Source organism: Acartia tonsa, chromosome 5 (genome assembly GCF_053477335.1).
Source record: "Acartia tonsa isolate MP-2025a chromosome 5, ASM5347733v1, whole genome shotgun sequence".
Classification (NCBI taxonomy): domain Eukaryota; kingdom Metazoa; phylum Arthropoda; class Copepoda; order Calanoida; family Acartiidae; genus Acartia; species Acartia tonsa.
The window spans coordinates 39,368,889-39,921,270 of record NC_137264.1 but is presented as its reverse complement, the minus strand read 5'-3'; the positions used below and the strand labels follow the sequence as shown (position 1 = coordinate 39,921,270).

The 552,382-nt window shown below is 33.0% G+C and overlaps 6 protein-coding genes and 1 long non-coding RNA gene across 9 annotated transcripts in view; 2 read left to right on the top strand and 5 right to left on the bottom strand.

The window, feature by feature from the left end:
* Window positions 1-24,184: 24,184 nt before the first annotated feature.
* Window positions 24,185-62,221, bottom strand: LOC145319485 (uncharacterized). The gene is made up of 15 exons (XM_080161632.1): window positions 62,047-62,221; window positions 61,605-61,796; window positions 61,242-61,294; window positions 58,322-58,438; window positions 52,176-52,252; window positions 51,565-51,663; window positions 49,580-49,648; window positions 49,055-49,147; window positions 48,619-48,722; window positions 45,841-45,905; window positions 43,973-44,130; window positions 43,361-43,611; window positions 26,316-26,487; window positions 25,667-25,718; window positions 24,185-25,426 (listed from the first exon to the last, which is right to left on the bottom strand). The coding sequence occupies exons 1-15, from the start codon at window positions 62,203-62,205 to the stop codon at window positions 25,339-25,341; spliced, it is 1,749 nt and encodes a 582-aa protein (XP_080017758.1). The 5' UTR covers window positions 62,206-62,221; the 3' UTR covers window positions 24,185-25,338.
* Window positions 62,222-62,353: 132 nt separating this feature from the next.
* On the bottom strand, window positions 62,354-90,725 carry LOC145320150 (uncharacterized). Its single transcript, XM_080162590.1, has 8 exons — window positions 90,558-90,725; window positions 89,274-89,540; window positions 76,041-76,137; window positions 75,294-75,394; window positions 69,800-69,890; window positions 64,302-64,385; window positions 63,364-63,501; window positions 62,354-62,626 (listed from the first exon to the last, which is right to left on the bottom strand). The coding sequence occupies exons 1-8, from the start codon at window positions 90,569-90,571 to the stop codon at window positions 62,354-62,356; spliced, it is 1,065 nt and encodes a 354-aa protein (XP_080018716.1). The 5' UTR covers window positions 90,572-90,725.
* A 57,564-nt stretch (window positions 90,726-148,289) lies between these two features.
* On the top strand, window positions 148,290-169,446 carry LOC145319484 (serpin B3-like). 2 transcript variants are annotated; one of them, XM_080161631.1, is made up of 15 exons: window positions 148,290-148,446; window positions 148,846-148,939; window positions 149,335-149,425; window positions 149,859-149,949; window positions 151,836-151,951; window positions 154,006-154,109; window positions 155,381-155,472; window positions 156,380-156,453; window positions 157,330-157,414; window positions 160,601-160,662; window positions 164,386-164,458; window positions 166,115-166,234; window positions 166,510-166,731; window positions 166,923-166,975; window positions 167,797-169,446. In XM_080161631.1, the coding sequence occupies exons 1-15, from the start codon at window positions 148,297-148,299 to the stop codon at window positions 167,918-167,920; spliced, it is 1,551 nt and encodes a 516-aa protein (XP_080017757.1). In that variant the 5' UTR covers window positions 148,290-148,296; the 3' UTR covers window positions 167,921-169,446. The 2 variants fall into 2 exon arrangements, with proteins under 2 accessions (XP_080017757.1, XP_080017755.1); XM_080161629.1 differs by having other exon boundaries at window positions 156,380-156,456; window positions 157,333-157,414.
* An 11,901-nt stretch (window positions 169,447-181,347) lies between these two features.
* Window positions 181,348-412,427, bottom strand: LOC145319483 (uncharacterized). Its single transcript, XM_080161628.1, has 31 exons — window positions 412,263-412,427; window positions 378,184-378,287; window positions 373,717-374,434; window positions 364,631-364,738; window positions 358,068-358,121; window positions 329,096-329,289; window positions 319,904-320,023; window positions 319,232-319,330; window positions 318,594-318,779; window positions 292,285-292,422; window positions 291,858-291,935; window positions 283,422-283,542; window positions 271,267-271,366; window positions 270,506-270,605; window positions 245,730-245,782; window positions 244,832-244,895; window positions 242,685-242,776; window positions 240,795-240,870; window positions 240,534-240,629; window positions 239,930-239,989; window positions 220,119-220,162; window positions 219,745-219,807; window positions 204,600-204,660; window positions 204,049-204,140; window positions 194,873-194,980; window positions 188,897-190,281; window positions 188,422-188,587; window positions 187,599-187,870; window positions 187,118-187,273; window positions 185,256-185,337; window positions 181,348-183,475 (listed from the first exon to the last, which is right to left on the bottom strand). The coding sequence occupies exons 2-31, from the start codon at window positions 378,217-378,219 to the stop codon at window positions 183,412-183,414; spliced, it is 4,986 nt and encodes a 1,661-aa protein (XP_080017754.1). The 5' UTR covers window positions 378,220-378,287; window positions 412,263-412,427; the 3' UTR covers window positions 181,348-183,411.
* A 4,408-nt stretch (window positions 412,428-416,835) lies between these two features.
* Window positions 416,836-435,376, bottom strand: LOC145320345 (rho GTPase-activating protein 12-like). 2 transcript variants are annotated; one of them, XM_080162755.1, is made up of 11 exons: window positions 435,102-435,212; window positions 434,706-434,730; window positions 434,038-434,112; window positions 433,509-433,576; window positions 432,298-432,388; window positions 431,620-431,661; window positions 431,227-431,313; window positions 419,375-419,410; window positions 418,901-418,999; window positions 418,217-418,324; window positions 416,836-417,672 (listed from the first exon to the last, which is right to left on the bottom strand). In XM_080162755.1, exons 1-11 carry the CDS (start codon window positions 435,137-435,139, stop codon window positions 417,121-417,123), a joined length of 1,221 nt encoding a protein of 406 aa, XP_080018881.1. In that variant the 5' UTR covers window positions 435,140-435,212; the 3' UTR covers window positions 416,836-417,120. The 2 variants fall into 2 exon arrangements, with proteins under 2 accessions (XP_080018881.1, XP_080018883.1); XM_080162757.1 differs by having other exon boundaries at window positions 417,534-417,672; window positions 418,206-418,324; window positions 435,102-435,376.
* Window positions 435,377-462,010: 26,634 nt separating this feature from the next.
* Window positions 462,011-502,054, bottom strand: LOC145319482 (uncharacterized). The gene is made up of 9 exons (XM_080161627.1): window positions 502,006-502,054; window positions 487,911-488,031; window positions 481,331-481,417; window positions 480,577-480,653; window positions 477,575-477,644; window positions 472,739-472,801; window positions 470,830-470,922; window positions 466,495-466,551; window positions 462,011-466,083 (listed from the first exon to the last, which is right to left on the bottom strand). The coding sequence occupies exons 1-9, from the start codon at window positions 502,050-502,052 to the stop codon at window positions 465,976-465,978; spliced, it is 723 nt and encodes a 240-aa protein (XP_080017753.1). The 5' UTR covers window positions 502,053-502,054; the 3' UTR covers window positions 462,011-465,975.
* A 44,748-nt stretch (window positions 502,055-546,802) lies between these two features.
* The window catches only part of LOC145319480 (uncharacterized), a 15,999-nt gene continuing 10,419 nt past the window's right edge, over window positions 546,803-552,382 (top strand). The window contains exons 1-7 of the long non-coding RNA XR_013879875.1: window positions 546,803-546,941; window positions 547,441-547,508; window positions 548,413-548,497; window positions 549,224-549,361; window positions 550,173-550,358; window positions 550,564-550,660; window positions 551,008-551,137. This is a non-coding gene — a long non-coding RNA (uncharacterized LOC145319480). The remainder of the gene's footprint in view (window positions 546,942-547,440; window positions 547,509-548,412; window positions 548,498-549,223; window positions 549,362-550,172; window positions 550,359-550,563; window positions 550,661-551,007; window positions 551,138-552,382) is intronic.

Genomic DNA, 552,382 nt, shown 5'->3' with positions numbered 1-552,382 from the left:
GGAATGTATTTTCTTATATTCCCTGGCAAGTTCGAACCCATTAATTCCCTTTTCCTTACACCAGAGAATGAGTGTGTTACGCGGCATTCCTAACTATCTCCGTGCGTCGCTTGTAAACAAACAAAAAGACGCGCATTTTTCCTTTGATGATTCCCATGTGAAGAGCTACGTGAATGAAAATAATGTATTGGTTGAATATACATGCGCTCTAATCCATGGAAGATCTCGAATAAGCCTTCCTGCTTAGTTTGACATCATATGTGGTAAGAATTTATCTTTAATTCTTAATAAAAAGCGTAGAATGGTATAATTTTATAAAGAAATTTAAAACATTAATTTTTCAACAAATAGACCATTTAATTGCTAACTTTTGACATACGAATATTTTCCTTAATTTTATTGATCATTTGAATCTAAAATTATCAATTTCTGATGCGATTTAATATGGTTCGTGCCAATTTAAAGTTTTTTAGAAATTTTATATTTTTAATTAAATTGAAATCACGCAACCTCGATCTTACAAAAATAATAAACCATTAATTTTATGTAATTAATTCTTATATTTTTGTTTTAGACTTACTGTTTTCATGGTAATAAATACACATTTGTAAACTTCGCTATGTTGGTCATTCGGAGGGCTTGGAGATAAGATTTCGAGAACGGCTAGGCATGCGTTCCGAAACAATGAAAACAAGACAGAACAGATGCGGCTAAGAAAATATCTGTGAAGTTTTGTGAATGTGTTGGTTGTGATACCTTACCACGCATTATTATAATCGTAATCAGTACAGTTAACTTTAGTGACAATCATGGGTCCTAAAAAGAATAAAGGCGCTCAATTGGGATTGCGGCTGCGCCCAGCCGTCGAGGCCCTAACCAGTGAACTAAGTAAAGTGATGAAGTTGGTCAGTGAATCTTCAGAGCTTGACGTTAGACATTTCACTAAGGAGTCAATCCTTGTCCATGACAAGTTCGAGACATTTGATAGCATCATGGTCGGTTTTAGCAAGCTTGGTGTGAGAATCCAAGAGCTTGAGGAGTTTAGTGACATTTATTCTGATATAGTTACTGTGCAAAAAGATTATAGTGCTCTGAAAGATGCTCTAGATGCTATAGAAGAGCTTAGTGACATTCAAAGTGTTGTTGATTTAGTTGGTGATAATTTGCCTGACCATAAGGCTGAACTATATGATCGATGCTTAAAGATTGTGAAAGTTATTAAAGGGTCATACTTTCCCCTACCTGAACCAATTATAAACACTTTGTCTGCTTTGATGAAACGGCTGGCTGAGGTTAAGCTTGAACCTGTGAAGCCGCCCACAACGACGGCGGGTGCCTCGACAGCATCGCCATTTGTGTCACCGTTTGGCACACCACAGTTCGGCACCGGTTCTATATTCACGCCAGGATATATGAATCGTGTCGACGAACGTCTTCTTCCCAGCTTTGACGGCCAAGAGGCAGCCTACGTAAGTTTCAAGGACAATTTTAAAAAGCTTACTGTAGGACAGGACCCGTCATATTTACAGTTATTATTGAGCAGTGAAAAGGTCTGTAAAAATAAAGAGTTGAGACTTCAGTTAATTCAGATTCAATCGCATGAATCTCAATGGGCTTACCTTGATGCACGTTTTAAGTCCAAAACACGTCAGATGCTCTGCCTTTTCAACCAATGGGAGAAGAAGTCTAAACCGTCGGACTCCAACCAGATTGTGACAGTCTTAGCAGAGTTTGGTGGTGCAGTTAGCCAGCTCGAGCAGCTGACTAAAGATGGTGATGATGATGAAGTTACCACAAGCCAGTGGTTGACCGTGATCCTTCTGGAGATGTTATCCAAGAAGTTGCCACGTGATTTTCAAGATAAGCTCAACCTAGCGTTGGGCTCGATGGATACCCCAAATGTTCCTAAAATGTTGAAGATTATAGAGGAACAGAGGGGCGCCATTTTGATGCGGTGCTCGACTGATGTAGACACCCCCTCCAAGAAGAAAGGTAATCCTGCGGCCGCAGCTACAGCCGTTGGTAAACCTGGGTCTCCAGCTAAGACCAAGAAGAGACAGCCTTGCCCGTCGGAAGGTTGTAATTCTGATCACCTGTTGTTTAAGTGCTCCAAGTTTAGGGATATGTCTGTTCCTGAACGTAAAATCTTCATCAAGAAGATAGGCGCCTGTTTGCTCTGCTTGCAAAAGGGGCATAGAGTTGCCGACTGTCCTAGAGCCGATAAACTTGGCAGCTGTACCATAGACAGCTGCAATCAACCCCATAATAGCTTGATTCATGAGACTGTGGCTGGACAAGTTGCGGCAGTTTATGAATCACAATTGTTTAGCAAGAACAATTTTATGCTGATGTTGCAGCAGCTCCCAGCATTGGCGGCTGACAAACGTCAAGTCACCGTCAATGCTATGTGGGACTCTGGAGCAAATTTGACGTTGATTTCTAGAAGTATTGCCAAGAAGTTAGAGTTGCCATCAACTGGTCGCACAGCTACTATTTCTCTGGCAGATGGAAAGAGCCAAGCATGTCCTACAGTCAAGATTTGTTTGGTTGACCGCAACCGGAATTCCCATATTCTGGAGGCGGCGGTAGTGCCCAGCATTGGTACTGAAGAAGGGTTGCGTTCTATTGATCCTGCAGCCGCCGCCGAAATTTTCAACATGAAGCCTGATAATTTTTCTATGGTCGACGGTAAGATTGATGTTCTTATCGGCCATCTAACACCAGCTATGTTCCCGTGTGCAGATAAAATGGTTGGTGATTCTAGACTGTACAGAAGCTTATTTGGTACAGGCTATTTAGTTGTGTCTGCAGACGGCAGGACTGTTACTAATCCTGTCGCTTGTAAAGCCGTTAAGTTGGAGGTCAGCAAGATGGAGTTCCTGAGTACAGAAAGTTTGGGGATACAGCCGCCATCAATGTGCAGCCGTTGTAAGAACTGCCGTCATTGCGCCGCCATTGCCGCCGGGCAGTCCGCCTTGGACGTGCGTAAGCGGCAGCTGATTGAAGAAGGTTTGACGTTGGATCTTGAGAACCGTATCTGGACGGCCTCATATCCTTACAAGCAGCCGCCAAGTGTGTTGTTTGATAATTCTGAGCAGGCGTACAAGATCTGCTTACGTGACCGGCAGAGGATGGTCAAAAAAGGTGAATACGACACCTTCTGCCAAGTGTTCCAAGAAGCTGTGTCTCGTGGAGTGTATACAAAAGCTTCGCCAGAAGATCTAGCTTATACTAAGCCCGTGTATTATTCGAGCCTAGTCTGCGCTTATAAAGAGTCTATTTCCACGCCGTTGAGGATATGCGCCAATTCTAGCCTCTGCTGCAAGGGGCTAAGCCTCAATAGTATTATGATGGACGGGCCAGTTCCATTATATACCCTGATGCACAATCTTATTCGGTTCAGAAGTTACAAGTGTGCATTCGTGGCTGACATTCAGAAGTTCTACAATTCATTGTTAGCTACCGATATGGCCGTGACCGCCCTCAGACTCACTGGTCGTATTTTTGGTGGACGTTCCCAGCAGGATGTTCAAGATGTTTATGGATCTGAGAAGATTAGAGGTTGTGACGTTGTAGCCCAGCAGGATGTGTGGAGAGATGTTCAGCAACCACTCAGTTCTGAATTTGTTTTGTATCAAGATCCTCCTTCGGTCAAATTGGAGACTTGTACTTACGTGGATGACTGTTTGAGCGGTCATAACAGTAAACCTGAAGCTGTCCAGCTGGTCCAAGAGCTGGAAGATATGATTGCACCTGGCAATTTCAGATTTAAATCTGTTGTTTATTCTGGAGATGATGTTGACAGTGTAAAAGTTTTGGGCCTTGTTTGGGACCCTAAACAGGATAAGTTGTTCCTACCTGTCAGAGCCAACCACGGCGAGAAGATTAAGGGTAGAAAGCTACTAGAGGACCTGGATCTGGAGGATCTCTGGAGAAGTCTACCTGAGTTGATAACTAAACGTGAAGTTTGGAGAATTGTGCAACAATTGTATGACCCGATGGGTCTAGCAGCGCCACTGCTGCTTAAATCCAAGCTTTGTCTGCGCTCAGTTTGCATACATGGATGCAACTGGGATGATGTCATACCTGGAGAGTTGAGGTCGGAGCTCGTGAGCAGCCTCCAGGACCGTTCGGCACTTGGAAATGTGTCGTTCAGACGTTCGATGGTTCCTGATAAGCCGTTGGGACTTCCAATGGTTGTTGGTTTCTGTGATGCATCTAACCAGGCCTATGCAGCCATCACCTACCTGAGATGGCCAGTTCCTGGAGGATATGATGTAGTTTTGTGTTGCGCCAAGTCACGTGTCGCACCAGTGAAGATAGAGTCTATACCAAGGTTAGAAATGCTTAGTTGTCTAATTTTGGCAAGGCTTGTGGATACAGTTGTTAAAGCTTTACCTTTCAACATATCTGGCAAAGTATTCTTTAGTGATAGCAGCTGTGCCCTGGCTCAGCTATCCAGTGACAGTGTTATGCTAAATGTTTTCAACAGTCATCGTGTTTCCGAGATACAACAGTTGACGAGCCCTGAAGATTGGAGATGGGTTCCAACCCAACACAACATCGCCGACCTGGCGACGCGTGGTTTGTGTACGATTGAGGATGTACAACCTGGATCTACATACCAGGAAGGTCCAAGCTGGTTGCGCCTGGAACAGGACCAGTGGCCCGTTAAGACGGCGGGTGAGGTAAATGCATCCATTCCCGAGAGCGAGCTAAATCCCAAGATGGCGAAGCTCAAGGTAATGTTCACACAGGTGGTGGACAATGATTTCTGGAGGTCCCTGGCAAGAAGGACCTACAGGCAGGCAAGGAGGACTGTGGCCGCAGTTCTTAAGGCTGCCAACTGCTTTAAAATGTTGCTTGTCAAGAAACGTGGCGTTGCAACAAATGAGGATGGTGTTAGCAACAATGATAGTTCTAGGTATTATGAGAACTATACTTTCACAAATACATACATGGATTCTGTTTGTGACTTGTTTTTGACTTCCTTCAACCAAGAGAAGGAGATGACCATGGACGCCGAGGGGAAATTCGACTCCCTTCAACCCTATCATCACAAGGTCCAGGTTTGTTGGCCCATAGTGGGTCATGATGGATGTTTTCCTCTTAGGTCATTCACAATATTGAAAATGGCCGGGAGGGGAGATGAGGCTCTTGAGGCCGCTGCTGGAGGCCCCAGGAAAGTTATGAAGGATAGCCCAGGTGTTGTCTTGCTCAGCCGCCACAACAGGCTGGCGAAGCTCATCCTTCAACAGTCCCACGATGAATTGGGACATGGAGGCCATCGTAAAACGTTGGCGCAAAGCCGCAGGTATGCATGGATCACACATGGCCGCATGGAGGCTATGAAAGTGGTCAAGAGTTGTGCTGCATGTTCCATTGAATATGCCAAGCGTTCGAGTCCCGCAATTGCTAATATTCTGCCAGATCGTGTTGAGCCCTCAGTGCCCTTCAAGGAGGTGCATATGGACCTTGCGGGGCCGATAGAAGTTGTGAAGCCTGGCGTTGGCACCAGGAGCTCCAAGACCAAGTACAAAGTCTGGTTGTTGATTGTGGCCTGTAGATTCACACAGGCTGTGTTTGTTGACGTGTTGACCGATTATTCAACTGAAGCCGTGCTGGTCGGCATGAGAAAACTTTAGGCGTTTTACAATATGCCTAGAAGGGTTACTACAGATAGAGGCACCAACATGGCTGGTGCCAAGCGCATTTTAGATGAACTTTTGAAGGATACCAGGATGCATTTTGAATGGCATCTTGTGCCCACTGCAGCACACTCGTTCGTAGGTACTGTGGAGAGGCAGGTTGGGCTGGTCAAGCGTGTGTTGAACAAGAAGTTGGCTGGTGCTACTGTAACCTTCAATGATTTATTGGTGTTGTGTGCTGAGACTGCCAGAGTCTTGAATTCGAAACCATTGACGTATGCCACCAAAGGAGATGACGTCAATTGCTGGAGAATAATTTCACCTGCTGATCTGTTAGGCGGCAGGACCAATGATGCAATCTGCACCTTCGAGACAGGTTGCAAGGAGCCCATCACCAGGAGGCTGGAGAACTTGGAGGAGTTGACCCGTCAGTTCCATCAGGTGTACAAGGAGCAGCTCATGCCCGAGCTACTCAAGTCCGTCAAGTGGCGCCGCAATGAGGTGCTGCTCGAGCCGGGAGACGTGGTGCTGATCAACGATAGCACAAGTTTGATGAAGAAGTTCAGATTGGGGCGTGTAGAAGAAGTGCGCCCAGGTGGGAGGACCGTGGTTTGCAAGTACAAATTATCAGATGACGCAGCCGCCACGTGTAACGAGACTTCCGCAAGACGTCTGCTCAAGATCAATCTACCCAAAGTTTAGTATAAGTATCGTTCTTGTTTAACTTTGAAATTTATTTTTACGGTAGATTTATCAGATATTTTTTTTTCGAAAGACAAAAAACGCAATTTTTGACGCAATTTCGTTTAAACTTTCAAATCGCCGCAAGATTTTTCATTTGAAATGCAAACTTAAGTTTTTCATACGTTTTCGCAAGTTTTTTCAATGATTTAAGTCTTTCCGGGACCAGGGATTTTTTTCGCGGAAATTTTCCTAGGTACCTACGCAAATACGAACATTTTTATCCTTGTTTGATTGAAATTCAATATGATAAAAAATTAACACAATGAGATTTTTTTACATCATACAAATATTTCTTTAAGATTCATTATAATCACATAAATAATTTAATATTACATGCATATTAAAATTATTACTATTTACCTTTTAACCGATGCACCTAAAGAAAAAATGCAGATTTTTTTCGCCTTGAATTAAGTAGATTCTTTGAGTTCGAAGATTTAAGCTTAATAAGACCGCTCTACGGTGTATCTTAGCTCTGTTTCCTCGGCCAGACATACCGCAGAACGGCAAAACTAAAGCATAAGATAAATTTTTTTTATTTTGATTGCTTTGACTGATGATTTAAAGTTTCTTTGAATTATTTCATGATTCTTTTTATTTTTTAATTTGATTTTAACATCACTAATTATGTTTATTTTCAGTTGATGCAGCCCTGCGCCAGAAATCCTGTTGGAAATTATGCAGTATCAAAAATTGTGATGGAAAGACATAACGTCCGACAGGATAGCTGGAACATGGCAATTATTTATATTTGATGGATTTGTTAGTTTGTATCTTGAGGGATTCATTCTAACTGAGGCCCCAAATTGCCTTAATTATGACTGTTTGAATACGTATAAGTTGCTTTCTTTTCAAAGCAGAGAGAAATTGCAAACTCAGCATTTAGAGAAGTTCTTTTCTTATATTGAGCTTTTGTTTTATTTTGGTAAATTTAATTTGCATATTTCAATTGCAATTTTATTTACGCAATTTTGATTCACGAAGATTTAAAATTATGAAATTTTAATTTTCCAATGTTTGATGATTTTTTACAGTCACATTTATTTAGATTTAAGTATCTATTTTATTAAAACATGTTTAGATTTAAGGATCTTACTTATCTTATCTGAAAAATGTTTAGATGTAAGCACGAGTATTTTTCCACCGGAGAAAAATTCTAATTATTGAGAAGTTTTTTATGAAATTTTACTTTTCTTTTCTAGCAAAAAGATTTAGTAGAAAAAATGTCATTATTTAATCTTTCTTTCTTTTGATGAAAAAAGTTTGAGTTGATTATTTAATTATTGATGCGATTTTTAATATAAAAATCATTTGCCTATTATTATGTAGGTACCTAATCAAAGTTTAGGTACTATTGATTATTAATTCATGTATTCGCAATTACATGGTCTGTAATTCTAATTTAATTGAGATTATGAGGCCATGATATAATGAGATGTGTGAGTGGTAAATGTGCATTTCATGAATGTTGAATGCTTTTCCCATTCCTTATTCCTATCCTTATGTGGTAGTGGAGTCAGTTTGAGTTATTGTGGTGTTCGTAAGTTACCATAATTAATTTTAGGCCTGATGGCCATGCCATTTTAAACTCTTGTAATTTATGCGTTATGAGATTGTGATTTTGTGGACACTGTCTGCACGCATGATGCTAAGATGAGTTATTGTGTTCGATTCCCAGTGACTAGACGGGTGTGTGTTGGAATGTATTTTCTTATATTCCCTGGCAAGTTAAAACCCATTAATTCCCTTTTCCTTACACCAGAGAATGAGTGTGTTACGCGGCATTCCTAACTATCTCCGCGCGTCGCTTGTAAACAAACAAAAAGACGCGCATTTTTCCTTTGATGATTCCCATGTGAAGAGCTACGTGAATGAAAATAATGTATTGGTTGAATATACATGCGCTCTAATCCATGGAAGATCTCGAATAAGCCTTCCTGCTTAGTTTGACATCATATGTGGTAAGAATTTATCTTTAATTCTTAATAAAAAGCGTAGAATGGTATAATTTTATGAAGAAATTTAAAACATTAATTTTTCAACAAATAGACCATTTAATTGCTAACTTTTGACATACGAATATTTTCCTTAATTTTATTGATCATTTGAATCTAAAATTATCAATTTCTGATGCGATTTAATATGTTTCGTGCCAATTTAAAGTTTTTTAGAAATTTTATATTTTTAATTAAATTGAAATCACGCAACCTCGATCTTACAAAAATAATAAACCATTAATTTTATGTAATTAATTCTTATATTTTTGTTTTAGACTTACTGTTTTCATGGTAATAAATACACATTTGTAAACTTCGCTATGTTGGTCATTCGGAGGGCTTGGAGATAAGATTTCGAGAACGGCTAGGCATGCGTTCCGAAACACACTCTTAATTTAATGAATCAACCAATCAAAATTAAATAAAATTTTTGTAAAGTTGTTAATCCCATGAATAAGAAACATTATCATAAAACTTTGGGGACTATTGCAATAAACAGGCCAATGTCTCCTTCCTCCCTGAAATGACTCGCTACTTGATAGCGAGGCAAAATTATTTTTGTGAAAAATCATCCAAAAGATTATCAAAAATCTACAAAAATTAAACAAAATCATATGTTAATAACCCTTTTATGATTATATATAATTTTTGAGGATTTTCACAAAAATAATTTTGCCTCACCAGCAAGTAGCAAGCCTATTGTTTTTTAAGAATCCACCTCTGTTTGAAGCTTTCTCATTTATGACGAAATTGTTGAGCAAGGAAGTTTGATTCAGTAAAGCTTTGTACTAAGATATGAAATTGTTTACAGCTGACTTTTTTTGGTATAAAATGAATAAAACATGCGTTCGTAATGAAATTATACACATTTTCAACCATTGAGATTTAATGTAGGTTCTGATGGAATTCTCCTGTTGGCTAAATCAGACATTACCTCTCTTGTCTTACTACCTTTATTCTCCCTGATTTCAAGTGCAATTAGATTTAAATGATCTGCAAAACCATCTGCTTTAGTTTATAGCTATCAATTTATTCAAATGCAAGGATGTTGGAATACCTTGGCTTTCATGCAGGCACGACTAAAAATCCACTGACCTTATTTTGAGGCTAGAAAATAGTTGAATTAACAATTCATCATTTTGACAATTTGAGACAAATAGTTTTATAAAACAATATGTCAAATTACTTACATATCTTTAAAGAAGGGGATAGAAGGATTTTAAATTGTATTACCAAACTTCACGGTTTCTTGCGGGGAAAGTATATTTTGGCCTCTGCTATAGCGTGTATTATATTGCATTTTAAGGAGTTTAAAGATTTGGTCATTAATAAAAATAAAAGTCGCTAAAACACATGAGTTGATTTATAAGAAAACAGGAATCTTAATTGAAAAAAACCGAATTTACTATCCTAAAAACAAAATTAACCTCTCTGTAGCTTAAACTATTGGTAAAAAATTTAGGACATTGCTAGTTTATATATATCAATCAAGATTCCATACAAGTAATACAATATACAATATTTTTACGCCAACGAATGGAACTTGTGTTTTAAAACTTTGGGTACACCACCCGTATAAATTTTAGGGGAAAGAAAAAAATCTTAATAATGGGTTACAGAACCCACAAATTTACAACAAATAAGCACAGTAACAATGTAATACATTTATCTTAATTATGTATCTTTATCTAAAAAAGACGACCTTTTCAAATTATTTTGCAGCTTTCATACATATAAAACTAAATGAAATGAATAGATTTTTTAAAGAATGAGGAGAGGGCTTAAAACTTATTTTTACTTTTGGCTACCTCCTCAAATGGAAATCGTTTTTTTTAAAGGGCGATATCTTTTAAGAAGGTGGTGGTACCCTTCCATAAAATAGTTATAAACCTTCCCAAGACCTACATGAGAAGCTACAATGTAAAGGATACTCATAGCGGTTAGCGGTTAGCAATATTCTTGTGTACAAAAGAGATACATATGCAAAATACTGTATTAAAGCTATTTAAATCTTTGGACAGGTTAAAAAAAATATATGCTGGTTGCTTCAATATTAAATGCAGTTTTTCAACGTTCGTTTGTCAAACGAACTTCTTTAAATGCAGTATTTTACAAAGTCTTATTATTATAGGCTCAGTAATTTTTGTCATAAATTCACTTGTCATAAATACACTTGTCATAAATATATTTGTCATAAAAGTAAACTTGCCATAAAAACATTTGTCATAAAGGTACGTTTGTCATAAAAACATTTGTCATAAAGGTACGTTTGTCATAAAAACATTTGTCATAAAGGTACGTTTGTCATAAAAACATTTGTCATAAAGGTACGTTTGTCCTAAAAACATTTGCATAAAGGTACGTTTGTCAAAAAGGTACATTTGTCATAAAGGTACGTTTGTCATAAAAATATTTGTCATAAAGGTACGTCTGTCATAAAAACATTTGTTATAAGGGTACATTTGTCATAAAGGTACGTTTGTCATGCTATGACTTAATTTGTTAATGGAAAAAGTTTTTGTTTGCAATACTTAAAAATTTATTTCATTATATAAAATTCAAAAGATAAAGATTTTAAAACTAAAATTTTATGTTATAAAGAATTTGTAGTTATCGATTTTATATAGGCTATATTTAAAAAAATCCAAGTACAAATTGTTCCACTATTCCCTAATGTTTTACAGTTAGTTTATATTTAGGCTAATTGTATATCCAAATATAAATTGTTTTTGTTTTAATGCTTGAATATAAAAAAAAAGAATTAAGAAAAAAAATTATATGTAAATTTTTTGTTAGCTGAATAAGATAATTTTTTCACGTATTAATTTATTTAAAAAAAAAAAAAAAGATTTCTTTATTGTCCGTTGTGTTTATGTGCCTTTTATGACAAACCTTTTTATAAGAGCTGAACTTTTTAAATGTACCTTTATGGCAAACGTACTTTTATGACAAATGTTTTTATGACTAGTGTACCTTTATGACAAATGTATTTATGACAAATATATTTATGACAAGTGTATTTATGACAAGTGAATTTATGACAAACATTACGGAGCCTTATTATAGTCTTCGTAAAATACTATTTTTTTTTGGAGGTGGGGGGCATCCAAATAATTACTTTTCCAGAACCATCATTAGAACCAGAAAAAAAAACATTGTTTGAAAATATGTCAACATTTATAAAAAGAAAGCTCAAGAAATTCATTTGACAAACGAACGTTGACAAACTGCACTTTAATATTAAAGAAGGTTTTAAAAGTTCAATTTTTGATAAGAATTGACTTGAAAAACTTAAAAAGGGCATTTGCACATGACAAAACAGAGTTACCAAATTTTAATTATAATTTATAAAAAATCTCTTTATTTATCTAGTCCGGAGCCGATTTTTAACGAAAATTACGGCTCCGGCTCCAGCAAAATATGGCGGCTCCACGGCTCCCGGCTCCGGCTCCGAAACACTACTGAAAACATTGAAAATTATCTTATTTTTTTGGTAAAGTTTAAAATAGAATTCGCTTCCTAATGACAATAGCATGCAAAGTTTAAAATTGATAGGACAATTCTAACGTTCCTTATATAAATATCAGAGCTATCATTTACTCATTGCACTTGTCGAAAATCTTTGGTCTTAAAAAAACTTTTTTTTGTATATATCTGACTGGAGCAGATATTTAAATTTTCGATTATGGAAACCCAAACTTATTTTTTTTTTAAATGAGTATTAGATTTACTTTGGTGGTTAGTATTTCACTTTAGTTTTGGTTTCTGTTCTGGATGCTTAATTAAAATAGAGACGTGTAGATTTAACTTCCATACAAATAAGGTGCATTTTTGTTTACAATGAATAAATATAGAAAGTCCAGAGATGGGTTTTTGAAAGAAGAATGCCGCGTTTTATTATGAAATTATTATGAAAATGCCTCGTAGGATTTAAACAGAGTATACAACTATTTATTTAATTATTTCGCTTTTGTTGGTACGGCTTTTAAAGAAGAAAAATAATCTTAAATCCATTCCACTGTATATTAATTGATGCATATTTTTAGAGCTTTATTAGACATTATACAAACGGCTGAAATAATAATTTCAAAATTTTGAATTCCTAAGTTGTAAACTCTGTTTAAATTCTACGAGGCATTTTCATAATAAAACGCAGCATTCTTCTTTTAAAAACCCATCTCAGATTAACAATTTTCTAACTGAACTTATAGTTGTGGTATCCGCCTAGGTTAAATGGCAGACACCCGAGTTCAAATGACTACGGCAGTGCGAACAGACGTGGACACATATATTATAGAGAAGCTACGCTTCTCTAGCAATCACTAAATGATAAACAGAGTCTATTCAGATGTTCCTTTATTCAGGGTCTAAGGTTTACTAAAGATGTACAACATAATATAAATACATATGGATTAGGAATAGAGATAGTTAAAGGTAAATCATACAAGTAAAACATAGATAGTTGCAATGGTTAGGTAGATGGCTATCCCTGTCCGGGGGAGGCAGGATAGCCCATGGAACAGCACAATAGGTAGATAAGAATAGAGGGGTTGAGTAGTAGGTCTGGGTACTAAAAAGGAAGGTTTGATGATTACTATGACAACAACAGTCTGTGTGGGTGGTGAATCTATCGGGTGAAGGAAGGCTTAGAACCTTTATCCTCAGGGCTGAGGTGGTGCTGATAACTTGGTGGTTGAAGGGGAAGGTTCCGGTGCTTAAGAAGGGAGAGGGAGGGGTCACACCCCTCCCTCCACTTGCAGGACAACTGAGAGATGAAATCAATACCGTTATCTCACATATTTGCAGGTGGCTTTACAATTGTAGAATAACAGAATTAGCTGGGTGCCTAGCATCACTATAATATCTTGGTTTCCGCATGGCCCAGAGTTGCCGAATACCACAACTCTCCCCTCGGAAGGCTGGGAGGGGTTGTCTGCACCGCCAGACTTCCGACAGTGGTTGAGGCCTTCAGTTTGTTTTCCTTGTGGGATGGGTCCGCCAGGACACTAGCTGCTGAACGGTGGTAGACTCCAGCCTTCCCCAGGTCGAACAGGATCTGCTATATCTGCTGGAGTAGCTGGTTCTGCTGGATGTTCTGGCCGTTGGATGTGTACTTCTGAGGCCACCCTGGCAACCTCCAGGGGTGGCACAGCACATGAGGGGGCTTGGACCAACAGCCGCATGGTATACATTTCTTCAGGTTTCTCTACTGGGCTGGTGGTCTCCATCTTGTTGGTCACCTTGCTGCTGGCAGGCTGGTTGCTGGATGCATGCACAGCTTCTTTGCCCTAGGGGTTGGTCAGGTTCCTTCTGCTTCCAGGGTCTCTGTCAACGCGGGCAGGTGGTGGTTGCCATACTGTAGGAACGTTGCCTCCCTCAGGCGCATCCTGGACATTGGCAGGGTGGTGCATGGCAGTCAGACCTGCAGGGTAGGGGAAGGTAACAGTCCATCCCCTGTGCCGGAGGCTGTCTTGGATCTGCAAGGTTGGCTCTGCTCTAATTGGCTGGGGGACAGGCCAATCCACGGCCACTGCTGCTGGTGGACCGGAGGCACAAGGCCCCGGATTTCCTCCCCTAGCATGAAGGTGTCCAGGCACATCGTCTCCATCTTGGGTAGGCATAATTGTTGGGGATCCTCTGCTTCTATGGTTAGGCTCGGCACTTGATGCATCTAGTTTAGTTACTCCCCAGGCAGCGGCCAAAGCTTCTTCAGGTTGGCTGGTAATGGCTGATATCCTGGTTCCTGGGGCAGATGCAGGAGGCACAGGCAAGTTTGACCCAGCACAAACTTCCTGGTACACCAATGCAATACAATTACCCTGGCTTGGTTGAGGGGGGTAGACAGCTGGACGCAGTTGAGGGTGAGGGACAGCTGGACTCTCCCTGCTGGCTGGGGGCTCTGGCTGACTGGGGGTGACGGGTGTCACCCCTTCCTCTGGGGCTGCGGGCTCGTTCCGGGGTCCAGGTCTCTCGGTGGCGGCGACAGTTGTCGCCCCAGGCACCAGCGTGGGGGCGCTGGATAGCACCCCCCAGTCTTCACAGGGGTCCAGGTCTCTCGGTGGCGGCGACGGTTGTCGCCCCAGGCACCAGCGTGGGGCGCTGGATAGCACCCCCCAGTCTTCACAGGTGGCGGCGACGGTTGTCGCCCCAGACATCAGCTTGGTGGTGCAGGGAAGCACCTCTCGTTCTTCCCAGGTGGCGACGCCGGTTGGCGTCCCATACATCGACCCAGACTCGCTGGCTAGCGCCTCTTGCCTCTCCCGCTCGGCGGCCGCCAGAGCCTCCCCGTACACCGTCCCGGTGGCGCTGGGTAGCGCCCCTCGGCTCTCGCTGGGGGTGACAGGGGTTACCTCCTCCCTCGGGGGACGCGGTCTGACGATAACCATCATGTTGAGGCCGAACGGCAGAGGCCGCAGGACTTCTGGCTCTGCAATGTTGGTTGGCTGCACGAACTCTGGTCCCATGTGGTTGAGGCTGAAGCCCAGGCCAACCCAGTTGGGTTCAGCCGCTCCTCCCAGCACGTTGATCCTGGCCACTATGGTCCCAACCTGAGACACAGACTCCTGGGTAGCCGCAGCCCCAGCGGCGGCAGCTGGTTGGGGTGACGGCTGGGCATCTCCCTCCAGGTAGACCTGGGTGTCAGACTGGTTGTATGCAGGTTGTTGGGCTGCCTGGTGTTTCTTCACTGCCTGGTCCCAACACTTGGCAGCTGTGTGGCCGTTGAAGCAGCAGCGCTCCTTCGTCCAGCTGGGTCCCATCCGTCCGGCTTCCACAGGGTGTGTCAACCTGCCAGGTCTCTCATCCTCCAGTTGGGGCACCAGCTGACAAGCAGGGTCTCCCCTACTAGGGATCAGGCAGTGCTGGGCTGCTTGTGGTGGCTCCTTGGTTACATTCAGCCTTCTCCCCATACACACAGGTCCCTTCCATACAACAGCGGCTCTCCTCTCCTGGGTGGCGAGGCCAGCCTCGGCCTTAGCTTCTGCAGGTGCTTCTCCACATGAGGGATCCTGCCTCCAGTTACTCCAGGTAGTTGGTAGCAAAGGCCGTTGATGGTGCCAGTCGGAAGGTGGGCTATGATCCCTGGGGGGTATCTGTGGCCAGTGTGTGGACAGGTACCCACAGTTGAACCGGCAAGGCCCAGAGGATGCCATACTGATGGTAGCCTGAACTGGGTTCTGAACTGCCAGCGGGCTGTTGGTAGCTGCCTGAGTTAGGCCAGAGTTGCCAGCTGGTATTGCGTCCCTGCCAGGCTCTGTCAGCTGCTGGTGGGGAGCCCCTGCGGTGATTCTGGTTTTGGCAGGGGATGGCCTTCTTATTGACTTCCCTAGCTGGAGCTCTGCATCCTGGTGGGCCTCCATCTCCAGCAGCATGGGGGGACTTGGCTGGGTCATGTGCAGTGGTTCAACAGAGTAGAGGCATCTGGTCTTGGAGTGTGGGGGAACAGCCTCACTGCTGCTGGTCAACCCTGCTCCCTCCTTGCTGGGTAAGGCCTTCCACTGCAGCAGGTCACCATTCTCCATCCTTAGGCCGGTCCCCAGTCGTTCCATGCCTGGGGGCTCCCAGGGAGGCTTGGGTGGCGGCTCCCCCACCCCCAGGTACACGTCGGGCATCTGGGTGAAGAGCCTATTCCCCTGGGACAGCTCCCCAACCTCCAGGTTGGTGAGGCCAGCGCCAGGGAGGACCTTTCCACCCCAGACACAGGTGGTACTGGCCCTAGGGTTGGGCCCCTTTGGAGTCTCAGTTCTGGTGGTAGTGCCCATATTGGGGCTGGCCACTAAGTCTCTGACGCTTGTCACCTTCTCATTGGGCTCAGCCGCATCGTTCAACACTCCAGGGAGGACACATACAGGTTCAACAATCCCCAGTCCAGTATCTCCATTTCTCGTGCGTTGAACACCAACTGTACAGGAGCTGTGCAACGGACATTCAGTCATCCTTCCAGACAAGGGCATCTCAGGGACCAGGGGTCTGTGGCCTTGCATGTGTTTTATGTTCCCTGTACTCAACACAGTAGGCCCAAGTAATAACAGAAGCAGCACCTTGTATGAAGAAGCAGAGAGTGGTGGTGTACAGATGTTGGTGGTTATGATCCAAATGAAGGCTTCTGTCCACCACAGTGCCAGCAGTATGCCTAGGCACACAGTTAATGCCCAATCAGGAATGTCTTCTATTGCCGCACGTCGGGCTAGGGGCTGACAATTTCTCATCTTGTAGATATAGGAGCAGAGTAGAGTGGCCGCGCCGCAAAGAGGCTCGAGCCGGCTCACCCCTATTATAGATACTATAGCTGTGTAATTAGGGTGGTAGTCCACGTAGCCGTAGGCTCTGTCCTCCTGGCTCAAGATTTTCGGTGGCTGGAGTGTCCCCATGATAAGTAGCAGGGGGTTGGTCTGTTGGTGCCAGCGGCTTGTTTAACTGTTGAGCCTGAGTTGTTCTCCTTTCCAGTATAGCTCTTAATTTCTGTGATAACCAGCGGATCTTAGCTTAGAGATAAAAGGGAACATGTTAGGTGTCCATAGATGTCTCTAGGAGCGTATCCGCTAGTAGATATATGGATATGTAGGCTATCTATATATGGCTACACTCCCATATATATACGTGTATAGGAATATCCTCAGAGCTAGCTGGCTTTCCTCCTTGCTCCAAAAAAAAATGCACGCTTCCTCTGTATATAGTTCACAACTATGAGGGTCTATGGTCAAGGTACACACCACCACTGCCCAGTGTGGGGCATCAAGTCAGGCTATTTCCACAGGGTGGGCGTACTTTCATTAAGTTTCCATATCAGTCTCCAGTGTTGTATGGTGAGGTTAATATTCACTTACTTGCAACCATGACACAAAAAAAACAACACCATTTATCACTTGGTTGCTGCACAACTTAGTATTGAGTTGTTAACACTTATGTATTTATATATACATATATTTTGTTCACTAGCCACACAGCTTTGAAGTAGGGTTGGCAGAGATAGGAAGATGTTGAGGGTCTGAGCTGGTCTAAGGAACTGATTTGGTTTTCCTTATCACACTGTAGATAGAGAGGGAGGAGCTTGCAAGTTTTGTGCTAAAAAAATATCTCTGTTGTATGCTATAGATTAGCTCCTCTCTTGTGTGTGTGTGTGTGCGTGAAATCCCCTTTTCTTGCAACGCGCCTACGCGCCGTCAGAGTGCGCACACAGGTAAAACGCGCACCTATCCCTCAATCTGCTCTCTCATGGGTCTGCTTTATCTCCTTTTTCAGTTGAATTTTCGTTGCGTCCCAAGCTCCGCTGCGCAACCGGTGAAATGCGCTCCGTTCTCCCGGTCGCTGTCTCCACATGGTAGACGGACTTATCCAAGTGTGGGGAGAAGGGGGAGCGCGTGAGGGGACGGGGTAAAGCCGTCCTTTCCCCCTATGGGGAGGGGGGTGCTGCAGGTTTGAAGTGACTGGGTGGTGAGGTAATTGTGCCTCTTCCTTAATCCTTGGTTTATTGTTATGTCACCTCAATTGTATTTGCTTCAATTTATGGTGGGCCCCTCCCCTTCCGTTGGGATAAGGGGGTGTATTTGTCGTGCTGGAGGCTTGGGGCCAGATTGTTTACCAATGCATTGTTATCTTACATCTAGGTGCTATTTTTGGCTTTATCACAATACACAACAAATTTGTTTACCAAGCCCTGCCCATAAATCTATTGTTCAGCTTTAACACCAGGGTGGTAATCCATAAAATCTGATATAATATATGTTTTTCTCAATGGGTGGCTGCGCTGTAGCCTCTCAGGATACTTGGAGTTAATGTAGTTTTTCTTCTGCTTGGTACACTACACTCGTATTTTCGCTCACAGCTCGCAGCTATTTGGCTTGTTTCAGCCAGTCGGCGGCAGGGAATGTCCCGTCCTGCAGCGCCGTGTGTCCGAATCCGGTTAGTGGCGGCAGGGAATGTCCCTTCCTGCAGCGCCGCGGGTTCGGATCCTGCTATCTCTTGCAGTAAATGTTGGCCTATTTTCAGCCGTTTGCACTTATTTGGCCTGTTTCAGCCCGTCCGCAGGCCTGTTTCAGCCCTTGAGCGCTCAATCCTCCATTAGATGTCGGCGCTTTTTGCGGTTCTCCGTCAAGTTTCGCTGCTCTCCGCAGTCTCTCGTCCGATTTCGCTACTCTCCGCAGCTTGGGTTCCGCCACACTTAGTGGTCTTTCGCTAGGTTTCGCTTCCACAACTGCCGGATACAGAGTTAGACCTTGCTATCCAGGGTGGGTAATTCAGGTTGCTTGTGTCAGTTTTGCCAGTTTCACTGCTGGGAGTACCTTAGCCTCAGCTGCGCGTCTGCTCTACACTTGTGGTTTGCCGTAATCTCACACAGCTGTCACCAAAAGTTGTGGTATCCGCCTAGGTTAAATGGCAGACACCCGAGTTCAAATGACTACGGCAGTGCGAACAGACGTGGACACATTTATTATAGAGAAGCTACGCTTCTCTAGCAATCACTAAATGATAAACAGAGTCTATTCAGATGTTCCTTTATTCAGGGTCTAAGGTTTACTAAAGATGTACAACATAATATAAATACATATGGATTAGGAATAGAGATAGTTAAAGGTAAATCATACAAGTAAAACATAGATAGTTGCAATGGTTAGGTAGATGGCTATCCCTGTCCGGGGGAGGCAGGATAGCCCATGGAACAGCACAATAGGTAGATAAGAATAGAGGGGTTGAGTAGTAGGTCTGGGTACTAAAAGGGAAGGTTTGATGATTACTATGACAACAACAGTCTGTGTGGGTGGTGAATCTATCGGGTGAAGGAAGGCTTAGAACCTTTATCCTCAGGGCTGAGGTGGTGCTGATAACTTGGTGGTTGAAGGGGAAGGTTCCGGTGCTTAAGAAGGGAGAGGGAGGGGTCACACCCCTCCCTCCACTTGCAGGACAACTGAGAGATGAAATCAATACCGTTATCTCACATATTTGCAGGTGGCTTTACAATTGTAGAATAACAGAATTAGCTGGGTGCGTAGCATCACTATAATATCTTGGTTTCCGCATGGCCCAGAGTTGCCGAATACCACATAGTAACACAATCCGGCCAGGAAATGGCTAAATTAACAAAATTATAATAATAATGTGAGGGAAGGTTGAAACAAATATATATTAGTCTTTTCTAAACCTAATCTACAATTGGTTGCATTATGTTATCGCATAGTATTTTTCTAGGTTATAGACACTTAGTGTTGTCCTCTTCCATCCTGCGATTTAAACAGTGTCGTGCACTGGGTTTAGTCTGGCGGGGGGGGGGGGGGGGAGGGTTGTATTTCTTGAAGTTATAATTGTATTTATAGTAGTCCTAAAAATTGCCAGTAAAATGGCTAATTATATAAGGTTACCCCCCCCCCCTGCCGATATGGAAAGGGTTGTGACTTTAAAGGGTTAAAAATAATGCAAAAAGCTATTAAATAATGTAAATATATACTTTTTTGCGTACGGACTGCCTGGTTACAATTATAAGGTTTATATTGTCATTTCAGGGTGCCTGTCTGTATGTACAAAGAGATTCTCCTTTACATTGTTTCTTGTATTTCCTGGGAAGGTTTATAACTATTTTGCGAGAGCTAGGGTACCACAAGGGTCCACCACCTTCACATGAGTTAACGCCTAAGGGGTAGCCGCTAGTAACACCCGTCCCCTTTCTTTAAAAATAGAATTAAGTAGTTTGCTGCTAATTTATTTGAAAAGGTCGTCTTTTTAGATAAAAATACAGAATTTAGATAAGTATAATACATTAATTGTCATTGTGTTTATTTGTCGTCAATTTGTGGGGTTCTGTAACCATTTGTTGAGTTTTTTTTTACTACCTTCCCTCCCCAAATAAAACATAAAGAAAAAAATGCTTACCTGTCCTTGTTAAAAGCGAAGCTTTTCTATAATTAGAGCCGGTCCGTACTTCCGTTCGTCTGTCACAGACGGATAGCTTTTTTCGTTAATTTAGGCATGTTAGAATTGTCCTATCGATTTCAAACTTTGCATGGTGATTCCTTTACTAGTTAGGTACGATTTAGAAAGCGTAGCAACTCTATAATCATTACAAGAATGTCCGTACGTCCATTTAAATATGTTGATTTTTTTTACTTATTTAACAACAAATTTTTTTGTGATCTAATCATCCAACAAAGTATAATGTTATAAGCGAAGCAACTCTATAATCAAGTCCTAAAAATGTAAGTATAAACATTATCCTGTATCAAGTAGTTTTTCAACAAATCTACTTACAATTCTGCTTCGACTCTTATACATCTATATTCTGATTATTCAGTTCTGACACTTTACAAGTGTTAATGTCCGTTTGTCCTACCGTTTCAGTGCTTCGCTTTTATGGATGTTGTCATCCTTGTTAGACTGAAAATTTACCAAAAGTTTTATTATCACACTTTCTCCTTTGTTGGCTTAAAAGCATAGGTTTTCTTTCATTGAATCTTGATTGATGAATGAATAATAGCAATGTCATAACGTTTTTTACTTGTAATGTAAGCTACGGAAAAACTAATTTTGTTTATCATAATTGGAATAGCATTTTATTTAATTCTCAATTGTCTTATCCCTTCAGATTCCTGGTTTTATAATGCAACTCATATCTGACTTTTGTTTTTAAGGTATAGACCAAATCCTACAATCATTAAAACAACTTTCAACAGTTACAAATCTATCTCGACCATAACATTTAAATTAGTATCCACTACAGCTTAATAACGAAATATATTACAAAAACATCATTATTATTAATCGCATCTCTTGTAGAAGTTACTAAAGCAGTATTAGCTTGGTAGTTTTAAAACAATATTAGAAATAGGTATTCTGTAATGAATTTACTGTTTGTCCCAAATTGTCAAATTTTATTTTCTAGCCTCAAAATAAGGTGAGTGGATTATTAGTGGTGCCTGCATTAAAGCCAAGGTATTCCAACATACTTGCATTTGAATAAATTGGCAGTGGCATCAACCAAACCCTAACACATGGTAGCTATAAACTACAGCAGATGGTCTTTCAGATCATTTTAAATCTAACTGCAGTTGAGGTCAGGGAGGAAGGAGACATTAGCCTGTTTATTGCAATGGTCTCAAAAGTTTTATAATAATGTTTTTTGGCTAAACAACTTTGGGGACTTTTATTGGATTTTGAATGATTGGTTCATTAAGTTGTGTGTTTGAACGTTTCAACAACTAATTTTATTTTACGGAAGAGGTAAATTTGTGTATCACCATTGGATATATAAATCATTTTATCAGCTATTGTCTTATTACTTAGATCCCTGGGTTGTAGCTGGGCTAATTTATTTAAAATATTGATAAAAATCAAAAATGGCGACTGATGAAATTTTTTAGCAAAGCTGCCAATTCGCCAATCCATGCAAAAAAAATGTAATCAAACAAAACAACAACAAAATTTATTAGATTTATTATTCTATTTATCATAACAATTTATCTTTATCATATTATTTAATAAAGTTTAATTGCACAATTAAACTTAACAAAGTATGTTTAATAATAGTAGGATACTGTGTCTTCTTTACGCTTTTTAGTTAGGTAAATTAGTTTAGCACTTTGGAAAACATAAATAATCGACTCTGTTTTTTTTCCTGAAAGTGCAAACAAACTTTTTTTAGTATAAAATATAAAAATTCATTATCTTTTGTAATTCAAAATTTAGTTACTATCTAGGAAGAGTTTTTTTCATCCTAAGTTGTGTGATTGTTTTACTTTCTAAGGTTGTTATTTTTTAGACATTTTCAAGCATTAAAAAAAATTACAGAGATATTTTTAAAAGTCTTGCACCTAAAAATTCTATGAAATTTAGAGAGATGGTAGCTTTTTTCAGAAAGTTTTTAGAAAATAAGTTTTACTGATAGATTTAATCATATAAGAGATCATACAGGTTAAAAAATTTAAAAAATCTCCCCTCCACCTCTCCCTCCTTGGTTCTTACTACACACATTTAAAAGATTATTTTTAATTGATTTAATATAATTTTAAAAAGGTTTGTGTAACAAGTATCAAACTCAAAATTCACGAAAAAAATGCATTTTTAAAATTTGTGTATACTTCAGAGCATAGCTTAAAAACTAATAATAGTAAAAAAAACTTTATATACCAATATGAAAACTAGAGGTTATGAGCTTTCTAATGGTATGCATAGCATTTTTCTACCACTTCTAGGTGCTGAACAATGACATGTTTTAAATGTCTGTATATTTTTTAGCAGACTTGCCAATGTAAAAGTTTAGGTTAAAAATCTTTTTCCCGAAGGAACGCTTTTGATTTTGTTTTTGCATTTTTCATCAGTCTATATTTGTATGTACATATCAGAATCTGTAATAATCTCAGATAGCCCCTTTCGAAAAACTGCTTTTCCATCCGGCGACCAGTGTGTAAAAGCTTGTGACATTATGTCAACTACTTCCTTTTTTATTAGTTTAACATCGAGGGCGTGCAAAAGATTTTTTAATTAAACCTTACAGATCGGGGGGGGGGGGGGGGGGGAGGGCTAAATTAGCCACCCCCCCCTCTAGTTTTTTCAATGTCATTTTTTGTAGGCAAGATAGAGAGCTGTGACTTCATGACTTTTTAAGTGTAGTAATTATACGTCGGCAAGGGTTGATTTCATAAGGATATCTGGTCTGTGTCGGTCGTGATGTCCGGTCAAAGTCGGTTAGGTAACACCAAAATTAGAAAAAATCTAAATAAATCTTAATTTCTACACTATGACTTTTGTGTATAAGGTAGAGACCTAAAATTTTTTTTGGTGAATGCTTAGATATCAATGAACATCTGAGAAAAGTGGTGTTATGACTGTTTGACCGTTTGACCGCTCCCTGGCCGATTTTATGACCGATTTTTTGTCCAGCTTTTACTATAGACGTATATCATGAATATCATGGCTTCTATTACAGCTAGTGACCTATAATTTTTTTTGGTAAATCCTTTTGCAATAATGAACTTCCGTGAATAGAAAGGTCGTAACCGTTTGACCATTTCTTGACCGATTTTCTATTTCCTACCTGTAGTTTTACTGTTTTTAAGCTGCCAGTTGCCGAATTGTAAAACAGCTCTGGACCAGCCAATTTTGTTTGTAGTCTTTTATTGTTATCATATACAGATAAAAATATTAATTGGCGCCGCCAACCGCCGTTTTACCGCCGTAACTGGCGAAAATGGCGGTTTCCGTTATATTCCGTTTTTTTGGCGATGGTCAGAAAAAGTGATTTTTGTTATGAAAATAAAAGTTCGTCCTAAAATTTTGTTATCCTAGCTTTAAAATTGGCCGCTCTACAGCTGTTTTAATATTTAGCGGCTGGCCGCTAAAAAGCGGATAAAGAGCGGTCTGGCCGCTATGTCTAGAAATAAGTAATTTTTTCTAAAATACACATAAACCACCAGAAAAAAAAACATTTTCGTCTCTATCTGTAACAGGAGCCGAGATAGAGGGGGGGAGCTAAATTAGCCCTCCCCCCTGATCTATTAAGGTGGGAATTGGGGCCCGATCTGTAAGGGTTAAGGGGTAGGAGGGAAGTGGGAATTTGACAACAAAAATAGATTACCTTTCTTGAAATTTAACATCTTTAGAAACTCCTAATAGAAGTATAGGTAAATCCTTTGTAAATATTTATATATTTTTTAAGGGGGGGGGGGGCCGGGGGGGTTACCTTACCATTCCCTGGATACACATTTTCTGGTTTTCTGTGTTTATTATATCCATCTAAACTGTTGACTACAACGACAGAACGACCTACATGAATGAATATTGTCATCCTTGTTTTATATTTAAATTAAATGATTTATAAAGTTTTAACATTTATTAACGATAAAGTATTTAAATGCTACAATTCACGATAAAGTAAAATAGAATTTTAATTCACAATAATAATAATAATGATTGGTATAAAAAATGAGCGAAATATAATACACATGAAGCAGTTGAGACCGCTAAACCATCTTGATAAAGTATGACTTCGTGGTCACAACTGTGATAGACTTTAACATGAAGTTGAAAAATATAAATATTTATTTTATTGTTACATTATACAGTTAGGACTTGTAAAGGTTGTTGTTGAAACCTTTCTAAATCATAACTTTGTGTCCAGATAATTGGACGTTAGGACAGATACAAAGATTTCATTATTAAAGAGTTCTATAGTTTAAAAACTCCATAAAGATTTAAAATTCTGGCAATTATAACACATTTAGATATAGTTAGGATTTAGGAATATATGTTTTGATATGTTAGTTTTATTTCCATCATTTAATTTTTTTTTACTTTTTTCCATTGCTTTAATTCCATTTAATTTTACATTAAATTTTTTTTTGTTTGTTTTTAAATAACTTTTTTTTTAGTATAATTTGATTTGAAAATAGAGCATAAAGCGATTTTAATATCTCAATTTAACATTTACATGTACAATACATGGCGGTTATTTTTTCCCTAAAAATGAATAAAAGGGCTTAACAACTTGAAGAATCTAAAGAATTCTATGAAATTAAATATAAAAGGAAGAAAGGTTTACGTAATTGAATTAGACAATGATTTGATAAAGTAAAAAAATAATATTTTTTTTGAAGAAAACGAAGGCCCCCCTAAAACAATAAAGTAATGAGTAGCAGTTTTATAGTGTCCAAAAGTAATAAAAAAAACCATCTCAAGAAAAAAGGATGTATTCAGTGATTCATTTACTATACCTTCAAATCATAAATCTGTAAAGTTTGCCAATTAATTGTACAATAATATTGGGATATGTACAAAAAAAATTTCTAAAGCGATTTTTCCATTGCATTCGATTAATATTTTTATTGAACTGTCTTATTTAATTTTACGTTTACATTTTGATTGATTAAAAAAGTTAAATAACATTGATAGCAAAGTTAAAGGTTTAACAATGACTGAAGAAAAAAGCATAAAGAAAGAGGGGCTCGAACCCATGTCCGTTTGGTTGATTACGAATGGGAGAATGTTTGTTGGCACGTAGACTTGAAGCCAGTCAGGGATTGGCCAACTGAGTCTTGAATCTTTCGTAAACTCTCTCTGAAAAATTAATGAGAATTAGAAACATACCTAGAAATGATAAAATGATAATACGAAGTTTTTCTACTATCAAGTCGTGTCACTACCTATTTTCACACACTGAGAGGACTAGCAAACATTGTTCTAATAATTTTCTATATGAGTTAGAGGATTTGTGTAATGATATGGTATAATGGTTATGGTATAATTTGGATGTAGCAACTCTATAATTAACTACGTTTAAAAGTTTAAAAGACTCACCTAGATGGATTAATATTCTTTAAACTTCTTGCCACTGAGGACGGCATACTTCCTAAATAACAAAAAAATAAACAAGACGAAATAAAAGAAGCTGTTTATAGTGACAGTGCCCATAAAAAATGACGTCATACTTGCCTATCATTGGTCAATTTAAATGTATACTGACCTACCGTTGGTAATTTAGTCTGTGTATTGTCCTATCATTGGACATTTGTATTGTATGACGTCCTTTTTTATGGGCACTATAAAAAGCTTCGAAATAAATCTTTTTTTGGGATAAATTTAAAGTATGTGTGTTTATGTAATGAGTAATACAATAGTTTCAAATCAACTCTTTATTATTAGCGAAGTTAGAGGATGTTTTAATTTTTGGGTGCTTTCCCTAAAAGTGCCTATCGAGCACCATGATATTCCCATTACATTTTGAAATAAATTGAAAAGAAGGGCGGTCAGCTAATTTTTTCCTTTGCCTCTTGCAGGGTCTTAATCTTCGGTAAAAAAAACCCAACATCCAATATAACCTAACCTAACCTAAAGTAATAAACAAACAAATGAAAAACAACCCCTCCCTCCTTATTTTTGATTCATTTAAAAATAGGGGAGGGGAAGCGGGTTGTGTGCTTTAATTTTAAGATAAATTTTGGTTTACCTGACAATAAATTTGTTTGTCCCCCGGGACTAGTGGACTGGAGCCCCGCCTGGCTGTTTGCCAGCTGCCCCAGGCTGGTACAGGTCGAGTTGGACAGGTTTAGGTTTAGGTCTCGATTTCTGGTCTGGCTGGTCAGGTTGTTATCCAGCGGGCTTACCACCTTCCTTCGCATCTGAAAGCAGACAAAATTACGGAAAAAATCCGTGAAAAATATTCCATCAAGGATCTAAAGGGATAAAACAATGACCGATAAATTAATGTACATCTTCATGATGAAATACAAAATTACCCCTTCATTAAATTAGATTAATGGTTGAATCCCTTGAACACGCAACTACTAAATCCAAAGTCCCCAACGTTGTTAAGCCAACGAATCAGAACGTTATTAAAAAACTTTGGGGACTAGTGTAATAAACAATAGAATTTTATTTTGTAAAGATTTCCATTATCAATGAGCTTTTACTCTTTAATTAAATTATGGATCATGGAGAGAAAACGCAGTAGTGGGTTTCGTCGTATTTTTACTTACTGCTGTGATTCCTTTAGTAGTTAGGTACATTTATATTCTGATTATTTAGTTCTGACACTATACAAGTGTTAATGTCTGTTTGTCCTACCGTTTCAGAGATTCGCTTCTATGGATGTTGTCATCCTTGTTTTTGTAAATTCTTAGTCAGTTATATTACCTCAAGTGATAAGACAATAACAGATAAAATGATTTACATCTCCAATGACGATAACAAAAATCACCCCTTCTGTTGAAACGTTTGGACACTCAATTTAATAATTCAACCAACCAAATCAATAAAAGTCACCAAAGTTGTCATGACAACGAATAAGACAATGTTATTATAAAACTTTGGGGACTAGGGTAATAAACAGCCCATTGTTTGTCACGCAAATTTAGGGACTGATTTTTAAAAGTATGCACTCTAATTTTAAGTATTTTTATTATTAATTGGTTTATTAATATGTATAAAACAAAAATATGTCAATGATTTATTCAGTAATTGTGAACCCATAAACATAAAACATTAGGGATGCTAAAATCTAACAATACATCTATTCCAATATACCTACTTATTTTATAAGAATAAATTGTGTATTAAAGCTGGATGTATTAAAAATGAATGAGCTTCACAAACTTTATTCTCTAAAGACGTTCTAGTAATGTTCACAATATCCTTATATAAAAGTAATGGTTGTATGTCTGTAGCTTAATATCTCGCTAATAAAATAGAGAGGATGTCTGTCGAATATAATGTATGTCTATGTATCTGTCTATACCAAAAATCTATACAAAAATTTGTATTCGCTCTTTCTCTCTCTCTCTCTGTCTCTCTCTCTCTCTGTCTCTCTTCCTCTGTCTCTCTCTCTCTCTGTCTCTCTCTCTCTCTCTCTCTCTCTCTCTCTCTCTCTCTCTCTCTCTCTCTCTCTCTCTCTCTCTCTCTCTCTCTCTCTCTCTCTTTCTCTCGCTCGCTCTCTCTCTCTCTCTCTCTCTCTCTCTCTCTCTCTCTCTCTCTCTCTCTCTCTCTCTCTCTCTCTCCTTGTTTAAACCAGGCGTTTTAAGAGATAAGACAATGGAATATAAATTGATGTAGGTTGATGAACACCCTCAAATTTTATAAAATACAATTACTCTTTCTATATATAAGACTAGCAGCTTCGCCCATAGCCTCTAGGGTCTTTGCAACATGAGGTAAAAAAAAATTAAATTTGAGAAAAAAAATCTATTTCTGGTGCTGCCGCTAATAATTTATGTGAAGTAGTTTCCCCAGAATTTTTTTTGGGGGGGAGGGGGAAATTTTTATTTTTCGGGGGGTTAGGGGTGTCCCACCCCCCCAACAAAATAGCTTAAAACCACCACAGGACCAAAATGAATAAACCCTGAAGAGTAGAATCCGATCGGTTCAGTGGTTACCGCAATCTTAAGGGATAGACGGACGGACGAACAGACAGACAGACTGACAGACTGACATCATTCTTCTTTGTATTATAGATATATTGTAACACTGCAGGTTTGTACAACCCAATCAGGATTTAACAAAAAACTTTGACGAGTAATCCGTCATTGCTACACATTTCTTATTTGTATTTTAATATATCTAAAACTCTTTTCAAGTGTGTCTATTTGGTAACTAACTTACAATAAAAGGTGTTTAATCTAAAAAGCAATAATCTTGAAATCAGGCATAGGCTAGGTAGCATTAGATTTTAAAAAATTGAAAAATTTTGTGGTCAGTCCATATTTGGACTCAAATATCAATATATTTAATGGGTTTAAATATTAAATTTTTCGTTCACAAAGGAAGTATTAATTAACACCTAAATTTATAATTTTGTTCAGAGAGGAAGGGTTTATATTTTCAATATTAATATTGGAATAAAAATATTCATTTTTGTGGTCAGTAAAGGCAATAAAATAATAAACAAATTTATGAATTTCTTGGGTTGGCCAGTTTTCGTTACGTGGGGGGAAGGGGGAAATTTTACAACCTCACAGATTTTTTATGACCTCTAGGCAAAACACCAAATTAATAAATATTTTGAATAATAATCACGAAATCTGAACATCAATACATGCCAATACATAGTTGAATTACTTTTATCATTTTTACCTTTTTTAATCTAAAACTCTCACTGTTAGATGTATGTAATAATAGATCATTGGGTATATACATCAACTTATCTTCCATTGTCTTATCAAAGAAATCTTTAATACGATGCGATAATTATTAATACATCAATTTATCATGCATTGTCTTATCTCTTGAATAAAAGTTTTAAAACAAGAATTACAACATCCATAAAAGCGAAGCGAAGTTTATATACAATTGAGTCCATACATACTAACATATTACTGACAACAACATCCATACATATTAAAATATTTTATGAATTTTAGTTTAGTCATTTTTAGGGTCTTTATAAAGCTAAATCTCTGAGTACCCATTAGACTGATTGAGTTCTGCCTTTATAAAATAATAACACTGGTTTTCGCCTATTTTATTAGTGTTGGGGTTCTTTGATTTTAGACTTGATTTGAAATGTTATAGTATAAATGAGTGTGCATTCACTTCTGTATATAATCACGTTCACTTGCTGTTTTATATTCGCAAAAAGACACAATAGCAAATTGATTCAAGACATGCTGTTTTTTCAATTATAAGAAATTTGTAGTTTATACTAATTGGATTTATTATTACTTAGATCTTACGCAAGATTATCCTGTACTCTAATGAAGTGAAACTTGTAGCTGTCTAATATAACGATGCCCCTATCTAGCCCCTTTAACCTGTCCAATCCCCTTCTACTAGGTAAACGATGTCAATGATGTCCATTAAAGCAACCTAAATTAACTACTATTTTCCTCCTGCCATAATATGCACGTAAAAATGTAAATGAAATGTGGAAGGGAATGGTCACCAAGTACATGATAGTAATTAAAGTTTATCCATATCGGACCATGTATTTACCTTGTAGGATAGAGAGAAATCAGGGAGGAAGGGGACATTGGACTGTAAATTATAACAGTACCCAGTGCTTTAAATCACGTTCTTTTATTTTTTTTAATTGATGAAGGTTAATTTTGTTTATCTTGATTGGAGAGTGTTCATCATTTTTTTAACCATTGTCTGATCCTTTAGGACCCATGGTTAGGATACAAAATAAAGAAAAAAATTGCTACATGTCTAAATTGCTATAGCTGTTCTCCGCCCACTTTATACAACTCCACCCCCCCTCCCCGATTTACTGACCACTTTGATTTTATTTTTCCTTTACTTTAACTGAAAACTAATTCAGGTATCTAAAGGGATAAGACAATGGGCGATAAATTTATGTACACCCTCAATGATGACACACAAAATTACCCTTTCTGTAGAACACAATTAGTGCTTGAAACGTTTGGACACACAACTTTATAAACCAACCATTCAAAATTCACTAATGTCCCCAAGGTTCTAAGGCCAATGATTAAGAAAACGTTATTATAAAACTTTAGAGTATTAGTTAACTCGCCCCTAGTCACTATTTTACCAATAGTTTTATCTATTTATTATTAAACTAGTTCCCAAAGTCTTAAAATAATGTTTTCCTATTTGTTTGCTTAACAACCTTGGGGACTTTTATTCCATTTTGATTAGTTGATTCATTTAATTGAGTGTCCAAACATTTGTACTACCAATTGTAATCTACAGAAGGGGTAGTTTTGTGTATCATGATTGGGGATGTAAATACCGATAAACAGACAGACACACGTCCTATTATATTTTTACAGGGATTGTATCATATTTAAAGTTATGTTTTTTAGAAATATCCCTTTTCACTCTAAAAAGTTATCATTGTAAATAATTGTGAATAAAGAAAGATAAGAATTTATATAATTAAAAATGCGGACATTTTAAAAATTGAAATTTTGCGGCTTGTGTTAATGGTAGAAAAATCTATAAATTTCTCCAAATATTTAAGTGAACTACATATACCGGCCCAATGATGATTCACATCATCCGCCTTCCCCCCCCCCCCACCCTCCCAAAAAAACATTTTAACCGAAGTACAGGAAATGAGGTTAAAAATTGAGCACGTACATACATAGAAGAGTTATAGGATTAGGGGGGGGGGGGGGTTATTCATTATTCCATTTATTAATAAAAGTTTTGAGGGAGGGCCATAAATAACCCAATACTAATACTTTAATAACAAGGATGACAACATCCATAAAAGCGAAGCACTGAAACTGTAGGACAAACGAACATTAACACTTGTATAGTGTCAGAACTGAATAATCACAATATACAAGTTGAAGCAAAAGTGTAAATTTGTTGAAAAACTGCTTGATACAGGATAATGTTTTGGACATACTTACATTTTTAGAAGTTGATTATAGAGTTGCTTTGCTTGAAACATTATACTTTGTTGTCCAAAGAATTGAAGTTTGAAATCGATAGGACAATTCTAACATGCCTAAATTAACTAAAAAAGCTATCTGTTTGTGACGGACGGAGGTACGGACGGACCGACTCTAATTATAGAAAAACTTCGCTTTTTAAAAGTTCTCATAGGTAGACATTATATATCATACATCAGGGGAAGGGGGCAGGCCCGGGAGGGGCTATATACTGTTTAAACGTTTGTCTAAACGAAGCTTTTCTATAATTTGTCCGTCTGTGCTCCATTAATTCATGCATGCTAGTATTATTTAGATTTAGAAAGAGTAGCAACTATGTAATACTTTTTGTTTATACATATACATTTATGTTAATGTTTGATTGTACTACCATTTCGCTTTTATGGATGTTGTCATCCTTTCATATTATGGAAGTAACTTTGGATACTAATGTAATTAACAGCTCAATTTCTCCTCCCTCCCTATGTATTACAGACAGTTTTCCGCGGATATTTAAATAGATAGTAATTTAGATAATTACTAGCGGTTTCGTTGACTTTAATTAACTAGTTATTTATCGCATCATATTATAGACATTTTTCCGTGGATTTTAAATTTGAAACAAAAAAATTATAACAGGAAAAAGGTTAAATTAAAACTAAATAGAATTATATTAAGATATGCCTAGATGTTAAAAACTAATAGTGTGCTAAAAGGGGGGATGGAGTTTCACTTTTATGTAATATTCTAATATTGCATTTTATTACAGACAGTTTTCCGCGGATATTAAGAAATATAGTATTCAAATTTAAATTATCATAATGGTACCCATCTTATTTACTAAGTATATTTGCAATAACTTTTATTTAATGAAATCTTCCAATTTTTAACATGTACAAAACGGCCTGCTTAATTGCTTCAAGATCCATGTCAGATCTATATAGGAAATAAATGTCTATAAACGAGCTCAAGTTTTCCAAGGAATATAAGTATATAACTCATAGTGCTCCAATAATCCATAATAAACTCTCATTGGCTAGAACGATAAGACCCATTATTTTACTTTATTAAAAATAAATTCATTATTTTCATTTCATGTTGCTATTTACCTTATATTGATGTATTTAATTTCTAATCATAAAAAAGAAAATTTAAATTTATAATATAATAGATTTAAGAAAACTCTGTTTTAAAAGAATTCGATTGTGGCGACACTTTGTGTGTTCAAATATTAAACTAAAATTGTAATCATCATCATTAACCCTTTGGTGATGGTAATGTAAAGAAAAAAATATAATTTTAAAAATCTTTTTAAAATCATTTAAATTATTGAATATTTACTTTTTTTAGATAGTAATGCCGGGTGAGGAAAATAGATTTATTGAGAAATAGATATGCATATAGAAAACTAGCCAATAGGGAGATAATTATATCGAGCCAACTCTAGTATAATTATAGTGGTACCCAATCGCGATGATATGATTTTCATATATATTGCATTTTATTACAGACAGTTTTCCGCAGATATTAAGAAATAAAGTACCCAAATTTGAATAATTATAATGATACCCAAACTTGTATAAAACTTGAATAATATATATCTTGGAGAGATTTGGTGTTTTTAAATGGTAAATAGATACTCGAATTTTTATTGCTCTGATTAGCATTTAATTATTTTTAATAAACTTGTAAAATCATAAAGTTCATGAGAAGTTTGGAGATTAGTAATAAAGGGTTAGAAATTAAAAAAAGGGGATGTCTGGGGCAATAAAATCCTGACCTGATTTTTAAATATTTTTATTCGGCCAAAATATTAAAATTTCCAGTCAATTTCACACGTCCCTAAATATCAATATTTTAATGGTAATTAACACCTTCATATTATTTTTTATTAGATTTCTACCCAGCATATGCCTGCTTGAAATATCACCATGAAAAAGTATTTTATCGCGTGGTATTTAGACTGTTTTCAGTAGATAGTAAACTAAAAATAAAGGATAAGTTCCAGTTTTATTGACCTTGAGAAGACAAAGGCCCTGCCCAACCAAAAAGAGGTTCAATTTTTTTTAATACGATCTATGAGTTTTCAGTATGTCTTAAAACTGGTGTTTCGACTATTGACTCTAGGGGCGTGGTGACACTTCCGGTACAAGTCCTCTCCACGTTACCTCTGAACATACTCTCTATTTTAAATTGCAATGTAACGCGCTCAATCGCCTAGAGTATGAACACCCATCAGACACCCAACCCTTTAATTGCACAACCTTTGTGTGAGAAGTCCTAACTGTGTTAGGTGATGAGTTGCACCTGTTTTGGGCCCAGGTAATTTCCCTATTCTTACTATATATGACGCGCATCTGACATAGCAGCAGTCTTTAGTTATGACGAAGTGTCGCATTGAGATTCGAACCTATCACCTTATCGACGACGGTCGCGGGTTATAAAACTGGTGTTAATGCAGCGTAAATATGTCAGATTCTGAGCTACACTGAATATTTAAAAATTCGTTGCAGTTTTGTTAAAACCTATGAAAAGTTATTTATGAACATTAGAGAAATTCCAGGGAGGGAGGAGAAATTAAGCTGTTTGTTACACTAGTGCCCAAAGTTTTACAGTATTCTTATTCAATTGCTTAATACTTTTTTGGGTCTTTTATTGATTTGAATGGTTGGATTAAAAAGTTGAGTGTCCAAACGTTTCAACCATGAATTGTTATCAACAGAAGGAATATTTTTTGTATCATCATTAGGGATGTACATCAATTAATCGGTCTATGTCTTATACCTTTAGATCCCTGAGAATTTGACACCCACACAACCAAACAATAACAACACTTACAAAAAGTTAACAAAACTCAAACTGTTAAAAAATTTATTATAAATTTCCAAAATAAATGCTACCAAGAAATGAGTTGTTGAAAGCGATAGGACAATGGAAGAAACATTTTTATTTTTATCAATTATTTGATTAATGAAAATAATTGCATATAAATTATAGGAGACAATTATATGTAATGGTCTTTACCTTAATCTAAAATTAATGCAATGAAAGTTTGTGTTTTGCAGGGAGGAAGAAGACATTTGACAGTGAATTACACTGGTGCCCAAAGTTATATAACCAAGTCATCTTTTTTGTTGGCTTAAAAACTTTGGGTACTTTTATTTAACTTTAATTTGTTGTTTTCAAACAAGTAGTGTTGAAACTTCAATTTAAAAAGGGGTAGCATTGTTTATCATTATGGAAAAGGAATATCATTACATTCTATAAGATCTCTGGTTATTTTAGAGTGTAAAAAAATATTATAAACCCTTGACAGGATTTTAGTTACAACTTTGGTAAATCTAATTTTCTCAAATACTTTCTTCTCCAAGAATCATTCACTTTTTTTTCGGTAGCGAAACCACTCTTCAACTCTCGTTTTTTTTACTAATAATTACTCTAATCACAAATGATTTATGAAGCATAACAAATTAGAATATAAGTTAGGGATTTAAATTATTTAATGATTGTCCAGCATTAGGTAAAATAAGAAAATTTCTTCATTAATATATACTAAATAGTTGAAACAGCGTATAGTGCCTATTTTAAAAAACGCCATATAATACAAATGACTAATGTCAGGACAGGATACATTTTACAATTGGTCAATCACAATGCATACTGGCCTAACATTGACCATTTGTATTATATGATGTCAGCACTATAAGCTGTTTCGTATTATTATTATTAATTTATTGATGCAATTTCAAATATTATTATCCTTGTTATTAGTAGCGAAGCTACTCTATAATTCGAAATGTCCGTCCGTCCGTCCGTCCGTCTGTCCGTCCGTCTGTCCGTCCGTGTAAGACAGAATAGGGGAAACGTGATTTTCTCGGCTCCTATTAAAGATAGACAGCTGAAATTTTTTGACAACATTCCTATTATTAAGCAGCACAATTAACTATAAAACATCAAGGGCGGTCAGACCCCTTTTTAGCAGGTTTTAGGCTATTTTTGTATGTTTCATATTTTTATCCATAACTTCAGTGTTTATGGTCCGATTTTCAAAATTTTTTCAGTTATTGATATCAAAATTAAATTTCCTGTCGTTTACAGAAAACAACCATGACAGCCACACTGCCATCTTGCAGGTTTTAGGCTATTTTTGTATTTTTCACATTTCCACCATATCTTCAGTGTTTATGGTCCAATTTTCAAAATTTTTTCAGTTATAGATATAAGAATTAAATTTCCCGTCGTTTAAAGAAAACATCCATGACGGCCAGACTGCCTTTTTGCAGGTTTTAGGCTATTTTTGTATTTTTCACATTATTCTCCATATCTTCAGTGTTTATGGTCCGATTTTCAAAATTTTTTCAGTTATAGATATCAAAATTAAATTTCCCGTCGTTTAAAGAAAAACCATGGCGGTCAGACTGCCTTTTATCAGGTTTTTGGCTATTTTTATATGTTTTACATATTTACCCATATATTTGGTGTTTTTGGTCCAATTTTCAAACTTTTTTGGGATAAATCCACTTTAAATCTACTTTTACGTATTTCCATCCACGATTTTTTGTGCTTCGCTACTTATGGATGTTGTCATCCTTGTTATATTAACCCTTACCACATAAAAAATGAGCATTCATTTTAAATCAAAATCATTCATTGCTGTATAATATCCAATTATTTGAATAAAATATGAATCTTTTTATTAGATACTTAATAAAAATAATATATTAATTTAAAATAATTGTATCGTTATGCTTAGTAATCCATTTTAGAGAAAAACAAAGATGACAATATCCATTAAAGCGAAGCTCTGACATTAACACTTGTAGAGTTTCAGAACTGAATAAGCAGATTATTATTGCTTAAGTATAAACAATATTGTAAGTAACTTTGTTGCAAAACTGCACAAATACATAATACTATTTAAGGACATACTTACATTTTTAGGACTTAATTATAGAGATGCTTCGCTTATAACAATGTACCTTGTTGCAATAGGAAGCAGTATCCTAAAAATCAGATGAATCGGATAATTCTAACATACAAAAAAATTGATGTCAAAAAAGTAAAAAAATCAACATGTTTAAAATGGACATGCGGACATTTTGGTAATGACTATAGAGTTGCTGCGCTTTCTAAATAGTACCTAACTACTGTTAGTTAGACCTAACCAAAGTATTTAATTACTTAAACATCTTTTTTTTTTTAAAGATTTGATTGTCACGTAGTAATGTTATTTATAAAATTAAGAAATATATATCGTTTTAATGCCATTGAAGGAGATTTTTCGGGGATTTAATTTCTTATATCACATAGTATACCTACACAGATCTTGAGATATCTAATTTTATAAATTTGTTATTTTAAATTTTAAGGTATCAAGTTTACATTTTTAAGAAATAATGAAATAAAAATATGGAGCATAAAACATTTAAAGTTTAAGTAATTGAATCCAAGGTCAGAAAGTGACAATAGACGAAATAAAAGATTACTTGTCATTTTAATTCCCTTTTAGAAAAGATTGATTAAGAATGTTATTTTTGTAAAAAAAAAATTAGAAAAGTACGAAATATAAATGTCAGGAAGGCTTAGTACCGGTATTGGCATATCAGAAATTAACGGATTCGGAGCCATCAGGGATCTAAAGGGATAAGACAATGGCCGATAAATTATTGTACATTCCCAATGATGATACACAAAATTACCTCTTCTGTAGATTGAAATTAGCGGTTGAAACGTTCGAACATTCAACTTCATAAATCAAAGAAAGCGGTTTATAACACGATGCTAGACATAGTTTTTTTCGTATGGATGAGAACCGGTTCCTATCCACCGAATTCGAATGAATACGAGAAAAAAGTTTAAAAACCTCCTTTGATTGTTTCCCGAAAACATTTGATATTTAGGGACATTGACATTTGTAATTAATTATTTTAAACTCAAAATGTCTAGATCTGTATCCACTGTAAAGGACAATGACGCACATTCAAAAAGATTAAAATAAATGAATATCTTTTTCTTCGTTTTTTTTCCACAGAAAAAAAAAATTAAGTTTTTGTGTAACATTTTTTTAGTTTTGTTTGAATTTTAAATTGAAATGTAGATTGTACATAATAAATGTTAAATGTTTGTACTTTAAAATTAGGTAAGGTAATTGGAATTCAAACGTTTTAAACACTAATTTTAATCTAAAGTAGGATTAATTTTGTGCATCATCATTGGGGATGTACATCAATTTATCGGTAATTGTCTTATCCCTTTAGATCCCAGGGCAAAGAGAAAAAAATTAACAAGAATGATTTTATCCATAATAAGTGGCTAATAACAAACAGATTTAAGTATGCTTTTTAAATTTACAGTATCGTAGCTACTAAAAATGGGTGTTAAAAGAATGGGTGGATTCTTTTTTTTTTAAATTAGGGTTGCTGCTCGCTGGTGAGGCAAATGGTTTTTGTAAAAAAATCCTCCAAAATCACATAAAAATCTACAAAAATTAAACAAAACCTTATGTGAATATTTATTTTTCTTTAAGAATCCACCATTTAATTGATTAAAAGCTTTGCTACGTCTTGATGAACCTGTCAGGTTAGTCTTATATGGGCTGTTTTCAAAGTCCATTCTCAAATTTTATTACACAATCGAATATGGTTATTCTGCTGCAGGTAATACTGTCGCATCGCTTGCATAATGTATCTTAAGAAACAAGAAAGCTCCCGTCTTTTTGGATTTGATTCGAATTGAATCAGATTTAGTCGGGCTCGGCAGTTACACGTCAGCCCAGTGTTAGCTGTAGGAATATCATTAAAATACAACTTTAAAATAGAGATGGATGTCTGGACTTATTTCTAATATTGCAATTAATATTTTCAGAAAATTAAAGTACATAAACAGGTTTTAATATGAGGGTTATGCGCGACTGCTGAGCCCAAAGATTTAGATATATAACACGGGTTATATTTGCAAAATTTATTAAACAAGTTTACGATAATTGTTTTCGCTCAGTGCTAAAGAAATTTTGAAGAATGTTAAAACCATGTCTGTCTGAAGCTCAAGATCTTGGTAACCTAACCGCTAAATCGGTTAAGCTCTGCTTCAAAGTTAAAATACGTAGGTACTATTTAAAGAGGGGAGGGGGACATTCTAAAAAAATATCCCACCTTCAAAATATTGTTTCTTCAAAAAATTTAAAGAAATAGTAAGAAAGCATAAACATATAAGACAAGCAAAATTCTACAGGGATCTAATGGGATAAAACAATGGCCGAAAATATTATGTATATCATTAATAAGGATACACAAAATTATCCCTTCTATAGATTACAATTAGTCGTTGAAACGTTTGGACACTCAACTTAATGAATCAACCAATCAAAATTGAATAAATGACCCCAGATTTGGTAAATAATAAGAAAGCGTTATTAAAAAACTTTGTGGACTAAACAGCCCAATGTCCCCTCCCTCATTGAAAATTCTAGCATTCATTCTTTTATCTTGTTGAATCAAATAAAGGATAAGGGATCAAACATCCCCGAATAAATCTGGTTAAATGCTATATATACTAATAAAGTCGACATATGTAATAGTCAAAGGCATTATCAATTAATTTAAAATGCTACAAGTTTTGACGCACAAATGAGAGCTTATGTTAATTTTATCAGTGGAAAATTGGATGTGTATTATTTTTTTCAGTATAAATTTACATCCGATTATTTACTGCTGAATTGAAACTGGTTTTAAGCCCTAATGAAAAAAACGACACACAGAAAAGTGTCCCGAATTTGTATTAATTTTGAGGACTCCAGTTACGTCATATTTTTCTTTCCCGAAAAAGGGAAGGGGGAAAGAAAAAAAAGGGAAGGGGGGAAGAAAAAAGAGATGGGAGAAAAGGGGGTTTTCCCCATCTCTTTTAAAGAGATTTTCTTCCCCCCTTCCCTTTTTCGGGAAAGAAAAATATGACGTCACTGGAGTCTTGTTCCTCAAAATTAATACAAATTCGGGACAGTTTTCTGTGTGTCAAAAAAAACAGATGATTTCCTCGAAAGAAATATGAAATAGGCGCCAATAAAACAGAAGTTAATCCAACCTATAAGTTGATATCTTAAATTAAGAGCGTCATTTCTTGCGTATTTTTCGTTAAGTTGTGTTTTAGTGTTAGTCAAATGCACTTATTAGGTCAAATTGTTCTTCATTTTACTATGCGTTTGGTCATAATTAATGACAGCATGACCTAATAAGAGCATTTGACTGAAAGCTTGCACCTAACTTAATGCAAAAATGACCCAAAAAATGACGCTCTTATTTCAAAAGCGGGTTTATCTTATCCCAATCCTTTGTTTCTTTGCTGAAATTGGATTGATTGGACTCAATGGCCCTATTTTCTTTCAGCACACTTTTATTCAAGTTTCAGTAAGACAGCAAATATTTTTAGAGGGACAGATATCTAATTTTAATCAACAAGGATAAACAAAATAAGCTTAATCAACACCATATTAGAAACAGATTAACTTCTTCTTGGAAAGCTTCACTTACTTTTAGAAAATTTATGTTTGGATTTAAGTCTATTTTTCTGTTTCTTGTCCTATAAATGAATATAGTATTAAGTCTTTTTGGTGTTTGTCCTTTAAGATCTCTTTAACCACAAAACCTATTGAGTCAAATTTTACAATTTTTGCTAGTTATTATCGTTTTGCTGTTTTAAAATATAACCAGTTTTTATTTCCTAATTCGAGGCTGAGTGTGCTCACACAAAACCAACCAGGAAACCAATATTTGATCAGGCATCCCAGTGCAGATTAGGGGCATATTTTAACTTGTACAAATCGTAATACAAAGATCTAGATACTTTAGTATAAAGTTTTGGCAAATTTAGTTATTTTATATTTATAAGAGAGGCTAGAAATAAAATGTATCACCCACCCTTATTATAGAAAATCTTGGTTCTAAAAACAATAATGGATGTAAAATATACGGGGATATTATGACAGGAGAAAAATTGTCAATTTAGCCTGCTAACATGGAACTTGTTAATTGGTCAGTTTGTTCATCCAGTAGAAGGGGAAGGGATTGGACAAAATGGGAATGGAAGGTGGGAATCGTTATTTTAGCCCGCTGCTAGTTTCACTTTATTAATAAAAAATCCATTCTAACAAAGTTTTTGAGCAAAAAAAACTTTGGGTACCAGTGTAATTTACAGTAGGAAGAATACATTTGCACATAAACAGGTTTTGCAGGCAAAGGTCATTAGATCAAAGATTTGACTTTCACTGTGACAGTAATTTTAGTATGACAGTACTACTAAGGACTGGGGAACCCCGCTAGCCAAAGAATAAAACTTTATGTCTTGGTTTGATCTAAATTGATTCTCGGAAGACTTTTTAAAATGAATGACACAAAATTCTATAATAAAGTAGCTGAATGTGTGTTTGTTTGTTCTACAAGATCAAAATCGGCCAGGGTACTTGATTGGTACTTGACCAATGCGAGATATTAGACATTGGACCTAAATATATAAATAAAAATTCAAAATTATTGGTTGGAAATCTTAGACACTGATTGTTTAAACCGACCAATCAATATTTAATAAAAAGTTTACATGCAAGCGAATATAATCTATAATCACCTCACTTCCTGGGTATTGCAGGATTTGGTTTTCTAAGGAACCCAAGAATAATTATATTATGAAAGAAATACTCAATTAAATTTTCTATTTGCAAATTCTTGACCACACACCTACACCTACACATACCCACAAACACATTAACACACACATACACACACACACACACACACACACACATTACACATAATGAGGAAAACTAGAAATGTAAGTGATTTTTTTCCTTCATGGTACATTCATGAACATTCAGGATTATTGGATCAAGTAGCTAATTTTAGGGAAACATTAATATCCGCTGGATTAGAATCGGTTCTCAGCAATACTTTAAAAGCATGTATAGCATCGTCTTACAGACAATTTTCGGGTCTTACATAATTGGTTTTAATCTTATAATTTTTCATTTTAATATCCACGAGAAACTGTCTATAATACGATGCGATAAATAGCTATTACATCCCAAACAAGTTTCTGTAATTAAATTTATATAACTCTGTAAATTAGAAAACTATAAAAGATAAAGTTGTATACTGGATGCTCTTTGGTATTTTTACAAATAAAAAACATTCTGTTCTAAATATCATAACGTTACGGACAGCCAAAAAGTTGTTTCACTATCAAACAAATATATTGCATATATACGCTATCCATTATTCTAGAACGTATTTAGATTGTAAAACTCTCCATTCATTTAGAAACCTGTGAAAATGTATTTCAAGTTTCTACAATAGAGGAAAATTTTACCAATTTATTTATAGAATCGCAGCTACTTTATAACCAGGCTAAAGTATGGACGTGTTGCAATGATGACTGTGTAACTGTCTTTGCTTAGAATTTAAAAGTCCTTCAATTGTCCAAAACTAATTTTATTGCCATTTTTATTTTGTCTGTTTAGACAGACAGACTAATAGATTTGCGAACACACCAAAGCCATCTCAAAAGTCAATAATAGTCAATAATAGCACTTCAAATTTTAAATTAATTTGTAATAATTTTAGAAACCAACCAGGAATCTAAAGGCAAAAGACAATGACCGGAAAATTGATGTACACCCTTTATGATGATACACAAAATCACCTTTTCTCTAGATTACATTTAGTGGTTGGGGACTTTGGAAACTGGTGTAATAGTCAGCCCATTGTCCCCTATGTTTGGAAACACTTAAATTGTAAGTTACATAAGCTAACCAAGACATAGAGACATTTTTAGAATTTACATTGAACTTAATTTTACAGCAGAAAAAGCACGATTACATAACAAGATAATAACAAGGATAATAACATACTATAATAAGTTAATCCTTATAATAAAGTAAAAGGATCTCTGTCTGTGTGTATATCTGCATGTAGCACAGGATCTAACTAACCGCTGAACCGATATGGTTCTCCCTTACAGGGTAACTCCTCGTTGGTCCTAGGAAGGTTTATAACTATTTTGGCGGAGGGTACCACCAACCTTCCGAGAGGCCCTTAGAAAAAATTTAACCCCCCCCCCCCAAAAAAAATAAATATTTGTTTTGGGAATTAACTCCCCCCTTCTTAAGTGCCCCTCCCCACCCCCCAAAAAAATTAATTTAAAATTAAAATAAATATTTTTTTACTTTTTCTTTTTAAATCTATAATAATAAAAAATGGGTTATCGAATTCAACCCTCCCCCCTCTCCTCCTTTTATCAATTAGTTGAATTGAATTTTAATTTAAGAATTTTAAAATGATTACTGATCAGGCCCCTAAGCTTAACTTTCTATTGTGCCTTTTGCCGTCTCCTGAGCTTTCTTTTAAGATGTTCTTTTATGGATCAATATGAAATAAAATTAGCGCAAAATTTCTATTGAAATGTTAATTAAGAATTTAACAACCACAGTACAAGCTCCTGTTGAACCTGGAAGTTTTATATCCTTATAATAAAGTAACAGGATGTGCGTTTGTCTGTCTGTTTGTACCGAAGGATCCAGATAATCGCTGAACCGAAATGGTTCTCCTCAACAGGGAGGTATCTCATAGGACCTGGGAAGGTTTACAACTATTTTTACCACCACCCTCCCAAGAGAAATCGCCTCTTGAAAAAAATTACCTCTCCATAAAAAATTTATATTTTTGAAAGCCAAGCGTTCCTTGGATCTTGGCTATTTTATATTATAGATTCCCTTTTTTCGCCTATATAAAATATTATGCTGACGTAATTACGGTTCCAAAGATTTACAGGATTATTATTCATTAGTTTCATTTTCATAATTACTTACAATGTATAACTGTACTTACAATACTCTTAAATAAATTAGAAAATAAAGCATTATATTATGATGCTTATTTCTACTAGTGGCTAGCTACGCCTATTGAGACCTATAAGTTCAATTTAAGAGATGGGGGAAGGGAAAAATGGGTTGAGCCACCACGTTGGAGTTTTGTTTTAAAAGTTGATCTTTAGAGATTCTTACGTACCCTCTTTAAAAATAGACGAAATCATAGGAATCGTAAAAACCTTTGATACAATGGATTGGATTAGTCTAATCCTCATTGCCCTTTTCCTCCAGAAAAACAATAAAAGCTACCTGTTCCGCCGAAGTGTCCACTATCGTCATCCCAAAGCTAAGATTGGAAGAAGCTGTCACATGACCCATCCCAGGCCCGCCGCCATTATACACGTCTGCACCGCTGCCGCCTTGGCTAGACCTAGAGCCGACACCAAAAGCCGGCGACACTGCTGAACCCCTACGTGAGTCCATGGATGATGTTGGCCTGGAGCTGAAGGCAGATCCAGGTCTACTGCTGGAGCCGGTGGTTGTCAGAATGGTGCTACAACCTAAATTATGGAAGTCTTGAGTTTTTAATTGATTTGTACATTGATAATTAGAGTAAAACACTAAAGGGGGAAGGGGTTAAATAACAGTATCTCCCCATCCCAATGACCTTGTGCCGACTCACAATGGGATCTTTGAAAATGGTGTCGGGAAAATTAACACAACCAAGGAACAGAAAACAATTTGCTAGCAGACGAAAAAGGTCATTAGAAAAGGGAGGGAGGTAGTTATCTGTAAATACATACTAAATATCTGTTCAACGATTCAGATAATGAGATAAATGAATTTGTCTTATTTGGGTGATGGGGATGGAGATTCTTAATATCTAGTGGTTATGTACAAAGCCAAGATATAAAATTATACCTGGAGTCAGGTTGCCGCCATTTCCGCTGAAACCTCCCGGCGAGATAGCGCCGCCAGAAGAAAGGCGGGACTCTGCCGTCGTATGATGGACTCCTAGGCTATGGCGGCTGCCAACACTACGCCTGTGCTGCTGCTGTCGGTCAAACTCTGTGGGACTCCTAAAGAGATACAAATCTGAATTTGCTTGCTGAAGCTTTTTATTTTGCTTATAAAAAATAACGTCATACTGGCCTACAATTGTTCAATTAAAATGTATACTTGCCTGCCTTTGGTGATTTAGTCTGTACTGGCCTATCAATGGTCATTTGTATTGTATGACATCATTTTTTATATGCACCATAAAGAGCTTCCATCTGGCTGGATTTGAAGCATTGAAGTTAATGTAAATTTCACAGCATAAATAAATGCGCAAAAAAGTCTTTTTTTTCTAGCTTCATTCTCTGTGAATTGTTAGTTAATTAAATTTAACAAAGCAAAACCTCTTGTTGTTTATACTTTGTTAGAAATTGAAGATCAATAATATTTTTATTATTAAATTCTTTTATATATTTATTACAAGTGTTTTCTTCTATAGAATTAATGCAAATGTGTTAAATTAGTCATTTTGAGACAAATATGTAATTCTTTGAATAAAAATAATAGGTGCTAATACATCTGCTAACAAGTCTAATCCCAGATAAATGTTCTACAACAAATAAGCTGGCCTATTTTTAGCTATTTCTTAGACTTAGATTACAGTTGGAATCTTGGTAATGTTTCATTATAGTTACATTATATCGGGGGGAGGGGTAATTGACCCCCCCCCCCCCCTACCCAATTGTAGTTTTAAAAAGAAAAGGATTTTTAAACTTTTTTTCTAGGTGCGATATATCTAGAGAGGGTGGTTTTACCCTCCCCCAAAATAGTTAGAAACCTTTCCAGGACCTTTGAGAAGCTACCCTGTAAAGGAGAACCATATCGGTTCAGTGGTTGCCGAGATCCTTCAGTACATACAGACAGAGAAATTTGTATTTATGCTACTCTAAAATTGTTTCATGGCCTAACTGTTCTAAGTACGTATATGTAGGTTGTTAATTGTTTTTTTTTTATTTGTTCTTGCTTATGTAACGTGTTGGTTCTACTCAACAAAGGATTACTAAACAAAGAAACAACTCTCTCTCATTGTAAGTAATACATAGTTTTTTCTTATTTTTTTTATAGGCATAATGGACTTTGGATGTAGTTAATATGCTTTCCAGTCTGGCTTCAAAAACGATTAATATCCGCTGGATTAGAGTCGGTTCTTACCAATAATGAAAATTCATGTATAACAGACAATTTTCCACGAATATTATAAAATCCATACCAGTTTTGTTAGCACTGGCCTTCGGCCACTCGGGGCTAACAATACTGGTTTTATTATTTTAAACTTTCATTTTAATATCAACGTAAAGCTGACTATAATTCGATGCGATAAAAACTATTAAAAACCCAAAGCATTAAAACCATTTGAAATATACTGAACAATATTGGAAATTGTTTATTAAAAAAAAAAAAATTCTTTTAATTCCGCTTTTAAGTTGTTTTCTAAGTTTTTTTAGTAGAAAAGCTTGAGCCAATATACATTTTTTGTTATAATAATAGTTATTTCTCGCATCGTATTATAAACAGCTTTCCGCGGATATAGAATATATAATCATAAGATTAAAACCATTTTTTTGGCCTCGAGGTGCCGAAGGAACAGGATAAAAAGCTGGTTTTAATCTTATGATTGTACACTTTATATTTGTAGAAGCTGGATATAAGACGATGCTAGACATAGTTTTTTTTGTATGGATGAGAACCGGTTCTTATCCACCGGATTCGAATGAATACGAGAAAATGTTTACCTGGATTTTAAAATGACAAGTTCTTTGTATTGGTCATGACTGTTAGAATTCAGGGTTACCATCTCCTATAATATATATACACATTAGTTTTTTGTTGCATATAATAAGGGATATATCATTACTTGGATGTTACACCAGATTACTGGATGAATGTTTATGTAAGCAATCTAAATTGGCGACAATATATTACAAAATCAGTTAATTTTTGTTGCAATACTAAAACCGTCGGAGGACAAAAATCCTGTTAAATTTTTCAAGATTTTCCGGTAAAATTAAAGTATGTGCGCGCCTACTTTATCTTGATGATGACGTCATGCATTTTAAGCATAAAAATCTAGGCAATTTCCATCTCACTTAAATTGGACCAAGAAACGTATATTTTTATGATTATTTTAATTTTATGTCTAGTAAAGGGAGCATTCGCTGGTATAAAGCTTCCCCCAAAGAGATAATAATAAAAATAAACAAGAAAAGATTTCATGAAAAATAAAAACAAAGATTACTGTCCTTTCATGTAAAGACATACAAACCTCAAACATATAGAAATTATACTGCCCTCTAAAATCTCCTCAATATTAATAAAAACCCATTCTTCTAGCACAAAAAGGTAAGGGAGGTTTCTTTATAGGATCACTCGTTAGCTTAAGAGATGATACAAAAATCTTTTGTACATTTTACATCTTACTACAAGCATAATACAAAGATTTGCATATTTTGGTGGACATGGGCATAATTCTTAAATAAAGTAACATGATGTGTATTTGTATATGTTTGGTATAATAATAAAGAAATTTAGAATTAGATGTTTCCAATCTGATTTTAAAAAATAATTAATAAAATAATATCACGGCAAAAAAGTATACCATAAACTTTCTAAAAATTGTTATATAATTTGTTCGGCAATTATTAAATTTACAAAATACAATCATCAAGTGTTCTATGAAGACGAACGTTCAGATTTTATAGAGTAGCTACGATTTAAAAAAGAGATTTCTTTTACGAAAAGACAAAAGAAATATTTTGTTTTGATGAGATTAAAATATTGTGGACTACTCAGGGAGGGAGCGGATACTGGTATCAAAAGTTTTTAAAATATGTTTGCTTATTATTTGGCTTAAAACGTTTAAGTATTTCTATCTAATCTTGATTGGTTGTTACAAAATGACAATGCTCAAACTTTTCTACTAATGACTTTATTGTATATTTTTAAAGAAGGCAATTTCTTAATGAAATAACCAATTGAGTTTATCATAAGACGCTTGCAAATCCTATTTAGTCATCTATGTAGGTACAGAAAAAAATATTATTATTATGATTTTCAGAACGCTTTTTAAATAAATAGTAAAGCTTAACCAGAAGCATGCTCAAAACAGGAAGCTTTATATAATAACACTGTCCTGTCTTTGATAATTTAGGCAGTGTATTGGTCTATCATTAGTCATTTGTATATTATGACTTCACTTTTTAGGCACTACAAATTAAATATAACTTGAAACAGACATAAGTTCCAGGTATGATCCTACTTGTGAAGACGATTTTACCCCATAATAACTTTTACTTTTTACGCACTAATGTTGAATTGCCCTTGTTTCAAAAAAATTACCCTTCCTTAAAAACTGCAAAAAATGCATTATACAATTTGCAACGTTACGTAAGGAGAAAAAAACTTAATTTACCTTTTTAAGTACATTTGACAACGTACAAAAAACTATGAATATTTAATTAAAATCTTTCTACCTTTACTTTTAAAAAGAAAATATTGCATGTCCACGACTAGCGGATGAATAAGATAAATAACATTTTTGTGAAAAAAATTACAGCAACTAACCTAGTATTTCTAATTCTAAATATTAAGCAACCCTTATATAAAAATAACAGTATGTATGTTTGTCTATCTGTAGCTGAGGATTACCACTGGACCGATATGATACTCTTTTACAGTACATCTTCTTAATGGTACAGTATAGGTTCATTACTAGAGGCTAAAGATTTTGGAGGCGAAGCAACTTGTAAAACCAAATTGTAATTATTCTACTTGACGGTCTTGGTCGGACGTAAGTAAATACCCTACTTTGAAAGATAGCTACGCTGCTAGAAATACGAAACATAATAAATAGCAGGGAGGTAAGAAACATTGGTTATTTATTACACTAGTCCCCAAAGGTTTCTTATTCGTTGGCTTGACAACTTCGGAGACTTTTATGAAATTTTGATTGGCTGGTTCATTAGGTTGAGTGTAAAAACGTTTCAACCACTAGTTATAATCTACAGGAGGAATAATTTTGTGTATAATCATTGGAGATTTACATCAATTTATCGGACAATGTCTTATCCCTTTTGATCCCTGATACATACAGTTTGATAATATTTAAACAGACTATTCAATAATTCAAGAATAAAGTAAAAATAGATCATTTAAATGTTTAATATTTAAGGTTTTTTTCTTTAAATGAAAAACTTATTACATTTTAAAATTTTTTTTGTATATTATTCAAACATAATTCTTATTGTTTAAATAAGAATATAAAAGTGTTTTACAGTTTGAAAGAAAATAACAATAAGCTAGAAAACAGGAATAGTTCAAAGGGTTTTACAATAAACTCTAAGTTATAGGTATACTAGTCTATAGATGTGAAAATACTATGGTGCTTAAATAATTTAAACAAAAATACTAAAGAAATCCTAAAACCTTGCAACCAAATTAACTTTAAGTTGGACGGACGTACGTACATGAAAACATACCCTAATAATGGAGTAGCAGCGTTGCTAACAACTTACTTTATACGGTTGTTCTTGTGAGAGCAGGGATAGGGAACTTTCTGATGTGCTGCCATACTGTAGAGGCTTCAGCGAATTTCCATAGCTTATAGGGGAATCTGTACCTTGAATATTATTTTTGTGAATATGTAATTGTACAATATCATTAACATCTAGAGAAATAGCTGGCTCTCTGTCTGTCTTGCTGCCTGTATGTCTTTCTTTCTGCCAAGCTGAAAGTTTTTAGTGAATAACTTTAATTTAATTCTATCTATCTAAAAAATATATCTGTCTGTATGCCTCTATGTCTGTCTCTCTTAATGTCTGGATGTTTGTATACCTGTCGGCCTATCTTTGTTTCTGACTTTATGTCTGTCTGTCTTTATATATCTCTTTATGGCTAATATGTCTGTCTATCTAATTATAAATCTTTCTCTCACTACTATTTATGTATTACCTCTTAATTTAAGATTTTCAGGGGTAAGCTTAGGTTGATTGATTTGTTTATAACTGGCATCACTATTCTTTCTACTAGAATCGTACATACTCTACAACGTTAAAAACAATTTTATTTAGGAGCAAAATTTTTAAGCATAAAAAGTGGAGAAATTATCTACGTCAAAACAAAATGATAAAATTTAAAAAATATATTTTTTTGTAGGGCTTTGTGAAAAAAAAATAATTTCTGTTCTTTTGATAAAATCGTCTCATATCCCTCCCATCCCCCCTCATTTAAATGCCTTCTTTAGTTATCTGTATCGAAGGATCTTGCTATATTGCTAACCGCTGAACCAAAATGGTTCTCCTTTACAGTAAATCTTCATATAGGTTTCTGAGTTGGTTTTAGGCTGTTTTAACTTTAAAAATAGATCTAGGTGTGGTTTAAGGCTATTTTTTGCTCTATATCCCTTTGAATACAAAACCTCTTAATCCTAGGGGCACAGCCACTAGTTATTATTAAAATAAGATTGTTTTTATTCCTGTGAAATACTATTGTTTTCTCCAATAACTTCTTGGTAAGGTGATAAACAACCATAACTCGTTCCTGCGTCTAAGAAAAATATATATTCATATTTTGTCGGTTTCCCACAAAGAGCTAGTTAGGCCTTGAGAACCCTCCCCCCTTATTTTAAAATATAATATGATTAGGGGAGGGTTGTTTTTCGTAAGTTTCTTTTTTTATTTTAGGTCAGGTTATGCTAGTTTAAATTGGGCACAGGGAAGCCCGATGGTTTTAGGCTACCCGCAAAGTTAGTAAGACAGAAAAAATCCTTGCCCTCCAAATTTTCAATTATTCCAAAAATAAGGGAGGAGAGGGTTTTATGTTCGATAAGTACTTTAGGGAAGAGCACCCGTATTTCTCCCCAAGCAAGATTTAAATTATAAAAAGGATCTATCAGTACACGTCCAAGTTATAGAACAGCTTTGCTTTTAAAAATACTGAATATGAAAGATGCTTGTCATCTATTAATCCTAAAATTTTACTTTCTTTTTACTTTAATATGATGTTGACAAAACACTTTGAATGTAAATTTTAAAATTTATTCAGGGAAAATATAAAAGCAAAATTCATATTCTTTTATACCTAAAGTAGCTGTATATGAATATACATTTGTTTGTATATATGTTATTGTTCGCGTGTGTGTCATTATCCAAAAAATAACTTAACTTTAAGTAACTTTTGATAGTTATTGAACTATTTATTAAATAAGCTTGTGTTGGTTAACGAGATCTTAATTTTCAGAGTGATAGAAAAATAGATTGACAGACAGACAGAAATAAAGAAAAAAAGAAAGAAAGAAAGAAAGAAAGAAGGAAAGAAAGAAAGAAAGAAAGAAAGAAAGAAAGAAAGAAAGAAAGAAAGAAAGAAAGAAAGAAAGAAAGAAAGAAAGAAAGAAAGAAAGAAAGACAGACAGACATACAGTTAGACAGACAGACAGACAGACAGACATACAGACAGACAGACAGACAGACAGACAGACAGACAGACAGACAGACAGACAGACAGACAGAACGACAGACAGACAGACAGACAGACAGACAGACAGTTAGACAGACAGACAGACAGACAGACAGACAGACAGACAGACAGACAGACAGACAGACAGACAGACAGACAGACAGACAGACAGACAGACAGACAGACAGACAGACAGACAGACAGACAGACAGACAGACAGACAGACAGACAGACAGACAGACAGACAGACAGACAGACAGACAGACAGACAGACGACAGACGACAGACAGACAGACAGACAGACAGACGGACAGATAGCCAGACAGACAGACAGATAGACAGACAAACAGAGACAGACAGACAGACATACATACACACAGACGCACAGACAGATAGACAGACAGACAGATAGATAGACATCGATCTACTTTGTATTATAGAAAAATAACAAAATATTTACAATATGATAAAATTGAAATAGTATATATGAAATATATTTAATTTAATATTTCTTGTATCTATTACTCCCTTGACAATTCATATTATCCATCAAAATATAGAAATATTGAAAAATTGTCAAATTTCAGAAGCAAAGATACTCTATACCTGTGAACTGTGTGTTTGCCGTACAAACGTAAACGTTATTTTTTAATTTGTCGGATCAAAAAGATGTACAGCTTTTTAACCAAACTCTCATTTTAATTTACTGTTTATTACTTTAACGTTCTTTTTTATCCTTTATGCTTGTTATGGCTTCGCTAATCATTTACATATTTTTTTCTTGTAATATCAAACGAAAATTCTATATAATTACTTTCAGAGTGAGAGAGGGGACAATGGACCGTTTTATACACTAGTCCCCAAAGTTTTATAAAAACGTTTTCTTATTCGTTGGCTTAAAAACTTTAAGGACTATAATAGTGAATTTGATTGTTTGGCTCATTAAGTTGAGTATCAAACGTTTCAACCACTAATTTTAATTACTGTAGAGTTTAAATTAATCTTACCTGAATTATCCAATATCTTGAACCTTGAGCTGGCGTATTTAGTTTTCAGAAGTAAACCAATCAAAATAGAAAGGGCCAATATAAGCAGAAGACTCACACCTAAAAATTAAATATATTTAATTTTGACATATTAAAGAAAGCGGATGGGTCTTATCGTTAATTGATTTGTGTTGAATTATCCTTTAAACGTTGGAATAATGATTCCTATAATATATTATAAAATATAATTAGAAAGAGTTCTAAGAGCATAACTTCTAAACAATATCAAATACTGGATTCATTTTTACCCTAAAGTTTGTTAATGATGGTTTGTTTGTCCTTATGAATTATTAGGCTTTGATTACGTTAGTCTAAATGTCCAAGTAAGTAACATTGTTTTATTTCTAAATTTTTTTTAATTATAAGGAAATTTTTATTTTGAAAGAAAACGAAGTAGCGGGTTTCTTCAAATTTTTTAAAAGCCTTTGTTAGGTTAGGTTAGTTAAATGTTAAAGATTACACCACAGGGTTAGAGCCCCCTGCAGTGGATAGAAATAGGAGAAAAGCTTGAGTAAAAATACAACGACACCCGCTACCTCGTTTTTTTCCATGATATAAATATGATCCGCTACCTATAATGATTTTGTGGGCGATAAAGTTAGTTTGTGGAGTTTCTACTTGCTTCGCTAGTGGTTTGTCTGTCATACATCTACAACAAAATATCAATGTACATTATTAATCTATTAAGATATCAAAAACTTAAGTTTCATACTAGGTATGTTTTCAACTAAAGCTTATATATTAATACACAAAAATATGAAGGGGCGTCGTAGCTCAGTGGTAACGCACTGAGTTACGGTGATGAGAGTACGAGTTCAAGTCCCCATGTGGCAACTCAAATTCTCAGTTGAACATATTCACACAACTTCCCCTGGTTGTGTAAGAAGGGAGATTATTAAGTGGTTTGGATACTTAATAGTCACATACATAATATCTGTACAACCCTTATCCCAAGCTCCTCTGCAGAGAGCGTCATTTATTACGGTGACTTAATTTGGGACACCTGCCATACTCGGCGAGGGTGAGGTAATAAAGAGTAGCTCCCTTGAGACAGCGGGTCAAGGCATAATGTACTTGGGCGTGGAGCTTGATAGCCCCAGTGGCTATACAAAAGTGTCTCGTCCTTCTCCATGACTACTTAGGTCCAAACAATAAGAAACTATGGCTACACACACACACAAAAAAAAAAAATATGTGAATGTTACTTATTAGAATAAATAATTCCGAAGCTTTTTAAAGTGCCTATATAAAATGCCTCATACGGGCCTACCATTGGCCAATTAAAATGGATATTGGCCTGCCATTGGTAATCCCTTATGTGTATTGGTATATCATCGGTAATTTGTATTGTATTATAGGCATTATAAAGAGCTTCTCTAATTCAGAATCTTACTTAAATGTAATTAAATCAAATACTTTTCTTAATTCAAACTGTATATAATTTGAACACATATAATTAAACGAATGTAGTATGTAATAAGAAAACAATATTCTGAAATGAGTACAATATTTAAGAGAGTAAACAATTGGTTTGTTTGTGTCCAGTAAGATCTTGTAAACGGCTACATCAATTCGCTAAGTATTTTTGGCTTTTTGGCAAAATTTAATGAAAGTAACCAGTTATGCTTTTTTTTAAAAGCATAAATGGTGAATTTCAAAGGTAAATTAAATAGCAACAACGCACCTTTACAAAATAAAAAGTGTTTCTGAAAAATAATACTTTTACGCTAATGTAAGAGTAAATAGAGAATAGATTGAAGCACAACCCTACAATAGACGGATAGAAAAAAAAAGATTGAGAAAGAGAAAAAAAAAATATAAATAAAATAACAAATGAACTCTTGATTTTTTTTAGGAGAACAAATACATCAACAAACAATATAAACCCACAAAAAGGAAAGCAAAATAAAAAAGAAGAATAAAAATATATCAACACAACCTTTTATTTATTGCACAAAAATAATAATTCATTTGTATACAATATTTTAAAACTAGCACTCTATTCTATCTTTACACTTCTGGACGCTGCTAAAAAGTTTTTGAGCCAACGAAGAAGAAATAGTGGTTTTAACCTTTGGTTACTAGCTTAATTATGTAATTACTGTAAATTTTACAGCTAACTAGGAAAGAAGTCCTTTTCTGATTTAAAAACTTAATAGTTGAAGAAAAGGTTAAATTTGTGTATTTTTAGAGTTTAATCTTTTATCTGTATAAATCATTAATGAGCTGTATACATAAAGAAAACAGAAAAATTATAATTTCTTAAATATTATGGGTTGGACTACTTTTTTTTTGTTACACGTATAAATTTAACAGAAGTTTTCAGATTTTGAACAATTCTTTTTAAAAAATATAATGCTTATCATCTAGAAGTCTATCTAGTGAAGTGACATATTTTTTTTGTATACCTACTAAGGTTTCTTAAAGTAAAGGATAAATTGATTTACATTTTAGATTATTACGCTTCACATAGATAAAAAATATTGGCGGAAAAGAATGAACACCACAATTTAATTACAGTTTTCAAAGTTTTCAAATGAAAGAACTTAATCATAAAACTTTGGGGACTGTTATGATAAACTGTCTACTATTCCTGATAACGCTCTGTTGATATTACTGCTTTGCTTTTGAATATAATAGTCTTTGTTATTACACCAATTAGCAAAGGGAGGTTTTAAAAATTGGTCTATTAACCCTTAACGGTCGGGGGGGGGGGGCGTTGAACGCCCCCCATCCGGTTTTTTCTATCTCATTTTCTGTGTGTGAAAGATAAAGAGCCCAAACTGCTTGACTTTTTAAGTGTGGGTATAAGACATAACTGAGAGTTGAAATTTTTTGAATATCTCCATCCTGGCGGGCACAGGATGCCAGCAAACCTGGCAGGGTCATCCAGGTAAAGAGCAAAAATATTTTTTTTTACTTAATCTTACCAAAATACTAAAATATCCTCTAGAAGTACATCCTCATATTAAATACAGGTGTTCAAGTCAATTTTAGGTTCCAGGTATGATCCTGCAGGTCCTGATCCTCCAGGTCTCCAGAAATCTTTAAAAGGCTCCTGTGGCCGCAATTTTTAACTTAGAGACTTCAAATTTCAATCTTAAGCTTTTCATACATGTCTACATAAAAATTTCATTTTTCCCGCCGACCGCCGACTGCGGCGGCTGGCAGCTGCCAAGTACAGCTGCGGCCGCTGAAATTATATTTTGATATTTCAAATATAAAATTTACATAAAGATAAACATTTTCTGCAAAAAAATTTTTATTCTATCTTCAAAAATAAAAAAATTACAGCCGTTTGAAATTTATAAGTAAAAAAGGACCTAAAAACAAAGGTTGTTAAATAAAAGAGTGAAGGAAGCGAAAATTGACCTTGACTTACTTAAAGTCGGAAATTCATCATAACACATTTTTTAGCCCTCTAGCTCTAATAGGAACTGAGATAATAAGGGGGGGCGTTGAACGCCCCCCCCCCCGACTGATAAAGGTGCGGCAAGGGGCCCGACTGTAAGAGGTTAAAACTAAAAGGATTTTGTTGAATAATATTCAACGAGTGTATTAGCTACAAAAAATAAAAATGCAAGAAAATAAAATTCATTTTGATTTACAATTTAAGAATAAAAGAAAAAAATCATGATGATAACAGATATTTGAAAGCTCTTGTAGATGAAATTATCCTCGCCCTTAGCCTAAGAAAATTTCACAAATATGTAAGATACGTAACCACCAACTCTGTATTACTAGCTTTCCTGATATATAAAGTAGTGAGTATTTTTTGCCTTACAAATAAGAACAATGTCATTCAGTCCGGCCGTAAGAAGCAAAAGATCTCGGCAACCACTGAACTAATTGGTCTTTTCTTTTCAGGAAATATAGATGCTGTGCCTGCGGTGGTTTTAAGCTATTTTTCATGAGTAGGGATAACCCCATCCCCCACCCCAAAAAAGAAAAATTGCTTTAAATATTTTTCTCTTCTTTTTTTAGTTTAATTTCTTTTTATTTGTTTCAAAAAAGTTGGGAAATCTCCCTTCCCTTGTAAGAAACCCCAAAAGGCTAGAGGTATAGAAATTTTAATATAATGAAAAATTTAAAATACTTTTAAAAGATTTTTAAAAATCTTCACTAAACCTCTAGGGAATAACTATTTTTTTACAATTTTATTTATAAAAGTTAATATTGACACAGGCATGTCAGCCTCATATATCCACACACAAATAAATATTCAAAACAAAACAAAATACAAATATCTATTTGAAAATCTCAATGTATGTTTTTACTATTTAGTCACTTATTTTCTCAATATAAGCCAATAACAAAAGTTGTTCTAAGAGCACTTACGGTACAGTGGGTGGGAGTAGGGGGGGGGGGGGGGAGAATCAAACATTCACTTTTCATTTTTGTTTTTATAAGAAAAGAATTTATTTTGAGGAGAGGAGGATATTTTCCAGATTTAAAATCTCATGGAGGTACCACTTCCACCCCAAATAGTTATAAACATTCCCTGGACCTATCATAAGCTTCACTGTAAAGGAGAACCATAACGTTCCAGTGGTTAACGAGATCTTATGACAAACGGACAGACATCATGATACTTTTATAAAAAGATTAGTATACAGATAATAATGCTAAAGAAATACTTGTTGTTTTACCCGGTGATTATAAAATATTTTTGTGTGTAAACGAGCAGGGTGGAAGGGGACATTGGGCTCTTTATTACACTAGTCCTCAAAGTTTTACATTAAAGTTTTCTTATTCATTGGCTCAACAACTTTGTGAGCTTTTTAATAAATTTTGATTGGTTTGTTCATTAAGTATAGTGTCCTAACGTTTCTGCCACTAATTGCAATCTACAATAGGGGTAAATACTAAATTTATGTTTAATAATTGGGGATGTACACCAATCTATCGGCCATTGTCTTATCCCTTTAGATCCCTGGTGTATACTAGTGTCGTCAATGCCTAAGATTTATATTCATGTTTTTCTCAAATTCAAGCATACATGGATAGGATAATGGAATAGTTATTTATCGCATCGTATTATAAACAGCTTTTTGCGGATACAAAAATGTGCAATTATAAGATTAAAACCAGTTTCTTTTAGTCCTGAGATGCCGAAGGTACGGGCGAAAAAACTGGATTAAAACTTATGATTGTTCATTTTTATATTTGAAGAAAACTGAATATAATACGATGCTATACATGATTTTTCAGGATAGCTGAGAACATATTCTAATCCAGCGGATTTTAATCGGTTTCGTCGCCATTCTGGAAAACAATTTTATCCTTCCTCCAAATTAAAAAAAAAAATCACGGGAAGAAAGTGTTGTGGATGAATTTTAGGTTATTGTCCCTTTCTCCCTACATCGAGATGTAACAAAGAATGCCGCTAGATAGATAGATAGACATATATGATACTAGATAGATAGATAAATAGACAGATATGATTCTAGTTAGATAGATAAATAGACAGATATGATTCTAGATAGATAGATAAATAGACAGATATGATACTAGATAGATAGATAAATAGACAAATATGATACTAGATAGATAGATAAATAGACAGATATGATTCTAGATAGATAGATAAATAGACAGATATGATACTAGATAGATAGATAGATAGACAGATATGATTCTAGATAGATAAATAAATAGACAGATATGATTCTAGATAGATAGATAAATAGACAGATATGATTCTAGATAGATAGATAGATAGACAGATATGATACTAGATAGATAGATAAATAGACAGATATGATTCTAGATAGATATATAAATAGACAGATATGATTCTAGATAGATAGATAAATAGACAGATATGATACTAAATAGATAGATAAATAGACAGATATGATACTAGATAGATATATAAATAGACAGATATGATTCTAAATAGATAGATAAATAGACATATATGATTCTAGATAGATAGATAAATAGACAGATATGATACTAAATAGATAGATAAATAGACAGATAAAAATAAAAATTCAAGCAAAGGAAGGTAGATAAATACAAAATAAATTAGAAAGACGAAATGAATATGGATCGATAAATAAATTATTTAAGCTAATAGAGGTAAGGCTTGTTAGATAAATTTGAATAATAGAAGTAAAGATTAATAAATTATATAGCAACTAGCGGTGAGAGTTAGGATAGGAGAGGTATGTGTAGAAAGATTTATAAAATAGATAGGCCCATAAAGGCATGATTAGAGAGACAAATAAAAAAAAGATAGACTGATAGAAGCATAGACAGATATATAGGGGAATAAATGTATAAAAAGATACATGATTATAAACATACATAGACAGATAAATGGCTCAAGATAGATAGATAGTTATATGGAAACATAAATACATTGCATGGTTAAATAGATAGATAAATATATGAATGTAAAAATACATTATATGGTTAAATAGAAAAATAAATGGAAACATAAATAAAATGCATGGTTAAACAGATAAATAAATCGAAATATAAATAAATTGCATGGTTATATAGATAGATAAATAGATGGGGACATAAATACATTGCATGGTTATATAGATAGATAAATAGATGGACCGACATAAATACATTGCATGGTTATATAGATAGATAAATAGATGGGGACATAAATACATTGCAAGGTTAAATAGATAAATAAATGGAAACATAAATAAATTGCATGGTTAAATAGATATATAAATAGATGGATAAAAATCCTTACCCCAGAGCTCCTTGCTGGCAGTCCTCAGGCTCGATGGACATTGGAGTAAAGACCTGTGCCTGTCCTGCTCGGTTTATAATATAATCAGGCACGTCCAGTACTCGCGGCTTGTCAAGTCTTAAATAAAAACGATTAGAAGCTATTTATAGTGCCTATACTAAAAATGACGTCTTACAATACGAATGACCAATGGTAAGCCAGTACAAATTGTAATTGACCAATGGTAAGCCAGTATAAATTGTAATTGACCAATGGTAAATTGTATACTGACCAATCACATGGTAATTTCTCCCACAATAATATGACCACTTTTAATATACTTCATATTGACGACAAACCAATGAAATTATGTGTCAAAACTATGCTGTAAGGTCAAACAGGATAAAAAGAAGGACTCTCAAGTACATCCTCAATGATAGTCAGCATACCGAACCCTTCAAAAATATGATTGGAAAGAATATAATTAACCCATTCGAGATTCATTATCGTCTAAAGTTGTTTAATCAAACAAGTAAGAAAATGCTTGATTATAATTATAAAACTTTGGGTACCAGTATAATTATTAATTAAGTCCAATATACCCTCCCCCCAGGAAAAAGAATATAATCTTTAAAACTTCCATTTCTTATGTTGTCTATTAACCCTTAACGGTCGGGGGGGGGGGGGCGTTGAACGCCCCCCCCTCCGGTTTTTTCTATCTCATTTTCTGTGTGTGAAAGACAAAGATCCCAAACTGCTTGACTTTTTAAGTTTGGGTATGACACATAACTGAGAGTTGGAATTTTTTGAATATCTCCATCCTGGCGGGCACAGGATGCCAGCAAACCTGGCAGGGTCATCCAGGTAAAGATCAAAAATATTTTTTTTGACTTAAACAAAGCATTTTATCTTACCAAAATACTAAAATATCCTCTAGTAGTACATCCTCATATTAAATACAGGTGTTCAAGCCAATTTTAGGTTCCAGGTATGATCCTGCAGGTCCTGATCCTCCAGGTCTCCAGAAATCTTTAAAAGGCTCCTGTGGCCGCAATTTTTGACTTAGAGACTTCAAATTTTAAACTTAAGCTTTTCCTACATGTCTACATAATGTATTGAAATTTCATAAAGATCCACCGCCGTTTTCCCGCCGACCATCGACTGCGGCGGCTGGCAGCTGCCAAGTACAGCTGCGGCCGCTGAAATTTATGTTTTGATATTTCAAACATAAAATTTACATAAAAATAAACATTTTCTGCAAAAAAAATTTCTTCTAGCTTCAAAAATAAAAAAATTGCAGTCGTTTGAAATTTTTAAGTAAAAAAGGACCTAAAAACAAAGGTAGTTAAATAAAAGGGTGAAGGAAGCGAAAATTGACCTTGACTTACTTGAGGTCGAAAATTCATCATATCACAGGGGACTTGCACAAAAAATGTTAGCCCTCTAGCTCTAATAGGAACTGAGATAATAGGGGGGGGCGTTGAACGCCCCCCCCCCCCCCGACTGATTAAGGTGCGGCAAGGGGCCCGACTGTAAAGGGTTAATAATCAGAGAAAGAGGGGACAATGGGCTGTTTATTAAACTAGTCCCCAAATTTTTATAATAACGTTTTCGTATTTGTTGTCGTAATAACTCTGGGGACTTTAATTGATTTTGATTGGTTAAGTATTCAAACGTATTAACCACTAATCTAAATCTACAGAAGGGGCAATTCTGTGTATCATCATTGGGATGTACATAAATTTATCGGCCATTGTCCTATCCCTTTAGATCCCTGATTAATAATATCTGTAAGATTGAATTGGCCGGATGTAAAGCCCACACAAGAAAGTGGATAAATTTAGAATTATCTCAAATTCTTCATAACTTTTATACATTAAACTCAGAAACTGATAATTTTTCAAAAAAAATAATGTTTTTTTTATTTGATTGATTTTACGTTTAAATCGATAAAATACATTATAAAGAATAAAATAAAATTTTCTAAATAATCATCTTTAAATATCATCTTTTTTATGGTATCCTATTGTATAAAGTAGCTTTTTTTGACTGTAGCGAAGGATGTCGCTAACGGCTGAACCAATTTGGTTCTTCTTTAGAGTGAAGCTTCTTTTAGGTCCCAGGGTGGTTTTAGGCTGTTTAATTTTTATAAAAAAAAGTCGTTGTAAGGTTTTAAGTTATTTTTCTGAACTTTCATGTCCCTTCTAATATCCCTAGATACTAGGGACGCAGCCGCTAGTATAAAATAACACAATTCACTGGAAAGCTATCAAAGAAAAATGACTGTTTACCCACGTCTATTTGAAAATTAAAGTTTTTTGAATGATCCAAAGTCAAAAGTTTTAGGTTTTTTTAGATTTATTCTTTTTATAAATTCCTTTTTTTAAAAATATTTTCAGGGATCTAAGGGATAAGACAACAGCCGATAAATTGATGTACATCCCCAATAATGATACACAAAATTACACCTTCTTTGGATAAAACGTTTGGACACTCAACTTAATGAACTAACCAATCATCAAAATTCACTTAAGTTCCCAAAGTTGGTAAGCCAATGAATAAAATTACATTATTATAAACTTTGGGGACCCGTGTATTAGACAGCCCATTGTTCCCTCTCTTTCTGGATATTTGAGATTATGCTTAAAATATCAATCTATATACTCTTTGTATTTCAATTGATTTCTGAATCCGGCATTTTAAAATATGAAAATATACAAGGAAGTTATATTTTTGGTTTATCGCATCGTATTATAGACAGTTTTCCGCGTATCTTAAAATAAAAATTGTAATATTAAAACCAGTTTTGTTAGCCTCGAATTTTATTTTAATATTTGGTAAAAATTGTATGTAGGACGATGCTATACATGAATTTTCAATATGGCTTAGAACAGGTTCTAATCCAGAGGATATTAATAGGTTTCAAAGCTAAAAATAATACCTTGGGTCGAAAGAAGCGTCGTTGTTATCCACATGGATTCCAGAAAATTTTGTCTAAAAAGCAATAAAAATAAATGTAATTTTTCATTAAAATTGTATAACCTTACCAAAAGAAAATACCCCCTCTTCTCATTCATACATTTACTACCGACTGCGCCCTTAGCATCTAGGAGCTCTGAATTCAAAGGGGAAAGGAAAGCAGAAAAAAGCTTACAATCAATAAAAATTAAATTACCTAAAACCATCATGGGATATAGGTAAAGCTTTAAAAAAAAGGAGAACTTAATCGGTTTAGTCGTATTGAAACTTTAAGCTTGTTTCAAAATAAAACCATACTTTTTTATATGAAGTGCAAAAAACTTACCATGTTAAACTTTAAATCATAAGGGTCCAAAGTGACTTTAGTTGTCGACTTTTCGGTTGAAGCCGTTTTAACCGGCGACTGTGTTGAAAACCGATATACCGAGTATCCGTTTCCGACCCGTCTTGATTCGTCAAAAGTCGGCGGAATTGGCGGATAATTTTGATTGCTGTAACTTCCGCCCCTTCCCTGATTATATGAAAATTGAATATATAAACTGTTTTTATTTTATTAAAAATCTGAATTATCGGAGGCAAGAAAAGGAGTGTATATTATTCTTTTGACAATTAAAACCTCTATACTTAAAAAAAATGCTGTTAGCAAATTAATAAAGTTTACTAAAAAACTGAAGCTCCAATATGTATTTTAGATAATGACTGACAAAAACGTTAGAAGCATTACAATTGTTCTTTGAAATTAATTTGTCTTATATTCTTCCCTGATTCTGATAAGGATCAATATGATCCAACACGTCTTTGTAATGAGTACCATCATTTCCAGCTGGCAGGTATCCATCCTGGCGGCCAGCAAGATCCTCAGGTAGATATTCAGGTGAATTCTGGCGGCCTCCAGGTATAAAGTTAGGATGGTTGTCATAACGCATGGTATCGTCCAAATGTTCATCTATAGATTTTGATGATTTTAAGTAAATTTTTTTCGTCGTGTCTTGGTTATAATTTAAATTATTATCTTAATTATTCTTTTATTCTTCCATTGCTAGTCTATTTCAGAAAAAATCATGATTATTTTTTTTATTGTAATTTTCGTAAAATCGTCATTCCTGAGAACCCATAAGAATCTCCATTTTGCTGGCGATGATTTTTACCCATGTTGCTCCTACCCGGGGCCTCCAGATCCATGTCTGGATACAGATACGATCCTTCCTGCCCGTGCGACACAGGTATAAAGTTGTCCTTGGCTGGGATCAGGTGGTCGAACGTTTGTTTGGGCTGGTTTGATTTGGATTTGTCATAACCCAGGTAGCCTTTTAATATGCTAGTGTCGATTTCTGGAGGCATATGTTCCTGAATATTTACAGGTAATTAGTCCAACCCAGGGTTTTAAAGGATAAGACAAAGGCCTAAAAATTGATGTACATTCCCAATAACTAAACTCCAAATTACCCCTTCTGTAAATACAAACAGTGGTTGAAATGTTTAGCCATTTAACTTAATAAAACAACGAATTAAAATTCAATAAAAGTCCCGAAGGATGTTAAGCCAACAAATAAGAAAACATTATTATACGACTTTTGTGACTAGTGTAATAAACAGCCTAATGTCCCCTCCCTCCCTGGGTTTAACCACATGAAGATAGGTATATACTGGCTGGTATAACTTTATATGCTTTATTTGGTTATAGAAATTGAAATATTATAACCTATTTGTCTGATTGATAATTGCTGAAGATCTTTATAGTGCCTATAAAGTAATGACGCCATACAGTATAAATGACCAATGATAGGTCAGTATACAGACTAAACTACCAATGGCAGGAAAGTATACATTTTTATTGACTAATGGTAGGCCAGTATGACGTCATTTTTTACAGCCACTTCATAGGTGCTAATTAAAACATGTAAGAATTTTAAAAATCGGCATATGGAAGTAAATAAAATTATATAGGTACAAATTAAAAATAAGCATTCTAAATCATATAAAATATGTATGAGAAATGAAAAAAAATGAAAAGTAGGAAGTTTTAAAATTTACTTTAACATTACATATTTTAACCAAATAGAACAATAAATTAATGTAGAAACCTTTGGGCCACTGGAGTTGGATTTCAGCATCTTAAAAATCTCCATGATAGGTCGTCTTTGCTGGCCACCCTTGTTTTCTTCAGGAAGTTTGGGTCCACTCGTGTCAAAGAACTTGGGCTTCCCAAAAGATTCAGATTCCTAAATAAAATTTAATTTTAACAATATCTCTTTTGTTGGTTCATTATCTTTCCTTCGATACTTGTATTGAATTTTGATTGGTTGGTTCAAACATTAGAGTAAAACACTAGAGGGAGAAAGGATTAAATAAATCTCCCCACTGCAGCCGCCTTGTGCAACCTTTTTATTGGGTCAGTGAAAATCAACCAATGATGTTGCTTATACTAACACAGCCAAGTAGCAGAAAATAATTTAGAAGCAGACGAAAGAGGTCTTTAAAAAAGGAAGGGAGGTAGTTGTCTGTACATACATCTATACTATAGATATGTTGTTCAAACTAGAAATGACCAATCTTTTCAACCAACCAATTTAATCTTCAAAAGCAGTAATCTTGTTTATCATTTTTTATAAAAATTACCCCTTCTGTAGATTAAAATTATAGGTGGACACATTTAGACACTGTTAGTAAATGAGCTAAAATATCAAAATTTAATAATAGTATCAATTACTATCAAAAGTTATTCGCATTTTTAGTATTACTAGAGGGTACGCCAGTGGAGGCCTCTAGGGGCACTTGATGAGAGGGGACTTAAATTCGATAACCCAAGTATAAACAGATGTTAGGGGGGGGGGGTTTATTTCTAGGGGCGATTTTCCTTGGAAGCGTGGTAGTTCTCTCACCCAAAATAGTTATAAAAAATCCCAGGACCTATAAGAAGCAACCCTTTAAAGTTCAGCTTTTTTGTGATTCTAATGTCCAGACAGACAAACATCCTGTTATTTTAATATAAGAATGTTTATCATTCATAATGGTTGGTTACCTGGATTAATGGTGGCTGTTTCTTTCTGGCTGTTTTGCTATCATTGTTTTGAAACACTGGCACCCCATAAACTTCGGGTTTAATCTACAAAAGAATTTGTATTATTTGTTGTGTGTGTGTATTAGTTTGCGTTTCTTTACAGGGTGGCCACAAAAAGTCTTTATTTTCGGAGTTTCTACAAAAGTTGGAAAACCAAAAAAACATTTAGTCAATAATACTTCACCTATTTCTAGACTCTCACCCATTGCTATTCAATTTGAAATAGTGTTAAGATAATTATTGATATTTTATGTGAATTGATACACTCTACCCAACAAAAAAAGTAAAAATACACAAGAAGTCAATTCCCATTCAAAATGCAGATTATCCAAACAACTTATTTGCTGACCACCCTTTAAAATGTGTAGCAGGGATCCAAAGGGATAAGACAATGGCTGTTAAATTGATTAAACCTTAATGATGACAAAGAAAATCATCCCCTCTGTTGATTATAATTAGTGGTTGAAACGTTTAAACAATCAACTTAATGAGCCAACGAATCGAAATTCATTAAAAGTGCCCAAAGTTGTTAAGCCAACGAATAAGAACACGCCATTATATAAAAATTGAGAACTAGTGTAATAAACAGCACAATGTCCCCTCCCTCTCTGGTTTGTATGTGTTGCAAACTAAAACCTTATATATATATATATATTTTGTGACGTCACTCCTCCACCTTCCTTTTCTTCTTCTAACTATTTTACTATATAAAAAGAAATTGACCAGTTTATAAAAACAGGGAAAGATGAATCAATAAATGAACCAGAAGTTTCACTTGTATTAAATATGAACCACAAACAAACATTTTTTTTAATTCGAATTTCTTATTTTAGTGGTTAACAAATTAGGGTTACAGGAGCCACCAAGTAATAGGTTACAGGGCCAGGTACTATTCGTATGAAGAATATGAAGAATGTGAACTTATTTAAACCCTGAAAATTTCAGGCGTCTATCTTAAAAAGGAGCCGAGAAAATCACGTTTCCCCCCAAAACGTTTTAGACGGACGGACATTTTAAATTTTTTTGTTTGTTAAATTTAATTTTTTATGTACGATACCACCTTATTTGACGTTGAAGTCTCCTCTAAGGGGGGGATTTTTTGTTTTTTGGGGGGGTTAGGGGTGTCCCACCCCTCAAGAAAATATCTTAAAACCACCACAGGATCAGTAGGTATAATCCCTGAAGAGTAGAGCCCAATCGGTTCAGCGGTTACCGAGATCTTAAGCTTCAGACGGACAGACAGACGGACAGACAGACATCGTTCTACTTTGTATTATAGATAGTAGCTTCGCTACTAAAAAAGGGGAGGATGGGCGGTTGTCCATGCATATGATTGAAAACACCTTTAGGCCCTATTTTATTGTATATGATCAATATAATAATTTGGTAAAAATAAGACAAATTTAAAATACATATGAATCAGAAAAGAGTATAATTTTGATAATTAAAATTTTTAAAACTAAATAATTTGAATAAACACTCTTTGAATATCATCTACAAAATAAATTATAAGGATTGAACAAAAACTTACAACCCTCCAAATTTTATGTTTAAAATATATCTGTAATTTACTACTAACTAAATCATAATGTACTTTTAGAACGATAATCATAGAAATATCTCTTTTAAGCCATTTCATTTAATTTCTTCTAATTACATTTTCCTAAATTCCTGCGTAAACACCATTCTCTTGTATACAATAATTATATTTACTTCATCCTACAACACAAAATTAAATAATACAAGGATGACAACATCCATAAAAGCAAAGCTATGATACGGTAGGACACTTGTAGAGTGTCAGTACTGAATAATCAGAATATAATGTATAAAAGTAGTAACAAAATTAAATTTGTTGAAAAACTGCTTAAATACAGATTAATGTTTAAGGAGATACTTACATTTTTAGGACTTGATTATAGAGATGCTCCGCTTATAACATTGTACTTTTTTCAACTAGGAAGGAGTATGCCAAAAATCAGATCAATCTAATGATTCTATCATATAAAAATTAGCTGTTAAAAAATTTAAATCAACATGAACGTACTTGGTTTAAACTATTAAAATATGCAGTTCACTAAATTCGAGTTTAAGTGCACTTCGTGCAACTACCCCTTTACATTTCTTTTACTAACGTTAGGGAGGGAGGGGTATCAAAAATTTATAACTTGGTTATCTTATTCATTGGCTCAAACCTTTAGGAACTATTATTGATTTTGTATAGGTTAGTTCCTAATTTATAGTGTCAAATCTTTTAAACTAAATTTTGTTTGTCATCATTGTGAATGTATATCAATGTATCATTCATCGTCTTATTCCTTAAGATCCCTGACAAAAAGGTTAAATATTTCTAGAACGTCATCGTTCTTGATAAGTTTGTGCAGAGTTCTATTTTAATAAACTTCCAGTAAAGGAAATAGTGTATCATTACTGGCGTAAAAAAACATAAAATTTAAAATCACTTCTGCAAAATATAAATAGAGCATAAAACAGTCACTAGCCCAAAACTTTCATAATAGCTATTTCTCGCATCGTATTATAAACGGCTTTCCGCTAAAAAAACTCGTTTTAATCTTATAATTGTACATTTTTATATTCGTAGAAAGCTGGATATAATACGTTGCTAGACATAGTTTTTTCGTATGGATGAGAACCGGTTCCTATCCACCGGATTCGAATGAATACGAGAAATTCACTTAACATCCCATATTTTTCTTTTAGCTGTTGTGCCTCTTGACGAATATTAATAACCTAAATGTTTTGACACTTTAGCGGAAGCTATGGTCCACCGAAGGAAATATATGTGTTGATATTAAACTGTAATTGAAGCATTAAGCTCTAGCTCCCCAGGGATTTTAAGGGATAAGACAATATATGATAAATTGATGAATATTCTCAATGATGATTATGTTGATAAAACCTACTAATATTATAGTACCCAAAGTTTTAATAGTGCGTTATTAAAGCTATGGGTACCCGTGCAAATTACAGTATAATGTCCCCTCCCTCCCTGCTTGTTTCAAGAAACCAAACAGAAAATATTCCTGTAAAATCTATGAATATTAAAGGCTGCTAGCTGCCAAACGGCTGAACGTGCAGATCATTCCCGCACACCATTTTAAGCGGCATAAGAAGGTCTACAAATAATCTCGAATAGCAAAGATCCAATGATGCACAGGGAAAGCTTCACTGAAGAAAAAACGCGTAAAATAGGTCTTTTTTCACGCATTTTTCTGCACTGCGAGATAATTATTCATTATTGATTTATGGCTATTCCAGATTATTTGTAAGCCTTCTTATTGCGCTTAAAACAGTGTGCGGGCATGATCTGTACGTTCAGTTGTTTGGCAGCTAGCAGCCTTTAAAATTCATAGATTTTTGAAAAAAATTGACTTTACTACGATGCTATAATGGCTGAGAACTGGAAATGTATATTACTTTTCCTAGCTAATGTTAATTTTGTTAACAAACCTTAATTCAATAAAAAAAGATTCGCTAAACTGATTGTAACTGACATAAAGGAAAAAGAATACAAGAATGACAACAATTAGAAAAGCGAAGCTCAACAGTTTAGAAGGTTAGACAAACGAAAATAAACAATTCATAAATTATTAACGTCCTATTTACTAAGAAATCAGAAAAATTCTGTATAAATAGATTAAAATATAACCTATAAGGACGTTCGGACTGTCCATAAAAATAGAAAAGCTTCGCTTTTTAGAAGAAAATCATAAACAATAGAAATATCTCTTAACCTTCATACTTTTTTAGGATTTTCAGTGCCCCCCCCCCCCTTGCCTTATTTATAAAACTAATTAAAACAAGCGGGATTTAGTTTTCCCCCATCCTATGTGTGCCCCCTGTAAAACTTTGAGGGAAAGAGCTTGATTTTCAATTTTAATATTAAACAAAAGAATTTTCTGAGAATTTTCTGTCAAAAGTTTTCTTTTATGAACCTTGATTGATATTAGTTTCAAAAATACTAATTGTTTCGCCCCTAGCCTCTAGGGCTTCTCCTTTTTCTTGTGAAATAATTTCTGAGGAGTGATACTTAATAAAAAAAGAAAACATATGTATTCTTAAAGATTCACGTGTTAAAATAAATATAAAAAACATTATTACATTTAGAAAAAAATCCAACCTATTTAATATCTTAAGTGGGTTTTAATTTCATACAGTAAATTAAATATAACAGAAAAATACGAATTGTTAAATAATTTTAGATAAAACATTAAATTAAGAGGTGATAGAGAAATTTTATTGATTTCTGTTTTGAAGTTGTTAGAGAAGAAATTTTTTTGGGGTAGGTATTTCAATAAATCAACTCATATTTTATTAAAAATCTTTCAATTGTAACATACCAAAACGGACGTTAATACCAAAACTTTAATGAATGAAAATTCTGTATCTTTTACAACGGCCATAAAAGGTGATAAAAAGAATTAGCTAATGGAAATATATTGACTATGTTGAAAGCAGGCACAAAGAAGTGGAGAATTATCTAACTGAAAAAGATTTCTAGGTTCAAAATTAAAGTACCCACAGACAAAGGTTGTTAAAAAAGTGGGCAAAAGCGGTAGTATTCACCAGTTGTTTCTAAAAATTTATTGGGGTCTATTATGTTTATGATGTAAACAACGCTAACATTACACGGCTTTCATCTGTAAGTCCTTACTGAGATGTACAATATGACGCTTTTTTTTATGGGCCAACACATATCCTCTAACGCTTAAAATGCGTGTTAAAGACTAAAAGTTAGAACATAGACATTAATAAGAAAGTTACTAACAAAAATCGACTAAAGCTTAAACTTAATACCAACTTAACGAGATATTGTTATTTTTGTTATTATTATAATCGTCCGTCCATCTGTAACAAACAGAATTTAATAAATGTGAATTTTTAAGCTGTCAATCAAGAATATTTGATTTTTTTTGTGTGAAGATTCCATGATCTAATGAACACAGCGTATGTCATTTATTTGGTCAGGAATCAGGATGTCTCTGGGCCATGTTACAAAAGACAGAAATACTCCTATTTATGACCACTAAACATTTACTCTATATTTCACGTTGTCGATTTCACCATCAATGCTTTATTTGTGCTACTTATAGATGTTGTTATATCCTTGTTTTTTTTCTTTTAATTCCTCTTTCTAAGTCCCTGATAATTTACTACTGCAGAGGTTAATGTTGATTATACTTTGTGGTTCAAATAAATACTTTTTTCTGGGAAATACCAAAGCTTCATAGTTGGCTTACTTCATTCTTTTTAATTTATTTATTTGATGCTAAAGCTATAAGTTAAGCTGGTACAAGTAGATTAAATACAAAAATTAAATTATTATGATACGTATTTAGCTGTTTATTTAATTGTAATTTAACACCTTTGAGCATTATGCGGTTACGTACGAGATTCCGAAACAAAGCACATCAAAGATTTTATATAAAAAAGGTTACCTTTTGTTGTTCTTTATCAGGCCTGTACTTTATTCTACCACTAGAATTTTCATCTTCAGCTGGTTCTCTACTATCCCAATCCAATTGTATACTAGATAGATAGATAGATAGATAGATGACAAATTTGTGCTGCTTGTTTGACTTTACCATAGCGTTTGATTTTCCATCTAATATTCAATTTATGTTTTACAAAAGAGAATTCAAATCTTTGAGATGAAATTCAATTATTATATTTTAATGAATGCTGAACTGATACGGATTCAAAATAATTACGTCACCAGATATTGTTAAAGTTAGATAATTAAAGATTTTAATTATGATTAGTTATTCTTTGAAGCTTTTAATGAAGGTTTCTAGGGCTCGGCAGCCGGATATAGCTAAAAATTGCTATGCTTTGTTGACAAAAATCTTGAGAGGGATGTGGCATTTGGTTAAAAATTAATGATCTAGCCAATTATAATGTGCATTGATAGCTGCTACACTTTTGTCAGATAAGAAAGATAGTTGCTACTGCTATGTAGTTGTCATAAAATTGTGACGGCGGCTGTGTTTGCCAAAAAAATTGCGAATGAATACAATAGTTGCTGCGGTTGCCGCGCCTTATAAGCTATTTCGATTCACTTAGCGGATAGAGATTTAGGGAAAATTACTAATTGGATGAATATTACATTATACTTTGTTGTCCCAGGAATCAATATACCAAAAATCAGATCAATCGGATAATTAGATCACATAAAAATTTGTTGTTAAAAAAGTTAAAAAATCAGCATTTTTAAAATGAACGTACGGACATTTTGGTGATGATTATAGAGTTGCTTCGCTTTCTAAATCGTACCTAACTATTAAAGGAATCACCATGCAAAATTTGAAATCGATAGGACAATTCTAACATACCTTATTAAAAGAAAAAAGCTTTCCGTTACGGACGTACGGACGGACCGACCCTAACTATAGAAAAGCTTCGCTTTTAAAAATTATTCTGAGGTTTAGTAAAACTCACTAGAAAACTAATTCATTAAAAGCACTTACATGTTTAAGGATTAAATTACTTTTTTATCTTTTATTTTTTACTTACATACATAAGTAGAAAAACATATAATAATACTTCTTATTTAATCGTATATGAATTATGAATTGATGCCTAGACATATCTAGTTATAAGTTACTATACACAAAAATTATGTATAAACTTCGCCTTTAGATAAGATTTTAAAGCGAAGATACGTATTTTATTCGACACAAATTACAATTCTTTGAATAGGGTATTCCTATCCAGTTTTTTGTTTAGGAATGAATATTTTTTACCCTCGTGAATAAATGATGGACCGATAGGAATATCATTCTCATTTTAAAAAAAACTCATTTTTATGCTAAAATGTGGTTTAATTTTGGTTTTTAAATTTCATTTATTTCCCTGGTATTATTTTTCTTTCTTTTAGTAATTAATAAAAATTCTAAAATCTTCCGAAAAAAAATAAAAATCTTCTGAATATGATACCAGGGATATATATGATCATACCGGGGAAAAAATGAATATTTACATCCAATATTTAAGGGGTCGTTTATATGGGAATGACTATATAAATACCATAATAGGAAATCATCAATTTTTTTTAAATCATCTTTTTTTACCTTAATCAATTACACACTAGCTGCTGAGCCCCAAGCCTAAAGGGGCAATGTGCTCTAAAGAGGCAAGGAGGGGATAGAGATATAGCCAAAAAAAAACTTATCAAAAAACTAAAATTTTCCAAAGAAATATACTAAACTATACCAAAGAAATAGGCCATCCTGGGACCTATGTCAAACTTCCCTAAAATAAAGAACACTTATAAAAGCTTATAAAAAATATTACTGTATTCCGTTAGTACCTTATATAAATAAATGAAAAAGCAAAATAGTTGAATTATAAATTAGAAATATGTTTTCATCCGTTTTAGTAGAGTTGCATCTCTTGAGATAATCGATAAATCTTGTAGCAACCAAGCAAGACTTAGTAAAACATTCAAAGTTTTAAGCCTACGAATGAGATAAATAATGAGTGAGTAATGAGTGATTACTAATATTATTCATTAAATATTTTTATACACGCTTTCCAAATAATAAACAACCAATCAGTGCATTGATTAGCTAGCACATAAGAAATCTTTACAACTTCATATAAAAGCATATATGATTTTGTAATCGGCATTTTGATAAGATTATTTCTAATGATTAATAAGTATATTAAATATTTAAGCATCTATGTTCGTATGCATTCTTATTTTTTTTCTTTTGTCAATTTATATAGAATAGAATATATATCGATTTACATGAAAATTAAACGTTGTACATATCTTTTTTATGACATATATTCGATTTCCAGTATTTTCAGACGGCTACTTTATAATTTACATTTTTTCCGTTTAAAGTAATGTTCGTTCTATGATTATATGATCTGTTTGCCTCACAGTGTATAGTCGAACATATTACACCACCTCAATGACGTACAATGGGGGGAAGGGGGGGTAGTTTGAAAATCACCCCCCGATTAGGTTAGGTTACATTGGATGCAAGGCCCTGCAGGTGTTATATTCAAACCCTATTTAAAATCAATTTCATAATTCAAGGGAGGAAGATTCTTTGGAACCATTTTAAACTGTATTTTACATTACTTTTATTTTTCCATCAAAATTGTTCTTGTTTCTGCTTCTTTTTGCTTTTAGAAAAAAATATTTTCTGGATATCATATAAAATCTAGGTTAATTAATATCCAACAAGGATGACAACTTTCATAAGCTTTAACTAGCAAAGCACACAATCACAGTCGTTATTAAAATTACATTATTAATTTTAAATATATAACATTAGATAAAAGTAGTTAATGTTATTACATAACCATACAGAGACAATTAAACCGCCTCAAAATGTTAATCCTACTATAAAAAGTAGCAAACTTTTTTTTGTCTGTAGTGAAGGATCTCGCTAACCGCTGATTCGATATGATTATCCTTCACAGTGAAGATAAATACATCACTTTATCGGTCATTGTCTTATTCCTTTAGATCCATGATTAGATGCACTGTTGCACTATCGTATCAACACTTTCTGTCATTCATGAATGATAATGGTTTTGTTTTACACAGGAATCGAGGGAGGGAAGAGAAGGGGGGGGGGGAAGAATCTACAACACTTTTTACTACAACAAATTTACCCCAAACTAATTGCAAAACTTCACTTTACTTTTGGGGAATGATTATTTTTTGTGCATTGTCGCATTCCTGAATCCATAGTTTTACAACTGTTAGAAAGAGAGAAAAAAGATTTATAGTTTGAGTGAAGTAAAAGGATTAGAGTCAAGGATACAGGGAACGTCAATGGACAATAAGTAATACTGCTTCCACTTTTTATAAGGGTTTTACGATCAGGGCAACAGAGGGTTAGGACGTCCCTAGGTTTAAAAGAGTTGAAATTAATATTAGTAACTTGATGGTTACTGGACAATAATGGAAATTAGCAGTGGGATAAAGTGACTAAAAAATCAGCCATGTGACGTCATAAAAATGATAGAGGTGACAGGAGAAGTAGAAAAGAAAACCCCTAAAAAAGATATTGATAAATCATTTTTATGACGTCACATGGCTGTTTTTTGAGTCACTTTGTCCCACTATGGAAATCATTTCTTTGTCCAAGAAATCCAATGAGCAATAAAACTTTTTTATATTGATAATTTTGATTATCTTCATCAGTTTATCGTCTATTGTCTTATCCATTAAGATCCCTGATAAATTTACCAAAATCAAATTTTATAACACAAATAAGAATTTTACTATTTTTATTTAAAATGTCCCTATTATTTTTATAAAAATCATAAACTTTATTTTAAAGTGAACAGAGCTAAAACTATATTATTTTTATGAACTCAGACCTTACTTATTTTAGCATTAAAAATAGTTATTTAGAAAACTACCAGAGAATTTATATTTTCGTATTTATTCGAAACTGATCAATAACCGGTGGATTAGAATCGGTTCTCATCAATACAAAAAAAATATGTCAACAATCGTATTATATCAATTTTTTTACGAATATAAAAATGTACAATAATTCGGTATCTAGGAGCTAAAAACTTTTAATCTTTACTTGTACATTTTATATCCGCGGAAAGCTGTTTACAATACTAATAAATCTAACCAAAATTATGATAGATAAAACCCGGCAGATAATATCATATGCTTTTAGAGCTTTGCTCTTAGGGATGTTGTCATCCTTATTCAACTAAATTTAATAGTATAGATGGTGTATAAAGGTGTAGTAGGGTGGAGACATAAGAGGGAGGGGGGAGGGGGTTAATTTTACCATGGGGTTTATACCCCCCTCTTCTGCCCGTCTCTAAATTCTGCAATAGAATTTACAAGAAAGATTCTTCAGGCTGGCCAAGGAAATTTTATAGGATTTGGTCTTATGTCGTGTTTAATTCTCTAGTTTTGGAGTAGCAACGCTATATTTAAACCTATTTTGAAATAGAACAAAAATAGAAAACCTACCTGGAAATAGGAATTTTTAGAGAAGTTAAATTTATACCATAACTAATTGAATTTCTAAGTATTCTAGAAGCTAAGATGTTTCTTAGGAATTTATCATATTTTAAAAAGATTCGTATTATCTAGTTTGTCTAATGATTCCTAGTTTAGGTATATTTTAAAGAGAGTAGAGAATATAAAATTACCACCAAAGAGTTTTTGGATGGTTTTTGGCTATTTAATTATTTGTTTTAAGGTCTTTTAATATATTTTATGATTTCTTTACCCTTCGAATGATATAGTAGATGATAGGGACGTAGCTTCTTAAATTTAGCTAATCAGTTACTTCAACTTTGCTACAAAGGATGTTGTTATCCTTGCTTATCAATGAAAAACAAATAAAATAATAAAAGCAAAGTTCAATTACGATTTAGATAGAATATTAAGTGATAGATTTTAATTAACTGTAAGCTAGACAGAAGGATAGATAGTAATTAGATAGCTAGCTAGATAGATTAAAAGATATATATTTAGCAAGAATAACCAGATAGATAATTGAATAAAATGTATTAAAATTAAAGATAATTAGAAAGATTTATCGGTATATAGTGAGATATCTAGAATATAGAAACTATTAGAAAGGAAATTTGGTAGCTATAATAAGACACTTGTAGCCAAGGACGTCCAAGGGGGGGGGGGAGTAAAGGGTTGATTACCCCCCCCCCACAAACGAATTTGGGAGTGTCGTAGGCACCCCCCAACAATTAAGGAGGGGGTATTTTTTTTTTTTTTTGGGGGGGGGGGGGTAAATACTCCCTGCCAAAATAAAAGATCCCTACAAAAAAAAATTTTTCTCGCAATTTTAATACTAAAATTTAATATTATTTCATTATTAGGTAGGTACCTTATTACATTATTAAATTACTAACCCCCCCCCCCCCCCCAATAAAAAAGCTTGGACGCCCCTGCTTATAGCTTAGTATTCATTCTACCTTTGTTTAGGGTCGTCAGTGCATTCAGTATTTGAGAAGAAAGAACATGGAATTTTTGTATACAATCCTTCTAGCTGACAACTTCGACACGATGAACAAATCTATAAAAAAAAACCATAAATAGCAAGATATATTATCTGTTGGAAGCACTGATAAATAAATAAAATTATTTGTACAAAAGAATAATGATTTAAAAAACATTAATTTTGTGATAAAAAGGTAAAGGCATAAAAAAAGGATATAAATTAACATATCTATAAAAGCAAAGCTTAGCATAGTACTAGTTTTGACAAACATATATATAAAGCATCAACGCATTTAATATTCGACATTTTTTAAAAATCTTAACAAAAAAATAGTTATTAATTTACTCCAAAAATTATGTAAATGCATGAAGCTTAATATGATGGACATACTTACATTAAGACTTATAGATATGCTTCGCGGATAACATAATGACTAATCCTAATTCTAGGAATTCGCATTCTAATATCAAGTGAGTGTGATGGTATACGTACCATATAAAAAAATTGCATAAAAAAGCTAAATGGACATACGGACTTTCCTATAATGATCATAGAGATGCTGGGCTTTCTAATTTTTGTTACAGAAAAAATTATGTCAACTTTGAAATTGATAGAAAAATTCTCACACACCTTAATTATCATTTAGATCTATCCATTACAGACGGACAAACAGCGCCTAAATATAGATAGGCTTCGCTCCAACTGGATGGTGAATACTGACCTCCTTATGAATGTCCCAGTAGTAATACAAGGATGGAGGAAGCTTGGGTTTATAGAACTGTAGCAGCTCTCTTTGTTTGTACGGATTCAGCCAAAACCTGAATAAATTGATCCTTAAGTAAAAGAGTAACAGGATGACTGTCTGTCTAGTGTTATTTAAACGTAATATATCTTCAACCACTTGACCGACATGGATCTCCTTTAAGTGAAGCTTCTTATTGGTTCAGTAGAGGTTTATAACTATTTTTGGGGTGGGAATCACAACACTTCCAAGAGAAATCGCCCTCCCCCATCTAAAAAATATTGAAACTGCCCCCTAGAGGCCTCTGGGAAAAAAATATAAAAAACCCACCAATAATAAGCTAATAAAGATGACAACAGACATATTGAGTTATAGAGTAGATGTTTGGCAATCATTTAAAAGAGGTTTTTGCATAAAAAGTGTCTGCTAAGTCTTCTAAAGACTGCCTTATTCAATATGCAAAAAATATATATGAATATTCTATAATACTTTACACATTTTTTTTATTTTCTAAATCTTAAAAAAAAATGTATAAATTTAGTTTATATTTTGATGAATTGCAGGAAAAAAGATAAATGTAAAAAATGTAGAATGTTAATTATTCATTCCTTGCCTTCCAACATTAGAGATAATACTTATAGAGTTATTTTAAAATGACAAAAATTATCAGGTGTAATCCTATATTCTAAAGTAACCGGATGTATGTATGTCCGCTAAGAAAAATAAGATAATAACAATTTAGAGGAGCCACCGTTAGTTGAATAAACTAAAAAGTTAGCAAAATATGCGATTCTAGCGGCTCCGCCCCAGAGGCCTCTATGGGCACTTGAGGAGGGGGGAGTTGAATTTGATAACCCATTTATTTTTTAATTTAGATTTAAAAATAAAACGTAAATATTTTTGGGGTTGGTTCTAGGGGTGATTTTTCTTTGGAGGTTAATGGTACCCTCTCACAAAATAGTTCTAAACCTTCCCAGGACGGTGGACCTATGAAAAGCTACCCTGTAATGGAGAACCATATCGGTTCAGCGGTTTGCGAGATACTTTGGTAAAAACAGACAGACAGAAAACGAACATATATCCTGTTACTTTATTATTTAAGGATAAACAAAATATCCTAGCTCTATAAAAAACTCTATAAATCCATCTCATTGAAAAGGGTAAATTTAGAAGGTGATATATCTATTTTTAGAGAAATCATAGCTTGTACGGATAAGAAGGTATTGTAAAGAGGAATTTATATTTTTAGATTTAGCAATAAAGATTTCCAGAAAAAAATCTAACATTTACATTTTATAAGTGTCCTAGTAGAACGATTTAATTTTGAAAAAAACAAGGGGTAGCAGGACAAAATGTCTCAAAAATCGGCCATGTGACGTCATAAAAATGAGAGGAAAAGTGGGAAAGTAAACCCCTTAAAAAAGAGACGGATAATCACTCATTTTTATGACGTCCCATGGTTGAGTTTTGAGACCCTTTGTCCCGCTACAACAAAGGCAAATATGTCCATGACAAGCGCAGCCATGACAAAATTAAATAATAATCAAATCCGTACAGAAGGGAGTTTATTCCGCCCCAAGATAAAATTAAGGTGTTTACTACTTGGACAAAATTTCTATTTCTACAACCTTCAAACAGCTATGGGGGTGTTAAGCTAAAAATTCACAATAAAATTTAAGGAGGTAAAGTATTATACAGTAAAAGATATTAGATTAATTTTTTTTTTGTATATCTGTATTGTTGAGCAGTGCTTTACCCAGCATATACTTTTATCGCATTATTTTAAGAAACATGTCGCATTAATACGTCCTTAATGACGTAACATTTTTATTACTATGCAAATGACGTTTCATATTTTTTTTTATTTTTTTTAAGGACGTTTTGTGTACCAAAAACACGTCGGTATCTTTAAAAAAACGTCACAAAAAAAAATATAAATAATAACAATATTTTGAATTTAATGACATTTTATTTTAAATAAAGACACATTGACACGTCAATTTTTCCTTTAAAACGTCCAGAAAAACAAGATGGCCGCCAAACTTTCAAAATTGTATTATTATTTTTTATTATTTTATTATTTGTGGTAAATAAAATGATTAAATTTAATTCAATTTAAATCATTTAAGGCTGTATTAAGACGTCGAATTTTTATAAAACGTCAAAAAAAAAACAATATGGCTACCAAATTTGGTAATGTATTATTTACTTACAAATAAAATATGTAGAAATAATTCAGGGTTAAAATAAATCTAACAATTTTGAATCAAACACATGATATGTTTCTATTATTTCATTTCTTACTGAAAAGTTTCATGACCTATATATATGGTTCTATTCTTTCTAGAAGGTCTCACCAAAAATATTAGTTTTCATAATATAAATGCATAAAGGAACTAAAATATAAATTCATAGTGGTGTCTGTAGTACTAAAATCCTTCATTTCATTACAAAATAATAATTGTCAAACTAAAAATAAGGTCAAAACATTGAGAAAACAAAGCTAAACAGTTAGTGATTTCAACTGCCATCTGGTGTTAAAATCAGTAACTATTTGATCTATTTCCTTTTTAAATTTATATAAGATCATTTTAATGCGTCCTTATTTATCAATATGTCATTTAAATTATTTAATTAATAAAGATGACTTATTACAAATAAAGGACGTGTTGATTCCACATTATTTATTTTATTTACTGTGATATGAATATGTAATTCTACATATATATTAATATGTGGAAAAAATACAAAATGACGCATTGAAACAACTATAATTTTTATATTTAATCAGGCATTAATTTGTAATTTCTTTTTTTTTAGAAAAATAATGGCAAATAAAAAACAGTTAATGCCATATTAATAAGTCATTTTCTTTTAATACGTCACAAAAAAGACGTATTGAAAATTAACGACATATGAATGCAACCTTTTTAAAGAAACAAAACCACTTTAGTAGATGCTGGGTATCATCCTTGTTATATCTATTAGTGCTATAAATAGCACAATTAGATTTTCCTCTTATTTTTAATTATGACGTCACTAATTTAATTTTTGTTTAATTATAATATCAGCGGGAACATAGTCATTATTATATCACCCTACTGGAATATTAAATACAAAAGTGTTTCTATGAATCAGCTAATTTTATAATGATAGCTACTCTATAGTATATGTAGGTACTACTGTAGTTCGGAGCGAGAACGCTGGTAAAACTGACTTTTAAATCCATGATAATTAAAAAACTTTAGAAGCAAAAATTAATTCAAATAAGCTATTGTTAATCAACTATTGGTGGAAAAATTTGGACACATAAATTTTTACAACCAATAAATAAAACTAAGCCAACAGATCTATAGTATAGATGTATTATGTATATACAGACAACTACCTCCATTCCTTTTTCAATAACATTATCCGTCTGCTTCTAAATTATTTTCTGGTACTTGGCTGTGTTAATATAAGTGTCACCACTGCTTGATTTCCAATGACCCAATAGAAAGGTTGCACAAGGGTGATGCGATGGGGAGATACAGTTTTCTCCCTCCAGTGTTTTACTCTAGTTTTAAGCCAATATTTGAGATAATTTACAGTCAAATGTCACCTCCCTCTGGTATTTAATGCAGTTATTACAATTATTGATTTATTTGTAACTAGCAACTTCGCCCCTAGCCTCTATGGGCTTTGCCCAAAGAGTATTGATAGAATTATTTTTTAAATATTTTTTTGGAGGGGTTTAGTCGACCAAACTATTTTAATTTTAATTTTAAAAAGAATTATTTTTTTCAAAGGGGAAAGGGGGTATTTTTCGCTCTTTTGGGGGGTTTGGGGGGTCCTACCCCCAAGAAAATAGCCTAAAACCACCACAGGACCAATAAGTATAAAATCTCTGGATAGTAAAATCCAATCGGTTCAGTGGTTACCGAGATCTTAAGGGACAACCAGACGGACGGACAGACATCAAGCTACTTTGTATTATAGATCAATGACAAACTGGAGAAAAACTTGCTGCACTACTATTTCTGCCTCGTATGGACGTTTAACCCACCAAATTGTAATTTAGATTAATTCTAAGTAGAATTAACATTTACATATATATTCAACGGATACAATCTAAATTATTTTACAATGGATCTAATAATCATAAAACAATCATTATATAATACACGAAGAACCAAGTTGCGAATATCAAAGATTTCATATAGGGAAAATTTACATAGGTCCCTTGATGGTTTTAGACTTTTTCTTATTAAGGACTTAAGAGGGTTTTAGGCTATGTTTCTGCCACCTCAATCCCACTTTGAATATACATAGAGCTCATTTTTGTAGAGAACTTATGAAAAAAACTGTTCTTTTTATTATTTTCCATTAATTTACCGCATATTTACAGTTTATCCATTTTATTACCACAAAAAGTTTGTTTTTATTGTAGTTTTATAACTGTTCAGAAAAGTTTTATTCGTAATAAGTCATTCATTAATTTATAAATTATAATTTGAATATAATTTTGAATAATTTATGTTAGCTTGACTTTAGTAAAGCATTTGATAATAAAAGTGAATGAAGAACAGTGTCTGTCCTTCTGTCCGTCTGAGTGTATGGTTATATCTTAGGACCTTTTTACCCAATGAACTGTTTGATCCCTGATTTTTAAAGGAAATATTCCTTCTGATTAATTTATTTTTTAGGGAAATTCAGAAAAATTCCAGAAAATTTACACTGTACAAAATCATACCCTAAATTCATCCACCATCCAAATTTTTCATCATCCAGGGATGGAGGGGATATTGGGCTGTACAATACCTCAGTCCCCAAAGTTTTTTAATAACGTTTTCTTTTTCTGGCTTAACTTCTTTGGGGAAATTTATTGTATTTTCATTGATATATACTTTAGTAAAATGTTATATGTTTCAACCACTAATTCTACAGAAAGAGTAATATTGTATATCATCATTGGGAAGGTACATCAATTTATCGACCATTGTTTTATCCCTTTATATCCCTGATAATCGTGATAGTTTGTATTTATATTTGTAACCCTAATTATAACATATACACAAATTCCAATATCGTGAAAACTATTATATTACACTGTGCGTTTAAGCAAATTTTACAAATAGTAAAAATTTTTTTGCCATTTTTAAAATGGTTTTTATAGGTTTTTTTTTGGTTATGTTAGGTTATTTTGGGTTATGTGATTGCCCCACAAGGGTAGGCAATTGGCCCCGCAGGGATAGAGCCCCCCGCAGAGGCTAGAAATAGGAGAAAAGCTACTGTGAAAAATACGAAGAATCGCCCCTTAAGGTGAGTTGCCACGAAAGGGACTGCATCCAAAAAAAACTGTATTATATTGTTATTATTATTTTTTTTATTCTTCTTTTGCTTTATTATAACCTTTATAAATGTACAAGTCTTTATTAACGCATTCGTCTTTAATTTGCACTATTTTTTGTTGTATTGCAACACCACCCTGGTATTATAATTATTGCACTAACAAATGTGTATCATTTTACATTTTTATTACGTCATTATTAAATAATATTATATAAAATAAAAAGCTTGGTAGCCGCCATTTCCAAATATCAGGATAGCTCACTGCACTAATTTTACATGGTAAAGGAGCTGCAATTTTCAAAACTATTTAGCTGTTTATTAGCATATTTAGACAATAAAAATTAAATGCGGGTTTTGTAGGTGACTACGGTTCGAATTTCGGTTGCTGATCCCTTTAATAATCCATATATAATAATTATAGATAATAGACGATTATAAAAATAGTATTAGTTAATTAACAGGGATCTATAGGGATAAATTTATGTATAATAATAGTATACTTACTTAATCTATTGTTTAATTTGTGTACAATTGTATAACCTAGGCTCTTGGTTGTAGTTTGTAAGAGGAATCACGCGTGGGTGTAAATTTAATGGAACAGTGTTATGCATAATATATACAGGGTGTCCCATATAAATGTCTAAAAAAATACTAACCCCTAAATATTAAAGCTATCTTAGTAAAATAAAAGTGAGTATAAACTTGATACGTACTATTTAAAAATCCGCAAACTTACCAGAAAAAAAATCTATGAGGTATAACAAATTGGCTTGGTGAACTTCGACAGCACGTGGTTGGCAAACGGCAGGTTGAACAGACTTTCAACGTACACCATTATAGCCAGATTTATATGACAAATACGAAATCTCTTATAGTAAAGAGTCTGATATGCATTATGAGCCATCACTATGTAAAATCAATCATAATATTGGTCTTTTGGTTTATTTTTACACTAAGCTAAAAGATTTTTATTTGCTGCTCAAATCAATCTATTATGTATTACCTCGTAGATTTTTAATTTTAGTTATGTGGATTTTTAATATTGTCCCAAGAAATGGTCAGTACTCGCTTTTATTTATTTTACTAGGATAGCATTAATATTCATAGAGTAAAAGCGGTTTTTAAAAATTTTAATGACGTCAGAATTTTTTTTGAGCGACTTTCTTTATTCACAAAACAGTTCTCCGTGGGACAACCTGTATATAAAGTTAATATATGTCGTGTATTATATAATGTATTCTTAATATGATAAGTGAAAATGTATGTAAAAACTGTCATTCTATCTGACGATATATAAAGTTAACTTTTTTCATGAATGTACTTTTTTTTGACTAAAAAGTTCTCATTTGTAAGTATACATGATTCATATTTGTTCGCTAAAAAAACAAGTATAAGGATAACCATAAACAGCACATCCTATTTTATAAAGTAGTCACATTTTTTGTCTGTAGCGAAGGTTACAACTAACCGCTGAACCGATATGGTTCTCCTTTACAATATAACTTCTCATATGTCTTGGATGGGTTTATAACTATTTGGGGGAGGATACCACCACCCTCCCAATAGAAATAGCCCCCCTAATTTATTTTATTTTTTAAAACGAAAATTTAACATGAAGCGGGTCGACCACCCCCCCCCCCCCTTCCATTCCAGGCACACTAATGGACACTAAGGGCGTAGCCGCTAGTTAATTAATATTTAGCAAATAAAATCTTTATGTGACAAATTAATAACCAATTAAGTTATTTTATAGACCATCTAGAAACAGTCATAATATAATTTTTCCAATATTGCTTCGAAACCGATTAATATCCGGTGGATTAGAACCCGTTCACTGCCATACTGAAAAATAATGTATAACATCGTATTATGTCCAGTTTTCTACTATTATAAAAAATGTACAATCATTAGATTAAAACCAGTTTTGTTTATCCGCGAAAAGCTGTTTTTAATACGATTTGGTAAATAATTATATGTCATTAAGAAATACTATTTATAAACGCTTAATTACAGACGTCATTTTATAGATAAAGAGAAAATAATCCTATTATTTATTTCAATATTTTAATTTGAAAGGACTATTTTTAATTTGAAAAAAGTTTTTTTTTCCATTACGTTAATTTAAATAAAACAAATGTGTATAGAAGTGATTTAATCCTTATAGATAACAAATTTTTTGTCTGTTCGATACGGGTCTCCTTTATAATAGCTTCTTATAGGTCCAGGGAAGGTTCATAACTATTTTCGAGGAGAAAAGTTCCACTCTCCACAGAGAAAACACCCTAGACAACATACTACCCAAATTTTTTTTCTCACGTAAAATAACTAATGATATTTTGATATTTTTTGGCATAGCTGAAAACAGGTTCTAATCCAGTGGATATTAATCGGTTTCGAAGCCATACTTGAATATAAATAATCTGACCCTAGCTGGAAGCTTAACTCAATATAAAATAGCTTACTTTATAAAAAAAATCGCTGCAAAAAAATCTAAAAATAACTTGCTATTTGCATTTGACAGCCAAAGTAATATTTAGCAAATCGTTCACCCAGATTTATTTCTAATGGTTAAATAAAATTTTTAAAATGGTAAAAATCTATTATAAATCAACGATCTTAGTTTAGAGAGGTTTTTTTTCCTCTTAATATTTGACTCGTCTTGCCAACCCATACTGAAAAAAAGCTTAAAACCTTCCAAAAACCACGATGACTGTCTTAAAAAAATATATCTAATAATAACACCATATCTGAGTAATTAAAGTATAGTACAAATCTTAGAAATAACTTTGGGGGTTGGCAAATCAAATAGAAAGAAAAAAATGTTGCATATCAAAAAGTTTTGATATACTATCATGTTTATGCTTTATTATTTATCGATACATAAACCCGCGACCGCTCAACAGGGGAGATGATGGGTTCGATTCTCGGCTTAACACCGCGTCATAAAAAATACGTTAATAATGGTCCCTACTGCTACTTTGTCATGTCCGCGACATTAATAGTGAGAGTGGCCCAAAAATGGCGCAACTCATTACCATGCACAGTTAGGACTTTTCAGACAAAGGTCGTGCAATCAAAGAGTTGGTTGTCTGATGGGTGTTACTGTCTCAACCATGACACTTTGGTTGAGCTTGACTTCCGAATTAGCGGGAAGTTCACGAGATCAGTTGGCGAACATACAAACCCCCAATACCAGGAACCATCAAGTTTCAACAGCAGGTTTGAATATAGATTTATTGATGAAATTATTTCAAAGTCCTGAAATTACAAAATCAATTAGTTCATAATTCCAGTTATTTATAACCACGTAATCTTATTTGCTTTTTAAAAATCATTTTTCTCTTGGTTAAGAATCTTTGGAAACTTTGGCTTTAAAGGAAAATTATTTGGTTTAATAAATCATTGTTAAATGCAAAAATAAAGGCACATAAAAATTACTAAAACATATATTAATCATAATTAAGTTCATGCTTAGCTGGCTAAAGCCTTTTTAAAACTACATATAATCGTCCTATACACCATTCTTCCTAATAAAATTAACAAATTCTACCTGAAGTTCCTATGGTTTCAAATCCCTGGTATACTAGGGTCGTTCACACACTATGAGACCAATGATAGGCCCAATTTTGTTCTCCGAAATCTTCACACTCTCATATCTCATTCAAAAGTGAAAAACGTGGGCGCATATAAACAATCCATGCTGCGTCACTTTATGAAGGGAAAGTCAAAAAAGACGACATTTGCGCTTAGTTTTCAGTTAATGATAAGGAATTTAATTTCGAACTTGATAAACACAAAGCTTCCTCGGAAAGAGGTTAAGACAGTTACTTAACCTAATACCCCGAGTGTTTGAACAGAAAAGAAAACATTTGGTTCCCCTTGGTTATTCTGGCTTGTTGGACTACGGCGTTTTATGTCATGGACACCATCTCCGCCCTTATGAGGTAATTGACGAGGTATAATTAATTATTTTTCATCCTATAGTATAAAGTAGTATTTTTCTCTGTATGGAGCTAAAAATCTTGTAATCTCCTGGTTCAAATTGATTGTAATTTTCAGGGAAGCTCTATAAAAGTATTTGGGTAATTTTAGGCTATTTTCCTGGCCTCTTTCGCCCCCCCTCCCCCTACAGGCTAGGGGCGAAGGAAATATTAGATAGAATAATGCTTAGCATTTGAGCTAAAATTAAAACATTTTTTTTCTTGAGAGCCTTTTCACATTTAAAAGGAGTGTTGAAAAAATGCATATTTTATCATTTTACCTTTTTATTCAAATTAAGTCACCGTATCATAATTTCAAGTATTGAAATTTATTTTTTGGTTTTTAAACTTTAATCTTTATACTTAAAGTTGACAATTAAAGCAATTTTTTTTAAAAGTATGTATTAAATTGTATATTCTTAACAAATTCGAATTAAGTGTTTTAGCCATTAATTTTGGAACTTTAAGAGGTTTATTTAACTTAAGTTTATTCTTTTGCTGTTTAAGATTAATATTAATACTTTAAAACGCAGGTATCACATCTTTAATTAAAGCATTTCTTTTTAAATGTACTATATATCATTTTAGATAAGGATTAGATTAGATTAGGATTTGAAGGGATTTAATTTAGTGTATTTTTTTAGCTTCTACGGGTTAGTTTTATAACTTAGAAATATAAACTGATTATTAAAAAATCTAAAATTAATAAAGATGCTCTAAATTTATCTCTATTATGTCTGTATTATTCTAAGGTATGTAAGTGCATGAAATGAATGGAATATGATTATAAATATATATATTATGTAAATACATTAGGTTTCTTATATTTTTTCTTTTGCTCATGAGCGTTTATTCACAACAAAACATTAATTAGTTTATAATTTGGACAAAATAATGTATAAAAAATAATAAAACTTGATATGATATATATATATAGATAGTTTTCTTAAATTAATATCATAATGTAAGACAGTTATACGGACGTACAGTTGAATCTTAGTTGTTAAGTAGTTACACGTACAATTTTATGCCGTTATTGTAAAGGAATTCATGTTAGCTTTTAAATAGTTTTCAAGTTTAATGTATATGAAGACCATTTCTACTCTTTTCCCCCTTAAATAAATTGGAATAAAAAAACTGGTAAAAGATACATTTTCAAAATCAAACTGTGAATTTGTTAACCAATCTCTAAAGTATAATAAAAACTTTTCTTATTCTTTGACTTAACAACTTTGGGGACTTTCATGAAATTTTTACTGGTTAGTTCATCAAATTTCAACGTTTCAACCACTCATTGCAATCTACTAAAGAGGTAATTTTACAATAACATCATTGGTGATGAACATCAAAATATTGGTAATTTTCTTATCTCTTTGGATCCCTGTCTCTATGAATATTATATCATATGATTACAGTTATATATTGACATCAGTAGATGCAGTTGTTTTTTTTACCTTATTACAGAAATATTAGTTACTCATGTTTACTTATTTTTAGCAGCAAAAATAATATCTTGTATGAATTTAAATATTGATTGGAACTTTATTGGTATGTCATTCAGACATAGCAGCTTTACTGGAATACATTATCTATTAAAATCTTATTAATCTTTATTACATCGTGATATTTTTAATTTTGACTACAGATCATCTGCTTTGTAACTTTATCGGTGATTAGATTCTTATGGATGTATCTTGCCTTGTTAGGTTATTATTGCTGTGTTGTTTATAGACATATTATTCTTTTTTCGCCTAATGTTTTGTAATATGGAATGTAATAAGTATTTGGATCTAATACAGTTTACGGAGAAATACTGCTCGATCATTTCTTAAAGACTAAAAAGTATACATGCTGCCTGTAAACTTTTATTGTTTACATATCGTTACAATTAACTCAAGAATGTCTACACATTTTCAATAGCTAAGGATAAATAATTCATCTCCAAGCTTACAAAAATGTGCAAAAAATATCCTGGCCAGTCGCTTAATGTTCATTATTTGGTCTGGCCTTGCAGATTCTTCAAAGAGTCATCTGTTGATTATAACACTGTGAGGACAAAAAAATGCACATTCAACAATTTGGCCGCTAGCTGCATTTTAAACTCTTTGGTAATAGGCAAAGAGGTAGGAGACATTTGACTGTAAATTATAAAAGTAATTAGAGATTTTTAATGACAATACCTTTTATATCAACTAAAAACTTTGGGTACTTTAACTTAATTTTGATTGGTAGGTTTCGAACCATTAGTGTCTAAACCTTTCAACCAATAAATAAAATCTATAGAAGGGGCAATATTGTTTTGGTCGTAGAGGTATGTACATAAATTTAACGTCCATTGTCTTATCCCTTAAGATCCCTGATTTTAGGTAATGCTGGATTCCAGCAACATATTTGGTGTGAACAGTACCAGATCCGAGTTTCTGACATCATATTTTCATGGTTAGTTCTAATTTATGTATGTTATGATATAGATAACAAGGATGATCATGTAGCAATGCAAACTTACCAAAATTATATTTTTAAAAAAAACAACTGAAATAATTCGAAAAAGTATTTGATAATTTTAGCTCATTTTTTCGTGCTTTTGGGTGGCAACGCATCGTAGTAAAGATGACCTTTTTATATGCTCCCAAATATTATTTTAGATTTTTCGCTTGTTGGCTATACCCTTTTCCCGGATTCTACAATTAATTTACAACTAATCAAGACGATTTTGTAAGTAGTTTACAATATTTTAGGCAATTAATGTTAGATTTTTTATTAAAAACCAGTTGATTTAGAATAGTTTTTACTTTCATGGTCGGCTGGACGTACTGACATAGAAAATGTTTATGTTTTTGAGTATTTTCGCTCCCCGTAGTTTTCCTCTTAATCTAATACAGTATGTAAGTATTAAGTTACTAAAAAAAATAATGTAGCAAGGATAACAACATTTAAAGCAAAGTAAAAATAAATCATAGATGGACAACAAGCAGACAAAGTGAGCTATAGAGCAAATATTCAGTTGTCATAAAAAAAATAAGAGAGAGAGAATGTGTAATTGTAAAAATTAAAATCACTAAACCTTTTTTTAAAATATATACATTAGGGTGGGTCGATTTTGGACATTTGTTTTCTGAGGCCAAAGCGGGGATCTGCACTCAATTTATATAGATATAATACACCTCTGGATGATTTAAAATTTATCCTAAGTCTTAAAACCGCTGACGACCAGACATTCAATTGTATAGCTATTTGTAAATGGGAGTCAAAAATTTATTAAATCAGAACTATGGATTCATGGTGCTCCCTGGAAATGCCTTGAGGAGCTGAGTCAGGAACTTTTGTCCGTTTAAAAAAATCTCGTTCCTAGCCTGAGAAAATCTAAAAAACCTCTACAAATTGGACAATTCTCAATAAACCTTTAAAAATTTTGGTTTTTTAGTGATTTCTAAGGCTAGGAACGAGATATTTTGAAACGGACAAAAGTTCCTGATTCAGCTCCTCAAGGCCTTTCCAGGGAGTACCATGAAGCCATAATTCTGATTCAAAAAAAAAATTTGAATGTCGTCTTTGCATACTAATAAGTAATGAATTATATTTTTAAGTGGTCGAGTTCTAAAACTCAATTTTTTAAAATTCTTTTTCGGTCAGAAATGTTTTTAAGGTTAATTTTATCTGTTGCATATCCCCGCTTTGTCTAATTTCGATATGAACCCACCCTAATATACATATATATACATATTTTTGTAGCATTATCGACAGACTGACTGACCAAGCAAATTGTTACTAGATGCTTTTTGTTAAGAGTTATCTAATATATTACCTGAGAAAATCAAGTTTCCTTCATAGCGTTACGGACGGAGAGACAAAAAGAATTATAGAGTAGAATCGCCAATAAAATACGCTAAAACTAACGTACCTACAATCCCTTGAAAGTAGATTTTCTATACTTGACTGGCCAAACCGGCGATTTCTGCTGCCGCCCTTCTTCTTGCGCCGCCATGAACTGCCGCCGTCGTTTATTGTCGGCGGCTCTAGCACCTTCACACTTTGACTGTTGTCAGAGCGATGCTCTTCTATAATTTGTAGTTCGTCCGGTGTGATAACATGACGGTTTGTGCGGCGTAGGTTGTTTGGATTGGATTCTGTTCGATCAAAAGCAACGACTGAGACAATCAACAAATATCTGAAGAAAAAAAATGTCAGTACTAGAAGGCTACAAAGCAGCTTATAGTGCATATACAAATGACGTCATACATTACAAATGACAAATGGTAGGCCAGTATACATTTTACCATTGGTCAATCAATATACAAATACAATTGACCAATGATAGGCCAGTATACATTACCACCGTCAATTAAAATGTATACTTTCTCATAGGTCATTTGTATTGTATGACGTCATTTATTTTCAAGGCACTATAAGCTGCTTCGAAGGCTAATCTATTTTGTCGGACGCGTAAAAATAATAAATTTATGAACAGCGCAGTTAGAAACAATGTCAATAACTTCTAGATTTTTGGTCAAGAAATTCTATGGAATGTGGATATAACTGCATCTTATTTCTTTTCTTCAGAAATTTTTTATACCAATAAGATGACGTTTAAAACAGAAAATTCCAGTTGTCTTTTTATTCACTTATTACATGCAAAGAGCAGTTTGAATTTAACAAAACGTTTAACTTATATCGAAAAGGTCTCCAAGAAAAAAAACATGCGATTTCCAGTTTAGTAGGCAATTAAGGTATTTGATACTTTTTTACTGGTATACAATGCATGATTAGAAATATCTCACGTCTAATATGTAGTAATTTGATAAAAGAATACGAACTATGAACTCCTTACTATTTTAGAAATCCAGAAAACAACTAATATAAATTTTATGTGTCTTTTTACAGAAAAGAGTCAATAACCTTAAAAAAAATCACCATGCAAAGTATGAAATTGATAGAACAATTCTAATATGCCTAAAAGCGATAATGCTATTCATTACTTACGCACGGAAAGACCGAATCTAAATGTAAAAAGCTTCGCTTAAATTAGCTTTTAATGCTTAATAGAAATGACCAATGATAGGCCAGTATACATTAGTAACACTGGTCAATATCAATGTATACTGGACTATCATTGGTCAGCTGTATCATTGACTTCTTTTTTAATTAGGCACTATAAGCTGCTTCACTTCGGTTTATATTAACTTACCCAAAGATTTTCATATCACTGAACCCAAATAGATCACTAATTGTTATTATCACTTTTTTTATATGAAAAAATCTGTTAACTTTTTTTTTCACACTTTCTCACTCTGTTGTTGTTTTTAATGTTTTATAACTACCTTTTAGAATATTTAAGCATTGTGCATTTTGACCTAAATAAATGGATAGATAAACATCTTTATATACATCTAAACCAGGGATCTAAAGGGATATGACAATTGTCGATAAATTGATGTGCATATTCAAAGAAAATACACCTAATTACCCCATCTGTAGATTAAAATAAGTGGTTGAAACGTTTAAAAACTCAACTTAATCAATCATTCAATCAGAAGTCCCCAAAGTTGTTAAGCCAACGAATAAAAAAATGTTATTGTAGGACTTTGGGGACTTGTGCAATAAACATCCCTTTGTCCCCTCTTTCTCTCTACATGTAAACATTCACAATATACTGTTTGTATTTAGCTCTTGTAAAGCTGTTTAAGAATTGCTGTAAAAGGTCGCCTGTTTAAAAAGTAAGCTATAATACAAATACATAAAGTTGGACCTTGAATTTTAAAAAAAAATATGGTTATTGGTGCTTACATAAGAGGATGTTATTATTCATATATCATGGGAAAATTTACAAAAAAAAACTGATTTATATTTTTAATAGAAGCCGATACAATCAAATTCCCCTGTAGCTGAACAGAAAGACTGATGGACAGAAGGACAAATTAAATTTTATATGAGTTTTTCAACTTAAAAGTTATATGTTATTGACTGACCTCTGGTAACAATGTCCCAACTCAAATGCATAGCTTATGATGTGCTTTTCCCCTTTCCCTTTTACCCACCTTACCATATCTTTTTTATTCTTCCCCCTTTTTCACTCATTTTTACAAAGTTTCTTTTAAAAATAAGCTGAAGTTCAAGTTCAATAAGTATTAAATAATATCAATTTATTACAACTTTTATATTTTCTAAAGTGTCATGTTATACATTTTTAGGAAAATAGCTTAAAACCAACAAAAGATTCCTTGAAAAACACAATTCAATAAGACAAACCATTTTTGAGATGCTTCAAATTATATGTTTAATTCAATGTTTGAGAAAAAATGTAAACAAAACTTTTTTCGCCTTTTTTCAAATGCTTCCCATGTTTCTTTGCCAGAAATAGGATTCATACTTTTTCAAACAAAGCAACGAAAATTTTAAATAGATAATTTTGTATCGCATCGTATTATCAACAGCTTTCCGCGGATATTAAAATGAAAAATTGTAAGATTATTTATATTTTGTTAGCCCATAGGGGTTAGACACGGGTTAACAAAACTGGTTTTATTATTACTTTAATCTTAATATTTGTAATATTATCTAATACAAGATTCAATACATGATTTTCAGTATGACTTTTAAGTTAAAAGTTCCTGCATCCCTAGCATGTAGGAAAATATTCTAGAATCTAATCTTCAATTAGATTCTTTTAAAATGACCTAAAACCTTTCATGAACTTATTGGAAGCTACCATGTTTTATACGAGATATAACTGTACACAAACAATCACACATGTCTCCCTCCATCTACTTAAGTGTAAATATTTTTTAAAAATGTAATTTTTTGTGTGTATTTTCATAAAGTTTTGCCGCTTTTATTTTACCTTTTTTTGCAGTCACACCGATTCATTCACCGACACGCAACATTTTCACCTTTCCAGTTTCCCTTTCTCCCCCACATGTTTCCTTTTTCTCTTTCCCCTCCCACACGTCCTGTGCAGTTTGACCGCCAAGTCGTGTTATGCGTTCCATTCATTTCAAATTTATATTCTTGTCTCGATGGATACCTTGAAAGTTTTTAGCATATTTGTATGTGTGGATGTTTGTTCATACAAAAATAAAAAAAAACTGTTAATTCATTATGAGAAAAAAAGACATTTATGGTACACACAATTAGATTTAAAATTTAATAAAGAAAATTATGAAATAAACCTATACAATAAAATAAAAAAATAACACTTAAAAAATTGCCATTGAAACAAGTATTTCATATTTGTAAGAAAATGAAGTTTAGTTAACAAGAGAAAGAAATATAAGGAGATAAAGAGAAAAGAAAGATAGAGAAAGAAAGAAAAATATATATTTATGATAATTATTTATTTAGTTAGTTTTCTTCCCTTCAGTCGTTGAACTGATTGAGCTCTTTTTAAGACAAGCTTTACATAGGTCTCATGATTGTTCATAGATGATTGAATTTAGGTCCAGGTATGGATTTAGGCTATTTTTCTGCCATCTTACTTTCAGAAATAGATATTCTAAGATAGAGTTAAATAAAAACATTTATTAGATAAATACAAGTCTTATGAGTTGAATGAATATATGAAATGTAATAAACTGGACAAAACACACTTACACACACACATACACACACACACACACATACACACGCACACACACATACACACACCCAAACAAACGCAAAGAGCAATATAATATTTTAGATTAAATAAGTTTGTTTCAGTTAAACTTTTCTACAACTTACTTATTTGGTTTGTGCAACGTTAAAGAAATATTTATTACTTGAACAAAATCATGTTTTAATTTTCTTTTGTAAGTAAAATAGAAATCAAAAAGAAAATTGTTCGTTTTATTTAAATATCATATTATCCCCGTTGCTATGGTTTGAATCATTTTTGTGAAGATAACAATATGTAATAAATCTTAAAGTTATATCTTTCTTCGAATGCAAAGTTCTTCTGCTGTAGCTTATGTCCATTTTATATTTATCCTGTTAGTTTCAATTCTTAAAGGAGGCATTATAAGAAGAAATCTAAAGGGATAAGACAATGATCGATGAATTTATGTAAATCACCAATGAAAATACTCAAAATTACCCTTTCTGTAGATTAAAATTAGTGGTTTAAACGTTTGAACACTTATATTTATTTTGTTTTTAAGATTAAATTATTTGTTGTTGTCTGGGGCCAACACAATAATAAGCTTTCTGAAAATTCAAATTAGAGTGGAAAATGATTTTTTTTTAAAGATAATAACCATCATTACGTGATTTTAATTAATAAAAGCCATTACCATATTGGTTTTATAAAAAGCAAATAAATAATCCTATTATATAAAAAAGTAAGTCTTTTTTGTCTGTAGCGAAGGGTCTCGCTACCCGCTGAACCGATATCCTTTACAGTGGAGCTTCACACAGGTGCCGGGGTGGTTTTAAGCTATTTTATTTTTATATTGGTTTTAGGCTATTTCTTTCATCTTCTTACTATATTAGGGAAGCAGCCGATAGTAAAAATATAAAATCATGAACATTTAATTTCAATAAAAATAAAAGATTAATTAAGTTTTATTATTCTATATTTATCAATTCACTGAAAGATGAATAAAATTTAAACTTATACAATAAAAATAAATTTCCACATCCTATTAGGATATTTGGAGACAAAATTTTGAAAGAAGAATGATAATATACTTAGAATAATAAAAGACGGGTCAACAGTTCAGTCTTTTTGCTACTAAAAACCAAGAGTTACCAAGGCATCACTTATAACATTATAGGTGACTGACATAGTAGCAGTAAGTACTTTAGCGTCAACAGTAGAATTATTTAGGCAATTAATCATCTATTATGAAAGAAACTTTATATAAATACTTTTTTTGGATTAATTTACACCCACTTGAAGCTTATAAACCCAATAACTTTTGAATTAAGGTAAAGTTTAAAAATTTCTTCATTCTAATTTTTAACTCTAGTATTTAAAACTAAATTATCAAAGTTTTAAAACCAAATTATAGGATAAAACTTTTTGGAAAAACAAAACTATGATACAAAATATATATCAAAACTTTTTTTTCGCAGCGCATCTTTTCTTAAACTCTTAATGTCCTAAACTAATACTACCTAACACTCTTTTTTAATTGAATTACTAAAGTGGTTACGAATATTATATCAACACTTCATAAGCCTTCCATTTTGTGAAAATTGTATTTTATGTAATGTACATAAAAAGTGTTATTTTATGTGTAAAAACGTCAATATAATTGTTTGCATAATGTATTATAAATAGTTCAGATAATAGCTCTGTACACATTAATACACCCTATTATAAAGTTATTCACAGAAATCATTTTAATTTTGTCTATTTAATATAACCTTTTGACCCGAAAGATGTATGGAGAAGCATTTTATAGTGCCTTTAAAAAATGACGTCATACTTGCCTACTATTGGCCACTTAAAATATATACTGGTCTGCAATTGGTAATTTAGTCTTTGCATTGGCCTGTAATTGGTCATTGTAAGGCAGGCATCATTTTTATAGCACTTTAAGGAGCTATGTATGGAACCCATAAAAAATATGTGGTAACGTATGTATGTAGTTAAATTGTCGTTAGACTTTCTTTATGTCGATATTATGTCAGCAATAACCATGTTTATTCTAGCTATATAGTCGACATATACGCTTGAAATCGTAAGAATGGCAATAACTTTTTATTATCCGGTAGGAGAGCAAAATTACTATGAACCAGTAGACCTTAAGATATAGCCTTTTTATTCTTTTGTGTGTTTTTCAATTTAAAAAATCTAGCAATGTTAATTTTCTTTTTTTATTATCGTGACTTTTGTTTTGGTGTACTTTACATTTTTTAATACATTTTAAAAATTGACAATAAATAATATTTAATTGAGCTGTGACTGTGCATGTGTAAAACTATACTTGAATAGTCTATAAATAGATAAGAACTACATTTATCAATTTATATTTAAGTATGAACATTTCTATGAGCCACATAAAAATTTTGTATTTATTTGAAAATTTCTTAACTATGCCTAGACGGAGGATGAAAAAATTGGACTTTAAATTTTACTGGTACCCAAAGTTTTAAAAACTAAATCTTCCGTAGTAGACTTAAAAATTTTGGGAACCTTTATTAAATCTTGATTGGTAGGTTTAATAATATAATTTTTATAAAAAAAATTTGTTTATCATCATTGGGGATAAACATCAATTTATCATCAATTGTCTTACCAGTAAAAGCAAGATTTTAAATTTCAAAAAAAAGATCCTTTACTTTTCTAAATATAATAAAAATTTCTAATTGTAAAAAACTGAACTAAAATAAAGCAAAACTGAATCAGCTGTAACTGAATTGCCTGCTACGCTTCGTTACTACTAGACAAGGTGATGCTTGTTAAAAAATTTTACGTCATTCATTTTAAATCTACATATTTTTTTGTCGCTGACCTATTTATTAACACCTTTCACAAGGATAATTAAGAAGCGCAGCAAGGAATAAAAAAAGTTGACCAAAATTTAATAAGATTACACTTGCCCCGGCCCTTAGTTGCCCAGGAAGAGGGGTTTTAAAGTTTCCCGCCTATTTTAAAAGGTCTTAAGGTTAAAAATTGTGGTTGAACAGTAACACCCTGATAGTGCTACATACATACCCTAGTTACATACTAGCTGCAATGTCTATTGCAAAAGATTTAGTTGGCATCTATTTAAAATCTATGTTTCAAAAATTAAATCTAAATAAAAATACCTATTAATAAAATTATATGAAAAATAGTTATAAACAAAGATTTAAGATTAAATAAATATTTCAAAAATTTACAGATTATTTTAAATGGAAAAATTAGGTAAAGATATAATTAAAATTTAAGATTATTATTATAGAGTAGCAACACTAAATTAACCACATGACTTAGAGAAATATAAATAGCCCAGATCAAGCCAAAGATTTGTAAAACATTTTAACTCACATTCAATTTTTCAGTACAACTTTGATTTTTTTTTTCATTTCTACAACACAAAAAATATCATACACAAAGAAAAAAAAATCACTAAAAAGATTTTTATATTCTTTTAATCAGAAAAATAACCTTTAAGAACAGAAAAAATTGACGTAAATACGCATATTGTTTAAACAGAAAAAAATGCCAAAAATAATCATTTGACATTTAACTATTTGTCTTTTAATTCACAACACTTTGATAGTAAATATCCCGAGGACAAAATATAGATATACACACTTCTGTTAAGCTTAGCTACTGACTCTTTACTGAATGAAATAAAGTTTCCCATAGAATATAACCCAGGTTCTTAGTTAGGACACACTCACACACACACACACACACACACACACACACACACACACACACACACACACACAGCCTCTTATTATACTCATGGCCGTTACATTACCCCACACCCGCACCCTTACACTCTTTAGTTTCTCTTTCAGAGAGGACGTTGGGTGGGTTAAACACACACACACACACACACACATTTATTTGTATAATATACATGAATTTCTACACACCCTACAAGATGAAGAATGAACGGGGAAGGGTGTATGTACGCGTGTATATATATACATAGAAAAATCATGAGGCTGATGGACATAAGACAAACCATAACTGCACTAACAAAGTGGAAAGAGGTTGACCTCTGTCAATGAAATGCGATAGATAGGTAGATAGATAGAGTGGGAGGAAGGGTAGATAGATAGTTTGAAAGGATATATATATATTATAAGAGGTTTGTAAATATGATGTATGATAGTCATGAGCAAATAAGACTTAACCCTGAACAGTAGGGCCCTATTTTAACCCCCCCCCCCCCCCCCCCAATCTATATTATCTCAGCTTAAAATAAAGCAAGGGGTTATAAATTATTGTCTGATTTTCCTATTTGATAAAGAACCAACTGTTATACACATTTTGCTTACTTCACCCTTTTATTGAGCAACCTTTTTTCAAGTATATTTCCTTGTTATCGAGATCTTAACAGACAAACACAATCCTTTGCTACTTTACATAACGATAAAGGAGACAAATAAAGTATTAACGATTAATTTATCTGCCATTGTCCCCCTCCTCCATGGAAATTTATTCATGTATATGAAAATGGGATAGCTAATTAATATGCCAATATTATAATAAATTAAATATTATCCTTATCGATACAGTTTCAGAGATAGGGAATTGATTTATAAGATTTTTATCACATTATGTTAATACTATAGCTGTCTATATTGTTAAATCTTGTTTCGTATAATTTCAGTTCATCAGATTTGGTTAAATATTTTAGCCCAGTGTTATAATGCCAAATTGGATTACCAACCTCCAAAACCTATACAATTAAAAAAAACACTTTGGTGCTTTACACTAAAAATAAATGAAAGCTTAAACGTCCTTGATTTCTGTTTAATATAGAAGCCAGATTATAGCATTTGGTTTTTTTCTTTAGTTAATTTTATTGAGGAAAAAACAAGAAATACTTTTCTCTTTAGGTGACATGTCTCTCTCCAATTACGTATTAATATTCATAATCTATAATTCTATTTACTCTGAGTTTATATTATTTTTCATTATAATAATATCTATCTTTACAACTGCTACAAAATCAAAAAATAATTAAACAAGGATGACAACATCCATAAGTAGCGAAGCACAAAAATTGTGGATGGGAATACGTAAAAGATTTAAAATCAATAATAGATTTATTGGAGAAAATAAACATGAAACCTTGTTTTATTTTGTATGATGAAGATGGTTAAAGTAAATTACATACTAGATGCACATAACAATGGGAAAAAATATTTTGAAACTGTTAATGCAAAAAACCAAAAATGCCAAAAGATATGGGGAAATATATCAACATATAAAAATAGCCAAAAACCTGCTAAAAGGCAGTTTGGCCACCATTGTTTCATAAAACGCCAGAAATTTAATTTTAATATCTTTAACTGAAAAATTTATGAAAATTGAACCACAAACACCAAAAATATGGGTAAAAATGTGAAAAATATAAAAATAGCCAAAAACCTGCAAAAAGGCAGTCTGACTGTCATTGTTGTTTTCTTCAAACGACAGGAAATTTAATTTTGATATATTTAACTGAAAAACTTTCGAAAATCGGACCATAAACACCAAAGATATGGAGAAAAATGTGAAAAATATAAAAATAGCCAAAAACCTGCAAAAAGGCAGTCTGACCGTCATTGTTGTTTTCTTCAAATGACGGGAAATTTAATTTTGATATCTTTAACTGAAAAAATTTTGAAAATCGGACCATAAACACCAAAGATATGGGGAAAATTTGGAAAATATAAAAAATAGCCTAAAACCTGCTAAAAAGCAGTCCGACCACCATTGATGTTTCATAGTTAATTGTGCTCCTTAATGATGGGAATGTTGTCAAAAAATTTCAGCTCTCTATCTTTTATAGGAGCCGAGAAAATCACGTTTCCCCCAATTCATTAATTACGGACGGACGGACAGACGGACGGACGGACAGACGGACGGACAGACGGACGGACAGACGGACGGACGGACGGACGGACGGACATTGTGAATTATAGAGTAGCTTCGCTACTAACAAGAAATATAGGTCATAAGTAGTGAAGCAACTTCAAGTTATGAACAGATTAAATGGGGAAAGAAACTTTATCAAAAATAAAAATGCAATTTTATATTGAGGTAGGTTTTTCAAATTAAATAGCTTGTTTAATTTTTAATTATCTAAGATTTTTAAATAAAAAAGTACCAATAAATATTTACCAGATCAAATTGATTATTTGAATTCAGAGAAAGTTATTGTTTGGATTATTTAAATACTGACAAATTCTAGGTTTATAAATCATTAAATCTGGCAAAACATTAAAAGAAATTGAGCCATGACTCATTTTTAAAAGAACAGCATACATAGAACCTTTCAGAAAGATAGTCACTTTGTTAATTTACAATTAAGTAAAAGACATTTTTACTTTTGAATGAGATTAAAAGTATCTTTGCTAAAATCTATAAAAAGATCCCTAGAATTGAACCTAAAAACAATTTTGGCTTCTAATGTCAAAAAGGTTCATAACATTGCATGCAGGGGCGTCCAAGCTTTTTTTTTTGGGGAGGGTAAAATTTTTTAAAGGGGGGGGTAATTCGGTTTTGGGGGGGATAAAATGGCGCGCGAAGCGCGCCGCAAATTTTTTTTACCCCCACCAAAATTTTTACCCCAGGGGTCAAATTTGCTTGGGGGGGGTAATTACCCCCCCTGAAATCTGTTGGCAGGGGTAAAATTTGTTTACCCCCCCAAAAATTTTTGAGGGGGGTAAGTTAAATTTTATAAAAAATTTAGTATTAAAAATGCGCGCGAAGCGCGCAAAAATTTTTTTTGTTAGAGATTTTCTATTTTGGGGGGGTATTTACCCCCCCCAAATTGTTTGGGTGGGGTAAATACCCCCTCCTAAGTGGTTAGGGGGTGCCTACGGCACCCCCAGGGTAGGGGTAAATTTTAAATGGGGGGGGTAATCGCCCCATTACCCCCCCCCTTGGACGCCTATGATTGCATGTATACTAAACTTACAAACTACAAAGAGGAAAAGTGTGTGCTTTTATAATCAGCCATTCCAATGAAAGGTAAACTTCCATACCCATGCAGGATTGCATCAATTTCACTAAACAACAAACAATGAATTCTTAGTTTAAGTTAAGATGCATTTGTAAAAATTATTGTGTTAGATTTTCCACATGCAGTGATTAAGTTTTATCTCAAACCCCCCGAACAAAGGTTAGATTGCAGTTTACTTATGCAATTATATTTGGTTGGAATTCTATTGAAACACCAATGAAGCCTTCATTATTTTTCTCCAGAGTCAGATGTTTGCAAAAGCAACAAAGTCCTAAAAATCCAAAAAAGCAGAGCAAAGTTTTCAAATCATATAGAAGGAAAGAGAAGTTTTAAAAATAATAATTAATCTGTAAAATTTTCTGTTATTGGTTACATTAATAATAATAATAATGTTTATTTGGTGCTGCCAGGTACCCCCTAGCTTAGGAGATAGCACATACAATACTCTAAATTGCTGCTATCTATCGACAATTTAGAGTTTACATTATGATGTTTAGTCTCATACAAAATAAAATAATATATACTAAGAGATTAATTATTAACTAAATATAAATTGGTGGAAAAGAAGTAAAATTTTCAGGATATGCACCAGGAGCTACAGGAGTACTATCTTGACCAAAATGGGGATAGTGTATTTGATTCCTGAAGCCCCTTTTTAAAGAAGATGAAAAGAAAAAAAAGAATATAAAACAAATTAAATGTGAAAGGGAAAATTGAAACTTTAATTTAGTTAAATTGAGTTGTGAGGATGGTAAAAAAAGTAAAAAAAAACACAAATAAACATTTATATTATGTTAGAGAAATCAGTAAATAATAAGAAAAATGAAAAAAAAATATATGAAGGAATTTAGAGAAAAATAAAACAAAATTAATATGAAAGTAAAGAGAATAAAAAGGAAAAATAATAAGATAGATCATTGTTGTAAATAATTTTAATACCATATTTCAAGTTTTAAAATATCATTGAAGATTAATAAGTAAAGTTTTTATAAAAAGAAAGGAGAAAGAAAAAAAACATAAAAAGGGAAAAAAAGCAATACTTCAAGCCTTTGTCATTGTATTATTTTTCAAAAAAAACCCAGAAATTTCTCAATTCAAAATAATATTTTTTTATAGAATGCCACTTTGAGCTTTGCCCTATATTCAACCCTCCCCTCCCTGCCAAAAAACAACACTCCCCTCCCCGCCAAAAGACAACCCCCCCCCCCCTACTTAAAAAAATCACTAGGTTTTTTATGAAATCAATTTTCAAGATCTGTTTATGCACTCAGAACAGTTTTCTCTATTACAAATAAAATTAAGTTTTTCCAACAAAAAATCTTTGAGTTTCATACAAAATTGTTTTCTTGACATAACTGTGCTAAAAGTATAAATAACCTCGTCATTATTATTATCATTTTCATTTTCAGGATTAGGATTAGTATTAGGAATAATGATTTCATTCCATAACTTTGGTAGATCAGAGTAAGGGAATTTTTTAAATGTCTCAAGTCTAACAAATGGAACATTGTACTGTTGATTATTTCTAAGGACTCTTGTTGTTCTTGTGCTATTTCTAATCCATAAGTTATCAAAAGAACATGGAAGCCTATGATTAACGTAATCAAACATAAATTGTAATTTAGAATAGACAATTTGTTGAGTTACAGGAAGAATTTCTAAATTTTTAAATAAAATTGTAGTATGTGCATTATATTTTGAGTTGGTGATTATTCTCAGTGCTTTTTTTTGCTGTTTTACAATTTTATCAAGAGTTGATGCTGCTGCACTTCCCCAAATTGGGGCACAATATGTAAGATGGCTATGGACAAGTGAATTGTATAGAGTTTGCAATGCTTTTCCACCAATAATATGTTTTGCAGCATTTATAGCAAATAATGAGCGTGAAATCTTTTTATTTATCATATCAATATGATATTTAAAGTTTAATTTAGGATCTAGATAAACACCTAGAAATTTAATTGCAGGAGTTTCACTCCTTGAGTTGACATATGAAAGTTTGTGTACCAAATTTGGATCATTTTGGTTATCATTATTGTGATCAAGATTAATACTAATGCTATCAAAGTCAATTGTTGATTCATCTTTTGTAAATATCATAAATTTAGTTTTTGATGGATGTAGGCTTAACTCATTAGTTCTAAACCAATAAGTTATTTTTCTTAATTCAATATTAAGAATATAAATAATATCATGAAGGTTTTTACCCGAAATTAAAAAACTGGTATCATCAGCAAAAAGTAATGTAAATAGAGTAGTACATTTAGCTAAGTCATTGATATAAATTAAAAATAGTAAGGGTCCTAAAATAGAACCTTGAGGTACACCTTTGTTAATATATTTCATATCAGACTTTTCATTGTTGATGTAAACAAATTGTTGTCTATTTGCTAAGTAATTTTTAAACCATGTCAATTCTGTACCATTGATTCCAAGCTTAGAAAGTTTGTCCAGCAAGATTCTATGAGAACAGCAATCAAAAGCTTTTTGTAAATCACAAAAGACTCCAACTGTATACTTTTTATCATTACTATTCTTTACAATTTCATTTACATTAGGCGAATTAAAGCCACTAAGAGGATGGCTGTGCATAATAATTGTTAAAAGATCCAAATTAAACTTCCCTTTTAGTCTCTATTTACCACCTAGGGTACCTAGAGTGGAAAAGGAATTTGTATAGCATAATGTTGGAACTGTTATGAATTGACAATTTCGGAAATCTACATTTCGCAGAATGTTTTCGAAAAATCTACGAAAAAGTAATTTATCGCGATCTATTTGCATGTAGTGGCTACGCATCTTAAAAGTTTTGATCGCTTGTTGAAATTTTTCTGACAAAGTATAAAAGTAGAAGCTGAGTATTTATGCAAAACGAAAATACTTATAACTTAATGTGTTATTTGTAATAAAAACCATTTTTCTTTCTTTTTAATCTCCTCTATTACATAAAATAAAGTTTTTTTTTGTTCGTCTAATAAGATATTGCTGGCCATTAATCTCATTTAGATCTCCATTATAGGAAAGATTTGCATCGCGTTTAGGAAGGTTTTTGCTTCATTATCTATATACTGAAGTCTGTGGATGGTTTTAAGCTATTTTTCTACCGACGTCCTACACTTTGAGTAAGGTATAAGTATACTAATAGAAATGAATTCTAATGTCTTGTATCTTTTAATCTTACAAACCGCTGCAATTTTTTTTATTTAAAAAGGTACTACGCATCAATATCAATTGTTTTTTTAATGTATTTTATTTAAACAAGGATGACAACATCCATAAAAGCGAAGCACTGAAACTGTAGGACAAACGGACATTAACACTTATATAGTGTCAGAACTGAATAATCAGAATATAAATGTATAAGAGTTAAAGCAAAATTATAAGTGTAAATTTGTTGAAAAACTGCTTGATACAGGATAATGTTTTTGGACATACTTACATTTTTAGGACTTGATTATAGAGTTGCTTCGCTTGAAACATTATACTTTGTTGTCCCAGGAATAAACATACCAAAAATCAGATCAATCGGATGATTAGATCACAAAAAATTGTTGTTAAAAAAGTAAAAAATCAACATGTTTAAAATGGACGTACGGACATTCTTGTAATGATTATAGAGTTGCTACGCTTTCTAAATCGTACCTAACTACTAAAGGAATCACCATGCAAAGTTTGAAATCGATAGGACAATTCTAATATGCCTAAATTAACTAAAAAAGCTATCCGTTTGTGACGGACGGACGGACAGACGTACGGACCGACCCTAATTATAGAAAAGCTTCGCTTTTAAAAACACATCCTGAAGGATAGGGGTGCAGCAGTTTGTACGATAAAACTGATACTTAAAGACCATGTAATTGTGTACTATTAAAGTTTAGAGTTATGAGTCGGCCAACTTTGTACATTACTATTTCCCATAGGAGAGAGAAAGACAATAAATTGTTCTACAACCTTTCTTCCCCTCTAGTTAGTAAAAGATACATTATACAAAAAGCTAAATTGTATTGATGTGAAGATTATATTCACAAGAAAATATATAACAACAAGAATAATCTGGTCCATAGTTAGTTATAGCATTTTAATTAATTAGAAAGTTTAAATTTTGGGACAAAAAGAACTGGTAATTGCACTGCCACTGCAAGCATATGTGTAAGTTTAAGGTACAAAAAACGAGTGTGAATTTGTGACGTCTTGATACTTGTTTTACTCTATCGTCGTTTTTGTTAGAGAATGACGAACGTACATAAAGATATCAATCAGCTACGCTACCAGTAATTCAAAAAAATATTATGAATTCTAACCCACTGAGGTTTCAGGTATTAATCAACAGACAACCAACCCATAATTTGGTGGAACTTTGTCTAAACTGTGCATGGTCAAGACTTTCACCCTTTTATGGGCATTCTTCTAACTCTTAAATTTGATGAAGCAGTAGGTATAATTTTTAACTTCTTCAATATAACACGGTGTGTGCGAAACTTATAGCCGACAACTCCCCAGCAAAAGCAATTCTTTAAATTGGCTGACACTGCTGCCATGTCAGTCGTGTGTCCTATGAAAAAGGACAGTAGCAAAATTGAAGAAAGTACCTTTTTATTGTTAGCGGTTTCAACTAACAGAATATATTTTCCGAAATAATTGACATAAATTTTCTGATTTTCTGTCGGCTGAATATTGTTTTCAGAGTCATATAATTGAATATAATTACAGCACTATTTCGCGATTCCAGAGACTGTGTATTTAATGTGACTTCTAGGTAGTTATTGCCTCTAGAATTAGGATTAAAAAAGTAAGATACTCAAATTGATTTGTGTACGTTAAGCAGTGATTAGTTAATGGACGATAAATTGATGACATGCCCAATTATAGTAATCAATATCTGTGGATAAAAAATGTGAAACACTGTTAGATTGTACCAACCAATCTGAATTGAATTTGATAAACCCTTCCCTTCCTCCTTAGAATTAAGAGAGTAAATAAAATAGTTATATCTTAGTTTTCGAGAAAAACAAGAAAAATAAAAAATCTAAAATTAAGGTTTTCCATTAATTTTGAAAACTAAACAGTAAAAAAATGATGATACATAGAGGGGTGTAAACCTTTAAGGGGTTGAAGAAAAAGAAGACAGGCCTGCCTTATTTCATTGTTGATACCCCTCTTTACCCCCCCCCCCCCCCAAGCCAAAGTCCCTCCACAAGCGTATAATCAGAACTACTGTACTACAATCTACTCGTGTATTCAACTGTATGAGTAGGAAAAAGGGTATATAGACCCATCATATACATTATCTTCTTTTTCCATTCATGATTTTTTGCGGCTACACACACATAAACACATATACACACACACATACACACACACACACAGACACATACACACACAGACCTTTTATAGTTCTTATAATGCACAAGACATATATATATATCGGGGAGGCAGGGAATAGTAAAATATATGATCAATCATTTATCAAGAAAATTTAGTTTTGTTATGTAGAAACAAATACAAGCAAAGGTCGCCTGAATTAGGGGCAATTTTTTGACATGGTGGTAAACCTTCCCAGTATCCCTGAGAAGCTACACTATAAAGGAGAACCATATCGGTTCAGACACACACACATAAGGAAATCAGATATCGTGAAAATCTGTCAAAAAGAACTTGCACGACTTTAAAAGAAAGCATATCTTATTCATGCATGATACTTATCGGTTAAACGCTTTGCTAAGGTCTTTAGCTGTAGGCAGTAAATTGAGCATTATGATTTGTACTCAGCTTATATATAGATAGGTTCAAGTCATTACAGACAAAACGAATAGTTTAAGTTTTAAAAGCTATTGATCCATCTCAACCCAAGACTACTTTATCAAACTAACATCTTTGTACAGGCCATATATATATTTCAATAACTAAGGTTATCATTCTCAATCGTCCTATAAACGTTTTTGACATTTTAAACATATTTACACTCCCGCTACGTATCTTTTTTTTTTGGTATAAGATTTATAAGATAGTTTAAGATTTTATTTAAACACAAAATATATGTTTTCATGTTTAAGGATTCAGGTGCATTGTAGACAGATATTGAATATTAGATTGATGCCTGCTTTACGGGCAGCTGAGTGTTAAATTTGTTAATAGCGAAGCTACTCTTTAATTCAATATGTCTTTCCGTCCGTCAATCCGTAACGCTATGGGGAAAATGTGATTTCCTCGGTTGCTTTTAAAGATAGACAGCTGAAATTTTTAGTGAAGATTCATATGACATATGCACATTATGTATATATCATTTGGTCCGTCTATCTCTCGGTCATGCTCAAAAGATGTCAACGTTATTTTTATAAGGTTTCGTGATCTTCTTGGAGATTTTTTAATATTATTTATCCTTTTTCTTTGTTATGAGAATTAAACATCTGCTCTATAACTCACTTTTTCTGATTGTTCAATTAATGATTTTTGTGCTTCGCTACTTATGGATGTTGTCATCCTTGTTATTTTAAAAGCTAACCCGCAAATCTCATGGAAATTACCTCACTTGGGGAGTTTTGTGTTCCACTTTAACAAATTGCACATCTCATCCTATTATAGAAGTAGTAAGGTATTTTTTCTGTAGCTTAAGATTTCGATAACTACTAAACCGATTGAGTTTTCGTTCATTACTTTTCATCAAGTTAGAATAAAGTTAGATTGAGTTCTGAGTAGCCCCTGTAAGGGAATGGGAAAATATACCCTTTCTGTTTCTATATATTACAAAGTAGCTTAATGTCTGTCCGTCTGTCTGTCCGTCTGTCTGTCCGTCTGTCTGTCCGTCTGTCTGTCCGTCTGTCTGTCCGTCTGTCTGTCCGTCTGTCTGTCCGTCTGTCTGTCCGTCTGTCTGTCCGTCTGTCTGTCCGTCTGTCTGTCCGTCTGTCTGTCCGTCTGTCTGTCCGTCTGTCTGTCCGTCTGTCTGTCCGTCTGTCTGTCCGTCTGTCTGTCCGTCTGTCTGTCCGTCTGTCTATCTGTCTGTCCGTCTGAAGCTTAAAATCTCAGTAACTGCTGAACCGATTAGGCTCTAATCTTTAGGGAATATATCTACTGGTCCTGTGATAGTTTTAAGCTATTTTCCTGGGGGGTGGGACATCCCCAACCTCCCAAAAAACTAAAAAAAACACCCCCCAAAAAAATTTATTTACATTTTTTTAAAATCTCAGTAACCGCTGAACCGATTGGGCTCTACTCTTCAGGGAATATACCTACTGGTCCTCTGGTGGTTTTAAGCTATTTTCTTGGAGGGTGAGACACCCCAACCCCCCAAAAACAAAAAAAATCCCAACTTCAAAATTATTATATTTTTTTATTTTTGTTAACAAAAACCAGTAATTAGGGTGGGAGAACCCCACTGCACCATGGGGTGAAGCCCCCATGAATCCCCCCCCCAAAAAAAAATTAATATTTTTTTTACAAATTTCAATTTTTACAAATTGAATTTTTTGTTCATACAGTGCAGCACAACCTGGGTTTAATTTTACCACAGAGTAATTAAACAAAGAATATCTTTTTTTAATATTTCTATTTCTATTAACTTCCCATAACTTAATAGGGCGAAGCCGCTAGTTATCAATAAATTAAGAAAATAAGGAGGGAAGTGGGGGGGGGGGGGTTGTAGTCAGTGCTCGTTGGGTATTTTGAATTAAAGTACCAAAACCTTCATGAAAATTATGAACCAATTAATAACAATGTACCAATGATATTTCACCTAATCATCGTGTCTAACTAAGCGATTACATTAGAAATATAGTCATTCATTTATTCTTTTTAGTAAAACACACAATCACGTCATTTTTTCACGTAACTTTTGAATGGATTTAAACTTGATTTTGTTTGGCTTTTGTCTTTTATAGATGTTATCATCCTTCTATTTTTATTTCATTTTTTATGTTTCATTTGTGCGTCACTTAACCAGTAGTTCTTATTACGTGTTTGCCCCCCTCTCCCCCTCCCCTAATGATAATTTGATTAATTAGCTTATTTCGCTGCGCTGTTTTTGGATATTTTTTGCCATTTTTAAGAATAATTAAATGGTAAATTTGTAATAATAACATGAAAAATAAGTAATTTCCTTCAGTTCAGGAAGTAATTTAGTTTTTGATGACAATCTTTTAATAGCAGAAACATCTATTTATGTTTTAATTTAATATTTGTGTTTGTTTATTTACTATAAGCATTTAGTATCTTAGCAAATTGTTACTCCTTTATTAAAGGGATAGTTGCATAGATTTGAAAAAAAAGGTTTCAAGCATAAGTTACAAGTATACCATCAAACATATATACACATTTTTGTATTACAATAACTAGTAAACAATTAGACATCAGTAAATTAGTCGTCATGCTGTTTTTGTAAAAATAAGCCAGCTTTATAGATTGCATATACCATAAGAATACGATTTTCAAGTCTTTTTAAATCTACGTGGTAGAAAATTGAAATCCTTTCAAATATTTGTCCTATAACCATTGCACAGGAAAAAAATATGCAGTACACTAAATTCAAGTTTTAATGCATTTAGTGCAACTACCCGTTTTGAAAATCAACTGAGTGGGTGAGGTCAATATGTTTATATTTCTTTTCTTTTTTTTTTGGGGGGGGGGGGAGGGGGGAGGAGAACCTCCTATGGAATAAATACAGTTTAGATTAACCTTCCCTCAATAATCGTTTTAATGTAAGGTTTATTTAAGTCATTTTCATGTCTCTTTCTATCTTGCTGTCTCAATCTCTTTCTTTCTATCTCTCTCTCACACACCCCTCCACTCTCTCTCTCTCTCTCTTCTATCTCTATCATTGGAACCATTGGATAAAGGTTAGGTTAATTTTTATTTGAAAGGTTAAAGTTTGACATATAAAGTTAGTTTTACTCACGTAGTGGTTAGTATACAAAACGGATAAGGCATTCCCCAAATGTAGATAAAAATGATTTGAATCGAATTATAGCAAAATAATTTGCTTCATAAAACACTAACCTAAAGAATTAGTATAAATCATAGTTTATCCGCTTGCCATCGGGGATATGTCGGGTTTAATTTCGCAACCTCACTGTTTCATACTACAGACATTATAATAATACGAAGATGATCTCCCCCTCATGAGGTAACATGTTATAATAATAATGAAACTAAGTTACGTGATGGTTTCGAGCTATTATATTTTAAGAATAAGGTCTTAGGATGGCTTTGAGCTATTTTTCAAATCCAACTCTACATCCCCTAGATAAGTGGTTGTGTATGACAAAATAGTAACATTAAAACAATTCTTAGAATTTTTAATCGACTGCAAAGCTTTTTACTAAAATGGTAACGGCTGGCACAATATTGCCATATTGTTTTGAAAGGAGAGTAAAAATTGGATAATAAATTTACTGTAGAAAAAAGAGAATTGAAATGTTAAAGTAGCTATGCTACTTATATATACTAGCAGCTGCGCCCCTAGCATCTAGGGGCTCTATATTCGAAGGGAAGAAAAATAGCCTAAAACCATACCCAGACTAATTTTTAAAAAAATAAATAGCCTAAAACCATCTCATAGCCTGTAAGAGGCTTCACTGTATAGAAGAACCATATCGGTTCAGCTGTTTGCGAGATCCTTCGCTACAGACAAAAAAAAGCTTATTACTTTATAATATAGGAGAATAAGGATAATGAGTATCTACAGGAATCTAAAGGGATAAGGCAAAGGCCAATAAATAAATATACATTCATCCACAATGAAGTACACAAAATATAATTCAGTTGTAGATTACTATAAGTGGTAAAGTTGTTAAGCCAACGAAAAAAAACCGTTATTATAAAACTTTGGGGACTAATGTAATAAAAAGCCCAATATCTGGCCTCCCTCCATAAATATTCATGAAAACGAAATTGCAAAATTTACGTAAATATTACATGTTGTATTTATAGACGGATAATATGAATGAAAATAATGATAACTATGATAAGCACAGGCGTGCGAAGCACTTTGCTATTGGGGGAGGGGGTCATTAGTTGTATAATGCCTTATATTACCCCCCCCCCCCTTCCCTGTCTACAAAATAATGAACATGGCCGCAGTGCTCAGCCCCCTAGTCATATAATTTAACCTAACATAACCTAAAAATTGTAAAAAGACCCGAGGTTGGAGTGGGGGTTTATACAAATTACAAAATAGGAAAAACATTCCTAAGATAATAACGTCTAAATTTTATTGAAGACCGGGAGAAGGAGCATTATGTGAAAAATTAGACTTTTAACAGGAGGCGCGGTTATCTCAGGCGTAGAAAATGTCCGGAGCGTTAGTCAGTCAGTAGTCAAATTTTACTCTAGCGAGTTAAGAAAAAAATGTATTACCACTTGAATGAGAATTTTTTGGCTTCATAAACTCACTTGCAATACATTCATACAATGCAATTAACACGTAAAAAAAAAATTATACAAAGAAAATAGTTGATTTCACCTATTTCTTGACCACCTACGCCTCCGGCCCCAATAATTCAATTATAGCCCCAGGAGTGACTTAGTCCGACGGTGCTACCTAATTCAACCTTTACTTACCATAAACTTACCTAGAATTTTTAAGTAAACGAATAGAGAGAGAAGAAACAGCTTCATATATGATATTTACCAAATAGCTAAGACCTAATTTGTATCGGGTCATTGATATGTTAGCTGATAGTTTATCAAACCTACATTCTACATATTTCTAAAATAAGCATCAAAAATACATTTATTTCAAAAAAAGTTTTTTTTTGCTCCAGTTGCACTATATTATGCTAGCGGCTTCGCCCCTAGTCTCTATGTTCTGTGCCCCAAGGGGTAATTAAAAAAATAAAATTTAAGTAGGCTCTCGTGCTGCGATCACCACTTTTAAATTAACTGCCTAAAACAGTTTTTTTTGTTTTGGTTTGGGGATGTCCTACCCCCCAAGAAAATAGCCTAAAACCACCACAGAAAGAAAGACAAAAAATGACCCAAAGGCTTCCCACAAAGAAAAAATATAATTAAAGGTATAAAACAAAAATTAGCATCGCTATATTTTAAATTACTGAGTAGCTTTGCTTAAATTAAAAATAGACTGGCAAATGTCAACGCTGGAAGTAATTATGGTTTGAAAAATTAGTTTCTTCTCCCAATGAAGGGTGTCGCTTCAAAACAGCCGTTCAAGTTTTTTTAACTCGGCTAACTAATTACGTTATATAAAACTATCAGCTATGCCCCTAGCATCTAGTATTCGACGGGGCAAAGACCATCTAAAACCATCCCAAGACTTAAATCTGAAAATAAAATAGCCTAAAAAACCACCAAGTGAGCTATGTAAAACTTCCCTAAAATGGAAAACATAATCAGTTCAGTAGTTATTAAAATTTATACGACGATTGAAATTTCCTTGTTGGTGATTTTCTCGCAAGTGCTAAGCACAGAACCCTATACACTTATTTTTTTAAAATTGAGTGGGCGGTAATTTTTCTTGTTTTAGACCGGTTCAGCGATTAACGAGATCTTTAGCTTTAGACAGAAAGACGCATGGACGGTCAGACAGACGGACGGACTGACTTACAGACATCGTTCTACTATGTAATATAGACTACCACAAAATAATATTCATGAGTTAGATTGATGAAACATAAAGAAATGGCTTATCCAACTATATAACTTTTTTAATTGTTATTGCTACCCTAAACATGATTGTCCATTTATATTTTTGTGCTGCATTGTATAAATATCACGAATGAATGATAAAAAAACGTCATTCCACAAATTTAAGGAAGTAAGTAAATAATGAAAAAAGTTCTTTTTGTAAAACAGAAATGAAGTTAATTTGCTAATTTGAAGGTTCAACTACATGGTATTTAAGATAGCGTTTCTAGCTGACCAAGGACTTTTTTCAGGGGAGGTGAATCTAAATCTGCATAAGGGGGGGGGGGGAGATGTAATTAACTTTTGTGGAGGGTAAAATGAGCTATCGAAGCGCGCGAAATTTTTTTATCCACTACCCTCCAAAAGACCCATGACGAAGAGCCAAAAGCTTTTTGGGAGGGAAAATCTAGCATATTTTTAAAAAATTGGTACGCCTCCCTTGGACTTTCTTGTCTAATTATAAATCTATTTTGTAAATTTTTTTCGTTATGGTCTAAAATTTTAAAATCTACTTTACACCGCTATTCTGATAGGTACATCTGTAATTATTAATATAGTCTTTTGTAAATTGTTAATACGATAACAACACAAGGGTTTGACTATGACTATTATAAATTGTTTTAATAGGCAGATTCTGCCCGCATTTAATTTCATTGGTTTATGTCGATTGTAGGACATTATAGAAAATTAGCAGGAATTTAAAGGGATAAGACAATGGCCGCTAAATTGATGTCAACCACCAAAGATGATACACAAAATTACCCTTTCTGTAGATTACATCTAGTGGTTAAAAGTTTTGGACACTAAACCTAATGAACCAACCAATCAAAATTAAAAAAAAACGTTGGGGACTAGTGTAATAAACAACCAGATGTCTCCTCCCTACCTGGGTTTAATAACTACCTGCTTACAGGTTACTGTACAGGGTCTGTTCTTTGTATGCCCAAATATTTGTATAAAAAACTTCACTAATATAGAAATTCCCCTACAAAATATTGTGCTTTGCTTATTTCGGACAAAATCGTCTTTGATTTATACAGACTTTATATAGAGAATCTCTTTAACATGACGTACAAGGTTTTCCTTAAGTCTCATAATTAATATTGAGTGTGAGGATTGCCAAATTGTGTTTCTATATTTGTACCTTACGGCCTCACCTTAAGTACAACCATGATGGAAGTAGTTGGGGTAATATTCCTCTAAAAACGTGGCTTAAATAATATATTTGATTACATCATCCCATCACACACCCCCCCCCCCAAAAAAAAAATTAAAACCTACAGAGAAACAACCATTAGTGTTTACAAATAAACTTTTTTTTATGGAGGAGATGGGGGGGGGGGAGTAACAAAGCAGCTTTATTGACAATTTGACGAAAACACGAAAAAATGCGTTACTTATTAAAAGCACACGTAGCAGGTTGTACAAATACCAAACCAACCTTTTGCTTCCAAGTGAATTACTCATTAATGTACGTCATAATAATTCATATTATCATGCCCCAACATCTTATGCAATTAATATTTTTCATGTCTTAATGAATATGGACTATTAATATCATAGAATAAAATAGATAGATGATTTATTAGAGGAACCCTACCAGAAATATTCTTTTAACTAGCGGCTAACCCCCCTCCCCCCCCCTAGAGGCACTTGGACAAAGAGGGCGGGTTTTAAAAGAAGAAACTACCATATAGGTTCAGGAATCAGGGGTAAGCGAGATCCTTCGCTACAGGGACACACACCAACAGACAGACATCCTATTACTTTTACGATATGATTGCAGAGAAAATTTCGATAATTAATAGACAGTTAAACAAAGTAATTATAGAGAATGTATTTATTGGTTAAGGTTATCTTTTATAAAAATTACAGCCATGCAAAGCTCAAACTGATTTCAAATCCGGAGGGACGGTTGGGCGGACTGGCGCCAATCCTGTTATATAAAGTTGTAAGTTTTATTTCCTCCGAATCTTACCTCTGAACTAGTTGAGTTCTCCTTTTTTGCATACGGCCAGGTTGGTTTTAGGCTTTTTTTCTGCCTCCTTCATGCCCTTTTGAATAAGGTGCTTCAAGATTCTAGTAACGCAGTCACTAGTTTACATCCATAGAATATTCCAGCATCAAAAAGAATATAGCCTTTATGAAAACAATGTGTGAATACAATTAACTTTGTATTGCCATTTGGGAAGAAAATTCAAATGAAATAATAATATCAATAAAAGAGAGGGGTAGGTTTCTGGTAGAATCCGTAAAGGCGTGTGTTTTAAGGCTTAAAAATAGTAGTAGAACGATAATATTCACTAAATATATATGTGTATTTCTTATTGAAAAGAACAAAAGACAATTTTTTTAGTAGCGAAGCTACTCTATAATTCGAAATGTCCGTCCGTCTGAGACAAAGTGGGGGAAACGTGATTTTCTCGGTCACTATAAAAGATAGACAGCTGAAATTTTTAGTGAAGATTCTTATAACATATGCCCATCTAATCTATACATTGTTTTGTCCAACCGTCTGTCATTTGGGGTGCTAGATTGATTCCTACATTTTCTGATTTTCTCAACTCCTTTTTAAGATAATGGGCTGAAATTTTCAGGGATTGCTTTAATTTACATTTTACATATTTTCCTTAAGTTTTATTACAATTTTTTTATTAATAGGGGTGCTAGATCGATTTCTAGATTTTTAGGTTTTCTATTGTTTTCTCAATTCCTATTCAAAATTTACGGCTGAAATTATCAGAGATTGAATATGCTAATAGTCTACATATTTCCATCAAGTTTCATTAAGATTTGTTTATATATTGTGGTGCTAGATCGATTCCTAGATTTTTAATTTTTCGTGATTTAAAGGTTGCGTGATTTTGAAGTTTTCGTCATTTCCCTATTTCATCAAATATATAGGATGACACTGGTATATGGTAAATATATTCATAATATACATTCATAATTTCTGAGCTTCGCTGTCATCCTTGTTTTTTTTTAAGTTAATATAAATTTTTATCGTTCTTTTACTGTTTTTAACGAAACCTACCCCTCTCTTTGACTTTATAAATAAATGCATCTTTTTTTTATGTATGTACACCCAAAAATAATAAATCTAAATTTAAAAAAAAAAAAAATATGTAAAACATCTCCCACACAGCTACATAACCCATAATGAAAAAATCAGCCCGGGACGGGACAGAAAAAATGAATGAGAAATAAAATTCGACTTTCCCAGTAGGAAATGTTCTTTATGTTTGCTAGGAGTTTGTGTGTCAGATTATGAATGAGAGAGTGTGTGTTTGTCAGGCAGGAGCTCAAAGTATCCATGCAAGTAGACGAACTTTGATTTGGTCTGCGATTGGATATAGGCTAAGTGGATATACTGAAATTGGAAAATTTGTCGTCAATCAAGGTTGCCATTTTGGATCTCATTTACATTTATTGGTCAGTTTGTTCATCCAGTTGGAGGGAGTGGATGGGGTAAAGGGGGTGGAGGGGAGGTTTCATTATTTTATCCAGCTGCCAGCTGTGAGTATTACTTTATTAGAGTACATAAAAATCTGGTACAACATATGGTTATAATATATAAATTGGTCAGCATTATTTTAAAGATTAGGTAATAAATCTTAATTTATGTACTAGCACCAGTGGCTCTGAGTTAGAATGTCAGTAAGAACTGCTTTCCCATTTTTTAAAACTATTAAGGGGAGATGACTTGGCCCATACATTACCATACAATTACACATATATACGCCTTACAACCAAACACAGATTGTCTGATGGGTGTCACCTGACAATCATGTTTGGTATTTTAAAAACATTAATGGATGATATTTTTTGCTTAATATAAAAGTTAACTTTATACTTTTACAATCTTATAATTATTATTTGCATAAGAGGTTTTTAAGATTTATAAATTGTAAAGAAGTTGTATCAACTTTTTTGCTTTTTATTTAAGATAGCTAGCCGGTTCTTTCAGTAAGTAGTAGATGTAAAATTTTTCATAGAATTCAGATATGCAATCGGTTTTTTTGTAGACCTCTTATTTTTTAAGTAATTTAAGTTTTTAAAAAAAATAATTAAGTCGGTTTTAAGGTACTAAAACGCAACAAAATAAAAGAAGAAAATAGCCAGTATGAACAAAAATAGTAAGATCTTTAATTTGACACCTTACTTTTAAAATTCTGTGGAGTAATTGTTGAAAAAATCTATTTTTTTAACCTCGGTTTAATCAAAACATTAAACCTAAATATTTTCTCATACAGACATAAAAAATATGGGTTCATATATACCATTAGAATGAGAAAAATAATATGAATCCATTCTAAGCAAAATTGAAAAAGTTTTAAAAAATTGTAATAAAAAATAGAAAAAATAAAAAGTTTATTTTAAGAATTGTAACTACTAAACTAGCCAATCACAAATCGCAAAAATTGACGAATCGGGAAGCTTAACCTATAAAACTAACCTATATAATTGCCAGAAAAAAAGGAGAACGTTCATACAATATATACAATAGATACTACAATAAATATAGTGATATTAAAGAACATGTAAAGAATGAAAAATTATGAACAAATATGCATCAGTCTGTTTATAAACTTCAAAACAATGCAGTTAAAAATACATTATTGTTTCTTGTGTTTAAAAAATATCTGCTACATTGCATTGTCTTTTGTTTAGGTTTTGTTCAGGTTTGGTTCAAGCTAACCCTTTAAAGCCGAAAATTATGATTCTTAAAATAAACTTATTTTTTTTATTATAGTTTTATAAAACTTTTTCAATTTTGCTTAGAATAGATTCGTAATATTTTTCTGATTCTAAAGGTATATATGAACCCATGTTTTTTATGTCTGTTTGAGAAAATATTTAGGTCTAAAGTTTTTATTAAACCGAGGTTAAAAAAATAGATTTTTTCAATAATTACTCAACAAAATTTTAAAAGTAAGGTGTCAAATTAAAGATCTTACTATTTTTGTTCATACTGGCCATTTTCTTCTTTTATTTTGTTGCGTTTTAGTACCTTAAAACCGACTTAATTATTTTTTTTAAAAACTTAAATTACTTAAAAAATAAGAGGTCTACAAAAAAACCGATTGCATATCTGAATTCTATGAAAAATTTTACATCTACTACTTACTGAAAGAACCGGCTAGCTATCTTAAATAAAAAGCAAAAAAGTTGATACAACTTCTTTTAGGCTAATATTATATATTATTAGAACCTCAAAGGTCTTATTATATTGCATTACAGCAAAGATTTTATTTAAATACAAACTTTTACCAATATTTGTCATATAATTACCAAAATTTTACCTTATTTTTTTCCTCAAAAAACCTATATATAGATTTTAGTAATAAAGCAAATATTTAATACTATACTTTTAATTTATGCAAATATAATAAATTATTTAAAATTAAAAAGAACAATACATATTTATAAAATGTTAATACAAGTCCAACTTTGAGGGATAATACCCCCTTCCCCACCCCCTCCATCCCCATAAAAAAAAAGTTTTGAACATGCATAAAATAAAGGTTAATGGACAGGTACATTCATAATTTTTTTTTTGGGGGTAAAGGGGGGGGGGGTAAAAATTATATAAGAGAAGTTAATTAAACTTTTTTGGGGGGATTTGTATCAACCCAATTATAGAAATTACTAGAAACGTCAAAACTTCTTGTTTTCCTTTGCCACAAAAATTATATATGGTAGTCTTGGAAACTGAAATACTTACAAGCAAGCTTTGATCTTACTTTGTCTGTTGAAGGGTAATGTTCCGAAGATTTGTTTGAAGAGAAAAGGTTAAAGGGAATAGGGAAAGGGAGAGAAATATGAGTGTATTTACTAAAGACTTCTGACAACCCATAATTTCTCTCAGGCTAAATTATCATTGCAAATATTCCTTTTAAGTTTCTCCGAGGTCAAATATTAATGTATTTTAGACATTAACAAAACATTTGGCTACAGGTTCAGAAATATTATTGTGTGTTGGACAATTTTTAGTTTTGTTTCTATCCTAATCTATAATAAAAAGTAGTTTGATGTCTGTCCCTTAATATCTCGGTAACCACTGAAACGATTGAATTCTACTCTTCAGGGAATATACCTACTGGTCCTGTGGTGGTTTTAGGCTATTTTTTGTGGGGTGAGACACCTAAAACCCCCCAAAAAACAAAAAAAATCCCCGAACTTTTTTTAAAAATGTGGTTGTTGCAGCACCCTAGGTCCTTTTTTTTTTTTTATTACCTCTTGGGGCAAACCCCTAGAGGCTAGGAGCGAAGCCGCTAGTATTATATAAAGTTTCTTGTCTGTAGCTTAAGATTTCAATAACTAAAGATTCGATAGACTTATACCTTTTAGGAAATCTTTAAATGGGACCCGGGATGGTTTAAGGCTATTTCGTTTTTGGATTTGAGCCTTGGAGTTCTTTTAGGCTATTTTTTATACCTTTACATATTACTTCGAAATATAGCCCCTAGCTTCTAAGGTCGCAGTCGCTAGTCTGAAACTATGAGTATTTTATTTACTTAACAATATAAATAAAGATAATTAATAAAAAGACAATTATTGTGTCTCCACCTTTTCAGCTATTTAAAAAGACTCGAATAAATGAAAGAGTAAGACTAAAGAATAGCTTTGCTCAACTTATGATGAAGTGATAAAAAGTCAAGTCTATTCTTGGGTTTTAGAGATCCTTAAGAGCGCTGTTAAAAAAAGATATTTTTATCAATGGGCACTTCAGCCTTTGCAAATATCGGCGGGGAGAAGGGGGTGGGGGAGTAACGGATAAAAAGAAGATACATTGTGATGGGGAGGGGGGAGGTTGTAAAATTTTTGGGGTGTACAAAAAGGTTAACGGGAAGGCAACAAGTTGCAAAATGGGCAGGACAGCGTGATAAATAGGGTAGGTACACTTTTACAAATAGTTACAGAAAAAGGGTAATGGCATGAGGATTGGATGTAGGGAAGGGGACAGGGGAGGGGGGAGTGTCGCTGTTTGAGGCCATGGATGTACGTCATAGTGACGTCACCAGGACTGGAGCAGTCACAGTTCTGCATGCCTTACATTACACTAGATCCGCAAACAAAACTCACACACACACACACATACATACACACACACATACACACACACATACACACACACACACACACAGACAAACACATAGATTTTACTGGAAATAGGAAAACTTTAGTGGGTTTTAAAACTGTTCTTGATATAAAAAAATTGACAACAAAAACAATTTTGACTATTCAGGTGAAACATTTTCTGCTCCTACTGCATCGTTTGATTTATCTGTATGTCTGTTTTAGACGGCTTTTTTGCTCTCTTAGATCGAAAGTATCAGCCAACAGTAAGTTTTTTAAAGAGAAACTTTTCTACATTTTATTTTGGTTCGTTTTTCCTTGACTTTTGAAACTTGGATTCATAAGACTATTAAGTATTATGCAAAAAAAAAACCGATTTATCTCTTTAATAAAGTTAAAAACCTCAATTATCAAACTGTTATTTCAACAAAAACACACACAAATACACACACACACACACACACATAGCCATACACACACACACTTTTATCTATCAGCGAGGGCATCTAAGTCCTAACACCTCAATGAAACTCCCAGGAGCAAAGTCTGAATGGGAGTAGTGGGAGTGCAGTTGGCTGTATTCTTACAAAACACACAAAATTTTGAATTAAAGATTTTGTCATTTGCATTACTTAAGATCTCTATAACCTAATATAGGGTCTTTCAAGAGAAATGTATGTTTAAAAACTTAATTATACATACGAAGACAAAAACTTATATAAATGCTGTATATATTTAGAAACCTTTTATATAACATTTATGTTTTAAATATGACTCAAATGACTATTTTATTTAAAACTAGTTGTGGATATTTTGGTAGATTTTTAGTTAGTATAAGTGGATTTTTGCATCGGTAATTAAGTTTTAAAATTATGTATGTTTTTATTGAAATACCCTGTATTTATAAGGATCATATTCTTTTAAGAAACCTTCTTTACAATCATCGATAGCTTTAAATAATCTAATTATTTTACAACAAATATTTAACCTTGCATTAGTAAAGTTCAATCTCATTCAAAGACGTTATTGCCAATCAAAAATTTTAGAATTGGTATTTTTATATTTACACCGACTGCAATGGACTACTCTGGAATATGTAAATATTATATACAATGCATATTTTGTTAGAAAGAGGATTGTACAGGCTCTGGTATTTATCAATTGGATTAGGATAGGCATGTATTGGTATGGGCTATGGTCTTTATCTTCAATGGATATTCGTATCTAGTGCAGTTTACGGTGAAATATTCCTGGATACGATTATCTTCAAAAATATATGAATTTTATTTCCAAACCTAATAAAAAAATTGGTTTCCTCATTTCCTGAATGCTTTAAATTTAAGGTATTTGGTCTACTTGTAGCAGTTTTTCAGCAGTTAGAACGGTACATTTCCTGCAGGCTTCCTTAAAGTTATTTAAGTACCTGAATATATGGATGGATGACAACATCCAAAAAAGCGAAGATCCACACTCAGGCAGTAGAACACACAGACATTAACACTTTAAAATGTAAGCATTTAAGTAAAATCCTAAAGCCCACTACAGATGTTTTTTTAATGAAAGAAAGGGTCTTTTTTGATCATTAAATAGAAAATATAACAAAATTTGCTGATCTTTTTTTTGATATTTCAAATACTCTAATCTAATTTCTAAATTCTAATGCTCAAAGACAGGTACATTTTTTATGTGCATCCATTGTCCTATCCCTTAAGATCCCAGCAAAATATTCTTCTCTTATTTTTAAAAGCGAAGCTTTTCTATAATTAGGGTCGGTCCGTCCGTACGTCCGTCCGTCCGTCCGTAACGGATAGCTTTTTCCGTTAATTTAGGCATGTTAGAATTGTCCTATCGATTTCAAATTTAGCGTGGTGATTCCTTTAGTAGTTAGGTACGATTTAGAAAGCGTAGCAACTCTATAATCATTACCAAAATGTCTGTACGTCCATTTTAAACATGTTGATTTTTTTACTTTTTTAACAACAAATTTTTATGTGATCAAATCATCGGATTGATCTGATTTTTGATATATTGATTCCTGGTACAACAAAGTATAATGTAATAAGCGAAGCAACTCTATAGTCAAGTCCTAAAAATGTAAGTATGTCCATAAAATTTATCCTGTATCAAGCAGTTTTACAACAAATTTACTTACAATTTTGCTTTGACTCTTATAAATTTATATTATGATAATTAAGTTCTAACACTATCCAAGTGTTAATGTCCGTTTGTCCTACCGTTTCAGTGCTTCGCTTTTATGGATGTTGTCATCCTTGTTTTTACAAACTTCCCAATGCTATGAATACATACTACTATTTTTCAGTTTCATAAAATTCATGAAATTATGATGAAAATGCTAAAAAAATACTTTTTCAAGATTTATATTCAAACTTTTTAACATTGCTTTCACAAAACAGTTAAAAACACTTTTTTGAAATGAAAGTAAATTTTCGAAACCGATTAATGTCTGCTGGATTAGAACCGGTTATCAGCCACACAAAAAAATCATGTATAACCTCTTATAACAGACATTTTTCCGCGATATTAAAAAAAATTTTAACATAAAATTGATAACAGTTTGGTAACCCTGGCCTGCTGCCCCTCGGGGCTAACAAAACTGGTTTAATATTGTAATTTTTCATTTTAATATTCGCGGAAAGCTGTCTTTAATACGATGAAATAAATAACTTTTTTTCTAAAAGTACTCTTTCTGTGGTACTTTTATTACGACATTTAAACAATAATTTTGCTCCCTTTTTAATCCTTATATAAAAGCAACAGGATGTCTTTGCATGTGTCTGTCTGTCTTTTCCGAAGGATCTCAATAACCACTGAATCAATATGGTTCTCCTTTACAATGTAGCTTCTCATAAAACCCATAAGGGTTATAACAATTTTGGGAGAGGGTACCACAACGCTCCCACGAGTATTCGCCTCTAGAAAATGCTCAAAAAGCTTTTCAAACAAAGTTTGAAAATGCCTTTCCTCCCCATTTTACGTGACCCTAGAGGCATCTAGGGCATATCAAGTAGTTTAAAATAAAACAATAACTTTGGCTATCTGTATCCTTCTAAATTTTGTGTATGAATATACTTTTATTACAGTTAAAAGTTTGAACTTGTTGTTTAAGATAGAATTACTCTCATGGGAGGGCAGGAGGAAATGTGAAACTTAAATATTCTGCTCATAATATGTTAAATAGTCACTTCTAGATTGTTGGAATGGCAAAAAGTTTTCTTCTTGTCTAAAATAAAGTTTTAAGTCAATCAGAACATGCAATTGTTTGAAAGCAAAGATTGGCATGGCGTGGGCTACCTTATTGTATAGAGTTCTATGTCATTTTGTCTGTACATTAAGATCTCGCTAACTACTGAACCGGTTGAGTGCTGGGAAGAGGATGGTCTTAGAACTGCCAGAACCAAGTGAAATTTTAGAAAAGAGTGTAATGTAATTTAGCGGCTGCGTTTCTAGCCATCTTGGGGCTCTTATAAATGACTTAAAACCATCAGACTTCCAAAATTAAAAGTCTAAAGCCATCACAGGTCCCAATTTGAGCTAAAATAGCTGTACAAACTCAATCGGTTCAGTCTCAAGATCTTAACGCACAAATAAAGAAACCTTACTACTTTTTCTAATAGAAGTATTAACTGTACACACATGATGTCATACTCCTGGATCTCTAATTTATCTCTCATATCTCCATACTGTCTATGTTACACTTAAGTAACTTTATGAAATAAAATCCTAACAGAATCCTAACTTGTCTGCTAGAATTAACCATGATGTAAGTGAATTGGTAAAGTACAAGCCTACAAACTTTAATTTTGGGAAATTAATTATTTGGTTCATGTGGTTTTTACCACACGACATCCCTCCATAAGGGGCGATTCTTCGTATTTTTTTACAGTAAGTTTTCTCCTATTTCTAGGGGGCTCTAACCCTGCGGGGCCAATTACCTAACCCTGTGGGGCAATCATCTAACCCAATTTAACCTAACCTAACCTAAAATAACCTATAAAAAGCCAATTTTAAAATACGACAAATCGCCCCTTATGGAGGGATGTCGTGGAATAGTTATTTCTCGTATCGTATTATAAACGGCTTTCCGCGGATATAGAATGTACAATTATAAGATTAAAACTAGTTTTTTTAGCCCCGTGGTGCCGAAGGCACCGGCTAAAAAACTAGTTTTAATCTTATGATTGTACATTTCTATATTCGTAGAAAACTGGATATAATACGATGCTAGACATAGTTTTTTCGTATGGATGAGAACCGGTTCCTATCCACCGGATTCGAATGAATACGAGAAAGGACTATACCCCTTATATTAATATAACTTAACTCAAAATTAGAAGCACAGCTAATATCTTGCAAAGGTGTGTCTGTATGTTTATTTATCTGTAATCATATGTATTAACAATGATAATATACAAAAAAAAAATGTAATTGCCTCTTAAATATGAACTATATGCTTGGAATTCCCCTTAAATATATATCAAAATGCATTTGATCCTTTCAGGAAATAGCTTGTAAAAACCCTTCAGGCGAGAACATTTTTAACACATATTCTTTACTTCTCCCCCCCCTGTCTTTACTCTTTTCAAAAGATTCAAAATGCAAAGACGAATATTTTTGTACCTCTCAATCGGAACTGATGTTCGATCTATTTAATTAGCGAAACAATTGTATTTCATAAACAGAATGAAAAAAAATAAGTTGTGTTTTTATCTATAGTTATATTTATTACTTCTTTCCAAAATTAAGATATTTAAATAGATGACCTATCCTTTTATCAGGCCAATAGGAACACAAAGTAAAAATAATATCAGAAAGTTACATTTTTTCACATTTTATCCGTAATTTTTTATTTATCTCTAATAAGGTGGGAGAGATAAATTGATTGAAATTATAAAAGACTTTTTTTTTAAATGAAGTTTATTGTTATGTGTTAACTATGATTGATGTGTTAAGACAGATGTCACACAGGTATAAAGTTTGTTCTTCTTTATCAAATTACTAGCGGATACGCCCCTAGAGGAATCCAGAAGTACTTGAGGGAAGGGTGGAGGAAGTTAAACCAAACACTTTCAATTTTTACTTTTCTGAGTTAATTATTTTTTTTTTTTGGGGGGGGGGGGAGGGCAGGGCAGGGTAGTATTTTTTAGGAGCGAAATGTTAGAATTTCATTCCCTAAAGATAGTAATAAACTTCCCTGGACCTTTGAGATGCTGTCATAAAGAACTTTTGATACAGACAGATAAACAGCTATACACACAGACATACATCCTGTTACTTTTATACTAGGTTTGTCTAGTTAAATTAGTTTTCAGGTTGCTGATAATCAACGTTTTGATTTATTCACAAGAACCAAAAAAAAATTTAATAATAATTTGGATTTTATTCCAGAATTCGATTTTAGCCTTTTTCTCTGTATAACACTATAATGTTTAATTTCAACCATGATAAGGACAATTTGTTATTTCTGCGCTACTTATCTTATAGTAGCAAAGCTACCCTATGCATGTGTTTTTTTGTTTGTCTGTTCATCTATCAGTCTGGCAGTCCTTCTGTGTGTTAAAATGTGGTATTCGGCAACCGTGAGCCATGCCTATGGCAACCCTGACCTGGGTTCGGGGAAGGGCCGAGGGCCCTCCCCCGAGTCCTGGGGAAGGGGTCTGCCAACCCCCTCCCTATACCTAAAATTAATGATAGATTCTGACAGCCTTATTATGGTTAAGCTGTATTGTTAATTCCCCCCACCCTTTCCAGGGATGGGGGATCATTATTGCCCAAACTGACTATTGTATATGTATTATATTGATTCTGTTTATGATTACTTATTCCTATCTGTGTATTTATTGTTTGTTGTATATAACTTTAGTAAACCTTAGACCCTGAATAAAGGAACAACTGAATAGACTCTGTTTATTATTTAGTGATTGCTAGAGAAGCGTAGCTTCTCTATAATATATGTGTCCACGTCTGTCCGCACTGCCGTAGTCATTTGAACTCTGGTGTCTGCCATTGAACCTAGGCGGATACCACAACTTTTGGTGACAGCTGTGTGAGATTACGGCAAACCACAAGTGTAGAGCAGAGGCGCAGCTGAGGCTAAGGTACTCCCAGCAGTGAAACTGGCAAAACTGACACAAGCAACCTGAATTACCCACCATGGATAGCAAGGTCTAACTCTGTATCCGGCAGTTGTGGAAGCGAAACCTAGCGAAAGACCACTAAGTGTGGCGGAACCCGAGCTGCGGAGAGTAGCGAAATCGGACGAGAGACTGCGGAGAGCAGCGAAACTTGACGGAGAACGGCGAGAAGCGCCGACATCTAACGGAGGATTGAGCGCTCAAGGGCTGAAACAGGCCTGCGGACGGGCTGAAACAGGCCAAATAAGTGCAAACGGCTGAAAATAGGCCAACATTTACTGCAAGAGATAGCAGGATCCGAACCAGCGGCGCTGCAGGAAGGGACATTCCCTGCCGCCACCAGCTGGATTCGGATACACGGCGCTGCAGGACGGGACATTCCCTGCCGCCGACAGGCTGAAACAAGCCAAATAGCTGCGAGCTGTGAGCGAAAATATGAGTGTAGTGTACCAAGCAGAAGAAAAACTACGTTAACTCCAAGTATCCTGAGAGGCTACAGCGCAGCCACCCATCTAGAAAACAGATATTATATCACATTTTAGGGATTACCACCCTAGTGTGAAAGCTGAACAATAGATTTATGGGCAAGGCTTGGTAAACAAATTTGTTGTGTATTATGATAAAGCCAAAAATAGAACAGGCTTGGTAAGCAAATTTGTTGTGTATTGTGATAAAGCCAAAAATAGAACCTAGATGTAATATAACAATGCATTGATAAACAATCTGACCCCCCAAGCCTTCAGCACAACAAATACACCCCTTATCCCAACGGAAGGGGAGGGGCTTACCATAAATTGAAGCAAATACAATTGAGGTGACATAACAATAAGCTCAGGATTAAGGAAAAGGCACAATTACCTCACCACCCAGTTACTTCAAACCTACAGCACCCCCCTCCCCATAGGGGGGAACGGACGGTTTTACCCCGTCCCCTCACGCGCTCCCCCTCCTACCCACACTTGAATAAGTCCGCCCACGGTGTGGAGATAGCGACCGGGAGAACAGAGCGCCATTTACGGGTCGCGCAGCAGAGCTTGGGACGCACAAAAAAATTCAACGGACGAATAAGACAAAGCGGACCAATGAGATAGCAGATTGAGGGATAGGTGCGCGTTCTACCTGTGTGCGCAAGTCTGACGGCGCGTAGGCGCGTTGCAAGGAAAGGAGATTTCACGCACACACACACACACAGGAGCGGAGCTACTCCATAACATCCAACAGAGATATTTTTAGAAAAAAAGACTTGCAAGCTCCTCCCTCCTATCTATAGTGTGATAAGGAAAACCAAATCAGTTCCTGACAGCAGTTCAGACCCTCAACAACTATCTACACCTACCAGCCTACCCTACAACTCAGAAGTTAGTGACAAGTACTCTAGGTACACCTAATTTAAATCTTTGTAGTTAAACTACCAACCTAGTGATAAACAGTGTTGGCTGCTAGGCTAGAAAGCCTCAAGTGTAAACCACTTATAGTATTGACTTAAAACTTCGTGTCCCGCCACTGAACCTTTGACCCGATGGAGCAGCCACAAGCGCAAGGAGGCGACCAGCTCCAAGGATGGCTCCAGGATGATCCCCAGCCGGCTCCAGCTGAGTACCGCAAGCTGATGCTGAGTAACCTGCCGGAGTACCGAGGACCGCCCAAGCAATCCTGGAATTCCCACATCCGGAGATTAGAAATGTCATGGGCGGCTTACCGTGTGCCCCCCCATGACACACTAAATCGCCGCAACGCCCTTTTACTATCCCTGGCAGGGCAAGCGGCGGAGATGGCCTCTCATCTGTTTGGCGAGGCAGGCCAAGCCTTGACATACGAACAAGTCAAGGCCGAGTGTGAAATGTTATTTCGTCCAGCCTATGAATCTCAGACCCTGAAGCAAGCCTTCAGAGATTATAGGCAGCACTCGACAGAACCTATACAAGCATACATATCCACAAAGTGTGCATTGTATAGGGAGGCCTATAGCCACGAGGACCTTGAGTTATTGATAGACGAATTAAATCGTGGCATTCGTAACGCTAATGTGAAACGTGAAATGATGGGTCATGAGATCGCCTCGGTACCTGAGTACACGAGGCGAGCCATGTTTACCATGACCATGATCACCAAGCAGCTGAAGGAGGGTGTGTGCCTAGTGGACGCCACCGACAGGCTCACGGGATCGGCCAGCGTCCAGTTGCCCCAATATGATGAGTCGGAGCCAATGGAGATTGGCGCCTTGGCTCCGGGTCTCCACCAGATGGGGAAGGTCGCCCCAGATGACAAGATTCCAGGCCGCTGCTATCGCTGCCATGGGAAGGGCCACCGAGTCAGAGACTGTCCTACGCCTATGGAGGTCAGCCTAGAAGAGAGACGCACCCAGCCACGCCGTGACCGTCCTGCCAAATGTGAACGTTGCCATTACGCAGGCCATACGGCAGCCGAGTGCAAGGCTGACTGGGACCAGGTAGCCGGCCGGAGACGCGTCGCTGACAAGGGCGCTCCCTCAGGAAAGCCCAGCAGAGTAGCCAACATGGAAGGGAGCGCGCCCCCAGCAACACTCCAGCAAGCAGGCGCCCCCAACGCAACGGGCCGAGCCGAAGGAATGCCGCAGTTTGGAACCATCCCAGCTAGGATCAACGTGCTGGGAGGAGCGGCTGAACCCAATCGGGTTGGCCTAGGCTTCAGCCTCAACCACTTGGGACCGGAGTTCGTGCAGCCCACCAACATTGCAGAGCCAGAAGTCCTGAGGCCTCAACCCTTCAGCCTCAACATGATGGGGCCTGCCAGACCGAGTCTACCCAGCAAGAGTGGAGGGGCGCTACCCAGCGCCACCGAGACAGTGTACGGGGAGGCCCTGGCGGCCGCTGAGCGAGAGAGGCAAGAGGCGCTAGCCAGCGCATCGGAGTCGATGTATGGGGCGCCATCCGGCGCCGCCACCTGGGAAGGACGAGAGGTGCGCCCCCGCACCCCCAAGCTGATGTCTGGGGCGGCAACCGCCGCCGCCACCTGCGATGACTGGGGGGTGCTATCCAGCGCCCCCACCCTGGTGCCTGGGGCGACAACCGTCGCCACCACCGAGATACCTGGATCCTGGAACGAGCCAGCAGCCCCAGAGGGAGGGGTGACATCCGTCACCCCCAGTCAGCCAGCGCCACCAGCCAGCAGGGAGGGTCCAGCTATCCATCAGCCAGCGCCACCAGCCAGCAGGGAGAGCCCAGCCATACACCATCCAGCGCCCCCTGCCAGCAGAGGGAACCCAGCTGTCCACCATTCTCAACTGAGCCAGGATAAGTTAAATTTGACAAATGTATTGTACCCAAAGTATTGTAACCCTCCAGCCTTGCCTGTGCCTCCCGCACCAGAGGCTGGGGAGATTGAGATTTGGGATTATAAGGACTTGCCTGTGCCACATGCACCTGAGTTCCTAGGGCAGGGGAGGGATGTAATACAGGGCGAGCCTGTGCCACACGCACTCCAGCCCCATGCCACTGGGCATGCCATGGACAAGGGAAGGGACACCTTGGGGCTAGGGGAGCCAACACCCAGGCAGGCGCCAGTCGCCTGTCAGTGTGTCATTGGGGAGGGTATCGGGATGCCCCGGGCACCCAAAGATAACGCTCAATGGAAATTTATATCTAGCCAGGAGCAGCCTAGCAGTGTCCAGCCCCAAGAAGCAGCCGTGGCCCGAGCTGAGGATCCCCAGATGCGTGCGCGAGGTCGATGGCTGTCTGGTAGATTCTCACACTGGTGGATGGTCCTGTGGGGCCTACTGCTCGCAGCTGTGTGGCCTACAACTAGCTATGTCCTGGTAGGGTGGGACTGTGCCAACCCCACCCATGTCACCGCCTACAATAAGGAGCAGATGTGTAGCAAGGAGCCGCTACACCAGGAGGTGCCCTTGGGCCATGAGATACATGTCCTGCAGCAAGTCAAGATTAGGGAAACCACGGGATATAGCTGTCAGCTCACAGTGTCCCAGTGGACATTTAGGTGTGGAGTATGGGGCCACCTCAAGGTGACATCGGTCCCCACCCTCATGCGGCCAACCAAGATTGATCCAGAAACGTGCCGAGACCTGGCCAGGAACCGAGTCTACACTCTGCCAGGCAAGACCCAGCCATTGACGTTTCAGCTGAACCATCCCCTGTTCTTCACCCTCGATATAGTGGGCGCCTTGGTCAACAGCCCCGAGGGGGTGGGTTGTGAAGGGGAGGACGTCCATTTCGAGGGCCAGCTGTACCGCAATGAATTAGTGCTCCAGGAGCGACGGCTGCTGGTCAAGGAAGAGACCTATGTAGTCGAGAATGGTTGGGTGGAGTCCCAGTCTGACCACCTGACCCTAGAGTGTCCCCATTCCGAGCTGTCCTGCATCACTGGAGAGGCCACCTACGTGTGGGACCACCTGGGGAGAGATTGCCCCTTGAGGCTGATCCGCAGCCTCCAGCCCAGCCTGGTGATGGATGCGTTTCTGGTTGACCATCAAGCCCAATTCTTCATCAACATGACTACCCCCACCTCAATAGTGAACTGCGACTTTGAGGCCCATGCCACCAACCACCCAGCATTGTTCGTGGCAGCCGACCCGGCCGCGGCAGCGCTGCCCAGAGTATCGGCCAGGGACGTGGATGTCCCCCTGCAGGCCCAGATACATGCAGGTTACATCGGATTTACCCTGGAAACTCGAATGAGAAGCACGGTACCGCAGCAGAAGAAGTAGCGGCCAATTGCTGGAAGCTCCAGCAGCTAGACCCGGCCCATCCGGTGCGTGTCCAGGGGAGCACGTTCTCTGTGTTGAGGGGAGATGTATTGCTCCAGCTTACCTGCCAACGCAATAAATATGTGGTCAGGGAGAGCAATGAATGTTGGGACAAGGTGCCGGTGGAGCCCACAGGATTTGTAGATGCCGTGACAAAGGTGTATAGCGGCCACGCCACCAAAATTCCCTGCTCCTCCACCTACCCCCTAACTGTACACGCTGAGGAAGGATGGATAGAGCTAACCCCCGCACCTAAAAAGAGGCCGCCCCCGCTGGATACACCCAAGCAGCTGCTGACTGAGCCCTTGGATGACTTCAGTTCGAGAGGCTTGTATTCGCAGGCTGAGCTGAACAACTGGCAGCAGCTGCTAGCGTTCCCAGCGTATAAGGCCGCCATGCTGACCGGCCTGTCGTATGGCTCATGCGTCCAGCAAGGTAGCTGTTCAGCCACCGGAGACCATGGGATCGTGTCCTACGATATTGACCAACTGGCAGAGGAAGGAGAAGCAACCCTGGATGTCTGGGCTGGGTTCAGACAGGCTATTCACGAGTGGGGATATGGCGCAGCCATACTGTGTCTGCTGTTGTTGATCCTCAAGCTGCTGGGAGACTTAACCATCATTTCCCTGGCAGCCGCACAAGGAGGTGTACGGGCCGCCATGAACGCGATGTCACAAGTATTCCTGTACCACCCAACCTTGTATCGCAAGGCCTTGGCCAGAGCCAGGCTCACCCATGCCAAGTCCCGGGACTTTTCAGTAGACTGGGATGCCATTCCTATCGGCCGGGAAGCAGCCGAGAAAATGGTATCCATGCAATCAGCCGATAGTGGGAATGACCGCCCAGGCAGGCCTGGGCCACACTCTGGAAAGCCCCGCGGCCCCTAGGGAGGCCAGGCGGTCGCCCAGACGGTCAACCTGGTAGCCAGTGCCCCAGCCGCTGCCAACAACAACCAGAATGCCCCGTTACTGACCGGCCCCGCAGCGGCTGTGCCCCACGCCAACCTGACACCTGCTGGCACCGAGCTACGTGTCCAACAAAAGCCAGCCTCTACCTTCTATCCCACGTTGGGGGCCAATCAGCCCTGAAAACCACCACTAGGATTCCATTGAATCGTTATCGCTTGTATATATATTAGCCCTAAGGAGTGGGCCGAAGGCCTCAACCACTGTCGGAAGTCTGGCAGGGAAACTCCCTCCCAGCCTTCCGAGGGGAGAGTTGTGGTATTCGGCAACCGTGAGCCATGCCTATGGCAACCCTGACCTGGGTTCGGGGAAGGGCCGAGGGCCCTCCCCCGAGTCCTGGGGAAGGGGTCTGCCGACCCCCTCCCTATACCTAAAATTAACGATAGATTCTGACAGCCTTATTATGGTTAAGCTGTATTGTTAATTCCCCCCACCCTTTCCAGGGATGGGGGATCATTATTGCCCAAACTGACTATTGTATATGTATTATATTGATTCTGTTTATGATTACTTATTCCTATCTGTGTATTTATTGTTTGTTGTATATAACTTTAGTAAACCTTAGACCCTGAATAAAGGAACAACTGAATAGACTCTGTTTATTATTTAGTGATTGCTAGAGAAGCGTAGCTTCTCTATAATATATGTGTCCACGTCTGTCCGCACTGCCGTAGTCATTTGAACTCTGGTGTCTGCCATTTAACCTAGGCGGATACCACAAAAAGACATATTTTTTTAATTGCAGATAATTAATTTTCCTTTACTTCCCCATCACTTTGAATCCCCTTCTCTTCCCATCCCCTCCTATTCATTACCCCGTATGTGTCCTTTTTTCCCCCTCCCCTTAAGACAGCTTCACTATTATTGAGAGCAATCGTTCTTGTTTTTCATATTAGTTGCTTCGCCCCTAGCCTCTAGGGGAAAATGGAAAACATCAGAAAAAATATCCTAAAAGCACTCCGAAATATTTATAATGCTGCCCTGAAAAGAAAAACTAATTCGGAACAGCTTTTACGAGATCTTTAGGTTCAGACAAAAAAAACTTACTACTTTGTATTATAGCGTAGTATATTATACTAGTTGCTTAGGGAAGGGTTGGGTAGCAAAGAAAAATAGCTTAAAACCACCCCAAGATATGTATAAAGCTTGCTAGAAAGTAGTTATAACTTTTGAACCAGCAATTACCGAGATCTTTAGCTTCAGACAAAAAGTTGCTAAGGGAAGGGTTGGGTAGCAAATAAAAATAGCTTAAAACCACCCCAAGATATTTAGAAAGCTTGCCTAGACAGTAAATATAAATTTGGACCAGAAATTCCCGAGATCTTTAGCTTCAGACAAAAAAAACCTTACTACTTTATATTATAGCATAGTATATGATACTAGTTGCTAAGGGAAGGGTTGGGTAGCAAAGAAAAATAGCTTAAAACCACCCCAAGGTATTTAGAAAGCTTGCCTAGAAAGTAAATATAAATTTGGACCTGCAATTACCGAGATATTTAGCTTCAGACAAAAAACCTTACTACTTTATATGAAAGCATATTTGTCTTGACCATTTAGCAACAGCAGTCTTGAGATCTTAGTGAGGCAAACATCCTACCATGACCAGGACCATATCAACAACAGGTGAGTATATAGATTTATTGACAGAAGTCTTTTACAACATTCTTGAAAATACAAATTAATTAGTTATGTTAAAACCTAAATAGTAAATATACATCAAGAATATTTTATTAATATCAGATTATTAGGTTTTTAAGGTCAGGGCTTTAGTATATTTAAATAAGCTATAATGCTTGGTCATTAATCTTTGGATTAACTTGAATACAAAAGAAGTAAAAATTTTACCGCTAGGAATGTTAAATGTTCATATCATTTGTGGGTTAAGGAACTTTGGGTACTTTTATAAAAGAATGTTACTTGGCTTAATAAAACATATAATAATACACTGTAATAGGCATATAAAATAGATAACATAAGTTTATGAAATCATAAATGAAATTATTTTACTTTGCTGGCTAATAAAATGCCGTTTTAAAAACCTATCAATTTTCCTTATATTCCACACTTTTCATTCAAGGGATCCCATTTGCTCACCTGAGGTGTTTTATGGTAAAGCCCCTGGCCAACTATCAGACTTTTCCACTCTCTGTGACACACTAGAAAGCTCACTATATGTCCCAATGTCTCATCTCTGCTATATTTTCTTTCAAAGTGTCTACACACACATAAACGCCGCGCTACATTTTCTGGCCTCATGTCAACTAACGACGACTTTTGGGATAAGGAAAGAGAGAATAATGTTAGGACGTAATTCTGCGCTTGAAAAACAGAGCTTCCTTAAAAAGAGAATGAGACAATAGTATATGATATGTATGTACAGTTTTTAAATTACGTCTATAATGTAAAAAAATAAAAAATGAAGAAACTAATATAATATTTATAACATGGTAATGGACTTCCCACTAACAATTTTCAAACTTAAATTCTTTTAAAAATGACAATAATTTGTTGATGTTAGAATACTCTATACCAGTGGTTGTGCCCCTAGCATCTAGGGGCTCTATAATCTAAAGTAAAAAGAAAAGGCAGAAAAATAGCCTAAAAACCATACCAAGCAGACCTATTTATAGCCTAAACCATTTCTGGTTCCTTTTTTATATTATAGGATACGATGTGTACACTTTATATGTTATACATCATAAATTGTTTCTGTACACAATTGTTTGTCTATAAATAAGAATAAAATAAGAGAATAATATAATATTTATTAGAATATAGTAATGGACTTCCCACTCAACAATTTTCAAAATTAAATTCTTGTTAAAAGTATAGCTTTTATATAATAAAGGTCGGTCCGTACATCCATAATGGTTAGCTCTTTTCGTTAATTTATACATGTTATAATTTTCCTATCTTGCATGATAATTCTTTTAGGAATTAGGTACAGGTTAGAAAGAAAAGCAACTCTATAATCGTTACCAGAAAGTCCCTGTGTCCATTTTTTAAACATGTTAATTTTTAACTTTTTAACAACAAATTTCCATATGATAAAATTACCCGATTGGTCTAATTTCTGGAATACTGATTCATAGGACAACAAAGTACATTGTTATAAGCAGGTTATCTTTTTAATCAATTCCTAAAAATGTAAGGCATGTCCTTTAAAAATATCCTGTATTTAAGCAGTTTTTCAAAAGATCTACTTACAATATTGTTTCGATCGACTTTTATACATTTATGTTCTGATTATTCAGTTCTAAAACTCTACAATTGTTAATGTTTGTTTGTCCTACCGTTTCAGAGCTTCGCTTTTATGGATGTTGTCATCCTTGTTTGTCTTTAAACAACTATAAAATAAGAGAATAATGTAATATTGAACACAGTAATAGTGTCTGACTGATTATGACGTAACAAAAAAAAATAGCCAATGAGAGGCCACTATAAATTTTACCATTGGTCAATAACGGCCTCTCATTGGCTAATTTTTTTTTGTTACGTCATAATCAGTCAGACACTATTACTGTGTTCTGTAATATTTTTTGGAATATAACAATGGACTTACCAATCAACAATTTTTAAAATTAATTTCTGATAAAAACAAGGATGACAACATCCATAAGTAGCGAAGCACAGAAAATCGTGGATGGGACCATGGAAAAGTAGATTTAAAGTGTATTTATTAAAATCAAGAGTAGAGTTATTGTAGAAAATAAACACAAAACCTTGTTTTACTTTGTATGATGACGACGGTCAAAGTAAATTACATAATAAAAGATGCTCATAACAATGGGAAAAATTGTCTTGATAGTGATATCCCAAAAAAGTTTAAAAATTGGACCAAAAACACCAAAGATATGGGGAAATATGTAAAACGTATAAAAATAGCCAAAAACCTGATAAAAGTCAATCTGACCGCCATGGTTGTTTACTTAAACCGACTAAAAAACTTAATTTTATATCCTTAACTTTAAAAGTTTAGAAAATCGGACCATATACATCAGATATATGGAAAAATACGTGAAAAATATGAAAATAGCCAAAAACCTGCAAAAAGGCAGTCTGGCCGTCATGGTTATTTTTCTTTAAACGACGGGAAGTTTTATTTTGATATCTATAACTGAAAAAAAAATTTAAAATCGGACCATAAACACTCCAGGGGCGTCCAAGCTTTTTTATTTGGGGGGAAGGGGGGTAATTTGTGTTTGGGTAGGTAAAATAGCGCGCGAAGCACCCTCAAAATTTTTACCCCGGGGGTAAAACTTACTTGGGAGAGGCGGGGTTAATTGCCCCCCCTGAAATCTGTTGGCAGGGGTAAATTTTTTTACCCCCCCCCCCCAAAAAAAAAAAAAAAAAAATTAACTCCCAGGGTAAAAACTTAAAAATCTAGGAAGCGCTCTAGCCCGCAATTAATAGACAAGTCTTAATGAAACTTGATGGAAATATGTAGAACATGAGCATACTCAAGCCCTGATAATTTCAACCGTCAATCCTGAATAGGAATTGAGAAAACCATGAAAACCTAAAAAATCTAGGAATCGATCTAGCACCCACATTAATAAAAAAAATATTAATAAAACTTAGTGAAAATATGTAGAATATAAAATTAATTAATCCCTGAAAATTTCAGCCCTTTATCTTGAAAAGGAGTTGAGGAAATCACGAAAACATAAAAATCTAGGAATCGATCTAGCACCCCAAAAAAACAAACAGACGGACAAAACAATGTATAAAATAGATGGGCATATATAGTGGAAATCTTCACTAAAAATTTCAGCTGTCTATCTTGAATAGGAGCCGAGAAAATCACGTTTCCCCCAATTCATTAATTACGGACAGACGGACAGACGGACAGACGGACGAACAGACGGACAGACGGACAGACGAACGGATGGACATTGTGAATTATAGAGTAGCTTCGCTACTAAAAACTGAGACATTGCATTGGAGTAATAGTATGATATATTGGACAAAAATGTATCAAATTACTCATTGATCCAAAAGAAAGTCAAGAAATAGTTAAACGTTCAAGTAAAAACCATTCACTATTAATGATTTCAAGCATGTAGGATTTGGTGTGCATTTAAAACTGTTTTTATAAAATTGCGTTCAAAGGTTGAAATTTTTTCCACGTTATACTTGATTTGAAGACCGCGTGAAATTGCACTGAAAAAATGACGTTATACAATAAAGTTTACCAATGAGATGAGAGGTCAGTATACACTATACACTGTATTTGACCAATGGTAAAATTTATACTGGCCTCTGATTTTATTTTATGACGTCATTTTTTTGTTGCCACATTTTCCTTGATTTGCAGAGATTCCATTTAATTGCTTTATGTGATTGCAGAGGAGTTTATTACACTAGTCCCCAAATTTGTATAATAAAGTTTTCTTATTTGTTGGCTTAACAACTTTGGATACTTTAGTGAATTTTGATTGGTTGGTTTATTAAATTGAGTGTTAAAACGTTTCAACCACTTATCTTACGTTATCATCGTTAGGGATGTACATTAATTTATCGGCCATTGTCTTATCTAATTAGATCTGTGATGAATACAGGTCTACTATAAAAAAAAAGATCTGAGGTGAATTTTGAAAAAAAATTTGCCCCACTAAAATCAGTGAGGCTCACTAAAAATTTAGAGGGGATAATTTTTCCTTACTAAAATTTTAGTGAGGCAAACTGATTTTATTGGGGCAAAAGTTTTTTTTAAGAATTCACCTCTGGGTTAATTTGTCCAACAAAATAAATAAGAATAAAACAAGGAATGTTGTTAATTATTCCTAATTGCACATAAAGAATTAGAATTATTGTTAAAGGCATAGTTCAATCGTTTTAAGTTATAGTTTTCTGCGGACAGTAAAATAAAAAATTAGATGATTTTTATTGAACTATATATGCGTATTGTTTTTTTTTTGCAATAAAACTTTCCCTACAGTTTTTAATTCCTTAGGTAGTTATTAATTCTTGGGAAGGTTTTTAATTCTTACTTTATCATTTTTAATTTTGTTTCTTTCCTAAATTCATACATTTTTGATATATTTTTTGTTGTTTTCAATGAACAAAAACAAACATATCATTTGTAAAAGAGGGATTTCTAAACTGTTAACTGATTATATTTGGAATTATATATTCATTTTAAAAAAAATGAATATGCAAACAATATCAATTAATGTAATGAACTATAAAGTTTTATAAAAATAAAAATAACTACATAAAAAGCGAACCTCTAAAAACAGCTGCTAGCTGCCAAACGGCTGGACGTACAGATCAGATACAGAATACTATTTTAAGCGGCATAAGAGAGCCTACAAATAATCTGTAATAGCCAAGATCCAATGATGCACAGGAAAGGCTTCACTGAAGAAAAAACGCGTAAAATAGATCTTTTTCGCGCATTTCTCTGCACTGCGAGATAATTATGCATTATTGATTTATGGCTATTCCAGATTATTTGCAGGCCTTCTTATGCCGCTTAAAACAGTGTGCGGGCATGATCTGTTTGTTCAGCCGTTTGGCAGCTAGCAGCCTTTAAAATTCATAGATTTTTGGAAATATTGCTTACCAGCAATATTTTACCGTGAACTGCAGTAGATCCAAAATTTTGCTAAAAGTAAAAAAAGTGTTTTAAACGGACTTTCTGGTAACGATTACAGAGTCGTTACGCTTCCTAAATGGTACCTGATTGTTATAGGAATCATGATGCAAAGTTTGGATTCGATAAGACAAAACTAACATGTTAAAATTACTGAAAAGAGCTAACCTTTCTGGACGGACGGACCAACCAAAATTAAAGAAAAGCTTTGTTTTTTAACAGTTGTGAATTTTACATATGAATATAACAGACGGATAAATCTAAGCTATAGATAGGGTAAACTCCGATATCTATAATACAAAGTAGAACGATGTCTGTGTGTCTGTTTGTCTGTTTGTTTGTTTGTTTGTAGCGAAGGATCTCGCTAAACGCTGAACCGATCGGGTTCTCCTTTACAGGGTAGCTTCTCATAGGTCCCGGGAGGGTTTATAACTATTTTCTTGGGGGGTGGGACATCCCCAACCACCCCAAAAAATTAAAAATACCTCCCCCCCGAAAAAAAAAAAAAAATTCTTAAAACTAAAATTAAAATAGTAAGGTCGACTATCCCTTCCCCCAATGAAAAAAAATTCCTCCCCCCCCCCCTAAGAATTTTTTTTTTAGATTTATTTCTAAAAATCTAAATTACGAAAAATTGGTTTGATCAAACCTCTAGATGCAAAGCCCCTATCCGCTTGCTTTGGTAAAACCAAACAAGTAACGGTACTGTTTCTTTTGTCTTCTCTCTGATCTTTATGTAAATCAAGTGGGGTGGAAAAATAGTGTACAAACAGTTTAGCAAATACAAAATTGGATATCAAAGTTGATTCAACTGTTTGTAGCAAATTAGCGGTTGAGCCCTTCACATCTAAGAGCGATTTATTTAAAGGAAGAAGAAATTAAATTGCAACTTTTACCATCCCGGAACCTATATAATATAGAGGTCTCTAGCGGCACTTGAGAAGTTTACGAGTATTTAAACACGTAAACGTATCTGCCAGTAGTTAAATTTTTGTATTGCTGTTTACAAAAAAAAAGTTTCTCCTGTAAATATAAGAATATTAATAAATTTATAAGTTTTTTGGATCTGTGTTAGTCAACAACAATCATGACAATCTTAAATTCATCTAATTAACAATTGTTTTCTTTTTACTAATAAATGCTTTTCTTTAAAGAAAAATATTTTTCTATTTTAAAAACAATTAAATTTATTTGACTCTAATAATGATAAAATTTTAATATTATAATTTTAATCTGAATCTAATTTTTCAATACAGATTTTAAAGCTAACGAAATAGCGTCAGCAAGAATATTACAGGTGAACTGAAATTAGTTTCCGAATGTGAACACATTTTCCTAGGTGTTTCCCAATCCTATCTCAATATTTGCTACTAGCTAAAAAAACCTTCAAACTTCCAAAAAAAAAATCAAAATTTGAAAAATTAAAACTTTGAATGTATAATGTATAAATCGTTAATACATTCAAATTTTGATTTTTTTTTAAGTTTGAAGGTTTTTTAGCTAGTAGCAAATATTGAGATAGGATTGGGAAACACCTAGGAAAATGTGTTCACATTCGGAAACTAATTTCAGTTCATCATATTACAATAGCGTGACTAAAAATATGGGGGGGGGGGGGTAGGGTGGTTTATGTCCCATTCGTATTTCAAAAGGCAGCCAAAAATATGTAAGTATTTTTACAGGCAAAATTGTGATTGGTTTTTTCAGCGGCAAAATAATTATGACTCTGAAAATCAAAAATATGCCCAAAGATTTATAATAACGTTTTCTTATTAGTTGGTCTAACTAACACCTTTGGGGACTTTTAATAAATTTTGATTGGTTGGTTTATTAGATTGAGTGTCCAAACGTTTCAACCCTCTAATTGTAATCTACAGAAGGTAAAATTTTGTGTATTAACATTGGGGATGTACATCAATTAATTGACCATTGTCTTATCCCTTTAGATCCCTGCCCGTTTACTCTTTGAAACAGTTTACTAGACATTCTTTTTTTTTTTAAAATCAAATGTTGATTGCACCTTGTGCAACCCCCCTGGCCAATATCCTGTGCACGCACTTGGGGGTATTATACTTACATTATTGAATTGGTTGCATTTAAATATGACAAATATAGATGTGATAAGTGGTAGGAGCTAAAATTTACATTACTGTAACGTAAAAAGAGATCGTCATCAAGTTTAATCCTTTTTTTGTTACTAGGGTTTAGGTTGTGTCCTTTATTTTTTATTCCAAGACAAATTTTATTTAACACACCACCTTTTGAAGTTAAAGCCGAAGTTACTAGTCTTAATGATATAAAGATAAATTTTTAAAAAGACACAGAAATCTGAAGAGATAAGAAAATGGACGATACTTTGATATAAACACCAATTACGATAAACAAAAATAACTCTTAACAATTGAAATTACTTGACTGAAGATTTTTACTAAATCAATCAAAATTTAATAAATAAATACCCTTAAATATCTCAATCCAACGAATGAGATATTGTGTGTATAAAACTTGGCGACCAATTATATTTGCAGTCCAACGTCCCTCCCTTCCTCCCTGAAAAGACATCTTCTTATTTAACAACTGGGTTTCCCGAATTTCTCAGTTGTGCTTTTTCTTTGTGCCAAGCCAGTTCAGAGATCTTACGTCATAGTATTTTAGTAGGTCTGTGTTTGAGCGAAGCTTTTTAAAATTTAGGATCATTGCGAATGAACGTCTGTCCGTTCTTCTATAACGGATAGTTCTTAACGTTAATTTCTAGATAGTCCCATCGACTTTAAACTTTGCATGATGATTCCTGCAACAGTTAGGTACTGATTTAATTATCCTAGACATATGATTTAGGAACAATGATTCCTAGATCAACAAGATACAATATTATAAGCGAATCATCTGTATTGTTTGGTCTTAAAAATACGTAAGTATGTTAAAAAACAATATTTTGTATTTACACAATTTTAAATAAATTTTATACATATTTTTGTTTAGAATTATAGAATAAAATTCTTCTTACAAAGTTCTGTCACTCTACAAGAGGTTTTAATGTTCTTTTGTCCTACAGTCTAATTTTGAGAGCTTCGCTTTTTTTTGGGTGGTGTTATCCTTGTTTCATAAAACTTAATGGTAATGAATTTAAATAAAATTGCACTACTAAACAGCTGATTGAAAAAGCTCTGTTTTAATTAAAAATAACTATTTTATTGTCAATTATTTAAATATACTAGAGTTGGCTCGATATAATTATCTCCCTATTGGCTATTTTTCTATATGCATATCTATTTCTCAATAAATCTATTTTCCTCACCCGGCATTACTATCTAAAAGAAAGTAAATATTTAATAATCTAAATGATTTTAAAAAGATTTTTTAAATTATTTTTTTTTCTTTACATTACCATCACCAAAGGGTTAATGATGATGATTACAATTTTAGTTTAATATTTGAACACACAAAGTGTCGCCACAATCGAATTCTTTTAAAATAGAGTTTTCTTAAATTTATTATATTATAAATCTAAATTTTCTTTTTTTATGATTAGAAATTAAATACATTGATATAAGGTAAATAGCAACATGAAATTAAAACAAGGATGACAACATCCATAAGTAGCGAAGCACAAAAAATCGTGGATGGAAATACGTAAAAGTAGATTTAAAGTGTATTTATCCCAAAAAAGTTTGAAAATTGGACCAAAAACACCAAATATATGGGGAAATATTTAAAACATATAAAAATAGCCAAAAACCTGATAAAAGGCAGTCTGTCCGCCATGGTTGTTTTTTTTAAATGACGGGAAATTTAATTTTGATATCTATAACTGAAAAAATTTTGAAAATCGGACCATAAACACTGAAGATATGGAGAATAATGTGATAAATACAAAAATAGCCTAAAACCTGCAAAAAGGCAGTCTGGCCGTCATGGATGTTTTCTTTAAACGACAGGAAATTTAATTCTCATATCTATAACTGAAAAAATTTTGAAAATTTGACCATAAACACTGAAGATATGGTGGAAATGTGAAAAATACAAAAATAGCCTAAAACCTGCAAAAAGGCAGTCTGGCCGTCATGGATGTTTTCTTTAAACGACGGGAAATTTAATTCTCATATCTATAACTGAAAAAATTTTGAAAATCGGACCATAAACACTGAAGATATGGAGAAAATGTGAAACATACAAAAATAGCCTAAAACCTGCTAAAAAGGGGTCTGACCGCCCTTGATGTTTTATAGTTAATTGTCCTCCTTAATAATGGGAATATTGTCAAAAAATTTCAGCTGTCTATCTTTAATAGGAGCTGAGAAAATCACGTTTCCCCTATTCTGTCTTACACGGACAGACGGACGGACAGACGGACGGACAGACGGACGGACGGACGGACATTTCGAATTATAGAGTAGCTTCGCTACTAAAAAGGAATTTATTTTTAATAAAGTAAAATAATGGGTCTTATCGTTCTGGGCAATGAGAGTTTATTATGGATTATTGGAGCACTATGAGTTTTAAACAAATATTCCTTGGAAAACTTGAGCTCGTTTATAGACATTTATTTCCTATATAGATCTTACATGGATCTTGAAGCAATTAAGCAGGCCGTTTTGTACATGTTAAAAATTGGAAGATTTCATTAAATAAAAGTTATCGCAAATATACTTAGTAAATAAATAGTGTTCATATAATAAGGTATATGTATGTAACGAATATAATAGCAAATTCTTTCATATTCGAGAAAGCATGATAATTGAAAAGAGAGGAGTGACTTAATTACTTGATATTTTCATATTTATAGCCCTTAGAGGCTATGACCAAATCCGCTAGTATGAACCTAAAAATGTACATTTTTTATGTATTTTACAAAATTTCGCGGATTTTCTGAAAAGCCAACTCCTTTATTTTATTTGTGATGCTATTACGACCTTGGAAATCCCTGAAGTGTAACTTTTGTGCCTGGTCTAAAGTCGTTAAAATGTAAGCTTTTACAGCTTGGTTTATTCCTGCTTTTGGCTGTTATAGGGTTGTGATTGATGACGTAGATTGGTTGGTTTTTGTTGTAGTAGTTACCATGCAATTGTAAGGGGGGGGGGGGGGCGCTTAGCAGAAAATGATGTTCAAACGAAACCTAAAAATATAATTGTATGATGAATAGCGCAGATACTCTATATACTTTGTTTATTGTCATTATTGAAGTGAGTCGCACGCAACTCCTTACAAAAATGACTTTTCAGAGTTTTTCAAACACCTTAAATAACCATATCATTTAGATAAATATTTTGCATTTTTTGTTGTTAAAACTTATTGGCTTTCTTGTGAAAATAACTATAAGTTTCAATTCTACCTGTTACTCCTCCCCTTTTTCATAAACCACCTTTTGTTAGTCATACCCTACCCCACATTTCAGAGCGCTAGCTACGCGATGGTTGCGCTGGGTTGTATATCACTTCCACATGAAGTATTTCCACAGAAGGTGGGTGGGGTTTGATTTTTTAAAGATAACTTTTCTTACACTCTTTAAGTCGAGTATTTCCTAAGCATCCTAATAGTTTTATTTATTTTGTGTTTTGGCAAAAAACAGATAAATTTTATGAAAATTTTGCGTAAACAAAAGCACACCATAATGCTATACCATTTCGCCTAGATGTACCATTTTTGGATTAAAAATAACATGGTTTTGAATATCTACTTAGTTTGTTACAATTTCTGTATGCTTTATGTCCTAAAATAAATTCTATAATTCGAGATTTATACTTTGATACTTAAAGTTTCCAAAGAAGTGAAAAATTTAGTTTAAATGGCAGAAAATAAATGCGTAGTTTGGTAAGTTGGTTCATAGCCATTTATTTAGTCACTGTTATTTTGTCTCTGTCTTCAAATAGTGACGTGATATGGTGAATTTTAATATTTTATTTGTCCTTTTTTCTTCATTTATTTTTTTGTTAATCATAGTGATATATTTATTTAAAGTGATTTGGATTATTATGCTAATTAATAGCGTAGCAACTAAATTTAACAAAATTATAAAGAAAAACAATTTCTAACAATAAACAAGAATATCATGTTAGTTACCATAACTTATTCTGACACAGTGACGTAGGGACAATCCTTAGTTATAGTGTAGCAACGCTTCTTCAAATACAGTTATTTTTCTGTTAGTACATAGAATAAAGTAAATTCTCACATCTGTATACATAGGTATTCGGGCAAAGATTTGTAATGTTGTTAAAAACCTTTTTTTTAATTCCTATATTCACGGTTCACTGAGCTTAGTTGTTTAAACTTTAAAAGTAACAGGATATTTTCTGTTTAAATGTTTGCAAAGATCTCGCAAATGGTTTAACAATTACACTAAAATTTTAAAGTAAGTTTTAGCTTTGTTTCATCTTCCAGGGCTGGTTTTAAGCTATTTAACTTCAAGTAAGATATGGCATTAAGAAAAAAATTACAGCAAACCTTCCAATAATATTTATTTTTTTTGCGCTGGCTCTTCCAGCCCTCCTAGGGGCGGAGCCACTACACAATTTAAAATAATGTTTATTATTGTCTTTGAGATCTTTGTTTCGTCTTGTATTTTTTAGATAAGTATAACAATAAAAACAGTTTTTTGAAATACGAAGCTTTTTTCTATAATTTACTTTGTCCGGCTAGGATAGATGAAATTTTTATGAGAAAAGTATAATTTACTCAGAATTTTGTAATTGATAATGAATAAGCAAGCAACCTTTAATAAATTGAGCATATACGCTATAATTTTATTGGTCTGCGTGCTTGATGGACTAAATGTTTAAAAGTATTATTTTATTGATTAGCTTCGTTACTGAGATATATTGTTGTTCTTGCTTTATTATTTCTTATTAGCTTCTTGTGATATCTCAATTAACACACGGACAAACACACTTCCTCATACTTCCTTTATTATAAACTATTGGCTTCGCCCCTAGCCTCTAGGTGCTTCGCCCTATGAGCTAAGGGGAAGTCAACCCTCCTACATAGAATTTATTTTAAAAATGGACTGCTACAGGCTACATATTGGTACAGTCTATCTAAAAAAAATTGAGGGGGATTTTTTGTTTATTTTTGGGAGGGGGGGGTGTCCAACCCCCCAAGAAAATAGCCTAAAACCACCACAGGACTAGTAGGTATATTCCCTGATTCGGTTCAGTGGTTACCGAGATCTTAAGGGACAGACAGGCGGACGGACTACTTTGTATTATAGATAGCAGATACCCTCCAATATTACAATACGGGCATATGTTGAAAAAGAAATATGGACTTTTTAGTAAATTATAGAGTTGCTACATTGTACCTAACTGCATTCAAATTTGAAATCAGTAGGGCAATACTAACACGCCTAGATTAGTAATCGGAGTATCTGTTACAGACGGATAGACATACCATCCAAGCCTTGCTTCAAAATAAATTAAAGTAAATTGTATAATAGTATCAACCACCTACATACGACAGTATTAATTTAATCAAATATTTTTAATATATCGAAGCTTTTCTTTAATTAGGGTCGGTCCGTCCGTCTGTGATTCTGTAACGGTTAGCTCTTTTCGTTAATTTAGACATCTTAGAATTGTCCAATCGATTTCAAACTTTGCATGATGATTCCTATAGTTTACGACTAAGAAAGCGTAGCAACTCTATAATCGCTACTTAAATGTTCATACATTCATTAAATCAAGTCCTAAAAATGTAAGTATGTCCTTAAACAGTATCCTCTATTTAATCAGTTTTGTTTAAATGTCCAGTTCTAACACTCTACGAGTGTTAATGTTCGTTTGTCCTACTGTTCAGAGCTTTGATTATATGGATGTTGTCTCCTTATTCAACTAACGTAAAATATTAATATTTCAATTATAAAAATATCTGACGATAATACTTAATACTTTAATAGTTATTTCTCGTATCTTATTATAAACGGCTTTCTGCGGATATAGAATGTACAATTATAAGATTAAAACTAGTTTTTTTAGCCCCGTGGTGCCGAAGGCACCGGCTAAAAAAACTAGTTTTAATCTTGTGATTGTACATTTCTATATTCGTAGAAAACTGGATATAATACGATGCTAGACATAGTTTTTTCGTATGGATGAGAACCGGTTCCTATCCACCGGATTCGAATGAATACGAGAAAAGTTTTTAAGAAAATTCCTAAACAAGGACAATGATAAGTATTGCAGTAATCTTAAATAATTAATGAAACATTAATTATGCACATCAAAAAAAAATAATTATATTTCAAAAATGTTTTTTTTTTCAAACACTCAAACGAGCATAGGACATTTTTTACGTGATGATATGTCAATTCAGGGGCCGATTGAACACTCTGTACTTTACTAATTATAAGTTTTCTGTGTTCTACAACTGTAAAAAATATTTATTTCTTAAAATGTACAAAGAAAGATATTTTATAATCCAAATTTGAAATCAACATTTAGAAGAAACATTTAGGCATTATTGTCCTTTTTAGAATTGTGTAAATTTTTATACTGCTTGGTATCCATACTTTCGTTTCAGACGGACGCGTATTTTAGAGAAGCTGATATTGGGGGTTATATTTAAGAACATATTAATTTTAAAGAAGATTTTTTTTACACTTAACTAAATTATCATATAATACTAAGTAGAAAAAGAATATTTGAGAGTAATTTAAACTAGTATCCAAAGTTTTATATCGTTGGCTGGTACACAAACTTTGAGTACTTTTATTAAAAAAATATTGGGTAATGAAAACTTTTATTGTTCATTCTTTTCAATCAATAATCTATAATACATAGTAGAACTATGTCTGTCTGTCTGTCTGTTTGTCTATCTGTTTGTCTGTCTGTTTGTAGCGAAGGATGTCGCTAACCGCTGAACCGATCGGGTTCTCCTTTACAGGGTAGCTTCTCATAAGTCCCGGGAAGGTTTATAACTATTTTCGTGGGGGGGTGGGACACCCCCAACCCCCCCCCCCAAAAAAAAAAAAAATTGTTAAAAACTAAAATTAAAATAGTGGGGTCGACTTTCGCCCCCCCCCCCCAAAGAAATCTTTTAAAAAATTTTCTTTTAAATCTAAAATACGAAAAATTGGTTTGATCAAACCTCTTGAAGCAAAGCCCCTAGAGGCTAGGGGCGAAGCTGCTAGTTTAAGATAAAGAAGGTGTAATTATTGTGATCATAATTGGGGGTATGTTTAACAAAATTAACGTCTCTTGTTTTATCCCTTTAAATCCCTGCACAATACATACAAAATAATAAACCTAATGTGGCCGAAAGTCGTGTGTCTGTCGTAATTCTTAAAAAAATTATTTTTTATTATTAATATCTTTTTAAAAGCGAAGTTCGTTTCAGATGGATGATGTCATCCTTGTTTAGAAAAACAATTGTTGTGATTACAATTAATATTATGTAATCATAAGATAACACTACTATTTCCAGGGATTGTGGAGACATTGGGCTGTTTATTGCACTAGTTCCCAAAGTTTTATAATGTGATTTTTTTATTCGTTGGCTCACTAACTTTGGGGACATTTGTTGAATTTTGATTGGTTGGTTCATTATTTTGAGTGTCAAAACGGTTTAACACCAGTAGTAAGGATGTAATTGTACAACAATTTATCTATCATTGGCTTATCCCTTTAGATCCCTGACTATTCCGTGCTGCAACGCGTTGGAATAGGTTTTTACATTTTCCAGCTATTGCGAATATCCCTTATTTGGGCTACAAGAAAAAGAAGAACATAATATTATCTTTTGTCCTAACCTAAAGATCTCAGAAAATGGTAGTCCGAATTGTTTGTAATTTTCAGGGAAGCTTTGTAAATATATTGTGGTGGTTTTAAGCTAATTTTCTTACCTCCCCTAGAGGTTAGGGGCGAAGCAACTAGTTCAAAACAGTTGAAAATGATTCCTATTCAATTATAATAATTGAAATGCAGATTAGTAACATAAGTTTTAACAGTTTTATTAAAACATATCATTACTAAAATTGCTCAACCATGGAAAAGCAATTCAGCTGAAAAAATATACACTGTAATTTTTTTTTGTGAATTATTTCATTTAACTTTCAGGTTATTTACTTACGAGGAGTTTTGCCCCTGGCATATATATCATTGTATATTACAGGGGCTAGGACGGGGTAACAAAACTAGTCTAAATACTCCAGGAGGCTTGTGAATCTGTCCTAAAATAGAGAACTCAATCGGTTCAGTGGTTAGCAAATTCTTAAAGGATAGAAAAACATAAAAAAATTACTTTCGATTTTACATAATGTTTAATAATTAAACCTAAGATTGGATTAGTTAATGAAAATAAAGTTTTAATTTTGAATAATTTTAACAGTGTACCAAGCAAACCAAATACCATTATGTAGTTAAGCTTATACTTACTGTTATTTGCAAATTAATACATTATTTTGTGGATTGTATTATATTTATTAAATTCAATAGTAAACAATACTATTAATGGTATATAACCAAATATACCTACAAACTTTAAATTTTACTTTATTTTATAAAGAAAAAAATTACATTTGAATTAATACTTTTGGATCATGGAGAAAACGAAGTAGACGATTTCGTATTTTTAATGTAGCTTTTCTCCTTTTTCTAGCCCCTGCGGAGGGCTCTAACTCTTCGGACCTATTTCCTAAACCTGATTGGCAATCATTAACATTGAACTAACCTAACCCAACCTAAAATAATCTATAAAAAGCTACTGTGATAATACGACGAAACCCGCTACTTGGTTTTCTTTCCATATTTTTCCCTGATTTAGAAGATATAAGACTGCGCCTGCCATATTTAATCGATTCACGGAACCTTTGAAGTATTTTTCGAATTAATTTAGTTTTGGCAGAATTTTGGTAACAGCTGATATTAAGCTAAAAAACTAACAATTAATAACTCAATCTACACCAAGTTTTAAAAATCTGATAATATCTATTAAATTAAAAGCCATTCAGGATAAGATCTATCAATACATATTATGTACATTTGAATTTTCTAAAAAATGTATACCTATCTACAAAAGACCCAATGCCGTCCCAAAGACCCAATGCCGACGTCCAATTGGGTCTTTGAATATCAACGAATAGTGTCGGGAATATTAACACAGCCAAGAGCAGAAAGCAATTTGCTAGCAGACGAAAGAGGTCCTTGACAGGGGGATCCAGGTAATATGCATCTATTCTATAAATTTATTATCTTAAGTAAACCGCCAATACATATTATAAACAAAACTCTTAATTTTCAGATAAAAATGCGGAAATATTTATTGTTATTATTTATGGTGGCTTCGGCCATATCGGTCCCCACCACAATTTTACAGGTATATAAACAAGGGCAGTTTGGCCCATTGCTAGGGTAATTCTTATGATAAAGTAACAGGATGCCTGTATGTTAATATATCTGTCAGTACCAAAGGATCTCGCTAACCGCTTATTCGATATGATTCTCCTTCACAGGGTAGCTTCTCATAGATCCTGAGAAGGTTTATAACTATTTTTGTGGGACGTTACCACGACCCTCCTAAGGTTAATCATAAGCATTGCCATCAAATAAATTATCCAACATTGCAATTTTAAGCAGTAGCACATAAAAAGAAGATGCACTGTTAAGAAAAAACCAACTACATTGCTAAAAAAAATTATATTTTTTAAAACGAAATGGTTGGATTTATGTTTGTTTGTGCAACAGGCTATTGTTGATTTATATTTTTTTCTTTAAGGATACATCTTCTGAAGAATTATTATTAGATACAACTACTCCCAGCGACGAAATTTCTTTAGTTGAGGATTTAACTGAAGAAAGTATAATTGAAGGTAAGAGAAGGAGGTTGCCCATAATCCGGCACAGAACTGTGCTATGCCGATTCAGATCTTTTTTGGTATCATCTTCTATTTCTAAATTTTAAAATTTGTATACCTCTCCCATTCCGTCTACAAAATAATCACCATGTCCACATCAATCGGCACCCTGGCCTGCCTAGCCGCAACGCTCGGCCCCTTATCCTGCCTAACTGCGGGCAATCGGCCCCCTAGCTATATAACCTAACCTAAAAATTGCAAAAAAAATCCTAAGAGGATAAAGCCCTTTTTTCTATAGAAAAAATCTAGGGGCTATGCTTCAGATTCAAGAGGCTTTTTAATTATGGAATGAAATTTTTAAGTGGCTGTATAAAACATATATATCTTTTTAATATTGAATTATCATTTAGAGCTTCCTATCCAAGGAGACGTGATTGCTGTTGTCCCTGACATTGTACCTGATGACCACAGCTGTTTCACTGGGGATCATGCGGATCAGGAAAGTCATTCAGCCGTCAATTACCTTTTGTTCCATCTCCTCTCCTCCTAATTGAGGAACCTACGGACCAATAAATTACTATATTACATCACTATATTAGCAATCTAAACTGACAACAAAATTTTCCTTGCTATAAATATCTACTTATTATATTTCTATTCAAATTGTCGGTTTTACTATAGGTATGTTTTTTGATGCTCTCCTTCAAAGTGCCTATCAAGCCAAATCTCTGCTTTTCCACTGTAATAAGAGGGGGGATTGAAGGCAATTTCATCTATAAACTAAATAAAACACTTCAAAATTGAAAAATTTACCTGATCTTCCTTTTAACACCTGTTATGAAGCCTAAATATCAATATCTAACATTCTGATAATAGATAAAAAAAAATACCGTATTTTAATATTCATTATATCAATGACTACACAATGCTAGGACACCCTACAATTTATTGCAGATTCCAACTCTGGGATAAGTCAGTCTGTTATCCATATGGCTGAAAGAGATTTCTCTGTCAATTTAATCAAGGTACGTTTTTATTATTTTGATACTAATATTCCACTACCTAATATTAATTTGGAGATGGCATCTACAATCATTATTTACCATTATGGACATAAGAAAGGATAGGTTTGGATATTAAGATATATAAGTTTTCCGGAATTTTAAAGTTAGGGGGAGATTCGAAATCTGCATCAAATTTTGAGGATTTTTTTGTAAAATTCGTTTTTTCTATAATTCTTTATCTAAAAGCGGAAATGCAATTTAAGTTAATTAATTTTGGCATCTGTGATTGGTGGATTTAAAAATTCTGCGCTCTGATTGGATGGCGTACATCATTCAACCAATTAGAGCGCAGGTAGTTTAAAATCGACCTATCCTATTGGTCAAAATTAATTAACTTAAAATGCATTTCCGTATTTAGATAAAGAATTATACAAAAAACGAATTTTATAAAAAAAATCCTTAAAATTTGATGCAGATTTCAAATCTCCCCCTAACATTAAAATTCCGGAAAACTTATATATCTTATTGGATATTTAATGTTTTATATGGTTACGTTAGGTCTATTTTACTCAGATTGTCGGCTTTCATTGGGGCTATGCCTCTTGTGGAAAGTGGATAGATAACTCGGCAGCCGCGCATGAAATCTGTAGCTCGCAGGGAAAATTGCGTTTCAAAATATTAAAATTTGCTAGATTTAAAAATCTAAATCTTAAAGAATCAATAGTCCAGCAAATTTTCCAGATAAAGAATAGTTATTTCCCGCATCGTATTATAAACAGCTTTCCGTTGTTATAAAATGTAGACAAAGCCCAAATTGTGTTAAAATTGTGTCAAAAATGATCCCTGTGACGTAATAAAATGAGGGAGATGAGAGGAAAAGTGGGAAAGAAAACTCCTAAAAAAGAGATTGATAATCGCTCATTTTTATTACGTCACATGGATCATTTTTGACACAATTTTAACACAGTTTGGGCTTTGTTAAAATGTACAATAAAAGCACTGGCTAAAAAATGGTTTTATTCTTATGATTGTACATTTTTATATTCGTAGAAAACTGAATATAATAAGATGCTAGACATAGTTTTTTTGAATGGATGAGAACCGTTTCTTATCCCCCGGATTCAAATGAATACGCGAAAATTATTTAGAATATAAATATAACGATGACAGAATAATTAAATATTTTACATGTATTTGTATTCACAGTATTAAAAAAATTATTTTCATTGCAATTGATTTGATTACGTCACAAATATAATTGATTGGAGAGAAGTACTTTTTTGGGTTTTAATTTTTGTAAAAATCTAGATACAACTCAAATATTCATCTGATTGAAAAATAGTTGTATAATGTGTTTGGATCATATGTATAAAAATAACTCTTACAATTTTTGTAATCTAAAATTTTCACCAATTTTACTTCATTTTCATAAAATAATAACATATTTTATATTCATATTACATTGACCGAACGATTAAGTGTGAAGATATAAGGTTTATAGAATAAACTTTGCGTGTTAACAAAATTGCTTTGTCATATGTTAAGTTAAGGAAGTGGTTAAAAGTATTTGAATCTTTTTTATTAATAATAAAATTAATTGTTTTGTATTTTTGTAAATAAACGAAAACCTTTCATCGAAAGTTCAATACAGGCTGTACTTATTTTCATGGGGGAAAGGACATTGAAATGAAAATTATACAAATACCTTAAGTTTTTATAACTCGTTCTTTCATAGTTAGCTTTAAAAACAAAAGATTCCAGGGCTTTAATTATCAGAAAAACAAGACCCCATTTGAAATAAGAAGTAATTACAAAATATCAATGATCATATAGTGAGAAGGGAACTTGAGCTTTTTAGAACATGCTTTGCGCAAAAAATCTTTACCACTAATAATATTCTTTTTTAGGGAATCTTCAAGAAGTTTGAGAACGAGAAAATAACTGAGAACATATTTTTGTCTCCCAGTTCTATTTACAAGACTCTGATGCTGGCTTATATTGGCGCTAATGGAAAAACCAAGGAAACCAACAAAATCAATAGAAAATATCATAATATAAAGACTGATTGGCTCCAGGGATGCTATATCTAAGCTTTTTAATTAGAAGAAGGGGGGGGGGGGTGTAACAATCTGAATATTTGGAGTTTTTCACCTATAAGGGGTGGAGGGCCGAAAAATTTAGTTTTGAAGGGTTTCAAACCTCATCAAATTTACCTCCTCCTTGCCTCTTTGGACGTCCTAGATTGACTGTCCCTTCAATAAATCTTTAAAAGTGACTTAAAAGTTGTAATTTTAAGGAAGGCTTTTTAGGCAATTTTGTAGTTTCCATTTTATACTTTGAAGCCTATACTGATGTATTTAACAAATGAAACTTAATTTAAAAGAAGCTTTGCTACTTAAAATTTTTGAAGTTGTCTAAATTTACAATTACTTTTTGAATTAATATAAGTTTTTATAAATAAAAGTAGAATTATGTTTAAAATGTACAATTTGACTAAAACCATAATATTTTTATCAATTAAGAGAAAAAATTAAATTGACGTTGAGTTAAGTAAATATAGATTATTATTTTCAATAGAGAAATATTATGTAACTTTTGGATATGAAGATTCATAAAATTTATTGATTAACTTGTTAATACTTTTTCAGCAGCGTAGCTACTTTATAACAATGCTTTTTTGTCTGTACCCTAACGTAACCTAGCCTAAAGTTATCTTTTAATTTTATTTCAAAAGTAAAATTTACGGTCAGTCTAGGTTCTGTTTGATATTTACTTGAGAAAATATTTGTTATTGTAAAAATTATATATAGCTAATTAATGATAACTCTTAAATGATTTATCAATTAAATCTGGTTACTGAGTGACTAGTTTTGTTATTCATAATATTAGCAAGGGTGTCAACGTCCATAGAAAGACTCTCCACCCTCCTCCTTGACAAGGGTCTATACTCCCCTTGACACACCCCTCTAAAATAGCCAAAGGAGGTGTCAAATTCACCTCCCATCCCCCCCCCCCAAAAAAAGTTTTCTATATTATACCCTCGTAAAGATTACAGCCCCCTCGATTTGTATTGAGACTGAGTGGGTGTCAAAAATCGCTAGGGGGTTGTCAAAATTTTTTTCAACAGGGCGGCTCCAGCTCTCTCTAAATTTAAAGTTTAAGCTTTCAGTGATAGGCTAACGATAACCTCTTAAATATATTAAAACAAGAATGACAACATCCATAAAAGCGAAGCACTGAAACGGTAGGACAAACGGACATTAACACTTATAGAGTGTCAGAACTAAATAATCAGAATATAAATGTATAAGAATCGGAGCAAAATTGTAAGTAAATTTGTTGAATAACTGCTTGATACAGGATAATGTTTATGGACATACTTACATTTTTAGGACTTGATTCTAGAGTTGCTTTGCTTATAACATTATAGTTTGTTGTCCCAGAAATCAACATACCAAAAAACAGATCAATCGGATGATTGGATCACACAAAAATTTGTTGTTAAAAAAGTAAAAAAATCAACATGTTTAAAATGGACGAACGGACATTCTTTATAGAGTTGCTATGCTTTCTAAATCGTACCTAACTACTAAATGAATCACCATGCAAAGTTTAAAATCAATAGGACAATGCTAACAAATTGAATTAACGAAAAAAGCTATCCGTTTGTGACGGAAGGACGGACCTACCCTAATTATAGAAAAGCTTCGCTTTAAAAAAAAGCATAATATGACATGACATGATATATAGTTCAGTAAATTAAGTATTTCGCATGAAATAAGCTTTATTAATAAGTTGTTATTGAGTTATACTTTTCATAACAACCTAATAAACTTATATATATATGAAGGATATATATATTAATAGACAATTTTGGGAAATAGTTAGTAAATGTAATGATAATAAGTTAAAACAAAACATTGTTGTTGTTTTTTAAGTTTTAAAAATGTTTATGTGAGCTAAAGTTAATGAGCGAGTTGTACCTTTTTCCAATAAAAAGGTTCCTCGGATTGTAAATGATCCTGATTTAGAATCATAAGAAACCTGGATTTTGTTGACGGTGTGTAACCACCAGGAGGAGCTGCAGGTTGGCCTGGGACTCCAGAGTTTGACCAAACCTGAAATATTGAAGGCATTCATGATGGATCTGGCCTACCAGGCTGTTAGAGAAAAAACCCCAGGTATAAATAGTGCGGCTACTCTTTAGCTTGACCTGTAGGTCTGAGAACTTCATAAAAAAAAGACTGATACCCCCACCCTTCCTTATTAAAAAAGAATATGGGAATACTGTTTCTTTTTTGTTTACCTAACCTTACCTAAAATTACGTATCAAGAGCTACTGTGGAAATACAACGAAACCCGCTTCTTTATTTTCTTACCAAGATCTAATCATAGGACCAATATGGTTCTCCTTAAAGGTGGCGTTTCTTATAGGTTAAGGGAAGGATTTACTATTTTTGAGATGGTATCTTCACCCTCCAAATATAAATCATCCCCCTAGTTGTTCAACATAAGAGAAAGTCAGACAATGTAGATGTAGATAAACTTTGCTTCTAAAATTTTCGTGTTTTTATTGAAATTTTAAACTTCTAAATAGGACCAATTCAATTAAGTTTTGTTTATAAACTTAGTCCAAATTTGAACTGACGTAAATATCTTTTCATTTCCTTTTTAGTTTCATTTAGGTAAAGAAAATAGGGATATGTCTCTAGGATATAGCCAAGGGTGGTAAAAAAGTCACACTTCCTTAAATTAAAGTGTGAAAAAAATTAGTGCGCTTCACGCGTCAATTTACCCTTTAAAGTAAGAATGTTTGACTATTGAGTATTTTCATTGTTAGAATGGGTGTATGGACCTCTGTCACTAAAAATAAAAACTTTTGCCTTATTACTCCCTGCCTTAAACTCACATCTTCCTGGCTTTCGCACTCATCCCTGTGCACGCCTCTGTATGCACGCTATTGCTTGGGATCTAAAGAAATAATATAATATACCTATTTCAAATGAAATCTGGGATAGGAAAGTTAAATCTTTAAAATAGCCTGAAACCTAAATAACCAATGCGTAGCTTGCTTTATTATTTTTTACCACATAGCTCATTAATTAACGAAATCCTATAATAATACTTACGAACGGACGCGTCTAGGAGCTCTGTATTAGGTTCAGAAGCTATTTAAAAAAAAAATTAATATAATAAGGCAATAATACTAATAATCCTGATCATATATCCTTGTAAGAGTCATAAAATGGCTAAAATTTAAAATAATTGAAATACAAATGAAACAAAGATAAAAATTCGTTTAATGACGTCAATTTCGAAAGCGGCAAAATTTTATTCAATCCAAAATTTGAATCTCAAAATTAGCAAACTAATCTGATTTTTTCCCCAACTAAATCGCCGATTTAATTTTGAAAATCTACACAAAATTTAACACAAATTTTATAATTTTCAGGACTTGGTTATGAATTCAAGGACGCGAGCAGATTATATTTTGACCAAACTATCCAGTTGAATGATTGCTTGAAGTTCGCTTTGAATACACAGGTATAGTAGTAAAAACAAATGCATTACTGGCTGCGTTACTCAAGAACATGAATGTCTTTGTTAGAATTGGTAAAAATGGTTTTAACAAGGATAACAACATCCATAAAAGCGAATCTCTGTTCCAAAAACTTAGATAAATAGGATATTTATATTATACAAAAATGGTTAACAAGAAATTTAAAAATCAACATTTTAAAAATAGGAAAATTCTAGCATGCCTTAATTAACGAAAAGAGCTAACTGTGAGGTACTGACGGACGGGTGTACAAGCTCTGATTGTATAAAAGCTTTGCATTAACAAATTGTATTTAGAAAATCCGGGAAGAAAATGAATCGTTACTTTCAATATTAAAATTCCATGATATGACGATTTTATTTCAGTTTTCATTAAAACATGTCATAAAGTAAAATCATTCATGTTTTGATACCTACAGAGTACTACCTAAAAAGATAATGGAATGCTTTTTGTCATATTTTAGGTGGTTCTTGCATTCTACATTCAATTTTGCATGGAGAAAGAAATTAAATTGGTGTTATTTTTATGTGTAAGAAATAAATAGAAAGTCTTCCCTGAACCATAATTAATCTACCTGCAAAATCGTGATACAGTCGGTTCATCAATTTGCGAAATCAATTGAAATTTTACAACATGTCACTACATCCCAAGCTTCGATAAATAACTATTCCTGTAAGGCTTCGAAATCGAATAATATCCGCTGGATTAGAACCGGTTCTCAGCCCTACTGAAAAATCATTTATCAGACAATTTTCTACGAATAAGAAAGTAAAACTCATAATATTATTACCAGTTTTCTTAAACTGGAATTAATCTTATAATTTCTAGTTATACTATCCGTTGAAAGTTGTCTATAATACGATGCGATAATTAACCATATTTATTTTTTAGATGACTAGTGTAGACTTTAAAGAGGAGCCTGAAAAGACAAGATTGTCCATGAACAAATGGGTGGAATCCATCACCAGGAATGTTTTAATTATTAATAGTAGCCGCGCCCTTAGCCTTTATGGTAATTCCATTTCAAGCATTTGGTACTAGTACTTTTTATTAGCGAATCTACTCTATAATTCACTTTGTCTGTCCGTCCGTAACACTACCAGGGAACTTCTATTTTCTCGTTAGCTATTGAAGATATTGACTGAAATTTTTGGTGAAGATTCTCTGTATCAATGAGCATCAAGTGTATAGTTTACTTTGTCCGTCAGTCTATCGGTCATGCATAAAAGACATTGAAAATATTTTTTTTTATCAATATTTCAGATACGTTCCGTGATTTCTATAATTCATTTGCCTATTTGTCCTTCTTGAATTTTTAGTTCCTCGCTACTTATGGATGTTGACATCCTTGTTATTTGTTTACAGAAAGTGGGTCCTACCAGTATGTTAAAACATTTTGTTTGAATTCAAGAACCTAAACTGTTTAATTTATTTAGAAGTTTAGTTATATCTTTCTACCAGGGTCTTCGGTCTGGTTTAGACTTCCAGCTGATTTTGAAAAATGTAAAAGGTTGATTTCCTTGAAGCTTATAGGACGCGTGGTTGCCGAGCCCTGCTTTCTACTATGTATAAAGTATGATGTGCTAAAAATGGAATGCCTATTTCTTCCCCAATTTCCAAAGTTGAACAGCAGATAACCCAATTATTGCAAACGCTATTTTCAGCTACTCCGGTCAAAGAAAAAAAAGCGATATAATGTATAAACGATTTATACATTATACATTGTATACTTTCGGAAACTAAAATTCAGTACATCTAAAGCATACCGAATCATTAAAAATACATATACCATGTTTAGGTTTGGTGGAATACCTATTTATATAATAAGTAAAAACATTGTTAAGTGGACGAATTAAAGATTTGATTCCAAGTGGATATATTGATACCAGCACCAAGGCCTCTATTGTTAATGCTGCTTACTTCAAGGTAATAATATTAATCCTGATCCTTCAGAGGGTGGGGCTGTGTCCCCCCCCCCCCCTCTTATCTTATCTCATATTTTTATGAATATAAATACTATAAAATGACGTTTTCTGATAATTTAATAATTCTGATCATTAGACACATATGATATTATTTTATTATCGTCACCTTGGTTGCTACATGATAACAGAAAACCTGTTACAATAAAGTAGACAAAGCTAAAAAATAAAGGTTTAAGGTATATCTTGTCAGTCAAGATCCTCCAGATTTCCAGAAAACTTTAGACTGGTCCTGTTTTCTATTTTGTTGACTTTGTAAGATAAGGATCACCTATTTTTTTTAAAAAGAAAGAACTATTAAGTACTTTCTTTAATTTAAAATTAATGCTTACAAAACTCAGATTTTTAATTGTAAGAATCCAAATAAAAACGGATCTCTGACATTCATCATTTTTGTACTCACGTCAGAGAGATGTGTGACAAATATATTATAAAAAATATTACATATAGCTTCACCATTAACTTTAGCTCCTCTATCCTTTATTCTGTCTGTTCTAATGTAAGTTCTGTTTCTAGTGGCTTCGTCTTTAGCTATAGAGATTCGAAACCGATAATATCCTCTGGATTAAAACCTGCTCTCAGCCATACTGAAAGTCTTACATCGTATTACAGACCATTTTTCACGAATATCAAAATCATAAAATTAATACCAGTTTTGTTAACGCGGGCCTTGGTCCCTCGGGACTAACAATATTGGTTTTAATCCTTTAATCTTTAATTTTATTTTAATCTCCGCGGAGAGACTATTCCACATATATATTTTGTTGAAGATGAAGGGGATTTTTCTTGTTAGTGTGCTTGACACCCCCCCCCCCCCCCACCATAGTTAGTTATCATACTGGAATAATGCAAAAACTTAGTTTAATGGTAAACTTCTGAATGTTGGTTTACTTTTATACCAAATTTACAATTTTATATTAACCACTAAATAAACACAGACAAACCTTTCAAAAACACTTTAATTATATTAAGATGAGTTAAATTAGTAGTAAGTGCTATAATAGAGTCCCCACAAGGTTACAAGTTAAAACAAGTTGAAAGGGGTTTTGGTGGTTTGACTCCACTTTGTTAGTTACACCTAAGTTGATAAAAAAATAAAATAGATCTAACCAATATTGATTTAGTTGTAGTTAAATTTGGGATTTTTTTCTCAATGAATAAGAGCTGCACTTTACATTTGTTAGTCCTTGTTTTTTTTTATGTAGACAGATATCAATCCCCTCATTTTTTTATTTGACGGTGTACACTCACTTATTTACATGTGTTACATTATCAAATTATCAGAACCGCAAAATATTACAACAGCACAAACTTAACTGTATTCATTTAACATAATCGATTTATTATTACTTGAATGTTGTACCAACTTTTCATGTACTGTAATAAATTGATGATTGCAGCTGGCTAAAAAAATAAACCTCATCCACTCCCTTTTCCCCATCCCCTCCCCTCCTACTTGATAAACGAACTGACTAATTAATGAGGTACATGTTAGCAAGCTAAATTGACGACAAATTTACTCCTGTCAACATATTCATTTTTAACATATAAATACTTGTTATTGTGTATTTTAACATATATCTACTTGTTATTGTGTATTTTAACATGTATCTACTTGTTATTGTGTATTTTAACATGTATCTACTTGTTATTGTGTATTTTAACATGTATCTACTTGTTATTGTGTATTTTAACATATATCTACTTGTTATTGTGCATTTTAACATGTATCTACTTGTTATTGTGTATTTTAACATGTATCTACTTGTTATTGTGTATTTTAACATGTATCTACTTGTTATTGTGTATTTTAACATATATCTACTTGTTATTGTGCATTTTAACATGTATCTACTTGTTATTGTGTATTTTAACATGTATCTACTTGTTATTGTGCATTTTAACATGTATCTACTTGTTATTGTGTATTTTAACATATATCTACTTGTTATTGTGCATTTTAACATGTATCTACTTGTTATTGTGTATTTTAACATGTATCTACTTGTTATTGTGCATTTTAACATGTATCTACTTGTTATTGTGTATTTTAACGGATAAATAAAATGCGGGGGTGAAAAGACAACTTATTTTTTGATATATTGTTATTTATATATTGATGCAGGGACAAGGTTAGCAGCCATTATAACAAGGATAATAATATACAAAGACTATAGATTTAAATAATTTTCAGCTATGGTTTGCATCCTTTTGTCCAAAAACATTGGAATGAAAAATCTACTGGTCCCTAAAGTTTTACAAACTAGTTCTCTAATTAATTAGCTTAAAACTTTAAGGATTTGTATAATATTTAAAAGGTTCTACAAAGAAACTGTGTTCAAACTTTTGGGCTAATACTTTTCCTAAGAAATGAAAGAGATAATTCAAAATTGTATCAATTTATCGTTCATTGTCTTATCTCATAAGACTTTAACTAGTTGGTAACTAGTTTTAAAATAAAGGATTATTATTTACATTGTTATAAAAAATAGCCAGATTTAAAAATTAGAGATTTATAAATTAATCTTAAAATAATAATGAAGTTTGTATGACCTAATATTTTTGGTAGAATTTATTTCTTTAGGTATTTTAAAATTATTTTAATTTTTAATTTACAGAAACGTAAAAATAAATTGAGGAGTAGGTGCGTTACACGAATCATTGACGTCATTCTGTACCACTTACTTTAGGATAAAATAATACTTATCTTTATTTTCAATGTCTATTTACCTCGTTTAGGCCAGGTATATCAGGGAATAAGACAATGGACAATAATTTGATTTACATCACCAATGATCATAAACAAAAATTGATTAGTCAAAATTACTGGTTGGAAATTATTAATACTTAACCAGCCAATCAAGATTTAAACCTAACGAATAAAGTAAAGGATCTTGTTTATAATGATTTGGGTATCAGTGTGATTTGTAGGTCAATGACCCCTCCCTCCCTGATAATTGGTCAGTTCGTTCATCCAGTAGGGTTGGGGTGATGGGGTAAAGGGGTTGAATGTACATTATTTTAGCCCTCTGCTAGTTTCACTTTATTAAGAGAACATGAAAATCTGGTGTAACATCCAAATAATAATAATAATATATCCATTAAAATAACCATTGTTTTTCTTGTTCAGGGTGACTGGATGTCCCAATTTAAGAAATCTGACACCAAGGCTGGAAACTTTTATATCACCAGGTTTGTTATAATAATTTATCACATCGTATTATAGACAGCTTTCCATGGATATTAAAATTAAAAATTATAAGATTAAAATCAGTTTTGTTTTCGAGGGGCCGAAGACCCTAGCTTACAAAACTGGTTTTAATTTTATGATTTTATTTAAATATTCGTGGAAAATTGTCTAGAATACGACTCTATACATTATTTTCATTATAATTCAGTAAGGTCGAGAACTGGTTCTTATCCACTGGATCTTATTCAGTTTCGAAGCCATACTGGAAAGAAGATTCTTCCCTAAAATGTCTGTAAAAAATATGGTTAAAAACATCCATAAAAGGGGAACTTCAAAATCACACTGCAGGACAAACAATCATTAACACTTGTGGTTAAAGCAGAATGTATTTTAGTTAGCAATTTTAAAGTCTATGGCTGTGTTGCGATTTATCTTACTATTTGTCGGCTGTATAGCATGACAGTTGGCCGTCACTATGGAGAGTTCTACTAAGATAGTCGGCTCATTTAATCTCCGGTTACTGAAATTATGCTCTAAACTACTATTATCTAATTATGCAAGGGATCTTAAGGGATAAGACAATGAACGAAAATTGATTCGTACCCTAAATTAATAGACAAATTTACCCTTTCTGTCTATTTAAATCTTTGGTGAAACTAACCAATCTAAATTTTTGACCAATGTTTTTAAAACAACAAATAAGATAACGTGTTTGTTACTTTACAGCCCCCCCCCCCCTCCCTGCCAATTATGATCCTTAGAAATTTGTAAATATCTTCTTGTAAATAACCCCACAGCAACCAATATACATATATATTAATAATCAATATTTTTATTAGGTTTTATTCCAATGCATTGTATTGTATTTTAGTGGCGTGCACATAATTATGAAAGGGGGAATGGGGTGCATTAAGTGCAACTTTAAATTATAACACCTCATTAAACGAAAACAGAGGGGATGTATTAGTATTACAGACAAAAAGAGTTGTTTTTATATTGTGTGTAACTTTTTAAAAATTGCAACCCCCTTAGGTTGTTTTCAGGAATAGGTTGGTATTACGGTTGGGTGAAACAGGAAGGGAGGGGACTATAGAATGTGTATTACACTAGTCACCAAAGTTTTATAATAACGTATTATTCTTATTCAATGTCTGGACAACTTCTGGGAATTTTATTGGATTTTTATCGGTTGGTCCAAACGTTTTAACCACTAACACTAATTTTAATCTACTGAAGGGGTAATTTCGTGTGTTATCATTTGGGATGTACATCAATTTATGGTAATTGTCTTATTTCTTAAGATCGCTGGGGTGAAACAGAGGGCTTTAATCAAGGCTACCATCTCGATAATTTACCCAAGTGGGTGGATACACTTCACTTCTGCACGCTTATGGTTGTATTTATATAATTACTAGTGGCTACGCCCCGAGAGGCCTTTAGGGGCACTTGAGATTCAACAATATTTTTTATTTTAGATTTAAAAAGAATTAATTTCATTAAGTTAATTCTATTTTTTCTTGTGTTGGGGGTCTTTTTTTAAGAGGCGATTTCTCTTTGGAGGGTGGTCTTACTCTCCCCCCAAAAAATTATAAACCTTACCAGGTTCTATGAGAAGCTACCATGTAAAGAAAAACCATATCGGTTCAGTGGTTAGTGAGATCCCTTAGTACACAACACGCAGACATATGTAGAAAGTATATCCTGTTACTTTATTATAATTATTACATCTTACTCTCAGGAATGTATTTATGTATTTATTACATCTTACCCAGGAATTTAATAAGCTCTGCAACCGCCAGATGCTATATATTTAATATAAATATAAAAATGGCGACACGTCTGCAGATAGTTGAACATAATGAAGTGGCAGTTGCTGGCGTTTGTCAAGTTAATGGCGGCTAAGTATTTGCTGCGGCATTACAGTTTTCCAAATACAGCTGCCATTTGCAGCAGAATAAACAGCATAATATCCCTAATTAGACAGGTTCATGATTATTGGGTTAAAATGCCGGCTGTAGTTGGTCGTAAAATAAGTTAGCGGTTGCTTGGCTGCCAATGAGTTAATATTTATATTCATAAATTCTTTTCTCGTATTCATTCGAATCCGGTGGATAGGAACCGGTTCTCATCCATACGAAAAAACTACGTCTAGCATCGTATTATATCCAGCTTTCTACGAATATAGAAATGTACAATCATAAGATTAAAACCAGTTTTTGAGCCGGTGCCTACGGCACCTCGGGGCTAAAAAAACTAGTTTTAATCTCATAATTGTACTTTCTATATCCGCGGAAAGCCGTTTATAAAACGATGCGAGAAATAACTATTATGTATTGCAATTCTGAAAAAGTGTGTTCTTCAAAAGATTAATATCAATTCAGTTAGTTTTAAAACCATTAACCCTTACAGATCGGGGGGGGGGGGGGCTCCAAGAGCCCCCTCCTCTAGTTTTTTCAATCTCATTTTTTTTTGTAGGTAAGATGGAGTGCTGTGACTTAATGACTTTTTAAGTTTAGTAATTATACGTCGGCTAGAGTTGATTTTATTAGGATATCTGGTCTGTGTCGGTCGTGGTGTCCGGTCAAAGTCGGTTGGGTAGCACCAAAATTAGAAAAAAATTCTTTAAAAATCTTAATTTCTACATTATGACTTTTGTGTAAAAGGAGAAACCTAAAATTTTTTTGGTGAATACTTAGATATCAATGACCTTCTGAGAAAAAATGTGTTATGACCGTTTGACCGCTCCCTGACCGACTTTATGACCGATTTTTATCTGGCTTTTACTACAGACATATATCATGAATATCGTGGCTTCTATTACAGCTAGAGTCCTATAAATTTTTTTGGTAAATCCTTGAGCAACACCAAACAGATAAAAATATTAATCGGCGCCGCCAACCGCCGTTTTACCGCCGAAAATGGCGGTTTCCGTTATTTGCCGTTTTTTGGCGATGATCAGAAAAAGTAATTTTTTTGTTATGAAAAATAAAAGTTCGTCCTAAAATATGGTCATCCTAGCTGCAAAATTGGCCGCTCTACAGCTGTTTTAAAATTTAGCTGCTGGCCGCTAAAAAGCGGCTAAGGAGCGGCCTGGCTGCTATGACTAGAAAAAGTAATTTTCTCTAAAAATACACATGAACCACCAGAAAAAAATTTTACGTCTTTATCTGTAACAGGAGCCGAGATAGAGGGGGGGGCTCTTGGAGCCCCCCCCCCCCCCCCCCCCGATCTATTAAGGTGGGAATTGGGGCCCGAGCTGTAAGGGTTAAGTTATTAGATTCTCTATTGTCTAGACTAGCGGATGCACCTTTCACATCTAGGGAATTTGGATGCAAATGGTGAGGGAGGGGGGCAGATAAAAAATGAAAACCATCGTAAAACGTAAAATTTAAAGTAACACATTTTATTTTCATCTCGCGACTTATAAGAAGCTTCCAAAAATACTAAATACAATCGATTCAGTGGTCCTAACGTAAGCATAATACAAAACTCTCTACTTCATATTTTCTCTACTTTTCAGAATTTATTTTTATGAAATGAATTTTAATATAATAAAGTTATACAAGTCACTTAGAAATACAATAGTCAACAGTATTATTATATTAGAATATTATATTAGAAAATTACATTAAATGCTTTAATTTTCGTAGAAAAAATGGCTGTAGTGTTCAAACTTTTAAACAAAATAAATTGATCTACAGAGAGGTTACTTTTGTTTATTTTAGGGATGAAATTCGTATTGTGAAGTTTATGAGCCAGCAAGGATCATTCAACTACTATGCCAGTCAGGAGCTACAGGTATGCTTTTAGATTCATAGCATCTCTATAAATATTACTTACTCAGAAGCTAATTATAGTACCCAATATAAATGACCTTATACTGGCCTACCATTGGTCTATTTAAATGTATACCTGCCATTAGTAATTTATTCTGTGTATTGGCCAATCGTTGGTCATTTGTAAAGGCACTATTAGTGATGGCAATCCGTCGAATTTTTGGGCCGGATCCGGATTCGGATTCTTAAAAGAATCCATAAAAAAAGTGGTGGATTCCTTGTGGATTCCAGATTTTTATTTTTGGCGGATTCCGGATTCGGATTCCAGATTCTGGCAGTATTTTTGATTTCATGTGACCACTGTACAGCCAATAAGAGGGCTTAGTTGACGGTGAGTGAATTACAAGCTCATCACGTGATCATTGGCTGTCCAATCTGAGCTCTTGGATTCAACAGCTCATTACATGATCGTTGTCTGGACAATGAGAGCTTTGCATTACCAGCTGATTTCTCAACTTCGTTTTTTATGTGGGAAGAGATGGGGGCTGGGGAGGGGATGTTTGTGGGGGGGTTGGGGCGTCAAAAAGAGGGAGTTGAAAGAAAAAACTCAAGACGCTAATTTTAGCCTACCAATTAAGAATCCGTAATCCACTATTGAAAAACGGATTCCGGATCTGGATTCGGATTCCAAAATTGGCCCAAAAATTGGTTGGATTCCAGATTCCGGGTACGGATTGCCAACCCTAGGCACTATAAAAATCTTACTTACTCAATCATTCCAACAGAAAAGTTATAAGACAATATAGAGTGCCATAAGAGCTAATAGTACATCATTATGATATCGCTAGAATGTTTACTTAAAATGGTCAATATTATTTAAAACCACATAGTTGACATAAATAATAGCAATTGTGTAATTTGAAAGCATGTACCAGCGATGACTTGTTTTACTTATTTGCATATAAGCGACGTAGAATGTTAAAAATATTTCTCATAAGAATGCTACAATCACGTAAATTTGTTAGTGCCGAGCTTCCAATTATAATATTTATATATTCATCGCATCGTATTATAGATGATTAGCCATTGAATACATTCACGCAACTTCCCCTGGTTGTGAAAGAAGGGGATTATTGAGTAAGTTTGGATACTTAATAGTCAAGTAGATAATATCAGTACTACCCTTATCCCAAACTCCTCTGCGGAGAGCGTCATTCATTACGGTGACTTAATTTGGGACACCTGCCATACTCGGCGAGGGTGAGGTAATAATGAGTAGCTCTCATGAGATAGCGGGTCAAGTCATAATGTGCTTGAACGTGGAGCTTGATAGTTCTAGTGGCTATACAAAAGTGTCTCAGCCTACTCCATGACTACTTAGGTCCAAACCCTAAGAGACTATGGATAATCAATCAATCAATCAATCAATATTATAGATAGCTTTTCGCGAATATAAATATAAAATAAATATAAGATTAGATTCAGTTTTGTTCGCCCCGAGGGGCCGCAGGACAAGGATATATAAACTGGTATTAATTTTCTATTTTTATATTCGTTGTAAGTTCCCTGTAATATGATGCTATACATGATTTTCAAGTATGGCTGATAAACGGTTCTTATCCAGCGGATATAAATCGGTTTCGAAGCCATACTGTAAAGTTATTCTTAATTCTTTTAGGCGCATGTTTTGGAGCTACCATACGAGGGTGAACACGTGTCAATGTTGATCATCCTTCCACCCTGGTTAGACGATGGACTTCAACAGACTGTCAAGAGAATGACCCCTGAAACCATGCAGGCAAGCTTAGATAGATAGATTGAACATTGTGATTATTTTATAGATGAACAGATTAAAATACAAGAAAATATATGTGCTTATCTTAAATGGACATAAAGAGTCTTTAATAACAGAATTGCTACGATTTACCTACCTACTTATAAGACTGACACACAGGCGGACATTTTTGAATAGAAGAGTAGCTTCGCTTCTAAAAAGAATATCTAGGCTAAATATATTTGAATGTTTTATAAACATTGTGGGACAGTTCCCTTATAAATATGTATTTTTTACAGGGTGTCCTAGCTGAAATTAACTCCGGATTCTACAAGAGCGAAAAGTTGGACGTGAAAATCCCCAAATTTTCCGTATCCGGCAGCCTAGAGCTCAGCAACGAGTTGGACAAGTTGGGCATGGGATCTGTGTTCAGCGCGGATGGTAACTTCACTGGATTCCTGGGCCCTGACGAGACTGCTGAGGTCAAGTTTAAAAAGGCCATCCATAAGTCTTTCATTGAGGTAAAGTTTTTATTCTTTGCATGTAAAACCAACTATTTACTATAAATTATTTATTATATCATTATTAAAAAAAAAATTTATTTCTGATTTTGGATCTACTGCAGTTCACGGTAAAATATTGCTGGTAACGAATATTGCCAAAAATCTATGAATTTTAAAGGCATCCATATTTACAAGAACATTAATTGTAGGTTAATGAGGAGGGTAGTGAAGCAGCTGCAGCCACCGCTCTTCTCAGCTTCAGGTTGGTCACATGCAAATTAATACAACTTTTGGATCTACTGCAGTTCACGGTAAAATATTGCTGGTAAGCAATATTTCCAAAAATCTATGAATTTTAAAGGCTACTAGCTGCCAAACGGCTGAACGTACAGATCATACCTGCACACCATTTTAAGCGGCATAAGAAGGCCTACAAATAATCTGGAATAGCAAAGATCCAATTATGCACAGGGAAAGCTTCACTGAAGAAAAAACGCGTAAAATAGATCTTTTTCGCGCATTTCTTTGCACTGCGAGATAATTATGCATTATTAATTTATGGCTATTTCAGATTATTTGTAGGCCTTCTTATGCCGCTTAAAACAGTGTGCGGGCATGATCTGTACGTTCAGCCGTTTGGCAGCTAGCAGGCTTTAAAATTCATAGATTTTTGGAAATATTGCTTACCAGCAATATTATACCGTGAACTGCAGTAGATCCCAACTTTTTATTTCTTTGACGGAATTCCATTTTTCTTCCTTTTTAATTGCTCAGAAATGGTATATTTAACTGTTCAATCATTATTCCTTTGCATTTATTTCAAATAATTTTAAAAATATTATCTAGGTCACAAAGGAACGTTTTGAGAAAAAAAAATAGTTTTTTTCAATGAGTATTATAGTAGGTTTAGTAAAGGCTAGACCCCAGCGGAAGAGGTTTTAACCCCAAGCAGTAGCAAGAAACGGTTTATCAATATAGAAAATTAGAAAATTTCGTTTGTACAAAAATGAGATTTTAGGCACAGCACTAAAGAATAATAAACTTTAAATCTGTGCTTTAGAATAATCATCTTTATTATTTTAGATCTGCCAGGCCGCTGTTTGAGACTGAGTTCAGGGCTGATCATCCATTCTTGTTCTTAATCTACGACAAACAGACCAACACAATTCTTTTCTTTGGGGTCTACCAGTACCCACCTTCCCCTTAAATAAATAAAATCTTTTCTTGTTCTTGTTCTTTGAAAATTTTAGAAGATTCTCTTTAACTTTAAGAATGGCATTTTAAAACTTACAAATTTTTCTCAATTCTTTTCTTAAAATGAATTTTATAGTTATCTATCGCATCGTATTATAAACAGCTTTCCGCGGATATGAAAAATATACAATAGATTTAAACTAGTTTTGTTAGCCCCGAGATGTCGAAGGCTCGGGGTAACAAAATGGATTTAATGTTATGATTGTCCATTTTTATATATACAGCAAACTGGATATAATACGTTACGATACGTGATTTATCCGTATGGCTTAGAACCAGTTCTAATCCAGAGGATATTAATAGGCTTCAAAGCCATACTGGAAATTAAATTCCTGTGTTTTTTAAGGGTTTGTAAGAGAAACTTGAAATAAAAATTTAATGCTTACTGAATAATTTATTAAGTTTAGGTCGCGAAACCAACTTTATAAATATAGAAATATGTAATTAAAGATAAAAGTCTGCTTCAAGAAAGCATTCGTTTTGACATTAAATTGGTCATTACAAATGTTTTTTAAGCAAAATCTTTAATAAAATTGGTTTCACTGCCCCAACTGTTATATATTGTAGAATTTTATGCATATTATTTCTTATGTATTTTTATTGAAAGAGTTTTGCTTAGAAGATCTATTGTTTAAAAAAATGCTGGAGGTTTTATTGCCCGAAATTTAAAGAAAAAAAGGAGCTAAAATGTTTCCATCTTGGATTAGTGGAATCACATAGAATTCTAGAATATCTATTTACTAAGAAAGGTTTACCTACCAGTTATGGAAATGGTTTTTTACACCTAAGGATAATGAAAAATGTTGAAAACGAAATTTGGAAAAAAATTACAATCATTTTACCATATAGTAGTAAAATTGGCTAAATTACATTTCCCATCATTATCTTTCTAGAAGAAAAGGTTCGTATTTCGTTTTTTAACATTTTTCAAAACCCTATAGATGTAAGAATCATAAATTAAAATAATCCCAGGTAGACTGTTTCATCTATATGGAGATAGGTATGCCTTCAAATTTTGATGTGATTTCAGCTAATGTTTCTACATGTGATATCTTCAAAACTTTATTTAACTTTTATTTATATATATTAAAATTTGATACTAAATTTTAATTAAATGTATATTTTATGTTCATGTTAAAAAATGCTCTCTTTTCTATTCATAAATATTGCAATAGAAAAAGGCTAATTAAACTTTCATTCAACCCTTTTAAATTTTAGACATTCATTTTTTTAAATTTTTGTTAAAATCCAATTACTAGTGGATAACTCACAAATAAGAACTTTATATTTTAATAAGAAGTCCCCAACGGGTATAAGGTGTAGTCCACTTGTTTTTTGGTCGATTTAAAATTTTTTGTAGGTGTTGCACCTCATTGGAAGATCATGTGATACAGTGTTATAACTCATGTTGTCAAAATTTGTATATAATTACAATTTACACACAGTTTTGTTATTATTAATAAACAAACAAAAAAACAATAGTAGATTTTGCATATTAAAATCGAAATTTTTATAATTATGTTCGATCCGTGCGTGCGTGCGTCCGTAATTGATGAAATTGAAACAATGCAATGTACAAGGTACAATATTGTAAGCGAATCATCTCTACAATCAATTCCCAAAAAATGTACGTCCATCTAGTACCCTATTTAAGCAGTCTTACAACAAAGGGAATTATCCACGAACGAGAGCAAGTGATTCTAAGCACCTTCCAGCATTGATCCATAGTATTTTTTTTGTGAATATACTAGGTTTATGTTTAATATTTGATTTATCGACTAAAAAGTTAGGTTTCGCCATGGTTTTATATGAAAAAAACTTTGAAATGTTAACCATTTTATGGTGCAATGTCATCAAATGTTTGGATGAGTTCAAACTGTGTTTAAAAGCTTTGACACAAAATAAATATTATTTAGATTAAAAATTTATATTTAGAAAAATCGTTGGTAACAATTGTAATATTTTAAACAGTTTAATTAATTTTCTTTTGCAATTTACAGCATTTGATGCTTTTTTGCCGTGTTATTTTCTTTTCTCCTTTGAATTCAACAAAGCATTTGAATATTGAATATCAAAAGATGCTTTACATTTCAAAGTTTTTTTCTTATAAAACCATGCTGAAACCTTACTTTTTAGTCGATAAACCAAATATTAAACTTAAACCTAGTATATTCACTCAAAAAATACTATGGATCAATGCTGGAAGGTGCTTACAATCACTTGCTCTCGTTCGTGGATAGTTTACTTAAAATTTTTTGTTTAGATTTTACATTTATATTCTGTTTATTCAATTCAGACACTCTACAAGTTTTAATATTTGTTTGTCCTACCATTAAGGAGCTTCGCTATCATGAATTGTCATCCTATTTTTTTTATATAAATTATTAGAAGCTGCGCCCCTCGCCTTTGTGCTGTTGGGATAAATTAATTCTGAACTAGCTTAATACCTGTCTAGGACCTACCAAAGATCTACGGTAGTGATAAATTGATGTACATTCCCTATGATTAAAATTAGTGGTTGAACTCTTTGAACACTTAACTGTATGAGTCTTCCAATCAAAATTCACTAAATTCCCCAAAGTTGTTAAGCCAACGAATAAGAAAATGTTACTATAAAACTTTGGAGACAAGTGTTATAAACAGCCCGTTATAAACAGGACCTATACAGAATCTAATTCCTCAAGAGGTTGATTTAAGCTAATGAAAGGACAGTCAGACTAAAATTTCAATTTTACCAGAGCAAAACTTCACTTTTTTCAACAAACAAATGACTTAAATACTCCAGGCAATCATCTATGCACGCTTCAATATAAATTATGCAGTTTATGTGTAAGACACACATAATTAACAAAATTAAATCTATTTCTAGCAAAATTACAGTAACAGTAATATTTGCAGGAAGGAAGGGTACAATGGGCTGTTTATAACACTAGTCCCCAAAGTTTTTAAAAATGTTTCCTTATTCGTTAGCTTAACAACTTTAGGGACTTTTTATAAATTTTAATTGGTTGGTTTATTAAGTAGAGTGCCCAAAACGCTTCAATCAATAATTGTAATCTACAGAATTGGGAATTCAGTGCAACATGATGATGTACATAGATTTATCGGCCATTGTCTAATCCCTTTAGGCTCCTGTAATATTTGTCTACTTTCGTCATCAGCAGTAAAATTTATTTTACTTTGTTAGATTCTTTTTGTTAATTTATTTGTTTTAGTATAATTACTTTTAGTTAATTTCAATATTTTAATTTTATATTTTGTACCTTTTAGAACTATAAAAATAAAACAACTTCTTAAGCTTAACAAAATAATCAGATAAGACAAATAAACAGAGTAACAAATCATTTAAATTGTACCTAATGGACACAGGAATCATTTTGAAATCGATAGGACATGACAAAATTAACGAAAAGAGTTTGGCATACGGTAAAGATATTATTTGATTTACATATTTTCTTTATAAGATAAAAGCTATGCTCTCAAGATTTTTCAATTCACTAGGATATAAAGATGCCTTTTTTTAACTGCGAAATTTTAGATGAAAGGTTGCGTTACCCTTCCAATAGTAGGTAAGACCGAGTACGATCTTCACTTACAACATTGTACCTTGTTGTAATAGAAATTAGTACTCTAAAAATCAGATAAATAGGATAATTATATCATATAGAAAATTGTTGTTAAAAAGGTTAAAAAGCTACATGTTTTAAATGGTCCTACGGTCTTTTTGGTAACGATATCAGAGTAGCTACGCTTTCTAAATCGTACCTAACTGTTATAGGAATCAACATGCAAAGTTGGAAATATTTGGTAGCAGACGAATAAGGTCATTGAAAAGGAAGGGAGGTAGTTATCTGTTCATACATCTTTACTATAGATCTGTTGGACGGACTGACCCTAATTATAGAAAAGTTTAAAGATTTTAAAAACATTCATTGTTTTGTAAAACTTTCGTCATTTGAATCAAATGTGTTTTTAATTTGATGAAAAATGTTGATAATTGCAATTATTTGACACAATTACTGCATGTTGCTATAACAAGGATGAAACCATCCAAGTTCCAAAGCGGGAAATAAAAAACCGGCTATTTTTTAAAGGTGGTAGATGTAAAAGTAATTTTCTGAAAGGGGATGTCACATCTTTCAAGCAAATGTCCAAATGGTATGGCCTGTAAGAATATTCTCCGAAATAAAGAACCAAATCGGCCCAGCGGTTAACGAGGATTCACCTAAACGGACAAACAATGAAGAGAATAGCTGTACAGTCAAACGGATGAAAATATTAGTTATTTATCGTATCGTATTATAGACTGCTTTCCGCGGATGTTGAATGAACAGCACTGGTTTTCCTCCAGCGGATATTAATCGGTTTCGAAGCCAAACTTGAAAAGAATAGACACTCGTTGGTTAGAAGGGAAATTGACAGGTAGTAAGTTGTGTGTATATACAAATGTATGTGAATTCTCTTTAACCCTTACAGATCGGGGGGGGGGGGCTCCAAGAGCCCCCCCCCCCTCTAGTTTTTTCAATCTCATTTTTTTTGTAGGTAAGATGGAGTGCTGTAACTTCATGACTTTTTAAGTTTAGTAATTATTCGTCGGCAAGAGTTGATTTTATTAGGATATCTGGTCTGTGTCGGTCGTGGTGTCCGGTCAAAGTCGGTTGGGTAGCACCAAAATTAGAAAAAAAATCTTAATTTCTACATTATGACTTTTGTGTATAAGGAGAAACCTAAAATTTTTTTGGTGAATACTTAGATATCAATGACCTTCTGAGAAAAAATGTGTTATGACCGTTTGACCGCTCCCTGACCGACTTTATGACCGATTTTTGTCCGGCTTTTACTACAGACATATATCATGAATATCGTGGCTTCTATTACAGCTAGAGTCCTATAATTTTTTTTGGTAAATCCTTGAGCAACATCAAACAGATAAAAATATTAATCAGCGCCGCCAACCGCCGTTTTACCGCCGTAACCGCCGAAAACGGCGGTTTCCGTTATTTGCCGTTTTTTGGCGATGATCAGAAAAAGTAATTTTTTTGTTATGAAAAATAAAAGTTCGTCCTAAAATTTGGTCATCCTAGCTGCAAAATTGGCCGCTCTACAGCTGTTTTAAAATTTAGCGGCTGGCCGCTAAAAAGCGGCTAAGGAGCGGCCTGGCTGCTATGACTAGAAAAAGTAATTTTCTCTAAAAATATACATAAACCACCAGAAAAAAATTTTACGTCTTTATCTGTAACAGGAGCCGAGATAGAGTGGGGGGGCTCTTGGAGCCCCCCCCCCCCCGATCTATTAAGGTGGGAATTGGGGCCCGAGCTGTAAGGGTTAAGTTCTCATAAACGGTTGATACCATCTGTGGCAATTCCGTCAGCTCCCTGGATGCTGGATCGATGGAGATGTTGAAGTAGGCAGCCGTGGCATCTAACGTAGAATACACACGGTGCCCTCCTGCGCGGTCCAATAACGTCTGTATCCTCGGCAGCGGATAACTGTCCTGCTCTAAGCAGCTGTTTAACCTGCGGAAGTCCACTGCCCATCTGATCTTCCCGTCTTTCTTGCGCACAGGAACGAGGGGGCTCGCCCATGGTGATGAACTTGGCTCAATCACTCCTTGGTTGAGCCAGTCGGCCATCTGCGCCTCCAGGTCCTTCAACATCTTAGGGTTCAATTCCCTATATCTCTGCCGAATGGGCTCTGTTCCTGGCTTGAGTCTCAACTTCATGGTTACCAGGTCTGTGTGCCCAGGGGCCTCTCGACTGAATATGTCTCTGTATTCATAAATAAGCTCCTTGACTTGCTTCTTGACATCGGGGTGCTCGTTAAGTAGTTCGTTGTCCTCCATCTCCAGGTCCTCCCACCCTTCATTGAATGTGGGGTTCTCCATCTGCTCCTTCGTCATAGGCTTGCCGTGGTCGCCCTCATTGGTCTTGGACATAGACTGTATATACTCATGGGGCTCTCTCAACACTAAGCTATCGGTGTTGATTACCATACTGCTATCCTCACAAATCTCGGTGGTAAACACGCACCCAGCCGCTGCGACACAAGGCTGCTCCTGGAGGTTCACAACAGGTATGCGTACAATTCCATTTTGCTGGGCTCTGTATACACCTTCCAGCACACGCACTGGACTATCATCTAAAACGGTCTCTTCTACCATGACAGTCATTTGCGGTCGGAGTTCTCGACTAGGAAGAAAATTCAAGACAGACACTGACTCTGCTGCGAGAATCCTAGTCGCTTGGACGGACAAACGGACAGGACGCGGCCGCTTAATTATCTGTAATTAAAATTATGACTTAAAAGAAGTATTTATTTCCTACCATTACTGCCTTGCTCATTACTTTATGTATTTACTAGCGGCTTCGCCCCTAGCCTCTAGGGGCTTTGCCCCAAGAGGTTTGATCAAACCAATTTTTCGTAATTTAGATTTAAAGGAAAATTTAGGGGGGGTGTAGTCGACCCCACTATTTAAATTTTAGTTTTAAAAAGAAAAAAAAATATTTTTTAGTGGGGGGGGTTTTATTTTTTTGGGGGGGTTGGGGGTGTCCCACCCCCCAAGAAAATAGTTATAAACCTTCCCGGGACCTATGAGAAGCTACCCTGTAAAGGAGAACCCGATCGGTTCAGCGGTTAGTGAGATCCTTCGCTAACCACAAACAGACAAACAGACAGACATCGTTCTACTTTGTATTATAGATTTATTTACATGTTTTCATACACAAAGCATACCTACACAAACTTAAACTTTGTAATTTTGTACTTTCAGAAAAATGTAAACTAAAGCCTGTTAATTATGTAATGGAACTATGCATTTAAAAAAACTGTGATTCTTTTAACAATATTTTTAGGAATGGATTTGATATTTTCAGAAATTAAACTTTTTTTCTTTTTTTTTGATTAGTTCAGCTTTCATTTTTCAAAAAATGAAGTTAAAATTAACGCAACGGTTTTCAAACGAACGGCTGGCCGTTGGGAATTACGAAGCGGTCCCTTGACATTACGAGTCCAAACATTTTTGCGCTCAAAATCTACTTTTGCTTTGTGCTTAAAATAAAGTTGCGCAACAGATGACTCGACGGAATCTGGTTTAAGTTCTAAAAAATCTCGTGAATGGTGCACATTACCATTAGCAAAATTATCTTCAGCTTTACATAATTCTTTAACAGTGGGTTTACAAACATTTAAGGCACTACTATAGCTACTTATTTCTGCGTTCAACTCCTCGAAGGCTCGTAATGAAACACTTATCTGAGGGTTGGGGGGCGAGTGCTCCCCCGGCGGTTTTCCAGACCGCTCTTCGTCTTCTGAGGCACTTGCAGCCTCGGGGTCGATGGACTGTACAAGCAGGACTCTCGTCTGCTTCACGACTAACGCCGCCTGCACTGGTGATGAATAATCCAGGACTCCGCGGATCTCCTCGACCCACTTGCACCCAAGGTTGATGGGGGTGCGAAGCTCAGGTATAACCAAGGCTTCTCTAATGTAGCTAGGACAGTCATCTCCCAAGATGACGCTGATGTTGTAAACGCGGCCGATGACATCCATATCTCCGCCATTCGCTGCTGTTCCTACTGTTAAATCGCAAGGAACGATCGGCAGCTGTAACTTCCGGGCTAACTCCTCATTTACGGCGACTCCTTCGTGCAATTTATTACCGGTATCGATGAGACCGTAGGTCCGCACAGTCGGTCCTTTTGCACGCAGGCTGATCTTAACCATGGCCCGGGCGCCTCGTTGTCCTTGCATCTGGTTGAGGGTGGTAGGGTCTACAGCTGCTGAGGAACTCCGCCCTACCGACGGGAGCCCTCTCTGCCATTTTTTGAAGTATTGCTCCGATGGCCAACTGCTTCCAGGCAGTTGACATCCCCATAATATTGCGCTTGGTCGTCATCACCTACGCCACTGTCGTTGTCTCCAGGGTCATTGGCACGCATCTCTCGCACGGCGTTGCGGGCACGGTCTTGCTGCTGCCTACCGCGTCCATTGCCGCTGGCGTTCTTCTCCTGGTTCCTCTTGCGCACGTTCGCCAGCCTGTCCTCAGGGATAGTACACGTCTTCTGCCAATGGCCAGGCGTGCCACACCGCCGACAGTTACCTTTCGGCTTATCTTTGGTGGCACCGCCCGTACCCTTACTCGCTTGCTGCTTCTTCTTAGGACAGTTACGCGAGTAATGGCCATTCTGGTTGCAGTTGTAGCACTTGACGCTACTGTTCCCATCTCCGACGGCGTTGACCTCCATGTCCTCCGTGCCATCGTTACGATAGACAACACGGTTGGACATGGCGAGGCCATCCATGGACGTGTCCTCAGCATCTCCATGGTGAATGAGCTGACGTTGCGTGGCAATTTCATTCATGATGGTGGCGCGTAAAACGGCCATGCTGGTGATTCCAGGTAACTGGCAAAAACTCTTTTCCGTACCTCTCGATGGCGTAAACCAAGGGTTACTTCTTTCTGGAACTGTTGAGGGTCACGGTTGTCCGGGAAATAGGCTTTCAACCACATCTGTTCTTTCTTAGCAAGGTAAGTCTGGGGAATCTCATTCTTGCCTTGCGACAACTGCTTATACGCATCCTTGTTGATGTCTGAATCCGAAGGTGCTAAAAAGATGGCGTCCAGCCTCTCCATGACTTGGTCGTAGCTGAGCGCATCTTGGTTGTCGGCGACTTCTCTGGCCATCTGGAACGCTTCCCCTTCGAGACTCTGGATGTATTGGCCTTTCCTGCCCTCCTGATCCGATGAATGGTGGCGAGCAATTTTAAACGCATTCTCCATTCTCGTCTTGTGGCCGTCCCAGTCCTCTCCTGCACGGTTACAAAAACGAGGGAAATTCTGCTTGTTAAGCTTCCTACGCTGGTTTTCCAACCAGGTATTGCCTAACGCAATGAGCTGAGCCTGCTCATTCGGCGCTCCTTCCAGCTGGGCCTGTTGGATTGCCCGCTGCAAGTTCAACTGTTCTAGGTCGGCAGCTTGCGACATCGTCGAAAATTAACAAAAGTTCTTCAAAATTTAAAGAAAACTTTACCAAATTGGTGCTCCAAGCGTCAGAATGGTCCCACACTGGTCTCCAAACACAGTATTCCTCGTCCTTTCTGGCCTCAGTTCTCATACAAACTGTCTGGTTGCACACAATCGTCCGAAATTACCGTAGTTCCTCGGGGTAATTTCCACGTAAATCTCCTGTTGAGCACTTAGTTGATCCAAACACAGCTGTCACCAGTTTCACTGTAACGGATCGGACGTTCTTGTTGTCTTTTTAAAAACCAAGATAGCCCGCCTCGAGCGGTGTGACGGCGCTACTCGTTGAGTTGGTAACGTTGCGGCTGAGAGAATACAAGAGCGAAGCGACTCGTTCCCTTTGTTGAACGTCTCCGATACACAAAGAACAAAACTATTCACGAGTACCCACAGGGGATTTATAAGTTTCTGGATAATTAATGGCAGCTAGTAATAGCTGCATAAAAATTAGGAGTTAATACTCTACTAACAACTGTTTCTGCGGAACTGATATATTTTTAATAGACAAACATAGTTTACACAAATTAATGAATACATATATACATATAGGAAAATTACATAGTATTGGAGGGCGTTTCTGATCATACAGGGATGGCTAGGGATACACGTAGGTCTGCATATGACATTTAAGCAGGCCGGAGTGTATGCTGAGTTTCCCGAATAGTCACGTTCAGCTGTGCCGGGGAAATCTCCGTGATGCATTGAGGATGCCGTCCCTGGATATCTGGAGCCTTTCTAATAAAAGTACAAAAGTTAGATATCTCCTAAAAACCTACACGCGTAGACTTAAAAGGTCAAATGTACATATTTATACTGCGCATAAATATGTATTTTGATTTCTTGGAAAATTTCCAGAGCTCACATGATAATATCATACAATTTCACAGAATATAAAAAGTACTAATGTTTCATAATTTTAACTCGAGATCCGTCATTTGTGGGCTTAAAAATGCAAATAAAAGTAAAATCAAAAGAGAAAAATAAATGCTTCAAAATGCTACTAATTTCATAAAAATCTGTCCACTCGTTTAGGATATCGAAAATGTCATTCTGCTGTATTTTATAAGTGTCTCAAGTAAGCCCCACTACACCATCATTTCATATTTTTAAAGAAGCTTAGTGTTTTACCTAAAGAAATGTGATATGGGACAAAGTGGATTATCAAGACGCTTCGCTGCTAAAAAAAAATGAAGGTTGATCTATTTTTGTTTATTTTTATCTTTTAAAATACTGAAGAGGGACTCATTTGATTTCGGTTTGTTTAAAAAAAATAGTTTAAATTTTGTAGCTGCTTTTCAATGTAACGGAGGCTATAAGTGGCTTAGGCTTACAGTGTAGTAGCTAAGGCTTAGAATTAATTAGGGTGGCTGTGGCTTGATTAAAATTTGGCGACTGAGCGATGCCTTGGCTGAGTGTAGCAGTTGCAATAAAGGATTGATATTTTGAAACGGACAAAAGTTCCGGATTCTAATCTTTAAGGCCTTTACTGGGAGCACAATAAAGCCATAGCCATTTCCATTCGGGGAAATAGCCCCAAGTAAAGTAATAAAATATCAAGAATCTCATATTCCAGATGGTTTTGATGTAATACTGACTAAGGTTCTGCGATATCAACCGGAATGTGTGTTGGAATTACCGTAATGGAAGTATCACGACTATCCTTCCATAAAAAAAACATAAAAAGTAAAATTACATTCTCTATTCATTTATTTGATAATTTTCGTCATACCCAAATAAATTAGTTTTTAATGGCATGAACGTAGTATTAATACTTATTATTTAAACACAATTACTTCCCATTACAAATAATACATACAAGTGTTAACAAGAAAATAAATATGCATAGAATCTTGTTGATGTGTTGGAAAAATTTCGGGGGGGGGGGGGTATGGAACATTGGACTGACACGCAAAACTTTATAACTGCGTTATCTTATTGATTGTCTCATAAATATTGGGTATTTTCAATTAAGCTTTGGTTGGATACATAAGGGTTTATTTTGTTTATCATCATTTCAATTGTATTGTATTTCAACTGTCTTAACACTTAACATTTAAGTCACTTTGACTAAAACAACGCATTTGACTATCCTTATCATATTGTCCTAACGTCTCACATATTATAAACATACAAATGACCTCATTATGACATACTTATCCTATCTATGATAAAAAGTAGAACGATGTCTGTCAGTCCATCTGTCTGAAGGTTAAGACCTCGGTAACCATTGAATCTGCTAACCTCAAATTTAGAAAATAGATTTTTTTTTCTTCTGAAGCTTGAGATTCCAATCCCTAATGAATTGTTTAAGTTCTTCTTTTTAGGGAAACTTCACATAGGTCATATGATAGTTTTTTTATATTTAGATTTTGGGGTGTTTTAGGATATTTTTCTGCTTCTTTCTTACCCACATTAAATGCCCCTAGATACTGGGGACGCAGCCATCAGTGTTGATGAATGGAAAACCTTTATAGTATATTACTGAAGAGCTGTAATACAATTTATGAATGAATGGATAACTTTTTATTCGGTGGTCGAAGACTATTTTTAATATCTAATTTGTATTAAATTCAAGTGGAAAAAAATGAAATATATAAAAAAAAAGGATAAAACATTTAAAAATTGTCGGCTACTGGAATTTGGAAATTAGAAGATAAAGTAAATTATAAATCAACATGGTACCTACACTTTAAACTTATTTAAACACATTTTCAGTCATCCTAATAGTTATTTATCTCATCGTATTATAGACAGCTTTCCGCGAATATTAAAATCAAATCCTGAAATTCAAACCAGTTTTGTTAGCCTGGAAGGACCGAAAGACATACTGGAAATATTATTATGTCTTCTATGTGTAAAACAAACAAAAATATCTTTGCCTTTTAAAGTTGTTTTATCCATATCAATGATAATTTCTAGAGAAAATACCTAGACATTTGAAATAAAATATATGGTATTAAATTTATTTATAAACCAAGTGATATTCATGAACGACAGGGCTCGGCAGCTTTTTACGGGTTCAACCTTCTGCAAATTTTTAGATAAATTGAAGCCACGGCTTCCTAAACACCAACAATATCAAACTGCCATTTTAGGCGGTTAATCGCAGATAAAAAAATCGCCCTCCTATCCAAAGCACAACACAGCCAATTGTAACTTTGAGGGAGGAAACATTGCGCTGTTTACTACACTAGTCCTCAAAGTTTTATATTAATAAATAAATAATTTATAGTTTTATATAATAGTTGGCATAACAATTTTGGGGACTTATATTAAAATTTAATTAGTAGGTTTATCAAGTTGAGTGTCCAAACGTTTCAACCACTAATTATAATCTACGAAAAGGGGTTATTTTCTGTATCATCATTGTGGATGTACATAGATTTTTCGGCCATTGTCTAAAAACTAACACAAACCATTGACATCATCGTATTTTAAACAGGAAACGATGAAATTAATTTTTATTTTTATTTCAACAGAAAACGTAAATTCAAATATTTCAAAAAGATTTTTAAATGGAAAGATATAAAACACAGTTATGTAAAAGATGACAAATGTTTTCATTGCAGGACTCCATGTTATATCTAGAGCCGTTTTTATTCGTCTGTAACAGATAATTCTGATCATTAATTTATAGAAATGCTAGAATTGTCCTATCGCTTTCAAATTTTGCATGACACAACCTCATAAATTTTTAATGTTTTATGACCTTTGGAACCTGACACCTTAGCTATTTTAAGGGGAGGAATCAGGGGGTTATAGGGTAGACCCTTGTTAAGATTGTTTATAGTGGTGTATATATATACTAACCTAATTTTTACCAGGGGCTGCTATTCAGCCAATTAATTCCATTTGAAATTGCCGAAAAATAAACATTTTTTTGGCGTAGAGTTGGCGAACTACTTTTCACTTAGAATTGTTTGTCAGAATCACATTCCCTTCTACCTGATTTTTACAATCAGGATCGAAACACTCTTCATGCCCCCTTCTTCATCAAAAGCTTAAATATAGATTTTTTTAAGTTACACAGTATGACCCCAGTAAAAGAATTGGTGTATAATTAAAGATTGGAGCAATCAAACTCAGGAAAAAGACAATGGACGATAAATTTGTGTAAATTCCTTTTATGATGATCAATAAAATCCTGTAAAATTATTGGTTGACAAGTTTAGAAACTGGAAGTTTGAACCATTTAATCAATATTTAATCAAATAACCCCTAGTTTATGATCCAATTAATGAAAGCACGTGCTTAAAAACTTTGGATACAAGAAAAATTTACAGTCGCATGTTTCATCCCTGTCAACCGGAATTAAACTAAAAGTTTGGTAAAGGTTTCGTGATTTTTAAAAAAATTCATAAAGTAAACAATATATTTCATATAAATATCATAATTTAGATAAATAACATAAAAAAAAAATAATTAGAATTACAACAGTTTTTGGGACTGAAATTTGACTCGTTTGCAGACTAGAATTCGATTCATACAAAATGCCTTATTTTCATTTAATTTTTATACAATGAAAAAATATTTTTTATTTAAAAGAATTATTCTTTATATTGAGCTTTTAGTAATAATTCTTGTATAAAAATTAATAATTATCAAAAAATGAAGCAAAAAAAGTTACAAGCAAGAAAAGATTATAAAACAAAAATGGTAAGAAATTGGTAACTTATTTTTCATATAACATGAACTTTAAAAATATAGAAATTGCCTGTAAAGGTCAAAATTTTATGTAAAGTACATAAGTATTTTTTAAAATTTATAAATTAAATTTTTTTAATAATTTTTACTAAAACTATTTTCTAACCTAAATTGTATTATTTGATTTATAAAAAATAATGATTTTTTGTTCCCCACTCATATTTTTGTTAATAAAGTAATGGTATCCTATTAATTATGAATAAGCTCAAACTTACATTCATTCAGGCAAACTATACAGGGTGCCTCAAAAATGGGAAATATATTTTTTTTTACTTTTAAAAGTAAAAAAATACCCAAATATTACAAAATTACTATATTCCTTATGTATTAAATTAAAAATGTATATTTATTGCTCTATAAAAAAATATTTCCCGCTGTGAAAAAAATATAATCTAGTCTAATCCTTTGAAACACCCTGTACAGTTTTTCTTTTCTGTAAATGAAATTTGTTTGTGTGTTAAAGATATATAGTTTGAAAAGTTTGTGATATATTAATTCTTAAATATATTACAAAAGTAATGGCTCTGAAATAGTTTTAGAGTTTTGATAAAATTGAAAGTACTTACTCCTTATTAATATAAAGATTATATTTATAAGTAATATTTAAAAATAGTTTAACACATCATATGAAATAAAAATAATGTAATGGATAAACCGTAATTTCTGAAGTAAAGACAAAAATATTTAACAGGAAACATAAATCTGCTCTAATTGGCATAATTTTAACAATGGCACTTTAAATTAAATTATTAACTAGAAAGAGATAAAGCCGACTATATCTACACATTTCTTTCTTACAAAAAAAGGAATTAAATTTTATTCTAAACTAAAAAATCTGGAAGAAAATCGAAGTTGTTTAGAAAAGGAATTTTAAAGCTTTCCAAAACTTGGCAAAAAAAGTTGTGTTTTATTTAATTAAAAAACATTCATTTTAATAAAAAATAAAATTGAAAGGATTTTTTAAATTCTGTTTTTAAGGTACAATTTAAAAAAGGGATTAAAATTCAATTGAAATAGTAATACATGAATAGGAAATTGGGATCAAGTGAAAAATACACAAAAAAAACGTTTATCTTACTATCTTCAAGAGCTTATGGCAGCCAATAAAAACGGAGTGCGTTTTTTTTCATTGTTATACAAAATAAAAGAGGTGCAGACAACCGTTTCACCACCTTGACCTACTAAGTTTGAAGATACATTTCTTGGTATTTTGTACTTGATCCTAAGAATTGTACTTTTCATAATATTAAAAACAAGAAAAATATTAAATAAATGATAAATAAACATATCACATATTAACAAATAATCGCCGTGGAATTTGTATTGATATGGTGTAAAAAAAATCAGGGATCGGAAGCCTCACGTAAGCCGCGTGTAAGCCTCAGTGAAATCGTGATTTTATCACTATAAAATTCAGCTGGATGTATAAAACGGCTCTTTAGCAGACAATCCTTCTTTCTGAAATTTTTTTTTCTGCTCACAAGCAGGTTTTAAACTGAGGCTTATGCGCGGCTTACGTGAGGCTTCCGATCCCTGAAAAAAATCCACAACAAAAAGTTGGTAAAGGTGGTTATAGTGCCCATAAAAAAATGACGCCATACAATACAAATTACCAATTATAGGCCAATACACAGATAAATTACCATTGGCAGAACAATATGTGTGACGTCATTTGTTATCGGCACTATAAAACGTTTCAGGAGTTGTATAGAGGTTGTTTACACGCTGTAATCAGCATAGGGCGCATCTAGGTCTGGTGCTTGGGTGTAGCTGGGTAGACTCCTAAAAATATTATGTATATTAGATCTATATGATGCAATCTTATAATACGAGTAACACATTTTTGGTTAATATATTTATGGAAACCTTAAACTTAAGAAATTAAAATCCTATTATATAAAGTAGTAAGTTTTTTTTTGTCTGAAGCTTAAGATTTCAATAACTACTGAACTGATTGAGTTCTCCTTTCAAGGGAAGTTTCATATATGACCTGGCAAGGTTTTAAACCAATTTGTTTTTAGATTTAGCCCTTTGGATATTAAGCTTTTTTTTTGCAAACCTTTGAATACAGAGCCCCAAGATGCTAGGAGCGCAGCAGCTAGTATTTTTACAAAGAGAGAGAGAGTGGACAATGGGCTGTGTATTACACTAGTCCCCAAAATTTATAACAACGTTTTATTAGACGTGGGCTTAAAAATTTTGAGGACTTTGATTGGGGATTTTTATTGGTTTGTTTTCTAAGTTGAGTGTCTAAACGTTTCAACCACTGTATGTAATCTACAGAAGGGATAATTTTCAGTGTTAACATTAAGAATGTATATCAATCTATCGGTCATTGTCCATCCTTTTAGATCCCTGATATTTATAGCTGGCTATTTATGCCAACTAAAGGAAAAAATAGTGCCCTTGAGTACTAAATGATATAGTCGGATTGATCCTACGTTGTTTATCCATCGGTCCATTTAAAAGATTGGAGAACTAGATTATCTAGAATATATTGGATTGACTCCTAACTTTTAATGACGTTGTATGTTTAAAAAAAAAGTTTACATAGAATATTCATTTTAGTTTTTATAGTTACTGCATTTTCTCTTGCATGTTTCTTTTTATAGGATATATCTAGCTAGCTACATCACTGTAATTTTACAAGATATCGAAATCTTATTACAAAATTTTATACAGTATTTTGGTATTCATAAAATCTATGAATAACATAAATAGTAAAAAAATTTGATAGTAATATATCGCATCGTAATATAGACATCTTTCCGCGAATCTTATAATATTAAAATAATACAATTATAAAAGTAAGAGAATTTGAGTGTGTCTGTCTGTACCAAAGGCTGACGCTAACCGCTGAACCAATATGGTTCTTCTTTACAGTGTAGCATCTCAGAGGTCCTGGTTAGGTTTATAACTATTCTGTGAAAGGGTACCACCACCATTCCCTTCTCTTCTATGTACAGTAAGAAAAAAATTAATTTATCTTGAAAGACTCTGTATATATCTTGAAAATAAATGTTGTCAATGTTCCATAATATACTGACGTAGTTATTAGGATATTTACTCTAACTCTTCTTTATACTTTAAAACTTGTATTTTACAAAAATACCAAAAAATATTTCTTAATTGATTAACTTTTTGGGTGTACATTTGATTGGAATCTTAAAAATTGGCCCTGCTACTAACATCTTTTTATAGAATGAAATTATGAAAATTTTTTTTTGAACCGAGGCATTCCCCCTTCTCTCTTTCTCGTAGCAGGAATAAGTAACATTTTTAACGTCTCTAGTTATATTTAACTCTAAGAAAGGAGGACTTTTAAAATTACATTAAAAAATTGTATTTACAAATGAACACTAAAAATGATAAATGTTTGGTTCTGACAAGTTATCAGAAATCAGCTCATTCACCTATTTTTACTATATTTTAACAAGTATACATATCTATCTATCTATCTATCTATCTATCTATCTATCTATCTATCTATCTATCTATCTATCTATCTATCTATCTATCTATCTATCTATATATCTATCTATCTATATATCTATCTATCTACCTGTTAGGTAAGCCTGAATATTGTAAAGATCTCCTCCTGTTTGGTGAAGAGTTGGTTTCATAAAGTTTCTTCTCAACAAACTAATCAGCAAATAATCATAAGTCAGCATTGGTTCATTTTTCCAGGGAGATTGGGGACATTGGGCTGTTTATTACACTATTACCTAAAGTTTTATAATAACGTATTGTTATTCATTTGTGCTACTACTTTGGGTACTTTTACTGGTGTTTTATTGGTTTGTTAATTAAGTTGAGTGTCCAAACGTTTCAACCAAAAATTTTATTCTACAGAAGGGGTAATTTTTTGTATCATCTTTATGGATAGACATCAATTTATCGCTTGTCTTATCCCTTTAGAACTATATGTTTTTTTTGTCATGGCACGGTTGCCGCAGCTGCAGGGCAAATATTTGGACAACCCTGAGTCAGAAATCCGCAGAATTAGCAATGGTTATTTATTTTTAGGCATTGTTCCGGTTAAAGGGGGTGAGGGCTGCTAATAATCTATTGTGAGAAATTCGCAGATTTACACAATTCACAATTTTGAAGAGAAAAAAAGATTAAGATTTTATATATTTTTTTGCTCACGTTTTAAAGTTTATGAAAGAAAGTTTGTACTTTTTATTTCAATAATTAGCAATTATATTTTAATGCTGTATAAGGATTTAGATGAAAAAGTACTTAAATACAGATTTTAGTTGTACATTTAAGTAAAATGTATTTTATGATATAGTTTTAGGATAGGAGCTACTCTTTTGCAAGGGTATTTATTCAATATGTCCGTTTTTCAGTAAGAGTATACTTGCAGAAATACTTTCTTGTTATATTAATTCAGGATATGCCATAATTCGAGATTTATTGACATTATTTTTTAGGTTAGGTTAATATCCAATCAACCATATAGTTTCACACAGGGATCTCAAGAGATAAGACATTGCCCGATAATTTGATGTACATTCCCACTGACGATACACAAAATTACACTTTCTGTAGATATACAATTAGTGGTTGAAACGTTTGGACATTCAACGTAATGAACCAAGAAAAAATTTAATAAAAGTCCCCAAAGTTGTTAAGCCAATGAACAAGAAAAGGCTATTATAAAACTTTTGGGACTGGTGTAATAAACAGCCCGATGTCTCCTCCCTCCTTTGGTTTAAAACTTTACATACACCACTAAATCTGAGTAGGAAGATGCCTGTCCGTTCGTTCGTCCTGTTGGATCTTCCTAGATGTTAAGCCGATTAGGTTTTGCTTTTAGAGGATTATACCTACTAGTTATATATAGATTAGCTTTACTTTGTAACTTAGATATGTTCGTTTTAACATAATTGAATTTTTGTTCTATTGAAAAAAATGAGAATTAAAAAAGAAAACTAAATTCATATCAATATAAATTGAATTTGAAAAGTAATATAATAAATTTTATTGACAAAAGAAATTATCTTATGAAAGATTGTAAATATAAATACTATTCAACTTTTGTAATATTAAATTTTGTTTCGTGTGAAATATTATTTTAATATATTTCTTGATGAAATAAATTTCTAAACTCATATTTTACAAAATATTTGATTACATCTTAATTAATAATTTGTCTATGTTAAGATGAGCTGTTTCTTATTCTTGTTTATTAGTGTTTTAACAACATTGCCGCCGCTTAGCAGCAACTTTTAGATATTTATTTAGTGATTTATCCTGGGAGGGTGGCGCTAGACTCTTCCAAAATAGTTATAAACCTTCCCAAGGCCTAAAAGAAACTATCCAGTAAAGGATAGGCTTTAGGCTTTAGTTGAAAATGATATCTTCTGCATATATATGAAATTTGAAAGTTTTTGCTGATTTAATATTGATTATTTTCCTGGCTAACTTTCTTATAAGAATCTAGCACATCAAGATCAGGACTCATAAGATCCACCTCAAGTGAAACATTTTCCAGGTTAGCATTCCGCTTTCTTGTGGCATACGAATCTATGGGGCTGGCAATGTCTATAAACAGGGTTGACTCGGAATCACCACCTAAAATTAAAAAAATGTGAATATATATGCATAATATTCAAAACAAAATATAAAACAAAGAAGACACATAATCATATTAAAGTAGTAAGGCTTTTTGTTTTTACGGTAAGACCTCACTATCCAACATAATAGGATGGATTAAGGCTATTTTTCTTCCCTTCTCATCCCCTTTGATTACAGACCCATTGATGATCCGCTAGTAAATGCATATAGTAGTTAGCTATTGCTAGTAAGCTAAAAGCGTTATACAATGTATATTATACATAATCTTAAAATATTTTATTTTTCAATTTAAAAATGTTTGAAAAATCCCCAAAATATTTACCTGTTCCATAGCTATCTATATCATCTCCATCCACATAATCTCCAATCAAGTCAATGATATCTTCAGAAGAATTAACAGTAGAGTACACTTCTAGTGAGTTAGAATCCGGGGAATCATAGGATGTAGGAGTCTCGTAGTCGTAATTTGGAGCATCGTAGTTAGGAGATTCAGCAGAGGAGGAAGGTGACTCATAGTCGTAATTAGGAGGGCCACTCACAGGATCTGATACTGGCTTCTGGAGGTAGGAATCTAGCACGTTGTTAGCTGATGGTCTAAAATAATATTAGGATCATAAAACATAGATTAGAAGAGGCAATTATTAGATAGGTATACCCAGGGATCTTATGGGATAAGACCATGAAGCAAAATAAACTCCCTCATTTATTTCGAATATAACTACCCTTTCGCTGATATGGTCATTGATTAAAAATAAAAAATATAAAAAAACAGATAAAACGTTTGAAGAAGAAACAAAGTTAAAACCTAAATCTTTACAAAAATGAGTTTTGATGCTAAAAAAGATAACATTTTTTACACATAAACATTCCAGTTTATATTAGTTATTTATTGCATCGTAATATAAACAGCTTTCCGCGGAAATAGAAATTTAAAATTATAGGATTACTACTAGTTTTGTCAGCTCCGAGATGCCGAAGAGATGGCCTAACAAAACTGGCTTCAATATTATGATTGTACATTTTTATGCGTATAAAACTAGAAATAATAAGACATGATAAATGGTTTTTCAGTATGTCTTAGAACCAGTTCTAATCCAGCGGATATTAATCGGTTTCGAAGCCATACTGGAATTAATTTATCTTACCTGTAAACAGGTACACTGTAGGTGTTCTGGCTAGCAGCTGCACCCTCATCATTGAAAGGATCCGCTAGTGGTTGCCCATAGGAATCATCTGCAGGAGCAATGTCGTTGGAGAGTCCGGCTGATGTGCTGATCAGGTCGTTGTAAGAGGAGGGGTCGTCGTTGTTTCCTAAATTTGAATTATAACCATATCTTTTAAAATTATCGTTTAAAATTTGTATCACAATTTTTTCCAGATGTATTTACACATAATTTAAAAACTACTTCTTGTTTAGTAGATAAAACTACTACAGACAGACAGACCAATTGAAATTTGTTATTGCGCAAAAGGATACCAGCAGAAATTGATAGTATATCGAACTTTTATGTTCTGATTGATTCAAAACTATGATTATCTTTTTATTTGACCTAAAAAATATATATTTTTATTTAAGACTCGACGTTTCAACTATTGTACAAAAAAGGTATTCTTAGTTACCTGCACTGATGGGGTTAGAAGCAGGTGTTCCATAATCATCCTGTTGTTCTGCAGAATTGGGACCCAGGTAAGAATCAGGTGATTCTGCTCCATTGCCAATGGGATCAGAGGAAGGAGTTCCATAGGTATCCTCCAGGGATGTGTCCACTGGACTAAGACCAGCATTATTGGTAGGATTAGCAGCTGGGATGCCATAGGAATCATCTTCTACAATTGGATCAACTGCTGCTTGTCGTCCAGGTGAACTGTATGCAGATTGACTGTTTGACCCACTACCAATACGACTTGAGCTAGGAGTACCATAAGAATCAAGATTCTCAGCTGATGATTCAATAGCATTGCTATTCAATGGGGTTCCTGCAGGTGAACCATATGATTCATCTGCTCCTAGTGAGGAAGGTTTGGAAGGCAAAGATGAGATGCTTATGGGGTTTGATGCTGGTGTACCATAAGAATCTTCTGATGGAGAGTTGCTTACAGGTGAGGCGGCGGGAGAGCCATAAGAGTCTTGATCACTGTTTGTTGGAGCACCTGAACTGATAGGATTACTGGCTGGTAAACCATATGAGTCTTGATTATCATTTGATGGGGAGCCTGAGCTGATAGGATTTCCAGCAGGGGAGCCATAAGAATCCTGACTACCACCAGATTGTGAACCAGATGAAATTGGATTTCCAGCAGGTGAACCATAAGAATCATCTGCAGGGCTGGTTGAGGGGAAGCTAGATGACCCAGAAGAGCTTAATGGTGACCCCACGGGCGATCCATAATCGTCATTTGTTCCAGAACTTGAAGCTGTACTTAAAGATGCTGATGAACTGACTGGATTGCTGATTGGTGATCCATAAGAGTCTTGGGTTCCTCCTGATGGCGAAGATATAGGTTGTCCAGCTGGTGAGCCATAAGAGTCTTGATTGGCAACACTTGGAGAGTTAGCTGATCCAGATGAACTGATTGGGTTACCTACTGGTGATCCATAAGAGTCTGATGATCCTGAGCCGATTGGATTTCCTACTGGTGAACCATAAGAGTCTTGAGAAGGGCTAGATGAGCCAGAGCTTATCGGTGACGCTGCTGGTGAGCCATATGAATCAGAAGAAGCCGTATTAGATGAAATTGGACTAGACACAGGAGATCCGTATGAGTCTCCACCGGCATCACTTGCAGAACTAATTGGGCTACCAGATGGGGCACCGTATGAATCAGTGGAGGCTGGGGAGCTGTATGCGTCTGACAGGCTAGAGCCTGAGCCACTTGGAGTATAGACAGGAGCAACCGCAGGTGAGCTTGACCCTGATCCGCTGCCTCCAGAACACTTTCTGCACCAGTAAACAGGTTTACAGGATGGTTCACATACTTCCTTGGGTACAGAACGGCAGGAAGGCCTGAAAAATAAAAAAGGAAACTTTAATATAATATTGAAATATGGTGCACAAATCAATTATTTAAAAAATTTAAAAATGTAAACTTTTCATGAACAAATGAGAAATGACTCATAAACTTAACTATTATACCAAGTAATTTAATATCTAAACTTTTATGAATTTGTGCAATAATGTAATGAATAAAAATTTCAAACGTAGATTTATTTTTAAAGGTTTTGTGTGTTAGTCTATAACAAATTATATATTTAACAAGATTTTAAAAAGAACTGTAAAGTATTTTAGCCTTTACCATTTTTAGACGTACTTTTCTGTGCCCTATCAAATTGCACTTTAGATTATTGAATACATGAATTTAAAATATCTAAACAAATTTTAATATTTAATTTGCACCAAGAAAAAGTAAAAATGAATATATATAAATTTTAGATGAATGTAAGTTTACTGTTTATAAATATAAAATAAACTTACATTAAGGATGAAAATACAATAGAAAACATGATAAGAAGTGTATTTTGTTTCAATGCTTAATATCTTACTAGCCACTACGTCGCAATAGCATCTTAGGGTTCTGCATTGGTAGGGGCTAGAAAATAAATACCACCACAAGATTAATAGAAATAGAAAACACAATCAGTTGAGTAGTTAAGATCTTAAGCGTCAATCAAAATATCCGTATTACTTTATAAGGATTATAATAGGATTAAAGCTAAGCTTTACTATACTTAAAGTCCATCTGTAAGTCCTTTCATCTAAACGTAAAATACACGAATATGGGTCTCCTTTACATCGTAAAATACACGAATATGGGTCTCCTTTACAGAAAAGCTATAAATAGGTCCTGGGAAGGTTTTTAACTGTTGTTTGATATATTGTATTGATGATTGCAATAACCCAAATAATAAAAAACCTCCCCCCCCAAAAAAAAAATATGTGAAAAGGGCGGGTTTTTTACCCCCTCTCACACCTAGAGGCCTCTAGTATAAATTATGTTAAGATTTATCCCTCTCTTTGAAAACACTATACAAATAAAAATGAAAATAGAAAAAGAATTCATACTTCTAGAATTACTTTTCATTCATGTTTTTTATTATTGAGATGCTCGTATTTGAGAGGGGACATTGGGCTGGTTTTTTTTTACACCAAACCCAAAAGTTTAATTGTTCGCTTAACAACCTTTGTGACTTTTATTGAATTTTTTGTTGATTTTTTAAGTTGAGTGTCTAACCGTTCCAACTATTAAATATAATCTAATGAAGGGGTAATTTTGTGTATCATTATTGTGGATGTATATCAATTTATTGGTCGTTGTCTTATAGATCTCTAATTTAGATTAATAACATAACGATGTCATTAAATACTAAAATACTAGTACCGCCTACGTTAAATTTTCGTATAACAATAGGAAATTATTCATTTTCTTTACAAAATCAATAATACATACATCGTATTGTATTATAAGAGAGCTTTCCGCGGAAATTTAAATGAAAAATTAAAAGCCTTAAACCAGTTTTGCTATCCTCGATGGGAAAATTGACTGTTTCGAAGCCATACTGGAAAAACTTCAAAAGATATATTGATTATTAAATTTTAAAAAGTCAAAGTAAATTTACTTATTAGATTAGGTTACTGACACAGTGGGACCAAAAAAGGATTAAAGTATAGCTCCGTAGGAGATTAGTCAATGGTAGTGGAATGGACGGTATCGTTATTTTAGCCCGCTACGAGTTTAACTTTATTAGAGAACATGAAAATCTAGTGTAACATCCAAGTAATGTTATATCCATTTTTCTAGTTTTGAATAAATTCTTCTGTCCTTATGTAGGAGGTGAAAATGTTCTTTTAAAGAAGACAGTTTGAAGAAATTTGAATGACAAGTAAACCCACTCACATATATCAGGATACCAGGGAAGGAGTGGACATTCGGCTGTTTATTACACTAGTCCCCAAAGTTTTATAAAAACGTTAACAACAACTTTGGGGACTTTATTGAATTTTGATTGGTTGGCTCAATAAGTTGAGTGTCCAAACATTTAAACAACTGTTTGTAACCTAAAGTAGGGTGAATTTCTTGTTTTATCTTTGGGCATTTCATCAATTTCTCGGCCATGGTCTTATCCCTGCATATGTACTCATCATCATATGCTTGCTTCCTAGTAATGTAGGGATGGGGCAATGAGCAATAAATTATCTTTACCCAATAATCTTGTAGAATAATAAATATCAAACAAAAGTAGTTAATTTGGTGTTTTTCAGTATGTCTGTATGATGAAAATGAAGATGAGTTAAGTCCCTCAACAGATTATTACGTCATACGATAGAATAGCCAATGAGAGGCCAGTATACACTGTGATTGACCAATGGTCAAATTTATGCTGGCCTCTCATTGGTTATTTTATCGTATGACGTCATAATCTGTTGAGGGACCTTTAATAATCTTCCTTGATAATGCATATACCTATATTTTTATTGGTCAAGGGAAGGGTTTAGGCTATTTTAAGGGGTTCAAAATTATTCCTACTGCTGCCATGTCTGGCGTATGACAACCATATGCATAACTTATTTTTATGCACAGTTACGAATGTTTGACAAAAAATGTGCAATCAAAGAGTTAGTTCTTCTATTTTTATTAAGAATTAATCAAAAAATATATTAGCAAACACTGAGAAAATTTTTGTATGTAATTATTTAAATATCTTGGGGAAAATCGAGGTGTATTTGTCTATTATCCCTGAATATAATGTAAAACTGATTTCTCAACAAGTGGATTTAGTTTTTGGCTCAAATTATAAATTTTCAAGGGTGCATGTGGGTGCAGGAGAGAGAGAGAGAGGGGGGGGGGAGTTAGGGGACTGTGGGAGGTATTTGCATTTAGTACATACCAAATTTGGCTCTTTTAGAAAATATTGAAAAAAATTACAATAGCAACTCTATAACTTTTTTTGTCAATATGTCTGTTCGTTTTACAATGAAATTCATATCAACAAAAACTTAAAACAATTAAATTAACTTTAGTTATATTCTTAAGTTATATTAACAGAAGGGCCAATGATAATATAGTACTTTAAGTTGGACATAAAAGTAACGAAGCCATAATGGGAATTTATCTATTTCATTTCTATTTTTGTCGTTTTTCTCCTTACCTTATTATCTCTTCTTTTGACGTTCACCAAGATTTATTTTTACAATATTTTTATGTCTTTAAGAAAACTTTAAAACCATAAAAATGTTTTTTTTTCTGCAAATGTACTAAATTTAGTTATATCTTAATTAGGAAGACGTCAAAGAATACAAGAATTATAGGTACTCAGAATTTGTTATGTTTGAATACAGAAAATGTATCAATTTTTGAGCCAATACAAAAACAGTACCCCTCTCAAATTTGTATTATTTCTACTTCAAAGCCTTTGAAGTAACCATTTATGTTCAATTTTGCAAGTACATCTGCTTTTAAAGAGACACAATACAAAAACTTTTTTAATGGTCAGATCATTGTAACCCAACATGATCTAATCCGATGGTTCTCTCATTAATATTAATAACCTAATTTTAGAATAAAATATTTTAATTAGAAACTCAATGTAAAGAATTGAATTAAATACGTTTAAAAGTAAAATTTTTATTCTTAAGAATTTTTGAATTGACACTATCATTCATTTTGTTTTCTCTGAAGCTTAATATCTCTAACTCCGTCTGTAGTTATAACTCTCCCGTTATTCTTTGCACTATAAAAAGTATGATAACATCCATAAAAGCGAATCTCTAAAACCGTATGATAAACGAACATTAACTCTTGTAGAATGTCAGAACTGAATATTAAAAAAAATATATATATACATATATTTTTTTGACGAATTCATACGTAAATTTGTTGCAAAACTTCTTAAAAACTAAATTCTGTTTTAGGGCTTGATTATAGAGATGCTTAGCTTATGATATTGTACCTTATTGTAAAAGGAATCATAACTCCAAAAATCAGATCAATCGGAATATTATATCACATAAAAAAATGTTGTTAAAAGAGTTAAAAATCATCATGTTTAAAATGGACGTATGGACATTTTTGTAACGATTATATAGTTGCTTCGCCATATAAGTAGTACCTAACTACTACAGGAATCATCATGAAATCGAAATGACAATTCAAACATGCTTAAATTAACAAAAAAAGCTATCCGTTACGTACGGACGTACGGACCTACCCTAATTATAGAAAAGCGTTGATTTTAAAAAGGAGTGGGAGTAATAAACCCTTTCACTTTCAACCTTTACATCAAAAAATAGTTTAATAAGAAGTTTATTTATATTTATTATAAATTCTTATTCTAATATTAAAGAATAAAAGTAGTTTTTTTCTTTACCATTTGAATAACCAATTAAGTCATATAATTAAATCAAAAAGTATTTGAATATCTTAGAAACTGAAAAACTTATATTTAATAATAAAGCAACATTTTTCCTTATTAATTAATTGGTTATTAATTTGAACCATCCAATCAAGATTTTATATAAAAAGATAAGAGAGCGTGTTTCCAAAACTTTGGGTACCAGTATGATTTGTCAATTATATAGTAGCTAATGAATATGAACTTACTGATTATTTCTGGAACATTCTTGTCTTGGTATAGTTCTACATTGCTGAGTCTCCTGTTGTCTGGGAACCTTTCTGCAGTTCTGGTATCCGCTAGCAGCCGCCGCAGCTCTACAAATTTAAGAAAATATGAACTTAAAAAATAATTTATGACTAATCCATAAATCGCAGAACCGATGGGAACTTCTCCCCTCCCCCCCAGTTTAGTTTTAAAAAGTGTACTTCTTTCAGATGCCCTAGGAGTTAGAGCAAGATGGGACAATGGGCTGTTTAATACTCTAGTTCCCAAAGTTTTATAATAATGTTTTCTTGTTAGTTAGCTCAAAAACTTTGGGACCTTTAATAAATTTTGATTGATTGGCTCTTTAAGTTGAGTTAATTTTAATCTATAGAAGGGGCAATTTTGTGTCTCATTATTGGGGATGTACATCAATTTATCCTACCCCTTTAGATCCGAGGCTAGAAGTGCAGCCATCAGTATACTATATGTAAGTTGCAGAATAGCAATGCCTCGACATCCCACGCTTGTACTCTCCTAACTCTACAAGATTTAGGGCTTCTGATGAACAAAAACAAAACAGTAATATCCATCAGTGATAGCAAAATAAAGGATGGTAAAATAATGGTTATCCTTTCTGCTAAAATATAAATATAAATAAGTGTACATCCCAATGATGCTACACAAATTTACCCCATCTGTAGATTACAATTAGTTGTTGAAACATTTATACACTCAACTTGATGAACTAACCAATCAAAACTCAATGAAAGTCCCCAAAGTTCTTGAGGAAATTAATTAGGAAACGTTATCATAAAACTTTGGGGACTAGTGTAATAAACCTCTCAATGTCACCTCTCTTCCTGAGCTATATAAGTTTTTTTTATATGTTCAATAAGTTCTCAGTACTACTCACTGGACCAATTAGCATATGATTTTTAGTAAGCTATGGACGGGGCCACTAGTATTTTTAAAAATAGAACTAAATACAATAAGACAATTTTTGAATAAATTTAAGAAATGTTGATATTTTTGTTTCATATTTTTCATATTTTTTTCATGAAACTTTTGCACAATCTTTTTTCTTTCATATGATGAATAATGAAGCCCCTAAACTACATTACCAGTTAACCGACCAACCAAAACTAAGATTTTCGAGTAGTTTTGCAAGAAATGTGAACAATTTTTCCACCAATGCAATGCAGTGGTATCTTGGTTCCAGGGATAGTGCAATGAATAAAAAATAAATATTTCCCCAATCCTTACGAGGAAAGTTTTCTCTTGAGTATATTGCAATTATTTAAAAAGAAAGGTGACTAAATTAATTTCATTGTTCGTTCCCTCCTGAACAATGCGAAGTGAAGGTCACTAAAATATTTTTTTTCGTGGAGTTTTCACATTTCAGTCAATTTTACATATTTTCCCTAATAGCAAATCAGACCTAACCCAATAAACTTTTGAATCATTTGGTCAAGCCGGTTATATATATTAATAAACTGCCTTTTTATCTATAAAAATACTTGAATAGAGCAATTGATTTATATTTTATAAAATGAATATTGCTATTTTTTATGTTAAGCAGTTTTGGAAAAAATTCGACAAATAAATTTTGTCAACTCACAAGTGTAAGCATGCTTAAATGTTGTTGTCTTTACAATATTACCAAAATAGACATTCTAAAATAAATAATTTTATTCATTTTAGTCGGCTTAAATCATTTGATTATGTGTATTTTTTTTAGAGAATTACATTTGCTTACTAATTAATTAATTACACATAAAATCTACATGATTCAGATAAACCAAATTAGTTTTCATTCTTTCTTTACTCAATAATTTAATATCAATTGGGGAGTTTACAATTACATTTTAGAACAACATTTTGGCAGATCTGAATGGACACCCATTCTTTTCTGTGTGTACTTATTTCTTAATTCTAGGGATGACATGTCTGGGGGGAAAATATCAACCAGTCATTTTTGGTGTTCAACGAATACACGAAAAAAGGAAACTGATAACAGTGTCTAATATTAATGACGTCATACTGGTCTACCATTGGTCAATTTAAATGTAACTGCTTATCATTGGTCATTTGTATTGTATGACGTTATTTTTAGGCCCCATCATCAGTCTTGAAAAAAGAGTTGGCTGGTTTTTTTCACAAATAAACTTGTTGTACAAACAAGTGTGTTTAGTTTAGATTAGGTTAAGTAAAGGATAGAAAAGCCTGACCGGGTTAGTAACCTGTTGGGATAGGACCACGAAGGATAAGAACCAACCCACAGGACCTAAAGATGAATTTAAAAATAAGCTGAGGAATGGGAGGGGGCAGTTAAAGGGACAAGAAAAAGGTTTAAGTAAAATAACCAAGAAATAAGAAGATATAATTCTATTGTAAACCATTAATTCGGAGATATAACAATGGAAAGCAAAATATCCAGTGTGTAGCCCCCCATCCCTTCTCTTCATTTATAATAATATCTTTATATAGTTTGTACGATCCAAATAAACTATTTTCTATTTTGCTATAAAAAAAAAATGCAATATTTCAAGAGCATCCCCATATTGTAAAGGCTTCTTTAACAAAGCCTAAATTTTTCCATGTGACATAGCCCATACTTTAGGTAGGCCCACAACACCATATTATTACAACCGCAGAAACTCTGCAATTTAGGTCTTTCTGATTGTCCCATTGTCTGGCAGAGATTTCCACTTATCTAGCTAGCGGAATGCTGAGAAAGGTGGGATAAAATCATGATCAATCTTAAGGGATAAGACAATGACCGATAAATTGATGTACATTGATACACAAAATTACCCATTTTGTAGATTAATATTAGTGGTTGAAACGTTTAAACATTCAACCTAATTCAACGAAATTCACTGAAGTCCCCAAAGTTGTTAAGCCAACGTTATTATAAAACTTTGGGGACTAGTGTAATAAACAGCCAATTGTTCCTTCTCTGATAAAAGCACATCTCAATCGATTTTTCTATTAGTTTTAGTTAGAAAAAAAACGAATAGGTTTATTACTGGAGAGGGAGGGGATATTGGACTATACATTATACTGGTACTCAAAGTTTTATAAACACGTCTTCTCATTAGATGGTTAAACATTTTCCTATGTTTATTAAGTCTGTATTGGCTTGTTCAAACTAGCAATGCTTAAACTTTTTAACCAATAATCTTAATGTACAGAATATCATTTCAATGTCTTATCTCTTAAAGTCCAAGGAAGAACATTCCTTTTCTAAACTTTGGGTTACCTATGGGCATACCTTTCTTGTTAGATAAAATTCTCATGAAATATGATGATATCAAGATGATGTTTTTATCATAAGCATAAAAGAAATTTTAGGACATAAATGACATAGCAATTAGATAGAAAAGATAGCTAGCTAGAATACCTAAGATTGCTAAGATTGCCAACTTTTTATGAAAAGAAAGGACATACAGGGTAGAAATACAAGGACGCTTGGACAAAGCGCAGCAAGAATAAAAATCACAATCTTTATCTATAATACAAATGTCTGTCTGTCCGTATGTCCCTTGAGATCTTGGTAACCACTGAACCGATCGGATTCTACTCTTCATGGAATATACCTCAAATAAAATCAAACCAAACCTTCCAAAAAACAAAAAAAACACAATTTTATTTTTTACGAATTTGTGCAAATTTTTACGAATTTGTGCAAATTTTTAAGAATTTGTGCAAATTTTTACGATCTGATACGAATTTTACAAATTTTGCGAAAGGGCAAAGCCGCTAACCAATATATAAAAGAGGCACGGTGTCTAACTCTACCAAAAGTGTTTGTGGTTTCCCTAAAAATGCCTTGAGAGTAAAGTAACCACCCCATGTCTTATATTAATATTGACTGAAATAAATATTTTGATTTAATTATAATGAAATAAATTAAAGATAAAGGTAAGGTAAATTTTATAATTAGAGTTTTAACTATAATAGGATAATGACCTATGAATTGATGTAAATCCCCAATTACAATGCACAAAATTACCCGGAAATATCCTCTTAAATTTTTTTTCAATTTTGAAAATTTGAGTACTCCCTCCCCCCCGACAGAACTCTATGAACTCTGGCCGCAGCGCTCGGCTCCCTAGCCTGCCTAGCCGCAGCGCTCGGCTCCCTAGCCTGCCTAGCCGCAGCGCTCGGCCACCTTGCCTGCCTATCCGCAGAGCTCGGCCTAATTGCCTGCCTAGCCTCAGCGCTCGGCTCCCTAGCCTATAACCTAACCCAACCTAAAATAATTGTTTGTTGTCGGGGGGGGGGGGGGGAGATTACTCAAATTTTCAAAACTGAAAAAAAAGAGGAGAACGCCAATTACCCTTTCTGTAGATTATAATTAGTGATTGAAACATTTGAACACTCAATGAACAAACAATACAATAAAAGTTTTCAAAGTTGTTAAGCCAACGAATACGTAAATATTATTATAAAATTTTGGGGCCTTGTGTTGTAACGGAACAATGTCCCCTCTCTTCCAAATTTTAACTAAGGTTAGGTTTGGTAAGGTTTTATTTAGTAAACACACCCCTCCTTAACCAAACTTTAGATTAAAAAAATTTCCCAAACATTCGGACAATTGGGCGTTCAAATAGGACCTAGTGGTAGTTAGAATCAGTTGAGAACAAAATCCCAGCCGTTCCTTCTTGCCAGATATCGCCATTTTAAGATTTTTAGTAAAATTGCACTAAATATCCAAATACAAACTTAAATCTTCTTTAAATTTTTTAGTATAATTTTAGTAAGACAGCTCAATAACAGAGAATCTTTGCTCCTGTGGCTAAACTTACTGCCTGGAGTCCCTAACAGAGAGTGCCTTTATGTGTTAACACAAGTAGGGATTCGAACCCATTCCCAAAACTAACCAAAGTGGAATAGCTGTGTATTACAGCATTAGGTCAGTATTTTCACCACTGTCAGGTGGAAGGCAAGGTCTATCCTAACCAGAAACCCGATCATTCACCCACAGGCCCCAGTGGAGCACCTTGGAGGTCTGCACCACATGTTTAGTGGGGTGTTCACCTGCACCCATGAATTGGGTAGGTTGAGACCTAATGGTGCCCACAGGCTCCCATTAACCCTGCCATTTGGGGAAAGCTTAGAATAATGTCACACACCTGGCCCCTAAAATGGGCTGTGAGTTACTCCCCTGCCAATCATAGATCAGCACAGCCGCCATGGAAGGATAGCTGCAGTTGGCGGGCCGCATACCTTCACTCAAGATGCAAGTTAGCCCTATTCTGATTTTGATCCTCCAGGAGATCATGGTAGTGTGCATCTTGAACTATGCCCAGAGCCTGGGAGGGTTCTTTCTGAGGGAGTTGGGGACACCATTACTGTTTGACAAACCCGAGCTGATGGTATGGATCAATAGGGAGAGTAGCCATGGTCGCCCCCACTCACATTAAGCAAGTGGTCACAGCCCTGCCAAGCCTGGGGAAGGCCCAGAGCCCCTCCTACAAACAGTTGCTAAAGACAAGAAGCCCTCTAGCTGTAAAATCAACTGTCTGGCAGCTTTCACGGGTCAACAGCCCTTGTCCCCATCGACTTTCATGAGGTCAAGTAGCACCTGTTCAGAGCTGACTGATGACCAGGATATGGGTAGCGTGAAGTTCTTGGCCATTCCCATCAAGATAGGGGCCTGGGCCCCTCAAAAGGTAAAACTGAACAGGGGTTATTCTTAGTTGTACACCCCCATGGTGTTCAATGTGCCTCCAGGAGGTGCGACTGCATTAAACGGCCCCCCAGGAGAGAGATGGTGGTCAAGACCAGGCCTAACTTTTCAGTGCAGGGGGCCCCAGGTAAAACTTTAACAAGGAGCTGAACCTGCTGATCACCAACAACAGCTAGAAGGTATCCAAAGGGGCATGCATTGCCTGATCCCAATAATGTAATATACAGCTATTCCACCATGGATAGTTTCAAACAGTAACTGTGTCCCCAACTCATGCATTGCTTAATGTGAATGGGGGTGACCATGGCTACTCTCCCTATTGATCCATACCATCAGCTCGGGTTTGTCAAACAGTAATGGTGTCCCCAACTCCCTCAGATAAACCCTCCCAGGCTCAGGGCATAGTTCAAGATGCACACTACCATGATCTCCTGGAGGATCAAGATCAGGGTAGTGCTAACTTGCATCTTGAGCAAAGGTATGCAGCCTACCACCTGCAGCTATTCTTCCATGGCGGCTGTGCTGATCTGTGATTGGCAGGGAAGCATCTCATGGACAGGGCACAAGCCAGGTGTGTGACATCACTCTGAGCTTGGCCCAAATGGCAGGGTTCATGGGAGTCTGAGGGCACCATTGGGTCTCACCCTGCCCAATCTTTAGGTGCAGGTGAACAACACCCCAGAAAACAAGTAGACCTCCAAGGTGCTTCACTGGGGCCTGTGGGTGAATGATTGGGTTTCCGGTTAGGATTGGCCTTGCCTTCGATCTGTTAGTGGTGAAAATACTAACCTAATGCTGTAATACACAGCTATTCCACATTAGTTAGTTTTGGGAATGGGTTCGAATCCCTACTTGTGTTAACACATAAAGGCACTCTCTGTTAGGGACACCAGGCAGTCAGTTTGGCCACAGGAGCAAATATACTCTGTTTTGGGACTGTCTCACTAAAATTATACTAAAAAATTTAAAGAAGATTTAAGTTTGTATTTGGATATTTAGTGCAATTTTACTAAAAATCTTAAAATGGCGATATCTGGCAAGAAGGAACGGCTGGGATTTTGTTCTCAACTGATTCTTACTACCACTAGGTCCTATTTGAATGCCCGATTGTCCGAATGTTTGGGAAATTTTTTTTATCTAAAGTTCGGTTAAGGAGGGGTGTGAAAGGGATAAGACAATGGCCGATAAATTGATATACATCCCCATTAATGTTGCACAAAATCCCTCCTCTGTAAATTACAACTATTGGTGCAAACGTTTGGGCACTCAATTTAATGAATCAACCGATAAAAATTATTTAAAAGTCCTCAAAGTTGTTAAGCCAACGAATAAGAAAACGTAATAAAAACTTAGGGGACTACTGCAACAAATAGCAAATTGTTCGAATACCTGTTTATAATGTGTAAAGCTAGCTAAACCTTAATCTTTATGTAATGGAACTTTGAGTTTAAGTATCAGAATTGGGCTATACATTTTACAGATTTCCTAGGTTTTATAGACATGTTCTCTCATTCGTTTGATTCAAAATCTTAAAAACTTCGATTGGCTGGTTCAAACTAGCACCTTACTAATTTTTTAACTAATGACTTTAAATTTTTAATCCATAGAATGATTTTGTTTATCATCATGAGGGATGCACAGAAATCTATGGTCCATTATCTTATCCCTTGAGATCCCTGTTTACTAAGGAAGGTAAAATAGTCGGTGTGCTATTAACGCCACTAAAATATCTTAACTGCAAAGTATTTTATATTTAAAAAAAGATACATTAACAAAGAAAGAAATGAGTTATTTCTAAGTGTGATCAAAGGTAATTCTTAAAAAACTGTTTGTGCTTTGTTTATACTAGATAAAAATTATAGCTTTTGATAATTATAAAAACAAGACTTTATGCGGCAGTGATGTATCACCAGAATAGGCAATAGTAATTATATTTAATTATTAGTCAAGCTTTAATCTATAAAATTGAGCGGAGGGGGGGGGGGGGAGGGAGATCTACAAAAATCATAACAATATAAGATTTTAGTGCTTTGCAAAAACAGTTTCAATTTAGGTTTCAATATGTATGCAATATTACCAGTAACTGTTCGTGGCAAAAGGATTGCTCTTATTGTTCTCTATGAATTTAAATAGTACATATTTCCAATGTACTTTATAACTTGCAAACAAAGGTCGTGAAATCAAAGTTTGTCTTTGAATTTCCTCCATCAAAATGCCGATGCATTAGATTTCAATGACCTCATATCATAAAAAGTCCATATTTTTATTATTTTTTTTATTTGTAGCTTAACTGAAAACATGAGTATAACTTATCTATAATTGTTTGTATTGTCTGTTTAGGTTTTTTAGTAGCGAAGCTACTCTATAATTCACTTTGTCCGTCCGTCCGTCAGTCAGTCCGTCCGTCCGTCCGTAACGCTATGGGGGAAATGGAATTTACTCAGCTCCTATAAAAGATAGAATGCTGAAATTTTTTGACAACATTCCCATTATTAAGGAGCACAATTGACTATAAAACATCATTTGCGTTCGGACCGATTTTTAGCAGGTTTTAGGCTATTTTTATATTTTTCACATTTTTCTCCATATCTTCAGTGTATGGTCCAATTTTCAATTTTTTTTCAGTTATAGATATCAAAATTAAATTTCCCGTCTTTTAAAGATGACAATCATGACGGCAAGACTGCCTTTTCAGCAGGTTTTAGGCTGTTTTTTTTATATTTTTAACATTTTTCTCCATATATTCAGTGTTTATAGTCCGATTTTCAAATTTTTTTCAGTAGTAGATATCAAAATTAAATTTCCCGTCTTTAAAGGAAATAACCATGACGGCCAGACTGCCTTTTTGGCAGGTTTTAGGCTATTTATAAATATATTTAACACCTTTTTCCATATCTTCAGTGTATATGGCCCGATTTTCCAAATTTTTAAAGTTTTTAAGGATTTAAAAATAAAATTTTTTGTCGTTTTAAGAAAACAATCATGGCGGCCAGACTGCCTTTTATCAGGTTTTTGGCTATTTCCCAATATCTTTGTTTATTTTGATCCAATTTTCAAACTTTTATGGGATATCAGTATCAAAATAATTTTTTCCATTGTTATGAGCATCTTTAATATAATTTACTTTGACCATCGTCATCATACAAAAAAAATATACTAAAAAATTTAAAGAAGATTTAAGTTTGTATTTGGATATTTAGTGCAATTTTACTAAAAATCTTAAAATGGCGATATCTGGCAAGAAGGAACGGCTGGGATTTTGTTCTCAACTGATTCTTACTACCACTAGGTCCTATTTGAATGCCCGATTGTCCGAATGTTTGGGAAATTTTTTTTATCTAAAGTTCGGTTAAGGAGGGGTGTGTAAAGGTAGCCTCACAAGAAAAGGATTATCAGGGTTAGGCCTCCCCATCCAACGGGGTTTAACCTACTTATAGAGTATCTGCACTAGAAGGGCAAATATGAAAAAAAACAGCCACGTACCTGCATTCTTGTTTGTTGATGGTGGTACATTCAAGTTTTGGTACGCTACGACATTCTTCCCTTGGCTCACTTCTACATTGCTCAGAGGCAACCTGAATCCAAATTATTTTATTTTAATTTCATGTTAAAAAAGGCTTTGAACCTTTAACGTCACGGTACATAATAACTGTGATTAGAATTGACTTCAAAATATAAAAACGTTAATAGACAGTTTAAGAAAATTGTTTTACAAACAGACAAGAAGAAAGATATAAAAAAAATCACAAAAAGTGGGGAGGATGGTATTTTTCGTTTGTTTATTTATTACTCTAGGACGGGTTATATTGGGTACTTGGTACTGCCCAACAGGGTTAGGGCGCAGTAGTTATGGGTCCCACAGGGTTGGACCCCGCAATGCATTATTTAAAAAAATAAAGGGTTTTACTCCTTGATAGACGTTTTGATGGAAAGATATTTTGATCTTATATATTATTTAAAGCAATTTGTATTTGGACGTTCATAAATATTTGGATTATAGAGTAGCTGCACAACTACGACAGTATAAATTGTACCTGTCGTTGTACAGGATTGCAGCGTTGTCTTGGGATGTTTGTACATCTTTGCTCTTCAACCCTGAAACAAAACAAAACGTTAATTCATAGGTCCATATGCAGCCAAATCAATATAGTACATTGAGGGCAGTTATCTAGATATACATAAACGCTTTGTATGTAATCGCAAGCTTTCATAAAGATTGGCATGGCGTAATCAACTTATCAAGTTATTAAACGGCTCTACCTACAATAAATCCAACTCAATTAATTAAAAGGGGAAAAAGCTTCTCTAGAAAAATTGTATTTATAATTGGGTTAATTGTCGGTAATAATATTCTTGTCATTTTCCCCTTTTAACAATTCTGTTCGTTCATCATTACCAATACGAAATTTTTTTAAAAGCTGTGCAAATGTGTGTCAATAGGGCTTCAGCTTAAGGTTACTATGGCTTCAAATGGGGATGGGTGGTAACCCTTCCATCCACTTTCATTTTATTGGGTCGGAACATTTTTTTTCGGGACCACATCTCATGAAAACAATCTAGAATCTCACCCCCCCCCCCCCTCTCCTTTTTCTCGCTTTAATTATGCCTTATCCCTTTCATGGACAAAAGTAAAACTTCCTTAAAATTTATTGAGTGATCAGTCTAGAAGGTTGTATACATCCTATTACTTTAGTATGTACAAGCGATTACACGCCTTAGAGGCCTCTAGGGGCATGTAACATGTTTTTCCCAATCTCCTAAAATAGCTGTAAACCTTCCCAGGATCTATGAGAAGCTACACTGTAAAGGAGAACCATATCGGTTCGGTGGTTACCGAAAACTTCGGTATTGAAAGACATCCTGTTACTTTATTATAAGGATGATATCTAAATAAAAAATGAGAAAAATCACGAAACCTTTGATTTACTTTAAAACATTTTTACCAAATCTGTAAACTTAAATAGTTTTATTTGTCCTAACTCAGTAACTTCTTGTTCTTGTTTTGTACAATATTTTCAATTTACTTACATCAACAAACTTTTTCAAACTTCATAATTTAATAAGAAAATTGTTCCAAATTCTGATGTCATTAAAAGTTGATATTTCTAAAAGATCAAATATAATTTTTATTTTATCTAAGAATTACAAGAACAGTTAAGTTCACAAGTAAAACTACATGACAACAATATTTAAAAAGAAAGAAGAAAAAAATGTAATTAAGTAATGCAATACTAATTACTAAAATCCGTACCTAGCCAGTAGCAAATATGTTAAGTTTATATGCTTTTAAGAAAAAAGTATTGTTTTCTTTTATTTCTACTTTTTAGGGTGGTGAGAGGATTTTCGCCCCAATCTCCCGCTTAGGGTAAGTTTTTGTTATTTTTCAACCCAAAAGAAAAAAATCTAGAAACTTTGATTGGCAAGTTTTAAGCTCCATGGAAACGGACAGACAGACATACGTTCAAACATAGTTCTGCTTGTATTATAGCTAACATCTCTACTAAAATATTAATTAATTTAGTCAAAATATAACTTTATCTATGACATCATTGTTTTTAGGTAACAAATTGTATTTTGATAGAAAAATAAAAATCTAATATCATCAAATTTGCTAAAAGTAATGCTACTCTTTCCATGTTTTAATTAGTTTAAGAGAATCAGATTGCCATTATACTAATACATGTTTTTTCTTATAAAAGTAACTTAAAGAAATAACTTTGCAAATCAGCGAAAAAAATTTCAGGTTATTTAACTAAAGCAATTTATGATATAGCTTAAAATTTTGATTGTTTCAAAGCTTGGCATTAAAAATTCATAATTTAAAGACACAAAAATGAAAACAACATGAACATAAAATCTTGTGCATTGGTTCTGGATGCCTATAGGCCCTGTAATCATTGTAAATACCCAATATACTTAATTGCTTTTCTGTTTCAAACACTTTTTACAAGCACAGCCAATCATTATTAAACAACTGTGTTGAGATATTTTAGAGCTTTCAAAAGGGTAAGGAGGTGGAAGAATAACAGCCTAAAATTATCTCACAGATTTAAAGTAAAAATAAAACAGCCTAACACCACCCCTTACCTAAGTTAAGCTTCACTGTAACGGAGGACCATATCAGTTAAACGGTTGGCAAAAAATTAATCTCCCACAAAAAAATTGTATATATAATATTTATATATAATTGTCATTTTGATAAACAGATTCTTTTTAGATTATTCTAAAACCCCTAATTCTACTATCTATATCCTTTCCTGTAAACATTTCCGCATTTTGAAAATAATTTATTTAGGGAAAATAAAAACAAGAATTCGGGCATGCGTTTTAAATCATATAATTTAATGCATAAATGTAAAAACAAGAGCGGTGATGTTCCATTAGAACTGTACATTAAAAAACAATTTTTCAGCCATAAATAATATTGCAACAGATTAAAATTTCATATTGCGTAAATAAGTGAGTTAATGCATTTTTTTTCATTAAGATCACTCTATACCACACTGCCATAATTATTTTTTTATTAAATTGAGGAAATCTTTGCAAATGTTTCAGTACAGTTTTAGGCTCTTTTTACCCAATCTCACCTCCTGTTGGTAAAGTGCCCCTAAATGCTAGGGGAGAAGCAATTAGTAAGTAAATAAAGTAGACTACAGTACCTAACTATAGAGTAGATATGCTAATAATAATTACTTATATATTCATCAAATAATATGATTCTACAATAAAAAAAACTGAAAAGGAAGAAACAATTTTACAAAAAAAAAACATGACAGAAAGGAAGATAAAAAGTAGTATGTTTTATTAAATTTTACTGTTAGTTATATCAACTTATTTTGTCCACTCTAGACTTTGCAGTGCAGTGTAGAACTTATCACAATTGCTAAATCTGGGACGTCCAAGCATTTAATTTTGAGAAGGGGTAAAATTAAAGGTATCAAAAGTTTGAATGTATTTTTTCTTTTATCTTTAAGGGGATAAAATGAAGGGTTTCAAAGTTTGAGGGGCGTAAACCCCCCTTTACCCCTACTCTTAGACGTCTTTGGGCTAAATTTTACATTGGGTGTTTTGTAAAACTAACCAAGAAATACACACATGCCCCCAATTAACCCTCGCTGTCCTGTCAATTTCCATGGGGACAACATAAATAGGTTTATTGCCCTAGAGGGTCAATCATCCATCCAAATTAAAAAGAAATGCTTTTTACTTTCCATCACATAATGCGAGCAAAAAAATCTAGGACGAAATGAATTTTCCAACAAATTCAATTATTAAAAGCATATTCATTATTTCAATAACTAGCGGCTTCGCCCCTAGCCTCTGGGGGCTTTGCCCCAAGAGATAATTTTTAAAAAAAGGACTAGTGGTGCTGCCAGTAGTTTTATGGCACCGACTGCCCCATAAACATAAAAATGGGGGGGGTGGGGTTGTTTTTTGGGGGGTTGGGGGTGTCCCACCCCCCAAGAAAATAGCTTAAAACCACCACTGGACCAATAGGTTTATACCCTGAAGAGTTGAATCTGATCGGTTCAGTGGTTACCGATATTTTAGGGGCAAACGGATGGATGGACGGACGGACAGACAGACATCATTAAACTTGGTATTATAGACATGAATAAACAACTGCCTTTTTGTGCAAATTGTGTTCACTTTCTAACCAATAATGTGGTCGAATTGATGAAAAAAATTGTTCCTATTGGTATAGAAAAGGGAATGGGGATTTACAATTCATATATCCATGGATAACAAAAAATGAGTATTGCATAATAAACATTATCAAAATAGCATCAAACTGGTTCGCTAATAAGCATTACACCAAAGACTTTAAGAAAAAGAAGTATATTTTTCATGAAAACAGATGCATTTTTGATCTGAAATAATAAAGTTTTTGTCTTTTTAAGTATAACCAACAGACAGACAAACAAAAAATGTATAGAGCAGATGTGCATGATGGTAGGAATCTTGAATAAAAATATTTCAGCTGTATGTCTAAAATATCAGTTGAAAAATCACATTTCTCCAACAATGTTTTTTGTCTTTTTGAGAATGACTGACAGACAGACGGACAAAATAATGTAGAGAGTAGATGCACATATTTAATAGGAATCTTATCCTTTTAATTCCCTGCAGCTTGGTCAATTTAATTATAAAACAACATGAAGAAAATAATAGCCCTATTAAAGTGTAAAAGAAGTTAAACAGAACAATTGGATTTAAAAACGAACTTCTTTATGCCAAGTTAAGCCGAAGGTTCTATTTTAAAAAATAAATTTTTTTATTCTCAGAAATTCTCTTATGTCTGTCCATTTGACCGTCCCACCATTTGTTCGTCTGTCTGACATAGTCATTGTTGTTTTAAAATCTTTCTTGAAAATGATTAGACACAAATACAAATTCAGTGATTCATTTGAAATATCTATCTAAAAATATTAGATCATTCTACCATTTTGCTGTATCAAATCAAATTTTGGACTACTAGAACTATAGAACTTAATTAACACACACTTTATAGAAAAGCCCTATGTTATTAAAATATTTTTAAAAATCAGTTACCAACTACTTTATTCGAGATCTTGTTCATTAATGGATATATTATTACTTGGATCTTACAACAGATTTTCATGTTCTATAATAAAAAGAACTTTGTAGCGGTCTAAAATAACGATCTTCTGCCTCCTCCCATCCCCTGCCTTCCTACTGGATAAACGGCCCGACCAATAAAAGCGAGGAGAAATTGCAACCTAAATTGACGACATTTTTCTATTGTCATAATATCCACGTAAATTCTACTTCCATTGTTACATTGTTTTTCTAACCTTCATATTTCAGTTGAAAAATGATCACAATTTTCTCATAAGTTTGTTTTCAAATAGTTGGTCTATACAGTGATTCTATAAAACAACTGTTTTTTGGCAAAATAGAGGCGCGTGACATTGTTTTTTTTTCTTCAATATTTAGTAATTGCGACAGTGCCCCTTGCATCTAGGGACATTGCATTAGAAGGGGTATCAAAGGGCTGAAAAATAGCCTAAAACAACCCTAAGACTTAAATCTTAAAATAAAATAGCCTAAACCATCCTGGGACCGATGTGAAGCTACTCTTTTAGTAGTTATCAAAATCTTAAGCAACAGACAATAAAAACTTCATAAAAAAGATATTTCAAAGATTAACACATAAGAATTGGAGAGAAGATAATTTTGTTTTCATTGTCTTCTATATTTTGTTGTTTAATTTTTATTATCTTTAGATTTGTTGCTGCATCCCGTTTGCCCGATCCCCCCCAAAAATTTACATACAATATTAGTATAGGTCTAAGAAAGGAGACATAATTTTTAGCTAGGTCTTTTTCTTGCAATTTTCTTTTTTTGAGTGTAGAGGCATGTCTGCATTTCCAACAGTTTTAGTGAATCTAATTGACCAAAATAACACAAAAATATTTAACTACTCTTCTTTTTAGATTTTATTCGTGAAAAAAAACAAATATTAAATATGCCGTTTGATAACCTTACTAAGAAATATAAAGATTTTAAGATGTATAGATGTATTGCAAAAACACTGCAATATGACATACGGTATTTGATAACATTACATAGGAATTTGAGAACACCAATAGATGTAGACATATTAATTTAATACATGTTGTCAATTGCAAAGACGATGTTAAACACCCTGTTATGAAAAATGCTATTAGATGATATCATATTTAGATTTTAAACACCAATAGCTATACATATTATGGAAAGAAAATTATTTTTAACGGTTGGAATACAATAAAATCAGCAGAGGGAAGGACAGACGAACATTAACATTTGTAGTGTGTTAGAACTTAATAAGCAGAATATAAATCTGCAAATTTAAACAAAACTGTATGTAATTTTTTTTATAATGTTACTTAAATACAGAATATTGTTAGGGGCAGTACTTATATTTTTATATACTTATTATAGCCTAAATATTACTAGAATCAGCATGCAAAGTTTAAATTTATAGGGCAATTATAACATGCTTAAATTAACGATAAGGCGGACTACGGATGGTCGTACGAATTTCTTTAACAAGCGTACTACTTATATTAAATTGTTAGTTCTAGAAGCTCTGCTGTAATATCAATTCTTATTGAGTTTTTAAGTTTATATAGTTATTTATCGCATCGTAGTATAAACAGCTTTCTAAGGATGTAAAACTGGTTTTAATTTTATGATTGTAAATTTTTATATACGTAGAAAACTGGATACAATACGATGTTATACATATTTTTGAGAACCGGTTCTAATCCACCGGATATTAATCGGTTTCGAAAAAATTACTTAATTTGTAGCAATATTTCCTAGATGTACTTCTGACAGTTTATCTAAGTTATTATTATGAATATATATGTTCTTGTTTTAATTGTAAGGAAGTTTATAAAATGCGAATAATTAAATATTAGCATTAGTAATGGTATACCAATTATTTAATTAGTCTGTATCTATCTAGGACAGGGAACTGTTTTATTATCGCGCTTTTTCATTTGCTGGCTATAAAATATTGACCACTTTGTTGGTTTAAAATAGCATTGTCCAAACTTTTAAACGAATAATAATAATTTATAGAAGGGTTAACTTTGTTCAATATCATTGTGGATCGGACCAAGACAAAAAGTATAACTTTAAGTGAAATATTATTTGTGTATTTTGTTAGTTCTTAAATTTAAAAGCTTTATAAAGACTGCATTTGTATCTCTCACAGACAGACATACATACGTTCCTACCCTATCCTACGTATAGAGAAGCTGTGATACATTTTAAATCAATATTTTTTATGTAACTCAGAGAGAAGGGAATGTGATTCTATCAATCAATTCAAAATGAAAATTTCCCCTTAACCCCCTTTCCTTTTTTCTCCCCCATCTTACCCACTTCCCTTTCAGATGGAATTGATTGGCTGAATAGCAGCCCCTGATGTAACTGAAGAAACTTCTACAAACAATTGAGACTTCATTGAATTAAATGTGTTTCTCAAATGAAAGTATGTACATACCATTGTTATAGAATAGCAGCGCTACTAGAATCTACAATATATAATTAAATCTAATTATTGATATACAAAGAAAAAAACCTAAACAGACAATACAAACAATTATAGATAAGTTATACTCATGTTTTCAGTTAAGCTACAAATAAAAAAAATAATAATAAAAATATGGACTTTTTATGATATGAGGTTATTGAAATCTAATGCATTGGCATTTTGATGGAGGAAGTTCAAAGACAAACTTTGATTTCACAGTCTTTGTTTGCAAGTTATAAAGTACATTGGAAATAATTACTATTTAAATTCATAGAGAACAATAAGAGCAATCCTCTTGCCACGAACAGTTACTGGTAATATTGCATACATATTGAAACCTAAATTGAAACTGTTTTTGCAAAGCACTAAAATCTTGTATTGTTATGATTTTTGTAGTTCCCCCCCCCCCCTTCGCTCAATTTTATAGATTAAAGCTTGACTAATAATTAAATATAATTACTATTGCCTATTCTGGTGATACATCACTGCCACATAAAGTCTTGCTTTTCTAATTATCAAAAGCTATAATTTCTGTCTACTATAAAAGAAGCACAAACAGTATTTTTTAAAAATTACCTTTGATCACACTTAAGATAACGCATTTCTTTCTTTGTTAATGTATCTTTTTTTTGAATATAAAATACTTTGCAGTTAAGATATTTTAGTGGCGTTAATAGCACACCGACTATTATACCTTCCTTAGTAAACAAGGATCTTAAGATAAAACAATGGACCTTACATTTTCTGTGCATCCCTCATGATGATAAACAAAATCATTCTATGGATTAAAGATTTAAAGTCATTAGTTAAAAAAATAGTAAGGTGCTAGTTTAAATCAGCCAATCGAAGTTTTTAAGATTTTGAATCAAACGAATGAGAGAACATGTCTATAAAATCTAGGAAATCAGTAAAATCTAAAGCCAAAAATTTATATTTAATGTTTTATTACAAAAGATTAAGGTTTAGTTAGCTTAACACATGATAAACAAGTATTTGAACAATTGGCTGTTTGTTACACTAGTCCCCAAAGTTTTTAAAAAAGTTTCTTATTCGTAGGCTTAACAACTTTGGGGACTTTTAATGAATTTTTATTTATTTATTCATTAAATTGAGTGCCCAAACGTTTCAACCAATATAATAGTTGTAATTTACAGAAGAAGGATTTTGTGCAACATTAATGGGGATGTACATCAATTTATCGGCCATTGTCTTATCCTTTTAGATCCCTCTAGGATAATATTAAATTCTAGTATGAATAAATCTTTTCTTCTTTTTCTTGAAAGAATTGAGTCACCCAATAAATGACTAAATTATAGATATCACGTGTTATATATATGTCTATATATACAAGGATATAAAGGGATAAGAAAATGATAGATAGATTGACGTACATCCCTAATGATAAATTCCCCCTTCTGTAGATTATTGTAAGTGGTTGAAACATTTGGACACTTAACTTGACGAACCAACGAATGCCAAAGATGTTTAGCTAAATAATAAGAAAAAGTTATCGTAAAACTTTGGGGACTAATGTAATAAACATACCAATAACCAATCCCTCCCTGCTATCTATATGTCTATTTAGCATGCGATATTTAGCGAATATCTTTTGATCAGATCAAACATTGATTTGCAAGGAATTTGCAATGGTGTCTATTGTATCATGGTGTTTATATTATGTAGTCATTTTCATTGATTTAATATTTATTGCTGTAAGCCGTTTGGATATTAACAGCCTTTATGATTATCAATAATTATCAAAATTTCCCAGGTTTTAAAAATTGATATTGGCAGTTTAACAACCGTTGGACAAAAAATATCAAAAGAGTAGCTGCGCTATTTATGCTCTTCTGTAAATAGAATTGCTTTGTATAAACATAGGCATTGTATTCACAGGTTTTAATATTATCGAATATTTTTATAGCGAACATAAAATCAGTGATGGTTCATTCTATTGTAATTTTATATAATAAAATTTTATAGTTAAACCATTGCTGTTTATATTAAGATAATCAGATAGAGAGGGGACAATGGGTTTTTTATTACACTAGTCCCCAAAGTTTTGTAATAATGTTTTCTTATTCGTTCGAACTTTAGGGACTTCTATGAATTTTGATTGGCTGTTTCATTAGGTTGAGTGTTCTGACGTTTCAACCACTGATTTTAATCACAAAAGGGACAATTTTGTGTATCATCATTTGGGATGTACATTAATAAATCGGCCTTTTTCTTATCTCTTTAGATCCCTGTAGGAAAATATTTAGATTGGCAATTAAAAGCACAAAATAATTATGCTCTGAAAAAAAACAAATCCTTTATGCATTAACATCTAGCTCCCTATTAAGAATTAAAGGGCAGACAAATAGCTAAATACTAGCAGCTAGACTTTAAATATGGTATAGAATAGCATTAAACCATCTCAAAATCCATTAAATTGAGAATTCAATTGAATATTAAAAAGTAAATATTAAGCTATAAAAATTGGAAAGGATTTTAATGAATATAATAGATTTGAAATATGCATAAAATTTTAAGGAATTTTTATAAAATTCGTTTTTTGTATAATTCTTTATCTATAAGCACAAATACAAATTGAGTTAAATAATTTTGACATCTGTGATTGGTGGATTGAAAACTATCTGCGCCCTGATTGGAGAAGCTTAAGTGACGTACATCATTCAACCAATTAGAGCGTAGGTAGTTTCCAATCCACCTATCCTATTGGTCAAAATTTATAAACTTAAATTGGATTTGCGCTTTTAAATAATGAATTATATAAAAAACGAATTTTATAAAAAAAAATCCTTAAAATTTTATGCAGATTTCAAATCTATTATATTCATTAAAATTTTTGAAAACGACCAATTTATTAAAGAAACAAATAATCATTAATTGAAGTTTGATTGTAGAGTCACGAAGTTTCAATATTTAGGATACTTATTGTAAACTCAAGTATTCAAGGTCCGTCTGTCCGAATAAGACCGCTTCTAACATTTTGTTTATTATAATAAATAATGGGGCCTATGAATCAACTGCGGCGGGAAATTTTATGTTGCCGACTAAAGAGCATCAAAGCTGCCGTTGCGGAGTTTTCTAGCTGCTGCCGAGCCCTGATTTATCTTTACTGACCTTTTAACATTTTCTTTTATCATGAATAGATAATTATTCAAGTTTCGATACACCAAATTATGACATCACTTACAATTTACTAATAAATCCCTTTGTACTTTAGGCCTTAAAGTCTAGACTCTATATTCTTAATTAGTAAGTAATCTAGACACTTCGCTCCCTACAAAATCTAGACTCCACAGTCTCTACACAAACTAGACTCTAAAGTCTCTACAAAATCTAGACTCTACAGTCTCTTCACAATATAGACTCTGCAGTATCTACATTATCTGGACTCTACAGTATCTACACAATCTAGACTCTATAGTCTCTACACAATCTAGACTCTACAGCCTCTACACATTCTAGACTCTGCAGTCTCTACACAATCTAGACTCTAAAGTCTAATCTAGACTCTAAAGGTTCTATACAATCTAGACTCTGCAGTCTCTACATAATCTAGACTCTACAGTCTCTAAACAGTCTAGACTCTACAGTCACTACACAGTCTAGACTCTAAAGTCTAAAGTCTCTAAACAATCTAGACTCTACAGTAAGATATATAAGTTTTCCGGAATTTTAATGTTAGGGGGAGAATTGAAATCTGCATCAAATTTTAAGGATTTTTTTATAAAATTCGTTTTTTGTATAATTCTTTATCTAAAAGCGGAAATGCATTTTAAGTTAATTAATTTTGACCAATAGGATAGGTGGATTTTAAACTACCTGCGCTCTAATTGGTTGAATGATGTACGCCATCCAATCAGAGCGCAGATTTTTTAAATCCACCAATAACAGATGCCAAAATTAATTAACTTAAATTGCATTTCCGCTTTTAGATAAAGAATTATAGAAAAAACGAATTTTATAAAAAATCCTCAAAATTTGATGCAGATTTCAAATCTCCCCCTAACTTTAAAATTCCGGAAAACTTATATATCTTACTCTACAGTCTAAATGAAAGGAGTACAAAATATTAATGGCCAGGAGTGGGTATTATCAGCCCGCAATTTAATTACTATTTGATTATATGCAAATCCTATTGATTCAACCTTTTTAGAGAGGCAAACATAATTTGCAAACGTTGGATTATTTAATTGTCCTATCTGTGAAATTTTGGCAGTTTTTCACAGTTGCGAAGCTACTCCTTGATCGAGTTTGTCTCTAACTTAAATCAATTTGTTGACAAATATTCCTCCTACTTTTTTAAAACACCCAAGAGGTAATTAAAAAAATTAAGTACTACTGGTGCTGCCGCCAGTAGTTTTATGTGAACTAACTTCCCCATAAGAAAAAAAATTGGGGAAGAATAGGTACCTACGCAAGAAAAAAAGAAAAAAATAGTCTAAAACTACCACAGGACCAGTAGGTATATGCTCTGAAGAGTAGAATCTGATCGGTTCAGCGGTTACCGAGATCTTAAGGGACAGACAGGCATACATCGTTCTACTTTGTATTATAGATAGAACCATACATTAGAGTTGTTTATGGTTCACTGCTGTCTTGGTGGGGTAATATCAAAGTATTTTATTTTAGTGACCATTAATTATATAATCTTTTGAACAAATAAAAGAAATATTAAATGATTTAGTAGTGCTAACTATTGATCCCATATGTTTGCATATATCGAATATACCAGGGATCTGAGGAATATGACAATGGACGACAATTTGATGTTTACATTCCCAGTGATGATAACAAAACTAATTAGATAAGATTGAAATCGGTGATTTAAAGTTTGGGATCAACTGCAGTTCACGGTAAGATATTCCTGGTAACGATTATTTCCTAAAATCTTTGAATTTTACAGGCTGAACGTACAGATCATACCCGCACACCGTTTTAAGCGGAATAAGAAGGCCTACAAATAATCTGAAATGCGCGAAAAAATCATATTTTACGCGTTTTTTCTTCAGTGAAGCTTTCCCTGTGCATCATTGGATCTTGGCTATTCCAGATTATTTGTAGGGCTTTTTATGCCGCTTAAAACGATGTGCGGGCATTATCTGTACATTCAGCTGTTTGGCAGCTAGCAGCCTTTAAAATTCATAGATTTTTGAAAATATTCGTTACCAGCAATATTTTACCGTCAACTGCAGTTGATCCAAAGTTTGACCACTTCTAGTTTTAACCAACCAATCAAGACTTAATAACGGTGCCCAAAGTTTTCAAGACAAGAGAACTAAAACTTTGGCTATCAGCATAATTTTCAGTCCAATGTCCCTTCCCTCCCTGGAATATAGCCACTCCGTGACAAAGTGCATGATTTCTTTATTCGGACGTCCATACAAAACCCTGCAGGGTTAGGTTTGGTAAACTTTTAGGATACTAGGCTATTAGATCTAATGAATATTGTTTTACCCAGACAAATCCCAAAATGACATGAGGATAAGCTCATATTTTGGTATAATTAGATAAGACCCTTCTTAATAAATTGTACAGACAACCAACCCTTCGCTTTCAGGCATTGGTGACCTTAAACTAAAAGTACAAAATGTTTATGATAATCTATTGCGCCTTTTACGACCTATTAACTTTATCTGCTTGACAAGGCATCTTTTTTCATAAGTCATTATTATATATAAAAATTTTGCTGTCAATTTCTTTGTTTTTGGCAACTTTGTGACAACGCTAAAATTATTCTTAGATTTGGTTTATAATTTTTAGAAATCAATTTCTACTGCATTGTAATTTTGCAGCGCATATATATACACATCCAGATATTTGACCATCACACAAGGTCAACAAAATGCATAGAAACAAGGATGACAACATCCACAAGTAGCGAAGCTCAAAAAATATTGATTGATTTCCGGAAAAATAAACTATACAGCAGTTATATAAAAAATATTAATTAAAAATTAATTTTCATAAAATAAATCACGAAACCTTTTTAAAATCTTTAATAACGTGAAAATCTAGGAATCGATCTAGCACCCAAACCAAAAAGCAAATCTTAATGAAACATGATGAAAGTGTGTAGAATGTAAACTTTATAATTAATTTTCATTCGTTAATTTGCTATAGTTAACTAATAACTATAGTTTCTCATTAATGATTGTACATGTCATTAGTGTATGAAAAGTACTATTGGATATGATAAGGATAAAAATATCATGCATTCAGGGAGAGTTGTGACATTGGGCTGTTTATTACGCTAGTCCCCAAAGTTTTACAATAACGTTTCCTAATCGGTTGGCTTAAAAACTTTTCGGACTTATAGTTAATTTTGATTGGTTGGATCAATAAGTTGAGTGTCCAAACGTTTTAATCTATAGAAGGGGTAATTTTGGGTATCATCATTTGTGATGTACATTAACTTGTCGGCCGTTATCACTTTAGATCCCTAATCGTAATATGTAACATATTTGTTTATTTTATCTTTAATTTTGTTCTCTTAAACACATCTTTGCGTATTATGACCCAATATTAATTGACAGAAGTTGTTCCAATAATTTAGGAATATTTATTTACTAAGTATATTTGCGATAACTTTTATTTAATGAAATTTTCCAATTTTTAACATGTACAAAACGGCATGCTTAATTGCTTCAAGATCCATGTCAGATCTATATAGGAAATAAATGTCTATAAACGAGCTCAAGTTTTCCAAGGAATATTTGTTTAAAACTCATAGTGCTCCAATAATCCATAATAAACTCTCATTGCCCAGAACGATAAGACCCATTATTTTACTTTATTAAAAATAAATTCCTTTTTTTAATTTCATGTTGCTATTTACCTTATATCAATGTATTTAATTTCTAATCATAAAAAAGAAAATTTAAATTTATAAAATAATAAATGTAAGAAAACTCTGTTTTAAAAGAATTCGATTGTGGCGACACTTTGTGTGTTCAAATATTAAACTAAAATTGTAATCATCATCATTTACCCTTTGGTGATGGTAATGTAAAGAAAAAATATAATTTAAAAAATCTTTTTAAAATCATTTAGATTATTAAATATTTACTTTCTTTTAGATAGTAATGCCGGGTGAGGAAAATAGATTTATTGAGAAATAGATATGCATATAGAAAACTAGCCAATAGGGAGATAATTATATCGAGCCAACTCTAGTTTGTATATACTTGCGACCTCTGGTAGCTTCAACTATAAATTGATGTACATCACCAATGATGATACCTCTTCTTAAAATTACAGTTAGTGGTTGAAATGTTTCCATACTCAACATAACTAACCAACCAAACAAAATTAATTAAAAGTTTCCAAAGTTTTAAAGCCAACGAATAAGAATAGGTCATTATGGAACTTTAGGGACTAGTGTAATAAACAGAACAGCGCAATATTCCACACTAATGTACAGATAGTAGATTTTTATAAAACTTTCCAGTGATGAAAAATATTAAAGTGAGTGGGTGGTACATGGAAACACTATAAATTATGTCATCAGATAGAATTATTTATTTTATTAGTAGCGAAGCTATTCTATACTTCCAAATGTCCACCAGTCTAATCATAATAGCCAAGTGAGGGAAACGTGATTTTCTCGGTTCCTATTCAAGATACACAGCTGAAATTTTTTCATATCTTTATATTTCTCACAACCCCCCCCCCCCAAGTCTTTTGATTTTTGGTCTGATTTTCAAAAGATATCAAAAGCAAATTTTCCGTCGTTCTAAGGGATTTTAGTATTCAAAGATGAAAATACCAGTAGCTTTTTTATTTTGTTCATTTTTCCCCATATCTTTAGTGTTCTTGGTCCCAATTTTCAAAAAAAAAATTTGATAATATCATCAATGTTGTTCTGAGCACTCATTATATAATTTACTTTGATTGTCAAATTATCAGTTATCATACAAAATATAAATATTAAAAAATATATAAAAGTTTCGTGATTTTTTTCTCCCCAATAAATCTATTCTTTCTTTTAACAAATGCTCTTTAATTTTCTTGTCCGTATTCTTATACATACTCTTTTTGTGCTTCGCTACTTATTGATTTTGTCATCCTTGTTAAATATATTAAATATCTTTCTATTGAAATGATGATGATCCTACCTTCTTGGAACTGAGGTACAACTATCTCTTGGAACTGTTGAGCACTGCGGCTTTGATACAGTCCTAAAATTATGTATTATTTCAATATTTGGGGCTTTCCTTTACAGTGACTAGCGAGCACACAACACTCTTCCAATTATTCATTTATTAAATTGAAATTAAGGGAAGCGAGCGCTTTTTTACTATGGCTAACCCCTACAAAGTAGCAAAATCCCTGCGGGACTACCCCTGGCCCAATATAACCTAACATGAATTGAAGAAAAACTGACGACGCTGATCTATACACTGAGATATATATGAAATAAGCATTACATAAGACCGAATATGGGAAGCTATAAGCTTTCAATGACAAGCGCAGTAAAACTATAATTCACCTGCATTGCTGGTTAGGAACATTTTCACATTCTTGTCTTGGAACCTAAACAAAATAAATTCATAAAGATATTTGAAATAAACAGAAAGATTTACTGTTGTGTTTTTCCTTAAAATGGCTGTCGATTACTGAACCTACCCCCTCTTATTTTTGAAACAAATTGAAAATAAATAAGGATTCCTAACCCTGCTGGGCTATCCACCTGACCAAACCAGACCCATTCAAACAAATGAAAAAACACCCGCACCCCCTTATTTTTAATATATTTTAAATTATCTGTGATCAGACATATACTTTGAGGGAAAGCGCCACTGAAAAGTCTAGCCCATTTGGCACAGTGGTTTGTGAGATCTTAGGCTTCATCTGGACATTTTTAATTTATATTCTTATTATAAAAAATATGTAGTGTACAAAAAAAAAATGTAACTACATAAGGCGTTTACTACAGAATGTCAATCTTCTTTAGAAAAAAATATCTGAAAACACTTGTATTCAATAACAAGCACAATTGTTTCCACTTGTAGCACACCAACAACACGCTAAAAAAGAACAGGCAGTATTATACTTTCAAAACTTTAAATGTGCAGTCATTATTACTCTTCACAAATTTTTTGTTGGATTCATATTTAAAATTTACTTAACTTACTACGACGGAATGAGAGCCATTATATAATATCCGCGGAAATCTGTCTATAATACGATAATGTAAATAGCTATTTAAACATGCAACACTTATAGAATGTGGGACCCGCAATACTTTAAGAATGTGGGGCGTGGGGCTAGCAACGCTCCAAATATGGCGTATAGGAAGCTACTTTGCTATGGGTATCTAATTATATTCTCGTGTTTGTCATTAACATAGATGAACATATATAGATGAATGCATAGGTTGCAAAAACTGCAAATAAAAACACACAAAGAAAACAGTAAAATAGAAAAAATATGAACATCATTTACCTATGCAATAAAAATGGCATAATAAATACATATAGCCACAGGTAAATACTAGCGACTGCACTCAAAAAACATTAAATTATGGGAAGGGGGATGTTCAATCCCCCAAGTTAGGTAAAAAAAAGTCTGTCTTATTTTTTTCAGTGACGATTTCTGTTGGGAGGAGTAAGAAAATCGATAGAAAATCTTGTAGTGACCTATAAGAAGCTACACTGTAAAGAAAACCCTATCGGGTCAGCTGTTTGTGAGATTTTTCGGTACAGAGATAAAATCAGAGAGACTAAATAGAAATGTTTAACATTTTATAGTTATAGCCCCGTGGTGCCGAAGGCACCGGCTAAAAAAACTAGTTTTAATCTTATGATTGTACATTTCTATATTCGTAGAAAACTGGATATAATACGATGCTAGACATAGTTTTTTCGTATGGATGAGAACCGGTTCCTATCCACCGGATTCGAATGAATACGAGAAAAGAAATTCTATATTATTCTATGGGCTACTTATCCTACACTTTAGACAATCAATCAATTTGAATATTTGCTCAGACATTTTTGGTCATTGATTATGACTTTAGGGAGGGATATTTTCTATAAGGAAAAACTTATATTGAATTTATTTTTTTCTGCTTTTTTAGCTGGCAAATACTTAATAGAGGGAAAATATTATGAACGATTTATCTGGAAAAATGTCAAGCTGTGTTGAAAAAGACAGTGAAAAAAACCTGGGGCAATTTTAGCCGTTTATAGGTCAAATTTTGTCACATCTAACGCCTTTACTGAACATAAATTAAATGATTTAGAATAAATAATGTTTTAAATTGTTTTTTATTTAATAGGTTTATCTGATTTTTTAAAAAAATTGGAATGAATTTTAGTTAAATCTGTTAATTGAAAAGCAAATAACACAGTCATATTACAAATTTATTTACGTGTAAACGGATTGTTTGATATACCGAGTTGTTTAAGAGTGGCTGCAATACTAAATATCAAATATATAAATAACAACATTTTTTTTACTATATACATTCCATTGCAAAAAACGCGATCTTTGGTTTGTTTAAATGTCCATTTATTTAGCATTTTTCAAGAATGTCAAGCGTGGGAAAAATTTTAGAATGTGGGAACCATTTATTTTGATTTAAATGGTACATATGATTTTCATTTAAATTCCGTGAGAAAATTTTTTTAACGTGAGAACCATTTAATTTTCATTGAATTTCATTTTTTGGAAGTGTGGGAAAAACGGGAGAAAAAATATGTTTTAGTATAAAGAAATGTTCTATCAGTTTCAAACCTTTTTCATTCGATAGATCATACTGACTTTGGAAAAACTGTCAGACCGATTTTTGAAATTCAATCTGTGAAAAAAGATATTCAAGTTTTAATTTTTTGTTTTGAAAATATTATTTTACATGTATTGACGCCATCTTGGATTATGATATTTTTTTTTGTTAGAAGATTTTTTTTCTAAAATATTTTTAAAAAATTAACTTTTTACAATAAAAAAATCTTTGAACTTAAATTGACCAATAATTCAAAGATTTTTTCTCTTTGATTTGGAAGATTTTTTATGATTTTTATTTTTAATGTCAAATAAAAACACAACAGTGAAAAAAATGAAAATTAAATGAAAAAACGTTTTATGATTTTATTCAAGAAATTATTTGCTAACATCACCTTTTTGTTGCAATAGAATGTTATTTAAGCAAACAAAATTTAGCATAAATGGATATTTCAATCCCTCGGTATTAAATGATGAGCTAACGCTCGATCATTTAATACCTTGGGATTAAAATATCCATTTATGCTAAATTTTGTTTGCTTAAATAACTCATTTAAACCCTCCATATTCAAATTGATAACATTTTTATAAAAGTTTGAAACAAAGAAAGATTTGCACGTTTAAATCTTTTTTTTAAATAAAAGTTTTGCTATCTCTAGTAACCTAGAAATTTAGCCAAAACTCTTTTTTTACTTTTTGAAAACAATTTCTACTAATAGAAGCAAAGTTTCTCATGAACTTTATCTAACGGAGATTTTTGACAAAAAAAACACATTGTTTATTAGCAGATTTTAGAAAATTATAAAAAACAAATCATCCAACAAACTGTTACATTAGAAATTTATTAGAATTAATCATCAACTAATGCTGTAAATGCTAGGGATCTAAAGAGATAAGACAATGGCTGATAAATTGGTGTATATCCCTGAGGATTATACACAATGTTACCCTTCTTTAGATTACAATTAGTGGTTGATACGTAAGGACACTCAACTTAATTAAACAACCACCAATCCAAATTCAAATAAAGTCAAAATAAAACTTTGGGGACTAGAGTATTATCACCCCAATGTACTCTCCCCTTCTGACTAAACGCACTAATAATTATTTGCTGTTTTATGTGCCAATATGTTAAGGATATTTTTGTGAATTGTTTGACAGTACGAGTAGATCTGGTAGCCAGATATAGGTTTTAAAAGATTCTCCCAATAGAACTAAAGTAGATTGGTCATACTGTGTTAACAAATGTATCAAAATATTGTCGGGAGTTTGTTACTAGCTGCTATAGAATCTAAGCTTATATTTTTTACTTTTTTGGTCTTAATCTTTAGGAATTTATTCTAGGGGATGGTACTGCAAAACTTTTGATAATCATTTGGCTTTCTATTACTCTACTCTTGATGCGTCTATACACCAAGACCAATTGTTTTTAGCTTCAGATCAATCTTCCTCTTTTTTGACATATGAACTTAGAAAGGTTCAGGGTAAATATTTTTTAAGCAAGGATGACACATCCATAAAAGCGAAGCTCTGAAATGGTAGGACAAATGAACATAAACCTTAGAGTGTCGGAACTAAATAAGCAGACTATAAATGTATAAAATCTAAACAAAACAGTGATTTGCAAAAAGGTGAAAAATAAACATGTTTTAAATGGATGTACGGGCATTCTTGTAATGATTATAGAGTTGCTATCTTTCTAGATCGTACATTACTGCTGTAGAACGCATCATACGTAAGGAAGGACGGAACTACTCTAATTATAGAAAAGCTTCACTTTAAAAAAAAATGTATCAGCGATGCTACCATTAGATTACGTTAAATAAAATAAAAACTGTTGAATATCCTATTATATAAAGCGGAAAGTTTTTTGTTTGTCCGTTAAGGTATCGCTAACCACTGCGACGATTGAGTTTCAATGTATAGGAAAACTTCCCGAGATGGTTTTAGGCTATTTTAATGTCCTCCCTTTCCTAGATGATAGGGACACAACCACTATATATAATACAAAGTAGCTTGATGTCTGTCTGTCCGTCTGTCCGTCCGTCCCTTAAGATATCGGTAACTACTGAACCGATCGGATTCTATTCTTCAGGGAATATACCTACTGGTCCTGTGGTGGTTTTAGGCTATTTCTTGGGGCGTGGGACACCCCCAACCCCCCCCCCCAAAAAAAAAAATAAAAAAAAATCTCCCTCAATTTTTTTTTCATGAAGTATATGATGAAGATGCACAACATGTATACATTTTTTTAAATTAACTCTTGGGGCAAAGCCCCTAGAGGCTAGGGGCGAAGTCACTAGTTTTTTAAAAAGCACTATAAATATCAATTTTAAGATTAGTAACATTTTTTATTGTTAAATTCAACTAAAATACTAAACAAATACGTCCTTGAGACGATATTAAATAAGTTAAATCTAAATTTAAAATATTCTTATAGTATGTTAAAAATAGGTTTTAATTGTACTCACACATATATTTAAGAGAATAAAAATATAGAAATGAAAATTCTTTCAATATATGAAATTTAAAAAGAACTAATATATATTTATTATATATTGTACAGGAAATCTAACAAAAAATAGTTATAAGTAGACTATATTAAATTGTAGAGTCGAAGAGTCTACATATACTGCGTAGAAATAGAGTTTCCAGTATGGATCTGAAACCGATTAATATCCGCTGGATTAGAACCAGTTCTTAGCCATACTGAAAAACCACGTATCGCATCGTAATATAGACAACTTTTAACGCATAGAAAAATGAAAAAATCATAAGATTAATGCCAGTTTTGTTGGCCCGTGGCTTCTGATCTCGAGTGACAGTAGGCTTAATGGACGAATGGACAACTATTAGGAGACGTCTAACTGTAGAAAATATTACTTTGTTAGTAGCCAAGAAACTCAACATTGAACAAAAAATGTAATTTACTCAACTTACTAATTAAAAAATCATTGATCTTTGAGCATCATCTCTATACATTATTTGTCCGTCGGTCTTTAATGCTCTGTTAGGTATCAAGAATATTTATCATATTTTTTCGGCTGTTATGACGACAAGTGGCTGAACTTTGCTGTTGACTTTGCTGTTAACCCTTAACGTTGAACGCTCCCCCCCCCCCTCCGGTTTTTTCTATCTCATTTTCTGTGTGTGAAAGATAAAGAGCCCAAACTGCGTGACTTTTTAAGTATGAGTAAGACACATAACTGAGAGTTGGAATTTTTGAATATCTCCATCCTGGCGGGCACAGGATGCCAGCAAACCTGGCAGGGTCATCCAGGTCAAGAGCGAAAATATTTTTTTGACTAAAACAAAGCATTTTATCATACCAAAATACTAAAATATCCTCTAGTAGTACATCCTTATATGAAATACAGGTGTTCAAGTTTATTTCTAGTTCCAGGTATAATCCTCCAGGTCCTGATCCTCCAGGTCTCCAGAAATCTTTAAAAGGCTCCTGTGGACGCAATTTTTGACTTAGATACTTCAAATTTTAAACTTAAGCTTTTCTTACATGTCTAGATAACGTATTAAAATTTCATAAAGATCCGCCGTTTTCCCGCCGGCGGCTGGCAGCTGCCAAGTACAGCTGCGGCCGCTGAAATTTATATTTTGATATTTATAATGTAAAATTTACATAAAGATAAACATTTTCTGGAAAAAAATTGTTCTTCTAGCTTCAAAAAAAAAAATTACAGCCGTTTGAAATTTTTAAGTAAAAAAAGACCAAAAAACAAAGGTTGTTAAAAAAAAGGGTGAAGGAAGCGAAAATTGACTTAGACTTATAAAAGGTCGGAAATTCATTATCAAACAGGAAACTTGCACAAAAAAAAAATTAGCCCTCTAGCTCTAACAGGAACTGAGATAATAGGGGGGGGGGGGGCGTTGAACACCCTCCCCCCCGACCGATTAAGGTGCGGCAAGGGGCCCGACTGTAAAGGGTTAATATTCTGCTATTCAATAAACATCTATTTCATAATAGACTTTGTCCGTTTGTCTGTCTCTAGCGTTTTTGTATGAGCTTCTTTTCTCATAGATGCTGTCATCCTTGTTTTAAAATATTAAAAGAGCCTAAATATTGATTTATCCATCTTGAGTAATCATTAGAAGCAACATATAATCTTCAAAAAACCGTAATAATTATACAACTTAAAAGAAAAAAAACAAGGATTAAATGTTCAGAAAAACAGATCTTAAAACACTGGAGAATATAAGTATAAAGAAAAAGAGATGAAAAGGAAAAAGTATAAAAAGAAAGATGAGAAAAAATCAATAAATTTTGAAAAAGAAAGACAAATCCTTATAATAAAGTATTAGGATGTTTGTTTGTTTGTTTGTCTGTACCGAATGATCTCGCTAACCGTTAAACCAATCGGGTTCTCCTTAAAAGGGTAGCTTCTCATAGGTCCCGGGAGGGTTTATAACTAATTTGAGAGAGGGAACCACCACCCTCCTAAGAGAAATCACAAAAAATCTTTTTTTTTTAATATTCGAGAGACTTGAACGCAACATAGACACGAAATAAAAAAAAATAAAGTGCCACTAGATGCCTCTTGGGGTGTAGCCGCTAGTACGTAAGAAAGAAAGAGATATAAATAGAAACCTACCGACAAAATTAAGATCACATAAAAGGGTAATAAGAAGTAAAACATTGATAAACAACAGTATTATTCAAAATAATTAGCAGAGTTGCTGCGTATGTAAAACTATGTCTATTCTTCCACAATTCTTGCATGAAAAAGCAATTAAGAAGTTTAGGCTGCATTAATGATATGCTTTCAAGTCATAAACAGCTTATAAATAACAATTTTTAAAAATGCACTGACAATTATTGTGTAACGTAAAAAAAAACCAGGAATGACATCATCAATAAAAGCGAAGCTATTTAAATCAGACGGTCAGACAAATAAACGTTACCAAATATAAAGTTTCAACGCATTTAACATTTAACATTATTTCTAAATCCATAGCAATGCATATAATTTTTTAAAAGCGAAGCTTTTCTATAATAATGGTCGGTCCGTCCGTCCGTCCGTCCGTACGTCCGTCTGTCCGTCCGTAACGGATAGCTTTTTTCGTTAATTTAAGATTTTAGAATTGTCCTGTCGATTTCATGGTGACTTTGCATGGTGATTCCTTTAGCAGTTGGGTACGATTTAGAAAGCGTTTCAACTCTATAATCATTAGCAAAATGTCCGTACGTTCATTTTAAACATGTTGATTTTTTCTTCTTTTTTAACAACATATTTTTAAGAGATTTAATCATCCGATTGATCTGATTTTTGGTATATTGATTCCTGGGACAACAAAGTATAATGTTTTAAGCGAAGCAACTCTATAATCAAGTCCTAAAAAAGTAAGTATGTCCATAAACATTATCCTGTATCAAGCAGTATTTCATCAAATTTGTTTACAATTTTGCTTCGACTCTTATATATTTTTATTCTGATTATTCAGTTCTGACACTATATAAGTGTTAATGTCCGTTTGTCCTACAGTTTCAGTGCTTCGCTTTTATGGATGTTGTCATTCTTGTTTAATATGTACCTACTCAGATTTTTAGACTGATCATAGTGAAATTCGTTCAAAATATTATATTAATATATTATTATTAAAATATTCCTAGAAATTAATCTTTCAAAATCAAGTGATAATGAAAATTAAATCATACAAATTTTTGTTTCATGTTTAAAATCGACTTTTAGAAAGATTATAGAGTTGCAACTCTTTATAAATTGTACCTAACTGCTACAGGAATCATCATGTCATTTCTAATATGCCCAAATCAACGACCAGATCTATCCGTTACAGACGTAAGGACCTACGGATGAATTTATTCTTGTAACGATATTGCGAATCCTAAATTGTCTGAAATGTTATTTTCTATTCTCTATAGTTTGGAGGGATCTTAAGGGATAGGACAATAAACGAAAAAGTCCCCCAATTATGATAAACAAAATTAACCCTTTGGTAAAATAAAATTATAAGTAAAATATTTGGACATTGCAAGTTTGTACCAACAAATTAAGATTTTTAAAAAGTATCCAAAGTCGATTAAGAGGACTTTTTTTTATAAAATTTTGGATACCAATAGAATCTAAAGTCCTTAAAGTCCCCTCTTTCCCAGATATTTTGGGGTTGTTAATTTTTAATTTGAAAGAAAGAAAAGTAGATTTATTATTTATCTTCACACTTTTACCAAATATTATTTTTAAAGAACAAAATTTTTCTACATTTCTGATTTGATCACTCGTCCGCGTGCTTGTCCGTCTTTTTGTACATCGTAAAAATTGCAACTTTATATAAAGGGGGGGGGGGGGTTAATGCAACCATCTCGTAATCAGTGAGCAAATGGCACTTAGAATTCGAATTTCCATCTGATATTTTGCATGAGTAATCCTTGGTAGGTCTATTTTCCCTAAATCGAACAAAAAGTTGGAAAAGTAACGGCTTGCCGCTCAGCCGTTCAGCCGTTTTTGCCTATTTTCAGGGTAAATTTATCATCAATTACGTAGGAATCAACTATTTAAAACATATTTTTGGTTTAATTCATGTTAAATAATAGCAATAACCATTTTTGAAACTTTTAGTACCAACAGCTACCGTCTAGAACCGTTTGAAAGCGTTTTGGAGTGGCAACGAGAATAAGGTGGAGATAGGTTTCGTGAATAATTTGTGCTATAGATATCCAAAAAATGGCAAAACTGCTGAGCCGCCTGCCGTTAGCCGTTATTTTCCCAACTTTTTGTTCGATTAAGGGAAAATAGACCTACCAAGGATTACTCATGCAAAATTTCAGATGGAAATTCGAATTATAAGTGCCATTTGCTCACTGATTACGAGATGGTTGCATTAAACCCCCGCCCCCCTTATTAAAAAGTTTGTAAATCAAATAAAATTTTATACCAAATTGTACCATTTAAATCAAATTTCCTATTGATTAAATTGTTAAATATAAAATGACGATTCCTTTGGGATTAGGCACTTTGTAAAAAATAATAATTACATGCAAAAAGTAGGTCCGTTTCAGCAGTCTTTCCAATCAGCTTCGCTTGAAAATGCTGTCATCCCCGTTTAGGTGAAATACTTTTTTTGGTATTACAAAATTTCAAAAATCTTTTGTTACAAAAATGTTATCCAATACTGTTTAAGACATATTTTATACATTGCCAAATAATTTTTAACTTTTAATTGTAAGTAGAGCACACACTTTGAAATAAATCTATTTGTCGTATGTCTTTTAAAGTAAGTTACATAAAATGACTAGGTAAATATTTCATTTTTTTATAAAGCTTTTTATAGTGCCTATACAAACGAGGTCATACTGGCCTACCATTGGTCAATTGAAATATATACTGATCTGCCATTGGTAATTTAGTCTGTGTATTGGCGACAAACCCCAAACTGTCCCACTTCCCTTTTCTCCCATCTCTTTTGAAGAGATTTTCTTCCCCCCTTCCCTTTTTCTTTCCCGAAACGTATATGACGTAACTGGAATCGTCTTGCTCAAAACTGGGACAGTTTGGGGTTTGTCGAATTGGCTAATCATTGATAAATAGTATTGTATTACGTCATTTTTTTATTTTAGGCACTAGAAAAAGTATACGTAGAAATAAATCGAAATTAAAAGGGCTAACAAAATATATTATTGATATACAGATTCATGGACAATTCCTGCCGAAAATAAAATAAAAACAACTTTATTGCATAATGATATGAAACTGATATTAATTCTGTCTTAAGGTTTATCTTATAGGTTTTTTTTTATTTGTATGCTGAGTAATTTATCAAGAAAAATAATATTTTTATAATTTAACAAAAGGTTTAATTGTGATATTGCATAAACACTAATTAGCATATGAAGTCTAGTCAAACAAAGTGATCACACATTGAAGCCAAAAACTAGTTGACTCATTTAATTGAATCAGCTTATAGTGTCTCCAAAAAAGTGGACAAATGTTCCTACATCTGGGTAAGATCTTTCTCTATATTTTGAAGTTTGCTTATTTGTTCGTTAAGATTTATCGCTATTTACGGAACCGATCAGGTTTTCCATTAGGTGGAGCTTTATTAAGTTCTAGGGTGGTTTAATACTTTTTATCTTTAAGTTTGAATATTGAAGTTGTTTAAGGCTATTTTATTTTCATATCTTTGTCTTTGGTGGGTCATAGTCTTAAGTAATACATTCTTAAATAAAAGTAAGAGAATGTGTTTCTTTTCAATCTGTCTGTTGATTCATATCTCGTTAACCGTCAAACAAATATGGTTAACTTTACACTATTGTGGGGAAGGAAACCTCAAACTCCGCTTTTTCTTTGTAAATCATAAGTGGTGGGTACTTATCTCCTCCATCCATCAAATTCCCCTAGAGACCTCTATTGGCATAGCCTCCAGTATCTATAATACAAAGTAGAATGATGTCTGTTCGTCTGTCTGTCCGTCTGTTTGTCCTCCTGTCCCTTAAGATCTCGGTAACCACTGAACCGATCGGATTCTACTCTTCAGGGAATATACCTAATTGTCCTGCGGTGGTTTTAGGCTATTTTCTTGGGGGATGGGACACCCCCAACCCCTCAAAAAAACAAAAAATCCCCCCGCCATTTTTAAAAAGTTATTTAAAATAATGGTAGAGTGGGGGATATCCAGGTAACAAAAGATGTAATTATTCCTCTTGGGGCAAAGCCCCTAGAGGCTAGGGGCGAAGCCGCTAGTATAAATATAATATATGTACACAGGCTACTTTTAGGTGTTTTAAATAAACAGCGTTGGATGAAACTCTCTGATGGAGTGGCGTGAAGCTTGAGCATAATTACAATTAATTTAATGAATAACATTCATCATAATGGTCAGACAAGAGCATAATTCATAAAGCAAACAAGGAATATTATGTCTACAAGTAAAACAGCATTTAGAGTCAAGAGGGATAGAAAGAGATAAACATCGAAAAAAAAGATAAAGGAAAAAAAGAGAAACAGAGAAAAAGGGAGAAAGAAAAATAGAAAGGAGAGAAAAAGACAAACCGCAGGAAAAATGGAAAGAGAGTATGGAATTAATTCGAAAAAAATATTTGATCATTTCAGCTAAATTTTCAAGATTTTTAGAGGGCACTAGTGAGGTCCGCATCACATTGTAGTAAAGAAGACCTTTTTATGTGCCCCCCCCCCCCCTAATATTATTTTAGATTTATTTCACTTGATTGCTATCCCATACTCCTGGTGTTGTTGACTAACAAAATGTTGAGAATTTGATGTTGAGACTTGATAAATTAAACATCTTCTATAATAAGATTATCCTATTGTTAAGTAAATTTACTTTCTGATGAGTTATATAAATCAGTAAAAGCGTAGCTTTTTCATCGACCCATTTTCTGTACGGTACTTAACAAGTGAACGTTTATAGTTTCGAAATTCTTGTTCATTTTTGACTCCATTAATAGGCTGATGGTTATATTTTGGTCATATATTTGGCATACAAAGTTAAAATGAAACTAGAGGTATCTTATTTAGTTTTTGCTCTCAATAGAAAGTCTCAAGACAATTTATAATTGAAAAAAAAGATAAGTTTTTCTCGTATTCATTCGAATCCGGTGGACAGGAACCGGTTCTCATCCATACGAAAAAACTATGTCTAGCATCGTATTATATCCAGCTTTCTACGAATATAAAAATGGTTTTAATCTTATAATTGTACATTCTATATCCGCAGAAAGCCGTTTATAATACGATGAAAGAAATAACAATAATTCTTTCTGAGAAATATCCCTGCCATGGCCTTGAGACGGACAAATAAAAAATAAATTCTGCACATAAATATAAATAGAAATGCACACATTTGTAAACATCACTATAAAAAAATTTTATCTAAAATTTAAACATTGCTTATGTTATAATTATGCTCAGATTTATGGATGCTTGAGTTTCTATTGGAATCAACAACAATAAAGGGTGCTTTTCCTCAAAGTTAGTTTCGCCAACGTACATCCCTGACTCCCACAATAAAAAAATTATGTTTTTTGTTGCTCCTTTTACCCAGTTTCTATTATGACCTAAAATAAGAAACAAACAAACTAAAAAATACGTCCTTCCTCTCCATGTTTTCAATTCATTTGAAAAAAAGGTTGGGGGGGGGGGGGGGGGAGGTTGTGCCCGAGTAGGCAATGTAATCAACCAAAAAATATAATATTGTAATAATTCATGCATACGCTATTAATTACGCTATCTGAAAATAGGCCATCTATATACTTATATAGAATTCTGCGTCTGTTTGTCAAGTAAGAATTTTTGAAATTTTTATGTAATCTTGTACTGATACCAGGATTTAGGCTATTCTGCGAGGGTCAATAAATATCCATTCAATTTTGTTTTAAATAGATTTTTAAGAGTGTAGACAATTCGGCAAATATCCTGAATTACGATTGAAATTTGGACATAAATAAATATCTTAGACACAATGGTCAAAACTCAAAGGGTTTATTATACGTAGCGTAGCTACTCTATATTTTGTTATTTCTTTCTATGTTCAACTGTCATCCTGTATGTATGTCTTTCTGTTTGTTTTCCCTTACACAATCCGACTATCTGTTCTTTCATCTGTTTATCTAATAGTCTGTAAGTTCGTCTGTAAGTATTGTAAGGTTTGTCTGTCTGTAAGTCTAGACATTCGTCTGTCTGTTTGTTAGTCAGCTAGCATGCCCGTGTCTGACTAAATGTCCGTCTGTCCATGTGTCTGTCTGTTTGGTTGTTTGTCCTCGTGATTCTTTAATTATAAATATTTTTGCCCTAAGGTTAGTCTGTCTGTTCATCTGAACTGTTGTACTTAGATCTTTTTTTTCTGTATGTCTGTGAACCAATCTACTGTACAACCATTTACTGTTTCTTTTTACAAATATGTTGATAAATTTGTTATTCCTTAGCTACTTCAGTATAAAATTATAAAACTAAAGCAACCACTATATTACTATTTATAAGGGCATCTGACCTTTGAATTTTATACAATGGTTTCCACAATTTACAATGTCCACATAAAAACTTAATCCTACCGGTGTGGCTCAAAAGCAACATGAATTTTAACAAGGAAACGAATATTTGTCTTTACTGAATCAATCAAAATGTATTGCTAATGAGATTTTCTCCAAGGAAATCTGTATTATAAAAAATAACTATTTAAAGCTGAAATATATATACTAGCTACGCCCCTAGAGGCATCTAGTGGCACTTTAAATGTTTTTTATTTTTTTTTATTTCAAATATGTTATTATTTTCTCAGTTGCGTTTAAGTCTCTACGTATTTTTTTCTCTATTTTTATGTGATTTCTCTTGGGAGGGTGATGATACCCTCCCTCAAAATTGTTTTAAACCTTCCCGGGACCTATGAGAAGCTACCCTGTTAAAGATCTAGCTCCTGTTAATGAGAACCCGATCGGTTCAGCAGTTAGCGAGATCCTTCGTTACATACAGACAGACAGACAGACACCGTTCTACTCTATAATATACTAGCGGCTACGCCCCTAGAGGCCTCTAGGGGCACTTGAGGAGGAGAGAGTCGAATTTAATAATTCAATTTCTTATTTTAGATTTTAAAAGAAAAAGTAAAAAAAATTTACGTTTGATGTTTGTTTTTCGTTGAACTCTCTTTCTAAAATTGAGAAATTTAAAAAAAATTTAATTTCTCTAGGGAGGGTGGTGGTACCCTCCCCCAAAATAGTTATAAACCTTCCCGGGACATATGAGAATCTACCCTGTTAAGGAGAACCCGATCGGTTCAGCGGTTAGCGAGATCCTTCGGTACAAACACACAAACACACAGACACACATCCTGTTACTTTATTATAAGGATATATACTAGCAGCTACGCCCCTAGAACACTCTAGAGACAAATAAGGGGGGGGGGGGAGGAGGTGAATTTGACCCCCCCCCCCTCCTTATATTTTCATTTTTCCCCTATCTTACAAAATATGAACACTTTCTAAGCAATAATAAGGTCAGATTAATCCAAACTGTGTTCCCAATGGTGCATATAAAGGATTGACTATCTGGACTTTTTATATTTATTGTCATACACTATACATACTCTCACGATTGGTATATGAACGTATAACATTTAAATTTAGTTGGAAAAATCTTAAAGATATATTGCATAGAAAATCTACGAACATGATTTTTAGGGGCACATAACTCAATATATTGTTTAAAGATCTCGCTATAGGTCCTGTGAGGTAGCTTTATATGTTTACCTCGGCTCTCTAAATAGACAAATGAAGTCCCCCCGCCCCAACCTTCTATTCTATATTTAGGGTCGGTCCGTCCGTTCGTAATGGTTAGCTCTTTTAATCAATTTAAATTAAATTAAAGTTGATGTAATAATCCGAATGATCTAATTTTTGGAGTACTGAATCCTATCAGAATAAGGTACAATGTTATAAGCGAGGCATCTCTATAACAAGTCCTATAAATGTAAGTATGTCCCTAAACAGTATTCTGTATTTAAGAAGTTTTGCAACAAATTTACGTATAATTTTGTCAAAACACATTTTGTAATTTCAGTTCTGACACTCTACAAGAGTTAATGTTCGTCAGTCATACCGTTTCAGAGCTCCGCTTTTATGGATGTTGTCATACTTGTTTTTTACAAATATTGCTTCTAATGAAAACAAATTGCTTTGACCTCTAGTTTTTAATTTCATTAAAGGAAACTAAAAATGAGAAAAGAACGTGAAACATTGCATTTTAAATTATGGGTCTAAATGAAGAATAATGGCTTTCTTTCAAAATTTATGAAATATGATTTTTTTGGAAAAGCTTTGGTTCATAGACAAAGATTTTTTTTTTTAATAGTAGAGAGAGAGAGGACAATGGACTGTTTATTACACTAGTCCCAAAAGTTTTATAATAACGTTTTCTTATTCGTTTGCCTAACAACTTTGGGGACTTTGAACTTTGATAGGTTGATTATTTAAGTTGAGTGTTTAAACGTTTCAACTAATAATTTTTATCTACAGAGGGGGTATTTTGTGCAACATTATTAGGGATGTACAACAGTAAGAAAATAGGTTTTTCACTGCTTTAGATAAAAATATTAGACTTTAGACAATGACTAGGACAGATTCCCACTAGACTTACTTAAAAATACTCAAAATTTAAAATTTTATTTAATATTGATTTAAGATTTAATAGCGCATTCTTCCCTAGCATCTAGTATTTGAAGGCGTAGGGTGGGACGAAAACTAGCCTAACTACCCCGGGACCTATGAGAAGCTTCCCTAGAATTGAGAACATGTTTTATTTTGGTTTTTACTTTTTGTAATACACTTTTAAGAATAAATGTACATTTCAACTAAAACTACTAATAAAGTAATCTACGTCAATATTTAAATGTTTGTTATAGTCCCTTTCGTTGCGTTTAAGGTGCGTTTTGTCGTATTTTCACATTAGCTTTTCCCCTATTTATAGCCCCTTCAGAGGGTTCTAACCCCTGCGGGGCTATTTGCCTAACCCTGCAGGGCAATAAACTATCAAAAGCTAAGGTGAAAATACAACAAAACGCCCCTCAAAAGGGACTATACCCTAAATGTTTTCAAAAGGCAACATTGATTATACAAGAAAAATTTATTTTTATTGGACTGTCTTATGCCTATTTCCCTGTCAAAAAAAATGCAAAAAATTGGGCGTGTGTGAAGTTGTGATTTGATGGCTAAACTTAAAAAATTAGTTTTGACAAACATATTAATAATCGAGTATTTGATTTTTTTTAGTAACTAAGCTTCTATATATCTCACTGTGTCTGTCGGTCTGTCCTACACATTGTAAAGGAAATGATACTTTTTCGATTGATATACAAAAAGGATTTTTTGAGAATATTCCCCTAAACAATAACCCTAAGTTATAACTTACTTTGTCCATCTGTCGATTTGGCTATTTTTTTTGGCGATTACAAATCGTCTTTTCATTATTCGGAAATTGTAATTGTGTCGACTGCTATGTCAGATAGATGTCTAGTTTTTTTTTATAAAAATTCTCACGATAGAGAGAACCCTTAATGTTGAAAGTGAGAAGATTGACACAGCAACCATTGCCCTATCCCTTTACCCCTGCTTATGAAGGAAGGAAATAATTGTTGCCATAATTTTTGCAAATCTTTAAAGCTTCTGAGGGAATGATAGAAGTTCTGTGTGTGTAATTATTGCAAGCTCATTATTTAATCCAGTGTGCGAAAAAAGCCGTAAAGTTTTTTTTTATTGCAAATGCGCGAAAACACTTAAAAGCGGTATTAAAAATGTTTATCGAATCCAATGTATAAATGATAATAATTTACACTTTCTTATCAAATTAAAGACAGACATATGAATGTATGGACATTATGAAAATACAAAAAAAGACTTTTTGACAATTTTACTTTTATATTTGCTGACATATTAACACTCCAATACTACACATTTTAAAAAATTGGCATAGGTTAACATTTAAAAACGATGTTTTATTGTAAAAAAAAAATTGTGCATTAATAAGAGCTGCAAGGAGTGGCAGCTGCAAGATTTAGTACAGCTAGGCATAAAAATAATCAAACAAAATACTTTTGATAATCTCTTTAAACTTTCAAAGATTCATTATTCTTATTTTTAACCCTTCGCCCTTATTTTATTTTGTTAACTGGTGTGGGACAAAGTGTCTCAAAAATCAGCCATGTGACGTCATAAAAATGAGGGATTAACCATTTTTTTAAGGGGTTTTCTTTCCCACTTCTCCTCTAATCTCTCTTATTTTCACGACGTCACATGGCTAATTTTTGAGACACTTTGTTCTACTCCTATTAATTTATTGGTTGCCTGGAATAATAAAATTTCGCTAACAGTTTTAGCGGCTCCTTTGACGAGCCACGGAGACTTCTTCAATGCAGTCTGGACGCGGCGGCCGAGCCCCAAGAAGCCGGGACTACTTTTAATTATCTAATTGCTTGTAGGTATTTTAATTTACAACAATTGTACATAACATGTGCAATTAGTTTTTGTACTGTAATTGCACAAGAAAAATTTTTTTATTGTAAAAAAAATAGGGAAATTGTACTTAAAAACATGGTAAAGACAAAACACCTACACATAATAGACAAACTTTTGTCGTCATTGTTTTCAAACAAATGAAATCATCTTAAAATAAGTTTGTGTGTCATTAACCCTTACAGATCGGGCCCCAATTCCCACCTTAATAGATCGGGGGGGGGGGGGGGTCATATTGACCCCCCCCCTCTATCTCGGCTCCTGTTACAGATAAAGACGTAAAATTTTTTTCTGGTGGTTCATGTGTATTTTTAGAGAAAATTACTTTTTCTAGTCATAGCAGTCAGGCCGCTCCTTAGCCGCTTTTTAGCAGCCAGCCGCTAAATTTTAAAACAGCTGTAGAGCGGCCAATTTTGCAGCTAGGATAACCAAATTTTAGGACGAATTTTTATTTTTCATAACAAAAAAATTACTTTTTCTGATCATTGCCGAAAAACGGCAAATAACGGAAACCGCCATTTTCGGCGGTTACGGCGGTAAAACGGCGGTTGGCGCCGCCAATTAATATTTTATCTGTTTATTGTTGCTCAAGGATTTACCAAAAAAATTTATAGGTCTCTAGCTGTAATAGAAGCCACGATATTCATGATATATGTCTGTAGTAAAAGCCGGACAAAAATCGGTCATAATGTCGGTCAAACGGTCATAACACCACTTTTCTCAGAAGGTCATTGATATCTAAGTATTCACCAAAAAAAAATTAGGTTTCTACCTTATACACAAAAGTCATAATGTAGAAATTAAGATTTATTTAGAATTTTTTTAAATTTTGGTGCTACCCAACCGACTTTGACCGGACGCCACGACCGACACAGACCAGATATCCTTATAAGATCAACTCTTGCCGACGTATAATTACTAAACTTAAAAAGTCATGAAGTCACAACTCTCTATCTTACCTACAAAAAAAATGACATTGAAAAAACTAGAGGGGGGGGGGTCAATATGACCCCCCCCCCCCCGATCTGTAAGGGTTAAATGTTGTCATACTAAATAAGCTACTTAAAAAGTCAAAAATAACCTTTATTTAACACTTCATTTAAATAAACCTGAATAGTGAATTTCATTACTACAAAATTTAAGTTAAATATATGTATTTAGATTTTAATTTATAAATTTGAGCCGGATTTAGGTTTTAAATTTAACTATGACGATATTGTTAGCAACAGAATTATTAAGTTGGATATAAGAAAGGTTAAATGATCCAAATCAGATCAAGTCTCAAAATACCCAGACAGTGAGGGGACAATGGGCTGTTTATTACACTAGTCCCCAAAGTTTTATAATATTGTTTTTTATCAGTTTGTTTAACAATTTTGGAGACTTTCGTTAATTTTGATTGGTTGATTCATTTAGTTGAGTGTTTAGTTACTAATTTTAATCTAGAGAAGGTATAGTTTTGTGTTTTATCACTGGTTGTACCTCTATTTATCTGGCCTGTCCATTGTCTTAACCATTTAGATCCATGCAAATCACTATAATACTTCTGGGGTTGGTTGATAATACTGTAGAGACAAACTTTTTTATAGGTCTCAAGGCACGTAACTATTGAGGACGACATACTCTTTGATTGTACGACCTTTGTCTGAAAGTCAAAACTTAGCAAGAAAATCAGTTGCTCTTTCTTTGAGCCAAGGCTTTACCCCTACCATAACAAGGTATAACTTTAATAGATATGAAACTAGAGATGTGGAAAAAATAAATTGTCCTTGAGCTTTGCTTTAAGAACTTCTTTACATACGGCGCAATGCCTGATATCCGATATTTAAAGGATTCTTCTATTCTTAAAAATTTGCATTTAAAATATCAATAATAGATTTAAAATCAAATGAAATTAAGTTTTATTTACAAGTAAATTTTATAAGTTACACATTTTTGTAATTTCTAATATTTTAATGAGACATGTTAGGATAACACCCTCGATTTTTGGTTAATTGACATGATTTATTTGAAAATGATGATTCCTGAAGCAGCTTATTGTGCCTATAAAAAATGACGTCATTCAATACAAATGACCAATATGATCTAGTATTTATCTTAATTGACCAATGGTAAATTACATACTGACCTATCATTGGTCATTGGTATTGTATGATGTCATTTTTTATGGGCACTATAAGCTGCTTCATAATTCCTATGACGATTATTTTAATTTTAGCTAATACCACGACTCTTGTGTCTTCAATATAATGTATTATTACTTAGTTTCTCACTAACAAAAATCGACAAATTAAAATCGATACAATTTTATTTTTATGTTTTATTTATTTACCTTACTTTTTATTAATCTTATCATCCTTGTTTTTTTTATAAAATTTATGATTTGAGCAATACAACTTAAAAATTATATATTTCTCGCAATGTTGTCCGCGGATAACAAACTAAACCAAATTAAATTTTCATGTTATTTTTTAAATCTTATCATCCTTGTTTTTATTAAATTTGTTTCTTTGAACAATATAACTATAGATTATCTATTATTCGTAATGTTGTCCGCGGATAATAAACTAACATAAATTGTCTACCTGTCTTTGGACTGGGTTGCACTGTTGTCTGGGAACATTGGAACATGATTCTTTTGGCACCTAAACATTTAAGAATTAAGCATTTATACTCAACAAGAAATCTACCTATTTATCTACTAATTAGAAGCTTTGCCCCCTAACCAAATATTTTTGGAGAGTGTTAATATTTTTTTAGGGGTCTTTTATTTTGGGAGGGCTGACTATCTGGCTATCTATCTATGTATATGGCTATCTATCTATCTATCTATGTAAATCAATCTATCTGTTTATCTAAATCAATATATATATCTATCTAAATTAATCTATCTATCTTCCTAAATCAAGCCATCTATCTATATACCTGAACACAGGTCTCCCTAGGTACTTCTCTACAGTTCTGGCTAGGAACACTTCTATCTATCTTTCTATATATACCTATCTATCTATCTATATATATCTGACTATCTGTCTATCTGTCTATGTATTTATATACCTGAACACAGGTCTCCCTAGGTACTTGTCTACAGTTCTGGCTAGGAACACTTCTATCTATCTTTCTATATATACCTATCTATCTATCTATATATATCTGACTATCTGTCTATCTGTCTATGTATTTATATACCTGAACACAGGTCTCCCTAGGTACTTGTCTACAGTCCTGGCTTGGAACACTTCTGCACTCTTGTCTTGGCTGCTGGGAGCATTCTTGTCTTGGAATCTGAATAATTTGTTTTTAAGGATTGTTTGGCCATTGGTGCATTATCTATCAAACTTTTATACTAATTAGGATAGAAAATACTACCAATTATCATCTAAATATAAGGGTATATAATATTTTATTTAAACAATAATCATGTTGTTATATTTGTTTTAATGACAATACCTGTTGGCATTGTTGTCTGGGTACTGAGGAGCACTCTTGTCTAGGCACAGCACGACACTCTTGTCTTGGTACAGATCTGAAATTATATTTTACATATGAAAAATTGTCTAGAGACAGTAAAAATGTCTTGGTTCGGTACAGAGGAACACTCTTTTCTAAGGACAGAAAAACTTTCATGTCTAGTGAAAATGTCTTGTCTAAGTACAAATGAAAATTCTTGTCTAGGGTCAGAGAAACACTCTTGTATAGGGACGAAGATACACTCTTGTTTAGGACCAGAGAAATACTATCGTCTTGGGACAGAGAAACCCAAATGCCAAGGGACAGAGAAACACTTATGTTTAGGGACAGAGAAACACTTTTGTCTAGGGACAAAGAAACACCCTTATTAAGGAACATAGAAACAAATTTGAATATGGAAAGAGAAACACTCTTGTATAGGGACAAAGATACACTCTTGTCTAGGACCAGAGAAATACTATTTTCTAGGGACAGAGAAACACTTTTGTCTAGGGACAAAGAAACACCCTTATTTAGGAACATAGAAACAAATTTGAATATGAAAAGAGAAACGCTCTTTTCTAGGGACAGAGAAACACTCTTGTCTAGGGACAGAGAAACACTCTTGTCTAAGGACAGAGAAACACTCTTGTCTAGGGATAGAGAAACCCTAATGTCAAGGGACAGAAAAACACTCATGTTTAGGGACAGATAAACACTTTTGTCTAGGGACAAAGACACACCCTTATTTAGGAACATAGAAACAAATTTGACTATGGAAAGAGAAACGCTCTTTTCTAGGGACAGAGAAACACTCTTGTCTAGGGACAAAGAAACACCCTTATTTAGGAACAAAGAACATACAGTTAAAAATGTTTACAAATTTAAGTAAACAAATTAACATAAAAGGATGTCTTATCTATTTAATACTTTTATCCGAAGATTATTAAAGGATAATAACTCTAAATATGTATAAACAGTCTAATTATGACTGTTAAAACAAGATTTGATAAAAAAATTAAATTATATTTTTAAATTGTTTTTTATAAGAAAAAGGATAATCTTAATTGCATCGTCATCCAAGTAAAACTTATGTAATAAATATAATAACATCCTGTTAGTTTTTGTTGTTGTAATTTTTTTTCTAAAGTTGCTAGTATTGTTTTTTTTCTATACAGCTATCAGTCTATAAAAACTTGATATACTTATATATCTATATATATCTATCTATGTGTTCAGAAGGGAGTTCAGAGAGATGTATCCAACACCCTAGCAAAATTAAGGGGGATGGATACATCTCCCTTTGGTGTCCACCACCTATATTCCTCTTGACAATGGTCTACATCCCTAAAAGCTCATACCACCTTGATTTTGGGTATAAAAAATTATAAAAAGGTGAAAATTTTTCAGCTGTGATTCGAGCAACTTTCCTGGCAAAACTCTGTGGACGCCATTGTAAAATTTATCTATTCATAATCTATGTAAATACCTACCTACACTTTTGCTTCTGTAAAGTAATACACATTTGTTCTATCTATCTATGGAATTACCTGCAGCTCTGTCTAGGTTCCTGTCTATACACTGATGTTTCTGTACAGGATTACACACTTGTACTATATATCTATAGAATTACCTGCAGCTCTATTTAGGTTCCTGTGTCTACACTGTTGTTTCTGTACAGGATTACACACTTGTACTATCTATCTATCTATATAATTACCTGCAGCTCTGTCTAGGTTCCTGTCTACACTGATGTTTCTGTACAGGATTACACACTTGCACTATCTATCTATCTATATAATTACCTGCAGCTCTGTCTAGGTTCCTGTCTACACTGATGTTTCTGTACAGGATTACACACTTGTACTATCTATCTATCTATATAATTACCTGCAGCTCTGTCTAGGTTCCTGTCTACACTGTTGTCTCTGTACAGGATTACACACTTGCTCTGGAACAGTCTGGCACTCTTCGTCGGGTACCTGTAAAACAAATATTGCTCACTACATTACTTTATTCAGCAGTTATGCCCCTAGAGGTATCAAAGGGCACTTGATTTAGGTAAGAAAGAGTTGACCCCTACCAATTTTAAATTTTAGTTTTAATGAGAAAGCAAAATTTCTAGGGGCGATTTATCTTTGGAGGGTGGTGGTATTCTCCCCAAAAATAGTTATAACCCTTTCTATACTTTTAGAGGTATAACAAACTCATGATATGCTTTCAATTTAAAAACTAAAAACAAATTACTTTAGAATGTTGGTACCTAGACAGATTACTGGATAATTTCGACCCCAATCTTAGAGTAGTTCAAATAAATCCTTTTGTAATTTACAGATAAAATTTATTGATGAAGTCGATTTATGGAAATAAAATAAGTTTAATAGATGATAAACTTAGGTAAATACTCTTGTTATAAAGCAGGATCACTAAAAGAACTGCATAAAATTAAATAGAAATTATATACAAAAATTGATTGAAGTTAATTTATTTGTTGCCTATAATTAATGCACCTTTCAACGCTGATATTGACCAAATACATAAATTTTTGTAAGGATAAAAGTATTGGCGAGTTATTTAAAATATTTGCAATTTCCGTGCTTTTCCTAAAGGTGCATATTGAGCACTGACCCCCATTTCTGTTGAATAATAAAGATTTAGAGGGAGGGCAGGTGATTTCGTAATCCCTATGCATAAAATGGGAAACGGAGTGTTTTTTTTGTACTTAACAATACAGTTTGAAGGAACCGACGCCTTTTCTTATTTCAATACTGTAAATATACAACTTACTTACTCTGTAGCTAAGGATTCCCTTAGACATATGTATATGAATGACTTTAGAAGACTATAATTATTATGCTAGCCTCCGAAATGTTAGTGGATTTATCCTGATATTTCAAAATTAACTAGCATTTTAAAGGGAAACTGGAATATTGTTTAATTCATAGCCGTGCGTAACAAGTATAAGGGGGATGTAAACACTCCCCTTAAAACTAGGAAATTTTATTTCACTGGTAAAACCCTTTGCACACCACTGGTTAAATGTTCAGTTGTGGGCATAATTATCTACCCCTTCTCTCCCTGAGTTATTAATATTGTGGGTTAAGAAAATGTTGTATTAAAATGTGATGTGCTTAGATAAAGAAAATTAGTTCAGCCTTTCATCTTATCAGTGTTCATACATTGTCAGAAAATACATTTTTTCGGCCTTGGGCCAGAAACAGCGTATAGTGCCTGATAAAACATGACGCCATACAAAACAAATGATTAATGATACATTTGAATTGATTAATGGTAAATGAATACTGGCCTATAAGCTGCTTCATTTGACCAACTATTAATCCCTTTATAAATTTAGGTTATGTTAAGTATTTAGGGAAAGCCCTGCAAGATGTTAGCTTCCCATAAGGGAAAAATAAACTTATTTTAAATAGTATTAGTTAACCTTTTACAAGTGCAATTATGTCTAAAGGTTGCTCAGCAATAGTAAGCTTGCAACAATTTTATTTAAATTTCTGGCATGTATCGTCAATATATCAAAGAAAAATATACTTCAAAATTCTAATTAGATTACAAATACAGTAAAGAACTGGACATTTTTTCTTCAACAGAATATGTTTTTTAAATAATTTATTTTGTTGTTTTGTTGGAGCTCCTTTTTTAATAGACTGTCCATCCATCCATATGCATATAAAGTCGATCTAATTCTCTCAAGGTAGTGTTTGTACTTTTAGCATAATCAGTTGATAATCAATTTTAAAAATGGATTTTATCCAATATCTAACCCTAAACAAATAAAAATTTCAGACTTGGTTTTTTTGAATTCTTAATTTTGAAAAACCTAACATGGTATTTTTACTGGAGTTATATATGGACATTATGTTAAGACCCAGTTATGTTATCCACAAGCGTGCGATCGAAGGGGGCTTTTGCCCTAAAAAATGCCACGATTCATAGCAAAAAATGTTCAAATATTTACAGAGACTGAGTGGTTCGCACGCCCTTGATTAAAGAATACAACTGCCCCCAGATGTTTTTACCTGGGAGCACTGTTGGCGGATGATAGGGCGGCAATCATTCCTCTGGATAGGCTCACAAACTTCTCTAAAATAATGAATACTATTTTAATAACAAAGGGGAAACGGGGATGCGCATCTTATAGTGCCTGTGAACAAATGACGGCATACAATACAAATGACCAATAATAGGCTAGTATACATTTTAATTGACCAATGGTAAAATGTATACTGACCTATCATTGGTCATTTGTATTGTATGACGTTATTTCTTATAGAAATTATATGCTGCTTCGACAAAGGGTATCCTGTAATATATTCCAAACCATTCAAAAATTTTTAGAATTCTATTAAATCTTACATCCCCTCCCCCTAATACATTTTTTTCTAGCGCGTATAAATTGTTGGGAATATGAGGATATTGATTTTAAATTAAGATATTTCAACAACAAATACCCATGTAAAATTCACCAACACGACAAAAAAGACATTGTCATTGTTCAGTATGATAATTATCCGTATTTTTAGTAGCGAAGCTTTTCTATTTGTCAATTTATCCGTCTGTCAGATGGTCAGACCATGTGTTATTATCTTATTTTTAGCTCAAAAATGATTCTACATGTGATGAAAATTTTTTTTATCACTTTCAAAATTGCTTAAAAACAGTTTAATCATGCAAAAGTAGGAATTAAATTAAAGCATTGCCCCAATGATGATAAACAAAATTAGAGCTTCTCTTAATCAAAATTTCTTGTTGAAAAGTTTGGACACTACTAGTTGGGATCTTGCCGATCACAATTCAATAAAGAAACCCATAATTTTAAAACCAACGGTAAGATTTATAAGTAATAAGACTTTAAGGTACAAGTGTAATTTACAGTCCAATGTCCCCTCCTTTCCTTTATTTGAACGCCCGTATTACCTTTGGACTGGTTTACAGTTTTGCTTGTTTGTTGTGCTACACTTCCCAGGAACCTGAAATAATATATTTTTTACTAGTATAAAAGTAATAAGATGTCTGTCTTTCACACGGGAGGTTATCACTAACCGCTGAACCGATATAGTTCTCCTTTACATTGAAGCTTCTTATATGTCTAGGGAGGTTTTATAAATATTTTTGGAGCCGTACCACTACCCTAGCAAGAGAACATGCCCCTATAAAAATAACCCCCTAATTATGGTAATTGAGGGTAACCTCACCCTTTCCTTCAAATGCCCCTAAAGGACTCTAGGAGCGTAGCCGCTAGTTAACACTATAGTATATCTAGGCATGTTAGAATGATAGTATTAATTTGATTGGACAAAATGGAAAAAGCGTAGCATCTCTATATGCTTAGCTCCAAAGGTAAAGCGTCAATTATAATGTACGTATCTACATTTCACTGATTAGTTGAGCTTTATTTTTATGGATGTTTTCATCATTGATTTTTTTTCTGAGTATAAACATATTAGTGCAAAATGTAAAACAAACACGAAGAAATTTCGACATTGCACTTTCACGATTCCCTAAAATTTGTTTTTATTGCAAATAAACTATGCATACACTTTCAGTGTAACTGGGATAGGTCAATGGCCAAAAAATGAATATTTTTTCCAAATTCTTATGTGTCCAATGCTAATATGGGTAGAGTTCAAATATTTGCGATTTGCGCAGTCAACAAAAATGCGCGAAAAAAAGTATATTAAAATTTGAGGCCTTTTAATATTTTTACACATAATTTGTTTTCTTCAAAAAATCTTTATAGTAACGTGATAATTTAACAGCTAAGGAACTATTAAACTACAAATTTATGCATCTAATTTTGATATGAGACCTCTATGACCTAAGACTATCGAATTTAGTTTCATTTTAAGTTTGAGAAAAAGCATTCAATAGGAAAAGGGAAGGCTGCCCCTCTTATCCCCCTCTAATTGGATGTCAATCACCAACCAAATTGATTTGATGAGTTAGGCATGTCCCTCCCATTATTACCCCCTGTTCTTTAATTGCAGCAAATATATTTTATTTCATTTGAGGATAGAATATGATAATACAATAGTTAGTAAAAGAGTAAAAATTTGTAAGACTCTAATAAAAAAATCATCATACAATACAAATGACAAATAATAGGCCAGTATACAATTGACAATTGGTAAAATTTACACTGGCCTATTATTGGTCATTTGTATTGTATGACGTCATTTTTCTTTAGGCACTATAAGCTGGTTCAAGATTTTAGATATGTTTTTAACTATTATAATTTTTGAAAATTTAGTTGTTTTATAAAACAACCGATTACTCAACTAAGGATAAAACCAAACAAACATAGCCTAAAAGTGTGGGTTTTGATTAACAATTTTAAAACAGCAAAATAAGATTCAAAGCTTAGCTGTATTACAATTCATATTGGTTTGTTTTATTATTCAAAACAATTTAATAGTATAAAATCCTGATTTTTTTGTTGATTTTTATAATTCAATTTATCAGGCCAATGTCGGCCCGTCAGCCCGTAAGGTTGAAATGACAGAATTATTTTTGTGAAGATTCCCTACATCAATGAGCATCCAGTACATTATTTACTTGGTTCGTCAGTCTGTCAGTCATAAAGATAAAACATGTTAATAGTTTCTTGATTTTTCATAAATAAGTTTATTCTTGATTTATGAGTATCTAACATTTGCTCTTTAAATTGTTTTATTTGTATTTCAATCTATGATTTTTTGTGCTGTATTTATAGATGTTGTCATCCTTGTTTATACTTTAATTGACATATTTTTTTATTTACTTTAAGTTGTATAATTCCCAAACTAAATAAAACATTTTTAACCTTCCAGTTATAAAATGTATCAGTTAGAATTTTTCCTTTTCTACATCCTTAAAAAGGATGTTACAACATTTCTGAGGTTTTGATAAATACAAATTTGGGATTAATAACCAATTTAGTTTCTTTTTAAAGATTAATAATAAAATTTAATATTTAATTATTAGGTTTTAATTTAAAGTATTAAAAGAAAAGCAAGAATGACAACATCCGTAAGTAGTAAAGCAAAAATAATCATGTAAAGGACAAACGAACAACGTTTAGTTACAAAAACAAAGATCACGAAACCCTTTTAAAATAAGGCTTAAGTCTTTTGAATCATGACGACATTCAAATCATAATAATCCAGCTATCTATCTTCAATAGAAGCCGAGAAAAATTATATTTCCCCCTTAATGTTACGGACCTAGAGATGAACAGACAAAGTGAATAATATAATAGCTTCATAACTAAAAAATATAAATCATAGACATAGACATGAAAAAAGCGAATTAAAAATGTTTAAGACTTTTTAAAAGTATTTTATCTTTAAGAATCAAAATTTTTGCATGAATAAAAATGCCTGAACTATAAAAGCTATCAGCCTTTAACTAACTTTAATAAAGTGAATAATTGCTTTTGCTCAGTCGAAAAGTTTCTGCTTTAAAATTGTTAAAATTTCAGAAAATAATATTTAGTTAATCGTTGCAAAATTAGAAGATTTTTGTTATTGTTTTGCAGATTTTTTTGTGGTTAATATTTTAAAACCATTTTATATTCACCACAAGTTCAATTTATGTTCATTGAATATTGCATTAAAAGAAAAATCTGCTGAGGGTCTTCAAGTTTTGCAAGGATATGACTGGAGTTTCGGCCCAAAACGTGTCACAAAAAAAGACATTAAACTAGCTTTTACTAAGGTCTAATGCATGTCAATATTATTAAGAAGATTAGAATTAATAACAGGTGCAAATTTTCAATCAGGAATTTTATAACTTACAGACAAAGGTCGCGCAATTAAAAAATAGTTATCAAACCCCCTTTCCTAACAGAAATTCTATTGTATATCATGTTCGTATCTGCGGTCAAAAAAAAACTAATTTTTTGCTCAACAGTTGATCCGGTTGGAACACATGGACACAACATAGTCGTATTCGAATTGCAGAAATGCCTTTTTGTCCAAAGATGGAACCTTGACCTATGAAATTAATCTTAGGCGACAGCACTAGGTCAGATTACAAAACAGCTGAAAAATTATATTGAAAAGAGTCTACATAATACAAAACAAGTAAAAAAATCTTTTTAAACAAAAAATAACCTCTGTAAACACAACAGCTTTATGAATAGATATTTTAACATTAAAGAAAACTTAAAATATAAAATTTAGAACCTAAATATTTTAGTTGATTTTTGTAAAAATATAATTTCTGGGATTTGTAAAAAGGGTTACAAAGTGTTAAGCTACACACTTATTAAGTCTTTAAAAATATTAAATAATATATATTTCTTGATATTTTTATATATAAATTTGTTGTTTTTCAAGTACATACAATAGAAAACACTGTGGCATCTTTAAAACATAGAGAAGACACAGAAATAGATTTGTATACCAAACAATAGGCCGACAAATTCAGGAAAAAGAGAAACGTTAATAAGATTAACAAAAACAATTAACTCCATAAGTAGCACAGCAGAAAAAAATAATCCTATTACATAAAGTAGTATTTTTTTGTCTAAAGCTTAAGATTTCAATTACTACTTAACCGATTGGTTTATCCAGTTAATTGAAGCTTCACATAGGTAATGGGATGTTTTAGGCTATTTAATTTTTAGATTCAAGTCTTGGAATGGTTTTAGGCTATTTTTTTCTGCTATACTCTATTCATTCAAATGTCACTAGATGCTAGGGGCAAAGCCGCTAGTTGTAGATAATAAAAGTAGCATAGTTCAAAGGTACTGTGTGTCACAGAAAAACGGACACAGGTTTGGAAAATTCTAATTATACATCAGCTGCGATTTTTAAAAAATATTAAAATTGTTTACATCCTCACGTATGTTTATAATTAATCTATGTAACTAATAACTCCACAGGAGCTTAAACTATTGCTTTTTCTTGGCTAACAACTTGTAACAATACACAAAAATATTATGGAACTATCTTTCATCATGTAAATGTAAATGTACATGTATTTAATTTGGTGAGACTTATAGATTCACATGGTTTTAAAAGGCAGCTCTGTATTGGTCTAGGGGATGATTCAGGATATTTTGGCAAAACATGCCATCCTTCGTTTTGTTTGGTTTGTTAACCTGTGCTATTATGGAATTTTTTATCCTGGTTTAATTGTAAAAAGATTTAAAATGTCGGAATTCTACATCTTTTTATAGCTGTTTGTTTGTCTTTCAGTTCAATCAAAGAGCAAACAAAATAACATCTTTTTAAAGCTAATCTTTTCTTTATTAGTTCTTAATAGGTTAGGTAATATTGAGAATAGAGTTATTGTTCTCGCATGGCACCTTTAGGGAAAGCATCGAAAATAAGATATTAAAGGAAAAATTATACTATTAGAAATTTACAAGAAGTACCAACTAATTTTAGATGAAAAACATAAATTGTTATGGCTATCCTGTGCAGAAATAGCTACCTGACAAATCATGTATAGTTATCTATTAAACATATCTATAATTCTAATTCTATAAATATACCACACCCCCCCCCCCCAAAAAAAAATGAAGGATTACTCATAATAAATTCCTCTTCTTACAGACCAACAATAAAAATGACCTTGAATACCAGTCAAGAGCATGCTCATACAAAAATGCCCAAATATAAAAAGATATGTTTGCTCGATTGCCCTTTGCAAAAGATCTCAAAAACAGCGAGTAATTTAGGTTTTACTTTTTAGAAAATCTCTATAAGTGATATCTCTTCATAACCCTATTGTCCCTTTCGTGACATCGCCTCTTAAGGGGCGTTTTGTCGTATTTTCACAGTAGCTTTTCTCATACCTATAGGGGCTCTAACCCTGCGTGGCCAATTGCCTAATTATTCGGGACAATCACCTAACCAAAATAACCAAAAGCTACAGTGAAAATACGATGAAACGCCCCTTAAGAGGCGACGTCACGAAAAGGACAATACCCCCTCACCTCCCCCATAATTTTATCTTATTTGACACACATACATACATGCAACTACTTATTAAACAGAATTAAAATTTTCTGCTATTTTCAAATTATTGCTGTTTAAAGAGAACAACTGTAAGTTGCAGAAGGAAAGAAAATGAAAAATGTATTAATCATCTTGTCCAAGAAAATTTTCATTACTCATCACTTTAAAGGGCGAATATAGTTTTAATATGATATGAGCTTATATGAAAGGTGCCATTACATACTTTTAAAATATCTATGTTAAATCTAAAAAATCAAAAAAATCCTTAAGTAGATTTTGCAATTTTTGCTTTTACTTCAACATATGATAAATGAGAAAGTCAACAAAATCGTTTATTTTACCCCTTTACAAGACTTTCTTTGACTAGTTTTCTTAAGTTTAATTGATTATTACATTGGCATGCATCTTAATTGATAATTAAAGTGTTTATTTTTTTTATATTATATACTATTTTATTGATTTTTTAAAAAGCATAAAATAATTTGCGTCAATTTGCGTCAATTTGCGTCCGGAGTAATTACTAGGGTAAATAATACGTTTTAAAGTTTTTTTTTCTGTATAAAGATCAATGATTAATTCTTGATGATATAATTACCCTAGTACGCATTTTTCAACACACACACACAAACGCACCGATCGCCAGATTTTCTCCAGAAAAAAATATAAGAAAAAAAACACTATTCACCTATTATTTTTGTCCTCTTTAAATTAATTATAACAATTACCATATAATTTTCATACTTACATGAAATAAAATTTCTCCTGTAAAGGTTTTTTTTTTAAATAAAATTCATATACTTTACACTTTGTTGGGGAATATTGTCAAGGAAGAAACAATCCACAATACAAAAAAATAGATTGATAACTGGTTTCCACTTTTATTACGACTGTCATTTAACGAAAGCTTTTTAATTCAACCTTAAACCGAAGCCTTGTGTGATGCTAGGGTGTTTGGAGTTCTTAGGGAAACACACTTATTACATAAATTTATCCTGAGAATGTTCAGGTTTTAAGCTATAACAGACTTATACATTTGGATATGTCAATATCTTAAAGTTACTTATAATCTATGGAATTGCACGTTTTTTTTGAGCCCATATTATATTCAACCTATATTCGCCCTTTAACAAGGATAATTATGTTCACAAGTGGCGCAGCAATAACAGGAATAAACATGTTAATAAAAAAAAACAATCATTGTTCCTTATAATACAAACATTAGAAAATCTTAGATAAAAAGCGGTTTTTTGTACAACACATTAATTTTTATTAATTTTTACTTTTCTAAAATTCAGAATAAAAATGAAAATAAAAGAATAAATATAACTTTTGTTATGGACGTAAAGACTTTCGAACATATCGTAATCATAGAGCATCTACGCTTCTAAATGGTGGCAAGATAGATTATGTAGATAAAATATTTATGCAAAAAATTAACATATGTGTTGTAAAAAAAGAATTATAAAAACAAAAGCGTAAAATTAGGTCTTTTAACCACTCCTCCAACCAACTCACCCCCCCCCCCCACCTCCTTGTATAAAAATGTTATCCTATTAGGGGGTTGTAATCAATGGAAAATGGACTTTTGGGTGGTTGACCCTCCCCTGAGAAAGATGGAGAAATATCTCTGTTTCGGAACGCAATGCCTAGCCGTTCTCGAAATCTTATCTCGAAGCCCTCCGAATGACCAACATAGTGAAGTTTACGAATGTGTATTTATTACCATGAAAACAGTAAGTCTAAAACAAAAATATAAGAATTAATTACATAAAATTAATTGTTATTATTTTTTAGCATCAAGGTTGCGTGATTTTAATTTAATAAAAAATATGAATTTTCTAAAAACTTAAAATTGGCACGAATCATATTAAATCGCATCAGAAATTGATAATTTTAGAATAAAATAATCAATAACATAAAAGTCAATATTCGTATATCAAAACTTAGCAGTTAAATGGTCTATTTGTTGAAAAATTAATGATTTAAATTTCTTCATAAAATTGTACCATTCTACGCTTATTTTCAAGAATTAAAAGATAAATTCTTACCACATATGATGTCAAACTAAGCAGGAAGGCTTATTTGAGATCTTCCACACATCAGAGCGCATGTATATTCAAGCAATACATTATTTTCATTCACGTAGCTCCTCACGTGGGACTTATCAAAGGAAAAGTGCGCGTCTCTTTTGTTCGTTTACAAGCCACGCCCGGAGATAGTTGGGAATGCCGCATAACACACTCATTCTCTGGGGAATTCTGGTGTAAGGAAAAAAGGGATTAATGGGTTCGAACTTGCCGGGGAATACAAGAAATACATACCGACACACATCCGTCTATTCACTGGGAATCGAACACAATACCTCATCTTTGCAATATACGTGCAGACAGTGTCCACGAGATCACAATCTCATAACGCATAAATTACAAGAGTTTAAAATGTCATGGCCATAAGGCCTAAATTTGGTTATGGAAACTTACGAATACCACAACAACTCAAACCGCCTCAGCTACCGCATAAGGACAGGAATAAGGAATGGGAAAAGCATTCAACATTCATGAATTGCACATTTACCACTCACACATCTCATTATATCATGGCCTCATAATCTCAAATAAAATTAGAATTACAGACCATGTAATTGCGAATACATGAATTAATAATCATTAGTACCTAAACTTATATTAGGTACCTACATAATAAAATAGGTAAATGATTTTTATACTAAAAATCGCATCGATAATTAAATAATCAACTCAAACTTTTTCATCAAAAGAAAGAAAGATTAAATAATAACATTTCTTCTACTAAATCTTTTTGCTAGAAAAGAAAAGTAAATTTGCATAAAAACTTCTCAATAATTAGTATTTTTCTCCGACAGAAAAATAATTGTGCTTACATCTAAACATTTTTCAGATAAGATAAGTAAGATCCTTAAATCTAAACATGTTTTAATAAAATAGATACTTAAATCTAAATAAAATATGACTGTAAAAAAATCATCAAACTTCGGAAAATTAAAATTTCATAATTTTAAATCTTCGTGAATCAGAATTGCGTAAAATTAAAATTGCAATTGAAATATGCAAATTAAATTTACTAAAATAAAACAAAAGCTCAATGTAAGAAAAGAACTTTTCTAAAATGCTGAATCTTCAATTTCTCTCTGTTTTAAGAAGAAAGCAACATATACATATTCATACAGTCATAATTAAAGGCAATTTGGGCCTCAGTTAGAATGAATCCCTCAAGATACAAACTAACAACATCCATCAAATATTAATAAATGCCTTGTTCCAGCTATCCTGTCGGACGTTATGACTTTCCATCACATCTTTTGATACTGCATAATTTCCAACAGGATTTCTGGCGCAGGGCTGCATCAACTGAAACAAACATAATTAGTGATGTTTAATTCAAACCAAAAATAAAAAGAATCATGAAATAATTCAACGAAACTTTTAAATTCATCAATCAAAGCAAATTAATCAAAAATAAATATTTTATGCTTTAGTTTTGCCGTTTTGCGTCGGGCCTGGCCGAGGAAACAGAGCTTAGGTACGTCGTAAAGCGGTCTTATTAAGCTAAATTCTACGAAAATCAAAGAATCTACTTAATTCATCGTGAAAAAAATCTGCATTTTTTCTTTAGATACATCAGTTCAAAGGTAAATAGTAATAATTTTAATATGCATGTAATATTAAATAATTTATGTGATTGTAATAAATCATAAAGAAATATTTAAATGATGTAAAATCTCATTTTGTTAATTTCTTATCATATCAAATTTCAATCCAACAAGGATAAAAATGTTTATATCTGTATAGGTACCTAGGAAATTTTCCTCGAAAAAAATCCCAGGTCTCGGAAAGACTTAAATCATTGAAAGAACTTGCGAAAACGTATAAAAACTTAAGTTTGCATTTCAAATGAAAAAAATCTTGCATCGATTTGAAAGTTTAAACGAAATTGTATGAAAATTTGCGTTACTTATAAATCTTAAGAAAAGGGTAATTTCTTTTTTAAAAAAAATACTGCTTCAATTTTTATATATGCGATAAAAATGAAGGTAGAGTTAATTTAAAATATGCATAGTTTATCTTAAATTAATTCTGTGACATTCACATAGAATAATAATCAATATTTTAATAATACCATACATCGTGTTCATTATTATAAATGCTTAAACATGAACGAAAAATATATGTACCTAGGAAAATAATTGCTAAAAGTATTTTCTCAAGGTTTAAAATTGTCCGAAATCGCTAGGTACGTATATTACTACGAATCTCTGCTCTCGGAATGAAAAAAATCTTTACGCGTGGATTAATAGGAATCCCAGCTCCCGGAGTGAAAGAAAAACTTTTGTACATGAATTGTTAAAAATCTCTGCCTCCGGAATGAAAGAAAATCTTTGAATTGCTTACAAATTTAAACAAATATCTTGATTTTTTGCGATAATCTTTTAAAATAATAATGAGGAATATTTTAAACATTATCATAATAATATTACATGTTGTGTTCTTTACTTTAATGCATTATTTCATATGAGAATCTGAGAAATAACATTTTTTAAGCAAACGTGAACCATAAAAAAAATACCTCGAAAAATAATTTGTAAAAAAAAATCTATTTTTCTCAATTTAAAATCTGCAAAAATCATTTGGTATTTAATACACACGAACTTTTGCTTTTCAAAATCATACTTAAAGAAACAAAATCTTTTAAAATCTGCTTTAAAAGTCTAAACAGTTTTGTAGAATTTTTGTGCTTAGGTATGAACAATAAAATTAGTTGAATAATGAATACTTATTCTTTACAGAACCGATTTAGGTTCCTTTCACAAGCTCAACATATAACTTGTAATATTTTTTCTTTAAAGATCATTTTCACACATAAATAGTTTATGTTGTAGATTAGATATGTGTGGTTTGAAAATTTTCAATGACTTTCTGGCGGCAACACCCGCCATATTGCAGGCCTCTTACCCTGTGTCGGGCGGCAAGCTTGGCAGCAACCAAGTCGATTCTTGATTCTCAACAGCACCTAGGTATGTAATTGAAAAAGTGTGGCTGTCATAAAACTTAGAATCATCTACCGGCTTTTGTCCGGCCGGAACCGAAACTCCCGTCGGCTCTTGTCCGGCCGGGACCAAATTTCTTATCGGCTCTTGCCCAGCTGGAACCGAAACTCCCGTCGGCTCTTGTCCAGCTGGAACTGAAACTCTGATCGGCTCTTGTCCAGCCGGAACCGAAACTCCAGTCGGCTCTTGTCCGGCTGGAACCGAATCATTCATCGGCTCAACACTCGCCGTAACAATGTTATCAACGGCTACAGTATCGTTACCAATATCATCAGGATTAACTGCAGCACAACTAACATCATTATCAGTAATAGCCACGGCAACACCCGCCGTAGCCATGTTGTCAACGGCTGCAGCACTAGCAGAACCAAAAGGTTCATCAGCAGCGTTACAAGCAGAACCAACAGGTTCATCAATAGCATCACAAGCAGCACCATCAGTCGGCTGCGGCTGAACATCTGAGCTTTCTGGTTTTAAAAACCCTATAGCTTCACTTTCCAGCTCGAAATCTGAGCAGACAACATACCTACTCTTTGCTAATCCATTAGCACTAACAGCAAAATATCCAGATCCAAACAGGCTGGAGTAAAGCATGGTTTCTCCTACTGAGCGTTCAGAGTAGGGAAACATCGACGGGCGCAGGTGCCCAATGAGCAAATCCACCTGCCCATTAACCAAAGTAAAATCTTCAGGTTTCATATCAAACAAAACAGCTGCCTCCACAGGATTCATGGAGCACATCGCCTCTTTAGGACCAATGAGAGGCACTACCACAGGTTCTAACATGTGATAATTCTTGTGTCGATCAACTAAACATAGCTTGACCGTCGGGAGACATTTAACTTCACCATCAGCTAGAGAAATTCTTGCTGAACGTCCAGTAAAGGGTAACTGAAGTTTATTAACAAGTGGCTGGGTTACCATTGTGATAGTTGAACCAGTGTCCCACATGGCGGACACTGGGACCTTCTGGCGATTAATATCAACGACGTCTAATTGTTGTAACATTAACATTAGGTTCGCCTCAGGGGAAGTATGTGCTTCATAGACGGCGGCAGCCATATCAACACTCTCATGTAGAAGGTTGTTATGGGTCTGACCACAATTGTCCACTTTGCATCCGCCTATTACATCTGCCTTCGGGCAATCCACAGATTTATGCCCTTTCTGCAAACAAAGCCAACAGCATCCAGCACTCTCCACAAAACTCTTCCTGTCTGGCACTGACAGGTCATGAAATTTTGGGCACTTGTAAAGTAAGTGCATATCATTACAGCCATTAACAAAACATGACTGCTTCATCTTAGATTTACCAGGTTTACCTACGGCGGTAGCTGCTGCCGCAGGATTACCCTTCTTCTTGGAGGGGGTGTCCATATCAGTTGAGCACCGCATTAAAATAGCGCCCCTCTGTTCCTCGATAATCTGCATCAACTTTGGCACATTTGGGACGTCCATTGAGCCCAATGCCAAATTAAGCTTGTCTTGAAAGTCTCGAGGTAACTTCTTGGATAACATCTCCAGAAGTATCACGGTCAACCACTGGCTGGTGGTAACCTCATCATCTTCATCATCTTTAGTCAGCTGCTCCAGCTGGCTAACTGCACCACCGAACTCTGCTAACACAGTCACAATCTGGTTGGAGTCCGACGGCTTAGACTTTTTCTCCCATTGGTTGAAAAGGCAGAGCATTTGACGTGTCTTAGACTTGAAAAGCGAGTCAAGGTAAGCCAACTGAGATTCATGCGATTGAATCTGAGTTAATTGGAGTCTCAGCTCTTTATTTTTACAGACCTTCTCACTGCTCAACAATAACTGCAAATACGACGGGTCCTGTCCTACAGTAAGCTTTTTAAAATTGTCTTTAAAACTTACGTAGGATGCTTCCTGGCCGTCGAAAGAGGGGAGAAGCCGCTCGTCAACACGATTCATATATCCTGGCGTGAACATAGAACCGGTGGCGAACTGTGGTGTGCCAAACGGTGACACAAATGGCGATGCTGCTGAGGCACCCGCCGTCGTCATGGATGGCTTCACAGGTTCAAGCTTAACCTCAGCCAATTGTTTCATCAATGCAGACAAAGTGTTTATAATTGAATCAGGCAAGGGAAAATATGACCCTTTAATAACTTTCACGATCTTCAAGCATCGATCATATAGTTCAGCCTGATGGTTAGGCAAATTATCACCAATTACATCAACAACACTTTGAATGTCACTAAGCTCTTCTATAGCATCAAGAGCATCCTTCAAGGCACTATAGTCTTTTTGCACAGTAACTATATCAGAATAAATGTCACTAAACTCATCAAGCTCTTGGATTCTCAAACCAAGCTTGCTAAAACCGCCCATGATGCTGTCGAACGTTTCGAACTTGTCGTGGACAAGGATTGACTCCTTAGTGAGATGTCTAACATCAAGTTCTGAAGTATCACTGACCAACTTCATCACTCTACTTAGCTCACTGGTTAGGGCATCAACGGCTGGACGCAGCCGCTTACTCAATTGATCACCTTTATTCTTTTTAGGACCCATGATTGTCACTAAAGTTTACTGTACTGATTATGACTATAATAATGTGTGGTAAGGTATCACAACCAACACATTCACAAAACTTCACAGATTCTTCTTAGCTGCATCTGTTCTGTCTTGTTTTCATTGTTTCGGAACGCAATGCCTAGCCGTTCTCGAAATCTTATCTCGAAGCCCTCCGAATGACCAACATAGTGAAGTTTACGAATGTGTATTTATTACCATGAAAACAGTAAGTCTAAAACAAAAATATAAGAATTAATTACATAAAATTAATTGTTATTATTTTTTAGCATCAAGGTTGCGTGATTTTAATTTAATAAAAAATATGAATTTTCTAAAAACTTAAAATTGGCACGAATCATATTAAATCGCATCAGAAATTGATAATTTTAGAATAAAATAATCAATAATCATAAAAGTAAATATTCGTATATCAAAACTTAGCAGTTAAATGGTCTATTTGTTGAAAAATTAATGATTTAAATTTCTTCATAAAATTGTACCATTCTACGCTTATTTTCAAGAATTAAAAGATAAATTCTTACCACATATGATGTCAAACTAAGCAGGAAGGCTTATTTGAGATCTTCCACACATCAGAGCGCATGTATATTCAAGCAATACATTATTTTCATTCACGTAGCTCCTCACGTGGGACTTATCAAAGGAAAAGTGCGCGTCTCTTTTGTTCGTTTACAAGCCACGCGCGGAGATAGTAGGGAATGCCGCATAACACACTCATTCTCTGGGGAATTCTGGTGTAAGGAAAAAAGGGATTAATGGGTTCGAACTTGCCGGGGAATACAAGAAATACATACCGACACAATCTCCTAACTCTTGAAAATTAAAATTCAATGAAGGGTGTAGTAAGAATAGTTATTTATGGCATATCAAAGACAGTTTTCCGCCAAGATAGAAATGGAATATTAAAAATCAAAACCAGTTTTGTTAGACCCGAGGGGCCGAAGACCTGGGGTACCTAAACTAGTATTAATTTTGTGATTTTCATTTTATTATTCGTAGAAAATTGTCTGTAATACGATGATGTTATACATGATTTTCTAGTATAACTGAGAACCGGTTCTAATCCAGCGGAAATTAATTGTTTTCGAAGCCATATTGGAACACATTTTCTGTAGGTCTTTTGTATATTAGAGTACAGATATTAAGTAGACCAAGATTGAAAAGTAGGTACTTAAATTGTGCTTCACATGGTTGAAATAACATTTTGCTTTTTAAATCTCTCTTTTTGTGCATTTACATGTAAAATTCAAGTACTGAATTAGCTTTTGATCTATGATCAGGGGCGTCCAAGCTTTTTATTTTGGGGGGGGTAATTCGGTTTTGGGGGGGGGGGAAATGGCGCGCGAAGCGCGTCGCAAATTTTTTTTACCCCCCCCAAAATTTTTACCCCGGGGGTAAAATTTGCTTGGGGGGGGGGGGTAATTACCCCCCCTGAAATCTGTTGGCAGGGGTAAAATTTGTTTACACCCCCAAAAATTTACCCCCGGGGTAAAATATTTTGGGGGGGGTAATTTAAATTTGATCAAAAATTTAGTATTAAAAATTTTTTTAGATATTTTCTATTTTGGGGGGGTATTTACCCCCCCAAAATTGTTTGGGGGGGGGGGTAAATACCCCCTCCTAAATGGGGGGGGGTAAAATTAGGCACCCCCAAATTCGTTTGGGGGGGGTAATCGCCCCATTACCCCCCCCCTTGGACGCCTATGTCTATGATTATATCATTACTTATATATAGTATTCAACAATCAAATATTACTTGCTTTATTTCATGACCCTAACGGCTACGCTCCTAGAGGTCTCAATGGGCACTTGAGGAGGGGGAGTTATATCCTAAAACCCATTTTTTAATTTAGATTTTTTTTGAAAAGTACAATTTTTTTTTTTGGGGGGGGGGGTAATTTTTATCAAGGGCGATTTACCTTGTGAAGGTGGTGGTACACTCCCCCCAAAAAGCTATAAACCTTCCCGGGACCTATGAGAAGTTACCTTGTTAAGGAGAACCCGATCGGTTCAGCGGTTAGCGAGATCCTTCGGAACATACAGACAAACAAATAAACATCCTTTTACTTTATTATAAGGACTGCCCCACCACCAACAAAATCTTCTGATTTGTCCATCCTTTGACATAAAGTTGACATATAATCAAAACTGCCGTCTTCCTTTAAAGAAAATACAAGGATGAAACACGTCTTAGATAAAAAGCATTATTTTCAAAGAAGTCTCTAGAGGCACCTGAGTGTACAGGATGAGGTATAGAACCTGAAGTTTTAATTCTAGTTTCCAAATATAGAAGATTTAAAAAAATGATTGTATATATTTTTAAATTTAATCCGTAAATTTGTGAAAATATACTCGCTTGAAGACTACAAACATAATAAAGCTATAGAGCAGCCTCGTTTTTACAATTTATTATTGTAATTTTATCAATTAATAAGCTTTGACCAATTCACCAAATATAATCAATTTTAAAATTTGTCTTCAAACGTTTGTTATTTGATCTTAGTGTTTATTAAAAACTACGAAATATTTTTAATGATATAAGATATTTCAACTTTGCAGCATTATAATCAAACATATTTAAATTTAAGAAAGAAGTTTTATTATGAGGTTGTTAAAAAAATTAGTTAAGTCCAATAGAGGCGAAAAACTACACGCGATATGAAAATAAAATATCTAATGAATCTATTCTTTTTTACAATTTGCTTTTTAAAGTGCAAAGTTTATTTCGTAATAAAGTAAACCCAAATATTAAAAGTATAATTATTTTCATGGTCCTATGACAAACGCAGGAGTCCCAAACGTCGGAGTGGACAAATGCAGGAGTGAAAACTAAAACTAACCGAACCTATTTTAGACCATCTTATAGGTTTTTTAAATGCCTAACCCCTGCAGGGGGCTTATTTGTACATTCATATCTTAACCTAACCTAATCTGTATAGAAATAAATTATATTTATATTTTAACACTCCTGCGTTTGTCCACTCCGACATTTGGGACTCCTGCGTTTGTCCTGGAACCATTTTCATTAGTCGCGCAGCAATTTTGATAATATAAGTATATACAGATAAAAATGTATTGAAAATAATTATCAATATTTTAACTGTTTTTTATAACTTTTAAGTTCAAGAAATGGACATTCATTTTTATGGTTACTTATAGTTTTAGAGTAGCTGCGTTACTAAAAAAATAAAAGAAGATGGGCCAATGGATGTGGAACATAAATGGATATTATAACAGAAGAAAAATTGTACTAAATTTAGGTTGCTATTTCCTCTGTCATTTACTGGTCGGTAAGTTACTCCAGTATTGGGGCGGTGATGGGGGAGATTGTTATTTTAGCCCGTTAAAAGTTTCATTTTATTAAAGAACATGCAAATCTGGTGTAAAATCCAAGTAATAATAAATCCATTGATAGGCCTTTAGAGGAAGATAAATCATTAATTCAATAGAGAAATATGTCATTTATGTTTACTTCAATAAATTAAAAATTATACAATACAGATAATACATTAACCAAACAAAAGTTCAATCTATCTATTTACACGGAAAGGTAGCATTACCACAAAAGATCCTAGTCGAGTACAGAACCCCCCCCCCCCCTCTATATTAAAAATAGGAAGGTTAGTAGTTTTTGTTGTGTTAGTTGTTTTAATTTACCACAGGTTAGGTTAGATTACTTTTATTTATTTAAAATATAAAGAGGAGTGGGTTCTAAGCTTGCTGGGCATTTTAAGGGAAAGCAACAGATAGGCAAACAGAGTTATACAAATATATTTTAAATTCTAGGTATGTATTTTTTATGTTTCAAAATTTTCAACTCCAACTATAAGCGAGAAAGATTTTGTTAATTTCTTTGTTTGATGATGACTTTAGGGGGCTTCGTGGCGCTTCGGGTTCTAGACCTCTCCACGTACCTTATGATTGCGGTGTAAAGCATCCATTCGCCTATCAGACAACCAATTCTTTGATTGTACGACCATCCTACTGTGCGTTCTAACTGTGCATGGTAATGAGTTGCGCCTGTTTCGGGCCAAGACATTCCCCCTACTCTATGTCGCTTACATAACATAGCAGCAGTAGGAAATTTTAACGTCTTTAGTTATGACGCAATGTCGGGCCGATAACCTTCACGACAACGAGCGGATGCGCTACGCGAAAAAAAAACTTTTTTTAATATTATAAGGTAATTATTTAATCACCCAGCCTTGAAAAAAAATGTTATTTTAGAGACATATGCAACACTATTTATTTCCCTGTGTCAAATTCTATTATTTGACCATCTTATAATCCCCACAGGGTAAAGATGAATCTTTTAAATTAGCCAGACATAGAGAGGGCTGGTCATTCCAAAAAAAAACTTTTCAAATAATAAGTTGAATTGAATTATACAATGAAAGAGGGTGGATATGTGCCTTGGAGGGATTAACATCATAAATTAATATATAATTATATAAATGGTGTATCAAATTTCTTAAAAGTGTCCAGTAAGAAAAAAAGACTAACAATTAAATTATTTTTAAAACATGTTCTCCAATTCGTTGTCATAAATTTAATAAATCATGATTTGTTGATACAATCACCAGTGTCCAATAATTCGACCAATCTATAGAACTTTTTGGTTTGATAAGTAGGAGTATACATAAATTTATAAAGGTATATTAATGAATAGATCAATTGCAAGTTTTAAAAAAAAGAATACGACGTTGATTACAAGAAAAATTTAATTTTCTTCTAGTTTCCAAACCCTGTCTTGTCCCTTTAACATTAGTATTGCTTACAGATAATGCAATGTCAGAAATTCATAATTTATATGAGCATCATCTTACAGTGCTGACACAACTTTGAATTTCCACAATTTATAATTTGCCAACAACAAAAAAGAACCAATTACATAAGGTCTTAACAAAATACATCTAATTGTCAGGGATCTAAAGGGATAAGACACTAGTTGATCAAATTGATGTTAATCACCAATGATGATACATAAAACTAGCTCTTCTATAGTGTAAAATTAATTGTTGAAACGTTGGAAAACATAAGATAATAAACCAACCAATCAAAATTAACTGAAGTCCCAAAGATGATGAGCCAATGAAAAAGAAAGCGTTATTATAAAACTTCGGAATTAGTGTATTATAAAGTCCATTTTTCCTTCTCTATATCTCTGGAAATTTTTACAAGAATACAAGAAGATTATTGAATTTTTTTCGCTAAAGAAGGTGTATCAACTTTTTTTTTATAGCTAGCCGGTTCTTTTAGTAAGTAGTAGATGTAAAATTTTTCATGGAATTCAGATATGCAATCGTTTTTTTTGTAAACCTCTTATTTTTTAAGTAATTTAAGTTTTTTTAAAAAATAATTAAGTCGGTTTTAAGGTACTAAAACACAACAAAATAAAAGAAGAAAATGGCCAGTAAGAACAAAAATAGTAAGATCTTTAATTGGACACCTTATTTTTAAAATTCTGTTGAGTAATTATTGAAAAAATCTATTTTTTTAACCTCGGTTTAATAAAAACTTTAGACCTAAATATTTTCTCAAACAGACATAAAAAACATGGGTTCATATAAACCTTTAGAATCAGAAAAATATTACGAATCCATTGTAAGCAAAATTAAAAAAAAAAAGTAAAAAAATTAAAAATTAAACAAATGGCCAATTGTATTTTTTGTTCAGGCAACACTATTGTCTTCCCTTTTTTACCCCCTCTTTACCCCCTCTTTACCCCCTCTTTACCCCCTTCCCATTTTTATACTCAATTCAAGAATTAAGACGTTGCCTGTACAATATAATATGATATTTTCATATAATTCCTTTTATTGTAGTTTATATACTATATTGTAAACTTTTTTTTCAATTTTGCTTACAATGAATTCGTAATATTTTTCTGATTCTAAAGGTATATATGAACCCATATTTTTTTACCTGTGAAATAATAAAATTAATGTCAAAGTTTTTATTCTCGTGGGTTTAAAAAATCGATTTTTTCAATAATTACCTGACAGAATTGAAAAAGTAAGGTGTCAAATTAAATATCTTACTATTTTTGTTCATAATGGCCATTTTTTTCTTTTTTTTGTTGCATTTTAGTACCTTAAAATCGACTTAATTTTTTTTTTTTTAAACTTAAATTACTTAAAAAATAAGAGGTCTACAAAAAAACCGATTGCATATCTGAATTCTATGAAAAGTTTTAAATCTACTACTTACTAAAAGAACCGGCTAGCTATAAAAAAAAAAGTTGATACACCTTCTTTTGGAAATTCAAAGATGTGTCACCTTTACAAAATCCATGTCGAAGGTCAAGCCTACCAAAACTATTTGCTTTTTAAATGTTCCTTTTGTGTAAGGTGCAAAAGGTAAGTAATGACATTCGATATATTATTACTTGGATGCTGCACCAAATTGTCACTGGCAAAGTGATGATCGGAGCTGGCTAAAATAACGATACACCCCCACTTTACCCCTTCCCATGCCCTTCTACTTGATTAACGAACTGAACAATAAATGTGGTCTATATTAGAAAGCTAAATTCACGACAAATGTTTCCCTGTCATTATATCCACATGTATCATATATCCATTGTGATGACAAAGCTGGTGTGTGTTGCTAAAAATGGCATCGCCATAACATGTGGACAATCACGCCCACATGTCAGGGAGCAAATATTATAAATATCATTTTAAAACAGAAATATTTTAGATTAGTCAAAACCAAGTTGCTGGGTCTTTTTAGATCATTACAGTATCAAATCATCATAAAAATGTGTATGATTTATCTAGTTATCTATGAAACAAAGAAGAATAATATCTGTCATTTCTAAGCTAGGACTGATTAAGTATTTGATTTTAGCAGATTCTAAACCATCTCAAGAGAAATAACAATCAGAAAAAAATCTTTATAATTTACTGTATAGTTATACTTTATATTAATATTCAGAAAAAGCAGCATATAATGACTATTACATTTTAATTGACTAATGGTTAAATGTATACTGGCCTATCATTGGTCATTTGTATTGTATAGCGTTATTGTGTATTGAGGCATTATAAGCTGATTCTAATATTGATTTTTTAGTTGTTCCTTTAGATTTAATGACTAACCTACCGACAAGGAAGAAATGTAGAGTATATTTGTTCCATAAAAGCGTAGCCAACAAATTAGATAGCCAGACAAACGAACATTGTCAATATAGAGTAACAATTATTAAACATTATTTATAAGTCGAAGTGAAGATTATCTATCCTAAATTAAATTAAATATCGAGTGCTTAAGATAAATGCTTTGCTTATAATATCATTCATAAAGTTCTTGGATATCAATAGTCCAAATTCAAGTAAATATTGTAATTATATCAATAGATAAAAAATATATAGGAATGGACATTATTAGTAATTAGAAAGTGTTTCGCTGTCTAAATTGTAACATGAATCATGATGACAAGTTTAAAATCGATAGACTTAAATGAGCGATGAGAGCTCTCGTTTACTGACTGACATACGGACAGACTTTAAATGTAGAAAAGCTACATAAAAAAAGTTCCAAACATGTGTCAAGTGCATTGTATGGATAGAGGGGACATTGGACTGAACACTATACTGGTTCTCAATGTTTTAAAACCGCAATTTGTTATTTATTTACTCAAAAACTATGATTAAATTTAGATTATGTAGTTCCAATCTAGAAGTGTCTAACTTTTTAACCGATAATTATTGCCTACAGAAGATATAATTAAAGATAATTGGGGATGTACATCAATTTATCATACATTGTCTTATTCCTTAAGAACCCTGAGTGCATTGTCATGTTATAAAATTAGATGTGACCATAACTAGTAAGGATGTTAACAAGAACAATTATGTTACCAAGTAGCGCAGCAACGATAAGCTAACAATAATTAGAATTTGCAGTAATAGTTGAAAAATAAATCTTGTTACATAATAATGTAATGCGTTTTTGAGCCATCCTCTTCGCACTGGGTTAAAAATAAACTCTTTACCCCTCCCCCCCCCCCTTAAAAAATGCCATAGCAACAACATTGAGAATAAATAATAACATTATACACATATAATCCACATTATTCTTGTAACATTGTTGGTTTATGAAAAAAATCCTAGCTTTACTTTTTATGAATGTCTCAGATGCAAGAATATGTTGTTTTTTTTCTGTATATGCAGGTATTTAAAAATACTGAAACCTAAAATAATGCGCGCATTCAATCCTTTTTAGGACAACAGTATATAGTTTTGTTCATTGTGTTGTTAAAAGTGAAGCTTTTCTATTACATGGTGTTATAAGTTATATATTTAGTAACTATCAGACACTCTAACGTCAGTTCCAACAACCTAGGATAACTAAGGGGTGGCAATCTTTCATTTTCCGTCCAAACACCTAGGGTATTTGGTTAAGTAACACTCATTAGACAACCAACTCTCAAATTGTACGACCTTTGTCTGAGAAGTCATGAGTGCATGGTAATGAGTTGCGCCCTTTTTTGGGCCAAGGCATTATCCCCTATCTAATTATTAATGTCGCGCACATGACAAAGCAACATTAAGAACCATTTTTGGGGTGTCTTTAGTTATGACGCAGTGTTAAGCCAAGTTTCGTACCTATCACCTGCCCAACGATGAGAGGATGCGCTACGTGTATTGCAACGGTCGCAGGTATTGTGAATTTATTTATCCTTGTTAAGTTCATTGTATATTGGTTTAAATAAGGAGTGAGGAAGTTTGTATTAGATAAATCAAATGCAACAGCGAAAGTCTTTTTTCATCCTTGCTTTGGATAATGGAGTTAATCTAAGTAGAGACACCAATCTCTAATTCAGCCAATAGAATAACATTCGAAGAACAGCCAGGCCATGGTATTATGTACAGATTTTGGTAGTAAAGGGCATATTTTTTTTCATTTCTTTCACTTAATGAGTCAGCTATAAATGGTGCATTTCTTAAGATAAAGCTTAAGTTAGCTTTCTAAAAATTATATCCTCGAAAAATTTCGACGCTTGTATTAATTGAATGCAAAAAATAAATAAAAGCGTTTGTCTGCTAGAAATCTCTTTTTAAGTTTGACGAATTTTTGGATCAGTTGGACCAATTAGATATGTCTATTCTTAGGTTTAAATTTTGTTTTATCCGAAACGTTTTTGATTAAAAAACGAACATTTCGAATTAAAGATCTGTTTTGCTGTTGAAAAGCCTTTTCTATCTAACTATATTTTTCTATTCAAGCCCTTAAAAAGGCCAGACGTTGAAACATTATATTTCATAAATTTTACTCAATTTAATGTTTTACAGACAAAGTTATGATAAAGATTGTAATCTAACCAATTTTACTGCTAGCAACTAGGAGCTTCCCATAGACAAGAAGGATTACCTCCAAAGTCACATTAGAAGTAAAGCTTTTTAGAAATAAGACAAGCAGATAGTTATTAGGGGCAACCGTCAGTTAATTTTAGCAATAAAAAAATGTCCATGATTTATTTTTTTCTGTAAGTACTTTTAAAAAGTAAAATGATATCGTCCATGAGTAACGAAGTATATACGGTATACAAAAAGGATATCCTAATGTATAAAGTAATAAGGTTTATTTCTTCAACACTTAAACTGATAGTATTAACTAAATTGAAGCTTTACTTTGTTTCCTTCTTTGTAGCCTTTAGGAAAATCCCCTTAGTACCCTGTTAAATACAAAGCCTAAGATGCTACGGATGCACCCGCTAGTACATTATGATAGAACAAAAACATGCAAAGATATACGAGTAAATTATATAGGGGCTTCGATTTATTAACCTTCCGGAAATACCTTTCATTGCAGGAATAAAAGCCACCTGATGTCCTTAAAATACCCATTCAATTAAACATTAATAATCAATATTTTGACGTTGTTATCTGCTAATAGTTTAACAAGAACAGCTGTGGCCCTATGTAGCACAGCAAATAAAACCTATCCAATATTATAAAGTACTCTAGATTTTCTGTCTGAAGCATAAATATCTCGAAGATTGCTAGTCCAAATTGTTTGTACTTTTCAAAAATACTTTCAAAAAGTCGAAGTGTTGTTTTTAGCTATTTTCCAGACTTCTACCGTCGCTCACCTCATCTCTATAGACTAGGGGCGAAGGAATAACGCATTGTAAAGTTAAAGAAGTAAAATTATATAGAATATTAAAAAATATAAGAGGATAATTTCAAAATTTTTACATATAACTTCAATAAAAAAAATACTATTTTGTTAGAAAAAAAAACCAATAAATTTTTAGCACTTGTTATTTCTCTGTTCATTGCTAGATTTTCGTTGAAATTTCAAACGAGTCCTTATTATAGAATAGCTTCGAAACTAAATTTAATGCGGTGAGACGTTTATTATTATGAAACTATCAAAAAAGAACACGCATAGACTTTGGTAAGGATATAATAGAATATGTTTTTACAAAAAGAACCAAAAAGCCATAAAAAGTTAAAAATGATTTTCATTTTTAAGTAAATATCATTGGGGGCGTTGGGTCAATATAAAAATGGGAGAGGCAGGGTTGATATATTTTTGTATGCTTTAGCTAGGTTGATAAAAAAGTGGATTTAAGACCTATTTTGCGCTTTTTTTAAATGAGAACTAGTCTTGAGCTTTTCGCGAACAAAAAAATTTAATTCCTATGACCTATTTATAGAATTTGTTTAAAATTCTAATAAGTATTAACAATTTAACCATTTTGTATGACAACTTATATGGAAATAAAAAAGGTGAATAAGCACTTTTCTATTGACAGCATTTTTCCAATAAAATATGAAACATCATCCCTTAGAATTCAATAAATGCTCAAAATATTTTTAACATATATGCGTTTTAATAATTTGTTAAATTAAGGACACTCATCTAAATGAATCAACCAATAAAAGTTCTTAAAGTTGTTAAGCCAATAAGTAGGAAAACGATATAATAAAACTTTGGGGACTAGTGAAATAAACAGTCTATTGTCCCCTTCCTTGCGGGGCTAAAGTGTAAGTTGATTGACTGATTGTGGAACGCTACTGTTCTATACACGCATCAAAGTCGTCACGACGCACAGTCAAATATTACTGGCATAATACACAGTCCTGTATTATGATTAAATGTGGATATTTAATGTTATTTGTTAAAAAATGTAAATGAATTGTTTTGTATAGCTGCTACTCATAGAGAACTAAAGTTATACGGCAATGGCCAATAAATGATGACACACAAAATTACCCCTTCTGTAGATTCGTTGTTAAAACGTTTTGACTCTCAACTTAATAAACAAACCAATCAAAATTTTATAAAAGTCCCTACATTAGTTAACGTATAAGAAAAAGTTATTATGAGACTTTGGGGACTTGTGTAATAAATAGCCCATTGTCACCTCCCTCCCTATGCTATTCCAAATAAAAAAAATATAAATACGTCATATGAGGTGCGTTAAATTTTAAGCATATTTCTACTTTGAACTTCAAGCATTTTTAAACGTAACTTGTTATGCTACGCTTCCTATTGATATGACTTTTATATTAATAGATCTTTTGAGTAACTTTACAATGGAAAAATAATGGATAAAGAAAAGCCATTGTTTTACCTACTCAGAAAGTGTCACGATTCACAGTGAAATAAAATAGATAGTTCGCTGGTTTTCCTCATATCGCCTTAGAACCACAAAATATGGTAAAGAAATTAACGTATTTTAAGATTTGTTGTAGGTAAGGTAAGATAAAGAAAGGTTAGAAGATCCTCGCAGGGTAAGAGCCCCCTAGTAACGACTCGGAATATTTTTTTCTTCTTCAAAAATATGAAATAGGATAGTCGGATAGATTCAGATTTAAATATTTTTCGTTGGTCAATATTATTTTAGTGTTTTAAACTAAAGCATCTGCATAATGAAGTCCTTAAATGCACTAAAAATGTTAGTATGTTCTATAAAAAGTATCCTTTATTTAACAGTTTTGCAACAAATTTACTTAAAATTTTGTCGAAACTTTCTGTACATTCTGCTTCTTGCAGGTCTTACACACTACAAGAGTTAATTTTCGTTTGTTTCAAAGCATCGCTTTCATATGCACAGCAACTTCATCAACTGTATAATTAATTGTTACCTGTTTGCACTCCTGAACAGGCACACGTCCACATTCTCTCTTTGGTACCTGGCGACACTGTTCATCTGCTATCTGGCGACAGTTTGGCTTAGCAACATTTCTAAAAATTTATTTAAGTATCAATTTTTGAATAATATTAAAATGTATCTCTGATTAATACACCAGGTGATGTTTGATAACAATGTACAAATTAAATTTACGTAAACCCAGACTTTCATAGTAGGTCCTAATGCTCTAACTATTGCTGACAACTAACCCTGAAATAGCACGACCTTTATCTGTAAGTCCTAACTGCGTGTAATGAGCTTCGCCTCTTTTAGGCCCAAGGCATTCCTCTTAATTTTCCTGTGACTAATATCCCAAACTACATAAATATACATAACAAACTATCTGTAACTATCTATATATATGACAGTCCTGTACACCTTCTCCTCCCTATTTATTTATCTATATAGCTATCTAACTATCTATCTATTGACCTGCAGTTATTAACAGGTATAGTCTAACAGTCCTGATCTTGTCCAACTCCTCCTTCCTGGAATCTATCTATCTATCTACTTTTCTCCCTATCTATCTATCTATCTATTCATCTAACTAACTATTTATCTATCAATCTAGGTATCTAACTATCTATCTATAAAACTGCAATTATTGACAGGTATAGTCTGACAGTCCTGTTCTTGACCATCTCTTCCTTCCGGAAATCTAACTGTCTATCTATTTTTCTCCCTATATAACTATCTAACTATCTATCAATTGACCTGCAGTTATTTACAGGTATAGTCTGGCAGTCCTGTTCTTGTCCATCTCCTCCTTCCTGAAAGCCAGGACCGTACAGGGGCTGACAGGTCTCAGTGTATTCTGAAATCAATATATAAATTTAAAATTTTTCAAATTCAATGATTAATACTTTTAAATCGTCCATTTTTAGTGTACGCTTTGGACCTGTGACATTAAGTTACAATATTTTGCCTATGATGTATAGAGTACTAGTGGTTGCACCCATAGCATATAGGAGCTTTGTATTCGAAAAAAAATGACCTAAAACTATCCCATGAAGACTTAAATCTTGCAATGAATTAGCAAAAACTACTCTGGTACTTATGTAAAGCTTCCCTAAATTGGAGAACTCAATCGGTTCAGAAGTTAATAAAATCTTAAGACAAAACAACCTTATTTCTTTATATTATAGGATATAATATAAAAATTCCCTTTATATTTAAGTAAATAGGCTATTTTATAGTATTTACCCATAAATTACAATTATATTACAAGAACCGCAACACCATAAAGTGAATAAAAGAGGGTTATCCATTTCCTTCGTAAAAGGTTTCTTAAAATTCCTGCAAAAAATTATCATATTGGCCAAGTAAACACAATAGCAAAATAGAAATAAATGCGAGATTTTTATAGTGAAAATTATAAATTATGATAATAAAACATGTCTTTTTGCAGAAGTGATAACACACCATAAATACGAAGGCGGGCCAACCAACTAACTAATCTTTAGCCACTAAATTTATAAATTTGATTACCAAACGAAATTTTTACTTTTATGTTCGCGGCAAATAAATGAGGAATTAACAAGTAAATATGCGGGGAAATTGGACGTGAATAATAAATAAATAAACTTATTTTTCCCTCATTAAAAACGTTAAGTGTATTCCATTTTTTGTTTTTTGTTTTGTTTTGATTTTGATATATTTTACTTTCATACATAAAAATGCACGAAAAGGGAAAGTCGAAGTAAATTAATCTATCTAACTAAGTATAGTATAAAACCAAAATGTTTGGGGGGCTAATATTAATTTTATGAGACCACAACATTTGCCTAGAAGGTTGGCCAATATATATAATGTGGGATAGCTAAATCTGCAATAGTTAGCCATCTATTTAATTTAAAAGTTTTAATAATTGTGTAATTATTTATGAATTTCGCATTGAGTTCTGAGTTTGAGTATTGATTAGGGGGGTGGGTTGCATTGGTCAATAAAAAGGTCGTATATATGATCAAATGATATAATCATAATATAAATATAAATTGACAATTAGCAACTTGCATTATTCAAAAATTAAATTCTCAAATAGCAATTTATATAAAGTAAGTCATGAAAGTAAAACTTTCTGTTTTGACTATTTTGAAAGAATAGTATTTAGGATACTATTTATTTACTTGGAAACCAAGATATTAATATTAGGTAAGGCAGACAATCTATTATTGTAAAAAGGCCTTTTTACAACCACTTTTGGCTGTTATTAAAAGGAAAGAAAATTTTGATTTATTTATTCAAATCTTATTCATTTATATCTTTATATTCTCCCTCTGTTACATCAAGTTTGCTTATGAGAAGAGGTCAAACAAAGAGATGATCAACAAAATTACCCCTTTTGTAAAAAAAACTAATTGGTTAATAAGTTCTAGCACTGCTAGTTTGAATCACCAATCTTGATTTAATAAAGAATTCAAAGTTTTTAGCCAGTGCTTGGGAAAACTTTGGGTACCAGTATAATCCACAGTATAATGTCCCCTCCCTCCCAAGGTTGAGAGATATATCAAAAAAGAGATTCCATAGAAAATTTAATATTATTTTAGAAATAATATATGATTTAGTTTGATTAAAAATATTCCAGAAAATATCAGACATGTAAATAAGACTTTTTTAAAATGAAGCTATATGTCGAAAAAGAAACAACGAAAAACATATACAGGATAATATTGCAAACGTGTAAAAGTTGTCTATTTCATTATTTGAACAAAACACCTAACAGACTCATAATTAACTTCTATGAATTTTCCATGAATAAAGTGTACACTAGAAGGAAAATTATGTCTAAAGTAGCGCAGCAAGGAAAGCTAAAAACAGCTAAGATCTTTGGATGTTTTTATGCTATTTTTGTCTCTTTTTTACACATAATAAAACTCTAGAGGCTAGGAACGCAGCAGCTAGTTTTTTTATTTATATAATTTGTTTCGAAAATATGATGTACAGTTTGATTAAGTATTCTAATTTTTTTAATATTAGATAAATTATTTTTTTTTTAAGTATATCTGCAATATTTAAGTTGTAGAGTAGCTGTACTACAAAAAAATGAATACTGAGCGGCACCTTTAACCTCGGATATTGAGATGAGTTTTTATTAGTTAATACAACTTTTTAACCAGGGCTCGGCAGCCACGCGTCAGCCGCGTTTAAGCCTCAGCTATATCGTCATATTATAAGTTTAAAATTCAGCTGGATGTCTAAACTGGTTGTTCTTAAACAGACAATACAATACAATTAATTTTTGGTTCACAAGCAGGTTTAAATTTGAGGCTTATGCGCGGCTGCTGAGCCCTGTTTTTAACAGCAGTGAAACTAAACAAATATGGGTATATCTTCACGTCTGTCCGTCCGTCACTTTGTCCGGTAGGCTTCTTATTTTCAAAACACTCTAGGGCTATAAGATATAACTATCTCAATATTTTTGTGGAGATTATTTTTATGTAGCTATCTTTTTAGTAGCTATAGGACAGCTTTTTTAATACTGTTGTTCTAGAACTCAAATATTATATTTGCGGCGCGCTTCTATCATCTAGGAGCTCATTATCAAAAAGAGAACCAAATAGCATAAAACCATTCCATTACCTATGTAAGGCTACCCATAAAGGGAAACCTCAATCAGTCCTCTAGTTGTTGAAATCTAAAGATTCAGTTAAAAAAAAACCTTACTACTTTTTACCTGTTGGACTTTATAGTCAATAATTTTAGCCGCATCCCCCCCCCCCTTTTCTATTACAATACAAATCAAAATCAAATATTAGATAGAAAGAAAATAGAAAAATGAAATTAAACCAATACAAATTTTAATTTGGTGTTAACTAGTAAAAATTGTGGTTTATTTTAACCAAGTTTTAACCAATTTGAATGATAGATGAAGCAGACAGAGATAAGGGATTTTGAGTATTAAAAGAACATATATTATAAGCCAACTGTGAACACGTAAAAACGACTATTTTTAACTATTTTACTGCATGCTCTCTTATTTAGACTAAAGTAACAGGATGTCTATATTTTAGTTGTCCGCTAAGATTTTGTATAAATCCAGGTGTTCCATTGATTCAACAAGGTTTTTATCTATTTCCCAGAAAAATAAACACCCCATCCCTAAAAAATCTAATAACAAAATAAATACGGGGAGAAGATGAATTGTTAAATAAATTAATTTCAACATTTTTTTGACAAACTAAAACTTTACGTACAATATAAATTCTTCAGGTGCTCTATCCCTTCTACCATGGAAGCAACACATAAAACTAATTCTGTGGTTTACACTTTTCTTTATCAGAGTTAACTTTCAACTTTTGGTTAAACATTTTCTGGCTCAGCAAAAGCTTCAAATAGTTTAATCCATATACTGCTATTCCACGTTTTTGGTGAATAATCCTTTACTAATAAGCATAATATACTTGGACTTTCGGTCTGTCATTAAAAATATAAATATTATCACAAACGAAAAATTTTCGTAATTTACAATTAGCTAAAATTTTATTTTTGATTTATGACCAGCAAATATTTGTTCTTTAATTCACGTTGTCCTTGTATGATTTTTTTGTGCCTCTCTACGTGCATGTATGTTGAAATATTAGAGCAAAACAATAGAGGGGGAAAGGGGTTGAATAACTGTATGTTTTCACCCCGAGAAATATGTGCCGGCTTTCAATTAGGTCTTAAAAATCCACCAATAGCGTCGGGCATGTCAACACAGCCAAGTTGCTACAAAAGAACAGAAAGCAATTTGCTAGCAGACAAAAAAAGGACCAGGTAGTTGTCTGGTTATACATCTATATTTATAGATTTATTGTTAAAATTCTTGTTTTATATCTTTGTTATTCTATATACATCAGTCTATTCAATCTTGTCTCGTGTATCCAACCAAAATTTATTAGGTGGAAGTTAAATTGGCATAATTGTTACCATTAGTCTCTAAAATTTATTTCATGTCATATTAATAACAGAACTAACAGTCTCTAGAGGAACTTAATTGAAAGAGTTTTTAAAACCTTCTCCATTTTAGTTTAAAAAGAAAAAGGGGTACAGTCCCTTTCGTAACATCGCAACTTATAGGACGATTCTTCGTATTTTTCACAGTAGCTTTTCTCCTATTTCTAGCCCCTGCGGGGGGCTCTAACCCTGCGGGGCCAATTACCAAACCCTGTGGGGCAATCACCTAACCCAATATAACCTAACCTAACCTAAAATAACCTTTAAAAAGCCATTTTAAAATACTGTTACGAAAATACTGAGCCCAATTGATATAATATTCTTATTAAGGGTGGTTTTTTTTCAAGGGGCGATTTCTCTTGAAATTGTTGAAGCACTTTCCTCAAAAACCTTTCCTGGACCATCAGTAAGCTTTATTTTGAATAAGAACCATATCAGTCCAATGGTTAATGAGATCTCATGGTAGACACACATACAAACATTCTGTTACTCTTTTAGAAGTATGAGGAATTGATTCATAAAATTTAGCAATAGCCATAAGTTGGTTTCAGGGCAAACGCAGGAGTGACAAACGAATGAATGGACAAACGCAGGAGTGTCTAAAATATTAAGTTAATTAAGTTTTTCTATTCAGGTTATGTTAGGTTAAGATATCAGTATACAAATAAGGCCCCGCAGGGGTTAGGCATTTAAAAAACGATAAGCTGTTTTAAAATAGGTAAGGTTAGGTTATGTGTCAACTCCGACGTTCGTCATTCTGTGTTTGTCCTAAGACCCGTAAGTTTTACCATATTTTGTTAATAATTTGTAACAATTTAGCGTAGCTACTATAAAGCAGTTATAAATATGTCAGACTAAAAATCATGAAAATGTTTCAAATAAAAAAGCAGATACACTCGAATGGCTATTTTATAATTCTTGTTGTATGAACATTATTTTAACCCATTATAAGACAAGCTTTATAACTGTCTAACAGTTTATTGCCTTATTTCACAGTAATTAATCAACAGTTCAACCCAAATCACCTCTTAATTGTTATTCAATACTAGCAGATAGAGGATTTAAAATGAAAAGAAAAATAACAGTTAATTAATCGAATTTTGTTAAATTTTTGTAGTCTAACACAAGGACAATTATGTACATAAACTTTAAGTAGCACAGCTAAAAGAATGTTTATACACAAAAATGAATTGAGAATCAAAAGGTTTAAAAGAGTTGCTACCTTTCATTGGAAATCTTGAGAATTAAGACAATGAACGTTGAATTATTGTAATTCCCAATGTTTATAGATTCTAAGGGGAAAAAGTTTTTAAAGTCAACAAATCAACAAAGTATGAAACGTGATCAGCAAACTTTGGGTACGAGTATTATTAACAGTTCAATATCCCCAAACTCCCTGCCTTTCCCTCTGTAAATGTGACGAACAGTCAGACAAATATACGGGCATACTTACAGATCCTTCTTGCAGAAAGTTTTGCTACATAAAATTGTAAATGAAATACTGCTGCTTAGACAGTTATATCCGGAGTAAATAGCATGCTAATCAACTCAACACTTTAGTGTTCTTTCAAAACTACAAATCTTAAAGCAAAAAATGATAACTATTTCCTTTAAAAACCCATCAACAACATAGTTTTCATTGGAAGTAATTTGTAAAAATAAACAATGAGTTACTAAAAACTACAATATATATTTTTTAAATTCAGTATTGCTTTCCTTTTCCAATATCTATGCATCCTTGACTTTACAGTTCTCGATTAATCTTTAGCTTTTTGGTTACATTGTTTGATACCCTAGCACCTCTGAAGTCAATCATGAACCAATTTACATTTTGTTACAACGCCCCAGTCTTAACATTAAAGAGACAGTGCAAAAATTATTTCAGTTGCATAAATCTTTTCAAAAATGAATGAGAGATCTCATAAATTGATCTCAGATTGTTTTCATTGTGAAATTAAGGAAGGCTTGTTCTCTTAAAAAGTCATTACGGAGACAAAATTGATTGATTATCCTAACAAAAACATTTTTTTCTTCTATAACAAATTAATACATCAGTTTAGATGTGTTTTTGAAAAGTTAGTAAGTTGCCAAATAAGTTTTCTCCAACAAAGTTTTTTTCTCACTAGTTTTGATTTAGCATTTGATATTATCAAATTTATTAAATCAAAATTGAGTTATTTTAGTTTGAATTTAATCTAATTGATATTAGTAAGCTTATTTCCAATAAGGTATCTTAAACTTTAGACAATTAGATTTACATTTTTCCTCTATTTTTTATACATATATCTATTGGTTGTTTTTAAAGAGTAAACTGTCTCTTTATGACTGGCTAATCACTTAACAACTCGTGTTATTGCCTGATGCTTCTTAGTTAGGGTGTTCCCACAAACAATATGAAATTAAAGGTTATTTATTAAAGCTAAAAATTTAAAGATTTAGTATTAAAATTAACGATGTTTTTTATATGTTTTTCTTAAATTTTTGCAAGCAACTTTTGAGATCAAACTCAATATATCTTTGCTAAGTTTAGCTAAAGTTAATTACAAGTTATACTACACGGGCATACTAAAAAGAGTAGCTATCTGCAGGGAGGGAGGGAACATTGGACTGTTAATTATATTAGTTCCAAAAGTTTCATTGTAACGTTTTCTTATTCGTTGGCCTAACATCTTTGGGGACTTGTATTGAATTTGGATGGTTAATGAAGTCGAGTGTCCAAACGTTTCAACCTCTAATTTTCATTCTAAAGAACTTATTATAATTTTGTGTATCATCAATGTGGATGTACATTAATTTAGCAGCCATTGGCATATCCTTTTTTATCCCTTAGCTGTGTGTGTCTAATAGTGTGTGTATCAGAAGAAAATGGTTTTATTAGGTTTAAATAAGTCTTGTCATTAGCATGCAATCCTCAACTCATAGTAGACAAATTATAACACATTATTAGAGTATTCTGGTTACTGCTGCTTTCCCCCTAAGTGTATGAACGAGTAAAGAATCCCGAACCTTTTTTAATTTAAAATGAATTAAATAATTGGGACAAGGGGAGCTACTGTGATCTACTGGGCACTTCAAATTCATCAATATTCATGCATGATAAAGATTATTTTTTTATTCTAAATCTTTGAATTTACAATTATTAAAGGTAATGTTGTTAATCAGCGTTTAACTTTGAAAGAAGTTATACATCTTATAAAGTAGCTGCGCTACTAATAATCTAATGCCAAAAAGGGGAAAGATATTGGACTGTAAATTATGCTTGTCGCTAAAGGTTTAAGAACCATTTGGCTCTAAAACTTTGGATAATTCTCATAAATTAGGTTGTAGAAATAAATAGTGACCAAACTTATCCACCAATTAATAGTGGAAATAGTTTGTTAACTTTAATTTATTATCCATTGCCTTATACCTTCGGATTCCTATTGCTAGATTAATAGGAATACATGTCTTAAATGATAAATATACCAGTTTAACATAAATCTGATTACTCTATCAACTTTTTGTGACACTCAAGTAGTAAACTTGTATAATTTTATGAATATTATACATAATAAGCATATTTATTTTTTAAACTATGCCTTTTATTACAATAATTGGGTCGAGGAAGAAAGAGCCGAAAGAAAACTCGTTTTTTAATATTTCCTTGACTTTAAAATTTACCTAAATGAATTGCAGTTTTCTTTATAAAATGAATGTAACTAGCTAAAAGCATTTATTCAACAAGGATGATAAACTCCAGAAAGCAAATTTCCAATCCAAAAAGTTCTAAAAACTAAACAGTTTTAAAAATCTTGCATGAGTCACATGACATATGATTATAAAGATTTAAGGCTTATAATACTAATCCTAATCGTCGCAGGATTCTCCATTTTAAAATCGACTTAGGACAATAATCTAATAAAAAAATATTTTGATAGAGGTAAAATATTAATGTTTTAAATTAAGAAACGTCTGGCATCGATTACAGAATTGCAACATTAGAGCTATTGACTGACCCTTAACGCAGAAAGATTGCCTCAATCCGAGTCAGATAAATTACATTTTAAATCAGTTTTTATTTTAAGGTACATAACAGTTTTTTTCTTATTCAATCCTTTTTTTTATTTCTATATTACAGCTACAAAATTAAATAATTTTAACATGGATTAATAAATTATTTGAAGCATAGGATACGTGCAATGATTTTTGATTAGCAAATAATTTTTGCATAAATTGGCCAATCAAAATATTAGATTTATCATGTACATAGATTGATTTTCGTGGGGATGGGAGTAATTTTTTCCTATGCAAAACCCCACTTGAGCCTACACCTAAGGTACCCTCCCCCTGCAGGGCTACCAAATAACCTAAATAACCTAACCTAAATTAATCAACAAATAAAGAAAATACTCTTACCCTCTATATTCCAATTAATTTTAAAATATGGGGTTTTCTGTGCTCGACTAGGCCCTTTCAGGGAAAACACCTGACTTTCTATTAACAGTATGTAAGATATTATTATTCATATGCATTGAGTGTAATCATGTTTGTAAAAGTATATATATATTGTGTCTTAATATCTCCAAAACAAATCCATGCTTTCAAGTGGTGTATGTAAAATAACTCTACAGCTTGAACGAATTTCAGCCACTAGGATTACGAGCCCTGTAAGTACTTTAAGTTACTTTTAATTGATAATGAAATAACGGCCTGTCGTACATATTCAAATCAAAATTGAAATATAAGCTGCGGATATGAAAGGTGTATCTGAAGTCTGATCTTTAAAATACGGCATATAAATGTGTAAACGGATAGTTGTTCAGTAAAATACAGCCCGTTAAATTGCATGCCTTTTTCGGCTGACAGATACTTAGTGGTCCGTGAATGTACGCAAGTTTTAAATTTAAAGGCAAAAAAAAACTAAAATAATGCTTCTAAAATTTGAATTAATACTTGACTTACATCTCTGTGTATGTACATTTAGTTACTAAATCTTTTTTAAAACAAAGCTGTAAAACTCGAAAAAAATGGATATTCAGAATTGTACAAAATCGAACTCTGAATTTGCCTCTCAGTATTTTTGGCAAATGATGATTCTGTGTTTTTGCAAATGAACAAATTTAATTTGCAGGTTTTTTAACAATTGATGGAAAGAATAGACAAAAATTAGAACACAGTATAAGTGTCTGACTGATTATGACGTAACAAAAAAAATTAGCCAATGAGAGGCCACTATAAATTTTACCATTGGTCAATAACGGCCTCTCATTGGCTAATTTTTTTTGTTACGTCATAATCAGTCAGACACTATTACTGTGTTCCAAAAATTATTATTAAAAGGCCAAGAGAGAGGGAAAAGATCCTAGTGTAGTGTTATTCTGATTTTGCTTTATGTTTTTATTCTTAAATTGAAAATACAAATGAAACGACCAAGCTAATAGTGCTTGGTTCACTTCTACAAGAGATGCGATTGATAATGAAGATTAAAAAACCATATTTCCTTATGAAGCAGCAGTTGTTACTAATTTAAATGTCATTTGGATTAGATAGATTTTTAACTGTTGAAAGTATTCATTCTGGCCTACTTTTAATTACTTAGTCACGTATAGCTTATTCACAATTAAATGTGAGTGTTTATTTTATTTGGTTATTTTTAGTGAGGTAGTATCGACCCCCTTCTTTTCCCTACCCCCCAAGTTTTGAAACTAGAAATTAATTTTGGGACCTTATAGAGTTTCCATCATGTTTAAGAACAAAGTCTCTAGAGGATTATGGTTCATCTATCAAATTATAAGAAAAACACTGTTATTTCGAATATTGTTAAATCAAAAGTAACGAAAGATACTGGGCAGGAAATAAAATTTAATTTTCATGATATGCCTTGTACAATATTAAAGATACTTGCCTACTGCCGAATTTATTTCATTTTATTGGTGCGTGCACAGGGGTTAAAAAGTTAACATGGGGTGCTAAAATTTATTATAATTAGGGTCGGTCCGAAAGTCCGTAACGGATAGTTCTTATCGTTAATTTAGGCATGTATAATTGAAAAATCGATTTTAAACTTGAATGATGATATCATTAACGGAAAGTTCGTAGGCCCATTAAAAACATGATGATTTTAACTTTTTATAACGATTCTCCATATGATATGATTAAACTAATTATTTGATTTTTGACAAAATGACTTCTAGAACAAAATGGCACTAAGTTATGACGAAATCTCTATAATCAAGTTTTAAAATATAAGTATTTACACATAAAACATAAGTACTCAAGCAATTTTGATTGATTGTGAAAATTTAGATACCAGCTCACTCATGCTCGCCCCTAGCACCAAATCAAAGTTCTGTTAGTATTTACAAGAAAACAATTAACAATTAGGATTTCATGTTTATAGGTTTTTGCATAATTCATACAACATAGTAAACTGTAAATCTATACAAACTATTAAAATTGAATTTTTACAATTTGTTTTTGAAACTTGAAATTCTATATTTTAAGAAATTGATTTTCGTCATTAAGATGTTAATTTGTTCATATGGTTTAACGTCAAGTACAACTGAATTTGAAAAGTTTTGCCAGGTAATTCTGATTAAACAGTAAAATTATATATTTGAGACATGGGTAGTTATCATCACACTGTATTAAAGCCAGCTTTCCGCGGATATTAAATTATAAGATATAAGATTTAAACATATAAACAAAACTGATTTTGATTATATAATTTTTGATTTTAATAATCCTGGCGAATTTTCTGTAATACATGATTTTTCAGTTTGACTGAGAACCCTTTCTGATCGAGTGGATATTAGTCGGTTTCTAAGCCATACTGAAAGGTAATACAATACAAATCTGTTGTCGAGAAGATAATTTTTCGAACGTTAGAACAGTTAGAGTAGCAGCGCTAGCAAAGATGAGGCTTGTTTGACATGCGTTTACTAATGATGTGTTGGTTTATGACATATGAACCTAAATTAGACAGGGGCTGGTTCTGAAACTCATGCTATCACAGTTCCATTACAGCTTACAATAACAGTTATTGTATTGTGATGGCAGGGGAGCGAAACAACTCTAGACTTGACCTTGTGTGGCTAATGAGTGGAACTAATATTAATTGTTCTGCTTTGTTTTGGGGCACAATGCAAGTTTTCTAGAAATTTCAATCAAAGGGAAGATTTCCAAGAAAGTGTCTGCCTTTATATCATTTACAAAAATGAAAATTGAATTATTGTTCCCAAAGGAAGCAGCTTATAATGCCTAATAAAATGACGTCTACAATACAAGTCACCAATGATAGTCTAGTATACATTGTAATTGACCAATGGTAAAATGTATTCTGGCCTATCATTGGTCATTTGTATTGTATGTTGTCATTCTTGTGTGTTCAATTTATCCATCTGAACGTCTGCAACCCTAGAAAATAACATCATTTTCTTGTTAATTTTTTGGATTTTAAAATTATAAATTATACTATTATTCCATAGCTTGAAGAAATTAGAGGGATATAAAGGAAATACCCTAGGCTAGGGAAATTTAAATTAGTTCTTACAACTTATTTACTTTAGATTTAAATCTTAAATTTGCAAATAATATACAATATTTCTAATTTTTTACATACAAGAAGTAGTAAATAGATTTTGAAAAATAATAAATAATAATGTTACATAATATTATAAAAACATTTCAGTAGTCTATTTTGCTTTATTATGATTATGTTTTCTATATAAATATTAATGTGAAAAACAAAGAGAATTCTTTCATAATGTTAAAATTTCAAAAAGAAACAGACAACCTTTAGTACATAGGTCATGGATCTTATTGGACGTTTAATTTATATACGTACCAATTTGTAATAAACCAAATTACCCCTTCTGTAGAATAAAATGGTTGGTTGAAAAAATTGGACACTACTACAAAACACTTAGCCAACAAATATGATAATATGAGCTAACCTGTAGTACATTGAAGTTCATATTCTGTGGAGCACCTCTCCTTATACAGAGTTTCACATTCCTGTTCAAACTTGGTGTAGCACTGTTCAGATTCTACAGTCTCACATACAGTATCCTCCTCCTAGCATAGATAAATAGATAGATAGATAGATAGATAGATAGATAGATAGATAGATAGATAGATAGATAGATAGATAGATAGATAGATAGATAGATAGATAGATAGATAGATAGATAGATAGATAGATAGATAGATAGATAGATAGATAGATAGATAGATAGATAGATAGATAGATAGATAGATAGATAGATAGATAGATAGATAGATAGATAGATAGATAGATAGATAGATAGATAGATAGATAGATAGATAGATAGATAGATAGATAGATAGATAGATAGATAGATAGATAGATAGATAGATAGATAGATAGATAGATAGACAGATAGGTAGATAGATAGATAGATAGATAGATAGATAGATAGATAGATAGATAGATAGATAGATAGATAGATAGATAGATAGATAGATAGATAGATAGATAGATAGATAGATAGATAGATAGATAGATAGATAGATAGATAGATAGATAGATAGATAGATAGATAGATAGATAGATAGATAGATAGATAGATAGATAGATAGATAGATAGATAGATAGATAGATAGATAGATAGATAGATAGATAGATAGATAGATAGATAGATAGATAGATAGATAGATAGATAGATAGATAGATAGATAGATAGATAGATAGATAGAACTAATAATAGATAGGCATACAAAATAATGGATTGACGGAAAAAGACAAAGGTTAATTATAGAGTAGCTGTGCTACTAAAAATAACCATAAATAACAGATTAAAAGTTTAAGTATATTTTGGTTAAAGACTGAGGTTTTAAAAAGCCACAAGCTGCTGCTAAAAAGTGTTACGAATTTACATAATTTTGGTTAGATTTTAAATTAGCATATTTTCATTCATTATATAAATAAAGGATAAGGCAATGAAAGATAATAATTTTGTACAGTATCCTTTTTTTACTTATTCCTTTTTAATTATCAATTTTATGGAAACTTCACGTAGGTCCCGGGATGGTTTTTGCTAAGATCGAAGCCGCCCTAATTTTGAACAACTTAGCTGCGAATCTTCTGAAATTGCCGATGAAAGACGACTTTGCTGCGATGAAATAGCATCAATGAAGCTGTTGACTATTAATAAACGGCTGTGTGCGGTTATCGAACAAAGTATTCCTTTTAACTTGACCTCTATTCCACTTTTATTAATAAATTAGACCAACTTGCCAAATCATGCTACATTACTAGATTATTAGAATAGAGCTATAACAAGACCAATTATATTCATACGTATCTTAGAAGCTAGAACAATACAGGAAAATGTAAGAACTATGTTCAGTTATTGAATTGTTAAAAAGGCAATTATTATCAAATTTAATAATTACATCTAAAGCTAATTTAGCTAGAAAACGAGATTTTCTCGGTTGCTATTTAATATTGACAACTGAAATAATTTCAATGGTCATTTATTATTTATTCTTTTTCTCTCTTTGTCTGTTTGTCTGATTATTATAAATAGTATTGTAGAAATGGGTATGATCTACGTTTGTTTTGGATGTTGCCATCCTTGTCAACATTCTATCACTCATATAGTTCCCTATAGTGCAATTGCACTTTTAAAAGTGCTTTTGAGGGCCTTTAAGTCAATAAATGTATAAGTGTTCAATCATTTCCGCTCAAGTGTATTAACTGTAGAAGGCAGGTTTAAAGCTATTTGTAAGGTGGATTGGCATGATGGAGAGGGGAGTCTATACGAAGCAGCAAGTGATTGAAATATAAATGAGTAATATCAGTAAAGTTTTTGTTAGTAATTCTTGCAGGAGTGGACAAACATCAAGAGATCGTGTTAAGAAAAAAAAACATATTCATTTAGACATTTCATTATGAACTAGACGTCTGAGGTACAGGTGCACTTAGAGTTTCTAGGAAGAGCCTAAATATGTCTTTGCATACTTTTCCGCTGGTAAAAAAAAGTATATTTTCTAAGTGACAAAAGAATCTTAACTATATTAATCAGGCGTCAATTTCCCTCTAAGTGGATTGTCGATCATGGACCCCCCCCCCCCCCTTTATTTTGAAAAATATAGCAAAATTTATAACAAAATGAAAAAGTTTTTTGTTTGATTATTTTGCTTTGTATATAGGTTAGGTTTGGTTATTTTGGGTACTGGTTATCCCCGCGGGGGTTAGAAAAAGGAAAAACTAAACAATTTTGTGCAATTTAATCAACAATTATGGAGGTCCTTGGTAGGGTTCTGTTGTGAGGTATTTGTTTTTATCCAACTTAATTCCAATATTTTTAAAATAAAAAGTATGGCAATAATTTTAAACTGTTTATTGCTATTCTTTTTGATTTATGTTTAGCAATGTTACAAGATTATAAAAGTAAATTGGAGAGTAGTTTTCAAATAATACAAAAAATATGGGGTAGCTGTCATAAATTATTTAACAGTTTCGACGAACACTTAAAATAATTTTAACAAAGTTGTATGCACATATTATGCATAGTTTCTTTTAGTTAACATTCAAGTTTCAAATATATTTTTAAATATTCAAAATTTGTTTCCAAAACTATACAGTACATAAGTTTACAAATTAGTAGATTTGTTGAAATATGTTGGTTTCGGAAATTAATTGACTGTTTTTACATATTTTACCCAAAAATTTAAGAAATCTTAAGGGCTAGAAAAATCATACCAGTTTTTTTTTATATAGATTAGGTTAGGTTAAGTAAAGGTTATAATAGACCCACAAGTTGTATATGTAGGGTTAGGGTCCAGAAGAGTAATAACCCCTGCATAAGGCCAAAAATAACTTGTTTTTAGAAAATAAAATAAGGAGTGGGGGTGGGGTGGGTCAATAAATGGGTTGGAGTGAAAATGACGTTATACCCAGAGACCTAAAGGGATGAGACAATGACCGATAAATTGATATTTATATTCAATAATGCTACACGTATTTTCCCCTTCTGTAGATTACATTAAGTAGTTGATACATTTGGACACTCAACTTAATAAATCAACCAATAAAATTTCAATAAAAGTCTCCAAAGTTATTAAGTTAACGAACAAGAAAACATTATTAAAATTATAGGAATAGTGTAATAAACAGCCCATTGTCTCCTTCCATCCTACGTTATACCAATTATATGTGACCAAAAGCTTGTGTCGATATAACAGCAGCATAAGAATTGACAGGGATTAAAGATTATAAATGATGATATGGTATAACTATGTTATTATCATACCTTCCTTTACATAAACATCAGTAAAAGTCAAAAGAGATTCTTAATGATCTTTTTATGGGGTAATTTCCTTATTGGAAGAAAATGAGCCCTCCTTAATAGCATCATATTTTTCCAATTAATTTCCCTTCAGTAAATTTGAAACTACTTTCTTAAAAAAAAGAATAATTATGTTGAAAATTATGAAGAAAATAAAGATGAATATTATTGACCAATACGATATTTCACATCAGGGCTAAGACTAGCATTTAACTTTTGCCTTTCTGAAACTTATTAGATATTTATATTCATTTGAAAATAAGTAAGGATACCAGCATTTTTAATTTTACGATGTCTTCTACTTTTTCGTTAAGCTTATATTTTTGAAGCACTTCTATATGGAGATAGGTAAACAGGGGTTTTATTGGCGGTACTACGTCAAACACTAGATACGTCAAACAGTAGATGCGACAAACGCTAGACAGACAAACAGTAGATGCGTCAAACGCTAGACAGACAAACAATAGATGCGTCAAACACTAAACTACGACAAACAGTAAAATTTTCAATTTCGCGACAAACGATATAATTTTTAAAGTGCGACAAACACTAGAAGCGACATACGCTAGAATTTAAACTTACAAAATATTCAGTGATATTTTTGTTCATAAATACTAAATTCAAAAATCTATCAATGCAGGAATCTAAAAGGATAAGATAATTGCCGAAAAATCTATGTACATAGCGTAAAATTAGTGGTTGAAACGTTTGAACACCCAACTTATTAAATCAACCAATCAAAATTCATTCACGTAACAAAAGTTGTTTAGTCAACCAATAAAAAAAACGTTCTTATAAAACTTTGGGGACTAGTGTAATAAACAGCCCATTGTCCCCTCTCGCTTTGCTATCATTGTCCTTTCCCTGCAGATTTGCCCCAAATGGTTGATCAATTTTTTTTTGGGGGGGGGGGTGGTTGGGGGGTCTCACCCCCCCTCCCTCGGAAATAGCTTTAAACCATCACAGGACCATTAGGTATATTCCCTGAAGAGTACAGACCATTAGTTTCAGCGGTTGCCGAGATCTTAAGCTTCATACGGACAGACAGTTATCATTCTTTGTATTATAGATATAATAGAATTAATTCTAGCGTTTGTCGTATCTATTGTTTGTCGCCTTTAGAAAAAATCTAGTGTTTGTCATATTCTAGCGTTTGTCGCATTCTAGCGTTTGTCGTATCTAGCGTATGTCGTGTCTAGGGTTTGTCTGTCTACTGTTTGTCTGTCTAGCGTTTGTCGCATCTACTGTTTGACTTATCTAGGGTTTGACGTAGTACCGGCGAAGCAACTGCATACCCCACTTTGTAAGTCTGTATTTCTGTCTGTCCGTCTTTCTGTCTGTACGGATAAGAGAGAACGTGATTTTCTTGGCTTCTATTTGAGATACAAATCTAAATTTTAGTGAAGATTCCTATGACCAAAGCACATACACTTTATACATTGCTTTCTTTATCCTTTCATCTTTGCTTCGCTCTTTATAGATATTGTCATCCTTTTTCTATATCTTTTTTAGCATTTATAATTTATAAATATTTTTTTCTCTCGAGTATTTGAAAGATTAAAACAGGATATACGAAGGTCAAAATTTAAAATAAAAAGTCAAACCCTAATATGAAAAGATTCGAATAAGAACATTATTTACGCCTAAACGACAAAGGGAGGATTATTTTAGACATCTTCAAATTTTGTTTAGAAATGTTATAGACATCACAAAATTGGTCATATCATACAGCAAAATCTACCTTGATTAGCAAATTGTTCCAAATATGGCTCAGAAACTGATTTATTTCCGCAGAAATAAACCAGATTCTTACTTAAAAATCATATTACAGAGAGTTTTCCGTGATATATTTAATGCAAATCATAAAATCATATCCTGATTTGTTGGCTCGCGGTAATCCAAACTTAGAATCAATCCTATATTCTAAATTTTACTATCCGCCGAAAACTGTACATAATAAAGATGCCATAAATATCCATTCCTCTAGGAGCACCGGTAACCCATTACCCATATGAAAAAAGGTTGGAGGCTGTAAAGGTTATGGAATATTAAACTACATTTTTTTATTCTGATAAAATATCTTTTCTTGAAATCTTTACCAAAACTGAAAAATCTTTCTATTTCACTAAAGTAGATAATAGACCCCGCTTTTTGAAAAAAAAGAATTACTACTCTTTTTTAGCTAAAAAGGACACTTTTAGAACAGAGAAGCAACTGAGGCAAGAAGCATTGTTTTTGCTGAATTATCTGAACACTTTTGTAGACACACACATATATGTGAGGCACTCCTTTTGTTTCCATGTTAAAACCCATTATTAATATTAGACATAACATAACATTTTAGATTTTACAGGGATATAAAGGGATAAGACAATGGGCGATATATTGATGTACATCCCCAATGTCTGAATGATGAACAAAATTGTTCTTTTTATAGATTCAAATTAGTTGTTGAAACACTTGAACACTCAACTTAATGAATCAACCAATCAAAATTTACAAATTATCCAAAGTTGTTAAGCCAACGAATCAGAAAACGTTATTATAAAACTTCGACTAGTTTAATAAACAGCCTATTGGCCCCTCCCTTTCTGACAAGGACAAGCTACAAATCTTCAGAAAAACAAAAAAAGTGTGAAACAAGGATGACAACATACATAAGTAGCGAAACTTACAATAAAAGCATGGATTGACAAACGGACAAAGTAAGAGGTTTGAGCAGATGTTTGGTGATCATAAAATGATAGGATGAAAATATGAAAAAAGAAAGATATAAAGATGAATATACAACTATGTCTTTTCTTTCCAGACCGACAGATATACAAATAAATAATATAATAAATACTTATTAGTACTGGTAATCTTTACAAAAATTTGTGTAAAGCAAAATACAATCTAATGCACTTCACCTTTTAAATTACAAGCTGCCAACGGCTTGATTTCACACACAAAAATTTTAAAGTACATTCATTGGTTGCTTATCCTGGATTATCATTGTAAAAAAAACTTTTGCCTTTCCTTGTTTCTGTTCAGACAAAGCTAACAATCAGAAAAGAAGGTCATATAGTATGTTTAGTGGCGAAGCTCTCTCGTAAGTCATTGCGGCTGTTCTCCTTTCGGTCTGTTTGTAAGTTTTTGCCAAATTAATATTGGAACCATTTTACCATGAACTGCAGTTGACCAAAAAAACTTATCCGGTGGATTAGAACCGGTTCTCATCCATGCGAAAAAACTATGTCTAGCACCGTATAATATCCAGTTTTCTACGAATATAAAAATGTACAATCATAAGATTTATTCTTTTAATTAATTTTATCTCCGTGGAAATCTGTTTATAATACGATGCGAGCAATAACTATTCTTCCATATATTATATCCTAAAACATTCAAAATGAATTAATCAAAATCTAGTGGTTTAAAAGATCCTAATAAACACACAATGTTATCTTCCATCTGAATTAACATTTTAATAATTAAATGATAAAGGAGTCATTTAACCATATGTTTAATGTAATTAAACGTAATTTTTTGCTGGAAACTTTTTGTTCTTAACAAAAAGCCATAAGTACATGATGGGTATTAGTGATACATGGTTAGAGGTGGGTATTCTAAAATATAAATTGTGCAATGACAATTAAAGGCAATTTTCCTAAAAGTTCCTAGTCAATCACAAGACCCCCCTCCCTCCCCCCCCCCCCAATTTGTTAATAACTTGAAAATAAGGGGACTGGGTTGTGAATTGTTTTCTTAGATTAGGTTATTAAAAGTTATATTGTGTATATCCCCGATAAGTTATAGGACCCACCTCCCGGATATTTTCAATTTATTTAAAAAAATAGGGGGTTTCTGTGCTTTTTGAGCACTTTGAGGGTAAGCACCCAATTATGTTTATCGTGTAGTATTGCAATAATAATTGGCTGATGCAACATTTTAAAGGAAAAGAACAGTAAAGTAAAATGAAATATTTGTACAAAAGTGAAAGATCACAATTTCTGGCTTATTTATGGAAAAGCTAGGAGACTCAAATTTATTTTAGTGGAATCCTTAACCATTCTTTTCATCACTAAAATGTTTTGCTTTGAACATAAAAATACTTTAAGGGCTTAAAAGCGTCGTTGAGTTAAACGTTGTTTCTTGTCAAGACAGAAAAAATATACTGAAAAAGAAATGGCTATATTTTTATAAATGAAAAAGTATCAGAAATTATAAGCGGAGCAACTCTATCATCCTCTCCTCCTTAATTAGCAGTTTAAAATAATTCTAGAGTAACAGACTCAGATGTTATATATGTTTCAGATTTATTGACAATACCAACCAAAAATAAAAGTCTGATTAATAAAAGATCTTTATAGCTTGTTATTGTTGTCTTTCTTAGCACAGGACTGTTTGAGTTTAATATATTCAACCAATTATTTTATGAATGTTTTTCCCTTTCCCGGGTTTCTTTTTTGTACATCTATGAGATTAGGCTAAGCTTGTTTTATCATGTACTTATGAATAATGAGGAAGGAACTGGGTTCTTATCTTACAACATACTATATAACTTCTTAATAGCGAAACTACTCTTTAAATTAATAAAATATAGTGTCCTTCAAATCACCACAGACCGAGGGACAAAAATATTCAAACTGGAATCTTAAATGTTGGTCATCGCTTTTACAATATCAAGCGTCTATCTCTATTGCTGTAAAGTCACGAAATTTGGAATTATAGTGCATATTCGCTGATAGTATTTTTAGAGCACCAAAAAGAGTAAGATTTTTCAATTGCATACATTCAGCAAATTAATTCCATTTGTTAATTGATAAATTTTTTTTATAACTTTGTGGCGTAAACTTGATTTGTGCTGTAATTAAAGGGAAAGGGTAAAAAGAAGGAAGCTGGTTGTGGGTATATTTTCCTTTAAAAATGTTTGTCAGAATTCTAGTCCCTTGTCCTTGCATATTATTATCTTTGAACTTGCAAGAAAAGATGAAAAACGTTGTAGCTCTTCGTTATTTATGAATCAGACATCCATTTTAGTAGTGAAGTTACTCTAATACTTGTCCGTCCGAACCTCTAACTGAGTAAGCTTACCGTGCATTCTTGTTCAGGGCTGGTCTCACATTCTTGATCCTTAATTGTTCTACATCTCTCATCAGGAACAGAGACACACTGAAAAACAAAAAATGTAAATAATTGTCTGATGTTATTGGAAAGCTTGCCAGCGCTAGTTTTCAAAAGTATAAATACCTTTTATGTGCCTTTTTGTGGTTAATATTAAAGTATCTAACATTAGATGGTTTAAAATGCAATTAATTAGTTTATATTAACCATCTATTTATTTGCCTGTTTGTCTGTCTGTCCGTCTATCTGTCTGTATGTAAGTTTGCTTGTTTATATTTCTGTCTGTGTGTCATTATATATATCTATCCATCTTTTATGTGTCTTTCTTTATGTCTGTCTGTCTCTCTGATTGTTTGTTTGTCTGTCTGTCGCTCTGTCTGTCTTTCTATCTGCATACCTGTAGCTCCTGTACATCAGTACACTCTTGTTTATAGGATGGTAGACAGCTTTCCTGTTCAACAGTTGTACATTCTTGTTCTGTCACAGTTTCACAGACCTCCTCGTTCACGGTGTCACATACATTGTCAGATATCACCTAAAATAAATTATAACATTATCCATAAAGGATTCTTATCTTTGCCCTTCTGATTTTAAACCTTGTTTGTCTTTATATAGATTTTACTTAAAAAAAAACTATGATGTCTTTAGGGATACGCGAAGCTACCCACTCAAGTTTAACCCCCAAAGTTTTATTTATTTTTTTATGTATCCCGAATCTAGAGCAAGATTATTTTTTGAAAGCTTTCATTCCCTAATATTCGAATTCTGAAAAATGTATTTTTTTGTTTGAAAAAGTATTGGATTTAAAATATATGTTGATATTATGACAGGAGAAAAATTGTCTTCAATTTAGTTTGCAATTTCCCCTCGCTTTTATTCGTTTGGCCGTTTATCCAGTAGGATGGAAGGGGATGGGGGAGATCGTTATTCTAGCCCGCTACAATGTTCACTTTCTTATAGAACATATAATTCTGGTGTAAGATCCAAGTATTAATATATATCCATTGAAAAAGTAGTAATTTTGAAATAAAAATGGCAGATATATCAAACTTGATATTTATATCTATGCATATGGTCCATAATTTAGGAGCAAAGCTATAAACTGACCATAATTAAATAAAAACAAGAAAGAAAATTCCAATATAAGCATATATATCGGTCTGCAAAACTATCCACTGCGCCCCTATGAGATTTTTCAAGGAGGAAAGGGGACAGAAAAATAGCTTAAAACCATCTTGAAATTTAAATTCAAAACTTAAGTTGCCTGCAAGACTAAAAAATGTCTAGGCCTTTCTATAGCTTCATTGAAATTGAGAAATCATTTCAGAAGTTAGAGAGATCTTACTAGACAAGAATAAACTTAACTTAATATAATAAAATATGAATCCTTGTACATTCTGCCTTGAAGCATTTAGTCGACCATATATTGACTATATGAAATTTAATAAAAATTGTCATGGGTGAAACATTTTGGGTATGTTCCAATAATAACTGACTAATAATGTAAATATGAACATTATACACAGACAGACAGACACACATAACTTAAAGAGTAGAGACGCTGCCTAAGATAAGCTGCTCTGGCTGGGCAAAAACTATTCAATAAAGTTTTTAAATTTATGTTTATTATTCATATTAGAATTTTTCCTTAAAAATTAGGGATTGGTTGAAAATGTAAAGTGTATCGCGTCGTCTTACTAGGCACATAAAAATACTATGATTACTTTATACAAAATTAGTGCAATCAAATGGTCTCTTATCTATCTGTAACTACACTCGAAAAAAGTCGCTAGCTTGAACAAGAACCAGGTATCTTATGGGATAAGACAATGAATGATAAATTGATGTACATCATCAATGATGATAAACAAAATTACTCCTTCTATAGATTAAAATTGTCACAAAACATTAAGTAGTTAAAAGTATTGTCAAATATGCAAATTTATGATTTTTATTGCTTTGAAATCCACCACAAAATAAAATAGTTTTAAATCCTTTTACTTAATCTTCTTCACGGACGAATGTCTTTAAAGTTTTAATAGATTTTTGTTTTAGAAATTTATCTTTTTATTGCCATAATTTGAGTTTGTGGATTTCTTCACCAAAAAAATGCATTTTTTAATTAGAAAATAACCTAATAACAAACATAATTGCAACAACCCTAAAAACGCACGCCCTTCTACTTTTCAACAATTTGTAAGTTTGCCTTTTTGCATTTGTCCCGAGGGCGTGCTAGATGCTACTTACCTACCCCATATTAAATCTAGGCACTGCATATCTAACCATGGAAAAAGGGAAAGGGGGTTTTGATGTAAAATTTGTTCAAGCATTCATCATCTAATTCATTTGGGTAATTTTAAAACAAATAGTAGTTTTTTGATTTATACATTCTTCCTCTCTAAAAAAGTTTAAAATTCTTATCAGAAGCAAAACAGATTTATAGTATAGATGTATATACAGATAACTACCTCCCCTCCTATTCCAATAATATTTTTCGTCTACTGGCAAATTATTATCTGCTGCTACTTGGCTGTGTTAATATTCCCGACAACCGTCTAGTGTTTTGCTCTTTTAGTAGCAAAGCTTTTTCATGATTTTCGTGTCGATCCGCAAAATATGTAATATTTTTAAGAGCAATATAAAATATTAATTTATTTAATTTACAAAGTCTCGTAGTTGTCATCAATGTTCTATTGGCTTTGGCTTTATATTACTGTTATAATTCCTTAATAATAAACATAATTGATTTTCCAGTTTGGCTTCGAAACCGTTTAATTTCCAGTTCTAAACCATACTGAAAAAAAATATATAATATCTTATCACAGGCAAATTATTAGAGCATTAAAATAGAAAACATAAGATTTTTACCAGTTTTGTTAATCCGTTCCATCGGCCACTCGACAAAACTGGTGTTAATCTTATGATTTTTATATTATTATTAAATTATTGCTTTTAACTATGACTATATACGTGTTAACTAGCCATACCTTGAAACTTCCTTATCATTTATCTTAAAACATATAATTCCAGAGAGAACAAGAATTACATCATCAAAAACTAGCTAAGCTCATCAATTCTTGCTAGAGTGTTTTGGTTTCAATATTGCAAATTTGTTGCAAATTATTTAAACAATACATAAAATTGCATATTATTATGCTGTGCCTATTATGTTGAATATATTCAAATCTAGAAAATAGAAAAATTGTAACCTAAAATACCGACCCTCAATGTATAGAAAATCTTTGCTTTTAATAAGTACAGGGAAAATTCTCCGAAAAGAACTGAATAATCAGCTGATATTTTGGAGGTCGGCGGTTGAACAGTTTTTATTTTTATATATGTTCATGTTTCGCAGTTTTTTTATCAATTATGAATACAATATTCATCTTATGATAAAAAAGACGTATTATTTCATAAACCGTTTTCTCTATAATTCTAATCCAATCAATATTAAACTATTTGTAATTTTCTTTTGGAAGGTAATCACAGACAAGCAACTTTGATTGTTTATCTTTTGTTTGGAAGTCGTTACTTCACAAGCTAAGTGCGTCTTTGTCCTTAATGTATTAATATTTTTTTACTTTTAATAGTTCTTTGTTTTTTTCTCTTTTCTTTTTGAAAAAAAACCTATATTTTATTACCAGTTCAGCAATTATAAACCAATTCAAAAAGATCTTAATAGGTTAATAATTCAGCTATTTCCAACAAAAACATAAATTTTCAAGAAAAAATGCAACAATAATATACTTTTTAGGACTATTAACATATTTCTAAATGACAGGATATATTTTTGGAGTATTTTTCCTGCAAAACGGTCAAAAAATGCTTTAAAAATAAGCTAAATTAAGCTCTGTAAAATAAACAAAGCTTTTTGAACATGTTATAGTAAAAAGTATGATTATTTTTTGGGCATATCTGATGAAAGAATCTTTGAATAAAATCTACGTTCTTAAAAAGTTAATTTGTTGTTATATTAGGGGGAGCCACTGATTACAGACTGTGTAGACGCTGTATTCTTTAACACAGACGACCATAGAACGTACAGGCAAATACAAGTTAAATGGCAGCGTTGCTACTGATAGAAAAAATCATATGAATTTGTATTAAGGAGAAGAAAATAGCAAAATGAATTTGTAAACATAGAGGCGTTAACCAAATTAGAAAAGGAATATATTATAAGGTGTTGCAGCATTTCCCCATAACATCACATCAGTTTAACGTTTCGCATTTAAAATAAAAAATTACAAATTTAATTAGTGGGGGTACCGCAAATTTTTGAAGTGGATCAAATGCTTTTGTATATAAAAATGTGGTTCTGATCAGGGAGTGAGCCATTAAGATAATTATTACGCTAGTCCCCAAAGTTTTTAAATTATGTTTTCCTATAAGTCGACTCAACAAGTTTGGGGACTTTTATTGAATTTTCATTAGTTGAGTTTCCAAAAGTTTCAAATACTAATTGTAATATACAGAAGGGGTAATTTTGTGATTTTTTTCATAGGGGATATACATTAATTTACAAGACAATGGTAGACCTAAATACATGTTGATTAAAACATATTTAAAAATCTATATTTTTACTCCTAAAATTTTTCTTTTTCGATGCCTCTAAAAGTTATCTAAAAAGCAAATTCAATTTAAATCCAATATATTTTCATACTAAGTTTGATAGCTACAATAAATCATTAGTAATATATTAATATTTGTATATAAGGTTTGTTTTCAATTAAAATCTAAAATTACTTATGTACTAAAGTAGCGGAATGTATGTGTGCGTAAACAAATTTTGGATCATGGAAAAAAACAAAATAACGGGTTTCGTCGTATTATCACAGTAGCTTTTGATAAGTTATTTTAGGTAAGGTTAGGTTAGGTGAATGTTAATGATTGCAACGCATGTTTAAGAAAAAGGCCCGCAGGGTAGGAACCCCCGCAAAAAATAGAAAAAAAGCTATTGTGAAAATATGAGGAAACCCACTACTTCGTTTTCTTTCCATGATCATAATTTTTCACCATTGGCAGTAAGATTTCGGAAAGATTAAATTTTTTTCATGAAAGATTCAATGGGTCCAGATTTTAGGTTTTAGGCTATTTTGCAAGAGAGGAATAGGTCACCCTTTCAAGTGATATGACACAATACTTAATAATGGAGGGGGGGCTACCATTACTTCCTTAGAGCAAATATGCTAGTCTTGGGACGTATTTGCAATAAAATCATATTTATAGATTCAAGTAAATATTAAAACAAAACTTTAAATTGAAATATTTCTTTTTAATATTTTTGAAGAAAATGTAATTTTCAGTGAAGCTTTCCTCTTGTGCATTAGGGAATGAAATGGAACAATATGAATCTATATATATATAATGTATGAAGTCAAAATTAAAGCCAGAATAGAAGGAATATTAGAGTTAGTTCTCTTAGAATAATCCTAATTACCTTTTACAAAGCTTTAGACTTCAGGGATCTAAAGGGAAAAGATAATGGCCGATAAATTGATGTACATTTCCAATGATATACTCAAATTGCCTCTTTTGTAGATAAAAATTAGTGGTTGAAACGTTTGAATATTCAAAAAACAACCAATAAAAATTAACTAAATTAAAAAGTTGTAAAGCCAACGAAAAAAAACGTTATTATAATACTTTGAGTCGTTTTGCTTTCAGTCTGACTTACGAAGTAATTATTTTGAGGATGAAAAATAAACAGCTTTTTTTAGCAGAAGTTGTCTCTAAATTAACTCTAAGAATGTGCATGAAAAAGTACACTATTCAAAACACTCATTGCATGTAAGAAAATATTGGAAAAAAAGAAAAGTTTATATGCTTGAAAGGGAACATTGGACTGATTAGTATACTAGTTCCCAAAGTTTTATAATAACTTTTTTTTATTCGTTGACTTGACAACTTTGGGGACTTAAGTGAATTTTTATTGATTGACTCATTAAGTTGAGTGTTCCAACGTTTCAATTTAAATCTACAGAAGAGGTAATTATGGTTATCATGATTGGGAATGTACAATCAATTCATCGGCCATTGTCTTTTCCCTTTATATCCCTGTATAAACAACCATCCTTCTATCCCTACAGAAACTATAGTACAAAAATTCATACTCATACAACATTTAATTGAATGACTGTGCTCATTTTTCTTCTCAATATCAAATTTAGATTTAAATTTGGAGATAATGTTACTTCGTTAGCAAACTATTTTCGCTCATATTTATGAACTAAGGTCGAATTTGTAATTTAACCTAAAATTATTATCTTCATAATGTAAACAAGAATGACATTATACAAAAATAAATCTTGGCAAATCAGATAGACAAACGAACATTAACATAATATAGTAACAGCCCATTCAGTATTCAACAATATATAAAACAGTCTGTGTTTAATATCAGGGTTCGGAAGCCGCGCCTCAGCCGCGCATAAGCCTCAGTTTTAAACCTGCTTGTGAGCAGAAAAAGAAATTTCAGAAAGAAGGATTGTCTGCTAAAGAGCAGTTTTATACATCCAGCTGAATTTTATAGTGATAGAATGAAGATTTCACTGAGGCTTACACGCGGCTTACGCGCAGCTTCCGAACCCTGTTTAATATATCCCAAATTTATTGAATACAACCTAATCACCCTAGGAATCAACATTCCAAAATCTCCACATGAGTTAGGTCTCGAGCTGTAGTACTCTGTAGTACTGTAGAGGTAAGTCGATTCAAAATTCAATATTGTTTTCTTATTGCCTTTGCTTGAGCATGAATCGGGTTTTTGATCAAAACTGAAGGGTTTATATTAAAAAAAGTGAAGCGATTGTTTTTTTAACACCCTTTATTTTAGATTTAAGAGGGTAAAGTAACCTTTTCTGTTATTGTTTAGTTGTTATAGATTTTTAGTAGCAGTTTGTTCTAAAACAAGGATTGAAACATCTATAAAAGCGAAGCTCTAACACGGTAAACAAAATTGTAAGTTGCAAAATTGTTTAAATAAAGAATACTGTTTAAGGACGTGATTATAGAGATGCTTAGCTTATGACATTAGACCTTGTTGTAATAGAATCACTATTCCAAAAATCAGATAATTAATCATATAAATGAAAAATTGTTGTTCCTAAAACATATTTAATTGTTAGAGGAATCATTATGAAAAGTTTAAATCGATAGAACAATTCTAACATGTCTAGATTAATGAAAAGACTGACCCTGATTATAGAAAAACATTGCTTTTAAAAATATTAGTACGTCCAAGGTTTTTGTTGAGAATAACCACATCAGTCTAACAAGAAAGTATCATTTGCATAAACGGACAATTTTCTTACCAAAGACAGTTTTTGTTGAAATTCTAATGACAACATCCGTTTGGTGATATACCGCCTTATTTTTAAGGATAGTTGTTAAAATAAAAAGATTGGGTATGCAGGATTTTTTTCAATGGGGAAGTTGATGGCGGGGGGGGGGGGAGGGAGATACTATTGTAACTAAAATTTTTTTAAAAGGTAGTAAGCTTTTTTATCTCCACCCTCCCTAAAAAAAGTCCTCCTATAAAATGCAAGAATATGTACAGTAAAATAATCTATCAATGCATCCTATGACAATAAATTAACTGTTGCAAAAATGTATCTGCCGCACCCAATATTCCTATTCCTGTTTGTCCCTGCATTGCATGGTAGCGTAGCTAGCTATTCTAGAACTGGGGGTGTGTACGTTTCTAATAATCATTTCAATACATTACAATCTGAAGGAAAATTACTAAAATAAAAAAATGTCATATTTAATTAAGCTAAAAGTTTTCTATTTTCTATTATTCAATTCTATCTACTGCAACAACAAAAAAATTTCTCTCTAGCTATTGATTGCTATCCACATTTATATCCTTACTATCTAAATATTCTCTATATCTGTCTATCCGATAGTGGACAAAATAATGCCACGGTCGTAGCGGTTATGCGTCTTGCGTCAGGTTGGAAGGGATATGCAAATTTCAGACCCCAGATTTGGCGATTTGAGAAAAATGTATCTTTATATTATAGCGAATTAGATAATCTAGCAAGCATCGCATTTATCTTATAGAGATAAATAGTAAATCAAATAGCCGCTACGACCGTGGCATTATTTTACACCCAATCGTCTATCCTGTGTGGCCATGGAGAGAGGGGACATTGGGCTTTAATTTACACTGGTACCAAAAGTTTTAAGAGCACGCTTTTTCATTATTTGGCTTATTTAATTTGATACTTTTCTTGGTTGGTTCAAGACTAGCAGTGTCCACACCTGTCAACCAATAAATAATGTAAAGAGATGATTATGGTTATCATCAATGAGGATGTGTATATCAATTCATCGTCCATTGTCTAATTCCTTGTGATCCCTGTATGTGGCGCACCCTAATGGCCACTCAATTCTTATTTTGTCAACCTGCCAAATGTGTAATAAGCATTGATGATTTTGTACCTACAGCTTAGAAAATAAATATTTTAACAATCATTATACGTTAAAAAACCTATTTGATGCATTTTGTTCTATTAATTTAAGTAAAGGTAAAAGAATATCTGTATGTCCGTCTGTTTAAAATTTTAGTAAGAAATATGATTTTCTCGGCTTAGATTTAAGATTTAAGGCGGTAGAATCCTTTCATCAATTAGCATCTCCATATTATAATTTACTTTTCCGTTTGTCTATGGAAAAGATATAAATATGTATTTTTTATTTGGTCGTTGGCTAATATTCTAACTTTTAGGTATATGTTGAGGATTAGTAAAGAAAAAAAGCCTCCGGTCATCCAAAATGCAAATGCCTGCTCAAATAACCAGCATTATTCTTGTAATACAACCAACTTACCATTAATTCTATTATATTAACTACAGAAACGATATGGTTCTCCTTTTAGGTTAGCTCATATAGGTCCAGGGAAGGTTTATAACTTTTTGGGGTGAGGGTAACATCACCCTCTTAAGAAAAATCTCCCCCCTCAAAAAAAAATCTTCACTAAAGTGCCCCTAGAGGCTAATAGGGGGCGTAGCCGCTAGTATTGAATAAACTGGTTTTGTAAGATATCGTAATGCTGAACAACTTGGCTATAATCTTAAAGCAATAAGTCTGTTATTATCAATTTTCATTTGATAAATAATATTTCTTTTGTTAAAGATATGTATGATATTGGTATGTTTACAAAAATGTCTGAAAATGTTCTTAAGTTTATAATACGGAAAGGGGTATTAGTATTTAGTATTTACTAGAAATTTAGGTATAGGGGTTACCCAGTAAGTACGCAATATAACCCAACCTAAAGTAACTAATAAACATAACACTATCCCCCATCCTTATTTTCAAATTATTGTACGCTATAATTAACTTAGTTTGTTCGTCCGTCAGTCTGTAACGCTATCCTATCTTACAACCCAGTGATATAGGTATAGAACTACATATTTTAGAGAACCTTCTACTTATCATTATAACGCCATTCATCATCTTTTGTGCTATCCCTAAAATTGGCTTTCGAGCACTAAATAACGAATAAGAAGGGGTCCCTAACTCTATGGGGCTACTCATTACCTTATGTAACCTAACCGAACCTAGAGTAATAAAAAACGCCCCCCCCCCCCCCTCCTATTTTCAATTTATTTAAGAGTAAGTGGGTGTGATTCTTCTTTGAAAGCAATCTTTTAAAATCTTAAGTTTTATACAAAGCCTAATCTAACGAGCGTATGCTAATGTATATCTATGAAACACCTTTAAATGTTAAAGGTTTTAAAATGAGCACCGTTCGGCATCAAAATCTAAAATTCATTTGCATTAATTATTAAATTATCTCTATATACAACAATATTTAACATTTGGTGTACCAATAAATTAATTTCCGGTATGGCTCCGGATCTGATTCATTTCCACTGGATTAGAACCGGTTCTCAGGCACACTGAAAAATCATACATGTATCGTATCATATCATTGATAATTTTCCACGAAAAATAAAATGGAATCCTAACGTTAATCCCAGTTTTGTTGGCTCAAATCCTCAGCCCATATTAGGGGCTAACAATACAGAATTATATTAAAATATTATCCACAGAAAACTGTCAAAACATTATGAAAGAATTATGTCAAGATTGGGTCAAAATTGAAAATAGATAGATAGGAAGATAAAAAAAAACAGATAAACACAATAAATCAATAAAAATGGATAAGGAAGTTACTAAAGAAAGATAATAAAGGGGGACAGAGTCTACAACTTGACCCCTGTTAAAGGGATACTACATATCTTATTCTTTAATATAAACGAAAAAATTATACCAATGTTACAGACATTCATTTGTTTCAACCAAATAAATTTTCAATATTGACTTTAGTTTACTTTATCAAAGTAATCACAAATGACATTTAATCGAATAAGTATGGGCATTTACTCATGAAAAAACATAGAATACTGTTTTAAAATCTTATTTTAAACATAAGTTTCTCCATTATATTTTCATACAGAATCCATCGAAAAAAAGGTGGATATTTTTTTAATATTTCTTGTTATAGCTTTATGGGGAAAAGATTTTATTTTATATCAACATAAAGCTAAATTCCAAGTTAAATTGATAAAATGACACAATACAATCTGTCCCGATTTTGTATTACTTTTGCGGAACATGATTTCAGTTACGTCATATTTTTCTTTCCCGAAAAAGGGAAGGGGGGAAGAAAATCTCTTCAAAAGAGATGGGGAAAACCCCCTTTTCTCCCATCTCTTTTTTCTTCCCCCTTCCCTTTTTTTCTTTCCCCCTTCCCTTTTTCGGGAAAGAAAAATATGACGTAACTGAAATCATGTTCCACAAAAGTAATACAAAATCGGGACAGATTGTATTGTGTCGATAAAATGTACTTTATGGTCAAACACAAAAATGGAAAATATTCGCAAGGCCGATGCTACGTGATGGCAAGGCTGCCTTATCTAAGAAAGAAGTTTAGCCAATCAATCAACATACTTCTTTTGTATATTAATTTAAAGGAAACAAATATCCTTTTTAAAATTTTTTTAGATTTACTTTTTTTGAATATCCACAAGCCAATGAAAGAGTGCATTTAACATGTCTAACCTTTTATGGTCATACACAGGTACAAATAGATAGATAGATAAATAGATAGATAGATAGATAGATAGATAGATAGATAGATAGATAGATAGATAATGCAGCAATGTATTTAACCTGTCTAACCTTTTTGGCCATGCATCATCAACTACTTGGCTATGCAGTACTCAGCCCAAAAGTGTTTACACACAACTGCTTTTTTGGGTGTAATGAGTTCGAGTCTCAAATATAAATAACTATAAATGTAAGGATGATTGATACCTCAGCAGAAAAACAGGATCAAGTCATTATCATGTTATCTTAAAAAATTCAGACAATAGTGCAATTTGATCTAACCTTAAACGACCACCCCCCCCCCCGCCCCCCCCCCCAAATACCCCTCAAATAGTTCTAAACTTTTTCTGAATCTATAAGAAGATACAATGTAAAGAAGAATCCTATCGGTGCAGTGGTCAGCAAGATACCTCACTGTAGACAGACAGACACATACACATCCTGTTACTTTTATATAATATTATTTTAGATATTACACGAATGTCTTTATTGCACTATTTTGTATGAACATCCATAATCTAACATGAAGTACAACGAGATAAAGTTGCAACTTTTTACAGTTTCAACAGAAAAAAAAGTCGAGCTCGCTCATGGCAGAAAAGGCAGGGGTCTAGAGGGATAAGACAATGAACGATAAATTGATTTACATCCCCAATAATGATAAACAAATTACTTCCTTTAGAATAGTGGTGGAAACGTTTGCACACTTAAATCTAGTAATCAACCAATCAAAATTCACTAAAGTCCCCAAAGTTGTTAAGCCAACGAACAAAAAATGTTGTCATGAAACTTTGGGGACTATTGTAATAAACAGCCCATTAACCCCTCTCTCTGCAGAATAGGTTTAGATTGGACATGTTAAACTTGAATGCTTTGTATTGACATAAAATGGCACAGGATTATGTCATTATGTCGTCGATGTGGCAGTTTATAAGGATAAAATTATACAAACATGGTATCATAAGTGCTAAGATGACTGTTAGTATGACTAATTTTAAATCCATAACTATAGTAATAAATTTTTCAGCGACGCTATCTATAAATCTCCTCGTCTGTATGTCTCTTCATCCACCAGTCCGTCCGTAACGCTTTGGGATAGATAATATAAGCTTAATAGTTATTTTAAACGAATTTTGTAAAAAAAAAAAAAAAAATGTTTAACAAATGATCAGTATGTAACTTACTTGGTCCGTCAGTCTGTCAGTCATCCTCAGGGATATTCATTTGTTTTGTTGGAAGCAAAAAAGTCTCCCCTTATTCTTTTATCTAATGTCTTAAATCAACCGACTTTTTTCTTTGCTTACAGAATTATAATCAAAGTTGAATATAAATCAAATTAAAGCAATTGAAATTAAAAATTTTGAGTCCAATACATTTTTTTAAGTGTCGTAGCAAAACGTAAATACATGTATGGTAAAATAAAATAAACACAAGCATTTTATGATTTCAAAACATTTAAATTAATATTTAGTTATTTCCATTATCGCTTCGAAACCAATTAATATCCCGTGGACTAGAACCGGTTCTCAGCCATACTGCAAAATTATGTAAACACTGTATTATATCCAGCTTTCTACGAATATAAAAAATGTACAATCATAATATTAAAACCAGTTTTTTTGCCCCGGGAAAGCTGTTTATAATACGATGCGATAAATAAATGTTATCGCATAGCATTTACAGATAGCTTTCTGCTGATATTAAAATTAAAACTCAATAGATTAGAGCACCAAGGGGCTGAAAGTATCAAGGAAGGCGGTATCAATTTTATGAGTTTTATTCTAATGTTTGTGGAAAATTGTCTGTAATACGATGCTATACATGATTTTTTTTTTGTATGGATGAGAACTTGTTCTAATCCAGCGAGAAAGTATAATTTATCGCTGTAGGAACAATTTGCTGTTTAGTTTTATTATTATTTTTCGTGATTGATGACATACCAATATTTCAGGGAGGGAATATACGGCTGTTTATTACACTAGCCTCCAAAGTTTTCTTATTCGTTGGCTTAACTTCTTTGGAGACTTTTATTGAAATTCGATTGGTTGGTTAATTAAGTTCAGTATCCAAACGTTTCAGCAATTAATTATAATTTATAGATTAGTAATTTTGTGTATCATCATTGCGGATGTAAAACCATTTATTGGCCATTGTCTTATCTCTTTAGATCCCTCCCTGCCAATATTTACTATGTGTGTGCAATTCCTAGGCAAATTATTTTTGCACAAGTTTTGTTTGTCCTCAAAGCGGATTTAGATATTCCCAAGGATAAAAAGGGATATGACAATGGCCCATAAATTGATTTTCAACCCCAATGATGATACACAAAAATATCTCATCTGTAGATTACAAATATTGGTTGAAATCGTTATTATAAAACTTTGGGGACTAAAGTATTAAACAGCCCAATGTTCCGCAAAGAAAAGCAAGTAAAGCTGCCGTTTATTGAATGTTATCTGCATCTATCATAACAAAAAACAATACTTTAAATCACTATATTCAGCTAATATTAAGATACATAATTCCTATACCATCAAGGCATAAATGAATAGAAAACTATATAAAATTTAAGAATAACTCCCTGGTTGAAATTTTCGGCATATGACACGCACTCTCATTATAATGTTTCTAGCTTTGCTATTTGTAAATAATTGTTCTTGTGATTAATTCCTCGTAAAACAAACGCCACTAACGGCAGCTTTACAGAGTTTTTGTTTGTCTAATATGTCCATAAATGCACGAACCTTTTCAACGAAAGTCAATAAACTGAGTAAGTCATAAAATATGAATCTAAACATCAAAATTCTATACATGTATTCGAGTTAGGTTAGATTTGCATGTTTAAAGGCTAGATGAAACTTTATTAATCTGTCTTTCAAGATCTTGGGAACTGTATGGGTTGCTATACCACTTTTTTAGGGCCTTGGTAGTTAATTGAAATCTATAATTTTGCAAGTAACCGGAGGAAAACTTTTTTTTCAGTATGGGTTCAAAATCGATTTATATCCGCTTGATTAGAACCGGTTCTCAGTCATACAAAAAATTATACATTGCATCGTATTACAGACAAATTTCCACGAAAAATAAAATAATAATCATAAAATTAATACCAGTTTTCTTAGCCAAGGCCCCGGCCCCTCGGTTATGACAAAACTGATTTCAATCTTTTTTTACATTTTGATTTTAATATCCGCGGAAAGCTGTGTATGATACGCGTTGGGATAAATAACTTATATCTTGCATTGATATATCCCTTGTTTTTTGGGCATGCTGTGATGTAATGAAAATGACATTGATTTATTCAATGCAAAGAGTGGTAGCTGGAATACTAAATAAATTTAGACATTGTTTTAAGTTCTGGTGCTTTCACTCATACCTGCTTCTTAACCACCAAAACACACCACCCCCCCTCCATTTTTTTTTTTTGTATAAACAATATTAATTCTGGCATCTTTGGGGCTCAAACCATAAGAAAAAAGCATAAAAAGGTTTGTGAGTGCTCCAGTTGCCAACTTGCCATATGAGGGAAACCGCTCTAAGCTGCACTATCTATCTATCTTTTTTAACCTAAACAAAGCTTTGCTGTTAGGCAAGATTTTTTGTTACAAAGAGACAGGGAGGGAGGTGACATTGGGCTCTTTTTAGCACTAGTATCCAAAGTTTTCTTATTCGTTGGATTATAAACTTTGGGGACTTTAGCTGAATTTTGATTAGTGGGGTTACAAAGTTGAGTGTCCAAACGTTTCAACCTATAATAGTAATTTAAAAGAGGTTGAAACTTTGTGTATTATAATTGGGGATGTAAATCAATTCAAGTCAACTGTCTTATCCCTTTAGATCTTCTTTAATGTTTATTATGTTTTATGCATAATATAAGACATCCAAAAAAGCTAGATATTACATAAAATTATGCAAATCTAAAGCTTCCTTATCGGAATATAAAAATACAGCGAGTCTAAAGATTAACAGTTTAACAGTAACTGAGGAAGTACCAGGGGTATTACGGGATAAGACAATTGGAGATAAATTGATATACACCACTCAAAAAGACAAAATTACCCTTCTGGAGCAAATAAGCTTGGTTATGATATAAAATAGCAACAATTTAGACTATTTATCTTTTTTAAAAATATTAATCGGTTTGAAAACGTCCATCGTACGATTAACCAACAAAATATTATATTCCTTTAAAGCTCCTAGACGACTCTAGTAGCACAAAAGGTTCGTTTTAAGTTTTAAGAAGAAATAGAAAATAAAAATATTTTTGGGGGGGGGTTGGTTGATTTTTTTATTAGAAGGGTTCAGATACCCTCCCCAAAATAAGTTAGTAACATTCCCTGGACCCATAAGAAGCTTCACTGTAAAGGAGAACCTTATCGGTTCAGCGTTTAGTGAGATCCTTCACTAAAGACAAAAAAGCTTACTACTTTAAATAATAGGACAGGATATAAAAGCATATATAAGCAGTTTACTGGAAAAAAAGTTATTTTTTTTGTAGCAATATGAAAATACCTTTGAATTATCGTCCAAACAAAATAATTTAAAAATCAACACTATTCAAAAAGTTATGTTTATATATGGCACTGAATTAAATAGATAACGGTAAAATATTCAGGAAGAAAAGATAATGGGGAAATTGATGTTCACGAAAGAATATTTCCAGTAACGATTATCTCTAAAAATCTATGCGCTTTAAAATCTGCTAGCTGCCAAACGGCTGAAAGTATGCTATGTCTGAACACCGTGTTAAGTGACATAAGAAGGCCTATGAATAACCCATTATAACTAAGATACAATGCAATGATGTAGATAAATAGCTTCACTGAAGAAAAAAACTTGTCTTTTTCGCGCATTTATTTGCACTGCGATATAACTGTGCATTATTGAGTAATGACTATTCCAGATTATTTTTAGGTCTTCTTTTGCCAATTTAAATTTTGCGCGAGCATAATGTATACGTTCCACCGTTTGGTCGTTAGTAGCTTTTAGGGTTTATAGATTTTTGGAGATAATCGTTACCAGGGGCAGGAACATTTTTCCATGAACAAAAGTATTTTATATTTTCTAGTTTTCTAATGATTGTCATATGGATGGTTTAAAGCAATAGTTTCTAAAGTTTTCCAACAGTAAATATGATCTACAAAAGAGGTATTTTTGTTCATTATAATGGGGTATTTGATTATTGTATCCCCAATTGACCTATCCAGGTTTCCCTGTGTTGTTTTGTTGCACAGTGCCTATAATTTTCTTCATTATAAGAATATTCTACAGCGTACTGTACATCTGTAGCCAGGCATCACCAGAGAGGGAGGGGTCATTGGGCTGTTTATAACAATAGTCCCCAAAGTCCTATAATTATTTTCTTTTTCGTTGGCTTAACAACCTTGGTGACTTTTATTAAATTATGATTGCTTGGTTCATTTAGTTGAGTGTTCAACTGTTTCAACTACTAATTGTATTCTAAAGACGGGGTTATTTTGGGTATCATCATTGGGGATGTACATCAATTTTCGGCCATTTTTTATCCGTATAATATCTATTGCTATATTTATTAAGCTACGCTTTATTGATTTGTTCAACCCAGTTTTTTTCTTCTTCTATTTTTTTAAAGTAATAGATTGTAGAATGTTTAAACAAGAAATAAAATCCGAGACTACCACTCCTTACAAATTCTATCCTCGAAAACACTTCTTCTTATAAAAGGTTTTTGTAATTAAACAAACAAACATAAATATATCCTTCAGTAGCGCAGCAATAAAAAGGTAATTTTGTTTATCCTAATTGGGATAATACACGGCACTTTTGTTGAAAAGAGACTCTCCAAGGAAAAACTCACAGCTCAATTGTAGGAATATATTTCGATTAAATCACATCTAATCCTTGTCAACCTTCTTTATCATAGTTCTTTACTGTACAAAGGTTTGCTTGAAAGTATATATCACTTTGTTATTTATTGTCTTATACCTAATATTTTGAGGTTAATTAAATACCCCTGGAGGATAGGGACTTAGTCATTTTTTATATCCTATTATATAAAGAAGTAAGCTTTTTCTGTTTCGCTTACCGCTGATACATTCTCTTTTACAGCGGAGAATCTTATAGTTCCTTCCATGGTTCTAGGCTATTATATTTTAATGAATAAGCCTGGGTATGGTTTTAGGCTATTTTTCTGCTTTTCCTGATAGATAGAGCCCCTAAATGTTAGGGTAGCAGCCGCTAATATACATATATGTAATATGTATAGTAGCAAATATACATAGATTTAATATGTACCTATAACGGAAATTATTTATTATATACTTCCATACTATGTAATTTATAGGCATGTACAAATGTATATTATTTTGAAAATATGTATCACATATTTTGGTAAATTTTGTTTCATTTTTGTAAAAGAAATTTATAGAATAAAGAGGTTTTGACATTGTAGGGTAGCAATCTGCCGAAATATCATTTTTACTGGTTTATCTACTATATAGCAATGGATGTAGAATATACGTGGATAATATGAGAAGGGAAAAATTGCTGTCAATTTAGGTTGCAATTTCCCCTCGCATTTAATAGTCGGGCCGTTTGTCCAGCTGGCTTGGAGGGAATGGGGTAAAGGGGGAGGTTGGGGGAGATCTGTATTGTAGCCCACTACAGAATTCTCTTTATTATAGAACATGGAAATCTAGTGTAGGGTCCTAGTAATAATAAATCCATTTATATAGCATTACATAAAATGGTTGTAGCTGATGTGTAATCAAAGCGTTGAAGATATTCTCGTGTCTTTATGTTAATAGAAGTTCTGTTAGAGGTGGAAAAATTATATGTACGCGCCTAATAATTAAATTTCCAGTATGGCTTCAAAACCGATTAATATCCGCTTAATTAGAACTTGTTCTGAGCAATACTGAAAATTTATGTTACACACAATTTTCCACGTCTAATAAAGTATTTTCTAGTATTCATTCGAATCCGGGTGGATGGGAACCGGTTCTCATCCATACGAGAAAAAAAACTATGTCTAGCATCGCATTATATCCAGCTTTCTACGAATATAAAAATGTACAATCATAAGATTAAAACCAGTTTTTTAGCCCATGCCTTCGGCACCTCGGGGCTAAAAAAACTGATTTTAATCTCAAAATTGTACATTCTATATCCGCGGAAAGCTGTTTATAATACGCTGCGAGAAATAACTATTACATCATTACATTGATACCAGTTTTATTGTTTTACGGGACCAACAAAACTGAAATTAATCTTTTATTTTACTATCCGCAGAAAGTTGTCTATAATACGCTTCGTTAAATAACTATTACGCAATTGTAAGTAATCCATAAAAAATGACATTTTGTTTTAAAGAAAAACACAAAACTACAACAGTTCAAGGGGGTGTCAGATACCTAGTAGTCAGAGAAAGTTTTAAAAGGTTAAAGGGAAATAACCAATAAAAATATTGGTCAAAAAGTTTTTTGAAGTTTTATACCTAATCTTTTTTTTAAATAAAAAATCATAATATTTTGTGTGTGTGTGTTTGTCTGTACCAAAGGATCTCGCTAACCGCTGAACCGATCGGGTTCTCCTTAACAAGGTAGCTTCTCATAGGTCCCGGGAAGGTTTATAACTATTTTCTTGGGGGGTGGGACACCCCCAACCCCCCCAAAAAATGAAAAATCCCCCCCTAAAAAAAAAATTTTTAAATTTTTTTAACTAATTTTTTTTTTTTCGCCTCCCCCCCTAAAATTTTTTTACTTTTTCTTTTAAAATCTAAAATAAAATTATTAAATTCGACTCTCTCCTCCTCAAGTACCCCTAGAGGCCTCTAGGGGCGTAGCCGCTAGTGTACAATACAGAATTTGACCCTAAATTAGCCCGCCATCAAGTTACTCAAACAAATTGACAGTGCAATTTGGGTTTATCAAGTTTCCAAATTTGTTTTCTTTGTAAAACAAGTATAAAAAATCAAAACTTTAAATAACAAAAAAATTACGGAAAAAAATTAAAGGTAGATATTTATGCAGGAATTTGAATCTGTAGTTATATACTAGTAGGGGAATCAAAATAGTTAACATAGAATGCACTTAGCGTATTAAAATTCAGTGATCTAAAGGGATAAGACAATGGCCGATAAATTAATGTAGATCCCCATTAATGATCCACAAAATTACCCCTTCTGTAGATTACAATTAGTGGTTGAAACGTTTAAACACCCAACTTAATGAATCAACCAACCAAAATTCACCAAGGACCTCAAAGTTGTTAAGCCAACGAATACGAAAACGTTTTCATAAAACTTTGGGGACTAGTCCATCGTCCCTTCTCTCCTGCAAAATTACATATTTGTCTGTGTATGGGGTATATCCGTTTTACACTTGCATCAACAATTTTTACAAATTAAACAGTTTTAAATAAAACAAAAATACTTTATCAAAGAATTGTTATTTATTGCATCGTTTTATAGACAGCTTTACGCGGATATGAAAATTTATAAAATTATAAGTTTTGTTAGGCACAGGGTAAAAACCTTATATTAATACTATATTTTTTATGGAAAAAAAATTATTGTAATTCTATACATGATTTTTCAGTATGGTTTAGAACCGATTCTAATCTAGCGGATATGAATCGGTCTCAAAGCCATGCTGGAAAAAAAGATTCATAATTATATTTTAAAATGTTACGTATAATTTAAAATGTAAAATATTTCTTCAACTTACACTATTTCGCATTTTTTGGCATTTTATGGCTTGTTTACTGTCGTTTGACCTAGGTTTTTAGTAACGCAGCTACTCTATTAAGTTTATATTTGCTTTTATTTCTGTCCTTAAAAGCGAGTTAAATCGTTCATAGCCTTCATGTAAATTTTGAAAACTAGTAAAATTGCAATAGTATCCAAAGGAAATTGCACACCTTTCCAGAGAGGGAGAAGATATTTGGCTGTTTTATAATAACGTTTTCTTATTCGTTGGCTTAACAGCTTTGGGGACTTTAATTGGATTTTGATTGGTTGGTTCATTAGGCTTAGTTTCAAAACGTTACAACCTCTAATTGTAATCTACAGAAAGGGCAAAGTTGTTTGTCATCATTGGGGATATCCATCATATTATTGGTGATTGTGGTTATTCCTTTTGATCTCTGACACCTTTCACATTAAGGCCATAAGATATGCAAGGTAAGGATAAGTTGGGTTCTTTAAAGTTTAATATAGTTAAGTTAGGTTAGCCCTAGGCAGCAGTTAGGATACCACAGCCTCTAGGCTTCCTGTATGGTCCTTAGGGCTTGGGAGTAGTTAGTAGGTGACAAAGAAATCGTAAGAAGAAACTTAAAGAAGTAAATCAAATTATTTTAAACAATGATTGTATGTTCTTATGCTGCCCTACCTATGGATATAATTGTCATTGTTTATATATCTAGAAGAAAAGACAATAAAAGCACTTTTATGCCAACATAAAAATAACATTTAAGATCTAATAAAAGCAGGAAAAATTCCTCGCAGATTTTTGCAATCAGGAAATCATAAATTTGCAAACTTTTTATGATAAGTATTATTTTAAATTAATTATTTTTTCTGCATTTATGTCCTTTTTAAATAATACTTTAAGGATTGAATTTTAAGATTTAAAACCTTTAATTATCAATAAGCTAAAGAGTCTACAATCAGATAGACTTGGTATGAAAGGTATAAAACACGTACCAAAAAAAGCTTGCTGAAAATTTTAAATTAAAAGTTTTTTCCAGTATGGCTTTGAAACCGATCAATATCAATGGATATAAACGGATCATAACTGGTTCTCAGCCATACTGAAAATTATGTTTGGCATTTATTGAGGACAACAATCTATGAATAAGTGATATCAGTTTTGTTAGCCAGGGCCTTTGGCCTCCCATAGCTAACAATTATGGCTATAAAATTATAATTTTTAATTTTGATAAAGTTGCGGAAAGCTATCTATGAACTCAATTTTCAACGTTAATAGATGACAAACCTATTAATTTTTAATTTAAAAAAATCTTAAACATAAAACAACGATGGGGACTTTTTATGTTTTTCTCATAACCCTGTTTTTTTGAAATTGCAAAAAAAAATAAAAAATGCTGTTGTCTTTTATATTTGAGCATTTTTTCGCATTAAAATTTTTGTTATTTTTTTCCGTCTGACATAAATTAGTTTAAACATTTTGTATCTTTTAAACTGCTATTATAAAATCAAATATTTAAAAGGATTTGACACTGGTTAGACATTACACGAATATAAGAAAAATCTTTAGTTTATAGGATATCTTATTTTTATAACTGAAGACGTTAACTGGCTGAGAAAAGATACTTTATAATATGAAACATAAATCCGATTGCCTCTTATGGACATCATTTTCTTGTTTTTTTTTAACAGATGAAAAAAGAAAAGAAAAATCCTTGAATAAAAAGAATTGCTTCATTAATAATTACTTGTTTTGTCAAATAAAAATATTCAAAACAATTGTGTTTCCCGCAAAAAAGTTGCAAAATTTGTAACAGCGGCGAAGCTAATCAATATTATGGGTATGTATGTTAGTCCTTCAGAGAGAATTACATGTTTATCATTATAATAAAGTAAAAGGATGTTTGTTTCTTTGTTTGTTAGATTGTACCGAAGGATCTCGTTAACAGCTCAACCAATCGGGTTCTCCTCAACAGGGTAGCTTCTCATAGGTCCCGGGAAGGTTTATAACCATTTTGGGGTACCACCACCCTCCCAAGAGAAATCGCCCCTAGAAAAAAATTGCCCCCCCCCCCCTCTAGAGGCCTCATTTTACCAATTTTAAACAATTGCCAAAATTAATTACACTTTTATTTACTTGAATAGTTTATGTTAGTTTTACTTGCTGCATTGCATAGTTGTCCTTGTAAATAAAAAATTATGTTTGAAATAAATCAACATAACAAACAATGATTTGGATTACATTGCTTTGTCAAATTTGTCAGGGAGGAAGGGGCCATTGGGCATATAACGTTCTTTTATTCGTTGACCCTAAAGATATGAGGACTTTAATTTCATTTTATTTGGGTATACAACTAGTAGTTGCAGTGTCTAAAGATTTTCACCTATAATCCTAACATCAAAACTTTGTCAACTTTCTATCATGATCAATGTGCTATTATTCAAAAAGTATAGCATATATATAAAGTTTATAACCGACATACAACCATAACGAATTATAGAGTAATTTTGCATCCAAATTGATAGACAGCAAACAACATGTTATACATTGTCTTTTATGAAAGTGTACATTTTGTAATCAGGGATTGAACAATGGTAGATAAATAAATTCACACTACAATTTGTCCAAAATTTTTTGAAAAGTAAAAGAGGCATAATTTTATATATTACAGGCTCGTTAAAGTGCCTTTAAAAAATTATAGGCCAATACAAAGATTCATTAACAATAGCTGTATACATTTTGATTGACTAATGGTAGGCCAGTATAACGTCAATTTTGAAAGGCACTATAAAAATCTTTTAAAATGTTGTATTTAATGTCCTATTCCTACATCCCTGAAGGTTTTGCAGTTTTATTGAATAAGCTTTCATTAATCTTTTCTTGTTCCTATTGCAGTTTTGACAAATGCAAAACAAGGACAACACTATTCATAATAGCTGAGCATTTTGTTCATGCAAAAAATAAGGTTGCAGTCATCTGAAATCATGGTCAAGCCACCCTAAAAATTGACGATTGAAGCAGCTTATGTGCCTAATAAAAAATGACGTCATACAAAACAAATGACCATTGATTAGCCAGTATACATTGTAATTGACCAATGGTAAATATTTTACTGGCCTATCATTGGTCATTTGTATTGTATGACGTCACTTTTTTCCAGACAATATAAGCTGCTTCTTGGCGACTACTGACATCAATTTTAAAATGGACAGTTTCCTTATTTCTGACAATTGCAGCATGCTGTAGTACAATAAGCTGAAAAGAACAATGATTTTGACTAGCAGAAAGGATAATGGCAAAAATAATTCTTTAGAAGATTGTCAAGGAAAAGTAAGTAGCTACACTTCACAAAAAAAATATAAAAGCTTTGATTAATGCTCTAGAAGTATCATGTTATTATGTTGAAGTTTTTGTAAGATTTTTAAAATGAACCTAATAAACATGGATCAACTCTTGTATTTGATAATAAGCAGTGTTGAAGGAACGCCTACACTATATATGAAATGTATGTACATCCCCAATGATGATAAACAATATTACCCCTTCTTTAGATTAAAATTATAGGTTAAAAGTTAAAAACTAACCAAATTATAAGTACCCAAGGCATTTAAGCAAATGAAAAAGATAACACAGTTGTCAAACTTTGGGTACAAGTGAAATTTCTCATCCAATATCCCCTCCCTCCCTAGCCTACACTAGAGAAATCAACTTTGTTGATATTCTAAAAACTAACTTTTTAAATTAATATTGTAACTGCAAAAAAGAGAAAAAATGATAACCTCGCTAAAAAATATTTATCCTTTGATTTTATTTCTATTTTTAAATGATAAATGTTTGTTAATTAATTTAACTACTCTATACAAAACAACTCTTTATTCTTTGGGAAAGTGTTCATATGATAAAAAAAAGTTTAATTTATGCTTCAAAAGTATGTTTCTCAAAAATTTCATATACGGTAACCAGCTACGTTATAAGTAGGATTTTACTGTCTGTTTGACCGTCATACGAGATTTAATAAGCAAAAGCGTCTGTATAGACTAGACTTCTAAAGTTCCAACGCAATTATAAAACAAAAGTATAATATTTATATTATTCTGTTAACATTATTTGTTGTAATGGGATAACACATCTCAAAAGTTAATCAATAGAGAAGCTACTTTTTGTTCTTCACAATACGACTTTTTATAGGGAAAATTGATGTTGGCGTCACATACGTAAAGACAAACATTCTCAAACTATAGAGTAGATCCGCTATTGAAACAAATATTCAAATATCAATCCTTATAATAAATTAACAGGATGTTTGTCTACCTGTTTGTCTGTCTGCTTGTCTGTCTGATTGTCTGTCTGTTTGTCTGTCTGCTTGTCTGTCTGTGTGTCTGTATGTTTGTCTGTATCGAAGGATCGGGCTAACCACTAAACCGACATGGTTCTTCTTACAGGGTAGCTTCTACGAGTTCCCGGGAAGGTTTATAACTATTTTGGGGGAGGGTACCAACATTGTCTCACGATAAATAGCCATAGAAAAAAATAATTAACCCCTCAATTTTTTTTCTTTAAAAAATCTGAATTAAAAATTGGGTTGTCGAATTGAACTCACCCCTCCTCAAGTGTCCCTAGAGGCCTTTAGAGACGTAGCCGCTAGTTTCATGTTATAACATTAATATTTTCAAAACTTATATGACACATCAATTGTTTTATAAGCAAAATTACATAAGTGAGAAATATTGAAATCAAGGAATTTTAAAAAAGTTAAATTCTCATACAATTACTGAACAAATACATTTCAGCAAAGAATAAAAAAGTTTGAGGAAGTGGATATGTTTTGTTTGAGTAGTGGGGCCGGGTGATAGTGCACAAATAAACCAGCAAAAAAATACAAGGAAAATCCGCGAATTACTTCACCTATGAATTATTCCTTTTTGTGGATATTAGTCGTTTTTGCTCTTATCTCTAGTGGATATGTATTTTAAAGCGTTTAAAGCTTCCCTGTAAAGTTCTAACCATTTAATATTAACAAAATTCCCTTTCTACTTTGTGATATAGAGAATCTTAAATATAGTCTAAAATCATATCTTTGAAAAGATTATAATTTTGAAGATGAAAAAATTGAATTTAGCATTTCAAATAGTATATCTAAGATAATAATAAAAGAATATAATTATCTTTTTATGTTGCTGGATCCAAAGAACACCCTGTGTATACTTTACAGTGGTATCTTTGTTCCTTGAAATCATTAACACCTTCACAATTTAATTTTGTCTGGCGAGGATTATCATAGATGGATAGGGAACTAGGTAGGGAGGGGACATTGGGCTGCTCATTTCACTAGTCCCCAAAGTTTTATTGAATGTATTCGTATTCGTTGGCTCAAAAACTTTGGGGGCTTTTGATTGGTTGTTTCATTAAGTTAAGTGTCCACACGTTTCAACTACTAATTGTACATAAGTCGTAGTTTTGTATAACATCTCGGGGATGTATGTACATAACTTTACCGGCCAGTGTCTTATCCCTTTATATCTCTGGGTTTATGATAGATGGACAGAGGATTAGATTTGAAATAAATAGATAGGTTGAATAATTAACACGTTTGCCATAAATGGATTTAGAACACGTGGATATTGTGACAGGGAAATCTAAATATACATTCATAATAGAATGATAGATGATGGATCAATAAATAAAAAATTAGCACCTACAAAAATAAGACAAACTGATAGAAACCGAGATAGATTGATAGATAGATGGATAAATTGATAGATAGATCGACAGAAAATAGATGGATAGATAGTCCATAATATATAAATGGATATAAGAATGCATATATAGTTGGAAGAATAAATAGATAGATGGATATTATTTGTAAAAGTATGTTGAGTAAAAAAACATTTTATTCCGCTTGTAAAATTGAGAAGGCTGTTTAAACCTTTTACAACTTACCATTTTTGCTAGTACAGCTACTCTTTAACTTATGTGAACTTCCGTTAAAAGTAGCAAGTGACATAATATTTAATGAACTTATGTATTATATAATTTACAAAAACGTTTTAAAATAAATTTTCAATACATGAAAAAATAAATGGATGTAAACCTTATTTTGTGTCTCTATTTTGAACTAGTGGTATAACCTTGGGGGGGGGGGGGGGGTTAGACCCTATAATAAAATTTCGTTTTAAAATAAAAATTAATAAAAATTTGGGGAGGGGGCATTTTATTCTAGGGGTGATTTCCCTTGAAAGGGTTGTGGTACTCTCCCCTCAAACAGGTATAAACCTTGCATAGAACCCATAAGAAGCTACATTGTAAAATTAAGATACAGACAAACATACCTGTAAATTTTTAGCTTATTATCTTTGTGTTACTTTATAGACGACTGTTCTTGTTTTTATCATGAAGATGGTCTTTTAAATTTACTCATTATCATGACCAAGTTAAATGTAATTATAGAGTTATTTTAGAGTATTTTTATACATTCGTTTCAAAAAGTCTTGATAGGGTACTAAATATTTTTTACATTTAAATTAAGTTAAACAAAACTTTTTCTTACTCAATGTTTACTTTAAATAGTAAAAAAAAAATTTGTAAAACATTTTTTGAAACTATCATTCTAATATATCTCAAAAAGTGCACATTGAAAAAATGCGTGCATGCATTTGATGTAATTCTCAAGTAATATGCACGCTTAAATGCTGCAAACTTTTTGAGAGTTTGATTTTCAATTGCTAAATTATTTAGCTATTATGACTCTGAATAGTGAATATTTTAAAATAATTGTAGTAGGGTTGCTGTGCTTGCTTAGACTTTTGAGGGAAAGCGTCAGATCTTTTTACTACCTTATAAAACCTTAAAATTTATTAACTTCCAAATATCTAATAGAATTTTCTATCTATCCATTTCCTACCTCACATTGTTGTTCATTAATTGTGGTACACTGTTGTTCATCTACAGTCGTACACTGTTCCTCGTAAACAGTGGTACAAGATTCCTCGTTAACAGTCGTACATTCTTGCCTGGTACTGGTCGTACACTCCTCGCTTACTTCGGTAGTACATTCGTTCTCGTATTTTGTTTCACATTTTTGTTCTGTAGCAACAGATTTTTTAAGTTTTTAGTTAAAAAAGTAAAAAATACATGATATCCTAATTTATGAAGTAGTAAGTTTTTTGTTTGTTTAAAGCTTAAAATTAACTACTCAACTGATTGATTGAGTTCTCCGTTTAAGTAAGGCTTACCATAAGTCTAGGAATTTTTTAGGCTGATTCATTTTTTTGTTTTAAGTCTTGTAATAGTTTTGGGCCATTTGTATGCCACTTTCTTACCCCTTTGGCACAGTATTTGGTCAAACTTTTGCTGAACAATTTGCATCTACTTAATAATTCACTTGGTCTGTCAGTATGCCTATAATCCTCTAGAATTTTGTATTTAAAAGCTATGCTACTAAGAATCTCATTCTTGCTAAAATTCAATAGACAAATAAAATTTATAAATACATAATGTTTCCAATAAACCAGCAAATTGCAACTTTAAAATCTTTCCTGTGGAGCTAGAGCAATCATTTTCAGTGACAGTATCATACACAGTCGTACACTGCTGCTCATTTACTGTCGTACACTCTTGCTCATTCACATTTGTACACTCCTAAAAAATTATTCATTAGTATTGCTGCACATTATTGTACACTATTGCTTATTCATATTTGTACACTCCTAAAAACATGTTTTGTTTGTATTATACACTATAGTACCATTTTGTTTATTCACGTTTGTACACTCCTATAAATAATTTTAGTATTATTGTACATATTGCACACTCCTAAATATCATGTAGTAGTAGTATTGTACACCCTTGCTTATTACCATTTGTACACTCCTAAACATCATGTATTAGTAGTATTGTACACTATTGTAGATTTTGGCTAATTAACATTTGTACACTCCTAAAATAATTTATGAGTAGTAATGTACAATTTTGTACACTATTGCTTATTCAAATTTGTACACTCTTAAAAATAATTTATTAGTATTACTGTATACACTGCTGTTACACTATTGAACACTCTTGCTTATTCACATTTGTACGCTTGTATAGTATTAATATTAGTAGTATTGTACACTATTTTACACTCTTTTTCATTCATATTTGTACACTCATAGAATTTATGTTTTAGTAATATTGTCCACAATTGTACACTTTTGCTCATAATTATTCTACCTGTTCATTTACAGTGGTGCATTCTTGTTCATATTTAGTCATGTACTCCGTCTCACATTTTTGTTCTTGTTCAGTTGTACACTCTTGCTCGGTTACTGTGTTGTACACTGTCTCACAGATCTATATAAAAAAGTATATTATTTCCTTAGAGAGAAAATGGACAATGGGCTGTTTATTACACTAGTCCCCAAAGTTTTAAATTAACGTATTCTTATTCGTTGGCTTATAAACTTGTCTCAACCATGACACTTTGGTTGAGCTTGACTTCCGAATTAGCGGGAAGTTCACGAGATCAGTTGGCGAACATACAAACCCCCAATACCAGGAACCATCAAGTTTCAACAGCAGGTTTGAATATAGATTTATTGATGAAATTATTTCAAAGACCTGAAATTACAATATCAATTAGTTCATAATTCCAGTTATTTATAACCACGTAATCTTATTTGCTTTTTAAAAATCATTTTTCTCTACGGTAAAAATCTTTGGAAACTTTGGCTTTAAAGGAAAATTATTTGGTTTAATAAATCATTGTTAAATGCAAAAATAAAGGCACATAAAAATTACTAAAACATATATTAATCATAATTAAGTTTTATGCTTAGCTGGCTAAAGCCTTTTTAAAACTACATATAATCGTCCTATACACCATTCTTCCTTATGAAATTAACAAATTCTACCTGAAGCTCTTATGGTTTCAAATCCCTGATATACTAGGGTCGTTCACACAATATGAGACCAATGATAGGCCCAATTTTGTTCTCCGCAATCTTCACACTCTCATATCTCATTCAAAAGTAAGGAACGTGCGCATCATAATAAACAAAACAATCCATGCCGCGCCACATTATGAAGGGAAAGCCATAAAAAGACGACATTTGCGCTTAGTTTTAGGTTTAATGATAAGGAATTAATTTCGTACTTGATAAACACAAAGCTTCCTTGAAAAGAGGTTAAGACACACCCCCCGTTTGAAAGTCAAATTAACTTCCTTAACGAGATTCAAGGTTTTTTTGCGCTGAGCACTAGCAACATTTCTCACTAAACTCAACTCACCATAATCACATGAGAATGGCCACATCCCGAAAACGTGACAATTTTGCTCCTAACTAAATGAAACCCCGTGAAATGCATACACAATATATACTCCTCACTAGGACTCATAATACCTCACATTTTAGGATAGAAGGATGGGGATTGGTTTGTACCATACAACATTCCATGCACATGACAATCACAAGATCACATACACAAATCCTAAAATAGATAATCCTATTAATCATGATGTTGTAAATATAACAACTATACTAAATAATAATCATTTCATAATCAATAGGTAATAAATCATTATTAATAAATCAATAAGTACCTACGAAATCAGGTTGAAATGTAAATGTAAACAATAATGGTAAAAAAATAAAACGAAATAAATCTTAGACAAGAAAATTAAGATTTATAGGTACTTAAAACTAAATTTGTTAAGCATCAAAAAGAGTAGTAAGAAAAAATTTTTCAAAATCCTTGGGCAGAAAGTTTTTCAAACCTAATGAATAAGAACTGTAATATCTTAATCAACAATAAAACTTTTTAATACTTAAAGAATAGCAAAATAATAATATCTTCGTTAGAATTTTCATTGAAATTATGAAAAAATACCAATTTTTCTTTGTAAAAAAAAATGAGACTTTAAATATGAATTTTCAATCATTCCTTGATCTGAATAAAAATGTTTTACTTGATTGAAATTCATATATTATTTTTAAAAAAATCTGCTAAAAAAATACTTGATTTTTTCTTAGAATAAATATCGAATCACGCAACCTCGACACATTTATTCCTTTTTGTTAAACTTTTCAGGTAAGTTTTAAAATGAATTGTACTTTTGAAAAGAACTTAGACTCAATAAAATTAAATTTGAGCATATGAAATAGAAGATATTTAATCGCATTTCCTTTGATTCTTATTTTAGGCATAAAAATAGGCATATGAAAAATGTGGCTTTTTACTAAAAAAAATCTCAATTTCCATAAAATAAGAATCAATTATTAATCATAATTTTTAACAACTGCCTGACTGATACAGCATGTTCTTCTAGGGGAGATTTATCTGTCAGTCTGAACAAGACTCTTGCAGTCTTTCTCCCATCCTCAATTCTCGTCACTCGGCCCATCCTCAAACATCTCATCAGGGGATTGGTACTCGTAACCAGAACTATATCTCCGTCAGCTAGTGGCTCCGCCATCTCATCCTTCCACTTGGACATCCGTAATATCTTCGGTAGGATCTCCTGGCGGTAGGCAGTCCAAAACTGGGCAGACAAATCTTCCAACAACTTCAACCTGGAGGAAATTTGGTCCCCCGGTTTCATCGCCACATTGCACAACGGCTGGCGGTCAACATTTCCCAGCAGCTGGCCAGGGGTGATCAGCCGCCAATTCTCCACGTCGTTCGCAGCTTCTATCGTCAATGGTCTGCTATTCATCAACTTGCTGACCTCCGCCAACAGCACCAGGAGCTCGTTGAAATTAACAGAACTATTCACCAACTTCTTGGACAGCAATCTCTTGGTTAATCCCACCATTTTCTCAGCCTGCCCAATATAATGGTGGGCTCGGGCCGGGATCTGAGACCAAGAAAACTCTACCTGGCTGCCCAACTTCTGCTCTAAAACCTTGCGAGCACCGGATAATTGTGTGCCCATGTCGCTTACTATGATCTTCGGCAGACAATGAACAGCTTCCAACTTGCGCAGGGACAACAGGATACTGCTGGTATCATACTTTTCCAAGGCATCTAACCACAACGCCCCTGAGAATCTGCAGACCACCACGAACACCCACACCTTCTTCGTTGCTGTCTGACTCCTCGTTTTGGCGGCAGCTCTCCTCGTAACCAACGACCCATCAGGTCGACTTGCACAGCTTCAAAAGGCCTGCTCGGGACCAACTTGTCAGGTAACACCTCTTTCATGGTAGCACGACATTCCTTAGCCCTCTCAACACTGCAGGGCCAACATTTCTTCACTTCCATGATGGCCAACCTCCTTGCCTTCACAATCCAGCACCAACGGCGGCTCTCAGCTAAAGTTCCACGGACACCAGAGTGAAGCTCAACATGCGCTTCTCTCATAAAAACAGCAGCTAACCAATTACCAGGCTCCAAAATTATTAAACCTGGCATGTCTTCAAATATCATTTTACGGCCGCCAGTAATGGCATCAATGACTGGCTGTCCACGACCAACCATTTTAAGAATCCTCATCTCCCTGGTCACATAATTTCCTCCGGGACCAACGACAGGCCAGGACAATGATACTTCATGCACTAATGGATTTAATGACGCATAATTGCCTTTAGCGTCATTTATCCACTCATCCTCTTGGCTTCGTGACACAATGAAAAGTTCCGCCGCCGCCATAAAATTGTACAAAGACGGCTTGTACACAGAATCTGCGGCAGCTACATGACTACCAGCGGCTGTAGTCTTACCTTCTTGTCTGCTCTTTAGCTTCTTCAACCAGGTGTTCGCAACTTGCAGGACAGCTGCCATAATACGTTTGGCCTGTCCAAATGATCTCCTGTGCTTAAACCTAAAGACATCTTCAGCGGCTTCTCCGGCAACTTTCATTGAACATAACTTAACCATCTTGGTATTCAACTCCTCTGGGGGTAAAACCTGCTTGACTTCTTCGGCAGTTTTCACCGGCCACGCACTTTCATCCTGGCGCAACCATTCTGGGCCCAATCTGTACCTGGAACCTGGTCCCAAATCTGATACCTTGCAGGTGCTTCTGGTGCCCAAATCTGCAACGTTGTGCGTCCCCGGGACCCACCTCCAGTCATCCTTGTTGGTTGCAGATTGAATTTCTCCAATACGATGAGAATTAAATGTGTTCAGCATAGCACTGTTGGAAACTATTTGTGATAAAACACACGATGAATCAGTAAAGTACATCACTCTGATAATATCAAAGGGCAGGGCATCTCTGACGGACTTTGCCAACCTTGTGGACATTTGGCATCCCATCAACTCAAGGCGTGGAATTGACTCACACTTGACCGGCGCAACTCTTGACTTAGTGGCTAGCAGAAACGTTTCAAATCCCTGTCTAGTTGGCCACCTCAAATATGCATTAGATGCATAAGCCTCTGATGACCCATCCGAAAACATCATCAAGGATGGAAGGCCAGTTGGTTCATCCGGAACCACACAACGGTCAAACTCCAATTTAGCGACCTCAGCTCTGTCCTCCAGCGACTGAACAAGTTCATCCCGTAGACTTTTTGGAATGAAATCTTGCCAGCCCAAATTCAGCAAACATGTTTTCCGCAGGACAAGTTTAATTCTCAACAGAATAGGGCTGCAAAGCCCGATCGGGTCGAAGGTTTGGGCGGCGAACCTGTGGACCATCTTCTTTGTCAGATTCTCGTCCAAGGCGTCCTGGAGGTTGTACAAATCAGCATCCTCTTTCACCTTCCTTCCCTTGACTTTACCATCTTGGTTGACTCTTGTGGCGATGGACAACACATCGGTGGCTGGCTTCCATATCAGCCCGAGAACCTTGGTAGGCTGGCAATCATCTCCAGAATAAATGACTTGTTTGAAGGAAAAACTACCTTTGCCGATAATCCTGTCGGCCTCTTTCATCATCTCCTTGGCTTCTGGCTTCGATCCTGCTCCCGAAATAACGTCATCTATGAAGCTGTGCTTCTCAAGCTTGACTGCAACTGGAATCTGAGGTAACTTGAATTCCTCATCTGGGTAGGTAGGTATTTGTGGCTCCTTCCATAATTCAGGTTTGGCAACAATTTCACTACCGTTTATTTGTCCCTCTCCATACATCTCCTTGACCTCTGCTTCACTCTTTCCGCCGAACAGGCGGGACGTCAACTTCAGGGCTGTAACTGCCAAATTTCCCGCAGCTAACTCGCCGAAATTCACAACTTTGGTCAGGTAAATTTCAAGTGGACCATCTGGCGTCGGGGAAAATAAAACTCTCTTCATCTGGCTGTCGAACTCTGTGGCCAGGATGGAGTTATAAAACTTGGAGATATCCGCGGTTATACCAACCTTATAACCGCGGAAAAGCATCAAATGATAAAAAATCTTCTGCATTGGCGGCGGGCCTCCCAGCATTATGTTATTAAAACTGGTACCCTTGAACGTCAGAGAACTATTTGCACACAATCGCATGGGTGTGGAACTTGAATCCTCCTTGAAAGCAACCACTATTGATGAACAAGACTTAGGTCCTTCATACTGCAATTCTTCAGGCGTGGCTTTTTGAAAAACGCCTCTTCTTATGGCGTCGTTGAATACCTCCACATACATTCCATAGGTACCTTCCTTGACCATCCTGGCACGATCCTTTTCAGCAATTTTGCGGGCTAAACTCTCATTGTAGGGTAGAGTGTGAGGATCTTCAATATAAGCATATTGACCTGTCCACTTGTTGGACTGCAAGTCTAGTGTTAAACCTGCCTCAATTATCCTCTGCCTCTCACGCTGGTCCCAGGTAGTGCCGTCGGCCATAGCCTTGCACTCTTGACAAGCAGTACATCCTGGACAAAGTGCCTGCGGCTGTATGCCAAACGATTCAGACGTCAGAAAGTCTGGCAAAGTGCCTCCACTGACACTGACAGCCTTATAAGCTGACTTTTGATCTCCAGCTCCACCATCAGCACTCGTACAGATAAAACCACTACCAAAAATGGTTCGCCACAACATAGACTGGCCCACTTTCTGGTAGGTTGAAGGAAACACGTCAGGATGTGTATTTCCAATGATGATATCTAAGCCTCCACTAATATATGTAAACCTTTCTGGCGGCATTTTAAATATCTCGGCGGCAGTTTCGGAGTGGACCGAGCGCATCTCGTTGGCCCCGCCGAGGGTAGGCATGACAGCTGCCTCAAACTCCCTCAGATTGCCGTCCCTATCCTTCAAATAAAACACAACATTGCGGCAGGAAGACTCACTACCATCAGCTACAGAAATAGTTGTATATCTGCCGGTAGATTTCAGCTTCAACTTGTTGGATAACTTCTCAGACACAAGTGGCAAATTTGCCCCGGAGTCAAACATTACCGTGGCGTGGCAGGTGCCGCCGCCAGGTGCTACAACAGGAACTAACTGAAGTAAGAAGGTACAGGGGCTGGGTGCAGAACTTGACTTGTAAACTGTATTCACACCAGCACTAGCCTCATGGAGTAACCTGGAATGGTATCTGTCGCAATTATTAGTACCACAAACACCAAGCTTATCCGATTTATTACATTTGTCAGCAGTATGGCCGTCACATAAGCAAAGTTCACATAATTTCTTCTGCTGGACAACTTTCTTTCGGTCAACCACGTCCATCTTCTTAAACGTGAGGCAACGGAAAATCGGGTGTTTCTCCTTGCAGCTCTCCACAGGACATGCACTGTTCCACTTGGAAGCCTTGTCCTTTCCAGCCTTTCCATTCTTATTGTCGTTGCGGCCAGATACTTGCGCGGCGGCAGCTCTGTCACGATTTCTCTTGCCGGCGCCACTGTCATAGGACATATCACCGGCCAACATGGCACCCCTGGTCCTCTCCAGCAGTTCTACAATCTTCGGGATGTTTGGTTGGTTCATGCTACCTAGTTCCATCATAATTTTGTCTCTCAAATTTTCAGGGCACTTGTCTTTAAAAATATGAATAAGAGTTAGGTGGTTGTAATCCTTAGCTGCAGAACCAACGATGGCTTCTACCTCCTGCATCATGCTCTTGAAGGTAGCAATTGCGCTAACCACGTCCACAGGTTTATCCACAGGTTTCATCTTGTTCAACTTAGTTAAAATCCTCATGAACCGGCGAGTGTTTGATAAAAACATCTGGTCAAGAAACGCCCATTGTTCATTGTGATCTCTAATCGCTGACACTTGCTTGCGTAGTTCCGGGTTGGTTATCACCTTCTCCATACACAACATCAGACTTAACCTCTGGTCAGCAAATCCATAACCAGAGCATAGATCCTTAAAGACCTGTTTAAAGTTTGGGTAATCCGTGTCAGTACCGTCGAACGACGGCAACAAACTGTTGTCCCAGCGCCCATACTGCGGGTTGGAACTCCGAATATCCACAGCAGACATACTTCTGGAGAGCATGGCAGGTGTCCCACTCTCATCCAGATTAGATGAACGACGTTCCATCTCTCTAAGCCTTCGGTACATATCACGTACTTCTTGGCGCAACTCCACGGAAATTTTAAGCACTCCCATGTCCATCTTCACCTTCTCAATGACGTCAAGGTTCCTGGCGACAGTGCTTGACCTCGCGTCATCTGAATCATTGTCAAGCCAGTACAGAATTTTTGTACACTGCTCCAACGACGCATAAACTTTATCTGCAACAGTTTTCTGCTCACTAGCTTCATCCAAATCACGCTTAAACTCGCGCAGCTCACTAGTCTCCATGGCAGGTTTTAGACTTTTTATTAGGTCAGATTGGTCCTTGACCTCACTAAAAATGTCACGAATTGATTTTACAGTCACATTTTCACATGAACTAAAACTTTGGCAGGCTTTTAGATTGTCATAAAACACTTTTAACTGTTCATCAAAAACTTCTAGCCTTTCACTGCCAATAGCGATAGCTCGCTCAATTTTCTGCTTTTTGGTTAGTGGCATATTGATTCACTAGGTACTTATTTCACAGAAAAATTGTCACAGTTTATTGCATCAATAATTCACTGGATGCTATTGATCTCTTGATGAATGCTAACGCCTATTCATCAGATACTTTGAAATTGTCTCAACCATGACACTTTGGTTGAGCTTGACTTCCGAATTAGCGGGAAGTTCACGAGATCAGTTGGCGAACATACAAACCCCCAATACCAGGAACCATCAAGTTTCAACAGCAGGTTTGAATATAGATTTATTGATGAAATTATTTCAAAGACCTGAAATTACAATATCAATTAGTTCATAATTCCAGTTATTTATAACCACGTAATCTTATTTGCTTTTTAAAAATCATTTTTCTCTACGGTAAAAATCTTTGGAAACTTTGGCTATAAAGGAAAATTATTTGGTTTAATAAATCATTGTTAAATGCAAAAATAAAGGCACATAAAAATTACTAAAACATATATTAATCATAATTAAGTTTTATGCTTAGCTGGCTAAAGCCTTTTTAAAACTACATATAATCGTCCTATACACCATTCTTCCTTATGAAATTAACAAATTCTACCTGAAGCTCTTATGGTTTCAAATCCCTGATATACTAGGGTCGTTCACACAATATGAGACCAATGATAGGCCCAATTTTGTTCTCCGCAATCTTCACACTCTCATATCTCATTCAAAAGTAAGGAACGTGCGCATCATAATAAACAAAACAATCCATGCCGCGCCACATTATGAAGGGAAAGCCATAAAAAGACGACATTTGCGCTTAGTTTTAGGTTTAATGATAAGGAATTAATTTCGTACTTGATAAACACAAAGCTTCCTCGAAAAGAGGTTAAGACAAAACTTTAGGAACTTTGGTGAATTTTGATTGGTTAATTATTTAAGTTAAGGTTGCAAACAGTTTAACCACTAATTTCAACTACATAAGGGATAATTTGGTGTATCATCATTGAGGATGTACATCAATTTATCGGCTATTGCCTTATCCCTTTAGATCCCTGTTAATTCCTGACATATTAATTTTTCAGAACTTTCAGAGGTAAATTTGTATTTTCCCAAATTTTTTCATCATAAATATATTCATTCATACTTTTCAAGAAACTGAAAGGGATACCAAACATTGGAATATCGTGGACCAATGTAGTAGTTTTTAAGATCTTATTAGACTATACACTTACAGACAAACAAACAAATTTCTTTTGAATATAAAAAGGTATCAGGTTAAAACAGCTGACGGCTTTATTGCATGACTTTTGGGTGGAAATCCTTGCTGTGTTAGACTTTTACTAAAATTAGATGTATGATCCAAAATTTATAGATTAAAATTATCGGTTGGAAAGTTTAGACACTAGTAGTCTGGAACCAATTAATTACGAATTAAAGAAAAGTACCCAAAGTTATTTAGACAACGAATAAGATAATATGGTTACAAAACTTTGGGTACCAGTGTCCAATGTGGCAATGTCCCCCGCCCCATCCCCCCAAATCTGGATCTAAAATCATCATGTCATTCCACACAAAAAAACTAACCTGTTCGTTTTGAGTGGTACACTCTTGTTTCTGAACAGTATTGCACTGTTCCTCCCTGACAGTTGTACACTCAGTGGGAGCAGCACCTGACCCTCCTGTACACTCATCCTCAAACACAGTCTCATACTGAGTCTCACACTTCTCCTCATTAATGGTCACACATGTCTCCTCATTTGGGGCAGAACAGTCCTGTTTTTGACGGATTTATTTTCATCAATAATCTATCTATTCGAAATTTGATTTTAAATTTGTTAAAGCTTTCATGATGTTAATGTATGTTTTTTAAACAAAAGATAAAAATCATCTTATCTTAATATTAATGTTTGAAATTGCAATATCTGACAAATTGTCGTACATTTGAGCAGAATTAATATCTCTTTAAATCTAATTATTACTAATTTGACCTGGTTTTGAAATATTATCTAGTTATTTATTGGAAGATGATTAAAGTCCCTCCACAAATCATGACGTCATATGATAGTATAGCCGATGACAGGCCAGAATACACTGTAATTAACCAATGGTAAAATTTATGATTGCCTCTCATTGGCTATTCTATCTTATGACGTCATAATTCGTGGAGGGACTTTAATCATCTTCTATTTATTGCATTATATTATAAACAGCTTTCTGTGGATATTGAAATAAAAAAATAAAAGACTAAAATCAGTTTTGTTAGCCCCTTATGGCCGAGATTTACATGAATTGTATAATTTTTATTTTAATATTTGTAGAAAATTGCCTGTAATTTGATGCTATTATGGCTGAGAATTGGTTCTAATTCACCTGATATTAATTGGTTTCGAGGCCATACTGGATAAATAATTTTAAAACTATTACATTATTCTGTAAACTATTCTTTTCCAATCTTTTCCTTATTATATATCTAGTTAATATATCCTTTATTATCTTGTCAGTAAATCAAGTTTTTTTCTTGATTAAAAAATAGTTGGGTTGGTGTTGAGAAAAATGCTTCACAGCGAAGGAAATTACTTATCAGATAATTTTCTTGGCGTAAAATGTATGAGATTAAAATCAGATAACTGGATACTATACGTCAAGTTTTAAAAATGCTTTGTTTCCTAGATTTTTTTAAATGGGAAATTATATATACGAATTATTGTAATTTTTATATTAATAATAACAATGTTGAGTATTAGTAGTTGTGCTAAGGGATAAGTCAATGGATGATAAATTGATGTATATCCTTAATGAAGATACACTAGATAAGCCCTTCTGTAGAATACAATTAATTGTTGAACTCAACAAAATGAACATACCAATCAAAATTCATGTCCCAAAGGTTGTTAAGCTAACCAATAAGAAAACTTTATTATAAGACTAGTGTAATAAATAGGGATCGGAAGCCTCACGTAAGCCGCGTGTAAGCCTCAGTGAAATCGTGATTTTATCACAATAAAATTCAGCTGGATGTATAAAACGGCTCTTTAGCAGACAATCCTTCTTTCTGAAATTTTTTTTTTCTGCTCACAAGCAGGTTTAAAACTGAGGCTTATGCGCGGCTTACGTGAGGCTTCCGATCCCTGGTAATAAACTTCCCAATGTCCCCTCCCTCCCTGAGTTATGCTACTAAAATTAGTTAATTAATGCAAGGGAAGTTGTTGATTAATTAACAAACTGCAGCTTAAAAATTTCAAGTTACTTAAGTCGGTGTCTGTTTTGGTATAATTACTCTGAAAAATCAGAAGAATGTATAATAGCAAAAATGTGGAAAAATAACTTATTATAAATTAAGTAAATATAATGTTAAAGACACCTGTACATTATCATACCCATGACTGAAGCGTAACGCGTATCGTCTCCGTTCATAGTTTGTTAGGTAGTGGGTTCGAATCTCGCAACAATCCAAAACCTTATATTAGATGTTCATAGTTGTAACTTCTAATGCTATATAGGGGTAGGGGGTAATGCCCTGGCACCAAAAAATATTAAGGTTGTGCAACCAAAGGGTTGGTTATCTGCAATAGCTTGTTACTTTGGACCTTGTATAAAAAAAAACCTATTTTTGTTCGTAAAAATATTCAACCTTACAGCTGATTGTCTGTAAAGATTGTAGCGCTCATTTTTCACGGGTAGAACACAAAAAGTATAATCTTAGTCTCAGTAGACACTTCCGTTCTGTGTTTTAAAGTGTCCATACTATTCCACCAAAAATACATTTCAGCATTTGTAATAAAAGACGTTTTGACAAAATTTATTAAGACATTAAAGTTTTTTTTTAAGTGGTATAAGTAGCTCAGCTAAAACAAGATAACATTATTCAGAAAGTAATAAACATCATAAAATATTATTCTGACAATTAGAACAATAACTTTAAGAATGTTCTAATCCCTCTAAAGTTCAAAAAAATGTATGAAAGCCGTCAACAAATAAGAAAGTTATGTACCAATTTGGTCCTTCACCAACTAAATTTTGGTTATTTTGTGTTTGTTCTTTTCATGTGGTAGAGGTAGACTTATCTTTACCACACCTTGTTTAACCATACATGCTAAATATTTATATTAGGGATAGACACGATATTGCTTTTAGGTTTTAATTTCTTACTTATTTCTCCCATTTCAATATAATTAAATTAGGCATGTTAGAATTGTCGATTTATAACTTGGCATGGTGATTCCTGTAGTAGTTAGGTACGATCTAGACAGCGTAGCAACTCTATTATGGGTACCAAAATGTTCTTACGTCTTAACGTTTTTCATGTATATTTTTAAGTTATAGAATTATCCTATTCATCTGATTTTTGGAATATAGATTCCTACGACAATGTTAAAAGAAATGTTTAGGTTTTTGTCATTCTTGTTTATTCAGAATTCAGAATTTTAAAAATAATCATTTTTTTCTAAATGAGAACAAAATTTGTTCCTTTATTATAAAATGCAAGAAACTTAATACTGAATCATTTATATACTAAATAACTATAAGTTGCTTCAGTGATTCAAGTATGGAATTTATTGTTGTCCAACTAATCCGAGATCAAAATGTCTTTTTCCAGTGGACTTAAAGAACTATAGAATACTACATGGCTTGAAATAAATAAGACGATTTTTACAAGCTTAAATTTATTTTTGTCCCACCCCTACTATTGGCTATGTGTTGAGCCTAATAAACCTATTAAGGTAATCAATCAATCAACTCCGCTCACCACAAAAACAAATAACAATAATTTCAAAACAAATTAGATACAATATTACTTAGGGCTGGACAGCAGCTTTTTTTCTCCATGCGAACCGAAGCCGCCAGTGACACAACACATGAACATAAGTCGCCGAATTTTTCGAATATCGAAAGAAATATCAACCAAATATTTCTTAAATTTAAATGAGACCAACCGTTTAGAAACCCACAGTCCAATTCACAGCTGCTTTTATGGAATAATTTACAACCATGCAGAGATTTCATAGCATATGCAGCAGCAGCTAACTGACCAAGATTTTGCGGTTGCTGAGCCCTGTAATTGATATTGCTACTTCAAATTTCCAATATACCCACTTTGAATTTGACCATAATTCTAAATTAAAACTATTTGTTTAAAGCAAAGATTTTATACAAACACAGAATGTAGACGTTTTTCCATGTTTAAAACGTAAGGTAAAATAGACAAAATCAATTCTGTCTTAAAATGCTTCTAGCGGCTACGCCTCTAGAGGCCTCTAGGGGCACGTACAATATTTTCTTTTCAATCTATGTTAAAATCTGCTGTTTACTAAAAAAAATCCGGCTCCTAATATTTATATTTTATTTTTGGCGATTTCTCTTTAGAGGGTAGTTGTGGCCTCCTCCATATATATTTAAACCTTCCCAGGACCTCTGAGAAGTTACCATGTACAGGAGAATCATATCAGTTCAGGGGTTAGCGAGATCCTTCGGTACATACATACAAACAGGGATCCTTTTACTTTATCATAAGGATTATAGGAAGTACTTAAAATATTAGAGATAAAAATCTATAAATGTAGGTAAATATGTTGTTTAAGTTTTCCTTTCGGCAAAAACTACTCAAAATCAAACATAATAAATCACAATATTTGAGTTTTTAATTACTGTTGTTTCCTAAAATTACTATATTATGTCATTATCTACAGGGAGCAAGGGAACATTGGACTTGCAATCAAACAGGTCCCCAAAGTTTTAGAAAGTTGGACTAAAAACTTTGAAGGCTTCTATTAAATTTCATTTTTATTAGAATTTCAAAATTGTATTCTGTGTTTCACTAGGCACTTTTAGGGAAACCAGGGAACAAAAGGGACAATGGCTGATAGATTTATGTACATCTCCAATAATGATACGCAAAATTACCCCTTCCGTATAAAAAAATAGTAGTAGAAACGTTTAGAAACTCAACTTTAAGAACTAACCAATCAAAATTCAAGAAAAGTCCCCAAAGATGTCAAGCTAATGAATAAGAAAATTTTATTCAAAACTTTGGGGAAGAATATAAAAAAAACAGTCTAATGTCCACTCACTCCTTGACGGAAACCGCCGAGATTTTAATAAATAAAAATATCTGAAGAACATGCCCCTATTCCTGAAACTAATAATAAACCACCATTTTAGCAACTAAAAACAAATCTGAACCACGCAAACTTAATCATGTTTCCTTAAAACGGAATGACAAACATTTTTATGTTTAATTCCTCACCATCTAATTGTTAGTAGCGCAGCTTCTCCATAACTGCGGTTTTACATTTGTCCGTATTATACATGATAGTATTACTGCATAAAAGTTTATTTTTTTAGTTTTCACATAAAAACCAGTTTGTCTCCAATTTTTAAATGTCGAATATATTGGTTTCTTTTTTGTATCTATCTAATTTTTTGAATTTTAGATTTGAGAAATGGCAAATATTTTTTGCTAAGTTACAATATTTGCAATTTTGAAAGCTCACTAAGAATGATAAAGATAGCGTGGGCGGGGTCTATGATGGCATGATGTGTATAAAACAGGCACAATTACTACAATTTAAACCATTTTAAGCAGCAGGAGACCCCGGGTTTTATTTATTTGTTTGTATAAATTTTTGTTGCCAATTACATTACCAAAAAATATTTGCTTTAATTCTAAAGCCAGAACATGATATCAAAAGTGTTAATTTAAAATTTGGTGAATGAAAAATAAAAGTCTGTCATCAATTTTATAATTAAAAAAGAACAGTAAATAAGCATACAGAAATTTTGTAGAAAATTTTCATAAATATTTAATCAAATGAAAAATCTACAATATTAAAAATAAAAAAATGAGATAAATAGAGGGTTTAGAGGGGAAAAGAACACAAATTTTCGGGTAGCTCTGCTACAAAAAAAAATTAATTACATTGTATAAATATTTCAAATTAAAATAAATGTATATTTCTATTACTTTGGTTTAAAAACAAATGTCTTTTTTCCTTGGTTATTTACATTTGGAAAAATTTAACAGCGCATTTAATTTTAATATGAAAAATAAACAAGCCCAACTCATTTTGATTGTTTGTTTATAGATTTGCAAAATAACTTGGACAATATCATGTTTATAAAAAGCGCAGCAATAACATTTTAAAAATAAATAAATAATATAGATACAATAAGTTCACTAAACTTTAGCTTAAGGAGACCATAAATGCTGTCATAATGTAGTAAAAGTTTTTTGTCAGAATCTTAAGATATCAAAAACTACTCTATTTTTGATAAGCTTTACATAGACCCTTTGATGATTAAAGGCTATTTTAGTCCTTCTCTGCCACTTCTAATACAGAGCCCTAAATGCTAGGGGCGCAACCTCTAGTAAGAACTAAGGCCATGAGATATTGACATTTATTTAAATTAACCAGCTGCACAACATTAACATAAATTACCTTGATATTTTGAATGTTTTATTTTTTTATTCGATAGCATAATAGGTTTTTTTTGTAAATTTCTTAACCTGAGTTTAAATGATTTTAAAAGTCACTTTGCCCTGTTTCTTTCTCATATAATTAACAATTAAAAATTCATATCATGGTGCTAAACAAATATAGTAACGATTAAATAGGAAGCATAACCATTTTAAATTCTTTTAATAAAATAAATAAATACAAAAATGTCAACATGAATAAAAGTAGAGCTTTATATTCAAACAGACTTTTTAATATATTTTATTTCTCAGATATTTTTACATGTGTCAAAGAAGTGTTATTTGGAGATTCAAGTAAATCTTTTTTTTAAATTCCCCAAAATGATTAATATTTTAATTTTTATCTTACATATTTTAAATGTTTATTTTTTATTCTTCAGGCAAATAATAATAAGCTACCCATGGAGTATAAATCGAATTGTACCCAAAATTTTTTAATTGCTGTTATATTTGAATTATCAGAAACTTTAGGGAGTTTTATCAAATCCTGATTGGTTGGCTCAGCTTTAACACTGTCCAAACGTTTCAACCAGTAATTTAATTTAAACTGCAAATTTTGTTTTTATCATTGTAGATGTAAATCTATATATCGTCTAATGTCTTATCCCCTTAGATCAATGTCAGCTATAGCTTTAAATTTTTTGCAAGAAATATTCACAAGTAAGTGGTTAGAAATATTATATTCCTTATCTTTAAATATATATATATATATATTAATAACTTATAGAGTGGCTGCGCTGCTAATAAAAAGTATAAGATATATGAAGTATACATTTACACATGTAACTTCAAATCATTCTACTTTTTTCAAGGGTTGAAGGGGAAATAAATGTTAAGTTTTAAATACTTTTTTCTAGCAAAAAGTATTTAAATTGTACAAATAAATTAAGATTTTATATAACTTTTATCCTATTGTATGGTTTTTGTCTGAACAGATTTGGTTTGTTATTTTAGGTAAGCTTTACATAGGTCCTGTGATGGGATTAGGCTATTTCGCAGACTTGTAAATTATTAAACATTACCATACAATTAAAGAGACGTTGAATTAAATAAAAAAAAACTTGGTAATACAGTCGATAAAGCCCAGCTATAGCAGAGCTAAGATTTTAAAAATTCATATTTTTAAATGCAATTACCATTCCTTAAATGGATGACTTTGGCTATATGACAAAATGGTTGATAAGGCTTAGCTTGTAAATTGCTTCCTCTATAACATATTTTTTTGCAAAAATTTCACACAAAAATGTTGTTCAGCAACACTCACATGGGCGTGCACATTAGAGAGATAAGACCCCCCCCCCCCCCTGGAATTGTTTTATATCTTTTTTCCATATAGAAAAGTTTTTCAGAGGAATAAAGGTTCCATAAGGAGATAATACATATTTTCTAAGGTAAGTTTCCCCCCCCCCACACCTCCCTCTAATGAGGTATATTTTGAGGTGGAACAAAACAATTTAGGGTACTTCCCACTCTTCTAGGAAAAATGATATGCACGTCCTTGAATACTCATGAAGCTTTCTGTTTCCCAAGGTTTCAGCTTTAAATTTTGACATTGATGTCTCTCATATTCTTTGTAGGGAAGGTTATGCTTAATATTTGATTGGCTTAGCTATAGAATAGGGTCAGGTAACTGATTTTACACCAGTTCGTATTGTAGCGACTATTTCCTTGTGATATGTAGTTGAAATTAATTATTTCTCTTTTAAGAATTAGCATACCTAAATTTACTCTCGTACATTTTAATAAATCTAAAGAATTCTAAATAATTAAAATCAAACTTAATTAATATGTATTTCAGTATTATAATATTCACTAGCGGCTACGCCCCCTAGAAGCATCTAGGGGCACTTAATGTAGGAGGGGGAATAGTCGACCTCATCCTATTTAAAATTTGAGTTTCAAAAGAGAAAAAAAATATTTTTTAGGGGGGGGGGAGGGGGTGAAGACACCCTTCCCAAAAATAGTTAAAAACCTACCCAGGACCTATAAGAAGCTTTACTGTAAAGGAGAACAATATCGGTTTGGCGGTTAGCGAGATCCTTCGGGACAGACAAAAAACGCTTACTACTTTATATAATAGGATAAAGCTGAGCTACTCTAAAACTAAGCCATGCTTGCATGTATGTATGTTTCGATAGTTCACCTAGCATACATTCTTTTTCTAGCCATTTGAATTTAAACTTGAATGCTTCTTGACAAAATCATTATCTTAAATTTAAATTCTTGGAAAAAAAGAGAAAAAATAAATTCATGGTGCATCCCAGGTTGTGGGTGGCAGTTTTGGTGTTGTGCTATTTGTGATAGCCATTTTTTTAGTTTAAGTCTTGCACTTTTGCAAACAAAAATATGGCGACGTTTTTACAATGTTGCAAAAGAGAAGTATTGATAAAAGCTATCAAAGAAAAGTAATATACCATACATACAAATACTAAAATCTGCTTATGAAACATGTTTTGCTTGTGTGGATGGATTACCGATAACAGCTGCGATGCCAATTTTTTTTTTAATGTTTTCCGTTTCGTATGCACACTTATTTGTATTATGATGATTCATGTCTGTATGGTTTCTAACACTTCCGTTGGGGCGGGAGTCAGAAATCTAAAGGGATATGACAATGGCAGAAAATTTTGATATAAATCCCCAATAACAACACAAAAAATTACCCCTACTCTAGATTACAATTAGTGGTTAAAACGTTTGAACATTCAAATTAATAAACCAAAATTCAGTAAAACTCCCTAAAGTTGTTAAGCTAACGAACAAGAAAACGTTTTTGTAAAACATTGGGGACTAGTGTAATAAACAGCTATCACCACTTTTGTTTAAGGCGGCTATATATATTATATAGTCGACAAAAAAAATTTATGTCCACATATAATGCTTTTAGGTTTGCAAGGTGAGGATTAGTTATTTATCGCATTGTATTATTCCGCGGATATTAAAAGGAAAAACTATAAGATTATACCAGTTTTGTTAAGCGTAAGCAGCCGAAAGCCACAGATAACAAAGCTGTTATTACTTTTATTTTAATATTCGTAGAAAATTGTCTGTAATATGATGCTATATATGATTTTTCAGAACCGGTTCTAATCAACCGGATATCGGTTTTGAAGCCATACTGGAAAACATATCATCATTAAGTTTTAGAAAAAAAGTAAATCTTATGTGTGATTATATATTTTGGAATGATGATAAAAAAATATAAATCTTTCCTAAAAAGACGTGTTTTAGGTCTTGGATTATTTTTCTTTTGGAGGATTTTTTTCTTTCAACTAAAAGTAAACAAAACTGACCAATACCATATTTAAATAAAACTCTAAAAGTTTATGGGGTTGAATTTTTTGTTAATTTAACTAAGGTACTAAGTAAAAGCATTTAGAACTAGCATACTAATTGTTTATGCTTGTATGATGTCTTCTTCAAATGTTTAATAGCCTTTTAAATCTTTTATACCCTTTGAAAGCAAAACTTTTCTGGTTTAAGGGTTGTCCTGTCTAGAAGCTTATTTTGTATCATGTGACAGAGAGAGAGATGACAATGGACTGTTTTTACACTAATTCCCAAAGTTTAATAATAACGTTTTCTTATTAGTTGGCTTAACAATTTTATGGACTTTAGTGAATTTTGATTAGTTGGTTCGCCAGGTTGAGTGTCAAAACATTTCAATTAATAATTATAATTTACAGAAGAGGGGATTTTGTGTATCATAATTGAGGATGTACATCAATTTATCGGCCATTGTCTTATTCCTTAAGATCCCTGGATTTTTACATTCTTGTTTATTTTTATGTTTCCCAAAATAAGGAGGAAATTGTATTAATGCTTAGTGAGCCTGAAAATAGAAAAAAAAACAATAGCAATAAAAATGATGTGATTTAAAAATAAGGTAACATAAATCTGATTTATTTTAGATAAAAGTAGACAAATAATCAAACAGGACAGACAAATAAATTGATACACAATCAACTATTGAAATGGTACAACGAATTGTACGATTTTTTCCAATTATGGTACCCAATACCTTAACTTTACCAAACGATGGACTGTAAATAACACTGGTACCCAAAGTGCCTCAAAACTTTGTCCTTAGCTTATGATTCCTGGTATTATGTTATGCAAATTTATCTTGTGGTTTTAAGATCTTAATAGACGCGTTTACATCCAGCTACTTAGCAGGAAGGAAGGAGACAATGGGCTGTTTATTTGTTCTAGTCCCCAAAGTTTTTAACAACTTTGGGGACTTTTAAAGAATTTTGATTGGTTGATTCATAATGTTTGAGAGTTCTGCCAATAATTGTAATTTACAGGTGAGGGAATTATGTCTATCATCATTGCGGATGTATATCAATTTATCGGCCAGTGTCTTATCCCTTTAGATCCCTGACTTCTTAGTATGAGTTACTATATTTACAGTTTGTATACAGTCCATTACTTTTTAGTTTTATTGCTGAGTTACTAATGACTTATTTCATACATTCGAGTCAGGAAGGGCTGACACAATGGCCGATAAATTGATGCACTGCACATCCCCTATGATAATAAACAAAATTACCCCTATTATAGATAAAATTAGTGGTTGAAACGTTTGAACGCTCAACTTAATGAGCCAACCAATCAAATAGTCCCCAAAGTTGTTAAGCCTACATATAAGACAACGTATTGTAAACCTTTGGAGACTAGTATATTAAACAGCTCATTGTCCCCTATCTTTCTACATTTTAGTATAATCTTCTGCGGATATAAAAATAAAAAATATAATTTTTGTAACCTCCAAGAACCAAAGATCCGAGCTTACAAAACTAGTAATTATTTTATGGTTTTTATTTTAATTTTCTTGGAAAATTGTCTGTTATACGATGCTATACGTGATTTCTCAGTATGGCTGAGAGAGTACCAGTTCTAGTCCTTCGGATATTAATTAGTTTCGAAACCACACTGAAATATTTTTGATAAAATTGACAAAAGTTAACATATCTAATATAAAATTATGTTATATAATTTAATTAAACTAATGTTAATGTTCTTGAACATAGTAGATAAAAAAGTTTCACAGTTTAAATAATATAATTCTACTACTTCCTTATGTATGTTTTTGTGATCTAATTAAGAGAATATAAAATGACAAAACACAAGAGATATTAAGCTACACATGATTAATTTTATATCTATACAATACCACTGCAAATTTTAAAATTGCAAAATAAAAATTGCAATATTCTTTAGAATTTATTTTTTATTTATTGTGCCCTTCAAGATTTTGAAAAAAGGCTATTTGGTTTCCGCGGATATTGAAATAAGAAATTATAATGAATTAGTTTTGTTAGAACTCTATGGAATAAGTACCTGGACAACAAAACTGTTGTTAATTATATTTCAATATTCGTCAAAAATTATCTCTTATACGATGATATACAAGATTTTTTTTAAGTATGGAGAACATTTTGTAATCAAGCGGATATTTATCGGTTTCGAAGAAATACTGGAAAAATTAATCTTTCCGTCTTGTAACAATTACTATAACTTGTCAGTTTCTTATTACTTAAACATTGGCGATATTCAGGGCTGCTTTTTGAAAATGTCGTTTCATAAAATAAAGTCCGTTCATAAGTTTAATCTTAAGATCTAATCTAAATTTTTAATAAATGTTTTAGTAAGAAAACAAACAAACATATTTTGATGCTTCTTTTGGATTAGATTATGAGTAGTACTGTTTAGGTAAAGTTAGGTTTGCTTAGATCAGGGGTTGTGCTGGTTATGGATTTCGTCTGGCAGAAGCTTGACCAATCAAACACTTTAGGAACATACTAGCGGCTACGCCCCTAGAGGCCTCTAGTGGCATTTAAATGTATTTTTTTATTTTAAATATCTAATTTGAGAAATAATTTGTATATGTTATCAGCTGTTAAATCCATGTCTCTACGCAGCGCGACTACGCTAGCGACACTGTGCGGCGGAAATATTTCTATTTTTTTCGATTTTATTGTGCTTTCTCTTGAGAGGGTGGTGGTACCCTCCCCCAAAATAGTTATAAACCTTCCCGGGACCTATGAGAAGCTACCCTGTTAAGGAGAACCCGATCGGTTCAGCGGTTAGCGAGATCCTTCGGTACAAACACAGACACACAAACACACAGACATCCTGTTACTTTAGTATAAGGATTTTATGGGTGGACAGAGGAGTAAAAAACTTACCACCCCTACCCCTTTAACGTCCCTAAACATAATCAGTTTTTATAGAGTTTTTGACAAAAATTCTCCAAAAAAATATTTACAAAATGCGCCTTTGTATCCCAATGTGTGAGAAAAAGGATTATAAATGATTATATTAATGGATAACTATTAGTCGGTGTATAATTTAAAGACAATCAACACCGTTTTTGCCCCTTCATTAAAGTCTTAATTTACATTGGCTTTTTTATTAGAACAAGATTCTTTTTGTATTGATTTTACGGTATGGCTTCGAAACAGATTAATATCCGCTGGATTTGAACCGGTTCTCAGGTATACTGAAAAGTCATGTATAGAATCGTATTACAGACAAATAACCACATTTATTAACATAAAAATCATAGACATGATAATTTTTTGTAAGCCTGGGCCTTCGGCCCCTCGGGGCTAACAAAACTTTTCATTTTTATATCCGCGGAAAGCTGAAAACGATGAGATAATTAACTATTACAAATGTCATTTTAGTTTGCCAAATAGGAAATTTTCATTAATATTTTTATTTTACTTTAATATGCTTTATTTATAAATAGACACAACGAACTTCCTTAAACGTTTTTTTTTGTTTAAAATAAATTGAAAATAATTTTTGTAGCTTATCTAAAAAATAAATATTTTTGGTCATAACATTTGATTAGGCGATTTCACTCAAAGTGCATTGTCGAGCAAAGAACCACACCCTCTTCTTTTGAAATTTTAAAATAAAATTATAGGGTGGAGGGGGGGTGTGTAGTTTTGCATGTTTTTGTGTTTTACTTTAGGTGAAGTTATTTATTTTATTACAAATGTCCCCTGACAGGCCTGATCCATACTTGGAAATTGCTGGTAGCCTTTGATTGCTTAAACTCATTAGAACGAGCATGATATGCGTAATAATAGGCAAACCAAAAACTAAATCTAATTGAACACTACAAGGCAGACTGAAAAATATGTGCTTACAATTAAACAAGGATGACAACATCCATAAAAGCGAAGCTCTGAAATGGAAGGACAAACGGACATTAAGACTTGCATAATGTCAGAACTGAATAATCAGAATGCGAATGTATAAGAGTCAAAGCAAAATTGTAAGTAAATTTGTTGAAAAACTGCTTGATACAGGATAATGATTATAGACATACTTACATTTTTAGGACTTGATTATAGAGTTGCTTTGCTTTTAATATTGTACTTTGTTGTCCTAGGAATCAGTATACCAAAAATCAGACCAATCAGATAATTAGGTCACATACAAATTTGTTGTTAAAAATGTAAAAAAATCAACATGTTTAAAATGGACGTACGGACATTCTGGTAATGATTATAGAGTTGCTACGCTTTCTAACTCGTACCTAACTATTATAGGAATCACCATACAAAATTTGAAATCGATAGGACAATTATAACATGCCTAAATTAACGAAAAAAGCTATTTAAAAAAGTAAAAAAATCAACATGTTTTAAATGGACGTACGGACATTTTGGTAATGATTATAGAGTTGCTACGCGTTCTAAATCGTACCTAACTATTACAGGAATCACCATGCAAAATTTGAAATCGATAGGACAATTATAACATGCCTAAATTAACGAAAAAAGCTATTTAAAAAAGTTAAAAAATCAACATGTTTAAAATGGACGTACAGACATTTTGGTAATGATTATAGAGTTGCTACGCTTTCTAAATCGTACCTAACTACTAAAGGAATCACCATGCAAAATTTGAAATCGATAGGACAATTCTAACATGTCTAAATTAACGAAAAAAGCTATCCGTTACGGACGTACGGACGTACGGACGTACGGACGGACGGACGGACGGACGTACGGACGGACCGACCCTAATTATAGAAAAGCTTCGCTTTTAAAAAGAAATCAACAGTATAATATAGTTTAACAGTTGAGGTTGATTTTGTTAAGCAATTCTTTTTTAAAGTTATCCATAGAAGATGAATGATAATATGGCCAAAAATCTATATAGTATCAAATCATTTTACAGCTGTTTTTTTATACTTTAATGAAAAAGATACAACTAATCGGTGGTAAAAATCTATAGCATCCTTTTAAACAACTATTAAAATCTGAAAGTTTACCAAAATCTGTGTTTAAGCATTTTTTTTGCTATTTTGTACTATGATTTTTGACAGTATCATAAAAATATACAGACACTAATTTCTCAACTAATTGTATGAGATTCAAGTGTAGACATTCCCTAGAAACAACCAAAAAAACAAAATTTTAAATATGTTAGATAGATTAAAAGCTTCATTGAAAAGTAACACAATAAAAACTAAAAAATGTTATAACTTTGAATTTAGTAGGTTTTTTTTTTATCAAATAATTTCTCTTAGACATCCATCTAAGACTAAAATACATTTTTTAAAACCAACTAGAACCCAGGGATCTAAAGGGATAAGACAATGGCCGATAAATTAATGTACATCCCCAATGATGATACACTCAACTCAATAAACCAACCAATTAAAATTCACTACAATCCCCAAAGATGTTAAGCCAACGAATAAGAAACGTTGTTATAAAACTTTGAGGAATAGTATAATAAACAGCCCTAGAACCCCTTTGTTGTTAAGTGTTACGCAGCAACTCAAAAGTAGACAAACATCCTACTATTTTTTTGTAAGGATATATTCTAGAACCCTACACATGATCGTTGTATTATAGCTATTTGTTTAATTGTCTAACATATAATTTTGCATAGAAAGGCAACACTTATTCAAATTTTGCGCTCCCATTGCAAAAAATTCGCACAGACAACGTCTGCTAATGTGCAAAAAGAAAAGAAAAATAGATAGATAAATAATTTCAAAGATTTTTTCATGGGTAAATTACGCACAATTAAAAAAAATAAATATTTTTAGTTTTATTTTGGGTGAATTTAACGAATGTATACAGAAGTAGCTAACATATAGAAACATTACAAATTTTCTTTTTATAAAGTATTCAAATATTTTGGTAGGCTTTTTAAATTGATAAAACTTATTTTTAATAATTTTTCTCTTATTCATTCGAATCCGGTGGATAGGAACCGGTTCTCATCCATACGAAAAAACTATGTCTAGCATCGTATTATATCCAGCTTTCTACGAATATAACAATGTACAATCATAAGATTAAAACCAGTTTTTTTAGCCGGTGCCTTCGGCACCATGGGGCTAAACAAACTAGTTTTAATCTTATAATTGTACATTCTATATCCGCGGAAAGCCGTTTATAATACGATGCGAGAAATAACTATTCTCGTATTCATTCGAATCCGGTGAATAGGAACCGGTTCTCATCCATACGAAAAAACTATGTCTAGCATCATATTATTATTCTATATATCTGCGGAAAGCTGTTTATAATACGATGCGAGAAATAACTATTAAAACATCTTTTTTCTTATTATCCATCTTTGTTCTTCCACTTTGGCTTCCGAAATAATTGCGTTAGTTCAGACTCATCAAATTATTTTTTTAATACTTTTATGGCGTAATCCTTTTATTTACAGTAATAATGTTTTTTTTTTATTTTGACTAAATGAACCCGAACCGATTGAGTTATTTCTTTCAGTTAATCCTCCCAAAATCCTTTTTACATTCTATTTATTTTATAAAGTCTTAAGGTGGCTTTAGGCTTTTTTTATGCTGCATCCCTTTGATTAACTTGAAGAAAAGTAATGAGACAGGTTAGTGTATTAACTCTTTACTAAAATTTTGTGTAAGCCTTCTTAAAGAAAATAATTTGAATGACAGTCTAATGCATTAACTCCTTTATCATAATTTAGTGTAAGCCCACTTGACCTTCACTTGCTTATCCTTCCCCTACTTTCAGGGATTAAAGGATGGGAAAATGGGTGAAAAAATTTGTTTGTCAGAATATTATCTATTCCATTTTTTAAGGGAGGCAGAGATAGGATAATGGACAAAATAATAAAAAAGGGCGCAAGATTATAGGGCAATGTAACACAGTAAAGACTTTCAGACAAAGGTCGTGTAATTAAAGGGTTGGGTGTTTGATCATATTATCATACAAATCAATAAGCAAGAGATGCGATCTTGTGGAGTATCCCATACTCTGTAAGCCAACATAGGTAAAAAAAATCAAATTTGACTGTGATTGTTTACATGAAGGAAGAGGACATTTGGCTGTTACAATAGTCCCCAAAGTTTTATAACAACGTTTTCTTATCTATTGGCTTATCAACTTTGAGACTTTATTGAATTTTGATTGGTTAGTTCCTTAAGTTGAGTGTTTAAACGTTCCAGCTACTAGTTAACATCTATTCAAGGGGTAATTTTGTGTAACATCATTGTGGATGTACATCAATTTATCAGCTATGGTCTTTAGATCCCTGGATTGTTATCCCATCTTACAGGCAGCTATCTTTTTTTCCTCCTGTCTTAAACATTTTTTTGCATTCCTTGATATAATAAATGCGCCAAGTTAAAAGCTAACAACATATTGTCTCCCTTATTTGGATTAAGGAGAATCTTGTAGATATCAAACAAATTACCCTTTGTTTTAATGAATCGTGGATAAATCAAATGATGCTGAATGAACTTTCAATAGATACTGAGGAAAATTATTATTTTTGAGTGGTGGGTGGGGGTTTAAAATAATAGGGATAGGTATTTGTTTTAAGATCAGAGCATACATACGTACAGAAGGAAATCCTGTTACTATAGTTCTTAGTAAGGTTTTTTTTTAAATCAAAATATCTCTTAAATGTCTGATTTAATATTTTTAGAGCTCTGTAATTGTCTTTGGATGTATTTTTCTGATTCTATTTATCTGATTTTTAGAATATTACTTCCTATTACTACACAGTACAATGTTATAAGCAAAGCATCTCTATAATCAAGTTCCAAAAATGTGTGTAGGTCCTTCAAAAGTATCCTGTATTTAAGAAGTTTTGCAATTAAAATTTTGTTTAGACTTATGCATCAATATTATGCTTATTCGGTTCTTACACTCTTCAAGTGTTAATGTTTGTTTGTCCCACCATTTTAGAGCTTCACTTTTATGGATGTTGTCATCCTTGTTAGGTCATAAATCCAAATAGTTTTACAAAACAAATATCCAGAGTGAGGGAAGTAAATCGTGTAGGAACATATTCTGTCTATAAAGAATGTAAGGAGTGGCTGAGACTCTACATAATCACACATTAGCTAAGCTAAAATATATTACAATATCAGTCATAATAAAAAGCAGGTACCTAAAGGGATAAGAATGGTCGATAAATTGATGATACACAAAAATACCCTTACTATAACTTAAAATGTTTGGACACTTTACTTAATAAACCAACCAATCAAATTCAAAAATAGTCCCCAAAGTTGATTTCCTATCGTAAAATAAAATGTTAATATAAAACTTTGGGGACTATTGTACTAAACAGCCCAATGTCCCCTTCCTCCCTGATTACAATATCAGTCATAATAAAAAGGGTGTAAAATTTATAATAACATATTATAAACAAAAATGTTGGAAGGAAAAATATCCTTAAACTTTAAAAAAAATATTAATACTATCACATTATAAAAAGTAGTAAGCGATGTTTGAAGCTTAAGATTTCAATAACCACTGAACCGATTGAACTTTTCTTTTGAGTCAGGATCGTATCATAGACACTTTCCCATTGCTACATTATTACAATTAGGGGTAGCCTTAAACAAATACAACTCATAAAAATGTACAGTTAGGACTTTCATACAGTGGTCGTGCAATTTACGAGTTGGTTGCTTTATTTTTCAAAGGCCCAGGATGTATTAAAATATGTTGCTTTTTTTAAAACGTATTATTAAACACCTAAACAACCTTTCTTCCCATTATTTTCTTATTATTTTCTTATTTTCTATCCATTGTTTTGGGGCTATAACCCTTTCTCCAAGGGGTTTTATACCTACGGGGCGACATTCATTTTAACTTAACCTAAAACTAACAGAAAAAAATACGTAAAATATCTTTTAGTTACTTTGCTGCCACGCTTTTAGTAAAATAAAACTCAAGCTTTTTTATGCCACACCATTCTGTAAGTTTTACCAGGCAGGATATTGGAATAATTACTGAAGTAACAACCTCAAGGATTAATTAGGTTAGGTAAAAAAAACAGAAAAAAGTGTAAAAAAAATTAAGGACAGCTTATTCTTTCACGTTTTACCTCCCAATAAAGTTAAGGTTTTATTTAAACACATAGGCACAGTGGTAGGACAATGGCAGATAAATTATGCTACCTGGCAATTTAAATGTTAGTAGTATTGGATATAGTGGAAATGATTAAAATGAGAAAAATTTAACCACAATTGTCTGATCCCTCCCAACTAAAATGTCATTGAATATTTGACCAAATTTTGCATAAACAGTGTAAACAATGAATTATGAACATGTTGTTAGTTAATAGTTATATGCATAGCCTTCTTACTCTTATATCAGAACAATCTTATTAAAATTACATAAATTTAAGGGTGGCGAATTGATAAGTATGGAAGCAGATTATATTTTCTAAGAAAAACAAGGATGACAACATCCATAAGTAGCGAAGCACAAAAAAATGTGGATGGGAATACGTAGAAGTAGATTTAAAGTGTATTTATTAAAATCAAGAATAGATTTATTGTAGAAAATAAACACGAAACCTTGTTTTATTTTGCATGATGAAAACGGTTAAGGTAAATTACATACTAGATGCACATAACAATGGGAAAAAATACTTTGAAACTGTTAATGCAAAAAAGTTTTAAAATTGAACCAAAAATACCAAAGATATGGGGAAATGTGTCAAACATGTAAAAATAGCCAAAAACCTGCTAAAAGGTAGTTTGGCCGCCATTGTTTCTTTACTTAAAACGCCAGAAATTTAATTTTAATATCTTTAACTGAAAAAATTTTGAAAATTAGACCATACACACCAAAGATATGGGGGAAAATGTGAAAAATATAAAAATAGCCAAAAACCTGCAAAAAGGGAGTCTGACCGTCATTGTTGTTTTCTTCAAATGACAGGAAATTTAATTTTGATATCTATAAGTGAAAAAATTTCGAAAATTGGACTATAAACACCAAAGATATGGGGAAAAATGTAAAAAATATAAAAATAGCCAAAAACCTGCAAAAAGGAAGTCTGACCGTCATTGTTGTTTTCTTCAAATGACGGCAAATTTAATTTTGATATCTTTAGCTGAAAAAATTTTGAAAATCGGACCACAAACACCCAAGTTATGAGGATAATTTGAAAAAATATAAAAATAGCCTAAAACCTGCTAAAAGGCGGTCCGACCGCCATTGATGTTTTATAGTTAATTGTGCTCCTTAATAATAGGAATGTTGTTAAAAAATTTCAGCTCTCTATCTTTTATAGGAGCCGAGAAAATCACGTTTCCCCCAATTCATTAATTACGGACAGACGGACGGACGGACAGACGGACGGACAGACGGACGGACGGACATTGTGAATTATAGAGTAGCTTCGCTACTAAAAAGACGTAATACAATACAAATGACCAACTATAGACCAATATACAAATTACTATTGGTTAATTACAATGTATACTGGTCTATCATTGGTCATTTTTATTGTATGACGTCATTTTTTATTAGATACTATAAGCTGCTTAAAAAAAGATTAAAAGATTGAAAAATAATATAGTAATGATTCATACTATTGTGTGCTATGCTTATTAAAATTAAACAATACATCTTGAAGCTAAAAGCTGCAGTAGTCTGATTCTGACTAAAATATATTAGTTCAAGTTTTATATGTTTTTTTATGTGTTTTATATGAATTAAAGGAAGTCGTTAAAAACAGTATTATGAAAAGTTAGTAAAATGGGTGTTTATGTTAATATTTAACTCTTTTGTTAGCGATGTTTATTAAACCTTACATTGAAATAAATTTTTAAAAAATTATATTATAGTTTAGATATGATAGAAACGTTCAATTGATTTAAAACCCATATACCAATGACTGAAGCATACCAGTACATAATGATCAGTTACTAAACCCCAAATATCAGGGATCTGAAGGGATTAGACAATGGTCGATAAATTCATGTACATCCCCTAAGATGATATACTAAATAACCCCTTTTGTAGATTACAATTAATGGTTGAAACGTAATAAACTGACCAATCCAGATTATATAGAAGTCCCCAAAGTTTATAAGCCCATAAATAAGAAAATATTATTATAAAACTTTTGGGACTAATGTAATAAACAGCCCAATGCCAATCCCTCCCTGCCAAATATACAGTTACCAATAATTTCTACCTATCTTTAAATGTTAATTACTTTTTGGTTTCCAGACATCCGTAGATTTTAAAGTAAGACAATATACAAGAAAATTTGTAAATGATTTAAATTAGAATGCAGTAAGTAGCGCATCAACAACAAACAAGAAACAGCGTATAGTATGTAATACAATACAAATGACCAATGATAGGCTAGTATACATTATACCCTTGGTCAATTACTAAGTATACCGGCCTATCATTGGTCATTTGTATTGGATGACGTCATTTTCATTGTACACTATATGCTGTTTCGTAGCGCAGCAACAACAAACACGATGTATTTTTTTTATAAAAAAGAAGAGTAAACTGAAATAATATATTGTATACATATACAATTCTTTAACATTTTTAGTAAAGATTAAAAAAAAACAGTTACTTTTTAGCTTTTAATTGTGTTTCTAAAAGCATCAAGATCAAATTACTTTTGAATTTTAATTTTACCATCTAATGTCCTATCCCTCATGATTACAGCAATGACATACCATAATGGGTAATGTGCAGGAGCCAGGGATAAGACAATGAACTATTATAAATTGATGAACTTTATGAAGAACAAAATTACCCCTTCTTTAGATTATAATAGCTTGTGGAAAAGTAATAGTTTGTACTAATAAATTAAGATTTAATAAGAGTACCCAAAGTTTTAGGGCAAACAAATGAGAATGAGTATTTATAAAACTTTGGGTACTAGTATAATCTACAGTCCAATATCCCCATCCCCGTCTTGATAATATAGATAGATCATTTAAATGAAATCATCACAGCGCTTGGGAACCTTAATATCAGAACGTTTATTCAAAGTAACAAAGAAGAAATTATGAGAGTAATGCCTAAATGTCAAACTTAGCCGCAAAGGAAAGCAAGAGAATAGTAATTTATCGCATCTTATTAAAAAAAACTATTTTCCGCGTATATAAAAATGTACACCTATGAGATTAAAACTAGTTTTGTTAGCGCCGAAATGCTGAAGGCACGGCCTAACAAAACTGGTTTTGATATTATTATAGTACATTTTTATATATTCGCAGAAAACTGGATAGAATTGGATACAACACATGATTTTTATATTTGGCTTAAAACCGGTTCTAATCCAGCGGATATTAATCGGTTTTAAAGCCATTCTTGAATGAATAATTCAAAAAAATAGTGAAAAATATTTTTAATGGCGTTTATAAATTTACATAAAAAGATATAGATAGAAAATGTTTTAATCAAAGCTAGAAGAAAAAATAAATCTTATACGCATTTATATTTAAATTTTTTAACAGCAATATAAGAACAATACGTAACTGTGTGTATGTATAACAAAAATAAGAGGATGATTTCTGATTTAATGAGTTATTGATTACTCCCTATTTGTCACAGTCAGGGAGGGAAGGGTCATTGGACTGTATATAAACTATTCCTCAAATTTTAAATCACACTATCTCATTATTTTACAAAAAAAACTTTAAAAATCTTAGTTAATAGTTTCAAACTAGCATGTTAAAACTTTTTTAAAAAATAATTTTGTCTACACCAGGGTTCATTTGCTTATCATCATTGGAGATGCGAATCAGTTTATCCTCTAATGACTTATCCCTTAAAATCTCAGATTTGTTATTGGTTGCGCAGCCACTCCTAAACTATAGTAGTCACCCATCAAACATACATATGTAATTTTCTTGTTTCTTAATTAAAAAATGATTTCTTATCATAAAACTGGTTCAATGGGGAGGTAGGTCGTTTGGAAATAGACTAAAACCACACTCCTGGGACCTATCTGAAGCTTGCCCACTTATAAGTCATATAACAATTTATTAGATTATAATTTCAGAGGTACTTTGGACATAAATTGTTCTTGTTACTTAAGTATGTAAGCACAAATATGTAATAATACAAATTATCTATAACTTAAAGTTTTAGTAATATTTATATAGGATATGTGAATTAATTCCTTGCAATCTGTAATTATATGTGCATTATTTTTGAAGATAGAACAATGGCTAATTAAATAGATAATCTACAGCCTTTAAACAATGTGAGTTACCAAAGTCAGCATTTTACAACACTAATAAATTGTATAATCGAAAGGAAACGAAGTTGCGGGTTTCGTCGTATTATCACATTAGCATTTAAAGGGTTATTTTAGATTAGGTAAATGTTAATGATTGCGTTGCTAGTTTAGAAAATAGGCCCTGCAGTGTTAGAGCCCCCCGCATGGGCTAGATATATGAGAAAAGCTACTATGAAAATACCACGAAACCCTCATCTTCGTTTAATTTCCATGATCCAATAATTCTTTATTTATCATCTATAGCCTTATTTCCGTTTATCCGTTATTTAACGGTTATTTTGTAATATTTAAAAGAAAAACATATATATCTATAATAAATACAACGTAGAACGATGTCTGTCTGTCTGTCTGTTTATATCAAAGGATCTCGCTAACCGCTGAATCGATCGGATTTTTCTTAACAGGGTAGCTTCTCATAGGTTTGGGGAAGGCTTATAACTATTTTGGGGAGGGGTACCACCACCCTCTCAAGAGAAATCACAAAAAAATCGAAATTTTTTAAATATTTCTGGAGACTTGAACGCAAACTCTCTTAACATGTATAATATCGTGTGAAATAAAAAAATCACTAGAGGCCTCTAGGGGCTTAGCCGGTAGTATATACTTGTAAATGAAAAGGTCATTTACCATTCTTGTATGCAATTTTTCAAACAGATTTTAATCTTAATTCTATGTGTTTGTTTTTTAAATTATAAGTGGTGAAAATGATAAAATCCTACCAAAATCTTTATAGCTTTTTAGCACACTATTTTTAGGTGAATTTTGATCTAAATTGTTATTTAACTATCCTCATATAGAAATAACAAGATATCTCTCGATATGGTTCTCCTTTACAATGTAGCTCCTGCGAAGGTTGATAACTATTTTAAGGGAGGGTACCACTACCCTCCTAATAGAAATCGTCCACAAAAAATGACTACCCCCTCCAAAGAAAATTTTATCTTACATACACTAGTGGTTTTGATCTGGGTTACAGCCCAAAGGGAGGCTTTTTTTTCCCTTTTTAATATTTGTTATAGTTAATATTGTTCGTTTTAAAAGAACACTAAATTTAAACTTTTGTAAATTTGCTAGTTCATTTATCAAATTATAAAATGTGTAACTAAAATTGCATACTAGAAAACTATACAAATCATATGTTTATACTTTTCAACCAAGAATTATTTACATTAATATAAAAATACAGTACTATTAGAACACAAGTGGCTACGCCCCTAAAGGCCTTCTCTTGTGAGGGTGGTAGTACCCTCCCCCAAAAGAGTCATGAACCTTCCCAGGACCTATGGGAAGTTACCATGTAAAGGAGAAACATATCGGTTACGCGGTTTGTGAGATCCTTCGCTTTAGACAAAAAAAACTTACTACTTTATATAATAGGATAAGATTATTGATAAACTAGATGTACGTGTAGTATTCTAACATGCTTAGAAATTGAAAAAAAACGTCTAACGTAAACTCGTCTAAAAAGCAGTTAAGAAACAAGCAGTGTGGCTATTATTAATGCCTTATAGCATAGGGAATCTACACTAATAATAGAGACCTTATTTTAACATCATTTAAGAAAATCTACTTTATGTTAATCTTCAGGACATACTAACGGTTCGACCCTAGTTATAAAGTAGAATATTCTTTATACTTTACTCTCGATGCTAATTTACTGGAATATAAAAACACCTTTGAAAAAAAAACTAGGCAACAGAAAGATTTGACGTGGCCTGCACTAAATCATGATTTTATCAGGTGTTAAAAGGCGAGCACATTAACCCAGCAGGATAAGTTGACCCTGCGGGGCTCCAGACTCTAATTTCAACATTTGTTTATTGTGGTATCCTTTCCCATTATATAATGTAGTAAGGTTTTTTGTTTGTTTGTCTTTTCTCTAACAACTGATTAGATTGAGTTCATGGGGGAGCTCATTTATAGATTACAATTAGTGGTTCCAATGTTTGGACACTTAATTTAATGAACCAGACAATCAAAATTCAATAAAATTCCCTAAAGTTGTTAAGCCAACGAATAAACTTTTGGAACTAATAACAGCTCTATTTCCCCTCCCTCCTTGGCTTTATATATCAGGTTAAAATTAAAATTAGTTGGAAAAGGGGTCAAAAAGATCTTAATAGGACTCTATGTTTTGTAAAGCTAAGATGAAAAGTAGATGATGATAGTTTCATGCAGTTTAAACCCTTTACACTTTTTTTCAGATTTTTTACATTATTTTTTTTTTAAATCTTCGAAAATAATAATAAATGTTATTATTTAAAAAATGTTATTGTAAATACAAACAGTGGCGTGCAGAGAGTTTTCCAAGAGGGGTGGGCTAAGCGTACAACAAAATTTTATATCCTACTTAAATCAAAATTAAAGGTTGAAGGTTTGTGAGGGCTTTAGGGGATGGTGGCTGTATTACAATCTATCTTAGTGTTAGGGAGGAGGATACACCCCCATAAGTCGTGAGGGGGACATTTGGGGGGTGTATCCAGCTCCCCTTAACTTTACCAGGCTCTGATTACAAATCTATTATCCTTTTAAATTACTTAGTACATAGCATTATTGTTTTTCCCTATTCTATAGCAGTGTGTACCCGTCAGAACATTGTACGTTACGTTATTCTTTTTATCTATTATATGAATTCAAAAATCGATTTAAAAATCGAATATGCTAAATTTTGTGTTTATTGATTGACATTCCCACACCCAAAAACACACAACTCTTTAGTGCATAAAACGTTACTGTTCCTTTTACAAATAAATTATTGTCAGGTTGATATTGCTACGCTACTTATAAGCATATTATATTGAATATGTCTATTGAACGCCAGAAAAAAAATGAGCGGCTTTATTGCCTTTATCATGTAAAATGCTTTCACCACGGATAAACAGATGAGAAATAGTAATTTAAAACTTAAAATCCCCTCCCCCCCAAAAAAATATACATATTAATGATAGTTAAATTCAAAGTTTGTTTTTAGGAACTTTAAGAATCCTCTAGAGATTCAAACGCTTGTAATGGGATGTAATACTCTAAATCTAAAGTGTATATTAGGTTAAGTAATATTCATCACAAAGCCAAACCTTTGATTTCAAGACCTTTGTCAGGAAGTCCTAACTTGGCCAAGATATTTCCCCTGCTTTTGCTATCACTGTCACGCCTAACATCAGTAGGGACCATTTTAACGCCTATGGTATGACGCAACATAATCGAGACTCGAACCCGACAACTACCAGGCATGCTATTATTTATTCCATCGCCGCGGGTGTTTCAGCTCGAGTAGAAATTGTTTTATTCGTGATAAAATTGCCAAAGCCATAATTTTAATCCGTTTATGCAACTCTTACTTACAACATTTTACCTCTTCCGTTCAGCATAAATATTACATGAACTGTCGTATAGAGGAAACAGAAACCATCACCCTTATTTTTTAATATATTGAAAAAAAAAGGGGGGAGTCATATTTTTTCCTTTGTCTAACGCCTGTTGAAGGCTCTAGACCTTTGGGACATATATCTGTGGTGTCTATACCTTCGGTGCCTTAGCCCTGCTGGGCTACAAATGTATCCAATATAACCTAAACTATAGAAGCAATAAAGAAACAAACGAAAATCTATAACCCCCCTCCACACGTTTCAACCAAATATTGGTTGAAACGTTTGAACGCTCAATTTAATTAACCAACCAATCAACATTCCCTAAAGTCCCCAAAGTTGCTAAACCAACGAATAAGAGAACGTTATTATAGGACTTTGGGGACTATTGTAATAAACAGCTCAGTGTCCCCACTTTCTCTGATAAATAGACTTTAGTGAATCCATCCGTCCTGTCCGCCGCTCACGCTCCCGACATTACAAAAGGACAGACAGCTGGCGCTGCAAAAAAAAACATGCTTAAGTTAAATTCAAATTAAATACTTAAATAATGATGAATTGAAAATAATAAAATTTCAAGCATTCTTTAGTTATTTTAAACTTTTATTAAAACCTATTTTTAATTTGGCAATTCTAATCACTTATAAAATATATACTAAAATCAAAGATAAAGTTAATTAACAAAATATCTTATTTTGATATCATAAGTGATACTTAATCTGCTTTAAAAATCCAAAAGGCGTCCATTAAATTCTACAAAAAAATTCTTAAACTCTTAAGTAGCTAAGCTACTTTATATTTTACTTTGCATGTTCGTCCGAACGTCCGTCAGTCCACAACGCTACGAAGCAAATTTCCTCAGCTACTTATTTCCAACAAGCATCCAGTGATCAACTTACTTGGTCCATCGGTAATGCTACAAAAGTCATATAATTGAAAAATTAGATTCACACACAATATGAATAGCAAGATGGCTTAATAGTTTGCTAGTTTGTATGAATACTACATATTTGAAAAGGTTAGCTAATATCTTGTTCTACAACTATATCGGTCTGACTTTATTTGGCTTATAAATAACACAACATCTGCGATTATAGCCTGGTTTATTAAGCCTTAATAATACAAAGAAAAAAGAATGTAATCTTTAAGAAAGAAGATATATGCAATTCAATTATTTAAGTGTTCAACGGAATCATAATTTTTCTACGATGTAGTTTTCAAAACTTGTAGACTTGTACATTGGCTTGTACTATATTCAATTTTGAAATTGTCCGTTGTTCGTTGTTGTGTTTTACTATGGTTCTCTTATTTCAGAAGTAAAAAAGTATATGTTTTTTCTAGAGCTAAGCCCCTAACATTTAGGGACTGTGTATTCGAAGAAAAAGGAAGAGGGCAGAAAAGAATTTAATTTTAAAGCATTTTAGCTGATCACTATCCTACGGCCTATATAAGGCTTTCCTAAAATTGAGATATAATCTTTTTAAGAAGTTAACGAGATCCTAATGGAAAAAAACACCTTACTACTTTATATGATAGGATAATTAATGAAATTATACATATATATAATAAGAAATCTCAAAATACTAAGAAACTCAGAAAATTGTGTAATGCGTGTAAAGATTTCACGACAATTTTATAGAGTAGTAAGGTTATTTTCGTCTGTCGCTTAAGATTGCGATAACTACTTAACCGATTGAGTTCTCAATTTTAAAGAAACCTTAGATATGTCCGTGAAGGCTGTTCTATTTTTATGTTTAAGCCCTCGGATGGTTTTAGGCTATTTTTTACCCCCTCCTTAACCCCTTCGCATTAAGACCCTAGATGCAAAGGGCACAACCACTTGTAAATAGATATACGTGGATATAATGACAGGGGAAAATTTGTCGTCAATTTCGATTGCTAATATGGGCCTCGTTAATTTATCCGTTCGTTCATCCAGTATGATGGGAGGGGTTGGGGTGGAAAGGGGTTTCATTTTATAGCCAGCTGCGAGTATCAATTTATTAGAGTATATGAAAATATGATGCAATATCCAAACAACAATACATCGATTATTATGTAAGATATACTATTAATTTCATAAAAAGTCCATTTGTTATAGAGATAGAATAATGGACGCTAAATCCCCAATGATTAAAAACAAATTTGCCCCTAAGCATAAACCTCTTTGTACCAATTTTTATGCTCTAACAATTTTTATTATAATTTTTCTTTTTATGATATTGTTTGTCTGTGTGGCAGTGGCCCGCCCGGGTTTTTATTTAATGACATACCAGTTGGATGTTTTTGTTAATTGATTTTCTTCATACTGCTATTTTGACAAGGATAATTATGTCCATAAGAAGCGCAGTAGTTTCAAGCTTACACCGTTTTAGAATTTAAGATACAGCATTTTACCAAAGTATCAGCATTTTTAGGTAGGTCATGATTTTTTTTCTAAATGCTTTATTGTGACAAAAAAAAAATGAAATCATTTTTCACATATTAATAAAGACAGCTTTCCGCAGATATTTAATTTTTATAAGATTGAAACCAGTTTTGTTAGCTCTAGAGAACCAAAGGCCAGTGATAAAAAATGGTTATTAAATTTATGTTTTTTTATTTTGATATTCGTGGAAAAATGGCTGTAATACAATGCTATACATAATTTTTCAGTATGGTCGAGAACCCGTTCTAATCCAGTAGATATTAATCGGTTTCGAGGTCATACTGGAAAGATATATTCTTGTAGTTATTATACTGGATGGATATTTTGAAATAAAATATTAAAATCTCTTACATCGACTGACCAAATAATATTATATTTAGGATATATACAGACACGGATAGGTTTTAAGCTATTTTACAGAATTATTAGTCAACCTACTACAGAAAATCACCAGTCAAATGATTTTATGGTAATTGACGTTTATCATTTTGGTACTTTTTATTAATATCTCTTTTACTTATTCATAACAATTATTTAATTAAAAACTTTTGGTATAATAAGTTATACACATTTATACACATACACATGTATTAGTTTAAAATTTCTCAATTGTGATTTCTAGAAAGTAAACAAATTTTAAAATATAAAAATTTTAAAAACCCTTACCTTTAATTCCAAAAAGTAATTTTAATTTATTAATTTTGTTCAAATTTTGTGATGATAATAAAATTTCCTGTTCTTGAATTGTGTTGCAAACATTTGTACACTCTTGTCCTCCCTGAGTACAATCACCTGTAAAATAATTGGTTTTAGCTAGGGTTGGGACGGATAATATTCGGCCGGATACCGAACAACCGGCGATTTTTGTTTATACCAGATATCAGGACAATCGGATTTTGTAGTAGCAAAAAAAAGTTTTCTTTTTGTGTTATATTAAATAAAAAAAGGTTAAAACTTAAAGATTAAGTTGATCCTACTTCTAAGCAGTTAATGAATTATTACTACCATTATAATGTTTATGACTGTTAGTTAACAAGGATTTCTGTTGTATAATATAAAAGATTATATTACCGGATATCCGGCCGGATATTGAAAATGTCCGGATATCCTGTTCAACCCTACTTTTAGCATATGTGTACAACTAATTAACGTAGGGCCAGTCTTCATAGTAGACACCAAGGCACTAACATATAAACAATTGCAGACAACCACCCTTTGATTGTAAGACCTTTATCTGAAAGTCATTGAAGTAAGTTGAGACTGTTTTGAGCCAAAGTATAGCAACTACACCTATTATTAATGACGCACATATGACATAGCAGCAGTAGGCATATATTTTAAAGTCTTTTTTATGACGCTCTTTTGGCCGATATTCAAACCCAGCACTTCCCTAAAGGGAAGTGGCTGCGCTACGTATTTCGCTACAGCTACAGGTTCTACAGCGTTTTCCCGTTTTTCAAATTTATTTCAGTTTTAAAGATTATGATGTATTTCGGTATTAATACATTTATGACACATAGTATACTGAAGAAAATAAGTAATTGTTTAACTTTAAAAAAATCATTTCCTTAACCCCAGAAAACATGAATTATTTGTGTTTTTATTATTTATTTAAGTGTTAAAGTTGAAATGTTTAGTTTAACCACAACAAACATGTAATACAACAACACAGGGATCTAAAGGGATAAGACAATGGCCGATAAATTGATGTACATCTCTAATGATGATACACAAAACTAACCCTTCTGTAAATTACAATTAAAGATTGAAACGTGTGGACACTCATCAACTGAATGAATCAACCAATCAAAATTTAGTAAAAATCCTTAAAATTGGTAATCCAACAAATAAGAAAATGTTATTATAAAACTTTGGGGACTAGTGTAATAAACAACCCACTTGAATACAACAACCCATCAATACAAACAACAGAAATAGAAGGTTGTTTAGGCCTCTGAATAAAAAAATGTTAAAACACTTTTTGAGTCATTTTAGCTTTTGCCTTTTTAAAATTAATTTATTTACAAATTGCAACTAATTAAACTAACAAATTTCTTTGTAAAAAACCTTCTCCTTGCATTTATCTTTCAATGTTTTTAACCTCAATTATATACAAGCCTATCCCAACCTATTCTCAAACAAGGCATAATCCCATTTATAACACATATCTACGTAATATCTTTATTTTGCCTATATAAAAAAGACGTCACTATAATACAAAGGACTATTTATAGGCCAATACTTACTATATTACCGATGACAGGCCAGTATACATTTCAATTGACCAATGGTAGGCCATTACGAAGTACTTTTTATATTCACCATAAAAAGCTTCATATCTTCGATTTCACGTGAAATATTTCTACAGAATCATATTCCCTATTATGCTGGGTATAACAGCCCTACAACATCCTTTTCTAAACACAATTATTGGGATGTAAATGTTTTTCCACGACCCACTATTGTCTAGCGGACACGACTGGTAAACAGAACAGTGTTCAAACTAGAATATATTTCTATAGAGGGTTTTGTATGGTGATAATGATGTCAAATTTTACATGAAGCTATTCTGTAATTGCAGTTTTTCTGCCAGTTTCTTAGGGATAGATCTGACAGTGAATTTAGGTGTGTTGAGATGTCAAACCTTTAAAAAAGCATTATTTAATACCTATATTTGTGACAACTTTTGTTTTATAAATTCTTCCAATTTTTAACAACTACAAAAACCCCGCCCCTCTCGGAGAGCCTCGAACCCGCATCATACGGATAAGGTAACCTACATTCTATAAATGAGCTATGACGGAGACCAATTATCAGAGGTGAAAAAAGACAAGATAGACAAAAACATAATTTTTATAGTATAATTTAAAATTTTACTCTCTTTCATGTCTGTCATTGTAGCTCAGGGGTAGAGATGAGGTTCCAGTTCAGGTCAGATGGTTCAAATCTACCCTTAACACTAATTATCATTTTCACTCTCTGAGATAATAATTAATATTTGGTAAAAGTAAAAAAATATTTTTAAACATTTACCTTATACCAACAGTCACTTAAAATATCAAAAAGCTATTACATGCCAAAGTATATAAGATTAAAAAAATATTGTTTCAGTGGTGAGTCTTGAACCACCCACCTTGAAACTTTACATCTCAAACCTGACGCCTTAACCAAAAGAGCTAATTCAGCATGAGACAATTACTGTTATTTTACAGCCTTAGTCTACATGCCAAAGTAATAAAGATTGAAAAAAATAATGTTTCAGTGGTGATTCTTGAACCACCCACCTTGAAACTTGACGTCTCAAACCTGACACCTTAACCAAAAGAGCTATTACAGCATGAGAAAATTACTATAGTTTTGCAGCCTTAGTAAACATGCAAAAGTATATAAGATTGAAAGAAAAATAATGTTTCAGTGGTGAGTCTGGAACCATCCACCTTGAAACTTGACATCTCAAACCTGACGCCTTTACCAAAAGAGCTAAATTATCATGAGATAATTACTATTGTTTTACAGCCTTAGTTTACATGCCAAAGTAAATAAGATTGAAAAAAATAATGTTTCAGTGGTGAGTCTTGAACCACCCACCGTGAAACTTGACATCTCAAACCTGACGCCTTACCCAAAAGAGCTAAATCAGTATGAGACAATTATTAAAGTTTTACAGCCTTAATTTACATGCCAAAGTAAATAAGATTGAAAAAAATAATGTTTCAGTGGTGAGTCTTGAACCACCCACCTTGAAACTTGACATCTCAAACCTGACGCCTTAACCAAAAGAGCTAAATCAGCAAGAGATAATTACTATAGTTTTACAACCTTAGTAAACATGCCAAAGTATATAAGATTGAAAGAAATAATGTTTCAGTGGTGAGTCTGGAACCATCCACCTTGAAACTTGACATCTCAAACCTGATGCCTTTACCAAAAGAGCTAAATTATCATGAGATAATTACTATTGTTTTACAGCCTTAGTTTACATGCCAAAGTAAATAAGATTGAAAAAAATAATGTTTCAGTGGTGAGTCTTGAACCACCCACCTTGAAACTTGACATCTCAAACCTGACGCCTTAACCAAAACAGCTAAATCAGTATGAGGCAAATATTATAGTTTTACAGCCTTAATTTACATGCCAAAGTATATAAGATTTAAAAAAAATAATGTTTCAGTGGTGAGTCTTGAACAACCCACCTTGAAACTTGACATCTTCAATCTGACACCTTAATCAAAAGAGCTGATTCAGCATGAGACAATCACTATTTTTTTACAGCCTTAGTTTATGTACCAAAGTACATAAAATTGAAAGAAAATAATGTTTTAGTGGTGAGTCTTGAACCACCCACCTTGAAACTTGACATCTCAAACCTGACGTCTTACCAAAAGAGCTAAATCAGCATGAGAGAATAACTAATGTTTTACAGCCTTAGTTTACATGCCAAAGTACATAAAATTGAAAGAAAATAATGTTTCAGTGGTGAGTCTTGAACCACCCACCTTGAAACTTGACATCTCAAACCTGACGCCTTAACCAAAAGAGCCATATAAGCATTGGATAAAGATTATAGTTTTACAGCCTTAATTAACATGCCAAAGTATATAAGATTGAAAAAAAAAATTCAGTGGTGAGTCTTGAACCACTCACCTTGAAACTTAACATCTCAAACCTGACACCTTAACCAAAAGAGCCACATCAGCATTGGATAAAGATTACAATTTTACAGCCTTAATTTACATGCTAAAGTATATAAAATTAAAAAAATATTGTTTCAGAAAATATTGTTGACAGAGAGAGAGAGAGAGAAAGGGAGAGAAAGAGACAGAGAGGGGGAGAGAAAAGAGACAGAGAAAAGTACATAGATTTCATGACAAAGGAAAGATAAAAAAAATAACACATCATTCTTTTTATAAAAACCCACCCCTGTGTATGTTACAACATGTTGTGATGAACACAACATGTTTTCAAAAACATATTCAATGTCGTATTTTTCAAAAAAATCTAAAGAGAGTAAATTTGTGAAATAAAATGTATGAATTAAAATGTCAGTTTGTAAAGGTTATTAGATTAATTTTGAATTGGTTATTAAACTATGCCAATACAAGGTGGGTTTTTAGTAAAAGAATGCCATGAAAGGATTTTATAGAAATATAGAGCGTATTTTATATTGTAAATCCAGAAAAAAGTAAATAAATCATTGAATAAACCTAGCCAATAGCGAGATAGTTATATCGAGCCAACTCTAGTAAACTATATAATTGCTAGCTAAATTCATATACCTAATGTCCAGTTTTTAAGCGTGATTTTGTTTTTTGAAATTTATACTCCCTAAGACGATATGTCAGAATGCTAAGAGCGAAGCATCTAAATAATCAAACTTTTTTATGTATGTACATAAAGTGTTTTTATTGAAAGGAGCAAAAGTATTTCTTTATCTAACCCACTTACCATTGACAGAAGTAAATAATCAATATGAAAAACTGGTTTCTAAGGCATAATTTCTTGAAGAGAATGAAATATTTTTTTATGATATAAAACTCCCCAAGTCAATAAAGAAAATGAGATTGATTAGCAACTTCTGTCAATGGTAAGGGGGTTAGTTAAAGTAATACTTTTATTCCCTTAAAAAACAACAAGTTATTAGACGAAAAACAAGGATGGCAACATCCATAAGTAGCGAAGCTCAAAAATTATGTATGGATATCGAGAAAAAAATTACTATAAATCAATGTCATACAATAAACATTAAAGTTGATGAAATAGGGAAATCCCGAAAACTTTAAAATCTAGGAATCTATCTAGCACCGCAATTAATAGACAAATCTTAATGAAACTTACATATGTAATATTGATTAATCCCTGAAAATTTCAGCCCCCTATCTTGAAAAGGAGTTGAGAAAATTAAGAAAACTTGAAAATCTAGGAACCGATCTAGCACCCCAAATAACAGACAGATGGACAATACAATGTATAGATTAGATGGCCATGTGTAATAGGAATCTACACTAAAAATTTCAGCTATCTTTCTTGGATAGGAGCAGAGAAAATCCGTTTCCCCCATAGCGTTACAAACGGACTGACTGACATACAAAGTGAATTATAGAGTAACTTTGCAACTAAAAATAAAGATATTGCTATGCAAAATAAAATAAACTTAATTAATGACGCATTACCATCAACAATTCGTAGTAATCTGCAAGTAATTATGACCTTCTCTTTGATTTCCATTGTTTATCAAGATTTAACAACAACAATTAAATTCATAAGTAAAACAGCTTAAAAAAAAACACAAGTAAATCTTACTGTTTCTTTAAAATATCTTTCATTTTCCTTTCTAAATTGCCTATAATGATGCTTATCTTTTACAACCATACGTTACTGACAAACCAACAAATAAGACGTGTATATAGTGTAGCTTTGCTATATAATAAAAGTAAAACAAAGATGACAACATCCATAAAAGTGAAATGGTAGGAGAAACGAATATTAACACTTATAGAGTGTCAAAACTTTTTAGGCTTGATTAAAGATATGCTTCGCTCATAACATTATACCTTGTGGTAAAAGTATTGCAAAAACCAGATGAATATACTAATTATAACATACAAAATTTGTTGTCATAAAAGTAAAAAAAAACTATCGTATTTTAAATGGGCATGCGGACTTTCTAGTAAAGAATATAGGGTTGCTAGCCTTTCCTAAACCGTACCTCACTCTTTTAAGAATCATCATGCAAAGTTTGAAATTGATTGGACAATTCTAACATGTCTAAATTAACAAAAAGATCTAATAATACCACAAAAAAGCTTAACTGTAAGTGACGGACGGACGGACGTATTCGACCCTAATTATAAAAAAGTTTTTTTAAAAAGGGCCAATCATAATTCATCCTTTCTTTTATATTTCTATTTACATTTCAATTGAAGCATTAATTAAATATTTCTAATCAAGTCATTCAGAAATTTAAGGAAATGTAGCTTATCTATCTATCTAAATTTGAGGAAATGTATCTTGTCTATCTTTCTATCTATCAATCCATCTACATATATATTGTGATCACTAGAATTTTCGACACAAACATGCGTATCTCATTACCATGCACAGTTAGGACTTCTCAGACAAAGTTCGTGCAATCAAAGGGAAGGTTGTCTGATGGATGTTACTTAACCTATTATCCACCAGTAGGCGTTAGAGTATTTCATCCTATTACAAGTGGACGATGCTCTTGGGTTCTCTAGATGATCACTTGAAAACGAAGGAGAATCCTGAACCTATTAGGTATAAATATACTATCTTTATATTACCTGTATTGACAGTACTTCTCTCAGTTGTGCAGCCGTTGTTAGCAGGAGCTGCAGCACCGCTGCTGCTGGTTCCAGGACTGCCATAGTTGGAAGAAGGCTGCCATTGACCTGAAGAAAATTATAATTTTAAACCTTCGTTTTATTAAAGTATAATTTCCTAATAGGACGTCCAAGCTTTTTTTGTCTGTGGAGGGGTAAAAAATTGGAAATTAAAATTTTTTTCGGGGGGAGTAATGTTTATATAATAGAGGCAAGGACGTCCAAGCATTCTTATATTGGGGGGGGGAGTAGGGGGTGGGATTAAATAAAAAATAAAAAATTAGGGGGGGTAATCACCCCTTTACCAAAAAAACGTTATCATAAAACTTTGGGGACAAGTATAATAATCAGCCCAATGTCCCCTCCCTCCCTGACTACTATATATACACGGCGCGGAAATAGTATTGTTTGTTGTGTGTAAAGTAAAGGCCTACACTTTTAAAAGCCATAAATAACATCCCTTAATGTTTTACCCATATTTACTCTTAAATAATTGGCAGGCCGTATGAATGCAAATGGCGAATTTGACTTTGACATGTGGAATTGTAAAGAGAGGGGCCGTGTTAAACATACAGACCTAGGGCTGATTCATGACGACAACGTGTAATAAACATCTTTTCGCGGAGATTAAAATGAAATAATTTTTAGATCAATGCCAGTTACGTTAGCCCCGAGGGGCCGAAGGCACGGACTAATAAAACTGGTATTAATTTTATGATTGTTATTTTTAATATTCGTTGAAATTGTCTAATACATGATGCTATACATTATTTTTCAGTGTGACTGAGAACTGGTTCTAATCCAGCGGATATTAATCTGTTTCAAAGCCATACTTGAGAATAATTTTTATCGACTTGCTGACATAAACGATAATTGACCTGATTTGACCAAAATTTTGACGATATTAACATAATGTCGATGAATTCAATTGATTAACATCAACACCAGCTCAAATTTAACAGGAATTGCTTTGAAAAATTACTTTTGACCGCAAGACTAATGTATATGAGTAACCGATTCATGTTTTATAAATATTACTTTTTATGCAATGGATATTGAAAATGTTCTTCTGTATGTCTGTCAGAGTTATTCAAGGGAAACATTATTTTCTCTGCTCCTATTCAAGATGGATGATTATAAATTATACATATTTTTTATTTATTTAATTTAATGAAATATATATTAAACTAGCGGCTGCGCTCCTAGCATCTAGAAGCTCTGTATTTGAAGGAGAAAGGAAAGTAGAAAAATAGCATAAAACTAAACTTGATTAAAAATATTAAATAGCTTAATGTGGTAATACGACACCCAGACGGACAGGCCGTTTACAGAGTTGCTTCGCTGTGACTTATGATAACAAACCCCCTGCACTAATCCTATTATATCACCATCTATCTCATGACCGCTGTTGACCCCGCACCCAGCGGTCAAACTAGCCTGCCTAAATGTGGGGAGGGGACTCAAACATGCAACTATCACGAGTCCCTCACGCGCTTATATAACCGGGAGGCGTTGCCTCCCCTTTTACCACCGCTGCCCCCACAGTCTGTCTACCGTCGGGAGCTAAGCCCTAGCGCCCCACACCCCCTTCAAACCTAACCATTGTTATAATCTGTTGTATATATATAGTAAACATAACTTGTAAATATTATTCAGTTTAAATATATAATTTCTGTATGATTGAATCCTGCTTGTTTGTTTGGTAGAATAATTAAAGGCTAGGGCTCGTTGAATCCGAACTCGTTACCCCGCGGGCCGAGAACGCTCGGCTTACCAGAACTTGGTGTCAGCGTGTTTCAATCGAGCCTTACAGAAACTAGCCTATTCTACCTCTGATTGGACCCTTTGGCAAGTAAGGGGACAATCAGCCGCCAACTGACCCGTGAGACGGCCTTTTTAGGTCGAATTTCCATCATTTGAACGCAATATGTGGGCCTCTGGCCTACGGCAAGCAGATTTAGCCTGCTAAAAGCGCCAGTTAAGACGCTTTTTCCGTGTCGTGTAGGAGTAGCGCTAGGTGCGCAGCCACGGCGATCGGATAATTTAGCTCAGACGGCTACAGAACTGAGTCTAAATTGGCAAGTGTAGCTGGGACAAGCCCCAGGACACCCAGGCCAAATCTACGAGACAGACAGCTGGGTGCTGGTCTCCCTAAGAAGGCAATGTGTGGCTGCGAAGCTTCAGCACACAAGTAAGCCCTACCACTGCGACGGATAGCAGATTTTGAGCCACAGGCACGGCAGGACGGGACATTCCCTGCCGCTGCCTCCCAGGATTCGAACCCGAGGCGCTGCAGGACGGGCCATTCCCTGCCGCCATTTTCGGGATTCGAACCAGCGGCGCTGTAGGACGGGTCATTCCCTACCGCCGTCACCCCTCTGAACCTTGCAGGACGGACATCCCCTGCTGCCAGTGCTTCCAGAATCACACCTAGAGCTCCTAGTGATAACAACACATAAGTGTGTATAAATGTCAACCAAGTGATAAAAAATAAATATAAAATTGTTGACCAAGTGATAATTAATAAGCTCTAGTGATTCGAAGCTACAGTCTAAGCCACCATGGTAAGCGATACCACCATAGCTGCGGTTCGGCCACCACCAAAGTTTCTGCCAACCCCAGCCGAACGAGAGGCCCCCTTGTCTCAAGGGCAGGACCTCCACTTCCCCTGCCATGTCAGGGTGAGGTTTCCTACCCCTGACCCTGCCCAGCATGTACAGGTTGATGCCATGATTGATTCTGGCAACCGTGTACCAGGGTCTGCTGTAATTTCTGAGCACCTCATGCACGCGATGGGCGTGCAACGCATGTTGATTCCGGACAACACCCAGATCCTGACTGCTAATGAGGAAGGCCAGCCCCTCCAGGTAATAGGAAAGTTAAAAGAGTTATATATGGCAGTCTCACACACTCTTATACTCCATCTATACCACGTGACTGTGGTCCGGAACCTCTCACACCCTCTGAACCTAGAAGGGTATTTTCTCAAGGAGTTCGGAACTAGGCTCTGTTTCGACATGCAACCACCTTGCTTGTGGGTGCGTGGGGAGTTTATCCCACTCCGTGGCGTCCCCATTGACCGGGAGACAGCCGAGAGAGAGCTAAGTTATGAGGGGCCCCTGCCAGGCCCCCTGCCTGAGCAGCCGCGTGTGGTTGAGAAAGGCACACACTGGGTGGACGCTGAGCTCAACGCACACAAGGGAGCTAACCTGCTAGCCATGGGGTTGCCCCCAGTGCCCAAGGTGCCGAGGGAGAGCCTGCCAACAACGTTTCCTGAGATTGCCAGCCCTCCAGAACCAATCTTCTCCGCCGACACCTTTATCAACGGCCAGCCGTGTCCACCTGGCCCCCTCTACCTGGGACCTCCAGCCAGTCCACCAGCCAAGCCCGAGTCCAGACCCGTCAAGTCGCGGTCGGATGTACCCGGAGCCACACTCAACTCTCAGGCCCCAGCCTCTCCTGGCGCCGTGCCCGTCAAGTCGCGGCCGGACGTCCACGGAGCCAAAGCTGGACCTAGCACTTTGGCCTCTCCCAGCGCCGAGCCCGTCAAATCGTGGCCGGACGCCCTCGGAGCCACACCTGGCTCCGACACGTCAGCCCCTCCAGAAGCCGAGCCCGTCAAGTCGCGGCCGGTGGGTCCCGGAGCCAAAGCTGACCCCGCACCAGCCACGTATAGGCTAAGCGCTGTCACTCCAACTGATGGCCAGCCACCCCAGCTCCGCACGGCCAAGCGGGTGGTCCTGCCTGGCCGCGGGGTTATGGCGGTCCCTGTTGAGCTAGTAGGCCATCGCACCAAGGATGCCATCCAACTAGCTGCCCCAGAACAGAGGTTTGGGGAGGATCTTGTTATTCCAGAGGGCCTGTATGCCCACAGGCCTGGCTCTGCCACTGTGTTTAGAGTACTGGTGGTCAATGAAGGGGAGGTGCCCCTCTTGCTGGATGCTGGCCTCCCAGTGGCAGGGGAGCTGGTCAAACCTGACATTCTAGAGGTCTCTGATACGCCTCCCCCGCGTCTCCACTCGTTCCAAGAACCTGCTGAGCCTATAGACATGCAGGAGTTGTGGGAGGCCCTGGTGATGGAAGACAATGAGTTCCTACGCAAGGACCCCTTGCTCAAGAAGGAGGTCTGGACTATGTTGTCAGAATACAGGGACGTCTTCTCCAATTCTACCCCCGGCTGCACAGATGTGGTTGAGTTGCAGCTGCGCCTCAAGCCAGGGACCCAGCCGATCCGCCAGAGATTTAGGGATCTGAACCCGCGGCAAGAGGCTGAACTGGAGAAACAACTGGACACCTGGCTACAGGAGGGAGTTATAGAGCCGTCAGACTCCGCCTGGAGCAGCCCCCTGGTGCCCATCAAGAAGAAGGACGGGAGCACCCGCTGGGCCGTCGACTACAGAGCCCTCAACAAGTGTCTGGAACTGGACAGCTACCCCCTGCCTAGGATCCAGCAGTTGGTGGAACGAGCTGGCGGGCACCGTGTCTACAGTGCTTTAGACGCGGTGGCCGCATACTACACCATCCGTGTGTCCGAGGACAGCCGGCCCTGCACCGCCTTCACCACCCCCAGGGGCTTGTATCAATGGAAAAGGATGCCCTTTGGCCTGGCTACGGCACCGTCTGTCTATTCCAGGTTTATTGCAGGGGTCCTAAACCCACTAGGCACAGCCAACCTCCAGTCATACCTTGACGACGTCCTGACCTTCCACCAGGATACCTGGGCCCACCTGGCCAGGCTCCGAGAGGTCTTGGAAGCCCACCGCAGGGGAGGGATCCGCCTCAAGCCAGCCAAGACCAAGCTGTTCCGATCCAAGGTGGATTATCTGGGCCACACCCTCAGCCGTGAGGGGATAGCCATGCAAGAGGACTATATTGACCGTATCTTGGACTGGCCAGCCCCTAGCACCCCAGAGGATTTGCTGGTGCTGCTGGGGTTCTTTGGATACTACCGCCTGTTCATCCCAGAGTATGCAGACCTCACCTACGAGATGAATCGACAGAAGACGGCCAAGGCCCTAACCTGGACGCCTGAGATGGAAGCCCAGCTGCTGCAACTCAAGGACAAGTTCTGCAAGGCCCCCATCCGAGCGCCGCCCAGGTTTGATTTGCCAGCGGTGTTCCAGCTCACCACAGATTTCAGCAGCCGCGCCATCTCTGCCATACTGAGTCAATGTCAGGATGGCAAGGAGAGGCTGATTGCCGCCGTGGGGCGCAAGACAACCGACCCTGAGACGCGCTACCCGTCCTGGAAGGGAGAGATGGCCGCCATTATGTATGGGATCCGAAAATTCCACGGCATCTTGTCCTACCGCAGCTTCCAGATCAACACTGATTCCTCTGCCTTGCTACAGATGAAATCACTGAACACATCCACAGGGATGGTGGCCCGCTGGCAGGAGGAGCTAGCGGCCTTAGACTTTACCGTCTGCCACAGGCCTGGCACCCAGAATACCAACGCCGACGCCCTCAGCCGCCGGGAAGATGCCAACATGCCAACGGCTAGCGCCGAAGAATTAGCAGAGCAGGCTGAGTATATCCACAACCTTTGCCAGCTAGGGGAGTCCGCAGCTAGCCGGCCTCCTGCCGCCCGACTAGATCCAGCTAGAGTATTGGAGGCCCAGACACAGGACCCCCTCCTGCTCCGTGTCCGCCAATGGGTGGCTGATGGCAAAGCCCCAACCAAGACTGAGCTGCGTGGCAAGGAACGAGACGAGCAGCAGTACGCCAGCCGCTTCCCAGCCCTGGGGCTTGACGAGCATGGCTGCCTCACCACCACTGACCAGACTCTGACAGGAGAGAGGACAAGATACCTGCTGCCTTCGGCCCTCCAGCAGGACGCGTTCTTTCTAGCCCATGGGACCCCCATGGCTGGGCACTTTGGGATGGACGCAACTATCGCCCGCGTTGCCATGCACTTCTGGTGGCCCAACCTGGCCCGTGACGTCCGCCTGATGGTACAAACCTGCCCTGAGTGTGTCCAGAAAGTTACCAAGGAGAGGCTGAAGCAGGGGATCCACGTGCCCTCCCGCCAGGGGTATCCACAGCAAGTCCTATTCATCGACCTGGTGGGGCCACTGCCAGAGACCCCAGCTGGGAACCGTTACATCCTCACCTGCCAAGATGGATTCAGCCGGTTTGTCAGCCTCTACGCCATCCCCAACAAGCGCACCCTCACGGTGGCTGAAGCCCTGTTGCACCGCCACCTGGCCACGTTCGGATGCCCCCTGAAGATCCATTCCGACAATGGAATGGAATTTACCGGCCAGGTATTCCAGGAACTGGCCTCCAGGCTTGAGATTGGCCTGACACATCCACCACCCTACAACCCGCAGTCCAACCGAGTGGAGAGGTTTCATAGGACGCTCAACACAGGCATGCGCCTGTTCCTAGACAGAGACGATAACAACTGGGAGCCACACCTGCCTGCCATCGCCTTCGCATACAACACCAAGGCCTGCAGATCCACTGGCGTGACCCCGTTCCTGGCCTTCTTTGGGAGAGAGGCCAAACTTCCGGTGGACATGGTACTACGGCTGCCAGAGACCGAATATGCTTCAGTTCCAGCCAACGTCCAAGCTCTCTTGCAGCGCTACTATGCAGTGTATGATGCCATCCAGCAGAAGGAGGAGGGAGCCATCAGGAGGAGCGCGGCAGCTTACGAAGGCACGGCCAAGTATGAGGTTGGAGACTTGGTCTGGTACCTGGCCCCCCGCCTGGTGCCAGGGAAGGCAGCCAAGATTACCAAGAGATGGACCGGCCCCTGGAAAGTAGTGAGGAAAGCTACAGAAGTCCATTATGTCATTAAACCTGCCTCTCCAGTAGCCAGGATCTCAGAAGTTACCGCGCATGTAGGCCGACTGCGCAAATACACTGGAGATGTGACTGCCCACCAGATCCCAGCCGACATCCAAGTTGACATGGACGGCGACGAGGATGCCACTGAGCTGCCCGCAGCTAGCAACCCAGGACAGCTCCCAGTGCACCAGCCAGCCGCAGCCGCCCCACAGCTTAGCGGCCAAGACCGTGACCCAGTAGAGGAGAACCTGCAGGAGCAGCCCAACGAACCACCGCCGCCGCCGCCCGCTCCAGAGCCACTCAGAGATGCCATCTGGAACCCTGACGCGGACATGGAGAACCTGCCAGCCAGCAGCGAGCCGGCAGGAGAAGAGCCAGCCACTGCGATGGAAGAAGCCGCCCCAGAAGAAGAAGAAGAAGCCATGTGCCCCCTGCTGATGACAGCCATCCCCATCCGGGTAGGAGCTAGGAGACCAAGCAACCTGAATCAAGCAGGCGCCCCCATGGAGTTCTATGCACCCTTTGCCATCGCCATTCCACCCTTAGGAACCATCAGAGTCTGCCTAGGCCTCCGTGTCCAGCTACCAGCCGAGACAGAACTAATCCTGCAGACGAGGCAAAATTTCCAGCGGCGGGGCTTGGCCGTCGCCAACCCACGCCTAGAAGCCAACCAGGAGCTGACAATGCTGATCACCAACCACAGTCAGACCGAGCAACGAGTGTCCCAGGGAGCCTGTGTAGCCCGAGCTGTCCTCCATCGAGCTGTGCCCCAAGAACTGCCTGTCCTGCGCAGGCATAGGCTGTCGTATCCCCAGGTTCAAGGCCTGGTGGCTCAGGAGCCACGCAACCCTTGAAGGGGAGGTTGTGGTAATACGACACCCAGACGGACAGGCCCTTTACAGAGTTGCTTCGCTGTGACTTATGATAACAAACCCCCTGCACTAATCCTATTATATCACCATCTATCTCATGACCGCTGTTGACCCCGCACCCAGCGGTCAAACTAGCCTGCCTAAATGTGGGGAGGGGACTCAAACATGCAACTATCACGAGTCCCTCACGCGCTTATATAACCGGGAGGCGTTGCCTCCCCTTTTACCACCGCTGCCCCCACAGTCTGTCTACCGTCGGGAGCTAAGCCCTAGCGCCCCACACCCCCTTCAAACCTAACCATTGTTATAATCTGTTGTATATATATAGTAAACATAACTTGTAAATATTATTCAGTTTAAATATATAATTTCTGTATGATTGAATCCTGCTTGTTTGTTTGGTAGAATAATTAAAGGCTAGGGCTCGTTGAATCCGAACTCGTTACCCCGTGGGCCGAGAACGCTCGGCTTACCAGATTAAAACCATTCGGGGACTCGTAAGAAGCTTCCATAAAATGAAGTAGTCATCGAAATCTAAAGCTACATACAAAAAAAACATTACTACTTTATAGTATATGAAATATATATTTAATGAATTAAGAAAACATCGATGACAGAATTTTTTTTTTATTTGACGACAATTTACGTCTAGCACAATAAAGAATTTATGAATAAAAAAAAAATTTCTATTTAATGTAATGACAAAATTTTGTTATTAGATTTTATAAAAATTATTTTTAAAGAAATATATTAGATTTTACATTATTTTATAAATATCACGTATAAATTTTATGCAGATAAAAAGTTTTACAAAAAGTAATAAATTGAAGGATTTTTTGTTGCTATATTATTAAAAGATATTATAATACTAGCAATGATTGGGAATGGTTGTTGAGGCCAAATACGACCATAAAACAAAAATTTCATTTTAAAATTATTTTTAATCCGATCAAATTATATGGCAAATTTAAAAAAAAAGGTGTGACTGACAGACAGAAAGTTTTTTTGGAGAACATTCTTTTATGGGTCTGTAAGTCCTAAGCTTCAGGTGGAGAGACAAACAACAAACAGGCAAACGGATGGAGATTGTAATTTTATTTCGTATTAAAGATAACAGCCTACCTGGTAATAGATATAAAAAATAAATAAATACTTTATGAATATATCTATGTAATGGGATTTGTACTGACAGCATTTTATTAAGTTTCTCTATAATAAACCTAGATTTTTCAATCAACTCATATTATTAAAATTTATTGTAGATTCAATAAATGTTAGTAAACGAGATTTTTATTATTTGATTTTTAACAAAAGTTTACTATTGTATTTTTTAAAGAAAAAATACAATGTAACATGAGATTAGTTACTAAAAATATTTACCTATAGCAGCAGTTTCAGCAGTACTAGCTGGTGAACTATACGAGCTTGAGGATGAGGAGGGTGAACTGTAAGAGCTTGGGGAGGCAGCTGGGGAGCTATAAGAGCTTGAGGGGGCAGCTGGGGAGCTATAGGAGCTTGATGAAGCAGCTGGAGAGCTGTAGGAGCTTGAAGAAGCAGCTGGGGAATTGTAGGAGCTTGAAGAAGTAGCTGGAGCACTAAAAGAATTGGAAGAAGCAGCTGGGGAACTATAGGAACTTGAAGAAGCAGCTGGGGAGCTGTATGAGCTTGATGAAGCAGCTGGGGAGCTGTAGGAACTTGAAGAAGCAGCTGGTGAGCTATAGGAGCTTGAGGAAGCAGCGGGGGAGCTGTAGGAATTGGAAGTGGCGGCTGATGGGCTAAAGGCATTTCCGGTACCAGCAGAAGGACTGTAGGAGTTGGAAGATGCTGCCGGGGAACTATACGATGAACCAGTTGACACAGTTGGAGAGCTGTACGAAGAGCTGCTTGGTGATGATATGGGACTAAATGAATTAGCTACAGGGGCAGCAACTGCTGCAGGTGAGTTATAGGTTGGCAGTGAATTAGATGATGGAGCCGAATAACTGTTTGAGCTAGCTACTGGTGAGGCTAATGGGGCTCCGTAGGATTGTCGCCTTGACGGGCTGGATATCAATATGGGGCTACAGTTGGTGGTCAGGAGACAACAACATAGCAGAACCTGAAATAATTAAGGTATTAGCGGATGTATAGTAAAAAAATATGCCATGTACTCTCAGGATTCATTAGGAACACTTCCTATATACTCCAGTGTAAATTGTTATGGTTTTTATGGTTGATGTTTATGATATCTGTTGGTGTGACATCAGTATAATTTGCTTTAATCATTTCTCTAATGAGTTTAATTACTGCCTGAATTGCACACTACTAGGCACTGTAAAAAATGATATGATTTTCTAGCAGAAACAATACGTCTGTTTATCTAATAGGATAAAAGGGATAAGACAATAGACAATAAATTGGTGTACATCCCCAGTGATGATATACAAAATTAAACTTCTGATGCACAAAATAGTGGTTCGAACATTTGAACACTAAACTTAAACCAACCAATCAAAACTCAATAAAAAAATCCCAAAAGTTGTAAAGCCAATGAATAAGAAAGCGTTAATAAAACACTTTGGGGACTAGTGTAATAAACTGGCCATTGTCCCCTCTCTCTCTGAATAAAACCCCTCCCCCGTTTCTATCATCTCAATTTTAAGAAGATGTATAGGACAATTTTTGATATAAAAGTTTTATGATAAAGGAACATAAAAACATATTTTTAGGGTGTATAAGTTCTATGACAATTTCTATGCTCTGTTTGTTAATTTTAAGCTCATTCTTTGTTTAATTATAATTCATAGCAATAAATGCATTATGGTTGTAGTTTTAAAGTCTTATATCTTAATTATCAAAGAACATGAAAAACGTTATTGTTTATATATAATTTCAATTTTGTTTTTCCTTTTCATTTAGTGGACAAAAACTATGGGTTAGTGAAAAAAAAGTGATATTTTCTATATAAGATAAATAGCATAATATAGTGCACTTACTGGCAGAAAATATAAAGGAAAACATGGCTTTTCTCTGAAAAAAAAATCCCATCTTCTTACATCTAACATAAAAACTTCATAATCCATTAGATAATGAATATAAGCCAGCAATACTTATTAAGATATATAAGTTGGAAAGAATTTTAATGTTGAAATCTGCATCAAATTTTAAGGATTTTTTATAAAATTCGTTTTTTTCTTTAATTCTTTATCTAAAAACGTAAACACAATTTAAGTTAATTAATTTTGAAATCTGTGATTGGTGGATTGAAAACTATCTGCGCTCTGATTGGAGAAGTTTAAGTGTCGTACATCATTCAACTAATTAGAGCGCAGGTAGTTTTCAATCCACCAATCACAGATGTCAAAATTGTATTTTCGCTTTTAGATAAAGAAATATACAAAAAAAACAAATTTTATATAAAATCCTTAAAATTTGATGCAGATTTCAAATATTTATCTAACATTCAAATTCTTTAAACTTTTTAAAAAACTTATATATCTTAATACTTATTGATATAAATAAGGATACTAAAACCAACTTTCATTTGTAAATCAGATACAGATGAAAGTTTTAAGTGAAGCGTACACGCTTAGAGGTTTTAGGCTATTTTTCATTTTGTTAAACATCAAAATTTTAACTTAAAACTAAGTATGAAATTACAAGTGGGATTATGTTATTAATTATTGAAAATGCTTTTTAGAATGTTGATACCTGCCCTGATTGCATTTTTAATGATGTTATTATGCCAATATGTATGCGCCAGTAGGGCCCTCAGATCAAAAAGGTTACAAGTTTAACATGCAAAAAAAAAGGCTTTAAAAGAAAAGTGCTCTCAGCTGTTTGCAGTATTTTTACAATACACATAATTTTATCCATATTATAGGTTTAATTGTGATTTTTTCTTATGTATCATTTTATAAAATGCAATTATTTTGAAAATCTTTGAGAGACATTTTCAAAGTGTTTTGATTGGCAAATATCTTATTGCTTTTATAAAATAGGATTATCAATGAGGGAGGGACTTTAGACTTGGAACCTTTACTTAGTCTAATAAACATTGGGGACTTTTATTTAATCCTCATTAGTCATTAGGGGGTTCAAAATAGTAGTGTTTTCTATAATTCAATTCCAAAAAGGGGTTATTTTGTTTATCATTATTTATAAACTATTATCTAATCCCGTAGGATCCACTATGATAAAAAAAAATGGTTTTTAAAAGCCATAAAGCTTTTCATACAAATGCAATTTTACCAAACTTGAGTGAACACTTTTCTGGCTAATATCCTTTGATGGTTGGACAACCAATAAACTAAAAACTGACACAATAAAAACTGTCCCGACTTTGTATTAATTTTGAGGAACACGACTCCAGTTACGTCATATTTTTCTTTCCCGAAAAAGGGAAGGGGGAAAGAAAAAAAAGGGAAGGGGGGAAGAAAAAAGAGATGAGAGAAAAGGGGGTTTTCCCCATCTCTTTCTTCCCCCCTTCCCTTTTTCGGGAAAGAAAAATATGACGTCACTGGAGTCGCGTTCCTCAAAATTAATACAAATTCGGGACAGTTTTTATTGTGTCCTAAAAACTGAAATCAATATGTGTTTTCAAATTACAGCTAAAATGTACTTATTAATCAGAAATTTCTTTACATTATAGTTAAGCACTGTTTGGCTGGTTCTAATGAAGGCTTTAATTCTTTTAGTTAGATTACCTTTCCCTTTTTCCCTATAAGGTGAGGCTTTTAAGTGTTATAGTTATACTTAACTCATGATTTTCATCATTTTTAACCTTATTAATTCTAGATCTAACACCGATAGTAAAAAATAATGAATAATAGCTTCAGATATGGTATTATCCTATATTTTTTAACTTGAACAACAATAGCCCCCCCCCCCCCCCCCCAACTCTCTCTCTCTTTTCACATAAAATGTTTTTTCTTCTGAACACCGAAGCAATTCAACCTCCTCATATTTAGTTTTAGACCCTGGTGTGCTTTAACGTTTCGAGGCTCTATTTCTACTGGGTTCTATCCATGCAGGGCTCTTCTTTTCTTTACTTAACCTATCCTAGCCTAAAAAAATACCAAAGATCTTTCTTCAAAAAGTTCGTTTGTAGCCCACATGCTATAAGCGGGAAACTGTCAAAAAATTATCCAATAGGTGTTAAGGGTACTTCATATATAAAATAAGGCATTCTACCTAAATATATGAGTCTCATTTATGCAAGTATGTGGATAATTTTTCCAAAATAAATGGATTATTACATGAGAATTAAATTCGACTTCCTTAAAAGTTTTAAAAGCTATCTTTTAATTTGTAACATACCGAATATAATCTCGTTTAACGGAAATTAATGATTCCATTTATTATGTAAAGTTCCGTCTTTGGTTCATAATTAATGAAGCTTTTTATACAGCCTAAAAAAATGACGCAATACAATGAATATAAGGCCAATACATATAATAAATTACCAATGACAGGCCAGTATACATTTTAATTAATCAAAAGTATGCCAATATGACGTTATTTTTTATAGGCACCATAAAGAGCTTCAAATTTGTTGTTGAATGTGTTTTCTACCTTTGTTTGAAAAAAATTCTTTGATAAATGATGCTTTCCCCTTGCGGAGAGTTTTGACCTTAAGGGACTCTCTTAAACCCACTTAATCCAACTTAAATAAGTTTAAAATTATGTTGATTTTAAAAGTTTGTTTGTGGTCCATATACGTTTAATATTTAGAATTAGATTTAATATTTTTTTTCCTTACATCTTTTGCAACATGTTCTCTATCATTTGTTGAACAAGCATCTAACAGACCAACGTACAATTCATAAGTAAATTATAGAATAGCTTCGCTTCAAAAAAAAAACTTACTATGAAAGTTCTCCATCCGGCTGAATTTTCATCCATGTTGGTTTTGTGTGTTTGGAGAATTTTTTAATGCCCAGATATCCCCTGTGGTTACCCCTGCGGGTTACCTAACAAGGAATTGTGCATAGATATAACAATTTTAAAGATATATAATACTAAAAATCATGTACTTTATCGTATTATAAACAATGTAATAAATAGCAATAGAATTATAACTAAAGTTTCTAAAAATAATAGAATTATGATAACCTTTTTTACGGAATGGTTCTGATTAAATCATATATGAATATTTATCCATAAATATATATTGACGTACTATTGATGCTATTCAAAAAAAAACTTACAAAAAAGGAATAGATTTTAAAAATCTAATATACCCGTTAGTAATTTATGTAGAATATACGTGGATATTACGTCAGGGGAAAATTATCGTCCATTTAGGTTGCTGACATGGCCAGTTCATCAAGAAGAAGAAGAGGTGGTCGGGTAAAGGTGATGACTATGATGATAATTATTTTAGCACAAGTTTCGCCTTGAACAATTGTCTTTAATTCAGGTTGCTAACATGGACATCATTTATTGGTCTGTTGCTTGATTCAGTAGGAGGGAAGGGAATGGGGCAAAAGCGAAAGATCCAATTAATAATAAATCCATTCCGTTAATTGATGAATACTTTAAAATTACGTCAATATTTAAAAAAGTTTTTTTTTCAAAGGGCCATTTCCCCCCCCCCCCCCCCCTCGTTTTAGGTTTTTTGTTTTTACGCCCCATACAGAAAGCGGATCTAGCGCGTTTTTTGAGATATTCTTTATAGGAAGTTGTATGCCATATAGTCTTCTTTTTCGTGGGAAGAATGATATTTTCACAATACCTCCAAATTTAAGAGATGTTAATTATGTAAAAGTGTATTTTATAATACAACTGTAATATGATAATCTATATGGTAAAAAGACATTATTTAGATATGTACATCTATGTAAAATTATGCCTTTTAATATATGAATATACATTATTCAATTTTGAATAGGTACAGCGGCAGTAATCCAAACAGATAATATTGTCGGGATTGAGTAAACATAGCTTGAAGAAATCCATATCAATGGTTTAAACATATAAACAAAAAAATTATATTGTTACATAAATAGATTTATTATTACTAGGATCTTACACGAGATTACCATGTACTCTAATTAAGCGAAACTCGTAGATGGCTAAAATAACGATACCCACTAACAATCCATCCCATTTATCCCATTCCCTTCCCTCCTATTGGATAAATAAACTGACCAATCAATAATGTCCATGTTAGCAACCTACATTGACGATAATTTTTAACCTGTCATAATATCCACGTATAATACGCAAATAACATTTTGGATGCAGATAACACTGAAGTGCAAGTTTTTAAAATTAATATATGCAAGTAGTGATGGGAATCCGGATCCGGAATCCGAATCCGGAATCCGGAATCCGCCCAATTTTCGGCCAATTTTGGAATCCGAATCCGGATCCGGAATCCGTTTTTTATAGCGGATTCCGGATTCTAAATTGGTAGGCTAAATTTAATTTAAATAGGTTAGAAAATACCAAGCACATTTTTAGGACATACGTAGCACTTAAATTTTTAAATTTACTAATGTGATGTAAATGTTTTTGGTTATGCTGGAAGTCAACACTTTAAACAAATCAAGGCTTCAACCAAGTAACATAGTGATAAATTAACGAAAAAAGCTATCCCTCTGTGACGGACGGCCTTTTAAAATACTGCTAGAATCCGGAATCCGAATCCGGAATCCGCCAAAAATAAGAATCCAGAATCCGCAAGAATCCGTCACTTTTTTTGACGGATTCCTTCAGAATCCGGAATCCGAATCCGGAACAAAAATTCGACGGATTCCCATCCCTATATGCAAGTGTTCTTAATTAATTTATCTATCCTTCCATATCTAACCTTTACTTAAACCAAATAAATAGATACAGATGAGAAAAATCGACAATATGTTATTTTTTTTAAAATAGGTTGTTTTCTTTGAACATCAAACATCTTTTGATACAAAGTGTTATTATTATGAAGGTACTAAAAATAATAATTAATGTCTACCGTCATTCATTCAGGCTGATGTTTACAAATTTTAGGTTGTACTTTTAACTTTAGATTTTGAGACTTCATTTTATGACTGTATATTAAAATAGCTATATGTAAGATACTAACTATCGATTATTTCACACGGGCGAGGCTGCTATAAATGATACTCTATCGTCAGGTCTAAAAATCTTTATTTAAAAGTTCTTACTTTGCATGGTAATGAGTTACGCCTGTTTTGGATCAATACATTCCCTATACTCTGTATGGTAATGACGCACATCTGACATAGTAGCAGTAGGGACCATTTTTAACGTCTTTAGTTATGTCGTGGTGTTGAGCTGATATTCGAACTCATCACCAATGTCGATGATATGTGCTACGTGTTAAGCTTCGGTCGCGGCTTACATAGAATTGAGTTTGTAAGCCATGCAAAAAAAATTACAATCACTTGACCAATTGGTATTTAATTTTAGGGAATTTAATCAGTATGTTCCATTTTTAAATATTTGCTTGAGATTGACGTTTCCAATTTGTTTAAGACATCTAGAGGAAATATATCGAAAAATTTTATAATTGCTGTGTTATATCTGAATAAAATTGGCCTTGTTTCAATGGTATGTTGTTATAAGTTTGATATTTAGCAGCAATGAAATGTATTCTAAATGAGCACTTTACAAGCCGTAATTAGGTTTTAAATTATAATATTCACATTCGCAATTGCGGTGTGCCTTCATAGCAGTACAATTTTTAAAAAAAATATAATTTTTAAAATGCTTTTAATGCTAATAAATGTAAGGTCAAGGGCTTGATTCCTAAACTAAAGCAACACAATTTTTTTGACACTCAGACAATAAAAAAAAATATTTTTTTCTAACTTTTCTATAAAAACATAAATGTTCAACTTTAGCCTGTTGTTTCATTTGTGGTGAAATTATCAGCAATGAAAAAGTGATATATGACAACTTTTTACACACATAAAGTTTCATTCATCGTTACATATAAGTAACAGGATCAGTGTCTGTCTGTACCGAGGGATCTCTCTATAACTGCTGAAATTACCATAGCGCTTCTAATAGGTCTTGGGAAGGTTTATAACTATTTTGGGGGAGGGTACCACAACCTTCCTGAGAGAATTCGCCCCTAGTAAAAAATGCTCCCAACTTCTAGAAAAAAAAATTGAGACTTCTAGGGGCGTATCCGCTAGTGTGACAAAAAAGTAATATAATTTATTCTTAAAAAATTATATATATCTTATATCTTCAATTTCTTATCAACAAGATCGGTTCCCAATAAATATGTTAAAAATATTTTATATTTATGAAGAATAATATGACTCCTACACACATTATTTTATATACCGTGAAAAAGTGTAGGTATAATTCATGATTTAATAACTACAATAATAATGCTCTATAATATCTCATAAACATTCCATAATTTACAGAAAAGATAAAAAAAAAATAAGCCCATTTAGCAATAGGCTATGTCAACCCCCCAAGAAAAGTCATTCTTTTAAAAACCACTCTACCCTTGATTTTAACCACTGAACCGATTAAGGTCCCGTGATAACTTTAAGCGCCTTTGTTCTTAATCATAATTATAATCCCCCATTGATGCAAAGACCCTAGATGTTAAGGGCTTAGCCATTTTTTACAATAAAATAACAAGTTTATGTTGGAAAAAATAAGACAATGCCAGATTTTATCACTAGAGTTTATTTTGCAGCTAAAATGTTTGCGAGCAAAAAGTCTATCAAATGCAAAAATCTTCTAACCCTAGAGATCAGCTGACAGGGATAATTGTATCCATAACGTGCACAGCAATGACATGCTTAAAAAATATCCAATACTTTGAATTTGGTTTAAAAAGTAAGTTTGTCAATAAATCACAAAATATGAGTTTTTTTATTGATTTTGTTAGTAAACAAAAATTAAGGTATGATTGATAAGCCTTAGTTATAAAGTAGCTGCGCTACTTTACAGATTTCAAAAAATGACCATTAAGGGGAATCACAGTACATTATCAAGGCTTAAATTTATTATCGTGGGCAAGTAACAAAAACATGGAGGGAGGAGACATTAAGCTGTTTATTACACTAGTCCCCAAAGTTTTTAATAGCGTTTTTTATACCTCTTAACATCTTTGGAGACTTTTATTTAATTTTCATTTGCTAGTTAATCAAGTTGAGTGTCAAAGCGTTTTAACCTCTAATTGAACTCTACAGTAGGGATAATTTTGTGTATCATAATTAGGGACGTACATCAATTCATCGCCCATTTTCTTATCCCTTTAGATCCCTGAACAATAATACCAGAAACTATTGTAAGTTATTGCTTCTTGCCCCACGAAAAAATGGCACAAAAAGTTTCCAAGTTTATTGTTGACATACGTTTAGAAAAATGGCCGTTGAAACCAGGGATTTAGAAGGATAAGACAATGGCCGTTAATTTGATGTACATCCCCAATGATGATACATAAAAATACACCTATTCTGTAGATTAGTGATTGAAACGTTTGAACACTCAACTTATTGTAGCAATTAATCAAAATTCACTGAAGCCACCAAAGTTGTTAAGCCAACGAATAAGAAAATATTATTTTAAAACTTTGGGGAATAGTGAATTAATAGGGGAGTAAAAATACCTTTTACTTTAAGAAATATGTCATATTTTACACTTTTGAGAATGGTAGGTAACATTACATTTTTATTATTAAAGATGATTGTTTTTGATGTTCGCATTTGGAGAAAGTCCTTAGTATTATATGTAAGAAAATAAAATCAAATTACACATCTTTATTTGATTTTTACCAATATAAATTGAATGACATATGGCACTATTTTCAAATTGACATGTTGAAAAATTTGACATTATATTTCAAGCATGCCATGCAAAAATTTTTGTATGCATTGTTCTAACCCTCCCAAGGAAGGAAACCACGACATTGTTTCTAAAATATTTTGACTTTTTCTGGTCAGTTTTAGTTTCAGTAGCGCAGCTACTCTATAACTAGATCTTGTTTGTATGTCCTTCCATGATCATTAAATAATAGAGAACTTTTATATCTAATGAAATTACATTTATACGTAATAGCTGACTTATTACGTAATAAGCTATTTAATGAAAAAGTCAAAATCAAAAAGAAAAAAACCATTTTGGTGACTTTTTATTTTAACCACACATTTTTTAGCTGGGATTAGACACATTTTTGGTGATCTACTCTTAGGTTCGTAGGACAAAACAAAAATGTATAACTCGAAAATTTGATGACAATATCTGCTACATTTTCATCTAAAACAATCTTGGCTGCTTATACTTTATATGGACACAATTGTTCTTGTTTTCATTTCTCAAATATGAGAATTTATTATTGATGTTTCACAGAATTGTTTATAATATATTTCCATACACTTTTTTTGTTGGTGATATATTTTTTTCTAACTATTTCGTGCAAAAAATAAGAAATATAAACAAAACTTTTTTTGAAATAGGGTTTAAATTGGCGTTTCATATGGAAAATTCTTTCAGTGCAATATGAAAAACTTAATTTGATTTTTTAAAAAAGGTTTAGTCTTTTTGATATTCTAAAAATATTCAAAAAAAAGTTAATGGAAAAGGAACAATTTTTAAACATGGCATTAAAGAAAAATGTTGTGAAAAACGTGTATATATGACAGATAAAGATAGTTATCTCTATTCAGATTGGACACATCTATTTTCTACTTTCAAAGTTCATACAAAACAAAAAAAATGAGACACATAGTTTTAAAATATTAACTTGTTGTATAAAAAGTAAAATCTTAAGGAATGGGGAGCTAACAAAATGAAACTCATTCACAGAAATTTCTATGATTTCCCTCAAAGTACCTATCATGAACTGCCCCCCCCCCTTTGCCGAGAAAATTTTTAAAAAGAGTGGTATTCTGTTTTCTTATGCCTAACCACTGTGGGGGCCCAACCCAACGGGTATGCCAAGTACCCAAGATAGCCTAACCTGACCTTTATTAATAACAAACAAAAAAATAACCCAATTTCCGTGCAGATTTGTATCATTTTACTCGCTCGTATGGATACTAGAAATGACAAAGATAAAATCTTGTGTATAAGACTTATACAAAAATGTTTTGTAATCACAAATTAAAAGGAATGTTCAGAAAAAAGGATGAAACTTGTGATTACCAATTTCTATTGTAAATATGACTTTTTTTGTAGCGTCAGATACTCCTTAAGTAAAACCTTTCCATATATTACTCCATCAGTCCCTTTTGTTCGGTAAATTTAAGAATAGTTATTTCTTGCTTCGTTTTATAAACAGCTTTCTGCGGAAATAAAAATGTACTTTTATAATAATAAAACTATTTTTTAGCCCTAAGATGCTGAAGGCACGGGCTAAAAAAACTAATTTTAATCTTATGGATGTACATTTTTTTATTCGTAGAAAACTAGATATAATACGATGATAGACATAATTTTTCAGTATGTCTGAGAACCGGTTCTAATCTACCGTATATTGATCTGTTTCGAAGTGATACGGGAAAACTTATTAATTAATTACTTAATTCTTAATTATTGACAAAAAGAATAGGTCATTTTTAGTGTTTTTTGCATATAAAGCATTTTGGTTCAAAAAGTTTAAAAGTTTAGTATGTTTAAAAGAAATCAAATCAAAGCTCTAAGCTCTTGAATAAAAAGTTGGTTTTATCTAGTAGGAAAAGACAACCTGATCCTTCGTGTAATTTCCTTGAAATCCAAAATTTTGTTTTAAAATTGTACACTGTTGTGTAAAAGCTGTGAAATCATTTAATTGTAATTTTAACCTTATTTTTTTGTATCATCATTTCTTATGATTGTATGGTTATTTTAGAAAACAGAGGAATAATATAAAGAGATTATACAAAGTAAGAATTGTCATATCGATGTCAAACCTTAAAGTATACTTTAAATTAAGAAACTTAGTTAAATATAAGTTTGTATGTTAAATCAACCTTTTGTTTTTAGAAAATTCTGCCCTTGTTTAACTTCATTTAGCTAAAAAAGAAGCTTTTTATATAAAAATGACGCCATACTGGTCTACCATTGGTCCATTACAATGTTTACTGACCTGCCATTGGTAATTTAGTCTGTGTATTGGCCTATCCTTGGTCATTTGTACTGTATGACGTCATTTTTATAGGCTAAATAATATTAGCAGCATTGAATGAAGACACCAATAATTAATCAATAAATTTAGCTAAATGTGCAGTAAACCAAGTTAATTTATATGTGCCATGAGAATAACTTTTTTTCTCCAGTTTTTATCCAATACAACTTAAAACCTTATGCTTTTTGAAACCAGTGCTTGGCGGTCTCCCTCATATAACATCTGGACCACAGACGAAGTTTTTAAAGAAAGAAAAATATATCTTTAGTGCTTATCTTAGGTTAGGTTAGGGTTTATTATCCCGCTGGGCTAGAAGAATTTTAAAAAAAATGAATTAGGGGAGAAATGTTTAGGTGGTTTAAAAATGGCTTCGGGTGAAAGCACCCAAAGTTTTCTTTTGAAAACATTGGATTAAATATTAGTGCCATTTACATAAACCCTATCGGACTCTAATTCTACTGGTCACTTAACTTAAACTTTTGAATCGACAAGCTAGTAAAACAAGGATGACAACATCCATAAATACGAAATTTAACTAACCGGATAGTCAAATTTAAACGAACATTAATAAATACAGAGCAAAAATATATCTAATATTTGATATCATTGAAAGTCTGTTTAATAGATGCTACCCTCACAACATTGTGCTTAATTGTCTTAAGAATCAAAATATCAATTAATTTTCAGAATTGATATAAAGTTGTTAATGATTATAATCTTACCTAACTGTTACAGGAATCATCTTGCAAAGTTTGAAAACGATAAGACGATTTATAAACTAATGATTTTGCTATTTGTTAAAAAATGTATTAGTTTTTTGTATAACTATATATTTTTACGCCAAACTGTCAAACTTTTAAGTGGTGTCAATTTAAAACAAGGAATATTACAAATCAGCAAATTTTTGTTGTTAAAATTACTGTTCTTTATTATTCAAACTGTATTACATTCAATTGTTATTTTTTAGTTACTGTAGCAGCGTTACTTTTGGAAACTAATATCTATGTTTATGACATATTATTCGCTGTTTTATTATTCAATACTTTTTTGTTTGGACATATCCCAATAAATTGAAGTAACTGCAATTTTTTTCTATTTCCTTATTGCCCTCTAATCAAACACCTCTTCTTGATTTATTGTCATCTTTCAGCGAGATCCATAGAATAATTGTTTAGCCTTATGCAACAGATTTACATCCTCATTATGACAATATTTTTTAATCCAGGGAGCTATAGGGATAAGACATTGGACAATAAATTGGTGTCCATCCCAAATGATGATACATAAAATTATCCCTTCCTTAGATTACAATTAGTGGTTGAAACGTTTGGACACTCAATTTAATGAACCAAACAATCCAAATTTAAGAAAAGTCCCCAAAGCTGGTAAGCTGACGAACAAGAAAACTTTGGGAACTCCCTCTCTGATTTTAATTCAATATAGTACATTTAAATAAATACTTTTATCATTGTGATTCTATGTTGATTAAACAACAACACAGAAGTTTGAAAAGGAATAATATTTAGCTGAAAGAAAAACGTAATCTTTTTTATTTATTTCAACTTTGTATTTAGGAAATGATTAGCTATCTGGCCCTTGGTCTATATTAATCGATGGCTTTAGCACTTTGAAGTGATAAAAGCCTTAATTGTATTAGGCATGAGGGAATTTAAAATGCATTAGAATATTTTTTATTGATGCAAGCCTTTTCTAAAACAATAGATACTTTTTTTAGACCGTTTTAAATTAAATGAGATGATATAAAGTTTTATATATCAATTTTGTCAAAATAGAATGAAATTGATATTAAAAATTAACTTAAAATGTTGAAAAATTATATTATTTACCACCAAAATGACAAAATCCTTATAACACGAAGTAAATATATAAAGCAATTTCCCATCTATCGGGACGAAGCCCAATCTGTACCACTTTTGATTCCTGTGACGTAATAAAAATGAGGGATTCTCCATCTCTTTTTTATGGGTTCTCTTTCCCACTTCTAATCTCATCTCCATCAATATATGACGTCACAGGAATCAGAAGTGGTGCAAAAGTGGTACAGATTTGGCTTCAGCACCAATCGGCAATAGCCTTTTTCTCTATGATTTTAGAAGAAACAAGGATGACAACATCCATAAAAGCGAAACTCTAAAATTAGACGGTATGATAAACGAACTTAAACACTTGTGGAGTGTCAGAACTTAAAAAGTAGAATATAAATTTAAAGTCTAAACAAAAGTGTACATAACAATTCTAACATGCTTAAATTAACGTTAAAAGCTAACCTTTACGTATGGACGGAAGTACGGAAATCAACTTATAGAAAAGATTCGCTTTTAAAGATTTTTTTTTGGGGGGGGGATAACATTGGTCTTTAGTAGTCTCTGAGGGGGATAATACAAAAATTGTTGTGTGAAGATTTTTCAGAAAAAATGTTAAAAAATCATTTCCTCTCTATTTTTTAAATCCTTCCCTCACAGCTTACCAAGACATTGATAAGTTTTCCCTTTTCCAAAAATGTGCAAAATTATATAATTTATAGCTTAAAACAAAATTAATAGGGTTATCATATTTTTTCCATTTAATTTTCAAACGAAGGATTTAAAATTTAGTTTTAAAGAATTGATCACAAATTCTTATTTTATATAAAACTAGTGGCTTCGTCCCTATCCTCTAGAGGCTTTTCCCCAAGAGGTTGTCAAAAAAAATTAAGGCAAAATTCGTAAAAGGACCAAGGAAATCTTCAGCAAAAAAAAGGACCAAGGAAATCTTCAACAAAATATCTAAAATTAAAAAATAAAAAATAAAAATGAAAAAAGGACCAAGGAAATCTTCAAAAAAAAAATTTAAAAATGGGGGGGATTTTTTTGTTTTTGGGGGGGTTAGGGGTATCCCACCCCCCAAGAAAATAGCCTAAAACCACCACAGGACCAGTAGGTATATTCCCTGAAGAGTAGAATCCGATCGGTTCAGTGGTTACCGAGATCTTAAGGGACGGACAGACAGACAGACGGACAGACAGACTGACATCATTCTACTTTGTATTATAGATATATATTTTCTAAAAGGCAACAGGATGTTTTACTCATATTATCAGGGATCTTAAGGGATAAGACTATTGATGATATATTGATGATTTAACCTCTAATATGACAAACAAAATTGCCCCTTCTGTATATTAAAAAGGATATGTTTGTACAATACAAGTTTGTATCAACCAATAAGATTTAATAAAAGTACTCAAACTTTTGAATCCAAAGAATGGGTACCTAAAAAATTATCATCAAAACTAAAACACAGCCACTATTTTATTTGAAAGAGCTATAGAACGCTATAGGTCTTATTTTTTCTAATACTAGTCCTTGTTCAATAATATTATTCATCTTTCTTATTTTTTAACCACATAGGGTGGCTTTGAGCAATCATTTTCTTTTTCATGTTAAATGAATCCAGAGATGGATGGGATATTGAACTGGTACCCAAAGTTTTATTAACACGATATTCATTGGTTTGCTTAAAATCTTTGGTTACTTTTACAATATTATGCTTGGTTGTTTCAGTTAGTAGTATTCATACTTTTCGACCAATAATTTCTATCTTTAGAATAAATAATTTTGTTTTAATCAGTTAGGATTTACATAAATTTATCGTCTATTAGCTTATCACCAAAGGCCCCTATGTTACTCCCCACTATCCTATTAAAAACTTTGAACAGGACGAAATGTTGTATAGATTATATTTCTTTTTTATTGGTGACCGATCACATCCGCTAATATACGGTATATGCAAAGTGATACAGGGATTCTAAGGGATAAGACAATTGAATATAAACAGATGTACATCTATAATTATAAAGACAAATTTTTCTTTCTGTAGTTTAAAACTATTTGTGAAAATCAAAACCAGTTGTAATTAAATTCGATGCGATACATGCTTTTTCAGTATGTCTGAGAACCGGTTCTAAAGCAGCGGATATTTTTCCTTTTGTAAAAATTTTATAATTTTTTTGCCCATAAAATCTCGTAAACTAAAACGATTAAAGCATCATTTTGAGGAAAACTTCAGTCCATTACTATTTAAACTTACTATAAATTTTATCTTAAACCTTATCTGTATATAATATTTTATTCTTGCCTCTATCATATTGGCAGGTATTGTCATAAAATCGATTAAATCATAACCTTCAAAGGGAAATATAATGCTTTAACGTGTAGTGCTTTGAAAAATATAATAAATCATAATGAAAAATATGAAAAGAGATATAATAATCAGGAATCTAAAGGGATTAGACAATTGCCGATAAATTTATGCACATCCCCAATGATGTTACACAAAATTATTACTTCTATAGATTACAATTAGTGGTTGAAACGTTGAAAAGTTCCCAAAGTTATTAAACCAACGAATAAGAAAACTTATTATCAAACTTTGAGAACTAGTGTAATAAACAGCCCAATGTCTCATTCTTCCCTGTATAATAATACATGCTATACCTATATAATATATTACAAGTATAATAACATCCATAAAAGCAAAGCTCACAAAATAATAAATTAAATTAATAAAGGTACTAAGAAAGAGAGGGAATGTCTGATTGAGCCAATAGGAGAATCGCATCGGAATTTACATTGGATCTCATTGGTTGAAATTGTGTACACATTTTACTACGAAGGCATGTTTTTTTTCATTTCATACATACATAAAAGTCAGCTGTAAACAGTACATTTTCTTAGTAGAAAGCTTTGCGGAATCAGAATTAATTGCCCAAAAATTTCGTTTAAATTTGAAAGCTTAGCAACGAGGTGGATTCTTAAAAAAAAAGTTGGGCTGGCTACTCGCTGGTGAGACAAAATTATTTTTGTGAAAAATCCTCCAAAATCGAATAAAAAAATTTACAAAAATTGAATAAAATCTTAAAGGGTTATTAACATATGATTTTGTTTAATTTTTGTAGATTTTTAATGTGCTTTTGGATGATTTTTCACAAAAATAATTTTGCCTCACTATCGAGTAGCGAGTCTATCATTTCTTAAGAATCCACATCAGCTTGAGTCGAAAGTAAACAATACTTTTGTCTGCTAGAAATGTTCCTTCTTAGATTTGACGAAAAAAGGGTTCAGAATATGCTTCTATTCTTCTATTTCTATTATTAAATTAAACGGTACTAACTTTTATACTACAGAAAGGTTCAAATATTAAAAGTTATAACAATCAGCCCTAAAACATTTTGCATTTTTGGAAATTACATAAGCATAACTAGACCAAGTTTGATAAATATTAGACAATCATATGCAGACACTAATTATATAAAAGCCTCGCTATTGATAAATATAAACTTGAATGCTATATTGACAAGGTTAAGACAGATTTTCAGGCAGAAATTTAACCATAAGATTACTTCCAGGGATCTAAATGGATAAGACAATAACCGATTATACATCCCCAATGACGAAATACAAAATTACCCCTTTCTATATGTCACAATTACTGGTTAAGCGTTTCAAATTTCCTGAAAGTCATTGAATGATATTAAGACATCAAATAGGAAAACGTTATTATAACTTTTCGGATAAGTGTAATATACAGCCCAATGTCCCCTCCCTCCCTGATCATTTCACATTATATCAACATCTTTAAGATAAATTAAACAACAAAATTCAAAGTTTTTACATAAAGTATTTTTTTATTGGAAGTACGTTTTCAATGAAATAGATTATAAATTATTATGATACCTAAAATTTCATAATTTAGATACTCTTACTGAGGCTTAAATTGGTTGTTTAAATTTTGTAGTGTTTAAACTTTTAAACCAATTTTTCCAATCAACAGAAGGGGTAATTTTGTTTATTATTATTGGAATTTTCTTGAACAAGTAAAATATTTCAATTATAGCTTCGAAACGATTAATATCGCTGGATTAGAACAAGTTACAGCCATACTAATAACGACAAATATTAAAACAAGGATGACAACATCCATAAGTAGCGAAGCACAAAAAATCGTCGATGGGAATACGTACAGGTAGATTTAAAAGGTTTTTACTAAAATCAAGAATAGATTTATTGGATAAAATAGACATGAAACCTTGTTTTATTTTGCATGATGACAATGGTCAAAGTAAATTATATTAAAGATGCTCATAACAATGGGAAAAGTTATTTTGATACTGATATCCCATAAAAGTTTGAAAATTGCATCAAAATAAACAAAGATATGGGGAAATATGTAAAACTTATAAAAATAGCCAAAAACCTGATAAAAGGCAGTCTGGCCGTCATGGTTGTTTTATTAAAACGACAAAAAATTTTAAATCCTTAACTTAAAAATTTGGAAAATCGGACCATATTCACTGAAGATATGGAAAAAAGTGTTAAATATATAAAAATAGCCTAAAACCTGCCATAAAGGCAGTCTGGCCGTCATGGTTATTTTGTTTAAAAGACAGGAAATTTAATTTTGATATCTATAACTGAAAAATTTTGAAAATCGGACTATAAACACTGAAGATATGGAGAAAAATGTTAAATATATAAAAAAAACAGCATAAAACCTGCTAAAAAGGCAGTCTGGCCATCATGATTGTTTTATTTAAAAGACGGGAAATTTAATTTTGATATATATAACTGAAAAATTTTTGAAAATCGGACCATAAACACTGAAGATATGGAGAAAAATGTGAAAAAAAATAAAAATAGCCTAAAACCTGCTAAAAAGGCAGTCTGGCCTTCATGGTTGTTCCTTTAAACGACGGGAAATTTAATTTTGATATCTGTAACTGAAAAAATTTTGAAAATCGGACCATAAACACTGAAGTTATGGAGAAAAATGTGAAAAATATAAAAATAGCCTAAAACCTGCTAAAAGTCGGTCCGAACGCCAATGATGTTTTATAGTCAATTGTGCTCCTTAATGATGGGAATGTTGTCAAAAAATTTCAGCATTCTATCTTTTATAGGAGCTGAGTAAATCCCATTTCCCCCATAGCGTTACGGACGGACAAAGTGAATTATAGAGTAGCTTCGCTACTATGAATAATCATAAAATTAGAATTAGTTTTGATAGTCGAGGCCTTCGGTCCTTCGGGTCTAACAAAACTGGTTTTAATCTTAAAATTTTATAATTTGATATCCGCAGAAAGCTATCTATAATACGATACGATAAAAGACAGGTATCTTTTTGATGACCGACTTACTATCAAATATCTTCGGAGAAAAAACTTTATGAGTTGTATTTTTCACCTTGAAAAGTCTGGTGCGCGTATTTCTCTGTACTGCCACTCCTTTATTTACAGGAGGATATCGAAAAAAAGCTCATATAATGATGGTAGCAAACATACTCTATAACTAGAATTATATGACCGTCTGTCCTTCTGACCAACGAGCTGTGAAAAGTACCTATAGAAATCCTGTGTAGCATCAAGGGGAGAGAGTGTAGTAAAAGTAGCCTAAAACTACCCAAAGACTCTAATTTATAAGACATATGCAAACCTTCCCTGAAATGGATATCTCAATCGGTTCATTGGTTAGCTTTTTTCTTGACTACAAAGTTAAGGTTCTTTCAGCATGGCTTCGGACCCTATTAAATCCGCTGGATTAGAACCAGTTCTAAAAAATTACTCAAATAATCATGTGTCGTATCGTATTATGGACGATTTCCACAAAAAGAAAAAAATAAGATATTGCAAATAATTGAGAGAAATAATTCACAGAAAGGTCTAAACACTTAAACACTGATTTGACCAATGTATCCCCTCATACATGTTTTCTCCATACTATTTCTTCATGTTTCCTATCCTCCTCCCCCCCCCCCTTTACAACATTTATGCCAAATGTCATTTTTTAAGGAGGATCCCAATCCCCCCGGGCTTTTTTTAACTCTGTGCATCATCTTTGCCCACCCCCCCCCCCTTCCCTCGTCTAAACATTTCTGATATAATATTTACTCCTACTTCCTTTCTTGCCCCAATAGTGAACAAACACACACACACACACACACACATACATGCCCATTCCTTCTCTATAAAAAGATTCCTCAAACCTTTTTTTGCCATATCATCTTTTCTAGGATTATAAAAGCATCTTTCAAATCAAGAAAAAAATTTGAAATAGCAAATTTTTTTTTATAACTATAAAAACAACATAAAAATATCCAATTTAATTCTTTTTAAAGTCTTAATTTACAAATCACGATTGCGTTCTTTATTTTAAGTAAATTATATTTCTACCCTCCTCTCCCCCAAAGCTCCTAGGAGCTTAGCTGCAAAAGCATTATTTTAAAGAAAATTTTTGAGTATTAATCTTCATTCATTCGTTACAAGTAAAATTATATATTTTTCATAATATAAAAACACCAAAAAAAGCCTAGGGGGATCGATGGGTAAGGATATAATATTAAAAGAGAAGTGGGTGGGATGTATGGATGCGATATACAAGTTAAACTTTGGTGCTTTCATTATGTCGACAAAATATCATACTAATGTGTAATAGGATCCAATAAATATTAATATAAAAGTAAAAGGATGTTAATTTGTATGTCTGTGTTTCTTTGTCCCTGTCTGTAGCTTAAGATCTCGCATACCGCTGTACCGATATAGTTCTCCTTTACAGCTAAGTATTATAGGGTCAAGGAAAAGATCTATTTCCACCACCCTCGCAAGAGAAACGAACACAGTAATAGTGTCTGACTGATTATGACGTAACCAAAAAAAATATCCAATGAGAGGCCACTATAAATTTTACCATAAGTCAATAATGGCCTCTCTTTGGCTAATTTTTTTTTGTTACGTCATAATCAGTCAGACACTATTATTGTGTTCAAGAGAAACCACCCTGGAAAAAAATATTGAGAAAAAAATAAAATAGAAAATGGTGGGAAGTTTTAATCCCCAGTGTCCCTCCTTCTTCAAGTGCCCCTTGAGGCTTTTAGGGCGTGGCTGCTAGGATATACAACAATTGTATGTAAATGCACTCCTCCTAGGTTTAACAGGTCTGTCTGCTGATTATTATCACTAAAAGAGGATTCAAGGTTTTGAATTGGATAAATTAGTGACACTTAGATAATTAAAGGGAAAATCTGCATGAGTTGGGTCCTAAAACTAAAATTTAAACAAGGATGACAACATCCATAAAAGCGAAGCTCTGAAACAGTAAGACAAACCAACATTACAACTTATAGAGTGTCAGAACTGAATAAACATGATAATATAAATGTATAAGTCCAAACAAAATTGTGAGTAAATTTGTTCCAAAATTGCATAATTTCAGGATACTTACAATTTTAGAACTTGATTATAGAGATGTTACGCTTAGAACTATATACTTTGTTGTTGTAGAAATCAATATTCAAAAATTAGATAAATATGCTAAATGTATCACATACAAATTTGTTGTCAAAAAAGTTAAAATCAACATTTTGAAATGGACGTACGGACATTCATGGAAACAACTACAGAGTTGCTATTCTTCCTAAAACGTACCTAGCTGTTATAGAAATTATTAAGAATATATTGATATTGATAATACAGTAAATTCCAACTTGTCTAAATTAACGAAAAGAACTATACGTTACAGACTGATTGAACGACCCAAGTTATAGAAAGCTTCGCTTAAAAAAAGATATATATAGCCAAACATAAATCTTTCCAACATTACTAAATTTAAAGAAGTTTATTGTGAATACCCCTTTTTTTAAAAAACAGAGAGTGAGGGGTTATTTGACTGAAATTAAAACTGGTACTCAATGTTTTATAATCTTAATTGGTGGCTTTAAAACTTTGGAAACTTTTATTAAATCCTGATTCGTTGGTTCAATCTATTCTTGTGGTAACCTTTCAACCAACAATTTTAATGTAGAGCAAGGGTAATTTTTATAAATCATCATTGTGGATGTACATTAATTAACCGTCCATTGTCTTATCCCTTTACATTCCTGTAGCATAGGGATTTCTTTTTGTCCGATATAAATCTTTAAATGTACTATTTTTGTTTCCTATCTGCAGAAGAATTTAGCCCTAACTCTGTATCTGACCAAAATGTAAAAAGGATGAATATGTTCATAAGTAGCGCAGTAATAACAGCAATCCTTATAATAAAGTAAAAGTTTCTCTGTTTGTTTGTCTTTCTGTGTGTAACCAGGGATCTAGCTAACCGCTGAACCGATAAGGTTTACCTTTACAGGGTAGCTTCTCATAGCTCCTAAGAAGTTTTTTATAACTATTGTAGGAGGATACCACCACCCTCCTTAGAGAAATCACCCTCTAGAAAAATTTTCACAAAAAAACTAGGAATATAAAGCTAAACTTACGAAATGGACGTATTTACAGACGTATCCCAATCAAAGAGAAGCTTTTATCCGAGGAAATAAAAAATATGGTTGTACTACGGGAATATTAACCTATATGAATTTGGTTTGCAAAAGGTTAAGCTTGCCAAACTGATGGCAACAAGAATTCCGAGAAAATTACAGATACACACATACATACACCACACATACACACACACACACACACACACTAAAATGCACAGACACACAGATAACTTTGTTGTTGAGTGCACTATGCACCAGAGAGAAAATGAAAATTAATCTAGAAATCATTCTTTCTCCAAGTATTGACAGCTTCTCATTATAGAATGTTATGCATAAAATTAGATGGAACCTTTATTTATTATTTATTGTACAATATTTATAATTAGAGAAGCATTAAAATTAAAATAGCATTTATAACTAAAAAGTATAATACTAAAAAAAAATTTTTTATAATGAGAGATTTTTCACAAATTTATAAATAAACTTCCTGAATTTTATGCTTTTAAAACTATTACTCTGCCTAGTAGCATGTTTGGTCATTTGTATGGTTTAATAAAATAATTTTATTTGTCATTACAATTTCTAGAAAACTGCACTCACAACCAGGAAATATATAAAATAAACAATATAACAAGTACATTATTGTCTTAATGTGGTGCAGTTGTATCAGACAGAACAAAAACTAAAAGTTATTTAACTGATTTGAATTTTGTATAACCTTTGATTTAATGATTCCTTCCCCCAAAAATTACATAAAGGGAAGGAGTCCGCTGTTATTATACTTAACCCAACCTAATATTGTAGTTGTAAATGTAGTTGTTGTATGTTATTTAAACCTTCCTCCTGAAATATAAATAGAAGAAGGAGCTATGTTTTGTTCAGCCCCATTTTGACCTAAACTAATTTTGTTTATACTATTAAAGTTAGTATTGTTCCAACCTCAGCTCAATAAACTTGTGAATAGAACTTTCTGATGTTTTTGGGTTAGAAGGTAAGCTTCTCCACGAACCGTAAATCAATAAAGTCCGTCTGTCGTATCTGCTGCTTATGTCCATCACATTAGACAGTAATAACAAACTTACTTTTAAAAAGTTATTTTCTTTATATTATTTTAATTCTCACTCTTTCTCTTTCTTTTTTGCTTCTATATCTCTTCCGCCTATTTTTCTTTAAATGTTTTATATTCATTATAGCAAATGATGAATCAAAATATGAGGTGTGAATTCTATGAAATTAGATTGGATCCATGGACACAGGAATAATCAATGGACGATAATTTGTTGGTCAATGATGATAAACAATATTACCCCTTCTATAGGTTTAAATAATTGGTTAAAAAGTGTGGACACTGCTTGTTTGAACTAACCAACTAGGATTCAAAAAGTTGCCTGAAAGATTCCCAGTAGTTATCGTGGAAAATGCAAAATACAGGAGGGAGGGGATATTTGACTGGATATTAAAATTTTTTAAAAAGGTTTATATGCATATTCTCTAATTTTTAACAAAAATAAAATTAGGTGTTTTTTGTAAAATCTTGATTGGTTGGACTAAACTACCAATGTTCTAACTTTTTCACCAATAATTTTAATCTATAGAAGTATTAATTTGATCTTATCCCTTAAAGTCCCTGGCCTGATGTCTCATTGCTAAGTATTAAGAGTTAAATATGCCCACTCTAAATATAAGTATAATAATCATATTTCTCATTTTAATCCCAAGACATTGAACCATTTAAAAATCTACCGACAATAATTAACACCAGGGCATAGTTATCTATAAAATATATTTTTAGCAGAGAAAGAGAGGACAATGGGTTGTTTAACACACTAGTCCGCAAAGTTTTATAATAACGTTTTTTTATTTGTTGGCCAAACAACTTTAGGGAATTTGTTAATTTTATTTGGTTAATTATCTAAGTTAAGTGTTCAAACATTTCAACTACTATTTTTTACATAAGGGATAATTTTGTGTAACATCATTGGGGATGTACAAAAGTTATCGGTCTTTGCGGAGCTCATCAAATCAGGGAGGAAGGGAGGGGACAATGGGCAATTAATTCCATTTAAGAGTTTTCCCTGAATTACCATGAAAACCAGATTTATCCTGAAAATATCCAGAAATTTGTAAAGTGTTTATGGTCAGGTAGTAAGGGAGGGGACAATGGGCAATTAATTCAATATAAGAGTTATCAAAGAAAGGGCATGAAATCCAGTTTAATCCAATAAATTTGTAGGAAATTATAAAGGGATTGTTAATTGAATAATAGATTTCCATAGCGTCATGTAAAGTGAAATCACAACTTGTTTTTGATGAAATATATTGAGGTTTTTTGGTGTGATTTTTATATTAAAAGATTATTGGACCCGGCCAGCTGCTAGCAAGAATATGACTGCCCCTTTTTATTCTGTTTATTTCCGTTGCCCCTTGCCTCTTGCCCCCACCTCCCTTCTCCCTTCTCCCCGTCTGCTACATTCCAAACTAACACAACGAGTGTTTATTTCCCTTGCCCCCACTTCCCCTATCCCTTCTTCCCGTCTGCAATATTCAAAACATACATAATGAGTAGCGGCATTTCATGCGCAAGTCCCAAAACTCAGTTAGAAACTGCTAAATTCTTGCACATTCCCTTTAAGCCAGTCCCCAAAGTCTGAGACTCCTAAAAATTGAATATTCGATCCATTGTCCCCTCCCTTACTCCCTGGTTTATGGTTATTAAAAATATGAAACTCAAAATGATTAGAGGGTTCTAAGAAAAAAACATCTACTTATAAATTAGGTTACCAGTATATCACAATGGAGTAAACATTCTGTAATTATTCAATAGAAAAATCGCTCTTTTCAATATCTGTATCCCTTCTCCTTATTATTATCTTCCACCAAAATTCAGGATAAAACGAAGGGTTCTAAGATTGTTTATTACACAAATATCACTGTACAATTTCTAGACATGAAATGACATTTTCATGAGGAAAAAAATATTTGTTAGAACCAGCCGAAATATTTTTATACTATATAAATGTTTTGTCTGCTAGATAATGTGTTAATTGTTTATTTTTTATTTTTGTCTGCTGGATTCATAACAAATTCCGCGGCAATTATGCGCAAGTCCCCAAAGTCCTCAAATTTAGTCTAAATACTTCACGAACACTTTAAGCTGGTCCCCAAGGTTTGAGTCCCTAAAATATTGAATATTCGAACCGTTGTCCCCTCCCTTCCTCCCTGTCATCAAATCCTACTTAACCTAACCCTGTTCAGATAAACAACACTGAAAATTAAATCTAACCCGTTGAGTTTTTCATTAAAAAATGTAAATAATGGCCGATTATAAATTACGTGATAAAAAATTATTTGTTTTTTATAAAAATCCTATAAGGAAATGATTGACTGTTTGTTGAAATTAATCTAGCCTACTGTGTTAGTGTGTTTATGCCTCTACAAAAAAAATCTAAGTTATTATTTCTTTACCAATAACTATTATGTCTCAGAGAGAAAGGGGACAATGGCTGTTTATTACACTAGTCCCCAAAGATTTATAATAACGTTTTCTTATGGCTTAACAACTTTGAACAATACAATTATTTGAATTTTGATCGGTTGGTTTATTAAGTTGGGTGTCCAAACGTTTCAACCACTATTTGCAATCTACATCATTGAGGATGTACATATTTTATCGGCAATTGTCTTATCCCTTTAGATCCCTGATTATAATGCTTTAATTTGTAAGTATGATAAACTGACGGAAGTGAAAGAACACTTTTATATCCTACCTATGTCCAGCTGTGAATCAAATAAAAATAGAAAAGATACTAAGCTGTATCTCGGTGTGCCTTTACAACCGCAAATTGTCATGTCTTATCTATAATAAAAAGTAGCTTGATGTCTGTCCGTCCGTCCCTTAAGATCTCAGTAGCCACTGAACCGATCGGATTCTACTCTTCAGGGAATATACCTACTGGTTCTGTGGTGGTTTCAGGCTATTTTCTTCCCCCCCCCCAAAAAAAAAACCCCTAAAATTTCCCCTCCCTTTTTTTCTAAGAATTTTTACGAATTTTGTTAATTTTGCGATTTCGCTTTTTTTGCGAAAATTTGCGATTTATTCGCATTTTTTTCCGCTTGGTAGGTAATAGAAGATATAATTTTGCCTTAATCTCAATTGTAATGAATCAAGGAATATTAGCTTGGTCATTTGGCTATACTTCACCCACCAAACATAAAACTCCTGATTAAAAATAAAATTTGAAAATTTCGAGAGGAAATTGAATAAGAAAATTATGATCATGTTATAAATTTATCTTCCTTCCTGTCCTCACGTTCAACTTACTGAAAATCGCCAAGATCATATTTTACAATTGTACAGTTTTTAATACCCAAAAACTGGACTATTAAAACTATGCCTTACAATTAAAAAATAATCTTATTATAAATGATAATGTTTTGAACATTTAATTTTATAAATTATGGTTGAAAGTTAGCTTGAAAGATCATGCAATAGCTATACAAAAGTGTAGATAATTTGCTGTACAGATTTTAGAAATTAGTTTAAGGTACCCATACTTAATATCCTTCAATAATAATGAATATACAATAATATTGGATTTATTATTACTTGGATCTTGAACCAGATTTTCATATTCTCTAATAACGTGAAACACGCAGTGGGCTTAAATACCAGAATCCCCCTTCGACCCCCTTTACATTCATCCCCTCCCTTCCTGAATGAAATAAATGAGTTCGATATTAGCAAGCTAAATTAACGACAATTTGTTCCTTGCCATAATATCAACGTTTATTCTACATCTATTGATACAATTGAGTTTCTTTAACCCTTACAGATTGGGCCCCAATTCCCACCTTAATAGATCGGGGGGGGGGGGGGGGGGGGGCTCGGCTCGGCTCCTGGTACAGATAAAGACGTAAAAATTTTTTCTGGTGGTTCATGTGTATTTTTAGAGAAAATTACTTTTTCTAGTCATAGCAGTCAGACCGCTCCTTAGCTGCTTTTTAGCGGCCAGCCGCTAAATTTTAAAACAGCTGTAGAGCGGCCAATTTTGCAGCTAGGATAACCAAATTTTAGGACGAACTTTTATTTTTCATAACAAAAAAATTACTTTTTCTGATCATCGCCGAAAAACGGCAAATAACGGAAACCACCATTTTCGGCGGTTACGGCGGTAAAACGGCGGTTGGCGGCGCAAATTAATATTTCTATCTGTTTATTATTGCTCAAGGATTTACCAAAAAAAATTATAGGTCTCTAGCTGTAATAGAAGCCATGATATTCATGATATATGTCTGTAGTAAAAGCCGGACAAAAATCGGTCATAAAGTCGGTCAGAGAGCGGTCAAACGGTCATAACACCACTTTTCTCAGATGGTCATTGATATCTAAGTATTCACAAAAAAAATTTAGGTTTCTACCTTATACACAAAAGTCATAATGTAGAAATTAAGATTTATTTAGAATTTTTTCTAATTTTTTTTGCTACCCAACCGACTTTGACCGGACACCACGGCCGACACAGACCAGATATCCTAATAAAATCAACTCTTGCCGACGTATAATTACTAAACTTAAAAAGTCATGAAGTAACAGCTCTCCATCTTACCTACAAAAAAAATGAGATTGAAAAAACTAGAGGGGGGGGGCTCTTTGAGCCCCCCCCCCCCCCCCCCCCGATCTGTAAGGGTTAAAATTGTTATTAGTCGCACCGCTTCTCCTTAACTAGATCTTGTGGTTGCTTAGGTACTTTTAGCAACAATTGTCCTTGTTTTAAGTGAAAAAAATAATATTTATTATCAAATGATTTTGCTTTTTTCTAACCAATGCCCTTTTTTGTACATTTTGTTGTAGTTGTAGAGTTTTTTAAGCACAATGAATTATTATTCTCTCGTTAATGTAAAAGTATTTAATTAAATTGTGAAGTTACAAAATCAATATAGAAAAAGCTTGAAGGTCCTTGTTAGTTATGATCAGTTTTAATTAGTTCTGTATATAATTAAATTATATATATGAAAAAAAAATCTGAAATACCTTTGATCTATTAATAAATTAGTGAAAGAAAAAATCCACCAATCTATGATAGCAAAATCTTTGTAATTTTGTACGAGCACTGATTTGTGAGATGTAGCTAGTGTGATACACTTTGTTCCGTGAGAACTTTCCCTACCCATCCTAAGCAGACAAACAATGTAGCCAGTAAAATCATATAGTTATAGAGTAGTTGCGCTATTGAAAATTTTTTTTCTTCAAAACGCAGGAATAAGGTATAGCAAACAAGCAAAATATATTTTTTCTTTAATATTTGGGGACAGTTAAAAAGTTCGTCAATTCTACTAAGTGTTGCACCCCAGCGACAGCTGAAAATCACTTTTATTTTTCGTGATTTTTTTTCGAATTAATTTCGTTATTGGTATAAGCTGCATTAATCGATTATGAATCAATATATTAAAGTGCTATAATGTATGTTTTTTGTTAAGACGATCTTGCTTAACTGGATAAATTGAGTCCCAAATTAATTTTAAGAGTTAACTGTATTATTTTTTTAGTTTAATAAATGATATTAATACTATTAGTTTTACGTATATAACAGCAAAAACGTTGCTACATTGAAAAACTATACACACACTACTACTTCCACATGAATCCCCGCGTTCAAAACTATCAAAATCAACATCAAATGCAACTTTAAAATGGTTAGTATACATTTTTACAATTTTTCTTATCCTTTAGAATAAGTCAAGTAAGAAAAAAAACATTGTTGATGATTAACTGTTGGAATTTTCTTGTAAAATAGAAAAATAACTTTATTAGATAGATAGATATAAATTAAAATAATCTGTGATTGAAAACTTTTTAAATCTGTCAATTGACAAGAAAGTAGTAGCTGTTCTATTGGTAAAGAAAGTAATTATGCACTAATAAGCCATAGAAAACTCTATTTTTCATGTATTAAAGATGAAATGATTACATATAAATAGTTAAACTGTAACCTAAAATTGGTAAAAACGCGGGAACACTTTTTTTCACATACAAGATGTACGTAGGCTATAAATCGACTTGCTTTCATTGAAGATTCATTCTTTTTAAGTCATGAAAAATAATCATTTACTATTTCAGTATCGGAGCTCCTCATTCAATAAGATAGGACCGCATGTCTGTCTGTATCGGCTGATAAAATAACGTAGATTGAATTAAACTTTTGTTTATTAGCGAATTATAAAAATCAATAGATTAAACTTTCTCGTATTCATTCGAATCCGGTGGATAGGAACCAGTTCTCATCCATACAAAAAAACTATGTCTAGCATTGTATTATATCCAGTTTTCTACGGAAATAAAAATCTACACTCTATATTTGCGGAAAGCTGTTTATAATACGATGCGAGAAATAACTACAAGCTAAATAAATCTTAAATTATAAGTGGGGGGCAGATAAAAGTTCGTCAATTCTTATGTGTGTCCCCAAAACTACATCTAAAAATTACGTATAGTTTTTGTGATTTAAAAAAAAAATTTTTCGTTGTTGGTATAAGCTGGTTTTAACTTCTTTTTCTTAATGAATAAATCTTTCATAAAATGATGAAAATTACTTATGAGTCATATTAATTTAATGTTAATATAAAATATTTGTAATTTTATTAAATCAAATCAAATTATTTGTTTTAGACTGACAGACAAAAATGGTTTCATTAACCATAGATTGTTTTTTTTTGTCAAAGCTTTTGAAGTAGTCATTTTTATATACATGTATGATATAACCCAAAAAAAAATTACGAGCTTAACGGTCATTTTAATTTTAAAATTCCCCCAAAAAATAAAAAAGGGGTAGTTACGTTTTTTTTTCTCGTTTTCTTATGATGTCAATTTATAGATGCTAACAAATTCTTAGTAATCTAAACGCTATTGCACTCTCCCTAATTTTTAATTACTCTAATGATTGTCTGTTGTATTTGCATAAAGTTGGTCATATATATTTATTTTAGTGTTCTATCACGCCCGCAAACCTATGACGTAAAAACAGAGTTACGGACATAAGACAGGGATCTAAAGGGATAAGCCAATGGTCTATAAATTAATGAACATACCCAATGATTATATACAAAATTACACCAAAATTCTTAAATTAAATTAAACTAAATTCTGTAGATTACAATTATTGGTTGAGGCGTTTGGACACTTAACTGAATGAACTAAATAAATCAATAAAAGTCCCAAAATTTGTTGAGCCAACAAATAAAAAAGTTATTATAAAACTTTGGGGAGTAGTGACATAAACAGTCTAATATCCCCTCCTACCCTGAAAATAAGGCCAAACAAAGATATATAACTAAAGATTGTCCAAAATGGTTGTACACTGAGCTTATAAATGTGCTAGGTTAGGTTTGGTTTTATGCTATTTTTCCAACCTCCCAACTCCCCTCTTCAAGGGCTAGGGTAGAAGCAACTACTTTATAATAATAGCAAATCAAATGTTTTGCCATATTTTACGCTTTTGCGGTCATGATGGAATACTCTTGATTGAATATGCATTTAATTATTTACTTCCACAAAAATTATACAATTTTAACATCATTTTAAATATTAAAATTGTTATAAAAGAATATAAAGAAAAATGTTATTGTTATTTTGATTAGTTAATTAGTTTTACATTAGGGTTGGAAAGATCGTATTTTCTTTATTTAAGTAAAGCTTTTCTATAATTAGGGTTTGATTATAATTGATTTTTAACTTTTTAACAACAGTTTTTATGTGATATGATCATCCGATTGATCTGCTTTTGGAAGTACTAATTCCTATTACAATTAGGTAGAATATTATAAGCATCTCTATAATCAAGACCTTAAAATGGCAGTATGTCCTTAAACAATATTCTGTATTTAAGAAGTTTTGCAAAAAATTTACCTAAGTATAATTTTTCTAAACTTTATATTTTGTATATACAGTTTTGATACTTTACAAGAGTTAATGTTCGTCTGTCATACCTTATGGATGTTATCATCTTGTTCAAATTGTTTTAATCTAACAGATACATTATATTTGTTTTGCTTTCCAAAAACTTTTATAAATTAATAAAAGTTTAAATATTTCTTTTTTAAATTTTCGTGTTATAGAATTATGATATTTTTGTATAATACAACTTATAAAAATGAGTTTACTTTTGTAAAAAAAAATACATTTTACTACTCCTGAAAATGTTTGATACTTCAATTTTGAATATTTACTTTTATTTTTGTGCATGAAATGAAAAAAAATTAGGCTAGATGTTCGCTAAAGGTGGATAAAAGTGTATGACCTGAACTAACAAACTAATTGTAAACCTTGTCGTAAAAGTGCACCTTTTTATGCATCTTTTTATATCCACAATCTGCAGGGCCTGGCCCACAAAATTTGAATTGATCTCTTTATAATGTAAGTGTACGTACTACGGGGTATTGAATTGTAGTGAGGTCCACAAAGGCTTCGCGGTTTACTGATGGAACTAGTGTATTTTTTTCATATATTATTTGTACAATTATCCAAATATCTAAATGAAAGAATAAAACAGTCGAAATCACCACCAGAACCTAAAATGGAGAACCAAATCAGTTAAGTGGTTAATGAGATTTAAACGGACTAACAAAAAAAAACCTTACTACTTTAAATAATAGGATATATATGAATACATCTTGCGCTAAGCAAGTAAAAGTGAATACTATTATGGTTACAAAGAGTAAAGAATAATTTGTTTGTGGCCCTAACTGTTGGATTTGTAGAGCGTGGTTTGGTACCAAGTTATTTACTTGTTCAAGCAACCTAAAGTACCAACATATCTATGTATATAGAATACGTGGATATTGTGATATTGCTAATATAACCCCCTCTTATGGCTTTTCCCTCTTATTTCTTCCCCGGACCAAGGAGGAACGTATTAACCAATATCTGAGGACTATATTAGCAACCTAAAATGACGACAAAAGTTCCCTTGTTACACTATCCACGTATTGAATATCCATAAACATATCAATATGAGGAAGATGAGGGGAAAACTCGTAAAGAAACCCCCTAAAAAAAATGGATAATCACACATTTTTATGACGTCACATGACTTTTTTGGAGTGACAATCCCGTTTCAAAATGGACGGATTACTGTATATGGCAGCCCATCTAGAAAAATAACTCTATTGGCGCTCTACCAAATTCTATAACAAGGACAATTATGTTCATAAGTTGTGCAACAACAATTGGAAAATCGGATTTCAAAGAAAATGAGAAATATTAAACTATTATAAAGATGGAAGTCAATTTAAAATATTTCGTAAATGCTTGTATGTTCTTAAATCTTCTTTTTACAGTATGATTATTGGGGACCCGGTATTTCCAAGAATCTGAAGGGATAAGACAATGGAAATCAATTGATTTACATCCCCAGTTATGATAAACAAGTGAAAATTATTAGTTGAAAAGTTTTGAGTTTACTTGTTTGTCAAGATTCAATAAAAGTACCCAAACGAAAAAGATAACATGTTTATATAAATACGGGCACCAGTGCAAATTACATCCCAATTACCACTCCCTCCCTCCCTGGGTATTTCTTTACAATGGTTTTTGAGTTAGAATAAGTGCATTGCAAACTGCATTCTATTTGTAAATAGGTGTGTTTATTTCATTCAAGTATTGTGCATTCTAAACAGCGAAGTTGATCAATGATATAAGTACGTCCGTCTGTAACCTAGTAAAGAATAGCGATGATCATGATGCAGATTATAGTGCCTAATAAAATAAGACGTCAAACAAAACAAATGAACAATAATAGTCCAGTAATCATTGTAATTGACCAAGGGTAAAATTTATACTAGCCTATCATTGGTCATTTGTATTGTATAACAACATTTTTTATTAGGAACAATAAGCTACTTCGAAGATCATAAATTTAGAAAAGTTAGTAGCGATCTATCGATTTGAAAAATTGACCGTTTATTGTAACAAAAGGAAATAATATTAAAATCGTAAAATTGTTGTAACATGTAAGTCTGTTGATAAAACGAAGCTCTGGAAAGTATCATGTGTGACTTCATAAAAATATGACTAAATTAATCTCTTTTCCTTTTCCAATTCTCCTCCCATCCCTCATTTTTAGACGTATTTTTATGACGTCACACATGACACTTTTCAGCGCTTCTAATTTTTTTCCATTTTTTAATCTTAGTGAGATTAGAATCAGACATTTTTCAATATTTGTTATTAGTCCTTTGTCCCATTGTCAAATTTTAAAGCTTCACTTTAATGAATTTGCTTGTTCTTGTGATATTGAAGTGTGTGTTTAAACGTTTGTGTGTTTGAGATTGTATTTTTTGTGCGTATGTGTGAAAAACCCTGTCAATACCTATGTATTTACTTTTATATTAGATTCAATACTTTTAGAACTTCAACAATATTTTGGAAGGAATTTTTAGGTATGGCTTTTAAAATTCTTCAATAATTCATATTCGCTGGGTTAGAACCGGTTTTAGTGAAAATTCATGTATTGTTTTTTTTGTCCATGTTATTGGCAATTGAGTACGAACAATTAAATAAAAATTATAAAACTGGAATTATTCTCATAACTTTAGCATTTCGATAAAAAAACTATTACTTAATAAGACTTTTTCTCATTTAAACTGTGTTTAATAAAAAAATGTAGGTCATCAAATCAACATTTTTTTTGGAAAAATTTCAAAAATATAATTTGTCAATTAAAAATGTGTTACCCAATAATAGTTAAGTCTTAGATCGCTAAACCAAGAGTTTTGCTTTTTATGGAGAATACTATCCTTGTAATGTTTTAAAACACTTTAGAAATAATAAATCTATTGTCTAGTAGTGTATAGTAAATTGATGAGAATTTGTATTATGTTTAATTCATGCCAATAATCTAACAATGAATTTGACAAACAATTTCCTTTAAATTTTTAATTGATTTTAATAATAAAAGAAACTTTTTATTAGTAAGGGAGTTACCCTAAACAGTACCATAGAAAAAATAGGGAAGCCATTTCTTTTGGGTTTCATCAACTACCTCTTACCTCCCAAGAAAATATAAAAATAAATGCAAAAGCAATCCCAAAAAGGAGAACTAAATCGGTTGCATGAACTTCAGATCTACTTAACCAATTGGGTTTTACCTATTAGGGATTATATCCCCTCTCTATCCCTCTAATACCAAGCCTCTAGATGCAAAGTTTATTTAGAATAAAACACATGGTATAAAATTGAATTAAAACCAATCAGAAGTAACACTTGACTTTTAAGTCATTCCTAAACTTATTTTATTCCATAATATCACAGTTATGTTGTAGATTTTGATGTAAATCATTTTGTTATGTGACAATTCTGACATAGGTTGACCCTAGGATCCTAATTTTGTGTCATGCAAGGAGCTGCAGCAACCGATCTATGCAGTTACAATTTATTGATCCTGTGTCACAATTTGCGTATAAGGAAACTCTGTTTCGTTGAAGCAGCTTGAAGTAACTAGTAAAAATGACGCCATATAGTACTAATGACCAATGATAGGCCAGTATATATTTTAATATTGGTCAATACTGGCCTATCATTAGTCATTTGTATTGTATGACGTCATTTATATTAGGCAATATACGCTGCTTCTGTTTCATTTCTTGTTTAATAAGTAGCACAAGCTTCTCTATACCTAGGGTTGGTCAGTCCGTCCGGCCGTACGTCCGTTTGAAAGATTAAGTAAAAAAATAGACAGAGAACTTATTTTTCTATTGTTTATTTCCTGACATTAAATTTGGATAGATAAATATAAAACTGCCATAGCATGTTTTCAAATATTTTTGCTTTTCGCCTCCACTTCATGTACAGGGCCCCTAGAAGCTAGGGGCGTAGACATTTTTTTTAAATGAAACAAACTCAAATACTGGAATGTACTTTTAGAATGTCTTTTACTTGTGAGGCATGCGACATCACATTCACAACTAACAAGATACTTCAAATTTATTATAACTAAAGTAATTTTATCATCCTACTATATAAAGTAGTAAGGTACTTTTGTCTGAAGCTTAAGATCTTCTGAACTGATTGATTTATTCTATTTAGGTAAGCATTACACAGGTCCCGTATAGGCTATTTAATTTTCAGATTCAAGTCTTGAGATAGTTTAAAGCTATTTTATAGCCCCTTTCTATCCCTTTAAATACAGAGCCTCTAGATGCTAGGGGCGCTGCCGCTAGTAAGGAATAAGACAATGTACGATAAATTGATGTAGATCCCAAATGAGACAGTCAAAATAAACTTTTCTGCAGAATAAAATTATTGGTCTATAAACAGCTTGTTCAAACCAAACAAAAACTTTTTTAATCCAACGCGTTTAAAATGTAGTTTTCGATCCAAAAATTATATTAGAATTAGATAATTTTAGATAAAACTTTAATGTTTATGCTACTCTGCCATTGGATATAATCTTATTTGTTTCCCTATGGGCAATGTTACATTTATAAAGAGAGCGTATAAAGGTCTAATTTAAATTAACAATGGTTGCAAATTATTATAAAAACTTTAAGATGGATTTAGATAGAGATATGACAGTTAAATGATACTTTCAATCTACATTCTATTACATGAAATTAACATTAAAGTAAAACTTTAGAGGGGGAAAGGGGTTAAATGACTATATGTCTCCATCTCAATTACCATGTGCCGACTCTCAATTGGGTCTTTAAAATTCAACCAATTGTGTGGAGAATATTAACACAGTCAAGTAATTTGCTAGCAGACGAAAGAGGTCCTTGGAAAAGGGAGACAGGCAGTTATTTGTATATACATCTATACTATAGATCTATTGAATCAATTATTTTTTTAAGTTAAAGCTTTTTTAAAAATATTTCTCATTTGATCATATCTTAAACCATTAACCAATTAGAGCTAATTAGATAATTAAAACAACATAAATTTCAAATTTGAAATCTAAAACACAAAGTAGACCAATTACTAACCCCATCAACCCATTCGATTCCTTAAAATCTCGCGGACACAGTTTTAAGCCATTTTCTGGTGTCATTAACTAAGTTTATTTTGAAGCTAAGAAACTAAAGTCAGTTATAAACCTTGTTATAAGGTATGTATAAAGAACATTAGGCTGAACAATTTAATCAGAATAAAATCATGATTATCTTGTTTTACTTTTAGTAGTGAGTTCAAACTTATAGCTACTAGCGGCTATACCTCTAGATGCATCTAGAGGCACTTGAGGGTGGGGAGGATATGTCAACCAACTCCCCTACTTTCGATTGTAGTTTTGAAAATAGAAATTTTGGATCTACTGCAGTTCACGGTAAAATATTGCTGGTAACGAATATTGCTAAAAATCTATGAATTTTAAAGGCTGCTAGCTGCCAAACGGCTGAACGTAAAGACCATACCCGCACACCATTTTAAGCGGTATAAGAAGGCCTACAAATAATCTGGAATAGCCAAGATCCAATGATGCACAGGGAAAGCTTCACTGAAGAAAAAACGCGTAAAATAGGCCTTTTTCGTGCATTTCTCTGCACTGCGAGATAATTATGCATTATTGGTTCATGGCTATTCCAGATTATTCGTAGGCCTTCTTATGCTGCTTAAAACAGTGTGCGGGCATGATCTGCACATTCAGCTGTTTGGCAGCTAGCAGCCTTTTGAATTAATAGATTTTTAGCAATATTCGTTACCAGCAATATTTTACCGTGAACTGCAGTAGATCCGAAATTTTATAAAAAAAAAAATTTATTAAAAATGTTATGGTTATTTTTTTCCAGGGGCGATTTATCCTTGATAGTAACCTTAAAATAAGTGTAACCCTTCCCAAGACATTTTAAGAGCCACACTATAGGGAGAACCAAATCGGTTTTACGGTTAACGAGATCCTTCGGTGCAGACAAACAAAGATCTTGCTATTTGGTTTCTCGGGTCGCCACTTGCTTGGAACTTTTTTTCGTATTTTTGTCATATGTTTTTTCATGTTAATAAAATAACAGCACTGGACATATTGGCAAATATTTTTTGACATCTATTTCTGCATATTCGCATACGTGTACGCAAATTTGCTATTTCACGACATAAACATGTTATGTCGTTTTGGAGACCAATAACAAATATAAAATTTGTTCATTTTTGTTAAGATAACAGTATTTTATTCTTACAAAACTAGATAGTAACTTTGTAAAAAAAAGGACTTTTAGGTCTACAAGTAACGTAGAATTGGCAATCTAACAATAAATGAAATAAACATCTAGCAATATGTTTTTACAGATATCCTATAATAGAAAGAAGTAAGCTTTTTTTGTCTGTTGCGAAGGATCTCACTGACTGCTGAACCGATACGGTTATCCTTTACAGTAAAGCTTCTTATACGTCCAAAGTTGGTTTTAAGATATTACATTTTTTATAAAAAAGGTCGGTTTATGGTTTTAGGCTATTTTTGTACCCTTCCAAATTCCTTCGAATATAGAGCCCCTAGATACTAGGGGCACAGCCGTGAGTTGTAAATAAACCACTTAATATACATTATTTGTTTGTTTGATCTTCAAAATTAAAAAAATATATATGGTAAATTTCTATACATAAATCCCTTTATCGACAGTTTTTATATCGTTTTAGTCTTTTACTGTCGTTACGTTAACAAAATAAAAACTAAATTAATGCTAAGAATCAAATTAAAGATGAAAACCAAAACATTAATGACTGATATCGGTCATCCTTCTCAAGATAACATGTGATGTCCTACGTCTAGTGCCAAAAGTAACATTTCGTGGATTTTGCCACAAAAAAAAAGTTTGCAGATTTTTTTCTCCTGTGCAATAAAAACAAAAACATTCTTATTTTCAACATAATACATTTTGTAAAGGTTATGATTCGAATTTTGATGAAAACAAGGTCAAAAATATGCTGAAAGGCGTAGCTTCTTTTCATATTATCTTTCAAACTATTAAGATAATGCATAACAAATCTACTGTGATTTATTGACGATCCCTAAACTATAGGTTTTTGTAAGACTTGATTTTGGTCAAAAATACTATACTTAATAAAAAACTCAATCGGCTCAGTAGTAAAAAGAAGATATGAAGTAATTTCTAAAGAGAATCAAATATACAAAAAGTTTCTTGACCTTCAATAAACAAAATAAAGTCAACACTTTTGATTTTTAATGCGTATCATTAAAATCTCAACAGCATATATTTTCTTCCCTCAGTAAGAAAAGAGATTATGTATTTTTTAAACGTTAGCAAAACTTCCTTGTTAATTGGCTGATAATGGGTCAGGAATATGTGAAAATCAGCGATCATTGGACATTGTACCCTTTTATTGTACATATCAACTCTTGAATTTTTTTATGTCTAATACTTTATATTTGTGTATTTCTTAAACTTCAAGTATAATGCATTTTACGACCAGTCTAAGGTTCTTTTCATTTGCCATTCATAAACTTAACAAATCTTTTTTGTAATATTCTTTTTACAATTAAAATACAAACCATTTTTTTCAGATTTCAAAATTTTTAATAAAAATTGTTTTTGTTATATCTATGCACACCTCACTAGCAGTAAATCACTTAAAAATATGCAACAAAAAAAATCACTGCAAAAATATCAGCCGCCACAAAGTTTTGTTTATCCTTCTTTACTAACGCGCAGCACGCACTGACGAGCACGTATTGTTGACTGCAACGCGCACAACTACAAACTGAAGATGTTCTAACGTGCAAAAAATTTTGGTTGGTTTGGCCGCGCAGTCGTCGCTTTTCGTAGGGCTACGTTTGGGTGCATGCACGCACACAGGATGTGTTATACGCACTCAACAACATATGTCCGTGCGTCAGTGTTTGCGTAAATGTGCGTGTGTTTGTGTGCGTAAACGAAGTGTTGTTGGCGACCGGGCAACGACACCGCGCTCACATACGCGCACAAATACGCAAAGATTTACGCAAACGGACATTGGCATTTTTAAGTATTTACCAACTTTACATGTTTCTATCTGTCTGTTTGTATGTCTGTGTGACTGCTTGTGTATTTTTATGTATGTCCGTTTGTTTAAACCCTTACAGCAAAGAGTAGTTTTCCAAGGAAATGAATAAACAAGAATGAAAACTTCCCAACAATCAAAGAAATTATTAAAGATAAAGTAAACCAATCTCTAACCCGCGACTATAGCATAACACGTAGCGCATCCATCTTCGTTGGCGGAGGTTATAGGTTCTAATCTCGGCCCAAACTAATTCAACTTTTCCTACTGCTGCTATACTATATAAATTAATAGTAAGAGTATAAGAAATGCCTAGGCCCAAAACAGGCGCAAATCATTATCATAAAAGGTGAGGACATTTAGATGAATATCGTCCAATCAAAGGGTTGGTTATCTGAAATATTTGGGCTGTTAGGGTGCCCTTGGAACTACTAAAATGACTGGCCCTACGTTGTTATCAACCTTCCTTAGAGGTTTCATGCAGGTAAGAAAAAACAATACAAATCGTGGCCCCCCTGGAAAAGGAAACGAATTTAAACATTTTATATTTATGGAAAAGCTTCTCTTTTTACAATAAAATCATGTAATGACGTTAAATTCCAGCTATGAATTTAAACGGAAATACCTTTTAGCACCTAATATAATGTGTAATGTTGTTTAATTGTTCAAAAAATAAACTTCGTCATCATTTTTGGGGAATTAAAATATGGTTTTTGGAAGAATCACATAGATTTACCAGTGGAAGGCACATACTACCCACCCATTTTAAAGGTATTTGAAATCTAGGGGGCATGGTGTCGCTTCGAGTTCTAGACCTCTCCACGCACCTTGAAACATACTCTTAATAGTGGTGTAAAGCGTCCATTCGCCCTATAGACAACCAACCCTTTAATTGCACGACCTTTGTCTTAGTAGTCCTAAATGTGCATGGTAATTAGTTGCGCCTTTTTTAGGCCATGGCATTGCCCCTACTTCAACTATTTATGTCGTGCTCCAGACATAGCAGCAGTGAGAACCATTTAGTTATGACGCGAGCGTTATGTGTTGAGGAACAATAATTTAGTGGAACAATAACCCTACGGTACTCCCAACAGTCTTACAAAACCTAACCTATCATAAAAGAAATAAAACTAATACAAAATATGGAAAGCTGACTGTGTTTTTAGTCAAGCTTTGAAACTAAGGTATTTTTTATTACAATTAAAATAAGATTAAGTTCAATAGTAGCCAGGATTCTTGAAAGAATATCAGAGAGATAGAGATAGAAAGGATGTCATATAGTGAGAGGTAGAGTATTAAATATCAGCATTTTTAAAACTTATTTTTGTGTTAAGTAAGAAGTTTCGTGATTTTTGGTTTAGCATTTATATTTATGTTCTTTTTCTTACATATGAAATAGCAAACCGTCCAATCGGATAGAGTAAAAAGGTTTTTCGTATTTTGCTTAAATTTTCAATTTCTACTGAACCGATTTGGTTCTCCATTTAAGGAAAGCTTTAAGTAGATTAACTATTATTTAAACCGCGACAATGGTATTTTTTCTTTACTGTGTGTGTGGGGGGGGGGGGTTATGCACACCATCACAGGACCTATGTAAAGCTTACCTAAAATAGAGAACTTGTTCAATAGTTTCGAGATCTTAAGCTTCAGACAAAAAAATACATTCTTCTTTATAAGAGTTAATCTTTATTGTACAATATAAAGAATTCAATTAAATATATATTTATCGTATGACTGAATTTTGTACTGAATAATAATGTTACAAACTACCTCTGCACTGTGAGAAAATATTGCTTTCCGACACAAAATTAATCAAAAAATATGCTGGAAGCTTATTATAGATACTTGTTAATGAATTGTTTAAGAATTATATTTTTTTGAACATACTTTTGCCGTGCGATTATTAGAAAATATACCAAGAAATTTCTTCACATCGTTAAGTGTACTTTAAAAGAAAACATTTGAAAAGTTAATTTTCATGTATTTGAAGAAGTAAACTACCATAAATATAGAGAAAATATTTGTTTAAGTGTTTTATAAAGACCTACAAACCACTTCATGACCGGATGTTCAATTAAAATAACTAATAAGAAAAAAATACAGACTCTTCCAAAATATGTTCAAAAGTTTGTAATAAGTCATTGTTAAATGGGTAAAATCTTAAGTTTTTAAAATCAAAATCCTTTCATTGTAAGTAAAACACTTTTTAATTTGAAATAGAAATGATTAAATGAATAAGTTATAGGCGTTTATAATCTAAAGAAATAAGACAGATAAATTAATTTATATCCCCAATGATGATACATAAAATTACTTCTGTAAATTACAAATGATGATGGAATTCACTAAAAGTCCCCAAAGTTGTTAGGCCAACCAATAAGAAAAAGTTATTTTAAAACTTTGTGGACAAATGTAATATAAACAGCCCATTGTCCCATCTCTCCCTAAAATCAAAAGCAAAAATTTAGATGCATTATAGATGAAATTTAACCCTTAACGGTCGGGGGGGGGGGGCGTTGAACGCCCCCCCATCCGGTTTTTTCTATCTCATTTTCTGTGTGTGAAAGATAAAGAGCCCAAAATGCTTGACTTTTTAAGTATGGGTATGACACATAACTGAGAGTTGGAATTTTTTGAATATCTCCATCCTGGCGGGCACAGGATGCCAGCAAACCTGGCCGGGTCATCCAGGTAAAGAGCAAAAATATTTTTTTGACTAAAACAAAGCATTTTATCATACCAAAATACTAAAAAATCCTCTAGTAGTACATCCTTATATGAAATACAGGTGTTCAAGTCACTTTCAGGTTCCAGGTATGATCCTGCAGGTCCTGATCCTCCAGGTCTCCAGAAATCTTTAAAAGGCTCCTGTGGCCGCAATTTTTGACTTAGAGACTTCAAATTTTAAACTTAAGCTTTTCTTACATGTCTACATAACGTATTAAAATTTCATGAAGATCCGCCGCCGTTTTCCCGCCGACCGCCGACTGCGGCGGCTGGCAGCTGCCAAGTACAGCTGCGGCCGCTGAAATTTATATTTTGATATTTCTAATGTAAAATTTACATAAAAATAAACATTTTCTGGGAAAAATTTTTTCTTCTAGCTTCAAAAATAAGAAAATTACATAAGAATAATTACTTTAAATAAAAAAAGACCTAAAAACAAAGGTTGTTAAATAAAAGGGTGAAGGAAGCGAAAATTGACTTAGACTTATAAAAGGTCGGAAATTCATTATCAAACAGGGGACTTGCACAAAAAAATTTAGCCCTCTAGCTCTAAAAGGAACTGAGATAATTAGGGGGGCGTTGAACGCCCCCCCCCCCCCCGACCGATTAAGGTGCGGCAAGGGGCCCGACTGTAAAGGGTTAATACAATTTAAAAGAAACTTATTTTGTTGCAATGTTTTAACATCCTGTGAAGAAGACTACTTGAGTATAAAGCACCAAATCATCATCATGGGGGGAAAACACAAGGTCAATGTTTTAGGATTCATACAGCTGCCCGTTCACTGGTATTAATAGATTTGTATTAAGGAATAAGGGGGCAATGGGCAGTTTATTATAATAGTCCAAAAAGTTTTTTAATAACCTTTTATTATTCGTTGGCTTATCAACTTTGGGATTTTTAATGGATTATGATTGGTTAGTTTATTAAGTTGAGTGTCCAAACTGTTCAACCACTAAGTGTAATCTACAGAAGATGTAATTTTGTGTATTACATTGGGGATGTACATTGTACGTCAATTTATCGCCCATTGGTTTACCCATTTAGATCCCTGGTATCAAATTTGTATTAAGGGTAAATGGATTAACCCCCCCCCCCCCACTATCAAGTCCAAATAAAGTGGCTCAAAGACATGGACAAGAAGAATCCTTCCCTAGATAACGCAACATAATCGCATTCAAAGGGAAGAACAGCACAAAAATAAACCTGAAACTATACCAAACCTAATATAACAAAATATATAACCTAAAAGCATCATATGAAAGTTTGCGAAGCATCCCTTACATGATAAAGTCGATTTTTTCAGTGGTAAGCGAGATCTTAACGGACAGACAGAAAAAAAACCTTACAACTTCGCCCATTACACTAGTGGATGAGGGTTAAGTGTTTCAAATTTACCTAAAACCAAAAAAAAAATAATTAAATGTTAGAATAACAACTTTATTTATTTCAAAGGTTCCGTGATTTTTAATTTATTATTTTGAATTATTATATTTGATGTAATTAATAACAAGCAAAGACGTTAAAGATTTATGAGGGAAAGCGTACTCCTTTATCCAACCCGCTTAGACGACATTGAATTATAAACAAAAATTTTGAGCTGTTTGGTTAAATCAAGATAGACCCCTTGTAAATACGACATTTAAAACCAATACATCATTTGCATCAAAAGCTAGAGTTAAGTTTAAGGGCTTCGGACTTTTCCTAACATTTTAATTTACACTCAGGATTGGACAGCCTTGTTCTTTTGACTTTGCCAGGCAAACTACCGGTATGTTCATCTTGAGGCCCAGCAATTGACTTAATCAGTCCTGATACCCCTGAAGGGTTGGCTGATGAAACACGCATAGTTGTTGGAATGTGATTGGTGTCTTTGTTTTGGGTTATATCAGTTGGTGAGGGTTGTTTGGGCTTTGATGGCAATTTGTCCTTCAGTGTGTGTGGTTTAGACTTTGATGGTGAAGTGTCTTTTGGAATGGATGGTGGAGAAAATGTTGATGATATATCTTTTGAAGTGAATGGTGTAGGCTTTGATGGGGTTATTTCTTTTGGTGTGAATGGCTTAGACTTTAAATTCGACAAGTCTTTTGGAGTGGATGGATTAACCTTTGTTGGCGATATGTTCTCACGATCATGATCACAGAGATCAACTGTCAGGTTTAGGTCCTTGCTTTTTCGGTTGCTGCTGGGGGGCTTCTGTTCAAAGACCCAATTTATGTCCTGGATGCATTTGAAGCTAAGAGCAGCAGCGTTTAACTAAATAATAATTTTAGGAATTAACCAGCAGATTCAGACATCTTAATTAAACAATAATAAAGTCTTAAATTTAAGTATGTCCTTGTTAATTATTTTCTTTTAGGAAACATTTATATTAAATCTGTACGTGATTGGTCTAAATTTGTTAATATTAATTTGTCTGATCATTAGAGTAAAACACTAGAGGGGTAAGAGGTTAAATAACTGTATCTTCCCATCGTAGTGTCATTGTGCCAACTTTCAATTGGGTCATTGAAAATCTACCAATGGTGTCGGTTATATTAACACAGCCAAGTAGCAGAAACAATTTGTTAGCAGAAGAAAATGGTCAGTGAAAAAGGGTGGGAGGTAGTTATCTGTATATACATCTTTATTATTGATCTGTTGTCTGACCGACTAACTGATATGTTAAGCTTTGTTTTCATGGATGTTGTTATGCTTGATGGAATTATTACATTTAGCACTTTCTTTAATAGCTTTGCAACTTTTTGATTCAGTGTTTTTTGTATTCAATGTGTGTAGAAGTTTTATACTTTCTATAAACCTGAATTTCCGTGTCCTTGACAGCATTCTCTGCCAGTTGAACCTTTGGCCAGGTCAGACAGAGAGATACCAGCATACTCTGACTATACTCTGTCAGGTGATTATATTTCTAAATAATAAATACTGTTTTATAAAGTACTAGAGTTTTCGCCCCTAGCCTCTAGTGGCTTTGCCCCAAGAGGTATTTTAGAAAAAAAGGTACATCTGGTGCTGCACCAAATAAATAAATACCCCCTTCTCAAATTTGAAGAAAGCCCCATACCAAGAATAAACTACATTCCTTTTAACTTGCTATTTTTTTTGTAATTTTTTGGGGTGTTGGGGGTGACCCACTCCCAAAGAAAATAGCCTAAAACCACCACAGGACCAGTAGGTATATTCCTTACAGAGTAGAATCCAATCGGTTCAGTGGTTACCGAGATCTTAAGGGACAGACGGACAGATAGACATCAAGCTACTTTGTATTATAGATAGAGAACACTTTCAGATATATAATCAGTTTTGACAAAAATGTAGACAAAAAAAGTATATATGTATAAATTCCTTAAATATTAAATTCCTAAATCTCTAATCATCTACGACTTTTCCTAAACTTTATTGCTTATATACTTTATCTACAAGACAGACAGACCAACCGAAAAGAGTTACTTAAAGAGTAGCCCCCCTATAAAAATGTATATTTTACCTGAAATGCCATTAGACGTTTGAAATGGATAACAATTCTTTCCAATAGTTTGAGGTTATAGTATGGAACAGTGTTCAACAAATCTTTTACCTCTACAAGCTAATTAAAAAAATAATTATAAGATTATTTACAACAAGAGGTTACGCCACTAGAGACCACTAGGTGCACTTAAAGTGGGAGGAGGGGAAGTGGACCCCGCCCCCCATTTTAAATTTTTTGTGAGGGTTTTTTTATGGTGGGGGGGGGCGATTTCTCTTTGTAGGGTGGAGGTACCCTCCCCAAAAATAGTTTAAAAACTTCCCGGGAACTATAAGAAGCTTGACTGTATGAAAAGATCCATATCAATTTAGTAGTGAGCGAGATCTTTCATTACAGACAAAAAAAAATTTCTACTTATATCCAGAAGCAACAAAACAAAATAGTTTTGAATGAAAAAGAACAGTAAAATAATAATTCTAAATTGATATTTCTTACTTGATAATTTTGCTTCTTTGAAAGGGCAGAAATGCGCTAAAAATACAGTTTTTAGATGTATAATTTGAAAATAAAAAATAGATATATAATAATATAAATAGATAGATAACCTCAGCAATGTCCCATGGTATAGTAGGAAACATAGATGTATAAATAGAGAATAAATAATAGATATAAAATTATATAAATAGATAGATAACCTCAGCAATGTCCCATGGTATAGTAGGAGACATAGATGTATAAATAGAGAATAAATAATAGATATATAATTATATAAATAGATAGATAACCTCAGCAATGTCCCATGGTATAGTAGGAGACATATTTGTATAAAAAAAGAATAAATAATAAATATATAATTATATGAATAGATAGATAACCTCAGCAATGTCCCATGGTATAGTAGGAGACATAGATGTATAAATAGAGAATAAATAATAGATATATAATTATATAAATAGATAGATAACCTCAACAATTTCCCATGGTATAGTAGGAGACATAGATGTATAAATAGAGAATAAATAATAGATATATAATTATATAAATAGATAGATAACCTTAGCAATGTCCCATGGCATAGTAGGAGACATAGATGTATAAATAGATAATAAATAATAGATATATAATTATATGAATAGATAGATAACCTTAGCAATGTCCCATGGCATAGTAGGAGACATAGATGTATAAATAGATAATAAATAATAGATATATAATTATATAAATAGATAGATAACCTCAGCAATGTCCCATGGTATAGTAGGAGACATAGATGTATAAATAGAGAATAAATAATAGATATATAATTATATAAATAGATTGATAACCTCAGCAATGTCCCATGGTATAGTAGGAGACATAGATGTATAAATAGATAATAAATAATAGATATATAATACTATACCATGGGACATTGCTGAGGTTATCAATCTATTTATATAATTATATATCTATTATTTATTCTCTATTTATACATCTATGTCTCCTACTATACCATGGGACATTGCTGAGGTTATCTATCTATTTATATAATTATATATCTATTATTTATTATCTATTTATATATTGTAATACAATTTTCTTAAAATCCTCTAAAACATTTGTAAAAAATCCACGTATTTATTTCTAAGGAAAAAAATAGTATCTTTCTGATGATTGCAGAAGCATGAAACTCTGAGTAAAAGAAAATAAAAATTCAAGATAAAATGTTGTTTTACTTTTAAGTAATGGGCTCCATAGAATACTCTATGTAGAGCACTCTTGTCTACCTTGGAAACCAACATTTGTCCTAGCTCCTGGCTACAGTTGAGCACTCTGTTCACCGAGGTAACTTCTGAACAACAATGAAACGTTTTGATATTCCATATTCATTGAAGAACATACCAATACCTTCAAGACTACAGTACAAAAAGCAGCTAATCAGTAAAGTAGAAAAATTTGTCAACACTCTAAGATGGGCCTGGTATTTTATTTGTTACCCTTCTGATACTGAAAGTAAAGAAACCTATGGATTCAAATCAAAGAGAAGTGTCCCACAGTTTGATGAGCTTAAACAGCTACGAGGTTTTGAAGATGTTTTGATCAAATTGATTGAAAATATAAAATTTAAACCTGTAACAAGCCAATTTCAACAAAAGCTGAGAGATGATTGTAAAAAAGTAAAAGACAGCAAAGATATCATAGTGAGTGCAGATAAAACTTCAAACCTGTATGAAATTCCTGTGGCCAAGTACAATCAACTACTTAAAAATAATATTACCAACAATTATAAGAAGTGTGATGCTAACAACATTGATGAAGTTAACATGGAAGCAGCTGAAATAACAACTGAACTTGGGCTTGCTGATAGAATCGAAGTTCTAGCCAAACCTTCCAGCTATGTAACCGTTAAAGATCATAAAAATAGCTTTCCTGGACGTGTAGAATGCAGATTGATCAATCCAGCTAAAACAAAAATTGGTATGATTTCAAAACAAATCGTAGACAATATAAATAAATGTATAAGATCAAGTACTAACTCTAACCAGTGGAGAAGCACAAAAGACACTCTTGATTGGTTCAACAATTTACAGAATAAGAATACCCTCAAATTCTTCCAGTTCGATATTGAAAGTTTTTATCAGATAAACAAATAATTTTTCACTCCAGAAAAACATTCCTGTTCTCAGATAATGAACCTTGGGTGAAGAAGACTGGCGACAACTTTGATGTTCCTATGGGTGGATATGACTCAGCCGAAGTGTCAGATTTAGCTGGGCTGTACCTTCTTAACAAGCTAGAAGCAGTGTTCCCTCAAGAAAATGTAGGTTTGTACAGAGATGATGGGTTGGCAGTCTTATCGGTATCTGGGCCACAAATAGACAGAATCAGAAAACAAGTTATCAACATTTTCGGACAAGAAGGCTTAAAAATCACAGTAACTACAAACATTAAAACCACAAATTTCCTAGATGTCAACCTGGATCTGGAATCGGGCAACTTTAAACCCTACAGAAAACCGAACGACAAACCTAACTACATTAACATCAAGTCTTGCCATCCACCATCTACCAAGAAAGACCTGCCTACAATGGTTGAAAAACGGTTATTCGATCTTTCCAGCAATGAAGAGCTTTTCAATTCTGAAAAACATCAGTATGAAGACGCACTAAAGGCATCAGGCTACAATAAAACCCTCAACTATCATAACAATAATGGTCAACAAGGAAATCAAAATAGACAACAAAGGAGCAGAAAAGTTTATTGGTTTTGTCCTCCCTACAATTCAGCCTTGGCTACTACTAACATTGTGTTTCGGAACGCATGCCTAGCCGTTCTCGAAATCTTATCTCCAAGCCCTCCGAATGACCAACATAGCGAAGTTTACGAATGTGTATTTATTACCATGAAAACAGTAAGTCTAAAACAAAAATATAAGAATTAATTACATAATATTAATGGTTATTATTTTTGTAAGATCGAGGTTGCGTGATTTCAATTTAATTAAAAATATAAAATTTCTAAAAAACTTTAAATTGGCACGAAACATATTAAATCGCATCAGAAATTGATAATTTTAGATTCAAATGATCAATAAAATTAAGGAAAATATTCGTATGATAAAACTTAGCAGTTAAATGGTCTATTTGTTGAAAAATTAATGATTTAAATTTCTTCATAAATTTGTACCATTCTACGCTTATTATTAAGAATTAAAAGATAAATTCTTACCACATATGATGTCAAACTAAGCAGGAAGGCTTATTTGAGATCTTCCACGGATTAGAGCGCATGTATATTCAACCAATACATTATTTTCATTCACGTAGCTCCTCACATGGGAATCATCAAAGGAAAAGTGCGCGTCTTTTTTGTTTGTTTACAAGCGACGCGCGGAGATAGTTAGGAATGCCGCGTTACACACTCATTCTCTGGTGTAAGGAAAAGGGAATTAATGGGTTCGGACTTGCCAGGGAATACAAGAAATACATTCCAACACACATTGGTAAAGAATTTTTGAAGCTCGTAGATAAACACTTTTCAAACAATAGAGATATGAAAAAATACTTTAATAGAAATACCATAAAGATATCTTACAGCTGTATGCTTAATATGTCCAGTGTAATCTCCAGCCACAACAAAAAGATCCTGGGTCAATCCAAAAACCTGACTGAAGCTGGATGTAATTGAAGGAGAGGAACAGTGTGTCCGCTAGATGGTAAATGTCTTACTGAATCCCTAATCTACAAAGCTACTGTAGAATCTGACCAGACATCATCAACCTATATTGGTCAAGCATCTACAACATTCAAAATAAGATACAATAATCACAAATCTTCATTCAACCTTCTCCATCTTCAAAAAAGTACACGGCTCTCTGGTTTTATTTGGAATTTAAAAGAAGAACAAAAACCTTACAATATTAAATGGGATATTATTTCTTTGCAACCTACTTTTGATCCTGGATCTAACAAGTGTCAGCTTTGCTTAATGGAGAAAGTTTCAATTCTCAATTCTGACAAAAACTCATCTATCAACAAGCGGCATGAAATTTTCTCTAAATGTATTCATAGAAGAAATCATCTTTTGGCAAGACTGTAGCTGTTTAACATAGTTCTTTTTTATATATTGTAATACAATTTTCTTAAAATCCTCTAAAACATTTGTAAAAAATCCACGTATTTATTTTTAAGGAAAAAAATAGTATCTTTCTGATGATTGCAGAAGCATGAAACTCTGAGTAAAAGAAAATAAAAATTCAAGATAAAATGTTGTTTTACTTTTAAGTAAATATATAATTATATAAATAGATAGATAACCTCAGCAATGTCCTATGGTATAGTAGGAGACATAGATGTATAAATAGAGAATAAATAATAGATATATAATTATATAAATCGATAGATAACCTTAGCAATGTCCCATGGTATAGTAGGACACATAGATGTATAAATAGAGAATAAATAATATATATATAATTATATAAATAGATAGATAACCTCAGCAATGTCCCATGGTATAGTAGAAGACATAGATGTATAAATAGAGAATAAATAATAGATATATAATTATATAAATAGATAGATAACCTCAGCAATGTCCCCTGGAATAGTAGGAGGCATAGATGTATAAATAGAGAATAAATAATAGATATATAATTATATAAATAGATAGATAACCTCAGCAATGTCCCCTGGAATAGTAGGAGGCATAGATGTATAAATAGAGAATAAATAATAGATATATAATTATATAAATAGATAGATAACCTCAGCAATGTCCCATGGTATAGTAGTAGACATAGATGTATAAATAGAGAATAAATAACAGATATATAATTATATAAATAGATAGATAACCTCAGCAATGTCCCATGGTATAGTAGGAGACATAGATGTATAAATAGAGAATAAATAATAGATATATAATTAAATAAATAGATAGATAACCTCATCAATGTCCCATGGAATAGTAGGAGACATAAATGTATAAATAGAGAATAAATAAAAGATATATAATTAAATAAAGAGATAGATAACCTCAGCAATGTCCCATGGTATAATAGACATAGATGTATAAATAGAGAATAAATAATAGATATATAATTATATGAATAGATAGATAACCTCAGCAATGTCCCATGGTATAGTAGGAGACATAGATGTATAAATAGAAAATAAATAATAGATATATAATTATATAAATAGATAGATAACCTCAGCAATGTCCCATGGTATAATAGACATAGATGTATAAATAGAGAATAAATAATAGATAGATAATTATATGAATAGATAGATAACCTCAGCAATGTCCCATGGAATAGTAGGAGACATAGATGTATAAATAGAGAATAAATAATAGATAGATAATTATATGAATAGATAGATAACCTCAACAATTTCCCATGGTATAGTAGGAGACATAAATGTATAAATAGATAATAAATAATAGATATATAATTATATGAATAGATAGATAACCTCAGCAATGTCCCATGGTATAGTAGGAGACATAGATGTATAAATAGAAAATAAATAATAGATATATAATTATATAAATAGATAGATAACCTCAGCAATGTCCCATGGTATAGTAGGAGACATAGATGTATAAATAGAGAATAAATAATAGATATATAATTATATAAATAGATAGATAACCTTAGCAATGTCCCATGGAATAGTAGGAGACATAAATGTATAAATAGAGAATATATAATAGATATATAATTATATAAATAGATAGATAACCTCAGCAATGTCCCATGGTATAGTAGGAGACATATATGTATAAATAGATAATAAATAATAGATATATAATTATATAAATAGATAGATAACCTCAGCAATGTCCCATGGTATAGTAGGAGACATATATGTATAAATAGAGAATAAATAATAGATATATAATTATATAAATAGATAGATAACCTCAACAATTTCCCATGGTATAGTAGGAGACATAAATGTATAAATAGATAATAAATAATAGATATATAATTATATAAATAGATAGATAACCTCAACAATTTCCCATGGTATAGTAGGAGACATAAATGTATAAATAGATAATAAATAATAGATATATAATTATATAAATAGATAGATAACCTCAGCAATGTCCCATGGTATAGTAGGAGACATAGATGTATAAATAGAGAATAAATAATAGATATATAATTAAATAAATAGATAGATAACCTCAACAATTTCCCATGGTATAGTAGGAGACATAGATGTATAAATAGAGAATAAATAATAGATATATAATTATATAAATAGATAGATAACCTCAACAATTTCCCATGGTATAGTAGGAGACATAGATGTATAAATAGAGAATAAATAATAGATATATAATTATATAAATAGATAGATAACCTCAACAATTTCCCATGGTATAGTAGGAGACATAGATGTATAAATAGAGAATAAATAATAGATATATAATTATATAAATAGATAGATAACCTCAGCAATGTCCCATGGTATAGTAGGAGACATAGATGTATAAATAGAGAATAAATAATAGATATATAATTATATGAATAGATAGATAACCTCAGCAATGTCCCATGGTATAGTAGGAGACATAGATGTATAAATAGAAAATAAATAATAGATATATAATTATATAAATAGATAGATAACCTTAGCAATGTCCCATGGAATAGTAGGAGACATAGATGTATAAATAGAGAATAAATAATAGATATATAATTATATGAATAGATAGATAACCTCAGCAATGTCCCATGGAATAGTAGGAGACATAAATGTATAAATAGAGAATAAATAACAGATATATAATTATATAAATAGATAGATAACCTCAGCAATGTCCCATGGAATAGTAGGAGACATAGATGTATAAATAGATAATAAATAATAGATATATAATTATATAAATAGATAGATAACCTCAGCAATGTCCCATGGTATAGTAGGAGCACGGCGGCTCGCTCACTTATAGAAATGGGAAACTTATAAAAGTTTTACTCAACACACGAAATCGTAACAATTTTCATGAGAAATACGCATTTTATAAGGCATACAAAACGCTCTAATTTTCGTTCTATTTAACGTAATTTTATCATTTTTTACATTTACAGAATTTACAACGTTATGGACTCTGAAAGTATAGTTAAGATCAAAGGCGTGCAAAAGGTTGGTATAGGGGTTGTTTACACCACCCTTGTAAAATTAAAGGGGGATGGATACACCTCCCTAGGTTTTCACCCATGTCCACCCTCTTGACAAGAGCCTACACCCTCAGATACACCCCTCTATAAATTCCAAGGGGGTGTAAAGGAAATAAATTTACACCCCTTAAAATAAAGTGGGGTTGGGGGTGTTTAAGGAGGGTGTATATAAGCAAGTCACAGATTCAGATAATTATATGCTATCTATTTTTAGATAAATTAATTACCAGACTTTACTAAAATAATCTTGCAATATTCTGTACAACTGTACTGTACAACTTTTAATTAGTAAATTGGGACATGAGGAAGCTCTCATACATATGTAGGGGGGGGGGAGTTAATGCAACCATCCCATAATCAATTAATCCAAATTTTGTTATGAAAATTGGCATGTGTAATCCTTGGTAGGTCTGTTTTTCAAAATTTAACAAAAAGTTAAGCTTAAGGGGGGGGGGTTAAGGCAACCATCACGTAATCAATGCACAAATGGCACTGTTTGCTCAGCTGTTTAGCCGTTTTTGGGCTATTTTCAGGGCAAATCCATCAATAATCATGTAGGAATCATCCATTAGGGATAGGTTTTAATGGGTGCTGAGCTGAAAAATACTCCCAAAAATAGTGGCAGCTGGGTAATGGCTTATAAGGATATAAAAAAATTGAATATTTCCATGGAATTAAACTTTTCTTAATTAACCCATTAGTGTCGAGCGCCACTTTTATGGGCCGATCGAGCTGAAAGTTTCAGGGAAGCTTTATAATGGTCAAAACGGAATTCGTATTTTTTTGTTTTGCTCTAGTGGCGTGCACAGGAAAGTTGCAAAAAAACCCGGTTCGGCTCGGCCATAAATACCAACCAGGCATTATTACCCGTTTTTGGTGCTTTCCCCCGGCGTATAACCCGGTTTTCCTGTAAAAACTCGGTTATTTTGACCAAAAATCGAAAAATGTAATTTTTGAACGCCAAAAGTGAGATGAACACTTTTTAGAACTTTGATACGATCCGTAATTGAAAACTACACAACCTCATGTAATCTGTAGAGCTACAAGTATAATACGAAGCGATTTATTTCAAATTTAGTGTTTAGCCGGCGATTTCGGGTAAAAAAACCCTGTTTTGTTGTTGTTGTCAAAAAAGATCTATTAGTGAAACCGGGTAATAAAAATTTCAGACTCCAAATGGAAATGCCGAACCAGGCTTATATAGGGCGTAAAAAAACGATAAAAAAATCATATAAAAGATAATAATTTAAATAAAACGAATTCACAAATAGATGTACTTGTCAATAAACTTTAGATTTAATGAAAAAAATCAGCGACTTTACTATAAAAACAAAAAAGTTAGATGGGGTATTTTGAATTTTCATGATTTTCAAACTTTGTTGATCTATACCGGCAAACGGAAGTAAGCAAAACTACCTGCTCCAGGGGGAAATGAAAGCCAGGGTAGTAGAGGGGGGATTCATACTGAGAATGATGCAATTATGAAGCCGAAAACCGTTTTTTTTTACATTTTCTGGAACCGGGTTTTAAAACCCGGTTCGGCACTAATGGGTTAACATTATAACTTTATGTCATGGACATATTACTAAAAGAACTTTTTTTAATTTCTAGATTTTGCTGTCATAACAGCTAAAAACTGCCAAAAATGGCTGAGAACAGCTGTCAACAGCCAAAAGTATATATTGTAGATTAAATCATCCCGCCCTGGAAAAATTTTGATAAAAGTTTTGCCCCCAGTAAAAATTGGTTGATTTAAGCAAAAAAATGACCCATGCTAAATATTTTTCTGTGATGCAATAATTGTTTCCTCATGAGCACTGCAAAGTTTTTGAAATCTGCAAAAAAAAATTTTTTTTTAGTTCTTTTGTGTGATCTCAATTTTAAAGATTTTTACAAAATTTCAATTCTAGTATGTCAATATAAACCTGAAATTTACCAAAAAAAATGGAGCAGTCTCAATTATAACATATGAATGTGTAGCAAGTAATCTGCAAAGTCAAATTCCATTTTTGCAGAGTTTTTCTTACATAACTTAAAAATAAAAATTTTAATTTGGTTTTCATTTAGATGCAGTAACTACTGTAACCAGGCAGTTTCAAAATTTTAGCTCAATATTCAATCAATTTTGCTCACCTTCCAACACTAAACCCCCTTTATTGATAAGAAGACCATTAATTTTATTTGGGGTTTCCCTCAAAGTTTTTACACAGATAGTGTTAGTATTTATAGTAAATTGTGACCTCAAAAATTGTATTATATATATTTATGCAATTTTGACTTTGGAAGATGTGACATGTCTAGGGTAGGTTTTTTTTTAAACATACTTTTGCTTTAATGTATGTTAAATTATACCAATAACCATATTTTAATTTTCAGTACCACCCACTTAACAGCTAGAACTGGCTGGAAACAGCTGGGAGTGGTCAAGAGTATGATGAGTAGATAGGGCTTTTGATGTGTCTAAGGGTAGGTTTTTATGGGTGCTGAGCTCAAAAATACCACACAACATCCATATGGCAGCTTGCTAACGGCCGCAGCTCAGCTGGGAGCGGCCAAGAGTAGAATGAGTAGATAGGGCTTGTGACATGTCTCTAGGTAGGTTTTTTAACAGTCTGTGTAACAGCCCCAGCTGCCAAATGGATGGACCCCCACTATTTATAGTAGTATTTTTGAGCTTGGTACCAATAAAAACCTACCCCTAGACATGTCACAAGCCCTATCTACTCTTCATACTCTTAGCCGCTCCCAGCCATTTTCAGCCAGTTCTGGCCATTTAGCAACTGGTACAAGAAATTTTAAAAATGGATATTTAAAGCAAAAATATGTTTTAAAAAGTTGATTCCTATGTAATTAATGATAGTTTTGCCCTGAATATAGCCCAAAAACGGCTAAACGACTAAGCCGCCAGCTGTTAGCCATCACTTTTCCAACTTTTTGTTTCATTTTGGGAAAATAGATATACCAAGGATTACTCATGCCAAGTTTTGTAACGAAATTAGAATTCTAAGTGCAATTTGTGCATCGATTACGAGATGGTTGCATTAACCCCCCCCCCCCCCCTCCCTTAAACTTGAATTAATTCCTTTAATGATCTTGATAGATATATGTTTATAACTTTTAATATATTTTACAATAGTGCTCAAAGTTAATGTTGGGAGGGAGATATATCCCAATCCTCTTTTTATAAAAAAAATTTTGAAATGTAATAAATTTCTTATGTAAAGTAGTTTTGATAAAATCTTAATAAAATAACCCTTGATTTTAGTTTAAGGGGGCTGTTAAAAGTCATAAGTGAGTGTCAAAAAATTTAGTTGTTAATAAATTAATGGAATATTATAAATTTGAAACATATTTTTGATGTACAAAGAGATTTAAGGAACATGTATTACACTTTTTTTCATAGAAGAAATTGAATAATTTTTTATTTGTTTTTTTTAAACACAAGGTTATTTGTGTATCTCTTGGTGCAAGATACCACCATATTATTAGTTAAATCTAATTTTTTATAAATTAAGTGAATCAGTCTCTTAGACCAAGGGTAGAAACTCAGCAGATAGACAGACAGACAGGCAAGAAGAATTATCAAAGTTTGACTATAATAGACAATTAATTACATAAAATCCAATAGAGAACCTGTGAATGATCAGACAGACGGAGGGATAGACAGACGGACAGAAAGAGGGACAGGTAAATAGTAATAGACAGTCTTTGAGGCATTAACAAATTACAATTAGGCTATGCTAGATGATTCATTGAAATCCAAAAGAGAGGCAGTTAGACAGATAGACAGACAAGTGGTGGGACAGACAGACAAAAGGACAGACAGACAGAGGGACAGACAGACATACAGACAAATGGGTATTGCCTAAAAACAGTTTGGCTGCTATATGAATCATTAAAACCCACAATAGAAAAGAAATTTACAATAGTTTCTTTTTTCGATACTCAAGGCCCCCCCCCCCTCCCCCACTCAAAGGGGTTTATTATTTCTGAAAATCAATGAGTGACTTCTCAGCATAATAAAATTGAATATACTTTTTATTTCATCAATTTATCTTAAATAGAACGAAAGTTATAATCATTTTATTGTCTACAAGAAATATGCTTTGAGTAAAAATCAACCTAATTGTCAGTAAAAACGTTATATTTATGCATATTTACACAGTAAATAAAATTTAAAATTGTATTTTATTGTAATGAATAACTTAAGGGGGTTGTATGAATTATCAAAAACCTAAAAAAAAACTAATTTAATTAAATTAGTCCAAGTAATGATTGATTTAGTACAGCACATATGAATATGTTGTCAATTTCCTATCAGAGTCGCAGTGGGAGATATATATGTATAAATAGAGAATAAATAATATATATATAATTATATAAATAGATAGATAACCTCAGCAATGTCCCATGGTATAGTAGGAGACATAGATGTATAAATAGATAATAAATAATAGATATATAATTAAATAAATAGATAGATAACCTCAACAATTTCCCATGGTATAGTAGGAGACATAGATGTATAAATAGAGAATAAATAATAGATATATAATTAAATAAATAGATAGATAACCTTAGCAATGTCCCATGGTATAGTAGGAGATATAGATGTATAAATAGAGAATAAATAATATATATATAATTATATAAATAGATAGATAACCTCAGCAATGTCCCATGGTATAGTAGGAGAAGGAAGATGTAAAAGAAAGTCCTTGAATAATCCAGTTAAATCATCAGTTTGTTTTACCTAAAATTTAAGAAAATTGCTTTTATTCAAGAATAGTTATTTATCACATCAAATTATAAACAGCTTTCCGCGGATATAATAATGTACATTTATAAGATTAAAACTAGTTTTCTTAGACATGTGATGCTGAAGGCACAGGCTAAAATAACTGGTTTTAATCTTATACTCGTAGAAAAATGGATATAATACGATGCCATACATAATTTTTCAGTATGGCTGAGAAACGGTTCAATTCCATCGGATATTTTTGAAGCGATACTAGAAAAAAATGTCTAAAAATAAGATATTTTGCTACTAAGCGCTTACTTCATCTAAAGCCTCCATGTTATCTGCTTCTATATGCCGCCTAAATATGAAAAATTAATCATTAAAAATAAATGAGAATGCCGGGAGGGAGGGGACATTGGGATGTTTATTACACTAGTCACTAAAGTCCTATAACAACGCTTACTTATTTGTTGGCTTATCAACCTTGGGGACATTTATTGAATTTGATTGTTTTTTTTTTTCATTTAATTGAGTGTCTAAACGTTTTAAACACTTTATGTAATCTACAGAATTTTTTTTCATTTTGTGATGATCATAAGGAATGTACATAAAATTAACAGTCATTTTCTTTTCCCTTTAGATCACTGATGAGAATGTGATAATTCTATATTAGAAAGTTAAAAACGCGCAACCTCTAAAATAAAATAAGTCCATAAAAATCACTAAACCTTTTTAGGTAAGACAGGATGAGAACATCCATAAAAGGGAAGCTCTGATACCCTATGACATACGAGCATTAACTCTTATATATATAGAGTGCCATAAATGAATATACAAAATATATAAATGACAAAATTGAACTCAGATAAAACTTTTTTTGTATGAATTACGAATGTTTACAGACAATCATCTTTTCAGAATCTTATGTATTGCTCACAAGCAGGTTTAAAATGAGGCTTATGCGCGGCTGCCGAGCCCTGATAAAAATGCGTTCCTTAGTATTTCAATATTAGTTCTGTTGCCCATAGATCTGTAGATATGGGAGTATTCACGATGCTTCTCTGTACCCTCCAGTACACTACATACACTAGATAGATAGATAGATGGATAGATAGATAGATAGATAGATAGATAGATAGATAGATAGATAGATAGATAGATAGATAGATAGATAGATAGATAGATAGATAGATAGATAGATAGATAGATAGATAGATAGATAGATAGATAGATAGATAGATAGATAGATAGATAGATAGATAGATAGATAGATAGATAGATAGATAGATAGATAGATAGATAGATAGATAGATAGATAGATAGATAGATAGATAGATAGATAGATAGATAGATAGATAGATAGATAGATAGATAGATAGATAGATAGATAGATAGATAGATAGATAGATAGATAGATAGATAGATAGATAGATAGATAGATAGATAGATAGGTAGATAGATAGATAGATAGATATATAGATAGATAGATAGATAGATAGATAGATAGATAGATAGATAGATAGATAGATAGATAGATAGATAGATAGATAGATAGATAGATAAATAGATAGATAGATAGATAGATAGATAGATAGATAGATAGATAGATAGATAGATAGATAGATAGATAGATAGATAGATAGATAGATAGATAGATAGATAGATAGATAGATAGATGGATAGATAGATATATAAATATATATATATAGATAGATAGATAGATAGATAGATAGATAGATAGATAGATAGATAGATAAATAGATGGAAATTAATGAAAAATGAAAAAATAATGAAAAAGATAAATCGCGATATAAATAGATAAATAGTTATCCAATTATACAAAGAAAATCAGATTTTTTTGTCGGAAGCTAAGAATTCAATAGTTAAGGAACCAATTTGGTTCTTAATTTAGCGAAGCCCAATCTGTGCCACTTTTTAACCACTTTTTATTCCTGTGACGTCATAAAAATGAGCAATTCTCCATCTCTTTTTATTAAGGGTTTTCTTTCCTACTTCTCATCTCATCTCCCAGATTTTTATGACGTCTGCACAGGAATCAAAAGTTGTACAGATTGGGCTTAGTCTTAATTTTTGGAAACCTTCAAATAAGTCCCATTATGGATAAAGCTATTAAACGTTAAGATTCATTAAGGGGGACGTTTTTAGGCCATTTAAATATTTTTTAAGAGAGTGTGATAAATGCTTACTTTTCAACAAACTCTGGAACTGGTTGACTTTCTGAAACTATCTTTTCAAGCTTTGTAAAGAATACTTTCTAAAAAATGTAAACTATTAAAGCAAGAGTATTTTTATTTTCAATAATAAATTCAATACATTGAAAATTAATATTTTCTTATTATAAAATAATAATCACATAATTTGTATGCTATGCAAATGAAGCTCTTTATGGTGCCTATAAAAAATGACGTCATAAAATACAAAAGTATACATTTTAGTTAAAGTTGGTAGGTCAGAATGACGTCATTTTTTATAGGCCCTATAATAGCTTTGAAAAATCATAAACAAGTGGAAAAAACGACGAATCAATTGATCCAAAACTATATCATAGAACTTGTATGGTAACAAGTATAGAGTTGTTATTACGCTTTATAAATCGTAACTTATTTTTTCAGAAAATATTATGAAAGTTTAATCAACATGCATAGATAGACGAAAAGACGTACAGACGGACGTACAAACTGTAGTTATATAATAGCTTCGTCTTTTTAGAATTACTTTATTTGAACCAAGAAAGTTGCCGAGCATCTGATATGTTCTTCCCAGCAGGTTATCCAGCCGTTTTGTTACTTCCTAACATATACAAAAATATCCAACATTCATTTATATAAAAATATGAATGACAACGCCCATAAAAGCGTAGCTCTGAAATTACAAACGAAGATAAACACTTGTAGGCACAGAACTAATATCAGAAAAGCTTCGCTTTTAAAAACACGAAACATTAAAAAAAATAAGTATCTTTGTTTTGAAGCAGTAGGGGGAGAAAGTCATGTTAACGTCATTAAAATATGAGATTATCCAACTTTTAGTTAATTTCTGTCCCACTTCTTCTCTCATCTCCCTCATTTTTATGACGTCACGTGTCTGATTTTTGAGTGACCAACTCTCCCTACTTTGACGCATGACCGACAGACAGACGGACTAAATTATATACTGGAATCATCGCAATCAGTATCAAGTTAGAGAAAAGTGAACTATTGTTTAGAAGAAACATAGAAAAGCTTATACTTTATTCTGCGTAGACGCTATAATCTACAGTAAATTATCAATAAAATTTAAGTGCAATGGAAGTCGGGCGGACAAACAAACATATGTTTTATTATAGAGTGGCTACTCCACTAAAGTTAAAACGACGGTTTGCAATATTTAAAATGATTGCTTACTTTTCTTTCCAATACAGGAGAGCCCCTTTAAAATAAAAATATATCATTAATACAAAATAGAACAATGCCTGTCCGTCTGTCCATTTGTCTCTCTGTCTGTCTGAAGATTAAGATCTCAGTACCGTAGAAACGATTAAGTATTTACTCTCGGGAAAGGCCAGATGAATTCGACCTATTACATCCAAGAGTGTTTTTAGACAGAAAGAGGGGAAAATGGGCTGTTTATTACACTTGTCCCCAAAGTATTATAATAGCGTCTTCTTATTCATTGCTTAATAACTTTGGAGATGTACAACAATTCATTGGCCATTGTATTATCCCTTTAGATCCCTGGTTTTTAGAGCTTTGCTCTTATGGATGTGACCCATCTTGTTTTATTGAAGCTCAAAATTATACCTGGAATCAATTGAATAAGTTCGAGCTATCTTCTTCATTGTTAAAAAAAATCAAAATATGTATGAATACAAGATACTACAATGGGGTTAAATATATTAATATAAACTAATTAAAATTTGGATATTCTTTTATGAGTTATCAAAACTATGACGTAAATACAAAGTTGTATTATTAAAGTTGTCAAATGATTAAATTTATAAATAAATAAAATTAAAACTTTTCTACATTTGGGTGAAGTCTGTCCGTTTTGAATAATTATCTCTTGCTGACTGAAAGAATGGTCCTATCAATTTAAATTATTATGGATTTTGGATTTGTCTAGAATTTAAACCACCAGCTACCTTAGAACTAGATATTGTTCGAATTTCACACGAATTGTTAGAATAACTCTAAAAAAGCACTAATTTAGGATCATAGAAGTAAAAAAGAATTACCAGGTCTCATCGTAGTTTCACAGTAGCTTTTCCCCTTATTATTAGCACCTGTGAGGGGTTTTAACCCTACGGGGAAAATTTCCTTACACTGCGGGGCAATCATTAACATTTTCCTAACCTAACCGAAAAAAAACTATCAAAAGCTACTGTGAAAATAAGACGAAGGCCGTTTTGTTTCCATGATTCCTAGTTTAAATATCATAATCTATAGTGTTTTTGTTCTATTTTTTCACTCAACTAAAGCTTGCTTCTCTGTGATATAGTTATCCTTGTTTTTTTAAATTAATTATTCATTATTGTAATTTTATCAAAACATATGACTTGATTTCTTACACTTTGCATTGACGTCAATAAGTATTCGGCTCTACAATTACATGGAAGTTTAAATTTGATAGAGAATGTTTCCAAGTATAACATTCGTTTCCTAATAATTTTCTTATAAACATTGAATCGTTGAATTAAAGAAATCTCTTTTTTTCAATCATATTTCTAGCCTATAGGAGTTTTTCGACCCCCCACCTAAAATTCTAAAGAAAAAGAATAACTACAAGGGGAGGGCCATTTAATTTCCCAGAAATACAATATGAATTTTTCCTTCCTCGTTAATGGACTAGTACAAAGCTGCCTCAGATTTTAATTGTTTATTTTAATGTTTAACAAAGCAGTTAAATTAAAGTTTATCAACAAATGTTCCATTAAAAAGTACCAGCTTCCATTCCAATTTTAGATTCCAGGTATCATTCCAGAGGAGAGTAAGGGACAGGTAGAAAGATATCATTTTACATTGAATTACATATATAAAGAAAAACCGAAATTAACTATTATATTTAGAAAAAGGCAAGTACATAAAAAGTACCCTCACACCCATAGAATCTGTCTAATAATAAATCCATTACAGCCATCAAGATAAAAAGCAAGGATGGCAACATGCATATAGAGCGAGCCGAGTGGTGGAATTGCGCCCTGAACTGTCTTAATTCCTTCAGAAAAAAAGCTTTTTCGGGATATCAGTTTTGTTAGCCCTGATGGGGCCGAGAGCCCAGACTAACAAATCGGGTAATAATTTTATGATTTGTATTTCAATATTTTTTAGAAAATTGTCTAATTCATCGGATATTAACCGAAGCTATACTGAAAAAAATACCGATTAACCCTCAGAGATCGGGGGAGGGGGGCTCCTAGAGCCCCCCCCCCCTTTAGTTTTTTCAATCTCATTTTTTTTGTAGGTAAGATGGGGAGCTGTGACTTCATGACTTTTTAAGTTTAGTAATTATACTTCGGCAAGAGTTGATTTCATTAGGATATCTGGTCTGTGTCGGTCGTGGTGTCCGGTCAAAGTAAGTTGGGTAGCACCAAAATTAGAAAAAAAATTAAATAAATCTTAATTTCTACATTATGACTTTTGTGTATCAGGTAAAAATCTAATTTTTTTTTTTTTTTGGTGAATAATTAGATATCAATGACCTTCTGAGAAAAGTGGTGTTATGACCGTTTGATCTCTCCCTGACCGACTTTATGACCAATTTTTGTCCGGCTTTTACTATAGACATATATCATGAATATCGTGGCTTCTATTACAGCTAGAGACCTATATTTTTTTTTTTTTTTGGTAAATCCTTGAGCAATAATAAACAGATAAAAATATTAATTGGCGCCGCCAACCGCCGTTTTACTTCCGTAAATGGCGGTTTCCGTTATTTGCCGTTTTTCGGCGATGATCAGAAAAAGTAATTTTTTTGTTATGAAAAGTTAAAGTTCGTCCTAATTTGGTTATCCTAGCTGCAAAATTGGCCGCTCTACAGCTGTTTTAAATTTAGCGGATAGCCGCTAACAAGCGGCTAAGGAGCGCTATGACTAGAAAACGTAATTTTCTCTAAAAATACACATGAACCACCAGAAAAAATTTACGTCTTTATCTGTAACACGAACCGAGATAGAGGGGGGGGGCTCTTTGAGCCCTTCCCTCCCCCCTTTCCCCCCGATCTGATAAGGTGGGAATTGGGGCCCGATTTGTAAGGGTTAACTATGAAAGTTGCTGAGAAAATTACAGAGAAACTAACACACATAAGAATTACAAAGCAGCCTTGCTTTAAGTAAAAAGAGAAATATAAATATATAAAAATCACTGATCCCTATTTTAAAGAATAAAGAGATAAGTTGTTGATAAATTTGTATTATTTCTTGGGATAAATTACAATTCTTTGAAGTCAATTAAGGTTCTGCTTTTTAATGGAGAGTCTGTCGTGTAACCTAATTGTTCGATCACTAAGGCGATCAGAAATAAATCTGCGGTGCCCTAACCCTACTTGGCTATCTAGTACCAAAATAACCTAACCTAATCTGACCTAATGTAATGATTAAAAATAAACGACACACAACACCAATCCAACCCCCCAACCGGCCAACCCTCCTTATTTTTCATTAATTTTCTACGTATATCGACTGCCGTGTCGCTTCAAGCTTCTTACCATACAATCAGTTATGCCCCTAGCCTCTAGATGTACCTTTAACTTAAAATTTACCTGTCCAGCACCTATGCAAATATTCACTAAAAAGGAGAACTCATAGCAGGTTTTAATAACTTAATATCTGTCAAATTGACGAGCTATTAGAATTTTTTTTAAAATGTTATATATATTTATGACTTATTTATAGTCATCAAAATTCAATAAAAAGATAGATAAGAATAGTAATTTCTCGTATCGTATTATAAACGGCTTTCCGCGGATATAGAGTGTACAATTATAAGATTAAAACTAGTTGTTTTAGCCCCGAGGTGCCGAAGTCACCGGCTTAAAAAAACTGGTTTTAATCTTATGATTGTACATTTCTATATTCGTAGAAAACTGGATATAATACGATGCTAGACATAGTTTTTCGTATGGATGAGAACCGGTTCCTATCCACCGGATTCGAATGAATACGAGAAAACTGTTTATTTTCCTATTCCTTTACACCTGTCCCTCCCTTTCCTCCATTACTGATTAATCCCCGCTCATAGAATAGGCTTGATCTTGTCAAATAAATGTACAAATAAAGATAAATAAACAGCTATAACAAAATACCAATATTCATCCCACTTTTTTTAGTAGATAACCTACTCGATATCTGTGGCTGCTATTCAGCAAATAAATTCCATTTGAAATTGCCGAAAATTAAATATTTTGTTGGAGTAGAGTTGGAGTATAACTTGTTTTTTTTTGTTGTAAATAAAAGGGAAATGGGTAAGATGGGGAGAAAAAAGTATAAGGGGAAATTTTCACTTAGAATTGTTTGTCAGAATCACATTCCCTTTTCCTTGACTCGATATCAAATGTTCTTAGATCGGTCTGAAACTTTACTATTAATTGGCACCTCGGGGCTAAAAAAAACTGGTTTTAGTCTTATAATTGTACATTCTATATCCGCGGAAAGCGGTTTATAATACGATGAAAGAAATAACTATTATTTTACTTAAAGATTAACCAGAAATAATAGTCCAGAAAATATAACGAAACCTGTAATACTTACAAATCTTTGACAGCTTGGACCTAACAATTTATACCTCGGATAGAATAGAAAGATAGCATATGGCAAACAGAGAATAGGACTATCATCTGATTTAGCAGGGTTCTACTACAGCCCCCATACTGGTGGCCAACTGAGCTGCAACTAAATCATCATTAGAACTTGCACGTTTCTCTACTAATGACATACTTTATGTGGATCCAAAAATTACATTTAGAATTAGCATGCTTTTGAACACATGTTTTGAACATCCATTGTGCAAAAATACGTTTTTCACGCAAAACGTGTTCTAAAACTTTGTGCTTTTCCTACTCTAAGCAAGATTTTAAGCCAACAGGAGAATATATTTTTAAAACTATGGGTACCAGTGTAATTTACAGTTGTACCCCCTCATACTTTTTTATCTTATTTTTCTTGTTTTAGATAAATCTTTCATTACAAAAATAAATTTATAGAATAGATGTATAATCAGACAACTACCTGGATCCCCCTGTTTAATTAAGTGCTTTTTTTGTCTGCTAGCAAATTGCTTTCCCATCTTTTATAGCAACTTGGCTGTGTTAATATTCCCAACGCTGTTCGTTGATTTTCAAAGACCCAATTGAAAGACGGCGTAGGGTCCATGAGAAGAAGATATACAGTTATTTAAAACTTCACCCTATAGTTTTTTACTCTAATATTAAAAAGAGTTTTAATGATTTTTTTTACGTATAAAAAAATATTTATACTTGTAATGGACAGTCTTGCCCATGTTGGGATGCAAGCATGGCAGTTTTGTGTAATTAAGCAGGCGTGCATGGAAACATAGATGAATATAGATAAAAGTGCAGGTAGCTTAAAATAAATATATCTAGACATAGATGATTACAGTTGAAAGTTCAGGTAGCTATAAACAAATAAATCCTGTATGAAAACATAAATAACTATAGATAAAAGTGCAGGTAGATTATAAACAAATAAATCCTCTATAGAAACATAGATGAATACAGCTGAAAGTTCAGCTAGCTAATAACAAATAAATCCTCTATAGAAACATAGATGTATACAGTTAAAAGTTCAGCTAGCCTATAACAAATAAATCCTTTATAGAAACATAGATGTATACAGTTAAAAGTTCAGGTAGCTTATATACAAAAAAAATCCTTTATAGAAACATACATAGATGAATACATAGTTGAAAGTTCAGGTAGCTTATAAGAAAGTAAATCAAGACATAGATGAATACAGCTGAAAGTTCTGGTAGCTTATAAGAAAATAAATCTAGACATAGAGGAATACAGCTGAATATTCTGGTAGCTTGTAAGAATATAAATCTAGACAAAGATGAATACAGCTGAATATTCTGGTAGCTTATAAGAAAATAAATCTAGACAAAGATGAATACAGCTGAATATTCTGGTAGCTTATAAGAAAATAAATCTAGACAAAGATGAATACAGCTAAATGTTCTGGTAGCTCTAAACAAATAAATCTTGACAAAGATGAATACAGCTGAATATTCAGGTAGCTTATAAACAAAGAAATCCTTTTAAATAACACAGGTAAATTAATAAGTATGGAAAAAAGTACTGATAGTATATACAATATCTAAATATTTTCATAGAGCTTGTAATTTTACCTGGATCCTTATTCATATTTCATTGGCTTTTGTATAAACTCACACAAAAGTTAGAGAAGCTACAAGGGGGGGGGGTAAACAATTTTTAAGGGGGGGAGGGGGTAATTCGTTTTTTTTTGGGGGGGGGGGTAGGGTAAAATGGCGCGCGAATTGCGCCGCAAATTTTTTTCACCCCCCCCCCCCAAAACAAATTTTTACCCCGGGGATAAATTTGCTTGGGGGGGGGGGTAGTTACCCCCTTGAAATCTGTTGGCAGGGGTAAATTTAGTTTACCCCCCCCAAAATTTACCCCCGGGGTAAAATTTTATTAAATATTAGTATTACAAATTTTGTTAGAGATTTTTTAATTTGAGGGTGGTATATACCCCACCCCCAAAAAATTGTTTTTTTTTTGGGGGGGGGGGGTAAATACCCCCTCCTAAAAGGTCGGTGGTGACTACGGCACCCCCAGGGTAGGGGTAAATTTGAAATGGAGGGGGGGGGGTAATCCCCACTTTACCCCCCCCCCCCCTTGGACGTCTATGCTACAGGGGATGCTCTTTAAATACATTCAGTATTTTTATAGAACCCAAACTTTAAAGGAAGTCTGCAAGAAATAACACGCTTTAACTGCTGAAAGACTGCCACAAGAAGACCCAATACCCCAAATTTAAAGCCTTAAGCTTCAATAACAAAAAAGTTCTAGGCATTTCAAAATAGTATTTTATGTACAATGGAATTTTTGAAAGATTTCCAATGCAAATAAAAGAAAAAACAATATTAAATTACGTCGCCTAGACACAAAATTATAACCTTATCTTTGTCAGAAACTTAGATTGCCTGTAACCGATTACTTTTTTACAATAAAAACACCACATTTCATAGTCAAAATCCATGAAAAAAATTCGATTTAAATTGCATTTTTAAACGAAAATCATAGCAGAAACAAAGGGGTAAACTAATACAAGCTTAGCTGTGATTGGTTGTTAAGCTGATTCAGCCTTCTGATTGGCTACAGTACATTCGGTACAACGCAAGTAAAACTTAATTTTTTTAATGATTTTGACTGTAAAAATAGGTATTTTTATTGTAAAAATATAATTAGTTACTGGAAACCTAAATTTATGACAAAAATAAGCTTATAATTTTGTTTCTAGGCCACGTAGTTTAATTTCAAAGTTTTCAACATGAGCATTGCAATTCTTTCAAAATTTTCATTGTACATAAAATGTCATTTTAAAATGCCTAGATTTTTTTTGTTATAGAAGCTGAAGGCTTCAAATTTGGGGTATTTGGTCTACTTGTGGCAGTCTTTTAGCAGTTAAAGCGTGGTATTTCTTGCAGGCTTCCTTTAAATGGGGCACTATTTAATACAGTTCATGAAAACAGAGAGTGATGGGACAATGGGCTGTTAATTACACTAGTCCTCGCAGATTTATAATAAAGTTTTCTTATTCGTTAGTTTTACAACTTTGAAATTTATATTGGTTGTTTCATTAAGTTGAGTGTTAATAAGTTACAATAACTAATTTTAATCCACACAGGGGTGTTCATTGGGTATGTACATCAATTTATCGTCCATTGTCTTATCCCTTTAGATCACTGGTATGAAAACGTGATTATAGAAGGATCAGTTGGGAAAATCCCCAACTTCAATTATTTTTCTGCCCTACACTATCTATTACATTTTGTTCTTTTTAAAAGCGAAGCTTTTCTATAATTACGGTCGGTCCGTACGTCCGTCCTTACGTCCTTAACGGATAGCTTTTTTCGTTAATTGTCCTATAGATTTAAAACTTTGCATGATGATTCTTGTAGAAGTTAGGTACGACATAGAAAGCGTAGCAACTTTATAATCTTTACTAAATGTCCGTAAGGCCATTTAAACATTTTTAACTTTTTAACTACAATTTTGTATGTGTTATAATCATCCGTTTGATCTGTTCCTGGAGTACTGATTCCTATTACAATAAGGTACAATATTATAAACGAAGCATCTCTATAATCAAGTCCTAAAAATGTCAGTATGTCCTTAAACAGAATTCTGGAAGCTATTAAAAAACGCTGACTCAGATTATGACGTCAAAAAAATTAGCCAATGAGATGTAACTATAAATTTTACTATTGGTCAATTACAGTGTATACTGGCCTCTCATTGGTTATTTTTTATTGACGTCATAATCCGAGTCAGCCACAATAAACAGAGGAGATATAACACTATTTTGGGAGAGGGTACCATCACCCTTCCAAGAGATGTTGCCCCTTTAAAAGAATGAACCCCATGAAATATTTATTTTACTTTTCTTTTTAAAACTAAAATTTAAAGCGGAGGGTCAATTCAATTGTTAAGGTGTCTATAGAAAGGTCTGCCACTTGCCACATCAGAAACTCCAAACATTATGGGGTCTATCTACAAGATTTAAAGTACTTAAGACAGTTTGTTCATTTTCAAAAAAGACAATTTTGTCTTAATTTGTAATAAAATATTAAGGGTAGGGCAAATTTCTCTGCAAGGGTTAGGTCTTAAGCTCTAGTGCTCCGGAAGGGTGAGTAGATTCAAAATTCAATACTGTTTTCGCATTGTCATTGCTTGGGCATGCATAATATTATTTTTTATTAGTTTTGGACCAAAACTGTGAGGTTTATATTAAAAAAGTGAAGCAATTGGTTTTTTAACACCTTTTAATCTCTACAAGGAAATTGTTGGAAGACAAAGATGCTGGAAAGATTTATCTACCTTGTTAAAACTTTCAAATTTTAGTTGACATAATCCAGAAATCCTGCCCACAGGTATGGGGAGTAAAATTCTTGAAAAAAAATATATTTTTTATATAAAAGTAACAGGTTGTTTGACTATAAATGTGTATGTATGTCTGTACTGTAAGATCTTGCTAAACACTTGGATAAAACGACTCTTCTTTTCAGTGAAACCTCTAAAAGAAAGTTTTTTTTTCTTCAAACTCATTAGGGAAATCGCTCTTAGTTTAAGATACCCCTCCCCCCACAAAAGTTATATTAAAAAAGGGTTAGGGTGGTCATTGTCATATGCATGCTACAATGATTTTTTAGATGGGGGAGAGTATTTATATACGGGAATATTCTCTAGGAGGGTGTAGGTACCCTTTCCTACTCGCCAATCCTCACAATTAAAAAGCCTTCATAAAACCTTATAGAAATAAATCCTGATACTTTTTTATACAGATATATAAAATTATTTTCATAAAATTAGTCCGTTTCTCAAAATATACTGACTTCGTTTGTGCACAAAAACAGACAAATTTGGAAAAAGAATATATCAAATTGGACAAAGAACTTCCTTTATTTGGTTAAAGTAAAGAAAAAAAACAAATATTTATAAATGGAATTTTGATATTCGTGAATTTTCAAAAAATTATCCATGTGATTGTATTATGGACGTAGGACAGACTTTGACTAATTATAGAATAGTCTTGCAATCTTACTATCAATAAATTCACTTTGTTTGTACTGGCACTTTATATCACACTAGCGGCTACGCTCCTAGAGGTCTCTAGTGGCACTTCGAATGTTTATTTCATATATCTAATTAGAGAAATAATTGGTTTATTTTTCGTTGAAGTCTCTTTTTGGGAAGGGTAATTTTTCTAGGGGCCATTTCTCTTAGGAGGGTGGTGGTACCCTCCCCCAAAATAGTTATAAACCTTCCCGGGACTTATGAGAAGCTACCCTGTTAAGGAGAACCCGATCGGTTCAGCGGTTAGCGAGATCCTTCGGTACAAACAAACACACAGATACACAGACAGACACACAAACATCCTGTTACTTTAGTATAAGGATATAAAAAGCATGCATGCAGATAACTATAAAATGATAATATAATAACTTTGAGTACTATTTGTAATGGATATTAATATAACCACAGGGTCCACACCTAGGGACTAAAACCTGCAGCTACGGGGGCGAACTTAGCAATGCCAAATTCTATATCTAACTGATTCTTTAACCCCAATATTTTTAAGGTGTTTATTTCCAATAGCTATCTTCTAGAGCTAGCCATACCCATCCTTGTTTCTTTGTTAGCTGTCTGCCTTGCTTATAGGAGTAAAGCCCCTCTTTATTCCATGCTACATTATAGAAATGTAGCATCTTAATAAAAATGGTCCAAAGGTAAGAATATTTATTTCTTTGATCTTACATTTTTTATTGTAAAAATTTATAACTCTGATTCTTGTTTATACATCAAACAACATCTTGTATTTTAGTAGCTTAAGTATTGAAATTATTTGAGCTCTTTAATTTCGATACAGGTTACCTGTTCCTATGCTTGATTTGCTTGGTTCTGTCTTTAAATTAATGTCCCTTTCAAATACCTATTGCTTCATATCCTCAGAATGCAAGGAAAAGCGTATTTTGTACATGGATACTCACTCACACACATATAAACAAATACACACACACACACACACATATGCTTCAGTTAATGCTATATCATCCAAATGCATATCAGTCAATGTGCATTTGTTTCAAACTATTCCATCTAGTAAGCATATGAGTTGATAATGACTAATGCTGAGCACTGATTATTTGTTTCAAACTATTCCATCTAGTAAGCATATGAGTTGATAATGACTAATACTGAGCACTGATTATTTGTTTCAAACTATTCCATCTAGTAAGCATATGAGTTAATAATGACTTATACTGAGCACTGATTATTTGTTTCAAACTATTCCATCTAGTAAGTATATGAGTTAATAATGACTAATACTGAGCACTGATTATTTGTTTCAAACTATTCCATCTAGTAAGCATATGAGTTAATAATGACTAATACTGAGCACTGATTATTTGTTTTAAACTATTCCATCTAGTAAGCATATGAGTTATCTATGCCTAATACTGAGCACTGATTATTTGTTTCTAACTATTCCATCTAGTAAGCATATGAGTTAATAATGACTAATACTGCGCACTGATTATTTGTTTCTATCTATTTCATCCAGTAAGCATATGAGTTAACAATGACTAATACTGAGCACTGATTATTTGTTTTAAACTATTCCTTCTAGTAAGCATATGAGGTAATAATGACTAATACTGAGCACTGATTATTTGTTTTAAAACTATTCCATCCAGTAAGCTTGTGAGTTAATAATGACTAATACTGGGCACTGATTATTTGTTTCAAACTATTCCATCTAGTAGGCATATGAGTTAATAATGACTAATACTGAGCACTGATTATTTGTTTCAAACTATTCCATCCAGTAAGCATATGCGTTAATTTTGACTAATACTGAGCACTGATTATTTCTTTCAAACTATTCCATCCAGTAAGCATATGAAATAATAATGACTAATACTGAGCACTTATTATTTGTTTTAAACTATTCCATCCAGTATGCATGTGAGTTAATAATGAATAATACTGAGCACTGATTATTTGTTTCAAACTATTTCATCCAGTAAGCATATAAAATGTAAATGACTTTTATTTTCGAAAAAGCTTCTATTGATTGGAGTAAAGAATAGTTATTTATCGCATCATATTAAAGACAGCGTTCCTCGAATATTAAAATAAAAAAAAAATTTAACAATCACAAAATATCCAATTGAAAAAACTGTATATTTACTGTTCAATTAATTACATAGTCTGTTTAAAATAAATTCAAGAAAGATGTAAATCAAACAGGATAAAAACAATGACCAAAGTGATACAATTTAAGTTCTTATTGTTGGTCTCTCTAAGCGAATATCCATATGATGGATTAGAGGGCACATAAGTGAGTAAATATAGCGTTGCACATATGTTGCACATATAAATAGAAAGTTTTATATTGATTCCAGGAAAAAGTTAATATTTTTACAAATAAGTAATCAAGTAAAAAAGAAATACAGAATTTAAACATTGGTTATAGTACAATTCTGGTACTGGAATCATAATAGCTTTTGACGGATATTTAAGTGAAAAATTATAAGATTAAAGCCAGTTTTGTTAGTCCCGAGGGGCCGTAGTCCCGGGCTGACAAAAGTAGTTTAATCTTATGATTTTTATTATTTAGATTCATGAAAAATTGTCTGTAATACGATGCTATACATGATTTTTCAGTATCTCTGAGAACCGGTTCTAATCCAGAGGACATTAATCGGTTTTGAAGCCATTAGTAAACACAAACAGGCAAGTTCAAAAATAAATCATAATGAATCTAAAGAATATCACTCTATCTAGGATGTTAGAAAAAGAAGATTAAAATGTTGATTTTTACCTTTTTAACAATAATAATCCGGCTAATCTGATTTTTGGAATACTGATTCCTAGGACAACAAAGTACAATTTTATAAGCGAAGCATCTCTTTAATCATGCCCTATAACTGTAAGTATGTCCTGTTATTAAGCAGTTTTCAACCAATTTACTTACATTTTTGTTTTAACTATTATACATTTTTATTCTGATTAATCAGTTCTGACACTCTACTAGTGTTAATGTTCTTTTGTCCTGCCGTTTCAGAGCTTCGCTTTAATGGATGTTGTCATCCTAGTTTTTTATGCTTAATCTACATAATACATGAATTTTTAAAATTATAAAATATTATTTAAATATTTGAGTCAGGTTATATTAACCTTTTACATCCCAATCTCTAAGAATATTTCAAGAATTTGCAATAATCTATTAACAAAACAGTTGACAAAACTTGTGTATGAGTGATTTTCACAGTGCTAGAGTGTGTGTGCAGTTTAAATTGGACCAAATCCTAGTCAAACTTCTTCACAAATTCAATCCATGCTTTAAACCTTCCTGGGAAACCAAAGCTCAGATGAAAGTATTTCAATTGTACCTAATTGTCATAGGTATCAATAAATAAAAATTCGAAAGAATAGAATAATTGAATGTCATATAAAAATCATTTTCAAAAAAGCTAAAAAATCACCGCGATATAAATGGACATACAGACTTTCTGTTAATGAACGCAGAGTTGGTAGGCTTCTTCAAAATTTTTCCTTATATAATGTAACAGGAATCATTGTGTAAAGTTTGAAATTTATTGGACAATTCTACTATGAAAAAATTAATGATAAGAGTTATGAGTTAAAGGTCAAGGTTTATGAAAACCAAACCAAGTTAAAATGTGTAAAATAAGACCTTTACTCATTCATAAAAATTTTATTAGTTACTAGTGGCTACGCTCCTAGAAGCACTTGAAGGGGGGAGAAGTCAACCCACCCCTTACTTTCAATTTTAGTTTTAAAGGAAAAAGTTTTTTTTTTTTTTTTTTGGGGGGGGGAGGGTGGGAGTAATATTTGCGATTTATCTTGAGTGTCTGGTGGTACCCTACCTAAAAATAGTTATAAATCTTCCTAGGACATATAAGAAACTACACTGTAAAGGATAGCGTACTCTATATAATAGGAGAGGATACTATTTGTTTATATACTTCAATTTCTACTTTGTGTTCAACCATTCTCCAGTCAAATGTTAAAGTTAGGGCAAACTCAATCAAAATAGAGCTAACACATCAAATTTAAAAATTATGGATAACCTCTTACTCATTTATCTTTTTGGACAAAACAAATTTAATCATAGACAGAATTAGTATATATACGATTGATAAAATTGCCAATCCCATCCCTATTTGAAAATATATTTGACATAATTTGCCTGTTATTGAGTATATTAACCACTACCATCCCCCCCTTCCCCACCAAAAAAAAAATCTAACAAGCCAGGGTCATAATAGGCATTTTAGACCCCTAAAAGTCAGTAATTCCAGCCCCCCTCTTTCTGTCATTCATTTCTTATGGCTTTAAATTTAAAAGATTCTAGAAAAGCATTAGCATTAAAACATAAACATATTTATTTGGGAATTAAAATTTATACAGAGTCATAAAATCAAAAAAAATATAGAGCTGGATCTTTAAATCATTTTAGTGCTGAGCCAGATTGGGGTGAGCCGAATTTCAGCCAATCACAGCGCGGCATTTTATAAAATGCTGTGTTCTCATTGGTGGAAAGTTGGCTTACCCCGATCTGGCTCACCACTAAAATGATTTAAAGATCCAGCTTAGGATACAATTACAAATACAATTAGAATTATTATAACAATAAACAACCTAAATCCTAATCATTTCTGCCCGGGTAACCATGAATAGATCACTATGGATCTGTCTACTTTGTTATTGTGGTATCCGCCGAGGATAATGGCAGACACCAGAGTTCAATTAGATTACGGCAGTGTGAACAGACGTGGACACCTTACTATAGAGAAGCTACGCTTCTCTAACAATCACTAAATAATAAACAACATCTATTTCAGTTGTCCCTTTATTGAAGGTCTAAGGATTACTAAAAGCTATATACAACAAACAATAGTTACACAGATAGGAATAATTAATCATAAATAAAGGCAATATAATACATATACAATAGTCAGTTTGGGCAATAATGATCCCCCATCCCTGAGAAGGGTGGGGGGAATTAACAATGCAACTTAACCATAATAAGGCTGTCAGATTCAATCATTAATTCTAGGTATAGGGAGGGGGTCGGCAGACCCCTTCCCCAGGACTCGGGGGAGGGCCGTTGGCCCTTCCCCGAACCCCGGTCAGGGGTGCCATAGGCATGGCTCACGGTTGCCGAATACCACAACTCTCCCCTCGGAAGGCTGGGAGGGAGCCTCCCTACCAGACTTCCGACAGTGGTTGAGGCCTTCGGTCCGCTCCTTAGGGCTAAGATATATATACAAATGATAATGATTCAATGGAATCCTAGTGGTGATTTTCAGGGCTGATGGGCTCCCAACGTGGGGTAGAAGGTAGAGGCTGGTTTTGGTTGGACACGTAGCTCAGCGCCGGCAGGTGTCAGGTTGGCGTGTGGCACAGCTGTTGCTGGGACGGTCAGCAGCGGGGCATTCTGGTTGTTGTTGGCAGCGGCTGGGGCACTGGCTGCCAAGTTGACCGTCTGGGCGGCAGCCTGACCTCCCGAGGGGCCGCGGGGTCTTCCAGAGGGCGGTCCTGGCCGGCCTGGGCGGTCATGCCCGCTATCGGCTGATTGCATGGACACCATTTCCTCGGCTGCTTCCCGGCCGATGGGAATGGTATCCCAGTCTACTGAAAAGTCCCGAGACTTGGCATGGGTGAGCCGGGCTCTGGCCAAGGCTTTCCTGTACAAAGTTGGATGGTACAGGAACACTTGTGACATCGCATTCATGGCAGCCCGTACACCTCCTTGTGCGGCTGCCAGGGAAATGATGGTCAGGTCCCCCAGCAGTTTGAGGATTAACAACAGCAAGCACAGTATGGCTGCGCCATCTCCCCACTCGTGGATAGCTTGTCTGAACCCAGCCCAGACATCCAGGGCGGCCTCTCCTTCCTCCGCCAGTCGGTCGATATTGTAGGACACTATCCCATGGTCCCCAGTGGCCGAACAGCTACCTTGCTGAACGCATGAGCCATAGGACAGGCCGGTCAGCATGGCGCTTTTATACGCTGGGAACGCCAGCAGTTGCTGCCAGTCGTTCAACTCAGCCTGCGAATACAAGCCCCCTGAACTGAAGTCATCCAAGGGTTCTGTCAGCAGCTGCTTGGGCGTATCCAGCGGGGGTGGCCTCTTCTTAGGTGCGGGGGTTAACTCTATCCAGCCTTCCTCTGCGTGCACAGTCAGGGGGTATGTGGAGGAGCAGGGAATCTTGGTGGCGTGGCCGCTATACACTCGTGTCACGGCGTCTACAAATCCTGTGGGTTCCACTGGTACTTTGTCCCAACATTCCTTGCTTTCACGGACAACGTATTTGTTGCGTTGGCAGGTAAGCTGGAGCAGGACATATCCCCATAGCACCGAGAACGTGCTCCCCTGGACACGCACCGGGTGGGCCGGGTCTAGTTGCTGGAGCTTCCAGCAGTTGGCCGCTACTTCTTCTGCTGCTGTGCTTTTCATGCGTGTCTCCAGAATAAATCCAATATAACCTGCATGTATCTGGGCCTGCAGGGGGACATCAACATCCCTGGCCGATACTCTGGGCAGCGCTGCCGCGGCTGGGTCAGCTGCCACGAACAATGCTGGGTGGTTGGTGGCATGGGCCTCAAAGTCGCAGTTCACTATTGAGGTGGGGTTGGTCATGTTGATGAAAAACTGGGCTTGATGGTCAACCAGGAACGCATCCATCACTAGGCTGGGCTGGAGGCTGCGGATCAGCCTCAAGGGGCAATCTCTCCCCAGGTGGTCCCACACGTAGGTTGCTTCCCCAGTGATGCAAGACAGCTCAGAATGGGGACATTCTAAGGCCAGGTGGTCAGATTGGGACTCCACCCGTCCATCCTCTACTACGTAGGTCTCTTCTTTGACCAGCAGCCGTCGTTCCTGGACCACTAATTCATTGCGGTACAGCTGGCCCTCGAAGTGGACGTCCTCCCCTTCACAACCCACCCCCTCGGGGCTGTTGACAAGGGCGCCCTCCATATCGAGGGTGAAGAACAGGGGATGGTTCAGCTGGAACGTCAGTGGCTGGGTCTTGCCTGGCAGCGTGTAGACTCGGTTCCTGGCCAGGTCTCGGCACGTTTCTGGATCGATCTTGGTTGGCCTCATGAGGGTGGGGACCGAGGTCACCTTGAGGTGACCCCATACCCCACACCTGAATGTCCACTGGGACACAGTGAGCTGACAACTGTATCCTGTTGTTTCCCTAATCTTGACTTGCTGCAGGACGTGTACTTCATGGCCCAGGGGCACCTCCTGGTGTAGCGGTTCCGTGCTACACATCTTTTCCTTATTGTAGGCTGTGACGTGGGTGGGGTTGGCGCAGTCCCACCCCACCAGGACGTAGCTGGTTGTAGGCCACACAGCTGCCAGCAGTAGTCCCCACAGGACCATCCACCAGTGTGAGAAGCTACCAGACAGCCATCTACCTCGCGCACGCGGCTGGGGATCTTCGGCTCGGGTCACGGCTGCTTCTCGGGGCTGGACACGGCTGGGCTGCTCCTGGCTAGATACAAATTTCCATTGAGCGTTATCTTTGTGTGGCCGGGGCACCCCGATACCCTCCCCAATGACAGACTGGCAGGCGACTGGCGCTTGCCTGGGTGTCGGCTCCCCTAGCCCCAAGGGGTCCCTTCCCTTGTCCATGGCATGCCCAGTGGCATGGGGCTGAAGTGCGTGTGGCACAGGCTCGCCCTGACTCACGTCCCTCCCCTGCCCTAGGAACTCAGGTGCATGTGGCACAGGCAAGTCCTTATATTCCCAAATTTCAATCTCCCCAGCCTCTGGTGCAGGGGGCACAGGCAAGGTTGGGGTTTTACAATAGTTTGGATACAACACATTTGTTAAATTTAACTTATCCTGGCTCGACTGGAAGTGCTGGGCAGCTGGGTTCCTTCGGCTGGCAGGGGGCGCTGGATGGTGTATAGCTGGGCTCTCCCTACAGGCTGGTGGCGCTGGCTGACTGGGGGTGACGGGTGTCACCCCTTCCTCTGGGACTGCTGGCTCGTTCCAGGATCCAGGTATCTCGGTGGCGGCGACGGTTGTCGCCCCAGGCACCAGGTTGGAGGCTGGCTCGTTCCAGGGTCCAGGTATCTCGGTGGCGGCGACGGTTGTCGCCCCAGGCACCAGGTTGGAGGCGCTGGATAGCACCCCCCAGTCATCGCAGGTGGCGGCGCCGGGTGGCGCCCCATACATCGACTCTGATGCGCTGGCTAGCGCCTCCTGCCTCTCTCGTTCAACGGCCGCCAGGGCCTCCCCGTACGCCGTCTCAGTGACGCTGGGTAGCGCCCCTCCACTCTTGCTGGGTAGGCTCGGTCGGGCAGGCTCCATCATGTTTAGGCTAAAAGGCTGGGGCCTCAGAACTTCTGGCTCGGCGATGTTGTTGGGTTGCACAAACTCCGGCCCCAGGTGGTTGAGACTGAAGCCCAGGCCAACCCAGTTGGGTTCAGCCGCGCCTCCCAGTACGTTGATCCTAGCTGGAACGGTCCCAAACTGCGGCATTCCATCGGCTCGGCCCGCTGCGTTGGGGGCGGCTGCTTGCTGCGGTGGTGCTGGGGGCGCGCTCCCTTCCATGTGGGCTACTCTGCTGGGCTTTCCTGGGGGAGCACCCTTGTCTGCGGTGCGCCTACGGCCGGCTACCTGGTCCCAGTCGGCTCTGCACTCGGCCGCCGTATGGCCAGCATAGTGGCAACGCTCGCACTTGGCAGGACGGTCGCGGCGTGGCTGGGTGCGTCTCTCCTCTAGGCTGACTTCCATAGGCGTCGGGCAGTCTCGAGCTCGGTGGCCTTTCCCTTGGCAGCGGAAACAGCGGCCTGGAACCTTGTCATCTGGGGCGACCTTCCCCATCTGGTGGAGACCCGGAGCCAAGGCGCCAATCTCCATTGGCTCCGACTCGTCGTAATTGGGCAACTGGACGCTGGCTGATCCTGTGAGCCCGTCGGTGGCGTCCACTAGGCACACGCCCTCCTTCAGCTGCTTGGTAATCATTGTGACGGTGAACATGGCTCGCCTCGTGTACTCAGGTACAGAGGCGATCTCATGACTCATCATCTCACGTTTCACATTAGCGTTACAAATGCCACGATTTAATTCATCGATTAATAACTCGAGATCCTCATGGCTGTAGGCCTCCCTATACAAGGCACACTTTGTGGATATGTATGCTTGTATAGGTTCTGTCGAGTGTTGCCTGTAATCCCTGAAGGCTTGCTTCAAAGTCTGGGATTCAAAGGCTGGACGAAATAACATTTCACACTCGGCCTTGACTTGTTCGTAAGTCAAGGCTTGGCCTGCCTCGCCAAACAGATGATACGCCATTTCCGCCGCTTGCCCTACTAGTGACAGTAAAAGGGCGTTGCGGCGGTTGAGGGTGTCATGGGGCGGCACGCGGTAAGCCGCCCATGACATCTCGAGTCTGCGGATGTGGGAGCTCCAAGATTGCTTGGGCGGCCCTCTATACTCCGGCAGATTGCTCAGCATGAGCTTGCGATACTCGGCTGGAGCCGGCTGAGGGTCATCCTGGAGCCATCCTTGGGCTTGGTCGCCTCCTGGCGCTTGCGGCTGCTCCATCGGGCCAACGGTTCAGCGGCGGAATACAAAGTTATAAGGAAATAAGATAAATGTCTATCACTTGCGGCTTTCTAGCCTAGCAGCCAACACTGTTTTATCACTAGGTTGGTAGTTTAGTTACAAAGATATAACTTAGATGTACTTGTCACTAGTTTTATTCTGAGTTTTTTTGTAGAGTAGGCTGGTAGGGGTAGATAGCTGTTGAGGGTCTGAACTGCTGTCAGGAACTGATTTGGTTTTCCTTTATCACACTATAGATAGGAGGGAGAAGCTTGTAATTCTTTATTTTCTAAAAATACCTCTGTTGGATGCTATGGAGTAGCTCCGCTCCTGTGTGTGTGTGTGTGCGTGAAATCTCCTGTCCTTGCAGCGCGCTTACGCACCGTCAAATCCGCGCACACAGGTAAAACGCGCACTTATCCCTCAACTCGCTCTCTCATTGGTCCGCTTTGTCCGTTGAATTTTATGATATCTCCGAACTCTGTTGCACGACCCGTAAATGGCGCTCTGTGTTCCCGGTCGCTAGCTCCACACCGTGGGCGGACTTAGTCAAGTGTGGGTAGGAGGGGGGAAGCGCGTGAGGGGACGGGGTAAATCCGTCCGTTCCCCCTGTGAGGAAGGGGGAGTGCTGTGGGTTTGAGGTAACTGTGTGATGAGGTAATGGTGCCCTTTCTCCTTAATCCTAGGCTTATCTGTTATGTCACCTTGATTGTATTTCCTTCAATGGAGAGTGGGCCCCTCCCTTTCCTCTGGAATAAGGGGTGTATTTTTGTTGTGCTGTAGGCTTGGGTGGTTAGATTGTTTATCAAGGCATTGTTATATTACATCTAGATTCTATTTTTGGCCTTATCACAATACATAACAGACTTGCTTACCAAGCCTGTTCTATTTTTAGTTGTTATCACAATACACAACAAATCCAAGCCTGTTCTATTTTTAGTTTTATCACAATACACAACAAATTGTTTGCCAATCCTTGCTCGTAAATCTATTGTTTAACCATCACACTAGGGTGGTAATCCCTACAATGTGATATAATATCTGCTTTTCTAGATGGGTGGCTGCGCTGTAGCCTCTCAGGATACTTGGAGTTGACGTAGTTTTCTCTGCTTTGGTACACTACACTCGTATGTTGGCTCGCAGCTCGCAGCTATGTGGCGTGTTTCAGCCTATCGGCGGCAGGGAATGTCCTGTCCTGCTAGCGCCGCTTATCCGAATCCGGCTGATGGCGGCAGGGAATGTCCCGTCCTGCTAGCGCCGCTGGTTCGGATCCTGCTATCTCTTGCAGTAAATGTTGGCCTATTTTCAGCCGTTTGCACTTATTTGCTATCCAGGGTGGGTAATTCAGGTTGCTTGTGTCAGTTTTGCCAGTTTCACTGCTGGGAGTACCTTAGCCTCAGCTGCGCGTCTGCTCTACACTTGTGGTTTGCCGTAATCTCACACAGCTGTCACCAAAAGTTGTGGTATCCGCCGAGGATAATGGCAGACACCAGAGTTCAATTAGATTACGGCAGTGTGAACAGACGTGGACACCTTACTATAGAGAAGCTACGCTTCTCTAACAATCACTAAATAATAAACAACATCTATTTCAGTTGTCCCTTTATTGAAGGTCTAAGGATTACTAAAAGCTATATACAACAAACAATAGTTACACAGATAGGAATAATTAATCATAAATAAAGGCAATATAATACATATACAATAGTCAGTTTGGGCAATAATGATCCTCCATCCCTGAGAAGGGTGGGGGGAATTAACAATGCAACTTAACCATAATAAGGCTGTCAGATTCAATCATTAATTCTAGGTATAGGGAGGGGGTCGGCAAACCCCTTTCCCAGGACTCGGGGGAGGGCCGTTGGCCCTTCCCCGAACCCCGGTCAGGGGTGCCATAGGCATGGCTCACGGTTGCCGAATACCACATTATATGAAATTATGACGTGACATATTTTTACTGTATAGTGTACAATGTACATACATGTGATCGAATATGTGTACATTTTATAATCCAACTGTGTACATAATGTACAAACAAAGGTGCACAATACCATGCAATAGATGCCAGAGATCTAAAGGGATAAGACAATGGCCGGTAGATTGGTGTACATCACCAATGATCATACACAAATTACCCCTTCTTTAGATTACAATCAGTTGTTGGAGCGTTCGGACACTCAACTTATTGAACAAACCAATAAAATTCAATGAAAGTCATCAAAGTTTCGAGCCCGCGAATAAAAAAATGGTATTAAAAAACTTTGGGGACTAGTGTAATAAACAGCATAATGTCCCTTTCCCCCCTGAGTATATGCATAAATTGGAACAAATCTCTGTTTAATACCTTTCAAATATTCATTATCATGGCCTGGTGTGCTTCTTAGCATTTTATGCCAACAATACAAAATTAGGAAGCAGCTTATAGTGACGTCATAAAAAAATGACGTCATACCATACAAATGATCAATGACGAACTAGTATACATTAAGATATATAAGTTTTCCGGAATTTTAATGTTAGGGGGAGATTTGAAATCTGCATCAAATTTTAAGTTTTTTTTATAAAATTCGTTTTTTGTATAATTCTTTATCTAAAAGCGGAAATGCATTTTAAGTTAATTAATTTTGACCAATAGGATAGGTGGATTTTAAACTACCTGCGCTCTAATTGGTTGAATGATGTACGACATCCAATCAGAGCGCAGATTTTTTAAATCCACCAATCACAGATGCCAAAATTAATTAACTTAAATTGCATTTCCGCTTTTAGATAAAGAATTATAGAAAAAACGAATTTTATAAAAAATCCTTAAAATTTGATGCAGATTTCAAATCTCCCCCTAACTTTAAAATTCCGGAAAACTTATATATCTTAGTATACATTTTACCATTGGACAATTAAATTGTAGAATGGCCTGCCATTGGTAACTTGTACTATATGACGGCATTTTTATTAGGCACTAAAAGCTATTTCCAAAATTATGGGATAATAATGTGAGTCGAACTATGAATTCTCACCACCATTGCATTGTAATAGTTAGCCAGAAGCGTGCAGAAGGGAGATAAATCCACCCCTTTTACAAGGGTTTATAACACCCTGACATACTATTCTAAAATAGCCAAAAGGGGTTTTAACAAAATTGCACGCTTCGTCAATTTAACAATTCAGGGACACATTTTGGACCTCCCTTTAATTTTGTATTAAGGCGTTTGTCAAAATTGCTCTCCCATGGCAAAATCCTCTGCACGGTACTAAGCCATGTATATATGTATAACAAATTAATTTTTAGGTAAGCTAGTATTAATATTGTGAATTTACTTTGATAGCCGCCTAGCTACCTGGATTAAAAAATTAAACATGACAACATCCATGAAAGCAAAGCTCTAAAATCAGAAGGAAGGCCAAAAGAAAAATAACTCTTGTAGAAGGTCAGAACGTAACAAGCAGAGCATTAATTTGTAAGCCAAAACAAAATTGGTTATAAACTTATTGCGCAAATACAGGATACAGTAAAAGGACATACTTTCATTTTTAGGATTTGATTATAAAGATGCCTCGCTTTGTACTGTACTGAAGTATTGTACTTTGTTGTCTAAAGAATCAATATTCCAAAAATAAGACAAATGAATACGATAATTATATCATTAAAAAAGTTGTTAAAAATCAGCATGAAATGGCCCTTGTTACACTTCCTAAATCAATTTGAAACTACATGAAAGAAAAGAGCTAGCCGCAACGTACGAACGTATGGAAGGACCCACCCCAATTATAGAAAAGCTTCGCTTTTATAACACTGATATATAGATACATATAGATACGTAAAAAATAAAGGTAGATAAATAAATATATAGAATTGTCATGTCATGGAAAAATAAAAATACATTTCTCTTGGCCATTTTACATATAAGATATTTATACATTTGCACAAATCCTATAGGCTAAAGTAGTTTGATATGCATACATATAATAAAGGTTTCTAATTATAAAAGCTATTGACAACATCAATAAATATTTTTGAGGAGGGTACATCCGCCCCTCCCCCCAAAAAATGACCTACATTAAAATAATTTGTAATTATAAGAGCGTAGCTGTTAGTAATTGACTTAACTGCGCTCATTTTGGACATAACTTTACATGTTGTTTCTTTTATTTACAATTTACATTCATTTGTTTGCTTTAATGAATTTGGAACTATTCCACTTATATTTAGTTCGATCTACGATTCTAACATGCTAAAATCAACGATAATATCTTTCTTTTGCGGATGTATCTACCCTAGATGTAAAAAAAGCTTTGCTTAAAAGTTAAACTGTTTACTGTCAGCTTTACTTCACTTTAATTTTTTGTTTAAATATTATACAGGTCGCTGATATTGTGCAAAAAGTAATCTGTAAAATTCTATTAAAAGATTAATTTTATTCCTTTTTCTATCAGTATTTCTGCAATAGGTAGTAAAGTAAACTTTGCATCAACGACGTAATAAAAAAGTTAAGTTAAAAGAGTCTTTACTTTTTTGTTCTTTTTCTGTATTGCTACCTTTTTTGGTGTCCCCTAGTTCAAATTTCAGGTACTCTTGAACAAAGCGTTGAACTGATCCCCCCCCCCCCTTTCTCAAATAAATTCAAAATAAAGTTTGGAAGGGAAGTGGTAATTTTTTTATTACTTTAGCTTTTGTTATAATAGTTTAAGGAACCACAGGTATAGGCCCTGTAGGGTTAAGGCCCTTCGCAAAGATTAGGCACTTTTGTCTGAAATAAAAATATTAAGTATAGTTATTTCATCATGTAATAATAATATCATTAGAATACGGTATATCACAACAATACCAGTCTGTTGTTACTGTATTTATATACCAGCGTCTACGGAGGCCTCTAGAGGCCTCTAGGGGCTCTTAAGGAGGGGGGAGTCGAACCAAAAAACAGATTTTTTAAAATTTGGATTTTAAAAAAAGTAAAAAAAATCTTGGGGGTAAAGCAATATTTATTTTAAACTTTTAAAAAACTTTCTTTTGGGGGGGAGGGTAGAATTTTTCTAGGGTCAATTTCTTTTGGGAGGGTTGTGGTACCCTCCCCCAGAATGGTTAAAAACTTTCCCGGGACCTATGGGAAGCCACTCTATTAAGAAGAACCCGATCGGTTCAGCGTTTAGCGAGATCCTTCGGTACAAACACACAAACAAACATTAAAACATTTTTTTACTTTATTATAAAGATGTTGTATGTTTATTGTTTAATCCAGTACAAGGCTGTACAAAAAATGTAAAAGACTTGAATTCAATAAAAAGTAAAATAAAAATCCATGATTAAGCTAAAATGATATAGGAAAAGTTAAACAATTAATTTAGGGTCCTTTTTGTACAGTACATATTTTTTGTAGATATAAATTTTTATCTAAATTGATAATTTTTATTCCATTTATATATTTACTAGCGGCTTCGCCCCTAGCCTCTAGGGGCTTTGTCCCAAGAGATGACAACAACAAAAAATTCAAAAAAAAAATAAGAACTAAAGAAATCTTCTACAAAAGAAATCTTCTACAAAAGAATTCTTCTACAAAAGAATATTTCTACAAAAGAATTCTTCTACAAAAAAAAAAAAAAAAAAAAAAATGGGGGGGATTTTTTTTGTTTTTGGGGGGGTTGGGGGTGTCCCACCCCCCAAGAAAATAGCTTAAAACCACCACAGGACCAATAGGTATATACCCTGAAGGGTAGAATCCAATCGGTTCAGCGGTTACCGAGATCTTAAGGGACAGACAGACGGACAGACGGACAGACATCAAGCTACTTTGTATTATAGATATCAGATGTAAAAATCAAAGATTTTATAAGAACCAAATGTCACTTAAACTTAAATAAAATTCATAGCTATAACATTAACCAACAACTGAATTAATTCGAAAAATGTTTTGGTAATTTTAGCTGAATTTCGTGATTTTGGGGGCAAAGACGATCATTTTATCGGTCCCAAAAAAAAAATTTCAGATTTTTTTTTTATTGGCTATACCTTAAATCCCGAACATAAAGATTTTTTAATAAGGCTCTTAAATTTTCTTAATCTTGACGTACTAACGTATAACATAAAGTGGCTATGCTGGGAGAACTAAGTTATTTTGTAATATAAATACTGATATTGCATAAAACTCACCTTGATCTATATGTTATCAGGGATATTAAGGGATAAGACAACGGCCGATATATTGCTGTATACCCCCAATGATGATACACAAAATTACCCCTTCTATAGATTGCAATTAGTTGTTAAAACGTTTGGACACTCAACCCAACCAATCAAAATTCAATTCAATCCACAAAGTTGTTAAGCCAACGAATGAAAAAAAGTAAACATTATACTTTGGGGACTAGTGCAATAAACAGCCGTTGTTCCCTCCCTCCCTTCCTGAAATGATATACATCTTGTATGCTCGGACATGGACATAGTTTCATAAGGTGGGCCGAGGGGGGGGGGAGTAACTATCGTGTCGAAATCTCGTAATTCAGTTCATCAGACTTAAAAAAACATCTGAGAAAGGAAAGCCTTAAAAATTAGATTAACTCAATATAGTTGATTTTAAGAAACTTAATAGAAAGTATTTTCCTTACAAAAATACAGCCTTAGTAATAAGATATAAAGTTATTTTAAGATAAATGTAAACAAATATATCTCAAAAGCAAAAATGTTTACAATAATTTCAATCGACTTAAATATAAAATTTTTGTATCTATTCATGGATGTTGTATATGTAAGCCTTCAAAATATACTTTCAAGTAAAGTTTAACTTTTTATAAAGTGCAATTCCAATAGAGTGTAAACTTATAGATACACCATGTTTAACGATTTTAATATGAGTAGGAGGGTATATATTCTCCCCCCCCCCCCCTCCAACAACAATTTTTTTGAAAAATTCATTATATTTTAACCACACAACGGTCCCATCCCCCCACCCTCAAAAAAATATGAAAAAATGGGAGGTTATTACTCCACCTAAAGCATTTGAACAAAGTTTTTTTTCTTTTTAAATCTACTCTATATCTTTCAACAAGTGGCTGCGCGCCCCTGGCATCTAGGGATTCTGTATTTCAAGGTGCAGAGATAAGACAATGGCCGGTACATTGAAGCACTACATCCCCAATGATGATAGACACAATTACCCCGTCTGTAGATTACAAATAGCGGTTGAAACGTTTTGACACTAACCTAAATGAACCAACCAATCAAGATTAATAAAAGCCCTCAAAGTTTTTGAAACAACGAATAAGAAAACTTTATTATAAAACTTTGGGTACTAGCCCAATGTCCCCTCCCTCCCTGGGGAAGTATAGACTCAAAACTAAAAACAAAAACGGTCAAAATTATACTTGGACAAATGTGAAGCTTCCCCAAAATGGGTAACTCGAAAGGTTCAGTGAAATATTAAGCTACAAAAAAAACCTTCTACTTTATAAAACTGGATAAAAAACCTATATCTAATACTAATACATCTATGTAATACCTTTCAATATTACATTATGTTTGTTGTTCTTAAACTTGAAACATACATTTTATAACACTTCATATAACAAGGTTATACAATTGCATAAGGGTGCAGCGACGTGGAAACTGAAATCTCTCTCTCTATCTATCTCTATCTCTCTCTCTCTCTCTCTCTCTCTTTCCCAATCCTTTCCCGTCCCTTTATTTATCTTCCGAACACATTAAAAGTGTCTGACTGATTATGACGTAACAAAAAAAATAGCCAATGAGAGGCCACTATAAATTTTACCATTGGTCAATAATGGCCTCTCATTGGCTAATGTTTTTTTGTTACGTCATAATCAGTCAGACACTTTTACTGTGTTCTTATCTTCCCTAACCCCTTCATTAAAAAGAAATGGACGTACAGGCTTTGTAGTAATTATCATAGAGACGCTACACTTTCCAGATGTAACCAATTTTTACAGAAATCCTTCTATAAAGTTTTAAATCCATAGGATAATTTCAAATAATTCAAGATAACCAATGTGGATAGACGCAAAAGTTGACCCATCATGCAGAATTTTTTCACTCTCAAAAAGTTAAGAGGGAACCCGAAGTGACTGTAACTGTCAATTGAACAGACTGACATAAATGAAGCAGTTTCACTCAGAGAGTTAGGAGCCTAAATGCTGCTTATTACACTAGTCCTCAAAGTTTTATTATAACATTTCTTTGGGTACTGCATTGAATTTTGGTTGTTTTACTAAGTTATGTGTTCAAATGTTTTAACCACTAATTTTAATCTACAGGAGGGGGAATTTTGTGTATCATCAATTTATCGGCCATTGTCTTATCTCTTTAGATCCATGAGTTTCACTACTAAAAATAAATAACACAAGTTACATAAAGGGATCTATGTATTACTAAAAACTACATAAATATTAAGAACATCAAATGAAACATAAATACTGATATCTACATTTTAAGTTTAACAAATAAATATTCAGGTCTATAAAGAATTATTGCACAATTTATATTTTTATTTACAAATGATTAGGTGTTTTTTTAAGTTTTTACATTTTATCAAAGACATATCAATTATCCATATATAAATAAATTGTTTAAATTATTTAAGGGTTTTGGGCATTTGGTCATGCTCAGACAAGGATATGAGAATAGTTATTTCTCGCATCGTATTATAAACAGCTTTCCGCGGATATAGAATGTACAATTATAAGATTAAAACCAGTTTTTTTAGCCCCGAGGTGCCGAAGGCATGGGCTAAAAAAACTGGTTTTAATCTTATGATTGTACATTTTTATATTCGTAGAAAGCTGGATATAATACGATGCTTACATAGTTTTTTCGTATGGATGAGAACCGGTTCCTATCCACCGGATTCGAATGAATACGAGAAAACATTATAACCTTTCTGGCGATTTGCACTGAAATTCAGGCTTAAACTCAAGGTGAAATTACGCAAAACGATCGCCAGCCAACGGTAGGAAAAATGTTGAACTGTCGTGGTAAATGGAGTCCATTTGGCAAACTGGTTAAACAGTTCTCGCCTAATCCCAATGAAAATGGTTAAATTCATTAAAATATTAATGGTTAGATATTAAGCTTCAATAGTTAATAATGGATCAAAACTTAAAATATTTATTTTAAATATATTTTTCCAGATCTTAAATTTAAAATCATCATTACTACAATAACGGCTTTAATTAGTTAATTAATTTGATTAAATACATTATTTTGAATATTAGAAAATATTCAATATGATTTTTATGCTTATTGTTTATTTATTAATATGGGTGAAAAATTTAATTGTACTTGTGATTTTAGTTGGGTTTTATAGGTTTATTCATACAATATGTATGGTATTAAAGTATAGGAAGCGCAGCTTATTAATAAATTTAGGTTGTACGGCCCGTCAGGGGGGTGAATAAACCCCCTAGGTGTCAAACAAACTACATTTTCAACCTTCTCAAAAGTCTAAATAGGCGTCCTATGTTTAAAAAATTGACGAAAAAAGCGTGCCATTTTTTTCACACTTCCTTTTTAATTTAGCGGGTTGACTACTTTTAGCTTAACACCTACTGTTTTAGGGAGGTGTATTAGGAAGTGGGTTTTATACCATTGTCAAGGGGCTAGAGTGTTGGACATTAAGGGGGGCGTACATCCTATCCCCCCCCCCCCCACCACCACCCTATTTTTACCCGGAAATGACTAAACTCTTCCTTTGAACGCTTCTGCTAAAATGAAATGAGCTTACCAATGAAAATCTAATAATTTTAAATGTTGTTGGCCTGTCATTGTTGCGCTTCTCATGGACATATAAACATTAAATCCTCTATAAATAATATATATATATAGCTGCTTCTTGGAATCACATTAAAGGATTATGTATACCTATATGAATTTCTAAATTATAACTTATCTAAAAATTAGGTAATCCGCTTATGATAACAAATGAATGTTACACAGTGGGGTGCACAGATATCTATAATACAAAGTAGAACGATGTCTGTTCGTCTGTCTGTCTGTCCGTCCGTCTGTCTGTCCGTCCGAACCTTAAGATCTCGGTAACCACTGAACCGATCGGATTATACTCTTCAGGGAATATACCTACTGGTCCTGTGGTGGTTTTAGGCTGTTTTCTTGGGGGGTGGGACACCCCCAATCCCCCCAAAAAACAAAAAATCCCTCCCCTAATTTTTTTTTTTTTTTTTTTTTTTTAGATTTCCTTGGTCCTTTTACGTATTTCGCCAAAAAAAAATTTTTTGTCACCTCTTGGGGTAAAGCCCCTAGAGGCTAGGGGCGAAACCGCTAGTTCAAATATAACATATCATAAGCATCAACATTGTTTTTTTTTCTATAATTTTATGAGGGATATCTTATTAACATTTCAATCTGATTTTAAATGGCATATAGGTATATAAACTTTTATTCCGATTCCACATTTTAATAAAGCTACTGTAGAATTTAAATTTTATATCATTTAATTTTTTTAAAATCAAAAGTTTTAAGTAAGTTATGACATAAAAGTATATTTCAAAAGCTTTTTTTGTTGATAATTAAATGTCAAAAATAATTTTTATGTGATATTTTAAAACTTGCAAATTCACCTAACCCGTTATCTATCCTCTAGTTATCTATCTCATCGTGTTATAGAAAATTTTACATTGATTGTAAAAGGCATATTTATAGTTTTGATTTCAGATTTGTTGGCCCTGAGGGGTTTATGACCAGTGCCAACAAAGCAATAATTAATCTTGTAATTTTCAATTTATTTTCGTCAAAATTCTTCTATAATACGATGTCAAGATTTTTAACATCAAAATCCATGTTCATCTATTATACAAGGTAATTTTTTTCTATATAGAAATACACAATAGTTATTCATCTCATCGTATTAAAGACAGCTTGCCTTTGATATTAAAATGAAAGATTGCAAGATTATAACCAATTTTGTAAGCCCTGATGGGCCGAAGGCCCTGGCTGACAATACTGGTATTGATTTTACAATTTCTATTTTAATATTCGTGAACAATTGTCTGTATTTCGATGCTGTACATGATTTTTCAGTAGGGCTGATAGCCGGTTCTAATCCAGAGGATATCAATCGGTTTCGAAGCTTTACTAGAAAGTACATTCTGTTCCTTTAAAATCCTGCCAATGTTTCCTCACAATCAGGGACAGGACAATAGAAGAAAAAATAATCTTCATACTAAATATTAAAGTCTGTCTTATTTATTGATAGGAAGCTCTTCATAGTGCCAAAATAAATGGCGCCATATTAGAATAGTCCGTTATTCTAACATGTCGTCATTCGAGATTTTTCGGCCAAAAAACATTGGCCGAAAAATCCCGAATAACGTCATATTAGAATAATAAACTATTCTAATATGATGTCATTTTCATAGGCACTATAAAGAACTTCTATTGATAGAACTGAGGGAGTGGATTAGAATTAAGATTAAAATATCTCCTATGGTCCTGTCTCTCCCTGTGTCAAATAATAATATTTGCTTCTAAGATTAACATATTGTTATTTATTCCAGAGTTGGGAGGTGAAAATAAAGTTAATCTCTTTAATCCGATTTTAATTTTTATTAAAAAAAAAGCTAGCAGCTTAGCCCCTAGCACCTTTAGGGACACTTCAGGTGAGAGGGGAAAGTCGACCCCATTTCCCCCATTTTCAAATTAAGTTTTTAAAAAAATTTATTTTGGGTGGTAATCTTTTATTGAGAGAGTGAAGATAACCTCTCTAATCAAAGTTTAAAACCTTCCCTGGACCTATAAGAAGCTTTATTGTAAAGGAGAACTATATCAGTTTAGCGGAGATCCTTTGCTACAGACAAAAAAAACTTGCTACTTTATATAATAGAATAGGATTGAATGACCAATGAGAGGCCAGTATACATTTACCATTTTACTATATAAATGTATTCTGGCCTATTATTGGTCATTTGTATTGTATGACGTCACTTTTATTAGGCACTATACTTTATACTATTAAGAGATGAAGTTTTAAAAGATTAAAATGTTAATCTTATTTGATATTTTCAACCTCCCAACTTCTAGTAAAATATAATCAAAATCAAAATTAACAAACAACACCTTGAAAATAACATATTATGAGATAAGAATTTTTGTTTGAAATATTCCATGTAAAAATATTTTAGTTAACAATTTAATTGCCATCAAGAAAAAAACAGAAGTAAATCTTATATACAGTTAAACGAAAACATATATTTATTAAATGTTTGGAGGTTTCAATTTTAATTTTTAATATTTATCGTTTTAAAATTGGGGAAATTTTTAATTGAAAGATTTGGAGTCAAAAAGATGTTGGTGGATTTTACTTGAAATTTGGAGGGGGTGGGATGGATGGTTTTGAAGCTGGTTGGGGAATCTTGTTCTCAACAGTTGGTGTCCCTGCCAGAAGACCAACAGTTTTCCCCAATGCCTAGAATAAGGATAAGTTTAATCATTATTTTTTTTATAGTTTTATTGACGAACTTATTAATTACTGATTAAGAAACTTTTTAACTCATTAATTGATCGATTAATAATTATTATTACCAATTAAAAAATTTCTTGAAATAATTGTTTATATTTTTCTTTACCCTTGCAATTCTTTAAAACATTTTTTGAAGACATTTTGATATTTTAATAAATTATTTGTCATTTTTGTTTATATGTTAGATCTTAACAGTCCTAAATTTTATGTACATATAAGGATGACACACCCAAAAAAGCGAATCTCATCAGATATAGACAAATATGGTGAAAGATTATTGAGTTGCTATGCTTTCTAAATTGTACCAAACTGTTACAGGAATCATCAAGCCAACTTTAGAATCGATCCTTTGATTACCTTAAGTATATTGTTGTCAGCAAACGGTGTAGGAGGTGGAGTCAAATCTGTTGAAATCTGAACATAATATTATATTAATAGAAATAGTGTGGAGTCAAATCTGTTGAAATCTAAACATAATATTATATTAATAGAAATAGTGTGAGGGGTGGAGTAAAACCAATTGAAATCTAAAAAATAATATTATTAATAGAAATGGTTTTGTTAACATAACCCCTGCAAGATAGTGGATTACCAGCTTTGACCAAATATTGAGCTTCCCTTACAGCCGTTTATTATATTTTACTAAACATACACATTATCCTCATACAATATACTTTTTACTTGATAATATAGGATTTACATTTTTAAAAATTTTTTTGTAAAATAACCAGAGTTAATAGAAACTGTAATTAGGAGTGGTTGGAGAATATTTTCAGGGCACGAAAGCCGCATCCATATCAGCCGCCGCAGCCAATCACAAAATGGCGTGGTATGTCTTGCGCGCATTATTGTTTTATATTTATGGGGGTAATGGAACTGTTTATATATCCCTAAGCCAAAATATTCAAAACATTATTGGGGATGTGCTTGAATTTATTACCAATTGTAGTAACCTTTAAATCCCTGAAAAATGTCAGAAGAAAAAGCCTCGAGCTTCAATAACAAAAAAGTTATAGACATTTCAAAATGTTTTTTTTAGTACAATGAAAATTTTGAAAGTTTTTCATTGCTAACAATAAAAATTTCATTATTAAAATATGTCGCCTAGAAAGAAAATCTTATTTTTGGCAGAAACTTAGGATGCCAGTAACTGTTAACATTTTTACAATAAAAATACCCTTCTTTATAGTCAAAATCATTAAAAAAAATTCAGTTTAATTTGCATTGTACTAAGAGTTCTGTGAGACTGCCAGCCTTTAGGATTTCTAGCCAATCAGGCTAATCAGCCAATCGGAAGGCTGAGTCTGCGCTTAGTCCGCTGAACAACCAATCACAGCTGAGCATCTGTATTACTTACATTAGTTTCATTTTTTCCCACTATGATTTTACACTTACAAATGTAATTTAAACCAAATTTTTTAAAGAGATTTGGAATTTGAAAAGGGGTTTTTATTGTGAAATGTTATCAGTTACTGGCAGCCTAAGTTTCTGACAAAAATAAGCTTTTAGTTTTACTTCTAGATGTAATTTAATATTGAAATTTTATCATAAGCAATGAAAATCGTTAAAAATTTTCATTGTACTAAAAAACATTTTGAAACGTCTGTAACTTTTTGGTATTGAAGCTGGAGGCTTCAAATTTTCAGACTTCAAATTTCTTGCAGGGTTCCTTTAAGAAAAAATCCTGATAAAAAAAATCATTAATTTTCTCCTGTAAACAGTTATAATTAGAATAAATATCAAAATCTTATTTTAAAAAAATCGTCCATTTATAATTTTGTGTAAATGTAAATCTTTTTTTTATTTAATTTCAAAATTATTATATTGAAACTATTTCCTTTTATACTGTAAATTGTTTTCTAAATAAATTTAATCGCGTGGAAAATTTTGTAAATTGGTTTAGAATATTTCAATACTGTAGAATACATACAGTCTCAATGTAAAATATAAAGTTTAATCATAAAGGTGTTTTTTAGTAGCGAAGGTACTATATAATTTGAACTTTTTGAATGTCTGTCTTAAATGTTATAGGAGAAGCGTGATTTTCTCAGATCCTATTCAAGATAGACAGCTGAAAGTTTTTGGAGATTTAATAAGTTTACGTAAAAATCAAGGAATAAATCTATACTTCCATCAAGTTTGATCCAAATATGATTATTAGTTGGGGTGCTACTAGCTAGATTGATTCCTTAATTTTTACGTTTTCTTTAATACGGCAATCGAAAGCTTTTCAAATTCCTGAAAACAAATGGTATATATTAAGCTATAAAAATTGGAAAGAATTTTAATGAATATAATAGATTTGAAATCTGCATAAAATTTTAAGGAATTTTCTTAAAATTCGTTTTTTGTATAATTCTTTATCTATAAGCGCAAATACAAATTAAGTTAAATAATTTTGACATCTGTGATTGGTGGATTGAAAACTATCTGCGCCCTGATTGGAGAAGCTTAAGTGACGTACATCATTCAACCAATTAGAGCACAGGTAGTTTCCAATCCACCTATCCTATTGGTCAAAATTTATTAACTTAAATTGGATTTGCGCTTTTAAATAATGAATTATATAAAAAACAAATTGTATAAAAAATCCTTAAAATTTTATGCAGATTTTAAATCTATTATATTCATTAAAATTCTTTCCATTTTTATAGCTTAGTATATATGTTTTCAGGAATTTGAAAATATGTTATACCCCTAAAAATGCCTTTAAATGGTCGAAAACGTTCACTTTCTCTTTTGGTCTGTCTGTAATTCATCAAAAGATCATTATAAATTCTTAACAGGCTTTGTGATTTAATTTATCAAGTTTAATGTTTTTTTTATGATACTGCTCTGTAGGTAATTTTTTGTTGTCATCCTTGTTTTTATACATATAGCATATGGGTGAAACTTAACAGATCAGACAAACAATCAATAACAATTAGTGAGTAATAAACTTACTAGATTAGGTTGGATTATTTTGGGTACTCGGAAGCCTTGCATGGTATGGGCACCACAGGAATAGGCCTTATAAATCAATCTTATAGTGTGCAATCTATAATACACTGCTTGATATCTGTCCGTCTGTCCGTCCGTCCTTTACGAATTTTGCGAATTCGCTTTTTTTCCGCTGGGTATTGCGATTAATTCGCATTTTTTTCCGCTGGGTAGATTATAGTAGATGTAATTGTACCTCTTGGGGCAAAGTCCCTAGAGGCTAGGGGCAAAGCCGCTAGTTAATATATATCTCATCATTAAATTGCAAATATTACTTCAGTACTAAACAAATATCTTGTTAAATAGTTGCTTCATGAAGAAGCTTTATAATGTGCCTATAAAAAATTACGTTATACAAGACAAAGGATCAACGATAGTCCAATACACAAACTAAATTACCAATGTCAAGCCAGTACACATTTTAATTGACCAATGATAGGCCAGTATGACGTAATTTTGACGCAATATAAATAGATTCCTTTACGAATATTTGCCACTAAAAACAACGACGGCTTTGCGTCGTTGCTTCTTAAAGCAATCTCTTTTTTTATGGAAAAGATGATTAATTTAATACATTATGATTAAACTCAAGTAATTAATCACTTTAAGTATTTTCAAAATATTTCATTAGCTTAAGAGAAAAATCTAAACAACAATATATCAAAAATTCGATATGTTTTCGGAATTTGATAAAGCTTGTCTATTCAATTAGATTTTTATATTAAATTAATTAGATATTTACTTTAATAACAAGGATGACAACGAAGCGAAGCGCTAAAGCGGTAGGAAAAATGGAATAATCAGAATATAAATGTATAAGAGATGAAGCAAAACTGTAAGCAAATATTTTGACAAACTGCTTGATATAGGATAATGTTTATGGACATACTTACATTTTTAGGACTTGATTATAGAGTTGCTACGCTTTCTAAATCGTACCTAACTACTAAAGGAATCACCATGCAAAGTTTGAAATCGATCGGACAATTCTAACATGCCTAAATTAACGAAAAAAGCTATCCGTGTGTGACGGACGTACGGACGGACGGACCTATCCTAATTATAAAAAAGCTTCGCTTTTAAAAATAAATTTTTGGCGCGAAGTAACTTCATGTTTTTTTGGAACTATTTGTCAAATCTAATAAATGTTATATACCTAATGTTTTTTTTTAATAATTATTAAAATCTTTTTAAAAATTCAGTATAGTCTAACAATCTAACGAAATTGGTAAACTATAGACAGGGCAAGGCTGATTTGTATGACACTTTAACATAGGGTTCAACAACTAAGAATAACAAAAAGGAGCCAATATTTCCTTTTCTGGTATTATGTTAAGTAACACCCTACAGGCAACCAACCTTTTCATTGCATGTCCCTTTTCCTAACTGAGAATGATTTGTATCTGTTTTGAAATAAAGCATCTCTTCTACTCTTACCATTAATATCGCGCATCTGACACAGCAGACGTAGGAACCATCTCAAACGTCTTTTGTTATAAAGCAAAGATAAACCCTTTACCTCAACAAAACGACAAACGGATGCCGAAGGCACGGGCGAACAAAACTGTTTTAATATTATAATTGTACATTTTTTATACTCGTAGAAAACTGGATATAATATGATACGATACATGACTTTTCAGTAAGGCTTAGAACCAGTTCTAACCCAGTGGATAATAATCGTTTTGGAAGCCATACTGGAAAATATGTTACCTGGTATTGTGCATCCTCCATGAGAACATCCCTGTCAGCAAATGGTGTGGGAGGAGTTGATACCTCGCTACTCGTTTCTCCATAGCTCAGATCCTTAATAATTTGGTTGAAGCTTTTGATAGTGCGTATGAAAATTACGTCAAACTGGCCTACCATTGGTCAATTAAATGTATACTGGCCTGCCACTTGTAATTTAGTCTGTTAATTGGCCTATCATTGGTCATTTGTATTATATTACGTCATTGTTTTAAAACTGTCACTGTAAAAAGCTTCTCTTGATTGCACAACATTTGTTTGGAAGTCCTAACATTGTATCATGGTAATCATTTTTTATGGTTCTTTCAATCCTCTTCCTTATTTTCCATTTTGAAGAAAGAAAATCCTTGGCCCTGGGTAGGGCATGTGGAACTAATTCAGGGGGTCATCTTAACCATACTTAACCTAACCTAAAAGTATCTTAATTAAGTTTGTTTTTGGTAGTTCGTTTGTGGTCCCTGTTAAATTTCGGCTGTTAAAGAGGTCTGGCCTTTTTATTTGAAACTTTCCTATAACTATAAGTAGAGAAATAGCTTAAAACAACCCAAGACTTAAATACAGAAATGAAATAGCCTGTAACCATGCCGGGACTTATGTGAAGCTTCCATAAATCGGTTCTGTATTAATCGACAGCAGAACATTAAGCTACAGACTAAAAAACATTACTACGTTATGTCTATAACTAGCGGCTACGCCCCTAGAGACCACTAGGGGACCTTGAGTGGGGGAGAGAAAAAGTAAACCCGCCCATTTCAAATTTAGTTTTAAGAAGAAAATGTTATTTTTTTTTGGGGGGGGGGTGGATATTTTTTTCTTTCGAAATTACTTCCCCAAAATAGTCATAAACTTTCCCAGGACCAAGAAGCTACCCTGTAAAGGAAAACATATCGGTTCAGCGGTTAGCAAGATCCTTCGGTACAGACAGACAGTCTCATGTTACTTTTATATAGGACTAGCGGCTTCGCCCCCTAGAAGCCTCTAGGGGCACTGGTAGGAGGGGGAAAAGTCGACCTCATCCCATTTTAAATTTGAGTTTATATAGAGTTAAAAAAATATATATTTTTGGGGGGAGGGGGGTGAAGACATCCTCTCCAAAAATAGTTTAAAACCTTCCCAGGACCCAAAAGAAGCTTCACTGTAAAGGAGAACATTATAGGTTCAGCGGTTAGCGAGATCCTTCGGGACAGACAAAAAACGCTTACTACTTTACATAATACTAGCGGCTACGCCCCTAGAAGCCTCTAGGTGCACTTAAGGTAGGAGGGGTAAAAGTCGACCTTATCCAATTTAAATTTAAGTTTCAAAAGAGTAGAAAAAATAATTTTTTTTTTGGGGGGGGGGGTGAAGACACCCTCTCCAAAAATAGTTTAAAACCTTCCCAGGACCTGTAAAAAGCATCACTGTAAAGGAGAACAATAACGGTTCAGAGGTTAGCGAGATCCTTCGGGACAGACAAAAAACGCTTACTACTTTATATAATAGGATAGCGGCTACGCCCCTAGAGGCCTCTAGGGGCACTTGAGGAGGGGAGAGTCGAATTTGATAACCCAATTTCTTATTTTAGATTTAAAAGAAAAAGTAAAAAAATAAATTTTTGGGAGGGGCGAAAAAAAAAAATTTTTAATTTTAGTTAAAAAAAAAATTTTTAAATTTTTTTTTTGGGGGGGGGGATTTTTCATTTTTTTGGGGGGGTTGGGGGTGTCCCACCCCCCCAAGAAAATAGTTATAAACCTTCCCAGGACCTATGAGAAGCTACCCTGTTAAGGAGAACCCGATCGGTTAGGCGGTTAGCGAGATCCTTCGGTACAAACAAACACACAAACACACATCCTGTTACTTTATTATAAGGATAGGATAATTTAAATTGACTTACTTCATCTGGTGTGAGGGGGGGTGGTAACATAGAAAGATCTACGCCTCCAAGTCCATATCCATTCTAAAAAATTAGTAGAAGAAAAAGTTATATAATCGTTTCATGGTGATTGTGGCGACTAATGTTGATCTATTAGTTTAAATACATTTGATTTCATTTTTGGCTGTTTGATTATCAAAATTAGAAGCAGCTTATAGTGCCTAATAAAAAATTACGTCATACAATACAAATTACCAATGATAGGCTGGTATACATTGTAATTGATTAATGCTCAAATATATACTGGCCTATCATTGTTCATTATTATTGTATGACGCCATTTTTATTTAACACTTTAAGCTGCTTCATTAAATCAATATGAATAAAAATCAAATGCTTTGCTCATGTCAAACTGATTGAAAAATGCCACGACACCCAAAAATTAATGGATCTCAAAGGATTAGACAATGGACTATAAATGATGAATTATTGTAGAAAAGCCTCAATGACGATAAACCAAATTATGTAGAATGAAATTATCGGTTAGAAAGTTTGGACACTGCTTATTATAAATCGACCAATCAAGTTTCAATAAAAGTACCAAAAGTTTGAAGCAAACGAATAAAAGATCTGAAAAAAAAACTTTGAGGACCAGTTTAATTCACAGTAAAATAAAATCAAGCTTATCCTCTTTTTCTAAATTTTGCTTTTAAAACATTTAATGTAAGTGTTTTACTACGTATTACACGGCACAAAAAAAAATTATACACCGCATTACAAAAAAATAGTTTCTTTTCCTCATGCATTGTTTAATTTGTATTTTAAAAGTGCTTGGAATTTTTTTTAAGTAAAAACTTTTTTATTGTGTTATTTTGCAAAGTACAGAGGTGGATTCTTAAAAAAATTTGCCCCACTAATCGCTTAGTGGGGCACAATGCTATCGAAGGTGATTTGACTTTTGTGTCAGAACCTGAATTGGGACATAGTGCATTTCATTACCCTAGGTTAGGTAACTTCATTTCACTTTTCAATAAAATCTAAAATGCAGCCGTTTTTGCAGGAGGTACCATTTTCTGTTAAAATTTTAGAGGAAAATTAAACAGTTTTTTGTTAATTTCTACTTCTATTTTCAACTGAAGAAAAAATCCTTTTGTGTATATACAGAATCATTGTTGTTACTTAATTTCATCAAAAAAAAAAATTTAAAAACTAACCCATAAAAGCCGATTTTTCATTTTGTTCAATATGGGTAAAATAAAAATATTACCATCTCCAAAGGGTTAAAATCAAAATTTCAAAGCTCTAAAATGTTGTTCATCGAAAATAAATAGCAGTTTATAAGGACTTTTTGCATCCATCTTCTCATTTAACAGGGAACAAAAACAAAAATAGAATCTATTTTTTCAGTGTTGACATAAAAAAAGCGTTTGATTAAAAATATAAATAATAATTTTTTTAAGAAGTGCTAAAAAGTAATACAGACTATTCAACTTTACCTCTGACATTTAATTAGATGTAAAAAAATCTATTTATTATAGCAGACAATTATGATAATTTTTTAACAAAATTTTCACCAAAGCATTACTGATAAACCAAGGACTTATTAGATAACATACTATATGCTCCTTTGTAAACAGATTCTATAAAAAATGTATTCTATAAGAAAATCATGTTTTCAAATTGACATTTCAAATTATAGAGTAGCTTTTGAAAAGTAGAATCTATTTAATCTTTAAAGAATTAAAATAAAGAATAAAAAACTTGAAAAGTGTCGCTTAATTTAAACTATGTTATTCAAAAGTTGGATTCGGTAGAATGTGATGGAAGGTTTTATTTTACTAACCTTTCCCTAACTGCTTTTACCCAGAATGATTTTAGGAATTTCCCCATCCCTTTGAATTAAAAGCTGCTAGATGCTAGTGGCGCATCCCAAAGTTTTACATAATATGATTAAAAACAATGTTTTTCTGTCCGACTTAATCCCAAATAAACATAATTTAGAAATAGTCACAATTTTAATAATGGATGTAGAATATACATGGATATTATGACAGGGGGAAATTGTCGTCAATTAAGCTTGCTAACATGAAACCCATATATTGGTCAGTTTGTTCATCCAGAAAGAGGGGAGGATATAAATGTGGTAGAGGGGGAAATGTTCATTATCCTTATCAGAGAACATGAAAATCCAAATAATAATATATCCATTATTAGTAGCGAAGCTACTCTATAATTCCAATGTCCGTTTATCTCTTTTATATTTTTTAAAACTGGTTTACTTTAGCAATGTATATAGAATACATGTATATATTAACAAGGGAAAATTTGTCGCCAATTTAGCTAGCTAATATGTACCTCGTTTATTAAAGTTTGTTCATCCAGGGGGTGGATTGGGGTATTGTAACTTAAGCTGGCTGTGAGAATTACTTTATTACAATACACAAAAATCTGGTGCAACATCCAAGTAATAGTAATATTTCTATAGCATTCAGCAAATCTGCACATGGTAGAGAAAGGTACGAATCTTAGCCAAAAAAAATTTCATAACTAAAGACAAAATAAAGACCTACTGCTGCTATGTCAGATGAGCGGTATTTATAGTAAAAGTAGGGGAAATGCCTTCTCTCAAAAACAAGTGCAACCCATAAACATGATCATTTTGGAAAAAGGGTATGTTACAATATAGTCTGCCTGCAATATTTTGGATCATAAGCGTGCAGAAGGGGATGTATACAACCCCTTGAAACAACATTTTATGAAGAACTGCATATCCCTTTTATCACCCTTGAATAGAGAGAGAAAGAGACAGAGAAACAAAGAGAGACAGGGAGATTGATTGAGAGAGATAGAGAGAGAGGGAGCATAAGAGAGCGTGAGTTAGAAAGACAATTTTACCTATAAAATAGACATTAAACATTCAATCTTGTCATTCTAATATACATACAGTACTAAGGTTTTTTGTCTGTATCCAAAATTCTCGGAAATCGCTGGTCCAACTTGGTTGCACTTTTATTTGGGTGTGGTTTTAAACTATTTTCAAGATCAATATCGCCCTAAAGTCAAAGGGTAGAACAACTCATGGATCCAAAGGGATAAGACAAAGGCCAATAAATTGATGTACATCCCCAATATTGAAACACAAAATTACCTTCTTTAGAGCTTAAGATTAGTGGTTGAAATGTTTGAACAGTCAACTTAATAAACTAACCAATTAAAAAAGTCATCGAAGTTGTTAAACCAACATAATTGTAAAACTTTAAGGACTAGTGTAATAAACATTGGTATCTCTCACTCTGGGAACAGCTAAACACTTGAAGCTACTCTATAATTTGAAATATCCGTTTGAAAACATGATTTTCTCATAGAATACAAATTTTTAAAGGAGCATTTAGTATGTTATCCAATAAGACCTTGGTTTATCAGTAATGCTCTGATGAGAATTTCCATAAGAAAATTTATTTTAATTGGCTGCTATACAAAATTGACATTTTTTACATCTATTTCAATGTCAGAGGTAAAGACTGAATAGTCTGTATTACTTTTTAGCACTTTTAAAAAATAATTTTTTTGTTGTTTTTTTATCAAATGCTTTTTTTATGTCAACACTGAAAAAATAGATTCTATTTTTGTTTTTTTTCCCTGTTAAATGAGAAGATGGATGCAAAAAGTCCTTATAAACTGCTATTTATTTTCGATGAACAACATTTTAGAGCTTTGAAATTTTGATTTTAACCCTTTGGAGATGGTAATATTTTTGTTTTACCCATATTGAACAAAATGAAAAATCGGCTTTTATGGGTTAGTTTTTAAATTTTTTTTTTGATGAAATTAAGTAACAACAATGATTCTGTATATACACAAAAGGATTTTTTCTTCAGTTGAAAATAGAAGTAGAAATTAACAAAAAACTGTTTAATTTTCCTCTAAAATTTTAACAGAAAATGGTACCTCCTGCAAAAACGGCTGCATTTTAGATTTTATTGAAAAGTGAATTGAAGTTACCTAACCTAGGGTAATGAAATGCACTATGTCCCAATTCAGGTTCTGACACAAAAGTCAAATCACCTTCGATGGCATTGTGGGGGCAAAATTGTTTTCGTGAAAAATCCACCAAAATCACATTAAAAATCTACAAAAATTAAACAAAATCATAGAAGGGTTTTTAACATAAGATTTTATTTAATTTTTGTAGATTTTTTATGTGATTTTAGAGGATTTTTCACGAAAACAATTTTGCCCCACTAAGCGATTAGTGGGGCAATTTTTTTTTAAGAATCCACCTCAGAACTAAAGATAACAAGTATGTGTGTTTCAAATTATGCGAAGCTTTTTATGGTTCCTAAAAAAATGATGTCATACCTTTGGTCAATTAAAATTTACGTGGAGAAAGTCGCTCAAAAATCAGACACGTGACGTCAGGCAAATGAGGAAAATGTGAGGAGAAGTAAGAAAGAAAAAGCCCTAAAAAAAAGATGGATAATCCCTCATTTTTATGACGTCACGTAGATCATTTTTAACGACTTTCTCTCCGTAAAATGTGTACTGGCCTGCCGTTTCTAATTTAGTATGTGTATTAGCCTAGTCATTTTATTAGGAACTATAAAGAGCTTCGGAGTCGTTCACATTGCACTTGGTCTAAGAGGTTCTATACGTTTTAATTGTATTTCTGGTATCGATTATAAATTTGCTACGCTTCCTAAATCAAACCTTATTATTATAGGAATCACGAAGCAAAGTTTGAATTCGATTAAAGAATTTTAACATGTTTAAAATAACGAAAAGCGCTAACAGTTCTGGACGGACGTACGGACTGACGACCCTCATTATAAAACAGATTCGCTTTTGATTAAAATTTACCATAGGTTTAGTAGAATTGTAGGTGGTGGGTAGGTCCAGAGTTAAACAGTTACGAATTGAGTTCAAACCCCTGAAAATAAGGAAATTTATAATCTTTATATTGCAATGTTCGTAATTGTGTATCTATTTGACCCTGTAGATTACAAGATCTCACAAACAGATACAATGAATTATTTCTCCTTTATTGTTCTTATAATTTCTTTGCTCGTCTTAAGCTATCTAATGAATAAAAATGAAATTATATGCTAACAGAAATAGTTTTGTAGAAATATGTAATTAATATCAATTATATTTTTTGACAAAAACATTTTCGCAAAATTGAAATTACCACTATCAATTACCACCTATTAATTGAAATTAATTATAGAAATCAAAGTTGGAAGAAAAAAAATATATATAAATGCGACTTAACTATTGGGTTCGTCTAACTAATGAAAACTTCTCTGATAATTGTGAAACGGTCGGTTCAGACTTTTACGTAATTCGTACTTAGGCGTTTAAAACATAAGTTAACATTAGGTATATAGAAGTAAGTTACAAAACACCTTAAATAATAAACAAAACTATTTCTCGTATTCATTCGAATCCGGTGGATAGGAACCGATTCTCATCCATACGAAAAAACTATGTATAGCACCAAATTATATCCAGCTTTCTACGAATATAAAAATGTACAATCATAAGATTAAAACCAGTTTTTTTAGCCGGTGTCTTCGGCACCTCGGGGCTAAAAAAAATAGTTTTAATCTTATAATTGTTCATTCTATATCCGCGGAAAGCCGTTTATAATACGATGCGAGAAATAACTATTCTAATCAAGACAATTAGGTATGCCCATAAGAAGTATGTTGTTATGCAATATTTATCCCTGAAAAACAGGTTTCTTTGAAATGATGGTTATGTTTGATGTGCTGAAAATGGATTGCCTATTTCTTCCTTAATTTCCAAAGTTGTACAGCAGATAACCCAATTATTGCAAACGCTATTTTCAGCTATTCCGGTCAAAGGGAAAAGCGATATAATGTTTGAACGATTTATACATTATACATTTAAAATTTTTTTGAAGGTTGAAGCTTTTTTAGCTAGTAGTAAATATTGAGATAGGATGCGGAAGCTACATCATATGTTTGGTATAATTAGTTTAATATTTTCAGTTTGTGTTTTTATTCGAACACAGTAATAGTGTCTGACTGATTATGACGTAACAAAAAAAATTTGCCAATGAGAGGCCACTATAAATTTTACCATTGGTCAATAACGGCCTCTCATTGGCTAATTTTTTTTTGTTACGTCATAATCAGTCAGACACTATTACTGTGTTCTTTTTATTCTATACAAAATAAATAGGAGATCCAAACAATTAAAACATTAATTTTAGGAATCTTGCTGTGCAATATAAATATAAATTTGACGATGACCTAAAATACCTCAACGGAAGAACAGACGAACTCACATTGAATCCTAGAAATAAATCAGCTGTGCTACAAAAACAATTGCTAGAACATCCTTGAAACTTTGCTTAATTGATCAATGGATCATCCACATTTTATTTTATCAACAATCATTCAATTTGGACGTTTTTTCAATATAGACAATTTAATATAAGTTGTAACAGCGAAAATGCCTCCAAAATGAGTATGAATGGTACATTGGTCAATTACAATATATTCTGACCTAGCATTGGTCATTTTATTGTAGGACGTCATTTTTTTAGCGGCACATTACGCTGTTTCATATTAGTTGCCATAACTTGACTAAAAAATAGAAATGAGAAAGTATGATTTTAGGGATATGACAATGGACGATTAATTGGAATAATTTAAACTGAAATATAATAGACCAACGGCTTCGCCCCCTAGAAGCCTCTAGGGGCACCTAAGGAGGGTGGAGTTGAATCCCTCAACCCATTTTTTAAAATTTAGATTTTTAAAAAAAGTAAAAAACAACTATTTTTTTTTTATTTTAGTTTTTAAAAACAATTTTTTCTAGGGGTGATTTCTTTTGGGAGGGTGGTGGTATTCGGGACCTATAAAAAGCTACCCTGTTAAGGAGAACCTGATCGGTTCAGCGGTTAGCGAGATCCTTCGGTACAAACAATCAAACAGACAGATAGATAGACATCATTCTTCTTTGTATTATAGATAAATACAAGTGGGACAAAACGAATAAAAACAAGTTCAACCTCAATAAGTTCTAATTCAAAATCGTTGGTTTTCTATACTCAAGAATTATTTTGACTGTTTTGTTTAAATACTTTAAAAATCCAAGGTAACGGTAAAATGCAAATTTTCAACTTAATTAGGTTAATTGAGTTTCCTGTTTAAACTTTTAAATGTTCATTCTTGATAGCTAAAGATTGATTTATAATTTTTTTTAACACTATAGGATTAATAATACATATTTTTCTTCCATCTTTCTCTCTTTTTCTGCCAGTCTAGGACCAATACTAATCTTTCCTGACAATTTAGGAACAAGCCGACCCGCCGTTTTAAGATCTTACTGGAAAACCACATATAAAATTCTTAATCAACGCAATTTATACGTCATTTTAACGTTGTTTTACATGGACATTAAATTTTAAAAGTTTTACTGCAGTTATTTTAGATTATAGCTACAAGTTAATCATTTTCAACAAAAATATGTATATTCTGTATGTATATGCATCTACGTATGCATCTATCTATCTATCTAATTATATATATACAAGCGGTCCCCCCTAGCATCTAGGGACTCTATTTAAAGGGCACTAAAAAGCCTAAAACCAAACCCAGAATTATTTTCGCAATCAAATAGCATAAAACCATCCCGGGACGTATAAGAAGCTTTTTTGTAAAGGAGACCCATATCGGTTCAGCTGTTTGTGAGATCCTTTGCTACAGACATAGAAAAGCTTACTGCTTTATATAATGGGATATATCTATTTATCAATCTATATATTTATCTATCTATCTATCTATCTATTTATCTATCTATCTATCTTTGTATCTATCTATCTATCCTACCTAGTAGAGGAGGATGTGTAAATACAGTTCTTATTTTGAATAGAAGAAATCTGATTTTGTATAAATGTCTGTTTATCCTGAAATAAGAGAGGAGGGATTACAGAGATTGAAATTTGAAAATAAATCTGGATTTTAAGAATTAACCTACATATTTTTATGTGTTGGGGTTGGGGTTGTAATAAATCTAAGTTTTAATTTTAAAGATAAGAGGCTCAACAACTGCAGCTGCTGCTGTATGTAGCTTTCAAACTGTTGGCAACAGTAATAAGAAATATATTTGCGATCTGTACAAATGTAATGAGTTGCACCTGTTTTTTGGCCAAGGCATTCCCCACACGCTTACTATTAGTGTCACGTGCCTGATATATCAGTAGTAGGTACCCTTTTTTAATGTTTCTAGTATGACATGGTGTGGTCAAGAATCAAACCTGACGCCTCCCCAACGGCAAGCCGACACATTACCAATTACTCGGTTTTTTTTTAAAGCGAAGCTTCTCTATAATCAGGGTCGGTTGGTCTGTCCGTACTTTAATTTTAAACATGCTGATTTTTTACTTTTTTGACAACAATTTTTAAGTATCCTGTATTTAAAAAGTTTTGCAACAAATTTACTCAAATTTTGCTTAAATTATATGTTTGTATTATTTTTATTTAGTTCTAACACTCTACAAGTGTTAATGTTCGTTTGTCCTGCAATTTCAAAGCTTTGCTTTTATGGATGTTGTCATCCTTGTTATATGATTGATATTATTACCTGAAAAAGTTTAGTATTGGTGGATGTTGTTGTATTAACTTGCCTCTCATTTAGCAACAGCTTTAACGGCCCAACATTTCCACTATTCTAAACACATACAAATTTTATATTAAAAAAGTTTAAACATGCCTTTTCAGGAGGGCAGCTAGTCTTAGATAGATTCTCCATAAGTGTTCTAGTTGTCATCCTTGTTTTTTTATGCTATAAATTGAATTTTTGTTGCACTCAAACTATCTAATAAATATATAGTATAGCTTCGAAACCAATTTATATCCACTAGCCAAAAAACTTTTTTAGGCAAAAATTTACTGCTCTTTGACAGTTTTTAGAGCGATTTTTTTTACTGAGGCATGGTGTTTATCATAGAAAAGCTGCGTTACTAACAAAAATCCTTGGAATTTGCTGGTACATAACCAGTTCTGAACCACACTGAAAAACCATGTATTGAAGACAATTCAGCACTAATAATCAAATAAAAATGATAAAACGAATGCCAGTTATGTTATCGTCCTCACAGGGTAAAACTGGAATAAATCTTATTATTTTTAATTTCCTATTCTTAAAAATATGTCTAAAGACCGATGCGATAAATAACTATTAATATCATTAGGGATGTACGGATATAAATTATCGTCCCTTAAGATCCCTATCCCTGCCAACGTTGTGGCGTTGTACCCTAATTATAGAAAAGCTAAGATTTCGAAATCAACATCAAACATTGCTTGAAAGAATCCTAACCAAACAAAAGTAATTTTGTAATTTGTAAAGAGAGTAGGGAAGTATTTGATTAATAAATGTAGACAAAGAGAGTCTAGAATCTTTCAAACTTTACTTGGGTTATTTTTGTTTATCTATTAAATCGATGACAGACAATGTCGGGGTCTAATTTTGTACACAAGATAATATGTACAAATTGGTATCACTTGAGTTTTACGAAGATTTCAAAAAAGGATTGCTTAACATAAAGTACATTAACAAAGCAATGCATTTTTTCAAACCCAACTTAAACATATATGCACTGTGTGATTGGTTCCAGAAAGGGAGAGAACATTGGTATTTTATTTCACTATCTATCTATCTATCTATCTATCTATCTATCTATCTATCTATCTATCTATCTATCTATCTATCTATCTATCTATCTATCTATCTATCTATCTATTTTACAAAAATGTCTAGAAATGTCGTTCTTAAAAAAACTTACTTCACTATTGAAAACAATTAAAAGATATCAAACAAAAAAGAAAATAGACTGAAACAAAATGAACCAGAAAAAAATTGGAACATAGAGTGTATTTAGGGAAAATGAATGAAATCATTTAAAACGTGCATTCACTTTAACATTGATAGTTTTACACTCAATAGCATTAAGTAATTAGGTAAAATCTTAAACCTTTCATTTTTAGGTATTGATTGATTATTTTGGGAGGATGGAACTTTGGCATTTAAAATGTAGGACAAAGACTTTGGATTTTTAGGAAAATTAAACATATGTCCCAAGAAGGGGTTTTGGCTATTTTTTAGATCCTTAAAGCACACCCAATAGCGTAAGAAAACAGAAAAGAGTTTCAATGACGTTTTATGTTAAAATTGTGTAGCGTTATTACATAAAAAAGTTCCATCTTTATGTTAGTTTGTATGGCATTTAGGATGGATAAGATATTTTGTAAAATTGCAGTTATGCTTCAAATGTTAGATGTATAAAAATGACCAACCATAACCAACATTCAAGATTCAAAATACACACATTTTTTCTTTTCTACCAATGGGTGACAAATACCAAGAAGTTTGAGAATGTATGTATGTTTAAAAGTACAAATACCAATCATTATCAGAAAGTCAGTATGCCCATTTTAAACATGTTGCTTTTTAAGCTTCTTAATAAACATTTCTCTGTGATATAATCATTCTATTGATCTGATTTTTGGAATACTGATTCCTATTACAACAAGGTATATTATAAACGAATATAATCAAGTCAAAAAATGTAAGTATGTCCTTAAACAGTATCCTGTATTTATGCATTTTTTAACAAATTTACATATAATTATGTGTAGACATTTACAATCTGCTTTTTCAGTTCTGAAAAAAAAAAATTTAAAAATATTTGTAAAACTCAAGAAACCCATATGTACAGAATAATTACTGTACAAAATTAGATCTTAAATTTGCCTTCATTCACAATTGTTATACTTCAAGGATGACAATGTACAAGAACATTAGACCTGAAATCATAACTTAGATAAGTTATTTGATGTATTTGAGCCAAATATTGCTTGTGAAACGTTTTTTTTTTAATTGAAACCCTTTAAATGCACGACTTTTGTTTGTAAGTCCTAGATGTAAACTGTTATTGACCAGTAACAAATATTCCACCAACTATTAATATTTATGACAATTGACCGTATCAATATGAGTTTATTAAAGTCTTTAGTTATGACACGGTTTGGTCCCAGACTTTCCGAGATGAAAACGAATATACCTTAAGGTTAAAGTTTTAATATGATGTATTTAATAAAAACACATTATGAAATTTTATTCATTTTATAGTGCTCTGATTGTAGTGTAGATTCGCTACGAAAAAAACGGCATTTTGCAAAGAATTAATCCCCTGGTATTTATTTCATTTTTTAGAACAATTTCTCTCTTTCTCTTTTTGAAATCTTGGACATTTACAAACGTGAATATATTTTTGGACATACATATTTTTACATAAGTTTCCTTGCATTTTGAAGTTGGGTAAAGAGGATGAAATATTACCCAATTGATATATTTTGCATAAAATCATATTTTATAATTGTTTACTTCTGATTTTTGCCAAAAAAAATGAAAATCCGATGAACTTCTGGAGAACATTGTTTTAGGGTCCTCATGGTGACAAGAATAAATAAAAACTTAAATTACGAAGTAGGTAAAAAAGTTTATGCCATTTTTAGATCCGGTACTTTGCTATACTGAAATATAATGTATAGAATTGTATTACAGACAATTTTCCACGAATATTAAAGTAAATCACATAAAAATTGTTTTTTTTTAGTCCGGGTATTTGCTGGTTTAAACTCTTTAACTTTCATTTTAATATCCGCGAAAAGCTGTCAATAATACTATTCGATAAATAAATTTTATTGAATTTTTAAAAAACTGCTTCAAGTTCCCAAACTATAGTATAGTATGAGGTATAACATTTATAAAACTGCAGGGATCTAAAGGGATAAGACAATGGCTAATAAATTCTCGCTTTCTTAGATTATAATAATTGGTTGAAACCTTTGGACACTCAACTTTTTGAATCAACCAATCAAAAATCATTAAAGTATCCAAAGTTGTTAGACCAACGAATAAGAAAATGTTAATATAAAACTTTGGGGACTAGTGTAATAAACTGCCCATTGTCCCCTCTGTCTCTCTCTGTATAACATTTATAATATTAAGCTATTGACATTGAGACAACAATACAATAGCCGACATAATAAATTATCCTGTTGGCTTCACACACTTCCACTAGTCAGATACATCAATGGTCTACTGTGTATTGGGAAAGATAATTTATATTTTTTATTGTATGGAATATCATAATGTGAACTTTATCATATACTAAAAGTATTATGATTCTGCTAGGGATCTAAAGGGATAGGACAATGGCCGATAAATTGGTGTACATACCAAAAGATGATACACAAAATTGCTTCTTCTGTAGTAAAAAATTAGTGGTTGAAACTTTGAAAACTCAACTTAATAAATCAACCAAACAAAATTCCCTGAAGCCCCAAAAGTTATAAAAAATTTGAGGACTAGTGTAATAAACAGCTAATTATAAGTATTTCGCAGAACAAAAAAATGCGCAGAAACCAAGAAAATTTCGAGCATTTAGGACTATATTATTGTTTAGGCATTTTAATAAGCAATAAAAACTCTGCAAGTGTGTTGCTTTTGTAATATTAAAAGGATATCATTCATTTTCTAGAAGCAAAGTTTTTATTTTTATTTTTCATTGTGTTATGATAGGTCACCTACATGGTTACAAAATATTTTGCTTTGAATCAGTATTAAATAGGCAGAAAATAGCATCAAAAATGTTTAAGTTGATTCTTGTAGATTTCGAATTGAAAAAATGAAATCTAAAATAGGCCAATTAAAACAAACAGAACAATTTTACATATTCAGTGACGCACAGAATGATGGACAGACTTGCCATAAACATGGAGTAGCTTTGCAATTAAAAAGCAATTTTTATGAAAAAAATATTTTTTTTATATTTGAAATTTATTACTATAAACTAAACTAGCGGCTTCGCCCCTAGCCTCTAGGGGCTTCGCCCTATGAAGTAATGGGAAGTCAATCCTCCTAAATAGAAATATTCAAAAAAATTATTCTTTGTTTAATTACTCTGTGGTATAATTAAACCCAGCTTGTGCGTTTTATGCACAAAAATTTTAATTTGTACAAATTAAACCCAGGTTGTTTGCCGTATACACAAAAATTTCAATTCGTAAAAATTAAACCTAGGTTGTTCGCATAAACAAAAATTAAAATTAAAAAAAAAATATTTAAATTTTTTTTTTTTGGGGGGGGGGGGATTCGTGGGGGCTTCGCCCCATGTTGCAGTGGGGTTCCCCCACCCCAATTACTGGTTTTTGTTTACAAAAATTTTAAAAATTAAAAATTTTGGAAGTGGGGATTTTTTTATTTTTGGGGGGGTTGGGGGTGTCCCACCCCCCCAGAAAATAGCCTAAAACCACCACAGGACCAGTAGGTATATTCCCTGAAGAGTAGAATCCGATCGGTTCAGTGGTTACCGAGATCTTAAGGGACGGACTGACAGACAGACGGACAGACGGACAGACATCAAGCTACTTTGTATTATAGATAGAGAGGGGAAAATGGGCTGTTTATTATACCAGTCCCCAAAGTTTTATAATAACGTTTTGTATTCATTGGCTCATCAACTTTGGGGACATTAGTAAATTTTGATTGGGTGGCTCATTAAGTTGAATGTTCAAACGTTTAAACCACAAATGTTAATCTACGGGAGGAATAAGTTAGTGTGTTATTATTGGGGATGTACATCAATATATCGGCCATTTTCTTATTCCTTTAGAGCCCTGACTAGAAACATGGTTTCAACCCCCTAACTTTGACAAAAATGTATTAGGTAAGTAATAGTTGTATAATAACAAAAAGCTAATTGTTTATGTGTTGTTTTTTTCGTTGAAAATGCCTTATATAAACATATTTTTCTGACCATAAGTCTACACACAGAAAAAGTAGTTTAGGTTGCATGTTTTATTTTTTCTGGAAAACTTTTTCTTTTCTTCTAATAATACTGTAATTAATGAATATAGAGAATTAGTTTGTGACAGGGTTCGGCAGCTGCAGTTTCACGCTTGTAGTTTAACAATCCAAAGAAAGTCGTGCAGAAGGGTGGTGTATGCACCCCACTAGCAAAATTAAGGGAGTGGACACACCTCTCAACCCCCCTAGATCCCCCTCAACAAAGTTCTACAACCCCCTAATTTAGCAACACTAAAAATACACCCCTCTTGCCAAAATTTTAAGGAGCGCTTCGCGCACACCACTAAATTCGAAAAAGAATAACAAAACAGTAAAAAAATTTTAGTCGATGACAAAGTTTTAATAAATTTTCTTAATGTCAACAAGTCTATCTTTATTTACTTAAAAGTTTGCACGATCATTTGGCAATTCATTTAAAATGTCACTGCCGAGCCCAATTTTGTAGGACTATTAACTAAGCATAGTGTGTGACTAAGTCTGTTAATAGGCTAAAAAACAAATATCCATTCTAACATATTTACAAATTATGTACACACTATAACTTATTGCATTAGAGTTATTCAGTTTGGCTTCGAACCATTTCAAATCCGCCAGATTAGAACCAGTTCTAAGCCATTTCAAAAAAAAGACATTTATCGTATCGTTTGGTGCTAACAAAACTGAATTTAATCTTTTAATTGTACATTTTTAAGTCCGCGGAAGGATTTTTACGTTAATAATATTACATCATTAATTCTTTATTTTCTTTTTTTTAAAGATTCTTTTTAAAAATTTTCAATTATTTTGTATCATGAAAAGAAATCGGAGTAGCGGGTTTCGTCGGTTTTTTACAGTAGCTTTTATCCTATTTCCAGCCCTTGCGGGGGGGGGGGCTCTAACCCTGCAGGGCAATCAGTAACATTTACCTAACCTAAAATAACCTATACTTTATATTCTTTCCATGATCCATTTTTTCTTCTTTTGAATGACACAAAATAATGTACATATAGATAGGTATATCATTATCTTTTAAAAGGTAAAGGGGACAATGAGCTGTTTATTACACTAGTCCCCAAAGTTTTATAAGGCCGTTTTCTTATTCGTTGGCTTAACAACTTTGGGGACTTTTAATGAATTTTGATTGGTTGGTTAATTAAGTTGAGTGTCCAAACGTTTCAACCACAAATTGTAATCTACAGAAGAGTTAATATTATGTAATTAACATTTGGGATATATGTTAATTTATTGGCGATTGTCTTATCCCTTTATAATCCTGGAAAGTTATGTGTATTTGTAAAAGTAATTCTACCTTATTATTATTGTTTGTCTCAGCAAAGTTTGGGCAACTTTGTTCACCACTGGAAAAGTTGTTGGTATGGGTTGTTGTGTAGGTAGTATTGTTGTTTCCCTCCATACCAACTTCAGAACAACTGAAATAAACAACTTTTTTTCAGCATATCTTTGAAACCGATTAATATCCACTGGATTAGAACAGGTTCTTTGCCTTACTGAAAAATTATCTATAGCATCGAACTACAGACAATTTTCCACGAATTCTAAAAATAAAATCATATACATAACAAATACAAGTTTTGTTAAATCGGGCCTTCAGCCCCTCGGGGCTAACAAACTGGTTTTAATCTTATAATTTTTTTAAATATCCGCGGAAAGCTGTCTATAATACAATGCAATAAATAACTATAATCTACCTATTCTGGCTTTTTAGTGTAAATAATCTTTTTGATATTTGGTATTTGTCACTTTTGGTAACTAAAGAAAGTTGGGTTTTTTAATTTATCTTTTTTAAACATTACTAGAGTAGCTATAAAAAAAATTAATTTTCATTAATATGGCTTATACAACTACTAAATATGCAGTAGTTAAATCTTAACATTATTTTTTTAGGCACCCAAATGTGATTAGATTGCCTATACTAAAGTCCTTCAATTTATTATATGTTCAGTCATTATTTGGCCATAAATGTGTCAAAAATGTAATAAGTTTTTACTATTTTAGATATCCTTAGATTTAAGGAAAATTGATGAAAATACTAAAAAATATGCCTTTAGTGACTTAAGTGCATCTATTAGCAATCTTTCTGTACATAAATATAATTTATGAGTGTTCTCTCTAACCTCTGCTGACTAATTGATAAAAAGCTTCAACAAAATTGATTATTTATTTTATATAACCTTTCAGACAATAAATTGTATTATTATATATTTATATAACTTTTTCATAACCGATTTGTAATAAAAGCTGTCTATTAAATAATGTGAGAGAATTAATCTGAGAAAAAATAGATCAAAATTACATAATCTAACTTTTTTGAAGAATAATAATTAACAACTTTGAAATGTAAAGGATCAGATTTGTCAGTAGCGAAGCAATTTCATAACTCATCTTGGCACTTTTATGAATATAAACCAAAGACAAACCTTTTTTATAAAAGAAAAAAGTAAAATAGCCTAAAACCATCCCAGGACCTATAAAAAGCTTAACTGAAAAGGAGTTCCATAATTGTTCAGCAGTTAGTGAGATCCTTTACTTCAGACAGAAAAATTTACTTTATAGTCGTAAATATTCTAATTGCCAATGAGGATCTCATCTATAATCTACTTTGTCCATCCGTCTGACGTAAAGGCCTAAAAAAATGCGACTTTTGCAACTATCATTAAAGATAGATTTCAGAATTTTCTTTGCTATCTTTATTTTGTTTAATTAAAATTAGAAAACATTTCTAGAAAATAACATTTCACCCTCATGTTTAATACAAAGTAGAACTATGTCTGTCCGTCTGTCTAACTAGCTGTCTGTCCGTCTGCCTGAAGCTTACGATCTGGGTCCCCATTCCCCCAAAAAAGGAAAAAAAATAACCTATATAATTTTTTGGAAAGATATAACAACTATGACAACAAGTTTGGCAACTTTCCTTGATTTCCTCCCGAAGTGAAGCCCCTAGAGGCTAGGGACGACTCCACTATTCCTAAATATTGAAATGAAAAGCAAGAGGAAAGCAAATGAGTAAACATATTCAGAATTCAGAAGCTGTTATAGATTTTCAATAACTCCATCCTAAGCATATTTTGTTTTAATATTGTTTCTACAAAATACTTTAGGTCAGTTCTTTAAAAAAAAATTAATGGCATCCGCAAAAAAAACTTTATTAAAAAGGAACTTAATAATCTATTTGGTAAATATATTTATAAAATTTAGTCTAAATAAACCAATTTTGTTGTAACTATTTGATTTGGTTGATTTGAGACAAAAATAGGGTTATTTACTGAAAACTGAACTGAATAATAAAAAGAAAGGTTTTTTTCTTTATAAAAAAGCTAAGCAAATGAACAAGAACAATTCGAACACTCCAAGATAAATACAACAAAAGAAATGTTTAGCAATTTTCGAGATCTTAATGAACCCGGAAAACACACATATTCCTAGTTTTGTTCCTATGTAATTTCCTATATGGCTTCTAAACCGATTAATATCTGCTGGATTAGAACAGGTTCCTAGCCATACTGAAAATTTATGTATAACATCGTATTACAAACAATTTTCCATAAATAGTGAAATGAAATTATAAAATTAATATCAGTTTTGTTGCCCGGGACTTTGGCCCATCCGGTTCTAACAAAACATGTTTAAATCTTATAATTTTTGTATTTTAATGTCCGCGGAAAGCTGTCTATAATACGATGCGATAATTGACTGTTCTAAATATTTGTAAAGACAATATAATCTGTGAAAGTAGCACTAAAGACAAACTAAAACCTATTTCCTATATTTTCCAATCTACCCGGAGAAATTACAAATTTTACAATGTTTGTAAAATCTGAACCTCACCTTCTTGTCTTGAACCAGAGGGTGTTAGGCAATGAAAATGGAAGGGTTAGTTCAGTGTATACTCTTAAAAATTATAGAAAAGGGAAACTCTTTATAATGCCTTTAAAAAAAAAGATAAAATAAAATAAAATCTTTTGGCCAAATTATTCCGAATTATTTTCCCAAAAACAATTTTAAGTTACCAAAGGTACGAGTGGGAGATTCATTCATACTTCAATGTTCTATATCTGCTTATTTTGCCATAAGAGATGTGAGTTGCAGGGAGTAAGGGAGGGGACTATGGGCAATTAATTCAATTTAAGAGGGTTCGCTGAAAAGCAATGAAAACCAGATTTATCAAGAAAATTTTACCAAAATTGTAAAGGGATCTTGGTAACCTAATTTAGATCAAAATTAGTTATAAGAAAAAAAATCATTTACTTGAAAATTAAATTATCAACACATCACAATGTAGTAAACATTCTGTAATTAATCACTAGAAAAATCTTGTTTAGAACCACCTTAACCCTTCTCATATATTTATAACTGACACGTAAATTCAAGCGGTTCTTAGATTATTTAATACATAAATATCACAGTAGAGTTTCTATACATGAAATGACATTTTCTTGGGAAAAAATATCTGTTAAAACCAGCTATTAATAACAAATTTTTCTGTCTGCATATTCAAAACTAGCTCAGCTAGTTAGCGGGGCATTGATGCGCAAGTACCCAAAGTCAGTCAGAATCTGCTGTATTCGTGCACATTCCCTTTAAGCCAGTACCCAAAGTCTGAGACTCCTAAAAATTGAATATTCGATCCATTGTCCCCTCCCTTACTCCCTGTGTGAGTTGAGACAAATCATATATTTACATGGAACTTTACATGTCTATCTTTACTAGCAACTAAGAAAATTAGGTTTATTTACGTACAGGCATTTGTAATTGTATTATTATAGATTGGCTTCTATTTTCAAAGCATAGATCACCATTATCTAAAGGAAGGGAGGTAGTTATTTGTATATACATCTATACTATAGATCTGTTGTTATGAGTAACAGCATTTTCTTATATTTTTAAGAGTGATGGGGAGGTGTATGTAGGTGAGAGTATAAACTCTTGTAGTGCTCCCAAGGGAAACTGAATGGTCCATTATATCCTTTACTCAAGAATACTACAGCACAATATCTTTAAACATTCAAAAAGTTCATCAACAACCACCCCACAACCCCATCCCCCTCTTGTAAAAATTGCAAAAATTAAACAGAAAAAGTAAAAAAAAATTCTTAAAAATTATTGTGTATGTTTTTAGCCTTTGGGGGCTTCGGTTTAAAGTTAAAAATGAAGGTTTGGGCTAAACCCCACATTTTGTAAAAGTTTTAACATGTTAACGGCAAAAAAAAGCAAAATTTCATTTTATATATTCAATATATATCCTAAAAATTTTCATTATAGGGTTATTTTTTTTATTTATAGTTTCAAACGGTTTTGTTTTCAGAGTTTGAAACTATTTTCACGTATTGTACTGAAGGTAAAGCAAATATTTACTAAAATTTAGGTAAAATTATAGCTTTTCATTTTCATCCACACGTATATTTGTTTTATTTGCATTTATGTAACTCTATGTTATTTATTTTTACATTTTATACAATATTTTAGAATTTTATATAAAAAAAATTAGTTGCTTTGCTTCGTCCCCTGCCCTAATATCCACGTATGTTCTACATCCATCCTTACAGATCTGGTTGAGGAGTTGTTGCGTCTCAAAGGATAAAAATATCATTTTAGTTGTCGAATGTTATGTTAAAGTCAAAGTGTAGTAAACATGAAAATTTGGTTAAACCAGAAATTTTATCCCGGGGAAAAGGGGTATTAGGATTAGATTTATTATTTTTCCTCATAAACAAATTTTTGGATTGGTCTGTTAGTTCAGGATCTTAATTTTAAAAAAAGAATGCATTGTTTGGAAAGGTTTTTTGGGGGGCTTAGTATTGTACGAGAAAATAACCCCTAAAAAATAATTTATTGACTTTGGTATTAGTTTGGGGGAGGGGATTTAGGCGAGCTTCGCTTCCACACGAAACAAAAGTATAGTTTTTGCTCCTTTGTACATTAATACTTTTTTTAGTATCAAAATAATTTAAACATAAAAATGTTTATTTAATAAAAGAAAATTATAAAAAATTGTGAATTAGCAAGAAAAAAGTCCTTATTGAAATGAATAACATACTAACTCTTTTCCAATGTGCATTTGTGATGGAAAGAATTTATTTGTGTGTGTTTTATTTTAATGGCAAAACATTAAAAGACAAAAATTGTAAATATGTGTCAGTAAACTTTGATTTTAACTTGTAATAAGTAAATACTTTTTATGCATTACATTTGATATATTTTTTTTCATAATCAATATTTTGATATACATGCTAAAATAGTTAATATGTGATCCTAATTAAATTTAATTCCAATTTTGTTAGTAAGTTGTATTTTTGTATCACCTTCAATATGAAATTGTGATGATTTGCAACCAAATAAAATAAGGCACCAAGGGAACACAAGCAGAATTAGAATGGACATTCTACTGGATGTATAATTACTTGGATCTTACACCAGATTTTCATGTTTTCTTCAATAAAGTGAACTCTGTAGCAGGCTAGAATAACGATCTCCACTACCCTCTCTACTATCTCTTTCCTATTACTGGATAAACATCCCGACCAATAAATGCGGGGGAAAATTGAAACCTAAATTGACGACAATTCTTCTCTTGTTATATCATCCACGTATATTCTACATCCATATTGAATGGAACAATCAAATTCACTTTCTTCAATCAAATTTATTTTATTATTACATTTCATTTGATTTCATCGAGTTCCAGTAGCTTAGTTAATACATTAATAGGACTAATGAACAACTAATATAAGCAAAAATTATGACAACAAGTAGCGAAGCCCACAAAAGTATTCATGGATGTACAAACGGGCAAACTGAGAAATAGTATAATAGATGTATTATTGTGTAAGAACAAAAGAAGCAGTATTTTATTCTAAATAACAGCCGAGAAATTCATATAACCCCCTAGCATTACGGACGGACAAACAAACAGAGTGAATTATAGAGTGAGAAATCCCAAATAGAAAAAGATGATAAAAAAACAAGGATGGTTACATCCTTAAAGCAAGAACCAAACTACGACTTAAAGTTTTAAGTCAAAAGTATATTTTAAAACTAACACGTTTAAAGTAAACACAAAATATTATGATTTTAAAGTTTTAACGCTTGATAAATTTTTCCTTATCGTTACAAGAAGCTTTTAAATGTTCAAATTTAAAAGAGTAAAGGTGACCTAATTATAACAAAATCTAACAATTACTTTTAGTTGGTAAAACGTACAGCAGTAACCTAAAAAATTGCTTCGCTTGAATTTGAAGGAAACGTGGTCAAGAAATTTAATTTGTCAAAAAAGACGAATCTTTGATTTCTAATTTATCATCGGGAGACAAACGTCAAATAATAGATAGATAGATAGTAAATTGATGGACAGACTAATCAGGGAGGGATAGGACAATAAACTAAAATTTATGCAGGTGCCCAATGTTATCTTATTGGTTTAAAACTTTGGGTACTTCTTACTCAAGTTTTTTTTTGTATGTATTAGAAGGGTAACAAATAGGTAAATAATATATAAATAAAAAACAAACTTTATAAAATTAAATGTCGATAGATTATTTTAAAGATGGCTCGTAAATTAAACAAATAGCAGACGGGAAAATCAAATTTCCCAACATTTCTGGCAGACAGACTGATGGAAAGACAATGTGAATTATAAAGTAGCTTCGCTACTAAAATTGATATATCAGATATTTTTAGTTTACTGAGTCAGGCATTATAAATTTATGTACCTACCCTGCGATAATACACAAAATTATCCCTTCTGTAGATTAAAATTAGTGGTTGAAACGTTCGAACAATCAACTTAATTAACCAACCAATCAAAATTTACTGAAGTTCTCAAAATTGTTAAGCCAACGAATAAGAAAACGTTATTATAAAACTTTTAGAACTGGTGTATTAAACAGCCCATTGTCCCTCTCTCTTTCTGGAGTCAGGTCACTCAAAACAAATCTTTTAATCAAAAATTATCTCAGTCATTTTCTCTAAGAAAGATTGATAATAATAATCATTAAGTTTAAAAGCAAAAATTAGTTTTGTAATCAGTCTATCGATTTTCCGGTGCAAGCCCCCCCCCCCCCCCTCCTAACAAAATTTAAAGGTAAAATAATAAGTGCCCACTAGATGTAATATTTGAAGTAACCCAATTCTTGGCAGATTCGCCAAAATCGGATGTGTAGCTAATGTATGCCACTTAAAAAAGCTTCAGTCTGAATCAGCTCAGCCGCAGCCATAAAATTTCTATTCCTCAGCTGTTTCAAAATTACTACTCCCCTATATAGGATCTAGGGATTTGTATTCGGAGGTTTTAAGGTGGAAGAAAAAATAACTAAAGTTATATCAAGAATGAAATCTAAAAATAAAACAGCCTAAAACCCTCCCACGAGCAACCCTAGAATTTAGGACTCAGTTGATTTAGTAGTTATTGAAATCTTCACACATAACAACCAAACCCTTACTACTTTATAAACTCGGGTAAGTAACAATTTAAAAGTCTCTGTTGCTTGTGTAATTAATTAAATCCAATGACTATTAAAACTAAACTAAATTTTAAGCATATAATTCATATTAACGTAAAACATATAGTAAACAAGAATCAATGCTAACAATGGCAGCGAAGACCTAAGTTATAATGTAGTGACAGATACCCAATAGTTTGCAAGTTATGAGAGTAAATATATGTATACTGCATCCATAGGTTGAATTAATACTTAGCTTTAAGAATCTCTAATTTTGCTAAAAATCTTTTTTTTTTAATATTTGTAAAATCAAGAAAAACGAACATTATATTAACACCCTACCTACTTAGTAGTTGCACTGCAATAAAGTTGTTATGCGGTGTACTTTAGCTCCCCCCCCCCCCTCCTCAATAATAAATATATCCCAGGTATTATAAAGTATTTAAAACACATGTTTTACACCTCTATCTACTGCAGAACACATCAGATGAACAAAATATTACCCCTCAAACCTCTCCCTAAGTGCTTGTAGGGTTTGGGTGGATATTCTTTTAAAGATTTATTAAAAATATAGTGGCGTGCACAGATATTCAATAAGGGATGTAAACATAGACGTCCAAGGGAGGGGGTAATGGGGAGATTACCCCCCCCCAAAAAAAAAAAATTTGTATTTTCAATTTTTACCCCCCCCAAATAAAAAAAATGCCTCTATGAAATAAAGATTACCCCCCCCCCCAAAAAAAAAATTAGCTTGGGGGTTTTTATTTTCATAATTTTACCCCCTCCCCCCCAAATAAAAAAGCTTAGACGCCCCTGGATGTAAAACTTTCAGGGATGAAAAATAAGAAGAATGTTCTCCTTATTTTAAATACTAAGAGGGTATTAACACCCCTCTACACCCCTTTCTAAACGATTATATTTGCAACAGTTACAAACGAATTATTTATTTGCAGGGTTGTCCTTAATATACCTATAAAGGTTCATCTGTTTATACTTATATAATAATCAATAAAGTGTTGTAAACACGTTATCTTATTCGTTGGCTTAAAAACTTTTGAGACTTTGGTTTTTCAATTATTCGACCATTGTCTTCTCCCCTTATCCCTTAAAATCCATGTTTCCTTGCACAAGCTGAAACTTCTGGCCCAAGCCTAACACTTCAACCCTTCTCTGTGAGTAAATGTTCTTCAATACAGATTATTGCAGGGGCGTGCCGATAGTTGGGGGGATGGATGAGAGGGGAGGGGGGAGGGAGGGGTATAGGTGATGTATAGAATTGGGCAATGAAATAGGAAGGTAGAAATTTGTAATGCATCTTAAGAGATAAAGGTAGGAGGAAGGGGATCTATATGAAGAAACTGAGATATAGAAATAGATACAGTGGTAAAAATATCATGTTGATAGTTTAATGTTTGCTAGTGCTTACACCCCTAGCATTTAGTGGCTCTGCTATTCAAGTTCAGTAGTTATCGAAATCTTAAGCTACAGACAAAAAACCTAACTTTTTTATATAATGAGATGGATATCATTTATTAACATGCTAATATTCTAATGCTAATATATTCTATCTGTAGTTTTAAATAATTGATGGAAAATACTGAACATTTTTAGTTTGAACCTAACTAAGATTTGACAAAAGTACCCAACTTTTTTAAACAAAAGAATAAGAAAATTAGCTTAAAAAACTTAAGGTACAAGCGTGATTTAATGTATAATGTTCCCTCCCTCCAAAGTTTGGGACTTTTAAAAGCTAGCCATATCCTACTATAATCCCTGAAAAAAAAATCTTCAACTATCAGCTTCTTTTTACTGTGCCGCCTATTTTTTTAGATTCTAAAAAATATCTGTAGTGAACAGGGAAAACTTTGTAGTTGTAAATATCTGTTTATCTGGTAATACATAAAATAAAACATATAACCAATATTAACCCGTACAATACTATAGGAGGATACTCTCCTCATACCAATAATACCCACGGACAAAAGTAAGGATTATTAGGTAATTAGTAAATAGACCGACCAAACGTTAAAGCAATGTTTATCGTTTCTGTTGTCTATGAAAAACGTTTTTAAAATCGCAGCATTTCTGTAATTAGGGTCAAACTTGGCATGATTATTTCTGTGACGGTAAGGTACGATTAATAAAGCGCAGCAACTCTATAATTGTTACAGAGAGTACGTATGTTCATCTAAAATATATTTTTTAACTTTTTCAAACTATATTTTGTATATGATATAAATAATAACTATCCTATGCTTTTATGCAAAAAGATTCCTAAGATGATTAGACACTATATCAGAAGCAATGAATCTCTATTATCAAGTCTCAAATTGTAAGAATGTCTGTATTAAGCTTTCCTTATTCTACTAAATTTAGAATAAATAAATTATACTATAATTTTGCTTGTTATTCTAAAATATTTAACTTATTGTTACTTTATATTTACTATACTGATTATTTTAGCTTAGCTTTTGTTGATGTTGTCATCCTTCTTTAAGTATAGAATATAATTCTTAAAGGTATATTATTCAATTTTTAAAGGACACAAATATGCAACGTTTTATACCTCCTATTTATGCATTCTACTGTTGATAGGAATAATCTATAATTCTTGGAAACATTGGGATGTTCAATACACTAGTCCCCAAAGTTTTATAACAATGGTTTCTTATTCGTTGGGTTAACAACTTTGGGGACTTTTAATGAATTTTAATTAGTAGGTTCATTAATTTGAGTGTCCAAACGTTTCAATCTCTAATTGTAATCTAAAGAAGAAATGATTTTATAATAAGCATTACAGACAAACCGACGGACAGATGTCTATCTTATATGACATCCGAGAAAATCCCGTTCTACCCTAAGCATAGCAGACGGACATTGAGAATTTTAGAGTAGTTGATACTAAGAAGCAATCCAAGACTTGGGGTTTGTTTATGTTTATTTTAGTGAATATAAAGAATGATAGATGTATGTATTTCAGTTAGGGAGTTGAATCCATTTTTATAGAAGCAGAAATATAATCTATGATTATGGTTTGGACCCTCTAAAACTGTAATCTACCTTTCCACTTTCCCCTCTCTTGGTAAAGATATCTTCAACGCCGATACGATTTTTGAAATGTAAGATTCTACTTTCCCTTCTCTTGGTGAAGATATCTTCAACGCCGATACGATTTTTGAAATATAAGATTCCACTTTCCCCTCTCTTGGTGAAGATATCTTCACCAAGAGAGGGGAAAGTGGAAGGGTAGATTACAGTTTTAGAGGGTCCAATCCATAATCATAGATTATATTTCTGCTTCTATAAAAATGGATTCAACTCCCTAACTGTATTTACCAATAATAACAAACAATGAATAATACACAATACATAAACAAAATAAAAAGAAGAATAAGTTTATATTTTTTTAGGTTAATAAAGCGTCTCTACAAGCGTTAGTCTGTCTGGTATTATTTCTATTGTTTTGATGATACTAAAATGACGTCATACATTACAAATGACTAATGATAGGTTAATACACAGAATAAATTACCAATAGCAGGCCAGTATACATTTTAATTGGTTAATGGTAATTGGCCAATATGTCATTTTTTATAGGAACTATAAAGAGCTTCTAAAAACATACCATAATATCATATATGATTATTTTCTTATCTATTTTATTTACAATTGCTTGACATGGATAGAAGGAAGGTAGACTTACATTTAAGCTAGATAATAGAGCAGCTGCTAGCTATGCAACAAAGGTGTTGGGTATCAAACCAACTTACTCTTGGCAAAATTAATCATAATTTTTTTTTCTTTATTTGCTACCGTGGGGAGTTTTAAATTATATAAAAAATATTTCATAGTTTTTAACAAATAAGTTGATTTTTTCATATATACATTTTTGGCTTCTAATTATACTCTACATATTATGATTAATTGGCCTATCATTGGTCATTTGTATTGTATGACGTTATTTTTAAAGGCACCATTAAGACCTTCTCAAAATAGTAAACAACTAATAATGATTTTTTGGATTTATTGATATTTTAACAAATAATATTAAGTTTTTTTTATATGACGATTCTTTAAATCTCCGATTCTTTATAGTTGCACTCCAAATCTTTTCTGTTTGAAATAAAGATTTCAAGATTGGCAAACTAACCAGAAAATTGCACTGAAAATGTGCCAATAAAACAGCAAAAAATCCGCAAATTTATGAGAAAAAAATACTTGAATAATTTTTGTAGAAAGTAATAATAATGCATTAGCTTATACTAACAACGAAATTAATTCGAGAAAAAAAATCACAAAACCTATACGTGTTTTTCAACTGTCGTTGAGGGGTAACACATAGTAGAATTGATGATCTTTTTATCTGCCCCCAAATATTTTTTTAGATTTAGTTTGCTGCTTGGCTATACCTTATTCCTGGTGTATACCTAAAACCACTCACTTGCGACTAAGGCTTAAAACGTATCGCATCACCTCCTTATGGGTTTGTTCAAGTACCGGCCTAATAACGAAGGACATCAAAAAATTTCAACTGCTGTCATGTCAGATGCATGACATAATAATGGGGAATGCCTAGGCCCCCAAAAATTAATTTGCATGATTTTTATAATGAAAGTCGTACCAAAGAGTTGGTTGTCTGAAGGTTGGTTTGCCGCAAAATCGATAATTGTTCGGCTTAACCATCTACAAGCATCTGCTAGAAACCTATATAAACCTTATGAAAATATAATAATATTGAGATCATGACAAAAGCCTTATATTGATATGAAAACAGCACATTAGAATAATATAATGAGTATTTAAATATGCTATTTTTACCAGGGGGGGGGGGCGGACATTGGACTGTAAATCATATCTATACTTAAAGTTTTATAAACTTGTTTTTCATTCGTTGGCTTAAAAACTTTGTGTTATTCATTTAATATTGATTGGTTCAAACTAAGGAGTGTGTAAACTTTTCAACCAATTATTTTAATGAAAAAGGAGAGTTTTGTTGATAATAAGTGGTGTACATTGCCTTATCCATAAGATCCTTGTGTATTTACTAATAATTTTATATCAGCTGTATTAGATGAACACCTTAAGAAATCTGGAACAATCTTATAATACTGTAAATGAAACTTATTTTAACTTTTCGTACTGTTTATACTCTAACATACATATATATATAATACATTTTTGTATACTAGCGATTTTGCCCCTAGCCTCTATTTAATAATTACATCTTTTATTACCTGGAGATCCCCCACTCTATCACTATTTTAAATATTTTTTTTTTTAATTTTGGGGGGATTTTTTGTTTTTTGGGGGGTTAGGGGTGTCCCACCCCTCAAGAAAATAGCCTAAAACAACCACAGGACCAGTAGATATATTTAAGGAGAACCCGATCGGTTCAGCGGTTAGCGAGATCCTTCGCTACAAACAAACAGACAGACAGACAAATAGATAGACATCGTTCTACTTTGTATTATAGATAGAAGTATAGAAAGTATAAGGCATAAGCGTGTATACTTATGACTAGCCTATAAATAGATATGTTTTACATTAAGCTTAGAGCGACGCTTTTGTATGACTACTCAACTATTTTAGTTCGTGGGTTGCATCTATTTCCAATTTATCAAGAAAAAGTAAAAAGATTTTGGAGCGGTGTCATTTTTTTCCATAGTGGTTTACTCCTCCAAATAGTTATAAACACTCCCAGGACCTAGGAGAAGCAACACTGTAAAGGAGAACCATATCGGTTTAGTGGTAAGCGAAATCCTTTGGAACACACACACAGACAGACACAGATCCTGTTATTTTTATATAGGGATAGAAGACATCACAAAGTAAGCTTCTCTTATATCAATAGCTATTTAACTCCAATTTTTTTAATGAAAGTTTTTTTTGTATTCTTTAAATTATGTTTTACCCGTAATATTTAGAGCCTTTTTACTGTACATACAAGTCCAATACTATAACAAAGTATAATGTACCTTTTTTCAATATTTTTTTATCCTTGTTATGCCAATATATTATATGCATTAAGTATATAAAAATATTACAGGAATTATTCTTTTATAATCTACATATACATATGATATTATAAATTATAGATATGTCTTTTCTGTCTGTTCTTTATTACAATATGCTTTTATATTTTTTCTTACATCAATGATAATTATATTTCTATATAATGGCTTATCATAATAAATGGATAAATTTATAAATATGGTATGGCTTTTTGGAGACATCTCTCTAGTTGCTAGCGGCCGAACGGAAAAACGAACAGTCGAAACTCCACTTTAAATTAGATTTTTTTTAATTAAAAGATTTGGGAAGGGTCATTATTTCTAGGGGCGATTTCTCTTGGCATGTTTGAGGTACTCTCCCACCAATAACATTCCTAGAACCAATGAGAAGCTTCACTAAAAAAGAGGAATTATATCGTTCCAGTAGTTGGGGAGATCCTGTGGTACACAAAGACTTTTGGTTTTTATTAGCTAGTATTAAAAAGCCATAGCATAAGTTTGGGAATTATTGTTATTTTCTAATTAATGTTATCACTACCAAACCCTTTGCTTTAGCCAAAGTGCTCTTAATTGTGCTAGTTTAAATTGATTTGTTAAGAATTTGATTCACTTAGAAACAACCTATATAACTTAAATTAACATTCTACTGGGAAAACAAAGAAAATAAGTTAATAATTGGAAAGAAAAAAGTAACAAATACCCGTTATTGGCATATCAAATGGGCTTCTAAATGTCGGTGTTTTGGTGGCTCTAGGTGGCCTTCAACTTTCTAGCATGTTTCTATAAGTACTAGTTACTTGGATTACAAGATTACTTCAAAAATCATATCTCCCTTTCTGAGACGTAATATCTACGGATTATAATAAATTAATATGACAGGTTTCATCAAAATGTAAAAATTTATGAAGCAAGAGTTTTTATGAGCGCGTTTACTTACCCATCAGAGTTGCTGAATTTTTCTTTCAAATTATCCATTTTTAACATTTTACTCTGAAACATGTATTAAAGAATTATATCTATCAGAATTATTTTTATTTGAAAGTACAAAACTAATGCAGTAGATGCAAAGAAAAAATAAAACAAGTACAATAACTTTACCTTTAGCGCAGCGATGAAGTATATTAAAGATTCTGATTGGTCAGAAGTTATCATGAGTTATTTATGATTTACAAGTAAATGCGTAATGCATATAAAATACATACATGCATGCCTTTACATTAATAATAGACTTACACTTACAAACATAAACTTCTCTTCTCTCTAACTTGGAAATGTCCGTCTGTCAGACCTTCAAAAGCAAAAATTCGTCAGAAGATATTTATCTTTTGTTTCTTTTTAATATAAATAAGAAAAATAAGACAAAATGCCTATAAATTAAAGCCTAGTTTTAAACTTTTCTTCTTATTTTAATATCTGGTATTATTATTATTATTTGTATTTTTTTTACTTTTAATCTGATAATTAGGTATTACTTAAATATTAGAGTATATTAATACTTTTTTCCAAGATAGATTCAAAACTAATTTATAGCTGGATTAGAACCGGTTCTGACCCATACTAAAAAAACATGTTTTGTATCGTATTATAGAATTTTTTTATTTACTATACGCGGAAAGTTGTCTGTCATTACTTCATCAACAACTTGTAAGCTTTTTATTTTTCTGCTGTAAATACTTATGGACATAATTCACCTTGTTAAATGGGAAGCTTTTCTATAATTAGGATAGTTCCATCAGTCCTTAACGTAATGATGCCTAGGATAACAAATTACAGTTTTATAAGCAAAGCATCTTTATGACCAAGTCCTAAACATTTAGGAATCCTATATTTAACCGTTTTGCAGCAAATTTACATGCAATTTTGTCAAAACAAATTCATATTATGCTTATTCAGTTTTGACACTCTACAAAAATTTATGTTCGTTTGTACTACTGTTTCAGAGATTCCCTTTTATGAATGTTGTAATTCTTGTATTAAGTATAAATAATAAAGATAGTTTGTACTGATTTCCCGAAGGTAAAATTACAACACAAGCCTTAGGTGTGCTTGTAAAACAACAAATTAAACATGAATTTCAATCATTCAATTTATAGTATAGATGTATAACCAGACAACTACCTAGATACCACTGTTAAGGACCTTTTTCGTCTGCTAGCAAATAGCTTTCTGTTCTTTTGTAGCGACTTGGATGTGTAAAAATTCTCAACGCTATTGGTTGTTTTGACCCAATTGAAAGTCGGCACAGGGTCCTTTGGACAGTTATTAAACCTCTTCCCCCTATAGTGTTTTACTCTAAATCTCTAGTAGAGGCAAAACTGATACAGAAAAGATTTCTTCAAATTCTGTGAATATCTATGAATATCCTGAAAAAAAAGAGTGAATAATGTTTTAATTAGCGATCAAAGTATGGCTCTATTCTAAGATTTTTATGCCTAAATATGCTAAAGATCTCATACTAAAAGCTTTCTTAAAAACATAATTTTGAAGACTTTGTTATTTTGTATAAACTTCTTAGTATATTCCTTATGCATTATTTGAGCAGTGGTGGCACTATAGCATGATCCTGACATAAACTATTTTATTTTTACCTTGTGGTTTCATCACTAGCTTATAGGTGCTTCACTATTATTGGAGTTTGTTTGAAAATAAATAGAAAAAGTTCTTTGGAATAATCTTTCCTATAACACTTAAGATATTTGATCTATCAATCCACGAAAAAGGTTATAAAACCATCAACGGGTCTTGAGAATGTTGAAATAAAGGTTTAGTTAGCAGTTAAAGATGCAGTAAGAATGCACAGAACAGACAGGGTAAATCATATACTATATGTAGGTAGGAAACCCTAGACTAGTTGGAATATAATTTTCCGGTGAATATTGTATTCTTTCTATAGGTTCTATGCTATTTTATAGGAAATTAGGTAACCCACTAGAAAATAACCACTTTAAATGATGTTATACATATGTCTTAAATTTCAACTTAAAACAAACAAAATAATAATAAAAATATACTTATTTTTATGGACTTAAGGACATACTCTATTCACAATTGATATATTAGCTTAGATATAAAAAGTATGGCAAGCTACAACTATCTGTATTCTGTATGACTGATGGTGCAAAATAAATAGAATATGTCTAGAAAAGTACAGGGATCTAAAGGGATATGACAATAACTGATAAATTGATGTAAATCCCCAGTGATATGATAGGATGATATAATGTCAAATACATACTAATGCTTTGCAACCTATAGACCTCGTTGGTGTTATTTTTACATTTACCAGATGCCAAAAGAGTATTAAGTGTAGTAAATAAATTAGATAAACATGTGTATATGTACATCCAACAGATTTATGCGGATTTTCATAATAAATGTTTTTTTTGTGTAAGTGGCTGTTTAAGGCTAACCAAAGACTAAAACAAATGCAAAAAGTCCCCCCCCCCCCTAATACAGCCTAAATTAGGGGGGTGTCACACTTTGAAATGTGTGGCTGGCAAAATTCTGCAACGCCACTGCATTTATGTATCCTTTAGGGCATGGCCCCTAGAGACTTGGGACAAGGCGACTATCCTATTATTTAAAGTAGTAAGATTTTTTGTTGATGTTAAAGAACTCTGAAACTATTGGTCGGAATTGATTAAATTTTCCAGGGAAGCTATATAAATGTCTTAGTGTGGTTTTAAGCTATTTTTCTGACACCTTTTGTCCTACCTTAGAGGCTAGGGGCAAAGCATCTATTAAAGTATAAAGTATATGCAGAATAATTTATGAGGTCACTAATTATAAGTATGTAGTTTGTATATACAAATATTATAAGGACTAAAATTTTTATACCTAATGTTTTATTTACTTTTTTTGGTTTTACAATTTATAAAAAATATATATTACTGTAAAATCTTTTCAAAAATTGTATTTTGCATCATATTACCCGCATAGTTTTGCTTTTTATCTGAGATAAAAACTTTTTTATCTCTTTTAATTGATTATTCACATTTTTCTCTATTTTAATTACTTTATTAGTAGCTTAGTAAGACGTTTATTTAAATTGAGGTTAGCGATATCTATAATACAAAGTAGAACGATGTCTGTCCGTCTGTCCGTCTGTCCGTCTGTCTGTCTGAAGCTTAAGATCTCGGTAACCACTGAACCGATTGGATTCTACTCTTCAGGGTATATACCTATCGGTCCTGTGGTGGTTTTAAGCTATTTTCTTGGGGGGTGGGACACCCCCAACCCCCCCAAAAATGAAAATTTACCCCCCCCCCAAAAAAAATACTCCTGGTGCTGCTGGTGCTGGTGCAGAAAATTATTTTTTTTCTTGGGGTAAAGCCCCTAGAGGCTAGGGGCGAAGCCGCTAGTCTTAAAATAAATTAATAGAACTAGAGGCGGCATCTCTATCATTAAGAACCGAGTTGACAGTAAAATAGCCTAAAGGAATTTTCAGGCTTAAATCTAAAAATAAAGTATCCTAAAACCCTCCCGGGTCCTATGTAAAGCTTTCCTGAAAACGGAAACTTAATCGGTTCGGTGATTAGTTAGATATAACGGGATAAACCCTTAATATAAGTGGACAACTGAAACTCAATCTCAAATATACATGATGCATATTATTATTATGCCAAGAGCAAAAGATTAATTCTGACTTGTAAATGAATATGTAGATAACAAAGTGACACTACATACATAATATATGTATATCATGCATTTGACAGTTGGGAACCTGAATCATATTTTGTGGTTCAAGTTTCATCTAAAATTACTCTTGTGTCCATATATAAAACGTGATACAATAATCTCAAAGCGCTGGAAAGTGTCATGTTTGACGTCATAAAAAATGCATCTAAAATCCATCTATTTTTTTCCCACTTCTCCTCTAATTACTCCTTCTTAAACGTATTTTTATGACATCACTATGTCACTTTCCAGCACTTCAAAATTCTCAAATGAAAATTGAAAAAAAATCATGCTATTTTAAAGTTTATATGTAAACAAAGGTTGCTAAATAAAAAGGTGAAAGAAGAAAATATATCTATAACTTTGATTTGTTTCAGTCCGATTTTTATGTTAAAGAGGTTTCCCTTACCAAAATTTCAAGTGCTCTAGCTACATCAGAAGCTAAGATAATGATGTAAAGGTGAACGACTAACCAACCAGTCACAACATTAACCCCCCCCCCCCCCCAAACTAAAGGGATGTTTAAAGCGAAGTTCCCCTATCCCCCCCCCCCCCTCCCACGAACTTTGGAACCCCCTTCATTTTACCCTTTTAGAAATTTTAAAAAATAAATTATATTACACATCTAAAAATAAAAAGCTTAACGTCCCTAGGGGGCCTAACTGTTAAGTACTTTATATCAAGCTCCTAACTGTTATATGTAGAATGTAGATATATGTACATGAGTGTAAACAAATCTCTAAATACCCCCCAACACAGTTGAACAAATAGGTGTACAATCAAAATTACTTAGATAACACCTTTTAGGTCAGTAAAGCGAAGTTCAACTTCTATTCTTACGTTTTACTGTTCATCAAATTGAAGGCAAATGTTATCATAGGTAGCTGTCTGTAGTGCTTTAGCAAAATAGGAAGAGATGTCACTGCTTTTTGCCTACCTATTCTATTGACGTCAGGAAATACCCTATCCCCCCTCAATTTTCTAGAAGGTTTCATTCCCCCATCCCATTCTCTTTCCCTCTACTATGACGTCAATAAAAAAGTTAGGCCAAAAGCTGTGACATACGTACAAATGATAGTCCATTATACATTTATATTCACCAATGGTAAAATGTATACTGGCCTGTCATTGGTCCCTTGTATTTTATGACGTCATTTTTTATAGGCTTTATAAGCTGTATCGTCATAGTTGTTTCATAAGTAAAACTTCTGCACAATTATATAAAATAGCTGTAATGTTTGCACAACCAACTAACAAGCACACATAACCACGAGAACAAACCTACAAACACACAAGAACAAACACAAGCAAAGGAAGACACGGCCAACATTGATGTGTTAGTGCATGCATAAATACTGAATTTGGACAAACAATAGAAATCTAATAATTTATAGTTCTTTTTTTAGTTTCAGTTTTGTTCTCAAAAATGAAAAAATATAATAGAAATATGTAGTTAACGTTTTCTTATTCCTTGACGTAATAACTTTGGGGGCTTTAGTCGAATTGTTATTTGTTGGTTTATTATGTTAAGTGTTCAAACGTTTCAACCACTAATTGTATTCTACAGAAGGGATAATTTTGTGTATCATTATTTGAATTGTATATCAATTTATCAGCCATTGTTTTATCCTTTGATATTAATAATTTTTTTGGATGGTCTATCGGTCTAAGAAATATACATTTAACTAAAAAAACATATCATCTTAAATGATAAACAATTCAGATGAAAAGGAGAGATAACTATTTAGAGATTTTCACATATTTTCAGTATTACTAAGTTATTTTTCGTATGTTTATCTATTATGATTATTTCTATTGTTTTTTTCATAATTTGCAAGGGGTGTAGGCCTAACAATTATACCTACTATATACCTAACTGCTTGGAACAAGTTTAATAAAAAAAGATTAGAACATTTTTGAAAATACTGTTGAAGAATTTTGTCCCTTTCTCTTTTATTCTCCTAAACAGTATTTAAACCAGCATAACCTAAGCAACAAAAGTATGTCTTTTGAAGAAAAAAATAATCTATCAAATTCTATAGCATAATATAAACACTGCTTGATAAAATAGAAATATTTATAGCTGTTACGATTAATTTTGACATATTGCTAAATTCCTTTTTTTATAGACCTACTTAAATATCAGCAAAATTAAAACTTAATCTTATAACATTATTAAGATTCAAAGGTAAATTTTAGTTTTAGGGACATTAGACTGTTAATTATACTGGTACCTAAAGAATTATAAACCTGTAATTATAATTATTGGCCCTTAAGAAATAGATACTTTTAATAAATTTTGATCGGTTGGTTTAAAATTTTACAACATATCTTTATTATTTCTAGAAAGTGATTTATTCCTTAACATTTCTAGGTGGTGTACTTTATCCTAAGCTCTGAACTATTTAATTGTTCAGAATATTTAATTCTGTAGCTGTAAGGTGTAGCAGCATATATAACACTCTACATACACAACTACACTTTAATTAAAAACCTTATATAAGGAGGAGTAGTGCGGTCTTTTTATGTATTTTATTTACATATATTATATATTATATATATGTATATTAGACTAAATAAGATGGAAAGAATTTTAATGTTATAGGTAGATTTGAAATCTGCATCAAATTTTAAGGATTTTTTATAAAATTCGTTTTTTTGTATTATTCTTTATTTAAAAGCGCAAATGCAGTTTTAGGTAATTAACACTGACATCTGTGATTAGAGAAGATTAAGTGGACACACAGGAAACTGTCCCGAATTTGTATTAATTTTGAGGAACAAGACTCCAGTGACGTCATATTTTTCTTTCCCGAAAAAGGGAAGGGGGGAAGAAAATCTCTTCAAAAGAGATGGGGAAAACCCCCTTTTCTCCCATCTCTTTTTTCTTCCTCCCTTCCCTTTTTTTTCTTTCCCCCTTCCCTTTTTCGGGAAAGAAAAATATGACGTAACTGGAGTCTTGTTCCTCAAAATTAATACAAATTCGGGACAGTTTTCTGTGTGTCGATTAAGTGTCGTACATCATTCAACTAATTAGAGCGCAGGTAGTTTTCAATCCACCTATCACGGATGTCAAAATTAATTAACCTAAATTGTATTTGCACTTTTAAATAAAGAATTATACAAAAAAAACGAATTTTAAAAAAATCCTTAAATTTTGATGCAGATTTCAAATCTACCTATAACATTAAAATTCTTTCCATCTTATACAGTCTAATGTATTTATACTTTTGGTTTTTCTGTTGCTTGTTAGGTAGCTGGACTTAGGTAGTGTTTCAAAAATCAGCCATGTGACGTCATAAAAATGAGGGAGAGAAGAGAAGTGGAAAAGAAAAGTAAAACATATAAAAAAAGAGATGGATAATGCCTCATTTTATGACGTCACAAGGCTGATATTTAGACACTTTATCCAGCTACCTTGTTTGCGTGTGGGTGTGTGCATAAATGGGTGTTGGTTATACAAGAAAGAGAAGGTATTTAGATTCTACAAAAAAAAACTCATCGCCGCAATTTATGATGTAACATAATTTGAAAGGCAAAACTTACAATAAATTATTAAATATATGTATATGTTATTTTTTTTTTTTGGGGGGGGGGGCGGTAGTCGAACCCAATATTTTAATTTTAGTTTTAAAAAGAAAAAAAAATTTTGAGGGGGGGGGGTATTTTTAATTTTTTGGGGGGATTCGGGGTGTCCCACCCCCCAAGAAAAAAGTTATAAACCTTCCTGGGACCTACGAGAAGCTACCCTGTAAAGGAGAACCCGATCGGTTCAGCGGTTAGCGAGATCATTCGCTACAAAAAAAACAGACAAACAGACACACAGACAGACATCGTTCTACTTTGTATTATAGATAAAACAATAATATTCCTGCATTTACTATGAATGTTTGAGAGTTTGTGAGTAAGAAATTAGTTCTTTTTATGCTACTAGCGGCTACGCCCCTAGAGGACTCTAGGGGCACTTGAGGAGGAGAGAGTCGAAATTAATAATTCAATTTCTTTTTTTAGAAAATAGTTATAAACCTTCCCGGGACCTATGAGAAGCTACCCTGTTAAGGAGAACCCGATCGGTTCAGCGGTTAGCGAGATCCTTCGCTACAAACAAACAGACAAACAGACAAACAAATAGACAGACAGACAGACATCGTTCTACTTTGTATTATAGATTGACGACTTTACTTTTCAAAAAGACGTTTTGCCTTGGCAAACTATAGTTATACAAAAGCAACTCTGATAAAGTTTAAACATTTCATGTAAAGACGTTTGTTTTATAATTTTTATAATTTCATGTAAAGACGTTTGTTTTATAATTTTTGTCCATGTCCATGCTTTTGAATGTGACGAAGGTTTAAAATTTTTGTGTTGGGAAATGAGAATTTAGCAAAATACCTTATTCTGCTACTAATTTTTTTTAATTGGGTAAGGCTATTAAACCTATTTAGGGGTTACTTGCTGTACTATTGAGTTAGGCTTATTTTTGTGCTAGAAAATGAAAATTTAGCAAAATTCCTTATTCTGCCACTAAATAGTTTTTTGATAGGTAAGGTTATTAATCCTATTTAGGGGTTACTTACAGTACTAATGGGATAGGCTTATTTTCATTTAAAACAAACATCATTAAAGCCAGAGATATCTGGTCCCCAAAGTTTTCTAATAACGGTCCGTTGGCTTAACAACTCTGGGGACATATGTAAATTTTCGATTAGTTTATTCATTAAGTTGAGCGTTTAATCGTTTCAACCACTAATTTTGATCTACAGAAGGGGTAATTTTGTATCATCATCAAGCTCGGCAAATAAGATGGTCAGATAAACAAAAATTGACAGCACATTTGAAACTCAACATTATACATTTTAATCTTTATTATAGAGATGCTTCGCTTATCAAGATCAATTGGATAATTCTAACGTTCCTTAATTATCAAATTTAATTGTTATATACGAATGGACATACGGGCTGATTCTAAATGTAAAAAGCTTCGCTTAAAAAAGGGGGGGGGGAGATTATAGCTCCTCCTGTATAATATAGGATTGAACAACTGTGTTTTGTTGTATGAATTAGGAATATCAAAGAAAATTTTTGCATAACCGCCGAAACTTATTATAATAACTTATTCTTTTGCTTTTAAAATTTAACTAACCACTTCTTCTTCATATGATGAAAGCAAATCCTATAATATAAAGTAGTAAGGTGTTTTTGTCTGTAGCGAAGGATCTAGCTAACCGCTGAACCCATATGATTCTCCTTTAAAGTGAATCTTCTTATAAGGTCCAGGGAATGTTTTCAGGTATTTTGGGGAAGGATGAAGTGAACCTAGATGTAAATATTGGACTGAAAGAAGTTCACTTTAAAGGAACTAGGGATCTTAATTAATAAGGCAAAGGCCGACGAATGTATGTACTTCCCCAAGGATGATACACAAGATTAACCCTTCTTTGGCGTAAAATTAGTTGTTGAAACATTTGAACAATAAACCAACCAATCAAAAGGTGTAAAGCCAACGTATAAAAAGCGTTATTATAAACCTTTTGGGACTAGTATAATAATTAGCCCACAATCCCATCTCTCTATAAAGGGGATAGTGTTTCTTTATTTTTTGCAATCCTTAATCTATTATATATATATTAAATGCTTTGTTGAGTTCAAATCGACATAAAGACTGAAAATTACCTTCATACTTAGAAATTGAAATTATATATATCATATTAAATCAAACAACTGTTTTATATATTTGATATTAAAACATTTGCTAAAATTAAATTTGAACCTTCAGATCTACTTGAAACTTTGCTGTGAAAACTGCCAACATTTAATTAAATAGAGTTTTGGTAAAATGTAAAATGTGAGGGTTTCACCATGTCACGAGCTCTCTCTCTCTCTCTTTCTCTCTCTCTCTCTCCTTCTTTCTTACTCTTTCTCTCTCCATTTTTATCTTTTCTCTCTCTATCAATCTCTTTACCAAACTGTATGATTTTAAATTACATCATTTTTTCTTATTTTTTCAAAACATCTACTTTTGTAATACATACCGGTTAGTGAGATAGATTTTTCGGTAGAGAGATATCATGAGGCTAGTAATTTTTGGGGTATGGGAAAGTTTTGTCTATTTAGTCCTCGTCCTAAAATAGCCAAAACGGAGAATTTTATAAACCTATGATTTTGGTTTGGTAATTCTATAGAGTAAAAATACAATTCAAAACACAACACACACAACCAACTACTTTATAGGATTTATTTTATCTTTCCATAATATCTTTAGGTATTATATGTATTTCTACAACAATTTATTTTCTAAAACTATTTTTCTTGTGCATTTCTTAATATCTTATTATTTATCTAGATTTAGTATAAAGCCTAAAACAAATAAATGTGCATTTTTATTTTTCTATTTTATAATATTTTCTCATGTGAGTAAAGCTTATTTTTTCAAATGATTTTTAAACATTTTTCAATTTGACTGTGATATATTTTATTTAACCTAGATTAATTTAGCTGCATAAATGCAGATTTACTATTTATTTAGAGCACTCTTTTAATTAACTCTTTTCAATGAAAGTTATTTGAAAGTACTTTCTATTTATATTTTCAGTGAATTTTCCCTCATTACAGTTGGTTGCATGTAACAGTTTTTAATGATTTTGAGATTACCTTTAAATAATAGTTTTGGTTCTGGCATGAACTTACGTCGAAATGTAATTGTATAAGTACAAGTTTATAATAAATGAACATAATTAAAACTTTATAAGATCTAAACCCGCAAATTTAGCATATTATTTTTCAGTCAGGAAGGTAATTGCTTTAAAACTTGTCCAAAACCATGTCATAACTTAAGACATTAAATCTACTGCTTCAAGCCCAAATGTGTCACATCAGTAGTAAGATTAGTAGGTCCCAAAACAGGTGCATCTCAATACAATGTCCAGAGGTGGATTCTTAAAAAAAATTGTTTTCGTGAAAAATCCACCAAAATCACATTAAAAATCTACAAAAATTAAACAAAATCATAGAAGGGTTATTAACATATGATTTTGTTTAATTTTTGTAGAGTTTTAATGTGATTTTGGTGGATTTTTCATGAAAACAATTTTGCCCCACTAAGCGATTAGTGAGGCAAATTTTTTTAAGAATCCACCTCAGTTAGACAAAGTATGTGCAAGTTGTCTGCATTAATTTGAATGATAGTGCTTTGGCACCCAATGTAAAGGTCTAGCACTACAGTTTATAAATCATCTTCATAAGAATTAATCAGGTAAGAAAGTCCTAAAAATCACCCAATCAAGTTCTTTGAAGTTTATCCCTATCCAAAATAATCCTGCAATTCAAAATAAAATGATTTGTTGGTAGGAAATCTGTGATTAAATAATGGGGCAAGACAAGCAAGGAAGCCCCCAAAGATGAATTCTAGTAGATTACCTAAAAACATAACATCTAAAAACTTGTTTTATTTCTTAAAACATTAATAATGTTTTAATTAATTCATAAACTTAAAATTTTATTTAGCTTTTTGTCATTTGTATTGAGTTGTGAACTTTAGTAATTATGACCACATAATATTAACATAATTCTGGCTTTGTGTTATTCCATCACCCTTCATATCTTTCAATGTGGTTAAACTTTGATCCCAGTTCTGTTAGTCTTCCTCTCACCCTACATCTATTCTCACTATCAAGTTTCTAGACTAAAACTTTTAATAAAACTTGTTATATAAAGAAACATTTATATCCATGACACCCAACATATCTTAATTTTCACAAAAACTTTTCTAGGACCATTTACACCAGGAGTAAAAAGCACACTAATTCTGTTTAAATGAAGACTATTTACAATTTATCATAACTGTTATAACAAGGAGTATTATGTCCATTGCAAGTGTAATATTTACAACAGGAAAGGGGAAAAAAGAACAAAAGAAATTCAATTATTGAATAGTTACTTTATGTATATACTATGATTCAGTAAAATGAAATAAAATATAAACAAAATCAAATAAGAGATATGAAGAATAATATTCCATTAAGTCTTATACCGTATCAAACGTAACCTAAAAATCCGAAACTTTTACAATAAAATACAAATATAAATATATAGAACAAAAACATTTGAAATATGATGAAATTTATGCAGAGTCACAGTATGTGAGAATAAAATTTGGAAAGAAAACTTTTTTTCAGATATATCTGGAAAGGGATTAAAACAAGGTTTATCACATATAGGAAAATATTTGCATGGTAGTAAATAAAATCAAATAGAGTTTTAATTAAAAACTTTAAAAATATTATTTGTATAAGGTGAGGTCAGGAAAATAGCCTAAAACCAATTTAAGACATTTATAAAGCTTATTTGCAAAACCAATTCAGAAGAGAAATTTTTAAGATCTTTAGCTACAGAAAATAAAGCCTTACCACTTTATACTATAGTATTTACCATGTTCTTAGCTTTTACATGTAATAAAATATTGACCTTAATTTTGACAAAAGAATATACCACACATTATATTCCAAGCTCTTGACTTCAAATAAAGGACAACAATCTTATCACAAGGCACAGCACTTGGTCCATAGTATAATCTTTATCAAAATTACTTTGAACTCCTGACATACATAATCTTCATCAATTATATTTAACCTACCAAAATCTTTTCAATATTGATAAAAGTCTTGTCCAATACTTTGAAAGATTTTAAACAATCATTTTTTAGGCTTTCTCAGTTTGGATGAAAAATAGTGGATACAAAAATTTTTTTTAAAATCTAACAAATATTTCTTTTGATTGAAATAAATAAAGGACAAATTCAACAATAAGAAAGGTAATATTTAGCTTAAAAAAGGCACAAATCAAAATAAATCATAATTATTTTCTCCAAAAATGTTTAAGCTTCCCATCACTTCCCTTCAAAAATCCACCACTTACCTTTCTATTAGCTTACTTATGTATTCTTCCTTTCAATACTTACCCCATATTTTACTTCCCCTTCTATTGACTGCCTGTTTTACATATAACTTCATGCCTTTCCCATTCTTTGATTTCCAAAATTTTGTAACTTATAGATAACATCTAATTAAATTATCCTAATTTATTTATATTCCTTTTAATCTTTGCAAATAAACCCCAAAATGTTGCTTGGTAGCATAAGTTTTTATTTATAGTTATTGTTATGACTAACTTTTTATCAACAAGAATGTAGCTGTGTTTAGTGCTCTAGGAAAATGGGTATAGATGCCACCGCTTTTGGCCTACATATTCAGTTGACATAATAGAAATAGAAGAATAGAAGCATATTCTGAACCCTTTTTTCGTCAAATCTAAGAAGGAACATTTCTAGCAGACAAAAGTATTGTTTACTTTCGACTCAAGCTGATGTGGATTCTTAAAAAATTATAGACTCGCTACTCGATAGTGAGGCAAAATTATTTTTGTGAAAAATCATCTAAAAGCACATTAAAAATCTACAAAAAATTAAACAAAATCATATGTTAATAACCCTTTTAAGATTTTATTTAATTTTTGTAAAGTTTTTTATTCGATTTTGGAGGATTTTTCACAAAAATAATTTTGCCTCACCAGCGAGTAGCCAGCCTAACTTTTTTTTAAGAATCCACCTCGTTTCGAAGCTTTTAAATGTAAACGAAATTTTTGGGCAATTAATTCTGATTCCGCAAAGCTTTCTACTAAGAAAATATACTGTTTACAGCTGACTTTTATCTATGTATGAAATGAAAAAAAACATGCATTCGTAACAAGATGTGTACAAAATTTCAACCAATGAAATTAAATGTATGTACCGATGCGGTCCTCCTATTGGCTCAATCAGACATTCCCTCTCTTTCTTAGTACCTTTATTGTTGACATTATAGTAAAGAGAAAGAGAAGGGGGAAAAAAAAACCTTGAAAAGAGATAAGGTATAGGGTATTTCCTGACGTCAATAGAATAGGTAGGCCAAAAGCAGTTATTCCAATTTTGCTAGGACACTATAGACAGCTACAAAACAAATTTAAAAACTGTATCCACATGTTCACATATCTGATGCCTTTTTCCTATTGAAGGCTGAGGAGAGCCCGAATACAATTCAATCTGCCAGATGATAAATCAAATCTTTTCAATCAGTCCAATCTTATATATTGATGTTTGCATGCTTGGCCATGTTGGTGGCTGTGTGTGTTCATAATGTGTGCAAGTACAGGGGTGACGGAAAAAAGTATTCTCTGAAAATTTTCATTAAATGATAAATAAAATCTAGGTAAACCTGCAATCCTTATTTTTATGACATTTCTTTATTAAAAACTTTTTAAAATGCTACAAATAGACACACTTTTCTATCAATTGTATATTGCAAAGGATCAAGAATGTTTTTAATGTACAGAAGTAAAACTATTTTCTTATCATAAAGCATTACTTTCTTATGAAATTAATGAGGATAATATTATTCAAAACTTATTTATATAATAGCTTTGCTTCTAAAGATATTCCCTTTATATTTTTTCACTAATCTCTCCAAAGAGATAGAAAAACGGCATATAAAAAAAATTCCTTTTTTGAAGCCAAATTCCTTTAATCCTTATTGCAAGCGGCTTTAACTTTGTGTGCATTGGAACAACAACAAAAAATGCACTACCACCACTATATATGTATTATAGATTCTTCCTAATTAAAACCCTCAACTGTTTTGCTTTATTCAAAACTTTAACTGCCTTTTTTAATATTGATTCTAATCATAGAAAATTGTAGATAAAGGGGCCAAGTAGTTTATATTTTCAAGTTAGCTTGAGTAATCAATATTACATATAAATGCAAATTATGTCGTTTTGTTTTACATAAAAAATGTAAACTTTGTGTTGTGATATGATCTAGCTACAAGCAAATTTCTGAACTGAAACCAAACTTTTATAGTTACTTTTTCCTATACTAGTGGCTAAGACCCTAGAGGCCTCTAGAGGGACCTAGGGGGGGGGGAGGGGGTCAAACCTCCACTATCAATCATTTTTTCAGTGCGAAGCTTTTTTATAAATAGGGACGGTCCGTCCGTACGTCCATCCGTAAGTCCGTCCGAGATAGATAGCTTTTATTCGTTAATTTAGACATGTTAGAATTGTGCTATCGATTTCAAACTTTGCATGATGATGCCTATAATAGTTAGGTACGATTTAAAAAGCTTAGGTATAATCATTACCAGAATGTCCGTACGTTCATTTTAAACATGTTGATTTTTCTACTTTTTTAACAACAAATTTTTATGTGATGTAAATATTCGTTTGATCTGATTTTTGGTATATTGATTCCTGGGACAACAAAGAACAGTATTATAAGCGAAGCAACTCTATAATTAAGTCCTGAAAATGTAAGTATGTCCATAAACATTACAAATTTATTTATAATTTTGCTTCCACTCATATACTTTTATATTCTGATTATTCAGTTCAGACACTATACAAGTGTTAATGTCCGTTTGTCCTACCGTTTTTCAGTGCTTCGCTTTTATGGATGTTGTCATCCTTGTTTATTAATACTTTAGATAATAATTTTGTATAAAATGAAAATATGAGGCATAATCAAATATATTAATCTATAAAAATATAATATTTCGTGTATATAAATATTGCAATAATATAAATGGAACTAGGACAGATAATCTAAGATTATCCCCCCTCACTCGGAAAAGTGACAGTTTTTTCAGAAAAAAAGGAGAAAATATAATTTTAGAAATAGCCATTTCTGAATATTAATTCATTTTTACATAAGAAAAACTCAGCTAAAACAAGGGTTTTTTAGTTTCTGTTACAATAACACAAGCGCAGGCATCAGTTTTGGAAATACTTTGTACTTTTTAAAACCATTGCTTATTTTAAATTGCTATTTCAAAATTTTATCTGTTTTTCAAAATAACCAAAAGGACCACATCAAAAGTATTTTAAGAAACATAAATAGAGATTTTCATTCTTTTCAATAAATATTTGGTCAACTAAGTTTCTTTCAGAGGCGTGCGGTAGGGGTTTAGGAGGGGGTGTCAGTAACAACCCTAAAAAATTGAAAGACTGCCTTCCCCCTTTTCACCTCGTAATGGTTTCACACCCTCCTGTTGAACTGCTGTGCACGCCACTGGTTTCTTATATTTGAAATTTAAAGATTAAAAAATCCTCTAAAGATTTTACACTTTTAAATTTAACGGATTTTATATTTTGAGAAAAAAATATGCTCCTATTTTTTGTCCAATAATATCTAAAATAATCTCATGGATTACAATTATTTTCCACTGTTAATGCCAAAATGCCCTGTTAAGCATAGAAACCTTAACTATATCCTTATAATACAGTAACAGGATGTATGTCTGTTTGTACTGAAGGATCTTGCTAACTACTGAACCGATATGGCTCTTTTACAGGATAGCTTCTCATTGGTTCAGGTAAGGTTTATAACTATTTTAGGAGTGGATACCACCCCCCTCTAAAAAGAAATCGCCCCTAGAAAATATCACCCCCCGGGCCCCCATCCAAAAAACAATTTAAATTTAAATTCCAAGGTGGAAATGCAATTTTTTTTTCGGCTGCTACATAAAATGGACACTAATTTTCTGTGTACAACTTGCTTGGTCTGTCAGTAGTCTACCGGTCATGCAGAAATGACATTCATTTATTGATAAGTTTTCGTGATGTTTTATTACTAATCTTTTGCTTCTCTTTTTGTATTTTCCTCCCCAACTTTTTAAGACTACTGGTTATCTTTTTTAAAACTTACTTTGTCCGTTTGACTACCCATAATTTTTTGTGCTTCGCTACTCATGGTTGTTGTTTGTTTGAATGTGCATATAATATACGTACAGTATATACAATACATATATAATATATTCTATATAAAAAGAAGGCAGTTATCACGTCTCGTATTTTATTCCTAAAGAAATTATGAGAAATTCCAATTTAAAGAAAAATATTGATAATTGTGCTATTTTTACATTCTTACATGACTTTATTTTTTTGGTTGCAACAGTCACAACCTTAAATATCAGTTTTGAAAAGAAAAAAAATCTATTTTGGAGGGATTTTTTCTAGGGGCAACTTTTCTTGGCAGGAAAGTAGTACACTCCAACAAAATAAATATGAAAAATCCCTTCAAGTTTTGGAGAATCATATCAGTCAAGACATTTTTAGGTACAATGACATTGATATAAGACAAACATCCTGTTAATTTTATACAAATATAAAAAGATGAAATATTTGTTGGCTGTCCTACTGTATAAATTGTATATTGTATTACAAAGAGGTAAGAAGGGTGTAAACACAATAGGGTCAAGAAAAGAAGACAAAGTTTTTTTTACATTACATTTCTAAGATTTGACCTTATATGGGCCCTAGAATTGCTGTTAACATTGATTCTAGCTCTTACCTTGCTCATTCGAGGTCAAATTATAGGATAGTTATTTTTGCCCTTTTGGTGAAAAAACTTCATCTTCTTTACATGATCCACACAATATTCTATTATTCCTTACAAACTTCAACCATATACTTGCAAATAAATTTTGCGAAAAAAAACCAGAAATAAAAATAGAAAGAGATGGATAAAGATTCATTTAGATGAATATAAACAAGAAAGAAAACACCGAAGCCCTGAAATCAAACGTTAGAACAAACAAACATAAACATTTTAGAGTGTCAAAACTTAATATGCAGAATATTAATGTATAAGTCGAAACATAATTGTAAGAAAATTTGTTTAAAAACTGCTTAAATAGAGGATACTGTATTTGGACATACTTTTTTTTTAGGATCTAATTATAGAGATGCTTCGCATATATCATTATACCTTGTTGTCTAAGAAATCAATATTCCAAAATCAGATATGTAGGATAATTATAGCACATAAAAAAAATATGTCAAAAAAGTTAAAAATCAACTTTTCAATGTACGACGTACGGACTTTCTGGTAACGTTTATACAGTTGTTACGCTTTCTCAATCGTCTTTAACTGCTATAGGAACCACCATGCAAAGTTTAAAATCGATAGGAAAGTTCTAACATGTATATTATAACGAAAAGAGCTAACTGTCACGGACGTACGGACAACCGACCCTTATTATAGAAAAGCCTCGCTCTCATACATAGATGTAGACATGGCTAAAGATACATCTATAGTCAAATGGATGTAAAAAAAAACATTTAGAAATGAATAAAACAAGGATGGAAATATCCATTAGTAGCGAAGCACAGATTTATAAAATCCTTTATTGACAAATTAAGTTATATGTACATTGGATGTAAATAGATTATTCTTTGAAAATTTTAGAATCCGAATATTGTAGTCGAGGAAATACATTTCCCCACAGAAATCGTACAAAGTAAAGTATAAAGTAGATGCTTACATTTTATTAAAAGAATATTTACAACAAAAAAAGTAATCCTCTATCTTCAGAAGTAGTTATTTATGTCATAAAAATCTTCTCCAAAAAATAGGCTCACAGACGGACGATCAGAGAAGCAAAGTTAATTGCTTCTCTACGGACAAAAGGAGCACAAAAACTTTTCTGTATGTTATGGAAATATTTTTTCCGTTTTTTTTTTTAGGGGGATTACAATTACACTCCCTAAAAAGAAATTTACCTTAAAAAAATACTCCAACTTCCTCTACAAAAACTTTTAAAAAATTCCTTTTATAAACAATTAGAGGAAAAGGGACTTATTCTGCTCCCTATTTAAAGTGCCCATAGAGGTCTTTATGGTCGTAGCTGGTATTAGAGAAAGACAGAATCTGTATGTAATCTATAATACAAAGTAGCTTGATGTCTGTCCGTCTGTCCGTCTGTCTGTCTGTCTGTCCCTTAAGATCTCGGTAACCACTGAACCGATTGGATTCTACTCTTCAGGGTATATACCTACTGGTCCTGTGGTGGTTTTAGGCTATTTTCTTGGGGGGTGGGACACCCCCAACCCCCCCAAAAAACAAAAAAATCCCCCCCCCTATTTTTTTTTTTTTTTTTTTTTTTTTTTGCAGAAGATTTCCTAGGTTCTTTATTTTTTTTGCAGAAGATTTCCTAGGTCCTTTATTTTTTTTGCAGAAGATTTCCTTGGTCATTTTACGAATTTCACCTCAATTTTTTTTTGATCACCTCTTGGGGCAAAGCCCCTAGAGGCTAGGGGCGAAGCCGCTAGTGAAATATATAAATTACCATGTATATATTGAGATACCTACCTGCTACAGGGGTAACTTTAAATTATTTTCCATCCAATTTTAACTTTGAAATTCTTCAAACTTACTCTACATGTTAGTATTTGTGTGTGTTTGTGTGTATGTGTGTGAGTGTGTGTGAGTGTGTATGTAACTGTCTTTGTGTTTATTTGTATTACTTCCTCTTTTGTCCTTAAAGTTAGTTAGCGACAATACCCTTCGTCACTGTATTCTTGGATTTTAGTTTTACAAACAGTTGGGGGTTAATATAGCACTTTTAGCCCTGAATAAGTTACAGCCAAAAAGCAAAATAAATCTAAAAGGTCGTCTTTACTACGAAATGTCCCGCCTCCCCTCACCAAAATCTTGAAAAAATCAGCTGAAACTACCTAATATTTTTACGCAGGGACAAGGGAATGATATTCTGACAAACAATTCTAAATGAAAATTTCCCCACAACTCCCTTCCCCTTTTCTTCCCTTTCTTACCCCCCCCCCCCCTCTTCAAAAATATGAAGAAAAAAAACAAAATATACTTTCAAATTACTTTAAAAGGTTCCGTGATTTTTTGTAGAATTAATTGTTACAATAGCTACCCCTGATTTTTACGAACGAATTTAGTTGTTGGTTACAGCTGACTTTTAGTCAGGGGAGTGATGGGACATTAGACTGTAAATTGCATAGTACCCAAAGTTTCATAATCATTTTATCTTTTTTGTTGGTTCATAAACTTTCAAAAGTACTTTCATTGCATATTATATTGGTTCACAACTTGTAGTGTACAAACTTTTACAACCAATAATTCAAATCTGCAGGGGGGTTAATTTGTTTATCCTCATTAACATGTAATCAATTTATCGTATATTGTCTTATCCCTTAAGATCCCTGACTTATACCCCTATCTATTGGGAGGATTGAAATATTCTTACCAAGGGCAGAAGAACCAAACAAAGAAAAAAGTAAAGCTTTCCTGCAAAAAAGATTGATCATAACCTATTTTATAATTTATGTAGTAAGCTTTTTATAGAAGCGTAAGATTTTAGTACATCGATTGAGTTCTATATATTTGGTGTATCCTCACATAGGTCCGGAGATAGTTTTAGTATTTCTTTTGGATCATGGAAAGGAAACTAAGTTGCTGGTTTTGTCGTATTTTCACATGCAGTAGCTTTTAAAAGGTTATTTTAGGTTAGGTAAATGTTAATGATTGCCACGCAGGGTTAGAGCCTCCCGCAGAGGCTAGAAATAGGAAAAAAGTTAATGTGAAAATATCACTAAACCCGCAACTTCGTTTCCTTTCCATGATTCTTCATTTTTAGATTTTAATCTTCAGATGGTTGTAGGTTTTTTTCAATCTTTGAATTCGAGCCCCTGAAGTCATTGGGCGCAGCAACTGGTATATCTATAGATTTTCAGAACTATCTGTGTATTTTCTTAAGAAAAAATATTCCTTTTTTGGAAGAAAATAAAATTTTCTATTACGTTTCTTTCTTTTCTTGTCCTCTAATAATAGCAATTTATTCATTCATTTTTGTTCTACTTTTTATGTAAAATTTACAGATAATATTTTATATATAAATATATACATATAACTATGACATCTCATAAAAGAATTTATCAGTCTATTCATCATCATATTTTTAGTTGCGAAGCCTATCTAGAAGTTTGAACAGCCGTTTTGCCAAATGGACGAAATTACTAATTGATCGACAGTTAAAGTAAATTAAATACTAGATGTTATTTGTTTTAAGGAATCTCCATGAGAAAATGTCATCCGTCTATCTTAAATAGAAGCTAATAAATTCACGTTTCCCACTAAAATTATCTGGATGGTAACCGGGAATAAGACAATGAACGGTGAATTAATGCACAACCCCAATTACACTTTCTATAGATTAAAGTTATTGGTTGAAAAGTTTGTACAATACCAATAGAAATTCAATCAAGGTACCCAAAGTTTTTTGAGCAAACAAATAAGAAAACGTGGTTTTACAACTTAGTGTAGCAGAGTAATTTAAGGTCCATTGTCCACTCCATCCCTGAAGATAACAGAATCACAAGAAATAATGTTACTACGCTATTGGATACAATTCTCCTTGTTTCCTCTGTCTATCCCCCCACATTTTAAAGTAATTTCCTTTTCTTGTTCAGTTTGTAATATAAAAGTTTGAAAGGACTGTTTAAAAGGTTAGAACTGAAGAGGTAGCTGGGGCTACAAGGGCCTATTTTAAATATGTTGTTATGTTCTAACCAATAAGTTTTATTTGATCATTAATTCACCTCAATATAAATTACAAATTTGGACAATTTATCTACTAATATTCTTTTACTAGCGTCTATGCTCCTAGAGGCTATTTGATGAAGGGGGTGAGCGAGCCTCCACTTTTCATTTCATATTTTTTTAAGTTATGTATAAAAAAATTTGTAGGAGGGGTATATTTTCCAAGTCGTTTTCTCTTTGGAGGGTGGAGGTACCCTCCCCCAAAATAGTATCAAACCTTCCCTAGAACTGTAGGAAGCTTCCCTGTAAAGGTGAACCATATCTGTCTAACATTCAGCTAAAGACACACACATACTGAAACTTTGATACTTTTATTTAAAGATTAAAAGCCTGAAAATGTAAGACTTGAAATATATGCTGTTTTAAATTTGTGTTGTATTGTATGAAAAGCCCATCATCTATCCATTTATCCATTTATAATTCAGAAGATGTTTTTAAACTTTAAATGGTCACAAGAGTCTTGTCTGTGTATATGTATTCTTATGTATGTCTTTTTTAGCAGTGTGGTAACTTTACAACTTTCCCTTAAAAACTAGAAGAGAAACAAAGGTTTTTGATTGTATTTAACTTTTACAGATTAAAACATAACATATATTGAATTTTTTATTCATAATATTCTAATTAAACAATTTTATATTTGCCTTTATTAAAAATTTGATGATAGAGCGAAATTTCAAAGAGTTTAAATTGAAATTAAAAGGGCTCGGCAGCCGCGTGTAAGCCTCAGTGAAAATCGTCACATTTTAACTTTAAAATTCAGCTAGTTTTTTAACAAGCGGGTATAAATTTGAGACATTATTCATGAAAGCAAAGCTTAAATAATCAGGATTATTTAAAAATATGTACAAAGAAACAGAATTATTATTTCGAAATTTGAAACATAAAAACAAAGCTATACTTGATAATAGAGATGCTTGGCTTATTACATAAAGCTTAAATATCATAGGGATCATCATTTCAATAGTTATATATGTTACTAGGCCAAATATATTTCAAATAGGACACTCCTAACCTGTATGAATAAACGATTGAAACTATCCGTTACAGACGGACAAACTGACCCTAATTGTAGGAACCCTCCATATTTAAAAACTTTCTTTTTTATTCATTTGATCTCATTATAAATAGTCCTATGGCAAATCATAACAAAACAAGGATGACAACATCCATAAAAGTGAAGCTCTGAAATGGAAGGACAAACAAACATTAACACTTGTAGATTGTCAGAACTGAATTAGCAGAATATTAATGCATCAGTACAAACAAAATTGTTAGTAAATTTGTTGCAAAAATGCATAAATAAATGATACTGTATAAGGACATACTTACATTTACGTGTTTTGACCAGAGAATCGAACCATCATATCCCAGGCAACGAGAAAATCGCTACGTTTACAGTATAGTTATGTGTCATATTTTAAAGTTTTATGTTCACCTTCTTCATTCGTTGGCTTAAATATTTTGATTACTTTTATTAAATATTGATTGGTTGGTTCAAAATAACAGTGTCTAAACTTTTCAACCAATAATGATTAACTATACTAGGGGTAATTTTAATCATTGTTTATACTGTTCTAAAATTAACATTTTTTTAGTTGATGCCCTATTTATAAACATAATTGTCCTTGTATAAATAAAGGTTCCACGACAAACGTAAGAGTCCCAAACGTCAGAGTGGAAAAACATCAGAGTGGACAAACGCAAGAGTCCCAAACGTCAGAGTGGGACAAACGTCAGAGTGGGACAAACGTCAGAGTGGACAAACGCAGGATTTTTGGGACAAACGTCAGAGTGGACATTTTATAAGTAAAACGTATGAGTCTCGATTTTATAATCATTACCATTAAAAAAAACATTAATATTTTTACTTTTTTTCATATTTATTTAACAACTGTGTTAGAACGAAAATTTTACACCCTTTCAAATATATCACATATATATTATAAAGTTTAAATATTGGCATACCCAAATTTTTAACAAATATAATTTTTGTGCAGTGGAATATTACTCATTAATAACGTCATGGTTGTAGTATCCCACAATTGTTTGCATAAATATGACAGGGCTGACATCCTCGTCATATTTCTCTACTATGCTTGCCAGCTCCTTCCTTCGCATATTTGTGTAGGTGTTTCTTGCACTGCTTTTGGTTGTCTCGTTATTTTGAGGTCCTAGTAGCGCGTCCCTGAGCTTTAAATTGGCTGTTGCTTCTTCTGCTTGCAAACGAGCTACTACAGTCCAAGTACCTGAATTTGCAGGCAATGCTGATGATAAACCATAGTTATATCCTTCAGCAGAATTTGTAGTAAGAAACTCATCATTGATGACAGCATCATGCTTGTTCCATAAAGTATGTGGGAATCTTGGTTGGTTTCTTATTCCGGTCCTCCCATTTATGGCTCCAACGAAATTCTTGTCAAAGTACTCAATAAATTCATCAACTTCGTCTTTTTCTTCTGGCCAAGCTGGTTCAAGTTCTTTAATCTTCTTCTCTACAACAGTATCACGAATCTAAATAAATATAAATTTGAGAAAAAAAATTAAATGTAAATTTAAAACTATCTTATTGGTTATGCCTAACATTGTTTTGCGCCCCCCCCCCCCCAAACATAACAATGACTCTGGACAAGCACAATATTTTCTTTATAATTAGGTTAGGTTAGGTTATAGGCTAGGGGGCCGAGCGCCCGCGGCTAGGCAGGCTAGGGGGCCGAGCGCTGCGGCTAGGTAGGCCAGGGTGCTGAGTGCTGCAGCCAGAGTCATTTTCTTTATGATTAGGTTAGGTTATGTTATAGGCTAGGGGGCCGAGCGCCCGCGGCTAGGCAGGCTAGGGGGCCGAGCGCTGCGGCTAGGTAGGCCAGGGTGCTGAGTGCTGCAGCCAGAGTCATTTTCTTTATGATTAGGTTAGGTTAGGTTATAGGCTAGGGGGCCGAGCGCCCGCGGCTAGGCAGGCTAGGGGGCCGAGCGCTGCGGCTAGGCAGGCTAGGGTGCTGCAGCCAGAGTCATAGTTTTGTCAGGAGGTTGGGGGGGGGGGGGGAGGGGTAGGGTGGTATTAAAATTTTTGTTTTTTTTCTTTTGTTCAAATAAATTGAGGTCAATATATTGAAATTAATTGTTTACACCTAAATTACTTTGTTTATAAATTCAATACTGTATAACTTTACCTTATGAATATCACAACAAAATCTCTCACGTCTGATTGTTACCAAAGACAAAACACGAATAAGATGTCATTCAAAATTGGAAGATTTTTATAAAATATTTGAAAGATTTTTTGCAAAAAATTAGAAGATTTTTTGTCATATAATTAAAATAGCATAGACTCTGATGTTTTACTTAAGCAATGTCCACTCTGACGTTTGTCCACTCCGACGTTTGTCCCACTCTGACGTTTGTCCACTCTGACGTTTGGGACTCTTGCGTTTGGGACTCTTGCGTTTGTCCACTCTGACGTTTGGGACTCTTACGTTTGGGGTAGGACCTAAATAAATTGCTAGACTCGACATCAGAAACTAATTTCAGCCAGGGATTTAAAGGGATAAGACACTGGCAAATAAAGTGATGTCCAATGATGATTAAAAAATACCTATTTTGTAGATTACAATCAGTTATTGAAACGTTAGGACACTCAATTTATTAAACCAAACAATCAAAGTTAAATAAAAGTCCAAGATTGTTAAGCCAAAGAATAAGAAAACATTAATATAAAACTTTTGGAACTAGTGTAATAAATGGTCCAATGTCTCCTCCCTCCCTGTATTGAAACTAGCACACTTTCATAAGTGATTTTTCAATATCTTAAATCATGAAAATATCAAAGGATGTTAAGTAATTAAATTAACATCACAGGGTTAATCAGGGAGGGAGGGGACATTGGGCTATTTATTACACTAGTCCTCAAAGTTTTAAAACAAGATTTTCTTATTCGTTGGGTTAACAAGTTTGGGGACTTTTAGTAAATTTTAATTAATTAGTACATTATGATGAATGTTCAACCACTAATTGTAATCTACAGAAGGGGTAATTTGTATATTATCATTGGGGACTTACATCCATTTATCGTTCATTTATCGACAATTTTTCCCCTTGTTATAATTTTCACGTATATTCTAAATCTATATTTAATAACATTTTCTTTCATTACTAAATAATATCAAGTACAAATTTTATGAAATCAAATAAAAAATACCATCATTTTTAATTAGTCGTTTTATTTTGAATGTTGCCATCCTTGTTTTACACCGATAAGAAGAATTTGTGCCCTGGCAGGAGGCTATGAGCAGGGAGGAAAGGGGCAATGGGCTGGTTATTACAATAGTCCCCAACGTTTCATAATAAAGTTTCCCTGTTCGATGGATTAAGAACTTTGGGGACTAATGAATTTCAATTGGTTAGTGTATTGAATTGAGTTTCGACAAAAAGTTTAAACTACTAATTGTAATCTACAGAAGGGGTAATTTTGTGTATCATTATTGTACATAAATTTATCTTATATTGTCTTATCCCTTTAGATCTCTGGGCCATAAGGCAGAAATAAAATATTAAATTGTTTATGATGTCCCAGTTTTCAAACTTTATCTTTACAGATTGTGGGTCAACTTAAAAGCTAAACAATTTGTCTTTTAAGATTGAAAGTTAGAAACTATAAGAGATAGGACAATGATGGATGAATTTATATTTTCATAACACTTGCGAAGCTCTAAAATAAGACATTATAAAAACAAACAGTATTACTTGTAGAGTGGCAGAACTTAACAAGCAGAATATTGATTTATAAGTCTAAAAAAATTGTATACAAAATTGTTGCAAATTTCTTTTTTACAGAATTTTGTCTAACGACATATTTACATTTTTATGACTTATACTTCACATATATGACTATACCATGTTGTTTTAGGAATCATTTTTCCAGATATATTATGAATATATAATATACACCTGACATAAAAGTTTGAAATATTATAAATGGACGTACAGAATTTATTGTAATGATTATAGAGTTACTAAACTTATTAATCGTACTAAATTGTTACAGAAATCCTCATGAAGAATTTAACAATCGATTGGACCATTCTAACAACTTAACATACCAAACAATGCCAGAAAATAAACTAATTGAAAAGATTTGCGCCAAATGATAAATACTGTTGAATTTATAAAAATCTGTTACAAATTCAATTATGTTGGAAGATATTAAACATGAGAGAGATGAAAAGTTTAAATTTTAATATCTTCAGGGCTCGGCAGCCACGCATCTGCGCCTCAGGAAAATCGAACTTCTACAATTAAAAAAATCAGCTGGATGTCTTAACCTGACTAAATATGCAAGCCCTGTTTTAGATTCTTCAAAGTATCCAGATTGTTTTAATTTTGAGGCTTAGTAGCAGCTGACTCGAGGGTGCTGAGCCCTGCATATCTTCTTGAGGCTTAGTAGCAGCTGACTCGAGGCTGCCGAGCCCTGCAAATCTTCTTAGTAGCAGCTGACTCGAGGCTGCCGAGCCCTGCATATCTTCTTGGCTCACAAGATTATTGTCTCGCATTCTATTAAGCGAATGAAGATGAAATAACAAGGAAAATTATTTTCATAAATCATGCAGGTTTAACAATATTCATATAAAAAGAGTAGCCATTAAAACTTTCAATTTTTAAATTTTTAAATTTTAGTATTGATGTTTTTTCCGCCCGCTAAGCGGTCTCCGAAAGAATTCTCCATTTTAGAGAAGCTTTACAAGATATTAAGATGGTTTTCTTCATCCCCTTGGAAAACTGAGCCTCAAGATGATAGACTTTCAGCTGCTAGTAATTCATATTTCATGTAAATGCAAATATTTAAATAAAATATTTGTATTGAATAATTAATTTTAATTAAGAAAAGAACGTGATTTATGTATTTAATGCTTTGACAAAGCCATATAAATTACAAATCCAAAACAACAAAAGATTTTTTGAAAACCAAAGCGTTTCTAAATTTATACCAGGTACGTCTGTATAGCCTTCATTTTTGAAAATTTAAAATGTTTTATTCATGAATTTTTAGAAACACTGAAATATTTTTTATGTTATTGATTCCTGGGACAATATAATAACCTGCTATTTCGAAATTAAAAGCGATTTCACTTGATTTTTGGTAATTTTTATTTGTCTAATTTGCTAGAATTGGCTTTTATGGATGCTCTCATCCTTGTTTTATTAAAAAAAACTAGATTTTGAAATTTTAATAATTTTTGTAAATTATTATCATCAATTTTTGTTGAAGTACTTTACATAGTCGTCCATCCGTTTAAAGATTTAAATATTTGTTTTCTCTCCCCCCCTCCCCCCAAACCTAATCGAATTCAGATTGTGATAATTTTTTCAGTATGGCTTTGAAACCGATCAATATCTAGTTTTCAGCAATGCTGAAAATTTATGTATAGCATGTTATTACAAACAATTTTCCAACAGTTTGACTTAAGCAAAGTGGTTAATATCAGTATAGATTGTATATTAATTTAGTTTCTTATATACAATAAATACGACAAAGGGGGAGATAGGCTGTGTTAAAATTAAAAGGGTGTGAGTTTTAAGGCTTAAAAACAGTAATAAAACGATAATATTCACTAAATATGCGTATTCCTTATTGAAAAGAACTATAGACAATTTAACATAAATTGTATCGTTCTACTACTGTTTTTAAGCCTTATAACTCACACTTGTACGGAATTTTTTACAAACTACCTCCCCCTTTATTTAAATTTTAAATTTATCTATCATGTTTGAAACCATGCAGCATCTAATAGGTCATCTTCTTAAACATATCAATATTATAATGTAATCCTATTTTATAAAGTAGTAAGGTTTTTATGTCTGAAGCTTAATATCTCAATAACCACTGACCAAATTGGATACTCCATTTTAAGGAAGCTTCATATATAGGTCCCAACATTGTTTAAGACTAATAGCTTTTAGCAGATATTGAAATGAAAAATTGTAAGATTAAAACCTCGGGGCTAACAAAACTGGTATTAATTTTAAGATTTTTTATTCAATATTAATGGAAATTGACTGTAATACGATGTTATATGTACATGATTTTTCAGTATGGCTGAGAACCTATTCTAATTCAGCGGATATTAATCAATTTTCAAGCTATACTGGAATAGTTATTTCTTTCATCGTATTATAACGGCTTTCCGCGGATATAGAATGTACAATTATAAGATTAAAACTAGTTTTTTTTAGCCCCGAGATGCCGAAGGCACCGGCTAAACTGGTTTTAATCTTATGATTGTACATTTCTATATTCGTAGAAAGCTGGATATAATACGATGCTAGACATAGTTTTTTCGTATGGATGAAAACCGGTTCCTATCCACCTGATTCGAATGAATACGAGAAAATTGTTTAAATTAATCTTTGTTTGATTAACCCAGGAAAATTGAAATGTTGGAGAAAGGAGAGAAATATAATTAGTTAATCTGGCTCATAAATATATTCAACACAACCAGATACAAAACAGCCATTTTAATTCTTATCATTCTAGTGAAATATTTTGAATTTAGGATGATTTAGAAGAATTTTTGTTCGGCCGTTAAGGTATCTATCCCCATTTTAAGGGGCGATTCGTCGTATTTTCCTTTTCTCCTATTTCTAGCCCATGTGGGGCCAATTGCCTAAACCTGCAGGGCAATCACCTAACCCAATATAACCTAACCTAATCTAAAATAACCTATCAAAAGCCATTATGAAAATATGACAAATCGCCCCTTAAGGTGCGTTGCCACGAAAGGGTCTATACCCCTTTACTTAAGTCTTGGGATGATTTTGAGCTATTTTGTCATATATTTTAGTCTTGGTATGGTTTAAGACTATTTTTTGGACCACAGCCTTCGAATGCAGTGCCCATATATGTAGTGTTATATATTGTGCCGTTCATAGAACATACTTTATACAGTAGCCAAGATATTAATATCTTTGCTTTAATGAAAAAACATACAGGTCTATAAGAACTAGGAACTGAAAAGTATATTAGCTAATTCCCTACTATAAATTTTATAGTATTTCCAAAATATTTTCAATAGAGCAGCTACCCTATGACTAGAATAAGTCCGACAAATTTTAGCAAAAAAGGTAAACTTAACTGGACAAGGTGTCTCAAAAATCAGCCAAGTGACGTCATAAAAATGAGGGGTTATCAATCTATTTTTTAGGGATAATCTTTCCCACTTCTCATCTCTCTTATTTTTATGACGTCACATTGCTAATTTTTGAGACACATTGTCCAGTTACAAGTAACTACCAGAAGATATAGATAATCCCTCGTCTTCATGACGTAACATGTTGATTTTTTGAGAAACTTTCTTCGTCCTCGGAAAATACACACATACAGACACAATTTGTCTACTTTTTGTTGCTGCGCTTCTTATGGACATAGTTAATCTTGTTGTTTCTTGTTTAATGCTTTTGTTTACTATTGAAATAAATGATTATTACAGGCATAAACCTAAGATACATAATAATATGTAAGCAGTAAACAACAATATAAAACAAGTAAGATATATCTAAAAGATTCACAAATTAAAAACAATAGAGGGAGAAGGGGTTAAATAGCGATATTTCCCTACCCCGAGAACCTTGAACCGACTTTCAATTCAAAATGAACGAATATCGTCGGGATTATTAACACAGCCAAGTCGCTAAAAAAAGAGCAAAAAGCAATTTGCTAGCTGACGAAAAAGATCCCGAACAGGGGGATCCAGATAGTTGTCTGGTAATACATCTATATTTATACATTTATTATTCATAAAAAATACTTTCATACATTATAAAAGCATTTTCTTAATCATTGATAAACGGGCCCCTGCAAAGATGAGGGAAGGGGCAAAATACATAGGCTTTTATCAGATCTAGATGTGTTTTCCTTTTTCATTTTCTGATTATAAAAAAGTCTGGTAACACTTTTTATAAAACTCCTTTTTTATTAAAAAAATTTTTAAAGAAGGACAGTTTATTAAAGTACTGAATATTTTGAATTTTACATGTATAAAATTTTGGCGGATTTGCAAGTGATAAGCGGCTGAGCGAGAAACTGAGGTAATATTTTTACAAGCACTCAAATTATTTATTGATTCTCACTAAGATTGTGTTTTTAATGTGTTTTTCAATGCTTTTTAATAGTTTTTCAATGTTTTAAAAAACATAGAAAGAAAAGAATCTTTAAACTTAAAAAAAAATCCTCCGATGAAAACATCCAATAATATTAACAATAATCTCCATAGTGCTTCGTGTTAAAAGGGTATTTACTTTAGATTTCAAGATATCATTTGTATAACATGTAAGATATGCTCTATTTTAGAATTTCAATTATTTTATTTTAAGTATGGTTTCAAAGCAAGATAATTGCTAAAAAAAAGAAGAAAAATTCGAACAGGATTGTTTAAATTTACATTTTGATGTACATACTTGTTTGATTATTTTAAAACAAAAACAATAATTATAAAGTTGTTATACTTACTACTTTAAATATGTTTCACTTTTCAATCACTTTCAACCGTTCCTGTTTCAATCATTTTGTTCAACTAACTCCGTTGCGAATATTTCTTTCTCTTTTACACTCTCTTTTTATCTCTTCCTCTCTCTCTCTCTCTTTTATTCTCTTTCCAACGGACGAACAACCATATAAAACAATTCACTCACCCACTCAGTTTTTATGTCTCTCTTTCTCTCTCTATCTCTCTCTCTCTCTCTTTTCATTCTCTTTCCAACGGACGAACAACCATATAAAACAATTCACTCACCCACTCAGTTTTTATGTCTCTCTTTCTCTCTCATTTTCTCTATCTCTCTCTCTCTCTATCTCTCTATCTCTCTCTCTCTCTCTCTCTCTCTCTCTCTCTCATTTTCTCTATCTCTCTCTCTCTCTTACATACACACACACACTTTCTTACTCTGAGAGTCTAGAACATTTTTTGGTCGGAGCTCAAGAGAAATGACATAGAGTTGTCGCCCCCATACATTCTTGCATGCCCCGTCTATGAATGCCTGTTTGACGTTTGGTGGTAACGCGGCTACTCTATATTTTTTTACTAATATAATTTTTATCAATATCAGAATGTCGTACAATTAAATTAATAAAATTTATGTAAATGAATTAAAATTTGAATTATATATGTAGATTCGTAAACTACTCTATGATTAACCCATATCTGTATGTTATCTACTTTTGCTGAATTTGGCAATGTAATTATAAATACTTTAAACTAAACTAGAGGCTGCGCCTCTAGTAGTTTCTAGGGGCACTGAAGATGGGATGGGGAAAAGTTGACATCCCCTCCCCCCTCCAACTTTTTTAATTTGAGTTTTAGAAGTAATTAAGTAAAAATGTTCTTAATTATGGACTTTTTCATATATACACATTTGGTTATAATTAAGATCACTTTGACTGAATAAGAGCATTTGACTACGACCCAACACCCGAAAATGTCCGCGAAAAAAATGACCTTTTTTGTAAAATTTGTCTTTAGTCTTAGAGGTACCCTTTATTACAATTATTTGGCTATTGAGTAGCTTTGCAAATAAAAGACAATAAAAAATACTATAGCGCTTCAGACGAAGCCAACTATTCGATAAATTTTTATTTTGTCATATTACGTGCAGACATTGTTCATATTTTTATTATTACTATGATATATAATTTTATATTAAGTTATTAGTTTGTAGTACTTCATAACAGGGGCGTTCAATAAAAGAAGGGGGGGGGGGGGTTGAGAGACCTTGATATAAATCGAATCATCTTGATAAATTTATTTCCAACCTCTAGAGTGATAATTAGTTATAATACAAAGTAGAACGATGTCTCTCTATCTGACTAAAGCTTAAGATCTCAGAAACCACAGAACCGATTTCGCTCTACTCTTCTGGGAATATAGATCCTGTGATGGATTTAAGCTATTTTCAATGTGGGTTGGACACCCCCAAACCCACCCCTAAAAATGAAAATACCCCACCCTCATTTATTTTAAGATAAAAATAAAAAAGGGGAGTCGCAAATGTATATTTAGATTTAAATCTTATGATGGTTTTAAGCTATTTCTAGCCCCTGTGCCTCCTTATATATAGGTGCCTAGCAGCTGGTATCTTTAAAGAGTATTTTAATAAATATTTTTTTTTTAAAGGTTATTAGAAAATTAAACTAATTATTTCTTAAAATAAAGGTCAAATGATAAAAGGGTCGAAAAAACTTAAAGCACCTTTTTTGTATTTTTTTCAACTTGAATCCTACTGCTATTGTCATTTAGGAAAAAAACTTTACTAAATAATCCATCGATAGATTTTTATTTAAACCACAGCTTGAATAAAAACTTAACCCTTACAAATCGGGGGGGGGGGGGTCATATTGACCCCCCCTCTATTTTTTCAATGTCATTTTTTTGTAGGTAAGATAGAGAGTTGTGACTTCATGACTCTTTAAGTTTAGTAATTGCACGTCGGCAAGAGTTGATTTTATTAGGATATCTGGTCTGTGTCGGTCGTGGTGTCCGGTCAAAGTCGGTTGGGTAGCACCAAAATTTAAAAAAATTCCAAATAAATCTTAATTTCTACATTATGACTTTGTATATAAGGTAGAAACCTAAAATTTTTTTGGTGAATATCAATGACCTTATGAGAAAAGTGGTGTTATGACCGTTTGACCGCACCCTGACCGACTTTATGACCGATTTTTGTCCGGCTTTTACTACAGACATATATCATGAATATCGTGGCTTCTATTACAGCTAGAGACCTATAAATTTTTTTGGTAAATCCTTGAGCAATAATAAACAGATAAAAATATTAATTGGCGCCGCCAACCGCCGTTTTACCGCCGTAACCGCCGAAAATGGCGGTTTCCGTTATTTTCCATTTTTTGGCGATGATCAGAAGAAGTAATTTTTTTGTTATGAAAAATAAAAGTTCGTCCTAAAATTTGGTCATCCTAGCTGCAAAATTGGCCGCTCTACAGCTGTTTTTTGATTGATTGATTGATTAGCCATAGTCTCTTAGGGTTTGGACCTAAGTAGTCATGGAGTAGGCTGAGACACTTTTGTATAGCCACTAGGGCTATCAAGCTCCACGTTCAAGCACATTATGACTTGACCCGCTATCTCATGAGAGCTACTCATTATTACCTCAACCTCGCCGAGTATGGCAGGTGTCCCAAATTAAGTCACCGTAATGAATGACGCTCTCCGCAGAGGAGCTTGGGATAAGGGTAGTACTGATATTATGTACTTGACTATTAAGTATCCAAACTTACTCAATAATCCCCTTCTTACACAACCAGGGGAAGTTGCGTGAATGTATTCAACTGAGAAATTCGAGTTGCCACATGGGGACTAGAACTCAAACTCTCATCACCGTAACTCAGTGCGTTACCACTGAGCTACGACGCCCCTTCTACAGCTGTTTTAAAATTTAGCGGCTGGCCGCTAAAAAGCGGCTAAGGAGCGGCCTGACCGCTATGACTACGTCTTTATCTGTAACAGAAGCCGAGATAGAGGGGGGGGGTCAATATGACCCCCCCCCCCCCGATCTATTAAGGTGGGAATAGGGGCCCGATCTGTAAGGGTTAAATGTGCGAAGAATAAATAAATCTTTTTTTTACGAATTTTTATTGCATATTATACAAATATTTGCCGCAGTTTATATTACGCCAAAACATGTACGACAAACCAGGAATTTGAAGGGATAAGACAAGAGATGATAAATTGACGTACATCCCCAATGATGATACAAAATATTACCCCATCTGTAGATTAGGGTAATAAACAACCCGTTGTCTCCTCTCTCTCTCTCTCTCTCTCTCTCTCTGAAGACAAACACAAACACACACACACAGTTCAGCTAAGGTCTTGTGAAATATGCATCTATCAAAATTAGAAGGGAATACATTTGATCTTGTATTCATATGAAACTACTAATTCAATTTTATATGATAGTTGCTATACAAGGTTTACTCTTGAGGGAAAGTTGGTACTTCTCTAGTGTGACACAGACGGAAGTTACTCAGTTTAACTTTAGAGAAGCCTCAAATTAATCACCAATGACACAATATACAAGCAAAGCAATTCTAAATGCAATATCTATAGAATTAGGATGGGTTAAATAGAATGATAATAGATTTATACACATATTTTGGGAGAAGGAATCATAAATACAAAAGATAATACAAAGTATTAATGATTTACTTTAACAGATTCAATACAAGGACATTATTATTATTATGGGGTGCGCAGCTATTCTTCAGATAAGTCTATCCGCTACACTTCCTAACAAACTTATTTCATCCATCTTACATAGTAGGCATAATTAACAGGTCAAGATTTATTTATTTGTAGATGTTTAGAATTGTGATATTTGCATCTGATTATGAATCTGAAAATTTTGAGGATTCAATTGAACTCTGAAGACATAACCATGAATTGGCAGGTTTTCACCTTTAATTATACAAATGCATAATCTTGGACAGGACATTTCTTTCTATCTAAAATATTGGAAGTGTTAAGCAAAATAAGATGACAATATACATAAAAGCGAAGCTCTGGAACGGTAGAACAAACAAACATTAACACTTGTAGAGTGTCAGAACTTAATAAGTAGAATATAAATGTAAGAGTCTAGACTTAATTGTAAGTACAGTATACGTTACAAAAAATGACCGGTCTTTAAAATGATATTGCTCCACTTCTAATAAGTTTTAACCGTATTTTTTTTGTGTGTGCTCTTTATGCATATGTATGCTTGTGTTTGTTGCGTTCAATGAGATTAAAGAACATTTACCCACATTTGGCAGGCTATAAAAGAAGATATTCAAAATGTCAAAAATCAACCAATTATGTATTTTGAGTGAATTTTTTCCTACCTCTACCGAAGCGGTCTCACTAAAAGTTGTCTCAGCGCCTTGATAATTGAGATATCAAGCTACCAAGCTAGGATAGTACACTTAGATACCACAGTGAGAGGGTAGAGAAGACTAAACTCCAGTATCTCAACCCTAGCTCCACTTATAGCGAGCTAAAGTCAAACCAAAGACTCATACCTGGAATCCTGAAAATTGAAATTGAAAATGTCTTGATTCTAGCCTAAAAGGGGCCCTATGGGTACTCTAAAATCATTTTAGACTATGGGTTCAAATGGTAACTGCCTTTTATTCCTTCTGCCATTACCAAAAAGGTAAAGGACTTTTTTCTAGCCCTTCTGTGGGCTGAGATCTGAAAATTGGGCACCCTGGGCACAAAGCCCAAATTTTATTGATTTTGAGTTCTTGATACATGCTTTTTGTGCTCAAATGACTTGTATGAGAGCTAGGAATCTGAGTAAGGTGTCTATAGAAGCAGAATTTTATGCTTGATATAAAACTCTGAATAACCCCTAGGCGAAAATTAATTTTACTATGTGATTTTTGGGCTTAAGTAAAATTCACTTAAAATAATATTAGGTTGAATTTTGACATTTTGAAATTTTTCTTTTATAGTCTGCTGGATGTCGGTAAAAGTTCTTTTATCTAATTGACCGCAACACACACGTTTATACATATATATAAAAAGCACACATACAAAAATAGGGTTACAACTTTATTAGATGGGAGGCAGGAACATTTTAAAGACCGGTCATTTTTCGTAACGTATACTGTAACTTTTTTTTGCAAAACTGCCTAATTACAGGATACTGATTAAGGACATACTTACATTTTTAGGACTTGTTTATAGATATATTATAGAATAACAGTATACTGATGTAATAAGAATCAGTATACTAAAAATCAGATGAAAAGAATATTCATACCAACACATAAAAAATTGTTGTTAAAAAGATTAAAAATCAACATGTTTTAGATTGACGTACGGACATTCTGGTAACAATTATAAAGTTGCTACGCACTTATTGTTATAGGATTTATTATGTAATACTACTATGCCTAAAAAGCTAACTGTTGAAGCGAAGCTTCTCTACAGTTTTCTGAGTAACATAAGCCCATCATGTTTTGCCAGTCAGGTTCTGCACGCTAGATTTACAGAAAGAAAATATTTTTACATTTGGGGTTGTATCTAAAATATGAAATATATCTAATTTTGTTCCTCAATATTAATCTCATTCATATTCAGCATAATTTTACCTTCTATGCATAACCTATATGGATCATAAGATATTAATTCTATCAAGTTTATGATACTAGGAAATATAATATGCATTTGATAACTTACAAAATTAATCTTATTGTATCATGTCATTTCAAATTACATTCATTATTTATTCATATATTTAATCTTCATTTTTATGAAATATTTGAAAGTAATATTTTTATATGTTAATAATCATTTATTCAAGGATAATCAAGGAAATATGATTAATAACAACTTCTTTACAATAAACTCATGGTTAAGGTATGGTAATGAACTAAAAAATCTTACCTTAAGTAATTTTATTTCAAACTTTGGCAATGTTTTAAATTATGATGAATTTTGCAGGAAATCTTTCTGTTATGTAACCCCAAATGAATTTCTAAGAATGAAACATAATCTAAGAGTATTTTTAAATATGTGTAAAACGAAATTTTCTCAAAAATCTGCTTCAATATTGGTCTTTATTTCAAAACCCAATTTGAGAGCAAAAGATTTTAGATACTTCTTAGATATATCCAAATCTATGTTAACAAATTGTCAACCCGTTAAAACTAGAAACACGTGGCTCAGTAATGAAATAGATATAAATAGAGAATCAAGGTTTATGTGCATGTGGAGATTATCCTATCTTCCCATGAACATAAGAGACTTTGCTTTTAAATTATGTAACAATCTTCTTCATTTTAATGCAAATTTATCAAAATTTAGTGACACTAGTCCAGCATGTACACAATGTACAATAGCTTTAAATCTTCCCACCCATAGAGACACTTCTTGTCATTTTTATCTTTATTGCTCATCAAATACAGAATTACTTTTAGAATATTTTAACACTTTCCTTTACCAATCTAATATAACATGGGTTGCCAATTTTGTTTTCTTGGGAGCACCGTCTAATATACCATTCTATAAAGCTATAATTATCAATACAGAAATTATTATCTCAGCTTGGTTTCTTTTTGAATGTAGAAATAAGAAAATTAAACCTGTATTGTCAATGTTAAAAGAGTTTCTAAAGAATTATAGGTCAATATTTATGCGTTTTCCTAAATATCAAAATGCATATAATAAGTGGATAAGAGGATAAAAGGGTTAGTGTTATTACAGGGTCATTAAGAAAAACTGGTTTTTTTTAGTTTTGTAATTCTGTCTTAATATCTGTCAATATTTCTTTCAACTATGTATCTTTTCTAACTTAAACTTTCATTCTCTTTTTTTTCAGTTCTAAGCTGATGGCTCAGTGTTAACAGAGAATCAGGATAATCATCGATCCTTGTGTTAATGATAAAGATGCTATTGCCCTCACTCAGACTAGACGACGGAGCACATGAAAGAAACTGAATCTATTTTTATGTAGTAATTGTAAATAATTATCAATTTTATATTTTTGTAATATTTTTGTGATTTTATTTTATAAACTGATTAAAAACCAATAAAATACGTAATAATAAAAAAAAAAAAAAAAAAAAAATATTTTTTATTGATGATACATTTTTAAGATTAGATAATAAATAGTAAAGTAAAAATATTCTTTCTAACTAAACTAAATTTTATCAGGGATAAGACTGTGGCTGATAAATTGATGTACATACCCAATGATAACACACTAAATTATCCCTTCTTTAGGGGTTAAAACATTTTGACACTCAACTTTAGGAACAAACCAATCAAAATTAATTTAAAGTCCCCAAAGTTGTTTAGTTAACGAATAAGAAAACGTTATTATAAAACTTAAAAGTAAGCGGTGTTATAGGAGTTTGTGGACCAGTGTAATAAACAGCCCAATGTCCCCTCTCTCCTTGATTCTAATATACATAATTTTAAAGGCCTGGTTCTTAAGATATAGATTTTACCCACTGAACAATAATATTTTATTTTTATAAATTAGAAACCATTCCTATCATTTAAAGGTCTAAAAGTTCATTTTCAATGTAAAACATGATCAAAACCTGAAGTCTTCATTTAGAAAAGCTTTTGAACTGTTAGACATAATATAAAAGTACCAATACCATTACCGATACTCCCTGAAGAAAAAGGATGACAAGATACATAAAAGAAAAGCTCTGGAACGGTAGGACAAACGAACATTAACACTTCAGAGTGACAGAACTGAATAAGCAGAATATGTGTAAATGTATGAGTCTAAACAAAATTGTATGTAAATGTAACTTGATTATAGGGTTGCTACTCTTCCTAAATGGTACCTAACTGTTATAGGAATCATCAAGTTTCAAATCGATAGGACAATTTTAATATTCTAAATTAACGAAAAGAGCTAACCGTAACGGGTGGACGGACAGTAGACTGGCCCAAAAAAACCATGAATTTTTAAATCTTTACCATATCAATTTGCGGTTACCTTGAAGTTGTTACCGGCTCAAAAGTAGACCTTTTACTGAAAACTAGATCTCTCTACAATGAAAATTGATCTCGAAATTTTAATCTAATAATTAAAGAACTGCCAACCTAAAATAATGTAACAAGAGTTCAAATATGAAGCAATTATATAAAGTAGGCAGAACCGCCATTCCTGCCGAATAATTCCGAAAAAACGTCTAAAAATATTGTTTTATTTAAATTGATAATTTGTGTAAGAAATTGAACTAAAACAGTAGCTATTAGTCTTATGAGAAGAGAAATGATAAAAAACTCTAAAAAATATACATTTTAAAGACATAAAATAGGAAAAAGTGTTTTTAATAAATTTCATGGCTCAACAGACATTGTCGCCAATAAAGAGACAATTTACTAAAATAAAAAATTAAATGAAGGTAAAAAAATATGTAATATACTTATTCTCATATTCAACTTTTAAAAAAAGCATACTAATAAAAAAATTAATATTGCAAAAAAATAATTTGATTGTTTTTTATTAAACCAGGAATAAAGAGTAAGGCTTATCTTTAATTATTTTTCTTCAATGATTTTGCAGTATGAATTAGCTTTCCCAAATTATTGTAATTGTACATAAATAAATTTTTATACTTTCTTTCTTCATATGTTTATTCTTGGTGATTTTAATATTTTATTTCAATGTTTGTAAACAAACAGACAGAAAATTTGATGTTTTGCTTTATATCTGATGTAAGGCAGTCTTAATTTGGGGAAGTAAAGGTGAAAATAAATATGCATTGGACGAAATAGCGATAGATTTTTTCTTAAAATCAATTATAGGGCTAAAATCTACAAATAATACATAACCTATTTTTACATTCCGCACATTGGAAAGCGATTTAGACCTTCATTTGGGCCACACTAACGGACAGGCCTACCCTAATTACAGAAAAACTTCGCTTTTGGAAACCCATAAACTGGCAATAATTACTTTTTTCACCCCCAGACGCTAAAATTGGAATTATGCATACACATAAAATGGTTTTACATTTCCTTCGGTTCAGTTGAAATTCCACCCACACGGGATTCAACCCAAAACTGCGTACAAGCTCCTAGCCCAATGCAGAATGCAAAAAAACTATATTAGTCTATAAATATTCTCCACACTTGAGATGGAGGTTGGAGGTTGTTCTCCCCTGCCAATTTTCAATTTGTATTTAAAAAGTTAAAGTAAAGAAAAGTTTTAGAGTGTGGTGGTATTTTTTTGTGGCAATTTACTTTGAGAGTGTGGTGGTACTCTCCTTCAAAACAGTTTTTAACCTTCACTTGACCTATGAGAAGCTACATTGTAAAGGAGAACCATATCAGTCTACCGTCTAGCGAAATCACCCGCATATACAGACAAAATAACCTTCCTACTTTTATATAACAGGATAGGATTAGCCACGCTTAAGCTATCTAATATTCTGATTTAAAAATTGGTACAATCTTTCTTGGGTGCAATTATATGCTAAGCAACTAGACATATGTATAGGAATTAGACCTAAAAAAATAGAGATATTAGAAAGGTATTTTTAAAGCAAAGCTTCTCTACAATTAGGGATTTCTGTCTGTCCATTTAGAACAAGAAACAAGTTTTTACCAATTTATTTTTTACGCCCCTAGAAGCCTCTAAGGGCACTCATCCAATTTTAAATTTGAGTTTCAAAAGAGTAAGAAATTTTTTTGGGGGGAAGGGGGTAAAGATACCCTCCCCAAAAATAGTTTAAAACCTTCCCAGGACCTTTACGAACCTACACTGTAAAGGAGAACAATATTGGTTCAGCGGTTAGCGAGATCCTTCGGGACAGACAAAAAACGCTTACTATTTTATATAATAGGATTTATATTGATATCCATATTTTTAAGTTTAAGAGTTAACGGTTAGGGGATGGTTAGATAAATCACCCCTTCCCCCCTTCTACCAAATTTGACATAAGAAGCATAAGAAAAAATTTTAAAAAGGGGGGTGGGGTAGATTTTTTTCAGTACCGTAATAGCCCCTACCTATAAAAGTTTAAACTATCCATAGGATCAGTATAAAGCTTTCCTGAAGTCTAAACCCAATTGATAAAGTAAGTGTTGAAACAGGCTGAGAAGACTAACATACATTCCTTCTTCGTGCTTATGGAATGGATATCCTCATAACAAAGTAAAAGGATCTCTGTCTGTGTGTGTACCGAAGGATCTCGCTAACCGCTGAACCGATTTGGTTCTCCTTTACAATGTATCTTCTCATAGGTCCTGGGAAGGTTTATAACTAAACTAGGAAGGGTACCATCATTCTCCCAATAGAAATTGCCACAAGAAAAAAATCTTCGCCCTCAAAAAAAATTCTTTGTTATTTTTTTAAATTCTAAATTAGCCAATTTGACTGTTGAATTCAGCCCCCTCTCTCCTAAAGTACCCCTAGAGGCCTCTAGGGTCGGAGAGTCTAGTATGTAGATAAATTAAACATTCTTTTATAGCTCTATTGTTATTTCCTAGATACAGACATTAAAATAGTTTTAATTTGATGTTAGTTTTTTAACACAATTATCTAAAAAGATAAGACAATTGCCGATGAATTTATGTACATCCCCAATGATGATACACAAAACGACTTCTTCTGTAGACTAAAATTAGTGGTTGAATCGTTTGGACACTCATCTTAATGAATCAACTAATTAAAGTTCATTAAAGTTCCCACAGTTGTTAAGCCAAAGAATAAGAAAACGTTATTGAAAAACTTTGCAGACTAGTGTAACATACAGCCTAATGTCCCCGCTCTATCTTTCTGTTGAATTGCAAAAAATTGTAATTATGGAATAGCTTTGCTTCTAACATGCTATCTCCTCTCCTCAATGTCTCTGTATTTTTGTAAGAAATATATTTTAATATTGGATACTACTAAATAGAGTGAGTGGCCAATTTATGCGGATATTATTGAATTTGGACAATAATCAAACCCAATATCAGAAATATATGTACTATAAACTTAGTGCAGGTTCCTGAGATGCTTTGACACGTGAAAATATATCATATTATGTCCTGGCTAGCCAGTTAGGAGGACAATATAACCTGTAAAGTTAAGACCTAGAAACTTACATTTTATTAGAATATTTAAATTTACTCCACTGCACATAGGGGCAACAAGGGGCATCAATTCACCACCCCCAAATCAAGTTTTAAACATTATATGAGTATTATCATACCCAATGTACATCAGATTTCAAAGGAATCGTAAAAATACGCTTTTCAAGCAAGCATTCTAATGCATGGAAGTCAAGAAATGCAAAAATTTTCTTACAGAAAAAGGCATACTTTTTGTGTTTCACCAACAATTTTAAAAGTATTATAAAATCTCTTAGAATTAACGTAATTAGACAAAATAACTTTTGATGAGTCATGCATTACATATATTTTGACAGTATAAAAGAAAAAAACACAAATTGAAGAAATTAGTCCTAAATAATTCTAGTTGAAGTCAAGATTTTAGTTTATTTTTGTTTGTTTTAAAATCAACATTTAAGTAGACAGTATCAGGAAACATGTTTTCACCGGGTGCCACCGGCTAAAAAAACGATATTTGATTGCCCAAAGACATATTATAATCGCCTGTACTGGTTTCATTTACCCCCCGCGCCCCCGTAGGGGTTTTTAGCCCGTTTTCTAAAGGTGGGTGCAAGAAAAGATTGTAAGAAAAAGCCTTTAAATGCGCTTTTAAAGTCAAATGTAAGATGTAATACATATAAATAAAAGACGCAAAAACATAGTTATGAGAAATGTTTATTTGATCATGGGTCACCTCCGGGTTCCAGGGACAAATGTAATCCTTTATCACAGGACTACAATCTCTCACCAATGTCTCCTTTCCAGATCAGTGACGCATTAATCTCTGTTCGGCGAGTATATCTAACCTTAGAATGGTGGTATTATATTACACCGATCCTAAATCCAAATTCGCTTAAGAGATAATCTTTTGCTTAGAAGCCCTAATCCGAAAATAGTATTAAAATATTACTGATAATTTTATATTGCTATTTAATCTGAGAATTTTTTATTCCTAGGTATCTAACTTTGCCAACACTTTTGAACTGGAAGTATCTATTGTGGTTACTAGAGTCATGCGAACATGACTACAATATTCCGTTCTGCTGCCTGTATCCCCGTGAGGCGTGAAGTTCTTTGTTAGGTACCTTTGTCAGGTAAGAAAATCACTAGGCTAGCTCCGAACCGATCTTCCAGAGTATTAGCAAAATAAAACTACCTTTAAGACGTGAACTTATTCAGAGTTCTAATTCGAAAATGTTAAATTGTCCGAATAGATAACGATCTCCAACCTTTTTGGACTTCAGAAGCTTGAGGGAAGATCCGGTTTGTTAGTATCGGCCGTCAGATAATGAGCTATCATCAACCGTAGTGGCTGGGCCACCACCGTGCTTTCCCTTTGTTATTCCTATTTAGCCCCGTAGTGACTTGCAATTTAATGGTGCAGGGCACCAAGCTATAGGAGTTCTCTTCAGAACAAAAACTTGGAGATAACTATCCGTTCGGATGCCTAAGCTTTTAGGCCCTAAGAAGGCCTTATCCTTAAATTTATCTCAATTGACCAACATCAAATGATATTCTACAATTTATTTAACAAAGTATTTATGAATTTATCTAACAAAACTTTTTATTTTTTAGGTGTGTTTTAAATGAAAATCCTAAGTTTGAGCCGCCAAGACCCTCAAGAAAATTCCAAAGCAAGAGAAGGGAGTCTTCCCTTAAATTTTAGAATTTTTTAAAAGAGTATGTGTAATATAGTAATTCCGTATCACGACTGACTGTTTCTCTTTTCCAGGTTTACTTTTATAGGCCCTGAAGCCTTAGGAAAAAGAGAGACAAAAAGGATGACTTTTATTTTTGTGTTGATTTTTATGTTTTAGGGAAATTGGCGACCTGATTATTAAGATTTTGCATTTAAAAGTGTGTGCATATCTCAACTAAATTACAATAAGCATTTCATAAATTAGTAAGATCACATTTTATTTTATTTTACATCAAGAATACATTAAACTATTGGTTTCAAATTAGTTTTTTTTAATAATGTTTTTTCAATGTCATCTTTAATTTTACAAATTTTCATTCTTTTAATTTAGTTTGTTTATCTCGAAACCTCTAATTTTATGATTCTTGTGTTGTTTTACTAATGTTAATTTATACTGACAATTTTTGCTAATAATTTTTTAGCTGTACTATGACCATTCTATTAAAAGGGGTATTGTCTCTCACTTTACCTTTTAGGGTCTTCGTTTTATAGATCTTATTTCCCCATTTTAATAAATAGGTCTTTATACATGCTTTTTTACTTAAATATTATATTAAATTGTTTTAAATTTGTCTAATTTTGATAATATTTTATAGTCTTTTATTTTCATTAGAATAAATACATAATTTAAGGTATGGGTTGGATTTTTCCCCAGCAAAGCTACTCTACAAGTTATTCATAGAATCGGTTTAGGGGAAAAGGACGAACCATGTACCCCCCTCAAAAAGAAAAGCTCGATTATAACACGTTTCAAGAGGCTAAGGATGACCCGTGTTTCATACAGCCTTGATTTTTGAGGTGTTTTAAATCATAGGATATCTCTCGTTTATTATTTTAATGATTTTTTTGTTGTTTTTTACACGGACGTACTTTTAATATAATATTAGGTTTTTAAAACATGATTTTAAGTTATGTTTCAAATAATTCTTCTATATACTATGTTAAAAAGTAGAAGGCCCTTTAAAACTTATACCAAAACATTAAGGTCGTCTTACCTACATTGGTAAGCGCACGGATGTAATGAATGCCGCGTTAAATTTTGAACACTCTATTTATATGACGCATTAAATGGCGTCTAATTTTGTTATGGTAGCTAGACGCTGGAAATTTTTCATTTTAAAAAGGGAAGAATTAAGCTAAAAATTGCCTTTTTAGGCTCTATTCAGTGAAAAATATGATAAAAATATATAATTTTCTAAACGGCTAATTTCTTTTTGGTGATAAATATTAGTTTTCCCTTAAAATCTTGGTAAAAAGTTTTATAAAAGCCTTCGTGATTAAATTTATATATGTACATGTTATAATATGCATTATATAAGTTAAAAATCAATTGTAACATATTGTTTAGATTATCATGTTGAACCAAGCTGATAAAATTGGGTGTACTCGGCTTTGGTTGGTAAAAATGTTGAAACAAAAAGGCGTTGATTAATGAAGAAATAAGTACACCATTACTGGTAAACTAATTTTTGTTTTGTTTCTTAAGGCTAAAATTTAATTTCTTTATGCGTTGACTATTTACCAATTTAAACTATTATTACATAATTTGTCTTTATATTTTTTATCACTTATTTATTAATCCATTTCTATTGGGAAGAGTTAAAAAATAGAAAGACATTACATTAAACAATTATCTTTTATACAAATTTGGTCATTTTATTACTGTTTTATTCGAAAGTTCGTTTTTTAAGGTCATTAATCTTATGCTACGTTTTTATTATATAATATTTAGTCCTTCCTTTATCTCTCACTAAACAGATGTTTTTTAGACTAAATTTTATATGTATTTTTTAAAGAAACAATATTTTTAAAATGTTGTTTTCCATAAAATTCAATCATATTCCTGCATTATGACCTGAACATAATTATTTATCAATGATTGAATTTTATGTGTTTTAAAAATTGAATTTATTCTTTTTTGATTAGATCTAAAAATTGAATTTCTTATTTTTTCAGGCCCTTTTGCAGTAGTTTGGCTGTTTTTTGTTCTTGATTGTAGTCGTAGTTTGGGCTCTCAATTTTTGGTAAGTATCAAATTTGTAACTTTTTTATTTTTGACCTTTAAAACACTAGTTTTACTATATTGAACTAATGTCAAGTGGACAAATATGATAGCCTCGTCATATTCATCTCCTTTCTACTAGTTGTACATTATATAACATTATGTGTGTTGAAAAAAATATAAGGTCCACATCAACTTCTTGGGAAATTGTTTTAAAGAGCAGCTGGGTTGTTTCAGTTTATTTGTTATGGGCCAAATATTTTTCCAACAATTACTTTTGTTATTTTATTTTATTTCCATATCTAGCTAGTTATAGAGTAGTTTTATTTAAACTGTTATAGTTCTTTTTACGCGTTAGCAAAAGCTACATATTTTATTGATTTTATCCTATTTTATAAAGTAGTAAGCCTTTTTTGTCTGTAGCGAAAGATCTCGCTAACCGCTGAACCGATATGGTTCACCTTTACAATGAAGCTTCTTATATGTCTATGGAAGGTTGTAAACTATTATGGGTGAAAAGACCTCACACATTAATTGCCCCTAGAGGCTTCTAAGGGCGTAACCGCTAGTAGGTATATGAAGTATTTTACATTTATCTCATAGTCGGTTCTAATTTTGTAAAAATTACTTAGATCCTTTCAGATATAAATAATAAACTCTTAAAAAGTCCTTTTATAAAGAAAATAGCTAAAAACCCGACTATACAGTCAAAAAGACCCTAAAGTTAGTTGCTATTGCATAAATTTCAAGCAATATCATATTCCCAGTTTTGTTCTCACTTATCAGTTTCAATCTCTTGATGTCATGAGTCATCAGAAAGTTCCCAAAATAGGCATTAAATATTGAGAGATTGTCATAGAGTCTTAATTCTTTTATTATTAATACAAGTATAAGTTTCCCTGGTAGCCATACTGTTTTATATTTAGGAGGAATCCAGTCAAATCACCCCACGAAGACTGAGAGAAGGCTTCCCTAACAAGACTAAAGTTTAATGATTTAAAATATGTCAAGGTAAAGTCACGCAACCTATTTCTTCACCACAGAGCAAAAATTAAGTGTCGGAAATAATGTTAATTACTTACAAAACTTAAATTTATACTAAAATGTAATTGTTTAATGCAAAAGCCATTTTTATTTTCAAATTCATTTTTAGCAAAGAATATTTAATTTTGTAGAAAATAAAAATGAGAAAAATATTATCCAATCTATATATGTGATTAACCTATGACGCGCAAAAGGTTCAAATCTCTATATTCGTTGTATCAGTCTAACGTCGCCCGTCGGCCATCTTACTAATAGCAAGGGAAAACAGTCTACATAAAAACTTAAAGAAAATTGTTATTTTTTAGTACAGAATACGCATTTAAATCAATTCAAAGCATTTATAAAAACAATTTGAACTTTTTTATCTCCAATTTTAGTAGTTTTCAACAACTTATTTTGTTTCTTTTAAGAAAAGATTGGTTAAATTAACTATCGTGAAAAAGTTTTCAAAATGTAATATTAAACCTATCCAAATATCACCTAATTATGTAAGTAAGTTTTTCATTCTTTGACTAATGAACCATTGGATTGTTTTAATGAAATGTACTATTCTGAAAAGCCCTAAATCGAAAAAAGACTTTTAAAAAGAAATTAACAAAGCAATGCAAACTTTAGTATTTTATTTATGTATTATACTTTATTGTTTTATTCGTAGTTCATTTATAACAACCTAATTTTGTTATTTTATTTTAGGTTGTTTAGAACCGCTGTATTCCACCTGAATAAACGAGTATTGAAAGCCTCCCCGACTGCTCCACTGTCAGCCGTTCATTCTGGGACACCTGCCGCACTGCTACATCTCCAACCAGTGGATTGTGGTACACATACAAAGTAAGTATATCATTGCATGTAATGGGTAAATTATGAATGGGAAATATATATTATTTGAGTGTTTTTCACCTAAATTTTTCAGCTCTCTGTTGAGTTTCCTATCCCTATTTCCCTGATGGTTGAAAAAAAAGAAAGTTTTTTAATATTCTTTACAGGGGAGAAAAAGGTTGATTGAAGATATCGAAACTTTTAAATGCCGTCTTCTTTTTTGAATATTTTTGTTAGGTAAAGATAAAAATGGACCATTTCAAAATATTTGAAGTCTTTAGTAGTTTAGTCTTTAACAGTCATTCGTTGGTTTTTTGTCTCAAGTATGAGACTGATATGGTTCTCCATTTTCGGATCCTAGGAAATTGATGATTACTAGCTGTTTTTTCTGGTGTTATCCTATAATAAAAGAGTTAGAAACCTGAAATAAAATTATTAAATATTATTATTGTTCCAATTAAAGTAGTAGAGTGTGTATCTATCTTAGCTTTACATTTTTTAAAAACATGGATATCTTGATTTAATTTAGGAGGTGGTGTGGTAGTGTTGTGGTCCAAAAAGCTGTTTTTTCTTCCAATTTTTAAAGATTATTGAGCAAAGAATAAAACGTTTTTTAGATTTATGCACTGCACACCGACGACAACGTGATTAGACACCTTGCCAAGTTTTTTACATCATAAGAGCAACATCCTCTTTTACTTTTAAATTATAGCTTTTTTAATGATACAATAGATATATGGAGTATTAGACCGATACTTAAAAGATTGATTTTTCTAAAATTGTATAGCTATTTTAATATTTTTTAATTGTTCTTATTTTTCAGTTGTTTTGAGAAAGAAGATGAGATTTTTTGGGATTTGTTTGGGCCGCTATTTATCCGCCAAGACAACCTACATGGAGCAGAATGTTCCTGTCCTGGAACAAGGTTCCAAGAAGCGTGGTGTTTGCCGCTATTTGTGGGATGACGATGTAGGAGATCCTTTCTAATTTGGTTTTGTTATTTTATTTGGTAAGTTATAATTCTTTGATGAATTTTTAAGTATCGAACTCATATTTAATATTGGATAAGAGACTGTGTTTCTTCAAAACAACTAATAATTTTATCTTGTTGTTAATTTTAAAATAATGGTGTTTTAATTACAAAGTTTTTTGGTTTTTTACTATTGTCTTATTCATTATTGTCTCATTTTACAATTATTTTTTCTTTGTTTTAGATTATCATGTAGCTGTTTAGCTATTTGTTCTGCCGTTTTCTCACTTATTGGGCTTTGTTGTTGGTGTACAAAATTTACTTAAGATAGCAGTTATGAGGTAATGATATTATCATTTAGACTCAATTTAGATGGGTATTAATTTAAAATATTTTATTTATTCGTAATTTATGAGCTGTATAAGTTTTCATAGAATGATAAAAAAATTGGTTTATATTTATAATGGATTTTATGATGAGGAAAAAAAGTATTCTGAACAAGAGTAGAACAAGAGTGTAGTGCAGATAATTAAATCCTAAGATTTTTAGATGTAATTTTTTAAGTGTGAATGTCTTTTGGCTTATTTTCTGTGTGCTTTTCTTTTTCGAAGAATCCTATCTACTACAGTTTATATTTTGTAGAATATTTTTTAGCTTGATTTAATATTTATTTTTTCTGTTTTTTCAGTCATATCTCCTCGGCTCCCAGTTTTAATACAACAACTGTGGTTCCAACATTGCATTGCTGATCAAGTAACTGGTGAATGTCCGCCCTATATTTGATTGCAGACGGAGTAGCCTGTACACTGATTTTCTAGGTAAGTGTTCCTTTTTGCTTCTATTTTGGTCCTTTAGGGCCTATGGTGCTCCCATCCCTTTTTATAGGATTGTGAAGCTAAAAGAAGACCCCTTAATTATTTTTTGGGGGATAAGATACATGCATGTTTATTCTTATTTTAGGTGAAGCAAAAAGATTTGGTTTTGTTTAATGTAAGCAGAATATGTGACTGATATTTTTATAATTAGATAGTTATTTGCTTAGCAAAATAACTTCTCCCCCTTTGCAAAAAAAAATTTTGCTCAATTGGAGGGGTTTTAATATAAGTTAGAGATAAATTAGAGAGTGATTTTTATAGCTGCTTTATTTTTCAGTTCACTTTGTTGGGAGTTGGGAGGTTGGTTTATATTTTAAAAACTTAAATTTATTTTGTTAATATCATTTTGTATAAAACATATAAGGCATTATTTTCTGTCTTTCTATAGAGTAATTGACATAAGAGACATTGGCCTTTTGACTTATAGATTTAAGACAAGAGTGAAAGAAAGTGATAAAGAGAGGGGTCGAGAGAAAGAGAGAAAGAATTAATATCGCTTTTTTGTTTTAACTGATAGCTTTGGTGTTTTGTTTTTATTAAGGAGTGTCGTGTAAGGTGAAAGATCAAGGTGTGTGTAAAAAAAAATATTGATAAGTAAAGTTTTAGTTTATTTATGTTGATTTTATTTTTATGTTGTGTGAAATGTGCATGTGCCATCCAGCTTGTTTGATATTTTCTTAATTTAGAGTTTTTTGTAAGTTTGTTTTAATAGTGTTGTTTTATTTCAGCTGTTAGCTTTTTAGCTATCCAGGCTAGTGTATGTGTGTAACCGATTTGGTTAGAAGAAAAACAGGCAGCTGATTTCTGCTTTCTCATTTAATTTTTTCTCAGCTAAGTGGGCAGGTGTGTGCTTGTCGCTGTTTAGTCTGGTAGAGTGTACTCTACAGCTAAATAGGCTGTGTGTGTGTGCCTAGGCGGCATTAGTTTTGTGTGTCGCTTAGGGGCTTGGTAAAGTGTACTCTACAACTAACTAGGCTGTGTGTGTGTGTGCCTATTGTTAGATGTTGAATAATGTATTTTAGAGCTATATAGCCTGCGTGTGTGTTCCGCCTAAGTGGCTTGGGAAACAGCTGAGTTGTGGTGTGTAAAATTGCTGCTTTAAAACATATATGTGTAGTTTCCCATTTGTTTTTAAATGACCTTATATTTTTTTGTTCATTTTAAAAGTTTAAAATTTTATGGCTTAGC

Excerpts from the sequence above, each read along its gene's own strand:
- LOC145319485 (XM_080161632.1), bottom strand. The coding sequence starts at position 62,205 with ATGCGTTATGACAACCATCCTAACTTTATACCTGGAGGCCGCCAGAAT. Across the intron at positions 44,131-45,840 it reads CTTGTCATTTTAAAATCCAG|GAGTCCCACAGAGTTTGACC; the intron begins GTAAACATTTTC and ends GTATCTCTTTAG. Across the intron at positions 26,488-43,360 it reads TGGACACTTCGGCGGAACAG|ATGCGAAGGAAGGTGGTAAG; the intron begins GTAGCTTTTATT and ends GTCTGCTTTCAG.
- LOC145320150 (XM_080162590.1), bottom strand. Across the intron at positions 75,395-76,040 it reads ACTGGGACATTCATAAGGAG|ATTTGTTCATCGTGTCGAAG; the intron begins GTCAGTATTCAC and ends TTTTTTTTATAG. Across the intron at positions 63,502-64,301 it reads AACAGCCACCATTAATCCAG|GAATCTGAATCTTTTGGGAA; the intron begins GTAACCAACCAT and ends AATTTTATTTAG.
- LOC145319484 (XM_080161631.1), top strand. The coding sequence starts at position 148,297 with ATGCATCTATTCTATAAATTTATTATCTTAAGTAAACCGCCAATACAT. Across the intron at positions 151,952-154,005 it reads GCTAATGGAAAAACCAAGGA|GGAGCTGCAGGTTGGCCTGG; the intron begins AACCAACAAAAT and ends TAACCACCAGGA. Across the intron at positions 166,976-167,796 it reads ACCGCTCTTCTCAGCTTCAG|ATCTGCCAGGCCGCTGTTTG; the intron begins GTTGGTCACATG and ends TTATTATTTTAG.
- LOC145319483 (XM_080161628.1), bottom strand. The coding sequence starts at position 378,219 with ATGGATGAAAATTCAGCCGGATGGAGAACTTTCATA. Across the intron at positions 270,606-271,266 it reads ATACCTGTAAATAACTGCAG|AAATGTTGCTAAGCCAAACT; the intron begins GTCAATTGATAG and ends ATAAATTTTTAG. Across the intron at positions 187,274-187,598 it reads TATAGATAGCTATGGAACAG|GTGGTGATTCCGAGTCAACC; the intron begins GTAAATATTTTG and ends TTTTAATTTTAG.
- LOC145320345 (XM_080162755.1), bottom strand. The coding sequence starts at position 435,139 with ATGAAGAAGATAGCTCGAACTTATTCAATTGATTCCAG. Across the intron at positions 432,389-433,508 it reads GTTCCAGAGTTTGTTGAAAA|TGTATGTAGTGTACTGGAGG; the intron begins GTAAGCATTTAT and ends CTATCTATCTAG. Across the intron at positions 419,411-431,226 it reads TACCATGGGACATTGCTGAG|CGCATTTCTGCCCTTTCAAA; the intron begins GTTATCTATCTA and ends CTGTATTTTTAG.
- LOC145319482 (XM_080161627.1), bottom strand. The coding sequence starts at position 502,052 with ATGTTAAAAATGGATAATTTGAAAGAAAAATTCAGCAACTCTGATGG. Across the intron at positions 488,032-502,005 it reads AAATTCAGCAACTCTGATGG|TTGTTCTGAAGTTGGTATGG; the intron begins GTAAGTAAACGC and ends TGTTTATTTCAG. Across the intron at positions 466,084-466,494 it reads CTGACAACAATATACTTAAG|GCATTGGGGAAAACTGTTGG; the intron begins GTAATCAAAGGA and ends TCCTTATTCTAG.